The sequence below is a fragment of the Betta splendens genome, chromosome 13 (assembly GCF_900634795.4).
Source record: "Betta splendens chromosome 13, fBetSpl5.4, whole genome shotgun sequence".
NCBI lineage: Eukaryota > Metazoa > Chordata > Actinopteri > Anabantiformes > Osphronemidae > Betta > Betta splendens.
The window spans coordinates 14970950-15546371 of record NC_040893.2 but is presented as its reverse complement, the minus strand read 5'-3'; the positions used below and the strand labels follow the sequence as shown (position 1 = coordinate 15546371).

The following is a 575422-nucleotide window of genomic DNA, read 5'->3' as shown; positions in this document are numbered from 1 at the left end:
TAAACTTCTTAGTATTTGTTCTATTCTTTACCTGTCCAACTCTGACAGATATCGGCAGCGGACGGAGCTCCTCATCAAATGTGACCAGCATACGTGGCTGCATGGCGGCTACCAGCCCATAGAGAATGTAGTGAGACTTCCCGAGGATTACTGTAAAGCACATAGGAGAAAAAAAAACAGAGGTGATGTTAACACAGCAGTCTTTACCACATACAACCTACAAATAACAATATCAGAATGAAGTATAAAAGGCAAAGGCAGCAGATGGAAAACAAACTGACTGTTTTTGACATCAAGGAAGGAAACGAGTACAGTGAGCAGCCCTGCCACGGCAACCTGACTCATCAGCTGCCTGTCACTATGGTAGGGACAGAGTGTCAGTGTGCCTTTGCCCAGGTGAGTCAGACCCTGCAGAGGTGCAAACAGAAGAGCCAATAGTCACACACCAACATTTCCATTTATAACATTTACGTATATCTGCTACGAAGTGGCTTATTTGTCACACACCTGAGCCAGCCGGACCATGAAGAGATTGTTGGGGTCTTTGGCGTGATACTGAGCCAGCTGCCTCAGCATGGCAGCCAGACGGGCGTTATTTGTGCCTGTGGAAATGGAAGAGAGCTTGCTAAAGAAGACACTTGAAGGCGAAATTGTGTATCACTGGAACTGTCAATTAATACAGAAAAAGTATATTCACATATTTACAAAGAATTTCTAAAGAAACTACTGGCATCTCCAGTCATCAAAGCTAGTTTTTGCTTTAATATTGCTCCAGCTGGTAACACCAGAAGATGCAATAGAACTTACCACTGCCCACCATGCCCATGGCAAAGATGGAATTGTGGGAGACCTCGGGGTCAGCATCATGGGAAAACTTGCTGAGGGTGTCTAAGATGTTCAGACGAGGGTTGGACACTGATATAAGAGCCAGGGCTAAAGGCACTGCTCGCCTTAGTGTGGGCTCACCATAACGCAGCTAGAAATACAAAACAAAAACTAACATGAAACAACAAAAGAATGATAACATTGAGGTACTAATAATACACAAAATACATGATTAACATAACAGAGGTGATGTATGAAGTTATTAAATTATAATATACTAACAGATGTATAGCGATGATGAGAAACGTAAAAAAAAAAAAAAAAAAAAAAGGAGCCGCTAACGAGAAACAATAAGCTATAGAAATACACAAGTATTATATAGCCAAAAGAACAAATTTCCTTAGGAAGGAAATGTGAAGAATAAGAATAAAAATGTGATAAAATGAAGTGTCAAGAACACAATTATTAAATAGTTAAGAACTACAATAGAAACAGTACTACTGACCAGATGTCCAAATGTTCGCAGTGCCATTTCAGAGCCAATCTCCTCTCCCATCGCAATCAGGGCAATACCCAGAACGGCTACACCCTTTGGAGAAAATCACAACAATGAGCCATTTCACCAAAATTTTCACTAGAGCATTTACATTCAAATAGCTGATCAATAGGAATTTTAAAACATAAATTATAAAAATAATCAGAACAGCGGGTCCTTACCTGGTGTGAACCCATGTCGGCAGCAGACTCCTTCTTTTCTTTGTCTTTCTTATCTTTCTTGTCCTTGTCATCCTCTTTGTCTTTGTCCTTGGCCTCATAGTGCTCGCTGCAGATATGGAGAAGCTGTTGCACTTTTAGAACATTACCAGAGCCTAGGCAGAAAGAGAGAGACAAATTACTGCAGTGAATTACAGAATGGCAATCCTGTTAACAGGAAACAAAATCAGCAGATTTGGCAATCATGGTGTGAGTGTGTTTGTTTAGATGGTTTATAAAGAAGGTACAGAGGCTGACTGACTGACTGAGTGCTCTGTTTGCACACAACAAAATACCAAAATTAAAAGCGTGCTTTGAGACTGACCTGCATATGCACATATATCCACTAGTGTATTCGCAAAGCTGCGGAAAGGCTCAGGTACAACCTGTAGTGCAGCCAAGGTCGTCTCAATTGCTTCTCCTTTACCTGAGGGCCGATAAAACAAACAATAGAAACATCAGAGCAGAACGAAAATATATAAAAACGTAATAAAGATTATCTGTAACAGATGATGCAAGACGATGTTAAAAAAAAAGTTTTAAGTTTCCCCTAGAATCTCTGATGCCTTTGGTGAAGTCATGCTTACCTAAGTGGTTGAGTCCAAGGCCGAGAGGCAGCCAGCGGGCATATGTGTCCTTCAGCTCCTGTTCATTTTTCTCCATAATAGTTTGGACGATGGTAGAAGTCACATCACCGTTACAAGACCCAACTGCGATCATACCACATGCCAGCGCAGTCACTCCAACAACCTGACAGATAAAGAAAAAAACACACACATACACACACTTGTAATGGATGCCTGAAAAACTGCCATATATACAGGGGGTTGACAAAAGTTCTTGTTTCTGCTCAAAAAAACAAAAACAAAAAAAACCACACATTCATACCTCCATACTGGATTTGGAGTCACCCATGACAGGGAGAAGCAAAGACAGCACATCTTCCCTGTTTGAACCAGCATAGGCCAGGCCCAGTCTGAAACCAAGACAGACAATCAATTTCCAAAGTTAAAACAAAACTAAATAACTTGAGCCATGACATTTATTTAAAAAGAAGAAATTGTTCACCCAAAGATGGCGCCTATCCTCATGACATTGCTGTTGTGGAGTACATAGTCAGACAGAAGGGCCAGGGCTGGGTCACATTCGTTCCTTACACCTGAGTTTACAATGCCACAGGCCAAGAGCGCCCCAGACTGTAGAGAGTTGATAAGTATTCTTTCAGTATTATGCAAGTATTATGAACTCTATAACAGACAGGTTTAAAATGCTTCAGGGCCTTACTTTGATGTAGTCCTCTGACGAATAAAGGTATTTGTCAATCTGGGTCAGACCACCATCCACATCCCAAAGCAGGATCATGCCCAAGGAGGCTGCAGCACTTAACATCCCTGATGAGATTAAAAAACATCATTAGTCAGTAAATAACAAAACAAAAAGCTCTGCAATACAAAGTTCACAAAATGAATTAAGACATTAATATCTCTGCATCAGGAGTCAGGTAAAAAAAAGCCCACTGAGCAGTGTTTACGTGCTACACTAGATACGTTTTTGTTGTCTTTTACCGTGGTCCTTGTTCTTGTACAACCACTTGTTGCCATCATCTGTGAGCAGCTTGTCCTGACCAAACGCTGCGTTGACAAAACCATTCACAAAGGAAGATGCCAAGTTCATACGGGCAGAGTCCACCTGTGAGCCACTGCTTCCAAACCCTGTTTAAATACAGCACAGAGATCAACTCAACACCAAAGGTACATCATATATGGTATATAAAAATTCAGTTATCCTGTCTAATGTTAAGTAAAATATAGGACCTATAATAACTAAACTTGTTTACTCCAGACAATGAACTCACTGTTGTTTTCCAAGTGTGTTTTGTAGATGTCATCTGGGACTTTAGGCTCCATGATGTCTAACTGGAAAGGACAAGAATGATATTACACTTAGTAAACAAAACAGGTAACCAGTCGCCTTATTTTACAATGGCAGCCTCCTGATGCTCAACTCACTAAAATCCAACTTTAAAACTACTCTGAACATATGAAGGGGCACAAAGATGACCACAATTGTTTTAATTTCCCTCATCCTCTAATGTACCTCTCTGGCCAGAGCCAAGAAGTTGCTGTTGAGCTGCACATTGGACATTATCTCTGTCAGATCCTCATAGTCCTCCACATCCTCGTTAAGCTCAAGAAACATGCCATGGCGACCCAGCATGAAGGCCATCTGCTTCTGGATGACTCTGAAAGGGGCAAAGATGCAGAAAGTCAGACTTTCAAATAATCCATACACTATGTAACATAAGACGAGAATTACATAAAAACAAAAACATTCTTCTGTCTTTAAATTCATTATGACATCTAAAAATAGAGTTCTTATTATTGCCCTTACATGTCTTTGCAGGATGTAAAGATGTTTTCTACTAGCTCCACATCGTTTAGCATCAGGGCCAGTCGAAGGGCCTCCGGATAACGGTTGAACTTTCTGAAGATGTTCAAGGCACATCTCAAGAGTGCTGAATTTTCTGGCTCAGGAACATAACTCACACAACTAGAGAAAGGACAGGCAAAGATTATTGGTCATGAGTTAGTAGCAATTTTAGGCCTTGTCTTTGATTTGTATTTTTACTTATAGCTCTGTAGAACCCATACATACCTAGTGAGGTAGAGGCACACCTTTCCATAGGCATTTTCATCAATATAGTCTTCCAGCATGTCCAGCCTTTCAATCTCCATCAGCAGGTCACAGGCCTCATGCTCCGCATTGTGTGCCATGTTGTAGGGCACAATCTCCTTGACTAGTTTCAACAGCGTCTCCTGTTGCACTTTGTCATTCTCCTCTACCTCCTGCCACTCCTTAGCTACCTCACCTGCCAGATGCCTGAATGATTTGAGAGTAATGTAATTAGACACTAACGAATAAGAAAATCTGCAACATAATCACAGCACTGCTTAACACAACCAAGTTACATGTTTTAACAAAACTGCGTAATTGATTTTAACTGTTACATATCATATCCCTTATCTTACCTAACATATTCATGACCCCAGGAGGCCAACTCTTCCTGTGAACCCAACAGACGGTACTTCAGGCATTCCCTCTCGCCACTCATTGTCATGGCCAGCACTGACACAACGTCAGCACAGAAACGCTGTAAACAAACACCCACTGTTGTTTCAATTTGACTTCTTCAGTTAAGTCATGCAGGCATGAGTGTGTAATGCGTTGACATGAATACTATATTACACATACACAGAATTATCTCCTACACTGTTTTTGTAAATAATAAATGCCAGTTATTACTCAGAGTTCAACTTAACAATGTCAGTTTGTATTTCAAAATTTACCAATGACCTAACTGACCTTTTCTTTGCCAAATGTCTTTTATTTCTTTTCAATAAAACACAAAAGTAGCTTTCTGTAGCTTCAGTTCTACACGCCCACATTAGACACCATACCAGGCTCACATAATGGTTCTACCAAAGAATAAAATGTGGTGACATTTGAATTTCTGACACATCGCAGCACAGCCGTACCTTGTTCTCTCCTGGAGCCATGCCCTCATAGATCTCTTTGAGTTTGCCATAGTGTGGGCGCAGGAATTTGAGAGGCTTGGGTACTGAGGTCATGGAAGTGGTGGAGGAACGGATTTGTCTACGCAGCTCCTCCAATGCTGGATGGTACAATGCTGTGTTTTTCTCCTGTCAGTGTGCAAAACATGTGAGCTATTTTTTCTTAGTAAGAGATTTTAAATCATGACACACAGTAGTTTCAAGAATTTAATACTCACACTCAGTCTCTCCACCATCATCTCCAGATCCTCTTGTAACTGCTTATCCTCCTCTGACTAAAAAGTAACAAAAGTAGATAACAAAATTAAAAATGTGTGCCACTGACCCAGAGGCTGTCCCCCATGGGACCAGACCAGATGCAGCCAGTGTAGGAATGTGTCAGATTGTGTGTCTGTGCGCTTGTACTTGCATCAAAGTGAGAACCAAAAAATGCACTTTCCTACCAAAGTGAGGACATTTTGACAGAGTGAGGACATTTTGGCTGGTCCTCACTTCTTTAAAGGCCAGTTTGAGGGTTAAGATGTGATTTTAGGGCTGAGGTTTGAGTTGAGTTTTGGTTCGGAATAGAGTAAGGGCTGCCTTTAGTTGTGATGGTAAGGGTAAGAGGCTAGGGAAGGCATTATGTCAACGGAGGTGGTGTATTATGTCAAACACTGTTTGCCATTCAGAATTAAAAACAGAAAACAGAATCTAACTGCTGATGGCTACAATTGATCTTTAACAATGACAGTTCTGGGCACAAAACAGTGATGCCATTGATCATGCTGACGTTGAAACCATCAGGTGGTCTGTACCTTGGGACAGGTCGGTTTATTTCTAATGTTTATTTCTTCCATTAGGTAGATGTTTGGCTGGTGCAATTACACATTTCACTATATTTTACGATTTATTAATCTAAAATGAATTACCTGTAAATCGCATTAATCCCACTAAAACACCTGGCTCTACCTAACGTAAACATGGAACTATTGCACTAACACAAAGTATAAAGAGCACAAGTCTTAATCCTCAATAACCAAAAACAATGCAAAGTGCAGTGTTACGTTAATGCTGAACAACTGACTCAAAAGTCGTCTACCTGCAGTTTAAAGCCTTAGAGTTAAACTTTTTTTTACTTTAGCTGCTGTGTCAGAGTGCTAGCATAGCTAACTGAACACTGAACTGAACAGGCAGTTAAAACAGCGGCGTTAACCTGTAACAAGCTAAGGCTAGCTAACCGGCTGTTGGCTAGGCTAACATGAGCTAACAAGGGACATCAGTAGTATTTTGATAAACATGCAAGACACAAGATTACGTTACATTGGCAATATTTCATAGAAAATAACCAACATACATGTAACATAATGTGCTATCGCTCTTAATCTGCACTGACCTCGGCCTGTTCAACCATGTTGTCAAAGCGGCGGTGACTAAGGCAAAATAACGTCTCAGGCTAACATTAACGTGAGCGCAGCCAGAACGAGACTAAATGAGAAAAACGAGCCCGCTTACCAATTCTTGCTCCTCTTTCTTCTCCTTGTCCTTGGGCTGTTGGCCCTTTTCCTTGTCTTTCTCCTTCTCATCAGTCTTTTCGGGCTGCTTATTCTCTTTATTTTTTGTCCCCTCCATAACTGCGGCTCTGGGATCTATCAGCTAACAAACGGAACTAAGGAGGACCGTGCAGTTTCTTCTTCGCTGGGTAAAATGCGTTGTCCTGTTTTCTTTGGCGCCCCTGCTGACGACAAGGCTTACTTTACGGGCTGCAGGTATATTACAGCACACTAAAGCAAAAACATCAAAAACATTCAATAAAAAGACATAGAATGCTTGCATTTTAATTAATTTTGATTGCTTGTTGTGAAATACACCACACCGAGTCTAAAAAATAGAAATACACTTTATTTTAAAAAAGAAGCTCACATGTCCCACGCTTTGCGGGGTACTTAAAGTAGCACACGAATTTGTCATATGACCCTCTGGCTGTTTCCTTGTTTGTAACATCATGGCTTTTCAGCTCTGTGGGTTCAAATTCGCTTCGTTACTCCTGTTGTGTCTCTTTGCTTTTGGAGAGGGGAGATACAAGAGTTTTGTAAGGTTTAATAAGGTGCAAAATACCAACCGGAAAGTTGTGTTTGAGGAGCAGTGGTTCATTCAGAGACTGGACCACTTCAATGGTGAAGACAGCAGAGTGTGGAAGCAGGTAAGTTCATCATTTCATCAATATTTTTATTTTTTGCGTATGTCAATTTGCATAAACAATGCATTAATTTCCGGTATTGAAATATTTGCAGACTGTTGTACTTGAAGCAACTATTTTTGATCTGGTTCATTACTACCCTGATTTTTTTTCTCCCCAGAGGTACTTTGTAAATGAGGCCTTCTACAAACCAGGGGGTCCAGTATTTCTCATGATAGGTGGAGAGGGTCCAGCAAACCCAGGATGGATGCAGGAAGGCTCCTGGATCACCTACGCAGAGAAACTGGGGGCGCTTTGCCTAATGCTGGAGCATCGCTTCTACGGAAAGAGTCACCCGACAGAGTATGTTTGATCCGGCTGAAGAGAGTCTTCCCTTCAAGCTTATAATATATTGTGTGCTACATTTTTAAAGATGGTGATATGAATTGCTGTTATCTTAGATTTATGTCACTAGAATGTCATATCTTCATATATTCATGTTGAGTGTTAGTTAAACTCAGTGCTGGTATGACGATGGGTGGCAAAAGGTTCAGAATAAATCTTAAAGGGAACGAATCGTTTTTGTGCTGTAAATGAGGAAGTGTAATTTCAATGTGAGCTTCACCCTCATCATGTGTTTACAGCCATGTAGAGGCTTTTACTGCCGTTCAAGGACGTCTGGTGCTGGTGAAGGTCTTGAACCACTAGATGGCAGCCCTGCAGTTCAGATAAGGATGTTCTATGACCACGCACCCACTGCTTCTTTCCTCTGCATCCAGTGACCTCAGCACAGACAATCTGCGTTACCTCAGCAGTCGTCAGGCGTTGGCTGACTTGGCTCACTTTCGCACTGTGATTGCCGAGAATCGAGGCCTGACCAACAGGAAGTGGGTGGCGTTCGGGGGGTCGTACCCGGGCTCTCTCGCCGCTTGGTTCAGGCTGAAATACCCTCACCTTGTCCACGCTGCTGCGGCTACAAGTGCACCTGTTTACGCCAAGGTCAACTTCCCAGGTATAGGCACATCAACCAATAAATGTAACAAATACATGAGATATTCACACTCACATGGATGAGAGTTGAGTATATTCTGCACAGTATCTATGTCTTTGTTTCGTTTGGCTGAGCCCAGGTTTTTCCCCTGAAAAGCTGCAGCCTGGAACTAAGGTCTGAGTAACTTTGAACCTTTTGGACCTTTGCTGTTCTACCCACGTGCTCATGCTATCAAATACATTCAAGCCCCACAATGGGGCAAATGATAGAGAATAGTGTAGGTGGATTACTGACGTCAGGAGCCTTTCAGCTCACATTCATCAGCAGGTCCACACTACTACCAGTAAGAGGTTGGTTTCACTCCAGTATGAAATATTCCTGGGATTTGTAATGGAATAATTCTCCTTTTGCGAGTCTGTGTTTTTTTTTCCACTTACATACACTGTGAGCTTCACTCTTAATTTTACTTTAAGCCTTTCTGAAAACTTTCTCAAGCTCTGGTTTCGCACATTGTCTCACATTGTTTAGCAGGGTTGTCTCGTACTGTTGTGGTCTTTTTATTGAGGCGTAGCCTGAAGTGTCCACTGTTACCTCTGTCTTTATGCTTTGTCAGAGTATTTAGAGGTTGTGTGGCGTTCGCTGGCCTCAGAGAATCCAGAGTGCCCCCTACTGGTGAAGAAGGCTGCAGACATCCTTGCAGAACGGCTGAACGACCCCAAGACCTACGACAACATCACTAAAGACTTCAAGTACAGTATATTACATTCCTGCATCACTCTTAAGCTCATTTTGAATTTTGATGGTCCTTAGCTTTTATAGTAACCACGCATACAGGCTTGAGAATCATATCAATGTCCTCCTCTAACCTCTGGCTTAAGCTCAACTCGGTTTTCCAAAGTGCCGAACTATACCTTTTTAAATCCGCCTATTTCTAACCTGCACACATACCTTTTAGTCAATCTAGTGCACTATAGCAATACGGTGAGCGGCTCAAAGAGCAGGGAAGGTGGTTTTGGGTCCCTGCTGGAGCCTGGTCCAGTTTCAGCTTCATAAGCGTTCCTCACGCATTTCTGGACACAGCCTGTGACTCTGGAATGTCAGATATGCTTCAAAAAGGGTCTGATTGTAATACAGTGGGAATGCTTATCAGCCAGTCAGGGGCAACAGGTATGTATGTGTAGAAAGAACCCATTCAACCCAAATTTGACAACAGTTAAAAGTGATCAGGTTGAAATTTTATTGAAAATTTTGTTGGAGTAATGACTTTTGTGCACGTCACTGCTCTGTAGTTGTGGAGGTTTTCCTCTCTAAAACGCTGCTACTGCTTGTCTTTTTTTTTTTTTTATTCACTGCTCCTTGTTTGTGTAAAGCTACCTTACACTGTCTTCAGATTCAAAAGAAGCTTCTCCACCCAGCAATTATTTCTGACTTTTCTTCATCCCTTTTTTCATTATTTAGTATTTCAGCATCATTCATTGCTCGCTGGCTCTGCTCGCATCGTATTTTAGTATATTTTTAGTTGTTCTAGTGACTCAGGCCTAAATTACTTTTACAATGGTTGGTCTCCTGGAACTAACGCTGTCATGTGGACGCACCCAAGCCGTGTCTTCGTGTCTGCACTGACCTGACGACATCGGACAGCTTTTATTTGAGCTGCTTGCAGGTTGTGCGGTCCGTGGATGCAGACATGTTGTCATGCGGGCACAAACACACAAAAAGGTCAAAAAGGTTTTCAAAGCCTGTCCAGCTTGAAAACCGTGGAGAGTACAGGCACAATTTCATGTCATCACACACACACTCAGCTTCTTAAATAACATCACATGATAAGCGTGTTATCTTAACGCACCAGAGATTTGAAAGATGCTTGTAATTTTGCTACCACAGACTTTCTCCCACATGCTTTTTCCGCTCTGTGGGAAATTATAGCAAACACAGTCATTTCCACTTGGACAGAGCACCATGTTTGACAAAAGATCCAAAAAGACCCACGTAAGGATAAATGTATTAAAATCAGTTAGTTTCAAATAATAAAGCATGACTGAAAAGAGCTCAGTAAAAAAACCCAGGTGCCAAAAAACTTAATCCTTAAACATTTCTCTCTCTGTCTACTCCCGCACTCTTCCGTCATCATTGTTCTTCAATTTCCCCTCCATCTCGTCTTCATTTCCTCTCTCTTCCCCTTTTTCCCCTGTTCTCCTTCATTCTTCTGTCCCGCCAGCTTGTGTTCCAAACTGCAGATCCAGACGCAAACTGACTCAGCCTATTTCCTGGAAACACTTGCTGGCAATTTCATGGATGTGGTCCAGTACAATGAAGACAACAGGGGATTTGAGGTGAGAGACAAAGAGAGTAGACGCATACCAAACTAAATCTGTATCAGTAATAGGCTGACATGTTTTCCCAAAAATCTGTATCTTTTAAATGAATCGAGCACTTTTTTATTGCTTGACGTTCTGATGTGAAATTCCAGGCGAGTACTGTTGCACTTCATGCATGTTGACTTGAGACGGGGATTTTGTGGAGAGTCTTTGTAGGCCCAGTGTTCAGTCCTGGTTGAGTGGGAGACTGCTATGGCATGTAGTCAGGTTTATGGACAACCTGAGTATTGTACTGACATGCAATAAAACCCTGTAATGTTTAACAGGGAAGAATCTGAGGCTCTGTGTTGAGAGGATCTCCAGAGTTGTGGCTGCTCATGCATAGGTTCAATTTTTGATTGAGACTAAGCTCTGACTAATGCGTTTTTCCTTTAGGATTCCACAGTATATGGACATTATGACAAACATAAACCTTTGTATGTTTTTTTTAGTATGGTATTGTGTGTTTTAACTGAGATGTTAAAACCCTCAGGCTGCAGGTAAGACTGGAGGATCTCAAGGCCATTAGAATTTGTGCACTTCCATAAAACCTGCATGTAGGTTCCTTTGAGTGTGGGTCAAAGAGGTTCTTGTTCTTGGTCAGAGCCGGCGTCCGTATCACCCGCAGCAAAACGCAGCTGCCAGCAGTTCAGAGACCCAGGTGGGTCATGTTAGCGGAGATAAGGCGCAGACCACCGAAGCCTAGTAAGCTCACTTTCTAGCTCCACTTTCAGACTCCGACCACTTCCCTCTATAGATTCTATAGACACATTGTATATAGAATGCGATGCACGAGCAAGAGAAGATAAAAAGCCTTCTTACAATTAGCCTTTTAACATCGATGCCCATTTTGATTGAATGTACTACACACAACAAACGTGTTCCTTCTTTTGCTATGTGTTGCTGTACACATGTGGACACACGTCCCTTTTTTCCTGCCTTGGGGCCCTTTCTAGCCAGTTACCCCTCTTTTCTCCTGCTCTCTCTGTCCCCTGGTGCCTTGAGGAGACGTGAGTCCGGTTACCAATAAGCTGATGTGAAAAAGTAACAAAAGACTCTTTGGTCTCGCTGGTTTCCTGTCGCCCCAAGCTAATGAGACACTTATAAAAAGAACTGACGAGAGCGGTGGGCCAGAGAGACCACAGCAGTAAGCGGCGAACGCAGCCAACAGCTGCTTCTTTGACATAAAAGACTGAGCGTAAACTACCAGGTTTTAGGTGCTGGGTAGGAACTAGGAGTCAGGTGTAACCCAATCAGATGGTCAGAGTTTTGTACAAGGAGGAAGGACATTATGTAACACTAGAGTCTGTAGAGTTACACTTGCTTCCTTTTTTTTTCTCAGAAGATGCAGATGGGAAATTGCTCAGCGGGCATCTGTTGTGCAGTGACAGTGTTTTAATGTGGCCCATTAACACTGTAAATACCAGCTGTTTACTGTCCAGGGTGCGATAGGCACCAACATCACCATCAAAGTGCTGTGCGACGTGATGGCTGACGCCTCGCTGGGGGACCCGTATTACCGCTACGCTGCTGTGGCCAAGCTCATGATGGAGACCTTCTCCATCAAATGCCTGGAGGCGGGCTTCAGTGCGTACGTCAGGGACATGACTAACACGTCGTGGAAGGGCCCAGCAGCTGGAGGAGGTGAGCATGTTGTCAGAAGTGGTTTATGTGTAGGTATAATTAAGGTTTTTTTTTAGTTGGCTGTATTTAAAAATGGCAATTCATGACCAATTCCTCTTTTGGGTTCTGTATTTTTATATACTGTTTGTAAGTGTTCAGCTAAGAATAGGTTCCACCGTATATTCCGCATTGTTCATTTGACCTGGGCTGCGGTTCCACTTTCCAGCTTTGGTTTGATGAGCGGGGCAGGGTGGGGATCCTTGGGACAGGATGTGGCCACAGGAATCTGAGTGCACAAACCTCCCAAAGCGGCTCCTGTTATCTTGTCGGTGTTTGTTGTATTCCTCCATGCAGTGGTGACTACACGTGGGTTCTGTTTTTACAGATTCTCCTGTGTTGTAAGGTGTTGGATTTATGTTGTTTGTGTGTTGTCAGGGCGACAGTGGGTCTATCAGACCTGCACGGAGTTTGGATTCTACCAGAGCACAGATTCACCCAACCAACCCTTCACAGGCTTCCCTCTTCCGTGAGTATAGTAAAATCTGCCTTTCTGCATAATAAACCCAGCGGTTCATATTTCCCCCTGCACCTGCTCCTGGTTTACTTATTATTTCCTCACCAGCTCACCTTTTTCTGTTGTTCCACTTTAAATAGACTGGATTGTTAAACTGCCTTTGTTCCCCCCTCCCGCCAGATATCATGTACAACAGTGTGCAGACTTCTACAATATCAGCGCTGAGGAACTAGACCAGACTGTGGCTGAGACCAATGAGTATTATGGCGGCTACAACATCCGCTCCTCAAGAATAGTTTTCCCAAACGGATCCATTGACCCGTGGCACGCCTTAGGAATCACCCGGGACATCACATCTGACCTCCCAGCCGTTTTCATCAAAGGTGAGAAGCACTATGTGAAAAAGATGATCTTACTCTAACTTCCTGTTAAACCTAATGCGCTTCAAACATGTAGAGAACTTATGGATTGACCTATTGATATTTACTTTTTTTGTATCAAACTCAGAAAGGTGTTAAAGGCCAAATGGAACTGGTTATTTTGTGGTTGCCCTACATTCATAAATGCCGAGCATGTGTTCCAGAGCAGAACAACAGCTTGCTTGTTGTCCTGTTATTTTATTAGATGAATAATTTTTGATATAAAATCTGATTTCTCTGTTCCAGGAACAGCCCACTGCGCCAACATGTACCCAGCTCGAAGTGAGGACCTGCCCCAGCTGACTATGGCCCGTGACCACATCTTCTTGCTCCTTCAGCAGTGGTTGAAGGAGTGAAGCCAGTCAGTGAATTTCAAAACGAAATTACTGATTTTCAAGATCATTTAAATACTGCCACAGAACACAGATCAGTATGTGTGATCAGGTGGAGCCAAAGCATTTTTTAAAGGAATTTGTGTTGATTTTTCTGTGCAGATTAATCTAATGAAACTAAATGCTTGTTAACTTTATTACATTTTCTTCTGTATAAGAAACTGGGTAGATTAAAAATGACATGAATTATTTTTAAAGCAAAGTATATTTGGTAACTGATGAGAAACATGACATTCAGTGACCCTGTAATAAATCAGGTTTGAACCAGTAACATGGAACTAAAGAAGAGGTGAAAAAACAAGTTCAGTCTTGATTTGTGATAAGCCTGTACTTGAATAGTTGTCTTGGCTTCTCAGCCTGAGCGGAACAACAACTCTTCAGAAATGTTTAACGAAACCACCATTTCTTTACACCAAACCCGCCTGAAATTGTGTTTTGAATGCGGATGGCAAGAATCTCTTGCAATGATGAAGATGAATTGAGGTTAATGCAGCGTCTGCAACAGAAAAACAAGTTGCCTCGCACAGCATGGTTACAGCACACAGCTGTGTTCGAAACACACGCTCGACCTTCCTCTGTCTATGCTGTTCAAAATAGCCCTATCTCTGCAGCCCAGCTGGTCACGTCCCAACACATTTTAAGCACAAAACACACAGATGAGAGCAAAATGAGCAACATCTGCACGGAATGCAGTCCTGCCATTGTTGTTCCATTCCCTGACACTGTATCCTTATATCCTCCAACTCGATAAGAGTAGGTTTAGCCTGTTTATGCAGGAGAGTAACACAAAACACAGACAACACAACATCCAACATAAGATGTGTTTTAAGATTGTAAATACAGTATTTACTTGCAAGTCTTTATCTTTATCTCTATCTTGTTCGTCCCGAAGATGAAACATTCGTAACGACAGCAGACAATCCAGCCTTAAACATTTAAGATGGGTTCAATAATAACTGCATGTACACTTACATTTAATTCATGGTAACTCAATGCCTCAAATACTCAATTTGAGTAAAAGGGGCTTCCTCCTAATCCTCTCTTGGCAACAGCAAGGATGTAAGTGAGTCTCTGCGACTTCTCAGGTGTGTGTTTGTGTGTCGCCACCCAACTGTGATCCCAGTGAAGTCAGATGTGAGCAGGCTCAAAACATAGAAATGCTCCTTTGCTTTTATCACTCAGTTGTTTTAATTCAATTACAAGCTCAGGACGAGACAATGCTGATCTTTTCTATGACATCAAAATATTCTGCATGTTACAATCCCTTTTATAAATAAAACTGAAGCAACACAAGGTGAATTTGGCACATAGTTGTTTGGTTTCACACTTTCTATGGTTATTACTTCCTGTTGTAAATAAACTATACAGTAGGCTTTTAGTTGCGCAAAAGTATAACCGGAAGTAGATGTATTGAGCCCATTTATCGACTTTAAAGCGTTCTATATTCTAGTTTAAGAAAACCACAGAAATGTGAAATTCTCCCATCTCCTTCTAAACGTCACCGTTACTAATGACTAGTACAAACATTATATCTGGACCACTGATTTTCTTTAAAAGCTTTAGTTTTATTTTGAAGGATTGCCGGAAGCTCCTGTTGGGTGACTTTACGTTGGCTTCTAACGGAGAGGTTCGATTCATGAGGGAGGAGTTCAGTCCAATAAAGTCCGCCGAGGAGCCGCAGCTGCTTGAGTTGTTGTTCCCCGTCATTGGAGGCGAGTGTTTTGCTCGTGTGTCGTCGCTGTGATCCGGGTCTTTGTCTGTGGACTGGACGTCAGAGGAAAGTGGGCCAAGACAGTTTCACCTGCGTGTTCACAGGTAGGACGCTCGTTTTGTCGGCGTTATTTAACAACCAACCAAATAACCGTCGCTGCTGTGATGCAGCGCGGCCAGTGTTTCTCAACCAAACAAATAACACGGAGGTTCAATTAACAGGAAGGAACATGAACACCCCCCAGCCTGCGTTGGATAGTTAGGCTTTGTTATTAATTTCAATTAACCCTGAAATATTTAACTTATTCAGCCGCAGGAAAAGCTGTAGTTAGTAATGTATGAGAAGCAGGCTGTTTATTAAAAATGAAAGGTTCTTTTTTGTGTTTTTTCAGGGTACATTATATTTTGAGGCAAAGTTGTTTGATGCAATGTTTCCACCAAATTAAAATACACTATTATAGACTAGTAATGTTCTGTAAACATCAATGGCTATACTCATTGTTTACACTTTACTGCCTTTTTAAATGAAATAAAGCCACCAACAACAACCACACTATTACTTCTATTTACTGGTACATGTACCCTAGATGTTCTGCGTCCCTCTGTATTTAGAGAAGCCAGTAGGTTTTGTGGCTGGCTGTTGGCTCTGCCTTTTGTGAGTGGGGTGTTTGGGTGATTCACTTTCCTAAAATGGCCTGAAACATTTAATTTAGTACGCAGTCGTAATGAAAAAGGAGAGCAGCCTCAGTCGCCTGGCTTTGGTAGAACTGTAGTATTGAGACAGTGTGACTCAGAGTCAGTCCGTCCCTGTGATGCACCGGATGAAAGGTGCTGTTGCTTAAGAGCAAGCAAAGGGGCACGTGAATGCGCCTGGTGAGTCAGTTGAGAGGGATGGGTCATTTTATGGAACGCTACTAGTAGTTGACCTATGGAATCCAGCATGGAGGCTGTAGCTAGTGTGATGCTGAGATGTGAATCTAAGTGATCAGTGAGGGTACCCGTGCTCATTCAGAACGTCTTCCCTAGGTGCCGTTCGGATCAACATGAAGCTCCTGCTCCTGCTGTGTCTGTTTGCCCCCCTGACCCTGTACGCGCATAAAGATAAAGGGGTCCCGTCTCAGTCGTCCTCCTACGGCGAGCGGGGATCAGATCTGGGCATGCAGGTGTTCCAGCAAGTCGCTGCCTCCAAGCCTCTGGACAACGTGGTGTTCTCCCCCCACGGAGTGGCTTCCATCCTGGGCATGCTGCTAGCGGGAGCCCATGGAAGAACCCGGAAGCAGATGGTCAGCGCGCTGCGTTACAAGAAGAACGGTAGGAACGGTTTGAGGTGGAAATGAGTTAAACCCCAAGCGGAGATTGGTTATTAATTCAAAGGGCTTTGTTCTGCACAGGTCCCTACAAGATGTTGAGGAAACTGCACAAATCATTGACGGCCAAGTCGAACCAGGACGCCGTGCTGATTGCCAACGGCCTGTTCAGTCAGGAGGGCTTCTCTATGGAGCCCGGCTTTGTGAGGGAGAACAAAGAAAACTTGGAGTGTAAAACCAGCAGCCTGGACTTTAGCAACCCTCAGGCGGCGGCTGATGAAATCAACGAATGGGTCAGAAATAGCACCAGAGGTAGGAGTCACCAGCTGTAGGCGCTCATCACTCATAGCGACCGCTTGGGAGGTTTGTGTGTCCCTATGATGCTGCATTATTGCCTGCTCACCTGTGTCAAAGTCAATACAAAACCTCCAACCCTAATTGTTGGACTGGACCCTCTTTTCATCCAGGTCACATCTCTGGCGTGATCAGAGCAGATATGCTGGACCCGGCTTTGACCCGTCTGGTTGCTGTCAACTCCATCTACTTCAAAGGCTTATGGAAGGCACGCTTCCTGCCCGTGAACACCAAGATGAAAGACTTCCATGCGGCCGACGGGACGGTATCTGCAGTTCCGATGATGTCCCAGTTATCGGTATTCAAAATGGGTGAGTGACGACGTTCGGGGCGTTTTCACAGAATCACGTTCTATGCACCTGGGCAAATGAAGACTTGGCGACACTGGCCTCACAAAGCTCTCCCGTGCTTTATTAATAAATGTGTTTAATCCTGTACCACTGAGCTCAAACTCCACAGTGTGTCTTTAGTTCAACGTTGTGTTGTTCTTGCTTGTCTAAACTGCTTTGCTGCTTCACCACCGCAATACAAATAGTGAAACTTCTGACTATAATGCTTTGTTTTTATGATGCAAGCACGTCCACTGCCGGAGCATGAGTCATAGGTCAGCCTGGTTGGACAGAAATGGAGGTTTAGTGTGAAATGACATGCACAAGTCAGTCGTCTATAATTAGATGAGTTATCGGAGCGCGGGGTTGAGCGGCGCTAGCACAGAGTCCTGTGGTTACAGTTGTGTGGAGTACGTGAATAAAGCTGGGGCAGTTATTGTGCGAGAGGCACATTTGTTTCTTTCTTTTGTATCCTTCAGTGTTGACCTTTGAGCAGACAGGCTGTGAGTCTCACCCTCATGTTACCACAATTAAATAAAATGGGATTAACCCATAGTCTGCTTTATGACTTCATTGCCCAAACACTGGCTGTGATTTAGTTTAATGGTGCTATAAAGATTAACAAACTGAGGACACGGTAGAATGAGACTTACTGGGGAGACTTTGTGTTCCTTGTTGAACCAGTTGCTAAATTATGCTACATTTGTTCTGATTTGAATCTGCTGACGTGTCGAACTAAAGGAGAATGTTATCTAAAGAGTCAAACCAGTCACTCTGTCTCAATTAAAGATCCAAACCATAGAAGCAAGATTTAAATGAAAAGAAAAGCTCTAAGAACAACATCTATGCATAAACAGAAACCTGTGATACTGTGATTTCAGGGTCTGTTTTGCTCCTCTCCAATAGCTCCTGATATAAAACAGGACTGACCCAGACAGTGCTTTGCCACTGATAAAACAAACTGGTAGCTCTTCTCTGAGCACACAGGAAATGATGTGTTTTCAGTTCCCAGTCTGTGTAGACCAAATAAAACACTGAGCAGCGGTAAGAGACTAAATATTGCCATTGACATCATTGAAGGTTTTCAACAGAAACCTCTGACAAAGTGCGTTTCGAAACATCCATGTTTCCTGAGCAGCTGTTGCTGTCGTCTCCACTTAATAAACCGCTCATTCATGGGCTCCGTTCTCTGGCAGGCGTGGACTCCACCCCGCTGGGAGTGCGTTACAGCGTGATTGAGCTGCCCTACGAAGGTAACCGCCTCAGCATGCTGATCGTCCTTCCGTACGACGAGGACACGCCTCTGTCCAGGATGATCCCACACATCAACACGTCCACCGTGAGGGACTGGACTCAAGTGATGCGCATGAGGAAGGTCCACCTCGTCATCCCCAAGTAAGACGCACGCGCTGAGCGTCCGCTCCTGAAACCTGCTTCCAGCGACTGTGACAAACATTGCCAGCGTGCTCGTGTTTGCAGGTTTTCTGCCGATGCCGAGGTCGATTTGAAAGCTCCTCTTTCAGCGCTGGGTCTAACAGACATGTTCAGTCAGGGCCGAGCTGACTTCAAACACCTCAGTGAGTACAAGCACCCAAAAGTGAAACCGTGGTTCACAAGAGCTTGGTTGAACTGGGAAAACAGGAAAAATGTGAAAGGATTGATGGCTGTTTACTGCAGAGTATGAATCACAGCTGACTGCTGAGTGTGAAAGACTGAATCATTGCTTGTGAATGTCTTGACTTCATCCTCTCGCTTAGAGACGGAATGAAGAGATGTACTGCCATCATGTGGTAAAATGTGCAGTTGAGTTGGTAGGATTACTTCATAAAAAATGTTACTTAAATGCCAGCGTCTAGTGCAATTTAGGGTTCAGGAGAAGAGACATTAATGCCTTTTTATATATGCACTGAATAAAAATGTATGCAATTATAAAAGAGCAAACCAAAAATTAACATGCAAAAAAGCTCTGCAGCAAAGCTCTGTACAAATCAGGTCCCACTGTAACTATGGGCTAAAACATTGAATGTGTATGTTAGTATTTGTGTTATTCAGTGATTAACAGTCAGGGTTTTCTCAGGTGCTGAGGCTGTGTATGTGTCCAATGCACTCCAGAAAGCCAAGATTGAAGTAAACGAGGATGGAACAAAAGCATCTGCTGCCACTAGTGAGTGTTTTAGTAAACTAAAAATGTTCTAGTTGTGCAAGGTCTTACACCTAACCTTAAATGGGACTAAAATATTAAAAGTAACTGAAGTGAATTGCAGTTTCCAACACGTCTTTGCCTTTCGTTCTTGTAGCTGCCATTTTGATGGCTCGCTCCTTTCCACCCTGGATTACTGTGGACCGACCTTTCCTTTTTCTCATCAGACACAACCCTTCAGGTAGAGTCTCCGTTTTACTCAACTTTAGAACTAGACTAAGCTGTTTTCACATGCATTTACAGCAGAAACCTGTCGGACATATCGTGTATCATGGCAGTTTGTGTCGCCAGCAGCATTTAACTGTGGTGAGTGTTGTCCTCATGTCTCTCTGCAGGTACCATTCTCTTTGTCGGCCAGATTAACAAGCCTTGAGCCCAGGTGTCCAGCCAGCAGAGGGAATGCACATACACCAACATGCATAAACCTGCATGTACATACAAACACACACATTTTGCAGTAGATTTGTGAAATATGGAAACATATTTGTTTTAAATGTTGCTTTTTATGTTACTCATTTTCTGTAATGTGTAACATGTTTTTATTTTTTATTTTTTTCAGTTTAGCAGCAGTTCTATTATTTTTTTATTGGTTACATTTTAAAGTAATTGTTGTGTATTTTTTTAGGTTTGGTGCAGGATAATGTACAATGCCACTTTTTCACGTTAATATTTCTCCAGTCACTTAAAAGTTTTACTTGTGTTAATGTACAGCTTCAGACTATTTTGAAGTCTTCTGTTACCAAGCTTGCTTTATATTTTTTTTAAATAAATACACATTGTTATAACACAGTCTTAGAGCGTTACCTCTAATTCCGACATTCTACTGCGGAGTGATAGAACGAGTGTCCAATTTCAACTAAACGGTCTAATTCTGGAGTGGAACTCGGGTTTTCATAATTCTGGAATTCTCTTTAATTTTGTGGCGTTTAAAATTCGAGTGCTTTGTTGCTATAGCGTTTCTAGAACTGTAAAATAACTTGTTTACATTTTTGATTGGGTTTTGGAGAACGTGAAATCCCAGTTTTACATTGATTTGAGTAGAGGCGCAGTGTAAATGTGCACTTCCGCAGAAAACGGATCCGAAGATGTAGTTATTTTCCCTGTATTTCAGGTAAAACATTACATTGTTAAAAAAAATGCATTTCTTAAACATTCTTATGATTGTACCCTCCATGCACTTGTGTTGTAAGTGAAATGTGATTAAAATAAATCGCTCACATTCCGCTCACTTTGTGTCCAATCTGAATTGCGTCGTGTTTGCTTTTACCCACCATTACGGTAATCCTGGCCGCGGCTCCGGCTGTCAGCTGATGCTTCTTTACTGGCGAGTGAGGAGGAAAATCAGCTGAAGGAAAACACTGCTGGCTACTTAGAAACATGGCTGCGGAGATTCATTCGAGGCCCCAGACCGCGAGACCGGTTCTTTTGAACAAGATCGAAGGACACGCAGACTCTGTCAATGCCGCCGTTTTAATACCAAAGGAGGATGGAGTGATCACGGTCAGCGAAGACAGGTGAGTTTGACACGCAGGCGAATGATAGCAGGAGCTAGCGGGCTCCGTCTATTTGCTGGTTATACTTTCATTTATTAGTGTGTTGCTTTAATGTGAATCAGACTACATTAGGAACCCTTTTATTCTGTCGTGGCTCTAACGTGATATTTTACAACAGTCTAAACGTAGCTAAGTGGGAAATCGAGTTGAAAAGATCAGATTACGAGTCTTTAACAACAAATACTTAGTCAGTCAACCATAAACGACAACAATGGAAATACTTGTTTTTACTTATGTATTTATAGCGACCTGCAGTATGTCCAGCAACTGTCCGTTAGTATGAAAATGTCTTCGGGTATATTAACTTGCTAGCTAACTCGCTAGCCACGCAGCTACTCCTAATCATTCTTCCAAACTTGCTGTCTTAAACTGTGCGTCGTCATCTACATAGATTTCAGTTGCCGCACTTGCGCCAAACGGAACTCTGAGCGGCGTTTCACGTAACGAAGAACTCCTAATAACGAGGGGAACCGATTCCGTTTTGTTTTTACATAGCTTCGTGGTGAGTGACATCTAAGCTAGCAGCGCACGATTTCATACTTGTTGAAACGGTTCTGTCCTGCGAGCGTCGCTCGGTTCTAATAGAACGCCTCCTTGTCGGAAGAGCGTGAACGCTCACGTTCAACCAGGAGACGCGGTCCATCAATTGCACTGGGCGCAGTTGTTGCTTATTCAGAGATAGAGGAACTTAAGTGCCGTTAAAGCCACATTTATTTCAAAACAGAAGTTGTGCAGATATGTTGCAGTAGTTTAACCTTGAAGCTGACAGGAAACCTTTTAATAGCAGCCTCTAAATGGTTTTGTGAGGTGAATTTTGCTGAGATGGAGTAAAAACCTTGAAAATGAATCCTAACGAAAACCTGGTGTGATTGTGTTTTTTTTTTAAGCGATAACAGCAGTATGCATGATGTTTAGTCATCAATTTCTCCTTTTGACTAGTGGGATCTAAGATTTGAATTATAGCCTTATAAATGTTTGAAAATAACAATAATTGAAATGGTAGCTATTAAACAAACCTCATTGATTGTGTGTAGAACTAAGTACTACATCTTGGTAAAACCCAGAAGTGCTTCAGTTTTGAATAATCACTTCTGTAAAGTGGTTTCTGCTGCAGTGGTTACTGAACTAAAGGTGCAGGATAACACATTGTTGTAAATGTTAAAGTGTTTTCCTGCACCTTTCATTGCTGTGAACAACAATCAAGCTTTGTGCAGAAAGGGCAGCTTTCCCAGATAAGGATTAAGCTTAGTATTGTTGTGCTTTCTTTTGTATAGGTATTTTTTTGGTTAGTCTGTTTTTAGTTGTGTTCAGAAATGCATTGACGTGATTAAACAGTGACGACATTAGAAAGAGTTCAAAATCACCTATGGGTTCATGCAGGTGTCATGACACAGAAGAGTTCTGTGATTGTGATGTTCTGATGTTTCCCCTCAGAACCATCAGAGTATGGCTGAAGAGAGACAGCGGCCAGTACTGGCCGAGCATCTACCACACGGTCTCTTGTAAGTAAGACTGCATTGCTTTTGTGGGTAAATGAACAAAATGTGTCTATTTGCCGGCCTGGAAAACTACAGTTGTACAACAAATGTCTGTTGCCACAGACATTTGATGTGTAATATGCTAATATGATGTGTAAGATAATTTCCCCGCTCACGTGAACGTCTGCTTCTTTGTCCTCCAGCTCCATGCTCTTGCATGTCATATCACCATGACAGCAGACGCATCTTCATAGGGCAGGACAATGGAGCTGTAGTGGTGAGTGAAGCCGACTCGTAGTAATGGCCTCGTGCCTGCTGCAGGGCACTCACAGCAACCTCCTGTGGTTATTGAATCAGCCCATCTAGTAGCAAAACCTGAATATCTGGGTTTAAACACACTACAAATCCAATATTTGGACTTTTTTTGTTTGCAAACATTGTTTGAGTTTTCAAACTTGCTTGCGTTCTAGGAGTTTCTCATCTCTGAAGATTTCAACAAGATGAATCACGTCAAAACATATCCAGGTGAGATGTAAGATCTGAACATGAAATATGTTCTACAATAAAACATTCTTATGCTACGGAATTTTATTTGCTCACTGTGTGCAGTAAGATGAGCATTATATTGTAGTTGTGATCATGGCACACATACAGTGCCAGTGCATTATATTTCCCTACTGACAGTATAAAACATTTACTATAAGAAGACCCAGCAAAATCAGGGTAGTGCACATAATAGCTGTCAAAATAAAAGCGTTTGCTTTTTGTTTGTTTTTGTAGCTCGAGTTTTATAAATGAAACAAAATGACTCACACTTGACATGACTCACATGACACAATAATACTAAATGCCAATGAAGGTGTGTCTGTGCACACGGCCAAGGGTTACCAGTCCTACTTACTGTTTGCCAGGTACTTCTCAGAAATGCAAATAGTTAAAGCCGTCTAGTTACAGATTCATGTGATTAAATTATTTTTTTGTGTTTTGACAGTGTGTGTTGACTCCATTTTGTCACCAGTTCTATGTTCATTAATGTTGAATTCCACACTTTTATGGTGATGCTGATGGGCTTCGTCTGTCTTAGTCTGGATTACTGTGACACTAAGCAGATCAGCACACAAATGTGCAACTTTGTCTTAGATGGGTTTATCCAGCGTGACCTGTGTCCCTTAACCGTGCTGTGCGTCTGTGTTTTGCAGCCCACCAGAACCGGGTGTCCGATATGGTGTTCTCGTTGGAGAGCGAGTGGGTGGTGAGTACCGGACATGACAAGAGTGTTAGCTGGATGTGCACCCAGAGTGGCAGCATGCTGGGAAGGCACTACTTCAACGCCTGGGCCTCCTGCCTACAGTATCCTACATTAACTTTACATACATGCATCTCATGCAACCAAGGGTTTTTATCCAGAGCTGTTGAATTCCTGACTTTACGCTCAGATACGATCACGAGACACAGCATGCCTTTGTTGGCGACTACTCGGGACAGATCACGCTGCTGAAACTGGAAAAGCAGACGTATTCCACCATCACCACACTGAAGGGTCATGAAGGTAAAGACGCACAGTGTACAATTATTTATCAGAGCAGCTGTTGTCTCACAGTGGAGTTGAGCTTAGCATAGTTTGTCTTGCATACAAAATATGCTTATCTGGCTGCTGTGAATAACAGATGACCCACAGTTATCCCACATGGTTTAACTGTGAAAAAACTAATTAAATCCAATATTACTTAAAAAATGACTTTTGGTTTAATTGTGGGCTGACATGAGATGGTAGTAAATAAAATCATAATAATTGTTATAAATGAGAATGCCTTTTGGCATGAAGACACAATACATTTCCTGGAACAGAACTTTTTAAGCCAACAGTAGAAACCATAGAAGAATGATCTACACTGCCAAATTTAGCAGGATGTGACACTCCTGTTCCAACTTTCCAAATTCAGTTTTGGATGATGACGGAAAATATAATTTTATTCGCTGCTGTAGAAATTCCCATTACTCATCCTTTGTGTTGAGAGTTGGCCACTGGACTTGCTCCATTTTCATCAAGCTGTTTCCATGATCATGTGAATCCTTGAGATTGGGTTGTCGTTTGTGGGAAAACATCACCCCCCCCCCCAACAAAATGGAAATGCTTCACCCAAGGATGAATACATTACTCAGTATTTGTATTCAGGGCATCCGTGTACTTGTAGCTGTGCCAAGGATACACAAAGGAGCCTGTAGGACTGTAGGACACTTCACTGTGTGAAATAAATACTTCACTGTGTTCTTGGGGGGGGGGGGCACTTATTGCATATGAGCAGATAAGGTTGAGTCATCCGACCAGATAATCTCTCCGCTGCTCAGAATGCGTGGTATTATTGCAGCCATATAAAGATTAGTCAGCTGTGACAGGTGTGTTGCTGCTGCAGTGGTTACATATATGCCAGGAAAGGAAACGAGCACAGGCCATAAAATATGTAATGTTTCAGCGGTCGCTCCCTCTTAACGCACTTCCCGGGAAGCAGTGACACACACTGTGTTGTTATTGTAACTAATGGTCTGTATGGATCAGTCTGTTCTGCCAGGAACGCTTCATCAGGGAGCAAGCAGGCTGTTGACTGTACGAATGGTTCATCACATCAAAAACACAATAGAAAGCTCAAATTCCAGGAAACTCCCTCCTCCTGTTCTTAAAAAATGCGATTAGCGGTTCCTTGTGCATTTAAAGTATTGACAAATAGACGGTTCTTATCTTAAGGCATTAAGTGTGTGAGGTAAGCAGATTTGAGTGATAATAGGTTCAGCCCTGCTGATGAACAGGACTGTTTTCCTCATGTAAGGGCCCAGGTTGCATTTTATGCATTAGCTGTGCTTGTTTCCACAGGCTGTTAAATAATTTTCTCTGTTCTCAGCATCAGAGCAGCTGTGTGAGTGTTCAGTTCTTATGAAATGTTTGACATCAGACAAGAATGGGCAGATGGTCGGCGTCCCATGGTTGATCAGCTGAATACAACTGAGAAACCTGCTGAGCCGAGGCCAACGGCCAAGACCGGAGCCAGATCTTGCTTTCTGCCCCAATAAACAACCGTCGCATTCCAGAAAAACACACACACACAGACATTTTCTTGCTGCTCATTGTAATTAATAATCATTATTCAACACTGTTGGACGACTGGGAAATATTTTGTGCATATTTAAGACAAATGTAGAATGTCTTAATCTGGGTTTTTCAGACAGCTTCAGTCTTATGTTAGAGGAGAAGAATAAGTTGACTTTTTAAGTGCCATTAGTATTTTTTCCTGATGTATCAACAAAATTTTTGACTGGTTTTGCTGGGTCTCCCTGCAGTACTTCCAGCGTGCACTAGATGGAGCCAACAGGCCGGATCATCATAGTGTCCTACACAAGCGCTTGCGGCACTAAACAATGAACACAAGTCTCCTTTGTGCCCTCCAGGAAGTGTAGGAGCCTTGTGGTGGGACCCTGTCCAGAGGCTGCTGTTCTCAGGGGCCTCTGACCACAGCGTCATCATGTGGGACATCGGGGGCCGCAAAGGACGGACGCTCTTGTTACAGGGCCACCAGTAAGTTCTTCAATGCATGCACTGTTTGTCAGGGATTGTGACATGTACAAACTCTTTCGTAAACTGGTGTGTTTAAATAGCGCACAATTACAGTTACACTTAAATTTGTAACTCTAGTTTCTCTTTTTTTCATCGTCCACCAGCGAACGCGTTCAGGCCCTGCGTTACCTGCAGCTGACGAGGCAGCTGGTGTCGTGCTCCGCTGACGGAGGCATCGCCGTGTGGAACATGGACACACAGAGAGAAGAGGTTTGCACAACTCAGGCCACTGTTGTTTGTGAGATGCACACACTATAATGCTACCGCCTTATACTCTCTATTTTCTGATGTGTCCAGCATATGCAGTAGAAAAGACAATGTACAGTAGCAAAAAGACGCTATTATACCATGTTGTTGATTAACTAAGTGTGTTTGTGCAGGCGCCTCAGTGGTTAGACAGCGACTCGTGTCAGAAGTGTGAGCAGCCTTTCTTCTGGAACATTAAACAGATGTGGGACACAAAGACCCTGGGGCTCCGACAGGTAGGTGCTCGTCACGCTCAGCGCTGGCAGCTCCCACGCCCACGCCATATTAACACACGGGCGTGTATTCACAGCACCATTGCAGGAAGTGTGGCAAGGCCGTGTGTGGGAAATGCAGCTCCAAACGCACCACGTTTCCCATCATGGGCTTCGAGTTCCCCGTGCGAGTTTGTGACGCCTGCTTTGACACCATCAAAGAAGAGGAGTGAGTAAACGTCTCCAGATGTTTCTCCACGTCATGACCTCGTTGTTAGCACTCAAACGCGCCTCTGACAAAATGCTGTGGTTGTGTGTGTGTGTGTGCACGCGATGCAGCCGGACACCGCTGGCCACGTTCCATGAGGGGAAGCACAACATCGCCCACATGAACATGGACCCATCCAGAGGCCTGATGGTCACCTGTGGAAGCGACCGCATTGTTAAGGTCAACAACGGTTCTTTGATACCACATGATTCATGCGCTCAGGCAAAGACAAACACTGACCTTTGGAAGCAAACACAGACTTCTGTCCTAAAAATCTGAACTTTAGGAATAAAATTGTATTTTGTTTAAACTATAGTAGGAAAAGAAAAAATATTTTTTGTAATTTTGATTGATCATTTATTAATTATTGAACTAAAATCCACATCTGTCCCTGTTATTGACCGTTTGTCTCCACAGATCTGGGATATGACGCAGGTGGTTGGCTGTAGCTTAGCAACAGGCTTCTCTCCGCGCTGATTAACCCAGGCAGCTACAAGCCCCACCCACTCTTCCAGTGTCATGGAAACCCCTCTGTACAGTACATCTCTGCATCATGCCTGGGAACTTCAGCTACAACCAGGCCTGCTCTTCGTGGATGTGCGATGGTGTGTGTGTGTGGGTGTGGGTGTGTGCGTCTTTGTAGTGTATCCGTCCACATTCCCTTTGATTTTCTTTTCTTCTTAGTATCACTGCTGGTCCCTCCTACAAGTGTGGGTGTGTGACTTTGACTTCCTATGATCTTTTTAAACAGAACCCTAAGCACAATGGTGTGTTTGCGTGTGTATGTATGTGTGTTTCGTGTGCATGTATCCTAATGGTTTCTCCTGTGGGCTGAATGGTACTGAAATTAGTGTTTACATTATTTCTGATACCTAAAGTTATTTTTATCACCTTTGCACTGTAAAGTTTAGTGTCATTGATTCTCTGACCTGCAGTTGTACAACCATAAATGAGCTTTTCTTGCTTGTAACTGTGGCCCACTAACTGCATAAGAACTAATCACTGTAACTTACAAAAAAACAGTATGTGTATATAACCCCTGCATCATGTGTATGCTTGATTGTTGCTTGAAATTACTCTCTCTGAAACAGTGGTATGCTTTTTTCCCTGGGTTTTTCCCCTCCATGTCAGTTTTTCAGTTTGTGTTTCACCAGTTGGCCTTAAATCACTCTCAGGTGGTTTGGTATGTAGTCACAGAACAGGGGGACGATTGGGGGCGCCATGTCACGTGGGACAGCTGACATGGTAAAAAAATCAAAATTGGGATATTTTGTAGTACCAGGTCTTGACAGTGGGATTAGAGAGGTGGCCTGTTCAGTCATCCTGAGGAGAACCAGTGGAATTACTGTTCAAGATCTGATTAGTGTGATCATTCCAGCTTTTACCTCTTAACAATTAAACACACGTTTAGAAAGTAGCCCAGTGTCACAGCACAGCACAACACAGGTGGTTTCATGTCTCGTGAGAATGACTTTCATCCCTACGTTGGAGAATATTTTGGGTGTAAAACTGCATTTCCTCGCACCAGAGCGGCGCTCAGTTACTGCATGGGCAGCGTGAGCGACACGTAGCAGCAAACTGGCTCCTTTCATTACCTATGACTGATGTTTCCTGCTCTATTTGTATGAGGGATGTGAATGACGCACTGAATTGCACAGCTTGTGGTGTCGTGTCCAAACCTAACCGAGCGTTTTGTACCTTCAGACGCGGGAGAAGTGACGGCTGGATTTGATTTGGCGTCCCTGTAAATAGCGGTTAATATCTTCTAATGCTAGACTAACGCTTGCCTTATTGTAGGGAGAAAGTCACCGCTGTCTTGTAATTACTCAGTGTAGTCACATTCCATTTTTTTGATCACTTAGTGCATATTTATATTTGTAGTAAAGTATTTATCATCACTGTTATTGTCCTTTTACTTCTTCGTTTCATGTCATAGTCATTTTAGAACATGTCGAACACTAATGAAGCACAGGCAAATGTACCATTGAGGTGAAGAGCAGGTTGTCGCGCAGCTGCGTTCGTTCCGTCATACAGATCTTACACCGAAGGTTTTATACAAAGGTTTTCATTATTGTCCTGTAAATTCTTCAAACCTCTTGTAAGCTGGTGTGTGGTGAGACACTGATGGAACGGCGAGCTGCAAAGTCCAGCAGAGGCCTTTTCAGACCTGTTAGAAAATAAAAGATGCATTTGTGGGTTTATAAACAGAAGAACAAAAGAGATGAATAGAGAATCTGGTTTTGCTGCCATATGTGACTTAAAGCATAAGCAATTACTGTTCATTTTTAACCCAATGTTATTTAGTATCTCAAAAGACTAAATCCAGTGTTATGTATATTGTTGAAATAAAAGATTAAACGTGCATTTTATTTTTTTCCCTTTAGGCCTTTTGGACGTAGCAAACCAACACTGACAGCACAGTAGAATCAGTTCTCATCCAAAATGCTTCAAGATGAACTGTTGAGCTTGCAAACACTTGAATATGTCCTTCAACTAGTTACTAACCATGTTTTTCCACTCAGACAGGTGGTTTATTCAACTCACTTGTTGATGGTAATCCTTATTAGCCTTTTCCCCGTTTCCCTAACATTACATGGCCATCTGGTGTTTCCGGTTCATCATCTGGTGCCAAACCCATCTATCAGTTCAACCTAAGCATCGTAGAACTCCATCAGGGATCTACAGGGTTTTGTCAATGCTGCAGTACAATCAGATGCCAGAACTCGCATTATTATTTCCTTTATCTGGTCCCAGTCCTGGGTCTGAGGCCTTAACTCCACGGTTGGTGTGAGAGGTGGCAGGATTCACTGTTTTCAGAAACATTTAGTAGAATGCATCTTCAGAGTGTCCAGTGGTTGAAGGAAGTGAAGGTCTGGCGTTATAGCTGCTTTGCTTTGCTTTACTAAATGGAGCATGTACCTTTTTTCTGCTGTTTAGTTGGTCAAACACAGCCTTCATGTTGACGAGAGGCCACATCGAGGCATCGGAGGTGTCTCGTTTCCTACACGTGGCCCATAATGTATATCTCAGAATAACTGTATTTTTAAATACCGTTGTTGACAGTACAGTTCTGGTTCAGTCTCTGTCCTCCAACAGGACACGGAGAAGAACCTGTGCTTAATAAAGATATTCTCATGTTTTTCTGACTTTTTGGGTTTAGTTTTTATAATGAAGCACAAACAGATCTGCGTTATTATTATAATTTTATTCAAGCGAACATTTACAGGATCAACTGGAGCCACAGTTACAGTGGACATTAAAGGTGCTGTGCAGATACGACGCTGCTGTTCGACACGCGGCTCGTGGAGAGAACGCCGGCCGCCGCCTGGGTTCAGCCTGTGCTGTGCAGTCAAGCAGGTCCTGTGCGTTAGTTCCTCACATGGTGTTAGACACGACGCGCGGCACACGTGTGTGAGTCAGCGAGCGCGAGGCTTCGCCCGCAGCCGTGACTTTGGTCCCGGCAGATTCCCATCTGACCGGCGCCTTTGAGCAAGTCACACCGACGGACCGCTCGTTCTCTCCATCAGCGACACGCGACGCCATTGGCGGTTAGTTGATTTTAGCTCGACTCTGGGAACGAGAACAGAGGTTAATCTGAAAGCTGTTGCTAAGCGTGAAGCAGCCGGCTGTTTGAGTGCAGGTGAACGGTGCAGCTTCCAGATGTTTGCTCGCAGATGTTTGTTTCTCTGCGCTGGGGCCAGCGTTGGCGGGCGCGGCCTCCCGGGTCCCCGCCGGCTCAGTGAGGCTGGAACGTCTTGGCCAAGTCGTCCAGCAGAGACATGAGCTTCTGCTCCTCCAGGGCGGAGCTGTGGGTCCAGGCCAGCGGCAGGTGGGTGGACACCATCCTCCGGTCTGAGCACAGACACGCGCAACGTGTGAAGGTGCCACCTTTTTATAAATGCCTTTTCCTGTTCTCAGCTCATCACCTGCGACGTAACAGTCTTCAGCGGTTAAATTTAGACTTCAGAGTTTCTGAAGTGGAAGACTTTTGCACTGATGCGATGAACTATTCGCACCAGGACTGACCAGATGAAACTGCTGGATACAGAGCGTCAGTGCTGCCTCTCACCTGTCTGGTCTTTAGCAAAAGTAAACAACAGTCAGAAATGACCTTTGAGTGGAATCAACGTTCTGATGAAGGTCATCAACAGCTGCAATGGATGACATTTACCATCCTCATCGCTTAAGCTACTTAGCATTTACCTTTCACTGTGGATTAGATATATAAAATAGAACAAACCTTTTTAGTTTTTGTCAGATTATGTTTGAATTAATCACAGAAGTGTCAGGATTTCTGTGGTCACTGTCATTTTAATGGCAGTGACTAAGACCCAAACGGACCCCAGTGTTACAGCAGCCAACGTCGGGCTCCGGCCTCGGCTCCGGCCTCGGCTCCGGCCTCGGCTCCGGCCTCGGCTCCGGCCTCCGTCGCTCTCCTGGGCCACTGGGGTGGTTGTGCTCATAGGAGCACTGTACTCTCTGGCCGTATCTGGCACCAAACGCAGCCCACTCCAGCTGCGCTGGACGCGGGCCAGCGCCGCGCACGCCCACAAGCGACAAACACGTAATGAAGGCGCCGTCCCCTTGTCCCCTCGTCCCCTCGCCCCTCGGTCTCATTCGTCTCTCACCTCCGTCTCCCTCCTGCATAAACAGATGCGGACGTTTCTGCCCTCACCCTGATAGAAGCGTCCGCTGGGGTTCGTGGCTGCAGCTTCGGACACGGCCAACCACACCACGGTGTCGGCCCCCTGCTCCGGGCTCCGCAGGCTCTCCCTCATGGAGCGGTGGAAGTCGGGCATGGCGTTGGCCACGGCTGGCACAGACAGAGGGAGGGAGAGCATGAAGTAGCTGCGCTGTTAGACTTGGGCTGGTGCTACAGTAGTTACCTGGGGTGTCCACCCAGCCAGGATGCATGACGGAGAAGTGGATGTTGGCGTGGGCCTTTGCAAACTGCTCTGTCATCACCACCTGCTGCCTCTGGAACACGCACGCACACACACACACACACACACACACACACACACACACACACACACACACACACACACACACACACACACACGAAGCTCAAATGCCTCTTTAAAACCAAACCGTGTGCTGAACACACATCTTCCCATCTGTTGGATGGAGACTCCTCCTGTCGTTGCTGTGAGGTGACTCAGCTCTTACTTTGTGCTGGGCGTAGACCATGGTGCCGTCGTAGCGTCCTCTGTCCGACTGCAGGTTCCCTATCCTCAGCTTCTGCACCAGCATTCCTCCTGAGGACACCGTGATCTGAGCACAGGAACAGAAACAGGGCTGACCGGCTGGAGAGGATGAAGTTATCATCACTGAAATGAGGTTGTAGCAACTAACACAACACATTTATCATAGCATTTCCGCTAGACTTTTGATATTAGCATGGCTGTATCTGACTGGTGTCCCTTCCTCAGCCAATAAACTGGAACAAACAGTAGGATGCTGTGCCTCTCAGACTCACCACTCTGGGATCTGCGCTCTTCTCCAGCAAAGGAATGAGACTCTTGGTGAGAATGTAAAGCCCTAAGCGACAGACAGAGGTGGAAAACAGCTGTCACCATCACCACCCTTCTCACTGGCGCCGTCACCTGTCACCTGAACCCCGCCTCACCAAGGACGTTGGTGGCGAAGCTCTTCTCCAGCCCCTCGGCGTTCACGTCCCTCTGACTCATGATGGAGCCGGCGTTATTGATCTGCACACATTACAGCGCGCGGTGAAGAAGCAGCAGCAGCAGCAGCAGCGTCAACACCGAGACAGGGAGCTCACCAGCACATTCAGAGCCTTGTACTTCCTCTTGAAGGCTTCAGCGAACTCCCACACCTTCCTGGTCTCGGACAGGTCCAGGATGTGGACGAAGACCTCCTGCAGCAGCAGTTTAGAAGGTTACATCAAGTCATGTTATGTGAGATGTGCCCATGAGGAGTAACTTGAACTGTACTTTATTTCCTGTCTCCTTGACAATATCAGCTCGGGCCTCCTCGGCCTTGTCTTTGTTCCTGCAAACCATGTGGATCGTTCCACCTGTGACAGACACAGATTCAGTATAAAGCCGAGTTCATGGGGGTTTTGCCGACTATTGATGTTGAAATAATGACAATTGCAAAATAGCAAAGCGGTTGCGAGATCAACCTCTGGCCATTGAACCGCTCACCCTGGGCCTGATGCACCGTTACAGTGCAGTTCCTCCACATACATGTATGTATTTAAAAACACTGTGATCAGGCAGAATACCGCCTGATGAAGGGAGCTTCTTCTCTACAAGCACTGCCATGGTTACTGCCAGTCCTGCTACTATTATTAGTGCCTGCCGTCGTGAGTGGTACCTTTCTTGGCGATGGCCATGGCGGTGGCTTTACCGATGCCGCTGTTGGCTCCGGTTATCATGAAGGCACGGCCGGCCACCGACACCTCCAGGTCCTTCTCCACGAAGCGTTTGGACGATGCCACGAATGCATTCCTGAAAAGGATGGGTAGTGTTTACTGGTGTGTGTGTGTGTGTGTGTGTGTGTGTGTGTGTACTCTACTGTACACACAATGAAGGAGCGCGTGTGCCTGGCATGAGACTAATGGCAGTGACACCACCACTAATGTATGTGTGTGTGGCACCGCGGGCTTCCAATGCCCCCATTGTCCTGGATGCCATTGTTGAGGGTGGTCAGAGGGGGGTGTTTCTGCGGCTAAATGCCCGCTCTGTTCCACGGTGTCATGCAGAGAGCTATTAGTGCGGGGTCAGAGCGGGTTTTCAAGCAGCTCTCTGGGCGAAACCATAACATAGAACAAAGGAAAGAAGGGAAACAATCACAAAAGCACCTCTTCAAACAACTTGGCTGACGAGAAAAGGCGACTCGGAGCTCGGTTAAACCACACAGATTTAGCTAAAGCCCCCAGCTTGTGCTCGCGTTCGTGCATCAGAATGAGACTGTTCACGGATCCGAATCTGTGATTTTTAATGGGTCCGTGCAGTTTCAGTCTGTTCGGCAGCGCAGTGACAATGAAGGCTGGACGTCAGCGTCCGCAAGCAGCAGCAAATAAGCCGCTGGAGACCCAGGTCCATAGGGCCCATAGGAACAATGGGACCAATAGGACCAATGGGACCCACAGGACCCTTTGGACCCATAGGACCCATAGGACCCATAGGACTTATACAACCCATAGACCCATAGGACGCATAGACCCATTGGACCTATAGGTCCCATAGGACTCATAGAACAAATAGACCCATAGACCCATAGACCCATAGACCCATTGGACCCATTGGACCCATTGGACTCAGACACGCTGCCTTCTGATGGGAACAGCCAGCTTTCATCTTTTTGATGTGTCTAAGCAAAATCTATATCTCCTAATAACATTAAATACAAAAAAGATTTGCCTGAAAATGACTTATTATTAAAAGTATTTCATTATTAACTAATATTGATTAAAACGACTTACACCAGTTTTAACCAGCTAATTAACTCATCTGCAGCTTATTGCAGCAATATTATAGTTTTAACTTTCTTCAGGAACGTTGTGAATTTAGCATTTACATGTGCAAAATATAATTTCACTAAAGTATCAGAAATCAACAAGAATAGGAAAATAACTATATCATGAATAAATTAAAGGTCCTTTCAATAATTTTAGCAGCATAAAGGCATTTAAAAACAAACAAGTAAAATCAAAAATAGAAAACATTAGTGCTTATCATAGTGCTTATAGCCGGTAAAAATGTTAATATTTTACTTTCCATTTTATTGATTGTTGCTGCAGACACTCGAGGACAGACGGAGCGTCTTACCTGGTGAACTCGGTCACTCCCTTCACGAACCAGGCGGAGTTGCGGTACAGAGACATGCTGCTGCTCTGGAAGCCTCTCGCTCGCTCAGCTGGCCTCTCCCCTCGGCTTTTACTCTGGACCAGAACCACGTGGATCTGAGCCGAACTAACGGCGGGTGACGAGTCCGGCGGCCCCCCAGCGGCGAGAGGACGGCGCGCGTGCAGTTCAGGCGTCCGCGCGTCTCTGAGGTGCGCCAGTACGGAAGACGCACGTGTTGCGCCAGATCTCCGGGCTTAAAATCCGACTCGGAGACAATAGACGTGTGTCTAATAGAGACATACAGTATCTGCTTAATCAACAATAACAATTATCCATCTGCTGAGGCCTGGCGACTTTATCCAGATTTTTTGTCCAGATTTATGTGTCTTATATTTGCATGATTTATCAGACGCCAACTTCTTTCCCTAACTTAAAAGCTGTAACTCAATCCAGATCAGTGCTTTGGAAACAGGAAACATCAGAAACCTTCCAGATGAAATGTCTGATTTGCTTTAGTCGTTCATCCGGCGCAGAGAGAAGCAGATGTGCCTCCAGCTGCAGTCCGGGATCACAGATCCCATTAATCACCCTCAGCAGCCGGTCGTTTTTACCAATCAAGGGTTCTGGACGTGTTTCGTTCGGTGCTGATCCTCATTCTCATTGTGAAATCCACCTGCTGCGTGATGCAAGTGCCCACGTCCAGTAGCACATCTGCGTTTGCACGTTGACCAGGCTTCACATTTAGATTAACAGTAGACTAAGAAGCAAATATTTCACTTAAATTACGCAGACGTTTTTTCCAGTTTATGTTAAAATGTGCAGGAATGATGTAAATCTCCTGTCTCTGCAATCAGACTCCCTCTGGTGTCCATCAGGCGCCTTCGCTCCAGAGCCATTTCACTTCACTCAGCGCGATCCAGTGGAAAACAGGGGAATTCAATTAGTGCCTTTGTCTTGTGATGAGTTATTACCGGAAACACGACATTTCTCCTGTTTATCTAAATGCCTTCATAAATATTTAGGATGGTGTTTCAACCCCAGCGGACATCGAGTGTGATGGTGAGTAAATAAAGAAACACTACACAGTAAGGAAAAATAAAGTCAATGCTTTATTAACCGCAGGTATGTCACATATGACCACACTTAAGAAAGAATTACAAAAAACACAAGTGAATCTAAGGGATCCGACACTGAGTCTGATTCTAAGTGTGTGCGTGTGTGTGTGTGTATTAAAATGTAAGGCTGGTGAGTCACACGTGCTAGTTGTTGAGCCACAAATTAAAAAAAGGCGTCAAATGAATTCCAAACACCCATATTTCTGCTAGTAAATGAGGACCTTTGGGACTCTACAGGTGAACTAAAGGAGACGAGAGGTTTGACCTTCGACCTGTACACTTGTGTTCACTGAGCGGCGTCGGCCTCGGCGTCGCCCTCGGGGTTCAGGTAGCTCAGCAGCGTCGCCACGGCGTCGCCGCCCCTCCCCCCCTCCTCGCTCGGCCGCCTCTCCTTCAGGCTTTTGCCTGAGTCCATCTGATCAAAGTAATCCTGCACGGCCTGTTCAAAGGATCCCGCCTCCTCCCGCTTCTGGCCCCTGTTGTACTCGGGCCGCGGGTGCTGCGCCAGCATGCGGGCGGCTAAATACGCCGCCAGCTCGTCCTCGGCGGCGGCGGCGGCGGCGGCGTCGTACCCCGGCTTGGTGGGAGCGCCCCCCCCCGGACGCCGTGACGGGGGGCTCTTGTGCTGCCGCTGCTTCCTGCCGGGAGCTGGATCCTCGGCGCCGCCCAGCCCCAGGATGCTGAGGATCTCCTCCCTCCTCTGCTCCTCGGCAGACCTCTGCCTGTCGGGCAGGCGTCTGCTGTGGGGTCTCTCGGGGCTCTGGGGCGCCGTCCTCGCGGGCGTCTGGTACAGCGTGTTGTATTCTCTGGCGCGGGATTCGCCCCGATTGGACGCGCCCCCCTTTCGGAGCATGTCCATCAGGTCTTCGGGCGGGATCTGGTACTTCTGGGAGATCTGGATGAGCTGGTAGATGGCTCGTGGGTCCACGTTGTCTCTGTACTGAGCCTGAGCCACCCTCCTCACAGCCCTCTCCTCTTCCTCCTCTTCCTCCTTTATTTCTCTTTTCTGCTCCTCTTCTTCTGTTTTCTCCAGCACTTTGAGCAGATAATAGTCCACTAAGTTGGCAACATCGTCCGCATCCTTTGACCTTTTGACTGGGTAGCCTTCATCGTCCTCCTCCTCGTTATCTTCGTCCTCGTCATCTTCGTCGTAATCGAACCCTCGGTCGTCCTCGTGTTTATCGTCCCTCCTCTCCTCCTCTTCCTCCTCCTCCTGCTCTTGCAGTGGACCCCAGTCGCTGAAGTCCCCGCCCGCGTTGTCGTACGCCACATTTCTCACATTAAAGGCGCCGTCGTCTTCGTCCTCGTCATCCTCCTCCCTCACCTCGCCCTCCTCCTCCTGCCGCTTATGCATGGGCTTCGTCAGCTTGTCCAGCTCGTCAAACATCGACTGCAGGGTCGCCATGTTCTGAGGCGTGTACTTCTCCTCCACGTTCTCATTGGTGCGTTTGGCCGGGCCTTCATCCTCATCCTCCTCGTCCCCCTCCCCCTCCTCCTCGTCCTCGAACATTAGCGGCAGCTTCCTGTGGGGTGTGATGCCACGTTGCTTCTGCTGCACCTTCGCGGCTGCTCCCTCCACGCCGGCGCCGAGCGACGCGGGCTTGGCGGGTTTCTCCGTCTGCTGGAGGGTGCTGAGCACGGCCTGGAGCAGCTCCTCGCTCTTGTCCTCCCTCCCGTCGTTTCGCCCCCCCTCCTCACCCTCCTCATCGTACTCCATCTTCATAGGGTTGGAAGCCAGTCTCAGCGCGGGGGGGCCCCTCTGACGGAGGCTCTCTATGTACTGCAGGGCTTTGAGCATGTCGGCGTTGGGAGCCTGCTGGACATTTGATTCGCCTCCCCTCAGTCTGTGCTCTCTGAGAGACGCGGCGCGAACGCCCGAGGGGCCGAGGAGGAGGAGGAGGAGGAGGAGGAGGCTGGCGAAGCAGACGAGGAGGGGTTTGCCTGGCGTGGCGCGCTCGCAGACCGACGACATCGTGACGCCTGCAGAGAAAAGCGAGGAGGCACATGTCAGTCGTGACCTTTATGCGCTGAATCACAGTCTTATCACTTTAAATGTCTGATCTCATGATGACATCACACACCACAGGGACACATAATGGGTTTGAAGCCAGGTTTGAACCAGGTCGAACCCTGGAGTTTCTACTGAATGTCTGAACCTGTTGCAGTTAAACAAATCATCCTCTTTTACATTGTTTACATATCTATCACAGTGTTGATTGGATTTGTTGTAGTATTTTTAGGAGACACAGTTTGCACCAGAGCTTAGATGACAGATAACAGAACATTAGCGCTGTTGCTGTATAATGGAACACAGAATGTTAGCGCCCCCCTCCATCTTCCTGCCTGTTGCTGGGATTTGAGGATCCTGCTGGAATCCTGCCTCCTGTTTTCCAGCTGTAGTAATGGCAGCGACATTTAAGCTCCCGTGCATATTACATTAGCCCTCGAAGTGCTGCTCCTCCGTTGCCAAGGTAACCCGGTGAGGCTGATGTTTCCATGTAGCCGCCTCTTTAATCGATTCTAAAACATGTAATCTCCGATTATAATTACGTTCGTTCAATCTTCCGCGTGCTGCCGCAAACTGCCCTCCAGCGGGATAAAGTCCGTCCACTGCACTTTATTAAGACGTTTAAATATGAGTTCATTTTGAGAAACAAGAATCAAATGAAAAAAAATAAGCGCCGATACATAAGTAATTACTACGATGCTGTTTACTTTCCCTGCGGTTTTTCTCGATTGGATTTAAATCTGCGAACTTCACTTCGCGGAAAAGTTACAAGTGTGCGCTGCGGAGCGGAGACAATTAGAACAATCTGAAGCGAAATGCGATCAAAGCGACACCGCGGGCGACACCACGCAACCTCGTCGCGTCAACATCTGTGGCGGTGCATCAGGTTGGCGAAGCGCGAGCGCGGCAGGAGAAGTAACGACAAAAACACAACAACAAAACATCTTGTGAAACGTGAAAGCAAACGGGCAGCGAGTCGTGTTGATGCGGGCCATGCTGCTAATACCCAGCTCTTACCTTAATAGCAGTAATCAGTTCGCATGGAGGGTCGTGAGTGAGCCGAGCATATCTCTGCCTCGCGGTGGGAGTCTGGTTTCAGCACCGCGGACAGCTCCTCATGCTATTAGAGGAACCACCTGACTCGTGCGTCAGAGACCGAGGATATACGCAACCCACGCACTCAGACACACACACACACACACACACACACACACACACACACACACACACACACACACACACACACACACACACACACAGTTAATTTGAGTCAGCCAAACAAAACTGCTTCTCTGTCTGAATATGAACTGAACTAATTTTGATCCAACACATTGCCTTTGTTGCAGCGTATGCTGACATGAATACATTCATGAAGCAGCTATATTTAACTGAAGCAAAGGCTGATTAGACTTTCATGGCTTCTCTTTCATCTAGTGGTTGCGTTATAACGCTATCTGCGTGCGTCTTACTGTGAGGGCGTACTTACACATGTTTTCATACATGTCAGTGTAGTAACTTCATGCAGCGGAGACTCCTGAATGGCTGCTGTTTCTGGTGCAACACTGAGGGGCTGAGACTGTTAAAGTCCACCGATGACTCACATACCGACTCCGCCAGAGACGGGCGGGGTGACAGAGGGACTGCAGAGGGGTGTGTGTGTGTGTGTGTGTGTGTGTGTGTGTGTGTGTGTGTGTGTGTGTGTGTGTGTGTGTGTGTGTGTGTGTCTGTGTGTGAGGGAGGCGGCGCTTTGCCATCAGGCAGTGCGCACTGTGGTCTCTATTTTTGGCTGCTTGTCAAATCTTGCTCAGTGTGTGTGTGTGTGTGTGTGTGTGTGTGTGTGTGTTTCCAGTTTCATTCATAAATCTGCTTCGCCGCTGCTTTTGATGTGAGCTCATGTTATCCTCCACTGACCTGCCTGAGTGTTTGTCAAAGTCATGAGCTTTGATCAGTTCAGATAAGAAGCCTTTGGTGCCACATTTAGATCCATGATTCTCATAAAAGTCACTGAGAAACTATAAGCTTTTATAGGAAATCTGGATCTGAACTCATGTTTAATAAAATGTATCTTCTGGTTGTATAACATCACAAAACATTTAATAAAATGTCTTTGTGGCAGTAGAAAATGTCCTGACACCTTAAAGAAATAACTTGCCACTGCTTCGAATAACAAAACAGTCTGGAAGAGGAAAAGAGTGGGTGAGTCATACAAGACCACTTTTCTGACTCATTAAAGAACTTTAAAGGCTCAGTCCTGTCATATTCATAATGTCTAGATACAGATTCATATTGACTCACATAAAACATTTTGCATTGATCTTTTCTTCCTCAATGGCTGCGGTTGGAATAAAGGCCGTCTTTCGACTGGGACCAGGAAACCGAACGAAACAAGGACAAAGGAGCTGATTTTAATCTCACGTCCGCTCAGCCTAATTACATTCTCCCTCATGACTAAGACACATGCACACACACGGTGAGAGTTTTGTGCTGGTAAAACCTGAGCTGTCTGGCTAATTGCTTGTGGTTGTGTCTGTGGCAGGATTACTGGTAAACAGAAGCCAATTACAGCTCAGATCCGCCTCCGTTCCCACTGCCCGTCCATTTTCTTTTTCTTGGTTCAAATGAGAAGTTTCATGCTGGCAATTAGTAGCTTTCCCAGTTTTTTTGTTCAGCAGTTTGGTGCTAGGTTTAGGGTCACATCCTTCACAAGATGATGAATCTGGAACCCCATAGACAGTGAGTGGTGTGTTCGCTTTCATCTCAGCTCACAGAGTTGGTATGAAACCATTTGCAACACATTCATTTCCAACTCCACAGTGAAGCTGTAGAACTTTTAACCACATTATTTAGTTAGGAAATAATATGTAGAGATATAAACATAGGGCTTCATCTGCCTACAGTAAACTGTCTTTTAAAAGGAAAAAGGCTTTTTGCACCTTGTAACAGAAAAAAATGCTTGTAAGACATCATTTAAAGGTCAGTTATTTTCAAGTAATTTGGTAATAAATCATAAATCATCTGACAGCTTGACTAGGAGACATTGGCTGTTTCCACCCACTTGAAAGGAAAAACCAAAGAAACTTTTAATGAAGGAAAAGAAAATTGAACATATGTCCTTTACTGAAATGACATTGTGATAAATGTGGACATAAAAGGACATAAATATCTGTATTTATACACACGAACGCTGAAGCCTCCTGCAGGGGTAATATCCTCTCTCTTTATCTTTCCTCTGTGTAACTTTGTCCCCTGGCAACTAAGTGATGCTCACCATTCATTACCAGCGGGCACGGCAGCCAATAAATCCGCTCCTTAACTCAGGTTGTCAGCTGCTTGGCAGACATAACGTGGAGCTTGTGAATGGGCGTACAGGGTTTGACGTCAGCCCCCTTTCTCCGGTCGATGATGCGTGCGTGTGTGTGTGTGGTGTGTGTGTGTGTGTGTGTGTGTGTGTGTGTGTGTGTGTGTGTGTGTGTGTGTGTGTGTGTGTGTGTGTGTGTGTGTGTGTTTAGTGAAACGTGAGATGTGTCAGAATCTCTTTATGCATTTATCGCACACCTGGGCGCATATAAAACACGCTCTTCACAACAATGGTGGCTTTTTCAGGGAAACAATGGAGTAATTCATTCCTAAAACCATGTATGCTTACAGCCTCACATCTGCCTCTGAGGTGCACACACGGCTGCAGCATCATGAGACTGTAGAGGACGGCGGAGGAAGGGATGAAAGGAGGAGCACAAAGCCTGACATTCACCAATCGCTGTGTTCGTCAGAGCGCCATTAAAGGGCTGCGGGTGCTAAATCTGAAGTGCTGCGCCCAAATCACTGTTTATGTAAGTGTCCTCAAATCCATTTGCATGTTGCGGTTGTTGTTGTGATTAAAGGAAGAGGACCCTCTGCAGGCAAGACTTGAATCCACAGCAGCGTGACTCAGCCAGTTCACCGGCGCTTTGTGAGGTGAACGCATCGGGAACAATGAGTCGCCTTTGACAGTGCATGAAAACCCTTAAAACTAAGGCTGGACACGTATGACAACGTTATTCACAGCTCAGACTGTGATTAGTGAGTGTTTAAAGTGCTTTGACCTTGCTTTTCATTCAACTGTTACTCATCATTACAATGTGGAATCAATGTTAAAAGTTGTTAGCGTTGTTTTAATAGTTTCAGTTTCAGTTAGGGTTTAGGGTGAGATTAGTGGTGCATGGAATGGAGTTAGGTTAAAGGTGCATGATGCTCATTCAGCACATCCTAAAGCTTCTCCTCTCATGTTATTACTGCCACATCTCAGCACGGCCTCATGTTTTCTCAGTCCCCTCGTGGTCCTGGGCTGAGACCCTCCGCCTCGTTCCTCGCTCTCAAAGCCACAGAGCAGATGTTGTGTTGTTGGCAAGCGAGGGAATATTTGTTGTTTACCTCCTGCTTGAAGCCCAAAATACACCCGCCCCTCCCTCCCTCCCTCCCCGGCCGCCCCGTGGCCTCTCCGCGAACAAGCCTCACATCAGGCGATACTGGGAAATAAGCAGGGAAACAGAAACAGGAATGAAGGAGACGAGAGGAGAGGTCTAATGAATGAGAAACAAGCCTCCAAAGACTCCGAGAGATTCACGGTAAAGGAAACGCCCGCGGATCCCGTCTGGGGTGAGAGAGAGCGATGACACCAGCCGTCAGCGCAGAAAGCATCTAATGCCGGCACATTCAGACGCTGCCGTCTGTCCAGACACAAGCTATGATCATGACCTAAATGTCACTTTCGCCTCAGCTCCACTTTCTCATTGCAGCCCCGCTGCTCTTTGTGACCTGCAGCTGCCGCTCTCTTCCATTTTCATGCCACTTTATGAACCAATCTCAGATTTGCTCCCCGCTCCTCCTGGATATTGATTCCTCTCGCAATCCCACAGCTCCCGCTTCACAAGTCGCTTCAGTTATTTATTACAGATTCCTTTCAGGTGAACGAGCCTAATTTCTGGACTCCACCACCTGTTGTGTAGATTATTTTACACTGTGACAGGAATTTAAAAACCTCAGTCAGAGAAAAGTGCCATTTCTTTAGCTTAGCACTGCTCTAATATGCTGAGTCATGCTTACTTGGCCTGGACATAAGGTTATTACAGTTTAGTCTTTAATCCATTTCCTCTACTGATTTTTTTCCCCTTTAATCATTACTATTTACTAAAATATAATAATAAGTAAATAAAGGTGTCTGTTTAAACTTCCTATGAACCCAGAAGTGCTTGTGGACAAACCAGCTAAAGGTTCTGTCTTTTAAACAAACACATCTGCAGCTGGTTTCACGCATTAGTTCCTCCACCGCTAGTGACTGATTGCACTCGCTTTCGCGTTGTGTGTTGGGTTTCAACGTATGCGGTCCTGGACTCGCTCTGTGACGGCGAGTGATGACAAATTCCACCTGTAATTGCTGGTTAAGCTCAGTTGGAGTGTAGCGGTTGCTAAGTGCCCAGAGACAGGAAGCGGCATTAAGGCTGCGGCTGTCTGCTGCATCCATCTGTGACATCCAGCGGGTGAGGGAGGGGGGGAGTGAGCGAGGGGGAGGGGGGAGCACAGCCAGAATGACCAGAATGACTCATAGGTCAGATCTGTGTGAGTGAATGAGACAGTGTACTGTGTGTGTGTGTGTGTGTGTGTGTGTGTGTGTGTGTGTGTGTGTGTGTGTGTGTGTGTGTACACATTATGTAAACCTATGCCTCAGTGTTAATTAGCTTCTAAGTGGGAGCGGAAATCACGCAGGTGCCTCCACCCTGTGTTAGCGCCAATCAGTTCACTTGCTGCAGTTTCACAGTGGAACGTTATGTTGTGTCTGTTGTGTTGATGTGTCTGTTGTGTCTGTGTGTCTGTTGTGCCTGTTGTGTATGTTGTGTTGTTGTGTCTGTGTGTTTCTTGTGTCTCTTTTGTGGTTGTATCTGTTGTATCTGTTGTGTTATTGTGTCTGTTGTGTTATTGTGTCTGTTGTGTTGTTGTGTCTGTTGTGATTGTTGAGTCTGCTGTGTGTGTTGTGTCTGTTGAGATGCGCGGTAGCAGGTCTGTTATGCTACAGTTAACTCTATCACTAGGAAGCTTTAGATATTAGAAGCGTGGCCCCTATAGCTCAGGTGAATGCTGGCGTAGTCACAGTGACGACACCAAACACCTGCCAACATTTCATTCACCATAGGAGCCTTGTAATGTTGGTACTAGGTTACCTGTTGTGCCTCGTAATGGGCCGAATGGAAAAGGCAGAAACATTTCATTCAATATGTTGTTCACGTGGACCTTGTACAGTATATTGTACTGTAAATACAGGACTCTAACGATTAGTCCACTCATCACATAAACAGCAACACTAATTAAAAGAGCGACAAGTTTGAAAAGTGACATAAGTTGGTTCCACCACACAAAGTTATCTGAGCCTGACCTCCAACATGGCCGCCGGCCCGACAGTTACCCGGCTACGGTTGCAGTTTGAGGCTATTCTTCCTCCACTGAGGTCATGCACGCGACGCCGAAGCGACTCTGCATTTACAATCACACAATGTTTTAATCACGTCAGCAAACGATCCCGTTGAAGCTGAAACCAGCGGGTGCAGCGCAGACACGGCCTTTGGTTCAGAGCTGGGGTTCGTGGCCAGGATCCCTGTCGAGTCCAGCTGCTTTCAATAAGGATAAACAAGCATCCCTTCGAGCATGTGCACCCCTTCGTCGGCGAAGTAGTGAAAATCAAAACAGAACAATAACCGCCCCGCGTTCTCTCTGCTGGCGCTCGTATCTGTCTCCTCAGGATATTTGGACCAGTCAGGAAATCATTTAGCTCGCAGCCCGCGCACGGACCAGAGCAGCAAATTACTGCTTCATTCACATCCGTTTCCTCCCTTTTGTTACACATCAGACTCCCGGAAATGAACGGGAGGAATATTCAGCTGATATTTCTCTTCATTATGTGCCTCCTTATCTCTTTTATGTGTCTCTTATGCCAAACAGCTCCTGGGCTGCATTATAACAGGCCTCCTAATTGCTGGCTCCTCCTGGCTGTTGAAGCCTCCTACTGCAGGCTTCTCCAGATGCAGGAGGTTTGCTGAGGTCGTCCAGATGCCCGTCCTCATTCTGATGTCGTTTCATTCCAGGCCAGACTGTCTCTGCAGTGTGATCAGGGCCGGGGGTCAGGGCATTTCTGAAAGGGTGGTCTGTGTTAAACGCTCGAGGGCCTCCTGACGTGAATGTTCCCCCTGAAATACGTCACATTCAACCTTGCTGCTGCAACACGTACCGAAGCCTCGTGGTGAATTTGAACAGGCAGCTCGTGTAGAATCCCATGTATGCATTCATGTCTTAAGATGCAAGGCAAGAAATATGTTTATGTACAGACACTCAAGCTCCCGCTGGGCCCGTGTGCTGTTTCCCACCTCCAGGTTTTATCAGCTCAATCAATTAGCATCATTTTGGTCAGGTGCACGGCCGGTAACCATGGTGACTGAGGATGACGCTTCCCCAGAGGAGTGGATCACATGGAATCGTCTGAGACGCTCTGGGACACACAGTCACACCCACATACATCAGGGGGTCCATGCGGTTTGGGGGGATCACATGCTGAGGTGTCCGTCATCAAACACCAGCAGCAGATACTTAGCAACTTGTTTTTTCACTGCGCTCCCGTACAGTAACGGTGAGTGTGAAGCTGCAGCCCTGACGCTTGGCTTAATGAAAGCGTTCATGGAAATGTCAGCACAGAGAGAACAGAGCAAAAAAGGCCAACTTCTTCCACTCAGACAGGATCAAACACAGAAATGTCAAGAGCAGCAACAATGAAGGGCCTCTCAGAGAACGAATGACAATGAAGTTGAAATTTATTCACCGACGTCCTATAGTTTTTAGTGTTTTACTGTGTCTCACCGTCACACAGAAGCTCTGTCTCCTTTTCTACAGCGATGGCAGTGGCTCTGTATCATGAAGCTCCGCTCCAGTTCGTTGTCAGCGCGACTCTCGGGGATCGGCCTTCTTCACAAACCCGCCGCTGAATCTGACGTCGCTCTCCCAGGACGAACCGCAGCGTCTCAGCAAAACGCAGCCCGGCAGGAGCAGCAGCGCAGGTGAGAGGACACGGCAGCATCAGCATCAACATCAGCATCAGCATCAGCATCAGCATCAGCATCAGCATCAGCATCAGCTTCAGCATCAGCATCAGCATCAGCATCAGCATCAACATCAGCATCAGCATCAGCATCAGCATCAGCATCAGCTTCAGCATCAGCATCAGCATCAGCATCAGCATCAGCATCAACATCAGCATCAGCATCAACATCAGCGTCATCGTTATCATCATCATCATCATCATCATCATCATCATCATCATCATCATCATCATCATCATCATCATCATCATCATCATCATCATCATCATCATCAACATCCGCATCAGCATCACGAACCTCCACGCGTCACCGTTGGAAGCCTGTCGTCATGTTCTCGGATGATCCTTTACTCCTTCTCCGCTGTGGCGGCAGGAAGTGATTCAGTTCAGCTGTTTCCATGCAGCTTATCGTTTTATGACATCCACCCTTCATAATTATTGCACTGTTTTCTGTCTATAAATACCCGGAGTGAATCCCGCACTCACTTCAAGTTGTTTTATTGTACACAACCTTTCAGGTCAAAGTAATCATGTAAACGAGACACTGTATCAGTGATAACAACAGGATTAAATATGTTAAAAAATACATGAGCATGTGATTATTGCAATTTTTATCCGAAGTATTTGCTGCTAAACGTGTGACAAATCAAACCTGAAAGCGAGAGTCAATAAAAGTTCTTCTCTTCCACACCTGCAGTGATCAAACAGACTGATGTTATTGTTCACCTGCTGAATAAATACCTTGAGGCTCCCTGTATTTGTGGAGGAGGTGCAGGTTCCTCATCCCATTCTGCTGCTCAGTCCATCTGAATTAATGTGTGCGATGGTGGCACAGGTTCAATAAAGGAGCTGCCTCTCGCTTTCCCCTTTATGTTCCGCGTCCTGGGATTCGTACATTTCCTCCGTTCCCGTTCCTGCTTCTTTCTTTAACCCGTTTACAACCACTGCACCTCCACACGGCCTCTATTCATCAGAATAGATAACTGCTCTGCAGACACATCCATGCACATACAGTACAGCACTCACTGAACCTACCCAACATGTGGTAGCTTTAGTTTTTATCCTGTTGAAATGTGATGTGCGTGTTTCAGCTTGAAAAGAAATGTACCAAATGTGGATTCAATTCTCTCTGACATCACAGTTTCCACACTGAACGCACTCCGAGCTGCAAAGACACATCCGTGAATTGACCCATTCCTACGAACAGCTGAATGTAGGAGTAACCTTAAAGACCAACTTTTATGTGGTCCAGTGACTAATCACATTCAGACCGGAGCCAGAAAAAAGGATTAGGCTCAAAGACAAGCTGCTTATGTGAGTCTGTAAAACCATACAATTGTTACTTGAATTAATTAAAGCAAAAAAAAGATGTAGAATCTAATTAAAATTAGTATTGTTTGAAGACGTCAGGTTCTAACTGTGGTCTGATGATGCTTGTGTATTTATATCTACACTTCATGTCATTTTTAGTGACTAATATAAATCTAGCAAAACAATGCAGAAGGTTTCTTGAGATCTGCCAAGGTAATAATTGATTATTAATTTAGCACCTCTCTCAAACCTTAATGAAATCTCTCGCTGAACCTTTTGTCAGCGTTAAGTAACTCAAGCTCAAAATGCTAATCAGCCATTGATTAAAGCATGTGGTGTCGCCTGGGCCTCAATCCTGGGCCTAATCACATTTTAGACAGTGGCAGCGCTGTTGTGATATTGCAGAGGAGCCGGAGGCGAACACCCCCCCCCCGGGGGGAACATATACCTGCATGTAGTGATGTACACGTGACTCACGTTTGACTCACTGTGACTCAGCCGACAGCAGGATCTGCCTTGAGTTCGTTCAGCAGAAGAAGAGCGGGACGTTTCTGTTTTACTCCCTCACCTTTAAGCTATGGTTGCCATGGTAACACGCCTTTTGGGGATGCATATTTACTGTATTCACTTATCAGTAATTACACAGGTCCTTTGAAGGAGCCTGTGTCTGAATGCTGTTTATCAGAGAGCAGCCCTCCGCCATCACGGACCCACTTTATTGGAGTAGACTCCACCAAGGAGGCGAGAGCTCGGCCTTTTTTCACCCCGACGCTGAGCTGCGACGGCGCTCATTAGAAACGATCCGGGCGAAACCGACGAGAACAAAACCTCCCACTGGCTTAACGAAGCTCCACACGCTGCGTTAACAAAGCCGTGACCAACTATTTTCAGTCCTCCGTAAGACCCGCTTAATGCCACATGTGAGACTGTGTCCACACACACCCAGACGGATCACATTAGTCAGACTCTTGTATAAAAGGAACAGCTCATGCAGTGGGAGTCATTTTGCTAATGAGACATGCCGACCAGTAGGTGCTTCTGGGAAGAGGGTGTTAGAACAATTACTGTACAAGTGATACAGGTTGGCTGAACATCATATGACATTTGATCGTCTAAGAGATTTTACTAATATAAGAAGGGAGTCAGAACCAAGATGTTAAGCTACAGCTCACATGTGTCTTTAAAGTCTGGAGTTTAATATTTATCCCCATGTTTGTCTGGTTCTGTATTAACTTTGCTTTAAAGCATAAATATAAACTTTTTGGGGAAATTTGAAATGAATATACTAATTAAAGATGTGGCGGTCAACAAGTTTAGGCTTAGATGTCTTTTATTCTCCACCATTCGGTTCCGGTTCAGTGTTTAGCGGTGAACAGGTGTGATTTCAGCCCAAAAAGCAGAAAAAGAGCCAAAAAAATGTGAGTGTGCTGAAGGGAACCCAGGCGGTGATAATTGTCTGCTGCTAGAAGCTCGACACTAATGTGAGCCACTGTTAATGCGATTAGAGCAAATATTCATAGCGAACTGTAGGAAGAACATGGTTCTGATCCGAACTTACTGTACAGAAATTGATCTATTTAAAACAAATTGAATCATTGCACCTAAATCCTTATTGTCTCTTGTCTTTGTATCAGGTTCTCATCTTTCCCAACTTATAGCAGTGATCCCCTCACAGATGCAAATCAGCCTTTAGCTTATGTTACCATAGTAACGCTCATTAGCTACATTGACTTTATAACCAGGCTACAAACCCTCAAAGAACACATTTAATTTGAAGATAAGCACTGGAGCCTAAAGTGTTTCGCTTCCTTTGTTGCTACTAATTGGCATTTATTGGATAAAGACCTGTTGACGAAGTCTATCAGAATTCTTCCAAAGAGCAAAGAGCTGAACGCCTCTCGGTGTGAACCAAGATCTCATTAATTCATTCACATTGTCTCAGCAGGCGGTGACACAGACGCAGACACCTGCGCTTGTGTGAGACTGTTATCGTGTTCAGCTCAGGGGGATGACACATTAAACAAACACAATATAATCAGTAGCTTTTCAGAGCAGCCACCAAGAGTCTCCATGAGAGAGCAGAAGGTCACTGAGTGCTGCACAGACACTGTGGCACTTATCATCAAAAGATACATACGTTTCCCAGACTGACATAGAACCACAGTGGATTCCCCCGTCGGAGGCTGGAGATCAGTTCTATGGGAATAGACGCGGTACGAGTGGCGCTGGAGAAGGACGCTGGACGCTGATGTGACTCATCTCCAGACTCATCAACTGTGTGTATGTGTGAGGCCCGAGGCAGGACACAGCCCCCCTGTCGACTCCCACGGGGGCGGCTAATGACAAACATCCTGCTGCGCCGTGCACGAGACGCTCCGCGCATCACATCTGCTTCTTATTCCCGGCCTGTTTCCTCTCGCTCGCTCCTTCTCCTGAGAAAAAAACAATGTCCTCCCTTCGCACCCCGCTCTGGTGCACACACACACGCGCGCACACACACACACACACACACGCGCGCACACACACACACACACACACACACACACACACACACACACACACACACACACACTGCTGCTTGGACGCGGCCGTAGACGGTGAAGTTGCTCTAAGTCTCACTAAGATGCAGTAAAACAAAGCGGCCTCGCATTAAGAAGTCTCGTGATAAAGGTCAAAGGTCGAGCCTCTTGAACATGTGGCCACGGCGTTACCAGCTGCAGGACTCTGGTAACAGGCTTCACAGTCTCGTGAGAGCAGCACTGAGCTTTGTGTCCCTCAGACTAAATGTCATGTTTGGACCACGAGCACACGGCACGGAAGTGGCTCCAGAACATCCTGTAGTGGCCAAGTCTGTGTCGGTCTGTGAGCTGAATGAGGTGACCTCCACGTGCAATGACCAGGTCTGATGAGTCTCTAGTTGCTTAATTGTTTCCAAAACTTGGGGCACAGTCAGTTTTAAATATGACGGAAAAACAATAGTGAGCAGAAAATACGGCCGGAACCTTTAAATGCTGTATTTGGAGAGAGTGTAGCTAATTCCCAATAAGCCTCCAGCTCAGTCTGCAAAGACATATTTACAATGGTAGCAAATTAAAAAGCCTGAATAGAATAGGAAATCCTTTAGGCCACACTGTCGGAACGCACGTCATAAAATGTGTGTGTGTGTCTGGTTATTGTCGTCGCTCCTGTCGCTGTGTTGAGCCTGCAGCACTGCTGATGCGTGTGAGAGACGGACGCCGGGCTGAGTGACGAAGCACGAGAGAAAACACGAACGGGCGTCGTCTCGGAGAAACTGGACGACCTGGAGTGACGTCTCCGTGGGTTCAGACAGGAGGCGCTGGATGTCAGATGATCGGCTGCTTCGGACCTTCGCGCGTCCACGATCCCCTCCCTCTGCTCAGTCGCTCCCACATTCAAGTGCTATTAGAATAATTGAAGGGAGGTTCACTGTTTTCATTGGAGAAACAGGCTCAGACAGTGATGAGCCACAGCGGACTGGTGGTACAATCTGCCCTGTTCCTACATTAATATACTGATCTGATCTAGGCTACTTATAAATAGCAGGGTAATAATAATAGGAGAGCTAATCTTTCCTTTCATTTGCAAAAAGCACCTAGTGAGAACAGCGCACAACACCGCCCCCCACTGGTCAAACATCACACTACAAGAAAAGAGGTAAATAACTTGCTTCAGTTCGTATGCATTTATTTTCCGACAACGACTCCATCTTAAATTATGCCTCACACAGTGACAAATACACACACACACACACACACACACACACACACACACACACACACACACACACACACACACACACACACACACACACACACACACAGTATAGTGCATAGCTTTCACCAAGTGAACGTGCATCATCAATGCTTGATCCTTAAAGTCCGCTTAGCAGCCTTTCAAGTGCATCCCAGGTACATTTTCAATGCGAGAACACGTCAGGTTCGGTCCAAATAGGCCGATCTCGCCCTTCAGAACCCTGCAGGGTGAGTCATCAGCCCAAACCACGGCTGGATCTGTCTGGCGTCAGGAGGGAGCTCCTGCAGGGGAGGGGTCTCCACCACAATGAGGCCGCGTCATAGCTGTGCAGCAAAATAAGAATGCGCCTAATCTACGTATTTATTGAGTTTATTACAACATCACACGCAGCTTTGAAGCGTTTGTCGCTGGAGTGTTTAACGGGTCTTTCTTTACCTGCGTCCGTTCATAATAAGTGATCCCAACACATAAAGCATCTATGTCGTGGTCAGTCTCGCGCCCGGTACTCTTCCTCGCGCGCCTGTTGCAGCCGGTGGTGCGCGTTGTGTAGAGAGGAGGTCATAAAAAAACGTTTGAAACCAGTTTATAATACATCAGACTAAAGTATTTCGGACCTCCCTCCACACTGACTCCACTTCTCCACAACCTGTCACACACATTTTCCAGCCCTTTTATGGATTTGGTTTAGTGAGTTTTTAAGCTGATGAACGTGTGAACCGTTGGTGTTTGGACAGTTTGGGCCTCTGTGATGCGAAGCCCGCGAACATCCTGGTCTCTCCGCTCCGGGTTACGCGGCTCGCGCGCGCGCTCAGCCCGAGTCGCCTCCGCCGTTCTCCGCCCTCCCCTTCGCCGCCTCCTCCGGTCCCTCCGCCGTGCCGCTGTCCGACTCCTCCTCTATGGCCAGGCGCGTGTCCGGCGAGGAGCACAGCGAGCTGACGCTGCTCTGCTCCGTGCACAGCACGCACGCCAGCGGCGACGGGAGCGCGCCCTCGTGCTGGAGATGTCCGAAGTAGTTGCCGTGGTTACCGCAGAAGGGCAGGGACACCTGCACCGAGCAAAGCCCCGAGACGGCGGCGGGAAAGGTGAGGCTGTGCTTCTTGGGCAGCGCGCCCCACATCCGCTGCTCCTCCTCGTGCACCAGGCGCGTGAAGATGTTGATCCTCCTCTTCTCCCTTCGCTTGGTGCGGAAGTAGCCGAACAGGATGCCGCAAAGGAAGATTCCGTAGAAAGACATGACTATTAATATGTAGAGGTACGCGTTCCCGTCGCTCCTGTCCCCGTGGGAGTCCGCGGAGCTCTGAGTGTGGAGGACGAGGCGTCCCGTGGACGCCGTGGAGTTCTCCGGGTGCTCCATGTTTAATGCGAGCTACGTGAAGGGTCTTAAAAGTTCACTAAAAGAATAATGAAAGTACATAGAAGCTGTCAGAACATACAGTAAGGACTTTTATACCTTTACGCACACATGCGTTCGGCAAAATAAAGGTTCTATAAAGGAAGTGACAACTGCACAGTTTGTGTAATAATGACTAGAAAAAGTTGTGGACAACACTAGTTTTCCTCATGTTGCTTACTTGTTGCACTTTTTGTGTTATATTTATCATCAGTTTAAAAAGTTACTACAGGTTTACGCAGTTGAAATAATTTTCCAAACTTACGAACAACTTAAACAAGACTGACGGTGTAATGCTGTTATTATTAAACTCACCAAACTGGGGATTTATGTCTCAAATAGGTCGGAGTCGTGACTTCTTGTAGCTCTTCTGTAGTTTGACGGCAATAAGACGCGGCTGAACTCATTTATATGGAGACCCTAGTGTCATCATGAGTCACGTGACCGTTTGTAAGACGAGTCCTGGGTCGATGGACGCTCCGGTGGGGCGGTCCGTTACCAACAACTGGGTATTTTTTTTTTTTAATTTTTTAATATTTGACCCTGGGGGATTTTTATAAAACCATAGAATTCTCGAGACTTGCGTACTAGCTGAAGAGGTATTGCATCATCACTGGAACTCAGAGTCATGAGAGAATGTTATGGAAAAATACCTTTTACCCAAATGCCATTCACTGTCACGTTATTCAACGTGGTGAAAAACACCTTGCTGCCTGTCCTGTCGCATGGTGAACATGGTGTGCTATCATCTCATCGCACAGGTTTTTCAATTTCCTTGCAAATGGACTGAAGCCCTGTGAATAAAAATGGTGCTGGACATTCATGAATAACATTATGAAGCTGGAGCACAAAATAACAAACCAATTTATTAATTATTCCACCCGCAGAAAGCAAAGTGCAGAGACGATACATTCTGCTGGGAACCAGTCTTCCTGTCTTTCAACAAGTCTTGTATTGTTATGTTTTTGTAATCTTTTTTACAGTATTCCCCCCTGAAATGATGAGGATAAAATCAAATGGAAAACAATTACATAATATGTTCCAACAAGCCTTAAACTGCATGAACTGTGTCTCTGACGCTTTGAAACAATAACAATAAAGATCTGCGTCTTGTTAAAGTTGATTTATATTTTCCTAACAGGTTTTTTGCCGCCTTATGGGTGAAGTTCTCTCCTTCTTTTCGCAACGTGACACCCAAGTGACTAATCTAATTCGCCCGGCTGAACTCCACCCATTCCACCAGACCCAGCCGACGATAAGATTGACATCACTGGGAATTTACACTTCAAAGCTGCAATCACGGGTGAGCATCAATGATTAAATTGGATTACGTTCCTCTGATTGCTGTTATGGAATCAGTAAAGGTTGAGTTCACTCATTAGTTTGTCCTTACACGAATGTCATAATCGTCTGTCTCCTCCACACATAGGCTTCAGAGCATAGAGTAATTATTAATAGACTTAATGACTGTGAGAGAAACGTGAAACACTTCAATGTTTCGTTGTACAAACCAAACATAATCTTTATTTTCTTCATTTCAGTGTTTTTCTTTTCAATAATCAGATGCACTCATGTTAAAAGGCACAATTTTCACACAGGAAAGTCCAGACCCGGTCTTTCAAAATAAAGCTTTAAATTGATCATAGCTTAACAAAACACGTACGTACAGGGAGAACCGTATATTTACATCAACCAGGATTTAGATTAGCTTTTGTGGGAGATTTGAGACTCCGAATCACAAGAAAAGGCCACAGGTGCTGCGAGGGACGCTGCTTTGTGTGCACAAAGTCTGAGTCAGACGCTCCGTCATACTTGTGCAGATAATAAATAAGCCGGGCAGCGAAAGCCCGGCGGAATTAGTATCAGCTGAGCTCTTGGGAAACTGAGCAAATACTTCAGCTGGTGCAAACATGCACATTGAAAAAAGTTTTATTTAAAGCCGATCTGTAATCAACTGCCTTACATGGGCAGAAATCATTAACGTGAGGTGGCGTTGATTCATTTCAAGTGTAACACAAGCAAGTAGATGAGCTCCTCTGTGCAGACTGTGCTCTGTACAGCTCATAGAAAAGTAAACTATCACTGTAGGAAAGTTCAGTAGACTAAACAACAGTATTGCTCTTTTTAAATAAAACTATTAGGTCAATTTATTCTAAAAAAGAAGAAACAGCCGTACTGTTTCCATTTAAATAATAAAAAGCATCACATCAGACATGACCCTAGTCATTTTACCAGCGCGTCTCATTTGCCCTCTAATGACTCTGTGCTTTTGCTGTCAAGATGTGCTGATGAGAGGGACCGCGGGCGGCCGACCAAATAAACCACTAGCAGAACTAAAAACACTGCAGGGCCGCGCGGACCGCGTCCCGACCCGCAGGAGGCGCGGCTGCACGCGGCGTCTGCACGCGGCGTCTGCGGCCGCCTCAGGAGAAGCCTGAGTCCAGCGGAGCCTCTGTGTCGTAACCCGCACCTGGAGCAAAGTGGAGGACGCACATGGAGCAAACGGGGAAAAGCAGCGGTGGACGGGAGGCGTCTGCATTGGGTTCCAGAGTCACTTGTAAACTTGTTTGGAAATTGGCAAGATCTAAATGTTAGGTTTTTTTTCATTTTGAGCTCTGAGGAGTGTTCAGTGCAGAGGCCGGTGTGTGGGAATAACCGGCCACGGCCTTATTTCCCACCATACATTCTCTCGATGTCCTGCTGATAGTGCGTTTTCAGCTCCTTGCGCTTCAGCTTGAACGCGTCCGTCACCAATCCCGTCTCGGGCGTCCACGGATCGGGGCTCAGGCGGATCTTGCGGGGAATCTCGAAGCGCTCGAGCTGGGCTGCAACGGAACACGGGGTCAAACGGGCCGCTCAGAACCCGGTGCATTTTTCCTTCAAACCCCACCTCCGTACCTGCGAGCGCGGCCTCGGTGACGGCCTTGAGCATCAGCTCGCCCATGGCCTCGCTGCCGCACAGCTCCTCCCACGAGCCCCGGACGCCGTGCTGCTCGGCCAGAGCCACGAGCTGCTTGTGGTTGGGCACCACGAAGCCGATGACGTACGTCTCCTCGCTGCGCCGAGGGAGGAACACGTAAGCAGTCAGGAAGAGTGGGAATGAAAAGCTGTACAACGTGCATGTGTGACACTGAGGAAGGAACCGTCGGTTCGGGATCTATGGGCTGAATGGAGAATTAACAGCTGAAAGGATGTGCAGAGAAAAAAAGAATCTCACCCCTTTTATAGTAAAAAAACAACATTGTTGTTATTACTCTGACTAAGGCAGCTTTAAAACAGGATGTGAAATGTAAATGGTTCACGTTGGCCTTTTAGTGAAAACCACAGCATCTGTTTAAGCCTCTGTTTGTTTGTTCTTGCGAGCACATTAGGGACGGAGCTGGACGCCCTCTCTCTCCTCAAACCGTCAGCTGTTTTATGATCGATCTCTCTCTCTTTCTCTCTCTCTCCCTCTCGGGGCCGCACACTAAAAAGCCCCATGAGAAAAAAGTTGATGATTCGTGATATTAGGTTATAAAAACAAATTAGACCTGATCTGACATGCACACGACGGCGGAGGTCGCCGTGACCCCGGCGCGGAGCTAAAAGCCTGCGTACGAATAGCAGCCGCCCTGTCAAAACACTCGGCTGATTGATCTAGACGTTGTGAGGCTCCGTGCACGGCCGCGTTTCGCAGCACGCAGGAAATCAGAATTTTCAGGAAGAACCAAGCTTCTCTGCAGCCGTGGGGCATCAGAAGGTGTCAGTCAGACGCATCGGCAGCAGTTCAGCAGCTCCTCCTGTTCACTGTTAAACTGACACTTGCTGCGACAGCTGGGTTTTTATATCTCTGTTTTTTTTCTGAGTAAAGGATGAAGTTTTATTACAGCTACATATGAGTGAATGGGCTCGGCTCCATGACTAATGAACACGAATCGTAGGCCACACGAGGACACGCACCTGTTGGCGTAGACGCAGATGTTGTCGACCAGGGGGCAGTTCTTCAGCACGGCCTCCACCTTTCCCAGGGACACGTACTCTCCCGCCTGGAGCTTCACCAGGTCTTTCTTTCGATCTACAGACACAGAGGAGGCAGGTCGCAGCAACTGCAGGCCAACGTGCACATCTGATTTTCAGAATATGTCGGCGTGCGTCTTTAATGCAAGGAGGGAGGGAGCCGGGGGAGCGATACATTAGCCACCGGACTGGTGATCTAAAGTAAACATGCTGTGGAGTAATTCTAGGAAGTGGGGTGGAATCTGATTTGTTAAAAGGCTTCCTGTCCAACTGATTGATGAGAGCAGCAGAGAGGTTGTCTGGAGCGAGTCCAAGAGCGTGGGGCACAATCTTGGCCATTTGTGCCTTTGTTGCAGGGATGCTTTTCCCCAAATGTGTTTCCTGTGTGATCTACGCGCATCACGTGTGCACTCACCTATTATCTCCAGGCACCCGTCCTCGTGGAACTGCCCGATGTCGCCGGTGCAGAACCACCGCTGCCCGTCCTCGTCCACAAAGAAGTCCTCCTGGTTCCTGGCCTCGCTCTTGTAGTATCCCATGGTGACGTTCGGGCCACCGATCAGGATCTCCCCCCGGGGACGCGGCTTGTCTGTGCTGCGGTAACCGCCTGAAAGCAGGGTGCAGCGTCACAGCATACGAAGCAGACCCCAAAGAGGCAGTAAAACACAGAGAACGGACCCTGAGTCTGAAACAGTCGCTTTTATAGTTAAAAGCCTGGCGCCGGGTTCACTGCAAAGGTACAGTATAAAAGAGTGTAATGAGATGATTGTCTAACAAGATGAGAGCTTGTCTCATTTTATTAAGGATATGAGGCAGATCTAATAACTACTACTGAAATGAAAATATGAAATATGGAAACTAATGCTGGATAGACTGGTAAAAAATGTGTGAAGACATGATGAAAGTGATTTATGTCCCTGTGAACATTACCGTGTGTGTGTGTGCATGTGTACTGTATGTGTGTGTCCCATGTATATGTGTGTGTGCGTTTACAAATGTGTGTGCGTTTACATATGTGTGTGCGTGTATATGTGTGTGCGTGTATATGTGTGTGTGTGTGTGTGTGTGTGTGTGTGTGTGTGTGTGTGTGTGTGTGTGTGTGTCCCACTCACCCTCCACCCAGTCTTTGAGCTTTATCTCACAGCACACCAGTGGTCCTCCCACTCTCCCAGTGCTGTAATCCCACACTGGAGGAGACGACACACACAGTCAGGGAACACACCAGCATCGCAGCACCACTTTTACCATAGCAACTCGATCTCGCTCGCTCCCTCACCATGGAAACCCTATCCCAGAGGAAGGTCCGTAGAACGGAGCCTAGCGGGGAGGATTCCCACTGATCGACTATGGAGGACGTTTGCATTGACGCTATGGAACAAGTTCTCACTCACAGTACGTCCCAGATTCTGGGAGGCTAAAACTGTTTCGCTAACAGGGATCTCTAAGTACGATCACATGTTGCTTCTGTTGATTTTTCCACAGCGCTGATCCACTTTTTACCTCCTCCCTCCGGTCTCTGCACCCACGCACATTACACTGTCTACTTAACTTATCGCGCTACGTTCCTCCCTCCTTGCTGAGCCTTTCCACGTCCTCCCACCGATTTATCTGGGCGAAATCACTTCCTGTTCTTACTCAACATCGTGCAACTTTTCCCGTCAGGCTAAGGCTTTCATCTTATCGAGCTTCTTTTAAAAAGTTTAATCTGAGAATAAATGAGTGTGTCAGAACTGTGTCGTCATTTACTTTCTGACTTCCATGCACATCTGGAGACCATGCTCCAGATGTGCTGTCTGTCTATGAGCAGAGAGCCACCTGTTTCCTCCTTACTCTCGCAAATGGTTCCGGCTCCGCAGGTCTCCGTCAGGCCGTAGCCCTGACCCACCGGGCAGCACAGGCACACGTTCATGAAGCGCTGCGTGGCCGCAGAGAGCGGCGCTCCTCCCGACAGCAGGACGCGCGTGCGACCTCCCAGCAGCGCGCGGATCTTTTGGAACACCAGCCTGGAAGGATGGAGACGCGCGTTTACCCCGCGCTTTGAGAGAGGCTACGGCCGACGGAGCACTCGGCCGCCACCGCTCACCTGTCGCACAGGGGCGTGCTGTTTCCTCTGGCCAGCTGCTCCAGCTTGTAGTTGTACGCCAGAATGAAGAGCGCCCGCTGGACAAAGTTCATCTCCTCAACCTTGGTCATCACATTCTTGTAAATGCGATCCATGATTTCCTAAATGCAGGATGGGACAGAGGAGAAACGGAGAGAAAGAAGGAAACAAGATGTTAAACATCAGATGCGATAAGTATAACTTAAACAGAGGAACAATAATATTATGGCATTGTGTTACATTTGTTAATAAACATCAACACAATAATGATGACAATAATGTCAGGGGAATGTGGACCAGGGCTTTGGAGTTTCCTGCTGTCAAAGGGAAAAGCTAATGCAACGACTGAAAACACTCCATCTTTCCAATCATCAAAAGCTGAACTTGTAGTTAAATGGGGGAAAGGGCACAAAAAAGCAAAACAATAAAAGCAGCTGGTCCTCGTGTGTGTAACTATGCGTCTGTAAAGCTGAGGCAGTGGGAGAGGAAGTCGGCACCGGACTCACGAAGCAGCCGGTCATATCACAGCAAACAGTGTGTGTGTGTGTGTGTGTGTGTGTGTGTGTCTTGGGGCCAACCGCATGGGGCTTTCTCACGTTCTGTTTACAGCTGTGAATGGTTGCAGACACTGGGGCCCTCTGCCCTTTACACCACGACCACTGGGAGACGGGGGGTGGGGGGTGGGGGCCGGGGGGGGGGGCAGAGCCAAGTCCAGCTCACGTCTGACTGTGTCAATCATTTTCTCTTCCTCAAAGGTTGAAAGTAAGAGAGTTTAAACTTATTCTCATGGTTCTAAATAGAAATAATAATATATATAATAATATAGAAAGAAATAGGTAAAAATTAACTAAATCAAACGTGCATGAGTTGTGACACCAGGTGATATAAGTTCACACATTATCTCTGCGTCTCCATTGGTTTTCCCACCGCGGTGCCTCTAAAGGTTTTCAGCTGCACCCTACACTAAACTCTGCCTAAACCCAATAAAGGGTGGAACACTCAACCTTCCCTTTCCCTGACAAAACAAATACAGTCACGCTGGCCTCTGACTGGAGCTTTGACTGGAGCTTTGACTGGAGCGCTGCCTGGCGTCACTGCTGCTGAACTCGATGGATGCCCTGCACCCACTCCACAGAAGCGCGGCACCAGCCAGCCTCGAACGCCATCAGACGCCGCCTCGGCCCCCGGGCGGCTGACGGAACGCAGGCCCGGCCAGCTGTGGGATGTGGAAGTCCATTTACGTCACGGCGGGCCTGCGGGCCTGCGTCACTGCCACACGGCAGCCGGACTGCGAGCGCACGCCGAATGGGTCCGGTCTGCTGCCGAACGAGGCCGGAATGCGGGCGGGGACGGCGTGTGAAAGCCTGCAGGCAAAGCGAGCGCTCCCCCCTCACATACCGGGACCGCTGCCATCAGAGTGGGCTGCAGGACACTGGTGTCTCCCTTGCTTCCTTTCTTGATCTTGGTGGACTGGGTGGAAAAAGAGAGGCGACATAAATACAATAAAAGCATTCAAAAAGTACATTTGATTCAATAGGATAAAACTCAGATGATGAACTCTGCATCGCTGCCAGGCTGTTCTTCATCTTAGACCTTGGAGAATATATTTCCCAAGTTGTGCAACAGCTCCTTTCATTTTTTTTTACTATTAATTAATTAATGACTGCTTTTTTTCGCGATTGCATAAAGTTCCTGCAGGGTTATGATGAAACATATAAACAGAGCTGTTTCTTTACCTGATCAGCGAGAGTCTGAGGCGAGGAATAACCGATCCTGCTGCCATGAGAAATGCAGATGAGCTCCGCACTGAGCTCCAGGACGTGCGCAAGAGGCAGGTAACCGATGTAGGTGTCGTCCTCACTGCAAACACACAAACGCCTGTAATAGAAACTAATCCTTGCACGGGAAATTTGACCAGTGAGCTCACAGTAGGTCCTCCACATTCTGGGAAATCATTAGCACAGTCATCGCTTTCACTAGAAGGCTGATTGTGGGCCTAGCATCCACGACCCCTGACCTCCACACCCTGCCTCCCCCCCGCCCGCGTTTCCTCACCCACGCCTCCATCCCCGAGTGTCGCTCCTCGCTGCGCGCCGGCAGCAGCCGGCTCGTCCTCGTCCACGTGCTCGTTTCACATGGAAATTTATTTTGGGCGTATTTCATGAAAGAGAGGTCGCACGAGAAATACGCGAGAGACGGGCACGAGTGGATTCAGAGGAATGACACTGACTCCACTGCTTCATTCGCGCACTGTGCATTACCACATGTTGGGGATCCTCTCAGCCATCCCCGTGATGCCGGCGAGGATGTTGCTATGGGAGATCACCACGCCCTTCGGGACGCCGGTGGAGCCGCTGGTGTACATGATGACGGCGATGTCCGACGGCCGCGGCTGCTCCCGCTCCCGCGCCGCTGGAAGACAAAGACGGGGAACAAATGTGTGCGGGAGGAACTAAGAGGTAGGGGTTTTTTCTCCATCTTCAGAATGAGATGCAACAAAACCAGAACTAAGCCAGAACCCAAACAGAGGAAGAGGCAGAAGAAGAGGAAGAGAGAGTAAAGTACACAAAAGTCTCCCCTTTGCTCTCGTTGGGATATGGGGCATGTAGGAGTCTGTGCTCTGAGGGCTGATGTCATGTGAAGTCGTGTGTAAACATGACCCAGTGCTCAGTCCTCCCTTCCTGAACCTTCCTTCTTCCCGCTCTGCACACGACACCGCCGGCTGCTCTCGGTTTTGGGCCGGGCCACGGTGTGAGGTGAGGCCTTGGCCTCATCTCTCCAGTCCAGTAAGTGAAGAAGCATCACGTCGACCCCAGTCTGACGCAGATGTGAGCGCTTCCTCATTCACATGACCTACTGTAATGAGACCGATACCGATCCACCCACAGCTTGTAGGAACTGTCACATACAGTGGGACCATCTGCTACTGACTGACCCCAGAACTCAACATTTTCAATTCTTTCCTCCCTACTTTCTCCGTCCCACATGGTTATACCAGTAAACCCCATTTAATGTCCCAGCAGAGCTGCAGATGATGTCATGACTGAACCTCCTTACCATTCTCAGACCTGGCGCCCAGCTTCTGCACAGTTGCCATGTTATGCACGGTGATGCCGCGCGCGGCGCCGGGCCACGAGGTCGGCGCGTTGTCCACCACCACGATGTGCTGCAGCCTCGGGACCTCGATGAGGATGGCCTGACGCGAACAGAACCACGGGCACAGATATGACAGGCTGTGTGTACATTAAGGCACGACGAAAAGCAGGTCTCCCACACGCTTCTCCGAAGGGGAGCGCGTGAGGAGCTCTGTTTATAGCGCTGTGATGAAGGGGGTGAGGAGATGACTTGTCTTGGAGGCTTGTGCAAAGCAGCTCTTGACATATAGCACATGCATTTCTCCTTGTTTTGTCTCTATGGCAACATCCTGATCAAATACCAGGGCAGTGCATGTGTGCAACGTTACGTTTAACACTGATTAAACGCTGATTCTTATTCATGCCGTTACTTTTTAGTTAATTTTTTGTGTTTCTACCTTGAGTCTCGTCTCCAGGAGCTCCCTGCTGGTGATGATGTGGGTGACCTGAGTCTCGTTCAGCCCGTGAGCGATGGCCGGACCTCCTAACGTAGAGTAAAGGGTGGCCACTGCAACACACACATTAAACCCTTCATAAATAATACATCAGGAAGGACTTTAAAGTGCAGGAAGTCGGTTGCACGCAGCCGCGTTAATGTGCCAACATTAAACATATCAGCGAGAGGCTAAATGTGCAGATTACAAATATAAGAGCGGCCGCTCAGCGTGGAGTCAGCGGTCAGACAGTGACGCATCTTCGGTACCGAACCGACTGTTAAGCAGAGTGAGTGATGCCGCTGAGTCAGATAAACAGCACTCGCATCAGTGCTGATGGTAAAAGTAGGACAGGTGTTCAAACATCTGCGTTCATTCTCATTACGGAGCTCTTCTCTCAGCGGTCGAGGCCGGTTTGCTGTGAATGGGCACTCATTTTATTTAACAAGCGCAGACTGTGGACGCCTGAGCGCTCCCTGCCTCCTCATCCCGTGCTCTGGGTAAAGGTTTGTGAGCAGTGGGGCCGACCTGAACCGTGCGCACCTCCCACAGTCAAACACCAGATGGGTCGACTTTCCCGGACACTGTGGCTCTGCCCGCGTAATTACAGAACAAATGTACCATGACATTAATCAGCGTCATCGCTGACTCACACAAACGGTGACTCAGTGCACTTTATGATGGTTACAATTAAATATTTAAATATTGATCAATGTTTTTTTTTCTTTTTTGTTGGCAACACTCAACTACAGTACTGTACAATACTGTACAACAGCTTCACAGAAAAGTCTCTTCTCTGTTTTTGACCTGAAGGCTTCAAGTTTCCACAAATTGCTGGACCACAATTGGCTCCAAAACCCTTCTTATTTGAGAACATGCACAGTACATGGGGTTAAAGTCAGCTTTAAAAGAGCACAGGGGACTGAGTGCTGCTTGAAGGGTCGAGAGAGAGAGGGAGAGAGAGAAAGGAATGGAATGGAATAAACTGGACAGAAAGGTGTAAAAACTGGAGGAGAAGAAAGAAAAGATGGAGCTGAAGTGAGAAATGTCCCCACACTGACACTGACACAGATTTATGGAGAACAGAACATCCCACTCCTGCGTCATGGAACCCCAAAGCTTCCTGCTCCGCTGCTGTGTTTGTTGCAGAGTGTAGGTGAGGGCCATGACACCTCCAGTCGTGAGATCTAAACACTGGTGCAGACCCCAGCTTCACACACACACACACACACACACACACACACACACACACACACACACACACACACACACACACACACACACACACACACACACACACCATCATCATTTTTTCTACAGGAAATTTGACAAACATCCAACGGACAGAGATTTAGTGGGAATTTAATGCTTGTGTCACTCTGCATTTTTCAGTTCAGAAATGGGATCTAAAAAGTCCCTGGAGACAAATTTACTTTGAACACATGGCAGAATACACACACACACACACACACACACACACACACACACACACACACACACACACACACACACACACACACACACACACACACACACACACACACACACACACACACACACACACACACACACACACAAAGAGCCGTGACGTGCTTAGATGACAACTGCATAACTCAGCGGTTTAGCTGATGTTGTTAATGGTTAATCGCTCACAAAAGGCACAAATGAGCAGCAAATGACCCCTTCAACAATAAGCCACAGCCAACAAACTGGAACACACACACACACACACACACACACACACACACACACACACACACACACACACACACACACACACACACACACACACACACACACAGTTCACTGGGGGTCTTTGGCTGACTCCTTGATGCCTCTGTCAACATCAGAAGATCACGTAGACCCTCTCGTCGATCTTCTGACGCCACAGCCCTTCTCTCCTCTCCTCCCCCCCCCCCCCCCCCCCCCCCCCCCCCGCCGCTTCCTTTATCTCCTCTCTGCCCACGAAAGCCCAGCCCACCCAGCCCCACTCCGCCTCCCCCAAGCTCCTCACAGCCCCCGTGTTTGCATCAGCAACGCAGGAGGATGCTTTAAAAAAGATGCTTCACTGATTGTTTAATGAAGCATAGATTAAAGCACACTGAGAAAATGAAGGTTCCTTCAAGCAAAGGCAGACTGATCTAATGAACTTGGGGCTCTGCTGTGGATATTCATAGTTTCATAGGAAAATACTCTTTGGTGCAGAATAACTGAAGAGTAAATCAGCACGAAGCCCCTTCAGGCAGAACGCTTCACAAACACTAACCTGAAACAGCCGAAATAAGCTTCATGGTTTAAGTTATGTTTTTAGGTAATGAAATGCTTTTTTGACCAGAGTATGTTTGGGTTGCATCATGAAAGATCCCGTAATCTATTTTCCTTTTTACTCTACATGCATTGCAAATGTGCTGCTTCCAGTCTTCAAGTGTGCCTCCGTCACAAGCAAACGAAACAGACTTGAATTAGGGAAACGGGGACGCTTATGTAACGAGGACAAATTGACCCTCTTCTGTCTCAGCCAGACTCTGCACGTTAGCCGTCCACTGTAACCGCTAAATGCATCCACACCCACTCGAAGACAAACGCATGGAACTACGTCAGACACGTGTGGAAGCTCAGGGAGAGGTCCAGAGAGAGCACTGTGGCAGGTGCTTTGCTTGAGAAATGAAGGAAATCCTGCTAAGACTATTGAGTGTTCTGTCTGGTGGGTCGGTCTACGACGAAACCAGCTGAAGGGAATAAAAAAATCTATTAATCGCTCATTCATCAAGTGAACTAAAACGGGTTCTAGCATCTTAGAGTGAGAGAGTTTTTTTATTGCATGGCTTACAGCAGCTTGACACACACTGTTGGGAAACCAGGGATTATTAGGCTTAACATTCCTGCATCACCAACAGCCTGGACTCACTTGGGAAGTTGTACATGAAGCAGGCCTGGGCCGCGATCATCCACTCAGCTCGCGTCTCACAGAAGACGGCGATGTTGGTTTTGGGTTTCTGACCCAGCGCCGCCAAGCCGCTGCCCAGCTGGGACGCCGCCGTCAGCACCTCCTCGTAGGTCAGCCAGCGGTACTGACCCAGAACAACCTGCAGACACCAGGGCGACAACAAAGTGACGATATAGTGAATTCTTTTCAAACAAGCCAGGGAAGCGTTGCGGAAGCTGCGAGTTCTGTTTCACCACAGCAACGCATCGTGTTACTATAGATCCCGCAGTCACGTGTTCGGCCTGTGTCCTAATAAACAGCCACTGGAGCAGGAACAGCGGTTCACTGTTGCTCAAACGCAACGACTTCCTCTTCTGCTGCCCGTCGCATGCTGCAACCTCTCAGCCTCACAAGCATGTGGAGAGTATAAACACAGGCATCTGTTAAAAAGCCTGAGGCTGAGGCCACGAAGGCCCCAAAACACTGAGAGCTGCCTGCTCCCGCATCCGTGAGGTTATACTGGCTCCTAATGGTCAGTGTATGATAATGCACACAAAGCAAACCGCTGAGACGTGTTCTCTCTCAGCAGCAGATATTTCAACAGTGGGGTGTAAACGGATTAAAGGGATCAGGCTGTAGGGAATGATGGGGGACTTCAGTAGTTATGTGACTGCATTCTGGAAGCTTGAGTTTGTATAAACATTACATTCAGGAAACCAACATTTCCAAATATATTCATACGCCCATAATTTTGCTACCTATTCGATGCATAATAATCATAAAATCCCTCATTTGTTTCTTTTTTCCATTACACATCCCACATCCTTTCTCTCCACTCTGTGGAGTTTGAGGTCATTGGAATTTAGACCAAAGCAATCGCTACCATAGCACTGGAATTTAATTAAATATTCTGTCTAGACAGTGGTCAGTAAATGTGAAGAAATTAATTCCATTCCATTATCCATCAAATATGAAGCTAAATTATACTTGATGTACCATTATGCTAAACGATTATGTTTCCCAGTCACTTTTTACCTTCTTGAAAACCTTCCCATTGTCCTGCTGCTCATCCTCCTCACTGATCACCTCCCTCGTGCCTAGACAGTCTCTGTGTGGGAACCTCCTGGCTGCATGCTCGAACATTTTATCCAGCGTGTCCACTCCCGGGTGCAGCGATGTCAGGAGCTTCTTGGTGGCACGCACGGCTCTGTAAGGTCCCTCGGGGCCCAGCACCGAGTGGGCCTTGACTCTCTTGGCTCGCTCTTCCTCTGAGCCGTAACGGTCCCCGGCGCTGTTGGAGGCCCAGCTGAGAAGGTAGGACGGCAGAAAGGTGATGAAGGTGTAGATCCAGACCATGAGGTGGAAGAGGAGGAGCAGCATGGGGTTGAGGTCCTCCTTCAGCTTCATGTTGTGAAGCTGTGTCGATGTTGGATTAATAGGTTGGAACGGAGTCGTAAGAGAAAGTTCCAACTTTCTTGACAGGAAACTATTCTCTGGTCCAAGAAAAACAAGAGCAACAAATGTCAATATGAAAGTATGATGCACTTGTGTATTGTAGAGCTCACAAAAAGCAGAAGTGACTTTAGATTTTAGTTAGTTTCTTTTTTCCCCCCATTGAGCTCTGATAAGGGAACTGTTACTGTCGCTTTCTGTTAGCAATAAAACAGATAGTGAGAGGAGACACTGAAGTAGAAAAAGAAAGAGAAAAAAGGAGTTCCTCTTAAATGCCACCGAACGGTCTGACACATAGGCACTAATAAAACAATATCATTGAAATTCATGAGAGTTCTAACAATGATTACAGGCACCGCTACAGGATCAGTGCCAGTGAGGAGGAGCCTGTCATGCATTAAGCTGGTACACTGCGGGAGCTGTCCAGAGTTCTGAACACAGGCCAGCTGTAAGGTTAACAGGCCCGAGCAGCGCTGGTCAATTAAACAGGGCAGAGCATGTAGGACGATCATACTGGTGCTCGTCAAGTATGTGGATGATCAATGCTGCAATATGTTTAAACAGCAAAACATTCAAATGGTGATTCAAACTGACAGCTCTGGCTGCTAAAATGGTGAGTGTGGATAAACATGATCTAAGTAATGCAATGCATAATAATCACTGACATCACTAAAAATTAGATTCGTTTTAAGAAAAAGAACTTTCTGTAAGTTGTACTACAATAAAATCATGATCATGTCTAGGGCTGCAGCAACGATTCAACGAATCGATAATAATCGATGACGAAAATTGATTGATAATGATTTGCCGTTGGCGATTAGTGAGGCTGTTCATTACTGTTTTACTGCTCAAAACAACGCAGCCGCTGGTGAAAACAAACCAAGCGGCAGCAGGAGAAAGGCTGCGGCCGAAGTTCTTCACATGAGCACTGAATATCAAACAAAGACAACGTTCACCTGCAAGTCATGCAAAGTTCAGCTTGTGGTTTGTAAATGCTACAGCGACACAGGAGACCGTGAGAATGAAACACCGGTGTCCCGGATGTAGCTGCGGCAACAAACCTTGTTTATCATCACGTCAAGTCTCTGCATTAAGTGCCGCTGTGTTAAAAGTTACTTTGTTACTTAATCTGTTCCGTCACGAGCGTCCGCAGGCTGCGCATAGTCTCGTTCGCTACATAATGACGAACAGCGCCACCACAGAACAGCGCAACTTAAACGGCGCAGACACTAAATGTAACAGCAGCATTAAATTATGACGACATGGTTTTTAGTGGTTCTCAACGTTGCCTCAGAGGCAGAAGGAGCCCAGGAGTCTCTGTGGAGTTCACGTGTTCTCCGGTGTCTCTGTGGGTTTTCTCCCACAGTCAGGTGAATGGAGCTGCTGCAGATCTTCACAAAGAGTCAAAATCAAAACTTTGTTTAAAAAGGTCAAGGGTTTAAAAACCCTGATATGGGGTTTCTAATAAGCAAAACATCAAATAATATTTTTTATAATTTTTCTATCCGATTGATCGACTAATCGAAAACATAATCGACAGATTAATCGATTATCAAAATAATCGTTAGGTGCAGCAGGTATGGTAGAAGGTTGTTGACACATAGTTAATATAATCTCTTTACTCTTGCTACCGTTGTAATGTTAAAGCGTTAAGTTGGTGAATGGTCAGACTAAAGCACCAAAAGCTTACTGACCTTCATTTAAAGCTTCACGTCTCTGCAGATACTGAACCATGTTTCCTGTGTTGCTGCTGTGCTCATGCAAACAAATACACACTCCGATCGTCCCCAACACTCTATGTTAGTGTAGTAATTGATTATAAATCAGAGAGTGAAGCTCTCTCTCCTGAAGGACCACATCCTTCCAGGACTGTCCACTGACCCACTCTGAGCCGAGGGCGATCCCAGACACACTCCCTTTGAGAATCCTAAATAAATGAAAGACTCCACAGCAGAGCTCTCCCAGTCTCCCATCTGCTCCCTGTCAACTTATTACAGCACTGTTGTTCTGCTCGGGGTCTTGTTAGCCAGACAGAAAGCATTGCATCATCACAGGTCGCTGCAGCTCGCCAAAGTTGCAGCACTGTACGCACGCACGCACGCACGCACGCACGCACGCACGCACGCACGCACGCACGCACGCACGCACGCACGCACGCACGCACGCACGCACGCACGCACGCACGCACGCACACACACACACACGCACACACACACACACACACACACACACACACACACACACACACACACACACACACACACACACACACAGTATGATCCAGTGTTTCACCATCTCTTGTAGTTCTCACTTCTTGCAGGAAGGTCGTTGAAATGGAAGTCACAGCGGAGTGTGGTCAACCAGGGTAAACAAATTAGGGAAAGAATCCACAGAGCAATGTACTGGTAGACTTCAGCTCCCACTGCTTTGTGTAGACGACAAACAGCAGTTGTGGATCTAATGTGGGAATATTGAACTTTAGATAGAGCCACTATTTAAATTTCATTACCTTTTGCAGGGAATAAAATTACAACTTACTGCTTTCTTGAGAAGCAGCCACTTCACTTTCTCCATGGAGTTTTTTTTTCCATAGCAACCAACCGCTGAGTAATTATTCTCACGGGAGACTGGAGCGAGAGACAGGAGGCTGGTTCATCCTAGCTGTTGCTTTATGGGTCAAATATGTCCCTAATTCCACCACATATTTACACTGCAGCCAGACTGTTTCAATTGTGAGATGATAATTTAAAAAAATATGAACCTGAATCTACAACTAACTTTCAATCAATTAATATCTTCTGACTGAACAATCAATAATTAAATACTGCATCACTTCAATATTCTAACCATTTACTTGCTACACTTACAACTATTTGAAAATGAGAAATGTTTCAACCAATAGATTATTTGCTAGAATAGAAGCAGATATTATAACATTAGTGGGAGGTTTATTTTGCACTGCCAGGTGCCTCCGGAAGCATTACACAACGGCAGAGCGATAAGGTGATTGAGTTATAGAAGGGAGGAGGCTGTACCTCGTTACTATTGTGAGAGAATGTAGGCTAAAGGGCATTTTGCTTGAATACACAATCCCGGTATAAGCTGTTTGGCCATAAACATGCATCTACATGACTCGGAGCCTGCTTTCGTCTCGCCTTAAAAAAAAGCACCTGGTATAACACAAAGAGACAACCTGATTCATGAGCCCAGGCCTCTGCAAAAGGTCACGACCTTAATTTGCACCAGAGCAACACAAACTGTACGTGCGCGTGACTCTTAATCTCCCACCGTTAATGGTGACAAAACCGCTAATATGCAGTTGCTCAACGGATTTATGCAACAAACAGGCGCTTTGCGAGCAGCCAGCGTTCGCTGGATTAGCAGAGTTATGCCGTGGCATGGTCGACGTAGCGGTGGGGTGAGTAGGCATGGGCGTGTGTGTCTGTGTGTGCACGGAGGAATCGCTGCTTCCGCAGGAGATTGTGTCAATGGGTTCTTTTGTGCGGCGACGTCACCGTGCTCGCACCCACTCGGCTCAGCGGGCTGAGGTCCCGCAGGAGCCTCAACGCGGCCATTGTGGTGGAACGAGACAGAAACGCACGACTCGGACCCCAGGGTGTGACTGGGCTTGTGGTTGGGGGAGAAACACAACATGCATGTGTGTGTCCATACATTCAAACGCAAACAAAGGAGGCGACGAGAGCGACTGCATGAGGAGTGAAACTGGTTGGATTATGCAGATCTGACTGGAGATTTCCTTTTGTTTGCACATAGCGACATAAACGACGGGCAGAAAAATCCTTCACCACTTTTTATCCACTTTAAGCTATTTTAATGCTATTAGATGTTTCAGAGCTTTGACTGTGGCAGGATACATTAGATTAATGGGTCACAGTTTAGGTAATTATTTAGAACACATTTACAAGTTTACAGACAAAAGCAAAACCAGCCCCTCATTTTAACCTGGAGAGGTATTAATAAGTAGTTTATATTTGATTTACAACATCATAATAAAGTAGATTTTCTTCCTGTTTACTCTTTAGGAAAAGTGAGAGTGTGTGTTTTTTTAACCATCTTAGAAGACGAGCAGCAGCTCTGTCTGAAGGTACAGGAGCGTTTTAATGGACCTACATCGTTTGACAAATGCAGCCACAGGGTGAACGCCTTCAGCTGTGCATCACGTCCTAATGGTGGTGATCAGCGTTGAAAAGGTTGAAAACAACAAAGACTGGGGTGAGATGACCTGGTGTTGGCTGCTATTATAATAATTTGTCACGCTTAATTTTTTTAATAATGTTTACAATACACACATTTCCGACGCACGTATCGCATTACGGGTGCACGGAGAGAAATGGAATGCGTCTATGATGAAGCATGAGAACGAGACATTCTTAGATTTGACTGTTAACTGGACCGGTTTCGGCAGTGAGACGAGTTGCAACACCCCAACCGCACAAACCGGTGTCAAGCGAACCACAGCAAAACGACTTCCGGTTGATGAAGTGGATCAGAATAAAACTTCAAAGAGTGTGTAGTCACAGCAGTCCGTCAGTTGCGCGTAGAATTCAAACTTAACGTCAAGTGTATTTACAGTAAAACTGTTCTGGTCATAGGAGGCATGTACAAATCTAAATCTATAGAAACATTATCTAAAGGCTATAATCAAAATAATATTAACTCTCATTAGATTGTGTTGAGCTGGGAGTACAAGATAAGGAACAAGCATGGTTTACATTACTTCCTCTTTTTTCAGGTTCATTCATTGGTAAACGTTGGTTCAGTTCAGTGCTACTTTCACAATCTACGAACTCAGCAGCGCTGTAACAAGTTTATAGGCTTCAACTTCTGGACCTGTTCGTTACTTGTATGAAAGTTTCCGTCCGTCTCGGGCGCGCGGCCGCGCCTGCAGCATCCTATGGCATCCCGCACATAAAGGCGCGCGGACGAACGGCGTGGGAACTTACCGGCGAACGTTTCCCTCTCGTCCCCTGCGCGCGAACTCCGCGTGAGACACCGCTCCGGCGACACGCACGTATCCCCCGCGTCCCGGTCTATCCGTTTATATTGCTCCACGCAATCAGAGCCCGGAAGTAACACTCGCGTCGCGCCGTTGCATAGGGATGGAGGTGGGAGGAAGGGTGAGGAACGGGGGAGGAATTCCTCGCGCTATGATTGGATTTCTGGAGGTGGCGCGTGCTACGGGGCCGGCCTGATGAAAGGAGGACTCGCGCGGTGACCGCGTGGGTTACTGACGGTCAGAGCCGGGGCCGTGCGCACTGTACGCACGAGCGCGCGCACGGACACGGACGTTTTTCATACAGGTTCCAAAAACAGAGGACGCTTAAGGTGTCAAAGGTTTCATGTGAACTACAGGTTCCAGCTTCTACAGAGGTTATAAGTAATTGTTAAGTATGATAATATTCTGTCTATATGGTCTACAGACAGTGACAATATGGTCACACACACCAAGTCTCCATTCATAACCATGAAAACAATCCTTGACAACTCAGACTAAAGTAGTTGACTACTGACAGGTTCAGTTTTTACATAAACTCATCACTCCAAGGTTAAAGACAAAGGAGGGTATATTTTTATTGCGAGCAGCCATTATATCTTTATTTTTTGTTTAGAAGGTCTTTCATTGGACGTTTGTTTGGTTTAACTACAGTAGAAGTACCTCATATAATTTCAAGAATGCTGTGTGCACCTTTTTAATGGTGACCTTTGGATTGTATGCATGTAGAAGCTATGAAGCTGTGAAAGTGTGTGTCACTGGCAGTATGTTGATTCACGCTGCAGCATCCTGCGCAGTGAGATATTACTGAAATGGCAAATCACTTGTCTGTATAAAAGCTGTATAAAAACGCTGTATAAAAGAAATGGTGACATGTGTCTCGTTGCCTTTCTACAGTATTTGGGTTGTAATTATTGTCACAGCCATTATTTACCCAGTTATGTCCATCGCCTCTGAGAAAATGTGGTCTCCAAGCAACTTTTAGAGATTTCAACCTGACCTTCACTATAAACACTGAAGTTTCCCTTCAGTTAATTGATGTGTATACCATCTGTTCTTATTTAGTTCTCAGTTGTCTGTTTCACCCCACATTTACCGGATTAGGTGGTTAAGACAATACATTTGTAAATATATTCCACTGCGTGTAATTTCAACATACATTATAACATTATAGCACATAATTGTTACGGCAATTTCCCCATCGCAGGACAAATACAAATTTTCGATAAAGGTTTTCTAACATATAAGAAGCATATATGGAAAGCAAAACATTAAACAGCATAAAAGTAAATAATGAAGTACACATTAAATGGTTTCAACGATCTAACCTTGTATTATGAATATCGAGTTATTATTAAATTATTAACTTCCACTCAGGCACCGCGTCAGGCAGCTACAGCCGGCTGCTGGGGTCCTTCGCCACGGTGTTGAAGAGGATTAGCTGCTAACATGCCGACTGTCGGGGTGAAAAGGGATCTCGTTTTTCAAGCCTTGGGAAGAACATACAGTCAGTGATATATATATTATGTTTTCCAACACTTGAATTTATTAGTTTTTAGTTTTTTATGTTCAGTTTTGAATGAGAAAACATACAAAGTTGCATACTCTTCTAACTCATGCTCTCGTAGCTAGCTTATTAGTGGCTAACTTTCATTCACTGCCAGCTGGCATTACTGTATAAGTAAACATCTAAGAAATTATGTATATTAAATGCTAATTGCGATTACATCTTCTGTCCAACAATATGTATATATGCACTTATAAGTGCACTGATGTCGAAGATTTGCATCTGTCACGGTGATTGCATCATTTCCTTCAGTCCATTATCATTCAAAACTGATCGGACTGCTGATGGGACCAGGACTGTTAAAAAGTAGGAGCTAATTAAAGCTTCTTTAAATAATGGTGTTTTTTCGTCATAGCTGATGAGGAGTTCGACGAACTGTGCTTTGAATTTGGGCTGGAGCTGGATGAAATTGTAAGTAATCACTCCAAATAATGTAATGTCATACTGTTTCCTAATTCGTGACTCTAGTTAGTATAATCGTCTCATCACATATGTCTTTAATTTATCATAAATTGCAGTAAAATGAAATAACCACTCTATTCTATATTTGATTGTGAACTACATTGGTCTAATATTTCCCTGTTTTGCCTTTGAAACAGACCACAGAGAAGGAAATAATCAGCCGAGAGCAAGGTGACTCTAAAGCATCGGGAGCATCTGACATCATCCTGTACAAGATTGATGTACCAGCTAATCGCTATGACCTGCTCTGTCTGGAGGGGTTGGTCCGTGGTCTGCAAGTCTTCAAGAATAAGTAAGTGTTCTCCTCTCTGCCGCTGTGTACTATACAGCTTTTGATGCTACTTGAAGCTCCACCTGAGCAACATGCAGACAGGTTTTGCTTCTGTGACATTTGTTGTGTACTATGCTTTTCCATCATCCGGTGCATCCACATTTGCTGTTGCTACAGAAACTGTATGTTTTGTTACAGGCTGGAGGCACCTCGCTACAGACGCGTCAGCCCAGTAAGCGGTGAGACTCAGAAGCTGATTATCACCAAAGAGGTAAAACATTTTTAATGTTATTAATTTAGTTTACAGGACAATATCTGCATGATAAACAGTTGCTCTGTTCATTTAATCTTCATAGACAGCAGCGGTACGACCACATGCTGTGGCAGCAGTGTTGAGAAACATAACCTTCACACAGGAGCGCTATGACAGCTTCATTGAGCTGCAGGAAAAACTCCACCAAAATGTCTGCAGGTAACGCTCATGTGATATCTCAATATGTGAAACCTATATTGTTTACGTAAAAAAGGATCTTATAGGTTTGTGTTTGTGCTGTTACATACAACTGACAAGTGCGTTCAGTCTGTCAGAGGTGAATTTTCACATCATATTATTAAGCAGACTCACATAACAGCCATTTTACATTGTGTTTCCTATTTAAACATATTTCTTCATTAAATCTCATTTAGCCTGATGTTAGCACCACAACCTTATTTGAAAGCTGTTTAGAAAAATAAAGTTAGCTTTAAGTCACTGTATTGAACACATCTGCGTTTTTTGACTTAATTTCCTTCTTTCATTTTGTAGAAAGAGGAGCTTGGTGGCAATCGGGACCCATGACCTGGATACCATCTCTGGACCCTTCACATACACAGCCAAACCTCCTGGAGACATCAGCTTCAAACCACTTAATCAGACCAAAGAATACACAGCTACCCAGCTAATGAGCCTCTACAAGGTACACAGCTAGAAGAGCGGATGCTGGTCAGGTGAATATCTTGTTTTGTTTACTAACCCAGTGTTGCTCTCATGGTACTTACAGACAGACAGCCACCTAAAGCATTACCTTCACATTATTGAAGACAAACCTGTCTACCCAATCATCTATGACAGCAATGGAATTGTCTTGTCCATGCCTCCAATCATTAATGGTGAGTCCTCTTCCTGTCATCATTCATTTTCTTTTTCTGTTGCATCCTGTAGATATTTTTAAGGTTAGACCAACTGGCTGCTTGGCTTTTACAAAATGTCGTGTTTGGGTGAATCATTCTTGAGAGTCAAAGTAATAATGTCACTCACAAAAATGGTATGACCTTTTTTGTAGGGAACCATACAAAAATCACCTTAAACACAAAGAATGTATTCATTGAGTGCACCGCCACAGATCTAACCAAGGTAAGACGGGAAGAAGAAATAAGTCCAAGTTTTCACAGATGTCGTGGGAAGCTGACCTTAACTTGAACATGTTTCTCCAGGCAAAAATTGTCTTGGACATGATGGTGACCATGTTCTGTGAATATTGTGCACAACCTTTTACGTAAGTCACAGATCAGTTCTGATAACAACCGGTGGGGACTGTGTTTCTTTGTTAAAAATTTCAGGTAGAACAGGATAAACATGAAATTCAAACTGTTCAAACTGAAATCTTTTTTAAAACTCCCACATAGTTATGTCATAGAGGCTGTTCTCTATCATTCATCAAGTAAATCTAATTTTCTTAATGTCATTTTCCTCATAATTGTCTTGTTTTCCATACAAACATTGTAAAGTGGATGTCATAACTTTGTTTTTGCAATATTTTGGTTTTGCAATTATTTTTTTTAGAGTAGAAGAGGCTGAGGTGGTGTACCCAGATGGCAAAACCTGCAGATACCCAGTACTGTATTAACATCAGTCCGCTAGAAAATGTGTCATTTTTTTATATTAAATGGTTTTCTACTGATGACCTCTAATTCTCTGTTCTTGTTTGCTGGTGATTTGTGCTTCAGGAACTTGCTTACAGGACAGAGAAACTGTCCAGTGAGTTTGTCAACAAAAAAGTTGGCATCAAGTAAGTTTCTTGTACTTTATTTTGGATTTGTTTAGCTTTTGAATCTGCTAATAAATCTGGAAGCATAAGCAAACGCCACACAGTGCAGCGTTGCTTTTTTGGATTGTTTGTTTCATTGTTTGATTTTCGCCTTACAGTGAATCAACAGAGAAAATTGCCCAGCTGCTCACTAGAATGTGCCTGCGCTCCAAGGCTACTGGTGTTGGCGATGAGATCGAGGTTGAGATCCCACCTACACGATCCGATGTCATCCACGCTTGTGATATCATGGAGGATGCTGCCATCGCCTATGGTTTTAACAACATAATCCGCACCACACCGCGCACCTACACAATAGCCAACCAGGTAGTTGGGCCTGTTGTTGCTGTTTGCTGCATGTGTGTGTGTGTGTGTGACAATGTTGTCTCATCAACCGACACTTGTGTTTTTTTTCTGTTTACAGTTCCCACTCAATAAATTGACTGAGCTGTTGAGGCAAGATCTTGCAGCTGCTGGATTCACAGAGGCCCTCAACTTTGCCCTGGTAAACACAGAGAAACACAGAGACAAATGCTTAAATTATTTTTCTTGTAAGTATTGACGGGAATGTTTCCACTTTTTTCTTCAGTGTTCTCAAGAAGATATAGCAGATAAGCTTGGGAAGAAGATTTCAGAGACCAGAGCAGTTCACATCTCCAACCCCAAGACGGCAGAGTTTCAGGTAACACTGTAATATCACTCACACTTACTTGCTTGACATCAACAAAGTGACGAAAATGTCAAAAAAGCTGCCTCAAACTAAAAAGCTAGAAAATCACCTCAAACCTGTTTAAAACATTTTTCAAAAAAATATTATTTCAAACATTTATTATATTTTTCAGTAACGCATAAGTGTATCTGAAGCCTGGAGGACTGTAATCAGTATAATTTCTCCCATTTGTTTGTGCACAAAGTAAAAACCCAACCACTAACTGAATGATAAAGCTGTAGTCTTTCCAGAAGAGGGAGCTCTCTTTCTCTGGAAGAGGGTGCAGTCTTGTTTCCAACTAAAGTACTGAGTTTCTCCACCAGGTGGCGCGCACCACCCTTCTGCCAGGTTTACTGAAAACCATAGCAGCCAACAGGAAGATGCCCCTTCCTCTCAAACTGTTTGAGATATCTGACGTGGTGCTGAAGGATGAGACCAAAGGTAAGTGTATATAATAAAACGTACATGCACCTTTAGAAGTTGTTTTTGACTCATTTTGGACAGAGGTTAATAATAGCCAGTAAAAAACTGGCTTCAATGCATGAATGCAGTAAAACTCAGTTCAGCATTCATCATTTGTATTACAAGAAAATATGTCTAAAAATGTGTGTACTGTATAATACAGTTATACTTTCTGGCTGTTATATTTATGATAATAACCAATGTTTTTTAGATGATAAGTTTAACACTATTTCGTCCATTGGACTTACACATGCCCTCCTCCTCATCCCACCAACCAGATGTAGGTGCAAGGAACAGTCGGCGCTTCTGTGCAGTTTATTATAACAAGAGTCCAGGCTTCGAGGTCATCCACGGCCTGCTGGACCGAACCATGCAGCTGCTAGAAGTAAAGCCTGGCCGTGGCGATGGCTACCACATCCAGGCTTCAGATGGTATGAACTGATTGTAAACCATTTACCAGATCGATAAAAATGTGATCGCTGGATTTGTGCACAGACGGGTAAATCTGCATGTTTGTGTACAAGCTGCCCATCAGCTGAATCTGGGTCACATGAGGTTAAAAGGCAGGTTTTGTTGAGATTATGCAAATCCAGCAACTGCGCATTGCATTCGTTATCAGGGCATCGTGTGCGCCGCTTCACTGAGGGAGCACAGCTCCGATAGTAATTTCATGACTTCAACAGCTACACAGTTTACTGAACATGGTGAGAGTTTGAGGTTATTTTCTACAGTTTTTTTAATGGAAACTTACTTTAGAAACCTCACCTTCTGCTTTGTTTGGCCAAAGTATCTTACGCATCTAATAAGAGAATCCAAATCGCATTGACCTAAAATGTTCCTGTTGTCATTTTGATCAATATAAATCACAACTGTCACATCAGCACCTGTGGTGGTTCAAAAACTGTGAGCCAAGATCTCATTTGGATCAACTTTGCTTTATTTGAGTGTGCATATTTCCAAAATGTCAAAGTTTATTTATTGTGATTCCTTATGAATTAGATCCTTAGGACAACCTTGCTGCATCAGTGCTGGTCTGTCAGTACTTTTGATGGGGTTCATTTTGAAAGGTAGATTTACTTACTAGAGGAGAACATCAAAGTGTTTTTCACAGAGCAGTTATGCTAACCAGCGGTGACATGTGACTAGCCCAGCACTGGCTGCAAATGAAGCTGTTATCAGCACATAGACTCTGACTCAGGTGGGTTTCGTCTTTATGATGGCGCGGACCTGTTCCTGTGAGATTAGTAATCAGAATGGATCAACCTCGGGTCCTGAAGTACTGGAGTCCAATCAGCATGCATTTTAGCTCCCATTTTCCCAGAGAGACTCTCTGCCCACACGTTCCCTCAGCGCCCCTTGGCTTACATGCTCCAAGGTCACGCTGCAGGATACCTCCTCTTTCTCTGCCGGGCCATTCAGACTGCAAATCAATTGGCTCGAGTATCAGTGCATAAGAGCAGACAGAGAAGAGGATGAAGGCACTCGGGGGAGGGCAGGAAGAAATGACATGAGACTTGAGAGTGCAGATAAAACGGTGAGGGGGGGGGGACTGGGGAGCGACAGAACGACGGCTGGGGGCGTAAGCAAGAAAGGGCATGAGAGCGCGTACAGTCTGCAGTGTGGGAGAGTGACTGGGAGTCACGTCACCCACTGCAGTGCTGAGCAGCGAGACAGACTGGCACATGCAACACTCACCCACGGGTGCTTCGACTGTCCATCTGACAGGCACACACTCTTCACGGGGAACTGAAATGGACACGCCCTCACAGCGTGCTCCAATGCAGAACACACGGGCCACGCACCATTAGCCTAATCGCTCCTCCACGTGCATCAGCATGTCCTTAACCCCATTACAAGGTTATGACCCAGCGTAAGAGTTCACCTGAGACACAGTGCAGCGGCAGTTCAGCTAACTCGCTGTCACTGCCAGCAAATGGGGCGAGTGGCTGAGGGAATACACGTCAGCCGAGTTTCCCCCACTTAGCGGAGGGAAAGGGATGAAATGACGAGTCAGGGGATCAGAAGTGGAGGAAGAAACCACTTAAGAGACAGATGCCTGTGTTTCACTTAACAACTGTGTCCAATGCAAGGTCTTGGCCCATGTAGCATTTGTTAGGAAACAGACTAAGTTTATGTGAAGCTTTTTCTCCAGAGACAGGCCTCCAGTTTTGGGCCCAGATAGATTTTAGAATCAAAACACAGGCGTCCACTTGGAATGTTTCAAGTCAGACCTCACCTTTTTTAAAATCTGTTTTTGTTCAGGCTTACGCCTGAGGAGGATAACATAGCTAGCTGCTTAATGTTCCCCTGCTTGAAAAACAACTGCTGTGGCCAAAACACATCACTCTAAGGTTGGACCACAACAGTAAAGTTGCAGTAACTTAAAGCCGAGTGAGCTGCAAATTCAGGGGTTTTGTCTCCTGTGTCGTTTTTTTGTTGAGACCAGCAGCTGCTACTGTTGTTTTCCGTTGCCTGCGTGCATTGTATACTTGGGTGTCATGTTGCCAAGGCTTAGTAATTATTGTAAGCAAAACATTATTATCATAACCGACAAAGACAGTGGCCAAATCCACAAATACAAAAAACTATTATGAACTGGAAATATTCCTTAGTGGGGTCACACCAGTTCTGACACTTGTTAATTAATCACACAGCCGTTGAGCGTTTTAAGATCAGTCATAAATATGAAGTGTTTTTTTTTTTCCTTTTGATAGTAAACTGCATTTTTACATTCACATCAGTTAGACAAAACAGCACATTATCTATCAACTGGGGTGAAATTTCACTTGGAGCTTATTCAGCAGCATGAAGCTACGTAGGACCTCTGTGAACTAAAATCGCATTAGGTGCAATGGCAAAGTGATGGCAGTGTCAGCCAGCTATACTGGTTTTCTGATGCTGACTCTCCTCCTGCTGGAGGCTCAGCTGGAAGTTGGAGGCGAGTGAGCGGAAAGTGTCCTGAATCAAGTGTAGGATTTTCATTGACTGATTGGTTATTTAAGATGTGCCAGAGCTATTTATATCGTTGCCATGGCATCCCACGCATGATATAAGTGGGTGACGCAAGCGAATACACCTAATAGATAGAGGACTGTGCAGCTAAAGTAAATGGCAGAATTTCCCAGCTTCCGTCGCCTCCTGCTTCACTCGTACAGTTGAAAGTGAAGTCCATGTGCTCTGTGAGCCTTCATCTAGGCTGATGAGGGAAACTCTAAACAGGAACCCATTAGCCAGGCAGCGTGGGAAGAAGCAGTGCACTGTGGGACAATGCCCATGTCTCAGAGTGTGGGGCTGTTGTCATGGCAACCAGTATCTCGTTAAATCTCCGGCACGTCCATCTTTCTGCTTGCGCGTCAGTGTTTTCGCACAAAGTGAGAAAATGCCTCTCGCTGCGACGAGGAGTATTTTCATCTCCGAACTGGTTTATATTTAATGTACTCCTGACTCTTACAAACATCCTGTGCCATCTGACTTTAACCAGAAAGAGGAATGCGTGGTAGGTTTCAAATTTGTTTAGGATAATGAATGTAGAGTCGATTATTATTAAGCAATGTGGGTGAACACACTATTATCCAGAGAATCAAGGAAGAAGAAAGGCAGCACAATACCACCCACACAGTGACTCATGATCCCTGATGCATGCAACAATCACCAAAGCTGAGCTCTTGATTAAAAGTATGCCAATAATACTTTAGTTATACACATCGGAGCGTGTGTACATGTAGCAGCTAGCAAGAGGCAGAAGCGCGATCCAAGAAACTGCGAGATCCAACACATGGCTTGTTAGATAGTAACACACTGCTCAAAAATAGTTTGTCAGGAGACAGATTGCAAACAAGTTGGAAGTGGAAATGATAAGTGGATGTAAGTAAAAATGAGAGGGTCGGTCTCATGTACATGTTCAAGGACAATATTATGTATTTGGAAGTGAGGTAATGATTTTTTTCCCCCTCTCTCTTAGATCCCGTCTTCTTCGCTGGCCGCTGCGCAGAGATATTTGCCCGAGGGAAGAGCGTGGGGCGTCTCGGAGTCCTCCACCCGGAAGTCATCAACCGCTTCGAGCTGACCATGCCCTGCTCCGCCCTGGAGATCGACATCGAGCCCTTCCTGTGATTTCACCTTCCTACATCTAAAGCCATACTCAGAATAGACGTTCCACGTGCACCAATCTATGCCGCATCCCAATGTGGAGTCATTATTTTGTATCAGTAACAAGGCTGTTTACACTAATGCCACAATAATTAAAGATTAACAAGACTCCACTGTGTTGGTGACATGATTGGTGGACTCTGTGTGTGGGCTTGTACATGCATGTCTGTTTTTAATTTAGTTTACTCGTGCCTTGGGGTTAGTGCATGTTAATTAAACGCAGTGACTCATTGCTTTGTTGCCTTGGTTCTTCCAGTGGCCACACTGCTGAACTCCCACTCACACACGACGTCCCCATGCAGGAGGTCACCGGGCACAAGTTCCCCCCGCGAGCTCAGCCCCCCCACCCAGCTTCCACGAATACTGTGTTTGGTGACCTGAGCACACCAGCCGGCGTTAAGGCTCTCAATGACTTTCTTTCGGACAAGAGCTACATGGAGGGCTTCGCGGCGTCCCAGGCCGACGTTGCAGTGTTTGACGCCGTTGCCTCCGCGCCCTCGCCGACCTTCTGCCACCTCCTGCGCTGGTACAAGCACATCGCGACGTTCCAGAGGGAAAGAGCCAGGCTGCCGTCAGCCAAGAGGCTGTTTATCCTTCCAGCCACTCCCCCTGCCCCCACAAACGACACCAGCGACGACGACTTTGACCCGTTTGGCTCAGGCGACGAGGCAGAGCGCGCCGAGGCGGCCAGAATCAAGGAGGAGCGCCTGGCCGAATACGCCGCCAAGAAGTCCAAGAAGCCGGCGCTCGCTGCCAAGTCCTCCATCCTGCTGGACGTCAAGCCCTGGGATGACGAGACAGACATGGCCAAGCTGGAGGAGTGCGTCCGCAGCGTCGGCATGGACGGGCTGCTGTGGGGGCAGTCCAAGCTGGTCCCGGTGGGCTACGGCATTAAGAAGCTCCAGATAGGCTGCGTGGTGGAAGACGAGAAGGTGGGCACAGACCTGCTGGAGGAAGCCATCACCGCCTTTGAGGAATATGTTCAGTCTGTTGACGTGGCTGCCTTCAATAAGATCTGAATCTCAAAAGGCACCGGGTTTTTCTGGTCGTAGTACAAAACATTTTCCGTATTTGTAAAGTAATAACCAAGCAACAGAATCGGCATTTATTATGCATTTCATGAACTACACAGAATCCTGCCTCAAACTTCAAATAAAGCCTAATCTTGATTCAGTGCCCACATGTCTTTAGGTCTGCATTCTGAAGTACACACAGGTACAATGCTTTCATATTCAGGAGACTGTTGCAGCCTCTGCCTCCTATATATGAAAGAGAGCTGTGCAGATAACAAGCAGTCCTGCAAATTAAGTGTGACAGGTGCCCCAGGATTCCTTCAGACTCCACTGTAGCAAAGGCAGATTTAACGCTTCCATCTCTGCTTGGCGCGCGGACGACCTCCGCTGACTGGGCCTTTCCAGAACCGCCTGTGTTAACGCCGCCGCCTGCTTAAACAGGTTTTCTATTCTCGTATGAGCTTGTGTGGCTCAAGGTGGATTTGTGCTTTACTGTAATATCCGGTACAGCGTTGACAGACACAGCTGATAAAAGATCAGATGGAGACTGAGAATGTAGTTTTCAGCTCGTTATTGGAATCATTCATTCGAACGTATGAAGTAGTTGGTGCATAAAAAAAAGTAGATGCTCAGTGAAATAATTTAAATAATATTTAAATTTTCAATTTAATGCAGCTACTGTCAAGTCACAGCAGTCCCAGCAAGATAAAAAATCTATTGACCAGTATAGAGTTGACAAGTCCAACAGTTGTATATGTAGCAAATTTATACGGCACTTCAATCTCCCGTCGTTTTCTGGCACCTTCCTCTTCGTGTTTTGGCACTTTGTACCAAAAATACAGCACCTGCAGACTCAATGTTTTCATAATCTGCCGTGTTCCCACCAATGCCACTATTCCCAAAGCGGAGCGGGCAGCGCCTCGTAGCAGTGCGTCAGTGGTCAGCGCGGGCAGGGCTACAGGCAGCGCCCCCTGGGGCTCGAAGGCCGGCCCCAGCTGGTGGTCCACCCAGTACCCGACGGAGCACCCGGCGGCCGCTCCCAGGATGGTGGTGGTGTCCCCGCGTGTGGTGCTGTAGTGGTCCAGCTCCGGGTACGTGTAGCTGAGGACGAGGGGCAGCACCAGTCCCACCACGGGGGACGCGGCGCTGCTGAGCTGGAAGCGGTCGAAGGCGTCCCAGTATGGATAGGTGAGGAGCAAGATGGCGGCCGAGATCAAAGCCCCGGAGATGACGTCCTGCAAGAAGGAGGAGGTCACAGCGTTACCAGCAGGTGCTGCATCTCATCTCTGTTTAATGTTACCGGTGCAGGGAGGAGCTCACCAGAACGGAGTGCATGCCCGTGTAGAGCCGGCTCAGACACACCAAGGACGACAGCGTGGCCGCGACCAGGAGGCCCAGCTCGAACGGGAACTGGGGCACACGCACGCACAAGCACGCGTCGTCAAAAAAAACCCTCTCCTGCTGTAAGTGATTCAAACCTGCGCAGTGTCATTGGTCGCATGGCTAAAATTCTGCACATTCCTCTCTGTGCGGATAAAACAAATGACGGCCTCATCCATTCGTCAGTCGTCTTAATGTTGACGCGTCGCTCCTCTTCTATTCTGCCCCGTTGACGTACTGCCTGTCATCAAGTCACTCGCTCCTTTATTCCTTTACCTATGACGGCAGGTTTTGTTCCCACCTCTATTTCAATAACACTGAGAGGAGAGGCCTTGTGTATTCATTCACCTCCTCCATCCTCCCCTCCTCCCTCCCTTTTTTTCCTGTGTCCTTTCCTGTCTTTTGCAGCTGGAGGCCCATTCACTGGTAGTTCATGAAGAGAGGTTTCTTAAGAATAGCCACAAAGGGTGCCAGGGACAGGAGGGGGTCACTCTGTGATTGACTGTCGCGACCTCTGACCCGCTCCGGGAACGGGCCGAGTTGCCCCGAGGCCTTGTGGTTATTCACAAGCCTCTTCAACAGCCCGAGTCCTCTGTAGCTGTGCTCTTTAGAGAATCCTTGGGGAATGTTGGGCCGTACTGTACGCGGGTGTTGACGTGATTACTATGACCTTGCGAACAGCAAACTAAAAAAAAAAAGTGAGAACGAGCTGATCTGACAGAAAATCGGTCTGACCGCTTCAGAGGCCACGAACTACAAATTGACAGATTTACATTCACCCGGTTCTTCATTAAATCACGGCGCTTGATTAAGACAGTGCACCACTGAGTGTTAGACTGACTTGGCAGAAGTGTTGGAGAGAATGAGACCAACAGTCGCAGAGAGGAGGAGGAGGCGGAGATGTGGACTGACAGAGATTTACTCAGGTCCAGTACATCAGGCGGCCAAACAGCAGCTCCACGGGTGCGCCCGATTGTGACTGATGGCGAATGCTGGCCCCGCCCCCCCGCGCCCTTTGTCCAACGGCTCTGTCAGGGCTCGGTGATGGACAGGGGCACCACTCCCTTCATCCCACTCAGCTCCTGGTGAGTTAACGGTCACCCACAGACCTACGTTGACTCGAGCCTCTCGTGCAGATCAGCTAATGCAACTTGCCCTGCTAGTCGTCAACGGCAATTTAGCTACAGCGCTAATGAAGTGTCAGAATTACAGTTACATAAGGGGTTGAATCACTTTATTTTAGTCACAGGCGGCGGTGCTCACCTGTATCCTCGGGGGGGCACTCAGCAGGAGGGTGAAGGAGATGGCAGTGGCAGCCATGGCGTGAGTGGACGGGAGGCCGTACTCGGCATTAACGCGCATCTCCAGCTTGACCACGGGCGGCGACCGGGGGCGGGGCAGCTTCAGCACGTCCTTCATCACCTGGCCCACGTACATCACCACCTGAAACGGAGAGCGGGGCTCGTGAGCGCGGAGCCGCCCGTTCACGGGGTCCCGCGGCTGCGGCGTGAAGCTGGGCGGCGGGAGATGGAAGATTATAAAATAATAAGTAGAGGAAGTGAAAATCCTGATTAAGCTCTAAACCAATACACACTCTCATGAATAAGTAACCGCTGTTCCCACTCCACAAAAAACAGAGAGGGAGCTAAAAACCTGAGTGGATGCGGTCCAGACGCTGCAGTCACACAGTAACAGTCTATTGTGAGAAACTGAGAATTGCAGAAAGGTTTGCTGACACCGCGTCTTGAGACGGTGTAGTGAGACAGAGACACAGTCAATGCAAGGTGTGTGTGCGTGTGTGTGTGTGTGTGCGTGTGTGTGCGTGTGTCCTGCTCCTATTCTCTTTCATGAGATCCCCAGCGGCCCTCGGAGGGGCAGCCTGCTCCAGCTTCAGGTTTATTTAAAGCTCGGCGTTGTATATTTAATGAATGGCTGTCTTAGCCCGGAGCTGGGAGGCAGCGCAGCGAGAACGGAGCAGGACACTAATGTGTGTGTTTAAGGGAGAGAATGGAGAGGCTGTTATTAACATCTCTACCGACACTGTAATCAGAAAATGCTTGTTACCGTGGTAAGAAGTGCAAAAGTGAAAATGCTGAGAGAAAGGGACGAAATCACAGTTTTTGGACCAACACGTTATTCATTATGAATCTTGGTTCAGAAGCAGAAGTGTTGTTAGCGAGCGTCCGGATTCAGATTTGCTCAGATCGAGCCAGCACTCGATGCCGCCTGAGTCACGGTCGGCGTTTGGACCATAGCTTCGCTCGGAAATGTAAGAACTGCAACAAATCTGCCCACACACAGCAGGACATCCTCATACGTGAGTGACTGCAGGAGGTGCACGAGTGAAGAAGCCCAACGAGGCTCATGCGACGCCTCCTGATTCTCTGGCCTGATTCTTTCAGACGTTTCTCTGGCGCGGATTTTCCGACCAACTCTCACCAGAATAGCCACACCTACTGGTCATGACCCGGACCAGTTCGGACAACACGTCCTGTCCCCTTTAGACTTGCTTTGTTGCACTGTTACAGCTTTAAACCTCCCGGCAATAATGTTCTGTTCTTTTCCCGATCTAGAACCTGTCATCCTCTGGTCCTGTCTGGATATTGATTTGGACCCAAATGGGCGGCACCGAACAGAACATCTGACCCAATCCATGCCCCATGACTGTGTATTCATACAACAAAGCACGCTGTCCAACCCAGTGAAGTATGCACCACCATCGCTAGCGCTAGCCTGGTGGGACACACCCTCCTCCCTCCACACAAACATCACATTCAACCGCCTCAAGCACTGAAAGCATCACAGTGTATCGCTTTTAGTCTTATTTAGCATGAGACGCATCAAAGGGCCGACCCCGGCGCAGTCTGGTCGCATCGAGGGGAGTTAAAGGCAGACAGTAGAGCTGTGAGTGTGTGTGTGTGCGTTTGAATGAAAGAGTGTATTGATCGAGGCTGGGGAGATTTGGACTTTGATCAGTCAACATGTGGACCAGAGTGTGTGCGGCTGCGGTGATGGGCGTGAGGGTTTACTGCACAGGTCACTGTTTGAATAGAGAAGCACAGGGTATCTCTGCTGTTGTGCAGCTTAATTAAACAAGAGTTTATAGCTGGAGGTGTTAAAGTGTGTGTGTGTGTGTGTGATGCAGATCCACCAGGGAACTGAAGGATATGGTTACGACAACAGAGAGAGAGAGCTCCTCTCAACATTGTCAGAGAATAGCCCATTTCCATGTGAACAGTAAAGCCATTAGAGGTTTTCTAATAATACACAGGCTATTTCGGAGTCGTGCTGCTGCCCACTCTCCTAAACGGAGAAGTGCATAATAGCATAATATGATGATGGAGGAAATAAGCCAGATCCCCACCGCGTGGTTCCTGCTATTCACTGAGACGGAAGCAAATCCTGTTGATCTGCAGGACAGCGTCCGAGTGGAGCTCATAGTCGATACACGCGCGTGTGCGAGGAATGATGATTTCATGCTATTTTCATGGTGAGGAAGTTAATGGGTTTTAGAAAAAAAATAACAGTACGCTCGCATGAAAAAGTAATGGCCTGTGCTCCTTTTATATACGACCACGATCCTACATGAAAACTATTTGGGGCTTCGTCCTTTGTGTCGTTGTGTGAAGTAACGCTGAAGACATTCCAGGTAACAAAGCAGGTGCTCACATAACATGACATACTCACATAAAAGCAGCGCTACAGTAGAACCTCACAACACGGCTTTGGAATTCATGACCATATGGTCGATGACGGTCACTGTTTTCTAAGTCAGCCAAAGTCACCCTGAAAGTCCAACCAGCAGAAGGTGGTGAAGGTCACGGAGGTGCCTGACTGTGTGTGTGTCGTGTGTGTGTTTGTCATTAACGCTAACGCTGCAGTCGTCGTTTGCATGAACGCACTCGGGTTCGTGGGCGCGAGGATTAGCCGAGATTCCACCGCGTGAGGAAGACGGGAGGGGGGGGGGGGGGCAAAGAGTCCTCTGTGAACCTTAAATAACTCCATGAGCACAATGACAGGGGTCCCGTTAGGGTCCGAAGTGCAGGGCGACGCGCCCCGAGGGCTGACGGGACCAAATGGTCCAGAAAGAGCAAGCTCAGAGCGGTGATGAGGCCTATAAAACACCCTGCTGCTGGAAGGGGGGGGGGGGGGGGGCAGTGAGGCTGGTAATGTCTGACTGAAGGGAGGGCAATGAGTGTGTTTAGTAGGCTGTGTGTGTGTGTGTGTGTGTGTGTGTGTGTGTGTGTGTGTGTGTGAGGAGTTCACACAGGGGCCCGGTGCAGCAAAGATGCCAGATGAATGGCATCTCTTCCCCTGAGGGACCCAGCGCGGGGTTCAGACTCAGGGCGCCCACCGAGCGCTCGCGGCAGCGACACAAAGGCCACAAAAACACGCCACACGCACTCCGGGGGTCAGGTTGGACGCCTGTCTGTCTCCGTCTGTCTCTACAAGTGTCAAACGGGCTCCTTCTGGGATCACGTCTGGCATGTTTGCAGGGCCTCTTGTCATCATGTGCCGGATTATGGCAGGATACACATCTGAAGGGGGAGATTGTGATCTTTTTTTTTTTTTTTCCCACCACTGACGTGTCCTCGTGCACGGCCGGTCATCGTGTCACCGTCCCCAGTCAGGCCCGGGGACGCGGGACGGGACGGTGTCAGAGACGGGTCAGCGGAGGGGGGAGGAGGGGGGGTGAAAGGAGGGTGAAAGGAGGGTGAAAGGCGACGCGCGGAGGACAGGAAGAGCGGCGGCGTTGCGGGGACGTCGGCGGCGGCGCCGCGCTGTGACTCACGGCCCACATGTTGACGAGGCGGCGGCACAGGAAGGGGTCCAGGTGCCAGTGGAGGCACGGCAGGCAGGTGATGTAGAAGACCTCGTGCCCCAGGCCTGCGGAGAACAGGAAGAGGAAGTGCAGCAGCCAGTTCCTCACTCGGTACCGAGGCCCGTCGGGTCCCTGCAGAGGACAAAGCGCCGTCAGCTCCTGTTTACATGGGAGATTAAACGCCTCCGCATGTTTGAAGACACTCCTTCCCTTCGTCATGATCATCAATGTTAGCGCTTCTCAATACGAGCAAGTCTATCACTAATGTCTCCGCTCCGAAAACAGTAACTGGCTTCATTGTATCTTCATCTCAGTTGCATGAAGAATGTAAATATCAACAGAGGAGCTTTGTGGGGACAAGGACGCAGTCGCTGACAGACACCCAGACAAACGGGAAAAGCCAGTCACACGTCGGTTTGCGCAATGTGTATATAAAGCTAGAAACTATACTTCCAGCACGTATTAATCCTACAGCGTGAGATCCAACCCCAACCACAGTGTTTGTTCCTCCTGATGCAATCTTTAGGGTTGTGGGAATCAAATTAAAATGGTTTATATCCACGCCGTCCGTGGTTTTGGTCTCTAGCTTGATTCAATTAAACGCAATGAAGACCGTGCACTAACCGCACACCCATTCGCCTTGTGTTCGTAGTTGGAGTTCTTGTCCTGGTGGTCGCATGCTCGCTTCCGCCGCTCGCGCGGCTCGTCGGCGCACACGGGAGCTGCCGCGGGCGCGGCCGCCCTCCCGCCGCCGTGATGCGCGCCTTCGACGAGGTGCAGCCCGCAGAGCCTCTGGAACCCGGCGACGAGCTCCGAGTCGTCGAGGTACGTCAGGAGCTCCAGCATCTCGGGCGGGGAGGACACAGGAGGACGGGGAGCTCGTCGGTGTGGACGTCTGCGGCCGGAAACTCGGGGACAGGTGATCGTGCGAGGTCTGAAGCGCTGAGCTCAGGTGAGACTGGAGACGCGCCTCAGGTGTGCGCACGGGGAGGGGCGGGGCGAGGAGGGGGCGGGGCGGGCGGGGCGTGGCGCGCAGGCTTCAGCGGCAGTAGCTGGTTCCACCGCAACCTTTGTACTGGGATAGTGCAGGTTTTATGACAAAGTATTTACAGTATACGGAACTAAGATGTGTTACATTTCCGCAGTTGTTAAGTGTCGGTGTCTCTTTGTTTCCTGTTTCTGTTTGACGCCTGTAACAAGGTGATCGGGAACCTGAAGCATGGGATTCAGCATTATTCCACACAAGATGAAACAAATCCATAAAAGAGAACTAAATCATTTATTTTTATTGGTCTGACTCCACTTTTGAGTGTTTTTAATTGGCTGAGCAGCTCCGATCATTTGGAGTTATGATAATAAACAAACTTTCCTCCAAATATTTAGAATATGCAAAGAAAAAAGGTTTCAGTTTTGAGATGAATGTTAAAGGGCCATTCACGCAACAGCTCAAACTTACATGACCTCGTGACTTCCTTCATTCTGTACTTGTGTCTGTATACACTCCGTTTGAGTGGACGTTTTGATGGTGTGTGTGTGACTCTGAACGCTCCACAGGAAACAGTGAATTGACGCCACCGTTTGACCAAATCAGAGCATCCTTTTGTCTAACGTGCTCTAATTGTGAACGATGTCGTGGAACGAACGAAGCCCTGGAAACAACAACAACAACAACCAGAACAGCAACAACCACGCACTCCCTCTCTTTGCCAGGACTTCAAGGCGACGCGTCGCCGCCTCCCTCTCTGTTCGCGAGAAGCTCTGACTCCGTGGACGAGCCCTCGCGTCGGAGTTACCAGCATTACATCATCTATTCCCACGCAGCCCGACGCGACACGGGCGCTTTTTAATATTTGAAGGGGACGCCGAGCATTTAGTCGAGCGGCGCGTCGCTCTTCGTAAAGGACGCGGCGGGGATTAGCGCGACACGTAAACAATGTCTGCGGGGACGGTGGCGATTGAATGAGCGGGGGGGGGGGGAGGAGGGGGGAGAGGAGGGGAGAACTGCACCGTCATCAGCATCTGTCCGCCAGCTCCCTTTGTGTTCACCGGAGAATGTGAATGGCGAAAGATGACATGGCAGAGGTAGATCTGGCATCAAACGGAGCGGAACCCCCCGGCGACGCCGCCTCGGTGTTCCCCTACGAGGAGTACGAATGCAAGATCTGCTACAATTACTTCGACCTCGACCGCCGCGCGCCCAAGATCTTAGAGTGCCTGCACACGTTCTGCGAGGAGTGCCTGAACACGCTCCATCTCCGCGAGGAGCGGCCATGGCGCATCAGCTGCCCCGTGTGTCGCCACCGGACGCCGGTGCCGGATTACCGGATACAAAACCTGCCCAACAACACCAAGGTGACGGAGGATTTTCCGCTCTACATCGACTCGGACCCCCTGCCTCAGGACGCGCTGCCGCCGTACCCTCCCCCGCTGCACCCGGCCCTCGTCGCGCTGCGCCGCGAGGAGGCGTCGGGGGCGTCCAGCGTCGGCCAGGCGAGCCCGTCCACCACCGTGTCCACGGCCACGACCCTCTCCCAGGACTCGGTGCGCTACGACAGCTGCCAGAGCTGCAAGCGCGTGGCGCTGACCACCGGCTGCGTGTGCGTGATCTTCTCCTTCCTGTCCATGCTGGTGCTGCTGTTCATGGGCCTGATCTTTGTGCACAGCCACAGCATCCCCCCGTCCCCGGCCGGACCCATTTGCCTGTCGGTCGCCAGCATCCTGGCCATGTTCTCCGTGGTCGTCACGTGGCTCATCTGCTGGCTCAAATACAGACCCGACCACGAGACAGGCCGCGCATCTGCCACCAGTAATTCGCGGAGGAACGCCTGATAGGGTGCTGACTGGGTATCGACGGTGTTGTGCTGTGTGATTGTGTACATAGTACTGGTAACAGACAGGCCTACTCGTGCTCCCTTTACCTTACTTTTTCTAGGAGTAAATCTCGCCCAAAATGGCCTTTTATCAGTATAGCAAACACCCAAAGGCCTTTATGTAGTTTGGAGCAATAGGCCGAAAGGACTCTTGATAATCTTTTCCGTAAATTATGCACTTGAAGTCGCTGGGCGTCAGTGAGGTAACGTCTTAGACCCCGGTGTTGGTCTGAGCTGTGTCTGGGTGGGTGGCTGAATGTGAAGTGCTCATTTCCAGGGTTTTCTCCCTCCCTCCGATCTTATTGTGCTAAATTATATGCATATTCCACTATACCACTCACTGTATGATAACTGTTCACGTCAGCTCACTCCTATAGCTCAACAAGCACTATGCTACTGTACAGATATTTGGCGATGTTCACTTTTCAGGTTTTCAGGTGACAGGCAGAGTTTTCGTTGAGGCTTCTTTTTTTTTTTTTTTTTTTTTTTTTTTTTTTTTTTATGAAAAGCCCCTGAAATGTGATTCTATTGTGAAGAATCCCCGGCTCAATGTGTAAATAGTTCACAGAGGAGCAGCGAGTGCGCTTTACCTTGTCCTGTGCACGGATGGCACCGTTTCCGCTGTCGCCGTGACAACTGCACCTCTTCCATGCAGAAGGGACCCAGGGCCGAGCTTGTGATTCTGCTCCTGTGTTTGGCTACTGTTTGTGTGCATGCTAGGCTACTGAGGGGACAGGGCGTCCCACGACTCGCGTGCCTCACCTCGTTGCTGAATGAAGCCACTCGTCACTGTAATCAGAGGCCTCCGCCGCTGACTGCTGTCGGCAGGGAGTTCCTCCGGCTGTCACATCACGTAAAAACAGGGTTTCCAACGTAGAGCACCTTTTTAAACTCATAAAGTGGTGGTGGGGGTTTGAAGAAAGGTCAAAAGATATGAGGCATAATCCATAGTTGTTGCTTTCAAGCTCAAGTTCACTTCTCTGCTTCCTTCCAAAGCTTCACTATAACTCATCTTTACATCCCATGAACAGCTTCTGTTCCTCATAATTAAGTCCTAATTAGACTCTAGGAGCTTCGAGAGATGACGTGGTCCTTCACGGAGCCAACTTGTTCACTGGCACAATGCAAATATAACTGTAACTTTATTATACTTAATATGATTCACTTCATGTTGGGTTTCTGCTCAGACATACAGAGCGGGGCTTTGTTGCGTAATCCAATTTTAGGCTGGAGTTAAAGGGGGCCGACCATGGGCAGGCTTTTTTATTCTGAGTAGTACTGTGAAGCGTTATTCTGTGTATGTATCTATTCAATTATTTATTTAAGAATGCGTTACCTTATTTCGGTGCAGCGTACAAACCCCCATGTTGACCTTCTTGTCGTGGTCTTCGCTCCCAGACCGTCCTTTAGTGAAGAATTTGGACGTGGTCGTGATTCCAACACCAAAGTGGTTTCATCAGAGTGCTCCCTCACTGCACAGGGTAACAACTGAACACTATATAAAATAACAACCCCCTCCAATCTGATGGCTGTGCTTGCTTCAATCATCCCGCTCTACCTTTTTCCAACTTCTTGCACTTTGACCCTCTTATTTGACACAAGTAACGGGGTTTTATGTAACAGTGTCGTATTTATTTAAGAGGACCTAGATTATGTTGTTGGTTTTTATGAGAACTTGTGGTTGTTGTTTAAGTAACAAAATGTATTTGCACAGAGAAATGTTCTTTATGTGCTGTTTTACATACATAAACACATTTCAGTAATAAAGGAAACATGAGTAAATACTGCATTCATCCTTTGTGTTCGTAGAGAAGCCAGCGGTGGATGGAGAAGCCTGACACCACGGCTCTACTTTAGCCTTCATCCTCTTACGTAACGACTGGTAATAACTTGAATGATATCCAACCTGACACATCCTGCTGTGCATCACACACGCCCCCTACTGGTAGACGCGGGTAGTACATGATGTGGGAGCGGAATCCCACCCCTCACTGACTTTTCATGTAAGACTATTTGTTTGTCTTCTGGTGGCTGAATCTTGATTGAAAGTAAATACATTTTTCAAAAATGTCCCGTACGCTGAATATCACACACCGAGATTTATCATGATGCTCACGAGTTTATACAAAACCCCCTTTGTGCTTGATTTAAATTACGCCATTGAGCAGCATGATTTCCTGTCATAAACAAGCAGAATAGATAAATCCTGTGTTGATTATTTACCGTCTAATCACTGGTTGCTATGTAGGACGTTGTAACTCGTATTAACCAAAGGTTTCATGCTCCATAAGTTACCAGTGTCACAAGTGTAATATAGCTGCGTATTTTCCTTCATATTTCCAGCATCGAGTAAACAAATCCCCGCGACCTGATTGGTCCGTTCATCGACACTGACGCCCATTGTATCACGGCGTAGCTACGTTTTCCAATTAGCTACAGTTACACTGATTAGTGGAGTTTGAGGCAACCGTGTGTGTACAAATTAGCCATGACAACAAACACTAATGAACTGTGAGGCTTCGCATTAAACACTGAAACCTTTTTGATACTACACATTTTCGTTCGTTTTTTCCCACACGTGCAACAGCAAAAACACATTAAGTTCGCTTTACTGTTCTTTACCTTGTGCCACGTTGTTGTCCACAGTTACATCCTCTGCTTGTTCACACCACGGCACCACGAAACCCTCACTAAAACTTTAAAACATGTGAAAACGGTGGCTTCTGCTTAAATAAACAGGGTTAATCATTTTTAAAAATAATTTCGTTGCCTAAAATAGTACTAAAATATAAGTAAAGTAAGAGTAAACAAAACTCTGAATTGCCTCAATAATGTGCTGTAATTTCTTAGTTTCTACAACTTCAACAATATTGTTAGAATATCATTATTATTTATGAGCAGCGTTTTCATGCCGTCGACCTGGTTAATTCTACCATTAAGGTAAGCTGTTACCTGAGATCGGTAGTTGATAAATTATAGCATGCTGTGTAAAATGATAATGTTACATGTGAAGGTTTAAACCAGAGTGTTGATGGGGAAAAAAACGGATATAAAATAATATTTGTGACTGGAATCAGTGTACATTTAACCCCTAATTCAGCCCCCTGCCGTAATTATTGCCCCAATACGTTAGACAGGGACTGAAACTAATTGATTGGACAAAATGTGTTTGTGTGTAACCTCCACGCAGCGCATGTGATGCAAGTAATTTATTTCTCATCAAGCCAGAGTTCTGACTTTGAATTTCATCCCCCGGTAATGGATTGGACACGGAGATTCTGTGTCGCTTTTAAAGAAAGGCAAGGCATGTATCATGTCTCTCTCTGTTTTCCATTTGCCCCCTTCAGTTTTTAGGCAGTAATATCCAATTTCAGTGAGATCAGTGGCGGTCCCAAATCGTCACGTTGGTCGGCATAAACACTGATGCGTGTTTTCGTTTTAGAAGTGAGCCAGTGGCCAACAAAGGCCAAGGGCCCAAATACTAACTCGCAGCTCTTAGTTTAACTGAAATGTACTGAAACTTCTAAAAATCCCGAATCACATGAGATCTTTTTTAGTCCCGCAAGCCTGTGGAGTCTGTAAACACCACTTACTTCATATAAACATATTGGGGGGTAATTATCTACTACAGTTTGGTAAATTAGCCATTACGCGTACATCTGTTCTATCACAAATGCAGACAATCACATACAAACTTATTTCCGCCCTCTTTGAAGCCTTGTTAGGAAATCTTGCAGCACGCATTCATCCCTGGGTATGATAATAATCTACCAGGAGATAATGACACCCTCTTTAGCAGGTGAAAGACCCCCCGTTTACCTCGCTTATTTTAAACCCAGCGTCCGCCCATTGTCCGCGCGCGTTTTTGACGGTAAACACAACATTTGAAGTGCGTTTTTCGCCACGTACGTTAAAAGAGGCGAATGTTAATTGAAAAGCTACTTAGCCCGTGGGACATCTCTTCCCAGCGTCAATGAAGGTGAATGACAGTGGCCGCGGTTGCCCCCTGCAGAGGCCTAGTAGCGCTCTATAGCGCATAGGTGAGCGATTGGGACATGAAAGGCTTGATCAGGTGCTTTTTAGCTTAGGCCTGTATGAGGCATGGGAATTTGGGGTCTTTTAGGGTTATTTTTACGACAACACGTCCATTTTCATATTTCTCACGTTTGACCATACACTATTTAGTTGTTTTCTGCCATAGAGCGCCTTCATTGCATATGAGCATTACACGGGGTTAAACTCCACCTGACTAATACTTTCTTGTGTCTAAAACCAAAGATTAAATTAAATTGATGAGAATTAAATTTGAATCAGGATGTTTTGCAGCAGAGCGGCATGTGGATGTAATTCTTTCACGAAACTAACTGGGACCGACTTTGAAACTCACACGGTGAGGACGGAGATGCCTTTCTCCGGAGGATGGACAGTGAAGTAAAACCAGCTTTTGTCTGATTTCAAAGCTCATGAGCGGAACCTTTGCTTCGGTGATTGATTAGGGACTGAGGGGTGCTGTGACCCAGTCAACGCCTAAAAAGCGGAAAGTTGAACTTTAAAAGGAACAACTCCTCGCGACCCTATTCTCTTCACAGGGCGGTGACAGTATTGATTATTAGACATTTGAGGATGAAAATACACCCTCCTCTCTATAGAGGCTCAGAGCTAGACCCGCTTTACGGCCGCCCTGGCGTCGTATCCTGCTGTGGCGCATGTCCCCCTTCAGACTGTTCTCGGTTGGCTGGTGCTCGGTCTGAAAACAACAATAAATTCCTAGGTGCACACGCTTTAGCACCATTTGTGTCATATATGAGACCATGGGGTGGAAACAAATTAGGGGTCGTGCACAATAGCATGCGTTAAACACTTGGAGAGGGCTTAGAAATGACTTTACGCACAGACTGGCGACACAAGTTGCACCAAATGAATCTCAACGATTATTATTATTGTTTCATCAGTTATGGGTAAAAACAAATCACCCGTCTGTCTGACGTAGAAATGGTTTCTAGTCTACTGTACCACTCAGTTATTAAGGACTAGTCTCTATACGTTCGAAATAAAGTCTTGCTTTATTTAATATCTTCCGATGGAGAACTAAGTAAACACAGTGGAAATGATGCTTTAAAAGAAAGCAGCCTTTGGGTGAAGAACTTTGGCCACAGCGCAGTCGTAACTTCTACGTGACAAAATGAGCAGCTATGAAGAACGAAGCTGAATTTGAACATGGAGCCACCGTAAAATATAATGTAAGAGACTGACGCAACTCAACTGAAACTGAGACTCAATTTCTTCACCTATTCAAAACTGTATTTTGTTTAAGAGCTTGTCCACCTACTTTACATTAAGAGTCAAACACGCGTCTTGCAACTCAAATTGGTAGAAGCCAGTGTTATAAATAAAAATACACAATGAGTCTAAAGTGTATTTATTATCTGTAACAGTGGGTTGTTTTAGATTTACACGGACTTTTGTTTGTTACTATATTAAGGCCTTCTGCGTGCAGAACATTACTTTCCATGACATATGTAAAATTTCTGCCCTGCATTTGTTTTATCAGTATCATAGCACGTGCTACAGATAATTAATTCACCAGCAAAAATTTCGAATCAGAACTTTTCTCTGTAAAGCCGTTTTCATTAATCGAATAATAATCACTCCCCACTCATTGATCTTCGTCCCACTTTTTTGTCCCTCTTTCCTCTTAGTTGTTCACTCACTGAAATGTTAAGCTTTTCGTGGTTACACACGTGCAGTGTCTTGTCCGGAGTTTGGGGTTTGGGGAACTGACGCCTCTGGCCTGTCCACACTGAACCGTGACAAGGTCGCTGATTGGACGAAAGTTTTCCGCCTCGGCCAATCCCGGCCCCCCGCTACCTCTCGGGTGCATCCGTCGGACCAATCAGCGTCCGGAGCGCTGACTGTGGCAGAGAGAAGAGCTCCGCTACTTTTTAAGGTCTCCTCTCACTTTGAACCGGTGTCAACAAACAACAACAACAACAAAATCAGCTCCACGGCGCTGGGCACCGAGGTTCCACGAGCTTCAAAACAGGCGAGTCCGACCGGGAGACACGTTTATGACTTTCAGGAACGGCCGAATTCCTAAATCGCTGTTTCACTGTCGTCAAATTGAAGTCTTCGGAGGGTTGTGTCCCGGGACGCTCGTGCTGTAGCCCGGGCGCGGCTAACGGAGGCTAACCGAGACCAGGGGGCTTCTCACCGGAGAAACGGCGATTTTAACGACGCTCTCTCGCCACGGAAACCGGCGCCGGAGGAGCGGGCTCCCCGATTGGAGGAGATTTCCGTAGTCGCTGGGGCGGCGGAGGTATGACTGCGTTGGCGGGGTCAATACCCAGGATGATGCGACCCACGCTGGCTCAGAACTACCCCCGCAGCGGCTTCCCGCTGGAAGGTAAAGCATCGCTCTGCCAAAAGGAGTGAGCTGGAACCCTGGACGCCCTCAGAGGAGATTTGGTTTTCAATGCTAGTTGATCAGATCATTCCCTTTGTAGTTTACTGTGGTCAATAAACATCAAACAAACAAACATTTATATAGTTATTGAACCTAAATTAAACAGTTTGGTGATTTATTGACACGTTTTAGTTACTTCTTTAATAACTGCTTTATGCAATAATAATATAATAAGTCATTAATAGTGGCATGTCGCAATTTTAATTATGAAATCCAATACTGCCAGTTGTTTTAGAGAAAATATAGCTGCTGATTGCATCAATTTGTTGATACGTTCAGTTGAAGTTAAACCCATATTGTCGTGATTTTGAGTATAGGTTAAACCTGCGTGTACGGGGCCGGTGTAGTGACAGGCTCCTCTCATATTCTGATCAAATGTAGTGTCTACCCCGCTGGGTCAAGGCCGAGTGAACCAGCTCGGAGGAGTTTTCATAAATGGCAGACCTTTGCCCAACCACATCAGGCATAAGATCGTGGAGATGGCCCACCACGGCATCAGGCCGTGCGTCATCTCCCGACAGCTCCGGGTCTCGCATGGCTGCGTGTCCAAAATCCTGTGCCGGTACCAGGAGACGGGCTCTATACGACCCGGCGCCATCGGAGGCAGCAAACCCAAGGTACGGACTTCAGCACGAGCCTTTCCCCTGAAACCAATCGATCCTGCGGCGCTTTAATATTGTCATCTGCAAAAGCTACCTGTTGATTTTTGGTTGTAACAAGCTGTGTTTACACCGCACCTCAGGCAAAGAGCGAAGTGAATAAACACCGCGACTTTTCTGACCTTTAAAGCAGGGAGCAACGCCGGACGTAGAGAAGAGAATAGAAGAATACAAGCGGGAAAACCCGGGAATGTTTAGCTGGGAGATTCGGGATAAGTTATTGAAGGATGGAATATGTGACCGCAACAGCGTACCTTCAGGTTCTTATTCTTATTCGTATTCTTATTCTTATTCTTATTCTTATTCTTATTCTTATTCTTATTCTTATTCCTATTCTTACTGTAAACAGCTGTAAACGGTAATGTGATATATAAATCAATTTATTTACTTCAATAATTTTGTTACTCATAATATTTCCCCCCTTTATACAAAAATTTCAATGCACAGTGCCAATAACCATTATTGGCCAATAGCCATAAGAGATAAATAATTTCTTTTATTGTTTTCACAGTCAGTTCCATCAGTCGCATCATGAGGAGTAGATTCGGGGGGAAAGGCGACGAGGATGAGGACGAAGATGAAATTGAGAAGAAAGAGATGGAGGACAACGACCGGAGAGCCAAACACAGCATCGAAGGCATATTAGGAGACAGATGTGAGTGAAATCCTCGACCAGTTGCTGCTGGAGAGAACGGCGCTTTACTGTAGCTGGAGTTATCTTTCCTTCTGATCGGTGACACATATTAGAGCCTGGTGGAGATCAGATAGGTGATTTTAAATTCGACTCAGTTACCGAACTGTTTCTCAAAGTTGTTTAAATATTTGCGCAGTGCAAATGAGAGAAGCGCCCCTTTTAAGAATCTATATTGGATTCATTTCCAGAGGTAAAATACACAGAAATACGATCCGAGTTTACAATAACCAGACAAATCTGTGAAAGGCCAGCACTAAAGCCCCGCACAGTGATCCCCTATGAGCAGAGTGGGAAGAAGAATGGTTTTATTTAGTCGTATAACAGCTATGCGAAGCTTTAGCATGCTGTAAAGTTGTTGGGTGGGGGTGGAGAGTGTGTGTCCTCCTTTCTTTATCGACCATATCTCTCTGCCTAATGCTTTTCCCATGAGGCCGTACCGTAACTCAAACAGCAGGTGATGGCTGTGGAGGAGGGGGGGTCGTTTTAGTCCGCGTGTGTGCATGCATTTGTGGTTTGAATGCAGTTTGGACAGACAGTTACAGAACGTTTGCATATCGTTGTTTTTGTGGATCAACAATAACTAATGGAAACACATTTAGCATTAATAGATTATGTGATGCAACGCTGTTTGTTTATTTATCAAGTAAGAACTCGCTGTGACTCAGGTTTTACAAAATTCAAATTTGTTCAGAGACGTGTTGCACATGGTTCAAGTTTTTCCTAGAAAACGGGTAGAAACGGGTCTGGGCTCTGATGGATTAAGTCACGAATGAAGGTTTTGCCAGTGTTGCGTCCACTATAAAAAGTGACCATCTGTAAGCCTTTCAGTCGCATATAACGTTGGAAAATACTTTTTTTAAAACAAATGAAACTGAAACATGACACATAAGTACACGAAATGTTTTTATTAAACACCATCTCCATTCGTCACAAATATTCTCCATTTGCGTCACTAACTAGTCCCATACACGGACGCGGGGCTTATTATTCCACGGCTACAAACCCTGTAATTACTACACTTTTTACTGACGTTGGAATTTTACGCTCTGTTGTTTCCAAATTAATATTACTTTATTAATGAACACAGACGCCATTTCAAACGGTCCATCGCCCCTGGTGTTTAGCATAAACTGTTTTTTGATGTGTTGTCATCCCTGTTTTTTTCCAAATTGGAACTTTACAATTTATTGTTCTCCATCCGTTTAGTCCAAAGTTATAGGCTCAAAATGTGACAGTCAAATTTAAAGTAAGATTAAGTAATATTAACTTTTCCATTATGATAATTACAAGTCACTTTCAGCCTAAATGTAGTACTGCAAATATTACAATAACAATTTAAATTAATTTACATGATCATTAAATATTTACAAAAACGAGATTTTACCGTCTGTTCACATTAGTGTCACAAATGAGCTTGAATGAGTTCGACATATTATTTTAGCACTTTTGGAACAATTTAAGCCACTAATGAAAATATATAGTGCACAGTTTGACTGTAAGCGCGTCCTTGTAAACAAGGCGGGAGAAATAAAGGGCTCTAGTTTAAGGAGGTAAAATGTCCCCCAGATGAGTTGATCAAACATTTGTTCAACGGTTTCCATCTCCTCAAAAAGACACGCCTTGCGAGCACAACGGGATGCTCAGGGATGAACTTGGGAGACAAAAGCGCGAGAGTCTATTTGAGGCTCACGCTTGGGCTGCGCGCTGACAAAAGGCCAGCTTGGAAACAGCTTTGGCCGCCGCTAAAAAAAGAAGGCAACCTGTTTATAATTCAGCCGGAGAAAGAAGAAGGGAAGAGCAGAGCTTCTCCACAGAAAAGCTTGACAAAACACATTATGAGGCCGCAATGAAGGATGAATTATTCAGGGAGCGCTCCGGCACGGTTTATAGGGCCCGTTCACCGAGAGAAAATGGCCGTTTTCACCTACAAAATGTTTCCATTTGGGGTCGGCTAAAGAAGCCCACTGCCATTCACAAGCACCATTGAGGCCTCTGAAATCCACTCACGTATCGCCCAAGGATGCGTGCTCGCGCCCCGAAGATGCGGACGAGCGGCGGTTACGCGCGTGCAGGCATAAAAGTGAATTCCCACTGAAACAGCCGCCTTCGATTTAAAATGTATCAGTTTGGAAATGGATAAAGCGCGTGGCTACTTGTGAGAAGCCGGCGACACGCGGCTAAAGAACAACCCGGTAAGACGCGTTGTTAGTCGCCATCGCACGCTCCTGCATGTGCGCCTTTATTAAAATGGGAAAAGGCCGGATTTTACAGAGCGCAGTTGAGTTTTACGCAGCCAGTAAACGCCGGATAACTTTGCGAAGGTCCTGCTTCATTTGTCTTCCAATAGCTCAAAACAGAAAAGTCAACATTGTCAGATTCGGTAGCGTTTGGTGAAGTCTAATTGCTGTGTTTGTCATCATATTCAGACTGTAATTGGTCCGCAAAACAAAGTGGCCTTGAAGGATGGCACTAATAATACTGGGCCTGTAACACATGATCCATTATTGATTCTTTGATGAGCCCCGGCCTTGCCCTCTTGAACATTAATAATGTCTCCTAAATGATGTCGATATTGTGCTATGTAACATTTAATGACGGAGGGAGTGTATTAAAGAGTGTTTCGGTGAATGGGGACCAATGTTCTCCCCGGAGAGCCCCTGTCTGGCCCGGAGCGCAGCTTCACAATGGGGGCCCCGGCCACCCGTCCCGAGCTGCGCACAGCTCCGTAAACTATCCCCCCGCCCCCCGCTCCCCCTCCGCCACTTGCTCCCCAAATCTCTTCAAGCAGATTAAATCGACTCTTTTATTTCATCTCACTTTCATGTGAGGAGCCACGCCGCGCCCCCCCCCCCCCTCCGTTTCATACTCCCGTCCCTGTGCTTCTCTCAGCCTGCGGCGCGCAGCTCCGCTCGGTATCTGGGCCGCATCATCCCGAGCGCACAATGGGACGTCAGTGTAGTTCCGCAAAGTTTCTAAGGAAAGTTGAAGGTTTAAAATTCGTGATGTTGCCATTGGAACGCGCGGTGCTTCTAAAACCCGAGTGTCGTTTACGTATTAGTTACATGCTTCAACGTTTGCGTTTAAAGCCTATCAGAATAAAAACAATAATGCATTATTTACCTCATTACTGTGGAGATGACAGGATTTCTGCTGAGGTGGGCACAGTTTGCAGCTCTGATAATAATGCTGAAACAAATGAAAAGCTGGTGATAATTATTGCTTTATATGGCAGTAATGCTGACCTTCGAGGCCTGTTGTTGCACGTCACCATATTCCCAGTAGCATAGGAATTAACCCTGGAGACAGAGTTAATGATTAAAGCAGTCGCTGAGTCCCCCGTCACATTTTCACAGCATATCGTTTTGAATCCATACTTCAATAGGTGAAATTAGCCTGATAATACAGAGGTTCTGTTAAGAGCCAATGCGTTTCCATTTAGGTCCAGCGCTGTGTACACACACACACACATAGGCACAACTGCATGCATGCACACAAACGCACACAGACATTTCACTCTGCAATGCAAACAGTCAAAGGGATAACTTTATTTGGTGAAAGGGGATCCTGGAAAGGGCTAATTGAATAAGCCCGGGATCTTTGAAAAACCCCTACCATGGTGAGCGCAGTCATCATGTCATAATTAGGTTTATTGAGGCGCATTCCTTCAATCTGCCTCCATTCTCCTGGGCTCATTGTATCCAGGGCCCAAGCCAATGGCCGGGGGACAAAAGGGAACCGTGAGCAGACAATACATGAAAGAGCCATAAAGATTTAGCTGGCTTTGTCACAGAAATGGAGCAGGACTTTGTTTGTGTAAATAATGTGGGTGAATGGGGAACCCGGGTTCCTCGGCCGCTCGGGGTGCTGCAGAGGTAACGCCAGGGTACACGTTGGACCGGCGCCAGGGCTGGAGAAGCGAGGCGAGGCCCGACGCAGGCAGAGGATGGGTGCAGAGCGGGAGGTGCAGGGAGTTTAGTGTGGCACCGTGCTGTTTGCAGAGGCATTAAGCATTAGCCGGGATTGACTTTTCACATTGACTTTTGCTTTTTGCAGCACGCAGCAAAGTCAACAGGAAGACGTGTTTACTTTTTAAGCACAAATTGTCCATTCCTCTGGTTTTGGCTTCACCCGTGTGTTTTCTCTGGCGTAAGTGTAAACTTAATCCCTCTTTGGGTTGTGAGTGCTGCTCGGGCCAAACACCACCCATGACGTCATTGTGGACGGTGGAAGTCTCTTCAGACCGAGCACATTCTTTTGAACTAATAAAACATAATCGGCAGATTGATTTATAACGAAAATGATCAATCTGCAGTTGCGACTGTTGTAAGTTGCCAATGGCAGTTTCTTTCACATCAGATCTGACAAAGACAGAACCAATAGGCTCCCGATGGATCCTTTAATAGCTATTGGCTATTCCTGGCCTGAGCCAAGCGTCTGGTGAAGAGGGCTCTGTGTGTCCGTTGAAAGGATGAATGTGTCACTCAGAGTCCCTGGGCATTAGGGCAAAGGGGGGCACGAGGGCCAAGTGGCCAGCACCAAATCACTCTCCTCTGCCCTGGGGCTCCCGCTGTCTACTCGCCGCATCCCACACTCCGCCCTCTCTCATGAGCTTTTTTTCTAATAAGCCTATGATGACTATCCAAGCATGAAAACATAGTTATCTGCAAATGAATGGCCGCTCTATGCTTCATTAAAGCCTCTTTTTCCTTTCACACTCTTATTGTGACCCTCTGATATCAATTCAAAGGGCAATTAATGAATGCACACCAACTTTGAAGTCAGGGTGATTTCTGAGAGGGAGGGGATTGTACGTGTGTGTATGTGCATGGGGGGGGGGCATTTGGGGGTATTCCCCCTTCAAGACCGGCTGTAGCTCCCCAGCCTTCATCCGTGATGGACTAGTCACATTGAGCTGGGAGTAAGCGAGCCCCAAAGACGGTTTGAAGGCAGTGAAAGAGTGAAAAGGCTCAGCGAAGGTCAAGTAGAATGGCTCGCCTTAGAATAAGGCCCCTCTTTATCTGCTGCGAGTAGCGGCTGTAGGCGCAGCAGCTGGGGGGACGGGGCCAGGGCTTGTTTGTGAGAGTGCGCAAGTGTGTTTGTCTGTTCCTGAGAAAATAATGAACATTGTCAGTGTCGTCCTCTCGTATACGAGTGCGTATTCGTGCCTTTAATGTGTGTGTGCGTGTGTGTGTGTGTGCGTGTGCGTGTGCGTGTGTGTGTGTGTGTGTGTGTGTGTGTGTGTGTGTGTGTGTGTGTGTGTGTGTGTGTGTGTGCGTGCACCGGGGTTAAGGTCACGTGTCAAAGTTTGCAGAAGCGAGCGACAGGCAGCTGTCAATCACCCGGCTGACGAAGCCTGACTTTCCTTTCAGCGCTTTGTTAACTAATTAGAGCAGAGGCCTTTGTGCCGCATTGGGAACGAGCGGCTTAAGCCGGTGTTTATGCTGTGGCCGTGCCATGTGGGAACCAGCCTGTGGTCAGCGCTCGCACCGCGGTTCGCGATAGCTTCAAGTTTCACGCGGGAGCGAAGCGACGCAGACAACATGCAAAGTGACGAAAACCCATTTTATTCTGCTTTTTTTGAATGAATGTCCTGCTCTGTAGAACGCACAAGCGTGTCCCTGTTCAAACAGGGATTCGCTGCCAAACCATGAGTTTCCTTGTTAATGTTTACCATCTGAAAGTTGAGGTAAAAGGTAGGAAGCTGAGATCTACTTTCACCCATGTAACATGAATGCAGCATTATACCGCTGGTGCCATTCATTCTAGTTGCGCCGGATTCAGTATTTTACATTTCAGTTGCCTGCTGGGGAGCGTGTCGCTTTTTACATAATTTCCCTGTAATCAGCTGGTAACTGGGCAAAAAGATAAAGCTGTCATCTCCCTCGCTGTCAACAAACACCTCATTCTGACTGACTGAGGCCGTGAGGCGTTTAAGTGAAAAGAAGAACTGCAGGGTCATAAGGCTGCAGGGGGTCACTCTCCCCCAAAGCTACACAGGAAACAAGGTTAGAGACACATTTAGCTACAAGTGACAGGTAACTATTTCCTGACATCCCACATCCTTCACATCACCCATAAGTCTTTGCCTTTTTTTCTTTTACGCACGACCGTCCGCGAGCATCGGTTTTGTGAAAGGTGCGATCAATTTTGTGCCAAGCCACACACACTCACAGACACACACACACACGCTCTCTCACAGGGCAGCTGTGAGGGTTGAAACCCCTCCTTAGCAAGTCAAGTGAGTTTGCCCTCCAACCCCCCCCCCCTCCGCACTCAAAAATCCACATGCGCTCGCTCGTACACCATCTTTTCTTCTTAACCTGCCAAAAAGAGCCGCAGATGGGTCCGTAAGCTGTCAGTGAAGCCATTATCCGGCCCAGCATCTGCCTGCCTTGACTTCTATATACTCTTTAATGCAGTCGGCCAGTCACTTAGTCCCCCGGCTCCTGAATGGGAGCAGCATGGTCGGCCCGCCCAAATAAATGCTGTGTTTGTCTCCTCTGCCTTTTGTTTTGTGTTTTTCGAGAGGGGTAGGTGGAGGGGGGGGGGGCAATGTGTCAGAGGCTCAATTTACCCCTCACTATTAACCAACGCCCCCAGAAGAGTTACTGGTGATGTTCGAAGAGGGGTGTAAATAGTCCACATATGGTGCGTCAATTCCCCTAAGTCCCAAAATCCAAGTTTGACACGTCCCCTTTCTCTCCGTCGTACGCTCGCTCTCATGCACACATGCGAACATGCTCAATACGTACTGTCTGATGTCTCAGTGGACATATTTAAGCTTTTGTGTCCCCATCTGACTGCCCCCCCCCTAAAATATCAGCAAGGCCAAAGTCTTTTCAACAGTCTGCTTCAGCCAGATCCTCTATTCTCTCTTCCCTGGGATGGCGTTGCACGGCGGGAGCCATTTTGGACTTTCTTGGCTCCGGAGAGATTGTTTTGGCTCGGAGTCCCGTGCACTTTGTGCCTCTCAAGGCTTCAGTTTGGTTAAATTAAACAGTTTTCTTTTCTCCTCTAACCCCTTCCACTCGTCCCCTCCAACTGTTCCTCTCCTATTTTGCGGCTTAATGCTCCGGGCCTCCCAGGCGATACTGCTGCTTTTCCAGACCTACTCTTGTGCACATGGTTTTACCCTCTTAAGGATCATATTTTCTTGTATTTTGATGAACTGACAAGAGTCAGGACCACGTTGGCAAACCAATGCTCCTTGAAGCGGAGGTGGAAAAAAAAGTATCCAGACAGGAGTCAAGTGTTTACAGGGGCTGTACAGCATTTTAAGATGTAGCATATGCACACGGGCAGGGGCTGATATAAAGGTTAAAGTGGATAATTTGATTGGCCGAAGCCATTTGACGGTGCCAAATCGTTGTGATCAGATCTTAGAGACAGGGAGGCGATGACGGCAAACAGGGCACTCTGAAACCACAGGTTTAAGATTGGATCAAGTCTGAGAAGAAGGAGCGAGGTTGCACCCTCGTCCTTCTCCTCCTCTGTATTAGAGCGATAATATGTATCCTGATGCGGATTTAGCACAATATATTAATGTGGCATAGATCATTCTGGAAAGTATGGTGTAATGCCTGTGGATTTAGAGGAGCCTGAATATGGATGTGTGTTAGCTCCTGAGTCAAACTATAGCGCTGAGCACCGTCTTTGCAAAATTTGTGCAACTGCAAAATATTTTTTAAAGTTCAGTCCCATTAAAGTTGTTTTCATAAAAATACACATACACAAAGTTTCTAAACATAGTTTTTTAAGGAAACCACATAGTTAACTCTACAAAGCACATTAGGTTCTAACAAACATTCATTGTCATTTGATGAACCGCTGGGTTTCGCTACACAAAGCAAAACTTTGTGGTAGTTATGGCATCCTACAAACAGCTGACGCTCAGGAGTGGAGGAGTGGGTACATTTACAGTATACGACCAACAACCACCCCCTGTCGTCCCCCTGCGCTGCCCTTCTCACCCCCTCAGGTGCTCCTACAGTCCCCTCTGGAGAGAGGGTGTTGGAGGGAAGGGAGCCGAGCGCCACCCTGTCTACCCCGCCTCCCCCACCTCCCCCAAGCCCTCTGCGAAGCCCCTTTACGCCCCCTCCCAGCTCCCCCGTGGGGCAGGTGACAGCCCTCCACTGTGAAGGGCCAAGGGAGCCATGACGGATTCCACAGATGGAGCGTGGAAATCGCCGGCAAAGACCTCAGCTCCGCGGAGCAACAAAGAGCCTGAGAGTCGAGGAGAGAAATATGGGCGGAAAGGAGAGAGAGCGGGCGAGGTGGCGAGGGGGGAGACAAAGAGAAGCCGCGAGAGAGGGTGATGAGGAGGGAGAGAGGAGAAGGGAGAATGTGCCGCTTGTTTAAGGAGGGTGCCGAGCCAAGGTGCAGAGTCTGAAGCCTCTCCTTTCATTGTGGTGGAAGCCACCTGACCAAACCTCCTCACCTACTTCATTATCCTCATCATCTTATCTTGTTACATCTTAACTGCAAGTGATGCAGCAATTCAACAAAGTGAAACAAATGAGCCCAGTTAAGTCGCCCGAAAAAGCTCCGATTCGGGACTTGATCGGCGCTAGACTTCTGAGACTCGCGAGGTGCCGCTCTGTCGCCTGTTTCCAAATGTTCTGGAAACCCCGGTAGCAGTCATAACCGATAGGTAATTCCAAAATGATTAAGGATTTTCCCGGCCGCCTCAGCTTTCCCAGGGCCCAAATCCCTGTGAAATGCTGAGGAACGTGCATGCAGCTAAAGTCGGAGGGGGAGCGAACAGGCATTCCTAGCGGCCCTCCTCCATGCAGCAACCGGAGGGGGAGGCCACAAAAGGCCTCATCTCTTGTATTTCAGCCGTCCTGTCCAAAACCCAAGAGCTCCGCACTCCACACCCCAAATTCCTTCCGCGCCATCTGAAACACAAATGTTGGGTACTGTAAACGTCTCCAGCCTATGGAGGAAGGGGCTTTGTCACTGCACCGCGATGAAGAAATAGTTTGCAGAAAAAGACCCAAATGCAGACGATGGTGTTGAAATCTCAAACCGCTGGGGTCGCTTTGCATTGACTCTGCTTGTTCTGCAGAAACCTTCGCTTTTCGTGTGGTATTGTTGTGAAATGCTAAACTAACACACCGGTCGATGAGAAGCTCAATGTCTCCATTTCTCTCACCCCCTTTGAAAATATTTTTACTTATTGGCTCCCTCATGCTTGAATGTTTCTTTACCAATTTGCTCCTAATGCATGTTAAGTTGACTCCCACTGCTATTGGTGTTGTGAGGAGAAAATCGCCAAAGGGTGAGAGAGGATCAGTTTCACATGAGGGGCCCTGAGCTATTTGGATTCTCTTGTATTTTATTGTTGCTTCTGAGGGGGAACTAATACAGTGTTGCACACAAAACTTCCCCTATGCTGAGGGGGAATTAATTAAGTGTAACACAAAAAGTGGGCGCTGTGGCCTTAGTGAACTTAGAAGTAAGCTAAAGGAGTGTTTGAAGTTAAAAAACTGAGCTGCTGGCTTTTAGAACACAGCTCACAATAGTATTAATAGTAATCTGAGACAGAGATGAAAAGTAGAAATACAAAGCTGCCAAGACGCATAACGTCACTGCAGCTCAGCCAGGCTGAAGATCAGCAGTCAAACGCTTTGGATATGAATTCAGTTCATTAAAGAAATAAAAATAAATACACAACTGGTACAATAAAAACAATGATTTAAAGATTTCAATATTATAAATGTGACTTTTTTGCAGATGTTTGGTCACATGTGTGACAGCAAAAAAAGGCAAATGAAAATAGAGCTGAGAGTGAAAACAAACATTTAATATAATTTCAGGACATTTCAATTTTAGCCAGGCTTTAAACTTAAATGCTAATAAATCTAATGAATTTTCTATTGTTCTGTTGTGGAGACAAATTACACTTTTTGCTCAGCTACAGCTTTAGTCACTATATGCAAAATCAAAATAATTGAGACAAATATGAACAGCTAATCAAATGTTATAAATTAGGTTAGGATCGAATAATTTAATGCAAAAACTAGCACAAGAGCATGTTATATATTTTAAAACACGTAGAGCGGGAAGTTTCAGATTTTGAATTTTCAGCCGTTTTTACATAGTGGCTATTTTACAGTAGCATACATTTAAATCTGTGCAGCTCTTTCTCCACTGGTCCTCACCAGTTTAGGCACTGCAGAGTACATAAAGGGACAGAGTTCTTGGTCTCGTCATTTTATATGTGATTTGTTGCATGTCGGGTCATACATGTGATAAAGAGAGGAGGAGAACCATGAACACAATACGACCGATTCATAGTCATCTCTTCTTACATTAAATAAATAGACCAGGATTCACCTGACTGAACAGACAGTCTCCTCTTTATCCAAGGAGCAACTGCTCCTGGCCACACACACACACACACACACACACACACACACACACACACACACACACACACACACACACACACACACACACACACACACACACACACACACACACACACACAGAAATAATAATGGCCCCTGGATCCAAATTAGCCTTTTCTGTGGCTTTTAGTCTACCAGTCCCCCCGTGGTCCCTGGGAATCTTCTCTGGAGGGATTATTCCTTGGGCTTGGAATATTCCCTCTGAATGGAGCTCTGTTTGGCCACAAGACCAAGAGGAGAACTGATGCCTGATGGTGTATGTGTGTTTATGGCAGAAAACAAGGGTCAACCAGTTAAAACAGGGCAAATCAGTTGCCATTCGTTTCAGTGTGATGTCAAGTCACGGAGCAGAACTTTTCTCTGCGCAGCGAGTCACTCAGACGAGGGCTCGGACATCGAGTCGGAGCCTGATCTGCCGCTGAAGAGGAAGCAGCGCCGCAGTCGGACCACCTTCACAGCGGAGCAGCTGGAGGAGCTGGAGAGGGCGTTCGAGAGAACCCACTACCCTGACATCTACACAAGGGAGGAGCTGGCCCAGAGAGCCAAACTCACCGAGGCCAGGGTGCAGGTAGGAACCCACACACACAATCACAGACCGTACCACAGCCACAGGAAAACTATAACGCCCATCAGCTAAGTCACACACTCAAAACATACAGTTACTGCACACGTGAAATCTTTCTTCTCTTTAAAGGCAACCTGTTAATATGTTTACTCCGTTTTATAGCACAAATACACTCACACACACACAAACTCTTTTTCTCACTCCCTGGGGCCCAATATGGACTTTCCTATTTCATGTCCAGTAAATTCTCCTCCAACGACTCCATATGTGAAGCGTGAGCAGACCGAGAACGCTCAGAACATATGGGCCCATCGTGTCACTCAGTGCAACACACACACACACACACACACACACACACACACACACACACACACACACACACACACACACACACACAGACACATCACGTCTTCTCACACAATGTCCCTCATGTTTTTAGTTTTACACCCAAAACTGTGAGAAATATAATCACTGTAAATGTGCACAGGGGCATTTATGGATGCAGGTGGACTATAGGATCTTACCCACATAAAGAGCTGTTGTCCATCAAGACGCACACATACACACACATTCACACACACTCAAAGGTCATCGTCTTCTTTCTAGGTGTGGTTCAGCAACAGGCGGGCAAGATGGAGGAAGCAAGCAGGAGCCAATCAGCTGATGACATTCAATCACCTGATTCCAGGAGGGTTTCCACCCTCGGCCATGTCCAGCATCCCACCGTATCAGCTGTCTGACAGCACCTACCCCCCTTCATCTATAGCACAAGGTACAGAAAATACATTCACTGTATGTATATATATATATGTATATATAGGCATATATATGTATGTATATAGGCATATATATATATATATATATATATATATATATATATATATATATATATATATATATATATATATATATATATATATATATATATATATGCATAATTGCTATAAGTCTACAGTTTATTGTCAACAGGACTATTTTTTGCCATTGACTGAAAGCACTGAAAGAAAGCTTTGTTCCTGGGTTGACATCACGTTTTAATTTTATCCAGTTGGTTTTTCATTTGAGCTAAAATTAATGTGACAGACAAACACTGAACCATTTATGAAAGCCTTAAAAGTTCAAGTTACTGAAGCTGGAGTTGCACAGATTGCACACATTTTTGTATTAACAATAAAACCCATTTAATGGTATTAAAAAAATCTGGTTCAAAACAATTTCATTTTTTTTTCAACTTTGAAATTGTTTTATTTTATCTAAATAATGTCTTAAATGAATGTGAACATGTTTTATATACATAATCATTTTACTTTTAAATGTTAACTTTGCACTCAAAAAACCTTCACACTACTATAATAATATTGCTACTAGAGTTTCCTGCTTGTGTTTTGCATAATTGACAAATGTAAAGGTTTTTTAAATTCCATCCTCTTGAACCCTGTGGTGTCAGAGCCCCCCAGCACGGTGCATCGGCCCCAGCCGCTCCCGCCCTCCTCTGGCCACCAGGCCTCCGCTGGAGGACAGGGAGAAGGAGGCTCAGCCTACTGCCTGGCCTCTGGACGCCACTCCTTCTCAGGCTACTCTGACAGCTTCGTGGGCCCTGGAGGACCGGCCAACCCCATGAACCCGGCCATAGGAAACGGGCTCTCTCCTCAGGTGAGACTGGGGCCAGAACCGCGCTTCAAGGCTTATTTTTAGGAAAAGTGATGTTGGTTTTGGGGGAAATCAAAACATAATGTGTCACAATGTAATATTATCATCTTTATTTTAGTTTTTCTTTCTGTGAATATTAAACGTAAAAATGGAAACTTGAAGAAAAAACAAATAATAAAAACTAGCGTTTAAGCTGCTGTACACAAATTTCTGAATTTCTGAGAAAATCTGAATTTGCATCTCTCTGGAGATAAAGCTAGTACTCAATAATGTCCATAACAGGCCAATGCTGTGGTATGTTATGGACATCACTGAACTTGGCAGAATTAGATTTGGACATGATTTCAAAGCTCTGAACCCGTCGGAGAAAAGTCTGATTCACAGGCGCCTCCGCCATAAATCGTCAGCTTTAAAAAAGTCAAACACGCCTGGTGTTTTCACGTTTAGAAAGATCACGTCACTCAGGTGTGCAGCGCAGGAATGCATCAACGTGTGTAGAACTGACTGCAGTTACACAACTCACAACACTGGACCACAGCTCTAAAGCTGAGATCCGTCCGGAACAGTTGAGCGTGTGAAAAGACAATTGCAGCCAATGACTCAGGCGTGAAGTCCCGAGGTTTTTGCACCTACAGAGGAGGAGACAGGCAGAAAATGAGACCTCCTCAGAGGAGCAGTGTGAAGATCCACACAGACTCATAATTACAGGGATGCCCGTGCGCTCACGCTGTGGATAATTGATTGTCTGCACGACATTATGAGGATCAAGGAATCTGCAATTCTTCTACACAAATATTACATGACATGGTTGAGCAGCCGATCAGTGATGGGTTTAGTTTGGAAGATCAATTATTGATTATAATTGATTACAATTATTATAACACTAATGAATGATAATGTAATTATGCTTTTTTAAAACCCTTATAAGTGTTTGCTCAGCTTTCACCCTTCACATACAGGCATCCACAGACTCATGAACGAGCTGAACATGGCGGATGGCTGTACTGTAGTGATGTATATGAACACCAGCACACTAGCGCCTCAGGGGAAGCTCCTCGCGATCGCATTCTCCACATGTTTGCTTCCACATTCCTCCGTGCGAAAGCAAAGGTCCTACTTTATTTGTACCCGTTTCATACGGCGGGTGAGGAAGGTTCTCCCCATCACGACACTCTTTGCCCGCTAACTGCTCGGCGCGAGGCGGGGGGCGGCCAGGAGTGAGGCATGATGGGTAACGGAGAGACCCAGAGCTTCAGGTCCCGCGTGTTCCCCCTCGTTCTCCCTTTCATCCAAACCTTCCAAATGCAGGTTAATGTTTTTAGGAAAATGTCAGCGGGCATGGGAGAAAACACGACTCCCCTCTCCAAATCAACGTGGACTCCTCCACTCACCTCCCCTACTTGGGAAATGATTTAACCAGGACCATGTGTGCGTGTGGATGTAGAATAATATGTCACTTAGAGCGGCGTACCTGCTTCCTATTAGGCCGGCTGGAGGAGCCTTGAGGCCTCTGCTGCGCTGCGAAGGAGGCGGGATGTGATGCATTTAAAGCTCGAGCTCCGCTCCCAACCAGTAGAGCCGGTCTCAGGTTCTGGTTAGGAGTCCAGCGAGCGCCGCCGTGACAGACAAGCGATGTCCGAGGGGCTTTTGGTGGCGCAGGTCTGTTTTGAAGCCACTTGAAACACTTTGCCCCGCGGCCCTTTTCCATCCTCCGCTGGCCAAGGAGTCTTCCCCCAAATTCGATTATCTGGCTGCTAATAAAGCCCAGGTCAAGAGCTAATGTGGTTCTCCAACTGCAGATCTGTGCTGGGGTTGAATGCGGGCGAGCTCGCGCAGACTTTGCCCGCGCGCTATCTTCGTTATCGCGCCCGGAGATAAGCTGTTATCGTGGGGATTTTTTTTGGAGCGGTGTCAAAGGGGAATTTTGGAATAAGTGGAGCCGCGGATCTGAAACAAATTGTTTAATTCTTCCTCTGTGGTGCTATCTCGGTGTGCAGCGGGCTCGCTGGGAGCGCTTGGATGTGCGCGATGGGGGATTTCCTCAGTGTGTCTTAGTGTGTGTTTGCCATCGCACACATCTGTACGCTAAAAATGGCGACATTCAATAGAGTGTAGAGGCTTGAGATTAAAAACATGTCCCCACATCTGTTCCTGAGCTGCCAATAATGCCTTTACTAGCTTTGACGAGTCACTGGTGACATTTACCTGAGCTCACCTCTCTCTCTCTGGTCCCCTTCAGGTGATGGGCCTGCTGAACCCGGGCGGCGTGCCCCATCAGCCCCAGAGCGACTACGCCATCTCCCCTCTGACCGGCGGCCTCGAGCCCCCTGCTGGCATGGCGGCCAGCTGCAGCCAGCGCATGGATCACATCAAGGGCCTGGAGGGTCTCACCAGCGTCCCCTCCATGTCAGCTCTGCCCTCCCTGCCCAGCTCCCAGTCCTACTGCCCGCCCTCCTACAGCTCCCCCGGCTACACCGTGGACCACGTGGCCTCCTACCAGTACAGCCAGTACGGACAAAGTAAGGTCAATACGCCCCAGCTTTTTTTACTCCTATTTGTTACTTCTATGCAAAGAACTGTACTGCAAATGATGAAACTAGTAATTACTAATGTCGACCACAAGGGAAAAAACAACAGGCTCATCGTGTTTTATATTCGAGACCTTGAGACATATTTGAGTGAGCTTTTAAAAGGTTCTGGTCCAAACCGCGGACTGCTCAAACCGTGGGCTTTCACTCGCTTCCAGTGAAAGGACTGAAATGAAAACATCTGAATCACATCAGCTGATACACGGGACAACTATTAGAGCTCAGCGGGCACAAACCCTGTAACCGCAAATGCCCCGCTTTGATTCCAGCGATGAGGAAGGAACGCGCCGGCAGAACGCGGGCGGCCGCGCTGCTCGTCACAGGCGCTTTATCCGCGTCGAGTGTTGGCGGTTAATTGCGCGCATCTGATTCCATCGGCGAAAGCGAACCCTGCGGTCGGCTCCCATCGCGGCTGAAGCGCGGCTGCTGGCGTTCAACCGCCTCCTCGGACCGGCTGCTCAGTCAACGCTCAGCTGTCCAGCAGTCGGAGACCTTTTCACTTCCCATTACCGTTACTGCAGGGGTTCAAATCAACTTCAAACAAACCTCTGCTAAGTTTGGAGGACAACGTCATCCTCCGCCACACAATGATTACAGCGGCCGCCGCCTTCAATTTGGGTCTACAGGGGGCTGATCAATCAGGTCCATCCACTGACCCTGCGCTCACCTCCAGAAAGCGGGCCCTTCAAAGACAGTGGCACCGGGCCAGCGGGTCCGACTGCACGGTGCTCCGCGGGGGGCAGATATCGGATGAATGTCCAACCCAATGTCCCAGAGCAGCAAACGCCTAATGAAATACTCCGCTTCGATGTCGCAAAGTGGACAGAATGAAGAATTAGAATGACACACATGAAGAGACACACGCACACACACACACACACACACACACACACACACACACACACACACACACACACACACACACACACACACACACACACACACACACACCTCCGCAGCGTTACAGGCCCGGGTCCATCTTGATGTGATTAATCAGTGCGACTGGATAGCCGGTGTGTGGTTGTGCTGGGAGCTGCAGAGGAAAGGTCCTTTCTGGGGGCGGACGGATCCTAATCGCCTCTGGCAGGGCGGCTATTGGAAACAGGTGCTCGGACTGAGGTCAGCTGGGGAAGCAGCGGTGAACGGAGCTGCTCCAGGTTCCAGCGTAGGGTCAGAAACTCTGCTGCGTGTCCTGTAGGACTCGCTGGGCTGCAGCAGAAACGCTGGAGCGGCCTGTTTGTTGTTGTAATGTGGCCGTTGCTAAGCTGACGTCACCTGTCGGAGCAGCAGCAAATGTGAGCGTTTGAATCAAAGCTCACATTTGCTACTGCCTTTGTTTCTGACGCCTTTTACAAAGTCTCTGAATTGAATAGAAATACAAATAGAGGAATCAATCAATCAATAGATAGACATTTAGCTGCCTGTACTTTATGTGGATGTTACCTGACAAAGAGCAGCATCAGATATCACATCACCTGCAAATGAAACAAAGAGCATTGTTAAGACAACTGTGCTAAAATATAAAAATAGAAACGGTTTAATTTACAGTTATGAGAACAACAAATAAATAAAATATTTAAATTTTTTTTATTTCACAAAGTATGAAAATACAATAAAAATAACCACACTATATCAAAGTTCCCAATGTTTTTGGTAAAAATATAAAATATTTAAAATATTCCTGGTCTGAATAAATATATACAGCATAATTTATTCATTATTTAAGTTTTTATTTTGCCCGTGACTTGCCCGAGATTTGAAGTTACAAAAGATTTTATTCAAAGCATCTTCACACTTCTGTTCACACATCTTCCTCAATTGACCTGACACCCCAAACCACATGCTAAGCTAACAATAGCCATATGTTAGAGGAATGCCATGCTATGTCATATGCCCAGGATTTATGGTGGTCATATATCTGTTTTATCATCTTTCCACTATATTTGTAAAAGAATCCCTCTTCACTGGTAGTAATTTATCAACTGTCTATTGTTTACAGGTGCCCTTCCTTATCTGAGGCCTGAAATCACCTGATCAGACACTCTGGACGTTGCAGCGAAGTGTTTATGTGTACAGTAATGGAAATCTGGACCAAACTGTTGCTACAGTTTGCCAGGCCGCGTCCTTGACTGCAGGACATGATGCTGTTAATTCTTGGACAATGGACAAACTAAAAAAAAAGGGACCACGAGAAGGAATGTCACGCCAAAAACTGTTGATTGACTGAACTTTGCAGCGTTGCTCGTGCTGATAAACAGCAGAGGTGCCAGCATTGATGCGACCGTCTCTGGGGCCACGAAGAGGAAGGGGCACCTCTGGGGTCCAAACACCCAAAGCTGCCGCCGCGGAGCAGCCCATGGAGACGACGCTCAGAAGAACGTGTTTCCGTGTCTTAGGGCCAAATAAGTGCATATGAAAATTCCATGTATCCCCAAATTGTATGTACTGAAGGGGAAAAAAACAGAAAAGGGCTTTTTTGATTTTATTGCATTTATTTGATGTTAGCATTCCACATGTGGAGAGAAACTCCCGGGAGAAAGACAACAAACACAAATCTGTGTGTTTTTATTGTATCGGAAACTCTAACGACACCACAGCTGTACTGCAAAGAGAGTCCACTGAAGCGCCCCCCCCCCCCCTCCTCCCCCCTCCTCTCCTCAGCGGCTCCGCCTCTCTCTCCTTCTGTCTTATTGATGTTTCAGACGGTGAGACGGGGCCGCCGGCCTTTTGTAGTTTCAGAGAGGAACCCGGATGAGGTCAGAGGGCGACTTCGGCGAAAGTGACGGATGAGAGAGCGGCGGAGGCGGGTGTGCGGGAGGAGCAGCCAAAGGGGGAGGCGGGGTGAGATCGATCACTGGGGGTTAAAAAAACCCTTTAAACCTCACGCATCGCGAAAGAGCCGCCGGGTCACAAGTCACGACCAGGAGCCAGTGAGCGACAGAGGCCTTGTATCAGAGTCAATCTCGTCATTAAACAAGTAAAACGAGTCTTAAACAACATGGATGATTAGTCTGGATCTGGTTGCAGCCCTGGATCAGCAGGAGCCTCATGTATTGCTACAGTGACACAACAAGTTGAATCAGTGCAGTCACGAAGGCCAGTGTCAACAGAGAACGACCAACGACAAAGCCAAAAGTCTGTTTTCAGTTTATTTGTTGCCTTGAACCTTTTCCTGTTTCCACTTAGCAAATGAAGGTAATAATGATTCTGTTTTAGAAACATTCCACTCATATTTATATTCACAAGTAATTGTTTGTGAGGATTAACATTTAAAACTTTCCACAGTATTCGTACAGGTTAGTGACAATATCTTATCCTCCAATTCCAGCTCAGTGGTGCCTTCAGGAGCACTCGCGTGTCGTCCGTCTTTCTATATTAGAACAAGTCCTTTTATTCCTTTCATATATTTTTTTGTATTATCTGACAAATTGTTGATGACGTAATGTCACGAGTAAAGTCGCATTATCACTACTATTTATAATTAAATAAAAAAAATCTGAGAATAGCCTTCGTTGTTGTTTAATTGGTCCTTTGTTTCATTCAGCTCGAGCCCCAATTGACTAAATGGAGTCTTTGTATTTATTTTGGTCATCACTTGAGAAAGCGACAGCGAGTCACTGTAATTCACTCACAAAGGCACTCGCAGACAAATGTGTACTTTTGAAGGCACTCATGTGAACCCCCCCAACCAAAATAGAGGCAGACGTCGGACGAGACACTGAGCACAACAGGCCTCCTCGCGGACGGACGTCTGCATTAGCGTGCGTTAACGCAACAAACTGACTTTTGTTCCACCACCCGTCAGATGGAGAACAGGCCTTAAGCAGTGCCTGTGTGTGTGTGTGTGTGTGTGTGTGTGTGCGCCCTGCATGCATTCATACATTATGCTCATGTATGTTGTTTCTATGCGTGTGTGTTCACGCAGCCTCGGGGTATTGGGCCTAATTATAACATCCTTCTGATTAATCGTGTCTGCCCTCATGCAGCCGGACCACACAGTCTATAAATAAAGGCCGAGTCAGCGGCCTAGGAGGATCACTCCTAGTCTTGTCAGCTCTGTTTGCCGAGGCCAAATAATTCAGCCGCACACCAACACACCGGCCGCGCGGATCTAATCACCTGTGGCGTCCACAACGGCGCCTGTGGAGACGCTGTGGCCGGTGTGTGTGTGTGTGTGTGTGTGAGCCCACACTCCCCAGCACCACCAGTGTTTGCTTTCTTAATCAGTCCATACCATTAACAATGAAGACAAATCACACCTGCAGAATTCCAAAGCTCAGACATTACTTTTATTAATGAAGCCTCCTGCACTGAGGAGCCTATTATTGCTCTAATGCACCCCAGAGTGTCGTTACACACACCCGTTCTAATGGCATTTCATCCTGCCAGGTAATGACACATTCTGAGCTCTGCCTGGCAGCAGCTCCACACAGCTCCGTGTTCAAATAAATCCTAACAAAACAGTGAGAGTTTGTCTAAAAAATGTTCCAAACAGGACGTAAAACAAGGACAAGCTGCTGGCAGCGATCAGGTGCTTAGTGACTACAAGCACAATAAACAATTAGTATCATAAAGCCAATTAGTCCTGTTTGCTTGCTGTTGACTCCAGAACATTTTGATTGTTGGCACCGCCATTTAATAAGGTGTAAATTATCCTTTATGTTTTGTTGGCTGATGCTTTTAGAGACTCTCCCACTGAGACACATTTGCTCGTTTAGACCACGCTAGGAAATAAACCCAATAAAGTAAAACATGTCTAATGCAAAGCTGCTCACATACTGTACATACTGTAGTAAGTCGCTTTCTCGTTCTTAAACACACACTCACACACACTGAGGAAAACACTCCCAGCCTTGTGTAACCATGTGATCCAGTAACTCACAACTCTGACAACCCCCTGGGTTAAAGAATTTGTTGTTTTCCTCAGTGTTGTGATCCAACATGACCCCAGATCACGCCAGCAGCTGCTTCTGTCATTCTCACTGGTGTGTGTGTGTGTGTGTGTGTGTGTGTGTGTGTGTGTGTGTGTGTGTGTGTGTGTGTGTGTGTGTGCGTGTGTGCATGCGTACGTATGTGTGTGTGTGTGTGTGCGCGTGTGTGTGTTTGTGTGGGCGCGCGCGGGCGCGCGCGTGTGTTTGTGTGCGCGTGCACGCGCGCGTGTGTGTTTGTGTGCGCGTGCACGCGCACGTGTGTGTTTGTGTGTGTGTGCGCGCGTGTGTGTGTGCACCCATTCAGCGGTTCGTTCCCATTCGTTCTGATGACGCGCCGGCCGCCGCTCCCTCGTCTCCCTGCGCCCGTGTGGCCTCCGCCGCATGTTCTGCAGTCGCCCGTGCAGGTAGCTCCAATAAAAACTGCACATTTCGTCTGGTCGTGGATGTTTGTGAAGCCTGAACCTAATGAGCACATTTAACCTGTCTGTGCCTTCGTCGAGGGGCTTCTCGCCACACAACCCCGGGACGCACACTTAACCCCTGACACTCGCTGGCATCCACACACTCCGTCATGGGGTCCCAGCTGTGGCTGACCTGAGCACCAACACATGCTGGGGACAACTTAACCTCTGCACCTCCGGACGGAAAAACACACTGGTAGCGGGGGGGGGGGGGGGGGGGGGGGGTCCGTGTGAGACTGATGCACAACTGTAACTGAGCCCTTTCTCCCATTATTCCCTCTGTTGCGTGTCTCCATCTTCATGTGAGAAGCCAACTGTACTGAACACACCGTGCGATGGGGAGCGCGTGTTCACGTCTCCTCTCTGGCTTCCGTTGCTTGGACTGTGCGACTCTGGCTCTCAGTGGGCCCTTCAGACCTCATTAGCTGGAGAGAGCGGAGCGCTGTGGTTCAGTTACCAACAGCAGCGTCGGCGCGGTGACACCAGCAGAAGTTTGACATTCACGCTTTACAGTGTTTATGCCCCGTGACAGCGCGGCGTTTTTCTGTTTGGCTTGTTTCTCTCCGCTGCCTAATTTCCACATTCCTTCTCGCTCTTCTCATTATGGCTTTTAAAGCTCAGCTCTGAGGCGGCTCCAGGCCCGTCCAGACGTTTGGGTCCACTGCCAGAGAGTTTGTGCAGGAATTTGCGAGGCCACGGACAATAAAGCTCACTCACTTTGCACATCGCCTGAAATTTCCTGTGCAGGTCAACATTTTTATTCATGCAGGGAAATATGTCGAAATCTATGCATTTGCACGATCATTCCTCATAATGACTGATTCCTTCAGCAGCAGAGGCTCGTGTTTGTACTGTGATAGCGTTAGCAGGCAAAAACAAGAGCTCGTCGGATTCACAGAGAGCTTCAGCTGTCGGGTCACGTGAGCGCTCGTTAAAGCAGAGGAAGAAAGGAAACACGCTCGTTATGGTTCCTTCTGATGAGATCAATAGCACTCTGGTGTTGTTCCACCGCATGTGACGCTGCAGCCGGGAACCGTGTAAGATTAAAGACAAGAACCAGGGAACCAGCGTGTCTGGAACACGACTACACAAAAAGCATTAAAGATGAATTCACACTTGCATTTCTTACATTTGGGTTCTTTCCTTCTACGTTTACTCAGCCCTTATGCTAAGCTAAGCTAAGCTAAGCAGCACATGAAGGAGGCTTTATATCATCTCATATTCAAAAGGCAGCTGTGAGAGTGACATCCATCTTCATCTTCTGTGCCACAAAGTGAATAAACATGTTCACAAAATCCAGGCCACTGGTTTAATATAACAGATGTTTAATTATAGTATTTATGCTTTTCAACTGGACATTTTCAGCCATCACGGGATGAGCGTTTGAAATTTAAATGGTTTTTCATGATATATGACGGTAAAGAGAGTCATTTTGGCAACAGAAAGGCAGAACCTAATTTGTTTTAATGGAATCACATGATTTGAAAAAAAAGGGCAGAGGGGAAACAAGAGTAGAAGAGCACAGACAACAATATGCGCAGTGTTTTTATTGCCAACAGAAGCTGCATGCTCCACACTGTGTGTGTTGTGTATCGTAGCTGTGTGTGTGTGTGCGTTTTTTTTTAAACGGGCAAAAGACAATTGGCCGACAGTGACGCAGATCAGAAAGAAAGCGCTGGAAGAATGAAGTCAGACTGGAATTTCTAGGAAATGACGGCTTGCAAAACAAGAACAACGTGACTGCATCAATACGAGCGCTGTGCTGCTCACTGGCGCTGCGTTCAGGGTCTCACTGCAAAGTCACATGCCCTGTGTGTGTGTGTGTGTGTGTGTGTGTGTGTGTGTGTGTGTGTGTGTGTGTGTGTGTGCGTGTGATAAATCATGAAGCTGCAGATTGTTGGACAGTGACTTCAGTCCATTTTGTTTGTGTTATTTATTATTATTATTATCCAATAATGTGCCAAGAATTAAAAAGAAGGAAATCGGAGGCTTAAAAACTTCACAGCCAGCTCAAAGCAGGTCCAGTCTGTGCCTTTGCATCATCTCCCCCTCATCACTGCCCATCATGTCTTCTGCTTCCTGTAAATCAACCCAATCACAGGAAGTGATGCATTTTATGATTTGCTCTGATTTACAGTAAAAGCAACTACATGAGTGATCAAATTAACTCTGAGTTCAGTGAAATCAAAACAAGTGTGAAGAACCCAACGATTCATTCAGTCCGTAGACAAACTGGATGTTGGCACAGAGAAGCAATGACGTAATATAAAACCGTGCACACTAACCTCTTCTACATAAAAAATGAACCATTTTAATGTTCATTTTGCAAACATTTAACAGATGTTGGCGTATATTTTTTGGGACTTTTATTGCAGCACTTTCTTACTTGTTATTGTTATTTTACTTCAAGCTGCACAAACATACATCATCAGCACATCAGTCAAAGCTGCAGTAACTCAAGACCTGCCCTCGAACCCCTCAGTTTATTTTAATGTGGATTGTTTGGGTTTATGTTTCATATGGGTCCCGCACAAATTACATGCCTTCATTGCATGCATTGCATTATTATTTTGTCACTGTCCTCAAACATTAATAAAGCAGGAAACTGTAACATATTTTAGGATGTGCTACAAAATGAACTTTTGATCCACCACCTGAACTGTTCTGAGAGTTTTGGTGCCTGACAATAAACTTTCAAAAACACTTTCAAAAACAAAAAAACACAATTCATTTAATTAATTATGAAATTATGAAAACATTTTTATTTAGATTATATTATTTAGACTTTTTTTCTAAAGGCTGAAAAAATGAACATAATTAAAATAAGAAAAGAGAATGGTGGGAAAAACAACAGTATAAATATAAATATATTTTATAGTCCAGTTGGCTAAAATGTTGACCGCATGTTAAAATGCTGATGTTTTGTAGTAGAAGTGGTTTCATTGGATGCCACACTGTCAGCAGAGAATATGAACTCACTCCAAATGTCAATATCCATTCATAATTCATGCTATTTATTTGCATTTGCCTTTTCTGTATGATTGACAGATGGGGGAGCTCCTGTAAGTGCATATCTGATATTTTATGACCTGCAACAGAATCACCCACCGGCACCGTGTGGTTTGGCTGCGAGTCTGAAGACAAACTGGCAGCCTCGCATTTGAGGTTACATCACAGTGGCTCGTGTGAAAGCTGAAAAGACAAGAAAATGAGGGATGAAGACGTAGAGCGGACGGGAGAGGAGGAAAAAACACGCAGAGAAGGAACGCTGACTGTAGAGTACATACACATGCATCCATGAGGTGGTTTGAAGCAGTGGAGGTAAAACTGGTCTTTTGTTAGAAAAAAAACCCAACAGGCAGATGGATGGAGGCAGATGGAGACGGCGGCGTACGATTCTACCTACTCACAGAAACCTCGCCTGACGGTGGGAGAGCTGGGAGGTATGCGGGGCGTGTTTTGGAGCGGTATGCGATGTAAAACGGTGGAAGTGGGAAAGCAGCTGAGGACGTCCAGTGAGCATGAATCAGGCTGAGACACCGTGAAGCAGCGGCCCTCATAGAAGCCAGATGGGCCCTCAACATTGGCAGGAACCAGGGCTCACACACACACACACACACACACGCACACACGCAGACACGCACGCACGCACACACGCACACACGCACACACACATACACACACACACACACAAACACACACACACACTGCTTGGGAACAAACCGTCTCTTGTATGCACTGCAGAGACAAACCTAGAAATTCAGGAAAAAGCAAACACTTGTCGAGTTTGCGCACAAAACTTACAGTGTGAGAGAAATGCATGCACAGACGGAGTGTGTGCTGCTAATATGGAGCTCAAAACCTAAGTGAAGCAAGTTTAGATGATCACGCGAAGGAAGAATAGAAATGATCTTAACAATACAGTGCATGTGTGTGTAACAGCGGTAGAAGAAGTCCTAGTTTTCATCAGCATTCCATTAGTCCGATTAACATCCTCACGTCCACAAATACCATCATTATCACTGAATGTTATTGTCTGTTCATTCCACCGGTTTCCTTTTAGCGCGTTCGATGAAGATAATCTCTTTTGTTTTTGGGGTGACAAGTTGCTTCGCATGACACAAAAGCAACAAAGGGCGAACGTGGGAGCGCTGGAGGAGAACGGCAGCCGACACCGCGCCCTCAGATCACTGGAGCAGGTCAGCGTTTCAATGGGGCCTGAAGAGTGTATGTTTGCAGCAATGAATGGTTTCCTAAAGCCCATCATCCCTGTCTGCTTGACTTATGTTGGACAGGCTGTGACTGATTCCAAACCCGTAGCGGACCCATATGATCTGAGTTTACAGAGGAAAAGGCCCGTGCTTTATCTGTGTGGATAATTACCAGGTTTTATGGGAAGAAAAGTCGTGTTTTCACTGACAAATGAACAATTAACACAAACATGTTCAATAAGCCTGACTTGATAAAGATAAATCACCAATCATTTGAATCAATTCTCTTAATATGAATTATTTAGTAGGTGTTAGTTCACACTTTGCTGAAAATAAACTGTGCTGTCGGTTTCTAATAAATAGAAATCTATCTCATAAACATGTGTTGGCTCCTGATTGTTTTCATAAACATTTCCACGATTTTATTTGCACAGTCTCATTAAACTCATGAGGTCCAGTCCGGTGCAGAACAGATTCACACAATGTAACTGATGGCTAACTATAGTCGCTGGGAGAATAAGCGGCCATGAAATACGGAGGTATTGACATCGATCAAATTGCTGTGGCAGGATTTGGTTTTGGTGGTGTCGTCGATCTAATAAATCCAGTCCTCGTGAAGGCAGAACAAAGAGCCATAATTGTGAACAGACAGAAAAGGAAACGTTTCCGATGGCTGAGTCACACTGAACACATGCTCAGCCTCCAGCAGTGAGAGGACGGACTGCACCGAAGGGCTGAAGCTGAAACGCGCTTCGATCGGACCAAACTCTGAAAGACTCAACAATAAAAGAGTTTAGACCATTTCCAAACTGAAGCGAGGAATGTGATCATGTGATTTCTGCTATAGTTTAGGAGATGAAAAACATTTACACCTAAGTGTTAATAATATACATCTTTTCTTTGTGTTGCCTTCAAGTAGAGCTGACCAAAAGTTTATTTAAGTACTACTGTATATAGCATCCACACTGGTATGGATAACATTAATTTGCATATTTCAACTAAATGTCATAAACATAATTCAACAACTAATGGCGATAAATTATTGAAATAGATACACTTTAATTGTAGTCATCATGGAAAACGTGCTCTAGTAGTGATCTCCTAATGATCAGTTTAGTTCTGGCGTTGCCTTTTGGACTCTTTTGCTTTTATGACCACAAACTAGATCACTCGTTGTTTTCTGCACAACGCAGAGCCGTGGGCCGGCGAGGCGTACGGGACCAACGCTGCTGAACACTGCCCTCTGCTGGCGACTGGTGGTGAACGGCTCCACTGCTCGGTTCGTACACACGCTTCATCCACGTCATTTTGAAATAACACTATAAAATACACTATACACTATAAAAAGTTAGGGTTAAAAATTACATTCAGGGAAATAAGTGATCTGTCATCACATTTTACAGAAGCATAACATTTCAATCCATTTCAGTTTAGGCAAAAACAATTTTTTTTTGTTTTATTATTATTATTATTTTTTTTTTATCACAGAGCTGTTTTTAAAATAATTGTTGTTATGGGTTAATGATTCCCACATCTTCTCCGTGTTTCTGGGTAGATTTACACTTCTTTTTCCACTTCCTGTTCCTTACCTTTCGCCACCTCGTGACGCGTCCCTCCGTCTGCCGCTGCAGGTCAGGCTGTTACCCAGTCACTCCACTAGGTGGCAGTGTCCGCCTGCTGTCGGCTGGAGCCGACGAACCCATTAACCCCCACTTTCCCCCGCAGACTGGGAGAATCCTCCAGCTCCCAGCGCTGTAACAGAGATATGAGCCTGTCTTATGCAGTTTTTAACTCTGACATGCTGCGGCTGCCTGACTGGGTTATGGGAAGATTATATGTGTGTGTGTGTGTGTGTGTGTGTGTGTGTGTGTGTGTGTGTGTGTGTGTGTGTGTGTGTGTGTGTGTGTGTGTGTGTGTGTGTGTGTGTGTGTGTGCATGATAAAGTAACTGCAGCTTCTCACCTTAAAGCCTCCTCCTCGGAGCTGCATGGACGCATGCGTGTGCTCCTGCGGCCTCCTGGGCGCTGCCACCCTTCCCAGACTACTAATGCCCTGCCTCCTTCTCATTAGAATGTCCTGCCTGAGTCCGGCCATCTGCACCAGCTGCTTGGCGAGTCCTCCGCCAGCCGTTTGATGTCGACGAGGAGCCCGGCGTCGTGCTCGCGACGGCGTCCCAGCGCTAGACTTAAAAAGGCCTCTTTGCTTTGTAGTTTTTTTTTAAAAGCCTGAGAGGAGCCCTGATGTTTTATGGGCGGCTGGCAGCGAATAGCGGACCCGTACCCGGGTCCGGGCGGCATCAGCCAAAGGTACCGCACCGAGGGGTCGCACCGTTCGAGCAGCCTCAGACGCGCTGGGTTTCTGCCTGAGCAGAAGATGGAGGAGGTGATGTAGACGTAAACCGTATAAAATGTCTTCCTGCTTCTGAGCTGCAGGCGATTCCATAAAGAAAACATCACAATATCTTTCCATAAGATGTCACGTCCCCTGGAGATTTAATGAAGAGAATAATTTAATGACGTTCCCCTGCTCTTTTTCATTTCAATATAAGTATTAAAATATACATTTCAAGTTACAGCATTTGTTGGTGTTTAATGTATTTTTCCCCATTTGTGTTAAAACCAATTCAGGGAACAGGATGTAAATAAATGAGTGATTAAATAATGGAATAAACACGTTGAATGCGATTGGAGGCGAAGCTGAACTGGGATTCATCGTTATCGGATGCAGGTGTGTTTAAAATCTATGATTTTCTTATTGAAGCACTTGTACTTTTGTACCTTGAGTACATTTCAGAGCGTGTACTCACTCAACCCGAGTAAAGACTCTGAAGTGGTGCTCGAGACAAGGACTCGCACTTTTACTTGCGTATTGTGTGTTGCTGCCACCTCTGCAGCTCACCCACACGTTTAAAGAGCACATTCTATCAGCTACTTCTTGTATCAGTGTTGCGCATGAAATTTCCAGCTCTCTGTGTCTGAGCAGCGCCGCAGCCACCAGCAAAATAAATTCACGTCCTTGCTGTTTGTCTCTGGGAACGTTGTGAGTTTACATTCTGCATTTAATAACACGCAGTCCGGGGATTTTTACAAACTCGGCCCAGTGTGTTTACAGTCCAACAAAAGACAAATAATCGGCCTGGATTATATTAATATTGGCTCCGTCCTGATGCAATATGAATAGAATGTATTTACATTCAGTTAATACCTCTTATTTGCAGTCTCTGTGTGGTTCAATTTAGTTTCTAGCAAACACTTACAAAAGTAAACAGAAACTTCTTGCAGGCTGTGGGAACGTGGCTTTTCTTTAATCAAATATTACTGATTGTTTGTGCCGCTAAACACTGTAAAAATGTAAGTGGGTAACATTTACCAACAATATAAAGAAGAAGAAGCCCAAACCAGAGCTGGTTTCACCTTCTTGCGCCTCTAATAAGCAGGCGGGTGACGCGAGTTCAGCTCTCCATCAGCTCGCCTGCGTTTCTGGCTCGCTGTGAAGTCACACTGGCCCCGTGGCGCCGACAGATCGGTCTGAGGGAAACATGACAAGGATGCCGGTGGATGTCTGCGAGGTGGGCAAACACGTGTTCAGAGATAGCGGCCACGAGTAAACACGCCCACAGGCGCAGGCTGACACATGGCCGAGCTAATCCCGCTCCCTATCTCTGCATTCGCCCGTCTCTCGCTCTCTCTCTCCCCCTCGCTCGCCCGCTCCATCCCTCTCCTCTGCGTCATCATCCTCCACACTCTGAGAATCCGCGCGGCACCGACCTGCGTGTGAGGATGGGAGGAATGTTGGGGGGGGCGGCCCTTTAAGCGTGATAGTAGCCGACTCTCCGTCACGCGGAGCCGCTTAAAGGCTGCATCCGCCAGAAACGTAACGATGAATTAATCATCGTTTTTTTCTTCCTAACAGCTCTTTTTCATCCTCAAACTCCCACCAACTCATCTCCAGCCGCCTGCGCTCTGACCCTTCGGCCTCCTCCCGCCGCAGCGCCCCTGGTTGCGCGCTGACTCTCTCCCCTTCATCTCCGTCCATCTCGCTCCTCGCTCGCTCCTTAAATGCTCCCCCTTGCTCCCCTCCGGCGCGCTGTGCTGATGCGTGGTGCTGACCCACTTTATCTGACGCGAGGCGGGGAAGAGAAGGATGCGGCGAGCGGCTTCGCGTCTCCTCCGTCTTCCTCCTCGTCGCTCCCACTGCTCGTGTCCCACAGTGTTGTGTTTAAGGTAAATATTTTCACGGGGCCACGCGTCGCAGGGACTTCTGGGACGGCCCTCCCCTCCTCAACAAACGCAGGATCAAATATTTATACAGCCTCTCCTCGTCTCCTCGGTTACCTGAAGGAGAGGAACACCTTCTCCTTCTCTTCTACCCCCCCCCCCTTCGCTCGCCACCAGCCACGCTCCTGTAAATACTGTGCACTGATGCAAGGTCAACCCAAAAACACACACGCCCGTATGCGGGTGACGTAAGGGAGCGTGTGAGGAGAGGGGTGGGAGTCAGATGGGTACACGACAGAGGAGCACGTGTCAAACCTGCCTCTCTCTCTCTCTCTTTCGTCTATGAATATTTGATGCGCGAGACTAAAACCAGCTCACGAACGCTGGAGACGTGTGACAGCTCAGAGGAGAGCGGCTCGGCAGCATCCGAAAACGCAGGCAGAGCCGCCGGTCCCACAGACGTCTGCGAGGAGACGGCCGAGACGGCACGTGGGTCGGTGGAAGCACGGGGATACGTGTTCATGGGTGCCTCGAATCCACGTTTACACTTTGACGTTTGACGTTTTTAAAACAGTTTAATTGAACAGCGCACTCACCAGCTCAACACACAGGATCCCTGGGTGCTCGTGGAGAAGTGAGACACATCCCAGTGTCCTTGCTTTGAAGCATTCTGTCCATCCTAGTGGGGACATTTTGTCATTATAATAGTTGCCGACACACACACACACACACACACACACACACACACACACACACACACACACACACACACACACACTGTGGGCAGGCAGGGCCATTGAAATATTGATGGAAGCTCTCCCCTCGCCGTAATGAAAAATCGTCCTCCGATAAATGTTTCATCCCTCCAGATGCATCACCTTCCCGTTTAACAGATGAGGCAATTTGCTGCAGAAACACAAACAGGGGAGAAATGAGCATCAGCACAGATTTTTAAAACGCGAGCAGAAGGAGGGACGTTCCACATTCTTCACACTTATTTGTCCCATAATCCTTAAATAAACAACATAACATTGGTTATTGCCGTGTTATTACAATCACATTAGACTGTTTAATATTTGATTCAAACAAACGGTAAGGATGCTACAGCCAGGTAGCGTGTGGTTCAAGCTAAATGCTAATGTGAGCATGTATCAAATACTAAAATATCAATGTTCAGTAGATACAGACAAATGTTTACTTCAGTTTATCCTGTTGCTCAGTGAGCAGCTGGGGCAGAAAACATATTCATCTGCTCATTGTTTTACTGCAGTTTATGTTTATACACGACAAACACAAATCTAACCCCAAAAACATTGGATTTAGAGTAAAACTGTCATTAATCCAAGAAGCAGGAATTTAAAAATGGCTGTAAACCGCTCCAAGATGAAAAGCACTGCGTGCTGGGTGGCGGATGGACCTTCCTCGGGTCGCGGTGCTGTTTGTTAACAAGCACCAGAAGCTCCATCTTATCGTACGGCCGTCTGTCCCACGATGAACCTCCACGGGTGAGTCAGCAGAAGTTCTCTCCCTCCCAGAATCAGGAAGGACGTATGCGTTGGGGAAAACGTGAGTCAGTTTTCCCAGGAACAAAAGCTCTACCCTCCGTTTTATTCGCCCTACGTTGCAGACTGAATCAGCAAACAAGAACTGGACGCAGCAAATAAAACTACAAATAATAAAAAAAACACATCAGCTGCTTGAACCTCCGACCCACTAACCCACTTCCTGTCATACCAGGGTTCTTGCTATGCAGCCCAGCGTCTGCTGTTTAAGTCACACCACCTGCCGGCCTATATTTACATACACACACACATATACATGTACATCCTGCCTCCCACATGCCAGGGCCTGCTGAGGTTTGCACACAGGCTTTTCAAACTGTGCATCTGTGGCAGCATCAATAATAGAAGGTGGATGGAATGCTTAAATGGTCCGTGCTTGCGTCACCAGCAGCCTGCTCTGTGTCACACCGATCACAGATGAAGGTCCTGATGGCTGAACGTGAAGCTGGGTGTGGCCTTCCACATACTACACCCTCTACAGTACTGTATATACTGCATTTTCCCCCTCAGTGCCTGTAATTACAAAAGCCTTTCTGCTCACTCACTCCCATCAAGCAGGTACTGTAACTATGACTATTACCCTCTGGGCTATTTTCCCAAAGTCTTGCCAGACTGTAAATGGCTGGAACTTGTTTGATTGGCAGCGCTCGAGCGCTCGACATGGAAAGCTGGCTTATGTGCAGAAACGGCTGTATTTAAATGCATCTGCTCTTATTAAAATTCTGAAAGGAGCGAGTGAATGTGTCTTTATGGGGCTCTCTGCTTCTTCATTGTTATTGAGCGAAAAGCCATTAAAGCCGGGCTAAGACTTGGCAGGAGCGCAGGACGCTGCCAATGCAACTTCGCTGACATTGTCTGTACCCTTGATACCTCAGCTGCTCGTCGGGCTCATGCTGAATGATGGGAATGGTGGAATTTAACTGATTTCCCCCGACAAAGGTCCGCGGCTTTCTCAGCCGCTGTTAAACACAATGCACGAGGTGAAAGAGGCAAATTAAAATGAGGAAATGCGTTTCTTTTGGAGACAATAAGAAAAGGCTCGTGAAGGCGCTGCAGGGTTTGTACACGCCAGCATGCAGGGGGCAGCAGCACGACAAGCAACCCTGCTCATCGTGTGCTGGGGTGTAAAAACCTCAGGTGTTTTTCTGCCACGTCACAACTTTCATTGAATAATTATGAAGAAGAATTGACCAGCAGAGCCAGGAGCAGAAGAAGAGAACAATGTGACCTCATTTCCCACAGTTAGAGGCTAAAAAGGAAGGAAGTACTGTAAGAACACTGTAATGGGGGAAAATGAAATGGCACCAATACTAATTCTTGTAATGGGGTTGTGTGTATTTATCGATTGAGGGCATATTTTTCAGTCTTTTTCAAGTTTCCCTTATTGATCTTGAAAAACTCACAAATGCATCGCTGGACTCGTTCCTATTTTATTTGAATCACTGTCACTGAGCTATACTGTACCATTAACCCAGCTGTAATGAGGCATTTCAGGTAAAAGCTATTGAGCTCTTGCTTCAGTAAACTGTCTACACTGACTTTCCAGTTTCTGTTTGAAGCTGTGTCTGTCCAGTTATCAGCAAACAAAGTGCAGCGTTCTGTTCCTGGAAAACATCATATTCAGTAGGAGGTTCTAATTCCATAATTATCTTAATTAAATACTATATATGACGGCCTATTTTTTATTTACTACAAACTTACCCCTATTGAACCATTTGGTGCATCATATAAAGCCTTTCACTAGACTTCAAAAAAAGAATATGAATATACAGAGACCTTTATAGTATATGTTACGGAGGGTGATCCAATGGGAAGAGAGGTCAGAGGTCGTCGCAGCGCTGCTCTTTGAAACAGCTGTGATTTCCCCTCTTCCTTCCTGTTCTCCCCTCTCCACGCGCCTCCTGCCTGTGACTAACACGCCGGTCATTACTCGCTGAGGCGGAGGTTGACTGGTTCGATGCGCGCCCGCCGCTTCCCTGCAATTCTGACAAACAACCACAGCCGACAGTCAAGCAAACTTCAAGAGACATTTTAGCGTTTTCAAGTTTGCCCGAGGAGCAAAAAAATCCCCCCTCTTTGAGAATCCACAGCTGCGGAAACTGAGCGGCCGCCGCTCACCCTGCATCTGATCTTTACTTTCGAACTGCCGAAACAAACCTCGTGAATAAAAATGTCAATCATGCAAATCTGACGGCGTCCCATCGCGCCCGCGTGCGTCTCTCCCCATTCACTCCAGCAGCACTTCTGGCAAGCAAATGCACATGAATAATCACAAGTGGTTGGAGCGGGCCCCCACAGCTTGAGAGATACCCCGTGTGTGACAGAACCCGTGCATTAAAGCAATTCAGGCCTGGCACATTAAGGACACATTGACATCGCTGCATAGGTGGCACTCATGCCCACACACCGCAGGCCTGGCAGGAACACGGGCTGGAAGCGCTGCTGACGGGGCCCCGGGCACCGCTGTTGGCATGCCTTGGCATTTACAGCGCCGGTGTAATGAGTGTGTGATTGATTGGAACCACAATAGGGGCTCGTGTACTCTGGCGCTGGCAGTCCTGGATGAGAGGTCCCCCGGGTTCCCACCCAGAGTAAAGGGTTACGTTAAACAGCATGAATAAAAGATTGAAATTATTCTCTTTGGAGCGTGCCCGCAGGAGAGAGGATTGAAGTGTGTTTGCGCGCGTGCCTGCTGGGACGGATGCTTTTGGATGAGGCGTTTACAGTTTCCCCGTTTTTTCCCCCCCGCGCTCGAATCAAACGTCTTTACGCGTTGTTTTATGCGTCCAAGGGCGAGAAGCGTTTAAATATGTAATTGCCAGATAGGAACTGTACAAATGGGACGCCCCAAAAATGATTGTGTCAGCGTTAAAGGTTACGGCAGTCATTTGGATAATTACATTTACATGTGTGGGGCCCGGGTCGCCGTGAGGAGGGAGCGGCGCCGCCATCTGACCTGTTCCGAAGGAGGCGCCGGAAGCTGCGCGTTATCAGGCTTTAATGGGGACATTTGCGCCCGTGGTCAACGTGATTTTGTTTAAACTTTAAGAAGAAGGACGACTCTGGATGCTTTTATGAATTTAATCTTTCTAATTGGCCCAATAGTTCATGAGCTAATGTAATGAAGGAGGACGGGGCGTCTTAATCAACTACAAGGGTTGTGGGTAAGCCAGTGGGCAGCACAGGCCCCTGGCAGCCTCCCACCCACCGCCACTAATTCATCTCCAGCTCACCAATCACTTAACCAAATGAATCGGCTGCTCACATGTCGTCATGGTGATATTTCACATGTTTTTACCAGCATCATAAATATTACAGCCATTTCCCTCGCAGTGCTTTGCTAATTATTTATTTATAAACATTACAGCTGGAGCGGTGTTTTACAGCGGTTCGTGCCCAGCGTTGCCAAGAAGACGCGAAACGCCACTGCAGGATGTGAAAGGAGCCCATAAAGAATGCTGGATTTACTGCAACCGAAGGAATTAGGAAATAAAAACCAGATTCTGCGCCATCCCGGGTGGAGATTCATCAGAGCGTTTGCTATTGATCTGTAATTCATCATTCAATCCAGGGAAATGGGCTAACGCAAGCAGAACATGAGTTGGCTTTGGGCTCCGATAACGACTCGCACCTAATCAATGGCTGATAATACAGAAGCCGCCCTAATTATTGACAAGCGGCGCACTGCTTCCCTCTGTTTCCCCATTCAGTCACAGGGAGGTCAATTAAAAAGCCGTCGCGGCCTCTGCCGGCGCCGGGCGCTTGGTTAGAGCCGACCGGGCCCCGCGGGAGACAGAGGTGAAAAGGTGACGGAGCCGGAGATGTGGGGCCCGACTCGGCCGCGACGCACAGCTGGCTCCTCCAGCCAAAGGAGGATGAGACGCGGGAGAGAGTGGCTTATCAGCCAGTTCATCAGGCAGCAGCTGCAGAGTCACAGGAGCAAAATCAGGGAAGCGACAGTCTGCTGCTCTTCTCCCAGTTGTGCCTGTGTCTGTTTGTGTAACCCCTGGTAAATTGCAGCATAATTAGTGGTTCGCGGTTCCAAAATAAAATGGCTTCCATTCTGCTTTCATCACAAACGTCCCGGGCGCTCCTCTGTCTCAAGCGTGAAAAACAAACTGGATCGTGAACTGGAAAAACCCAGTCAGTCGCACGCATCGTCATCTCTCCCACACGTTCCCACTGAACCGGTAGGTGATGCTTGGTGGTAAGTCAGGAAATTGGGTCTGGTGGGAGAGGGTGGTGTGACATTTCTCCTTCCACACCGCAACACTGAGACAAATGTAGCTCATAAAACTCTACCTAATGCCATCTATCCATCCCCAAAAGCACAGAGGCTCTGGCCTCTTTGACCCAGTCCTGCAGGTATCCCCTTTCTGCAGCGGGTGACCTTTGACCCCTCAATGCTGTCAGGTAATATGTTAATGGACAGTGTTACCGATCCCACAATATGCGTGCCAGTGTCAAAACAATAAATGATCGCTCACAGGCCCATATCTGACCTGGCAACCCTTGAAATAAACACAGCCTCCTGCAAAGCCAGAGCGCTGGCCATTAGTTCACATTAGCAGCACATAGAACCAATCTGTGCACTGATAATCTGACTATATATATATATATATATAATAGTATATATATATATATATAGATATATATATATATATATATATATATATATATATATATATATATATATATATATATATGTTTTTATGTATATGGTTTTTTGTTTTACTTTTAGTTCCTTTATTGTACTTCTCTGCGCTTGTTTAATGTATCATGTACTTGATTTACCCCGTGTTTTGCTTTTTTACTAAATACTTGAATGCTTTTGTTGCGTCCTCCCATTGAAATACAAAATGATCATTTGCATTAAACCAAACAGAATTTAATCTAATCAAATTAAAAGGTGCCACCATTTGTTTTTTTTCCCAACAATTTCACATTTGCATATCTAAGTTAGTGGTTTGCATGAAGCATCATTTATCTTTCTGTTCGGAGCCTTTCAATGATTTACCTTTTTCAGATTTGACCTGTCAATCTCTAATTAACTCCCTGTGATAAGAAGTGCAGGCTGGAGACAGAATAGCAGCAATCAATCCACCCTCTGTTGTCAGAAGTGTAAATGTTTAGATGTTCAGCCGTGTTACTTCCCATGTTAACACACGCATCCATTAGACAGAGCCAGTGGGGCTGTCGAGGCTCCTTGCGACTCGCTGGGCCTTTATCAGTGGGAGACGCGGCACCTGAATGCTGGATTCATGTGTGTAGGCGTGTGTGGGAGTGTATCGATACACAAATATATAAATGTGCGCGTGGAAAAGAAAGTGTGTTGCTGCGTGTGCATCACAACGTGAGGCTTCGTGCATGTGTGCACACGTGGGACTTCTGAGTTGGAGAATGTTTTTTATGTCACAGGTCAGATTGGGAGAGACTGGGAGGTTGATGGGATCGTGACACAACAGCCACAACATGCCCCACAAGCACACACAGACACACACAGAGACTCGCTGCTCCTGCTTTCATAAGGAATGCCATTTTTCAGGCCGGCTCTGACTTTCCTGTTTGAATTAGAGGTGCAAACATCAGGCTGACTTGATAAATGGTGTTTATGCAGGGCCAAAGGATCAAGGCAACTGTAATGTAGTGTGAATTGATGGCAACGCGGAGAAAAGGAGAACAAAAGAAAAAAAGATGACCACTGTAGTCGCCGCGGAGACCGAGGAGCAGAAAGCAAAGGTCGAATGTGAAGCAGAAATAAAGGGATAGATGGATTTTAAGTTGGGATAAAGAGGAGCAAAGCAGGGGGGCATCAAGAATGTCTGGAGGCCACTCTTATCTCTGAATGAAAGGAATGCACACACACACACACACACACACACACACACGCAGGGGAGCTAAATTAAGATGTGCACTGAAGGAGAAGCGAGAAGAAATCAATGGGCATTTTAAGAGCGGTCTCCAGGAGGACGGGAGCGTCCCTGCAGGCTGGGACGCAGCCTGTGTTCACGTGTGCAGGGGAACTGCCAGGGATTGTCCTGTGTGCTCCTAGCTGCAGGGGACCTGGGTGGGAGCACACACCCACGCACCAACTCAATCAGCATCCCCCCTCCTCCCCCCACTCCCACACCCCAGCGGGCCTGTCAGCCCAACTGCCTGGAACCCTTTTGCGGCGGGGTGAAAAGTGTGTGTATGTGTTCTCTGGCTGGGGGGTGTTCAATGACAGACCGGCGGGGTCTCCCTACCTGAAAGAACACAGCCCCCCCCCCGGATCGGGCTCTAACTCTGATGGACTGAGGGGGAGTACTGTCAGGCAAAATCACTGCTTTTAATCCAAAACCATTCATCCTTCTTTGATTTACTGCAACTATACAGTCATGAGACCAGCCCGTTGAACTGCTGATAAATACAATAACTCAGAATAAACCTCAAAATGCTGGACAACAATAGTTCAAACAAAGCAATTTGGAGTTTAGGCACTAACATCCTTTCTGTTACTACTGGTAACAAAACCATCAATGGAAGGTCGGTACTGGAATCGAACTGGTTTCTGGAGGAACAGCCCATTTGCTGTGTCTTCACTCACCACAAACACCTCCTGATCAGGTCTGTTTAACAGGGACAACCTTTGAAAACATGACTAAGTCTTTATTGTTGTTAGGATACGACTGGTGTAAATAGAATCCATGTGTGTCCTGATGCCTGAAGGTGTTAAATGAGCCGCCGCCAGGTTTGTACCTTTGCCAGTAATTTACGGTTTCGCGAAATGCTCTGTCATTATGAAACGGGGCCGTTGGTGTTGACTCTACACAGGTGAAATAATAATCCACGTAACGCTGCCTTCTCTGCATCACTCGCTCCGTTTTCCAAGGCTCCAGCATCCGCTCTCCCCGCTCGGAGTCATTAGTGCTGCGTCTTTCGCTAAACAAATGGCTCGGATCTAAAATTAGACGAGAGGCGCGGATCAGGACTGCTGCTCACCGGGTTCGGCTCGCCTCAGTCTTGATTTGCCGACGTTCGGGGGGAGACAGTGGAACGCGGCGAACTCACGCATGGATGCAGATCACGGGGCGTCGTTTGGAAGCAATGACTTGATAAACAGGCCTAGACCCACTTTCTTGCCTCCGCCTTTGTTTCTTCCCCCCGTCGCTCACACACCCTGGCTGACCTCGGCGTTTTGTCATCATCCATTAGTAATTACGAGCTGTTTCCTAAGTGTGTATCCAGGGGCTTTGCTGAATAAAGGCTTTGAAGGAAATGATAATAAATAATAATCAGACCGAACCAATTAAGACTGATTACCCTCTGCGTGATGTTGGGCGCTACACACTGCTTGGCGCACGCGCGTGCAGATCTCTGCCCACGCTGCATGTGAATACTTAAGTACAGGCCTGTTTTCCTGCACACTTACATACGGACGGCTTCTTTCCCAACTCAAGCTAATTCCATGTTGCAGTACATAATGCTGAAGTAATTGGGAATCCCACCAGTAGTTGACTCCTCACAGGGGCTCATTCTAACTCCAAGCCCGTGCCTCTCAGGAAGGCTCTAAGCCCCTTTAAGCCTCCGTCTTAGCCCGAGACAAAGGGTGTGTGGCTTGTGGATTAGTTCTATGGGTGGAGAGGGTCGACATCCCAAAACGTGATTAAGTGTTTGGTAAGTGACGGAGCAGGACTCGTGAGACTTAGAGTAACGCGCTGATGATGCCAGGTCCTTTCTGATGTTAAATAAGAGTATTGGGGGGGGGGGGGGGGGGGGGGTGATGCCAAAGATGTCAATAAGGAACGCTTGGCTTCTGATGATGAGCCTGAGGGAGGATCACAAAGCGCTGAAGTCGCCTCCTCAGCGTGGATTCGTTCAGAAACCTTCATGTTCACGCATGCGCCGCTCCTGGGTGGAACTGCGCAGACACCTGCAGACCCGTCTGCGCAGTCGCTCTCCCGCTCATCTGTCGCCGGTGGCTTTTAACGGCGCGTAATTGTCATGTGTCCGTGGCCCGTGGGAGCGGGTTGTGACTGACACCCTTTAAGAAGTGCCATATGGCTGCAGTTAACACCAACGCGGGGCCGTAACGCGGCCGCAGGAGGAGAGAGCGACGGCAGCCGTGGACGAGTGCGATGTGCGAACGGACGCAGACCCGCGGTGCAGGAAGTTAAAGGCTGGCCTCACCTCGCTCTGCCCGTTAATAAAGCTTCTTTGAGCTTATAACACACCTGTCATGGACACAGCTAGATCTGATTCGCTCCCCGAACTGTAAATTCTTAGCTGCACTTTAGTGAGCGTTTCCAGACTCCTACGTTTTTTTTTTACGTGGCCGTCGCTAATTACCTGGACGGGACTTGCCTGTTTATTTGCTGTTTAAAAGCAGCTGCTAATTAAAATGGCCGACGCTCCTGAAGGGTGAATTGCTAGAAACCCCTAAATGGTTTAAAGGCCACAACAAGTGAACAACAGTCAATCGCCTGTTTCGTACTCATAAGGCTCATTTTCCGTACAACCAGACATAATTGCGCTGCGCACGACGTCGGACGTTTCCTGTTTTGCATTTTACAAGTGCTACTTTTCCGTCACCAATCGCGTACTGGAAAAGTGTGTGTGTGTGTGTGTGTGTGTGTGTGTGGGACTGGGGCCCGAGTCATTTACCACTGGCTTAGTGTGATAAATACAGCCTGTCTGGGCTGCTCTGGGTTATGTGCCATTGAGGGATGGCGGCTGTGTTTTGTTACAGAGGAACGAGGCAGGAGAACAGGCCTGGTAAATGACTCTAACCCTGGGAGAGAGTCGGGTTATCATTAACGGAGGCTGTCAGAGCTGCAACCCATAACACAGACGTGACAAGGACGCGAGATGCCGCCGCCGCCGCCGCCGCCGCCGACCTTGTGTCGTTTCCGAGGAGCCGAGTTCGGCGGCTGCGCTCTCTCTGCTCGACTGCTCTTCTTATTTTAGTGCTACTCAGATTTATGCACTGTACACGTCCATGAGTTTCAGCACGTCCGCGACTGTGAGTGCACGGAAAGGCGCTGACGCAGACAGGGCTCGGCGGTCGAGTTTGTGGGTTTTATTTCACCTTTTTTTAGCTAGCAGCGCTTTACAGTGTGCTTTCATGTAAGTGTGAGCCGTGGAAGCGTGACCTCTGGCTAATTATACACCCGCTGTCTTAACATTAGGCCTTCAGGTTGCACTGAACGATGCATCTGCTTGTCTTGTATGTTTCCTTTCAGCTTCATCACTTTAAGGCGCTGAGTACGAACATGTGGAGACGCAGCATTGCTTTCAAAACATTATTCTTGTTTGTTTCTTTCTTCCTTCCTCACTTTCTAACTTCTGCGCCTTCCTTCAATCTGTCATTCTTTCTACCTTTTTCCTTGGAGTCATGGACAGGTTACAGCACAAGCGTGTAAATAATTATATTAGAGAGTTTGCATCCTGCAGAATTTGTGCCATTGTTTATTTACATGAACATGAAGACTTTTAATGTTAATTGCGGGTCACGTCAGAGTTTGGCTTCCGTCTCAAGGTGTCACTGAAGCCCAGTCTGCAATCAGAGCTCACAGCTGTTTTTCCCAACAACTTGTGTTTAAACAGAAATCAACACAAGAGCTCGTTCTGCATTTTACAACGCCATCGCCGCCAGCGGAGGCAGAAGCTCCGGTGGCGGCGGAGGAGCGTCTGCTGCTCTGCAGAGCCGACGGCGGCTGGCTCCCGTCACGATCGGCCCTGAGCCCGACGTCACTCGCGCCCCTTTCAGGTTTGCTAACAAATTACCACGAGGAGAAAGCTGTGAATTGTTATCCCTTTGTGTCACCGCTGTCAGGAATCGGGGTATGAACCATGCACAGCAGGGATTCAGCAGGAAACACTTTTTGATTTTGCTTATTTATTCATTAAAAGCAAACGACCTACAGTGTGCGTTGCTTATTTTCATCTGTTTCTTCTCGTAAATGTGAATTTGCGCCGTAGGCACCGACGTCTGCCTGCTCAGCTTCAGCTGCTTCTTGGTTATATGGGAAAATCGTTTAAAGCCCTGACCGTTTGAAATGATAAACTTTAATCTTAATGTTGTTTAGTGCAGCAGCCTTTAATCTGCTTTAGTTTCTGTGGCAGCTTATTTATGTGTGAAGGTGCCGTCGCTGACAGGGTTTAGGGTCCGTCTCTTCTTTGAGATCCCCTTTAATTACGCTATTGTCTGAAAAGGCCACGTGCCCAACGAGCCTTTCACCTCCCAGCATTAAGTCTGTGGGATCTGTGGGATCCAGCTGGGTCTGTGAACAGGAGACCACGGCGCTGAATTAGTGTGCACGGCGTGGGTGTTACTGTTGAGCTGCACGGTAATCGCTGGAGAGAGGAATCACCTGAGAGGGTTTTAGATGTCTTCACACTGTCAGAGGGCTTTAATGCAAATAACAACTACGCTGAGATCCAGATATGCTGCATGGCTCGAAGCAATGACAGATATTTGAGTTTGTAAGTAACACAAGCACACAGATGAACAACCACCAGTTGTCCACTGGCTCAGAGTTAACTGAAATCTATACAGATGCAGTGTGTGTGTGTGTGTGTGTGTGTGTGTCTGTGTGTGTGTTCCTCCTCTCCGCTGACCCCACTCCCATCCGTCATGGTCGGTAAACAGCCCTCTGACATGCCCTGACTCCAGGATCCTGACCGGCCCAGTTTGCCACAGGTGGGCTTCTGTGCTTGGGGAGATGGAGGACAGACCCGCAGAGATGAGCGGTGCCGCAGTGGTATCGCGTCATCCATTGCTTCCTTGTCTCTCACACACACACAAGAAGAGATCAACACAAATATTTCCTCCTCTCGTCGTGGGGTCAGAGCAGGATGTGAGGAACCTGGCGCTTTGTTGCCACATTCATGACAAAGGCGCCGGGGTCTTCCTCCACCTGGCTTGGATTAGACACCAGATGCATCTTACACACACACACACACACACACACACACACACACACACACACACACACACACACACACACACACACACACACACACACACACACACACAGGCCCGGGCGTGACGTGCATGACTGAATGGCCGAAGCATCTGCTCGCCTGCCTGGCCTCCTGCAACAACAAACCCCGAGTCGAACCCCCCCTCCGGCCCGAGGCGCTGCTTTCTGCGTCATATGTAACTCAGTATGACGGAGCGCTGCATGGATGCACCTCGTCCAGGCTTCCGCTGCTTGGCTGCAAACGCTTCCTTCCACTCTTGGACCGAGTTTGTGTAACAAGGAGATTCCTGCATGCTTAAACCGGGGGGTCAGTCAGACGCACAGCAAACAAAGGGAAATCGTGTCCCGTGCACGCCGTGCAACGTTTGCATGCGTTTTGACTGAGGTCCCGTAGTCAAATAGACAAAATAAGCATCAGAGATTCACAAGAAATCATCTGCCTGCGTGCATGTGTGTGCAGGCCACATCCTGCCTGTGTATCGACACCACAGCGAGGACACCAACCTCCAGCGACGGGACCTCAGCTGGGAAACACATGAATAAACACAAAGGCTTCGAATTAAAGGGCAACAAACTCTGTGAAAAAGGTTGTTGTCTACGTGCTATTAGCCAAAAATTAAAAGTTTGGAGCTGCTCAGCAGAAATGAAAGCGACTTCTCATGTGGTGGAGGGAAAATGGAATTCAACTCATCTATTGTCTCTGAACATGAATGAGCTGCATATTATGCTTTTAAAGCAACTTCAGATGGCAAAATATGAGACAAACGCACAAAGATTCTTTGGGGGGGGTTTGAATGGGTGCAAACACAACCAAGCGTCTGTCAGTGAGGACCTACGCTCAGTGTATACAGTAATGTGTTTTAACCCTAAAGCCGCCTGCGTCTCCTAATCTGCTTATGCTCCAGCTTCTCGGGGCTGAAAGGTGCCCAGGCGATTTCACACATCAGCTGCGTAGAGTGAAGCAAAGGCCGCGTCAGCAACAGCTCCTCCCGTGCACAATCTGGCACACGTCGCCAGATTGTGATCTGCATTTCAGCTCGCCAGCGTAGCTGAATTAGCTTCGGCTCGCATTAACGCAGTCAATGAACATCCTCTGAGCCTCCAGTCACTGACCGGGTGCCACTTCATGTGTAGAAGAGAGTGGAAAGTGGCCGGACGGAGCGACAGGCCTCGTCTCACCCACACGTCACTATGCAGAGCCTCTGCTCTGCTGTCGTTATCAGCAGATGGGGGGGGGTGAAGCACCGAGGGCTTGTTGACAGGTAGTTGCCCACTGGGCCGGGCTTTGTCGAGCAGGCCGGCCACAGGAGTTGTGTTGACGTGTCTCGTCCTTTGAAGAGACAGCTGGGTTCCTGTGTCACGACCGTCTCTGGTATTGAACCACGGTTGTGCTGCAGGAAACTGCTGACACTTCGTGATGTATCTTTGTTTGCTTCAGGATAATACAGCAACACTGGGCGCAGAGTGAGCGGAACATTTCCTTTAATTTCCCCAATGCTAACAGTGAAAGGACGGCGTGGAGCTCGTACCTCGAGCCCAGCGTTCAGACGCTGCTCTGTCTCTGCATTTATACAAACGCGCCGACTCGTGTGCGTGTGTCGCTTCCCGGCGCTGCGCGACCTTGGGCGCACGCTTGGTTGGTCCCGGCGCTGGTGGCTGGAGGTGCGCTGTGCGCCGAAACCCAATAGGAGCCGAATTAGAGCCGGCACTGAGTGAAACAGTCAGCGGCAGTGTTTCAGGGAGGCAGCGGAGCTTTAGCACCTACAGCAACGGCCTCCGCGCTTCCTGCTCTGGATTACATGGAGGCTTATCTTATAAACACACACACACACACACACGCACGCACACACACGCACACACACGCACACACGCACGCACACACACACACACACACACACACGCACACACACACACACACACACGCACGCACGCACGCACGCACACATACACACACACACACACACACACACACACACACACACACACACACACACACACACACAGTAGAGACACAGGGACTTTATCTCAATGTCAGCCTCTCGTCTCCCTCGTGTTTCACCCTTCCCACCCACTCGTGATCACACTGGGGTTATATGAACTGCAATTTTGCACCTCGTGCTCACGTGGGCACACACACACACACACACACACACACGCACACACACACACCTGCCCCCGTCATACGTACTTGCTATAATCTGTTTGTGTTGTGTTAATGGATTACATGAAAAGCACCTGAAGCACCTGGTTGGATCGGTCCACACCACTCATCGCTGTGACTGGTCCTTACACAGGCCTGCATGCATCCATTAGGCAGTAACGTAGTAACTGCAGTGCACAAGGTGTAACAGCAGCTCGTGTGCCGTGTGTGAACGGTCAGCGCTACCTGGTGTCAGCGTGTCGCCTCCTGTCGTGCTTCAGATAGGAGTACGTGAGCGTGAGCTTTTCTCGTCCTCGTCCACTCTGAAGGGTTTCCCACGTTGTGCTCCGTTAATCTGGGCCACAAGCACCGCCACACGTAAACGCTGTCATCCATACATGGAAGGAACACGAGCAGCAGTTATAAATACAAGCACAAAACACTGGAAGGCGTCACAGAGCGGCGGCGGCGGCGGCGGCGGCTCAAGACGCCCACTAAACTGTGGCATCGATTGACTGCAGCGTTTGATGCCTGAACTCGCCATGAAATAGGACCCGGCCTTTCAAACTGATACTGGTTACAGGACACAATGAGCACTGGTTCTGTGCAGCGCCGGGTTGGATGTCAGGTCTATGACACTCAAATATGCAGCTCATTGGACTGAATTGGCTTTTTACAGCCCAGAACTCAGAGCAAATGATCAGTACATGACAAGACAGAAGTCAGTGAATCATTTCTATTGTGTAGATTTCTTTTTCCACCTCGGGGCCTCTCTTTTTTTTGTTTGGGAGTATAAGCTCCATCAAACCTACTGAGAAGTTGAAAGGCAATAGATACATCAAATAATAACTATAAATATCCAACCTATATCTCACATCCACTTTCACTACTGTGACTATAATTCACGCATGCAAACACACGCTGAGAGGGAAGACGAGGCGACTGGAAGCCGCAGCGGAGGTGGGTGGCACTCCTCAGCGACTCTGCGTAATAAAAGTCGAGCGCGCTTTGAAAAGGCCCTATTGTGGCTCCATTCTGTTTTTCCACGAGGGTAGCATTCCTCCCAAATTGGACAAAAGAATTTTAATGGGGCGGCTAATGGATTGTGATTAGATAGGAGGAGAGGGAGAGAGCCGGAGGAATAGGTGGGCCTTGTTGGGAGCGGGTGGCGAGGGGTTCGACGCGGTGCAGCGGGGAGGGGGTGTGGGGGGGGGTTGAGTTTCATCTACCCAGAGAGAGGGGGCGATGGGCCAGAAGATTACCCTATTTACCTGCAACCTTTGAGGGGGAACTGGAGAGGAGGACGGGGAGTTTTACGGCAGGGCTCGCATTGCAGCGGGGACACAGGGGACTCCTCTCCAAAGGTATATCCGTACATATAGTGGTGGGATGGATGGAAGCCCACCTGCTTTTAGCTGTAAGTGGAATCAGTGCGGTTGGAGTGGCTTAATGCAGGGTTCACCCTCTGCCCAATGCAACGCACGGTGATGCTGCAAATAAGCAGGAGGTGCTGCTTTTAAAGGTTAAAGTCTACGTATGTGCAACGCAGCATGTGTGGAGTTTAGTTACTTTTGCTTGAAGCTGCCACTAGTGCTTTCACCATTCGAACCATCATTGCCCTCAAACCGTACAGATGAACACAGGTACACCTGAACAGCACAGCTCCGCATTTGGACTCGAAGCGTTTCTTAGACAGCGTCCGCGCGACTCTCGCCGGACTCAGATCTAATGTCTCGTGATGAAACTCGACTTTGACTCGCGGCTTGATTTATGGCCCTACTTGGAAAAAGATTATGATGTTATTGGACCTGTGGAGAGAATGAACTGCTCATTTTCACCGTGATTGATGAAGCGGTCAGCCAGCGGCCAATCGCAGTCCAGAGGCAGGAGGAAAGTTATCTGCCTCCGCGTGTGATGGATTGGCAGCCGCTCCACGTCGTGCCAATTTGCAGATCCTGTCTGCACATTTAGCTCAATCGGGGAGTTCCACACGAACAGGGTTGGTTTTAAAGGGAACAAATACACTATCTCCTATATAGTGTTTTAGTAAATATTGAATCTAATCTAATAAAAATGGTCTGTGCAGACATTTTTCATTCTACCTTTTTTATTATTTAGTGTCTGTGGTCACGTGAGAAAGGTCAAAGGTCATTGCTGAGGTGAAAAGTGGCATCTCTTCCTCATCCACTCAGAGCCAGTTTAAATAGGGGCCTGTTAATGATTAGTTGGCGATTGTGAACTACTCAGTTTAAGGCAGGTCTATTTTCTTAAGAACCTTTATTCACAGTATAAACAGTTGTTTGTGTTTGGTTTAATCTCTAGTTTCTAGTTGTGTCGACCTGTCCCCTTATTCAGATTATTATTATTATGTGCGACGCTTTTTCAGAATGAACCTTTTTCAATAACAAAAGTAATTTCTATTCTATAAATATGAATTTGGTTTCCGCGATCGTCCCCGTCTTCTGTCTGAGTGAGCCTGAAATGACTTGAAATCGCTTTCACGTGCGCTCACGCACGCCGCCGCCGCCGTCGCCGTCGCCGTCTTACCTCCATCCCTGCGCAGAGACGCACACGCGCATACGTGTCTCCTCTAAATTGGGCAGAGACGCCGCTGCCATGTGATATTTACATAAGTAATAACAGGCAGCTGCTCCGGGGTTCCTGCAGCTCCTATCTCACAACACAGGAGGGGTAATTGCTATTTTGGCATCGCGGTGCGACCTGAGAAGAGCGCGTCTGAATAACAATCAAAGTCTCAATCTACCTGGGAATTTTCGTGTGCGCGTTTGTCTGCTCGTGAAAAAGAAGCGGGGACTTCTCCTCTTTTTATTTGCAGCACGTGTCACGATGAGGGTTTGTGTGAGTTTGGGTCCGGTGGGAGACGGGAGGCAGCGTGTGGAGCCCACAGCTCCCACAGCTCGCCGTGTGCTTTGTATTGGTGCTGTAGACGCTCGGCGTGACTGGATCCGGATCCCTCGGCCGCTCACTCCCTCGCCCCCATCTGGCTTGTGTGTTTGAATATGCTCATCTCAGACAAATATGTGGGCATCTGTCAGTTGCCTCAGACGACTGTGTTTCTGTGCGAGCGTGATGCGCGCGAACGTGTTTGTTTTACATTTGTCACGTGTTTGACTGCGGCCTGTTGTGTGTTGTGCTTGTGTCTCTGCTCAAACTTGTGCTTTCATCAGCAACATGCTTTATAGGGGAAGATTCTGATTATGCTTTGAATTAAAATATATTCAGGCTTGATGCAATGTTGAGCTGGAAGGGCTTCACAGATATAGTGAGTCAAATGGTGTGTGTGTGTGTGTGTGTGTGTGTGTGTGTGTGTGTGTGTGTGTGTGCGTGTGTGTGTGTGCGTGTGTGCGTGCGCGTGTGTGTGTGTAATGCGCAGCGCTCTCGACAGCTCGACAGCTCTCTCCTCCTCTGTGCAACTCAATAGGCTCTCGCTGCTGTCACTGTGCAGCGATGGGACACCATAGCAACCAGCCCACCTTCAGGTGATTACCATGCTCAGCCCTACCTCACCCACCTCCTCCATCAACACCCATAGCACAAATACAGCCTGCCCCGAGAGGAGGAGGAGGAAGAGGAGGACGGAGGAGAAGAACGGCCGCTATCAAGCAAATGTTTTAACTCAGTGCTCATGGTGCAACATTAGGTCGACTCTTGTATTATGAATGTGGAAGATTAGTATTGGTAAATTCAGAATAGGCAGGGTAAGTTATCAAGGAACATGCAAACGCCGCATCAGCATTGATAGTTATGTAACCGTGTATGGATTGTGAATTGTAAACCTCATCCGCCATCAGAAGGATGGTTGCATCAGCCGCAGCCTGATCCACCCTCGGCTCCGTCGGAAGCGGAGTTTGGTCGTCTCATGGCACAAACAGGAAGCGAGGACTTCAGTTCAACCACAAAATAAAGCTGCAGATTCTTGGTTAGCAACAGTGTCTGTGACACGTAACCGCTGGAAAATATGGCCTTAATTTTGTACACGGCCTTTGTTAACATCAAAAACCTCTGGGTTGAAATGAAAACCTCCACCAGACCATGAGCTAATTTGTTTATAATACTGATATTAAGGCTGCTCGGCTCATGTGCACCAGTCTTCTCCCAGTAAAAGCCCAAATGTTGATCCACACTCCCACCACCTTCTGTGCTCTGTCTTGTTCCTCACTAACTCGCTCCAGTGGACGTCAGCGACAACACGAACCCCGTCGCCAAATCACAAGTTTGACAGTTCAGCCAAGTGTCAGTGCGGGTGTCGCTGCGGCATCTGTGCGCTCCGTTGTAAACACCACAATTAAATCAATATAAATTTGATTAATGACATTTTTGCCATGTGTAAATAGTTTACACAGGAACTTGCAGAGGAAGCTGATCCCTCATCGTCTCACACTCACACGCTCACCGTCACCGCTCCACCTCTCCATCGCAGCCTGGCGATAAGGAGAAGGTGCTCTGGAATCAACGCCCAGCCATAAAATAAGCTCCAGACACCTTGAATTATCTCCCCCGCGGAGCAGGTCCCCCTTCGCCACTGCCAAACGCCTTTTGTTTGCAATCTTTTACATCTTTAAACTCCCAAAGCTGCCAGGAGTTGGGGCTGATTGTTACGCGGTCGTCTAACAACCCAGAAATGATGCTTGTACGAGAAAACGGTACAATAAGCGAGTTTCCACGGGTTTAACGAGATTCGTTTCTGGCTTTGATGCAACTTGCTACCTTTACATTTAATGAAACACAACAGAGCAACTCAGCAAATCATCCACATTAGTCCCAGTCAGGGAAACAGTGTAGCTTTCCATAAAATGCACATTTCAGCCGCACTTTCTATTTATTTCTATCACACTGGCTCCAGAAAGGCATGTAACCTCGATATGTCTTGATATTACAGCGTGGCATTAGAGAAACTCTGTGTGAGCGCATACAGTACCACCCGCTGTCGGGTCTCAAATCAGTGGCATTTCCCAGAACAACAACTCCGAACGGGGAAACGAAGGGCGGTAAACAACAGGGCGGGCACAACAACGGCCTCCTTTCAAAGCCCTCCGGTGATTCTGAAAGCGCACAAAGGGCCTCTCGCCGGCTGCTCTCCCACGACCGGTGGGAGAGCTCGCGCCCGCTGGGCTCGGCTGCCGGACCCGCCGCGCTGCTTATTGACCGGCGCGGTGCCGTCGGGGGGCGGAGAGCTGGGTGGCAGGGGCGCGAATAGGTCAGGGAGCCGCCAGCGGCGCCGTGCGGGGCCACAGCTGGAGTCCGGTCAGGGGCCTTTCAGCGCCGAGCCCAGGTGCTCAGAGTCTGTAGCTTTTGCACCGTTGCCTCCGTTTGCATTTGCTGACTGATCATATCAGCAACTCACTGATTCATTGATTCCTAGTAATTCATTCATGACACCGTGAGCTGGAGTGAGATAGCGATTAGGATGCTTTATTAGGGCTTTAGTGACGACCAGTCACCTGTGGGTCACCTGCTCGTGCAACCACGCGCGTACCAGTTTGTTCACAAATGCCACAGGGCGAAGCTTGAAGCTGGAGCTGCTGCAAAGGGAGAATGGAAATGCACCTTATTACTTCAGGTCCAAACAGCAGAGAGCACCCTCTGCTGAAGTTGTGGTGTTGTCTCAATAATGATTATTGAGCAGCGTTCTGCAGCGCTCTGGGTGACGCCGTCCTCCGTGAATTTAAATGCAAATGTGAATGTAAACAGAAGAGGAGAGTGTGGTTGGGCAGCAGCTCGGAAGACAAACACAAACGCGCTGCAAGTGAGACGTCAGGTCGCGTAAACATGAAGGAGGGCCTGCGTAGATACAAAGCAAACAGCGGATGAGCGCTGCAGTTATTAAATAACGCAAAAGCCCCAAAACAGCTGGGAAACAATGCGAAGTTGTAAAAACGAGCCCATTTGTCATATGTGTGTAGAGCTCGGGCCGGTGTTTGTGCGAGCGTTATTTCTAGTCCAGTGGACTCTGCCTCATCTCTGACACACGGCATCACAGCAGACGTCCCGCGGCTGCTTTGATCCCGTCTTCCCTTTCGGCTCCTTCCACTCCCACTCGCTCTGACCTCCAGGGGCCTTTCTGAATGCGGGTCCCGGGGAACACTGTGGGGCTGAGGGTCCGAGGGCGGTGGGCAGGGCCAGGAGAATGAGGGGGGGGGGGGGGGGGGGGTCAGGCCAGCAGGAGGCACCGAAGGGGATTTGATTTGAAACAATGCCCCAAACTGTGGAGAGAGAAGTGGGAGAAAACCACCGGAGCTTTGTTTGGTGGAGCACAGCCCGAAGATGTGCTTGATCAGGCGTTTTTCGGAGTCTTGGATTTATTTGATGGGTTTGATGACGACAGCAGTTATTGCCAGGGAAACAGATTATTTTCTGATCAACTTTCACTGCGTTAGAGACAAAGACGTAACTGATCGTGGTTTATCAGCAAATTGCGACGTTTGTGAAGTTTGCGTTACTTTATTAGAGCATGTGTGTGTGTGTGTGTGTGTGTGTGTGTGTGTGTGTGTGTGTGTGTGTGTGTGTGTGTGTGTGTGTGTGCGTCGGCTCAGCCGGGGTGTGTGATTGGCACACAATGCAGATGTGTGGGCAGCGGATGCCATCTGGAGAAAGCGGAGTGGGCTCGCGGAGGGGAGGGGGACGCGGGGGGCACTCTACCACTCTGCCGCTCTGACAGGGAGATAAAGGAAACCGTGGAAGTGTAATCAATCAAAAACACGGCGACACAAATAACGCAAGACAATAGACGGGACCCGCCCACTCGCACCGCGTCCCGACCACCGTCGGGGCGCCATCACGGGGCCTCTGTTGGTTGGAAAACCATTCAAAGCACCCTCTCCAGGTCTTCTTCTGGCTTTGACGTTGGGATGATCCACGTTGACGGCCGAGCAGTTCAACGAGACCAGAGCATGAGATTCATCGCATGCAGAATTATTGGAGATCATAACCTCAATGACCGTCTCCCCATCAATGCCTTATGACTCATGATCACAACTTCAGTGTGATCCTCTCTCATTTACATTTGTATTGAAGGCCACGAATCAACACGGATCCGATAGAGCCAATACCTGCGTTAGCTTTAGCGTGAATGCACCTACATTAACAAACTATGGTGTCAGTCTCAGCATCTGAGACGAAGGCAGGTGCATCTGCCGTGTATTTGACCACCTTCAGAAGACACTCGGGAGTTTCCCTTCATGCGCTGAAATAAATACATTGTAGCCAAGACTTGGAAGCCTGAGGTTGGAGTGACAGCTCCAAACAAAGCAGCAGGAGCACGCGGGATCTTCCACACGTGGAAGCGCAAAGCGACAGGTTACAGGTTGTTTCTACTGAAAGACACATTGGACGAAGCGAGATGAAAAAAATAAAAACTTCATGCAAAAAAAGACACACGCATTCCAAAGATAATGGAGAGACTATTCTAAATTATAATAGAATTCTGTTTTGACTTCCCAAATAATTAACATTGCTACAGCTGATAAGGATCGAATGCCTTGCCCAAGGACACTCTGGCACGGTGGATGCTTTTCGGCTGAATCACCGCCTCTGTATTTCATGAAGGCCACAATCTAAGGGACCCTCCCCTCTGCCCTTATGGCTCCGGTTGTGGACGTGAAAGCCTGTGTGCAGTGACGGGCTTCAGCGAACGGCCATGCAGAACGCCCCGACCCACCCACGCAGCCACAATCTCCCGTGCAGATCATTGAAAGGCTGCCTGCTGGACGGGCACATCTCATGGGAGCGACGGATGACCTGTGTAGGAGGATGTGAGCGTTACAGCCCCCTGGGCCAAAGCCCCACACCTGGACACAGCTGTTGTATTTTCACGGCTGAACAATGCACGCTTTATCTGGGGAAAATTACCCAAGTTACACCAGTTTCTGCAAATCATTCACCTCTGCCGCGCCGAGATAACGCCCGATCCGTCCCCGGCGCTGATGGATGGGCTCTGTGTGCACGTTCCACCCTGAATGCACGTAAACCTTGGAAGAAATTTGGAATGATAGCGAGTGACAATAATCCAATACAAGCTCACCGCCGATCAAAAGCGCGCATAGTCAATTTCACAAAGTGCAATGCCGTGTAGTATTAGGGAGGTCATACTCCACATTGTCTCAAATCCAATTTTGAAGGAGGAACAAGCGTAAATGCGTCCGCTAGGTGGCGACCTTGGTCCGGTGCGGCTCACCTCGCGCGGCGCCGCGCTTCGCTTCGCTGAAGGCGGACTACACGCAGGATCAGCTCGGTGCGACCGCCGAGGAGCACGGAAGACCAAAAGTGACGCATCGTGCTCCTCGCATATAAATATATTTAAAGGGGCTGTTTCTATTATTTAAAGTCGAAGACGCCGCTTCTGGCCCCGGTGCGGCTCCGCGCAACGAGGCGCACTCACGTTTCCACTGTTGATCCGTTTCACTCCGCGTGCGTACCTGCATGTGGAGTTTGAATGAGAAACGCGTCGTGTGTTTGACTTTAATCACTATAAATCAGAGAGCGACTTGTTTGGGGGGGGGGGGGGGGGTAGTTAATGATTATTCACCCCCTCTCTCCCGTCTGTTCAATGCGTTTCCTATACGGATTGACGGGCTCCGCGTCAGAGCCGCCACACTAGACCCGCCTCCTGGCTGTGGTGCGCTTGGTGCGTCTCTCTCGCCGAGTCCGCTTCGAACCCATATTCCACTGGGAGAGAGAGAGAGAGGGAGAGAGAGGGCGAGAGAGAGAGCAGGACCTTGGAGAAGAGCAACGAAAGAAAAAGAGGAGAGAAAAACGGGACAACGACGCAAATGGCACTCATGGCAGGGATTTTGTTCACGGTCACCTTTCTTGTTTCGGGGATTGCTTCACTAGTTTCGCCGGGACGGATTTATCCTCCAAATGAAGGTAAGGTTGTTTGGAGAAAAATAACTGCTGGGGACTTTTGACTTTGTCCACGCTCCGTCTGCGCTCGTGCTCGCGCCGTGGAGCCCCACTTCGCGGTCGGTCCCTTCGCCGGAGCGCACGGACCCTCGGACAGTTTACTGATGGAGAGCCGAGAGTTGCCTTTGCGCGGCAGCTTTTGCGGGGTTTCGAGTGAACCGACCGTCCAAATGCGCAGACACCGTGTTTGGTCTCGGCGCAGGTTCGGATCATCCGAGCTGCAGAACGGCTGGAAGCTGGAGGACTTGTAGCCTCGCTTCCCACTGTGCGAACAGGGGAAGTCTGTTTAAAAGGCAGTTTAACACAACGCAACGTCTGAGGGATTTGATCCTGTTGATCAGAGTTTAGGTGAATTTCCAGTTTGCACATTGAACCGGTTGAACAGATCTGTGCGTGGAAATGGAAAGACCCATTTGAAAAGTTTTTTTTTTAAAATCGCGCTTTGCTTTATTTCACGCTACAGCCTGCGGAGAATAAAATGGTGCCCAGCGGGTCCCGATTAAGCCTTTGCCAAAGCAGACGTTCTGCTAAAATACAAAACACTAAACCGCAAACTGAGCACGTTTTGCCCTGCGCAAAATGAAAGCTCCGCAGAGGCTTTGCGCTCCGAGTTACCTGCTCGGGGAACCGGGGCGCACTGCGGCCGCGTTTAAAATGCACGGGCCCAAAACAGACTTTCATTTGCAACACTATTATCTATACTCTTTATTTGATCTAACGTCAGATAAAGCACAGCGTCAGTAAAGCGAGCAAAACGGTCTGACAACAGTCCACAATTGTCCATCACGGACTCGGTCCAAAAATATTTAAAAAAAATTAATATCAGTCTGTGTTGATTTATACAGACGAGTCCGTTAAGCTTTTCAGGTACCAAAATTCAAAACATCCCATCATATAAAAAAAGATACAAAGTGCACAGCGACGTTTAATTCAACCCAATGCGTTTCAAATCCGCGTTCAGGTTCAATGCTTCACTTTTCTCGGTAAAATGAGAAAAACGTCAAGGACAGACTGTTTGTCAGAGGCGCTTTGACGCCTTCGTTTCTCCTGCGACCAAGTTTATGCGCGCGGCTTCTAATTGATTCCATCAAACGCGCTCAAAGCTGCCGCTGCGCAAACTGAGAAATCGTTATTTTATACACACCGGGGAAATGCATATGCAGAAAATCTACTTCCTTAACGAAAATCAACCCAAACATACCTCAGTGCAGGGAATTGGACGAAAACATTTCCAAGTTTAGATTCTGCAAATCACTGGCTTTTGGATTTTACTCTCTCGGCACTGACATTTATTAATTTCTACTCGAGACATTTCTATTAATTACGCCCCTATCAGCCAAAATGATCTCCTCTTAGACCTGCCGGTGAATGGACCACTGAGACTCATTTCCCCCCTTGTTTTCCAGTCACGTTATTGGACTCCAGAGCTGTACAGGGGGAACTGGGATGGGTCGCCAACCCGACAGAAGGAGGGGTAAGTACGGCAAAGAACCGTCTCCTTGTTGGGACGCACGGTCCCCTATTGAGCAAAAATAGAGAGATAATATCCATTATTGGCAGGAAGTCTGCAGTGGACCGCCAGACAAATACACAGACCTCTTTGATAAGATTTTGTCCTGGTGAGCGCTTTATGGGAAAAGCTTTGTTGATAATTTATTGTGTTGCTATCTGCACACTAGGGATGTTAGTATCCTGGTGAGATCAAGGCAGAATTCCCAGTCTCATACACTAAAATACAGTTAAATTGGAATTTTATCATAAGGAGATCCTCTGGAACACCCTCCGGGGCCCCATGGGGTCCCCGGAATCCACGTTGAGCACCGCTGAGGCTACGTGACCCCCCCCCCCCCCCCTCCCCATCCCCAACACCCCTGCTCCCCTGCTTTCTAACTGTTCTGTAATGGTCAGATGCAGGGGCTGATACTGCAGCGGGCGTCAGGTTTCCTGAATAGACGGTGGATTGAATCGGTCTTTGTGGAGAAACTTTATATCCCTTTCCACCATTGAGCTGAAGAGAGAGAGAGCGAGAGAGAGAGAGAGAGAGAGAGGGAGCAAGGGGAGCTTGGCAGCTGAGTGAGGGTCCTCTGGAATAGATGAATTGGGGGGGGGGTTCAGACCTAGCTGCAGAATGACTATAAAGCAACGGGGAACAGGGTCAAACAAAAAGCGTGATCTCTCGCTCTAATTGGGAAATGTACAGAGTGAGGTGCCAAGGTGTGCCACCAGCACGGTGCTCAGCAAAAGGTACAACACACAGTCTAAATTAGATTATAAAAATATAAAAGAAGGCATTTCAGTGGTGAGACAAATTAATACATCACATTAATAGCAGTCAACAGTCACCACTGCATTTGTTCTGCTCGGTGAAATGTGATCGTGAGCACGAGTCGGCCTTTTAATGTTTTATGAATATTGATGCGAGTTAGCAACAATCATGTAAACTAATGAGCTCGTTTCATGTGCTGCAGCTGTTGCTGGCTCGGCCCACCAGCTTTTCCCAGTGAATTTGGTGGGTGCTGCCCCTCTGGCTCCTCCCTCCATCCGCTTCATCACAAGCGAGTGATTGACAGGCTCCTGGCAGCTCCGCCAAGGCTGCATTCACCTTCTCATTACCACCAATTGGCCTTATTCTCCCGCGCTGCTGCTATCGGGGAAAGGTGCGGCCTTATCGCGGCACGGCCTGATTTCCACAACAAAAGGGGGAACGGGGGGAGGGGGGGGGGGGGGGGGGGGGGGGGAGCGGGTGGAGCGGAGCAGCAGGGAAAGACGGACACCGCCCCCCCATCACGCGGCCGCAGCCACGTTTCGCCGTATCCCGCCCTCATCTGGAGGAAGACGCCTTTTAAAAGCAGACTGTTTACGATAAGCCGTCAACCCGACAGCATAACCTGTATCATTCAGCGTCCCAGCGCGATGCACGTTCCTCGTAGACCTTTCTAAGCGGCTCGGGCGACGGCAGCCAAAGGCCTGTCTGCTCTTGTTTACGGCCCGAGCTCCGTCAAAGACTCTATTTAAAACGCTGTGGAAAACATAGGGGGAGCTCTCGGCGTTGAGCCTCTCAAGACATGTTGGTGTTTCTCCGCAGCGCTCTGTCGAGAGGGAACTTTATCATAAGTAAAACAAACATTCCTCTTGGCGAAGGCCGGGCCAGGTTGCGGTGGATAACGTAATCCATGTGAGTCCCCGTCGCGGCTCCCGTCTCCGGGTCCCCGTCACGATGTAAACCAGGCGCACGTTAGATCATTAGCATTGATTCGGAGGCCTTTGCTTTTGGCGTCCACATAATCCCCTGTTTTTCCTTTTTTCTCCCCTTCACTTAGTGCCGTGAGCCGTCAGCTCTCAGTGTGTGTGTGAGGAAGAGGATTTTGTATACCACTCCCCAAGTGATTGAGCTGCAGGCATTACTGAGGCATAGAGCTAATTACCAATTTCCTTTCTCACAGATGAGGAGAAGCCATGAATATTAATTTCTTTATGGTTCTATATTAGGACCTAACAAGTCTATTAGGTGCCGTTTATAAAATATGCATTAAGTTTAGCCATCTATTAACAGCTTGAGTGAGACTCAAATATTGACTAATCCTCCTCTTTTGCATATTGTGTCCCATTCTCGGCTTGGACTGGCTCCAAGGATTTTGTCCTCTTCGTGACACTTTTAACCTGTGGCTCCTTACGTTATCCTCATTTTGTTTAACAATGATATGGAATGCATTTTTTTATATATTTGCAGTATCCCCTCTAATGTCTTTGTGGTTGTGTCCCTTTTCCAGTGGGAGGAAGTGAGCATTATGGACGAGAAGAACATTCCCATTCGGACATACCAGGTGTGTAATGTCATGGAACCGAACCAGAACAACTGGCTCCGCACTGACTGGATTCCCCGTAACGGCGCCCAGCGCGTCTACATTGAGATCAAGTTCACCCTTCGAGACTGCAACAGCCTCCCGGGGGTCATGGGAACCTGCAAGGAAACCTTCAACCTTTACTATTACGAGTCCAACAACGACAAAGAGCGCTACATCCGCGAGAATCAGTTCGGCAAGATCGACACCATCGCCGCGGACGAGAGCTTCACGCAGGTGGACATCGGAGATCGGATCATGAAGCTGAACACGGAGGTGCGCGACGTGGGCGCTTTGACGCGGAAGGGCTTCTACCTGGCCTTCCAGGACGTGGGAGCATGCATCGCTCTCGTGTCCGTCAGGGTCTTCTACAAGAAATGCCCTTTGGCGGTCCGTAACTTGGCCCAGTTTCCTGACACCATAACTGGAGCCGACACCTCCTCGCTTGTGGAGGTCCGGGGCTCGTGCGTGGATAATTCGGAGGAGAAGGAGGTTCCTAAGATGTACTGTGGGGCCGATGGAGAGTGGTTGGTGCCCATTGGGAACTGCCTCTGCAACCCTGGATATGAGGAGCGCAATGCAGAATGCCAAGGTAAATAAGTGACCTTTGTTTTTATGCTTTTAGCGCCCGACTGCCTGTTTTCCCCTGTTCTTTATTTTAAGACCACTCTTTCCTTCCTGGCTCTACTTTTTTATATAGACGCCTCTCCCATTTTCCTTTTATCTGGCTCCTCTCCCCCATGTTTCATTCTCTTTCTTCCCTCAATCCACCCTCTTCACACTCTGGAATTTATTTTTTCTTGGCCTGCCACTCTCTGCGGTCCTCTTTCCAGTGTCTGGCAGGGCGATAGAAGCAATGATGGTTGTAAATGGAGTAATTAGCACACCCACTGGGAGGTGCACTGGGATGCACCCCGGGGGAACTGGTGACACTGGGAGCGAAGGATAGAGCTCCAACTGGCTCACACTGCTGCTGTGTTTTTCACCCCTACCTGCCTCGTCCTCTTATTCCCAATGGAAAGTGAGGCTGGGAAACAGAGATAGACAGCTCTGAAGGAAAGGGAGGAGAGTGAAAGAGTTTATCATTCCAAGCAGGTACGAGAAGAGTGAAAAGACACAGCTGTGAGACATGGCTGAAATGGTGCTATTTTGTGAGGGGGGGTTAGAGCTCCTTAGGTGGTTATTCTCGTCTCAGCCCACCGTGATCCTATACAAGGCTTTTTGATGAGCTCTTCAGGTCAGCACAGGGCGCTTCATTCCAGACTTTTTACAATCAAGACCGTGATATAGCCTTCAGCATATCGGTGAATTCAAAACACTGCCCACGAAACGCACCAGTGGAGCTCTTTCCGAAACCCTGCTTAGCGTTTTCACGCTTAGACCCAGATGAAGAGAGACGTCTCTGATCGCCTCAGCCCTAATTCAACTTGCCCGTTTCATTGCACCTACTAAATTGCAGCTCACAGAATGCAGCTCGCTATCGTGGATAACATCTAGAAGTGTGCGGCAGCTGTTTTGTGGATCGCATGCGGCCTGTTTTTTTTCCGCCAAGCCGGGGCACAGTTGTCGGCCGGCCAGAGGAGGGAATGCCAAATCTGCCACAGTGGTTTATTGGGATTCTCCACTAACCCCCACACCCCCCACTCCTCACCACCACCGCCGTCACACAAAGAGCAGTGGGCTGCAGCAGCGAGGGGTCAGAGGCTGGGCATGGGTGATTAACAGGGGGACGAACCGCTACACCTCTTCTAATTTACGACGGAGCCTTTATCTTGGAGGACTAATTGCATGACAAACAGGTCCGGTGATTTATGGGTGCTACCGGCCGCTCAGGGGCACCAGCGGTCACAGATGGCTTTTGCGCGTGTACTCTAAGAACTCGGAGTGCTGTCCGTCCACCCTGACGCCGATAGCTCCATCCAAGGTTCTGTCCCCGGGGTCGACGTCAGAGATGCGGAGCGAGACGGGGGGGAAGGAGACCGAGAGGTAGTCAGTTCCACACTGGTTGAATTTCCCCCGGAATGGTCTTCTGCACTGCAATTCACCCTAATTGCCGCTGTTGTTTCAAATTAGAACGAGAACCCTGATCTCATGCTGTGTATCATAACTTCAACATTGAAATCGACTCCTTATCTCCCCTTTTTAATCCTAGTTAAGGTAAATGGCTGTTGCCGTCCAAAGACAGCAGTGAGGGAACTGGAACCCGTGATTTTATGTGACTAACACAGCCCCGGACCGTCTGCCAGCCTCTGAGCTAGCAGTATCGCTTTTCAAGCCAATATATCCATTTAGATCACATATCACTGCATCGGCTTTACTTGTTTACAGTTACGCTGCCAATAAATCCACTCTGTTCAATTTCAGCCGCAGTTTGAAAAGTTTTCCGTGTCACTTTCAATTGGACACAGACTAACATGGCCTCAACATGGCTGCCCAAGGCATCAGTGAGGGTCAGCTGTGGCGAGTCCAGGATAAGAAGATCCTGGGTACTGGCAGTGACCCGATGGGCTTGTTAGTATTCTATGTTGTGACAGGCTCTATGGGAGAAGGACTTACTGCTTTATGACTGAGCTGGGCCTTTCTGGGAGGGAGGTTGTATTTATAAGATCGCAAAGTATAGCGTGGGTAAATATTTTATATAGATATGTGTAAAAGTGTCTCTTTCTCTGTGTTTTTCTATATTACACTTGCCTAATTATATGTATAAAAGGCTGTGCATTTACACACTTGTGTGTCTTTGCCTGCCTGTGGGGTTACGAGGGCACCTCGGACCCTGGTTCCCATCCCAGGATGAATGGGGCTCTCCTCCATCATTGTTTGCGCCAGAGAGGGAAGCTAGGGGGCGAGAGGTAGCGTGGGGGGGGGGGGGGCTGACAAGCCACGTAGTAGTAGTGCTCCCCACCCCTGGCAGAGGGCAAAGGTCACTGCCGTCTGCATCCATCTTACAGCTGAATCTGACAGGGTCGTGGAACCAGGATTGATTAAGACGTCAGAGTTTTGACAGCTGCGGCTGGGTGTCTGTGCTTAAGGTGGGCCGAGGGTAGCTAGGGTGCACAGCCTGGGCCGAGCCGAGAGGGACAAGCCAGGCACTGGGGGCCGTGGGGCCCCCTGATCTGAAGGAGACTCTGTGTGTTTGCTTTTGGGATCCCTTTCCCTGCTAACTACCTCCCCCCACCGTCTGTGGGCGACAGCGGGGGTCAAGGTGTCTCCTCGCTCCTCATCTGGTGAAGGGGTCCCCACTGGATGGGGTGTTGATGAGCTGGGTGGGAAGGGGAGATTAGTGAGAACTATGTGTGTCATTATGGGGGAAATGATAATTACCTCCACCATTTTTTTGTCACGTGAGATAAACATTTGGACCGGGAACGCTTCGTCAGCAGCTCTGCGTACGCGGTGGCGTGCGTGTTCGGCGAAATCAGCACATTTTACGTTGCGTTGCGGGTGTATATTTTTCCTCACGTCTCGCGTGTGTTTGTTGAGACTATAACGTGGTGGAGGTGTGGAAGTGACAGATTCTTTTGACACGGCGGAGCTGAATTCAACTGTGAGCCGGGTCCAGGCAGCCCATCATCACCCGTCAACACGTGAACACAGGCACAGAAATGTAGCGAAACAGAAACTGATAAACATGAATCCTGCGTTACAGCAAACCTGTGACGGATACAATCAACACAATTTATCAACGTCTTTACCAAAAGTCTTCCTTTTCCACACTTTGTGTATCCCCTTAAATGATGTCGCATTAGTGTGTGTTTGCGTTTGTGATTAACCTGTGTCGTGGGAGTGTTCTCCCACTCGAGGCCCGTTTCTTGCTCTGCTCTGAGCTGAAGACTCTCGCTGGTACTGGATTAAGAGGCTTTTGGGGACGGGGTCTCTCTCCTGCGCTCCACTCGCGTGTGTGTGACTATATGTAGGTCTCCCATTCTGTCTCTTGCTCCGTTGACAGTGTTGAATATGCGCTTGGGAGCATCCTTCTAAATTCACCACGTAATTCTATTTAGCGTGCTGGTCCCCAGTGGCTTTAAATACACATCCACAGTCCCTCCGTCTTCCTCTCCAAACCCCGCGTTCCTCCTCCTTCCTCCTCTTTTCTGCATACACACAAATTAAGCATTTGCATTTTCTTCCCGGCCAATTCGATCGCTCGTTTGCTGTTTCTCCCCACGTCTCCTTAAATATCCTGTTGCTTGAACGTGCTTTCTTCTCCATCTTTTGTCTCCGTTCATTTTTACCGCTGAGCTTCTGTTAGCAATTTCCACCTATTCACACTCTCTCTCTTTCTCCTCGTCTCCTGTTTTTTTTTTTTCTCCTCCGCTCTGGCCGTGGAGGTGGTTAGTGTTTGTCAGCCTGTCTCTGGTGGCGGCAGCAGGAAGTGGGCTGAATAATGAGATTACCCTCGCTGTTGAGAGGGAGGCAGCTTGGAGCAGCGCACGGGACATCATCACCCGTCACCGCTACCACAAACACACACGCAGACGCACACAGAAACATGCACACGGGCCCCGGCGCATGGCCACATTTTGCTCTTACTGCATATGAAGACCAGGCACGCTTGCATGTGAAAACTCTCATACGCAGTCACAGTTCATAAGCGAGATCGCACGCGTGCACAGGAACTCAGATGAATGTGCTCATCACTCTCTCTGCCGCCAAAGAGGCTCTTTTTGCGCTGCGGAATAGAGACGAGGAATTTATAACCAGCAGTGAACAGGAAAGAACAACAGACACCAAAATAAAGGACAAAGCGTCTCATGTGCCGTGCGCCCTCCCTTCCCTGTTAAAATAATTGCTTAAAACATTTTTTATATTGTGCCGCTGTGATGAAAAAAGTCCCGTGGACGCACAAATCCTCCCTTGACTGGGAGGAGGAGGAGGGGGGGGGGGGGGGGGGGTGGTGGTAATTCAGCCATCATTAGCCGAGGTGCTGACATGTTTTTCCTGCTAGAGCTGCTGTCCTGCCTCAGTGTTTGTTCCTCCGCAGCCCTCGACACTCGTCGCCCCTCTCTCGTTCTCCTTGTGCTGCATGTTCAGAGCAGGAAGCCGCGGTGGTGGAGCGTGACCGGCGGCCGCGGCGATGCCGCAGCGTCTGTGTGTGGGAAAAGAGCAATTAGCTTCATTTTAAAATTTTTATATTTTAAAAAAAGGAATTATTTTTTAGGAATTTTTGGAGCAATGTGGTTTAGTTTGTCTAGTTTGTTCAAGGAATTTACACTGGCTCAAGTAAAAGTGCAGATGTCCAACTTGACTCGTTTTGTAAAGAAACAAACAGTGAACGTATGAATGTATTAGACTAATTAACATGTACTTGCAAGATGTAAATTTAGTAAATGGTTTAGCCAAATTTAAGATACAGTTTACTTTGAAAAACAAACATGTGTCGATCCACTATGCAATACACTAATTGTATTAGATGAATCTGGAGTTCAATAGCAACAGGTTTTATTTGAATGTTTGAAACAGGCTGAATTAAATCAGACATGTTTTGATCAAATCCTCTTCAAGTCATCTTGAAAATTCAAAAACACAAAAAGTGGAAATATCCACCAACATTTTATTGGACAGCATGAATTCTGCCAAACAGTACGAGAACGTAAAATGAATATTAATTAACTAGTCTCTTATTACAGCGAGACAGGACAGTTGTGTTAAGATGGTCGTGAGCCAACACTAGCAACATGTTGTAAAATTGCCACAAAGCGTGATCTCCCCTGTCCTTCATCCTCTCCTCTCCGCGTCTGTTAGAAAAAAGCAGTCTCTCTTTGAAGCCCGTGATGGGAAGAGCGAGCGATTAAAGCAGTCAGCAAGCAAATTAGCATGTCAAAAGGCCCTGAATCAATACCCCGGCTCTCTCCCAACACAACCATGCAGCCCTTTAACACAGTCCCCCCATATTCCTGCCGCTCCCCCACTCCTCCGGCTGCTTCCCTCCTTCCCTGTCCATTTTCCCCTGCACTCCTGCACACTCGCCCTCTTGCTCCTTTGCCCTTGTCTTTCTCTTACTTTCCATTTTTCTCCCCCCCTCGTCCGCCACGCCGCTGTTTTCACTCCAAACCCCACTAACTGCGAGAGGCTCGGTGGGGTTTGCAAAGAGAGACGGACGGATGCGGAGGCAGAGAGAGACGGAGAGCGAGTGAGAGAGAGAGAGAGAGAGAGAGAGAGAGAGAGAGAGGGAAGTGTGCAGCGATGGAGTGCGAATGGGGCGGACTGTTTAACGGTGAGAGTTTATGAAGAAGAAAGAGGTCCTCTGCCACGTTCTTTGTGCTGAGGGAGGGAGGCGAATCAGACCGTTCTCGCCAAGACGAGCGGAGGAGCTGGAGATGGGGAGGCGGCGAGGGAGGTGGAGAGAGAAAGGGACAAAAACGTGGAAGGAAGTGAGGTGGAAAGAGGTTTAGTTCCAGTCTGGCAACCATCGTTTTTGTGTACTTCATCCATCGCTTCACTGTTGCACAGAAATCCCTTTGATCTGGGTGAACATGTTGCTGATCGCCGTGCGTGCGTGTGTGTGTGTGTGTGTGTAGGTGCGTGCGTGCGTGCGTGTGTGTGTGTGCGTGCGTGCGTGCGTGTGTGTGAAGACAGAGCCTATCTCTGTGTCTGAACCATTATCTGTCCTATATTCATTGTGTGCATCTGTCGCAGCAGGCGTATCACATGCTGTATCACCAACTTCTATTAACGTTCCAATCGCGTTGCGTGATCTGAGCCCCGAGACAAAGCCGCCCCAGCAGACGGACGGCCAGCTCTCCCTCTGCGTCTGACAATGGGAGGGTGATTGCAAACACCTTGAATTTTTTTTTATTTTTCCCCCTGTCTTTCTCCTGCTGATTCCTATCTTAAGCTCCCTCCATCCTGTTACGACAATAGTAGGTGGCCTTTTTTATTATTTTTTTGCTTTTGCCGAAGTTCAGTGGCCAAATCAAAGGCCGCTTGGTTGCAATCAGTTCAGGGCTATGACAAAAAGCCCTGCAATAAAGGGCCACTCTGTAATCTGATGGGCTGTGAGACTGGACGCAGTGTCCATTTTAATTAGATGAAATCCCTCTTTCTAATCACGGCGTGGAGGAAATGGTTCACTGGATTATTCTCCTTGGAGAAACACACATACACAGAATGTGTGAAGTTTAAGGAGGAAATCCGTTGCAAATTTGGAGGCAAAGTTTTTCCTCAAAGAAAAAAAAAACAGGATAATTTATTACTGCAATAAAAACTAGCTGCTTTGCCTTAGTACATAAATTAAATTTAAACAATATCTATTATAAATAAAAGTAAAAGTTGGACATGTATGAAAAAAGTTTTAATTTATGGGTCACACATTGATGGTTCCTAACCACACAAATAAACCTAAAACCAGAGCAGAGACCTCATTCAGTCCATATGTCGTAGTAGAGCGAGAGGAAACTGGAAATGCTCGTGCACTGGGAGTCACCTGCCCTCAACTCTCCGACCCAGGAGCACATTCCTGCTGCTCCTGCATATGTATGTGCAGCGCCATGAAAAGTGCATTTGTACCAAACGCACTGGGGTTGTCTGTGAGGTGCAACCTCTCTGCGGGAGAGCTGAAATGCAATTTGTGCGTGTGGAGGTCGGGAGATGTGAGGCCGCAGATCCTCAGCCGAAGGCAGAGGTGTGTCTATGCCGGGGCACGTCTCTGGGATTAGAAACCCTGATCCGCACTGATCCTCAGTGAGCTGTCAAATACTGCAGGAAAGGGAGGGAGACAGAAAAAAAAGAAAAGACGCCGTCGCTTGAAGGCTCAGACCACGGAGAAATGTGACAGGAAGAAGAAAGAAGACACAAAGGATAGAGATCGGGAGTAAAACAGGTGATTGAAATGCATCAAAGGCATAAAGATATCCAGGTAAAGTGTGTGTGTGAGCAGAGAAAAGGCAGAGGGATGATGAATTGACTCCTGTCCTGTAACTCTGATTAATGGCTGGAGATGTGAAAGGTGAAGCTGGGGGGTTGTGGATACAGTCAGTGATCGCCCTGTGAACAACTTAAGTGTGGTCGTGTCACAACCTTTAACGGCGGCGGCTCCATTACAGCGGACCTGCGTGTGTTGTAAAGCAGGTTCACCTCACATTGAGCTGTTGTCACAATAGGTCTTAGACTAAAGAGTAAAAACCTACCAAATAACACTTTTAGGCACTTACTTTGTACATACACAAGAGCCCATTGTTCTTATTAAGTCAACATGATTTTGTCCAAAACAGTTCCCTTTTTTTGGTTTGTAGCATTTGGCAGCAACAGAAAAGAGAATAAAGGAAGTCATGAACACATTTTTGGCAGCTCTGTAAGGCATCAGCGCTGCTCGGTTCGCTGACAAAACGTGCCAGCGATGGAGCGTCACCCTAAGTGGTGAAAGAAACCATAAAGATAACGAGAGATAACTGAAAAGGGCAGGAAGCGACCAGCGTGCATACTTGGAGTGAAAGAAGCCGGGAGAAATACAAAACACAACTCAGAGGCTGCGCTGGCCTCCTTCCAGTGGTGCCCACACACTGCTTCAAAGGCAGCTGTGCATTTGACTCTCCCGTCGTCGTGGTGTCCGTACGTCTGTCCGCACATCAAAGCTGAAGGGTAAAGTGTTACACATTAGCGGAGTAACTCCAGCTAAGCAGTCGCCATTAAGCCCAGGCTCCTGTTACACACTCTGCAAGGCCAGGTTCAACGAGCCCCGGGGTCAGGAGAGGGCAACACATGCAGTCTGCACGAAGGTTTGTGGACATATACACAGGCTACTGACTGGGGAATGCACTCACACACACACACACACACACACACACACACAAACACACGAACAGGAGGAGACGGTTCAGAGCGGGTATCATTTCCTCAACGGCGTTGATGTCGTGAGACGAGAAAGTGGCCTTAGACGAGCGAGGCCCGAGTGACACCGCAGGGGGTCAAAGGTTAAAGCAGTGACAGCCACAGCGGACACCAGCATCGGACTGTCACGAGCTGTTGAAGAGTTAGTGACCCGGGGAAATTGTTATGTACCCTTAGTGAGTGTGACACACACACACACACACACACACACACACACACACACACACACACACACACACACACACACACACACACACACACCATGCGTATAACTTCATATAGCCCCACACAATGCACAAGGATCTAGGGGACAGACATGGACACACACACACACACACACACGTCTGCACAATAGAAGGTGTTGTGGGGCCCCAGACAGGCTGTCGTCTGGGAGTTACAAGTAGATTACCTAAACAAACAACCTAAAAATACCTTCCTTTTCACCCGCATGTCGACCCCTGCTAACCCCTCCTCATAAGCCACCAAACCGCTTCTGAGAAACTGACAAGGTTGATGTTAAACTTGCCCCAGAGACCGTGGACAACGGGGTAATTAAAGTTTCAGATGTGTTTTTCCCCACGCTGAGTGTTGACAGATGTGTGCTTACAGGCTAATTGTGCGTATTGTGTGTCGCATGCATGTTTTTGTGGTCTGATTTACTGGAGGAGAGAGACCTGCGTGTACTGTTTAGGTTAATTTAAATATATGGCATCAAGGTTGATGTTTTTTAAGGTCATTTCCTTTGAAGTTGTATTTTTTTTGTGTATGTATCTGCAGGTGAATATTCTCCCTTTTAGTTTCTGTGTTTATGCAGATTCCAGGTTATGTGATACAGAGGTTTTATTTTTGCTTTGAGGCGTATGTGATATGACTTGTGGTAATGACATCATGACTGTTTGAGTTTGAAGCTACCTGAAATGACACGCCCTGCAGTCAGACAGGCTGAAGGGCTGAATACTGGCGAACCGACGTCTCCGCACCATCAACCGTAATTGCTGATACTGAGCTGATACAGTCGTGACATCGTTTGGGCGTGGGGGTTTTAAAAAAATAAAAAAGCAGCTCCCAACGACGTTGAGAAACGGTGCTCGAATTCTTCCACCTGTTATTACACAATCCGAGACACATTATGTCTCAACACGGCAAAACTGAAAGTCTCTTTCATCTCATTGTTATGGTTTAATTTACTGCGACGCTCTCAGATGTCCATAAAAAACATAAAGATGTAAATAATTGGCGACAAGTCAGCAGAGCTGCGTGCGCTGATAGCAGCGCTTGCAGCACACGGGTTACATTTGTTTACAGAGCAGCGCATGAGGCCCCACTGAGACTGTTTCCCTATCGCTTCCTCTTCCTCTTCACCTATTCTTAGTGTGTGTTCTCTCCCTCCCTTTTCCTGCCCCATTCTACTCGCCGCGAGTAGAATAGCTTCGCTCCCCCGATTGTTTCGAGCGCCGAGCCCATGCGAGCGGCCCCCGCGCACAACACCATTAGCATAGCCCCCCTCCTCCCACCTACCTGTTCATTTTTTTTTCCTACAAATGAATTGAAATGCGGCTCTTTTCATTCTAGACATTTGAGAGAAACACGTCGGATACGCTGACTGCCCACACGCAACACAAGCTACACAAGCTAGTCCAGCGCCGACTAGCTTGCGCGCCCCCCCGGGGAGCTTGCAGAAACTGGAGCCAGACAATACCTTCCCTGAATTTGTTTTCCTCCCATCGTCCCCGCTGCACGCTCGCTAACACAAAGCCTGCATGGCGGATGTGCGCGTGCTCTTTTGTGCGTTTGCGTGCACGCGTGGCATTGCCGCGTGCGTCTGTGCAGTCCAGAGTGACTTTGAAGCGGCTCTGTGTGCATACCAGAGACTGCAGGTGTGGACAGCTTTGTAAGCCTCTGTTTGTGAATGCATCCTCGTCTTGTTTACCTTGAATTACAGTCCACTGCCCACCTGCCCCGTGAATCGTAGGTCACAAAGGGTCCTTATTGGGTTGGCGCCGTGCCCGGCTCTGGGTGGTGCCATCTTTGCGAACCTGGCATCCAGAGCAGAAGTGGAATCTGAGTCGCCCCCTCCCTGTCTAGCCAAACCAAACACTGTTCCATCAAACAAAGATGGATTTGTTTGCTGCCTATAATTTTCCGTCTATCCTTTGCTGCTCCTCTCTGTCCTTGTTCGGCTTCATCCATGTGTTCTCTCAGTGCTCTTTGCCCTCAATACTCAGTCTTATTGTATTTTTCTTTTCATGCCTCCTGCCTTTCCTTACATTCATCTTTATAACCAAGTTATAACCATATTTTAGGAGTGGTCCTTGTCCCTCCTGAAGTTCGCTGGGTGGAATAGTTTAGATTTTTCTGATATAGCCATTGTATTAATATTCATTCTTAAGGCCAAGGCGGCAAGAATGGGGGAGGAAGTTGAAGTGTACGTGTCAGTAGGAACGCGGAGTCCTGGATCTGCAGGAAGCCTTCAGAACAATATTTCAAAATTTGTAGTTATGCAATCTGAAAATTAATGGGAACATAGGTGGTACCCACACAAACCAGCACAGGACACGCTGGTCGTATTGTAAAAGTTTCACATCATTTTAAATCTGTGCTCTGCTCACATTTTTGTCTGGACATTTTAATTAGGGCAGCGTCCTGGGTGGTGCGTGTGTGATGGATCTGTGCTGCTGAAAATACAGTTATAAATCATCCAGCGTGTGACGGACAAACTGCTGGCAAGCCCTCGCACCCCCTGGAACCGGCCATCGTTAGCACTGATTGTCAGCGAGGTTGGCGTGCGTGTTCTCAACATTATTAGCGCCTCTGGCTTTTGTTCTTAGCCTTCATTAACGCGGAGAAGGATGTCAGGCCAGATGTCCCTGTCCGACTTTTTTGGTTCCGCATTTTAAAAGGTGGCGCGACGAGCGTGGGACCTTTCCCCCTGCCAGGTCCAGGTCAAGATGTGTGTGGAGTGCATGTCATCAATCACAGTGATCACGTTCGGTGGCCGTGTGTCCCTCATCCATCACACTGATAGGTTTCGCCGGCTGTGTGGCTGCGTGTCGCCGTCAGAGCCGGAGGCAATTAATAATCCCCAGTGACAGAATTAATGAGTGAACCTGCTCCACTCTCCTGCTGTTTCGGTGACAGATGCTAACGGTCACCAGCTAGTTATCCCTGCTAATCTGCCAGAGGTTCAGGTATGTTAATGTGGATCATTGTTTATTATCTAGGCCTATCTTTGTGGGAATAAATCATCTATACTTTAAACGCTTTCAATACAGTCGGGTAAACAAACCCCTGGAATAGAAATCCGTTTTAGCAGGAGTCTCACCTGAGCAATGAACAACGTTCCGCAGGGAAAACAAGGAAAAAAGGAGCCTGAAAAAGCACAAAGGCAGTGGGATTTGTCTGAAAAGAGATCACTTGCTCCTCAAGGTGCGGGAGAAGGAGAGACTCTCCTTGCCCTCGAGTCCTGAAAGGCGATCGCTTGGTTTTTTGAAAGAGCGGCTTTGTGAAGACGCCTCTCACTGCTCTTCTGAGGAGCGCTCACTGTCTGTTATGACTAAAAAAGACTGGCCGAGTTTTCATCACCCGAGGAAGATAAATCACGGCCTTAAAGAGAGGGAAAACGCTGAAGTTTGAACTTAATTTTCTGTCTCTGATTATAAGAGAGGCAATTGTTCTGCCTGGGCAGGTCCATTCATTGTGTGCCGTGTGCTGGGTGTTATATTGCTGGGGTCCTTGGACAGCTTTTGTAGCGCAGGTTTGCTCTCATGCTTCCAGTCTCTGGTGGATAGGACACCTTGTTGTGGAGGCTGCAGGATAACTTGCCCATCAGGCTTTGCATACAGGTCAGTCAAGATGGGCTGCAGTGGGTGGGTGTGTGGGTAGATGTGGTTTTATTTAGCGAGCATCGCAGCGAGCATCTACGGCTGTAAAAAGGCCGGTGTGGAGGTTAGTGCCACTCAAAGGGCAACTTAGCAGAGCTTTGCTCGGCTCGCGTGTGGGTAGCTATCATTTTATCATTAGCTTTGGCGCACTCCTATTTCTCGCTCACAGCTGCGTCAACTGTGTCATCTCCAACAGAAGTTCCTGTTTTTTTAACTCCCTTCACGCCGTGTAACCAATTCAGCCGGTCGATTCACCGCCACACAGACAAAACTACTCATTAACTCCCACAGCTCTGTCCCTCCACCGTCATCGCCGCCTTTCTCCCAAACACGGGACTGGGGATGGGGCGGGGGAGAACTGACAAAGAGAAAGAAAGACTAAAGCCAGTGAGGAAAGAGCTGCCAGAGGAGAAAAGGGGGGAGATTGTGATGTCCCGTTCAATGAGGGATTCAATTTTTTGCCTTTCCAGAATAGAACAGTAAGTCACCAGTCTCTTTGTCTGCCTTTGATCTCTCAGCTCAGGGATTTGGCACCTGACAAACCCCTCTCTGTGTGAAAGGAGGCCTGCCGAGAGAAAGCCTAGTGGGAGAGGGAGATAGAAGGTGAGGAAAAGTGAAAAAAAATAATACGGGAGAGTTAGAGAGCGAAGGGATACTGTGTAAAAAAGATGAGTGGAGGAATTTGGATAGTTCTGAGAGCTGTGTTAGAGGATATGATGAGGGCTTCTCAGCGCAGATCCCATAAAAACCAAATACATCGGGTCCGTATTTGCATCTGGGCGGGTTTGCCACGACCGGCCTGGATAGTGATAAATCCAGCGAGTCCTAGGGGAGATTCTTCTCTGTAGCCAGGGTCTCGTGGACCACCCACTACTGTGGTCGGTTCCTTCGCACACATTCAAACTCCTAATAGGAAACAAAGTCTCTATCTTTATTTGGGCACTGACCTCTCTTTTCCCCTCACTGTTCCTGACTGCAGGGCAGCCGCGGCTATAAACAAGCTTTCACATGTTGACATCACATTTTCAAACAAAATTTCTGAAACGCAGAGTTTCAAACCGCACATGCCGGACCACTTTTTTTTTTTTAGACGGGGATTTGAAGTTGTCCAAAGAATTTCAGGACAGCCCTTGGGGACAGCTTAATAATTGACCAGTGGAAAACTCATCAACCGTGCACAGTTTGAGGTAGCCTGCTCTTAGACTGTGCCCCTTTTAAGAGGCTCAGGCCGAAAGGCTGTGAAGCATGGGACTCAATTAACTCTTCCTCCAGCTTTTACCACGGGGGCATCAGCTCAAACAGCTGGTTGACCCCTGGCTCAACTCTAGACACTTTCCTGATCAGTGCACATGTAAAAGCCTTAATAGCAACTTTATGCGTGTCACCTGAAGCGGTCACAACCTCCTTAACAATACCCACAAATCCCAGTGTCCTTCTGTCTCCGCTGATGAGAGTGGGCGTGCACCGATCGCTTTAAAGACAGAGCAATAACACAAAGCACCTCCTGACTAATCTCTCCTCTTTCACTGCAACTGTGAAGAATAGGAGCGGAGGCTCCGCGCACCCCTGCCGGCTACAATCAAACAGACCCTTAGCTTAGCGCTAGCGGCTGAAGCTGCAGGGATTTAGGCCTGATTGACTGAGTGGGAGCGGGGCAAAAAGGGGCCCAGCAGGTAGCAGCTAGCCAGACCCGGTTAACAGCACACTACGCTAATCCAGCTGCTGGAGAGGAGCGGCTGCCGGGTAAAGAGTCTGACTTTATTGCGAGAGGGATTTCCCAGCATTTTAGGGGGTTTGTGGATTTCCTCCACTGTTTGTACGCGAGCTCGTCGGGTGTTGGGTTGAATGTGTGTTTTTGTTGGAGCGTGCACTTCCTCCTTGCTGCGGTCTACGCGGACCCGCGCTGATTTGATTTGTAGCGTGGCGAACACATCTGGGAATTTGTTTGTGTGACTGTTCTTTCGTGTGAAGGATCCTCTGATGTATTTATGACTGTGGAATTAAATTCCAAGATTCCCAACGTATTTTTATTTCTGATTATCTGAGTATGTGTTTGTGAAGAGCGCCTGCGTGTACAGGGGAGGACAGTGTGCAATTTTCTCATTTCTGTTGAGTATAAATTTACCCATCTGTCTCCGGTGGATCCTTTCACATCATACCAGGACCCACACACACAAACACTACTAAAACCCCAAACACCAACCTTCTGGCCTTAATACTATTCGCCGCCCACTGTGCATTGCAACTTTCTGACTGATAGGTTATTTGGTCCAATCAGTGTCGCGACTGTCTGCGTTGCACCTCTTGGAGAATTGTTCTTTTGTCCTCCTCTTCTGGTCCAATGCTCAGGGGGTGAAATATAATCCCGCCACTCTACTGCCATTATGGAAGGGGAAAGACGAGGGAGAAACTCCTTGAAAGACGAGCCTTGTGATCAAGCTGCCACTCAAGAGAAAGGCGAGCACTGTCGGCGAATGTAGGAAAAGTGTCACGTAGGTAACAATTTCGGGCTAAAGTATGTGTGTGTGGCTGTAGGTGTTAGCCTGTGCGGAGGGAAAACAGTTCTGTGAGAGTGACACAGCTCCTGGGGAGACAAGTGTGGTGGCATTCGTTTGTTAAATGGTCTGAAATGCCCCAAGTCTCTGGTTTCATTGCAGCTCCAAGTCCCGCCAACACATCATAGCTTAAACCCGAGCAAAGGACAACAGGTAGTTATTCGATCTGGTCTTTTTGTGTGGAGCAAACAGCGGCCTTCACTTCCCTGTTGTTTCTGATAATAGAATGCAGGTTTGAAAGCAGAAACGGGAGAAAACATTGACGGAAAATTGCTGAAGTTGAGGCCTCCGGGCAACATATTGTTTTCTCGCTAATTAGGGGAAATGGGCACGATGACAACATTCTATTCTTCTCTTCCGTTGGAAACTATTATAAATCAACTACAGTGCTATGGCAACATGCTCACAGACAACCACCCATATCCATTTCATGGGCAGGAGGGGATTTTCCACATTAATGTTTGATTTTTGTTGACGTGTAAACATTAAAACACCCAACAACTGCATTTAGTGCAGTTGCAACTCACGGTTGTGACCAACATCCTTCCTTACTATAACTCTCCACTGGTTTAGCTACACTTGCATTCTGGGCCCTACTCAGCTGATGTTGCATGTCTAACCAAGCCCACTGTCTCCTTTCATCTTTCAGCCTGTAAGATCGGTTACTACCGTGCTTTGGCTACTGATGGCGCCTGTTCCAAGTGTCCGCTCCATAGTTACTCCATCCGTGAGGGATCCACTTCCTGTGCCTGTGACAAGGGATACTTCCGATCCGAAACAGACCCGGCATCCATGCCCTGCACCCGTAAGTAAATCCCTGAAGCCACAATGGACTATAATTTGTAGGCAACAGGTAACTGTCGTACTAAATGTGCTGATTTATCCTGCATGAGTTAGCAACATAGTACAAAATGAACCCAAGTGCACAAACACAAGAGCTTTTACCTTCACCTTAAGCTGCTCGTGGATTCTCTCACATGAAATGCCAGCCTGAATTACCCACTCACACGGGCAGTCCGCGCTCGCGAAGCAAGCAGCTGCCGGTTTAATAGGTATCTTTTGATTCCAGGTGGTACTTAGTGATCAGTCATGGTGACAGAGAACTAATGAGGGTATAAAGTGCTGCATCCCAGATGCAGTCTTCCACAGAGAGCCTGCGAAACAGCAGAGGAGGTTGAGAACAATGAAGAAAGACAAATAGAGATGAATGTTAGCAGCAACGTGGGGATGTGACGAAAAAAAGTGGAGAAACAGACAGATGGAAAAGTCCAGATACACACAGAGAGTGACTCAGATACTGATAGAGGAAAAAGGTCGGGCGCCCAAGACAAAGAAAGTGGAACTAAGACTTCTCCCCATCTGGTTGTGTGAGTCAAGCTCTCTCCTCCTGACTCACCGTGACTGTGATAACAAATAGTGCCAACAATCTTGTTGTCTAACCATACATATTCATTGTCTTGGCCTCATTTTCACTTTGAGTGATGTAACTGGGAATTGGTACTGGTACATATACAAGATAAAGCACAGCTACGCATGTTGCGTTTTTTGTAAAGCATATGTCACAACTCGGTTTTTACCACCAAAACATCTGCTAAGTTGCTCAGTTCACTATTTGGCCAAAGTGATCTGACATTTTAATAAATTCATCACTCAACAAAACTAATTTATTGATCCTGACGAGCACCAAACCCTGTGGAGCACTTACAGCAACCGTCTAAGCGGCAACAAAACTGAACAACTGCAAATGATTCCCTTGCTGAACAGTATCTGTGCAGACTCATACGTTATGCCTGATTGTGACATTTTTCCATGATCAAAAACAGTTACACTCGAGCCATATAGCGATAAACTCCATTGGGTTTTTGGCTTCTTGCTGACGCGTTTTTTCATTGCTCTCCCCAGTCGCTAAACCGTGAGCGAGCTCAGACTTTATTTCCAGCAAATAGAAAAGCTTTTATGAAGCCATAATCCACATTGTCATTGATTTTGCTTCAATCATGTGGAAATAGGAAGGGAATGAGAATATGTTTGCGTAGAGAAGAGGCCAAGGAGATGATGGAGAAGCGACCTCATGTTTACAGGTTACGCTCGGCTGTTTCCAGTCAGCAGACTTCGTAACGGTCACGTAAACAAAAAAAAAAACCTGGTTTCTACATTGGATGTAGACGATTAGAGGAACCAGATTTTCTCTGGCAGGGATGTAGGGAAGATTGATTTCCCTGCAGAGCGGAAGAGCAGCTGAGACCCCAACACGACACAGCGAAGTTCGCTCGCTCCAGCACATGGTTCCGCTGTAGACGCAATGGCAGCTATTTTGATAAGTGATTAATTATTTGTCTAAGCCTAATTTTCAAGCAAAAAGGCCAAATGAGTTCATCGGAGTGTCAATGACTAAGTGGGGTCATCATTTCATTATTAACCAATTTTTAGTGCTTCCGGCTGCAACAGGCCATTAAACAAAAATCAGACAGAAAAACACAAGGAAGCAGCAGATAATTAATCATCCAAAAGAACAACAAGCTAATTGAACTACAAAGCATCTGCACTGCGCAAACGTGAAACTCAAATCAAGCCTTGGTTTGTTGCATATGCACCTTAAATCTAATTGTTATGTATAAATCCCGAAATAGACATGTCACATATCACATACAGTTTTCAACGTCATTCATGAATCCTATAATTCAAAGTTAATACAGCCCCATTGTTCTGTTTGTTCTCATGGCATCTGAACCTGACTGCTTCAAGCAACAGCTGTCAAGGCTCATTACTGGGTTGATTTTATAGAACCCTGCGATGCCACCGCCACCACATTCCTGCTCCGAACATTAGCAGGAGTCTCTGTCCAAACTTTGCCCCGCCGCGTCAGCCGGCCCACATTTGACCTTTGACCCCTCACCCCGTCTGTCGTCTGCTGTTTTCCTATCCCATGCCTCTCTTTTTCCCCGTCTCCTTCTCTCTCACACGCGCGCTAGAGCTCTGTAATTACAGCTGTCACTCATACATACCTCCGCATCCACATTTTGTTTTCGCTCCCTCGTTCTCGGCCAAACCCACTCAGAGTCGCAAACGGAGCAGATGAAGAAAAAAAAATAACCTCTTAAAACCATTTCCCAGTTTGCCTCGCTGAAGGTCAGGCTGGGATAGAGCCAGCATCTCTGGTAATTGGGGTGCATGTGTGTTTGTGTGTGTGTGTGTGTGTGTGTGTGTGTGTGTGTGTGTGTGTAATTGAAGACGCTCTCTCCCTCCCTTAGCTCAGGGTCTAGCAGAAGATGGTGATTAAAATTGGATGTTGTGCAGCTCCGTCATTGTGTGCAGACGCTGGCACCTTCTTCTCGCATCCTTTGCCTGTTTGCAGCAATTGTTCTTTTGATGTGTGATTATTGTGTGCTGCGTTTCATTGAAGCACTTGTTTTCCAGATTAGAAACGAGAACCAATCCACTCCTTTGCCACCCACATTTTGGATCAACCCGCCTGAGGAATTTGGCAGGATTAATAAATTATATCACTTTTTAGAAACAGATTTTTTTTGGGGAGATGTTCTTTCCTGCAACGTTTGCTGTAGATACTTCTCAGTTTCAGGTTACGTGGCTTCTTTTGAGATTCTGTCTGATCTTGTTTGTTTTACTCTTCTTTGTTTGACTTTTCTGGGTGCACAGATTCATTCATGACAGGTTTCCTTCTGTAAAAACATTTTAGCATGTAGTTCACATGGTTTGCTTTAGAGATTCAACAAGCTTTAGGCGTCGGCGAGTATGCAGTTTAATCAAATGGTAATCATACACGTTAGTGTATCAGATTTAAATATGTTCAAGGCCTAACTGGGAAACTGGTATAAACACACACACACATCCACCACAGGGCAGTAATGACAACCAGGGACAGACACCCATGGGAGCTAGTTGTTCCACTTCATTCAGGTTGTAAGGAGGGGCTGTTCTCCATTTCGGGATTTCTGTTGGCCCTTGATGTGTTTCTCAGATTTTCCCTAGTTTTCTTAGCGGTGATGGTGGAGGAAGAAAGGGGGACAGAGCATGGAATGATCCCAAAGCAGGGAGGGCTCGAGGGGGGGGCGGCCAATGAATCCCAGCCGGATGGTAATAGCCGGGTCGATGCTCTGGCCAATTTAGCCTGCTCTCTGCCTCAGCCCTGCGCAGCACTCGTTAACAATTACTGATAGCAGGAGACAGGGAGAGGACGGGAATGTGGAGAGGAGGACGATGGGTGAAAATGAGAAAGAGGCAGACGGAAGCAACAGGAAATAAGGCCGTGAATAGGTGGAAAATCCGAAGGAGGAGAAATCCCCAATTTCACGGGAAACGTCCTGAGTGACCCCCCGGATACCAACTCGGAGAAGTTTTTGAATTTCAAGGCCGTGCCGGGCTTATTTTAAAGGTAGGTTGCGAGAGACTTGTGCTCCTGTCTCCCCTCGCCATTCTCTCTCCCAGGATTAATTACGGAGTGTCAGTCACAGCCGAAGGCTCTCCCACGCTCCCCTGCTCCCACTGGTGCATTCTGGGAGAGCGACAGGTACAGGAGGAGGTAGATTATGTCTGTGTGTATGTAGAGGACAGGGAGGAACATTGACATGTGGTAAAATGTCTTTAAGGTTTTATGAAGTCATAACTTTGCCATAGCAGGAAACGAACAATCCAGTTGTGTGACGCAATAATGTGAGACTCATTCCAGCACACACACAGAACCGTAGTGCACCGAAGAAAGAGTCTCCACACTGTCAGACATCCAGCAGAAATGTAACCTCTGTTCTGTTTGGTTTATGACAGCTAAAGTCCAGATAACCTCTAGGTAATAGATTTATATTGTACCTGAGGCGGCGCATGGTATCAGAAGGAAATAGGGGTTAGCTGAGCTGCGCGCGGCGGCAACGACGCTAACGTAATGACTTGTGTGCAGGCGCCTTCATTTATAAAACCCCATCTGTAACTTGTTCTCCTTGTCTGAGAAAAAGGGAACGAGGTGAAAGAGAAGCGGTGGAAATGTGGATGGGGAGGAAAGTGGGAAAGGGTTTAAAACATGCTAATGAGAGTTTATTAATGCGTTTGCTAATAATAACAGTGCAGTTAGTATCCTTTCCTTCACCCCTCCTCCCCCAGAACTCCATCCATCCATCATCCATCCATCGTCTCCTTGCTCTCAGCCTCAGCATTTATTCCTTCGCTCTCTACCAGACTACTATTAGCGTATTATCTGAATCCAGTGCCTACTTATACAGTGCGAGCCCAGTTGTACTACGGTCCTGTCTTCATTAATACGTCACCAAAGTGGGCTGATTTCACCTTAGGCGACCACGTGCACACACTCCTACACACTGTCCCCTTTGCTGCTCCCTGTGTCTCTGTGAAATCATTCATTGCCACTCCGCTCCTCCAAAAATAACACTGATAATTAATTTCCGTTGTGAAATCATTCGTCTGTGGACTGAATAGCTTTCATATTTCACCCGGCATCGATCCCCCCCAGCCAGCTCGCGCGCGCTCCATTAGTCAGGGGGAGCGAGACAGGAAAAACAGGGATGGGGAAGAAACGGAGAGAGGGAACTTATGTCAATTACGGCCGCTCGCGTTTAAAGGCAATGCAAAAAACACATTCATTACAATGAACCTGACACGTAAACTGGGATTGATGAGCAGGAGGGTTTCATCGCGTATCTGCGGAGCCGTCATATAGAACCGCAGCACGTAGATCTCGATTTCAAAGCTGGAAACCAATGGCGGCGTCCAAAGTAAACTGTCCAAAGTTTTTGAGCGAGCGCCGTGAAGCCCCGCTGTTAGCAGCGGGTTCGGGCTCTGCGCCACTTCCAGCTGATCAGACATTTGAATGGAAAAGAAATCTTCTGGCCTATTGGATTTCAGTTAGCGTGGTGAATTAGCTGAAGTGAAATCGGATCCTCCCTTTTTGTAACAGACAGGACATTAACAGGGAATTCTAGAGGCCTGGGTTAGTAATAAAGGGACAACCCAGTCAATTACACGTTTACATCTTTGTTACGAGTATCTAGTGAAAGAATCAATTACCACAGGCGCTGCAGACGCCACCAAAAGCGCCCGAATCCTCCTGTATTCTCTTAGCAGACGATCATAAACCTTTCACTGTCCACAATGAATTTGTTTCTGTTTCTGCTTCATCTCAGGCTTCATTAGCGACTGGTATTAACATCAGCTCCTCCGTCCTCCGCAGGTCCCCCATCAGCGCCCGTCCACCTCATCTCGAACGTCAACGAGACTTCCGTGAACCTGGAGTGGAGCCCGCCGCGGAGTTCGGGCGGGCGCCAGGACCTGACGTACAACGTGGTGTGCAAGCGCTGCGGGCCCGACGGCCGGCGCTGCCAGCCCTGTGGCAATGGCATCCACTTCAGCCCCCAGCAGCTGAGCCTGAAGGGGACCCGGGTGTCCATCAACGAGCTGCAGGCCCACACCAACTACACCTTCGAGGTGTGGGCGGTGAACGGCGTGTCGCCCCAGAGCCCCGGTCCGGAGCAGGCGGTGTCGGTGACGGTCACCACCAATCAGGCGGGTAAGACCATCGGTCTCAGAGCTGCTGGTACTGGATGTGAGGCTGTAGCTCGTGTAGGCTGGGGCTTCATGCTGGGCACCGCTCCGTTACACTGGGCGCTTGAAGTAGTATTTGAGGGCAATGTGCTTGTCAAAACGTGTTTATTAAAACTGTGAATAATTTGGGCGAAGCCTGGGTGATTACTGAGGAGGCGGATGGATTCTGCACGGGGAAATGATTTTCTGCTATATTTGACTTGAGTTTGGCATAATTAGAGAAGCCTAGGCCGCAGATAGGGCCAATGTGCTATTTATAGCTCTCGGAGCTAATGAATTAGATTAGTTTATTGATCTGTGAAGGCTTCGTTACAAATGCTGAACTGTGTGCGGAGGTGTGTGTGTGTGTGTAATTATTCTAACACAGCTTCCTCTCTAGAGCTGGAGGAGAGCTCTTCAGCCTGGGGGTGCATTCAAAGACTCCTGTTGTTTTGTCATTTAGCCATTCTGTAACCGGTTGTTGTGCAAATGGATTTTATGACCCTTCCCTTTCTCTTCATTCCTCCCTTCTCTTCTCCACTTATAGCCGATCATTACCTTGGTCTTCTTTACTGCTTGGGTGGCAGGCTAAGTGCCTTTTTGTGCCATTTTATTTTTTTATCACTAATTTCCGTCCCTGGGAAAAGCGAATACCGTGAATAGGGCACGGACCAGCAATTTAAGGACACCGTGGCTTAATTTATGAGCTGGGGTCAGGAAGATAGAGATGAATGGATGTGCTGCCTGTGGGAGAGCCGTGGGTCCTGCCAGACAGCCATGTGTGGGAGCTGTAATGGAGCACACCCTCGAGTCCAGGCTGAGGGCTCGCAACCGCATGTCAGCAAAGTCACACAGGTTCACTCTAAAGTGCACACGCTCACACATGGACTCATACAAAGACATAATAAGACGCACATAGCAATGTCCCCCTGAGGTTGCTCCAGGCTAATCTGCTGACTTCAACTTGTAAGATATAGATGATGTTGCCTTTGGCTTGTCGCTGTTGCATGTTTCACAACTCTTCCCCGGGATTAGTTGTATGGAGTTTGCAGCTGGAGCCTCAGTTCAGAGTGTGCGAGTGTGGACGTGTGTTCCTTGCACATGTGCAGCACAGTCTGCACGCTCGGCCAAAAGTGAGAAAATGTGTTGCACGGAGCGTTTTTTGTGCCCGTGGATCAGAACCTGACTCTGATTTATTACTCAAGGATGTTTCTAGTGGCGCTTTGTACTATCACAGCAAAAAAGATGGTTGCACATGGACTCGCACAAGAACATACAAGGCTGGAATGAGACCATAGGAAGCTTAACATGATATTATATACAACGATATATTGTCTATGGTTGCTAAATTATTAGTTAAGTCGTAAGTTATTGCTCAGCAACGGAGACAATCTACATTTTTCTCTCAAACAATATCTCCATGTGTTTCCATGTGCCTGTCTCTTTTCATTTGTGTGCATGTGTGTGTGCATGTTAAAGAGAATGGCCCAGACTGATTGGATTTCTTCCTGCTAATGCTCAGTAGGGGCTTTAGAAGCTCTGGTTTCAGCCTCTGGTAATCCAGCCAGTCATCTGTGGCTGTCCCTCTTTTTGTATCGCCTCCCCTCATCCAGACACCATGGATTACACATTTATTATGATAGATTTATTAGGATTTATAAGTGCTGTGGAAAAGACACCCCCGCCGCCGCCGCCTATCCATAAAAGCTCAGATTTCGGCTACAGAAGAAGTGAGTGGGGCAGGTTGGAAGGGAGGGGGAAAGTGTGTGTGGGAGAAGGTGCAGTGGAGAAATATTCATACATACAGTACAGAAATAACAAAAAAGGTCTTTGCACTCAACTGCAAGTAGGAATATACGCACGTGTTTGGAAGCGCAGACTCCATGTTCCTCTATGAACAGATTCATAAATCAGCTGTGTGTGACCTCTTCACCCTGACTGCTCGGGGAAGGGGCGGGGGGAGAGGGGACATGTCCAAGCTTTGAACTGACCCCTGGCTGTAAATGGGTGTTTTCCTGATTTTATGGGATCAGGCACTTGTGTGAGAGAGTAAGAGGGAAATTAAGCGTCAGAGTGTGAGAGGTGTTTATGTCTTGATACAAAAGACTTGGCAGCCTTAGGTGACTCAAAGTGAATTAGTGCAAGAGCGAGTGTGTGTGGGCACGTCTGTCAGCACGCACGTGTGCGAGTTTCCATCTTTCTGGCAAAGCGGACGGACGTACATGTGGAAATGTGTTCGGGGAGATGGAAGCGGGTTTTATAGGTCGGGAGGAAGGATCCAATGCGCGGGAGCCATTTTCTCAGCACCCTGAAAAACGGCTCCCACCTCGGCTATTTTTCCTTGGCGGCAGCAGAATCGAGTGACTCCGATCTGGCAACCAGGCCTCCAATCTGGCAACCACATGTGCAGCCCGGCCCCCTGTCTTTTTTTAATGTCAGACCGTAATCGGCTGCAAATTTGCGCACGACCACAGCTGCTCCTCGCAGCACAAATAATTTGTGCCGAACATGCTTTGAAAGACAAACTCGCTCACTCAACAAAGACGGTTCTGCACGGAGAACAGCCTCACCGACCTACAAACTGCGCTCCGTTTGGGTTTTTTTACTTCAACTGCACTATATGTGCTTGTGCCAAGTTGTTGCTTCTCATTATATCTGCATAGGTGATGTAATTGAGTTTTTTTGCTGTCTGTATAAGATAATGGGGCTCACTGTATGCTCTTCTATGTGAATTATCTTTCAGTGTTTGTAATGGGGTCATTTGTGTGTGTGTGTGTGTGTGTGTGTGTGTGTGTGTGTGTGTGTGTGTGTGTGTGTGTGTGTGTACAAGCAGCGCTGAAAAAGATTTTTTGAGCCCACAAATTTGAAATGAGATATAAATATTCATTGTGTCTAACACTTATTATTCCGTCAGCGTTTTTAGCCCACGCATTCAGGAGGCAGTAAGAAATTACATATCTGACCCACATTTTTAAATGTATCTAAAGAGGTGCCAGCCAGTCTAGCATGGTCTGCCCAAATCGCAGCCTCGGGGTAAACTTTGCTCATGACAGACAAGCAAGGTTTAGTCTTGCATCACCTTTAAGCAGTCTACACAATCATTTAAATGTGCGTGGGTATCAGTTTGCTTCTTAGACGTTCCTCAGACTAATTTGTCTTAAAAAACTTATGACGCTTGGCCTTGATGCATTACTTATTTCGTGTCTGCGCGGCAGTCTCACGTAGCAAACCTCAGAAGGGATCACTCATCTTTATCCTCACATTAGGCGAGGGAAAATAAAAACGCAACAAGAGGAGGCGAACGCGATTAAAATGCCATATCTGTCAGCTTGGGAGGAAAGATGGATGTGTGGATTACCTTGGGGCAATGAAGGTCTCGGGGTCTTTTTTCTCCACCGGAGTGTCCTCAGTCAGCCCCAAGAGGGCCTTCAAATTGGCTTTTGCTGCTGGGTATGATTGATCGGAGGGATACAAATGGCCGCCATCTAATTGTTTAACAGAGATACAACACATTAGGCCAACAGGATGACACAACCTTGGGTTAATCCATTTACCAAGAGATGTCTGCAATCCCATCTCTCTCCATCTCAACCCCCCACCAGTCGCAGACCCTTTGCGCCCCTCCTGCCTCTTCTTCACCCCACTGAAACTCAATCCATGACGGCTGCTTAAATTCCAGTCCCGTTTGAACTGTATCCCTGGTTAAAAGCTGGGTTTTGTTAGCGTTAGCCTGAAGGCTAGGCTCCCTGGAGCCCTAAGTTAAAGCGATGAGAATGTATATAATGTCATCGATAACCCAATCATAATCGGTGGACCATGGAACCCTCATTAATCATCCCACTGTAATTTTTTAAGCGGCAGATGGTCTGGACAGAGTAAGGTTACAGTATGACTGAGGACCCGAGGTCAGAGAGTCACAGTCTTGGTGAACAGTGCAGCGCTACCTGAGTGCCACTAGAAATGAGACGGGGTTTATGTGTTGTGAACGCGTGAATGTTTGTAACCTAGACGCAAATATATCAGTTTAAATTTAGTCAAAGCTCAATCTGTGCTTCTCTCTTTACAGTATTATCTCGCCTACACCTCTGGATTTCTCTTAGTAACAGTAAAAAGTGTGTATGACCCCATTTTAATGTTGTCGCTCTGCCCTGAGATAGAGGTTTGATTTGTGCAGCGGTGCCACACTGGAGGGAGGGGATGGGTGTAAGCCATTATCTTTACTTTAACCTTCACGTGTTAAAGGCGTCTGAACACAGATAGCACAGTTGCTTGAAATATGGCCTCATTATCAGCGGCAGCAGCGAGGGCTTAAGATAAGATCACTCACTGGAGCTATAATGAAAAACAATTGATTTGCACTCTTGAAGACAAACGGGGGAAAAAAGAAAATGGCTTGGGCTCATTTTGAGCTTTCTGAGGCCGACGTGGAAGCGTGAGGTTTCCCAGGGTGACCTAGAATGAAATGAAGTTAAAGCAGCTTGTAGCAGAAGTGACTGAGATGCTAGTGTCAGCTGCGAGGAAATTGGATCAAGTTTATAGACGAACCATTAGTTCAGAAATGGAGCATTGCCATATACTCGCGATTGAGCCGTGTGGCCGCACGGCTCTGCAACGCTTCAGCTTTTGAAAGGAAGCCAAGTCCAAAGAAAAATGGAAGTGATTGCCTTGTGGCTTGGCTTGGCCCACTGTTTGAGTTTCTCAGCAGGACGGGGGGTGGGGTGGGGGCACCACAACACAAAACAGTTTGGGTGTCTCCAAGGCTGAAAACAACATGGAGGACTGGGAGAAATCAGCAGCTTTAAATCTCCATCGCTTTTTTCTCTTTCTTTGATCTCATTAGCTCCTTCTCCAGTGACCTCTATTCAAGCAAAGGATATAACCAGACACACCATCTCCCTGGCCTGGCAGCCACCTGACAGAGCTAATGGAGTCATCTTGGAGTATGAAGTCAAGTACTACGAGAAGGTGAGGGGGTAACCTAAGATAAAGAGATAAAATAGTCCCTGCAACACTGGGTCCGAGCTAATTTTCTCTCTGTCTCCGTCCTCAGGACCAAAACGAAAGAAGTTACAGAATCATTAAAACCTCGTCGAGAAATGCCGACATCAAGGGCCTCACGCCGCTCACGTCGTACGTGTTCCACGTGCGCGCCCGCACGGCAGCCGGATACGGGGAGTTCAGCGGCCCGTTCGAGTTCATGACCAACTCGGGTGAGTCCTGCCGCACCGCTCGCATCCGGTGGCGCCGTCGACGAGCCCGTCTCTTTCATAGTGCAGTCATTAATCAAAATACCTGTCAGCTATAAAAGATGATATCGCGCCGGAGCACCTGGCTCGCAACTTGAGACGCTTCCATTATTGAATCTGCAACGGGTCTCTGTGACTGTGCCAGCTAAAGTTCTGCCTGTTTGGCTTTTTGAGGCCTGTTTCTGACGTTTCAGTTGGAATCGGCTACTTGTTGTTTCACATAAGTATCTGGTCATTTGGAAATTGAAGTCAAAATGTGGTGCCTGTGACTTTTCAGGGTTTCCACACACAACATAACCAGCACATATGTTGATTTCAAATTAGCCTAAACCCGACTGACATATCTTTATTTCATCATTGCAGGCTGCCAAAAAATGTTAAAAGCAACTCCTGACTCTTGAGACAGTTACAAAACAAATCCAATATTGATGATGAAAGAAATCATTTTAATGACCTTAACGTTACTCGAGGAGAAACCGAATAGTGGATGTCAGAATAAATTCAAACATGGAAAAAGACAAATTCATCCATTTAAAAGCATTCTAGCTTCAACACTTCACTGCCCAGAGAGCCGATTGTCGGCAGATTATGCGGCTATGAAGCGGAGATGCAGAGATGCACCGTAGGCACAGGTGCTCCCTTTGTCATGCAGATAGAGACAGCGGCACATGATAATGACATGGTCAAGCACACATCCTAATGGGCTGTCATTGTCCGTCAATGAAGCATGGGGAAGAGCAGAACAAATGGGGGGGAGCTGCAAATGGAGAGAAGAAGGATAAACATTGTGCATGAGCGAGAAAGAGAGATAGAGACACAAGTAAGGTGGGGGGGGGTTCTTCACTAAGTCAATGGCTCTGACAAACACAGAATGTTCCCTGGCTCTTTCATGTGCGCTAACTCGATTGTGCGAAATGATATTGACTTTGCTCTGTCTCTGCCCAACATCCTTCCCCTCCGCTCTTCTCTCCTCCCAACCCCTCCCCCTCAGTCCCAGCTCCCATCATCGGCGACGGAGCCAACTCCACTGTTCTGCTGGTGTCTGTGGTGGGCAGCGTTGTGCTCCTCATCATCCTCATCAGCGCCTTCGTCATCAGCCGAAGGTGAGCGGGCGTCATCTCTCTGTCCCGTCTGCTTTGTGTCTCCCCCTCTTGCCTCCCAGCTGAGGGACGTCTCGCTTAATGACAGGAAAAGTAGCTGTCAGGAGATGGACACACACACACACACACACACACACACACACACACACACACACACACACACACACACACACACACACACACACACACACACACAGATAGCCAGACAGCTTGTTCTACTCGCTTTAGTCCGATGAGTGATGACTTGCCACACTGGAGAGGTGATTGACAGCCCCGACAGCTGAAGAGATGCAATCAGTGACCCCTCACTCCCTGTCCTCTGCATCCGTCCCCGCTTCTCACAATCTCGCCAAACCTCCCCCTCTATCCCTCAGCGAGCGGCTGTAATCCTGGCCTCTAGTTATTTTCTCCCCGTGCGTCTTTGCTGACTGCCGTGAAGAGAGAGAAAGACGGGAAAAAAAGAGGGAAATAGAGGACGAGGTAGAGGCGGGTGGACAATGAGATAAGCGGGCGATGAACACTAGCTGAGCGAATACGGACGGAGTGAGAAAGGGAGGCATCAGGTGGATTTGCAATGACCCAATCTCCGGGTGTTAACCGGCGAGCGGGCCTGAGCGCCGTCACACAGATGGGATTACATGCAGATGGGGCTGCTTCACCTCAGGGTGTTAACCACACTCTCCTTGTGTACTTGTGTACGTGTGAACGCGTGTGCACATGCTGAAAAACGTATTGTTGCTGTGTGTGTGGCGGCACCAGGGGAAGGAGAGCGTTAATAGCTTGTGTTGTTTCCTGCATGTGTGTGTGTGTGTGTGTGTGTGTGTGTGTGTGTGTGTGTGTGTGTGTGTGTGTGTGTTGGGGGGGGGGCTTAATGAGCATTTGTTGGTCCCTTTGTGTGTGTGAGCGTCTCTCTTTATATGGAAACCAGATCACTGTTTGCATATGTGTATTGCTGTTGAGTAGGATGGGAAGTGAAGGGGGCTGTTGATTGTGTGTGTGTGTGTGTGTGTGTGTGTGCGTGTGTGTGTGTCCTCCCTTCTCCATGTGATTGCCTCTCTCCAACCAAGCAGGTGGTTGTCTCTGCCTTTTTCATATGCATGTGACGGCCGCTGTCATTGTGCCGTTCTGTGATTGTGGGGAGGGACTGTAATCACGTAGCCGTTTACAATCATTACACAACGGCAGACGAGGACAATGTCCCACACATCTGGTCATTTCCACCACTGACCTAACGCATCAATATAAGCACAGGTGTCAGGCTGCCTGAGGGATTCAGATGGATTTCACTGCATCTTTCCAGGATTGATTTCTAGCTGTTATCTCCATCTGCTTCTCTGGTGCCGTTTATTCAAAAACCTTTAGCGCCGTAAGACATTTTACTTCACTGCATGCAGTAATAACATGATACTATGACTAAATATTACGTATGAAATACATATGTCCATACAGTCATAATATCTTCGTTAGTGAGCTTTAGATGTGCTTTTGTATCTTGATCATTGGTATTTTGTGAAAAGCAAATCTGCTGAAATGTTCCTTTAGCCTCTTGGTACTGTATCTAGTTTTAAACACAAAAGATGTTTTTAATTTAATGTTTTTAATTTAATGTTTTTAATTTAATGTTTTTAATTCATTTAATCTTAAACTGTAATCGATACTAGTTTAAAGTTTAATACACAAGTGGACCTCAGTTTAAGATTTAATTAGAGTTTACTAAATTAGCTTATGATTAAAAGTTTAAGTTTTTACATGAGCAGCAGACGTTTAGCTTCACATTCTGAATCTCTGACATTAGAAACATGACATGTGACTGACAGTCCAGATGTTTTTGCCCCCAGGCGCAGTAAGTACAGCAAGGCCAAGCAGGACTCTGATGAAGAAAAGCACTTACATCAAGGTAAGTCACAGTTAACACTCCATCTACATACCCGATAATTGAAAAACATTAGCGCTGTCAGGTGTGCTCATGTGCATGCACTCGAAGCCACAAATGAAGCCCATAAAATGGGGGAAAGACGAAGTATTGTGAAGTTAATGTACTTGCATCCTAACATCCTCCAAACACCTCATTATCAAGTCATCAGCGTCGTTATTTGCATCCCACAAAAATTTAAAGTTAATGAGCTCCATCTTCACTGGAGTCAGCCACGGTGACATGAAAAGCTCCGGAGTCGAAGTGTGAAGTGAAGGATGGCGAGAAGAAAGGAGCAGGAGAGGCTCCACAGAGGAAGGCGCTGTAGCCTGCAGCATGATGGAAATGAAGAACAGATGGAGTGCAGTTGCCAGAATCAATTAACCTTTATTTTTTACTCCCTTCTTGATTTTTTTTTTGCTTCCTTCTTCTTCTTTCCGCAGGAGTAAGGATATACGTTGACCCCTTTACGTATGAGGATCCGAACCAAGCTGTCCGCGAGTTCGCCAAGGAGATCGACGCCTCGTGCATCAAAATCGAGAAAGTGATAGGAATTGGTGAGGAGCTGCATGTGTTTATTCAGCACACTCTGCTTCGGACTGGGTTTCGGGTCCGTGTCTATCTGTGGACCCTCCTCAGAACTAAAACTATTGTTTCACCAGCCCATGACTTTTGGTCTGTTTCTAGAGAGGTCAACGAGGGGAAAAAATCCAGGGGAGGCTAAATATGTTGTCCTTGCTATTGCTGTGGCCAGAGAAAAGTCATCCAATGACAAAATAATAAAGAGAAGGAATCAATATCCATTTCCCCTCTCTCTGCTCCGGTGGGTGAGGGAGGGAGGGGCAGTGAGGGATTAGAGACCCTGATCAATGTTTAAAGTGGAGCCTTTCTAACCTGCACAAACACACGCACACACACACAAACAAGATAGAAACCTTCACCTCTTCGCTCTTTGAAGTGATTTATGGCACCCGCGCTGCTGCTACCAGCGCGCCTGTGTATCATCATTCCACATTTTCGAGCTGACCGTGTGCTTTCCAGGGGAGTTCGGCGAGGTCTGCAGTGGCCGCCTCAAGATGCCGGGGAAGAGGGAGATCTGCGTGGCCATCAAGACGCTGAAGGCCGGCTACACCGACAAGCAGAGGCGTGACTTCCTGTCTGAGGCCAGCATCATGGGCCAGTTCGACCACCCGAACATCATTCACCTGGAGGGCGTTGTCACCAAATGTATGTGAAGAATGTGTGTGTGTGTGTGTGTGTGTGTGTGTGTGTGTGTGTGTAGGGGGGCTTATTGTTAAACATATAGTGTAGGTGCACACAACTCATTTACACACAACAAATATTTCATTATAATAACACCAAGGGCACTCAGGCAACAGTAGTTCATTACAAACTACATCTGCAGGTGTGGGTGACTTTGGAGAAGGCTGGCTAACCATGTGTGCAGCTCTGTGTGCTCTAGTGCCGGTGTATCCACCAGCATCTACAGACACACGGATGCTTACGTGGCACATGCTGTAGGAAAACTGCACATGTGTGTCCACACATCTCATCCCAGGTATTTTCCCAGGAGGGGTCTGTCCAGATGGAAGGGGTCCAAGATTGGTGGGAAGGGGGAAGTGGAGCTAGAAGTAGCTGGACAGTCGGGGGGGTGGGGGTCTAATGGGTGTAGGAACAGGCCCTGTAGCACAGCACCAGGCTCATTAATCATGGTGTCAGCTGTAAATGTGTTTGGGGTTACGGAGTGATACCCTATCCCTCCTCTATCTGCTGCTGCACGGCCACAGAACACTGGCCGAGTATCCCTCCCTTTGCCCTTGGAACTCTGTCACGGCCTCTCTCCCTTTACACCTTTCACCGGTTTTGTTTGTTGGACTAGCGGGTGCGTGTGTTGTCAGCACATGTTGCCGTGTGGATGCCATTGATTGCATGCATGTGTGTGTGAGCGTTAGTGTAGCCGATGGCCAGCGTTGGCTCAGGTTAGATGGATGGAGGGCCTTAATGTGTCGTGACAGAACAGCCTGGTCCTATCTGCGCTAGATAACAACATCTCCTTCGCTTTGCACACACTGTACACACACACACATAGACATACACATTTAGACCAGCCGCAGCTGAAAGTGAACAGCAGCACAGGCAGGATTGCTTATCACCTATAACACGTCGCACGGCAGGGAGCGACCCCTCAGACCCCACAGAGATGGATCGAGACAGGCAGCGCAAAGGCAGACAGATGGACAGGAGAAAGGACAAGAAATCGGAGACGATGAGGCAGCAGCCAGGAAGGTGCAAATAAAGACACAGCGAGAAAGGCAGGGAGGCGGCTCGGAGCTGATAGACCAGAGACGAGACAGAACAACAGCGACGATGACAGAGGGGGAAAGCGGAGGGTGGTCGAACTACTGAACCGGAGGCTGAAAAAGGAAGAGATGGGATGAGACAGAGGGCGAGATGAAGGAGAAACAGATGAGCTACACGCAAGCGACTGGAGCCGACATGAAAGGATGGCGAGCCAAAGCACGAAGGGCATCCCAGACTCCCACTCCACCTCCTTCCACTCTTACTTTTGAGAGCCTGACATGAGGTTTGGCCAAATTAGTCCTTCACACTTGAGCGTGTCAGTGGAATCTATTAAAAGTCCATTATTTGAATTGCGGTCCCTTCTCCATTACAATCAAGTTAAAAGGAATTCTCAATCTGGCCTCAGTTTGCTGGCATGTCCAACACAGCCAATTAAGCCTTATTAATTATGGAGGAATTCCAAATAGACACTAAAATACATAAATGTGCAAAACTGCCTCACTGTGGACTGCTGGCTGCGGTCCACCATCTTGAAGCCTGTGTATATTTAATGCTTCGATCATGTTAGCGTGTAATTAAAAGCCAGCCTCTATTAGAGCTCAGAATCAGACGTGATATCTTTAGTGGCGGCTTTCCATTAAGTATGCGAATTTAGAAAAGACTTAAAAGCCAAATCTTTGTTCACTGCAAATGCCAGCACACCAGACAGTGCTCGGCCCAAAACTGTCCCCCTGTTGCATTTGTTGCCTTCCCCGTTTCTTTGGCAGGTGATAGTCGGCCCACTGGCGGGGCCCTCGCCCAGAGTTCATTGCCAAAGGCGGCAGTGCGTATTCAGTAAACAAGGAATTAGCATGCAAATGAACTGCGAGGAAGAGGGCGGGGCTGGCAAGGCGAGAGTTTAAGGTCGCAGGTCAGACGCTCCTCAGACTTTATTGGGGGGCTGTCAATCACTGGCTGCCCCAGGCCAAAGGCACACAACAAAGGGAACAAAGATGGCTGACAAAGAGGGCCCCCCATCCTCCCCCAGCTTCAACTCGACTTCCTCTTTTTTGGGGGGCATCGCCTCGGCGGCCAGTAATTAATGGCGTTCCAAACACACGGCGGGTAAAGCAGTGACTGACGGCCTCTTGGCAGGGCCAGAAGCCTGCTGTGGAGTGGAGGTCCTTCACCTTCACAAACTTCGCTGCCAACTGTTCAGCTGACTCTCTGCTTCCTTCGGGAGAACAGGAAACGTTTTCCCACCAGGCATCGTTCCGTCAGAATAACCGTTTAGGTCCACCTTAACTGTGCCACCTGAAATGGAACCTGAAGAACGGTACTGTCCTAGGAGGAATTCGCGGCAGCACTTTTTCAACATGTGTTGTTACCATGGCTGGTTAGACACCAGCTTGCCGGCGTTTTGGGACAAAAACAAGCCACTCTCCCCTCACTGGCTTCTTTTCTCTCCGCCTCTTCCTAAGAGGAGGGGAGGAGGAGAGCGCCTCATCCTAGGAGACAAAGGCAGACAGAGACCCACCAGGGAATGTCCACCCTCTCCACCGCCTGCCCCGGCTCAGATAAAGACACAGACGGTTCCCCAAGAGAGACAGAGCGGGAAAGACAGAGGGATGGGGTGAAAAGGGCCAGAGAGGAGTGGCAGGGATCAGGAGGGGACAGTGAGTGAGAAGGATTAGGAGAGGAGGGGAAAAGAAGCAACAGTGGGAAGCTCACAGAGGAGTGACAGATGCATCCAAAGTTGGCACAGCAGCAAGAGGGCAAAGGGACAGTGAGTAACCGAAAGAGTGAGTCAGATGGATTCTTTGGGTACAACATCCACCATCACTGCATATTTGCATAAACACAAGTTGCCTGAGTGTGAGTGAGTGTGTACTAGTGTTTTGTTTCCGTGGAGGGGGGGGGGGGGGGGGCGCCTAATTAAATCACACGGGACAAAGATGGATGTCCTGACACACACACACATGCAGACACATTCCCTGGAGAACCCCCTGCGGTGTCGGGCTGTGATGTGAATTGTTTACCTCCGTAATCATCTGCCTTTCATTGCCTCTCTAGGTAAGCCAGTGATGATTATCACGGAGTACATGGAGAACGGATCGCTGGATGCATTCCTAAGGGTCAGTCATGCGTTTCTGTCTCTGCACATGTGCATGTGATTGTGCGATACGCTGATCTCGGCTTATCTCTGTCACGTCAGCCACCAAACTCTCAAATGTTTGCCCGCAAACGTTTATCCCTTCATACCTAACACCTAATTTGTTTCCGCCCTACAGAAGAATGACGGTCGCTTCACCGTCATCCAGCTGGTGGGCATCCTACGCGGCATCGCCTCGGGCATGAAGTACCTGTCGGACATGAGCTACGTTCACCGGGACCTGGCCGCCCGCAACATCCTGGTCAACAGCAACCTGGTGTGTAAGGTGTCCGACTTCGGCATGTCCCGTGTACTGGAGGACGACCCCGAGGCCGCGTACACCACCAGGGTGAGTCTGTCGGTGGACTACCCGCCTTTCACCAGCCTGCATCGTCAGCAATCGTTAACCAGTCCGTCTTTCCGTTCCAGGGAGGGAAGATCCCCATCCGCTGGACGGCACCAGAGGCCATTGCTTACAGGAAGTTCACCTCGGCCAGCGACGTGTGGAGCTACGGCATAGTTATGTGGGAGGTGATGTCCTACGGCGAGCGACCATACTGGGACATGAGCAACCAAGACGTAAGTCTGGCGAAGGCAAAATAAATAATACACAGCTTTAATTAGCATGAGGCATTAAAGTGTGAATAATAATTCCAGTTGCAGCTGCATGTGTACTGTCAGACATTTTTCAAAGACACTTCATCATTTCAACTTAGTTAAATAATTAAGTTTCCGGCAGGGGTGATAAAACTCCAGCAGTTCCACTGAATCCACATTACTAGTGCCACTAATGATGATAAAGACTTTAATTTATGCATAAACAATAGTCTGGCGTAGGTGGCTAATGTATGGTAATTAAAAATTACGTTACGCATGTAAAATTAGAGGCAAAAATCATTGCTTTAATAAAACAGCCTGCAGTGTTTATTCCAGCTTGACTCTGTCTGGAAACAAAGCCATTCAAAGCTGCAATAATCTGCTGTGCAGGTGATCAAGGCTATTGACGAGGGCTACCGGCTGCCCCCGCCCATGGACTGCCCCGTGGCGCTGCACCAGCTCATGCTGGACTGTTGGCAGCGAGAGCGAGCTGACCGGCCCAAGTTTGGGCAGATCGTCAACATGCTGGACAAGCTCATCCGGAACCCCAACACTCTGAAGAGGACCGGGGGCGAAGCCGCCATCAGGTGAGGGGAACGGCCTCTACGTTGGTTCGCAGGGAAACACAGGAAATGCCCAATATGGAAATGAAGCGTTGCTCGATTATTTGGAGAAATGTTAAGACATGGGACATTATTGAGCGTTTGGGAGATATAAGACTGAGACTTGGCCGAGCTAAAAACAAACACGACCCTACAACTCCGGCGCCATTACTCTCCAGTGGCTAAATGTGTTAAGAGTGACCTACGCATGTTTACAGAGTCGACAGAGACCAGTGGGAGTTTGTTAGAGTTTAACAAGCGTGTGAGCATATGTGAGAGTGGATGCACACGCTCGCCTAATGGTACACACCGCCAGCGAGAGGGAAGCCCTCGTGGAGTAATTAGCAGCACTGAATCCTATAAGTGCAGCTTTTACAGTTTCAGGAGGGGAGAGGAAAGTCGCGTGTGCGTGTCTATTATGCTCTCTATGCATAATCCTTTAGACGGACTGAGTATGGATGACTTGTTAAAGTATTTGACATCCGATTCTCGCAGCTGGAGAGATAGCGAGTACGTTGAGAGCGCGAGAGTAAGTCACAGAAGGAGCAGGAGGCTGGCGGAGGTAAAGCGAGTGATCAAAATCAGAATGCGAGGAGGAACTCCTCTGCTGTAAAATCCACTGAAGTGTGCGTGCGCTGTGCGTCTGCTGCGACTTCAGGCTTAACTAAGTGTGTCCGTCACACACCCCGGAGGAACTGTGTTTGACTTGGCTTGGTTTCTAGTATGACGAACTGAACCGGGACACGAGACCCAACTGAAGGTGTCCCAGAGTCTCGCAGGGGGGGAGGGGAGCTCATAACTCTTATATCATCTGTAGAACTTGAAACTAATGGAATGAACCCTTATTATTCCCCCCCCCACAGCAGACCCAACACCACCCTGCTGGAGCCGGGGAGCCCCGAGGCGTCCTCGGCTGTGGGCACAGTGGAGGACTGGCTGCAGGCCATCGGCATGGACAGATATAGGGACAACTTCACGGCTGCTGGCTACACCACACCAGAGGCGGTGGTCCACATGACACAAGAGTGAGTAGGAAACAGAACATGTAGAAGGACCCCTGTGTGTGTGTGTGTGTGTGTGTGTGTCACGGGCTTTGCCTAAAAGTCTGCGCTTCGCTGTGTTTCAGGGACATGGCTCGCATCGGCATCTCCTCAGCAGCACATCAGAACAAGATCCTGACCAGCGTCCAGGGAATGCTGTCCCAAATGCAACAGATGCAAGGCAGAATGGTTCCCGTCTGAGGCATTCGGAAAAGAAAAGGAAGCAGGGCGACTTCGTTTCTTATGAAAATAAATAAATAAACAAAAAAGAAAAAAAAGACAAATAAACAATGAAGAAATAGTTTACCTCATCCATGCACTTTAAATTGGATCTAAAAGAAAAGAAGTTGATGAAGAAAAAAAAAAGTGGTGAAAATGGCACTTTTTCAAAAATCAGACCTTTACTTTGCCCTTTTTTTACCTTTTGTTTTTTGAGAACGGGAGGTTTCGGCCTGCGGCGTTTGTGGATAGATGGAGGAACGGATGGAAAAGTACTTCCAAGTTGCCAATCTGGAGTGCCTTTAACGGCCTACAAGAAGCAGAAGCGGAGGCGGGAACAGTACCTTTCTTCCTCCTCCTGGGGCAAAGTGTTGTTTCTGGAACCTTTTTCTCTGGAATAAACTACGGATCCGATTCTTTCGATTTCCTGTGACTGTGTTTATTGTACATGAATTGTTGCTGCCCCTGCCACCATTGTTCTCTGTCTCAGCTGGATCTGCTGGATTTCTCACAGACAAAATGGTGGCGCCCAACTGTCAGACGTGAACAGTGAATCTGGTGGAGGGTTGGATTCTGAAGGGAGACAGTGAAGCAGGGAGGGCTTGTTTTTAAGGAGCGCCTTGTTGTGCGCTCTGTTCTGGCCTTGTTTTTCTCCCAGAACCCTGTATTTCGTTGCCCTCAGGACGTTGCAGAGAATGTGTTTGATCTTCCAGAGGAGCCTTTCCACTCCCCTGTCTTCCCAAAAAATGCTCTGCCACTCGTCAGATGAACACACAATTTGGATTCTTCCACTTATCTGCCCATCTGAACCGAGGCGCCCGCCCCCCTTGTACTGCGGGACTGACTCTTCCTCGCCACTTTTGACGGACAGGTGTTTGGACCAATTGACTCGTTTTCCGTGAAGTGGATGATGTCACTTCTTGGCAGGACGTACGAGCTTCGCAAATGCGTAACAGATGCAGAACGAATCTGGGTCATGAGCATCATCATCATCGCCAAGACGATAAACAAGAAAATATACGGAGGGTTGCTCAGACCATCGTCAAGGTGAGGGCTGAGAGTATTTTATTGTACTTCTAGTGTGAAACTAGTGGAAAGTGGATTATACCTTTGTTACTGCAGCGTAGTGCCAATAAACCCCCTCCTCTTTCATTACTGGCCCCTCAGCTCCAGAAACTCTGTTAATTAACAAGCAGGTCATGCCACCTCATGCAGCCAGAGCAGATCAATAACCGATGGCCTGTGATCAGTCTGCAGGCCCGATGCTGCTGGCATGTTAATGAGAAGAATTAATCAGCCACTGACTCCCAATCAGCCAAACAGAGGCCCCCAGAAACACAACACAGGCCCACGTCACAACGCTTGAGTTTCATCACATCAGCTGCCACTGATTGCTACCACTTTATTAGGCAACCCAGATTCTAACGTTGTGATTTTCTGAGCAGAAAATAATTTATTCGCATAAATTAACACAAATCGCCAGGAGGTAATAAAGCGTGGGCCTAACTTGATCAGCAAGTTCAGGAATGGTCGAACACACTTACATAACAGCTTTAATTTATGCAGCGGTGTTGGCTTATGGGGTTTGTTTCTACACCGAGTCGCCAGGTAATTAGATTCTATCAATGCAGCGCAGCACAGCAGCCCCGAACGCAGGTCTGAGTGCTTCAGAGAGGTGTCGACACAGATTTATGGTAATGTTTGTCGGCATTAGGTGCCGCGGAAAAGGACGGCAACTAATAACACGTGTGACATTTATTGCTTTGTTGTTCTTGTATAAAACAGTGAAAATGGCCGTTTTTCTGGTCCAATATGACATTTGCTTTTTTTATGCAACCTGCAGCTCTGACATTAAACAAGCTGAGTTTTTTGTTTAAAAATAGCTGAAACGGATTAGAAAAAATTAAAGTAAAATTAATGAATGGACTAATTTATACATTCACATGTTTGGAGTTCAGTTTTGAACCTGTATTTCAGCATAGTGAGCAGGTTTTTAATAATTCATCCTCTCTTTATACCTCACTGTGACGGAACCAGTTAGAACCTTTTATATTTTTAGCATTCAAGTACTTTCTTCATGCCTTAACGCAGACCAACATATGTTAAGGGGATATAATTATTCAGTACTTGCGTGGAACGTTTAAGAGTTTACTTTTTAGATTTATTTCTGTTGGCAAAAAAAAAGCGCTGCCTAAAGGACGTATATGCCCAGAATTTATCCAACACTAACGGTCATTAAATGTTGATTTGCGGCGGCTTTGATGAGCGCCAGTAAGTCAAGGACATGTTTCATACATTATGTACATATAACAGCATGTCGTGCACATAAGTTAATAGAATATTGCGCTGAAATCCATCCTTCCCGCTGCTTCTCACTCTCCCTGGATGCTCTGGCTCTGGTTCACTTTGTGTAGTGGATGAGTTGAATGTTCCACGGAGCCGGAGCTGGAGAGCAGCATTGTGGGGCCGGACTGATGCCAAGCAGATTGCAATTCTTCTTTTTTTATTATTTCACAAAATCACCATGACTTAAGCGGCCTCTCTTCTCTCCCCCCCTCCCCCTTCAGCCCAGCTGCTGCCGTCCATCATTAACAGGAACCCGGGCCTCGCTCGCCACCACTAGAATTCTTCCTCTTCCTCCTCCTCTTTGTCTTCCTCCTCCCGCTCCTCCTTTCTCTCCTCGGAGCCTCCTCCAACACAGAAGTGACAAATCCGACCCCGAGCATCTGGGACGTCCGGCGTCACAGCGCATCCACTTGACAAACTAGCCACTGTGTGCTTGTGACCATCCAGCGATGGACTGGAAATACTATGAATGATTTAACAACATAAAAAAGAGACAATAAGAGGAATGTAATATAATCTAGAAGCCCTGCTCCAGCAGATAATGTACTTTTTTTTTTAAAGATAATTTTCGTTGGTCATTTTTTTGTTTGCTTTTTACGTTTTTTTTGTTTATTTTGTTTTTGCATGTAAAGTAACAAGATTGATTTGAGTGTGAATGTGTGAATGCAGTATGTGTATGTGTGAGTGAGTGAGTGACAGTGTCTTTGAAGTACTATCAGTCATTTTGTCTGTTTTCATGCCACTGCGAAAGCAGACAAGAGTTTTATTGTTTTTGATAAAAAAAGAAAGCCCCCGGACTTTTTGCTTCCTCGTCATCTAACTAATAGCTGAACGTGTGTCGCTCCCATTGTGCAAAACTCTACTCGGCGGCAGCAGCATTTACTACACAGCTTCCTGGAATGCAGCGCCTCCGCTTTGCAAAACGGACTCCCACGGACAGCGGGACTCACAGCCGACGGTCCGACACAGACTTGAGCTCGGACTCTGAGCTCACGACAAGCGAAGGCGGACGTCTGAACGCTCTCAGTGTGGAACTGGGAGCAGTGGAAAATGACACACCTGCGCACAGAAACGTCAGGACGAAGGTTTTTCAAAAGGGAAAAGGCTTATATTCATTTCTCCAGAGCACATACAGCTACAGGTTAACCCAATGGATTATATTCATTTCTTCTTTTAAACTGTACTTATGAATGTTTCAGAACTGGTGACACTTCAAATACTACAACACCTCCGTCCTTAATACAGCTCTACTGCGCTCACCTGTTTTGGCAAATGTGGTTTTCTTTTGGGCTTTGTCTACGTAAAAAGGACCTGTTTGGAAATATGCAAGAAACGTTGGGAAGGAATAAACCAGAATGTACTGTAAAATACTTATTTCCTTTACGTAAATGTCAGACGATTTGAAAAAGCAAAAAAAGGGAAAAAAATGTAAGCGTTAATGTCATTGTATGCCTTCCGATGCCATATGATCTAGCCATGTAGATCTAACATTCAGTCTTTTTTTTTTTGTACTTTTGGACATGATCATGACTCTTCTGTTTTGTTTGTTTTGTTTTTGACAAGGAGATCTAGGTACATGTAACTTATGTCATTTATTTATGTCCTTTTATATCTAGTTTGTAAAATAATAGCCTAAAGTGAAGAAAATAAAGGGGGTGCCGACGCGCACTCTTATTAAAGTAGACCACATGACGACGTGCCTGCTTCTCATTCACGCAACAGCGCAGACGCATCGTTTTCATCATTATTACAGTCTGCATGTCTGCAGAAGCGGGTGATTGCTCAGCCATCGCGCATTGATTACTGCATTATATGATTGCATATAATGAACAGGCTGTTTCTTGGCCTCGTTCGGCGCTGTCTATTCTTCAGCGTCGCCCCGTCAGACTTAAACACAAACAGACACACACACACACACACACACACACACACACACACACACACACACACACACACACACACACACACACACACACACACACACACACACAATGAGACATGTCCAGTCTGTTGGCACTTTGTCTCCACTGCAGCACGTGTTCAGCAGCTACATGTATCAGGACTCTGGACTCAAAAACGTGGCCCTCAGCTGCTCGGGGCTTCAGGCACCAGCACGCGGCCCTTCGTCAGGCTGCGGCAAAGCTACGTGTTTAATCAGAACAACATCTGCTTCCTCACTTCCAGCAGCGACGAACTGCTGATTGACTCGGGTCTTTGATAAAGGTCCGAGAGAGACGGGGGAAGAAAGGGCAGTTTTAGGAGCGGCGCTCAGATGAGCATTGAGCCAAATGGCTTCTTACACGTTTCCTGACAAATCACCAACACAAGGCATGAACAGATTTAGGGCCTGAAGATTGCACAGCGATGATGTTATCCACCTCAGAGGGAACATGTGCCTCCCTCTCAAATCCTCGTCAAGCTTCAAGGAAGATCCAGGAAGATTAGTGAGGCTGCGTTTGATAAACTTGCCCCGGACTAAAAATGTACCTCTCCCAACTTGGCGAGCGGCTTCAAAGCAGTTTAAAGCGATGCTATTATTTAAACATATGTTTTTAATCAAAAGTGTAATTACTGTTCACACTTCCAAAGTCTTGCTTTGCTCCTTATCTGCAACGAGGACGCGCTGCTCACTCTTGAGGTAAGAGGTTTAAAAATTTAAATGACATAAAAACCCTGCAGAGGTGAAGGCAATTTGTCAGCACAGCTTGACTACCTGCATCCATAATAACCAGCTACTATATATTGCATTAATGAAGCAGAAAACGTGTGAAAATGCTCATATGACCGTTAAAACAATAGTTCAACCAAGAAACACAAAATCTTTGATGCACCGAACTATGACATTATCTAATTTACATTTGCTACTGAATGCACAGTCGTGCTGTGGTTGGATGCACATTATTCATAGCAATTTAAGCAACAACACTAGAATTTGTAACCTCTAAGTCTTTCTTCCCTGATTATTCTCAGTGCTATTGCAACACAAAGGATCTAAAGTGAGGCCCGCAGGCCAGAGATAACAATTCCGTGGCCTCAGATCCTCTTTAACGCACATACACACACGACTCTACAAGCATTAATGCTTTTGTCAAGCAATTTAATTAAGAAACCTTAAGGTGAAGTGGCAGCTCTTCAAACTGGCTTAACCCCTGCAGCTTCAGACTGTCACCGCAGCTCTTTTCATGGGGTCACTCGGCTTCATAATTCAATTTCCTGATTCCAAAGATAAACCCCCTCCCGACTTGTCTCCTAAGCCAATCACAGCAGGACGCCACCCTTCACACTGACTCTATGATCACGCTGTCCTTTGTGTTCTTATACCTAAGCACGTCCTCATGTCCGTACAACAGCACCATCCAAAATCCAAATGCTTCGGTTTTAATTCCCAGCTGTTCCAATTTCGAGTGAAGAGCTCGCTTTTTTAAGTCTCCAGGTGATTGCTTGGCCTTTGTGCTGCAGCGAACACCGATGTAAAAGGAAGAACTGAAAGCTACTATCACGTATAAGAGGAAAAAAAAGAAGAAAGCTGAAATCATCAGCGGGAAAATATCTGAGAAAAGCCTCTGAAACGTCTCAGCATATCGATCGAGAGACTTCCAGCATAGATTTGACCTTGTGTCTAGTCTGCGAGGTTTTACTTCTGAAGAGTTTTGATTGACAACGCATATGCGCATCCATATGTGATACCAAAAAAAAAGGAGGCGTTCTGGCAGCGTGACAGACTGTGTCTTGATTGAGCTCTGTCTGAAAACTCTCGCTTCAGTCGGACCTTTTCCGTTTCGCCTTGAAGCCCGGCAGATAGAAACTAGCACAAACAAACACACAGCAACACGAGACAGCGCTTAGAGGAGAAACGTCTCCTCCCGGTTGCAACCCGGCCTAAAGCTTCTCTCCCAGACTCCCCTGTGAGCGATGGGAAGGAATGGGAGACGAATGAGAGCCAGGGAGCAGAACACACACAGGAACACAGAGCTCAGAGAGGGCAAGAAAGACGAACGGAGAAAGGAAGGTGCGGATTCACTCACATCAATGAAACGCTGCCCATTGGTAGTTTCCACAGTCAACTGTAGCTGTACCTCTAGAGCCAAAATAGATGAACATAGTTCAAACTGTTGGGAGGACGGCTGCAGAACGTGGAATCTGATGATATTAACAGAATCATTTTCCTTGATCCTGCATCTAGTGCGTTTGCAGCCCTGGCCTGTCACGGCTGCTTAGACCGGACCTGGAGCCCCAGTCTCCTCTGTTTATGAACTCGCTGCGCAGCACCTCGTAAAAGATGCCTGCGTCCAAATATGTCACGGCCGTGAACATCTGTCTGAAGCGAAGGAGGACAAAACTGAAAGACACACTTGGCCAAAGCCAAAATATGCGCTGGTTGAACACACAACCGGTCAACGACTACTGCAGCTGCTTCTATTGTTTTGCAGTGATGACTGCAACAGACCTAAATTGATACGCTTTTCGCTCAAGGCCACAGACACGGGCTCAACAGCTAAAGGGGCCTTTAGCTATAAGCGGCCTACAGATTGCTCCCCACTTGCTTTGTATGTGAAACTCTCCTTTTCCAAACGCATAATCCTCAGCGATGGTTGGTGCGTTGGGAGAATGTGCAGCTTTATCAGCCCCAGCACCCTAATCTCACCTCCAGGCCAAAGGGTGCTGGCTGGTGGCCTGCTCCCAGAGGAAGATGAAGGGGGGTCACCTCCTCGACCACGCCGCGCTTCCTTATCCACATCCACTGGCCGCGCTGCTGGCTGCACCTGATAGGCTGCACTCTGACCTCGCGCAACACACACAGGAGCCGCAGCGCGAAATCCACACGCAAACATGCTAATCTCTGGCCAAAGCGCTCTCCCCCCAGCTGCCAGGCCTCTTGTCTCGGACTCCTCCGGCCACGAGATGAAAGGTTAAGGAGGGAACGCGGTTTTAGCCTCCATTTCTGCTGGGGAGATGATTATTCGAGTCCACCCCCCCCCCCCCCCCCCCCTCCCGTGATGAAGGCCCACCTGCCTATCAGCGAGAGCAGAGACCTGGTTATCCTGGTGAAAGCAATGTTCACAATCCCCATGATAACTGTCTGATTGACTGGAGGTGGACAGACAACTATTTATATATAGAAAGACAGAGGGAGAGAATTGGAAAAGAGAAACGAAAGTAGAACTGGTAAATCAAAGGAGAAGTTCGGGGACGGCCATGTGATTCAATTTAAACTCCCTTTAACCTCATTTTATTTAAAAAGTTGGAACAAAGACGGAAAAAAAAGAAAAAACGTCGAATGATAGAGTGAAAGAAAGAAAGAAAAGGCACCTTGTGACACAGCGGCCATCCATCATCCGCTGGTTTGAGCCCAACGGTGAGAAAAAGGGGCGCAGATTAAAGGAGACGGAGCTCGACGGCGCTGCCGCGAGTCGGGCCCCGGGATCCTCTGCGTTCGGCACCGCTTTGGCCCCGGGACCGTTGACAGCAAGAAGATTCCTATCGCCGCTCACACACGGGCTACGACACATGCGAGCCAGCGCCGAACACAGGCACAAAGCTAAACATGTGGTCACATACACATGAGCCTCAGCCTTAATCCCCGCGTTTCAGCAGGTTGGAGAGGGGAATTAAAATAGCAGCCGTGCCCGGGGACTGTGGAGCAGCGCTCGGCGATAAGATCGGGGGCAGAAATTCAGTATGAGCGTGTCTGCGCTGAGGTTTTCTTTCATGCCTGGCTGGATTTTTTTTTTCATACATGCGTGTTTGTCTGATAATGAGTTAACACAACTTGTTCAGTGTCTCACATTAAAAATGTATTAATGCTAATAGCAAAATCTCATTGTAATCGTTGCTATTATCGACTTGGAAGCAATACACACTCACACACACAACACACTCAATAAAATATTTATACCGTATTACACAAAACACAGACACCCTCTAATATAAAAACTGGTTCAATAATGAATAAAAAACAAATAAAATAGTAATGATTTGGCATAAAACATACAACATTTTAATAATATACAAAACACTGCTGCACGAGCCGTAGATTAAATAGTACTAATCAAGTGCTGCGCAGTTTTAGTACACGTTAATATTATATGCTGTAGTTCTGCTGTGCTTAGATGGTCCTCCTGACTCAATGTGGCTTCCTCCTACGGTCTTTAATGTGTTGGCACATTTAATGTTTGCTCATAATGGAGCCCGCAACGCTGAAATTCCCCTTTGGGATCAATAAAGCATTTATGCTTCTTTATAATTCTAGAACAAATGCAAACATGAACTAAGCTCATCGCCCCAATGTCTGCTGGGAACACAGTCTCAGGATGAGTTACTCAACCCATGAAACAACTCTGGACAAGTTCAATAGCTCAGATTATTTAATCACTGCTAATAAGACGACAGAAACAGGCCAACATCTTGCATTATGGGAAATGTAGGCTCTAATGGATGTGACCAAACTCAGATTTGTTCCCCTTTAAACCAGCAGGTTATAAACTTGTTGTTTAGATTGACAATGAGTTTATCAGTTCAAAAACATACCGCCGAGATTGGAGCCAGACTCCAAACAGCCCAGAGCTACAGCTCCACATATGGAGGATGTTCACATTCCTGTCTGCTGATGAACGCTGGGGTTCGCTCCAGCTCCTTAATGATTCTAAATTAGCAAGATAAATTATGGAGAATTAATGTCCTAATGAATCGGCATTTCCTGCCACGTTATTTCGTTTTTTCTGCCTATTAGGAATCAACACAAACACGCGGTCTGATGGAACGCGATGCGAAGCGGGAGCGCGATTTCCCGAAATAACAAAGCGCAGCATGTGTTCTTCAGACGGTGAATGTGGAGCCCTCAATAAGGCTGCGTAACAGGCAGGCCCTGTAGCCGGACGGCGTTTCCCCCCCCCACAGGGTGAGGGATTCTGGGGCTACACCAGGTTCTTCACCCGTGCACGACCTCATCGGCTGAGCCGCTCTCCGCCGGCTGAATGATGGATACGAGCCTTCGCTAACTAGACTCCCGAGTCCAAAAAACAACCAAAGCTGACCGGCCGGTCGGCTGCAACGCGGCGGCCGTGCGTGTGTGCGCGCTAGTGTATAATCACCCCAGAGACTCTGTAAAATATGTACAGGAATGAGGCAGAGTGTGTTTGTGCGCGTTTCTTAGCAAATGCGCCCGCGGCTATGAAAGTTTAAAATAGCGAGCCTTTTGAGTAGCTGAGGTGCGTGTGTTTGTGCGTTTGCTGAGCTCAGGGTTTTATGTTCACTTTTATGTGTGCTCTAAAACCCAAAGCCTGCGTGGACATCACGCGTAACCTCCAGTGTAGGAGCATGTTTGTGTGCTTGTAAACTTACATTCAGGGAGACAGCGTGCACTGATGGAGACAAGACATGGTCATAATAAGGTTATGGTGAGGCTAATGGAATGAAGTGCCTCCCGCTCTGGTTCGATGCTTAGGCCGCGTGCACGTTATGAACTCATGACACTAATCTTACAGTCCAGCCAGTGAATTTAAAGGGTCAACAACAAACATGGCAGAGATTCGTAGGCGGGACATTATGGGTTGGGGCTAGATCTTCACCTGGACGTATGGAAAGAAGACTTTTTTTCCATCTGACATATAAAACAGGGTGAAATCCATTCTTCCCTTCAGATTTAAAGTTCACATCCCGTCCCAGAGGCTCTGTGACTATTAATAACTATTATTACCGTATCTTTACCATCCGTGCTGCAGGTCAGTGGACCTATCGAGGGAAACTATGGCTGGACCATCACCATGGAAACCAAAGCCTTTCCTCTTATTAATTGGCAATTAAACTGGGTCAGGAACCTTCCTTAACAAATCACTGCGGTGTAATAACTTCAATATCCTTCTTTTCCAATGGCCACGCTCCGTCTCTTGTGGGGTTTGTGATATTACTAAAGAACAGGCCAGTCGACGGGCGCTCGGCAGTGAAATGTGAGGATGGAGTTTGGATTTAACAGAGCAGCAAACAGCACATCCCTCTCTGGCTCGCGCCGTCTCTCCCCCTCGCTCTCTTACACACACACTACCTCATTACAGAAAAGTGATTAACCAGATAATGCCACTAATTAATGGACATAAAATACAGCATCGCCGCAGACTGAAAGACCTTCACCCAGTCGGCTGCTGCAGTTTATACTCTGCAGACGATTACTGGGAAGCAGTAAATGAGATGAGTTGAGATGAGATTTGCACCAGTTTCTTCCACTGTATTTTTCTGCCAAGTCGACACTTGTATTAGTGACACAGTGAGTGAAAGGAGAGCTTGTTTGCCTGGTTGCCGTGCAGCGAGGTGCCTGTAATCGCTGAGCTCACATGTGATCGTGTAATCCAGCTAATGCATGACGCCGGCGCAACAGCTGAACGCATGGACGCACGGGTGCACCTACAAACGCGCAAATCAGCTGGCGCGGGCTCGTCCGGCTCGGCCCACAATCACGCTGCCATGTGAGAGCTCCGCAACTCGGGTCCTGGTGATTTTCAGGCTTTCACCTCATTTGAAGGATGACGTGGTTTCTCTTTGGGTCAAGAACAGCCTATGACCCTTGAGGTGATGAAACACTTTCAGAATCCACCTTGGATACACTTGACTGAAACGAGCCTGTTTTTCTTAAGCCGATGAAAACCCAGCATTTGCACATTTTTCATGCAGCAGTACGTCGATTCATCAGCGTGATTAATTTTAAGCAGGAGTTTTTTTTCCCTTTTGTTCCACTGCTTCGTAGCTTTTACTCACACACAGCGTTCTCCTTCCTCCAGGCTCTGCTTATTCTCCCTCTGCCTCCAGTCTAAATAAAGTGTCTGTTTGGGTAACTCAGTCCCTGAAACTGAGGAGATTACCACGTCCACTGGGGACAACAACGAGTGGCTGGAGAAAGAAGAAGAAAGTGGACTCACCGTGTGGAATTCAGTCCGCTTAAAAATAGAGCCCTGGCTTTTCTCTGCGTGGTTTTATTTTGAAAGGCACAACAGGCCTGTGGTTAGCGCTGCATTGTATCAATAAACCTGTCAGCTGTTTAATCTTCCCGTTAATTGATTCGTGTTTATTTTACGATTAATCTGTTAACTACGTTGTCTGTAAAACTGCAGAGTGAAAAATGAATTAAATTCAATGGAATCAATCAATTGCGTGAACGCTGAAAAAAAAACCAGCGTGCTGTCACTCAATGAGGTCATAATATTGTTGCTGGACAGTGTTAATGAAACCAAACTGCACACGCGCTTGAAAACATATTAGCGCGTTTCACTTTCCCTCCTGACGTCTACGTTGACACAATCACACTTTGGAGCTAAGCTTCCATTCCCCCATGCCAGATGTTTAAAGGGAGCTGATGGGGAGGCGCTGGAGGGAGAGGTGGTTACCTTAAGCCAAACACTTCCAGGCTTCAAGGAAATCAAACAGGCGGCCTGACAGACAATCTTCCAATTTATTTGGCTCACAGCAGGCTGCCATCAGACGGCGAAGCTAAAATGGAAACTCGCTAACTGACCTTTAATGTAATACGGCGCCGATGGCTCACCAGAGAAAGCCTCTGGAGGAGTGGCCCCTGTGTGACTCGGAGTGTGTGTGAGTGTGTGAGTAAGTGTGTGTGTGTGTGTGTGTGTACGTGATGAGTTATGACCGGCTCTCATGTTGGCATTTGGGAAGTTGAGAGCCAAAGCCAGGTGGATTAGGACAACTTGCCTCTGTGAGAATGGTCTAAGTGAGTTTCAGAGTGTGTGTGTGTGTGTGTGTGTGTGTGTGTGTGTGTGTGTGTGTGTGTGTGTGTGTGTGTGTGTGTGTGTGTGTGTGTGTGTGTGTGTGTGTGTGTGTGGAGAAATTCAAAACAGAAGCCTACAGCATGACAAAGTACAAATAGAGACGATAAGTCAGCATTCCCATCACTAGACAGGGAATCAAACTACAGGGTGAGGGGCAGTTTGAGGCACTAACACACAGACACAAGCTCGCGCTGACCCTTTCCCTTTGTACAGTAGGTCACGTACTTCCTGACCTCTAAAACAGCTGTGCCCCCAAGCTCCTATTGAGCCTATTTGTGCTGCAGAATCAATCAATAGCTAAAACACTTCTTCAGTCTCAAAAACAGGGACAGCAGGCTAATGGCAATGATGTGGAAAAGAAGTTTCCAGTGAATGAACTTGTAGCAGGTCGAGTCAGACCGACCTGAGAACATTCCAGGAGGAAAACGCATTCATAGCAAAGTGGAGCACTTCTTCCAGACTTCACATTTAAACCATAAATGGCTTTTTCTATATCCTATATAAACATGACATTGAAAAGATGAGATGAACAAACTGGAGTGGATTAATGTCGATTCATCGTATTCAGAGTCCGTTCAAACAAAAAAGCAGTTTATCCAGTAGAACTTGTCCCATCACTGTCGCTGCCAGAACAACAGCTGTGTCTCTTTGCTTTGACTCGGTTTCTTTACAAACCTGAAACCAGAAGCACGTGGACAGTGGAGAGTCTGCACAGCCAGACCAACAACTAATGTCCTGTTTACATGGAGTTAGGACGGACAAACATTTGGGCTGTGCCTTCATTGTGCAACAGCTTCACGGTTGACACCTTTTATCTGTTCTCCAACAATGTGTGTCAGTCAACTTTTCAGCAACAGGTGTGAGAAGTCGCTCCCAGTGATAAGAGCGGTTCCTGTCGTGGCTCAATCCCCACGTTAGAGAAAGAACTGATGCAAATACAAACAAAATAAGAGTAAACTAAATAGTGACAAGTGCTACACGTTTTAGACTTTGTCTATAGAAGATAAAAGAAGAAGTGGATGCATGTATGAACAAAGTGGGTTTTTGTATCATCACCATATAGCAGCAGGTCAAAATCACGAAAAATTTAAAGATTAAAAATCATTATCTTGTTAATATTCTCGCTCAGAAATTCAAAGTTTCCTCGTGAACTAATTTCCTCTTAAATTGTTGGATCGTTTATGGTTTTAATTAATCAACCAACAACTTTTAATTAATTTCCCCCATAATGAGCACCACACTGCATAAGAACAAGTTGAAAATACCCTATTTGAACTTTAATAATAAGCAGTTTTTCACAAAATTACAACTACAGTATTAAAACTATAACAATAACATAAAGCATTGTTGAAAAGTACTGAAGATAAAATGGGTCAAATGGTTAAAAATACAGCATTGCCTCACTTTTGTACAGCAGATTTCAGTGAAGTATCTGAAAGTCACGCTGCCATCACAAAAGTTCCAGACCCACAGACCAGATCAAGGCCAAAATACTAAACAGGTAAAATTAATGTCATTTGTTTTAGAAATGACACCTTTTCAGTTTATTACAGGGCATCAGAGTTTCTCTGCTCACAGAAGACTCTACCTCCATACAGATAGATAGATAGATAGATAGATAGATAGATAGATAGATAGATAGATAGATAGATAGATAGATAGATAGATAGATAGATAGATAGATAGATAGATAGATAGATAGACAGACAGACAGACAGACAGACAGACAGACAGACAGACAGACAGACAGACAGACAGACAGACAGACAGACAGACAGACAGACAGACAGACAGACAGACAGATAGATAGGGAAAATTGCTCCTTCTTTCAGGTAAGTGTTAGAACGAAGTTACTGCTCAGTGGTTTTATATGGATTCATACATTAAAGTTGCCCTAACACAGTTTTGCTCACACATGTTTTGGTAAGCGTTAGCAAACATTATTATCCTGAGACGAGGTGTAAAATGACAGTGAGAAATGAGAAAAGAGAGAGAGAGCGAGAGAGAGAGAGATGAGCAAGAGAGCGAGAGAGAGAGAGAGAGAGAGAGAGAGAGAGAGAGAGAGAGGGAGATGAGCGAGCTGCTTAGAGGCGATATCATTTGTGTCAGTCGAAGCGAACACCTATCGATTTACACCCAGCGCGGCTCCGCGCCACAATGAGACCTCATGTATAATTCATGCAGGACCTATGAAGGAGCCATAAATATAGTGAGGACAGTCATCAGCGTAGCACACTCTCAGCACTTACAGACACTGAACATGGCCGCTTACAGGGAGGAGTGGAGATGCTGCTGCTGCTCCGTCCCTACGAGCTCGGAGGCGTTTGTGCACTATATGCGAGCACAGGCCGGCCTTTAATAAAGCTGCAACTCTGGGGGTCCTCCCCAACATAACCCCAGAGTCGGGGAGACCCTCGTCATCCCAGATGCCCCCTGATTTGACGATCTGGACGATTTACATCCCGCCCGCTGCTGTAAAACAGCCACTCGCCTTTCATTCCTTCCTCTCCCGCTTTTACGATCTCGGGGGGAAAGGGTGCCTGAGTTATGGGCTTTGTTTGGGACAGAAGAAAAATAAAAATGCTATACAGCCGGAGCATGTCAGGGATGTCATGGAGGATTGTCTGCCTTTGAGGATTTAGTGGAGGAGGACCGGGTGACGAGGTGCTCAGGCCTCGTTGCAGCGAGTGATGCATCCAATTAGATCAATGAAGAGAATTAAGCGAATACAACACCGTGCAAAGCTGAGGACACAATGCGCACTCTGTCTCTGGAGCGCTGGAACGGCTGCTGTCTGACGGCTTGAAATACACACCGGCCCGTTTGTCAGAGGAGCACGCAGCCCTTATTCGCTTCAGTAAATCTCCACGCCGGGTCATCGCCTCGCGGCCGCCGTGCCTCTCTTCATCTGGCTCCTTAATCTCAAACCCGCCGCCTCCGTTTCAGCGCACAAACACACACAAAGTGGAGGAAAACTTCATTTCAGCCCGCCTCCTTCCCACCGTAAAGCACCAAACGACTGCTCCGTCCTTGAACGTAAAAGTATTAGAGAGACAGAGCAGGCGTGGGAGGAGGAGGAGAAAGCAGCAAAAACAAGGTAAAAGAAAGGGCTTTTTCATAATGACAGTCAGCTTAATGAAAAAGCAGTTAGGGCTCATATATCTGCCGGCCCCAAGGTTTCAGCCTCCTCCTCCTCCCCTCAGCGGGAGGAAGTGAGCGGAGGAAGGCTGCGCTGCGCCGGGGGGAGGGCCGAGGAGAATGGGGTTCGACTGAGGGAGCCGAGTCAGGTGAAGCAGTGCTGCGGAGGCTGCTGAGTGTGTGTGTTTGTGTGTGTGTGTGTGTGTGTGTGTGTGTGTGTGTGTGTGTGTGTGTGTGTGTGTGTGTGTGTGTGTACGTGTGCGTGTGCTGTGTCAGGGACATCAATCCACGCCGGCAGACAGGAAGAACGGGACATCAGTCACCGGAGCTGCAAACCACAAAATCCGGCACACAGAACACAGTTACACACATCGCTGGGCTTGTACAAACACACGCGCAGCTATGCACACAAACACTCCCTCCGACTGCCCCAGACCTGTGCCAGCTCCACTCCCCCGAACATCCAGCTCCTAAAAAGACTAATTAGCGGCTAACTGAGGAGCAGCCCAGCACGCCGCTAGCAGCCGTAAGCCTCTCCTCCTGCGCCGGGCGGTGAAGTGAGGTTTAACAGCGCCGCTGCCATGGTGGCGCGCGTGCAGCAAGATGTGGGTGAACGCCCAGGGTGTGCGCCGCAGTCAGACGAGCAGCCATCCTGCACACGAGGGAGCCCCCAACCACCGAAGAGCAAACTCATTTCTTGGCCAAGAATGTGCGGAGGCAAACTCAGACGGAGGAAGCCTCCATGTGCAAACACCAACACATGAATCAATACAACGCGTGCTAATTAATTAGCCCGCGCAACGCCCAGTCAAAATAAATAATGCAGGACGTCTGAGTGAACAATGTCTCTCCCCTCGGCCTTCAAACTGCGGGGCCAGTGTGAACAGCATCTAAAGACAGAAAAGAAAAGGTTGTGCACAGCTACACTAAAATCGTGCGTAGCTTAGCTTAGGGGAGTGCAATAATATGCAAGTGTGCAATAATAAACACATGAGCGCATGTGTGGGTTAGGCGCTCGGCTCGTGACCCCCGAAACCTGAACGTGCGATAAGACGTAATGAATTTCCGCGCTCCGACATGAGCGTCGGCGCCGTGTTCACCCGCGTGGAATGTCGGGCGCTGGCGAACTGGAGGTCAGTCGCACACACGGTCCTGCGTTTAAACTTTAAACTTGTCACATTTTCACAAGGCTCATAAAGTGGAGGCGAGATATGTGGGCGTAGACACACTGTACATACACTTAAAGTCCTTTCACTGACTTCTCTCAGACTTTATCTCCATCTCGCTGTTTTTCTCGGCGCTATTGTCTCTGAATCAATCCGCCTGAGAGTCGACCTTCACAAGTAACTGTACTTGTCCCCCTGGTGCCGGGATTGATAACTGGATTATAGGCTCAATAATAAGTACACACTGGCCTTCTTTGATAAGAGCAGCCCAGTCAGAACAGGGAGGCTGAGAGGGGAAGCTGTGTCTGACACAAACCACAGTGGGTTACTAAATAAAAGAGCCATAAAACACAGGCCTTTGGCTTCAGCAGAGGAAGGCTTATGCTATCACAGAGTGTAATGATTTTAATATCTGCATTTTAGGGAAGAGACCACATGCTGTAAATTTCAAATGCACCTAGCACCATGAAATCCGCCCTTTCACTTTTCCGTGACTCCCTCCTCTGTGTCTGCCTTCCATCATCTCCCATCTGGGTTTTTCCCTTCCTATACGGGACAAAGCCTGAACTATGTTTCTCTACATTAAGACGGGAGCAGGTGATCTTCCAGGCTGTTTGTTTTTTCTACGCTTTTGAGACAAATAAGGATTTCCGCACAGCCACGCCGTCATTACATTCTGACCCGGAGGCCCGGGCCCCCCTGGGGCAACAGGCACCGGAATACAGCAGGCGACGTGCAACGTCTGCGAGGACGGCAGCCGACGTGACCCCTCTAATGGCGCCCCGACGCTCCCGCCGAAGCGTTAGCGCATGATTCAGAGTAAACAAACACATCTAATGAAGCAAAAACCGCAGGAGGAAGAGTTTGTAAAGAGGAAGGAAGGAGATGAGGGGAAAAACCAAACAGTGGTGATGAGAATGAATACAAAAAAGCTACACGCTGCTAGCGTGGCCTCAACTACTGTGCGCTGGTGGAACAACTATTACTACTAAATATTTTGTTATATTGTACAGAATACAAATACAAAATCCACAGTTCATCAACTCTCACTGGAGGGATTTGTGCCGATCTACCCAGTGAAAAAATAATAATAAACAGTAGATAAGTAAAAACTTTAAATCAAATTTAGCCTTTTCCATCTTTGATACAAATCTTATCACATCCCTCGGTTTATGGGTCCAGTCAGATATGTGTCCTAGTTTATTATTCCACACGTTTGCTACGTCACAAACGTGAAAGCAGCGCCTGTGCTCTCTGCCCGCCTCGGCGCCTGTTCGGGGTTGGGGAGATAATGACTTCAGTGCCTCCTCTGCTTCACTCTGCAACCTTGAGCTAACGCTGTTCTCATCTGCAAACTGCCCAGGAAACTTTGAGCAGCGTTTTTTTTTTTTCATGGTTTTCTTGGCAGGTTTTACACAAATAAAAACAAGGAACACATTCACATAGAAATATCATTTCCAGTATCAGATAGGGCTGTAGAATTATTGTTTTTTGCTCTCTGGAGATTTTTGTTACAATCTAGACTTTACAAATACTCAAAACTAATTATTACAATAACATATATTGAAAACTGACTTTCACATAGGCCACTGGAGCGTCTGCTTTATTTTTGTTATGACTTTAGTTTTCCTATTAAGGCACAAAATGTATAAAAAATGTTATCTTGCTTGGAATAATAACAAAACACTGTCTAAACGTTGTCCTTTATAACTATAAAATATTATATTATATATATAAATATAAAATATAAGCTGCGTTTCTCGCATTTAGTTTGACAGTCTGCAAAAGGTGTCTGAGTTTGTAAGTAATTCGGACACTTTCTCGAATTTGCAGCACTTGGACGTGTGTCTCTCCTCACATGACAGCGAATTCAAGGAATTAAATCAATCCCTTGAACAGAACCACAGCGTAGAGATCTGATAAGAACACTGTTCCTGACCTTCACCAGCGCACGATCGAATCCAGCTGCAGTTTCCTGATTAACATTTCAGATAAACACACTCCAACCCTCTGTTATTACGATAATCAAGCTCAGTGCAGATAAACAACGCTTCCTGCCAGCGCGTGAAGGTTCTGTCCTCCTAGATCTGCATTATTGTCTTTCATGTTCACATATAACACTGTAGGTCTGACACCATCACTGCCAACATGTCTGACCTGCATTTAGTAAATCGGATTTCCTGCATTTAGTTTATTAGATAATATCTGTAAGTTCAAATCACAGTGTCATATTTCTAATCTATTCAGCTTTTCTATTTCTTATCACATCACCTCCTCCTCCTCAAGTCAAGAGTGATCGTCACTGCTCAGCTCTAAACCACCTGTTGTGACGACAACGCGCGGATTTCGACCCGTTATTGCGTGTCACGTTCCATTTATCTCCTTCACTGCACGGTCACACATCTCGCTTACACAAGTCACTTCCCCACAGGCACATTCATACAAACACTGACAGCCTCACGCGCTTCCGTCTGCATGTGCTGCTGGAACCTCGTCCGCTGACGTTCCTCCCCTCCCTCTGCTGCCCTCACCCTGAACCTGTCCTGAGGGGGAAGATGGAGAATGAGGGAGTAACAGTAAAGGGAGTGCAGAAAAGAAAAAAAAAGACGGCGAGAGCTGGGAAGTCTACATATTATCTGCTTCAAATGTTTGCAGGCAGAGATAAAGAACATCAAACAGTAACTGGAAATAAGAATTATATCCACTGAGTATTGTGTTTTCAGCTGCATTAATCCTCCTAAATACGTATCTGTTCCATCTTACGTATCTTTTTCACCGGTATACGTTTCCAGCCGCTCTGCTCTGAGAGGCTTCCTCCAGAACCCTCCCCGCGCTCAAGGGCCCACATTCATTCCAGCTCCTCTTTAATGTCACACTGACTTTTACGAGCCTTGTCCCTCGCAGGACGGACTTCCACTACCGCTGCTCCTGATTGGCCGGAGTGTCGCCGAGCGCCACGGGTGCAAAGCGTTACCCCGCGAGTCGGGGGCCAATTAGAAACAGGTGCGATGGCAGCGGCGGCGGCGGCGAAGCCGCAGCAGGCGCTTCCACGGGTCTCCACGCGAGGGACGGCCTTGTGAAGCGAAGCCAGGCGTTTTAATAAGTTCTGCTTGTTTACTTTTTACAAAGTCACACTGTGGTCGCTTTGAGCCAGGTGAGCCCACACCGAGGCACTTGGCGGTTATTGGGAAATTAAAAGCTCCATGCAGCCAGCGGATAAAATCACCTGCGTGGTTTTTTGCTAATTGAATTAATAAAACCTCTGTACCTTGAATTTAAGTGTCTTTTCAGACATTACAACATCAAAGCGGCATCACTGGCTGCATCTGTCTGGTAATGGCTCCTCGGCATTTAGACAAAGGTGACTTTCCCATTAATATTCGTTACAGCTTCATTCAGAGGCGACAGCCTATTTAAAAAGTGAAAGTGCCGCAGCGCTGATGTGGCAGACACCCATTTTCTGCTGCATCACTGGTGGATTTAAATTCACTTTGTTTTTAACATTTTTATTAAAGAAAAAATATATAAATGACTGATTATTACCCAAACACTATTTTGAGGACATAGTTGGATCCATAACGAGTGTGACCTGCACCTTCCAGTGTTCTCTGAAAGTCAAGACAACACGTGGCCAGAAGACAGGTCCTCATTAACTCAAATAAAAACTCAATAATGTGTTGCACGTGGTTCATCTAGTTTGGTTCATATCCCACTTTTCTTTTCCCCTAAGTAGAAATGGGTTTGAGCTCTTACAGGTGAAGGTTAAACTTTAAAATGTTTCCAAACTTGCTTTCTGATTGTTCAGGACGTTTCTGTGCAGGAATGTGTTTGAAAATGATTTGCGACCTATTAACAAACCTTGGACTCAAACCTAAATTGAAACCATAAGTCCGGGCTGATAGCGGCGGACACCGACAGGCAGCGACCAGGGCTTTCTGTTGCAGCCTTAACACTTCATTCCAGTTGTGCTCCATGGTCCAACCGCTGCCTTGATGTAGTCGATAACTGACTGTGAGCCCGCGTCCCCGACTTTGCTGATTATGATCAAATGTTTCTGCCGGTTGTTGGTCTTAGAATATTTATGAAGCTGCATTATCAGTTCATTTGTTCTGTATCCATTAGAGCGCCATGTGCGCCTTCCCCAGACTGCAGCACTGATGACTTGATTTATGGACTATCAAAATGGGCTGGTACAGTACAGCACATCACTAAATCACTAGACTCCACTTGCACTGATGGATTTCTCTGTGCGAATCATAAGCTTGTTTTCTCTTCTGCTGGCTGATATTTTGACATATGAAACTTTGTTGGGCAAAAAAATACAGTAGTTGGGATTCATAAAACAAGAAAAACCTTTACTTTAAAAGCTCCTTTAAAAACTTCCTGACTAAAATTTGATTAAAAAGTAAACATGACACTAATTGTAGATGAAAATAATCTTAATATGGAACTAACTGCATCAGCAAATTCACATGTAAAAGCCAACGTTGATCATTTAGAGTCATGTACCGTGAATGAAAATAAGCTTTGTCGTGTGGATCCAATCAGGTGACGGGCAGTTAAAACATCGTAATACGTAATTGATTGCTTGAAAAATGCAAGAACCACGACATTGTGTTTACTGGCACACATGCAGCATGTAAATTTTTGGGAAGAGAAAGACATAAACAGCAATCTGCGCTTTGGCAAAAGGAAGCGAAAATCCAATTGGACTCTGTTAGAGGAAGATTTAGATGTCAAGTGAAAATGTAATTCAGCTTAAGCAGACACTTTCCAGACACACTACAGGATGTGTGTCTGCGCCAGAGTTCTCAGGAAGGAACCCGACGTGTTCCGAGTTAGAAGCACGACTTCAGTCAGCGCAGACATGTGAAAGCAATATATTCCCGTGTGCGATCTGTGATACAGGCCGACTGTGGTGCCGCCGCTGTGAGAGCAGGCGTTTCCTCCGATCGCCCACTTTCAGACTAATCTTTTTGCTCCCCTTCATTCTTGCACTGTGGCAGTTTGATATAGTCATTAAAAAGCCTGTAACTACATCTTCTTAATGTGCAGCAGTTAGACACAGAACATCTGTTTTGAGAACAATCAAATGTGTAATGGAAGTCACCTTAGGCGAAACCGAAGCACCGACGATCGTCACCGCTGTGACAATGGGAACGATTCTCAATATGTCCTTTTGTTTTATAGAATTATTAAGGACGTCCTTACAGCGTGTGTCTCCTGAGGGAAAGAATAGACAGATAATTACAGCATTTTAATAAGTAAACTGAAAGCATAAAGGAAAATACGCTCTACATGCAGTTCACCTGCTGTAACAGAAGCTCCCTGAACAGGACATGAATGAATGTGTTCTGTCCTAGAGAGACGCTTGTTTCACTCTGGCTGCACAGATAAACCCGTAAAGTGAACGCTGAAGTGTGTTAGAAGTTAGGGGGCTTTGGCGCCATGGTTACTGTAATAAATATTAGATTATAAAATAATTGAATCAAGTTTAAATGTGTTCATCATCACGTTGAAAATCCTGTGCCAGTCATAATTTATTCAGTGGTGGAACATGTAATCCTGGTTAAGTCATAATAATATTTTTTATTTTTTCACTTTACTAGGTAAAGTCTAATATTACATGATATAGATATAAATTGTGTGTATAGACAAACCCAGGAGAGATAACAAAAATAATATATTTCATATATTATCAATTTTCAAATATTAGCCAGCTATTTCATAAGACTAAATAAAATAAACTAAAACGTGTTTATTATTTAATATTTAAATGATGTCAATGAACACACACAGATTAAAGGGAAAGTAAAATAAAATTTATAAACGACATAAAACACCATCAAACTTGCTTTCAAACAAAAAGCATAAGGTGGTCAGCACAAATGTAAAAACTAGGACAAACACGAGGGAAAGACTAAAAGCGATGGACAGTAGAATTCTACAGATACGTGAACATGCAGTAGCAGTAAAAGTAAAAGGTTTGTAGCCTTTGCTTTTTTCTCCAAGCTTGTGTGGAGTCAAACAGGTGGGTGAGTGATTGGCTGAGTGAGGCCCGGATCAGCAGCTTTATTGGTTCTACCTCCTTGTCTCTGACCCGAGCGGACGGACGTTTGGAGCCGATCTTTCCAGCAGTGGCTGATGTGAAGAGGAGTGAGCGCGTACGGGTGTTTGCGAGGCCAGAGGTGGACGTATGCTCCACACAGCGACGCAGCCAGAGACTTGTATAAACAGAGCAGCAGCCACAACGGGTCCCCAGCCAAACACTGGCTTTCTCATCAACCTCAACTAACCACACAAACACCACGCAAACACACACACACACACACACACACACACACACACACACACACACACACACACACACACACACACACACACACACACACGCACACACACGCACACACACACACACACACACACACACACACACACACACGCACACACACACGCACACACACACACACACACACACGCAGCCACAGGGCGTGTCGAAGTGAGAAAGCAATGCAAACATGAATAAACACATGAAAACACTGGCAGATAAAATATACACCCAAAATAAAAACACAAACACACGCACGTGTGCCAACAAACTGACCTTGTGGCTCACATCCCGTTAAATTACAACAGCGTGAGATGTATGAGAAGCTGAGCAAATCATCGTCAGAGCGAATCCAAGCTAAACATGAAACCACATCATCATGTAACCTTCTGGAAAGGCATCTGAAAAACACACAAATACCCATACATCCAAATGTCAAAGCGATCCCATCTAGTCTCCATTCGGCACATGCTGATTAAGACAAAATGGACCGCCGACGCCACAACGCTAACGGGAGCGAGCAGGTCCTACGGGCGCAGCGTGTGGAGCGAGAGGCAGAGGGCTTTCCCAGATGTGAGCAGTGAAACACGAGGCCGGAGCGAGGGAGTCGCAGCGAAGGCAGAGTGAGGGAGTCGTCTGGGGCTTGATATCCATCCAGCGCGTTCCTGGGACGGGGCCGAGGAGCCGGGAGTCGGAGCCCGGGCCGTCCCCCACCTCGACCCCGGTCCAACTGCGTCCTGGCCCACGGATCTGAGGCCTGGGAGTTTCCTGAAGGAGCATGGGCGTTTCCTGGCAGCCGCCAACAGCAAGGTGTGTGGAGGTGGAGTCAGACTAATGTGACATCATGTTAAAATCACTGTCTGGGGCTCCGGAGGTTGGAGCCAGCGTCGTTTGTGTTAGCACAGTTGCTGGAGAACAATCATCGCCATCATAATCATGTCATGCCTCCAATGCAACGGTGGAACGAGGGTCATCACAACCGAAATGATCCTTCCTTATTAAGTCCTGAACAACAGAGGAGTTGGGTTCAGGCACATGAGCGACCGGGTCACGTTCAGGTCGCTTCGTGGAACTGGGAGCTGAACTGGGCCCAGTCTCGTTTGTCGGCGTGTGAGTGGAATGGCTGCTCTCCGCCGGCCCGCGTCCACCTGGAGCGGCCGCGGACGAGCTCGAAGCGTCTCACAGGCCGAACCCGCAGCGCGACCCAGAGGTGCACTGTAATGAGAGCAATCATTGAGGCGGAAAGCGTCTGGAAGGACAACAAAGCGGCGGGAGACGTTTCTGAGGCGACCGCGAGACCGCTCTATTTTCCTCTGGTTAGTTTCTCCAGTCTGGCCCGGAGTTGTTCAGAGAATGAGGTCATTCATAGCGTCTCATTTCTCCAGTGTTTCTTCCTACGGTGAGAAAACGTGGCCTGAGACGTTTGCTTGCGTCTCCTCCATCTGTACTCGCCTTCACTCTTCGTTAGCGTTGAACGCTGTCCAAGATCACATGACGGCTGTTCATCACACGCCGTCGTGATGCGATTCAACTACCTCCAGTCTGACTGTGCTAAGCTGACAGACGATGCTGAGGTCATTGCAGTCAAAGCTTTACCTGAAAACACTCAAAACACAACATTTCTCTGTGAAACAAATTGCTGAACGGTAGATTTCAGGGTTGGAAGGAGCATATGGGCCTGGCAAAGTAGGAGAGCAGCGTATTTCCTGTCTGCAATAGTATTTATAACGCCATCATTATGCTCGAGATGAACACACAAAGTGTTAAAAGAAGGATAAATGATGCTGGAGGCTCTATTTATATCTAAAGCAGCTGTAACTGCTAGCTAAGTGATTCATTAATACCTCCATAGGAGCGGCACTTTCTCGGCCCAGGGGAGTGCAGTAAATGTAACATAAGCAAGTGTGTGTGCACCACAACACCCACATCAGCGCAAACACACACACACACCTCCCCGTTCCACAGGAGACGCATTTGGAGGTGTACAAATTAACCTCAAACTATCATTAGGAACAACAGCACATTTGCACCGTGCTGCAGAGCCCTGGCTGATTAATTCCTCGCCTCCGTCGGAGTAAAATATATAGGACTGCACTAAAGAGCGAGGCTGTGGGCGGCAGAGCTGGAACAGGAGGAATCATCCAACCCGCTGCGGACTCCCGGCGGACCCGGGCCGAGGCTAACCTTAATGGGCCCAGTTATCAGTGTCTGCTCAAGGCCGGCGCCGCTCACATGGTTGAGAGCCACGCGTGACTTTCTATCGCTGCTCATTCGTATCCACGGACCCGTGGTTCCGAGTCAGAAGGAGCGACGCCGGGTCCAGGTGGTAGTGTGTGTGTGTGTGTGTGTGTGTGTGTGTGTGTGTGTGTGTGTGTGTGTGTGTGTGTGTTGATAAGGACGTTTACTGCTCTTTTTAAATGACAGTTTCTACCAAACTTGGTAAAAGCTGATAATAGATTCATCTGACTTAATATTATTTTCTTGCATAGGACCGGTATTCGCTTCAATACCAGGTACTGGTTTCATTTTTAACACTTAGTTGTGTTGTGGCTTGAACTGAGTAGATGAAACAGATTTTTTCTTCTACTACCCTTTGCCCAGATGTCTTTGTTGTGTTTGCTCCTTTTCGTACCCGCGCCACAGCCCCCCACCAGCCTCGCAGTGGGTTCGGTAATCTGCTTAGGAACCTCTGGGCTGTGCGGCGCTGTCCTTGCAGTGCGACCATCCGTGGCCAAACGCACCGAGACAGGGGGTGAGCGGCCGAAGGGGTGGGGGGTGAGGGGCAGTGGGGGAGATGGTGGCGCCTGAAACGGAGCTGGATGCGCGCGGGCAGAGGGGAGCGGACACATTTCCATTTAAATACGTCTCACTCACGGGATTTGGCAGGTTGTTGCCATGGCAACAGCGGCCCGTCTCCGGACCGCATGTGTATCTGTCCCATTGTGTGCGTGTGTCGTGACCTCCTAGCTTGACACCTTGAGCCGGTTAGTTTCGCCGCAGAGGCCGGGGCCGGGCAGTCGCCCTCATTTCAGGGAGGGATTTTTCTGTGGCTCTGTTTCCTGACAGTAAATGTTATTTCTACTCTGCTGAACTCGAAGGTCTCCTCTGAATTACTTACACTGCAGGAACAGCGAGTACCCAAGTTTTGACTGTACCTGTCAAACACCTGGGATTGAACGGTAGAAAAAGAGCATGCGGTATCAGTGGAGTGGATACAGGCTGTAAGCATGGGAGGACAGACAGGTAATAGAATAGTCTTATCAAAAGAGAGGCATTTAACAGAATAAACACAACCCTGAGTTTTTTAATCTGCAACGTTATGATGATATTGGAGATCTTTTGTTTGTCTGTTTATTTTTAGTGTTGGAAGTTTTACAAAAATGATTTTCGCTTCTGCTGCATTTCATTTTTATCTTCTGTTTACAAGACAAATAATACATTTGTAACTTGCTGAATCTGAAGAAAGACCAACAAACACCGACTGAGCCGAACAGCTTAAATAAACCTTTGACTTTAATGTGGGATGAAACAGAGAAGCATAATGTTCTGAACACGTTTGAACTGTTGCTGCCATCTTTGCTCCTAGTCTTAACCAGGTACGGTGGGTTTCCTGTGAAAGGCAAAGTCAAATGACCTATTTTCCTGATTGTTGTTAATTTATCTGGCGACTGTCTCGAAATTGATGAAACACAAACAACATGTGCAAAACGAGACATCTGGCAAACGAGAAATACGTGCTGCGACCAGGCTGCAACAATCCCTCATTTGAATATCATATTCGGAGCAGATTATGCACATTCCAGAAATAACAACCAAATCCAGCAGATGTCAGAGCACGTAACAGAAATGGACCGGGCTTATTCACAAGCCGGGCTAAAAAGACCAAAGCAGCCGTGCGCTGATCGGTTCAGCCCTCTTAAACCCACGGCGGCAGAAATCATGAGACGCTGCGACGCAGGCGGGCGGGAGGGGGGTGGGGGGGGGGGGGTGCAAATGTTGTGATAAAGGCACCAAAATGGAGGCCTCGTGCACAAGCTAAATGGATTACTTCCCCTCAAATTGAGAGATCACTGCGTGTCAAGGGAACTGGGACCTCATGCTGGTTTGCAGTCTAGGGGGTGCATTGGGAGGCTGGTGAGCGACTGGTCGGGTCTTTTGCAGGCGGAGCGGGAGCTGACAGTCTGCAGGGAGGCAGAGCGGGAGCCGACGACCTGACAGAACAACAAACACAGGAGAAGCTCACGGGACCGGCGCCGAGTGGACCCCCCCCCCCTCGCTGTGTGGGTGCAGCTGCAGCGGCGCACGGTGAAAGAACTGGTGTGGGAAGGGGAGAGGTCAGGCGTCAGAGGGAACGGGTGACTGAGCCAACAGTAGTGGACTTACTGTCCCAGGAAAGAGACACAGTCCGACCCCGTAATTACAGGAAAAATAGCTTCAGACGTCGGTACTTGCAAATGTCAAGCTGGAGCTTATCCTCCACCTCCTTCATCTATTTATTTATTATTCTAGTTATTTCATTTAATAGACACTGAGCACTAACAGAAGACTAGAGTAAGTTCTCATAAAGATAACAAATCTGGGGGCTCCCGTTAAGTATTACATCATCTAGTGTGACAGCAGACCCCCCACCACCACCACCACCTCAGGTTACTGACAGTTGGAAGCATCATGGAAATAGCAGGGCTTCAGTTAAACTGTAGGTCCTCAGAGGTCACGGGGTCAGATTGAGGGGCCACCTGTGTGAGATGGCTGTGCTCCCACACACACACACACACACACACACACACACACACACACACACACACACACACACACACACACACACACACACACACACACACACACACACACACACACACACACAGCATTGCTGACTGACATGGTTCTCTTCCTCCCTGGAATGGCAGCAGACAGCGGTAAATTAAAAAGCTCTTTTCCTGATAATTAGCCCCTCGGCGGGGGCAACCTTTGTGCCTCCCACAGCAGGAAAGCCACGCAGGTAATTAATGCCCCTCGACCCAAGGCCCTCTCCCTCGCCGTGACACAAAGACACGCATAGCCCGTCCTGTGGGGCGAGGACTCCACGGGCCAATGGGCGCCTCTCTGAAAATGATAGCCTGTCCTCCGTGCCCCCTGCAGGGCGTCCCGGCCGGGCATCCATGGGCAATGATGAGGAAAGCGCGTGTGTGTGTGTGTGTGTGTGATCACGTGTGTAGCCAGTGCGCTATTATGTGCGTGAGGAAAACACAGAGATTACTTGGAAGGGGGTTATTGTAGAAATGACTGTGGTTTGGAAAGGAGAACAGGGCGTCTGCTATTACCCAGTGTGTTTTTGTTAGTCTGTGTGTCTGCAGGCGTTTGTGTCTAGTCATGCGTGCGCCCATATGGGTTGTGCGGCCGTATAGAATCCGTCTGTGTGGATGCACGAGCGGATCTGGTGAAGCGCGGGCCCATATGGGACGCGTGAGTCTATACGCCTTGTGTGCCTGTGTGTGTGTGTGTGTGTGTGTGTGTGTGTGTGTGTGTGTGTGTGCGCGCGCGTGCGTGCGTGTGTGTGTGTGTGTGTGTGTGTGTGTGTGTGTGTGTGTGTGTGTGTGTGTGTGTGTGTGCGCGCGCGTGCGCTGGACTGTGTAATGGTGGGTTTTAGGCTGTCAGAATAGCTGTGTAATGGTGCGTGGGCCCTTTTGATAAGTCCTACAGTTGTGACCGCGGCCCGGTCCTCTTATCTCCCACAGGACAATGTTGCACTCAGAGCAGCTGCCAGCTCACGGGCCTCAAACACACGTCCACGTCACGGCGCCAGCGGTCCCACGCCGCGCGCAGACAGAACGCGCACGCATGGCGTCCGCAGCCTAAACAACTTCGTTCTTATCTCCTCGCCTCTTTCTGACTTCAAATTACCGCGTCATTATGCGGCGCTCACCTCTTTAAACGGTAATAATTGATAAAATGAGATTGATTAAGCATGCTATTAGTGCAGGATAATTGGCTTGATAATGAGCAGATTGCCTGCTAATTGCTGAACAGATACTGTAATAAGCTTCAAATTTGCCTTGGGCCAGAAATGGTGAAATAGCATTGCACTTAAACTATGAAACTGCAGATATCTGCTGTGGATCAACCCTTCCCTTTCCAACCACCTGTGGTGTGTGTGTGGCTCAGCGTGAACACAATGAGACGCGTTTGCATGCATGACAATGACGGAGAATGAAACGATTGGCAGTTCCAAGATCACATTGATACCAGGTCGCTTTTGGCTCCGGTAGAAAAAAGAAATCTGCGGGAGTCTTTGGAGATTCAAACACATGTATTCGTCCCAAAACATGAAGGTCTAAAGTTTGTGGTCAGGCGTTACTGGAAAAACAAGCCAAGGCCCTTGTTAATGAGTCCTAGCAGAGCCTTCAGTCGTGCTCTATGCTAACGTGCAGGGTCCCAGCGGGCAGTTCTTACTGATCTCACGCGGGAACCACATTTCAATGCAGTGCATCCATCATCAGAGCAAATTTAATGAGAGAGGTGTCAATAAAGTACCGTGATACTTCATTTAAATAAATTGATGTGCATGAATTGGGAGATCAGAGAAGCCGCGACACAAGCCGAGCTCCACACTTCTCGCCTTCTGGGCTCAATCTGTTCTCGCTGGATGTTTGTTTCTTCCAGCCTAATATCTCGCAGAGGAAGATTTGAGCTGGCTTTGCGAGGCTAAACTTAGAGCTAATATTCCCCACAGACTGATGACTAGTGTGTTTCCAGAAACTTGGTCTGCATGTAAATGTGTTCAGATGTTGTGGTGACTGCAGGTGCTTTGCCTGAGCTCAGGGTTCGGTGAACTGACGCCCACGCAGCTCATCTTTTCTCCTCATTTCCTTTCTGGCTTTTTGTCTTCCTGTCCGTTGGAGGTGTCTGTCAGCATCCCTGTCAATACATTGGTCATCAATGGGCCTCTGTCCTGCTGTCTGGGCCTCTGTTTGCCTTAGGGCCCCCCCCCCCTCGCCTTTTGTATACGAGAATCACAGGGAAAGAAAGCAAAGATAACAGAGGGGTGGGGGGTGAGGAGAGAGAGAGTTTTGGTAAACAGTAGCCTGTCACAGCTCAGCGGGAGATGCTTTAGCTGCTGCCTGCTCTGCAGCCACGAGGGACATTTTTAATCACTGGGGCATCTTAAGAAGCCAATTAGACAAAGGGAGCAAAGTGAACAAGAACAAACAACTGTGTGAGAAGTGAAGGATGTTTGGGGCGACTGAGGGGGAATCAGCTGGAGGGAAGCGCTCTGTGATTGATGCGTGGCTGCATGAGGTACTGACAGATGGGCCGAGGAGCGTCGACAGCCCGCTGAGCACAGCTCACCTGCCGGAGAGGGAATATGAAACCATGCTCAGTCACAGGTTGGGCGACTTAAAATAATGTGAAGATCATTTGAAGTGGATCAGAGCTCAGGAGTGGAGGATGTCGGACGTCCTAGTCTGGAATCCCAGACAGCGGGCGAGTGTGGCCGACGCAAGTCTCCGCTGTCATTAACCTACATCGCTCCAAATTACCTCCAATTCCCAATGAGGAGGGAAAGTGTGTGCGTGTGTGTGTGTGTGTGTTGGGGGGGGGGGGGGGGGGGGGGGGGGGGGGGGTCGAGGAAGTGAAGAAACAAAGAAAACAAAGGACAAAGGACAGAGCAAAAGAGCGAGAAGACGTATCGTTGGCAGGAAATTTAGGAGTTTCAGGCAGGAGAAAGCTCAGGATCGATGAGGACGGCGATGGGACCCGACAAGGAGGAAAAAGGGATAAAAGAAGCACGGGCTGAACCATTAGGAAATGAAAAGCTGACAGAAAAAGTTGTCATATTTTGTCACAGAATCCTGTATTAAATGTGAAAAGTGTGATTTATTAGTCTTCAATGTGATTCATTGGTTCGTAAATACCGTGTCTGTCCCCGTGTGTCACTTTTACCACATTTAGGAGTTTGGGCTTTTAATTAAAATGCTGAGAGCCTGCGTCCTGGTGCGTGTCTGTGTGTTACGGCTATTGTGTGACCGTCCAGTACAGGTGCGTATTCCACTGCGTGAGTGTGCTCCTTGTTGTCTAGGTATCAAGTGTAATTAATGTGCTGTTCTATTGACTACCGGCTTCAAGCTGTGCACAGCTCCAGCGCCGCACACACTGCGCACGGAGAGACATGCAAATAGAGACGACTCCACAGAAGGCCACACACTTCACTGCTTCAATTACCAAGCAGAAAAAGAATGAAAATGATTATTGGATTCCCAGACAATTGCAAATAATAATAAGTAATGGCCGTGTTGTGCAAATTGATTACGGGGGAGAAATAGCCATGAAATCGAAAAACAACAGCAGTCAGTGATAAACAGCTGAAACAAAGGGGGGTCTGATCAGGGATGGAGGAGGGAGAGGGGGGGGGGGGGGCGACGTGAGTGACAGCTATTGAGATGCTGATTGGCAGGTGACTGAGTGAGGAGCTGGGACAGGTGGGCGGGGCTAAAGGCGGCTCAGGTGGCCGCGTGAAGTGGGAGGGAAAGATGCCAGCGGTGATAGAGGTCACTGATACTGAGCACACACTGGGGGTGTGAGTGTGTGGACGCACAACTCCTCCTGCAGGTAACTGGTGTTCCACCTCTCTTTTCTTTACTTGTGCTCATCTAGGGTCATGACCTCGGGTCATTTTGGACTCCTCCTGCTTAATGTGCGCTGCATATAAACGACTTCATTCGGACTCTGAGCGGATCCGGCACCTCCTGTACGCAGCTGCACAGACGCGTGCGACGGGTTTGCTTCGCTCCGTTGACTAGTTCTGATTAAACTGGAAAAAAAGTCCAGGAAATAACTGTTGACCAACTTATTATGTTCCAGGGTCATCGGGTTCAAGCCTTCACTGGATGTTTCCTGTTAAATCTTGTTATTTGACCTCAGTGAGCGTAAAAAGGGAAGAGTCCGTTCAATTCGTGAAACTTTGCACCATATTTGAAAAACGCTGCCAACACGTCGCACAAACAAATTACACTAAACTAAACGGATCAAATCAGAATCGGCACCAAACAGACCTTCAGCCTGGTGCGAATGTCAAAACACGCGGGACGCATCGGTTCCCATAACTCCATAACTGGAGGTGCAGCTCCCACCTGTTTGGGATCTGGACATGCTGTCAAACCTGCATCAACACACTCAACCAAACGTGCTCTGAAGCCCGTCAGAGCTTCATGATCACGATTCAAAGACGTCTCAAACCTGGCAACGCGTCTGCAGGATGACTCCGTGTCCTTACATCTCCCTCCTTTCAAACAACACCGCTCCCAACATGTCTTCACCCCGTTCCTGCCTCCCCCCTCCTCCTTCCCTGTCTTCCTTTTCCAATGAAAAACAGTTCTAGCCTGAATCCGGTTCTAACGTTACGCTGATGTTTTTCAGCCTCCCCCCCGCTGCTCTTTGGTTCCTACCTAGCAAGCGAACTCTGCAGGGCTAATGCTCAGCGGTTGTTTCACGCTGAGGGTTTGGGGAAAAAACTAACTCGTAGGTTTGTAGATGTTCAAAACAGACACGGGAAAGCAAGGAGAAGCAAAACAAACAGAGGGCGGCGGATTTCAAATCTAACCTTCAGTTTGATCAGCGTGATAGAGCTAGGACAGAGTCATGCTGTGAACGGTATACTGTATATAGGAAAAGCAGCATCATATGTCACATGGTACACGTGTAGGACGGCAACACCAGCCTCTCACTGAACCAAAATGAAACCTCACAGCACTGGCAGGACTTTTTCAACAGGGAAATCCTCTCCGGTGTCCCGAATCAGTCACATAAATGCATTTGTGTGAGATTTGGCACACGGGTGGAGGCGTGTGAGAGTGTGGTCTGCAAGACGCTGTTCGGTGGAGTGTTCCTTAAAAAGGGGGTCATTGGAGTTGACACTTGGGGCTGTGTAAAAAGCCCACAAGGAAATAAAGAGATGGGAGTTGGGAGTTCTCCTTGATAGGTAACTGTTAGGCAAACATACCTGCTGTCAGAGCGCTCATGAATCAGAACCGGGCCGAGGAGCGAGGAGCGGCCGGCCGCTTTACACAGTTCAGCATTAAGAATGAACACGGGTGCTGCAGGACGGACGCGGGCCGGGCTGACGGACGGAGGAATGCGGTGGAAGCGGGTGATGGATGGGAGCCCGCAGTCACAGGTCCTTTGAGGAGGACGGGACGCCCCGCTCCATCACAGTCACACACGCACGCACACGCCTCCGTCAGCGCCGGCCTCCTGAAAAACAGCCTCCCTCCGCGTTCTTTGATCCCATGAAGACCTCAGGAATCGGCCGCTGACCTCAGAACGACCCCTGTCCATGTCAGGACGCAGCGTTTGGTCGACAGCAGATCACATCCACTCAGATGCGCAATGACTGGACATATTATCAGTTACTGTGCGTTAGTGTTGAAGGACATGTTGAAGGTAAACAGACCAATCTGATGAGATCAGACAGCGTCAGATGTTTCTTCACATCTGGACTAGTTCGCTCCTGGATGCAGGTTCTAATGAAGACTTCTATACAGATACCAGCCCAGTGCGAAGGGGTCGTCATTAATAGCGACTAGCAGAATTAGTCGCGAGCTTTGTCCCAGGTTGCAAATGAAAACTCTCAGGTACCTGCGCCCTGTTTGCTGATGCTGCACATCAAACGCTGTCTGCAGGCAGGTAATGCATGTGCAAAGGGAAAACTATAAAGAGCAGGAAGAGGAGAGAGCGTCGGAGGTAAACACTGTGCGGCCTTTGATGTTGTTTGATGTCTGATGCATATTGCTCCATTCTCTTTATTAAGGGAGAGCAGGACGGAGGCCGCGGCCGGTGGAGAGAGACAGGCGAGACATGAAAGCATCATTAGACACGGCTGTGTTTAACTCCTCGCAAAAGCCATATGCAAAGACTTAAAACAATGGCGACAGACGTCAGTAGCACAAAGCACTGTGCATTTGGCAACGCAAACAATCCCACCTCCGTCTCCTCCCGGATCCTGGGGAGATGGAGAGCGTTTAAACTAGCGCTATAGCGAATCAAACTGTGGGTGAATCCACACACACACACACACTCACACACACACACACACACACACACACACACACACACACACACACACACACACACACACACACACACACACACACACACGACCCTCTGATTGCTCCATCCGTTAACACACCCAGTTCACCTCCACCCGACTGCTGATGGACCAGGCTGGATATTTTTAAGCCACTGACTGAGCCCCGTTTCCTCCGTTACACACAAAACACATGCTCACATACACAACGTTGCAGTGTAGCGGTTCAGTGTGGGATTAGCAGGGTGTTAGAGAGTTCCCACCCTCTACACTAAAATAGGAGGCCCAGAGGCTGGACTGTAATCCTCCATAGCTCCGACCCTGCTGGGGTTTGGTTGAGCTGACTGTATTGTACTGAAGGGGAATCAGCTGGTGGTAATCTAAGGACCACAGCCATTAGGAAACAAGCAGCCAAACACCCCCCCCCCCCCACACACACACACACACACACTCTACATCTGTGTAAATCTAAAATCTAAATCAGGTGATATTTTTGGAGAATCACACCAACTTTCACTTATCATATATATGTGATTCAGGAGCACTTCCTCCTCCACCTTCTCGTCCTGATAGCTCCCCTGAGACCAGAACTTTTTCTACCTGCTCCTTATCAGCAGCAGGTTATCAGTGCCTACTGTATTGCTGCCAATGGGCACCCCATTCCAGGCCTAATAGGCTGTCTAAGTGATTTTGCCTTTGTCCTTTTGTGTCCTTGCCTTTCAATCAACTCGCACTGATTGCAATCTAGCCAACCAGGTGAGTGAGTTTGTCAGGAGAGTGACAATTGGCTGCTGAGATGGGGCAGATTCTTTATCTCAGTGGGACTTCCTGGATTAATTGAGATGGGTTAAGTGGAACAAGGGGGAAACGTGGCGAGCTGAAGTTCGCACAGAATAATGCTGACATGTGAGACTAGAGCCCTGTAGGAGAAATGGGAATTTAGCTTTCAGCAGATCTGAAAGTGGGTTAAAGGGGATCCAGCATGGAAGTCATAATTACATTGGAATATGTTTGAAAGAATGAATTGTGTTGGGCTTTGTTCTGTGAATTCAGACTGTTCATGGATGTGAATAGATAAATTATGTCTTAACTATTATTTAGCAAACATTAGACACATTTACTGAATTTTACCTCCCAAGGTTTATCAATCAAATGAAGAAGGTCAAACCTCAGCAGAGACTTAAACCTGATCCATAGTGTGTTTAGAAATACTCATTATTTTCTTCAAAGAAAAGGCAGTTTTTGGCTGAACTAACATGAAACATTCCGCAAGGATGAAATCCCTCAGCTAATAATTTCTAGGTAAAACCTTTGCCAGTGAATGATGCTCACAGATATACATCACTATCGTCCCAGGTGCGTTACTACAACACGTGTACCTCCATGAAATAAACACACAACACTGAAAACATTGAAAACATGCCACTGTGTATTTGTGAAGAGCAGCAAACGTTTCCACATGCAACAACACACAAATCATAAATATGCTGCAGCGCTGCAGATGCATCTGGGAGGTAAGGCCTACACACACACACACACACACAAAACGCACAAGCACGCACGCACACACAGTCTAAACAGACAAAGTGGAACCAGAAGGAAGAGAAACGAGATGACAGCACAAATTGAATGAAGGAGAAAAGAGATCGCTTGTGGTTTCCACTGCTGCCCCCCTTTCATTCCTGACTCATGACAAATGGTAAGTTACAGGCCACAAGATGCAGACACATGCAGACGACTCTTTCCAAATGTCTCACATACCGTCTCTCTATTTCTCCCATCCCTACGTCAGCTGTATGTTCATCCATCTCTGGTCTCATCCCTGTTTCTTTCTCCTCCTCTCTTCTTCCTGATCTGAGATATTGACGCTCCCATGATGGATTTCATGCATAAGAACATGTCCCCAGCCTTTACACAATGTAAAATCAACTTCCCGTTGACATTGATCCAGTGTTTCCCCACAGCCCTTGTGAAATCCGTGCCTGGTTTTACAGAGCCCTGCTCGACCCGCTTGTGATCCACCTCAGCGCTTTAAATAGGAGCCATGGGCCCTAAATGCCCTGCTCCTTTGTCAAAGGCCGATCAGCTGTGAATTAAAGCTGCGTGTTTAGGTTGCCGCTCTGCAAACAAGCCGCGGGCCCACGACGTGTGTGTTTTTGCCAGCGTGTGTCCCGCATGCATATGAGCCGACACAATGCGCGCTCTGAATCCGGATCAGCCGTGTGTGACAGTCACATCCTCAGCTCCCATTTTGAAGCAGAGCGCATCGCCTCCGCTGGCCTCTGCCTGTCTCTTCCAAACCAGAGGCACCGCTCTGACCTTACAGCAGTAAAACGCCTCTCTGACATCTATCACAGCGAGGCCCCGGCGCCGCTACAGATGCTTTACATGGAGAGGTTCAGGTACAAAAGCCTGCAGATACAGTACATGAACCAAGGAGCAGGGTTTATATCTAACCAGACTTGACAAAGTCTTTTCTTTATGAAGTAAATTGTCACAGTTTATAAACTTCTGTCTTTAATTCATCCATGAACAATTCATAAAATACATTTATACACTTTGTGACACAATATCACCCCAGTAAATGTAATTCAGTAGTTTACAAAAATCTATTTGGTATTTTAAGTATGTTTCTTAGAAATAAAACAACGACAAGCATCAGTGACTCTGTACAAACATATTTAAAGTAACATAAAGACTTATTTATTGGAGGTCAGGCCAAGTTAACGGGTTTTACATAAAGTCCACTGCACCATCCGTCTCTGTATCGACTTTATGCCAATGTCAATAGAGCGTTTGCTAAATCTGAGACTCAGTCAAACTGGAAGGACCTGAATCACAAGGAGCGCAACAGACAAACAACAGACACAGAACAGAATGAAGATTACACTGCTCACACAGAAATAACTGAAGACCTGATTCACTGATGTTTAACCAAATCTGCCTCAGCCTTGAGCCTGAGTAGAAACAGAAGATCAATATACTTCAAGGAAGCAAAACAATTAATAAATGCAGAAACGATGAGCCTATAATAACGCATTTGTGAGAAAGTGCCACTGGCAGCTAGACTTTATTGTAGAACAGGCTTGTACCTGATCAATAGCAAATAGAGACATGTTTTATTGAGAATCTAAATGTTGCCTGTAACTCTGTTTCACTCTGTGAAGTTTAACTTTTCTAAAAGCTTTGCTTCGTGCTGACACTGATTCTACACACACCGTTGTCTATGCCAGACCCAAAGTGCTAATTGCCAACAAAACCCGATCCAAATCATTTTGTAAAGTCCTGGCAGCCGGGCAGAAGCCGCTTTGCATCGCACCTAAGTCACGGAGGGAACAATAGAACAAAATGTGCCCGCGCCGCGCCAGATTAACAGCAGGACGCACAAAGGTAGCGGAGCACGCGGCACACCTGGTCCCCGCGACCTCTCACCTCGGCCCCACAGATCACAGCCAACGCCGAGAGGCAGGAAGTGCAGAAATTACGACTGGCGGTGAGGAAGACGACCAGAGGGGGCCGGAGCGGCTGTGTTTTACGGCGTAGCGCTCATCAAAGAGCGGCCTATTTCTGAGGAGCGTTGCATTCTGGGAGGGCCGACGTATCGGAAAAGACGCGGCGGCGATCAAATGATTGCGGCAACATGTGTAAACAAATATCGCTGCGTTTAAGACGGGTGAGAAATGTGCCGAGCGCTAAGGCAACATGTGCTAACACACACACACACACACACTGATTTACCACTGCTTAAGTCAACACAGCGATGGATGAGTGGAGCTGCTGGGGAGCGCGAGGCGGAGGGAAGCGGAGCAGGTGGAGCTGTCCCTCTGGCTGTGTTCAACACACAGAAAGCGCCGTAGGTAAACAGTGGCGCGGCGCCAAGGCACGGACGCGAGCATGTGCGTACACACACCACGGGCCGGGCTGGGCCGGGCTGCGCACACACACACACACACACACACACACACACACACACACACACACACACACACACACACACACGGAGCCCACTGTAAAGCTGTCATATGCTGAGCTGTGCCGCAGTGCTGAACCCAGCAGCCCTCTCTTCTTTGGGCCCATCTGTCACTCTCCCGTCTCATCTCACTTTCTCTCCCTTCGTCTCCTCTTCACTCTCCTTGCGATGCCTCTTAACCTTTCTTACATCACACCCCCCCTCATCCTCGTCTCTCTTCTCGCCGAAGCAAATATTCAAACGGCAGATAAAAGCGACAGAAGGGGAGCGATAGACAGTCTCAGCGCTCGTGTCAAACACTGAGGTTCAGACAGAACCCGATCCTGACGCCGCTGACGTCTGATCTGCACCCGTGTCGCGGGTCGAACCGGCCGCTTCGCGGGTCGAACCGGCCGCACCGCGGCGGTTCCGACCCCGCTTTGATTCCACCTCCGCGCGGCCGTGAGCCGTCGCTAGGCTTCGGCCACTCCGAGGCCCCGCTCGGACCCTTTGATGATGAAAGCGGAGTGTTGTGCTGCGTCGCTTCAGTCACGGCGGTTTGCCGTTTCTCCTGCGTCTCTGAAGACACTAAGTGAAGCCGATTTCTCCCAGGAAACTCCCGGCACGAAGCCGATGATCTGAGCAGAGCCGGGGACAAGCTGGAGCCAATCGCTACGGTTTGCGGTTGTTGTGACATGCTGTCTGTGGGCGACATGTGTCCCAATGCAGGACTGTCCACAACAATCTCTCCCAGGGTAGAAGTTTATCTAAAAGGATACAGAGACACATATGTCAGCGTTAAAACTGCCTTATATCACCAGCGTATGCATCAGCTAGACACAACACTTCAGTCTGAATCTGGTGCAAATCGCACATCCACGGTTCGAGCCATTAGCGGAGCCCAAACAGGCGGTTTGAGTTCCCCACTGAGGATAAAATGCTGGATTCTGTTTTAACCAGTGAGCAGGCGCAGCTCTTAACCTCTGACTGTCTACACACAGGTCTTTCTTCACCTCCCACACCTAACTCACCTTCTATAGATACAGTATGAGATAAGCCACACATGATGGGGGGGTTTGGGACTGTCCATCTAGATAAAGTCCTGCTATTGATGACATGAGGAAGTTGTGGTGACAAGCCGCCGACAGGAGGGTCAATAAGGAGGGCGAGGGGCGGTGGAATGGGAGGACACTGTCAATCACTGAGGCTAATGATAGCGCTAACCACACACACACACACACACACACACACACACACACACACACACACACACACACACACACACACACACACACACACACACACACACACTAACATCAACATACACACACACACACACACACACACACACACACACACACTTACATCAACATACACACAATGACACACTCACACAGTCTGCACAAAATGGGCGGTTTAGCGAGGTTGTCCGAGCGGCTGGACAAATGAGGACTTATTGATCGCCAGCGGGAGGGAATGATGTGGTTAAATACGAGGTCACATCCACACGTGCAGCGACCGCCGCTGCAACCTGCGTTCAAACGGGTCAGGCTGTTACCACAGGTCTCCAAGGCAACGCTGAAAAAGCTCGAATGACATTACCGCAACAAGTTGAGGGTTATTTTCTCAAACTTGATGAATAGTGAACACATTATTTTACAAGGTCATATTGATTAATCAGTCCAAACACGACGTGTAAAATCTGTGCTTGTTGAGTTTGTTGTGGGGCTGTTGCATCTTTTATGCGATGAGATAAGAGTGAATCATTGGGAAACGATGGCATGTGGTGCAGATGTGATGATGAAAGAAACAGGAATGTTTTTTGCAGCAGCATATGGGAAGTAAAGCAAAGGGGGCAGAGGAAGAAGGGGCACTGACTGAAAGACAGGCGGGAGGGGACGGAAAGAAAGATGTGGGGAATTAGTAGTGACAGGCAGGTGAAAAAGGACAGCGGCGGAGGAGCTGCAGAGGGAACGGCGCTGGTGGAGTGGGAGGATAGAGTGACACGACGAGGGGGAAATCACCAAAGCCCAAAAGTCGGGAGCAAACGAGCGGCATTGGCGGTGACAGGTGAGAGGAAGACGTGTGTGTGGAGGTGCAAAGCCGTGTGTAGTGAACTGGCAGTGACACGGCGAGCAGGTTGTGACATTAATTAGCGGGACTCAGCGACGGCTGGAACCTAATCTGCTGGAGAAAGCAGACACTGGGGGGGGGGGGCACATCAAAACACACACAGACACAAACACACCGTCTCTCTGCTGACCTCACTTCCTGAGGGGGGGGGGCAGGAGCGGCTATGATTACAGTCCTAATGTGGACAAGATGTGTGTGTTTGCGTCTGAAACTTCACCTCAGCCTGATTCATTTCCATTGAACTCGTTGAATCTGCTGAAGGAAGAGCCACGCTGTCGACTTGTGGATCCGCTTAATCTTTGTATGTGTGTTTGTTTCTGCTTAGTCGTATCATCTTCCAGTTATAGTCTTTATTGTTCCTATGAGGGGAACTTGGATGACAACTGCGGTTCATATATCAATACAAATACAAAAACATGACAAAATAATAATGGATAAAAAAAACAGACCCACTGACGTTTGTGATCTGTCTTCTCTCTAAAGCTTAAACTGCACTTTGTGTATTAATACTCAGTCTGGAAGTGTTTAGTGTTTTTCCCAACAAACAATGTGACTGTATATCTTCAGTATAAGAAAAACATGATTTCTACAAACAGAATTGGCTGCACAAAGTCACAGTCACGCAACATTAGAGGCGCTTCAGAAAACTCAAAACGCACCTTTATACTGTTTTCCAGCTTCTGTAACTTCAGACCTCTACAAATAACATGAGTGAACTACAGGAGAGATAAACAAGTTGATGAATCACCCCTGACTTAAGCTATATTATATTAAAGATCCAAAACAACTTCAATCACTTTCAGATGAAGCCTGAGGACGGTGGCTTCAAGGTGAGAGAACGCAGGAAACATCCAAGGCCAAACTTAAGTGACTTAGAGTCAACAGTAGTGGACAACATTGAATGTGTGTAACTTTTGGCCTGCAGGGATCAGATGTCGCGGTCTTACCCAAACACGCATGACAAGAGCGCGCCCGTGTGACAGCCCGCATGGTAAAGCGGGTCAAAGGGCAGCGGAGGAGCCCAACGAGGGAGACGGCGAGATAGAGGCAGCCTTTCATTCCAGAGCCCCCGATCTCCAAGGACTCCAACACACACAAGCAGTTAGCGCTGTTTACAAAAGCCAGCAGCAGAACCAATGCAAACCATACGCGGCCCGGCGCGCAGACACCGGGCCGAGCGGTTCTGAGCACGTGTGTGTCTGTGTGAGCGAGAGCAGCGGCCTTAATGCGGCGAAGGCAAAACAGAGCCCAGGGCTGTTAAAGGCGCATTCCGCTCCGCTCCGAGCCCGGCTTCTCTCCTGAGCGCGTCTGGTTCCAGTTCCCGTCCGTGCAGCGTTCCCGCGGGTCCCAAACCACTACCACATTTCACAGGCCGGGCTTCTCCTGCACCATAGATAAAGTTGTTTGGGGGCGTCTTTCATCGCGTCCGAGCGAAACCGCCGGGATCCGAAGCGAAATATCATATTTGATAATGGGACTGTGTTCTGTTTACCCACATACACAGCAAGTAAACACAGATGGGTTCTGGTGTGGACTGGAACAAACACATACATACATACTGTATATATATATATATATATATATATATATATATATATATATATATATATATATATATATATATATATATATATATATATATATATATATATATATATATATATATATATATATGTTTGTTAGGTTTTTGTAGGTTTTTCCTTCCATAAAAGGGACTGTTAAAAGCAGTTTCATCCTCCAGTCCCTGCGTTCAGCCTTCGCCTTTATAGTCATTACGTACGTCATGTGCACCTCATTTGTCATCCGCCGTCAGCGCGCGCTGAAGACGTGTGCTGTTTGTGTTGGTGTGGTTCCGTCCGGGTCCCGTCCTCCAGACGGGGCCGCTCTCGGGGGGTGTCGCTCTCCCTTTGGCCTTTGAAGGCAGTGGTAAAGTCGTTACGTCTTCGCGCGCCAGAACGAGGTGAGCGAGACACGAAACATGAAACTGGCTTCCAGTCGCACGCGGACGACGAGATGAGATACGTGAGGCGTGATCGGTGCTTTCACGCGGACCATCAGGCGAACTTTACATGTGGTACGTTCCCAGGTTTGATGAGAGGCAGTGAACTGGGTGGAACCTCCACACGTCACATCTGTGTTTATGGACAATCTGTAGCATTTAGCATCTAAACAAACTCACCTGATAATAATGATAATTATTATTTGTCAAATTTGAGATTTAACCAAGTGGTTTTAATTTCTTATTGTGGACGACAGTCTGTTTTTTAAGGTACAGTATAAAGAGTAACTTACAGGTGAACCCACGATAAAGTGTTGTTATTTCCAGGTACTATTTCTGTTACAAAGTAGGAAAAACTAAATCTACTGGTTATGACATCAGCCCAAATGAGCCTGCTTTCATTTAACTCCCAACCTCCTGCTACGATAGCGAATGCAACACGAGCCTCATGAAGAATTCCAAGGGTGAAACACGAACTGTGTCCCAGATCACAACAGCACAATCACACTGGATAAACGCTGCCTCTGGTACAATGGCAGGAAATCAGCTTTGCTCAGGCCGCAGCTTTGACTTGGTCAATTTCATGCTTCTCTTTTCTGGGGAGAGGAGAGCAGGAACTAATTCCGAAGTGTCCGGGAACGGGAACGTTGGGTGTAGCCGCCGGTTCAAACTGAGGGCTGAGCTTGACTCAATTTCAACTTCTCCAGTGTGTGTGTGTGTGTGTGTGTGTGTGTGTGTGTGTGTGTGTGTGTGTGTGTGTGTGTGTGTGTGGAGGTCTGACTGTCACTTCATTTCGGAGACACTTCACTCATAATACACTTCTCTTCGTCCCACTCACATCCCTCCACCCCGGCTTTTTTCTGCTCTCTACCCCCTTTGCCCTTCTTACATACCCCTTCACCGCTTTCACTGCATTCTGACGCTCACCTACATTTCTCTACCTTTTCCTCCCTCTCTTCTCCTCTTTCATTACTCTCGGCCCACATCCATCTTCCACCCGCTATCACTTTCAGCCCTCACTCCGTTTCCAGCCTCACCTCCCATCCTGTCGTACTATATTCCCGGTGGACTGGACCTATGGATATCAAGTGTGAACGAGAAAAGGGAAAGAAGGAAGGAGCGAGGGAGAAACTGAATCCCTGAGGGCTATGAAGATATAGAAGCACACTCAAGAGACCAGGACTGAAGGACTGCTCTCCTAATGAGGACGATAGACTAGAGCTGGAGGGATGTGTGTGCGTGTGTGTTTGCATGTGTGTACCTCTGACTAAGAGGAGGAATACTTTATATAAACGATATTGTTTGTGTATGTGTGCTGCCTGAGCTTTATGTTTATTCCCTGCTGAAGAAGCAAAGCATGACGACAGATAAGAGTCAGATGCAGTATATTCATATGAGAACCATGCTCTATATGCAACAGCGTGAGTACAAGTGTGTGTGTGTGTGTGTGTGTGTGTGTGTGTATGTGTGTGCGCGCGTGCGCGTGCGTAGTGCCCGACCACCTCGGTTGTTTGCAGCGCTCTTGCAGTATTTTAGCAAACGACTGCATATGGAGGGAGAGAGAGACATCTCACTCCCGTCTGACACTTCAGCCTGGAGGCAGGAGACACACCACCTTTGGACCTGGGGACGACGACAAAACGTCCTCACAAGAATGGAGCATGTGTCTATACATAGAGGACACACACACACCCTAACTAGACCCAAGTGACAGGAGGTGGATAAGATGAAGTTACAGACGTTCAACAAGTCTAACAGGGAGAGAAAGAGGAAACGGGAGCTTTAGAAAACATGCAAAGACTGATGGGTAATATGTAATAGTGTAATGATATCTTGTACACGCTACACTTCTAAATATTAAGACACATTACTTTACTCTGCTAAGGATGTAGATTATGAGTCTGACCTCAACTGTTTTTTTATTTTGTATCTGCTCAACCATTGAGTTTGGTATAAATATACATGAGTATGAAGTAGGATTATGGTTCTTCAAGGACAGGCCAAGCGCTGCTTCATTATTATTGATTATATATGATCACAGCTCTCCCCAGAACCCTGACAAAGCTGCCGCTGCTGCATCACTTCTTTCTGTACTTTTCCTACTCCCCCTATTTTCGCCCTCACCTTCAGCCGCGCCGCCTGCTTTGTCCTGATGTCCCACCGCTCGTCCAATCTGTCCAATCCTCTGTCCCGGCTCTGCTCTGCCAGCTGGCCACGCACAGCGCCTCCCCGAGGGGAGGACAGGTGTAGCGGCGCACACTCCACTGAGCACACGGCTACCTGTGGCACGCGGCGGGCACGCGCCCAGCGCAGACACGCAAACAGCGACGCACACGAGGACACGCCGCTTTTAAGAGGGACACAAAAACGCCCAGAAGCAGTTTTACTTAATAAAAGAAGACATGGCAACAAAGCAGGTCGCTCTGAAGCTCTAATGACGTCCTGCCAGTCAAATATTTATCTCAATTTATAGTGATTTTATTTGGATTGCAGCATCTTAAAGGTCCTCAGCATCAAATGCTTTCACTGATTTTAGCAATCGCTAGAAAAATGCTGCCTAACAAGTCCAGACGTCGTCTCACGGCCTTCGCATATCAACGCTCCGCTCAGTCGCCATCGCTCCTCCCGCTGCGAGCGAAGATCATTATCTGTGATTTACGTTTAGCCATTCGAGACGGACAGGGGAGAAGAAATGGGGGCTTTTAGGAGCGACTCTGCTTCTGTGTTTACACTTCTACGTCCGTGCGGTTGTGACACTGTCGTCAGCTGCCTTCTAATTAAAACCGAGTTAGATGTGGGTGATGGAATAATGGCTTTCACATACCGGCAGTGAACAGGCAGAAGCTCACAAGGTCTCTTCACAAATCTACAATTGTCTATAGACACAGTCAACAGACCTACAGACATGCAGCAACATTATTGGAAGAAAAGATGTTTTTTTCTATTTTTGGATAAATATTAGATTTTGTGTTTCATTTCAAACTTGGAAAATCATGCAGGCCTGTGTGCATCCAGATAATCAATTCTGATCTCTCGCTAGAAGAAGGAAGATTGATTTGTTATGTCTTGGAGACGCTGCACAATTTTCCCTTTCCTTTTTTCCTTAAAGGGTAGAGAGAAAATGCTTGTTTTGTCTTGCCTGTCTTTTTGGCTCAAATGAACTTTGACCCCTAACAAGTCCAGTCAGCAGTCTCTGACCTCAATGACCTGCCAAGCCATTGATCATGGTAACTCAGGAATTGCACCATGGGATTTGAAGTGCCCAAAAAATATTTCCAATAGTTTCCCCTTAACAATTTTGTTTCTGTAGCTTTTAATCTTAAAAAGCAAAAACAAGGAAAACTAACAAGACAATAAAGTGGGAATAAATGAAATTGCTGATTGGGGTCTCGTTCAGGTTGGACCACTAAAGTCCAACGGAGGCCGTCAGCTGAAGCAGTTTGTTTTTGAGGAGGCTGTAATGTGATCAGAGCGGTTAAGGCAGGCGAGGCTTATGGGTCTTTTCAATCCAAAGTTAGTATGCGCTGTCATGAGGAAGGGGAGGGAGGAGTGGTCATTGAAATGGATGTGATGTGAATCCACTTGAAGTCTCTAGGGGGCTGAAATAGGGAAGAATTAGATTAGCGGGAGAATGCAATCAGTATGACTACATTACTGACTATGATGAGAGAGGAGAGATGTGAGTGACAAGACGCTGGACTGCAGAAACTTTTCAAGACTGTGCTGTGAATGCCAAAAGCGGCGAGACAAAGGAGGAAGCGGGGCAGACGATCCATAACCACAAATGTGAAATATCTCAAAATCCAAAGCCAGGAAATCGATTGAAAGGTTCTTTAAATATATAGATCATCCCTTTTCCCCCCTCCCTCGCCTGCGCCCTCATTTTGTCAAATTACCCAAATATCCGAGCAGGAAAAACTCAGCTGGACATTATGAAAATGACACGACTTTGAGGGGAGAGAAAGGCTTCTTAGAACAACAGATCAGAGGAACTGAGGGGAGCACAAGCTCCAACGCTCTGTCCTCCGGTAAAAGCAGAGAACAAAGTTGGACTGGGCGGTGGAGGTGGCCGTGAGTGGCACAGATCCGGCAGAATGTGCACGCGGGCTCCTTTTACACTATTTACCCTGACTACAAACCCAATTAGCTCAAATCAGATTCTGTGTTTACACAGCATCAGGAGATGATTAAGTGAAACCTAACTTTCCAGTTTCACGTTCCCGCTCGTCATCCCTGGATCGTGGGTCTCACACACACACGCGCACACACGCACACACACACACATGCAATAACATCCCAGCAGCCACAGTCGTCTGAAAAAGCACATTGTTCCTTTGTAATTCCACACGACGGCACCTTAGCACTATGTGTGTGTGTGTGTGTGTGTGTGTGTGTGTATATGGCTTCATAAATATATATATATCATGGCTTCCTTGATTCACTGCGCATGCTGCTGCACCACAAACCCTAAAAAAAACCTCTTTGTTTTTTATGTTCAGTTTAAATCTTCCAAATCCACTCCACCCATTTAATCCCAACATCTGCCCCATCTACACCCCCCACCACCCCCACCCCCCGACCTCCAAGCCCACTGTGCCCACACTCATCCCACAGCCGCACACAACCCCCACACGACAAACGTGAATCCAAACGCACGTCGTCGGGAGATTTTCCGCAGCGGATCAGGTTTGGACGCCTGTCGCTCCTGGCAACGAGGAACCACAACAAATCTCCCCATTGAAACAGACACTAGAAGAACATGTGCGGGATGTGTTCGATCGATGTTCAGGTTCGTTGCTCAAACGACGGATTCACATTAAACGATGTGTGAAAAGCATCAGATAATATATTTTCCACTGCTGTTAAGTCGTCCCATCAGCAGCTGCAACTCAAACTCAGGAATGACTTCCCAGCTCATTTGTCCCTTTATATTTGGGAATGACCCCCCCCCAGAAACACACAACCACTTCCTCCTGTGGCCCCATAGCTGTTTACATGCACATCTGTGTGGACACACGAGGGGACGGATGTCGCGCCGGTCTCCGAGCGCCTGAGAACTGTGAGAACCGCTTCGCGCCGACACAAAAGCATAGAGCGGAGATAAACGCCGTCCAATGAGCCGCTGTTTCAGCCGCGGCGGCCAAACGCGCTGCCAGCGCGGCTCAGAGGCGAGAAATCAAACGTGAGGATGGCGGCGCACAACTCTCACGTCTCTGTGTGTGTCCGTCCTGCTCGGGGAGCGCTTCCCATGACTAAATCCTGCACAATCCAGGATGCTCAGCGGACGTTTTGAGGGGAATCTTGGACAGAGCGCTGGAACGAATGCGATGCAAGTGCGACTTCAGTTTGGGTTCCAGTGCTGAGGCTGTGATGTGAATAAGCTTGAGGAGCTGCAGTTCTGAACCTGAATTTAAGTTGAAATACCGTTTTCAGGTGTCTCATAAAATAATTGGTGGATTGTTACTTGCTTACATTTTAAAATCTCTTTGTTTCTTTAGTTGTTGGACTATTTTACTATTCTTACACTAATTACTTTGTATCAGACGAGTTGTAATTGTATTCAGTGTAACTGGGTGAGTTTAGACTTTCTCACTGCCTCACACAGGGCGAGCGAGAGAGCGTCCTACCGGGGTCACGACCTTTCACCTTTTCCTTATTCTTCTTCCCATGCTTTTTTTCCGTTCATCTCCGTTCCAGACTCGTCCTCTCTCTGTTCCGTCCTCCGGTCAGTGTCATCATCACACCTGTTCGCAGCGGGAGCACGGAGATGCAAAATTAAATATCGATCGCGCTATAAAGTATGAGCAAGATGAAAACGTTGCTGAAAATGTGAACATGTCAGCGAATGTCTGTCATTTAATTATCCTTCGCTTTGCTGGAACATGAGTCAGTGTAGTCTGACTGATCTCTCTCTCTCTCACACACACACACACACACACACACACACACACACACACACACACACACACACACACACACACACACACACACACACACACACACACACACACACACACACACACACACACACCATAGTAAAGTGCTGAATACAAGGACTTTGATGTCCCTGCTTTGTTGTGGATGGCTTTATTCTCCTCCCTCCATCTGAAGAGAGCAGAGTGCAGAAATGGAGGCCCTGAGAGCTTCGGCTAATTGAACTCTTTGCTCTGTTATCATATGACAGAAAATGTGGACGCGCAGGCAGCGTGTGCAGACCAGCCGGAGAGCGACACACACGCGGGGAGATTAAGGGAGACACACAGGGACATAAATAGAGGCAGATGCACTGCTGCTCTCTCCCTGTCATATCTCAATCCTGCTCAGGTGTCCACGTCTTATTCCCCACTTCTCTTCCACTTCTGCACCCCCCCCCCTCGTCGCCTTCCTCTCTCGCTCTCTGACCTCTACCTTTGTTGATTCTCATCCCTCAGATTCTCCCACTCCACCTCCTTTCTCCCGCCCCATCCATCTCCCTCTCATCTTCCCTTTGATGTGGTGATGCAGGGTTATCTGGGGTTCTCGTCTGAGGGGAATAGGTACGAGGTGAGTGAGATTGAGAGGGGGGAAAGGAAGAGGGAAAAGCAAACGGGGGGAGGGGTTGTTCAGATGATGAGGATTCGGCCCCCTTTGTTGGAATATCGCTTTCAACTCACCCTCCGCCTTCACCTGTGAAAGAATGAGTGAATTAAGAGACACGGCTGTTTCCTTCTGATGCTACTGTTCCCTGCAGGTAAACATCCAGGTCTAAATCTGGTCAGAAAGTCGCACCGCCGGGGCTCAAGTGAGCGGCGAAGCATGGCTGAAGAACAGCACGACCTCAGTCCGCACGCTGACGCCTTCACGGATGTTTTTACCTACATGAAACGTCTCTTTGGCAAAAGCCCTATTTTCTGTGAATCCTGCGCATCTGCTGAGGCGACGCTGTCGCACCCAACTCAAGACAAAACGCAAAGAGAGTTTATTTTAGCAGATAAATTCCTTTGGAATTTAAAGTAAACTGAATTCAAATCACATCCTCCTGACTCAATTGTAGTCTGAACGACACGACAGGAATATGGAGATTTCAAGTTTTTGCTTTGTGGAGCTACAGTCATTTTAAAGGACCAGGGGTCTGAGAGCAGCAATGAAGGATGCACTCTGCCAAATGGCCCAACACACAGTGGACCAAGTACACACACACACACACACACACGCACGCGCACGCGCACGCACACGCACACGCACACACACACACACGCGCACACACACACACACACACACACACACACACACACACACACACACACACAGGCTGCGTGTTGTGTATGCTGATTAAAAATCCCTCAGCTCAGTGCAAGGCGTCGGTAGGTGCTGGTGACTGAGCCCTGATTACTTAATGAATTGATCAGAGCCTTACAGGTACTGAATCAATGCAAGGGCCTCTACTAACATGTAATGTCAATAATGTAATTACGTCAGTGGTCTAGAATGAACATGCTTTAACTGCTACTGGTTCAGACTTCACACACACACATCTCCCTGGGGATGATGCCTGATGTCACCTGTACATAAACAAAAACACATTAAAAGCCTCTACTGTGCAGCGTCATCCTGACCAGACTGAACGCTGCATCAGGGGCAGGTCCACCACGACCCCCCGCTGACCTCAGCGCAGCTCGTCAGGTTTGAAACCACATTTAGAACAGCAATCGCTGATTTGGAGGCTCACAAGATGGCATTTTTATAGAACTCACGCACAGACACTCGCGCGCCGGTCGCTTCGGTGCCGGTCTATTACCAAAGTAGCAGGTCCACTGAGAGGCTGGTGTCACATGGAGTGTGCCCCTGCGGGACGCGGAGCCTTACAGACAGCGCATTATCACGGATCACGGGACTTTACGCTGGCCGTCAGTCCTCCGCAACACTTCACATCCCACTTCAGCATATTTCTCATGTTTGGAGGGTGTTTGGTGCTGATGCACACACACACACACACACACACACACACACACACACACACACACACACACACACACACACACACACACACACACACACACACACACACACACACACACACACACACACACACACACACACACACACACTGCTGTTTGGGCACTGTTCGCGCAGCCATTCACCGACTATTCGAATGCACCTGAAAGCGTCCATGCAGTGGGTCTGAGTGTGTGTCTCATGCCCACTTGGCTGAGCTCAGGGCTGTGGTCTGTCAGCGGGGGGGATCCCATGTCCCCCGCAGGATGCGTTGATTAGCTTGGCCCAGTCTGAGCCAGGAGGCCTGCTGGGTGCTCAGCGGACTGTACCAGTAGCACGGGGCTGAACCTGTGTTAGCAGAACACGCGGACCCGCCGGGACGCAGCACGAGGACACAAGCAGAGGGGCTTCGCCTTCAGAGGAGAGGAATCCTGTGGGTTTCTGTCTTCAGCTTGGCCAAACGCGTCTGCACTGTAAAGCTGCCGCAGCAGCGACGCTGACGAAGAACACGGCAGATAAATAGCTATGAAGCTACACACGACCAGAGGAAGCAGGACTCAAACCACTCATCACTCATGTACATGTATGTAGATGTGGACAATGCAGCAGTTTGAGGAGACTGTCGCTAGTTTTAACTAGTTTGTTCTGGGCCTTCACACCAAGAGGAACCGAGAACTGTGGGCAGAATTTCCAGCTCACTCTTTTTCTAACGCTTCCATCTTTTGCTTTGATATCATTTTGATACACTCATCCACTCTTTCAGGTTAAGGTGCATGGAGGTCACAATTTATAATGACATTGACTAGACGCTAGTCTGCGTATGTGTGTGTTTGTTTATACAGATCAGTGTTCTCATATATTAATACTGACTACATTTTCATTTCAGTCTCTAGCGCATCTTTGATTTACACTTTAAATTGATAAAACCAACCCTCCGTTGACCTCTTTCTGTAGTTTTACAAGTTTTCAACCACTCACGGTAGTTGTACTGTATATTTGACAAAAAACGTCCCTGAGAAAAATGTTATTTTAAGTAATATCAAGCAGGGAGAGACAGTGAGTGTACAGAGTCAGTCAGATATCATACTTAAGGCAGATTTTGATAGATGGTGGGAGGCCAGGAGAGCCTTGGAGGAAAAAAATGGACAAGGACAGAGAAAAATAAGAATGAAAGGATGGAGGGAGGGGGGAGGAGGAGAGCAAGTGTTGGAGGGATCTCGCAGTACTTGTGATGGATGAGGTTTAGCTCAGGTGTGACGGCGCGACCAAATTAAATCACTGAGCAGACAGCAATGAACGAGAGACAAGGTTATCACTTTCGCCCCCCCCCCCCCAGCGTCTACCACCCCAAGTCGGAGTCTGTCCTCGCTTCACTATCACTGGCTCGCTGCCGCTCTGCTGGGAGAGTCAGCCTTCACTTCTGAGTAATGTTAGACACATTTCAATCATGTACTCCTGAGGCCTGTTTTATGACATTACTTACTTTCACTCAGTGACCTGATGGGTGCAGCTGTCTGAAAGAATCAATATTTCTAAAGTAGTAGAGAAACTTGCATTTTTCAAGACAGGCCGGCTTAACACACCCAGGCCGTGAATGCACGATACAAGTAAACAGCCCAGAAGCGTTTGGGCCAATTCAAACATACAAAGGTGCTCTTCTCCTCTCCTCCTCTCCCACATGTGCACAACGTGCACATGTAAAACACGTCTGTGTTAAAAAGCCTTCAAACATGTACCTAATAAAAAGAGGAAATATGTGCACAGTGCACTTTTCACTTCCATCATCATCCTTCTATTTGGACTCGTGATTAACATGTGCACCATCCACCGCATGACATAAAGTGATGTGATGGGAAACTGTCTGTCCCTTCCTGCTATATACAAACCTGTTGACAGAGGAGGCTCCTTTAATTGCGACTGTTCCATAACCTTTGACCTTTCCCCTTTGACCAACCCCGCAGCCAGACATAACGATCAGCCACCATACTCCTGGTGTTGACATCGGGGTCCCCTTGTCGCCGTGTCACACGGACAATGACATGCTTGTGCTGTGGGACAATGGAGAATGCTTCAGATTGTAGTATAGAAGGGAGGTGGAGGGACGGAGTCAGGGTGGAGGAAAGGGAGGAATGTTTGGGGTCAACGGGGACTAGATTTAGCAAAAAAAACGTTTATTTACTTCAGCCCATCAGAGGGATACGCAGCTAATCCTCCTGTACTTTGTGACATGCCAGAAGTTTGCTCATCTGTCACTTTGAACAAGTAACTCATGTCCTCTCCTCTGAAAAAAACAATATTATACAAGACTCCACCAGTCAAATCCAGGCTTAGACAGCAGGGATCGTGGTTTCCATCAAACACGAAACCTCAATTTGCCTGGATACTTAAGCAAGTCTTCCACATGGCTTCCATTGCGACTGATAAACAAGTTAGGAATAAATTAAAGGTTTTACTTCATAATATTTTTTTGCAGCGGGTTTCTCATGCTGCCATGCTCTCTTGAGTAAGGGCTAATTCAAACCCTGATCTGAGTAAGTAAATTCCAAGCAAAGCACTTAAACCCCATGTACACACACACACACACACACACACACACACACACACACACACACACACACACACACACACACACACACACACACACACACACACACACACACACACACACACACACACACACACACACACACACACACACACACACGGCTCATCATCAGCAGCCTCATTATGTTGTTGATTCTTCATCTCCCTTCAGACAGTACTATTTACCCAGTGTCTCCAAGTGGGGGGAGATGGGTAATGAGACTGATGTGTGCAGGGGTGTTTCTGGGTAATTTGTTTGATATGAGACCTGATGGGAAGTGAAAGGATCAAAAGATTAAATCCGATAGTTTGCCTCTTTTCCTCTTCACCTTCCCTTCATCATGTAGCAGCCCTGCGCTCAAAAGTAAAAATGTCGAGAAACAGTTTTTTCCCCTTCTGGTTTTGAAACCTGATTAAATCTCCTCTGCCTGTTCTCACAGTACAATAGAAGCATGGAGCCTCGCCTGTGAACTCCCTTATGAGCTTATTCTGACCCTTGAACTCATCACATGAAGCCCTGAGGAGGTCAAAGATCCCTCAGCAGGTGGACTCACTGACAAACAGGTGTGCCTTCCAGATGTCACACCTACATTTACACTGATGTCCACACAAAAATAAACATGGGAATGGGAATGCCTGCTTATGAAATGTAGATTCGTTGTTTGATCAGATTGTCCATGTTATCACACTCTGCCCTGCGCGCATTCATTGGCAGGATATTTTACTGTCCTGTGTAATGTAATAGGCTTGAGGAAAATCAGACAGGTCTCATCCTTCATACTGCTCTCGTCTAATCAAAGCAGGCGTGGAAATCCTTTAAAATGACATAAATTTAGAACCTCATTGAGCATTTGCCAGTTTATTTTCTTTCAGTAAATAATAAACCACCAATCACATTTGACAGAAACCTTCATTAAAAGCCCTTGATACATAACGGTGATGATCCCATTAATGATCCCATCCCATCACAGCTGACGTCTGCTCGTGGAAACTGTATCGGAGTCTTTGCCGCCTATTGTTCAGGGTGGTTACACTTCTCACATGACGTCAATAGGCTTCTTAAGTGGACGACAATGAGGATGTGAGCAGGTAAAGGAGGTGTTGTTCAAAGCCCTCATTTTCTTAAATGGGTTGTGATGTGGCCAATGGGTGTCTGTAGATGGTTGGAAAAGGAAGTCAAACACGTTCAAGAGGAAAATCCCTCCCTCAACAGAGGAGGTGGTCTCACAGTAGGTCTGTCTTTTATTCTCCATCCTAAACAGCAAAATTAAGAGCCCTTCACACATCCATCAGGGAGGCAACACCTACTGTAACAAGCATTTCCATTCAGACTAATGGGAGCTGCCTGGACGCAGATGTGGACAGTTGCTCTTCACACCGAGTGAACGCCTTCATTCGACTGCACCGTCTGACGCTGCAGCGTTTGAACAGCTACTGTGCAGTTCAATGGGAACAATAAAGAAGGGGGAGTTTAAGATGTGTGGGCCTGTTACAGAGGATGATTCAAGCAGAGTTGATCCATGCTTCCCAAATGAAGGGTGATGTTTAGGGAACACTGAAGGCTGATGCGGGTTCATATAAGAAGCAGTGTGAGGCGGCCGTCGAGTGGAGGCGCGAGGGCTCAGAAGACGTCCATCACCGTACGAACTTTGCAAAACAGCCAAAGGCAAATTGAGCCGAACAAGCCAAAAATGAATGCATAGCAGCTAAGATGTATTCACAGCAACAACATAAAAGGTGACATTTGAAAGGTAGCACATTAGTGAAATGCACTGGATACATTAATTCAGTGTGGCTAAAAGCCTTGTTAGCATTCACAGTTTGAGGCTGAATGTACAATTATGACACAGAAAGGAGGGATGGGGAAGAGAGGGAGGAGGGGAGGTAGAGAGAGAACAAAAGGAAGGCAAAGAGAGGGAGCGGCGGAGGGGGGGGTCTTTCATGTCTCCCCTGAGTTTGAAAAGCTTCCCTTTCATGTGAGCATTGTCATATTTCCTCTGTTCTCGTTCCATTTGCTCCACCTCCACCCCCCCCCCGTGATAGAGACATCACTCTTTGAGTACAGGAAGGGCAGCGCAGACGGCGGTGGGAGCGAGAAGCGAGCGCCGCGCTGTTGTTATTCCCAACGAATACGTGGCGAGGCGTGAGGCGGACGCGGGCGGCGCCGCTACAGATCGGACCACTCGCCTGCTCCGCATCACGATACGAAGCCACCGTTCAAGGACGCGCGCTCCCACGTGGAACTCAAACACGTTCTCCTGCCAAACACGGCGCGGCTACGTTTGCCTTCGAATGAACCCGGCCGCTTCATAACGAAGGGAGAGCGTCTGGGGGTTAAGGGGTCCACATGGTTACCTGTTGGTCCCACTGTCAGACTGAATAGAATCTAACAGGTGTGGTCAGGATTTAATACAGGGCATCTGTTTCTGAAAGTCATTCCTTACTCCTAGGTTTTTCTGTCGGTACCAGAACAGAAAAGGACAAATGAAGGAGGATAATAAAGAAAGAGTGGTTTTGGATGATGTGCTGGGAAAACAGGGCGACTGTTATTTTCTGATGCGTGCATACAGTGCTTTACTGTATATCGCAGTTCCAGTCCCTCTCCCGTGGCCATTGTAGTCGGTGAATTGGCCTGATTGGTGTGGGTTTACGAGCCTGCAGACGCTGAGGTCAAGCAGGTCGCACCTTCCAACTGGAGTCGACACCAACATAAATAGACAGTGTTTGTGACTCTCTATGCTTCTTCGGTGCACCCACCAATCACTTTTTATGACCCCCCCCCCACCCACCTTCAGGCATTCCACACACACTGACCCAGGTTTTTCTCTTTCTCTTCATGTGACAAGGTTCACTTTGCGTTTGCACGCGGCGCCAAGTGTTTCACAAAGCCTCTCTTTCTGTTGTCCACGGCTCTGGGGGTGTGAGCGTGTCGCAGGTTACAATAAGTTCCACCTACTGATCTTAATTGGACCTGATGTGTTGTTCTGCTCCCAGAACGCCTGTTGAGCACGGTTCTGTTCAGTTTCATTGTAAAGCAGGCCAAGAACTCTTGGCAGCCGCTGAGCTATAAAACACTTCGGGCGCAAAAGCTTTGCAAAAAGAAGCTGGCGAGAAAAGAAGGACCCCAAAATAACTGTTATTGTTTTTTCACTTTCTCTTTGAGCGCTCCCTCCCCCCGTCGCTCGCCCACTCACGCACATCTGCTGGTGGCGAGATACGGCCGCGCAGCGACGCCGCGGCGCGTCGTCCCCGCTGCACGCTAAGTTTTCCTTGGGTGATGTTTTTCTCATTACGGATGTCATTTAAAGTCCCTGCGCTTTGAATGTCGCTGGACGCGTTTTTACACATACACTCACGCCTTCCTGCTGCGAAGGCCTGACGCCCCCTCCCCGCAGTGATGGGTTTCGCTGGAATTTCCCCACTCTGGTGTGGAACAAGCGTTCGGATGGATCTGGGAACGGCGGCTGGGATTCCGAGGGAGGGACTAAAGGCGCAGTCTGAGGGTGTGAGGCTTTTGATGAGGGGGCTAGTTTTTATGTGGGCGTTGCTCCCACACAATCAATTACATTTTCAAAGTAGAAATACTGTTTGGTCTCCTACTAAAGTTATTACTGATCAATAACAAACACCAAAGTGCCCCTAATAGGCTGTAAATCACCTCAGAAATGTTTTTTCTTTTATAGCTGGGCTAGTTTATTTATTTAGGACAATGACTAAATATCTCAAAGATTGTACGAGTAACTAGAAATATCGAACCAAATGATGTCTCAACAGAACAGAGCGACCACGAGCTGAGTTCGAAACTCTTCTCGCGAGTGACTGTGACTGGGAACATCTGTTAAGTTGCTGAAACGCCGTGTGACGTTCAGGGCACGGCTGCAGCCGCTTGTTCTCGCTAAGGGTTGCATTGGGACGCTTTGCTCTTGCATCTGGCGTTTCTGAAAGGTTGTCTGGATCGGGGCCAAACATCTCTTCCACAACTGATTAATACAGACAAAATACTACAGCACATTATACAAAACATTAAAGGAAAACATCTGGAAAGCTCGCGCTGCTGGTAATGATAACTAGAGAATCGAAATGTGGGAAAACAAGAGAAAACTACAGGTTTGATGAGTGTTAAGTTCTAGTATCGTTGCTTTATACTGTAGCATAGAGTAACTTTAGTATTGACTACAACATCATAACAGGAAGTGTACATCATGTTTCCTGTTTTCATTGTATTTCACCACGTCACGTAGAAACGCCTCGTTTGGGTCCTAAAACAAGCAGCTAAGCAACTGTTCCAGGATCAGCTTGGTATCATTTACTCGGCTGCTAAATCCTGTCACCACTGAACCTGAGGACACGTCACACAGAGAATCCATCACACCTCCTCTTTCTTTCCCCCTCTCCAGATTTTCCTGTGGGATCTGTGAGGAAGGAAAGTGAGATGAGGGCAGAGGAGAAAAGACGAGAGGGGAACAGTCTGTCTTCCATTAACATTATCTCTATGGGAGCCCAAAATGGACTGTGTCAGCAGAACACCAGCTCGCTGTCAGGAGGAGAACCTGAGAACGAGGGGGAGCAGAGAGGTTCGACTTCAGCGTCCTGCAGGTCGGATTTATACGAAACAGCCAATCAATCACCGAATACAAGAAACAGAGTCAAAATATATGAACGTCACTGAGACTAAATCAAAAATCTTCTCTTCTGTGTCCAGCAGTAATGAAGTCACACACAAATGCCTCACTTTGTTCATCTCTGGGGGCAAAGGCAGATATAGTTACATAAAAAGGTTAAAGAAACAATATGTTACTGATTGATTGATGTCATATTTTTATGTCTATAATAAATACTTTAACAGTGCTGCTTCCTTTTTATTACTTACATTGCTTTGCGAGAATGTGTGTTCTGTTCTGTGTTCTTATAAAGTCAACACAAAAGCCTTAAGTCCTCATGTCAGACGTTCTCCACACTGTTGTATTTATACTTGGGGTCATTCACGTATTTGATGCCGTTGACCCCTCCGTGCTTGTTGGATCTACTTGCATGGACCCAATTACGGGAGGAAGACGGATGAGGAAGGAGCCTCTAAACAACGTCGGCAGAAAGAAGCTCAAGCGTAAGCAAACACAAGAAAAATGAAGGCGGGTTAAAAGTGAAAGCGAAGCACCTGATTTACTCCTCAGCAGATAGCGTTGGAGTCCATAAAGCCGTCCCGTCCCATCTGTCTCGCATGCATGATGTCTGTGTTTGGACACTTGCACCATTAAGGCCCATGATATGTGATTTAGACTATGGTGCGTTGCAGGAGGTTCTTCGTGCTGCACGATGACAAATGGATGGACTGTAGTTATGACATGTTTAAAACCAAGAGAGCTCTGTTTACAGTCCAGGTCTTTGTTCAAGCCCAGTGTTTCTGGCTCCACAAGAAGGAACCGATGAATCGTCTTGGCTGTTATCTTAGACAGTGCCACATGGGTTCACTGGGAAATAGGACACATGCTAACCATCACTGGAGCTCCACGCGAAGCTCACAGCAAACTAGCTTAGGTGCGCAACAAAGAAGCTGAGCATTGTGTTTGTGATGATGAAGGTCCAGAGCGCTGCTGCCACGAAGGCACGCTTTTAAGTTGTATGAGAGGCTCCAACTAGTGAGTTGTGAATCGGTCTAGTCGGGAGGAAGCTACGCGGGGGAGAATAATAGTCTTCTGGATCCATCAGAACAGAGGGGATCATGAGTGAAAAACAATCTTTCCTACTGAAGCTTCATTTGCATGGAAAAGTGGCCACACACTGTAGACTGCGACTTGGCTCGCGCTGAAGAGTGTTTACACTTGAAACCTCAAATATTTTCATTATTTATGAGCACCCTTGGCCGTTTTAGTGCTGCACAGCATTCGTTTAAAAACAAGAGAGGAGAGAGAGAGGATTTTTATGAGGCTGCAAAATTACCAACATGTGGTGTAAAACCTAAAACCTCTGAATGTCAAGGAAAGAGAAGTGTGACGAGTTCACTGTTCACTATGTGTGTATGTAGATCATCTGATAAGTGTCAGGTCCAGTCTTAAACCTTTCCCTCGGTTTCTTTTGCTTTTGTTCTACAAACCAATATTAGTAATTAGAGAAGCAGAAAATGTGACTGAGGGAAGTGATTTCTACCACGGGACAAAGAGTATGAGATCAGGACAGAAGCAGCGCTCTGTGGTGGACGCCACCGTCTTAAAACCAGCTTCTGACAGAGAAACCGTTAAGAAGCGTTAAGATGTGTCCAGCTTCAAATCTCAAACGTTTGACACCAGCGCAAAACAGGTGCTTTTAATTATGTGCCCACGGAAACAAGAAGCGCGTGCTGCCACAAGCTGTGGGATGTGGACAAAGAACGTACACAGACGGAAAAGAAGGAGCGCAAGAAGTGATGTGAGATCAATGAAGTCGAAAAGCAAATTAACTGTTTTTGCTTCAATGGGAGAAAAGTTGGGCGCTTCCATCCACTCCAGGAGGAGAGCCGCCGAGCCTTTTCCCAAAACCCATCACGGTGATGCTACGTTCTCACCGTTTCAATGTGCAGGTGGGTGGAACACGCGCGGGGCATCTCTGCCGGGCGCTCCTCCATTAGTGCCCTTGCATTTGCAGCGGGGTCATCAGCTGTGGAGCAGCAGCAGCAGCATTTTAGACCACATCCGTGGACACTTTCCACTGTCAGACCCTCACGAGCCCATGCCACACCATGAAACTAGCCTTTCTGCTTATTGGGACAACATTAGTGTAAAAAGAGAGTCTAAGCTCTATGTCAGAACTTATTCAAGTTTACAACTTTTCTAGTTCTACTTTGAGATAATAAGACATCGGTTTTTAAGCTGCTCTGTCAAATCCTATGACCTACAGTAATTAAACTGTCTTTGATACAAGAGTTGACAGATATACTGTATTAATTAGATACACACTGTATGTACAGTGTAGCAGATGATCCTAGATGTAATACAGCATATAGTCTGTTCAAACTAACCTCTGGATGCGTGTTAGAATGACTCTGACGCTGAGTAACTACAGGCCCAGTAGTGTCCTGACCTCCGCTTGGCTCCGAGCTCCTGTGACAAACACATGTTCCTGACTATCATTTCCAAATCCTTAAACCATGACCCCACTGCTTCGGAGCGCAGATATGCTCATGATACCCAACACCTGCACTTGACCGCAAAAATATTGACAAGTCTAATGGAGGTCAGAGGTTTGGCTGCGCTAACAGGTTTGACTTGGCTTATCGAAATCCTTTTCAATGAGCCTCCAAAGCTGCAGCAGAGTCATTAAAAATATACAGGCATGGGCACCGAGGTCAGGAGCTTCAATGTGTGTGTGCTCTCAAAACACCGATGCTCCCCTCTCTTTATTTGGATAGTTTCGCAGTGGGAGCTTTGCTTATTTTCACCCATAAGTGCCTGGGAGTAATCAAATCCCAACTGAAATATTTTCTTTGCCACCAGTACCTTTCTGCCTGCCATCTTCAGTCCCTGGGAAGAACCCCGTTGGGTCCCGAATCTCTCTCCAAACCAGGGATTTAGGGAAGATTAGGGAAAACTATGTAAATGACTCCACATGACTTCCGCAGAGTCAAGCGAAATGTTAGACCCTAAAAGAGGATAGCTGGTAGTCAGGAGGGAAGCAATGACAGGAGGCAGAAGAAAGAGCACATCCTTGGGAATTTCCTTTGGAAATCTGTGGATTATCCTCCCTGTTCTAATGAAAGTTGTCAGGATTAAGAATGCTGCCGTCCGCCGAGGCTGAGGCTGCTGCACCAATGAGGATGGAGCACGAGACCAAGGAACCTACTGCATTCCTACATCACCCAACCGGAGGTATAATATCTGTGAAGGGGCCCGTGATGAGACACGGGGGAGAATGGAGCCGATGATGGAGACGAAAGTAAAAATGAGCAGGCAGATCCAGACACGGGCGCGCACGTTAAGCGCGCACATCAAATTCATGTCTGGCTAAAACGGCTCTCAGACGAAGTGCAGCGGTCCTCTCAGAAATACTGATTAGCTGAAATGTCTCTCATTCCACCACCCTTCATCCTTCCTTCCTTCCCTCACTCCTTCTCTCCGTGATGAGACGGCCATCTCAGTGTCAGGGATGATGGCTAAGTGGGAGCTTGAGCACTTCCTTAATCAATCTGGGTAATAGAGAGAAGCTTGCCAGCGACACACCCTCTCACACACACACACACACACACACACACACACACACACACACACACACACACACACACACACACACACACACACACACACTCAAAGACCTGTCAGCTCTCATTCTCACCCCATACGCTGATTCATTGAAACATTGAGCGCTCTCTCATCCACGATGGCAAAGGAAGTAAACAGGTTTGACACATTGCTGTTGATCCACCTGCAGGTCCAAAGAAACACATCAAGGATAGATTAGCACAGTGGTGCATGAATTCTGCAAACACACACAGGAAATTACAAAGTGAGCACTGCCTGGAAGCCACACTTCACTGTCAGACAGATACAGGGAGGCAGCTGGGAATGTCACGCACGCACACTCGGCAGGCGATCCAATAAAGGAGAGGACTCGGAGAGGGCGAATACCTTGATAAGCTGCGCTATGCAGCGCGTAAACAAGTGTCCGCTCTAAACCAGAGTCAGTCCAAGACAGGCAGCGGAGGCAGAGTGGGAGGGGCCTGGACGCCGCCAGCTGCTCATCAATATCATAGTGAGCCGCACAGCTGTGCACGGGTGCGTCCACAGCGATGAATGAAGACGTTCCATCCAGACAAGTTCTATCAGCACATTCCAGCCCTGCTGTCCGTATCCGTCCACATCTGCCCCTTAATCCAAGTCCAACCTTCCTCTGTCTTACTGTGCCAACACTCTACCACTATTCCCCTCTGTGTCTGTGTCTGTACACAAACATCTTTCTGTCTCCTCCCCATCCCTCCATCCCTGTTCTAACCCTCTGACCCGGTCCAAATGGCCTCAAGATGTTGCTGCAATTCATTTGCATTTACTTACATGTCTAGCACAAACACAGCCAAGAAAAGCCTGGAGGAAATGTTGACCACATACTGTATGGCAAGAAGTGGCTGTTTGAAGACATCTTGAGCAGTGATGTTCTCCAAGGATTAGGCCACAAAACAGACTGGTACAGAGAACATTCAGAAGTTGCTGAAAACTACACACGACAAAATTTTAAGTAGTTCTTTCTCTTTCCCCAAATATCTGTAATGCAAATCACTGCAGAAAACATTAACAAACTGTCCGCAAGCAAAAAAAATGCAACTAACACGTAAGACATAGCTGGTGTTGTGTGTACACTTTCCATCTATGTTCAAAATGCTGGATCATAAATTAGCTTTTGGTTACTAAGTAAAGTAAAAATTGGTGTGTTGACTTATTTAACTTGTTTGAGCAGTCACGGTCCCAAAGCAAAGTTAATTTCTGATTTAGTTTACACGGGTCAGAGAGGTGACTTCATCTCCTGCATCTTGCTCATCAAATAACACTCCTCCTGCTTCACTTCCAACCAACCTTCCTCCTGGTGCTTTTGATGGGAAATGCACTAAACGCATCGTGAAACCCGAAAGCGTCATCCTAACCCTGTGTCTCATTGTTTGACTGCTCCGTGGCAGAAGGACCTCCATCAGACGGAGGCAGTGAGACAGTACAGGCTCAGCAGCCTCCCTGTCTGCTGTGCCCGTCGCCCCACTCCGTTTCAAGGCAAGAATTCACCCCTGTAATCCATCCCAGCTGCGGCAGATTGCACGGCCAATTAAAGAAAAACCGTTTGGCTCGGCCCAAACGAGCCAACCACATGTTGCAGTGCGACCTCCCCCTCGGCTCTGCCCCCCCCCCCCTCGAGACCTCACCCCTGTCGGGTGAGGGGTCGCGGCGCTTGTCGTTTCTTCCGAAATGGGGCATGGAGGAACGCACAGCGCCCGCAGACAAACAGCACAATTAGCCCCGGCTCTGAATGAACATCTCTTTCTGGAGAGGTCAGCGAGGCCTCGTCCCACGTTCATCGCTACAGTGGAGGAACCCCCCCCATGTGCTACCGCTTGTCTTCATGCCCATCAGTCTGTGCTGGGTTTTGGTGGGAGGTGGTGAACTGTTGATACTACGGGGAAACCATAAAGCCGATGACATGAAATGCTTTCGACTTGGACTGAAGCATATTTAGTGTTTCTGTCTCAGATAGTTTTCAAACACAGATTGAAATACACAGCATTGCATGTACAGATAACGCTTCATAACAGCACCGCCATGAACTTCCACGTGTGGTGCAGAGCCGAAGGACTAACACACTATCACAACATCAGCAGAATTCATGGCAAAGGAGCAGTATTGGGTGGCGTTACATTGCACTACTGTACCTGATGAAGTGGCCGGTAAGTGAGGAACAGAGGTCACCCATTAGCAAGGACGCTCACTGAGGCTGGTGAAATGAGCTCATAAATTTACGATGATGTTGCTTCAGGAAGAAAAGGAAAATCACAGGGCGAAAACAAGGCAGAAGACAAATACGGGTCATCGGGGGGGCTTCTGTCCTTTGGGCGACTCTCACATGTGAGCACACTGTACTTGCACACTGCACCACTGTCCGGCGTGGCCATTGTGTTTCCTCCTGAGCCCCATTGGCACCGTCCAACGCTGGCGCATGGCACCGAGGCGCTCCGCCGCATAAACAGGAAATCTAATCAGAGCGCCAGCAGTTCTGCTAAGCCTGATACTGTAAACACACATAAGCTCCCGCATAAATATGAATGCAGACAGGGGCACATGGGAGGATGGGGGAAAGTGGCCAGTATAGATTTGCCTCCCGTAGACACCAAGGCATTCCTGCTGTCTGAGGTATGGACAGCATCACGCAGCCTAGAAACAGATGCGCTTACAATAACTAACAATAGTCTATAGAATATGAGCATGACCACTTGTGATCCACGTGACCCTGCAAATATAGAGCGGCGACATACTGTACTGTACTGCAGCGAAGGAGCTGTGGTTATGGTCGCGCTTTCACCAAAGCGAGGTATTTAAAACCCAGTGAGAATACACAGACGGAGCGTTGCCTCGTGGCCCAACTGCAGCTCACTTTGCTGCTGTGGAGTCGGTTTGCATGAGGCCGGACGCTTTAACATTGGACGGCGCGTGAAACGTACAGAACGGAGGACGAGCACGATTTCGCAGGTTTGATGGACGATAAAAGCAACGACACAGAGGCTCTGCTGCTATAAACGCACTTGAACCTGCAACAACACAGGCTTCTCCTATTCCATGTGTGAATCCCTGGAAGAAGCCGGAGGAAAGGGGGGGGGGGGGGGGCCCAAGACGGACAGAGCCACCCAAAAGAAAACAGACAGTGTTGCATTCCCCATTACTGCTGCAGACGTTGACATGAAGCAGAGGCCGAGCGGTGGCTGCTGTATCAAACCCAGAACCCTCTCTGCACCGCATTCTTTCACTCTGTGTCTGTGCAATAGCGAGATCAATGCATCAACCGGCCGTCTCTGTTACGGCCGTCCTTCTGTTCAGCCTCTCCCAGGAAACGCGTGGAGCTGCAGGTCGACCGATGCAGCGCGCCTTCAACTCCTTCTCTGTGACTCCACACAAACGTCCCTGTGCTGACGCCCCCCCCCCCCCCCCCCTTCTCCGAACCCCCTTTCAATTCCCCCCGCGTGTTGACAGACGCTCTCATCTGGGCGACCTTGCGTTCTTCCTGTGTTTCCAGGCCGGACGGGGTGAGAGTTGAAAGGTCAGCCTTGTGCGCGGCGCTGTCCCAGGATCTGTCAACACAACCTCTGCTTCGTAATACCATTTCCTTTGGATCAGCCTAAAAAGAGGGGGGGGGGGGGGTAGTTAACAGAGTCAATTAGCTGCACTGTTGTGGGACGATGGACCGATGAGCACACAACTCAGCGCTAGGCTACAGCAGCTAAATGCAGGTTTGTCTGACTTGTTATTATTTGTTAATATAAAGTAGCAGCTACATGTATGTCTGAACTCAGTCTTCTTCCAGAGTCGTCTTTAAGGGCTAACAAACCTCCCAGTCAGACATAGGCTGGAGCACGGGAGGGGTCAGGCTGTAACACGCCGCCACGACCCACTCTGACCTCAGTTGTCACTTTTATGGTCTGTTCAATACAACGTGATCAATGCCACTTAATTGTTTTCCAAATGATGTCTTCCCATAACAGGTCAAAGGTCACGCTGATTATGAGCATGCTGCGACCGAGCCGCCCATCCGCTGGAATCCCCCTTCCTTTCCCATTGACTCAGCCCGTCTGAATATCCCGCAAGGTGCTCGGAGCCGCTCGGAGCCGCCCGTCACTGTGATGGATTGTCCCTAAATACAGCAGGGCCTGATCAGAGGTCGGTTTCCGTGGTAAATTCGCAGCGGGCCGTGTTTGTGCATGTGTGAAGGTTGGTATTTCTCCCAGAGTCTCGCCCTACAAGCTGTCTCCGTGTAGAGCCCATACAAACCCACATATCAGTTTGTCATCTGTTGCGTGTGTGTGTGTGTGTGTGTGTGTGTGTGTGTGTGTGTGTGTGTGTGTGTGTGTGTGTGTGTGTGTGTGTGTGTGCAGACAGGGTCTCAGCAGCAAGCGACAGAGAAGAATGTATTTTCCTTTCCATTGCCATTAGAATGGAAAAACCTGGGGTGTAATGACTCAATCCACGAAATGGGAGTTAAACCATAATAATCATTAAGGGGCGGCCACACACAAATGCACATGAACAGACACACTACATATCACCAGCTGTTTTACCCTGCCCCATATTTCCCCTGTGAAAACACGTCTCTGGGACAGATCACACACTCGCGCACACCAGCGCAATGCAGCGTTTCCCGGGGTGTTTTGCTCCGCTCCGAGTTTGACAAATGGCGTGAAATAAATTACAGCTAATGATAAAAATCTGCCTTGTTCTTTTGAGATGGGCCCTAACTTCTGTTCCTCAGATCCTCGTTTTCCTGTCGCTGTCAAGCGGTGCACAGTGTCAAGCACAAATTAAATGAGCTTAAAAACAACACCTGTTCAATATCAGTCAAGCGCTTTTTCTTTCTCTTTTTTTTGTTTTTTTTTGCTGCGGAGCTGCTGGAAAAGGATGAAAAATGACTCGCGATTAACTGAGTATTGAACCAAGCGCGACACACCTCCGCGGCTTTAGCCTGCAGACCATTCATTTACATGACGGCACATCTGCACCGTGGAGACACGCGCTGCTTCAGCGCTCGCTACAAACACAGCCGCCTGCATTGCTTTTGATGCTGGGTCAAACAGCTCTTCCACCGCTGTGGGAAACCCGTACGCTCCTAAACGTGCCAGTACGCGTCATGTACAGCGTGTAAAACCCCATTCATGCCACAGTAGGAGGCTGGAGGAGATGACGTATACTCATATATAACATTCTTAACGTTATATACAGTAGCGGCCCTTGGTGAAACGTCTCCAGTGTATTTTCCAATGGAAGCGACTGTGCGGCTCACGCTGCTCCGTGTGTTCAGACAGTGAGGCTTCTTTCACAGAGACGAGCCTCTCCTCTCAGGAACACCTCGCTGCTCTTGGACTGTTGATACCTGACGTCTGTCTCAATCCGCCCAGCCTTTCCTGTGTGCTGGTGGTCCCCGGGGCGAGTCGGCATCGGGTTGATGGTTAGAGATGTCTCTCTGGCTCCTCTCCTCCCCTGTCTCGTCTGTTTCTAGTCTCGTGTTTCATCGCAGCTGTCCACTTTTCGCCCTCTTCCTCTCCGCACACCCCCCCCCCCTCGCTTGTCTCTCTGTCATTTTAACCTTCACTCTCTGTCTGTCTGTGCCTGTCACTCTTTACCCTCCTCTCTACTTTTCGCTTTCATCATGGCACTGTTTCTGTGCCGAGGTGAGTGTTGATAGCTCTCATATTTTCTCCCAGGCCTCCTCTGTTCTCATCCTCCTCGCTCCACATGTTCCCTTCGCCTGTTCCCCGGTCTGGTCCAAATCAGACAACACATCATAGCCAGCGAGGCAGTTTCCACGAGGACATCTCACACCGCACTTTTTCCCCTTTTAGACCATAGAGCTATCAACATCGTCTTGTCATTATCTAGGGCCATTTTCAGGTCAGTCACGGAAGACACACTTTGGCTATTTGCGAATAAGACTCAGTCGGCAACATGACCATGGGATGAGTGTACTCTTGACTATTCTAGACTGCTTTAAGGTTTAAATTACGATTTTTCAGGTTGCAATATTTACTTACATGTAATATTTAAATTAGAGGAAATTTGCATCAATGATTGGGCAGATATTTAATTCTGTCCAAACTCAGAAATGACCACGTGGAAGGAACATTTCTCAACTAAACTCAGAAAATGTACTGACCTTAATATTGATGCTGTGTATGAAATTATAAACTTAGAGCTACATTTACAGTAGTTTAATAATATCTGCTTATAGGAAGTCCTCAAAATATAAAACAATAGAGAACTTAAAATAACTAATAAAAAGGAGAAAAGGGCAGAAATCTATTAAATACAGCAACACAGTATAAATGTGTTTATTGCATTCTATTTTGTATTTGCATGGTATTTTGTAACATCAATTTTATCGCTGAATGGGATGCGAATTAAAAAACTAAAATAAACCCATTCTCTACCATGCTTTATTACCGAAACGCAGTTTCAAGCCAACACAAGCAATGATATTTATACAAACAGTGAGTTGGCAGCATATGGGTCAGAAATGATTTTGTGATCCACGCGTGCCAAAGCCCATTTCATTTGCTATTCTGTATGGATTTATAGCACATTGTGTTTATTGCCGTTCCTGTATACAGACTTCACCGCGCTGTTGACTATCAAATACAGTGGTGTTAACACAGCTTCTCTCCCTGCTTCCGCTCGGTACATGGCTGCGAGCATACAGTTCAACGGCATCATTAGGAGAGAGCGGCGATGCTCCAGGCAGAGATCTGTCATTATTCTCGTCTCAGCAGTTATTCTTGTCTCAACGTCCACAGTCTTGATTTCTTGGATCCCAGGAGCTCTGTCAACAGGACGTCTGCGTTCCCTGCGACCGTGTTTGTATGCTGCAGCGAAGGCTTGGGTTACACTCCGGTCTCCAAAACACGGCCAGGAAAAACAAATGACATCCCTTTTTTCAAATGTGGAATCTGGGGAACAGTATTCTCCCCCGCTCCCCTCCAGTTTGGAAAGTGATAGATTCATCAACTCCAGCCGTCGCGGATTGGGCCAATTGTTCAGCCCTGCCATGATTTGATGTTTTCCATATGAGTGGGTATCCTCTTATATTATAATGAGACGCGCAATCAGAATCAGTGTGTGAACGGTGGCTGACATTTTGCCATAGAACACATGAGTGCTTGCAGGTACTGGAGTGCACACAGAGAAGAAAGCCTGAAGTCTAAAAATACATGCTTCCCTGTTCACAGCTGAGGGTGACTGAACCAAGACAATAATTACACACACACACACACGCACGCACGCACGCACGCTGAGCGAACCCCCCGTGCTGTTGTTAATCATTCTTCAACTCATATTATTAGTGTGCCGTCACCTGTGGTTTGAGCCTCCAGGACAGGGATAGTTCTGGAGACAGCACTTTTACGGTGAGCTAAAATGGTCCTGTCATTCCCAATCCCAGCTCAAATCCATCAGCCCCGTTGCTCCTGTCACAGGAAAGGGAGTGAGGAGAAGGAGGACGCCTATCGCCAACCAGGCAGGCGGCAAAAATAATTTGGAAAACGTCACAGTGACCAAAAACTATTCCAGAAGCAGACTCCCAAACTGTGAAGAGGGAACCATAAGGAGTCGCTTATTGGAAGCGTGATGAAAAATAATACACTGTGGGAATGGAAAGCCTGAAACTTGAAGGGTTATTAAGTTGTGGCGGCCGTAAAAGGACTAAGAACAGTAACTAAGCACAGTAACCATACAAGATGTACAAGAGAAGGTCAACTGTGCACTGATAAAAGGTGATGAGCGGCGCACTCATAAGCAGCTTCCAGTGGTTCTTCTCTGTTGTGGAGCTGCTATTTTCGAGTTTTTGACTGTTAATATGTTTAATGACCAGCCATCGCAGATTCCTGATTCCAAACAGTCAAATCAATTCATCTTAATATTTAGTATAGAGGCGTAAGTATTATTTGCTCAAATAATTTAGATTTGCTACAACCTTGTGATGCTTCATTAGTTGTATGTTCTTTCAAATTCTCTAAGTTCTCTGCTTCAGATACTAAAACCGGTAGCTGTATAAAAACTGATCATTACCATATCATTTTATTCTCTGATTTAATTCCAGTTCTTGTAATAAACAAGGGACAAAGGGTGAAGATTTGTGTAATGGTGAGTGTTTGCACTGTGTACAAATGGTCAAAAGGAGGAAAACAATCCGTTCTGAAAGGGCAGAAAAATAAAAATCAGGCACATTCACAAATCAGTCGCCATGGGTCCATAAACAATCATCCACTGGGAGGAAGGACTAATATTCAGAAAGGATGATGATTAGCAGGAAACAATGGAATATAAGTTCTGCTGAGTAGCGCTGAATAACAACTACACATTTGCGAGGTCAAACAAAGTCACCAGTGACTTCTTTGTGCTACCAGATTAATGCGATAAGTTTAATCACGCCTTCTGCTGTTTGTTTTAATCCGGTGTAGGAGCAGGTACATCGAGGGTAGGTTTTCATTTGGGGTCCTGTTGTTTCTCCCACACATCACTAAATCTGGGCCATAATCACACCCACCCACCCGAATTCACACACTCATAAATCTTCTCCTCCAGGCTCTGATGTCGGCCCCATCCACAAAACACACTCTCCCCCTCTCATACATAATGTTGATCATAAACTACTGCGGGAGGTTATTTTTAACAATTCATCTCAAAGCCCTTCCAGCGCCAAACTTTTGGACCTTTGAAGTTTCAGAGAAAGTGCAAGTGAGGGGCTGGTTTAATTTCCCTTCACTCTACAGCTGCCAAGGTCCATGAGGACCTTCAAAAGCATTCAGACAGATAGAAAATTAAGCCACACAACAGAATAAAACGGGGGAGTTTCAGGAAAAAAACAACACTTCTGTGCGTGAAGTGAAGAGGAGTGGCATAATATTGCAAAACATTTATCAAATCTGCTGCAGGACAAATATTCATCTGTTTTATGCCTGTGAGGATACAAAATTGTGTGGAATGGAAATAACGGATCCATCATAGAGGCCAATTCAGGACAAGCTGACAGAAGATTCCAGCTCTGGGGACGTGTCTTACGTTTCCACTGCTTTGAAACAATATCCAATCACCCAGTGCGCTTTGGCTTCTTCTATGAGAAAAGAAGGGTCAAGAGAGCAGGACATGATGTATAGGAAGCGTGTGACAGACATGTACAGAGGCGAATGCAGCAACATGGAGTAAAGTAGAGAAGCAGAGCAAGAGGCCGAACATCAGATTTAACCACTGTCTGAACATTCAGAACGTTTCGTGATGTTGGCATCAAGCGCTTTGGGATTATACTGTGACACTCAATTTATTGATCCCATTGATCTCAATGTAGTACTATCAATGAAATTTGAGAAAGATACCTAATTTGTAAAAAAAAAAAAAAAAAAAAAGAAAATATAATATAAAATATAATAAAATGAAAATTACTGTACAGGTTTCCAGGTTTTATAAAGTTCCTCACTCTCACATGCTCTGGTTATAGATGCCACATTCATTATTGCTGCTAACTTGATGCTATTATGTTTTCCAAACTTAAGCATAATTTATAATTTAAAATATTTTATAATATTAAGTTTAATAACTACTACGACTATGTTATTTTCTATCTTCAATCTCGAGTCCCCTCCTTAAACCATATGATTAAAAAAAGACGGTTCCAAACACAAATAACTGTACAAGTTAATCAGATAAAAAAAACATTTAAATTGTAATATATAAAAAGGAGCACATTATCAGGTTTAAGCCACTAACCTGTCTAAAAATCTCAGACTCTAAATTCAAAATTGAAATGGTACATTTAAGGTGTGCATCAAGAATGAAAGCTTGACCATGGCGCATGTTACAATTCAGCCACGTAGAGTAGTTTCCTCAGCAAACAGTAAGAACAGAGATCAGTACAGAATGCAGAAGCAAACGAGAGGATATAAAATAATTACAAACACAGCTGAAAATATGCTGCGTGCACAACATCATCCGTCATGATTAAAGTGTTACCAAACGCAGGAGAGAAATGAGCATCGTCTGCGAGTGATTCAGAGGAAGAGAAAATAAGGGGAGAATGAAAGCTAAGAAGTGAAGGGGTCCTCCTCCACCTCCCGTCGGTCTCCAGCACATTAATTGAGTTTGGATGGATTGAAGATCGATGGTGGGGAGGACCCTGGATTGCTCAGCGGTAAGAGGGATTAAAATTTGAAATCAATTAGTTTTGTGTCTGCAAACCCTTACCTCTGCGGGAAGAGAAAATCAATTAAGGAAATTAAAAGTTGAAGCAGCGACAAGAAAGTCATTTTCAACGCGCTTTCATCTCAGCTAAAGCACGGATGCCACCGAGGATCACAGCGAGCGCTTATCTCCGTTTCTTAGAAGAGGGCAGGAATTCAGGGGAGGTTTCTGACCTTTAAACACAGGGATGAATTAAAAACAGAGTTTGGGAGTGCGACTGATCAAATAAAACTACAAACTCATAACATCCAGGATGTTAGCTAGCTAAGAGGCAGACATACATGTAGTAAGAGGCAGACATACATGTAGCAGTGGAAGGTGCAGATAGATGCTCTGCACAGAGAAAGAGAGGTTAGAGGTCAGGACACAGCGACTCTTTGAAGATTCCGCCCAGGAACAGACCACACAGCGAAGCAGGCTCACCATCATCAGTCTCTGGAGGGGATCATCACCAAGGGTCAAAGGTCAGCCACGTGACAAAACAGCACCGAGTGCAGGTGAAATGAAGCCGGTCCGTGGTTGACGACGCGCCAAGAAAAGAAATTATGAGGACAAACAGGACAGAATGTGACCAAATCAGTCCATCACTAGTGACCAGTAGGTGCTTCTTTAAACGTTTTTCCATAAGTCATGCTTATTATATCATGTCTTTATTCTAATTACCCAACACTTACAATGTGTTTTAATACAGTATCTGAGTGCCACTTGAACAAGTACCCATTAAACATATAGACACACTCACATACTTGATGGACAAAGAAGCTCTTATGTCAGCGAGAGAAAATGAGGGAGGAAAAAAAACTCCTCCACTCTGTCTCCCCACAAAAGAAGCAAACAGGCTTTGATATCAGTGAAGAGAAGCTCCCTCCAAGTCCAGTTGGAAGTAATCTATTCTATACATAAAAAGACACAGAGCCATTTCTCTGCCCCACACTTGTCCTGCAGCGAAGAGCCTTTCCAAAAAGGCGGTGAAGGAGCACAGAGAACGCGGTGGAATGAAAAAAAGGGCATGGGGCAGAGGCGCCAAAGGATGCGAGGGGAGAGAGGAGGACTGGGGGAGAGGGGATGGGATGAGGGAGCAGAGTGGGAATAGAGGTGAGAGAGGGAGGAAAACCAGGACAGAGCGAAAGAGCAGTGAAGAAAAGTCTCATCCCCGAGTATCTGCACCTGAGAGCAATTTGTCCCCAATTTTGGGAGCTTGATCACACCATTCAAGTGTGTGCACACAAATAGTGACACACACCGCAGCCTTCGCAGGGTCTGGAGGGAGTTAGACACGCGGATGATGTCTTCTGGGAAAGCTGCAGGGGTCTTTGAAGAGACACTAAGCTCTCCAGGACTGTGCACGCTAGGCATCAGGGGCCCCTCTCACTTCTAGTGTGTGTGTGTGTGTGTGTGTGTGTGTGTGTGTGTGTGTGTGTGTGTGTGTGTGTAATACTCCTCAGGCTCCCTTTTTTCTTTTCCTCCATTCGTTATTTCGGTGAAGTAGCTTGGGTGGAGAACTTATTGTGGGCAAAGGGTGGCATGGAAAGAAAGGAAAGCAGCAAAAAGCGGAGGCAAGGAAGAAAAACTGCTTTTGCCTTATTTCTCCGTTTCTTTCTTATCTTGGACTCGGAAACAAGGCATTAGTGACTGGAGCACGGCCAACGGCGGTTCTTTATGATTGGGTTATAATAAAAACCGCTCCTACATCAGATGGGATGACGGAACGAATATCCGAGATGGAGGAATAGGTGGAGGAGTAGGCACTGGGAGGGTGAGGAAAAGAAGGCGGAGGGAGGTTTGTGGTGAGCAGAGTTTGCTTAAAGCACTAAGATGTTATTGCAACGGGCGTCTCAGGAATGCAACCACTCACTACTGTGACCAAAGAGCACAGAGAAGTAAAAGGAGGAGGAAAAAAAAAAAGAGGCAGTGGGAGAGAGACTGGTGAACCAGAGAGCCACCAGGCTAACCACATTATGTCATCAGAGCTTTATGATCTGCTAATAACCAAATTGTATGGAAGAAAAACACTCTGGCTTCAATTAGAGTCTGCAAACGCTCGGGCCGTAGGTACAGGTTCAAATGTGGCATCACTAAAACTGCCAAAGCATGTGGACACAAAAAGTCAGAGACAGGTAGAAGCAAAGCTGGAAGCTATGACAAATGTCCTGGCTTAAAAAAGACTGATCCGACCGACTCTACTGCTTAATCCAATGTGAAGGCTTATTGTTGGCATGACATTAACCTGAGAGGAATATAATTGAATCCTAAGGCCGTATGTCTAGACAAAAAACTCAAATACTTGTTCAATGTGAATGAATGTGATCACAGAATTACAAGGTTTACTGGCTCTTTTCACGTCTGCTAGTTTTGCAACAATCAATGATAAGATGGTGTTTAAAAGAAACTCAAGGTAGTTCAAATCCAGTCTAATTACAGCTTATGCTCTTTGGAACAGCCAAAGGAGTGCATTGGTACTTTCTTACCTACTTGCCAATGCTCATCATTTAATTAAATCCTTTTAATTAGCAGCTAATAAAACTAGAAAATATCCTGAGACAATCACTTTAAGCAGCTTGAAGCCAAGGAGAAAGGGGAGGGTGGAGGCGGTGCTAACCCATCCATTATCCTGTCTCCGATGGGCTCTAATTAGCCCGGGCCAATCACAGAAGGCAATCAATCAGCTCGCACGTCAGTCTCCACCAATCACAGAGCGCCATTAGTCACTGTCTGAGGGTGTCTGAGCCAATAGCGCGGCCGGATGATAGAGGGGAGCGAGGGCTGGCTGCCAGGGATGCGGGAGCTTCACAGGACAAGGGGTGGAATGGGCCGTGACAGCTTTATTCATCTGACGCTTAAACGGCCTCCGAGGAGAGGCAGAGAAATGTCAACGTGGAGAGGACGATTACGAGAGATATCGATCCGCTCGCCTTCGCCGAGAAGAAAAGAAAACACCCCTGCTCTGCCTCAACACTCCCTGAGGTCTGCTCCCACAGACGGTGGGAGACAGGTGGGGAGAAGAGGGGGAGGGATGGGAGGAGAACGCCGTGCCTCCCCCATTCATTCTCCACTTTAGCCCGTGTTGGCTGTGGGTTCTTTTTTTTTTTTTTTTTTTTTGCTGGCAGTGCATCTGTTTTACAGCAGTCCAGATAATGCTCACCGCGGGCTGCGGCTTTGACTGCATGAACGACTACTGCATGGCAACGAGGAACAGGCTAAAATAATAAAAAAAAGAAATAAAAAAAAACACTGGAAGAAGTAAACACCATAAAACATTTTGACATTACAGACTTGTCTGTGAAGTTTAACGAAGCCAAAAGCCATTAGTATTATATTTAGTTAATGCTAATTGCTTGCTCATATTGCTTTTTAAGTGTTTATTCGATTCATTAAAAAGCCACACGGCTTTGAGGAACAAAGCAGTAGGAGTGAATGACAGCTGCAGACACACAACGCCGCTCACTGCCCACTCCATCGCACACTCACCGCTAAGTACAGTCTACTATACGCATTAGCACTTTATCAACTATAGTTCATTAAAGTGTTTTTGTTTACAGTTCCAGAACCATAATTATGAGACACTCATTTACACTGAAGCGCTGCTGCTGCGGCATTCACTGTTCACACAGATACACATTTCTCAGATTGGTAGAATAGTTTTATCAGCTACACACTGTAGTGGTGTTTCTTTGAATGGATACACACTACACACGTGTCACTACACTATATTGCAATTGAATTCATGTACACTGTACCTAGAATGTTGACGCGTTTACAGCACCTCGTGTCCTCGAACGCGTCTCACACATTCAAATTCTCAGTCAGACGCCGCTTTGAGACTTTATTGCAGCATCTGCGCTCACATTATGCTGTTTTGTACATTATACAGTTGAAGCCCATGGCTGCTTCCTCCGTCCCCTATTTTCAGCCACTTTCCGCTCGCTCGCCCGCCCGCCCGCCCGCTCTCTCTCCCCGTTACACCCACACACACACGCTCTGCACGTTGCGCTGTGGGTGAACCTGGGCTGCGTTTCCTGCTGCCATTAAGTGCGGCTTCTCCGGGGCCACATTTCCACATTTCACTCTACTACAGCTGTTGCCGGCGCCAAATCCAGTAATCACTACTTAGCAGCCGCACGGAGCCGCGTGCGCGCCAGTAGGGAAAGGCACCAGAACCTGCACTCGAGGCCAACCTGCTCAGCCCATCAAGTCCTCTAAGAAACAAGCTCGAGCCCAATAGAATGTCCACTGGGCCCAAGCAGACTCTGTGAATTGATCGCATTAGTCTGTACACGTGAATTGGCAGCGCTGATGAACAGATGTCTACTTGCCAGCATTGAATTCTCAAGCTGACATTTTGAGGAGACACTGTGCCCTCAGTAAAAACGGCTAAAACCCACAAAGCCCAATAACAGCCCACTGGGCTTCCTCGTGGAGCTGCTGCTTTATTCATTTCTTTCCCCAGCTGCTGTTCTTGGAGCTGACCCCCTCACCTGGTCCGCTCAGACACCGCTCAAAGCAGCCACTGGTCGGACGTCTGGGCAAACGGGACCACTCAGACAGCAGCGATATTTAAAGCATTACAGAAGTTTGGTGAAAAAGGAAGTGAAGAAGGAGGCGGTCGGGCAGATCCTAAAGCTCGACCGTTTGTTTTTATTGTCCTAATTGCAGCTCAATCTACAGGAAATCTATGGGCTTGATGCAGGATGAAGCAAAAGTGTTTCCGAATGTTCTTGTAGTTATCAGCATCTACATGTAGCTGGAACAGTGCAGGATGCTCGCAATCACACAGTATGTGTCCACATTTAAAGGAATCAGACTATGAGTCTGAGAGAGAACTAAGATGTGACATCTGCAGGTTTGCAAAGTAAATATTAATAAATAATGTTTAAGTAACAGTTTGAAATTTGGCGAAAACACAAAACTATACAATTGACGGGGACAAAGAAAATGGGAAAAAAATGTCTGGCATCTGGAACACACCAAATACGCGTCTTCAGAAGGATTCAAGGTTATTGTTTAATGAGCTCATGTTACCGGTAATACATGGAAGCAGTGGAATTAGCCTGTGATGTTTATTTCACTAAATTAATTGCATCGCTCTGTTTTTAATTTGAATGTTTCAAGTTTCTCTAACGAGAGAGACATTATTCTAATGATTTCCTAATTAAATAAAACTAAATAATAACAGGTGCATAGGATGTTACTTCACTGATGTCAATTAAGATGTAAACAAAGGAAATTTTATAATCCATCTACAGTAAATCAAATTTATGATGACAAAGATCTTTGTTGTTGTTGGTCTTAAAAGGTTTGAAACTGATATTTTCCCCAGACACGGGGTAAAACTCTTCCTTTGCAAAAGTTAATGGTGAGATATTAATTTCGTAGCCTGAAAAAGCTGATAATAAGTGTAGTGGTTTCACCAGCGAGCATCAAAACCGCCTCTTTCTTGGCAGACAAAAGCAAACCTGAGGTGCCGGCAGCAAAGAGAAGAACAAGAACCAAGTCAGCCGTCGTCTCAGGTTTATTGCCTCGGAGCGAGCGGGATTGAAATACAAGACACTGCCCGAGTGTCACCTCGCCGCCAAAGTTTATACACTCACTATACGAGCGCTATTAAAGACAGAAGGAAAAGGCAGCAGAGGCGCAGGGAGGAGGGAGCCATTCCATTTCATCCGCACTAAAAGGCAAAGTCTTGGCGCCCGTCAGCGATTGGCCTCGTTAGCTCGCGTGTGTTTTACTCCTCAGTAACGTGGACGACGGAGCGTTTTGTTCCTCGCTTCCGTTCCACCTTCGTTTATCTGGCTCATCCCTCAAACCACCACCAAACAGGAGTTCAAGGTGAACACTGAGCTGGAACTTTGGGGGTTGTCCTATTTTTGTTTTTTTCCAATCGTGAATGACTGATTTTCAATCGAGCAAAGGAGAAGGTGTGTGGGTGTGTGTGTGTGTGTGTGTGTGTGTGTGTGTGTGTGTGTGAGACGCAGTTCAGTGGGTTTTTGTAGCAGCTCAAGGAAGCGTAAAGGGATCAGTGACAGTAAATAGCCAACAAGGTAACGATCAGGTCCCCTTAAGACAAGTCTGGGCAGTTAGAGAGCAACACACACACACACACACACACACACACACACACACACACACACACACACACACACACACACACACACACACACACACACACACACACACACACACACACACACACACATCTCTGATGCCGTTTGTACATTTCACTCGTATCTGATAAAAAGTAAGCAAAACCAGATGCACTTGCGCTTTGTCACAGCCCACATGCACTGCTGCCAGCGCACCCCCACACACACACATCTCACTTCATCACCCTGCGGGCTTGTTAAAAGGCCGTTTGCAGCATGCAGTAAAGCAGAGCTGCGCGTTGCCGCAGCGAGTCAGGTAACAAATTGGCGGCTTGTTCTTGTTCTTCAGCCGCTGCTGATTGTGGAAGTGGCTGCCGTACAGGCGCAGTGTCAGACGCTGGCCTGCGCTGGAGCATGAACAGGAGTTAAAGGATGGAAACAATATTCCTCACGCCCCTTTTTTTTCCCCCTCGAGTTTGGTTCTGCTCCTGTTTCCTCATCACGGCTCTTCCTGCTTCTCCATCTGCGCTTGTCTCATTTCTGGCCCCTCATTTTCCTACTCAGGCCAAAGTCCAGCACTCTCTCCCCTTCTTCCCTACTCATCTGCTGTCATCGGGCGTCCTTTGCAAAGCTTTTTTTTCCATTACCCGTCTATCAACATAGTCCAGCTTCGAAGAAGATAAAAAATGTGACTTAGAAGAATCTTTATTTAAATGAGGCTTTCAGTGGATGTGCTTCTGGTCATTTCTTAAGTTCACATCCAGTATTCAGACGCCATCATCCTTGTAATAATGACATACTTCATTGATCCTCATGGGGAAACTGTGCATGAGCACCTGCAGTGGATGACAGCATGCATGGGGCACAGTTACTAGCAGCCAAGAGGAATCAGGAGTCAAACCGCTGGTTTACACACAGCTCCACCCCTGAAATACCAGGATCTTTATGTGGCACTGCACCGTGTTCACCCATTCACCTTACTGGCGTTGGCTTATCAGCATGTGTATGTAGAAACAGTAGCAGCAAGCCGGAACCAAATCAATGAAGCTGAGCTGTGGTCCAGAGAGGTGGAAAATAATAATAAAAAGCTGAGCTGAGAAAATTCAGAGCCAGGTGATTGAAGAAGGTTTATTACTACGACTAAAGCACAGCTTCAAAGTCAAAAATAAACACAAATGTCATTGTTTAGGTTAAGCTTTTACTGTACTGTAGGTACTGTATTACTGTACAGTGGAGCCCCAGACTCTACTGTATTTATCAGAGTCTTTACAGTACATACAGCACAACACAAAGCAAACTGAAGAACAAGCAAAGACAATCCAGACATTTCACTCTGGGCTGGAGCCAAAGGGAAACTTTTCAGCAGAGGTCTTTTAAGTATTTATTGTATTGTGTCATCAATAAAACAACTCCTCAAACCTTCAAGACACACATGAAGATGAAACGGATTCTGTTGAGCTTTCTTGTTACGACTCTTTAAAGCGCCGTTCTACAACAAAAGTCGCACAATAACGCCGGGTAATTTCGCCATAAACCCGTAAATGGGCTGCAGAGAGAGGAAACGAGGGAAGACGGAGCTCAGGCTGAAATGCTAAAACAAAATCGTGGCACTGCTTCCTGACGGGCAATCACGGGCCAAGTGTGTGTGTGTGTGTGTGTGTGTGTGTGTGTGTGTGTGTGTGTGTGTGTGTGTGTGTGTGTGTGTGTGTGTCCGGACACCAACCCCCAAAACACCTACATGATTACAGCCCGGCGCTCGGCTCCTTTTCCTTTTTTACATCCAGGGTAACGACTGCAGGTCCAGACAGCAGGATGACGAGTCCTCTGATTGGACGCAGGGCCGAGCCGCGGACGCGTGTGATTAGATGCAGCAGCGACAGATGGACGAACAGACAGCGAGCTGCAGACAGGGGACGTTCCTGAGTCCACTCGTTCGCTCTCCGGCTCCTTTCGCCTCGGCCTTTTTTCTGTTTCACTTCGCGGACGCTGCCAGACTTGCTACCATCCATCATGGTGAACAGGACCATCAGTGGGGCTGATATTAATGCCCTTCACATCCCTCCGACCTGCACATACACACACTAATGACATGCTGCCGTGACAGCCTATAATTCTTGTGCTCTAACCCTGACTCAATGAAAAATCAAACACTCTATTTAAAGGACGTGAGCTGGTTTTACAGCCATACGTGTCAGATGCATAAATACACACATGCGCCTTTCTGTGCACTACTACACATGTAAGGACTTGGTTAGTGCTGTCATGATGCTCTGTACTATTTTTAAGCTTATTTAGTCATTACCAGGACACAAATACAAGCACGCTAAGTTACTTCTCAGCGTCTGAAGTTAGTTATTTTCCTGCGTGTGGGCAGTGTTTGGTTGTAAAGCAGATGGCAACAGAACGGGTGAAAGGAAGGAGCTGGAGCCTGTTGTACGGGGGAGTTTATACTTTATGTCTCTCCAAAATGGAGTCCTTGGCAGTTTCTGGACACACACACACACACACACACACACACACACACACACACACACACACACACACACACACACACACACACACACACACACACACACACACACACACACACACACACACACACACACGATCAGTGTGATCAGTGAGATCACGTCTCATCTCAGTCTCAACATTTAGGTTGAAATTATGTGTGTCACGGCAGACGGGTTTCGTACAGCACTATACGCGTAGTCAGGTTTGAAGCAAGAGGGAGGAGAGAGGAATAAGTAACAAGAGTAACACAACGAAGCCCGCTGCAGAGACGACACACACTGTCGCTCCAAACTGGAACACTCCACTTCAGATCCTTGGCTTATTTTCCCATGCTGCCATTCTGCCAATTCAGATTATTACCCAACTGTAAAGTACTGGGAAAGTGAGCGCGCTCTGCCAGTCTGCTTTTACTGGGACGACGCGGCTCAACGCTTCAGGACGCACACTGCTGCTGGTGACAGGGACACGCGCTCCGGGTCTGATTGTCCTTCCTCGGCGCAATCAAGGGCGCTTGATTTGGACAGCGGATTTACCGATACAATCATCAACAGCCGAGCCCATTTTTACACTGACGGTATTATTTTGGCTTTCACATCCACTTGTACTTCAGCTTAATGACTGGCTTTCAATTGCAGCGCATTAATGTGTGTCTGTGCGCGCCATTAGACAAATACTGGGCTTCCTGCACTTCTATTGTGCCCTAATCTTGACATTTCCTCCACGTTTTTCGACCCGCTGTGCATTAACGCGGCCTGGTGTCCGGTAGAACGGCACAAAGAGAGCGTGAAGGCTGAGGCCTGTCCAAACAACCCGTGCAAAGATTAACTACCTCTGAGATTTGTTCTAGAATTCACAAAAAAGAGAAATGTTTGACAATGACTTGTAGGCGAACATGTTAACATGAAGAATTATGCTGAAGTCCGGCCAGCGAGTGCTTTGGGAAAAAATTAAATTACAGTACGACCATCTGGCACCGCTGGGATGTCAAGATTGATCCCTTTTCGCTGTGGCAACTTATTTGTTTTGTTAGAACAAAAGATCATTAGAAATATTTTGTTTTTCTCTCTTTTTTTATTGCAACATGACGGTTCTACAGGCAGAAGAACGGTCCTACAGCAAAACAAGCCATTTGTTCATTAGTGGCTAAAAACAACAGTGGCACGAAGAAAGTGTTGGAATTAAACTAAATCCACAGCCTTTTTCTAGAGTTAAAGTGTAAATAAACAGAGACCTTTCTATTCTGTGAGGACATTGTTTCGCTCTGGGCTACGAACAAAGCAGGAGTAGGCAGATCTCTCATTACTCACCTAAAGCTTTGGATAAATGGCTCGAGATTTCTAATTAAACATCACTAATCCTACGAAAGACAGTAAGATCGTAGCGGGACCACCCACAGGACAAAACGTAAAAGGCAATCAGTGCAATGCATCTCAGGTGTCTGTCTGATTAAGAGATTTTTTAATGATACTGGGCGGATATTTAAAATGACATCAGAGGCTACTAGCAATAGACTTTCTAGCTACTAAGTATCTACTGCAAGTCAGAGACGTGGTGTTTCTCACGGCTAAAGGGAGAAAGGCATCGTAGTAAAGTTCAACAAGCTCAGTGGGAGAAAGCCACTGATGAAGAGGCTGAATAACACATGTCAACATTACAACACACGCTGCATTTATAGTGGGTTTGCTGTTCTGTGACTGGGACAACTCAGTCTTTTACCCTTGTTACAGTTTGCTATAACTAAAATTCTCTCTGGGGCCTGTAGTAAAGCACTGCAAGGTTTGTTGAGGGAAAAGGGACATAAAAAAGCAACACTACACATAATAGCTGACAACGTCTTAAAATGAATGTATGAGAAAGGAGCTTTCCGTACATTATCAACAGAAACATGTATTTTCTTTCATGCCCAATTCATGCGCCCACGCATTTTACTTGCGTGCCCTGTGAGATACTGACTGATGGAGATGACAGCGAGGCCTGGCTTCTGTCAGCCACGAAATGGACAGAGGTCAAAGTTCAGCCAGGAAGCTCTAGATTGATGCTGTCAGTGAGATGGAAGGACAAACACAGACAGAGAGGAGGAGGAGATGAAAGGAGACAAGAGAGATTGATGAAGGTGCTCCATGCTGACAAAAAAAAAGCCTCCTAAATATAAAAGTCAAGATGGTGTTTGACAAAGATCTGAATTTAGATGCAGACAGGAATCCCATTATGGCACGAACGGTGTTGACAGACTTGAACTTAACAGTAAATTTGAGTAGAACACCAAAGTAGGTCAGGTTTACTACACAGGAAACGCACAAGCGTGTGATTGGCATAGTGATTAGCGTTTGTGGATGTCAGTGATTGGAGCAATGCAAATGAACATTAGCGATGAGTATAAGCAGATCACTTACTAAAGTATTGATAGTCATTAATATTAAATTCTAGCAACCATCCACCCTGACACTTTGTGTTTGACTAAGATGTTAACATTTTATGCATTAACTGTGTTAAAGTTTACCAGGAGATCATGAGGTCAACTACTCAAATGAGGTGTCGGCCTCATTGTGACAGGTTTGAGGGTAACTTCAGCCTAACTTTACTTCCCACCAACCATCTGTTCCAGCTAAATTGTTATACTAATTCATTCCTATACATAGTGAAAGTACAGTGTACACAAGCAAATGTCAGTTTGTATCGTGGCTCTGGAGAATTTCAATTTTATAGAGTCAAGGGCAGCAGATTCATCATGAATGAACTATCATAAAGGTTTATCTTGTCTTTGTCAGAACATCGTTGAACAAGTGGAAATCAATAGATTTCTTGTTTTTTGTCAAATGTGAAGCAAATCATGGAAATAAAACACAAAACTAGTTTAGCTTACTCTAAAAAGTAAATGACAAAGTTGTTTATGCACACAACCAACTATTGTTCATAATTTATATATATATATATATTTCAGAATATTTCCCTTACAAAGACAAGAAGAAATCAATAATGTGAGGTTTTGTGGTGATCAAGTTGTCAAACAAGGAGTGATTTAAATTTAAGTTTCATTTCCCAACAGTGATTTTTATGGAATGTGAATGTTAGTAATGTGTCATGGGGTTTCACCATATGTGGCTGAGAATATGGAAGTCTCATGCTGCTCATTGTCTTGTGTACCACACACAAACAAACTCGGATTCATGCGAAGAGGCCGCCATAATCAATCATCTTCAAACTTTTATTTACCAGGAAACAGTGTGTGTGACAAGCAAGATCAGCCAGCTGTCTGAGGAAAACACACACAGACAGAGACAAACCGTTCTCCTCGCACACGCACAGAAAGGGCCACATTCACACTGATCAACTTCTTCACACACGCCAACATCACACGCACACTCACAACAGGCAAACAAGCCATCAGCGGCACTCGCTGCCAGTGAAGTGTGGTATTTCCTGCGCTGCTAACATATATTCATGATGTACGTACACGCGCACGCACACATGCACGCACTGACTTCCTTTGGCAAATGTGCAGAGCAGGCCCCTGGATGTATGGAGCAGTGTTAACAGGGCTTGTTGATTTAACACTTAGGAGAAAAGATGAAACATGACTGTTATTCTTAGCTTTCCTCAACAATAATAGATACACGAAGATGTAAAAAAAGATCAGCTGAGGTGTATTTTTAATTTTATATGACTCTAGGGGATTTTTTTACAGGGACCGAAATATAGATTATCTCACAAATATATAAAGTTTAAGGCACCATTCAGGGAAAGCGATATTTTTCCACTAATGTTTTGTTGACGTAGCTTCATGTTCTCAGGTTTGGGGTCCAGAAACCCCGAAGCTCCAGGTATTAAAATGACTACAAAACCAAAAACTTCTGTGAAAAGCTCTTCAAAAGGCAACAAAGTCCACAAAATGAATACAGCGCAGTAGTGGAAAACTTTAGCACAACAGCATTAGCTGTATTAGCATTAGCTGGGTTTAATAGATTTTAATTTATTAAATCAAATTAATAGCGACAGGCATTCATGAAGAGCGCGGTTCCTCCAAAACTTTACCTTTGAGGAACAATCTGAAACAGGAAACAGGCGTCAGGAAGTTACTGCAAAAACACTGATGATGTTACACTTTGAAGTAGTGAGATAAGTCAGTGTTGAGCTTTAATGGTGCTGGGGGACGTCTGGATGGTAAAGATACCAGATACGTTAGAGAAGTGTCAGTCTCCTTATTTAAAACATATACTGTGGGTTTAGATTCAATCATAGGGACATACAGTATCTGTAAAGAGCTGAATCAAAATGCATAAAATGAAACAAGACTATTAAAATGACAGTGACAGTTGTAATATGTGTGTGTGTGGTGTTTTCTAATTTCTTGCTTCTCAGAAGCAGCATGAAGCCGACGAGCAGCATCTCTGATGACTTCAGACACGCTCCTTATCAAATGTCACTCCTCTCACTGATCCCACGTCCTTCATGAGTAAATATAGGGGGAATCAATAGCTGTCATTAACCAGCCATCACAGTAACCTTATCTACTGAGCCTGGGCAGTCGTACAGTAAATCTACTTGATGTGACACATCGAGACATGTACCAAAACACAGATCCGTCGCTTTAGCAGCTGGCGGCGGACAATAACAGAAGAGAAATCCATGTAATGGTTTTTCCCTATTAGCCTATTACAACTTCTATTAAAGAGAACATGAAACCACGCGATTACCTGCCACAGCGCAGCAATAAACTGTGTTAAAGTGTACCTCTAATTTATTTGCCTTTAATGAGGGGCAAGATAAATACAAATGGAGAGCAATTTTGGTAATTGTTGCTGTCAGGTAAGAAGCTTGAATCTCTAAAATATCAACCTTTTAGCCTGAAAGCTGCTGGTTTAATGGGTTTTAAAGGTTTCACACAAAATAAAACGATTAATTCGTGTTAAAAGCAAATAACAGAGGTACAATCCCACATCTTTTTTCTATATAGACCCACATAATTGAGCCTTGAATAAATGTGAGGTTATGAAAAAGAAATCCGCACATCAGAAAATGGTGCTAAAACAACAGCGGTGACCTAATCGCCACGACCTTTTCTGGCCGGTGACGTGTTGTGTCAACAAAGGCAGCAGGATGTGATGGATGGATGAGGAGTGTGTGGAATGGAAAAAATGCCATCTCCGCTACTGCTGCATTGATTCTGATCTCTTTTACGGAACACAAGAGGGGGAGAGGAGAGGAAAACAGCTTGGCCCACATACAGCGCATACTGTAAGCTGCAGAAAGACTTTTGGCATGGATTTGATACAAGTACACAATCACTGGCACACGGGACGTTTGGGACGCACGTCTTCTTTGTCATCATCATCATCATCCCGTCCCCGGTCTGGTTCCTGTTATTCCCAGGAAGGCGTCCCTGCACACACGTCTGATGAACCCATACATAAAGAACATCTGCTTGAAGCAAACACATTCAGTCACTATGGCAACTGTGTCACACACACACACACATGTTGGGCCACGAGAGGCAAATACAAAAAGCAAACTTATTTATTGTGTTGTGCCTACATAAAGTACACTGTGGGTGATTCTGTGTGGGGTTTATTGAGCTTTGTGTGTCCAAACTTGTTTGTTCTATTGTGAATGTGTGTGCAATGATCCCTGTTACACCTACCATTAACTCGGTTAATGTGCGTGACCACTTCTAACCCTGGTCACAGGAGGTTAGAGGGTCTCTCTCACACACACACACACACACACACACACACACACACACACACACACACACACACACACACACACACACACACACACACACACACACACACACACACACACACACACACACACACACACACACACACACGCTCCCCACCCATATGGAGTTTAACACACACAGATGCACACACACACTGAACATAAACAGGGTAATTAATAGCCCATCTATGCTCCACTGATACACCCTGGAGACGTGGCTTTCAAGAAGGGGCCCACACACTTTATCAGAGCAGGTGTGTGTACAACATATTGATGGGTGGAGTAAATATTGATGATGAAGCATGTTTAATGTACATGCATAATGCTTTTAATCTTTTATAAACTTACCTATCACAGCTAACAATATTTTAATACAATTATTTTGACATGGAGATGTCATCGTCTGTTATTTGCATGTCTGGTATTGTTCTATCTACAGCTGTGGGTCTACGCTGAAGGCAAAAGGACCAGCAGTGTTTAAAGCAGAGGAGCACTTCTAAAAAACATTCTCACTAAAAAAAAAAAAAAACACCAAAGGTCAAGCACCTTTTCACCAGCCAACCAATCACAGATGAAAATGTAGGATTCCCACATGAGAAATAAAAATAGAACAATGCCAAGTTGAAACTGTCAAAAGATCTCGTGAGCCAAGAAACAAGGAAAATAAAGGGAACTGTGGATCTGTTGGCAACAACAGGAGGGTGAGTAGCTTTTTGTTTCCCTCGCACAATGAGTCGGCCTTTGTATCGTATGAGCACAGTTCAGATACTGTATGTTAACTAAGGCTCACGATACAAAGCCCACTGTACTTTACATTCTGTTGTCAGTTGGTTTTAAACCAATTTATAAAAGCCAATGGACGATGGTTAAAGGGGTCAGTATCTGGTGCTAGTTTGCTTCTCTGCTTAGAACAAAAACACGAAGCATCTCAGAGGACCAACACCCTTTTTACTTTTTGAAAAAGAAATCCAGAACCATTATTAATTCTTATGAAAACTAAATTACAACTCAGTGCAATGTGATGTTTCTCATCAATGTGAAGACCACAAAAACAAAGTCTTGATTTACAGTCTGTGGAGTCTGTCTGCACAAACACGGAAAAGTGATTTAACCGTTTGCCCATTTCTCTTTGATTGTGATTTGCGTGAACTGACTCCTCACATTTGAAATAACAGCTTTACATGGAAAATAATAAAGTTACGCCAAATTAAGTCAGTCAACAACGCCGTTTCCAGGACATACACTACTTTTATATCCCTCCGGGTTTCTGCATTTTGGTTTGGTCTGGCAGCTGTTGAGCAGACAGGTCAGGAAATGTATGCAGGAGGAGGAGGAGGAGGGAGGAGAGAGAGAGAGCGGGCGAGAGACGAAACTGAAAATGAGATTGGCCAGATTAGATTGCCTGATTGAGCAATTAGCTATCGTCTCCATCATTTGGCTGGAAGCTGGCAGCATCTGCCACTGTGGCGTACCCGGTGCCACACACACACACACACACACACACACACACACACACACACACACACACACACACACACACACACACACACACACACACACACACACACACACACACACACACACACACACACACACACACACACACACACACGGCTGTGAACGCGGGAGGCTTTGTGTCGGCGGCAGCGTTTCGAAGCCAGTGCATCGAACCAAACGCGTTGTGCTTTCTTCCGAGGCCTGTGTGTGTGTGTTTGTGCGTCTGCGTTCCCATTGTGGTTTATCTGGGAATAGCTAACATAGAGCCTGTCAACCACACTCCTGTTTTCATTTCCTTAATGTTCCTCCATGTCCATCCTTCTCTTATTTCTCTTCAGTAGGCCGATCACTGGCCTGTTGATATATTCTTTCATCACTAACAAACTCCCTCCCACACACACAACCCTAAAGCTCTTTCTTTGTAACTCACTTTGTTTCTCACCACGTTTTTACAGTCGGAGTTGATTTCTTTCCCTCTCATTGATAAAAAAAAGAGCTGTAAAAAAATAAAGGATATTAGTCTTTAAAAACAGACGCCATTCATTTCATTTTATTCACTCCTGAGGCTGGTGAAATTTCAAACAATTCCATGTAGCGGGCCATAACTCATGTTAAGCACCTTGAATTTTGTCCCGTATCCAAAACTAGACTGATAACTCTTAAGAGGGGTTTCAGCAGAGGACCACTAAAATATGTTTGATGAATTGGTCTCCATCGGCACTCACTTATTCTCACATAAAGGAGTTTATGACTCAGGAAAAGGTAGGGGAGAGAAGATGGGCAATTTCTACATGTGGTGAAGGAGAACTCCATCATGTGGATGGTAGGAGTCCCGGGGGGTGGAGGTCTGCAGGAGCCTATGGCTGCACTGATAGACCGCATTCACGCCGCATGCGTGCTCACAAATGCATGTTCTTGGGTGTGAGCTCATGGTTGAACGTGGCTCTTGTTTGTCCAACTGCGCGTTTCCGTCATGGCAACATCTAATTGCCACGCAGGCAGCGAGCAATGAGTGATGGCGGCGGTCCCACACAGACAGTGGAGAGTTCACCTGTCAGCGTGGGCTACCTTAAGATGGATGGACATCTGGAAGGCATTGGTGTGCAGCTGTAGGCGCTGGACGTAGCCTGCGTCTATGGCTGTGTGTGCGCAGGAGTGCCTTTAAGTGTGCACATAACTGTTTAGAGAGCGGCCGAAGGCCCACAGAGATCTGAGACCAGGAGACACTGAGTGCCGACATAAATCACACACTTCCTCACACACACACTCACAGGCAGCTAATAAGAGGAGGATGAGTCATTCTCTGCTTGGATTCCCCCGTCTTAAGTGGCGGAGCGGATAGCGGGCAGGTGCCTTCACTGTAGTTGAGTAAACTGAACTAAGGGGGGGGGGGGGATTAAAAAGCCTTAATGATGTTGATGATGATGGAACGTTAAAGGAATTTGGATTGCTGCCAAATAAGCACTGGACTGTCAAAACACAGGATTGACTTTGACAAATGTTGCTAACAATCCCAAACAAAGGCCCCATTGAGCAGAAGGGATATTGGAAAATGAATTCAAGTGCTGATTATCCTTCTGCGTCAGGTATTCTGTTCTCATAAGACGGGACGCGCTGGCCGTCCCGGACACACAGAAGGCGACACAGATGGATGGACGCGAAACACACATGCGTTTAGCCACTACTCCGTTAACCACACACACGTTAATGCTCATAATCAATAAGCAAGCGAGCCCTGTGGAATTTAAATGCCGTTTTTAACACTCTCGCACTTTCCCCAGACACTGACATCAAATACCCTTGAGCTCCGAGTGATCCCACACATATTGTGTCACACACACACAGCACAGCTGGGTGATGGACATCTGGCTCTGCTACTAAAGTGCTACTGGGACTTGACCCATTGACGTCTTCATTTCAAGCCCGCGATGGCAACAGAGGAAGGTTTATTCACTGCGCTTGCACTTAATTCAAGTTTGAATGTATTTGGCATAATTAGGTGCTACGTACGTACGTAGAGCTTTTTTCCACATCATTGTATTATTGTCAAATGAAATGCGATGCATGGGCGTAATTATTGTCAACAAGAAATAACAGTTAATAAGATTAGTTGCCTGTACCTTCACACCACTGGTGTATTAATGCCAAAGTCTCCTAATTAAATCCACATTACTCATAATCTCCTCTGCATCCTGTTCTACTTCCAATGCCAACATCTAGAAACTATAATTGAATATACTGCACCAAAGTACTCTGGATTGCTCAGCCTTTCACAGCCACCTGTCAAATTTTAAAGCTGCCATAATGGCTACTTTTATGATAGCAATAGTTCAAATGGCCGCCGACTGTGACAAAGGTAGCTCACTGTAATGAATCCAGGATTTCCATCTGTCTCTGCAGACTCCATGTCACTAAGATAGGTCACTAAGGATGTGAGCTCTTTTATTTGAATTTAGTGCTGATTGTAATCAAGTTAAACTGCAATTCTACATATTCTAATGAAGAATTCACACTGTCATTTTACTGATTGTAACGGTGAGTAATGAAGATATAAAACAAGCCCGTGCTCCCAGGAATCTGAGAGGTTCATGTTTTTTTACTATACACAAACTTACTTCTTATTTATGTGACTACCAACCTGTAACTTTCCAAGCCATACTTTCACCCATTAAAGTGAGAAAACACAATTACTGCTTTGGTTTGTGAATTATTTAGCAGGTAGCAAAATATGAAAACATTATTCACATCTTCCTGCTTCTGCAATCACGTGTCTTAATGTATTTTCTGTAATTATTTTAGAAAGCATCTCTTCGGGCTCTCGTGCTTTGAATGAGACCATCAGCCTAAAAGCTTCAACTGCAGCACAAATGGAGAGTTCACCACTAACTGTCTTCATTCACAAAAGAGACAACTTTGTGCGGCACCGACTCTGGGTAAAGTAAGTAGGGCTTATATTGAAAGCTGTACTGGTACAATGCTTAAATCTCTTGGGAGATGAGGCACAGAAAGAGGACAAAGATGCACAAACACACACACGGGCGGTAATTGGGTTGCTTCGTTCTGTAATCAAGGTAACAAAAGGCCCGAGTTAGAATTTATCTCATCAAACCGTCTCCTCCGTCAGCCCCCGCCGCCTCCATTCCAGGGAGTCGGGCTACAATAGGTCCAAACCCCCCTCTGACTTTGCTGCAGGATAATAGAAATTTAAGCTGCACAGAGAACATATGGCTTCCACCGCACACTAAACAATCCCTATACATTATAGCGTCTCATCAATGTGTGTGCACATGAGAAAAGCGATTATTAAAGAGTAATGGGAAAAGCAGAAACCGGGAACAGGAAAGGTAGGAGGGGAGGGATTTGAGTGGATGTTGTAAAAAAACACTTCTATTAAGAGAAAACAGTGACTACCTTCGTTATTCTTCAAAAGGAGGAAACCACATCACAAAGCGGTGCAGGGAAGCGAAATGACAGAGCTTAAACCTGAGCGGTTCAAACTGTATGTGCAGCAGGCAATGCCCAAGGAGGATTAGTAGAGCAAGAGTCTTATTCCCCTGCCTGTCAACTAAAATAGACATATAAATTAGCTCATATGAGACCAATTCGATTCTGTGTTGACCCCAATTAGTAGTAATAGACCGAGCAGTGCATGGAGTCAAAGCTTCCGCTGAGAGAGAGAGAGAGAGCGAGCAAGGGAAGGGGGAAGGTAAAGAATATGACAGGGAGACAAACAAAATGAATCGAGCAGCTGTGATGCCACCAGTTAGACACACAACTGGTGTTTGTCGTACCTTTGACCCCCTGAAGGGAAAATCATAACCCTTACTACACCAGCAGGGAGGTAAGTCCGTTTCGGAGGCTCATGATGCTCTGGGACCATTTAGGATGACGGTACAATGGCCTGTTTCCTCCTTTCTCCCCTTCCCTCCCTTTACACTCCATCATCCTGTGCTCATAGCACCAGCTCTGACCAAACAGGCATTTTTTATCTGCGGAGCCCATTGGTCTGTGTGTGTGTGTGTGTGTGTGTGTGTGTGTGTCTACTGATTTATTCATCTACAAAACAGAGCCAGCGGAGTTATTAATGTTGGCAGCAACACTGCTAACGGGAAAAGAAATAAAGGATTCTTTTCAATTTGCCAAGTCAACATTAAATATTTTGCATAATACTTCATATAAAATGCATATTGTGCTTAGAATATATAGTAAACTTTGATGTAATTGGTAAAAACTTTGTCACCATAATTTAATAATAGCTCACTGTATTCCACCTATAGTTTCCACTGTCCGACCTTGTCCTTTCCAGTGCTTTTAATCATTTTATCAGCACTCCTCAACTCCTCTACACCCAATCCCTTCATATAACTTCCCCACTTGTCCATTCGAGCATTCTCGAGCATCTTTCCTCTTGTAACGGCCTCTGCTCTCCTCCTCCACTTTTCCCTCAGCCTAATGCCATCACTGTCTTTTCACAGTCCTGGAAGAGTGGCGCTATTCATTTGTGCCGTAGACGAGCCACTTCAGCGCAACACTGCCATCCATTCTGTTAAGAAGAGGAGGCAGACGGGGAGAGAAAGAGCATGGGAACCATTTGGCACTAGAAAAAAACCCTCAGGAGTGTGGGAGAGGGCCAACAAGCTGTCTACAGCATCCAGGTAAGTAGAGTTATAGCGTTTACTTGCTCGGTGGGAAGAACATGAAACACTGTCATGCTTCAGCTTTAGTCGTACGAGGAGCGGAGGCCGGTAGAACCTTCTATTTTTATTGTTCCATCACATTCGCTGTCTTGGTTTCCACATCTTCACGTCGTTCTCTCGCCACACGCAACACCTCCGTTCCTCCGGCCATCGCTCCGTCTCCCACGGGTGCCGTGTAACAGTATCTGCGTCAGTCACTTGCCGGTCTCAAGCAGACAGCTTGGTCTTCAGAGATTCCTCCCTCTCCTTCGCCACCGCTGCCATTTTCTCCCCACAGGGACCAGACACTCAATGTGTCGGCTACGCCACCGAGACAGAGGAGAATGTCAGACTCCCCCAACGCAGATGATGACGTTTGTCTTTTCATCGGGACAATGGGACGACACTGCACAAAGTGGGGTAGGGACACAATCACTATGGCAACATGATTATGCATTTAATAAACACTTGGGGCTTCAGCACACGTCTCAATCCTTCGCTGCCGCATGACTGCACTTGCATCATGGAACTGTCTCTGTAGAAAATCCAAAAAAACAAGTTCTATACAGTATGTTACTCTACTGGACAGCTGGATACCAGACAGGTAATAGGGCCACTGCACACGCGAGACTTTTGAACAACTGTGTCCTGAAATCACAGGCAAAAATAGCTGCCATTATTTTTTGAGTAAGGCTTTCCAGCACATGCAGTGGCTGCTGTGATGAGTCTTCGAGAGGTTGGCCACTGATGGTTCACATCCCAGATGTGTTAGGGAAAGGTTAAGGCCAGTCAGGTTGAGCAGATCAAATTGGAAAGCCATTTCCCTTGGATGTGGTTGTGGCCATAGGAACGGTATTATCTGCCATATCCTTTTTTTGTAACCCCACCCTAATGTTTAATGCTTCTCATTATTTCTTCCTTCCACTCTCCCTTCATCTAATCAGTCTTTTACTCTTTCATCATCACTGTTTTTCCACCAAGTTGCACCCTTCCTGTGAAAGCCGCTTTGGCTGCGACACAGAGGCATACACTAAATGCTAGCAGTTTTTCGTGAATGGAACAAAAAGTCCAAAATGGAAGGGTTTGTAAACAAATTACTGAGAGAGGCACTTTGTGCTTCTAATGCATTTTTTTCTGCTTCTGTATTTCAAGGCCTGGTGCCAGGCAGAAATATTAGCTGAGCGGAAAAGGCCAAACTGCAGGAAGAGAAACTAAATTAAAAGTTTAATACAATTCAAAGTGACCATGGCAACCAAAACTAAAGATGTAGGTGTGTCGTGGCTAATGTTTACTTGGGGCAGCTCATCTAATTCTATTGGCTTAGAGACCTGGAGCCTGCACACAATGAACACACCCTCCTTGAGAAGAGCGTGTGTGTGTTTTCTGGCAAACTTTCATTGCTCATAGTATGTGTGCGATCAGATCACAGAACGCTGACGCACGGATGTTCTTCAGGTAACCGGGCTTGTCCCAATGCCAAGCCACGCCATCAGGCGGCGATGCTAAGCGGCTCAGATCTGCCACGAGGGTCACCGGGACGGTATCCCAGAAACACCCTGGAGAGGCAGAGGGGGTGGAGCAGCAGATGGAGGGCAGGCAGCACCACGCTAATGACAAGACACTAATAACATGACAGCGCCGCTGGGGTCGGTGTACAACATGCTATTAATGTGTAGCACGCTAGGCTAGCGAGATTATGCCAATCCACTAAAGCCATTAGAGAGGCATCAAGCATGAATGTGATGTGTTTCCTCTAAGATAGGGAGGCTACAACGATGTGTGTGTGTGTGTGTGTGTGTGTGTGTGTGTGTGTCCAAAGAGATTATAATGAGTATTAGAGGCAGAGTAAGAGGAATAAAGAATCAGGAGCAGCATGTCATTCCAATCTCCTAACACAGTTTAGCTGATCCGCACTGGGTTGCTCAAAAACCTATAGCGAATTAAAACTGATAAAAGAGTTTTAGATTTTTCAACAGTTCGTTACCATTTATACAATGATTCTAAGTAAACCCTATGCTGAGAATGAGCCGCTCCAGCTAAACGTGTCCTGTCCACACTCAGCCCTGCCCATCGCAAAGCCAGGCTTGAGTGAGTAGGGAAAAAAAAGGAAAAAGCAGCTGATGGAGGGAGAAAGAAATGACAGAGATGGACAAAGGTTGATTAAATTGGTTTTCAATTCTGGGTGTCTCTGTCTGAGGCTACTGCATTAATTTGCTCCATTACATATTTGAGAGCCAGTGAGTGTATTAAGAGCGGCTGTATATCATATCAGTGACCGTTCCAAGAGCTTGCTGCCAAAATAAGAGCTCTGTGTCCATCTATTGCAGCATTAACCAAAGTGACTCAGCAAGCCAGAGCCCAAATACCAATCATGCTTTATGTGAGAGATTCTTTGTTCACTGCCAGTCGTCTTTATGGCTGCAGGGAGGTTGGCAGGAGTCGATCCAGTATGTCAGGCTTAATGCAGTTTACGCACACTGAAAATGAGCATTAGTCAAAGTTTATCTTTGTATCAGGATGAAATAAAGAAGTCCACTGAATAGTTTCTGTTTCAACAGGGGAAAATATTAATTAGGTGTAAAGTTTTGGGCATTATTTCACAAATCTATTTTAAATCCCGAGCTTAGCTTCAGTGTCAGATTTATTCTCTTTATCTTCCTACAATTTATAGTTCACAAGGCTAAGCTAATAAAAAAGTTATCAAGTCAATTTATGACATAAATTCTAAAGCCAAACTGAAATTATTGCTGTGCATTTATTAGATAAGGGCTGAATTTACTGGGCTAAAGGCAAACTCACACAGGTGTTTTCAATTTTTCAAGCCGAATAGTTCACCGCCCAGGATTGAAGCTACGCGTTGGACTGTTCCCACTGCAGACATTTGGACTCACAGTAAGAAACAGGTGTCAGCTTTATATTAGGACACATCAGGACAGATAAAGGGATCACTGTCATTTTGAATTCATAAAATGAGGCTTTTTACTGGAACAGCGCTGGCTGAAGAACACACTAAGAGAAGACTGTAAATCCAAGGCAAAGACACCAAATGAACCAGGTGAATCAAGAAGATGTACGAGCCTTGTGTTCATTTATGAAAACCCTACTGTAAATGCATTCAAATGATTATATGTACAACTTAATAAGCTTGCAGTAGACTGAGTGTCAGTGGAGGGACTGTCGTATTACCAATCTTTGTTTTCTTTCACAGACTTAAAATTCATACGCAGCACAACATGCCCTTGCATGAATCAATATATGCTGTAGTCTTACTGATGTTATCTGATGCTAGCAGACTTTAAATAAATATTGTTATTAAATGAACATTGTTTTTGCCCGACTTTAGGGAAAGAGATTGAAATGGATGATGAAATTCTTTGGTAATAACAGGTCGTAACCACAGTGGTCACCATTTAGTGAAATTAATTATCGAAACCATTAACATAAGTTTGGAAATTCTTTGAACCACTGTTACTGTTAGAGGCATTTCAAATGCAGATGTCAAAGTCAAAACAGTCTTTCCCCATAACTGTGGCACCATCACAGCAGATTAACATTGTCAGAAAATAAAGTCAACAAAAATTCCACTATGATGGATTACCTGGCTCAAACTAATTCTTACTGTACCCTCCCCAAGCTGATTTTCATATAGAAAGGAATGGAAACCAGTGGCTGCCCAGAGGTAGGGAAATCAATCTAAAAATACATTGTATGCTTTGGAAAACAGTCAGCAGGAACTTTCAGTAAAACACAGGCGATTTGAGTTTAATGGACTGAAACACGTAAAAACACTGGCATAGAGCTGCTATATGAGCAACTAGGTTACGGGGTTTCTGTTTATTAAAAGTAATAAATGACCAACATTTTATCTAATGATGTGCGGCTGGAGGTTCAAAGGCAAAATGGAAAACATAACTGCAATAATAATGTATTATCTGAGCTTTTGATGATAGATATTAGAGAACCAAAACTGAAATTTTACCAAATTCAAGGACGCTAATATGACGGATAATGACTGAATGAGAATGTAAATGCGGGTCGTGCCTCCCACACTGGGCTGCCTCACACATGCACACTTCCACACTTGCTCGCCCCCCCACCCCACCCTTCTCAGTATTTATGCATGTGAAAGGGATCTCTTCAGAGCTGTCATCAGTCTTTCAACACGGCTATTCATCTTGCATTTCCATTCAGAGAGTGTGCAGGTGTTTACTGTAAGGGGGCAGAAGAAAGGACGAGGAAAGATGGAAACAAACATCAGTGGCCTCAAGGCCTGGACGGCAGATGGACTGAAGGATGAACAGAGAGGAGAGGAGAAAGCAAGTCATGAGCAATTTTTTTTTTTTATTGCCAGAATACATAAAACAAATCTTGAGTGATGTTGCAGACCACCCATCAGATGAGGAGCGTAACTTCCAGGAAAGGAGAACTGGGAAGTAAACGCTTTGTGGTTCCACACAGAAGCCACACACCAGACCTCCACTGTGACTGCAATGATGTGTGTTTATACAAGCACGTGTGAGACATGAATAAACAGAAGAAGTGTTTCAGGCTTAGCAATTAGGATTTTACAGTAGATGAGAGGAAGCCTGTTTTCAAGGCGTGAACTCCATTGTGGGTCATCTGAGCAAGAACGTTAAAGATGTGGGTCAAGGTTGTAGACAGAAGACGTTTACTTTAGTGCAGCTGTTTCAGGTAAACTTGTTTGTGTGTGTGAAACAAAGTTAAAACTGTTGAGTCCAATGGTTAAAACCACTGACGCGCACATCTAGTGTTCAACTGCACCGGGGTCAAAGGTCGTGCCCATATTTATGTGTTGGCAGCAAAGTCGTGCTGTCTTAAGAACCAAAGCCCACCCCACAAACACCCACACACAGACATGTGAGCGTTGCAGGGAAAGTGTGTCACGGTGTGTGTACACTCTCCTCCCCTGCTGTAAATCCCCCCATCCGTCACATTAGCCTAATGAAAAGTAATAAGAGCGCTCCAAATGATCTACTCCCTGAGGTTGCCTCAGAGCTATGTGAAATAAGATAACATTAACCTGAGTTATATGGCCTGCCAACGGCAAGTGCCATAACAAGGCGCACACACATACGTGACCGCACACGGCTGCATCTATCTTATCTAGGCTTTACTCTCCAACTGGGAGTCTTGGTGTCACCGATATCACAAGCTAGCGGCAATGTGAAACAATAAACACAATTCATGGGAGGAAAAGGTAAATATAAACGCAGTCTCTTCCTCACTGTGTGCATTTACTGTATGTGTGTGTACTTTGTTTTACAGGACGGTTCATGTGTTTTTATTGTGTCAATGCTGACGTCTTGTTTTACCTTCAGCTCTAGAACATGCTGTGAAGTCACACTTGTATTGGTGTTTGTGTATGAAAGATGTGTAAGGATGAGGCAGAGCTGGAGGCTCGATGGCACGCGAGAAAAAACATTTGAAAAAAAAAAAAAACTGGAGGTGGATAAATGAGTGAAAAAGTGGCAGCTGCTTTATGGGAAAGAAAATGTATGTTTGCACATCTGTCACATGTTGACTGTTCATAAATAAAACCATTGGCTGAACCCAACCATACATAACTTTTGAATTGTAAACAAATGAGTAATAAACATTTAATTGATGTCAGTCTGTTGCATAAATACTTGAAGTCAGCAATGCACATGAAGAGCAGGAGGAGCAGAAACGGATCCGCTCTTGAAACCACCTGGTGACGACCTCTGTGGACAGATCCACTGCTCGCTCACTCGCTCGCTCGCCCGCTTTCTCTCGTTCCCTTTCTGTTTAGCCCTGACAGATTTATTAAGAGGCAGAGATCAAAAAGAGTCCCCGGCTCCCTCCTCTCCCCGTCCCGCTCTTCCTCTTCATCATGACAGCATCTCCTCCCTCCTCCTCTCTTTCCTTCAACTTGTCCCAGGGCCCAAGACCATATTCTGAGCGCTGGAGGAAAATGCAGAGAAATGTGGGTTGAGGAAGGAGCTGAGGAAGAGGAGGATGAAGTGCTGTAGGGAGGGGGTTATTTCCGGCCCTTTTGGCTTAAATATCGCTTTCTTTCCACTTTCCCTCAGACAAAGCTGTTCTTTATCTTTGCAGCAGAGCGTCTACTGTACTTTCATCAAAAGTTTATTGTTTTTAGACAAAATAAAAATGTCACTTTCAATGGACTTGCCCAGGCAAATGTTATTTCTTTCCATTAGTCTTGCTGATGCTTTGTGCTGCCTTCAGTTTATGGCTTGTCAGACCAGAAATCCCAAGCTTAGCGATAAGGGCAATTCTCGTTCACCATTTTCTTAAAATGATTTCTATCGTGTCCAACCAAATAACACTGACAAGCGCATCTCATACGGATGTTAAAGGTGTTACCAGACACAACAGCAGCCTGTAGTGGAAGTTAATTAAATGTACGCTACAGGAGCATCAATGTCTGTTTGACATTGCTTCTTGCTATTTCATCCAAGATGAATTATTTAGATATTTATATCCAGAATATAGTACCATAAATCTTTTAAAAAAGGCACCACTGTAAAGCATTTATTCACATTACTGTAAAGTACAGTATATTCTTCGTTGTAATATGACTCTAGACAAGCATGCCCAGCTGACCTGTTGTGTGTCAGGAGCAGAACACTCTGTACATCAGCGGTTACTAATTGACCAAATGAGCATTGTGTCTGTTCCTCTTGTAATTAGAATGACAGTCTTACACAGGACATTTTTGAAAACATCCACTGAAGTACAGCGGCTGTACATGCAGTACATGCTCCTTCCTAGAATATTATGTGAAACAGGTTTATTTATCATCAAGCCCTTCAAATGCGGTGACATGACAGCAGGATAATTAAACAGCAAACTGCATATTGCCATATGACAGGCTGCTGGGTTTGACCGGCTGATTAAAAAAGCCTCTTTCCCATGGCGTTGAAAGAGACGAGACAGAGATACCAGCAGGAAAAGCTGAGACAAAGAGGGATGAAGACAGAGAGAGACTGGAGACCAGGCTGCCTCCATTACCCCCTGGCCTCTCTGTCTGGCAGAACACGAGTGGCAGCAGTGGATGGACTCAGCTAGTCACCTATCAAAGCTCGTCTAATGAATAGTCCTCTAATCCCCTCATTGAGATACAGAGAACAGGCTCGCTGTTAATGCTCTCAGACAGAGATGCGCTCTTTTCCTCCCTCTCTCATGCAGACACACACACACACACACACACATGCGCTGAAGCTCTCACATGAAGAAGTGTTATGCAAAACATACACACAATGCAAAAGCACACACCTGCACAACATTCACATGCAAACGCCGCCTGTGTTTTTGGACTCATGCAGGTGCCGTGGCCGGCCTCTCCTCCACACACGCACCCAGTACAATGCAACGCCACAATATCCTTGCTTTGTACTCTGGCATAAGCCGCCTTAATTATTCCCAAGCAGAGTGGATTTCAAAAAGGGAAGACAAGAGGCCCTCGTCGTTTTGGAATCGGTTTAACATGTTTGTTTTATTCCCGGCTTGTTTATGAGCCGGCCAGGCAAGTGAGATATATGACGTGCTTAGATTCATGAGGAGAATTACAGTCTACATTATCTTTCACCCAGCAAATCACTCATACACTTCTGTTTGGACATTTGAGTGGGGTCTCAGCCTGTCTGTCTTTCGTTTTCCTCTCTTTTCTTTCACACCTTCAGTCTTTCAGCTTATTGTACATTCACCCAAACGTAAAATAAACACACCCATCTTTCCTTACGCCTTCTTTCCACGCGTCTTCTTACGTCCTGGCTGCGCGTTAAACCGGGATATCAAATAAACACGGAGGCAAAGCATCCGTGCAAGGCCAATGCCTCCAGTCCTGCCTCTTCCACTGCTCCCACCTGGCCAGCAGTCAGAACCTCCCCCTGAATAAGCAACGGTAAGAAGATGGAAGAGGGAAAATGCTCATTGTTTGAGAAAATCTGAGAGTGAACTGGTTTCAACCTAAAGCTGCCAAAAACTGCTGGTGGGGGGGGTGAGGAACCGAGGGGAGCCGTAGTGTGGCTCCACTAAGCGATGTGGAATATTAGCCAGGAACAACATAGACAGCGCTGAAGATAAAACGGGGAACAACACAGCTGAGAAGCAAAGGATCATGATGCGAAGAGATGTGAAAGGTAGTCAGTAACGAACGTCAGCAGGACACAAACAGGAGTGAAAGCTGGAACCCAGTGCACAGCTGCCCCAGAAGAAGACGGCTGCCTTCTCCTAGACGAGGTGCAGGGACCTGGCTTTTCTATTTATGCTGGCACAAACCCTGCACATTATCATTTAGTTGAATATTTATTTATATACATTTCTGGATTTGTCCTGATCAGACGGGCCCTGTTTGGCTTGGACCAGCTCCAACTAGACCTGTCTCAGGTCGGTTCTGAGAGACCGGATAGAGTCCAGAACCACAGCACGCTCTAAAAACAGATCCAGGAATACTTCTATAATCCATAATTCATGTGGCTAGGGCTGAGCTTGCAGACACCAGGCAGGGGAGTGAGCTGTAAAGCTGTGCTGGGTTTAGCTACACAGCTGGAGGCGGGTGATGACAAAAAACACAGATTTTTGTTCTTGGAAATGTTTCCCTCAACAGCAGAATAACTGCGGCTTCACCTTCCCAACACGGTGTTACTCACTAATTGATCTGCTGCCAGAAATCCAGGAAAGGCTGCTTCTTAAAGCTCTTCTCAGGTGACCCATACGAGTTGTACAAGTTTATGGCTCCTAGCAACGGAGGACGGCAACACAAAGTCAAATGATTCATTCTGGCATCTCTCACTCTTTTCCTTTCAAACACGTTTGTGCAATGGTGAGCTGTTGCAAATGTGTTATTATGGAGAAATAATATTTGTGCGTTTTTAAAATATTTGCCTTAAAATGTTTTCGTCTCATTTTTCAAACATTTATACGTTTAGCAGGACTTTTCTTCGTGGAGAAGGAGCCTGTTTAAACACACTACATCTGGGACTGTTTGAGTTGCAGTTGCATTTTCTTGCATCACTGGCCTAAATATTACAGTACATGCATTAAAGTTGAGACCATCTGGTACAGTAAGCAAACAAGTGAACACAACTCAGTTCAACAGGTCAAATGTGAAACCTTCTTTCTTTACATTTTTCTGTCAAATGAACCAAGATGAACGTTTGAGCACTGATGGTAATTAGCACGCATCTCTGTAAGGGTCTGTCCAAATAAGAATGTACACGTACAGATTCATCCAAAAGCAAATGACTGGTATGAATTGTCCTTGAATGAGCCACTAAGTGCTTGAGAATTCAATGTGACCCTGAAGGTAGACATGCATGACTTCATCTGAATGAATTGTATTAATACCTTTACAAACCTGTGAATACCTTTACAAACCTGTGAATGGTTGAATAAAATTCAACGTGAAAAACACAAATGTATCAAATACATAATTTAAATGAAGAGACTACGAAATAAATTTTTTGTCAGGAGAATAATCTTCTCATTTTTCATCTAAAGCATAATTAAACCCTCTCGATTACATTCACAGGCTCTGCTCTGTAACACCAGCATCGGTCCTTAGCAGACGCAGGCCACAGTTGAGCTACAGAGCTTTTTCCTCTACTCCAAACAGTCCCAGACCTTTGCTGGGAGTTTCTAAAGAAACTCTGCTTCACTTCAAAACACTTGACGTCACCGCTGACCCAATTCCTGCAACAAACCAATGATCAGCCTCATGCGCTGGTGCATCTAACAGGAGGGAGGGCAAAGGAACTCTGTGCCCCCTCTCAAGCTTATATCGACTGACTTATGACTATGAATTTCATCTGCCATAAATTAATGCTCATGATGAACCTAAAAGTTATTCTGCTCTTTTCTATATGACTAGCTCTGTATGTGGAGTCGTTTTGGGAAATCATCATCATATATACTGACAGTGAAGACATTTACTCATCACTGAACCAAAGACCCGCAGACACACGTAAGGGAAATATAACGGTACATTGGGGAGACAAAACAGTGCGTCTACATGCATTTAAAGCCATGTTTTATTGCTCTATAAGTCTGGCTTTTCCCCACATGCGCACACGAGTGCAACATCTGCATGCGTCCCACCTCGAGAGCTGAGCTTTGTGCATGCGATCACGTGCATCTGATAAGATCGATTAGAGAAAACAACCAGACGACAGCAACTAGCAATGTGATTGAGAAAGAATGTGGTTCTGTTTGACATGCTGTAATCCAGTCGCATCCTCAGACTGAGATATGGAAAGAGAGGAAAGATAAGCAGAGCTATATCGCTATGCATGTGATTTCCCTTCACCTTCTCTATTTTAATACACAACATACACCAAGGCTGGTACGTACACAACGTAAGCTCACAGATTTATGGGGTTAAAACTTTTAAACTGTTTTAAGTCAATCAAAATACCATGATGTCAAAAGAAAAAGGTCTTAAAATTGATTTGTTTCATAGAAATTAGGAACTCCTGACATAGTAATGTTTTCAGTGAACCATTTACTCGTCCTCACTGAATTCATAACTGGAACAAGTAAGCATTGTTAGACTTATTCATTTCATTGCTCAGTTTGATGCCACTTAAAACTAAATACGAAGCTATAATCAGTAACTCAACAACAAAGAGTGTGTTTGTTTATACAGTAAAAATAAATAAATAATATCACAACTAGCTTCAGTTTTGTATGAGACTATTTCTTGGCTTGGAGCAGTGACTTCCTGGGGTTCTGTCACCATACGGTTGCTAGACAACCAACAAAGAAAGTTGCCAGTACTGACCAAGATCCCACAGTCTGTCTTTATTTATTCATGCACCATTCAGGTCGCTAGCGTTTTTATTTTTACAACTTATATAATTTGTCAGTTAGCTTATGCTGCGACTGGTAATATTGGATTTTAAATTCATTTTTCATCTTGTTTAGGTATGTGATTTAAAAATCAATAGCTCACATGAAGTAGCTCTATTAAATCCAACCCATACTTTCTCATCTCTAACCTATTTTTGGTGACATAACCATCTCTGACATGCTGAGCCTAAAATGAACAGGGAGAAGGACACCTGAGGTGCAGCACCTCTTCTGGAGGTTGAGCACAACTCAATTATTCTTCCCGTCTCAGATGTGATTTGTATGTTCTCACAAGCAGCCTATACTGTACGTTTGTGGTGCATTGGGGTGTCAGCATGTTGCGTCATGTCCCAGAAGCCACTCTGTGACTTAGACGTGTGGGTTACATATGGATCTCAGTGGGTGTGAAGAGAGAATTTTAATCAGCTGAATGGCTTCATGTGCGTAGGAGGGTGGAGTCGCACGCGCGTGTGTGTGTGTGTGTGTGTGTGTGTGTGTGTGTGTGTGTGTGTGTGTGTGTGTGTGTGTGTGTGTGTGTGTGTCTGCGCGTGTCTGCGCGTGTGTGTGCGTACGCAGATGCTTCCATATGTCGCCATGCTCCGTGGCCAGGCATGTCAGGACATACTACAGCAACAACTGGGGGAGGCTGACTATGAGGCAGCCACAGGGGTCGGTCACACCCAGCCAACAAGCGGACAGACCCGCTTTAAAGTAATTCATCGTGGCGTTCAAGGACACGGTCCTCAGTCACCGCTGACCACAGTCGTTCTTTCACAGGACACCGTGTGCGTATGTCTCCACGAGTCGTCTGAGAGGAAAAGCCTGGACAAGCTCCAGAATTACGGGGCGAGTGCCAATGTACAGTTTGTGTGTCACAGGCATAGGTTTGTGTTTCTCATTGAGTCTGGTATGCGGCGGGGGCTGAGTCAGATGGGACGTATTGGATACCCCCCCGCGCTTCAATACGTGACTCGTAAATCCGCCGTCTCTCTGTCATTCTCTTCCCTTTTAGCTCTCCCAGCGGTGACATTCGGTCTCCTCACCCATTGTGGGTGAGCAACCTGCTCATTATTACTTTCTTCTCTTTACTTTTGTCTGTTTCACAACTTCTCCCCCGCTCTCCCCTCTTATTCCCCTGCAGCGCATCTCCTCCTCGAAACTCTCATCTCCCCCGTGCGAGACGGAGGATTTGGTCCTCGCGCTTCCCTGGAGTTTCCCCTCGACAACACTCTCTGGAGACTAAACACTTAAGATGCTTTAGGAAATAATTAACACCCTCCGAGGCTCTTAGAAACAAAGCGAGGCATGGCTGAAGACGTGCGAGAGAAGGAGAGGAACAATCTTGGCCCGTGCTTTTCATTCAGACTGCACTTCTTTGTGACATATTTATCACTTTCACACATGCGAGTGCAGCACACGCGGGGCGACGACGGATCTGGCTTTGTATCTAAATGTATGTGTGCTGAAAGTAGAACTAAAATTACAACTTTTGTGCTTCTTGGTGTTACTAATAGAAGAGTGGGGAAGCTGATATCGCACAGTAGCTAAAAGTATTTTAGACTTTATGACAAAAGGTTCATAAATTAATTTCAGACAAATTTAACTGTCTCCAACTATCTTCTACCTATTTTTGGAGGCTAAATAATAATACCAATGTTATAAGTAACTGTTTAAAATGTTAATGAATGCCAAAAAGAACATCAACCCAAAGGCTAAAACCGTTGAACTATATTTAAAAACATCTGAACAATCACTGCTGTGTCATTTGCTTTCTTACAGGGAATTTGAAATCCATTCCTGTCATGCATGCGAGTATGTGTTCACTGAAGTGGTCATTTGAGCTTGTGTTTTTGCAAATTCAAGCGCATGTACCGTACTACTTAGTGCGTGTGAGTGCGTCGGGAGCCGCTCTTGATAATTACAGAGGGAAAGCAAGTGGCTCTGTGCAGCTCCAGTCCGGTCATTCAGTCCAGCAGAACCGTGACGGGCAGTCGGGCCATTCAAGAGCCCAGAAGGACTGCATTCACGCATGGCTCTTAGAATTACACACACACACACACACACACACACACGGAGACCACATGCAAGCGCACACAAAGACACACACACGCCAACCTACTGATAAAATCTCAAAATATGGTATATATGGACACAGTTTTAACCCAATTCACTCATACATATACACATAAAAACTCACCGCTGGTTTCTTTTGTATACACATTCACTCTGGTGTAAACACATATGAAACAGGGGAAACTGGTGATTCATTCAACAGAAAGAAACACACATTTCCAGAGGCTCTTAAACACAGCCTTTTTCTTGTTATGTCTGTAGTGTAGCTAAGTAGAATTTGTGCTAAAATAACTTCAAAGGCTGCGAAGGGGAGGCCACTCTGAGGAGTATGGGTAATTAGGACTGAAGCAAGAAAGAAAAGAGACGGAGAAGATGACTGAAAGGGGGGAAAGGAGAAGGATCCTCTCAGACACAATGGATGAATAGGAGGAGAGACGGTTTGGAGAGAACGACCAAGTGGGGAACTGTGAGCACTTCATGACAACACTTGAACGCACACATGCAGATTGGTGGTGTGATAGCGCACCACCGCACAGCGAAGTCTGCCAAAGGAATTCACTCCGAGTTGTAAACATGATGCCAGATATATAGACACAACCACACGCACCAAGCAAGTCATACAATCAAGTGGAAACAGAGGAGTGTGCAGCAAAAGCACATTTCCTCCCTCGCGTCTTTCTGTCTGCGACACACACAAAGTGCTCCTAATGGCAAAAGTGCTAAACATGGTTGTTGTCAGCCATCCGTGCAGTCCTAGCCCTCACCAGCAGCTAATGCACCGCTATTTATAGCGCCCAAACAACACTAAACATGTCAGGGGAGTCTCCCATCACCACCTGTACAAATAGAGGCAAATTACTGAATGCTGCCGTCAACTAAATTAAGCGCATTCCTTCGTAAAACGTCTGCTACGTTCACATCAAGCCTGGCCAATAGAAACATTTCAGCCTGTAACAATTGTTTACCTAACAATGCAGTCAATACCTCAGTAAACAATGAAATGAAACTAGAGAAAATGGAAGCTCCGGCAGGAAAGGGAATGCTGAGAGTGTGTGTGTGTGTGTGTGTGTGTGTGTGTGTGTGTGTGTGTGTGTGTGCGCACCGCTGGATGCTCAGAGAGGGGTTAGAGTGCCCTCTGTTGACCAAGGTGGGTAAAGCATCATTGTCTCAGACAGAGACACAAACGGCATAGTTACTGCTTTGCCTGCAATACACCGCAACCAAAACTACACACACACACACACTCCCTAAAAAATAAAATAAATCTAATAACCGAAGCAGAATGCTTTGTGTATAGGAGCGATGTGTGTCCACCCTGATCAATCATCAGCCGTTCTGCAGATCACTGGATCCCTGCTGAGCTGCAGCTGCCTGAGTGACATGTACTGGTTAAGCCCCCAAAGCCCCTTCGACTAAAATCACTTATCCTGAAGCACCCACCCACCCACACATCTGCCACCCGAGTCCATCTGCAACTGTTCCGAAATTGAAGCTGCTGTGTGTTGAAGCTGCTTGCAGCAGTTTCCTTTAGGGATCAGAGGACACTAAAGCAGTTTGATGGATGACGTCAGCTGCTGGGGACTCATGCATTCTTCATCCCTTTTTTTTTTTTTTTGACGCTTTGGCTTTAACTGCAGTGACATCGTTGTGCAGAGGTAGCTCTGCCCCATTAGGTTAGATGCTGTTGGAGCCTAAAGCCATTTATTTTACATTCCTTGTAACATATAAAACATCCAGCATTTCTGATTAGTTTAATATGTTTGTGTCTTTGAGATTGAGCAAACTGGATTTAGCAACGCCAAATTCCAAACAACTTGACACATTTCTGTGTTCTTAACGAGTCTACAGTCGAAATGTAGGTTAGAAGAAACGTGACTCTCCTGCTCATTGTGCACTACTAGCGCCGCTTCTGACGTCTTCCTTCCACCCGTGCCGATATTTATGACTCTTCTGGATTCACAGACGTCCCCTGTGCTAACAGATGCACACAGACAGGTTGTGTCATGTGGCTGACAAGCAGACAGCCAGACGGTGGGAGGGGGGAGGGGGGTGCTGTCACATTTAGAACACACACTAACACACCTGTTATGTAAGAGCGCTGCATCCTCCTGTGTGACACTCCTCACTCAGCTACTGTGATCACGGACTTTGATGTTTGACACAAGTAATTACAGCCGTCCGAGGCGCTGCGTCATCGTGGCTTCATTTTCCTTCTCCTCTTCACTGCTCAAAGCAGACATCTGTGCAGATGTTGGTGTCTGCCTGACGGAGTGGTGATACAGCGGAGCTCACAGAGCAGTTGGGAGCTTGTCATAGCTGTGCCCTGGGTTGGTGGTCATCTTCTGTAAAATATTTAATGCCCCTCCTCTGTCTCTGCCACTTCGGCCCTATCTTAATTATCCATCTACATGCACGAACTGCGACAGGCTTTGGTTTCCCTTTGCACCTCTCATTGCTGTTTCTTCTCGCCCTTTCTTGTCTGTTTCCTGCCATTCTCTCCCTCTCTGTTTGATGTTAGTGCAGCGCTAACACAGACCCACTCCAGAATCAACTCCCCTTGAATGTTAATCTATTAACATTAACATCTATTCTCAACGGTCCCACTATACATTTATACTTTCCCAGAACAAGGGAAACTTTTTGGGTCCTATTTTTTACATATGAATATGGTATAATGTAAACTAATTTAGGTTTAATCTGCCATGCAACACATACACTACTCAACGGACAGCTGAGTCGTTAAATGAACTGGGAATCTGAAGTGAGAGAGGAAACCATATTGTCTTATTTTTTAATTTCAAGCTGATGCATTATATTGTGAAGACATTAGTAAGTAAACATCTATTTCTATAGACTAAGATATTAAATATTAAACTGTTACAGTCAAATGTTTATTCTTCTGGCAGACCTTTGCTGGTACTGTAGATGACTTATTCCATGCGTGTCCATGCTGAGCCCTAATCCCAGGTCTCCAAAAGGTGGAAAAAGTCTGGAACGTACCGTGTGCAATAGTTGCATCCAATTTTTCCTCCCCAGGCATCCACTTAAGGGACCGGAGCAAAAGTTTAGTGAAAACACACATGCACACTTCCACTTTCGCACACACTGCAAATAGGACACACACTTGGATCTGAGGGCGACATCTTTCCTCATTGTTCATTCATCTGGTGTGACATAAGTCTCTGACCTAGAACATTATTCAGTGGAGGGGTGTAACCAACATCATTTTCAATTTAAATCTCCTTTTTCCATTCATGGTTTTCTTTCCAAACCTGTTTGCATTGGTTTCCCCTAATTAATTCTCCTCCTACTCTTCTTTACTTCCATCCTTCATTCCCTCGTGCAGAACCCCAGCAAAGCATTACATTACATTACAATGTGATGAGCTCAGACTAAGTCAGGTCTGGTTTCATTGTTATTATCAGTGTGTGCATTGCCTTCATATCCACACAAAGGGCTTGTTGGCCTGTGGCGCAGTGCCACAACCAACGCCAGTGTTTCTAGCTCTTCCAGGTGGGTGATTTATGTGTGATGCTGAGCCCCAAAAATGCCACCAAGCCTCTGTCGTCTCCCTTCTGCCAGGTTTGGCCCCCAATGGGATATAAATCGTTCTGAGACACCACTGCTGATGCGAGAAAACAAACTTCTTTTCTTTACTTGGAAATTTACCCCGTGTCCCTTCAACAAGACATCAAGCAGCCAGTTTGATTCTTCAATGTAGATCTAAGACTTTAACGGATTACCTGAGGGTGAACAACAAAGCATTGTTGGACTCTAATTTAAATGTTTAAATTATTTTAAATGATTACACTTAAGAAAAACTATGCATCTATCTGGACTCTACTAGTTTTACGTACTTACTCTGGGAACGTTGATGACCTTTTAACCAATGGTTTAGGAATACACAAACAAACCTGCTTGGAATAAACTGACATGTAGTAACTGAGAAGGAAAGGAGGCTCAGAAAGACAGAGTGAAAGAGCATCAGACAGGGTGAGGCTAATGGGTTCACAATGGCGTGATCGCTCAGTTTTTACCAGAAGGGTCAGCTGAACATACACTGCACTCCTAATTGTTCCCATGCCACGACTGTCACACTCACGCCAGATGTGTGTCATTTTCTTTCCTTGTAAAAAGAAAACCGATTCACAGGCCGCAGTCCATGCATTCACATGCTGTCACTACTTCACATACACACAGAGCAAGCCATAAAATAAAGATCAGGGATTGAGTGTGTTTTGCCTTTGTTTTCATAGCTCGGCAGAGCTCTGCAAAGTGCTGCTCTGTAATTTTAATGATATTCATAACCGTGCACATGCAAACACATCTGTCTCCAGCTGTCAACTCAGATCCACATGCATGGAGACACGCAAAACCTTTCTACACACTCACAGTACAAATACAGGAATGCTTGATTAGGCCTTCACACACACACGCACACGCACACGCAATATGCATGCTGGCATAATAAATGATGATGCCAAGTTGTGTAACTGTGAACAGGCTTTCAGGGAAAGAAAGCCTTGAGGAAGTTCAGAAGGTAGAAAATTGGATTGCTTCTAATACCCAGCAAGAAAAGTCAAGGAGATGACAACACAGAAATTATTCAGACCGAAATGAAAACACTGCAGATAGAAGGAATTTAGAACGACTCACAGAATAATAGATTGATATCTGCATGCGTATGTGTATATATATTATATCACTGGGGCCAGATGAAGTATTCCTCAGTGTCCGTGGCAATCGACCAGAGCAGCACAGCTCAAATGATGGATACCACCACACTAATCGCTCCTCCGATGCCTTCTGTTTCTCTCACACTTAGTTTGCTTCACTCTCAGTCATTCATTTATCTCGCTCCTCCTTTTGCCCGCTCACTCTCCCGTCGTAACACTGCGGCACGCAAACAGAAACAAATCACACATTTAATGAAATTAAGCCGGGAGGGAGGCCTGCCAGAGGGGTGTTTGTTCTGTCTCCTGACAGATGCCGCAGTGGCACACCTCCGTCACATGACTGACTCCACAGCTCACGACGACTCTTCAAACAAAGTTTCCATCATGATAAATATTTATTCTCCATCTAAGCACACACACTTAAAAAGTAACCAATGGAGAATAAAAGGCCATGAATATTCTTTACATTGTACATGCAAACAGTCTGGAACTCAACTGACCTTATGTTTTGGGTTGTTTCCAAGTAAAACATTTATAACTTTGTACACACAGACCTGAATACAAGCTAATATGATACTTTAAATGTTAAATTCCTGTCAAGTTTAATCTATGATGATCCTTTAAAACTGAACAATTACAGGGCGGGTTATAAAGGTTATAAAACACTATGCACCCACAACATCGCAACCCCAGCCCATTTAAAATTGGGTCAATGCCACTAAAGCACATAAACAGAGTAAACAGTTATAATTAAAGACTGATTTTCAAACCCCGGAAGATCATTAATATATGAATAGTCCTGACATCTATCAGAACCAAACTGCCTCGTTTATTTTGGCTTCGCTTTCATTAGGAGCCACAAAGCTAACGGGAAAACGCTGTGCTCAGATAGAGAACGAGCTGGAATGGGTAATGCAACGTGAAAGGGGCGTGAGCCTCTGGAGAGCGGCAGTTCATTGGACTCAGAACTTCAGCGTAAAAACACGTGACACGTTTTATGGTACCGACCGTTCACCATATTTCCTGCTGCTAGGTGATGTCAGCCATTACCATTCTGTTTGTGAAATTCAACACAAACAGCAACCGGATAAGAGGAAAATCAATTAGCATGATTGACCTCCATCCACTATGACTTCATCTCCTGTCTGTCAACACAAAGTGGCCTTGACAGGAACATGCTCCGTCCAGCATTCCAATCAGTTCACATGCCAAATTCTAATTATAATGCGTGTCCCTGCTTTGAAAATTATTACCCGCCACAGTTTTATACAATTCGAAACAAGAACATATTCTGTCTAATTTGGCATCATTTGTTGCCATAATAACCAAGTGGGCATCTGGCTTGACATTGGCAGTCAGCGAGGTGGAAAAGTTGAGGAACTGGCTATGGTTGTATAAGTGTTCTCTGGGAAAATGATAAACGAGGTTGTTCTTGCATAAGTGTATTCCCGTAGCACAAAGGCCCACAGTTCCTGCAGGACCCAAGGGTGTGAACTGGATGTTCATGCTGACAGGGGAGCGATGGAGAGGGCGGGAGGAGCGGAGGACAGCGGGTGGGGTGGTAGAGGGTCTCTTCTGATCTCCCATAATCCCTTCACTTTGTTTTGGACCCACTCGAAAGCCCTCGCTTGAATAAATACACACTTCTCCGACTGTCTAGTTTTTTCAAGACACCTTCCTCCTCCGCCCTTTTCTCTCCCTCTGGTTTTCTCCCCTCTCCCTCATCCTTCTCTCCCAAGACCCCGTAGAGGGCCTGTCACCAGCACTGTTTTTCTTCTTCCATTTGTAGCCTCCCCTGTTTGTTTTCCAAAATAAAAGGCTCATTGAGTGGTGTGGTAAATGTGCGAGTATGTGTGGATGGTTGTTTTTGCTCTTGCTAGTAGAACCTTAATGACTCCAGTTCCACTCGGCCCAGCTGTCTCCACTCTGCATCAGCATTTAATCTGCACAAAGTCTACAGGACCACCCCAATGGGTCACACCATGCACACACATACACACACGCCTCGCTCACCAGGTAATTATGAACCAAGGGACAGAGCAGGAGAACAACTATCCTTTGCCTCCCTCCCCCTCCCACCCCCTTCCCCATCTGCGCTTCCCTGCTTCCCCCAAGTCTATTCCCAAGGTTGAACACAGAAGCAATAAGTGTATGTGGAGGTTTTAAAGCAAACTTTGTGAATTATGAGACGTAGAGGAGGCTGCACTGCAACTTAAAGAGCTGAGTTAGCAGATGGGAGACAATGCACCTCTGGGAGACGGTGGAGAGACAAATGAAGGCCTGAAGATCAAATCAAGTCCTCCAGAATCTCATTCTAAGAGCAGAGGAAGTGCAATACTTGGGATGAGGCAACAGTAAAACACGTCATGTGAAATAAGAAAATGAAATCTTCCTTTATATTTCTTGTCCTGAAGATACTCTTCTAATACTCGGTTATATTGTTAAGGATGCTGTTGCCTGAGTCTTGCATCCATATTGTAAGCAGAACCACAGTAGAATGGTATTTTATCCCGTTTGTATTTTATTTTGAGTCTGGTCATTTTGATGGTGGGCATATGACACACACACACACACACACACTCATGGTCAATAAAATCTTTTTTAAAGGTTACTGAATTACCCCGATTAGAACAAAAACATCAATGCACCAGTGAGTTTTACAGGTGCTGCTGGATTTACTACTAGAATTCATGGCATCTGGGTTTCTTTCTTCTAGGCAAGTTCATGTAAGGTACGTTCAGTAATAAATAATTCCCTGGAGGTGATGCTTCCTGTGGATGTCAGGTGATTCAAGTCAAGTACTCCGTAACATAATGCTCTTTGAGAAATAGAGAAATAATTTTATTATGATAATATCAAACAAAACCAATGACTGTTTTAGTTTATTCTCAGGCATTTCTCAGGCAAGTAAAGACAAGAATTGTTTGTGACTGCAGCGTGTACTGTAAATGCAATGAAAAGCAGAGACGACAGGGGAAATAATCAGTACTTAGAAGAGTGTAATATCTACACTCCAGCAATGTCTGCCTGGCGTTTGCACTTGTTATAATTTGCTCCATTACATCCCTGAAACACTTAAGCTGCTAAGGTTAGTACATAGACAGTGTCAATCACATCTCCTTGAAGGCATTCATGCTGGGGCACTAGGTCATGCTCGGCACTAAAAACACCAACAGCAGTTGTGCAAAGAATTAAACATTCATCTCACTGAAAAAAATATTATAATTGATGAAATATCTTTTTAGGAGGACATATCAATGTTCCTCAAATCTGCCAATGAATGACGTTTAAATGCAGCTCACCTGCAAGGTTCTGAAAAGCAGTGAGTTTTAAGTGCACTGACGTGTCTCCCAGTCACGTCACAAAACATGTATTTAAGTCAAATTCTTCAGTGAAACAATCTCAACATCATCTAAATGTACCACAATGGATTCACGGATTCAGCCAGCACACATGCACGGTGGGATGGGAGTATGAGTTCCTACAGTGTGATCAAATGGAGGTCCACAGCAGAGAATCGATTGATCCCACGCTGAATGGGGGTGAGAGCGCGCGCGTGTGAGGGTGATAGAGTTGTTATTGATATCTTATGGCTGCCTGCTGCTCAGATCAGTGGCCGTTTCTCTTCATAAAGTTGTTTTGACCGCTTGTGCTATATGAAACCCATCTATACACCACGTCAGCCACAGTCTATACACTTCTCACACACAGGGACAAAGCAGCCAACACTTGTAAAAGTGTGATATTTCTTCTTGAAGGGCTATTAAAGGCCTTACATCTCTAATCTGGTTCCACAAATCCAAAGAACGTTTTCAATTTTACCACCATTGTTAAATGTTTGTGCCTCATGCAGCCTGATGGATACGTGGTGTAAGGCTTAGCTCAACAAATTTATGTGGATAAACCCTGTAGTCTTCTTCTGAGTTTTCACCCCATGACCTCTGATTTTTCATTTATCCCTAACTAGACCCAACTGTCTCTCTGTCTTCCACCTCCTGCTGCCTTGCCAGTAGGTCCTGGTGGGAGCTCCCGACACCCCGACAGCCACATCTAATCCAGTCACCTCAGTAAAACATGTAAACACACACACACACACACACAGAAACGGAGACCTCCACTTAACAGTCAGCCCAACAGAGAGACAGAGTGAAACGCACAGGAAACTGTTTGTGAATGACAAAACAGTGAAAACAGACCATTATTGGTTCTGTCAAGCGTGTGAAGAAGCATTTGCAATGTGCCTAGAAGTTGGATTTAAATAAATACATCTAATTCATTATCATATGGCACAATCTCATTACTACAATACAAATTTGTCTTAGATTTATGTCGATGGAAAATGTTGAGATGCATTAATCATTTTCCTCTAAAAAAAAAGATGTTTATTCATGGGGTAAAGGAGCCCATGGACAAGTGGAGCTACATGTATATCTGGCCAAGACATTAGACCCCTGCTGAACAGTCACCCTGTGAAAGCTGAGAAATGGATAACACCGACTTGGCCCCGAGTCAAACACAGAACACACACCGACTTGGTAATCTGTGCCTATACCAAACAGCGTGACCCAGCCAAACCACACAGGATCTCCTAACCCAGTGTCTCGTGCTCAAATACAGATCAGAGCATACGTAGCAATGTTGTTCCAAGCAGCAGGCCTTTTTATAAAGTCTCTTAAACTTTACTGTTCTTATTATTGTTCTTCATATCCGTTTTCAACGTAGAGGGCAGTTGCTTCCCTCCCATCAGCAGCTCCAGCTATGCGCTGTACAAACACGGGGCTGAGGAGCCATCCATCACCTCTTGCCTCCTACCCCCCTCCAACCTCCAACCGCCAGCCTCTCTTTCCTGTAGTTATGGTTGGAACAGTGTGGAGGATTCCTGGGGAGCAAATGGCTAGAGGTGAACGTGGAGATTCACTTGAGCGAGTCAACTTCCTCCACGTTCTCACTCTGAATGGAGAAATGTGCAAAGTGCGATGGGAAATGAGGAAAAGCTAAGGAGCAGGCTGAGGATCAATGTGTATTAGTCTGTATTTACTTCTTGAATTATCATGTATGTGTGTGGATCCTACCAGCTTATTAATAAACTAACCCCTTACAATTTAACAGTTCATTTAACCACAACAAATTTAGCTCTTCATCCATCAGAGCCGCTCTAAATGACAGCGATAAAGTCTGAAATGTCTGTCACTGATGCTGCCAAGACCCAACTGAGGTTGACGTTGACAGACCTATCTACCTGCGGGCTGGATAGGGGAAATATGTAGTTTTCACGCCGGCGTATCAAGCCAGCAAGGCCCATGGGTGAAGCAGGTAATGTATTCACTCTTGCACCTGGGCCCCGGGGCTACAGCATCAACCCTCGCTGACCCAGGGTAATGTCAAACTGAAAGGAACCCTGCTGTCACTGTAAGAGTTCTCATGTAATCAGATTAGAATTTAGAACATTTTGGGGTTGATTTTTAATGCATTTTGACTTAAAAAAAAATAAACACAATTTTCCTGAATATCTTATGTGTGCAGGTACTGTAGTTACAGTAGCAAACCCCTGTTTAACTTAGAGGATTCTATTAAAACAAAAATTTGTATAAATAATAATGTTAATACTCTTACTCAAGAATCAATTGCAGTGTTTATAATTTTGTACCGATCATTGTTTATTATTGTTATTATTGTTATGACACTATACTGCAACCTATACTGCAAAAACAATAAAACATTGTGATATAGTTTTTAAATATTACTTGACTTGCATTTCTAAAACAATAGGTGTAAGAAGCAGTTTTGCTTCATTGATTCTTGGGTCAAGCTTAAAAACAACTGAACATATCTACCAAACCCAGGGAAATAAAAGTGTCCCTCAAAACCTAACGGGACAAAGCCGAAAGGCTGACCTCGAGGTTTGACTGCTGTTTATGTTAAAACTATTTCCCTCCAAGTCTAAAGCTGTGTTTAATAAGGACACCATAACTCTGAGCACTAAAAACACAAGGCAACACAAGACATGAGCAGAACTCTCCAGTCTGAACATCAGCCACAGCAGACAGGGTATCCATCCTACGCTCGCTGCATTAGCGTAAGGCTGCTATCGCGTTCCCCACAGTCCATTCCCATTGTGAGCACGAAGAAGGGCAACTGCCAAGCTTAGTCATCTGGCGGCTGCTCATGTGTCCTCCATGACAGAAGGGACTGTTGTCGGAAAAGTCGACTGCGTTACTGGGCTGTAATTCATGTTTAAATCACAGTGGGCCTTTGGGTTTCCACACACACTACATGCTCACCTCTCTTCTAAGCTCTCTGCCTGAACAGTAAAGATCTCAACTTGGACTTTTTGACCTAGTGTTTCTAACACAAGAGAACTTTGTTGTTTAAATCACCATAGCTTGATCCAGACATGTGTAAAATGTACTTGCCGAGCATTTTATAACTTAACAGTTTTAAGCCCTCATTCTGTATTTTTGCCTCTTGTCTTCTGCCACTTAATGAGGTGAGTAGGTCAGGATGTGTAAGCTGGACCTTGGGGTTTCAGTGTGTGTGTTGGCTACGTGTGAGCATAGGCTGAAATACAGCGGCAAAGTGCTTGTTATGACAGGGTAACGAGTGAGACAGGCCAGAAGCAACTGGTCATGGGAGGGAGGGAGGGAGGGACGAACACACGCACGCACGCACGCACGCACGCACGCACGCACACACACACACACACACACACACACACACACACACACACACACACACACACACACACACACACACACACACACACACACACACACACACACACACACACACACACACACACACACACACACACACACACACACACACACACACACACACACACACACACACACACACACACACACACACACACACACACACACACACACACACACACACACACACACACACACACACACACACACACACACACACACAAATAAGAAGACTGGGATTTTTATGAAAAGAGTTGGAACCTTCTCTAATGAGAAAGTCAATACTCTAGACTTTACAAGTCTACCACCACAGCTAAATGTCTAGGTAAAGAGAATTAACTGTGTCACTAACTGCACCATGCACACGTGTGACTCTGCGCACATCGGCACTGGTAAAATCCTACTAATTTTGAGTGACAAGCAGTTCTACGCATGTTACCTTACTGCTTGTCAGCACTCAATATCAATTAGAGGAAATCCTAAACAGAAGCAAATGAAGACTTACATGTGAGCAGTATCGACAGAAAGTCCAATGACTCATTAGAGGCTCCCATGAACTGTGGCTACTCAGCGATCTAAAATGGCCACTATACACAGACCACAGTCAATGGACTAATGAGAAGTGAAGGGTAAATAAACGGTGGTGCAGCAGACAGAGCAGCCAAACCGCTGCTTTAGTTCCTCTTTCAGCGTCTGGCTCATCGCGAGAAGGGCACCTTTCACACGTCATATGTTGTCAAGCTTCTTGCACCCGCTTGTTATACACCAACATGCTTGTAAAGAGCATAATGTACACTAACATAGATCTAGTGACGGAAATTATAACTTGTAAGCCAATACATCATGTACGCACCTTCTCCAAACACACACACTTACTTTAAATGTCATTGGTAGTGACAAAGTGGATGGGGTTTAGGATGAGACTAGGCAGAATCACTGGCCCTCCTGTTCAGAGAGCAGCGGAGGAATGTCAAGCCAAATAAACAGGGTGTCCGCTGGAGAATAACCCAGGCCTCCCGACTCCTCTGCACTCCCCACAGCAACACAGGGTGGAGGGCATTTAACACTAAACAGCACTTCATATGCAAACATACACACATGACTGGAAGCATGTAGACAAGCTGGGGACCTTTTGAAGACAGACGCTAATGACTGTAGATGGAATAAGTGATAATACATTTCATATAGGATTCTTTGCATGGTTACAGTATAAATACAAAAACTAGTATTTTTGGTCTCATTAAACTAATGAATGAATAAGTAGGTTTATTCAATTTCAGCTTGTAAGAATGAAAATTAATCTTGGCCTCCCACTACATTTTGAGGAGCCTGAAGCCCACTTCAGTCTCTGATGTAATCTGAAGGTTGAGGAGTTGGAGATCTTGCACTTCTGACTACACCCATGCATGTTTAACACAATACGTCTCCTTGTGCTTTGCAATAGTGAAACTCATTCCTTAGGATGAGCATTCACCATTCATAGTTTCCAGACTTATTTGTTTGTGATTAAAATTCACTCCTACCAAGAATTCAGATGATGATAAACAAATGTAACAGTTTGCTTTTCCTTGGACCACTTCAGCACTTACTGGAAGTAGAATATATTAATCAAAGCAAGTGGTGAATTTGCCTTTGTGAAACTATTTGGGTTAGGACACAAAAGGGTGTGTAACAGTTCCTGTTCTAATAGTGATTCAAAAACGTGTGTTACCCTATCCTCTCAATGGTGTTTGTGGCATTTAACAGGAAGGCCTTAACTGTGTCTCCATTTAAATGTGTCAGCACAATAATAATAAATCATGTTGTGGTTGCCCGAGCAGCTGCGCAGTGAAAACAGTTGTACATATCAATCGCACACCTCAAACACTGGGCCTGTGTAATGTCCTGAGTCATGTTACAGAGAGAAAGTGAAAAACGGAGCAATGATATTTTTATGTGGGAAAATGTCAACTCCTCATCATTCAAAAAGATACTGTGCATTTGTATGAATGTCTTAATGCAACTATGTTTACATATATACGAGATAGCGGCGGAGGTGTGTGTATGTTCTTATGTTTGGGTTATCGGTGCGTTATCAGCGTCTCTCTTCTGGTCACGGAGGTCGCTACTTTCTCTGTGTTTGACTCCCTGACTCCCTTTGCTCCTGCTTTGTGTCTCTCTGCCACAAACTGACATATTTAAGCAAAGTCCTGACAAATCGTCTGCTTGAAACATTAGCTCAAAAGGGTGTGAAAGCTCACAAGCGCAACGCGAGGATGAGGAGGGTGAGGGAATGCAGCAAACAGTGGTTCTACTTCTCCACTTGGATTCAGTGTTCAGACGGTTGGAGTGTTGCTGTCCTCCCTGCTGTTAAGTGCTTAGTAAGTATGCAGAGGTCATATTGAAAACCGTTTCCTTTTAGTAAGTGATACTGTATGTTACAAACCCACTTGAACCAAACGTGTAAGACTCAATTGAAGAGGCACTGAGACACAGGGTTTCTTACTGAACATAAAGTGTGCCTTGCTCAGGTTAACGCAAGGAAAGAAGATATAGGTAGGAATTTTCCCAAATGTACCCAACATACACAGTAGTAAATGTTTTGCACCAGGTGATCTAACCAATATTGTTAGATATTGTATGTAGAGAGCCTTTTAGTTTCTCTCATAGTCTGCACAAAGCTAGCACACACGCACCTAAATTAAGTCTTCAGCTGTAGTTTGCCACATACTCATGACAGTAAACCCTGTAACAGAGGGTGAGAAAAGATCCTTAAAGAACACTACCAGCAGGCTGCAATAGGCAAATCAGCTAAAAGTGAAACATGGACAGATTTGACATGTAACCATTCTGTGCTTCTCTTAAGAGCCACACTGGATCACTGCCCCGGGGCTGCATCCAACAAGGTGAACAGCAGAATCCTAATGAGGATGCGAGGACGCAATCAATATCAGTTCAGAATGCGAGCTGACAGGGGTTTGCTGAGAAAATGAATGGGTAAAATGCATATGGAGGGTGAAGAAGGAAGGAGGGAGGTAAATGAGTAAACAAAGAAGAAGTGCGGGAGGAAAAACTGGCAAACAAGGAGAAGGAGAGAGAAGGAAGGGTAAAAACAGGAGAGAAACCGAAAGTGATAAAAAGATGAGAAGCAAACAGATGAGAAGGGGGTAAAAATGAAGGACGAATATTAGAATAGCAGTATAGAGCAACAAAAGGAGCAAATTGGATGGAAGTATGGAGAGGAACAGGGAAAATGTTTTTATATATACACATACACACACATATATACATACATACACATACAGACAATATGTGTACAATATGTGTGTATGTGTGTGGTAAAAGAGAAAGACACTGCAGTGGGGAGAGGAGTGCAAGTTGAGATCGAAGACACTTAGAGAAAGCCCATTGATTGTGGTCATGGCTGGCTGGGCCCTCCTATTTGGTTAGTCATCTATTTCTCCTCTATGCTGAGATCAAGCTTTTCTCCTCTTCCTCCCCTTCTTTAATCTCTCCATCACAGATGACTGGGCCAACTAGACCTGCAACTTTGTTATGGAGAGGGCGGCAAACTTCTAATTAATGCTTCCAACTTTCTAAAGGCAAGCAGCCTGAATGAGCGTGGGGCTGTGGAAGGTTAACACTTGTGTAAAATGTGTTAAGTAGTCAAACAAAACAGACTCGTACCACAATACTGGCTGTTTAAAGGCCTAGAACCCATTCAGTGGTTTGTCTGTCTAAAAATTGCCTAATTAAAATAATGGGGCCAAGAGTCCACAATAATATGTACACTGTGCTGGTTTATTGGCTTTAGTTTATGTATGCTGTGTTACTGCAGAGCCTTATTTGCTCAGGGTTGGTTTTGAATTATGAATGAGAAGGCGGCCAGTAACAATAGGTAGCATACGTTGTGAGGAATGCAGGATTAAATGGCTTTGCATAGAACACAAATACTATTTATTCAAAGTATTCTTCCATCCTCGTTTTGGTTCTTGATTGACGCTGATTTAGGTAGAGACAAACAAAAAGTAACACTGAAGCAAAGAGTCTGATTCTTCATTTTTGTTTGAGGTGTGCCTGCATGTGTATTAGTATGCAACACAAATCTGTCAGACTAGGTACTATTATGATAGACCCTTCATCATGCAAGCACACCCACAAGTAAAAACAATTTCAAAACTGAGAACATTTCAAACATACATGGATCATGAGAAAGAACAATCAGTGTTCGCCTGCTCTCATTTAACAAGAGTGCATGAATGTAGACGGGGATTCGACTAGGAAGGTCAGCGGTATCTCCTCATGAAATCAATTAATTAACATCATCTGCAGCAACCATCAATTACCACGGAGACCCTGTGATTGGAATGAAGGCAGGAACGGATGAAGAGAGAGATGTTGGACAGACAGAAATAACGCTGACAAATGAGAAAAGGCAAAAAGTGTTAACTGTACAGATACAGCCATGAAAAAACTGTCAGCAAATGCAGTTATGGCAGGAGTGGGACAAAGGAAGTCAGAAATTGAAAGAGAGGGACGGTCGATGAAGAAATGGCAAGATTAGAGGAGAAACTAGATGAGACGAGGAGAAATTCAGCAAGGTCAACAAGGACTACGAGGCAGTAGCGAACGCGAGTGGGTGAAAGTGAGAGAAACAGACAGCAGCTGAGACGATTATCAGCAACTTAAAAATCTAAATCAAGCAAAACTGTTAGATTACATCAAAGAAAGATTGTCTTATACACCAAAGTGACTGGTCTGTAAGATCTTAACACTAATAAGCCTTTTGATCCCAGGTCAACAGATGCACATCTATAAAACCCACAACTAAAAAAAAAGTGTTGAGTAGGTGCATGTAGTCAATCATGCAGGTTCAGAAAACTAACAGAGGAAGTTGTCCAGCTACACTGATGTCCTTTATGAATTATGTTTTGTCCCATTTTCTTTCAACCTGGCATAATTTACACAGCGTGAATGCAACCCATATGTGCATGTGCGTCTCTATCAGCGTAACCGTGTGTACAGTGCATTAATGGTGCCACTTAAAACCGTGCCTGTCATGGTGCATTAGCACGGCTCGTGGTGCGTTAACACCCGGTGAGGCCGCATTAAATGTCAGCGATGGATGCTAAGGCTAATACGTGTTTATGTTCTGTCAGACAGCTTGCTGTGTGTGAGTGTGTGTGTGTGCTATAGAGAGAGTGACTGAGTGAGTGAGTAGGAAGGGTGTGAAAATACTCCATCCAAACTATGTCAATTATTTAATTCTGTTCCTCCGGGGGACAGGGCATCTGTCCTGCAGATTCTTCAGCTGTCCTTTGCTCCGCAAGCTTTTTTTCCCCAGAGTCGCTTTGTACTGGCAGCTAGTCCAGTGCTGGACAGTATCACCTTATTGAGTTACAGTGAGACTTCCGATAAAAGTTGAATAGTCAGAATTCAGAAATAGCGTGACTACCTGTGATATCATTGCCTCTTTAGCAGATTTAGACTTTTAGTGCTTCATTGTAAGGCTCAGCTGTGACACACAGCATCACTAACATTTGAACGGCCTGTATTTATCTGCTGTGGATTACAGTCCCTTTAACAATGGCAAACACTAACTTAATTCCTTTAAAGTAGTTAGGTTTACAGCACTTCCAAGTCTCGTCATGTTCCCATAATCAAGGCAACATGTGCAGCATTAACTTCTGCGTGTGTTTGGACATTTCGGTTCAACATCACCTTCCTCTACTCTTAATTCACCGTGATATTTGTACAGTGTGTATATCTGTGATAATGGTGTTATGTCTAATGACAGTGATTTGTTATGATGGGGCTGTAAACTGTGGGAGGACAGGACAGAACGGGATGTGGAAGGGATGTTAAGACAGGGTTTGACTGTGTGTGAGAGCAGTGCACAAGCATTTACTGCTGTCTGTGTGTGTGTGTGTGTTTGGGGGTGGGGGGGTCCAGAGTGACAAGCAGATGACTCACCATCAGGATACGACAGGGTCAGGACACATCTTTTGCAGGGATGATGACTTCATTACTTCTTGAAAGATAGATGGAAACATCCCTCATCTCGTCTCCCACTCAGGGTACAGCGTAAACCTCCCTGAAGAGCAAGCAGAGGAGGAACTATTGAATCATACTAACCTTACTACTGCTTTTTTTTGTCTTGACCTATGCTGTGTGCTCCACGGGGCGTGCTTTGTTTGCCATAGTCATTGATTTACTCTCATTGTTTCAACAACCTATCCGCCTCTTTTAGCAGGGACAGGAAAAACAAGAGGAATGGATTTGTAATAATAATTCAAAACAGTGCTATAGATTTCTGCTGTACAGCCAGGCTCACTGGCAGAATTGAGACTTATTGATCTTATACCCATGGCGCCGCTCATTGGCACCAAGAACAGAAAAGAGCATCAGAATTTATTTTAGAGGGGGTGAAACAAGCCATGTGGAGCGGAGCCATTATTCCATCGCTCTCTCTATTCACCTCCTTTACTTTTTACTGACGTTTGATCCATATTTTACCCTGATAAATCTTTCCTTCCAGCATCAAGTCAGTATGACGCTGTGGACAACACACTTAATGGCCGCGTTTTCTCCCAGCACTGCAGATATAAATGGAAGAGACACTCTTGTATGGTCCCTAGTCAAAACGAATCGTTCAGTAGTAACCTGTGACCTCAGACATGAAATAAATAAATATCAAACATGTTTACAATAGAGAACAATTCACTTCAATCGGCTTTCATGATTTAGACACTATTGTTACAGATGTCTGTAGATCAACCCTTTTTGTTGTGACCAGCACCAAATAGTGTGCTCCTGTATGCGTGAATGCGGGATGCTCAACATGACCAGTGTCCTAAATTAATCACAAAATTTCAGCAAACACACAAAACAACAACGACACAGTCGCCGGCAATGTAATCTGAAGAGTATTTTGTGAGCCAAAATCATCAGTGAAAACAAGGAATAAATTGAGGTATTTTGTCCAAGAGGCAGAAACAATAATCAACAGTGATTACATCGCAGTTCAAGGTGAGTCAGACACCGGTGAAACTATCAAGCATGTTACTGGGAAATGATTTCAGAGTGAAGCGGCTGCTGTCTCTTGGTGAGTGGCAGACTCATTAAGGTGCCGTCTCTGCTTTGTTTAGTCAAGACTGAAATAGTTTGGGCCCATTAGCAGGCTGGTTTGAAGGGAGATTACAGCTTCTCTGGTCCCTACTTTGTTTTCTCTTTTAGTTGACCTTGGATTGATTTATGCTTCTATTTATTCTGTATATTTAATTCCCTCTTTCAGTTTGGGACTTTTTATTTTGATATTTTACACTTTTGTGCAATGGCTTTCATTCATTCACATTCTTTGCAAAACTAAACAGTAAGATGTTGAATAATTTAGACTTCAACAAAGCCATCTGCTCTAGCACGCACTCATTTGACTGTCATGTACTGCTGATCTTATTTACCGTTAAACTCACATACAGACATACATGTTCTGCGCCTCTGTGGTGATGCTGATGCATTCATTCTCCTCACACTGCCCACAGTGAATAAAGTGAACTTTTGTCTGTAGGCTGTTGTTGAGAGAGCCATCTGTGGCGAAGCTGTTCTTCACCAAGGTGGGAGTCCTTCTGATGTGCTCTAAAGAGACACGTTGGTGTGAAAGTACTAGTAAGTGTCAGTTTCTCTGTATTACACTTAAGGGATGAAAACAAGGGGTTGGTCTGACCACAACAAGTATAAAATGTTTATAGCAGTAGTTACATTTGTGCCCACCAAAAAAAGGGTGGAAGGCGTGTAGTCATAAAGTAGGAAAGACAATTAAGTCTACAAACTGGCATAATGTTACCCAGTTTCAGACAGCCTCTTATAAAACAGTGATTTTTGTAATAAAGAAACAGAAGTAGCTGTGTGAATGAAAACTGCAGCCCGAGCTCTTAAATAGTTGGTAGGCAAAACCTGTCAGACGCAGCTTGTCAATGTCATTTCATTTGATGCATACTGATGTCGCTTCCCAGGCATCCTTACTGACCTAAAGACAATGAATATCTGATATACAAGCTAGCAATATTTTATTATTTCAAATTTATTATGAAATCTGGATATGGCTAAGTATTACTGAGTAGTATCAAGTACTTGATCCAATATCTACTGTCCATCCTTCACACACACACAATCACACACACAAGGTCAGATATTAAGGAATGTGTACAGAATCCAAGCTAGGCTTCTCATTCCTGTCTCTTTGGATCTGTCTCTCTGCTCGTCTGTGTGAATGAAATCGTGGCAGCTGTATTGGCTTTCTGAAACACTCCTCAGCTCCAAATGGGAAGGTCACCTACAGAGCGGACAACTGAGATTCAATTTAAAATCTGTACATCACCTGGAGGAACACGGAGCCAGTCTAAATATGTATGTGTGGAGGTCCTCGTGGCACAAAGAAATACACCAAAATCCTCAGACATCAGAATTTGACATCACCATTACAAACCTCAGCAACCACACCAACAGGGCTGCATATTATGTTGGTGAAATTAAATTTGACTATTGGCTGCAGAAACTAGCTCCATTACTTATAAATATGTGATGCATACAGTACCAATACACATAAATGTCCAAGCACAAAAATACACACACCCTTCCAGGAGTGGCGCCATCCGGGGTAGTGGTGGAACAGGTAGTGTCGCCCGTGGGTCGTATGTTCAATCCACCGGGGGCCAATCGTGAAATTGCCCCCTTCGGCCAGGAACCTGCCGACAAAGACAGGAAGTGGAAACTTTCCACCTGATACCACAGCACTGCAGAGCCCTGAGGGAGAAACATTTCAGCGTGACTCCCGTGATGGATTAGCTTCTATTCCCATAATGTGTTTACCTAGGCACACACAGACAGTAAGCAGCGGGCTGCTGCGAGTACAATGGAGGCAAGAAAGGCAGAGTGCAGCCAAGGCTGTACAACAAATAAGGCCATGCTTCAGGAAAAAGTTGCAAATGAAACAGTGCAAAGGCAGTGGGAGGCTTTGGAGTCATTACTCACGGTTGTATGTCGTCAAATGAGATTAACCCTTTCATCTGTTCAAACCAAGCAGCCGTGGAGCGGTTCTCACTTCAGCGACAGCCCGGCACACGCGCCTCTGTTCTTTGCTTTGATGCCGTTCCAGTCCACCAAACAAACTCACGGTGTCCTTTCATGAGGCGGCAGCGTAACATAAAGAATGACTGGAGCGGCCTGAACAGCAGAAAGCTGAACCACGTTCACTGTCAGAGGTTAGAGGTGCAGGACCTTTGCCACCACCACATCCACCTACTGTCACAAACTATGAGAAATGAACAGAAATAACACTCATCTGAAGAAGCTGAAATTGGCAATGTCATGTTAATGTTATTTGAATCAGTGTCTTTCCTTCTCTCCTTTTATTACATTGACATAGTTCTAAAGTCGTGCCGTTGATTGTAATCTATATGATTTTATAAACTGCATGCACTTTTTCCTCTCTCATAAGATCATTTAAAAAGGAGGAGTCTGATTCATAATACAAACTAAGACTAAAATACTAAACTACAAGTAAGACATCACTGTACACACACATCTAACAACAGGAGTATTGTGTCACACGGTTTTAAAAAGGTCCAATGCTGTTAGAGTCTATGGCTTTTGGCAGGAACCTTGACGTGAGTTTTAGTTTGGTCTGCTGTAATAACTCAAACATATTCGGAGAGGCCTGGATTTCCCAAAACTGTCAGGATCTAAATTGTATTAGTGCCCGAAGACAACAAACAAAGTAAATAAGCACAGGAATATTAAGGTGATGTTTTTGTGCGTTGAGTGAAGTGACCATTTCAAACCAGACTGAGCGCATCAGTCTGTCTTTTCATGCTCGTTCCTACGGCCCATCTTTAATCTTCCACTTCATGTTTCTTTCTCGTCGCTCTAAGCAGCCTGTCGTACGGTCTGGGTCTCTCCCTGTGGGGCTCTACACTGTGTGTATATGCCTGGGATGGCAGACAGGCCTGACCCATTTACCAAACACTTTTATCCCCCTCTTCCTTCACTCCGTCTCTCACTCTCTACCGCTGTCTCGCTGTGTATTAGTATGCATCTGTACCATTACTGAGTGTTTGCATGTATATCTGCTCCATGCGTCTGTCCGTCTCATTTTCTCTGTTATGTTCCTCTCCCAAAAGACAGCAGACGAGTGAACGCAGCAAGACAAACAACAGAGAGGAGCAACATCAAGGTGCACATCGGGGTGCGTCTGCATGTTATAGCATCCAGACTGATGCAAGCATTAAAAAGTGCTCACGTGGCAAAGACTGTTCTTAAGGAACGTGTGCAGACAGAAAAGAAGCAAAGGCACCAAATGTTTTTTTAAGAGACTGTGTGTCTGTGATGAATGACCAGCTGAACAATCCCTTGAGAGCGGAACGAGACAGTAATGACCAAACCCAATTAGCCGAGCTGTGTGTGTGTGTGTGTGTGTGTGTGTGTGTGTGTGTGTGTGTGTGTGTGTGTGTGTGTGTGTGTGTGTGTGTGTGTGTGTCGTTGAGGGGCAAAGCCTGTCACTTACAGCACCGAGACGCTCATAAATCCTGATTATTTTAGCTAACGAGAACTTGCTCCCATCACAATACATCTCCAAAAGGTAAGTGCACACACAAGGAGCATCAAACACAACGCGTATGCAAACTGTAGGTGTGTGTGTGTGTGTGTGTGTGTGTGTGGCATCACACAAGCACGTCAACTGGGCTGTTTGCTTAAGTGAAGGGCTTATTAAAGCCTCACATCTGAGAAAACACACCAGGGGCAAAGTCTAGACACTAACACACACACACGCTCACTCACGCACGCACGCACGCATGCGCGCGCGCACACACACACACACACACACACAATAAGGATCCCAATTAACTGACCCTACACTTAGCACATATTCCTCCAGTGTGGTTCTCCCACACTCGTCTCTTCTGTCACCTCGTCTCCCAATGCGGCACCATGCGTGCTAACAATATCACTCTCGTAGCTCAGCAGGTTTTGGGTGTTTGACTCAAACTGTTGAGTTTAAGTTTCATGTAGCATTTGCTAACTCACAGAGTCCTAAAATAGACTCGACATCACTTTCGTACAGCGGTAGCAGCATATTTGACGCTAGCTTAGCACAAACTAAAAAAAAGCTAACAATACACAGTATGTACTTACTTAGATGTCTGTCACTCGAAGATGTCTGTAGCTGAAAGAAGTTGCTAAACGTTTGGCCGAAGTATTCGCGCCACTCCAATTAGTCCCGTCATTCCGTTTGTGAGCATCGCGTGTGAGCATGCGCACAAGCAGCCAGGTGAAGAAGTCTGGGCGCCATTTATTCGATTCATAAATCCTCCCCTGTATGGGGGCCTATAGGGGTGATACATTTATTTATTTATTTATTTATTTATTTATTTATTTATTTATTTATTTATTTGACATTTGCCCCTTCATTCCTTCGCTCTAGCAATGTGTAAATTGTGTTTAAAATGAACGCTAATGTAATATTTGAACCTTTTGAGCCAGTTAGTATAGTCAGTGTTTTCACAATAAAGGTCATCTAGAAAAGAAAACGTCTCCGTGGTTTCTTTTTAAACAAAAATGTAATAACACACTTTCAGTCACATCTTTTTATGTATATAATACCTAAAGTATGGCAACTGTGAACTGACTATTCCTAGAAAATAACAGATAGCGTAATAATAATAATAATAATAATAATAATAATAATAATAATAATAATAATAATAATAATAATAATAATAATAATAATAATAATAGGATAATAATAGTTAATATTTCTGTCTAATTTTTGCATCACTGCGTTCATTTACTGAAAAAGCATGTGAATAAAATTGTTCTACTGTTGGCTTTGAGTTACTGAAGCCTCTTCACAACATTATATCTAATCTCCTGCATTAATTCCTTTGACCTGTGGCAACAGCTGTGGTTTTAAAGAAAGGAGAGTCCAAGGCCAGTTTGTGAGGTAAATGTCAGACCATAACCACAGCCCTTCCCTGTGTTCCATCTTTGCTACTCAGTGTTGACCACAATGCTTTTCCCCCGCTGTCTGAGTTGTCAGTCATCAGTCTTCCTATCGCCTCTTCAACCAGGTTTTCTGCAGTCACACTGCAGCAGTTGATGCTGAGCAACCTGGTTTTGATTTTAAATCTATATGTGAAATTTTGGGAGAGTGGGTCAGAAGAAAGAGCTCAACGCATGCTCACTCAAGTCAGGAGCTGCATCATCGTAAATCTAATACATTCACCTTGATCTGTCTTTACCCTTCTGGTCACACACACACACACACTGAGAGACACCGAGGCATAAGCCAAACCCAGAGGCGGCGTAACAACATCAAACATTGAGCGAGTTGTGGCGGGAAGAAATTGCTGCTCCACCTTGGTGTGGTGGGATGACATGAGAGGAACGGGTGGCAGAGGGGAGTCAGGGCCTGGAGGGAAAGGCGTTGGTGGTGGAGCACAAGCCGAGAAGGGGTAGAATCAGGCCGGCCGGGGAAGGTTAGCTCCTATCATTAACAAGCCTGACGTCATGGCATAACATGGGAAATGGCCCTGGAGAAGAGTTGGATGTGACTGGGGAAAGTTTGGGAATACATTTGCATAGACTTAAGTGGTTTGCCTCAACTTTGGGATTGAGATGTGAACTAAAGTTTAGGGTGTGACTAAGCAACTGAAGGAAATGTGATTTTTAATCCACTGATATTGGATTATAAAACATTTTAACAAGTGACTTGTCATGTTGATGCCAATCCAGTCAAACAATCTAATTCAGTGACGTCAATGAATATGTACATTAGTCTCCTAGGAAACCCAGCTTTCATTTTAAGCTGCTTATAGTGATGTAATTTGTCAAACACATCCTGACATCTGTACAGCTCATACACAGAAACAAATCTACATGATTTGTAATAAATCTGCAGCGTTTATGAAATACCCTCGATCCAACAGTAAATGTACATCCGCGAACTGCAAATGTAATTTACCCAACTCACTCTTGTTATTGCATTTCTCTAGTCAATGCTCTCTTGATTCTGCAAATTCAGTGAGGAAAAACTAGGTCGAACGCCCTGAAGCACTTTTGAAAATGAGCTGTACAATTGATATGTTGTCAGTGTTATATTATGTACCTAATGATGATGACACATGACTCGTGTAGTGGTGGGGAAATAGGCACTCAACATTTTTACATTTATATAAATGTATTGACTATGTGCTCTGCCCCTGCAGCACTGTTGACAAAGTGGGTAATTGATAGTAGCAGACGGGCCGGTTCCAGCGCGGTTGGTGGAGTTAATCTGCCATCTGGTGGTGCTGAGAGAGAACGGTGGCACTGCCAGAGCACTACAAAATGACTAGCAGCAAGTTACTGGTGTGCATGTTGGGCCAAACAGGCTCCATGTGGCTGGCATGAGGGCCTGACATGGTACGAGCTGTGCTGTCTGTCAGTGGTGCCTTTTGTCTTCGCGGATGAGAATGTGAATGAATACTCACATTGTGTCATGGGTTTTTGTGACTGCTGTTAAGTCATTGCTGTAGGTGTTGAGTATTTTCCACTTTCATATGAATTCATGTCAACATTTAAAAGTAAATGAAAGTGCTGTCAAATTAAATGCTTGCTGTATGTGGGATTTGTTGGGTTTAGTTGTGTAAGGTCTTAAAGCTGACTTTGTAAAGTGACTTGAGATAACTTTGTTGTGATTTGGGGCTATATAAATAAAATTGAATTGAATTAAATTGAAAGCATTAAAAAAACAACACTAATAGTTAAAACAATTTTAAGTAAAGGGAATAAAGTTATTTATTTTCTCCCTATGTGCATCGTAGAATAATTATCTACTCAAAATAAACCATATCCGATTCAGCATCTCTGAAGCAAAACAGGAATGTAACGATGATACAATTACAGATGTATTGTAGAGGCAACCAGTATGATAACGGAAAATAAACACCTATTGTAATTTTCAAAGTACAAAAATGAATTTTGATGAAGATATATATATATACACACACACACAAAGTATCACTAAACTTTAATGCAAAACAGCATCTTTAGTTAATAAAGTCAACTCAACTAAACAAATGCTAAAAGTGACAAACAATCTAGAAAGTGGTTCAAACTAGCCAAAATGCACTGTCAATGAGAAATTCAGCATTGTTTTTCCAGTTTAAATCCCATTTTTTTTCTTGGGAATACTGGAATTTTACAATCCCACGGTGATATGGAATGTAGAAATAAAGTGGCTAAGTGCCGTACAGCGTCCCTTGAATCATTTACAGATACCGTACAATCCTCCAAAACCAGACCTATGATTCAGATGTGTACAGTATTGCATGTATTTTCCATTGATTTTGTGTTCACAAAAAATTACATTACAGAATGTGAACATTTAAGACACTTTGAGCAGCATAAAAGTGCACCATGTTGAAAAGTGGAAAACAACGAAAAAGCCTAGGAAGGTACAACCATCTGCCAAACCTGCATCCGCTCTCGTTCATCCTCCTCTCCATCTTTCCATCTGTCAACCAGGGTGTTTGTAGCAGGCCTCCTGGTAGGAAGTGGCGTTGACAACACTGAACATATCTCTCTTGACAAACGACAGGAAGTTTTTCAGAGGGCAGAGTGGCTGGCCGGTGTGCCGGTCATGGGGGCGACAGAAAGTGGTGTGAAATGTCACATCCTCACCATTGTACAGCACCCGAATGAACAGTTCCCCACCTACAGCTTTTGACTTATCACCTTTATCGGGTTTCTTCTTTGATTGGCCCTGCGTTACTGGGGGACTCTTCCACAGTTCGAAGACCACTCTTGCTGCAAAACGTGGGAACCTAGCCTCCTCCAGTCCCAGGGCGCTGAGCAGTGGGGCCATGGTCACGTCATGGGCTGAAGAAAGGGTGAAGACCTCCTCCCCCCCGGAACGAGGCCGCTTGCCCGCCTCACTGCCTTTTCCAACACGCTCCATCTTCGATGCAGTTCGGTTAAGGTAGGGATACATAGCCAGGATGGCGTATTTATGGTACAGGCCCGCTCTTCTCCGATCCACCTCATCCCCTAGCTGTTGCCGACGGATCACAGAGAACTGTGCCGTAGTGAGACAACCACCCACTCCACCCTCTCCTGTAGGAATGCACGGAAAAGCAAGGCCGTGGCACAGGTGGCACAGCAGGGAGTCTATCGGGTTTGCTGCACGCAGCTGGCGGGTGGGCAGTCCCAAAGTGCGTGCCATGTCAGCATAAGTTCTCTCCAGCTCAGTATCGGCCACCCGGAGCCGATACTGCCTCCTCTGCTCCTCCTCCAGATATTTATTCCTGGCGGGGCAATCGCAGGTGGAGCCGCAGAACAACGTGCTCCACTGGTGACGCACGGTCAGTTTTGTCCAGTCGAAGTCCGGGAGAAAGCCATAGAGCAAAGCCAGCCCGCTCTGGAGGGTCCGGCTCTTACCTGTGGTCTCCACCCACACCTGGCGCGGTGACCAAGCAGAGGGAAGAAGATTGTGATGCTTGTAGGCCTGATGGAGGACCTGGCCATTGAGCAAGTGCTGCACTATACCTGGAAAGAACAGGTTATATAGATGAAGATATAAATATTTAAAATAAAAAGCTAAACTTGATATTTCTCAAACACATCTGTCTGGCTCCTACCCGTCTGTGTGAGTTCCCCCATCTCACAGGCACCATGATTGGGCAGACGGGCCACAGAGCCCAGTGGTGACTCCCAGTGGCCGCGTCCTCCCTGGCCCATGTGACTGATGAAGGCGTTCATAAGAGGATGAGAAGGGTTCCTGAGGGGGTAGAAAGATTCATGAGCATTATTTTCACATGACTTCATATCTTCAAGAAGGTTTAGGACACTGTTTGTAAATGCTGCTAAAATTACAGGATTAGAAATCTTCATCCACCACCATACCACCAGGCGTCTCTCTAACACTACACTCCTGAGCTGTTCAATGTGTGTGTGGGTGGGAATATGGAAGATGGAGATATAAAAAGATGAAAGAATGTGTTGCCTTGGGACACACAATCACAATGAGAGACGCACACGCACACACACACACACACAGACGAGGGCAGCGAGAGGAGCAGTTGGTGATCTGATAGATTAGAGATGATTGAAGATTACAGTTTAATATAACAAATCTGTGGGAGCCAAAGCTCAGATCGCACAGATTAAAGTAGTGCCTGGACACACACACACACACACACACAGTTTCCATAGTGATCAAGGACGGGTTCAGGAACATGCCATAAAAACGCACCCTCAGTCAGTCAATGTCCTTAAATCACGCTGGTGATGGCGGTAACTGACAGAACAGTAAACACAATCTGGCATCCACAGCCACGTCATAAAAAACAATCACACAGTTAGATTTAGGACCGTGTCCTTTTTCTGTCAAGCCAACCCGCTTCCGTTTCTGATTATTGAATTCTATTTATGAAGATACCAACATTACTGCTTTATATGAAAGGGACTTATTCCCTTTTGGTTGCAGACGGAGACAGTGGGTCGGGGAAGCTGGTGCCAGCCAGTGCACGCACGAACGCACACAAGCACACACACACACACGCGCACACACACGCGCGCACACACACACGCGCACACACACACACGCGCACACACACACGCGCGCACACACACACGCGCTCTTTGTAGAGCCAAGTGGTGAAACAAACACAGGTCTTTATATTCATATTAGAATTCATATTTGTCACTTTAAACAGTTATGATTAATATTAAAAACAGAAAGAAATATAAAATGTTTTACTGCTGCATCTGTCTATAAAAGAACAAATTGAATTAGTCCAAGGCCCAAATCACTTTAAACCCATGCATCTTTTGGTGTCAGCAACATCAATTCTTCATGGCTGCCGAAGCCTCTGCCAGCATTTTTATTTGCTTGCTTCTCACAGACTTTGTTGGAACTGTGCCCTAAAAATATGCTGTTACATAAAAAACAAACACTAGCATTGTCCAAGTGAAACAGGCGGGTGGGGAGGAGAGCTGGTGGACTTCACAGAGACTGATAATGAGCTAGAGAACAAACGTCAAAACTAAATGTGGCTACAGCTCATTTCTTCTCCATGGGGAAAATTTAAAGGTCGGCTTCCCAAGCACCCAAGCAGGAGTTTCCTGTTGTACAATTAAAACATAGGAATTCTATTTGCCATAAAACATAAAATTGAAACCATGTGGAGGCATTTTTAATTTCAACAGGTTCCACTAGATGTCAGTGCTCAGTTGTGATTTTATAGCTGGACCTTGTTCATGTGTACAAGGAATATAAATATTTGTTTAGTGTTAACAAATTTTTATACTGATTTTTTTCCAAGGTCTGATCAGCGAAGCCCAACTATTCCCTGCTGAGGCTTGGCTTGATGTGACTGAACGAGGTAAACATCAGCATGAAGGCACCTTGAGTTTACCATTTCATTCAAAGCATCTTCGAGCACAAGTAACTCATGGATGTAGTTATTGCGTAGAGCTCCAGCATTGGCTGGTCCCAGTCTCTGCTTTGTGTTTCTTCATTAAGGAGTGGGGATGTTGGATGATCAGTCAGTCATTGCTGTGGACAGAGGATTAGGGTTTGGCACTCTTGTAATGAATCACTGACTATAATCTATGTCCCTGTGTCCTTGTGACTTAGATTTGGCGTTTGATTGGTTTCCTGTAGTAATGACAAACTAACATTATGAGACAAACTGATACAGCTATTGCACAACTAAGTACCATAGGGCCAGACAATGGTGTCCTGTGTGAAGGATGAAATGTCTGCTCAGTGACACATGATCTTTTTCATTACGTTTTAATCCCTATCTCTCAATTATGCAAGCATACCGACCGCCACCACAAGAGGCTTGTGTGCAGGATCGTCCACTTCTCTCAAAGATCAAGCGTATCTGAAATATCTAATAATGAAATGTACATGGCAGATCAGCAGCATCAACCAATGTGACATGCAGCTGTGTGTACACTCTGCCAGCTCTAAGGGATTACAGAGGGCCCACTCAGTCCAGATGTGCAGAGCCGATACGTCTGCACAAAAATTAAATCATTTTGTTTTGGTTTGGCTACACCAAAGAAAATAGTGTAAAAAAAAGACTAAGAGGAAATTGTAGCATATGTGGAGTTTAAATACATTTAACTTATGTTATCACACAAACGGTGTGAAAGTGACTTCATGGGTTCTTGAGACAAGCTGGTCTTTATTTACCTCCCATCAGGATTTTTTTATCAAACTGTCTCCAGAGCACCGTGTGATCACACAAAGTATTAAACGCAAGAGAGAGGCTGAGTTGAGAACACAGCGAGCGAGGGAGGGAGCAAAATCAATTTAAGACGACAATGAATTTAATCTGGGGTTTGAGTATTTTCCACTCCATCTCTGTAGGGAAATTCTATTACTGCAACACTTCCCAGAGCTGCTCAATGAGAATGTTGCTCAAGCGAGATAATATTGTCAACAGCTCTGCCTCAACAGACCACAAGCACATGCTAATACGTTCGTGTTTATGTGTGTGTATCCATCTGCACCAAAGCGTACAGAAACAGATGAGGTGAGCCAAAGCCAGCCGCTATCAGTGACACACGCAGTGATGCAGTCGAACCAAGGGGCTGCTTCAGGGTTTGATTCATACGGTTTCTCATAAAGCCAACAAATACAACAGAAACAATATTCTCAAACAAGTTCCTTGTAGCACATATATATTTATATATTCTGACAGTTGCTAACACAGTAGCACTTTCTATGGGTGAATATCACTAATTGATCTCTTAAGCCATTACATTTTCCAGCAGTTGTCTTTGTTGGGCATTGGACAGAATCTATTTGTTTTTACTTTGGTAACCTGGCCAAGATGTTTTCCTTGTCTGCTGAGCAGATAACTACTTATGGTACATGGCATGAGACATGTGCATACCGTTTACTGGACAGGGTACAGTCAATGGCGGGTCGCTTGGTCTTTGGGATGGAGTACAGTGGGTAGCGGTCTCCATGACGAATCATCACTTGGACAGACAGCAGCTTGTAGTCGACGGGACTGTGACCTTTCAGAAGAGACTCACATCAGCATTCACATAAAAGCCAATATGGCATTCATGAACGTTGAAGTCGGGACTACTCCTCTTCATATCATTCAGTGTGTTGTGTGTAGGCGAACTATGCTCCAGAGACAAACAGTTACATTAGTGGAGGTGCATGCAGCTCATCTCGGGCAGTGAATGATGTTTTCACAATTGCCTCAGACTCTACTGACTTCTCTGTAGAGGTGACAAACACAGGCCGAGTGCTGCTGTGCTGCAGGGAGAGAACGCAGCAGCTTCATGGATGACGTAACTTATTGGAAATGACTTTCACACAACTCATCCCTCAAGTTCTGACACACTTCATCTGACATTCCCCCTACATCAGATGTTTCTATGCCGTCCATCGGGTCAGACTTGCTGCTGCTGAATGAGAATTAACCTGCTTCGCTCTTACTAACCATTGCTGGCCTCGGATCAGTTCAAATTTAAAACATGGGCGTAACCAAAGCATTCAGTGTGAGTGACACTCTCTTGGGGGCCTTACCCTCCCAGGCCTGTTCAGTGCGGTTGGGAGTGTTGCAATATCCGAACGCCTCAGATAGAGGGTCAGGTTTTTGACTGTGTGGCGCTGGCAAAACTCTCTTTCTGCTCTTTCCCTGAGGCACCCCAGGACCTCCGACTACACCTTGGAATACTGGCACCTCGGCTATGGGAGTGGTGGGAATCAGGTTCACTGTGGAAAGAAGAAGGAAGACAACACGGAATGATTAAAAAGCCTGAAATCACACAACCAACAACAAATGGCTGGGATCTGTTGAAGCTGCATCCAGTTTTGTTGCTGTTAGCAAGAAACATACAATATTAAATAAAGCAAGCACTAACGTGAATGAACTATAAATGTGAAAACATCCAGGTGAGAAAGTGCTACAACAAGAAATCTAAAGCAACAGACGAGAACTCATTCAGAGTTCAGCTGAAGGATTAGTGAGCAACTGCCTAAAATATAAGAAAACCACCTTGACAATAGTTCATCTCCACATCAACAGCGTTTTACCCCAAACCCCTCCCTGGTTACCAGTGCGTTGCCTGGACACCAGTGACCTGTGGCCTCAGGAAAAAAGGACCAATAGACACAGAGGTGTTGTGGGAACAGGAAAGACCATTCACCAAGATCCAACTTGGAAGGAAAACCTCCATCCATATATACTTGGTGACAAGGCACAAAAAAACATTAATACCATAATGTATTTCAATGTAAATGACAGAAACTGGAAAAAAAGCATCTGGAAAAGTCATTTCACTTGACTTTTCCCAGTGTTCTGATATTTGAATGTTAAACATTTAGGGATTAAGCCAGAGTTTTTTCATCAACCAAACAGATCGAACCACTTACAGGTTGTAGATGAAACTAAATGGTCAGTAGTAACTTCCACTCGCTGACTTATAGCTCGCTTAAAAGAAAGTTGATCAATAGCTTCAACATTCAGGCTGACATTAGCATAAATGAATGACTAGTCAAACAATTGGGCCACTGTAATAAACTGACATCAGACTTAAATCTATACATGAAACACATTAGAACCAAGACAGTGGTGAGAGTAAACCTCATGAAGGTTTCAATGCTGAGGAATCTGATTAATTAAGCACAAAAGCTTAGCATGAGATTTAATAGTTGTTTGACATTAGAAATGATATAGAGGAGCGCAGCCGGACCTCCAAAAAGGAACAATCCATCAGCTTTACCACAACAGTAAGCGTACAATATATCTAAATTTCTGCGAGAACTCACCGGTGATGAAAAAGAAAAGGTGTGCGGTGACGGTGGACACCATTTTGATGACTTCTCAGGAGCCTGACGTCCAGCCACACACTGGAGCTCATTCACTGCCACAACCTGTCCCCTCCACACACCACCACCTCAAGGCGCCCCTCCACCCACACACGTCTGCCCCAACTAACCGAACGCTTGGAGGCCAGTTCAGTCGCAGCCACCTACACAATGGCGCTTTTGTAAGCGGCTGCCCAACACTACCAAATGAATTCACAGCAATGGGGGGGGGGGGGGGGGGGGGGGGGGGCTGCAGCACAAACACACGCTCACAGTAGAAGAAATTAAAAGATGACTAAACGCGGCCGGAGTTTCTACTCCATAACCTAATTAAACATGTAGACAAAACTTATACATCAAACATTTCTGCTTCTCAGAGCTACATGTCGGATTTGGGGGTTTTAGCTCATTCCTTCTCAAAGAACAGCTTTAACTCTGGGATGTTTATTGGCTCCTTGCATTTCTATAGGATTAAGGTCAGTCAGGCATTAAAAAACAATTTCTTCAGCACAGCAACCTGTGTGCTGACTGCCACTGCTTACGACTCGGAGGTCAGGGCTCCATCAATAAAGGAAAGCTGTCTTGGTTGAGAGGTCGTGAAACAGGTCCAATCATCATCATTCAGTCCTAAAGTTCTACTGCATCTGTCTCTGTGCTCATCACTGCTGTTAAATCTAAAGTTATTCTTTTGACAGAGAACAGTGACAACACCTTAGCTACAGACACATTATCTGGGACTTTCTTGCAGCCTCCTGGACAATTACATGTCTTGCTCTTACTGTGAGCCTTGCTGATTGCCACTTCTACACTGATGCACCTGCACAATGACATTGAATCTTCTCCATTTAAACGCAGTGTAAACACCCTAAATGTTACATCTTGCTGTGCATCTATATAAACATGCTGTGTTTGATCATTACACTCATCTAGAAACCAGAGGGGTCGAGAGATCCTGTGACAGAGAAGCCTCAGATTACCTCAGGTGTCACCTGAAACGCGGTAGAAACACACGGATCTTTACTCGTGAATACGGAGCTAAACATAGAAAACCCTGTTCCATCTGTTTGGGCTCTGCCTCAAAAATGCAGAAACATAACTAATGTCAGCGATTAGACAGTGACCAGATGCTCTTAGAATGTGGTTTGGCCTGAAATGATGCAGGTGTGTCCCCACTTACAGGTATTTACCAAACTGTTTTTCCACCAGCGAAAGAAACAGAACTTCTGACAGACCACAGTGAATACTGCTCACCATCACCCTCCAACAGCACGATATGAGATCAATATTACACAAACCTTTCTTCACGAATGACTGGTGCAAGAGCTTACTCCACTGATGCAGATCTGTCCCTGATGTTAATCCAAGAGGCATGCAGACCTTTTACAGTGCCATCCCATCTCTTCCAGCACAAAGTGATCGCTCCAGTTCAACAGGAACAGGAATTCAAAGAATTTGGACTTGTGCCAAATGAGCACTTAGGAACAGTAATGAATTAATGCTTTAAATAAGACATAAAAAAAGTTGGTGAAGGTGATTGAAGTTTGTTGCTGCTACAATTGGACCAGAACTGCATCTTAGATCATTTATTGTTATTTTTCCACTGCCACCGTGTTTCTGTTTTATAACACAACACACAGCTTACACTCTCTCAGTTATTTGTATATATTCTTTTGACATTTTCCTCTCCATGTATATCGCACTCCAAGACCATTAAGTCTCAAGCTCTTCACCTGCCCCTTCATCACTACTAACATCTCAAACAGCTGCTTGTTTGCGCTTAGGTCACGCTAACTCGCACCGCTGCAGTTGACCTCCATCTGTTCTTCAAGCTTTCTCATTTTAATTTCAGGCAGCCTGGAGCCAGAGAGTCATTTAGTCTGGCATTGATTATCAGCCATCATTTAGTGTTTTTATAGTAATGGTCCAAACGAAAGTGATAAACATCTGGAAGGGATTTCTTTTTTTATTCGCAAGGGGTAAAACAGGACCACAACAGAGTGGAGACAATGAACTAGATTATTTAAGTGAAAAAAGAAATCATCTATTAACCATGAGGTCTAACCCAATATATGACCATCCCATGCTTTTCCTGCAATGTGGCTCAAAACCTTCTGTATGCTTGATGAATAAATGATGACAGCATCCTTCTTTCTCCAGTCGTGCAGCTGATGAAAAAAAACGGAACCAATTTCTAGTCTTAAAGTGAATTTACTTACTTTAAATCAGAACATTTCAAGGCAGACGTGACCGTATAAAATCTGAGGGGTGTGTGCAAATACCTATAGCCTTCTGTGAACATTTCACCAAGGAGAAAATGACCAAGGCAGGGGTGAGGAGTTAATAACTTACTCAGCAACTGCTTTTTAAATGGTCCAGCACACACTGTTACCAGGGGGAGGAGGGGGAAGAGGCGGGTCATGGTCAGAGAAATGTGGGAGCATTTGGAAATGTAAAATCTTCAATGAGTAACAGCATCTGTGCTCTTTGTTTATGTTTCTCTGTGACCTTACATGACATTCGAAGCAACAGAAGGAAAGATGCATTTCAAACCCCAAGCGCTGTCACACTGAATTTCCTTTTAATCCTGTGTGTGGGACTGACTTATGGGAGTTTAATCCTATGTCCAGACACAAGCGTATAGTCACAAAGTCACTTGCACTACAGCAGGCTTTTTAGGAATCGTGCATAAAGAGCCTTATCTTACGAATGCAAACATAGATTTGCATTAAGACTATGTGGCCTGCCTGCTTCATTTCCCTTATGACACTTGTAAATCACATCCAATGCAGGAGAGAGACCGACTCTTGTTACAGAGTACTGGTTTCCTTGCATTCACTGCGGCTGGGAGGATACACCGTCTAGACAATACCTACAGGAGAAGCTGAGTAATGACGTTATGGGGAATGGGCACAATTGTGTATACGTTGCTATTCTACAGCAGATGTGACAGTGTGACAGCAGACACCCAGAAGGTTTCAGAACATCCAGAGGCCCACTGTGTATGCAGGATATTTATAGGAACTCTGCAGGGGATTCTGCTTTGTTCTAGAATGAATGGGGAGGCTAGAACAGGAAAGCACCGAGTAGATATGAGAGTCTGAACACGAACCATGTACAGAAAACTACAAGCTGAGGTACTCTTTTACTTCACAAGAATTGATTTGAATAGTGATTAAATTGTGAACATGCAAAGCAAATGCGCCAAACATGATGGGTGCACTTACAAAACTGGAGGCTCAGACTGATGATGGCCAGCGCAGCCCCACCCAACCCCAACAGGAGGAGGAAGCGGTTACGAGCCAGCATCTTGTCACGTGATTGGTCCCCGTCTCTGTCCGTCGTCCATCCAGACTGGACACAGAGTGAAAGAGTCATGACATTACAGTCAGATTGCATTTAAAAAAAAAGATAACTTCATAATTCAAATTGTAAAGAAAATGATTCAGTGGAAAAAGAGGATGTGGTCAGAGTGAACAAAGCCAAGCACAATTAAGGAAGTAAGAGTAAGTCTCCCTGCAGCTGCACACAGCTTGAGGCTGGATGATAAAGGATGATAGGATGCACAGTCTGCATCAGCCGGTGCTCCTGCAGCTCGCTAACCGTGATAGTATGCTGACAAGGTGCAACGGGTCAAAATATGCCTTCAACTCAGCCCAAAACGAGCACGCACTGCTCATTAACTACAGCAGATTACCATTAAACTCCACTCTTCAGTGCACCGTAGCTCAAATCCATCACAGATTGCCTTTGTCTCTTTCACTAACTTGAAAATAAATGAAACACTATTAAATTATGCCTTAAGCGAGCTTCAACTACAGGAGGAGGAAAAGGGAGTACATCACTCATAATGGACTTTAAATTACTAGTTATCTTATTTCTAAACCTGTTTTCGTCTATTAGACACATACACATTTTCTGCATAAACACAGAAGTTATAGAAGCCGAAGCGGAGACTAGACTAAGTGTAGTCCTCCACGTAAAACCTACAATTACAGCGCCTGAAATAGCCCCATCTCTACTTTCAGGTGTCCAACACAACTCCGTCCAGCAACGATGGACGTTTGGTGCTTCACCGCGTAAAAGTCTCAGAAAAAGTGAAAGTGAAAAAACAGATCTGAGGAAGGAGAGTGAAGAGGGGACACGTAGCATCTGTGATGGAGGACAATAAAGTCTACATTTAATTCCACGAGAAGCTCCTTCGCGCGTGGCTTCGATGCCCAAGTCATCTGTGAACTTCAACGTGCGCGTGCGTTCGTTGGTTGGTTGGTTGGTTGGTTGGCTGGCTGACAGGCTGACGTCAGCGGAGGAGCCGTGGTCACCGCTCCGCTAGTTAACCAGCTAACCGTTAGCCACACTAGCTACTTAACGCCCGTTAATGACGCCTGCCATATGTCACTCACCGTTAACGACGAGCGCCGCGCGCGGAGCTCGCGCCGCCGCCGTCGTGAGACGTCACACTTGAGTTGCTTCCTCCCTCTCTACTTGTTGCGTCTCGCGTCGCCGTGGACAAGTTGACACAAGTTGCCGCGCTGATGAGCAGCTTTGTGTTTCCACGGAGGCAGCGACCGAACCCAGACATTAAAATGCCACATCAACAAATCGCACCCGCTGCAAAAAGGCGACGGAGCGAACGCTGGATGCACATGGCCGAACACCCCATTCCTCCATAAAGTAGTACTGCTTGTATTTGTCTCACCTGCGTGTAGTGAGCGTCTCTCGGAGCCGCAGACAACCGGGTTAAACACTTGAATCCAGCGCTTCGGCGTCTCCGCTACGACGGACAGCGATGCAGACGGAGCGGCGGAGCCTGGAGCCCGACGTCAAATAAGACGTTGCATCAACGCGGGGATTCCTGTCGTGTCTTTCAAAATTAAACAAATACAGGGTGAAACGCGTTACCATATTTTACAGATCACGCGTGCGTAGTAGATAGTCTACTGGTGTCAACATATAAAAGCAATATATTTATATACTGTAATGATAAACATTTGATCATAGCTGCAGAATGTATATGCAATGTTGTGGTATGTTTTGTTTGAAGAGCAGAACAACAAAGAAGTTTTACTTTGAAAGTCTATAGTTCCGGGGCGTTTTATGTTTTCTGTTATTTTACTTTACTATTTTACTCTAACTTGCAGATCTGTTGCCAGACAGCCCAGTGAAAGTCTGACCTTATTGCCCCATCTAGTGGACATGTAGCAACATTACAGATATTGCCTTTGTCGAAATATCTATCTGTATTTTTCTAGGTTTATTTATAAACATTCAAATAAATTTAATAGTTAGACTTGTGTTTCTGAAGGGGATTTAATCAAATCAAATATAAGTAAGAAATACCTTCACAATACCAGCAAGAAACCTGTATCTTTCTAGGTTATGTTTAGTTTGTTAAAATTGCATTCTTTGGATTTGCAGAAATTAGCCTCAGCGCTGTAATATGTGGATGAGTTGCGTGATGCTAAATTAACAGCCTGGTCCTCTCCAGACAACTACTGTCAGTGTCCTGCAGTCTGGTCCCTAATAACATCCCGCCTGCACTGCATCACTGCATGCTCATGTGATCAGTAAATTCTGAGACACTGCATAGCAAGATAGTGAGAAGTGGTTCTGAGAAAAAAATCTGTTTAAATGCAGCCAGGGTTACATGACATTTGCGTGCATCTGCAGAGCAGTCACCAAACATGACAGGTTAGGTCTGTGATTATCGATGATTGAATCAGACATCCCATGAAGCTCCCAGTGGATCATTGTCTATAGCTCCTGCTGTAATAGGTGAAGGTATGTTGGTCATATGAGCCAAGCAGCTGAACGTGCAACTCCTTAACTTGACCTGTTTCCTTCCCACTCCATTCTGCTCCAATTGAAAACATGCGACAGCAATGGTGGGCATAATATGGATGATTAGCTATGGCATTCGTCTGCGTGTTTCTTCCAAAGCCTAAATGTAGCCTTTATAAAAAATCTGTTAAAATAAAAACGCACACTACAGCAAAACATGTGGTGCATCATGGTCAATGTGACAAAGAACAAAATAACACTTCAGCTGCATTAACATTGTTAATGCAGCTGAATGAAAGTTAATGCGGCGAAGCAACTAGTAGCTCAGTGTTCCAACATCCACAAACGGCAACTGCTATCACAACTTGAGATTGACGAGATACAACACAAATGCTACGGCAAGGGGGAGCCAGGACGCCAGGTCAGAGGGGAGGTTTCACCATCTCCCCAACCGGAAATTGGGTACGAAGCCCCAATAAGCACAGATACGCTGAGCGAGGCAGCGACTGACCTGAAAGATAAGATCATGGCGAGACTGAACAGGCAACCCCGAACCCCACTACAACGGCTAAGTGAAGTACCATCAGAAAGTCTCATGGAAGATGTGAATGCAGCATTGAGAGTGATCCCTACCACAACAATCACAGAAACCAATGAGCTGATATACGCTTCAGCATCAGTGATCCTAGAGGTGCTTGGCTATAAGAGCAACCATGGGAGCCATGAGAAACAATACCCACCATGGAAATGAAGGTTGGAGGCAAAAATCAAGGCAGCTCGGAGGGAAGTGAGCCAAATGACAGAGGCCCAGAGAGGTGCAATGAAAAGACCGATGCCCAAGAGGTACAGCCAGATGACCATACCTGAAGCACTCGAAACTGCCAAGCAAAGGCTACAAGCCTTGGCCAGCCGCCTAAAGAGATACACCAGAGATAACGAAGCCAGACGAATAAACCGGCTGTTCGCAACACAACCTGCGAAAGTGTACTCTCAATGGCAAGGTAATAACAGCAGAGCAAACCCACCAAGGCTGGAAACTGAACAGTACTGGAAGGGTATATGGGAAAGGGAGGCATCACACAACAGTGATGCACAGTGGCTGGTGGATCTGAGGGAAGACCACAGCAACCTCCCTGAACAGAATCCAGTGACTATCACAGTGGCAGACATCCAACATAGAGTCTCAGGTATGAAAAACTGGACAGCACCTGGCCCTGACATGATCCACGCCTACTGGCTAAAGAAGCTCACTGCAATCCATGAGCGCCTGGCAGCACAAATGAACCAGCTGCTAAGGGATGGGACTCACCCTGAATGGCTAACCGAAGGGCGAACGATTCTGATAATGAAGGATCCCTCAAAGGGCACAGTCCCATCCAACTACCGGCCAATAACCTGCCTCTCCACAACATGGAAGCTCATGTCAGGCATCATTGCAGCTAAGATAAGTGGGCACATGAGTCAATACATGAGCGAAGCACAGAAGGGCATTGGTAAGGATACCAGAGGAGCCAAACACCAACTCCTGGTAGACAGAACAGTCGCTCAAGACTGCAGAATGCGACACACCAACCTGTGCACAGCCTGGATCGACTACAAGAAAGCCTATGACTCAATGCCACACACATGGATCACTGAATGCTTGGAGCTGTACAACATCAACAGAACTCTAAGGGCCTTCATTGCAAACTCGATGAGGTTGTGGAGAACCACCCTTGAAGCCAATGGGAAGCCACTTGCCCAAGTATCCATCAAATGTGGCATATACCAAGGAGATGCACTGTCCCCACTGCTGTTCTGCATAGGTCTGAACCCCCTCAGCCAAATAATAAACAAGACTGGCTATGGATACCGACTCCGGAACGGGGCCACCATAAGTCACCTCCTCTACATGGATGACATCAAGCTGTACGCCAAGAGTGAGCGAGACATCGACTCGCTGATCCACACCACCAGGATCTACAGCTCGGACATCGGGATGTCATTCGGACTCGAGAAATGTGGGAGGATGGTGACAAAGAGAGGCAAGGTAATCCACACAGAAGGGGTCTCACTCCCAGAAGGAACAATAGCAGACATTGAGGACAATTACAAGTACCTTGGAATACCACAGGCAAACGGCAACCTTGAACAGGCAACAAGGAATGCGGCAACAGCCAAATACCTCCAACGAGTAAGGCAAGTCCTAAGAAGCCAGCTCAATGGCAAGAACAAATCCCAGGCAATAAACAGCTACGCCCTGCCAGTGATCAGATACCCTGCAGGAATAATAAGGTGGCCAAAGGAAGAGATACAGACCACAGATGTTAAGACACGAAAGCTCCTCACCATGCATGGAGGGTTCCACCCCAAATCCAGCACCCTGAGACTGTACGCTAGCCGCAAGGAAGGAGGCCGAGGACTAGTGAGCGTGAGAGCCACTATCCAGGATGAAACATCCAAGATCCATAAGTACATCAAGGATAAGGCCCCGACAGATGACGTGCTGAGTGAATGTCTCAGGCAGTGGAGAACAGAGGATGAGATGCTGGAAGAGGGACCATCATGGGAGGACAAGCCCTTGCACGGGATGTACCACCGGAACATAACTGAAGTGGCTGATCTCAACAAATCCTACCAATGGCTTGAAAGGGCTGGGCTGAAGGACAGCACAGAGGCACTCATCCTGGCTGCACAGGAGCAGGCCCTGAGCACCAGAGCCATAGAGGCCCAGATCTACCACACCAGACAAGACCCAAGGTGTAGACTGTGCAAAGAGGCCCCAGAGACGGTCCAGCACATAACTGCAGGGTGTAAGATGCTGGCAGGCAAAGCATACATGGAACGCCATAACCAAGTGGCTGGCATAGTATACAGGAACATCTGTGCGGAGTATGGACTGGAAACCCCAAGGTCAAAGTGGGAAACACCTCCCAAGGTGGTAGAGAACGAGCGAGCCAAGATCCTGTGGGACTTCCAGATCCAGACTGACAGAATGGTAATGGCGAACCAACCAGACATTGTGGTGGTGGATAAAGAGCAGAGGAAAGCCGTAGTGGTGGATGTGGCAATACCAAGCGATGGCAACATCAGGAAAAAGGAACATGAGAAACTAGAGAAATACCAAGGGCTCAGAGAAGAACTGGAGAAGGCTTGGAAGGTGAAGGCCACAGTGGTGCCTGTGGTGATCGGAGCACTAGGGGCTGTGACCCCCAAACTGGAGGAGTGGCTACGACAGATCCCTGGAAAAACATCCGAAATCTCAGTCCAGAAAAGTGCAGTCCTAGGAACAGCAAGGATACTGCGCAGAACCCTCAAGCTCCCTGGCCTCTGGTAGAGGACCCGAGCTTGGAAAGTGGATGGAGGGTGAGAATAGAGTTGTTTTATATATATATATATATATATATATATATATATATATATATATATATATATATATATATATATATATATATATATATATATATATATATATATATATATATATATATATATATATACAGGGAGTTGCGCCCTTACAAGTTCTTGAAGGCTTCTTGTAAAGACACATTTAGTTTGAAATTAAATAGAGAAAAACTAGAGACAATCTTTTACTTTTAGTCAGTTGTCTTTCATTTAATTATTCCCCAGCAACTTGTAGCAGTTATAACAGTTGTAAAACTTGTTTTACTGTACAACCACTTACTTGTTTTACAACTACAATAAAAGACTTCTTCAATTTTTATATAAAACAACTAAAACTCTACAACTGGGAACTATAACCTCAGCAGACACACCACAGTACCATGCCTTTTGCAGTGTATCAGTAACACGGTTACATGAGAAACTGTGGCACATGATCTGGTCTTATTGAACTACGGTTGTAATTATGAAATTAGGTGGCACATGGACTTTATTCTGCAGCTCAAATTGGAAAACCTTGTTTTCTGTGTGCAGTTCAGTCTCAGGTCTCCATCTCTGTCTTTTTCCGTTTCTGTCTGTCGCGCACACACCTACACAGACATACACGATGACTGCCCATCCTAAGCATACAAAAAAACCTCTGTATGAAATATTTAGATCACATATACCAAAATAGCCTGAGGTAAAACCAGCGTATACAAGCAACATTTTACCAGTTTCCAAATCCATCTTGGAACATTTATACATATGTTTATATCTTTTAAATAAACATTTTTGGTTTTCATACTTAAAGCAGTGTAGTTGTTTAATTTAGTACATTGATATGATGAGCCAACATATGCTGAAATGCAAGGCAAAGTTAGCAAGGCATGGAATTGCTTTGGTCTAATTCCTGTGATCAGAAAACTCCTTGGCAATTAAGTGCTTGTTACGATCAAGTATTTGTTCCTCACTGTGCTGCTTAATATGTTAGACATAGACATCTTGCGTGAATAAAACAGCTATGAATTCATATTTCGGGCCTGGATAGCTCAGTCGGTAGAGCATCAGACTTTTAATCTGAGGGTCCAGGGTTCAAGTCCCTGTTCAGGCGACAACGCTTTTAAAATAAACATAATTAGAATAAAATTAGAGATTAATAATACCTATTCCTAAAAGAATAATACCTACAATATAGTTTCTAGTCGGAAAACACTGAAAGCTCTTTCATTTCCCCAACAGAACAATGATTTACAGCCCATGAATGAAGTGACAGTGTCATCACGTGAGTGAGTAGTGACGGGGGGCGGGCTTTGTCCCAGCTCAGCCAATCGGCGCTTCTGTTTTGCGGCTTCACAGTCGATGATAAACATTGGTACCGGGCTCTCGGGGCTCTCAGTGAGCAGAGGCGCGTCGACCTGAAGGCAGCCAAGCGTCGTCCGCGGTCGGTGTAACGGGAGCGACTCTCTGACGGCACTCACGCCCATCCCACGGTTAAACATTTCGCAAGGAGGAGACGCAAACCTGTCGCTCTGACATCGGCCTTTTACCTACCGGGAACCCGTTAGCTTCGCGGCTAACGACAGCTAGCTTAGTTAGCTTCTCTGTCACAGCCTCGTTTTTGACCTCCACCGCAAGACAGGCGTTCTGAAGATCATTTACGTGCTAGTTTGGGGATCGCTGCCCCCCTGCTTCACCACGCCCGGCCCCGTTATCCCCGTGTGGTGCCCTGTGGACGGCTCCCGAATATGATAAATAATGAGTCAAAGAGATACTTTGGTTCATCTATTTGCTGGAGGGTGAGTGACCAAATGCCTGTGTCATACTTGTAAGCGCGTAGCTAGCTAGCTCTGATTGCTAACTTTCGTTAGCTAATCGGCGGGTGGTTGCATCACTATGGTTATTATATTGATTTATGACGAGTGGCACAATCTTAAACTGTAAATTAGCGTTAGCGTCTGTTAGCTAAGCGATCCATGTGCATCCACAGGCGCTGAGCTCAATGTCATGCGTTACAATGACATTAGATTGTGAATTAAAGGGCTGGTTTGCAGAATATTGTTATGTGACTTTAGCAATTGTAACCACGAAATATAAATCTCCTGTTACCATAAAAATCTCCTGTTACCCGTGTATGGATTTTGATTGCAGAAGCCGTCAGTGTTAAAGAGATCGCAACCCACTTTGGCCGCTATCTGCGAAAGCATTAGTGCGTCAGAAAAGCAGTGTGCAAACAGATTCGAAAAGAAGGATTTAAAAACAAGAAAAATACTATTATTTGATGCCACTGTTGCGACATCCAGACTGTGGCGCAGTATCACGCAACTTGAGTGAATTTAGGTCAAATCTGTTCATCCGTGCCATGACCGTTTGAAGTCACATGTCAGTGTTTTGACTTATAATTTAACCATCGGCCTGTTTTGCTCCAGGCAACTGTTCTCCCCAGTTGAAAATGAGCGCTTTCCATATTCTTTTTAACACCAGCAGTGTCTCTTCAGTTCAGTACAATCAATGTCAAACCCGGTTTGTAATACATTGACATATTTCACATGTATTTGTTGTAAGTATAGCCTCACCACACCCATTAGTTTACCTCTCAGATACTTCAACAGGTCCATCTCTGCTTTTAGTGCTCACTGAAACTGAGCTAAGTTTACAGATGTCTGTTGTTGGCCCACGTTTAAGCTCTTAAGTTTTTGTTTAATTGTGTACGAAGGTAGTTTTTTAATTTTTTTTAGTCTTATATTTTCCTTAGTGATGTTTTTTTTTACATATTGCTAGCTTGTCAGCATTTCCTGAAATACCTGAGCTGCTCATAAGCAAACACCCTGAATGGAGGATGTTGTGTCTATCTTTTCATGCTGTTTTCTATAACTAAAATTTTAAATTGTTTGTTTTACCATTCACAATGATCAGAATGAGTTTTATTCTCCCGGTTTACACAAGACAAACATGCAATTGCATCTGGTCTGACTCCGTCTTTTTATACCCTCATGCCGAATATTTATTGTTTACACATTATTTACAGGTCTAAACACTTATTTACATAAGTTATTAGCATAGAAGATAGTAATATATAATAGGATGATGAATGCTTGTTTGCTAAACTAAACCTAGAAATGAATCATTTTTATATCAAGAGAATGATACCAATGTTGTTTCCTATTCTTGAAGATTTGAGGCTCTCCGTCAACCTGTTTGAAGCTTTTAGTTGAGCCCGTTTTAATAATTCCTTATACAAATAAATGTATTTGCGTTTGGAATGTGTTGTGGCACTGAGCACAGACTTGCTGTTATTCCCTAAAGAGCACAAAACATTCCTGACTCACTCTCACTGCTCCCACACTGTGCCGTTTCTTGTCTGCGTGACAGGGATCTTTAGAATTCCACTAACCACACTATTGGGTTATTTTTTTATCCATATCATCAACTATCCTAAAGGTTGTTGAGGAACAATACAGAGGTTTAGTTTATCAGCAGTGAATGGGGGTTTGTTATTATGTAACCTGTACCCTTTTTTATTCCTGTCTGCTAGATGTGGGGGCACTGTAGGAGCCATATTGACTTGTCCACTGGAAGTAGTGAAGACCCGTCTACAGTCCTCCTCCATCACCCTGTATGTGTCTGAGGTTCAGCTCAGCACAGTCAACGGGCCCAGCGTGGCCCGCATGTCTCCTCCAGGCCCCCTGCACTGTCTCAAGTGGGTATATTTTTTAGGCACACTCATAAAAGTCTCACATACAGCATGTAATTTTACACAACCTTCAAATATTGCTTAAACATAGAACTCCGTAAACACTTCTAGCCTGTGGTCATTGCAGCACTAACCAAAATGAATGGAGCTCTTCATGTTCGAGGTCATGGTTCTCCCTCCCAGCTCTCACAGAGGTTTGACGGCAGCTGCGTTATGATTCTGTCTGCAGCTGACACCGTGTTTTGCTGGTTGTTGTGCCTGAAATCATACCAACCTCATACTTTGGACAAGCGACACCAGAGCATAAATAAGTTGTTTTAGCCAAAGTGGAAATTGCACAACCAATCTAACAAATATGTTTGTTTGAGACGTTCATAAATACGTTATTTCTGCTGAGTCAGCGTGTGTCAGTTCTTTTCCTCAGTCAAGTATGCCTTGATTTAGGTAAACTGCCAGACATGACACTGATAGGAAATAAGATCAGTTCTGTGAGGGAGAGAATGGCGGGAACTAGTCTAAACAGGTCATGGCTGGACTGCTCTGAGCCCTGGAAAACTGACTTATGGCTCAGTGCCACCTCCCACCTCGACCAAGACGAATTAAAGTGAAACACCAGTCAATCTGGTAATGGACCAGATCCTATCCAATCCTATTTTTGTTTTTGGCTTGTTCACAAACTGGGGTTGTTAAAAGCAGAATACAGTTATGCTTATTTAAAAAAAGGTATAAAATGAGGTCATTGTCATCAAAGCCAGTGTAGAAACTTGTTAAAACTAACTGTATCAAAGTATCAAGAAGAAGCAGTTTGCAGCCAATCACGTGACGTAGTGGCAGGTGGTGGTGGTCAGGGAGGCTGCATAAAAATGCCAAATGTCATGAGGGATGCATCTGTCCAGGCCTGCATGTTACAGCCATCTAAGCCCAAAATGGCACACCAGTGTTTAGACATGACACACACGGATGATTAGAGCGCATCTGTTTTAGGCTGAATATTAAAGTGTGAGGCAGCTTACATGTGTAGCTTAATAAACTATATGCTGCCGCCCGCTAAAGCGGACAGTTTATTGGACAATAGCTTGAACATCCATGCGTGTGTTTTTACTGGACCCAGTAGTGTTCATTACTCAGCAGCTCAAAAGTGTCGAGGCAAATGACTGACTAGTGACAATTATTCTATTCTTAGAGCGCTGCTGGTTCTAAGACTTCAGAAGTAGGTTAAAGTTCATCAGGTGTGGAGTTTATGGTGGTTGGAAAAGTTGTAGATCATAAAACTAAGGGAAAAGGTTTGAGTTTGTATAGAGAGATTTAACTATGCAAGACACTACAATACATCAGGCAACAATGTGAAGAATGCAGGCATTTAATCACACAACCTTGCAGGTCCTTACATAAATGCTTCTGTTTGTTTCACTATCAGATTGATACTGGAGAAGGAGGGACCTCGCTCGCTGTTCAGAGGCCTGGGGCCAAACCTGGTGGGCGTGGCACCTTCCAGGTAAGACGGTGCTGTGTTTTACAGGTGAAAGTGATTGCTACTAGTCCTGCTTCACCGCATATGTTTTAGTGCGTCAAAGTGCTGCATAGCATTGGAGCCGTTTCCAGTGTCCTGATGCCGTAATATACTAAACAAAGGCCGTGGCTGTTTTATCTAATCATTTTCAAACATTACTTTAGTATCAGCTTTTGCAGTGCAGGAGGACTTTTTGGTAACGCAAGCACTTGTTGCACACACTGGCTGAGAACTCTTACTTACTTACTTACTGTGGGTGAGCTTACACATTACAGATGAGCTTAGCTGTGTATTATGTAAACTTCCTTTCTTTGGGTCTTTTGGGATCCACACTCATTTAGGTCTCATTCATCTTCATGATCCTCTCAGCAGTTTTTGTGCCGTTCTAATGGTTAGTAAACTTTACGGCAGCAACATGCTGACAACAGACTGTTCTTTAAACGGCGGCAGTTACATATTAACGTATTTTGGCCCAATCATTAATTACCCTGAGTGGTAATTACAGGAACAAAGTGGCGGCTAATGGTGGTGGGCAGCAGCTAATGATGCCAGTGCCAAGCATACGTGGAGTGTTGTGTTAGTGCCCATACACGCATGAGTGGCGCTGAAGAGAAGGCAGCGGCAGCGAGGCCTCCCGAGCTTTGACGCGCATTTAAAGCGAAACGCACAAACACGGTCTTCTAATGTGACTGATAAGCTGCGAGCATCATTAACAGTCTAAACACATTTGACAAAATAAATAGAATCCACATTAAACCGCTGCCAGTACGGGAGAAAGGAGAGAGAGAAGCCACTTTGGACAGGAATATAAACGTGACCATTATTCCCCTTAATTAGTGAAAATAAAGGCAACATGAGCTTTTTCTAATGAAAGCGCTCTTTGTTCAACGGGGCCCGTTTGCTCAGACTGTTGGTTCTGCTCTCAGCTTTTCTGTAAATGAATTTTCAAAGCTCATTAAGCTCAACCTGACATGGGGACACTTTTACTTGTTAATGCATTGTAATTAATAGTCTACAGTGCTACCGGGGGGCACACAGCTGACTGGGACTAATTAGCTTTCCTGCAAATCACTAAAACATGGCATAAATTACTTGTTTTCCTTGTTCTGGTGTATCGTGCACTGACCTGTTTTGTTTTTTTTTTCGTCTGCTTTCAATAGAGCAATCTACTTTGCTGCTTACTCCACTGCCAAAGAGAAACTGAACGGTGTGTTGGAACCTGACTCCACACAGGTACACATGGTGTCGGCTGGAATGGCAGGTGAATACACATCTGAAGTCACACCCTAACATGCACCGCTAAGTAAGACTTGTTAACATGGGGAAGCATTTTCAGGATGCTTGTCAGGAGTAGGGGAGCGTTACCCAGTCAGCTCTGCTCAGTGCACGCTGTACTGCACAGGTACTGTTGATGTCAGTCGTCCTGTCTCTGTAGAGAACAAACACGGTAGAATTAGTGTGTTGAGTGACAGCATACATAAATGTACTTATGTGTTAAAACACACCTGTCCTGTTTCTTTCACCTTTTCCCCAGAGAGGTTTGTGAGCTCAAAACAACTTTGTTTTACAGACCTGATTGAGCTGAAGTGACGTTATACATTAGAACAGCTAGTTTTGGTTTCCGTTTGGTTTCTGCCTGGTCTAATAACAAACGTGAACCAAAGGCTAGAGCAGGGTGTGAATACTACTCTAACCAGGCTAGTTTTATTCCTGCAGCCCAAAATAACCCAACGTACTTGATCCTTGCAGTGTTTCATTCATTCATTCGTCTGCTGAAGTGAAGCAGTCTGTGTAAACTGGGCTGATCAAGCCTTTTGTTTGCTGTGATTTCTGTTTCTGTCTACCACGCCGAGCAGGCTCCGCGAGCCGTTGTTGCTTTGTTACGCGCATCAAGGGACGTTTGAAGTGACAGGAGCGAGCGCGTCCCTGCTGCCGTTGTGGTGTTAGGGGTGAATCACACATGGTTTCACGTGAATGTGCTGCGTTAAATCCTGTGGGTCAGTGCGGGGAATGGGGACTTTAAATGGTTGCATGCCGGTCACTTTGCTACACACGAGCCTGTGTCTGTTTTAGGCTTTTACTCTACCATAGCTCTCCTCTCGCAAGGGCATGAGACCCCCGCACCACCAGGGGTCTCTAGCTGCATCTGTGAGGAGTTACTTGGGTCTGCGTGAGTACTCGCCACAGATCTATGCTTCTTTTAATATATCTGGTTTTTCTTTCTCTCTCTCTCTCTCTCTATTTCTGTCCTCTACCGTTTCTCGATCTAGGTAAAAGGACATAATTACACTGGTTTTAACTTTTAACCAACATGAATGCAACTTAAAGCACATTCATATCTTGACCTTTTAGTGTAGCCAGTGTTTTGTGCGTAACTTGTAGTCTGATTCTATGTCTAGGTTTTGAATGAGCTGTAATCCTCTTGCTTCTTTCTTTCACAGGTTTTACAGCCATCACTGCGACCAACCCAATATGGCTCATAAAGACCCGTCTACAGTTAGATGCTAGGTAAACATGACACTTGGGTGCCAGCCTGCTAGACTTTCAGTTTAGTCAGTCATGTTCCAATGTCTTTGATCTCATGTGTGAATGTTCTCGTTTTGTCAGGAACCGAGGCGAACGCAGGATGAGTGCGTTTGAGTGTGTGCAGCGGGTCTATCGGGCCGACGGCCTGCGAGGCTTCTACAGGGGAATGTCGGCGTCCTACGCCGGCATCTCTGAGACTGTGATCCACTTTGTGATTTATGAAAACATCAAACGGCGTCTCCTGGAGGCCAAAGCGCCACAAAACATGGAGGAGGAGGAGGAGGCGTCCAAAGACGCTTCAGACTTTGTTGGGATGATGCTCGCTGCTGCCACTTCAAAGACATGTGCCACAACTATTGCCTATCCTCACGGTACGAGTCCGTTTAGAACCAAGATAATGTTAATTTGTCCTATTTAAGGTAGCTTTCCGTTCCATCTCTCCCTTTTGTCTTCTCTTCCCAGAGGTGATCCGGACCAGGTTACGTGAGGAGGGCACCAAGTACCGCTCATTTTTCCAGACTTTAACTACAGTGCCCAAAGAGGAGGGCTATCGTGCTTTGTACCGCGGCCTCACCACACACCTGGTGCGGCAGATTCCCAACACCGCCATCATGATGTGCACCTATGAGCTTGTAGTCTATCTCCTCAACGGTTAAAGCCCCACCCCCATCTTAGACGGTGTGTGTAACCCTGACCCTGTTCAGAGACAGAACCGGAATGAGCACGACTGCACACCAACCTACTTACCAGAAGAGGACAGAAACGTCACACTGAGCTTTGTGTCGGTGACACGAGTGGTAGTTTTCTAACCAAAAGGGTCTGGAGTGAGGAGGAGGTCTGAAAAGATTGTAACTGGTTCAGGTTTCTAGGTTTAGCAGTAGCAAAGAAACTGTTACTCTGTTTTTATTTAATTCCATCCCTTCCAACCTTTTACTTCTGTATGTTGCTTGTGGAAGCCCAGATGTAGAGCGCTGAAGAGAGATTCTCTATATTCTGCCTCTGCCAGTACTAATAAGAGGAGGGGTACAGTGATTCCAGTCTTTACTACCTAGTGGATGTAAGACCCTCTTCAGCTGTAGGCTTTGTCGTCATGCTGATGGTCATGTGTAATCTTTGTTAACAGTGTCATGTAGCATTCCCTGCATCCCTCAGAGGCCCAGATTAATGGAATAATAGGTAGGCTCCACACGAGGCAGGGAGGTGGGGGCTGAACCTTGTGAACACGTGACGTGGCCTGTGACAGCTGTTGGAGCTGGTTGACCTGTTGCAGCAAAGATGTAGAAATGTAGCTGTACACTGGTATTGTGTGGTGAATGTTTTATATATATCGACATAGACACACTGTCATAAAAGTTTTCAGTAACCAAATACTAGTGATGTCCTCATAATTTAAGAATTGACATGCATTTACTGCTCTTTACATAAATGGCCACATGACTGGTATGCGCTTGCCTGTTACAGCTGACGTCTGGTCTTCAACACTTAAGAGCAGTCACTCAAAGTGTAAAGACTCACCAACCTGAACCAGAACCTTATCCTCCATTCTAACAACTGGAATGTAAATAAAAAAGGAGGGATAACTTTAATTAATGCAAGAGTTTAGACTGACCAATATTTTGAAATAAAATAAATACAGTTAACACGTTTTAATGAATTCTAACATATTAAAATCTATATTAAAAACGCCTGCGTGACCTGACCAAGTTGCATCTGTCTGCTTTTGGTAAAATGAAAACGTAGTTTCTTTAGAGTGGAAGAGGTTTGGTAGATGTTAGTTGTTACCGTCTTCTCAAACATTGATGTTCTCCTAGTATTTAACAAATCTTCATCTCGTGTTTTTTTTTTTTGTTTGTTTTTTTTTTGGGAATCCAAGCTAGTTTTACAAGCGAGGACAATCCTCTGGAGTTTACGCTGTGGAAGAATACGCACATTAATAACATGCAGATCAGTATGAAAATAAAAGTACAACAAAAAAGATTTTTATTAATCAGTCATTAGAGGAAAACATTCCCTGCATCTGGACTGGTTATAAAATGGAACTGTTGTTTTGTCAGGATGTCTGTTAAGGTATGAGAAGGTGCTTGGTCTCTGCGTCACATGCATTTGTTTTTGTTTTGTTTTTCACTTTTTTTTTTTTTAATCTCCTTTTTCAAACAGTGAAGCTGACAAGAACTGTGTTTTGACTTCCATATTAATTCCTGGCAACTGTGCCACTAATGTTCCTTTATGCATTTCTGTAATCAGGCCACACCAGAAGCTCTGTAATATTTACATGCATGGCTTTGCACCAATCACTGTCTGTCTGTAAAAGCCAAGGCCGTTGCAGTAAAGTTAATTTAACATTTAACATTTGACGGCCTGATGGGTCATTGTGCTGGTGTGAGGTCACTGGGCTGTTGCTCACTTACTTGGTGCCGTTGTGCTGTAGATTGCAGAACCAGCTCGAGTGTCCAGCCCCAAAGAGCTGAAGATATGTTTCCACTGATGCTATTGAAGGACCGTTCAGTGTGAAGCTCTCAGCTTTGCAGAAATGCATAAAGGAACATGAAGGACGCAGCAGTTAAACCTCGTCTGATGCTGTTAGAGATGCTAACAGACTAACTGCTAATCATTGCGCTGCTGATGTAGTCGGTGGAGACTCCGTGGGAGCCACTGTTGCTGCTAGTGATTAGACGCTTGTGTTTCAGTGCGACGGCTACACTCCCATTGTTTCAAAAATCGTAACTAAATTGACAGTCAGTTCACCCATTTTATTTTGTCTTATTTGCTTTTGTCTAACTACAAACAATTGTTTTTTTTTATTTTCAAACCTAATAAATCTGAACTTTAAATTCCAAATATACGCAGAGAAAATCCTATTCTCTTTGCGTCACCCGATTCTTTATCCGAATATTTCTATGCATTTCCTTCACTGTGTTAGTGTCTGTGGTTTGTCAGATGCATCCCATGGTTTCCCATGCAGTGTGTGCTAGTAAGTGAGTGTGTGTTGCCTGTGTTTGCTTGATGACAATTATGTCATTCAGTCGTGTGAAAGAGACCATAACCGTATGTATGCACATACAGGAACTGCTGCAAACAGTGTTGCTTTCTTTTTCAAATAAATTTGTCTCGTCCTGACGCCAGGTTTTTGTTTGGTTCTTTTCTTCTGTTGTCATTGATGAGTCGAATAAGTGGCTCAGTCTATGCATTCTGTCATAACTGTTTTTGTAAAACAAGAAATCAATAAAATGGAAATAGTGCAAGAACAATCCAGTGTCAGAAAAGGTCACTGTCTGTTCACCCCTGGAGGTTCACAGCAGGATGCCTAATACAAAGATGAGCCTGTTTTGGTACAGCATTATTCATTTAGAGCTGAGAAGAGTGAACAATTGCTATTTTTTTAATATAAGATGAGATAAGATAAAAGCAACAGCTGCTGCTGTTGCTTTTAAATGCAGGTCTATAACTGAGACGCTGCACAGCCACTCACCATGTGAGTGCTGCTTGTCTCTCTGCAGCTTTTCTGCTTCCTGTTAGATTTCCTGCCGCCAGGTGGCAGCATTGAGCTGCTCCTCTTAACGCTCCAGCACTGCATCATCGACACAGTGGAGCTGATACTGAACGCTCACAGCCTGTTGGGGGACAGGCAGCTATGTGAAAGCTTGGCCAAAAAAAGCTGAGCACAAACAGCAAAGACAGTAAGTGAACTAAAAGATGCCTGGGCTTAAAAACAAAACTTCGTTAATACTCATGTCCTGCAACCGTTGCGCCCCACGGCTCCATTAGCTCCAGCAGGACCAGCCTCAGTCAGATGCCACAGTGTTTATTTGGTGTCAGACGGAAGGAGAGCGTGTTCCCACAACATGCAACCTGCCAACACTGCCAGTGTTCTGCATAATAATAATAAATATGTTGGTTGTGCCTCACTTGTAAATTGAATTGAGAGCCACAGAGCTGATTATAGTAAAAGAAGCACCAGTCTTCTAATCCTTATTCTTACTTTGGCCTGTTTTCTGACACAGTTTTCAGCTTCCACTCAATTCCAAGACTTTGGCGTCGAACACAGACTCACAGGAGAAGCAGAGGCTGAGGTATCGTGACTGTTCGATCCCACAGCGACGGCGACTGCGCCTCCTGCAGCTGCAGCTGAGAGCATCTTCCCTCCAGACGCAGCGTCCTCGCTCTGCCCACACTGCTGAGATGGAAAACAGCAACTGCAGCATATGGCTGGTGGTCGTGCACAAAGCATTATGTCCACCACATTGCGTGCGTGGATTAGGAGAAAATGCAGTGAGTGCATTCCTCCTCTCCAGTCCTCCATGTGCTTCTTCTGCAGGCACTTAACTCTCGTTTAACATAGTTGTTCTGTGCATCGTAAAGAGCCTAACGGCTGAACTCATCCACTAAAAGGTTACATTAAAGGCAGCATCACACAGATGTAGAGATCCACTTTGTTGGATGTGTTTATTCAACTACACAATCTTCAGCAGGTGACAGAAAGTAACTAAATGTAGACGTAAATCATTTACTTTTGTAAATGATTCAACTTTTTTAATGCACTTATGATATTTTAAGGTTTTTAGATACACTATTGTGTAAAAGAACAAAGAAGTACAAAAGCTGAAGAGAAAATTAACTTATATCAACTGTCTTGCTCCCTTGTTAACAAGTAAACATGAGAAAGGTTAAATGTGACTGTCTCCTAACAATTTAATACCATTAAAAAAAGCCCAATCTGCAAATTGCTAATGAGCAAACACAACTTTGACCCTCGTCTGAACCCACAACCCACGAGCACATCACTGTGGCTTGGAACCAAGAGTCATTCCTCTGTGTCTTTCTCTCCCACACCCAAATCACCTATAGGACACAAAGCAACGCTGCTCCCTTAACTCTCCAACGAGCCCGAATCCTCATGGTGATTGTTTTATTGCTTTTTACTTTGCGTCATCCAATTACGACAACACAACTGGTCCAGGGAGACAGAGGGGGACAGGATGTGGACGCGAGGGCCGGACAGAGGCGGACAGTGGGGGGTAATGAACGGGGAGGGGTGAGGAGGAGGGGAGGGAGGGGAGGCCGTGTAATGAAATCCAGAGAAAAACAACATCTGATGCGGCGTCTGTCGGAGGACAAGGGACGGATTCTGTGCAGCTTCCTCTGAAGCCACAGGCGCAGGGACGCACACGCAGACGCGCACATGCGTTACACAGCGGCGGGTCCCCGGCGTGCACGCAGAGCACAAGCGCTGTGAGTCACGATCGGTGGAAAGCGCCTCCGCCTCACTGGGATCAACTTTCTGACTATGAGTAACAGACGTTTGACTGCGTGTGGCTGCAGCTACTGGCACAGACACAGGAGCGGCCTGACATTGTGCTTTCTCACTGACAGTTATATAAGAAGATTACAATATTCATGTCTTTATGCTAAATATGAAGCTGAGGCCGGAGGGTGGTTAGTTTACCAAGAAACAGCTGGACTTGTCTGTTTTAACTCTTCAGGCTGGATTTCTTCCCGTTTCCAGTTCGTCCACTCAAATAAGCTGCAGGTTTTATTAGTTATTAAATAAATATCTGTGTTGTCGGCTTTTCCTTCTGTCTCGGAACTGATCTTTACAATCAAGGTCAATGATTACATTTGTTCAATGGGCTGATTTGTGCTGATTGGTTAACCCATCAACTTCACACACTCGAGTTGTCTTTGGGATTGATTTTTATCCAGGCCTTTATAATCGACTGTGACTCATTGCATCAAGGATCATTGTCATAATGAGGGAACACTGAGCGCCCTAATGCTCAGATCACATGCATTGTCCCTTTGGTGTTGAATAAGACTGCGTTCAGCAGTTTGAATAGTAACCAAACCTTTGAGCACCACGAAACCAAACAAACCAGAGTTAATCTTGTGGGTGTGATCTGGCAATAGCTAATCTTAGTTTGGTTTTAATCTAAACATCAAGATAATCTAAACATCCCACTACTTCAAGATACTTCTCATCAGAGGTACTTTATCTACCTAAAATCACGTAAAAACAGTGTACCTGTAAAATTTGTTTACTATTCTTATGTTAATATATATAAAAAAAAAAACTACTATAAAAGAAGCAGCCAGATCGTGGTTCACAAAACAACTATGTGAGGCACGAAGCGGTCTCCACCCTGCATCAAGTACCCGACACTACGGAATGTAACAGGAAGCGTACCTTACAAAATAAAAGCATGCATGTGTACTAAACCCATCAATCGGGTGAAGGGGCGGATCTTTTAGCGTGCTAAATCACGCGCAAACAAAACCCGGAGCCGGTACATAAATTGCAATCAAAATCCATGAATTAATTCCAGATATAAAATTGCTAAATAGTGATTATTTTAACACACGGGGGAAGCCCCGCTTGTTTGCGTCGTGGCCACCTTGACGCCAGTTACCTTTGCTTGATCCCGACCCTCCAGCCAATCAGCGGGCGTCAGGGACGCACGAGCGTTGATAACATCCACGGAACAGGCGGCGGGCAGGAGGAACAAAGAAAGCTCGGAGGGCGTCCGCTCGCTTCGCCAAGTCGAACGCGCGCACAGTTGTGGCGTAGCCGCGTCTATTCCAACCTCTTTGAGGCGTTCAATGTGCGGAGCTCGACTGTTTGTCTGTGCCGAGGAAGGAGGAAACTTGGCGTCGGGAGCGGCTCGACGGCTCGTCTTTCACCGAACCGTCTTCCGTGGAGACGCTGGCGTCAAGGTACCGTGCGATGAGTTGGACTCGTTTCTTTCTTTAAAATGGAACGCAGAGGCCAAACGACAGCGGCAGAACACGCCGACCGTGTAATTGCTTCAATGAGAGCGAGCGAGCGAGAGAGAGAGAGAGAGTCACGCAACTCCCTGCACAAAGTTTGCGCCTGTGTTTTTCCGACAGATGCGTCTTCACGCGCACGATGCCAGAGAAACGCCGCTGTCTCTAAACTAATACATATTATTGCTCATTTGTAAAATGTTAACGGCACAAACGTAGAAGAAATAAGTGAAAGTCATTTTCTGACTGTGCGGCATCTCTACTTAATTTCGGGAAAACTCAAACCTAACATTTATATATTTAATTCAGTTTAAGTTTAGTTTTTTTCACACCCCACGTTAAACAGTCGTGACGCGGTGACGTTCACACTTTGTCCCATTGTTTTACTGCGTTTAGGAGCTGGGTTCACGCGAGGCCACGTCTGTCGCTGAGACCAGCTGGCTGCCTTTTATTAAAGGTCCACTTTTCACCAGGCAGCGTTCACGCGTCGCTCATTTCCCCTGGAAGACCCTTCATTCTTCATTACACACACACACACACACACACACACACACACACACACACACACACACACACACACACACACACACACACACACACACACACACTGGCCTGGTTGAATTCACCACCGGTGCGACTACTTGAAGTTCGCCTCCTATTCAGAGGCTAAACGCTGCGCCTGTACCCGCACCATCTGCTCTGCCCTCCTGAGCATTGGCAGGCGACTGTCCAGATCCAGTGAGAGATCCGTGTGGGTGGACCGCAGCAGATGGCGGCGTGGAGAACATGGCTGGCTGATGTGGTGGCTTGGCTCGCTGTTGTTGCTGTTGTCGGCGGCGTAGTGAAGCGCCAAAGGAACGTCTCGCCCGCAAATGCAGATTGGCCTCCGGTTTCCGGCAGAGTCGACCTGTGTGTTGCTGACCTCTGACCTCTGTCTGGGGTTTGACCTCCATGTTGGCGGGTGGGTGGCGTAATGTGCTCACAGTGGGGTGCCCAGTCACGTTCAATCCTTCCAGAGAAGCAGGAAGCGCAAAACAATATTGATGGACCTCTTTACTGATGTATGATAATGTGTTGGTGTATAAACGACCAATCACGTCACAATTAGTTCTGCTTCCCTAAAATCCATGTAAAGTCCTTGCTGGAACGGTTATTAGAGCGGCTCTCAGCTGTGTGTTCTTGCAATCTGCTGTTTGGGGAGCTGCTATATTGTCAATTATTCATTGGTTATTTTCAGGCCAAAATAATGTAAGCGGCGCTTATTCTCGGGCCTGGTCTCTCCAAATGGCACACGCCGGTGCTTGTGTGCGGCTTAAATTCACTGGCGTGAAACCCCCGACTGTTAAGGAGCCCGTTGGACAGAAAACCTTTGCTTATACTGGTTATACTGGTGGCATTGGTTGTATTGGTTTGAATGTATTTTCTAAAAGCAGACGTCCTCAAAGGCAAATGGAATAATGATGCTTGCATGACTTTAACATTACGGTACAACTCCATTTACCTGATGGAGCAGCCAGCGACTCCGTGCTAAATGGGTGTTTTGCTCATAGCATCACTGTCGGGGTGTTTTGTTGAATTTATTTATGTTGACAAATGAGGTGGGAAGCAATTGCTATGCTCCGCCATTATCCCTTCTGTGTCAAGTAGCACATCATGTGTAATGATGGCTGTGGGTGGCACCCAGGTATATGATTCTCCCTCCTGCTGCTGTCACAAACCCAGCGCTGGCCTTCATGGAGATGAGCTTCCAATTTAGCTCTAATATTATAACGCTTAGCGTAGATGTTAAAATGTGTCTGTCTTGTGATGTTGGCCTGAAAACTGACTTTGTGCCTCAGTAGTTGTTTTAGGTTCAAGTCTCATCACCTGACGTGAGAGATTTTTTTTTTTTCTCACTCGGATGCGGATGTGTGAGGCGCATTCGCCGATGCAGATCACAGTAGCTGCCAGTGATCTGGGCACGGGCCAAGCTGCACTCCTGGAGCGGTGTTGCGTTCGAGTGAGTCATTTACATACTCTGCTCTGACTGGACAGTTGTTGCCTCTTTCACAAAGCTGGCACGTCGAAGCCGAGTCAGCAATAATCAGGAAACCTGGTAATGTTCCCAGCTTCATGACGGGTGTTAAACTGACTCTACTAGTTTTTCACTGGAATCAAACAACGCCTGATTGATGTAGTTGAGTCACAGTCAGGCCGGAGTCGCTTGCTTTTTCACCAGCGTTCCTGTTTGTGACAGAGGATAATTTCAGGTGTGTTGTAAAACCTCGATCAGGGCGTCCTGGGTGCTGAGCAGCGCTGGTCCTGTGGACAGTGGGTTGTTTTAAATGGCAGCAGCTCTTGTTTTCACTGTATTCCAGTCTAATCACTTCACGCCGCCGAACCCAACTGCTCCTCAGAGTCACTGCCACTCACGTTCAGCTGATCCTAAATGCTTTTGAACGGGTGTTGGTGGTTGAGAATAATTGTTTAGAGTCACAGTTGCTCTTCCTGCTCCTGCTTCAATACTAATACTAGAGCTGTGCCCCGCTAATTAGACTAATGCCAAGGGACAAACAAAGCAAAAAAAGGCTAAGGTTAATGCAACAAAAGGATCCAAATGCCATATGGTCCCTTCAGGTTAGGTTACGAGTGCCAGCACATGGCAGATGGGTTATTATTTCAGGCTTTTATTCTGAAAGTGTTTTTGCTCAGATCTAATTACCTAGCCTTTTAATCAATGTATTTCTTCCACAGTCACTGGCTTGGGATGGTCAGTGCAACACAAATGCATCGCAACACTTCACTTACCCACTAGAATCCAGTCCCAAACCAGCCCATCGCTCTTCTAGGTATTGTTTGCATGAGAATGACAGAAAAGGCTGCTGCCTGTGTCAACCGGTGCTGCCTGTCACTGCTGGTGAGTGACGTGTGCTCGTGATTGTACCCTCGCCCGTGTCTTCAGGCAGGTGCTGGCTGTTCCTTTCCTCCCAGAGGGGGGGGGGGGTGGGGTTGTAGAAGCCAACGCGTTACTGGGCTTGTGTATCGTTCACATCTGAGAAGGATGTGGTATAAAGAGCTTCTCCTGGAGGAAGCCTCCACCCACATGTTTCCATACTGGTACACTGAAGCTCTGCACTATGTGCTGCATTGGCTCCTTTCAAATGAAAATGATCATTATTATTTATTTGGTAAATGCACTGTGTCTGTGTTTTATTTCATGGTAGTTTAGTAGCGATAAAGAGCTGACCTCCCTGCATGTCTTTGCAGCAGATACTCTGGAATTGTCTGCTCAGACGGAATAGTCAAGTGATCAATAGCTGGAGGAGTGGAATGTAGTGATCACCCTAATGTCTTGTTTCGATGTTGAATTAACTGAGGCAAACGAAAACACTGGGGCGAGTCAGAAAATCCATCCAGTTCACTTTAAATGAGTTTAACTCTGATCCTCTTTCGTTTAGTCATTGTTATTATTCCTTATCTTTGATGCTGACGTAGAAGAAAAGGTTGGTCAGACCTGGAAGTCGACCGTTTCCGTTCGGCGGCCGCGTCCCGCTCTCATCTTTCCGCCTCATCAGGCTGTCGTGCGGCCTCCCGGGTCCCTGCGGGCGGCGTGCGCGCACGTACAGGCTGTAATGGTCTCACCTCGCGTGACCCCCTGTGCAGCGGTGTGAGAGCGTGGATGCGGAGACGCAGTCATACGCGGCTGTCAGGGCGCTGAGGCGCAAACGGCCGTGACACGTGCACACGTCGATCCGCTGAAGGGACGTAGCGTGATGGGTGTTTTTAATAGAGGTACAATGCTTTGTTGTGGTAACATGGTAAAATATCACTCTCGGATGGATTGATACACATCCTCACACTGGGCAATAATTGGTGGTGTGGAACGTCAGCCATCACTAAACCTTTGGTGGGCCTTTTTTAATGTGAGGCTGTGTATAAAATACGCATAGGCTGCAGTTTCACTCCCCGTGAGCCCAGACGTTGTTTAGCTCCGCGACACAGGCATGAATTATTGAGTCGCTGATGTTTCCTACTGGAATCCTGTTGCTCCATTCACGCTGAGCTGCTCTTGCCTGTCGTGTCCCCTCGTGAGATGTCCGGCTCTTTACACGCAGTGGCCGGCTTCATTTAATCAACCCTTTGGCTTTTTTTTTTTTTTTTTTTTTTTTTTTTTTTTTTTTTTTTTTTGTAGGCTTTGTCAGATATTGATGATTTTTTGCATGCACGTGATGCAATTTCTGCCTGCAAAGTCGAAAGTGCTGCACAAAATAACAGACGAATTTGTTAAGTTGGCGCGCTGATTTATTGGACCCGTGAAATGGAGTACCAGAGGCTTTCTGTGCCAGGGTACACTGTGTTGCCGAGTTCTGCCGAGGTCAGGACAAACTAATTTTGTGGTCTGGTGTTTTAGGGAAATTGGGTCAAAACAAAGAAGGAATATATTTACGTCGATGGTCTAGTCCCGCGTTTACTAAAGTGTTTGTGTATTTTTTCTGGGTCAAGTGTTTGAGCACAGCGGTACATTAATTATGAGCTGATTCTGCTTGGCGGCGGCTAATGACTTATTGTCTTGAGCAGACGAGGCCTGAAGCGGCTCTGTGGCACACTGAGCTAATTTGGCTGACGTGACACTGTACTTTTTGATGTGCGACTCTGCCTCCTGGTTAAGCTCCATGTCATCAGAACCGTCCTGTCGCCTGCCTCCACAGTGTGTCGCATAAATTTAAATCATGGAGCGTTACGCTGTTTAAAAATATGCCTGAAACAGGCTGTTCTTAGTTTGGGAAATATGTTAACGACTGGGCGAAGTTTCTGTCCTTCCAGCTCTACACTGATAATGAAGTTAGGCCTTCAGATGGATTTTTAGTCAGTTTCAAGCTTAAGGCAGGTGAATAAATTACACATTTATTCTTTTCTAAATGAGAAACATTGCACCTCTAATCAACTCAAAGGTGCCCATTACTTTTCCTCCCCTATATTGAGCAGTCTATTTAGACATTTCAGATGTTCCGTTACAGTGGATCTCACAGCACAGATTGAGTCACAAATGAAACTACTTTTTCAACAAATGACCAAAAACCACACCTACTGTAGGTACAATTGATGCTATGATATCTTTACAGTTAAAAGCTGAGGAATTTAATGTTTTTAAGTTTCCGGGAATTGGCTTTAGACCACAGTGGCACCATGCACTCATCTTTATTGTTCAATGGCTGCTCTGATGGACACTATTCCAGTTCCACATTGTGAAAGACTAAGAGCGGTTGGTTGCTTGAGAATGTATTTTTTATTTTTTTCTCAGGGAAGGTAGAAACAATAGAGGCTCCAGTCTCTCAGGGGCCTCCTGTTGCTAAATGGTGCACCCCAGTCTTCCCTCCAACATTATTTTAAATGTCAAATCATTTAAAAGCTGCAGTTCTGCTTAAGCTCCCTCCCTCACTGGTGTTGGATCTCTTCTGTCGTTGAGTGGAACGCCTTAACTTGCACTTCCCAATTTCATCTCTGCTGCTGCTTACTGACTGTCCTTTTAATTATCAGCGAGCGATTTAAATGAGGGGGGTGGATTAAGTTGACTGGCGATAGAGCCGCTGAATAAAGTCCAGTGGAATCGGAGCACCTTGCCATTTATAGTGTTAGACGAAAAGCAAGCAATGCTGATGTCCTCTGTCCCCTGTTATCGGCTTCTGTGCTGATGAATAATTCCGCGTCATTCGGATCACCTTGACGAACCTACGCTCCAGCAGCTCACTGTTGCTGGCGCTGCGTGTGGGCAGAGTGGTAGGAAACAGGTGGCGAGTGCTGGGCCATTGGAGAGAAGGATACTGTGTAAACGGTTTAAGCCATCCTGCTGTCTCGTCAGACCACGCATTCTACGGCCCCGATCAGTGAGTTGTGCTTTTTACTTGTTTTCCTGTGGAATTGACAAAGGAGATATGTCTTTTGCTACCACATGTAAATCAGTGGGTCATTTTTGAACCCATTATAGTTTGAGCTCTAAAAAAACCTAATTTATTCCTGTGATGATTTAACTATTATTGGTACTATTTTAAAACTAGTATTTCAGTTTTTAATTTGCTGTAGTTGGGAACCTCCAATATCAGATGACTGCAACATGACCCATGTGTTTAACAGTTTTGCTCTGTTTTATAGGCACTACAACCTTTTTATAATAGTGACATTTACTGCTTTAAGTTTTTTCTAATGGGCTTGTTATTTGATTCCTAGTAGAGCTACTGTTGCATTTATGGTCTACAGTTCATTTACTTTCATTCTGGGAATCCACAAGGACACATTTATAGTGGATTCCTGTAGCAAGTTCACTTCACTATTCAAACCTACCTGTCACTGATTCAGGACTTCTATCGCCAAATACGTCTCCACTTTTCATCAGTTGCTTATTTGAATGCATAATAATCAAGAAAGCACACCCAGGGGATATTTGTGTATTTAAAATGAGAAAAAACCTCTAACAACTGTGATCACTCCCATCGAGATCTGGAGAATCAGGTTTGCGCAGTTGGACATTTGTGGACAAATTGCATATTACACGTGTTTTAACAGGTGTAGTTTTATTGAGAGGTGCATAAACATGGGCCATAATGTTGATGCAGAGGCTGCACAGTGCTAACTGCTTCTGTCATATGGCTCTCTGGGTGCTTTAGGAGTGTGTTAATTAACATCTTCCCTTTGCATGCACTAGATTCATACCTCTCAGGAGGTAAATGTGACCAGTACAGCGTATATGCTTCTGTTGGTGACCATAAAGCAATGCCGCATTACTAATGGAGCCCAAGGATTTATTGCGTCACCTTCCTCTTAGGTTTTATCACCAACTTACAAGAGACGCCATCGTTCTGTTTAAAGTTTGAAGAGGAGTCGTCTGAAAGTTTGATGAACATTAAGATTGCACGGGCTAATGAATATTAAAGTGCAAAACCCCATCCCGTTTCTTTTCTTCCTTTTTATTCTCTTTTCTTATCTCTCTGCCTCTTTTCTCCGCTTTGGTTTGGCCTAAATTTGAACCGAGCCTGAACAAACACCGATTTTCATAGGAGGACGTCCAGCATTGCTGAAGTGTCTTGGCATGCATAATGCACAACATTGTGAACCATTCACTCTGATTGTTCCTCTGAGTGCTGCAGCTTATTAGGATTCTGTTTTTTCTTTTAAGGGTGTCTTCTCTAAATGACCCAAAAGACAAATGCTCATAATTTGGTTGATAAAACATTTATGTTCTGGTCATCCTGATGTAACCATTGCTTATTTTCGCCACAGGAACGAACCCGAGCTTTGCTGCTTCCTCCCCATTGACCTGAGAGACATGTACTTTTCTCAAAACACCTGCATCATCATGGATTAAGAGGTTAGTTTTCGATCTTAACAAATTTTATGCGCATCAGCATCTTCTCAAAGCGAACTTCAAAGTTTAGAAGACGCTGTGCCAAGCATTGAGCTGCATGATGATGTGCAGGGAAGGATGACTGTCTGTTTATGCATCCCAGGTTGTGTGTGTGTGTTAGGAAATGAAAAGGTATGCTACCAGTGATGGGATGTAGGTGGTGACGTGTAGACAGATTGACTGCCTGATCTTAAAGATCTCCCTTGCAGCCGGTGACTTATCTGTGGAAACCTGATCCAGGCCTTACCTGTAGGTGCATAGAAACTGATCCAAAGCAGCGGGTGAATATTTCAGTAGGTCCTAACCCCAAACCAGCTGGTGTGTACTACAGACTTGAGGCTAAGGTTTCACCCTATACAAGCCTACGCGCCTGACACAGCTGTTGACTTTGAAATTGTGAATTAAATAGTGTCCATACCTTTTAAATGGGACTGGTTTTAAAGTTAGAGAAAGTATCAGGTAAATTTATCAAATTTATTCATCATGCAATACAGAGTGAGACAACAGGATGACAAAGGTGTTGATGGAAAATCAGAATTAACCACACTGTAAAATAACTCAACCTGAAACTAGCGCACAAAAACAAATGTCTAGTTAGGGTTGCTATGGAAATAGCTGAACCATGCATAAGTTTAATGGGGAATCTCGCCGACAAAGAAAAGCACGTTTGAATTTGGATATGCTTTTAAGAACATGAACTGAAAAGACAGACGTCCTGCACACATTGTCGGACATGCAGCCAGATGGGAGACTGTGGCCAACCCTGATGCAATCAAAATATGATTCAAGATTTTATTTTTTACTGCAGAAAGCTAGTTTTAGGCTTGTGGAACAATTAAGTATAATTAACTTTGGATCTGCATATTCATGTCTGTTTTGTTGTACTTAAAGACTTGATAACTCTTGAGCAGTTTGTGAACGCATATTACTGATTTGTTTTAGTGCTGCTGAATATTTATACTAGTATAATTTAGTGTACCTCAGTAAAACTGAAAATATACAATGCAAATCAATGCATTGTAGTAATTTTCCTCTACAAGGTGACTTTAACTTGCAAAGGACACAAAGAACTTACTGAATGAAGTATGTGGTATTTTCATAAATTCAGAAATGTGAGTATTTTGATCATGTTTTTAGCACTTTTTTTTTGATATTTCTAACAATTTACAGTAATTTTATCGATCTTATTTGAAGCAGTAGCATACTGGTTGCAGCCATGGAGGCTGCTGCGTCGTTTGACTGGCGTTGAGATTATGTGTGTGTGGACACAAGAAAGAACTGGACTTTCAAAGAGCGTTAGTTTTGGCCCCCGATTCCAACACATGGTTGCCAACAGATTCTTCTCTTGGGTAAACGGAGACACAGAGACTGCAAACTGCTACTCATCCTTGGCTGTGGGGTGTGTTTGGCCAAGGAACAGGAAATCATTGGGACAAATGGGTCACTTATTGACGTGCACACTACCTTGGCCGACTCTGGAGCTTTTGATCTATAATTGTGAAATCAAGTGATTTAAACACCTGAAACATTCTCCAGAAAGTACAATATAGCCTTTTTTTCATAGTTTTTACTGTGTACTTTTTATTCCATACTTTTTTCCTGCTGAGGGTCACAGGGAATTTTCCCACTCGTGTCCTTGCTTTTAACTCCTACTTGGATGGATCATGGTGTTCTCTCTGTAATTCGTATTTATAAAAGAATGTGATTCAGCGCCACCTTTTTTTTTTTCCCAGAAGGTTGTGGTCTCCTGTTGGCATCAGGGCACAGACAAGGTGACACTAAAGGTGGAGGCAGCTGTCTGAGTGAGTGGATGAGTAAATCTCTTCAGTGTGTTTGTATTGTACAGTGAAAGCTTCAGTGGGTTTTTACTGCTGCTTGGGTTAAATGATGCCAAGTCATGCTGCGTTAATGCATGTGGAATTCGGCACAAGTCGCTCTTAAGTGTGCAAGCACGCAGGGAGGACGTCTGCTGCGCGTTTGCTCAGGAGGCAGTAAGACATGAGAGGAGGCCTTTTTCGTCTCCCGCAGGAGAAAGACGAGAGGGAGGAAGCGTGGATTTGTAGGCACAGTGGTGGGAGGCGTTGGAGCCAAAGAGAGGTGAAGATGGAGGAGGACAGTGTCATCAATGAGGGGAAAAAAAGGTCAATTGAAAAACTTATTTCCCGTTTTGTTTTGGTTTTTTTAAAGTGAATATAGTGGCCTCCATGCAAGGTGCATGAGTAGCTCCGACATGCTTCGGCGTGTAGGGGAATCCCAGTCTATTAAATCAATTATCTACTTCAGCAGAACCTCGGGGAGGATCCTCCAGCATGGCTTTGTGTGGCTGGAATAGAAGTTGTTTTGCTTGAGGGTTCTGAGCTGTTTTTAAAGTCCTACTCATTTGCAGTTGATTACAACCCAAACCGCCACTGACCCCAACGTCCAAGTGGAAATGAGCTGCTAATTTGAAAATGCGGGTACGCTCCGTCCATGCGTGTCTGTGGAGCGGTGCCCAGTCGGCGCGTCAGTGACTGAGTGGGTGGTTTCGCACTGCTTGGGAAAGACTTTCAGCGCCCTCCCCTTCCCCCTCCCTCCCACTCTTTCCCCGACTTCCCTCCCTCCAGCTGTTTTCCTGTATTAGCTGAGACCTGGAGCCAAGCTACCCTCCCACCCCCCGACGCGACCCCGCGTCACTAGCGGGAACTCGCCGACGTAAGGACATGCACAAACACTCTCTCTTTGTGTCCGTCTCTGCTCTGTCCCGCACTTGTCCGGCTGCTGACTGAGTGCTGACCTCGCTTTGGACTCCACACACTGAGGAGCAAGTATTCAGAGGCTTCGACTTGGCCGCCGCGATTGCGGGCTCACGTTACCGTGCGAGAGCTGCCTGGCTGTTTGTAGAAATGCTCCTGGGGTAAGATGTCTATTCTCACGTGCCAACTCTGTCTTGACCGCTTGTCTTCTGTCAGTCTGTGAACTGCCAGTATGATTTTTGCCAACGGACCGGAAAGCTAAGAAAATGTCAGGCGACAGCAGTTTGTTGGAAAAAGTCTTTGTATGCCTCAGTGTTGTATCTGTGTAAATGTAGAGAGTGTGGTGTTCATTTATTTACGTGTGCTTTAAAGTTATTTGAAACTTCATTCTAAATTTTGCGTCTGTGCCATGTAAAAATTCAAATTTTTGGCTCTGGGTCTGAAAAGGAAAGTGTTAAATTACTGTTCCAGGCAGCCGCAGTGTTGTCGTCAGACTCGGTGGAAGGTTTCACACACGTGAGTGTCTCGCTTGTTGTGCTTCTAGACTGAGCCACGATTACAGTTTGCTTCGTCTTAACTCTATAGGTGTTCCCTGGAAAAGGTTTTTATACTGTGTTGTTGACAGTAACCAGATTCCTTATTGTCAAAAGCAAAGCGATCGTCCACACAGTCGTCACACTCTTGAAGTACAATATAGTTTTCCATTACTACTATTTGTTTGACTAATTTAAAAAAAGGAAAACAATCTGAAAACTGATTCATGGAAGAAGCACTCAAGCAGAGGCATGTCGTGAACCTGCATCATGTGCTGCTTTTTATGTTTTGAAAATGCATGTGACCATTTCCACAGAAGGAGACTTGTGGCAATGAGGCAGAACAGTGGCATAAGAAGTGGAATTGGGGGATAAGTCTGTCTGTGACTTATGAAACCAAGCCTCAGTACAAACAGTCCGACACGTGAACCATGACTGTTAGGAGTCGATTTATCCTATTAGACATTGCACAGCTGCTTGGTGGCACAGTTTTGTCTTTACATTTGTTGTAGTTGAACTATTTAGTCAATTCTTTGTATTGTTGCCGCACATTGAAACTTCTCTTCATCACCAGCCTCTGTCTGTGACCTTGAGTGACTTGTGTAGTTTTGGGTGGGCACATTTGAAATGCTAACAATGGCTTTTACTGTCGCAACCTCATTAGCTGTGTGGATGGATAAATAAATGGATAGATTTGATTTATTGATCAGGTTGCTCAGGTGTACCAGGTTACCAGGGAATGTTAAGTGGGGTGGAGGAAAAGTTCTCTGCCGCTGTCAATCACTGGAGTGAAGTTTGTGTGTCATGAAATATTTAAAGAGTTTCTTTTGGAGAAGCTGGTAGGACAGCTTCTGTCTAACCCCCAAACCACCCTCTGGCAGGAATTCTGAACGCCTGCTGCCACCTGGAGTGGGTTCATTGCCGTTTGGTGGAATGTTTACCTCTGCATTGATATCTGCAGTTAATAGTTTTGATCCAGTTGCCCAGCAGTTTACCTGGCAACATGTCACGCTTCCCTTTTGTCGACTCAAAATGGGGAATGACTGAAGTGCACACAGCAGGCCTGCTGTGTGCCGCAGGCCTGCAAACCAATGTTGCCACAAGAGACTTGTTTGCGAGCCACTGGTGAGTCGTGTGTGTCGGTGCCAGGAGCACAGGCAGTCTGTGCCGAAACCTTATCTGGAAAAAGATTTAATGCTGCCCGTTTTTGCATCACAGGTCACCTGAACGGTGCTGCTTTTTGACTCTTGTCGGTGTAGGTGAGCATTTGTAGACCAGCCCTGTCCCAATGATCATGCATGTATTGTGGAATCCTTGGTCACTGAACTCTCTCTAAAACTCCACCTTTTTGCTTTCTGCCCCTCCATGGCTTAATTGCTGGGCCCAGCACTTTCCTGCTGGAGGAATTTCACATGTTGTATATCATGCAGAGATGTGCAGATGTCAGCCGAGTGGTCAGTAACCACCGCGATTAGTGTCTTTGTTAGACGCCACATTGAAATGTATGATTAAGATGTTCTGTCATTTGTTGAAATGGCTCCATGCATCATGTCTGACAGTATAAATCAATAAGGGAGGGTTTGTCACGACTGCAACCCATGACGCATGATGTAGTGATCTGCCACACCCTTCATGCATATGTTGTGTGTTATTGTCAAAGCTGTGGTTCATTTATCACATTATCCTCATCACTGCATTTTCTTAAACTTATCTCCACAATGCACAACACACATACTAGTAGTAATTGGAACAAGACGTGTGAACGGTGCGTTTAATACATGCCCCTTTAGTCGATTTAAGAATTTAGAAGTTTCCAGTGCAATATTAAAATGGCCCCCTGTTCATTTAAATATAGGGCGGGCTTTTGCGCACGTGGTGAACTGTGTAGACGTGCTGGAGGTTATCAAGTTTAAGTTTGTAGCTTCATGGTTCGAAATGTGACCTGCTAGTTGTTTTGTTTAGGTCACTTCCTCTGCTTACATAGTAGGTTTGTTTGTGTGTCTGATTCAAGCTCCCCCTGGTGGGTCTGTACCAGCTGCTGTTCTGCACTTCCCAAGGAATCATGGGGAGTCATTTTCTAAGAAACTAGAGTGGAGAGAGGACAAACATTTGAGGGATTGTGTTCAGAGTGATGATGAGAGGGCTGGTGTTTCGGACTGCTTCTCTCTCTCTTTCCCTGGACATACAGGGAGGTGCGTGTTTAGAAGTGTCTTTGTGCTTTCACTCTACTTGCTGTGAAAGCTCCAGCGTAGGTAAGTTACATTTTTGTGCATTAAGTCTTTATAAAATATGAATTGCGTCACATTAATTTGGTTGGTGGAAAAGGGGTTTGGCTGAAGAAGAGATTCTTGCTGGAGTGTATTCAGAGAAAGTCGGCAGCATGTTTGAGCAAATCTCCGTGTGTGTATATTATTTGCTTAGTAAGTTGCGACCAACTGTTAAATTTCTACACAATTAACAATGTTCATGTTTGGTGTTTGAGTTAAAGAGCTTGGTATCTTTCAGGTTTTACATTTTCGTGTCTTCTGTATTGTTCTTTCAGGAGAGTGGTTGCCCCTGGTTGAGACGTGGGCCCCACAGGATCCACTTCATTGTCGTCCTTACTGTGCCCATGAGGTAACGTCAGGACCTGCTGCCCCCTCATTACCACCCTTGGTCCATCCACCTCCCTCCCCTCTGTCCCTTCCATCCTCGGACCTTACCAGTCATGGGCCAGAAGATCTCGGGCAGCATCAAGTCAGTGGATGTACGCGGGGAACCCTCCTATCGGCCGGTACGCCGCGAACTGCGTGGCCCAGACTTCTGCCGGCCCCCCAGGCTGGACCTGCTGCTAGACATGCCTCCAGCCAGCACGGAGGCGCAGCTCCGCCACGCGTGGAACCCCGACGACCGGTCGCTAAACGTCTTTGTTAAGGAGGACGACAAGCTGACGTTCCACCGGCACCCTGTAGCACAAAGCACGGACTGTATCCGAGGCAAGGTGGGCTACACCAGAGGACTACATGTCTGGAGGATCCACTGGCCGGCCAGACAGCGGGGCACCCACGCTGTCGTGGGCGTCGGCACTGCCGAAGCACCTTTACATTCAGTGGGCTACACAGCCCTGGTGGGCTCAGACTCCGAGTCCTGGGGCTGGGACCTGGGTCGGAACAGACTCTACCACGATGGGAAGAATCGTCCCATCGCCACATCGGCGCCCACGTACCCTTGTTTTCTGGAGCCAGACGAGTCCTTTGTGCTTCCAGACTCCTTGACGGTAATATTGGATATGGATGAAGGAACGCTGAGCTTCATGGTGGATGGCCAGTATCTGGGAGTGGCTTTTAGGGGACTAAAGGGCAAGAGACTGTATCCTATAGTCAGTGCTGTGTGGGGGCACTGTGAAGTTTCTATTAGATACGTCAATGGACTTGATCGTAAGTAGAACAACTGACACACGCGCACACAGTAGCAATAATATGTTCACCAAGCAGGTTGAGGTTTGGAGGTTGAGTGGACTGTTTGCACAGTTTAGTGGATCGTGTGTTGCATTATGGGATAGATGTGCTCGCCTGCCCTCCCCTCCCGCTGCCAGGCCTCTTCCACAGTGTTAAGTAGCACCATTTACAGCAGCAGTTACAGACGTGATCGCATTAAGAAGGGGCTCAGGAAGGAAAGGTAAAATGTCATCATGCTAGAATTTCCCCGTTGCGTCTGTGTGATGTCTGAATGTATTTATCCCTCTGAAGTTTGCAGCGTAATCCCGTGTTTAGCATTCCCCTTCAGGATCTCACCACGTCACGCAGCTTTTAAGATGTGTTTACTGCTGTTGATGGTTTCAATATGCTCACTGCTGTGGAGAGTAAACATGCAGACGGCACTTCTATTTATACCTATAATAACTTGGGTAGGACCATATTTGCCCAGCGGTTTCCTTGAATGAACCCTGGTGACTTTTGTAGAGGTGGATCTGGGAAGCAACTTTTCGCAGTACATACATGTTACGTTTAAGTTAAATTCAGCGCAGGCTTATTTTAGACCTACTCGTCCAGGCCACGAAACACGGGGGGAGAAAACGGATGATTCTGTGTACTTTCATGGAGTGGTCACAGTCATTCCGTCCAAAGTACAGCTGTGCAACCAGTTAATGTCTGCTGTAGGAGTGATTTTTACACTTTCAGCCACAGACGGCTCTTCTGTGGAGATGCTGTCACACGTTTCATATACTTACACCTGGAGGTGCCTCTCCAGAAAATTCATGAGGATTTAAAGGCGGGCAGAGGAGGCATGCCTTAAAGATTTGCTGTCTGCGCGCTTACAGCACGGGGAGGGTGAATATGCAGAGCACATTTCTGTCTGCGCTGATCTATAAAAAGCCCACAATGAGAGGCACTGCTGCTTTGTTTACTGATGGGAAGGAGCTTAAACACGCGCACAAGTACAGTCTTTAGTCTGTGTGCTTAAGTATGAGGACGACTCGGAGGCAGTGAGAATGAGACAAGAAAACTGTATCAGGCCCTCGGATGTGAGTGGAATATTGGTGTCTGCGGTCTTTTCTGATTGATGTCCTTGTTCCTAGCGTCATTATAAGCACATAGCGTGGTTGTGTAATAGGCCGCCGTCCTCCCTCTCCCTCCGGGCGGCGTGTCGTGCAAAGACCCCAGCAGACGGGGGGTGTTGCCCGCAGGGAGGCGCGGACGCCGTGTCCATGGCCGCGGGCTGTGTGTTTGTGTTTACCGGTGGCCAGCTGCCAGTGGAGGAGGAACGCTGGAGTCGGTCCCAGTGTGCCTCTGAGCTCAGCGTCTGGCCCCGCGTGGTGGGAAATGTCAAGTTTAGGGGGGTGTTTGAACAGCATGTACATGATCCTGACGTCTCCATAATTGGAAAATGTTTAGGTTCTAGTTTAGAGGGAGATGTTTGAATGTTCTCATGGACTGTTAGGGTTTGTGAGGCACTTAAAACTAATTATATACTTGCTGTGTGCTACCTGCTCAGGTACATATCACCTGGTGAAGATGTGCGTCTTTGTAAAGTTTTGGCAAGGGTTTGTTAACTTTTCTCCTTCCACCTTTTCTCTATCACAGAGCTGTATGACACCTCAGCTGCATTGTTGTCCTAATGGCCCCAAGCTGAGCTGAACTCTGGTCCCCCAGAAAGAGGAAGAGAGAGACACAGCGCAGACAGGACTGTCCTCCCCTTTGACATTGCTCCCTATGTGATACAGACCTCATTGTTTCCTCTCCTTTTGTACTGCCTTTCAGTGTTTTCCTCCCCTTCCCAGACGTTGCTGTGGAAACCGTAACGTGTCTTTTTGGTGGTGGGTGGGTGGTTAATTATTGACCAGGTCGCTTGCCTACAGGTTTATCTGCTGGGGGCTTGCCCTGTGCAAATGGTGGTCTGCTGAAGAGCCTGACTAGAGTTCACCCCTGTTTGCAAACTCCACTGCATACACACCAGATGTAACGTGACCTTTAGGTCCACAGAATCATAAAAATTTGTTTTGTTGTACGTGGACCTTTTTTTTAACTCGCTTTCGTGCGTGGGATTTACAAAGTAGTCAGTGTAGCTGTTGTGGACGCTTCTCGTTTGATGGTTTTATCACCACCTCAGTTTTACAAGCTTCACCTCCAGTTGAACCAAAACCAAGCCACCTCAGAACCACCCACCATCCCTCCTCCTCCTCTCATTGACTCTTGGGAGCTTCTACGTGGTTTTGACTGAGCTTGTGAGGTGGCTCAGACATAGCTGTTATAAATGAGTATAGGGCACTTTGAAAGTTCTGAATAAGCAAATATCCTGTTTTAATACATTTTCAAGTCACAGATCTCTCTCTCTCTCAAGCTATTTGTATATTTTTGTATCTCCACTTTGATTCATAATTGGACATGCAGTTTCACTGGACACTATTTCCTCAAACCCTGTTGGTCATCGTGCATGTGTTTTGATTTCCTTTAGTGTGTGTTGGTCCCGTTTCTGCCATTCAAACTGTCCTTCTGTTCAATATTAGTCACAGTGGTCACAGGAACATCAAGCTACTTGCAGATTTAGTTTTTTGGTGCTGTTATGCAATTATTGGTGAATGTTTGGACCACGTGTTTATTGGTTTTAGTACAGTTGTGCTAAAGGTCCACTGGCTAATGTTGCTGCATAAAGTGTCATCTGTGCACGTCTGGTTGTGTTGCTGAATCTTGTGTCTAGGGTTACACTGGTCTACCTCATAATCACGTCTGCTCAGCCTCCATTTCCTGAGGAAAACAGACAGACATCAGTCCATGCTATAGTCGGCAATTTGAGTTTTTGAGAATTTGATGGAGTCGAGTGTCATCAGTGGAAGAATGTGTTGTGAGCTTAGGGTTTATGTTAAGTCATGTTAATTCCTAAGGTTCTGCGTAGAATTTCTTTACCTCCTGCTTATTGACCCAATTCTGTCTAAACCAAATTGCCTTAATTGTCTGTATTCCTTTCACCTATTAGTGAATAACCTTCTTAACTTTAAACTGTCGGCACCTTTTTATATGCATCATAGACATGTACCCACCTTTTTTTTTTTTTAAACTAGGTCAGATGGACCAAGCAGTTTGAGCCATGCTTATTTAGTATATTAGCATAAAAGTCTCGGCTCTGTGATCTGGGTGCTCCTAATGAAGGGAATGGAGTTTAGCAGCAAATTGGAACATGTGCCAAAAAATGGGATCTGCCTTACCCCTTAGTTGCTAATGGGACATAACTGGGTCGTGTTGTCTCGCATGGCGAGCTGATGTGTTCTCTGCACACGCCTCCCAAAAATTCCTTGCGCTGAGAGTGTAAATTGCCTGAAAGCCATTGCATATGTGTGAAGACAGACTAACTAACGCAGCACTGTCCCAAAGTTTACCTCCTCTTCTCATTGAAGTGTTGGGTAGCTGTGTGTGGGCCTTGCGTCGGGTCATCCTTAACAACACTTTCCCCCACTGCCTCCTGTTTAGTGGTGCCATATATCTGACAACCCGAGTGAGAGGGAGGAAATATGAAGAATGATGTAGATGCAACTGAAATTCTTCTGGCTAATTGGCACGAGTTACATATTAAACCTGTTTTGAAGTCATTCAGAGGTTTGTAGGTCGCGTTAAATACACAGGCTGCATTTTTAGAGTTAATGATTACATGTTACTGACTATAACGTGTTGTGATTATGTGTAGCTTAGAACATTTGTTCTCCTCACTTGAATCTTTTTTTATTTTTTTATTTTATGGCATTGGAAGTAGGCCAATAGTGCCATGAGCCTGTGAATGAGATGACTGGTCTCATTCAGAGGTGTAAGTCTGAAATTCCCAAATGTCCAAGTGTTAAGCTGTTACCATCAGCGGAGCACCTGCAGCTCAAGACTAAATCAGGAAGGATGGATACCATTCTAGGCTTCATGAATTATAAAAATGCTCCCACAACTATTTTTTTTTCCTGAAGTAGAACAGCGATATAGCATTTAATGAAGCCCAGTTGTAGCAGATGATGGACAGTGTCTCTCCGGTTAGTGCTCGTCACCGCTGTCTTGACAGGACCACTTGTTGCCCCAGGCAACCTTCTTACCATGGAGACCTGCTTTCACCAGCAGGGACTAGAATTTTTTTTTTCTCCAGCAAGTTTATAGCAACATCATGTCATCTCCTTCAGGAGAAGACTGTCAGTAGTAGCATCGGTGGCGTGTTTCTCTTTCGACAGGAATCTTACGGTTGGAGTTCATTTTTCCTCTATAGCCGTCGGTGCTGTTGTATTTTGTCTTTTACCCAACGGCAGCGCTGGCTTAACATTTAAATTCAACACCTCCTAGGCACGCGTGCATCTGTGACTATACCCTCCCAGTATAGTGACATCACACAGCAGTGGTTTCTATGGAAACTACCACTATGTGGGGGCCTTCACGGAGAGGCTGGGCTTGATTGATAGGTGCTGCTCTGCCTTTGGTGGGGTTGATGATACTGTAGAGGCTCGGTTTGGCCCAGCGCTGTGGTCTTGGAGTGCAGGGTTCACACGCTCATAACCTGCACGATGAACACAGGCTTGATTGTTCCACCAGTCGTGAGTTCGGGTCCCACGTCGCTGATGTGGTGCAGCGCGAACTTTGCCGAGCGAGACGTTTCCTGCGACGTGGCTGATATTTCTCTGGTCGCTGTGAGGAGTTATCAGCTGCACACGGCCATTGCATGCACCAGTGCCCATTGTCTTTCATTCGACACATCTTTTCCAACTTGGTGCACTCACCGTATTGATGCGGCTACAAATGAACACTGACTCGGCCACACGTCCCCACGGTGCTCTTACAAAGGCTTTTCATTAAGCTCATGGCAGTCAAATGCACACAGATAGCCGTGTTCTTTGTGCGCCCTGTCAGCCGCCGTGCACTGGTGAATTTCATTATTTCCCCTGGCTGCTGTTCCAAAGGTCACTTACGAGCCGCAGCAGAGGAATTCGGTGAAGATGTTCTTGCGAAAGTTCACCCTCGGTTTCAAATGACATCACAAAGTTTTGAGCATTTATCCAATAAAAGACATAATTGTTCAATTCGATATCATGGACTAGTTTTTGTTCCACATTAGACCCTGCCCAGAGGAACGTGGTGCCCTACTCTGTTTTGACGAACTCACCTCGGACTGGAAGTCACTGATTGGCTTCATGCTTGTTTGTTGGGAATCTTGGGTTTTTTGGTACCACGGTGCATTTTTAATAGACTGGAGAGAATTGTTTCGGTTCGTCTCAAAGGAGAACACGTCCCCTCATTTGCATTTTTATTGTGCAAACGACGAACAGCATAATTATTTTTTTTGTGTGCGTGCATGTGTACATGCCAGCGCCCATGTCCTTCACACAGCTTGTAACTGGACTCGAAGCAGCAGGAATTCTGCTCCACCAGATGGTGTTTCCAGGTGAAGCAGATTGACTGTTCGTAAAGGGGCCGCCGTTAAGTGTCTGTCTGACATGCGTCGACATGACTTGGTTCAGAAATTGGTGGGTGGGAAGTAGTGACAGCAGTAATGGCATATCTGAATAGTGTGAATATTTTAATATCAGCTGTTGAAGTCTGCAGCAAATTTAAATGTCCAACTGAAAAAAGAAAGCTGACGCAGCCAATGAGTCACTGAAGTGAAATGTATGGAAACACTGGCACAGTATTGCATAGCTCTGTAGTTAGTAGCTACGAATGCTTCACGCTGACAAGTTTTTGTTTCAGTAAGAAAATGTCAAAAAATTGTTTTAACAGAAAATCGTGATTTGTTAACTTCAATCAGCTTCTAAACCACAAGTGGTTCAGTATACATGCAATTACTAAATACACAAGCATGATTCTAATGAATGTTGATGACTTCACGGAGCCTCTTGTTTGGACCCTGATCATGTCTCCTGTGTGTTGCCCCTCACAGCGGAGCCCCTCCCCCTCATGGACCTGTGCAGACGAGTAGCCCGACTGGCTCTGGGGAGAGAGCGCATCCATCACATTGACACACTCCCACTGCCGCAGACTCTCAAGAACTACCTCCAGTACCAGTGACAACACAGACGCGCACGCGGGCAAATGGGACGAAACAGAGTCGTACGTTCTCATGGTAACCAGCCTCTCAACTGATCTTAATCACAACCATGAGACATCTGCAGAGGACGCAGAAGATGACGTTGAACACGCACAGTTGGCGAACGTGGCGCTGTTTACACCCATTGGGCCCTTTTTTTAATCTCTCCAGCTTTTTAATTTTTTTTTTTTTTTTTTTTTTTTTTTTTTTGTAGCTAACTGCTGTTTTTATCCTGGACGTAGGACTAGAGGAGCTTATGAATGAAATGAAGCAAGGGGAGATTAAAACAACTGTAGTGCAATGCATTCACCTGCTAATAATACTGTATATGCACAGTCAAACTACATGTCTTTATCAAAAAGGCCTTAAATGCTGTGGGTTTGAGTGGGCAGTTCCTCTAGCTTCCTCTGAAACGTGTTGGTCTTTATATTCCCTGCAGCAAGCCGGCTCTGAGGAGAAGCAGCAATGCCTCCAAGCCACAGGGAGGAGGGGGAGAGGGCGCAGCAGCCCGAGAGGGAGGAGGCTTTACACCTCGTCATACTGGTGTAAACTGTGCAGAACGCACGCATTAGCGCGGCGTGTGCGAGTTCGACGACTGTATAGGAATAAAGCTCGTGGCAGGAGATGAGTCAGAAGTAGGAAGTCTTTGTTTTAAATGTTTAATTTCCTCTGCTCTTACATCAAAGGCTCCTAATGTTTTGGAGCCAGAGGAACTTTTCTCAGGAACTTTCGTGAGCCTTTGTGGCTGTTTTGCTCTGTGTGTCTGCAGATTAAAGATGCTGATGGTTAAGGCAGTATTAACAAAAACGAGCAAAAAAAGTAAAAAAAAGGCTCTTGACTGGTGCTGTTTACTATACGGATGCTCGATGCGGCTGCTCCCTCTCTCGTCTTCTCTTTCAAGGAAGATGACACCAAAGCCTAATTTTAACTTCAGTGAAGTGGGACACGAGTTCAGACAGTCGTTGTCTGTGAAACCCATTCACCCCCCCCCCCCCCCCCTCCCTCCCTAAAGGCCCCTGGGTTCTGGAGCGTACTCTAGCAGAGTTCAAGCCTCCTGTTCTCTGGAATGAATACGTTTGGCATAATGAGCACAGGGCCACGTCCGCTGACGTGAAGATGTCTCTACAACTGTGCCTGCTCTGAGACGGTCCAAACGCAGCCACGCTGGCGCATCAGAAGACGCTCCTTTACTCCCCCAAAGTTCTAAATGCTGCTTTTCTATCTTCTTCCACAGTCTTAATATCATGTGGGTTTTTATCCCAGAGTTACTTTTGATGGGTTATGTTTGCATTTGTTTTTTTTGTTTTTTTTAAATCTATTTTTGCTTCATGGATAGATGTGTCTATGGGACGTTTCGCATGTATAGGTGGAAGAATATGCTCCCATGAGAATCTTTTAATGTGAATAAAAAATAAAACTCTTCTAAACTCAAACTGGAAGTAGTATTTTTTTTTTTTCCATAGCTCAAATATCGTCAAACACAAATTACACCACATCAAAGCTCTGGAACAAATGTGTTTGCAACAAAGGTCCACTGTGATAGAAAATCCTTTGGTTTTGTCAGAGCTCCAGATGCTGGTTTTGGTGTGCAGTCAAAATGATGTGGCTCGACACGGATTCCCCGTCCCACAGCCGGCTTTGAATCACAAAGCCCTGTTGTGATCAAAGTTCGGCTCGACGTGGCTTTGGATGCTGAGCGCCGCGTTGATGTCCTAATCTCGCCGCTCCGCGCCTCCGGGAGGAGCGGCGGTGATGCGGGAGGCGGCGTCTCCACCGCCGCGGCCTGAAACGCGTCTCGCCCCAGAGACTGGATCAGCTATAACTCCAGGTCAGGCATCGACCGGCCACTGTAATGCGTCTCCCTCAGCATATAGTGCTGCTCAATAATACACGGAACGGCCCTTTGAAGGTTTATCGAGCGAGCCGGAACGTTGCAGCGGATGACTTGTTAGATCTGCTGCATCCATATTGAGTTGCATCCTCGCAGGGAGGCGTCGCTGATCCTCTGCCTCCGTCACACTCCGTCCAACCTTCGCTCCATGTGTCTCCCTCGACTCGGGTTATTTAAATCCTCCCGTCGGTTTCCTTCAGTCAGAACCTGTTCTCCGTCTGGGTTCCCTCTTCATCCTCTGCCTCGCCTGCTGTGACTGAAGGTGAGTGCATGCGAGTTTTAATCGTAAGGTTGTTTTTTCTTATGTAGATGCCGCTTTCAGCCTTGTCCTGCAGCAGAGTGAGCTGAGGAGGAGATGGATGCTTGGAGGCCACTTGTCTGCTACAGAGATGAGCGGAGATCCATAATTTATGGAGGAAGAATCCTGTACCCGCTTTGCTGGGTGCAGCACTGGCGATCACAAACGCGTATTCAGATGAGACACAAACGCTCATTGACCTACTTGAGGATGTTTATTTTTACACGTTTAAAAACAAAAAAAGCTTTTACTTGCCAGGTAACCTAATTGGCTGCGACCAGTTTAACCAGGTTATTTTAGTTTTCTTTAATACATGCTGCTGGCATCAGTGTCTGTGATTTCATCAGGCCTCCACTATTTAAATGCTGAGCAAACAGTCTGTTCCCGGCGATGGTCAAAAGATGCCAAAGGGGAAACGAGGAAGATGGAGAATAAGGAGAAGGAGCCCGGTTGAATGAGGCCAGAACCTGTGGGGTGGGAGAGGGAGGAACAAGCGTTCTCCTGTTCAGCATCTGACTGATTCAGCTGAATATAAGGAGAACCTGAGCTTGAGCTACTGTTATGCTTAACGAGCGTATAATCCTAAAGGCGCGCTTCTAATTCCAGCTCCAGCTTCCGACGAGACCTGGGTGCGTTTAAAGTGTACGTGAAGGTGAGTCACGCTCTTATCTCACTGACGCACACGCGGCCGCAGCAGGAGGCGCCAGCGTGAGGCCCTTTTCTTATCCAGGCGTCATCTGCGTCGACAGCGGTTCCCCCTCCACGACTTTCACTTTTTATTCGGCGGAACCCGAACCAGGCGGTCCGTCCGGGCCGCCCGTGTGCTGCAGCAACCTTTTCAAATGCCATCATCGGCCTGTAATTGCTGATAAGGTGCCTCATCCGTGTGTCAGACCGGGGCTTTTAGTTGAGCGTGGAGCTGATCACACAGCTGGAAGGACGGCCTGTAACATCAGCCTGCGTCTTGGCCAGATGTTGATTTAAACACACACACACACACACACACACACACACACACACACACACGCTGCTGACGTCAGTGTGCGGAGAACAATGTCATCCTGACCCAGCAGCGAGTTCTGTTCCCTGCAACCGGCCAAAAACAAGCGGGGCTCGTGACCTTTTACTGAGTTAGCCTGTTTTTTGTTAAGGCTGCAATTCGTCATGGAGCAGGACGGTGCGTTCAGGGGCCGACGTGGTGGTGCAGGAAATCCCGCTAGCGTGCGTCTGTCTAAACAAAACAAACTGCTCTCTATTGGAAAAAAAAAACTCTGTTGATCATAAAAACACTAAGTGATATCAGACGACTTCACGCGTGGACTCTCAGCCAATGAGGCAGCGTTTGCTACGTCAACGCTGCCACCTTGTGGTCGATGCTGGTCATTACACCACGGTCGACACCATAGCGTTTAAACCATCACTATCAGTAAACTATTGTTCATCTTGTTCAAACTGGGGGAAAGGTAAAGTTTGCTTGAGCGTCTCAGACGTGACTTCATGAAAAGCAGCCTGGCGACACGCGTTAGTTACCAGTCACGTGGTCGTGGGCCCCGCTCCGTGCGATGCAGCTGGTTCACACCCCGAGGGCAGGTCTCACCTCTCTCCTCTTCAAACACGCGAGCTGTTCGCGTGGAATTTATAACGGCACCTTCACATTTCTGCGCACAGGCCGTCTTTATCGCGGATCCGTCGCATTTCTAGTCAAATTGCGAGTCTTCGTGTACTGTAGGACTCTGGCAGCCGGTTCTGTGGGAACGCGCACTTCTGGGCATCGCTGTGCGACTGCGCCATTACTTGAAAAGATCATTCAATTTATAATATTCGCTTTTGCGCTTTTCCCCGTCTTTGCTTCCTCTGAGAACCCGCTCAAACCCTCTCGCCTTCGTCAAAGCTCCAAAAAGCGTCTCTTTCGAGGCAGGTTCATTATTTATACGCAGCCGCTTCCACGTCGCCCCCGCGGGAAAACGCCGTGATTGACACTTTTGCGGCCTTCGCGCAAACCGCCATCATCCCAAACAGTGACGCTGAGAAAAAGCCAGTATCACCTCGTCTCCGGAGAGAAGTGGGTTTTTGAAAGGGGGGCGATGATGACTTCACGTTTACAGGCTGCGATCTGAGGCTGGTGGCGTTTGATGGAGTGGGAGCTTTTCTTTGCGCGATCTCTTTGCTTTTGTGAGTCAACAGTGAAGGCGGCGGCGCCCGGAGCCTCCCCTCCACACACACACACACACACACACACACACACACACACACACACACATACACACAGTCCGCCTTCTAACCCAGAACATAAAAAGTCCCGCACTGAATAATTGAGCTCCTTTATACTAAGTTGGTGCATGTCTTCTATTGTGAGCAATAATATCCCGATTGGCACAGATTTTAAGAGCTCTTTCTAAATGATATTTCGTCCACTTCGGCGGGTCCTTTCTCACAATCTCGGTAGTTTTCAGTTTCTTGCTGCGCTTAAGCTAAATTTAGTGTGTTCGTTGTTGTTTCTTCTAATAATAGGTTCAAGCTTTGCCGCCTGTGATGCCAAGCAGCGTTGCAGCACACATTCCTATGGATCGACAACAGGCCCAAACTGAGAACACAGTGTTATCCTGTGTTTATAACCACATGCTCACAAGCTGCACAAAGGAAAAACAAACCAATAGTGTTCTTATGTGTCTTATTGTTTCACAGAATGCAATGAAAGATGATGCTAAACAGGCTAATCCATTTTAGATACAGGAGTAATACAAGAAACAGTAATGTTCTCCATAGGTTCTCAACTCAAGTCAACACAAAGTTTCTACTTTAAACTTGTGCTGCAATCTGACACCTCCATTTTTATTTTATTGATTTTTATTCCCAGTTCTACGAAGATCACACAAGAGTCCGAGCGCTTGATTCCAAAAGAAGGTTTTATTGGCCAGTTTACAGAAAGTGCCGTCGTGACCATGTCAAAGGAACCAGACTCGAGAAACCGGAGGAAATAAAAAAATGTACACATTATACAAGGTTTCCATGTTGATTTCGCCGGCCACCTCTTCTAAATTAAACGTCAGGACAACATTCGGGCCAATGCAAAATCCACCGAAGGTTTCAGGGGGTTGTGACGTCACAAGACCAGGTATCACAGCATATGAAGGAAAGTCTGAAACAACGTATGGACACAGAGCTACAGTTTATACATACAGGGGGTTTTCCAGCTGCAGCTCTAGGTCGACGGAGGAAACGTGTCACTGTACCATGAGATGATAATAATAAGAAAACCTGCAATAGTCCCACAATGGGGAAACCATCAGCCGCTGCGCTTCTTTCCTCCTGCTTCTTTGCTTTCAAACATGGCCACAGCCGGGGATTAATGCCTGTTCACGTCGAGGTGGAAACACTGGGTTTTCAGATAAAGTCAAACCTCTTTAACCCCCGTCCTTTTATCTGGGCTCCAAACAAATCGAGATTTGCAATTTCTGGAGGTTGAGTTAAAAGTAGTGGAGGTTTCAGAGATTCACCACTCTAGTGCAGAAGCTCTTATTTTGGAAGGTTACAACAACTCAAATCATTTTCTATTTTTACTGGTTGCTCATTCATTAACTTTAACGCTGTACAGCCTGTAACGCAGCGTTCTTCCTCCCATTGAGAACTCCTCACAGGACCTCGTGGCTCTGACTTTGTTCAGACAACCTGCTTATTTTCCCCCGGAGACGCTTTGACCGACGGTCGCTACGGAGACGGCGGCGCATCCGTCCAGACGAACCCGAGCCACCGTCAGCTGGAATGATGTGAACACAGGGAGAAACACAGTGATGACGACACGGGGGGGGGGGGGGGGGGGGGGGGGTTAGCTCTGTAAAGACCCCTGCAGGGTAAAGGGCCGGGACGTGCACATACAGATGGAGACACGGCTCGTGTGCTGTGTACAGGTGGAGGAGGTGTGTGTGTGTGTGTGTGTGTGTGTGTGTGTGTGTGTGTGTGTGTGTGAGAGACGGGCGAGGCCTGGTGGAAGGGTCACCTACTATACTCAGTATTTACATGAAAGGAGTGTATAAAAATTTACAAGGAGAATCCTGTGACTGTCCCAAGAACCCCCAACGCAGACCCTCCAGCTAATGCTCAACGCGATGGATGCAACAGCACGAGCATCTTTTTTTTCCTTTTGTGTTTGTACCATTGAAAATATTCTATATTCTGAAAAATCACCTGGCTTTGCCACAGAGGGTAGCATAGAGACTGATACATATCATGAATATACAAACTAAAAATAGTCACTTCCTGTATGTTTTCATAAATAAAGACTGTATTGCATTTGTATGAGACATCAGACACGTCTGTGTGACATTGGACACGTCAAACTGAAGGAGTGGAAAAGTGAGATCAAACGACTGGATTTCTAAAGACTGTTGTTGAGAAGGAAAACCATCTCTCTGGCGTTAGGTTTGATGACTGTCTCTTTAAGAAGGATAAGAGCCACTTGATTGAGGAGCAGATCTAGTGTCGTATTATTTATCATCAGCTGTATAAAACGGGAGGTTTTCGGACAAGGCTAAGGTTAAATCATTGTGTGTGTGTGTGTGTGTGTGTGTGTGTGTGTGTGTGTGTGTGTGTGTGTGTGTGTGTGTGTGTGTGTGTGTGTGTAATCTTCCAGTAGGGGGCGACATTACCTCATTGTTTAGAGCATAAACATCACATACAGTCTGTACAGTTTGATTCATTCATTTCATTGCAGGTTTCAGTATGAACGTGTGTGTGTGTTTGTTTACGTGTAAGTGTGTGTGTGTGTGTGTGTGTGTATGTGTGTGTCTCAGTAAGATATTGTTGTTTTGTCCCAGTTCTGTCCCTTCTTGCTCGGGCGCTGCATCCTGGGGAGCTGGACGTCTGTCTCCTCCTCGCTGTCGTCTGACTCGGCGCTGGTGATGTCGTCCTCCTCTTCCTCGTCGTCGTCCTCTTCGTCCTCTTCGTCCTCCTCCTCCTCCTCACTGGCGTCTCCTTGCGCAGCCTGCGGGTCCTGCAGGTTCTGTGTCAGGTTTTTAGAAATAGGGTGATGATGAACACACGCGTTTACCTCGGCTCCACCCCTCCCCCCGTGCCCCCCCCCGTCCTCCTACCTCCATCGGGTTGACGGTGATGGTCAGAGCGGCGTCGTCCCAGGCCGCCTCCGAGTCTTTGACCGCCCTGACCTCCTGCTGGTGGGTCAGGTGGATCCGGTAGACGCCCAGCACCACTACGACCACCAGGGCGGCGATGCACATCACGATGACCACGGTGGCGGCGCTCGGTACACCTGAAGGCGAGAGAGGAGACAATAACGAAAAGGAGGCAGAGCGGCGAGTGCAGAGAACGTTCTCCTCTTCCTCTCTTCCTTTTCATGATCCAGTTACTGTCGCGTGGCCGTCCATCCGTCACCTGACTCATTCCCTTTGCTTCACTGGAACGGCCTGAAACCATCCACACATGACTCTGGCGTCTGCCGCTGTTTAGACATCGAGCACAGCTTGAGCTCACGGCCTGCTGGCGTGAATTCAGAGGAATAAGAGCTGAACATAGTTCTAAGTGCGTTTCAAAAAAAGTTGTATCATAAACCCTCTTTAGTGGCGTAACCAAAACATACACCCAGGGACCTCTCTTGATCTAAAATGTTCATTCCTCCTGCTCTGATCTGCAGGCGGCTGAAGGAACGCGGCTTCTCCACGCCTGCCGCTCGTCTCCGCTGGAGCGAGGCCGCGCGTGGAACAGGGCTCGACTCTTCAGACGATCATTTGATTCCGCGCCGCCCCAAACGTTCGCGCCGGGTCGGGCCGCTTTGATGTCCGTGCGGGCGCCCGGACGACGCCTCGTCTGATGACCCGTTTACGCCGAGTCACTCCTGCAGCCTGATGAGTGCCGCCATAAACAGACTAGAAAGCAGACGGTTCCCTGGGATCAGTCCGTGTTTACACCATCGCACGCATAAAAGGCTCACTTTTATTTTTGATCGTTTCCAGAGTCTTGGTTCGGAGGAAGTCTCAGAATTCGTCCTTCCATCTATTTAAATGATCCACAAAGTGGCACCATGACAACAAAGCTACTAAATCACTCCTTCTGTCAGTCGGACCTCATTCTGTTCTGACCCGCTCATCTACAGGTCGCGACTTTGTCTTTGCTCAGACCCTGTTTTTTCTACATCTCTCACTTCATCTCACAGCCAGTCCTTGACAGACGCCCCAGAAACAACACAATTATTGTTGTAAGTGTTATTCACTCCCCCTGTCAGCGGTTTCACAGCGGTGGCTGCATGTGTTCACACTAGACCAACCAGGACCGGTGTGTTTGAACAGAGCAGGAAAACGAGCATCATCGCTAATAGGTTGGGTTGAAAACGGGTCAAACGACAGAAAGGCGAAACACTGAAACAGTGGAAGCGCTGCGTGTTTGCTCTTCCTACCCGAGCCGTGGCCGGGGAACAGGTCGTGCACCGCGGCCGGATGATGGACCACCTGCATGTACTGGGGCGGCGCCACCATGTGGCTGACGTGCTCTCCGGCTTCCGAGGAATGCAGGACGCTCACCTGGTGGCAACGAACGGCAGTGATGAGAAACGCATCCAGCCTGTTCTGCGTCACGATGACCCGCAGCCGGTCCAGTCCGCCCCTCGCACCCACCCACCTCCAGGTTGAACTCGTTGCTGGTGTAGCGTCCGTTGAGCTCCGAGCAGGTGAGGCGGAACCGCCTCTCCGTCAGCTGCCCGGGCCTCCAGTTGTAGTAGCGCACCTGTCGGATCACCTGCTCGTAGTTGGCCATGGAGTCCACGCCTGAAAAGGAGCGCGCGCCGCTTTTACCATCATGCCACGCCAGCCTCCGCCGACCGCCGGGCGCGCCGTCGCCATAGCAACCTACCGTATATGGACATGCCGGAGGTGGAGTTGGTGGCGTCCAGGTGTCTCCCCAGCAGAACGCTCCGCTGCAGCTGCAGCGACTCCCGCCCCGGCGCCAGCTCCTCCCCCAGCACCAGGATGTCACAGTAGTCCAAGTTATGAATGATCTCCTCCAGCACCCCAGGGCGACGCGCTGCACACACACACACACACACACACACACACACGCACCTGTCATTTGTGTTGTGTCATTCTGGACGCTTGTGAATGAAAACCCCTGAGCAGTTTTGCAGAACCGCATTTCAAACAGGACACAAACTTCCACACTCCAATTACTCCTCGTGGAGCCACGAGCTGCTGCGGTAACAAGTCCCATCACAGCACCCCCCCCCCCCCCCCCCCGCTGTGCGCTCCCAGGGGACGGAGGCCCGTCGAGCAGGTTCCCAACGGAAGCGACAGGCACGCGGGGCCGGTGGTCGCCGGGAGACGAGGCAGATGCGACGCGCTGAGACGGGGGAGAGCGAGCAAACGCCCAGAGAGGAATGGAGTTCCACGTGTGAAGCCTGAGCGGAGCGGAACGCGGCGTTTTATACTCGAGCGGCTGCTGGAAGGAACGGGTCAAACGTGCCTCTCGCTGTCTGCTCGATGTTAAACACTTAAACACATGAATGGGAACAAGATGCCGCAACTGACAACATCTACAGTGTGAGGAGAAGATCCCGAGCACGGGGCCGTCCCAGGAACAGCGCCTGTGATCCTTCAGCCCACAGTGATCAGAGCCGCTGTGTGGGTGGGCTCTCCACAAAGAATTACAAAGATCAGAGGAGACTGAGAGAGACGAGCAGCAGCAGTAAGTGCTGACAGCCTGGGACTAAAGGAGCCGGAGCTAAAGGGAACGCGCCACAGACGAGACGAGACGAGACGAGGGCGAGAACAGAAGATGGCCGTGAACGCAAGCGGGTCAAAACGGCCCGGTTCTGACTGAGCGGCGAATCAGAGGGGCACAAAGAGGGGCGGCGGCGCCAGAGAGAGATGAACAAAGCGCAGACGAGGGCGAGCGGGCGATTAACGGGGTCCAAAAGAAAGTTACCGCACGCCCTGCAATAACGTGTGATTCATCTCAAATCCCTTAAGCCCGGAGAGAACACGAAATCTGCTCATTATGGAAACTTCATGGCGTCTCTCCCACACGCGCGCTCTCTTCCGCCTCCTTCTTCCCTGCTCTTGTTTCTTGCTCTGGCTTCCAGCTAATCTCTCCCTCCCAGCTGCCGTCTCTGTTTCACCCCCCCCCCCCCCCCCCCCGTCACGTCCCCCACAAAGGAAGGCTAAAACCCCCCGCTTATCTGCGTCTAATTGGCCGCGGGCGCCGGGGTCCGGGGTCCGAGCCGGGCCGGGCCGGGCCGATCGCAGGTCGAGGCCTCGGCGCCGCCGGGATCGAGGCGTCGCGCTCGTTTGCAGCCACTTAAGGCGCCGTGACCCGAAGCAGGCTTCTAGTGGGAGGCGGGAGGACTCTGCGGATGAGTGCGGGAGCAGTGCAGGAGCCAATTCCTCCAACATGGACCTGCGTAGAGAGGGATGAACCGAGCAGCAGGACACTGGATCGAGGCCGGCAGCGCTGCAGATTACAGCCGGCGAGGAGGGAAACCTGTGGAACTGGAGCTGAGTGTGTGTTCTTATACTTCCCCTTCAGCCATGATATACAGCATTACCCCATCAGCTAAGAGCCAAAAGAACACATTTCATATAATTAAACAGTAATTGTTTCTGGCTAGAGATACAAACCAGTGTGAGGTGGAGACTATTAATTATAACAAAGGTTTTTTTCCATTGGCCATTGGTGCTTCTCTAAACGCTTTAGGAGCATCCTAACATAACAACAGGCCTCAGCGTCTTACAGCTGAGGCTTCAGATGCGGAGGAATTCCTGTTGCTATGCTGCAGGTGGCAACCGAGGCAAGGTTGAGTGGCAGAGCTGTACCGGCCCGTCCTCATCGTCCTCATCGGTGTTGTTCATGTGTATTTATTCCTCTCAGACCTGGATCCGACATAAATTGTCCCCTGTCTGTCACGTAGCACACTTTAATATTATCATAGATTGTAGCAGCTGGAGTGTTATGAGGGCTCTGAGGTAAATGAAGCCTCATAGATGTGTGTGTGTGTGTGGGGGGGTGGGGGTGGGGGGGGGTTCTGATTTATGGATATGAATGTGTGCGGAGAGAAACAGCTCCAATGAAAAGTCAAGGACTGGACGCCTTCACTCACGTAAACACACGCTTGCTTCTAGCGAGTTGAAGAACTCATGAATTCATCTCCACCAGATGAAGGAGCGCCGGCTGCGTGAGACGCGGCCTCGCGGGACGGCGCCGAGGCTCGTTTTGACGGGAGTCAGGTGGCGCCGCGCGTTATCAATATGAAGAAGGGTTTAATTATTTAGTCAGGACAGATTTCCACCTGCAGGGACGCACGCTTCACCCACTTCACGCTCAAACTTGGATAAACTTGTGTAAAGCTGTCAACCGTGAAAAGTGAAATACTATTGAAAATGAAAATGTGCCATAAAAATGTCCAAAATACAGAAGCCCAGTATTTGTCAAGGTGATGTATTGATGATGATGTAGGGTCCATCTGACAACACAAAGCGGTCCAGATGTTGACCTCTGACCTGCGCGGTGTGCGTCGGCGTCCGCCCTGGTCACGGTGCTGATGATGTGGAGGTCCTCGAACAGAGCGATGCCCTCGGGTCCTCGCAGGTCCGACGCCGGCCAGCTCAGCCGCTCCACCCCCGTGATGGTGATCCTGGGCTCGCTGGGCTGCAGCACCATCACCACGGCGTCGATGTCGGGGATGGTGATGCACGTGTCCTCGCCGAAACACCTGGAGGCGGAAAGGAGGACGGGCGACAGGTCGAACGAACAAACGGAAGTAGAGCCGACTGAATCGAAAACAAAAATAATGTGACTTATATGAAAGTAAATGATGATATTTTCATGTTGTGCTGTGTGCGTCCATTCAGGACTGTGTATTTCTGAAGCACGTCCGTCGATTACCACATCAGTGGAACTGAAAGAGACGCTAAAACAGGAGAGGAAGACGAAGAGGTGTTGAAAGTGGAGGAGGTGGAGGTGGTGAAAGTGGAACAAACAGGCCTCTCTGCTGCTTCCACGCTCCACCAAAGGCCTCCTCAGGCTGACAAACATCTGTCAGTGGGAGGGACGTGAGTGGTTCCTGTCTGTGTGAGCCGTGAGCTCACCTCCTCCGTTCTCCCACCTGCAACCGGGCGTCTGCGTGAACTTGAATTCAGAAAGTTCCCACCCGCTGTGGGTGCTTTACATCAACCAGCAATGGCTGAACGTTTGCTCCGCCATTTAAAAAGGCCAAATTCAACAATGAGCTTCTGGAAACGCTTTAGTTTTAATCCCTGACTCTGTGTCTGGCGGCTGAACGCGGAGCCGCGGTCGCCCGTCCTCCTCCGTTGTCTGAGGCCACGGTTCGAGACAAAAACAGGTTGGGGGCATCGCGTAATCTCCCCGCCGTGCGTGCGCCCCGCGCGCGGGCGCCGAGCCAGCGCCGCGAGCGCTGGGAGATAGAGGCCCGCTGATGCAGGGAGACGGCTGCTGCGTGGGCCTGCAGAGACGGGGGAAGCTGGAGCCGCTCCAACTCAATTATAAAGAAATATGACAAGGGAGCCTAAAAGGGCTGTTACCGAGATTAGTGGCCGTTACTTGTATTTTCTCAGTGCCCCAAGTAATTGCAGTTATTAGGAAACAAATTTAATTGCATTTGGGGAAATTAATTAACGCATGTGTGTATTTGATGCCCTCCGTGACAGACTGGGGGAAGTTGTTGGTGCTGCGGTGGGAGGTGGACTCAACCTGGGCGACAGACAGCAGTCACCTTCAAACTCGAGAGCTTCCACACACATAATGTTGGAAGAGTCTTGTTTGTGTCTCACTGCGGTTTTCTGAACCCGGCTTTCATCGGATGCTCGACGATTCTCAGTCTAATCGCTGGTTGGTGAAAAGACAGCGACACATTGAATTAGTCCCACGGCACCTGTATTTATACACTGTACAACAATTACGGGATCACGTATGAGTCGCCAGGACCGCGCAAGCAGCTGCTGTCTCAACTGGAGACAATAGCTGTCGAGCGGAGCAGCTGCTAATTACGAAACAGTAAAAATAACATTTTCCTCACTCTTTCTCAGCCGCGTCGCGCCTGTTTCGAGTGGGATGCTTTATTTATGTTGACAGCGAGTACACGAAGTCGGCGAAACCCTCTCCGTGAAGCCCACGAGGCCTGTTGTTAACATCAGCGCTGTCGGCCTAATTATTTTTTCGGTGCCTGCAGTAATTGCCCGTATTAGGGAGAAACCAGTTTCGCCGCGTGGCCAGGTTTTATTTAACGCCTGCGTACGAGCGAGGAGCGGAGGCCCGTCGGCGGCGGCGCGAAGGGTTAAAGACGCAGCTCTTCCACCCGACGCGCCAGAAAAAACTTCAACATGCAGCCATGACGCAATCCGTCATTAGTATAATATATTCCTTGATAATCGCTGAGCCTTTAGCTAAAATGCAACACGCACGCTGCCGGTTGAAGTTCTCGCAGCCGTGCGCCAAACCCAACAAGGAGGTGGAGTGAAAACCCCCGGGTTGAGCTGCAGGGGGCTGCGAAAATTTAAAACAATCATGAATTTTAATGGTAATCCACCGAGGGAGCCTGTTTTACCAGCCCCCCCGAACACCCCCCCCCCCCATCCCCTCGCACGCTCGCTCTTTGTATCGCTCTCTCTCACATTCCTCTGGCAAAACCCAGGCAGAATTATTAATACGGAACGTGAAAATGTAAAAAAAAAAAAAAAAAAACGGCCCCTGGTGGCGACAGCAAACAGAAAACGTGTTAAGAAAAAGAAAAAAAACATGAAGCGACGGCGGAGGAAAAGGGGAAACGGAGAGAGAGAGACGAGAGAAGAAGGAGACGGGATCGGTGTGTGTGTGTGTGTGTGTGTGAGTGTGTGTGTGTGTGTGTGTGTGTGTGTGTGTGTGTGTGTGTGTGTGTGTGTGTGTGTGTGTGTGTGTGAAGGGAATATTGCATGAGTCAGACGCTGATATCTGCTGTGTTGTCTTAACACTTAACAGACGTGTCAGGGTGGGCTGTCTCGTATCTGAGACGAGCGCGTCGCAGGAACAAACGGAGCGCCGGCAGAGGAGGAAGCGCCTGAACTCACTGTACGACGGTGGAGATGTGCAGACGCCGGATGCCCGGCGTGGGAAACTGCCGCGAGTTGATGTAGGAAACCTTCCTGACGGCGGCGTTCATGTTCTCCAGGTCCTCTCCCTCCATCACCAGGATGGACTGGGCCGGGTTGAAGTGGAACTGCGGAGACGGGAGACACAAAGTGAAGGCTCCGTGCGTCTGCCTACGTGGTCTGATCCGTATTCGGCTCCTTCCTGTCAGCATGTGTTTAGTCCCATCTGTTATCGTGACCCGAGGGCCGAACGGAGCCTCTTTAATATGAAATCCGTCCACCGGCCGCTTCAGGAGGTCAAAAGGTCAAAGCTGTCATCAACAGTTCAAAAGGTCCCAAACCTTTAAACGCATGTGTCGGTCATTTTTCTCCGCTGCTGCTGAGTCTATGAACAATCACCAGTGATGCGACTACTGTTAGCGGTGATAAATCACCTGGTGTTATTACGTTACGGTGGGTGAAAGTGAGTGTCTGAGGAAGGATCAAAACAAATGATAATAGTAATAGCAGTAGGTACAGCTGTGTGTAGTGAACAACCTGGGCCAGGAAATAGTGGATTCTTCTCAGGAGTCAAAGCGAGCGAGGTGGAGGTGGAGACGCGCGTCCTCCAGTTGTTTTTGATGGTAGGAATTTGAGGCCATCCTCCGCTTATAGAGGTTTTAGGGGGTTCCCGCTGGACGGAGCCGAGCGTCTCTGAGCAGCGGGGTGATGGTAGTTCAGCACTCCCGGGGTCCCCCCCCCATTTCCCCCCTCACACCTTCCAGTCTCCTTTCATCTTCTCTCCTCCTTTGCCGTACTCCCCCCCCCTCCCTCCCTGCCATTCCCCTCCTCTAAGAGCTAAGAGCCGTCCTTAAGTCTCCCACAGACTTGTGGGACCCGGACGAGTGAAACCCGAAAGAGCTCTTGAAAGATAACAACGGTGGAGAGGATGTCCTTCTCGGCGCCGTCACATCACCCACCTGATCCCATCACGCCTCCTCAAAAGGCTGGCAAAGATCTGCAGCGCGATGCAAAGGCAGCGCCGTGGAAGCAGAGGGAGCCTGAGGAGCTGAGGGTGGGCGGGCGACGACTTCCAGTCTCCACAAACCCCATCCATCTCCTGTGCCCTCTATCTTCCACGGTGGCGAAAGATGGATTATTTGAACCAGAGAGGGCGAGACAGCCGCGGCGGAGGAGTTTCAAGGGATCCGAGTGTGGACTCAACTGTGCCGATTTACAGATTTTTATTGTATTTCTGCAGGGAGCCAACTGTGTGTTTAGCTGTATGTACACGGAGCACAGACAGGATGCTGTCAGACGGCTCAATGTGGGATGTGGACAATGACGCAGGCATTAGAACAACAGCTCCTGGGAAGCAGACAGGCCTCTCTTTGCACAGAGCAGAGACTTGAGGGAGTCCTGCCTTTAGTGCGAGGTGGTCCAGCAACCAGAAGGGATTTCTATCTGAATTTCATCAACAAAGCCTTCAATTACCTCAAAATGATGATCTTAGAGTTAGAGTCACTATTTACGAAGCAGCTCTTTGGTTTTTAGAATTCAGGTTCCAGAGTCCCGAGCTCCTTCTACCCGCGTCGCGTGTGTGTGAGTACCTTTATGCTCTTATCGAGGCTCTCCAGGGAGTTGATGTCCAGCCCCTCTTTGCAGGCCTGCAGACAGGAAATTACTTTCTGGCTCTCAATCTTCCCTGGTCGGATGGTGAGTCCAGACAGGCTGCCCCGGAAGTACTGGGTGAACCTGGGCTTGGTGACCTCCCCCCCTACACACACACACACACACACACACACACACACACACACACACACACACACACACACACACACACACACACACACACACACACACACACACACACATTCAATATCATCAAGCTGTGACCCTCTGTAATTATAGGTCGTTATTGCCAAATAATGTGACTGCACCACAGTCTGCTGCTGTAAAAATGAAAGTGCTGCTCCGTGGGCCCAAGCGCGCTAAATAAAGGTAAGGAAAAAGTCAGCACATTTAAAACGTGTCCTTTGAACTCCATAAAGGCCAAAACCAACTAGAGGAGTCTCCAAACCACTCATTAGCTGAAAGGTTACTAGCTTTGGGTATCAGAACCTCACCTTTCCACTCCTGCCTCTCCTTTTATTTATTTCCCAGCATCCCCCTCCTGTCTCTCTGGGCTCCACCAGATGTGGCGGTGGATCTGAAGCCTTTAATGCTAAAATGAAGCCGTCCCTTCATCTAAGAGCGTTTGCCATCAAAGAGTCCGAGATTGTTCGTGTATCAAAAAACGTTCGAGGGGCGAAATGGAGACGCAGCCGAGGTGCATATCAAAAAAAAACCTGGCTTCAGTATCTGACGGTGACACTTCCCGCTCTCACACCTTTTTTATATTGTTAAACTAGCATGAATCATTTTGATGGCTACTACTATTACATACGGCAAACAAAGGGAGCTGCCCAGTCATTTAACACTGCATTGATGTAAAGCAGCTCAAGGCCCAGCACTCACCTCTCTTGATCTTTCAACCTCTCTGGAGTCTCGTCTCCGCATGGACAGCTGTGCTTTCTGGACCGCGTCTTAACTGGCATCCGAGATACAACAATTTATAGCCGCATCCCACTTCCTGCCAAGCGTCCTGGACCGCCTCAGCCCGTGCATATGGTCAACAAGCTGCAGGGATGATTCTACCTCTAGAGGCCCCTTCGGTTTGCTCTATGTCTTGTTGAGCCAGTCAATTTTCTCTGAGCATCATCCAGTGTGGCAACAAAGAGGAGATGTCACAACTCAGAATACCGCTACTTTTAACCCAGGCGGCCCCGCAACCTGAAAGTGGCGGCCATCTGGGTCCGTGGCACCGCCCGGAAGCCTGGCGCCGGTGGTGGAGGCGGCGTCGCTCATTAGAGGAGCGGGGACAGGCTTTCATGCAGTCAGCCGTGACCTTTGGGGCCTAAATGTGCAACCGCTACAGGTCTGACGCCTGTCAAAGCCGGCTCGCACGCTAACGAGGCTAAAGTCACAGCACGCGTGAGCTACTTGATCTTTAATAAATCACTGGAAGTCAGCGAATGAAAAAAAAAAAACACGAGCTGCATAAACGTGTGCACTGGACCTTTTGTTGTGGCGGCTCTTTATTCAGCTCCAAGCCTTTAATCTGACGTTTATGTCGGAGGCGCCGATCGCCCAGGTGGCGGCCAAGAGGCGAGGGGCGCTTCCAAACGAGCGACGGGCACAGCTGGAGGCTGAAGTGACACCAGTATTCACCGGTGGCGCTGACCCAGATTCACCCGATCGCCCAGTCAGCGCTGCTGGAGGCGGTGGTGACCTCACCGTTCCGATCTGGTGTTCCTTATTCCCACGAGTGCGACGCTGCACCGCGTGGAATTCTCCGCAGGCCAAATAGATCAGTTACGGGGCCTTTAAGTAATTACACCTGATAGAATCTGTCACAGGCATTTCAGCATTTATATTGGCTGGATGAATGAAAGGCCCTATTTTACTGTTTATTAGGAACCAATAGCTTCAGAATTTACTAGCAGCCGCGCGGAGTGCTAAATCTGCCGCCGCAGCGTATAAATGCTCTATATGTGAGGCTCGGCTCCATGTGCAGTAAAAGTTAATAACCATAGCGGACCCGCAGTCAACCCGTGGTTAGGGTTCACGCCGACGAGTCCGGACACGGGCGCGCGCGGCAAATATGTGCAGGAGGTCGGATACTGATCTCAGTTATCACGTCCAGCGAGCGCTGCGCGGTAGCACCGCTGCGTTTCCCTCCGGCCCGGCCGCTCCTAGGATGTAAACCTCTCCACTCAGTAGCACCCTGACAGATGTAATCAATTTAGGTTGTGGCCAGAGAAACCATTAAGGGTCCCAGGCAGAGGATAAAGAAAAGAAGCGGTGGAGAGGGGGCTTCGGGGGCGATGAGGAGTGATGCTGATAAGGGTGATAAAACCACTGATCATTCCACTTTACAGAGGCTGCTTTTTACGCGATGCCGGCGCTCCGCTCTATAGATCTTCCTTCTCCTTTTTTACTCCGGGTTATTTGCCTGATTTCCAAAAGAGCAACAGATGAAACTGGAGAGGCATGGGTGAGCTGGAAATAAGATCATTACTTAAAGCTAAGTGTGAGAGATGGTCTCTCGCTTGCAGCGTGATTTATGGCACTTGGCCCGTATCAGCGCCCGCGTGTGGCTCCTTATTCATAATACTGTGCTATGCACACATATTTATGCTTGTTTATGTATGTAATCATCGACACCTCCTCTCACATGCTTCCTGCTGCGGCGGGGGAAGTCAGCGGGGCCGAGCGGCGGCGCGCTATTACACGGCGGAGGCAGAAGGGGAGTGAGATAAATTGAGTGTGTTGCTCCCGGTGTCTGAGTGTTACACACTTGAAGATGAGCACAGTCCGCGGGGTCAGAGGGTAAATATAGGCTGACTGCGTGAAAACCGCAAAGCAAGCGCTTCCTGCCTGAGGTGAGGGAATAAAGGATGGGTGGAGGTAACCCTTAGTATTAGAAGACTGGAGGGAAGTGTGTGAACACACACCGTGTTTGACTGTCACAGTGGCCGAACAGCTTCCTTTGTGTAGCGGTTCATCCTGAGACATTAACGTCATCGTCAGCTCGTGGACCGAACTGCGAGTTCTGTTGTCTGCTTCCATTGGGCGATTTGGAATATGGCAAAACATCCTTCTTTTATTTTTGCTTGCTGAAGCAGTGGACACAATATGTCGACCAAACCATCAGCGCTACAGGGACAGAATGTGGGAGTTAAATTTCCACGAGTCTTCAAATCAGACGACCTTTGACCTAAAAGGTTCCACACGCACTGATTGATGTCTGAAACCTAAGATCCAGTAAATATTAGAATCTTTGCACATTGCACAAATATTAGACATTGCACTGACAACAGTGCTACTGAATGAGCCGATGTTATTATTTTCTCAGTGAGCTGAACATTAATGCTTTACAGCAGTTCCACCTGTGGTAAATTTCCTTTCAAAACGGAAACACAATTATAGCTGAAGCGTCAGAGGCCAGTTAGAAAATAAAAGAGCTCATTTTTTAGACCGGTTGGAATCAAAACGCCGGCCACTTAAAGCCCGGCGCTCTGAAAAGCCAATCTGCTGCAGCTAATGGCTTACGTGAAAGTTTCACAATCACCTCCACATCGCTGTGCTCAGACTTACCCCCCAACTAAAACACAAATGGCCTCTGACCATCCGTTCCTATTCAAGGCCAATTTAATCCTTCTAAAGGCTCGCGGTGTTCAATAAAAGGGGGGGGGGTGCATCGCCGCCCATGAACACCACACGAGATGGTCCGGCGCAGACACACGTTTCTATCTGGGGCCAAGCATCGCTGAGCGGTTTCATTTAGCCTCTCAGATCAACAATACGCTGCACTGTGTGAAAAAGTGGCCTTTATTCCACCCCGGTGCAATTAGTGGCAGCTATCCTTTTAGAGGACGCTTTAATTGTACGTCTTCATTCACACGGCTTCAATCGTTTGTCAAAGACGGACTAAGTGCTCTTCTTAATTACATTGTTCAAAGAACATGTTCCGCACTTAATGACTCCCTTAGTAACAGTACTTCAGACAATATTATTCATATTCCTAAACTTGCTCATATATAAAAACGGTCTTCAATCAGCAGAAGAGCCAAAATGCCTCTTTTGAGCGTTTTGAAAGGCTTGTTTTCAGCCGAACACACATCGCACTTTTAATTCTAAAGAGGCTGAAAGGAGCCACGGATTGTCGTCATCAGTCGTTGGGCTGAGCGGCGCGTGTCACCTTGCCAGCAGGCGCCCACCGTCAGCTGGACGTCGATCTGCGACGGGTGGATGGGCCAGTCGTCCGTCACCAGGTAGGGGTCGTAGGTCACGCCGTCCACGTACAGCGTCACCACGGGGAACTCCACGTTGATGACGTAGTAATGCCACTCCTTGTCGCAGATCTGCGGAGAACAGGGGATGATCGCGTGTTTGAGATCCGGTGGAGCTACAGGAAGTTCACGGTTAACATTTATTCAGTCACAGCATTCGGATGCTCTGACAGGGACTTGTGTGGACCTTTAGATGCTCTGCGAGGCGCTTACAGTACTTACAGAAGCATCAGTCAGTGAGATGCAAGCGCTGCGCTTTCACAGTCACTGTCGAGAAGATCAGAAACCTGGTGACAGACATCTGCAAATCAGAGAAGCTAAACTCTTCAGGAGAGTTCCACCCGAGGAAGCGTTTTTTTTCATTCCTCACCACGATTTTCTTCAGCTCAACGGTTAAAATGTCTCCTTTACTGCACTTGTGAAGACTGATGTGCATTTTCAGAGGTCTTTTCAATTAGTCTAGTGATATTACTGTACTCATATTACTGAAAACTTTCATGCAGCACATGAGGTGTTAAATTCATGAAACGATGTCAGAATTTTAATGGCATATAATCAACAGGTTCTGTTTTTGTAAAGGTCAAAGGTCAAACTTGAAAGCTAACATATAAAAACCGCATTAGTGAGCCACAGGACGGGGCCGTTCACCCAAAGCCAAACTAGCAGGATGTCTCAGCCATCTGACTCCGTCTGTCACCATGACGACCGGTTTTAATTTTTACATTAAACCTTGGATTAAAGTTGCCAGTCTGAGTGGGTCCCTCTGGATTCTGCAGTCTGAAGCCCGTTTTGAATAATGCTGGACCGTACAGTACCACTCGTCAGCATGCTTGACCATTCCCCCCGTCCCGCTGTGCATTTTAATTAAATGCGGAAGCCCACTCATGCCGATCTGTCTCTCCCTGCGTTGAAGCCCGTCTCTGGCTCTCAGCTCCGGGCCGTGCCAGCACTCAGCGTGCCCACACTTCACCTCTTCCTCTCAGCGCCTCTGATACAACCTGGGGAGGCCTTTGAACACTTAGCCTCGGGTAGCCTCTGTCTAATGAAGAGCGCTCTGCAGCCTGCTTGTTAACACTGTGCTAGCAGAGCAGATGGGGGTTCTGATCAATTTGGTTCCCTTCTTTTAAACGGATATTAAGATACTGTACAACATCTGGCCTATTGGTGATCCTGCTGCACAGCTGCCTTTGCACATGTGCAACACTGCTGTGGAGACCCACGCTGCAGATACAACAGAGAGCAATGGGGTTGAGTGTCAGCATGTAGGATATTAAGGAATGTCGACAAACACAGGACGGCTGCACTTGATCGTGCATTTAATGTGCATCTTTTACAATCCGCGTAGATGTCACCTCCAGCCGCCGGAGATAACTCCAGTTAGGTGCATTTGCGTAAACACACACGCTAATCCTGCCGACATTTACCCTCCCGTGCGTCTCCCGCTTCCATCATCGTACTTCTGCTGTTCGGCTGTTCAAAGCCGCGCTCGGGCCCGCGTGGGATCCGGGCGCCTCGCGAGCGACTTCCTTTCGCAGGCTTCAAAGGGGACACGACGCAGCTCGAGCCCGAGAGGAGGCAGCGTCTGCCGGGATGGGATGTCAGCTGGAGATGTCTCCCAGGGAGAGACGAGGGAGTGAATAATGCAGTCAGACTCTGGGGCGCGCAGAGGGTTGAGGACAGAGATAGAGAAGCATGTGGATGCCAATATTCTGACTTGTAGTCTGTAAATTCACCGTAGCTTTCCAACATGCAAACCTCCATCGCCTGTCAGGCGTAAAACGTCTGACAGACCTACTGTGGTGATGAGGCTGAAGTGAGAGGTTCTGTCAAATCACGGTGCATTAGCTTATAATCTGAACACGGTGCACGCGATTTCCACAGCAAAGAGAAATATGATCACTAAAAAGTTTTTGCAGCTCTAAAATATGAATTTTGAGAAATCCTGCCTCATAAATCCCACCTTATATTTATTCTAGTGGCGGAGTACGTATGTACCAACACCCCCCCAGGCTTGTTTCTCCTTTTAATACAGGACTGTTGCTTCTCTGCATGTCCAGCAGAAACACAATTTACAATTTATAAATTGCATAATGTGTTTCTGAGCAGACATCTTGCCAATCAGCCTTTTGAGTTGCCTCGAAATGCTTCCTCCAAAACCAACTAACAGCGTCTCGCTCTGTTCAGGCTTTTTTGCCAAAGCACCGACATCTGCAGCTGTAAAATATGAAATATTTACAATCTACAATATCTACGATGTTGTGAAGAAAATGCTTTTTTAGTTTTTATTGTGATACAAAATAAACAGCCTTAATCTAAGTCTTCATCCGTTCGTGGAACATCACTGGTTATAATCTGTACAATGTTTTCCCTCAACCAAGTGACTGTGTTCATAGTGTCATAGATCATACAGATGCGAGAGGTCACCGAAGTGTTACCTGAGATGCTGTTTGTTGTAAAGCACGTTTGTGTGTTTGTGTGAGTTACTATAGAAACCCCCCCAGGACTGAGAGCATAAAGAAGCGTCCACCGTAGCTCAGACTGAGCCTCACACCACTAAAGCCACAGGCCACACATGTGCATCCTCACACTGAGCACGGCAGCTGACGAAGGCAGAGAACGCCATTCACCGCTTGCACCAACCTCCACCCACAGAGACGCGCTCGCGCGGGCGCCGACATCAGCCCAGCACAATTAAGCGTCAGCTTCACGAACTTCAAAGCCAAAGTTAGAGTTTAGGGGAGCAGCCTCGCTGATGAAAGCCACGCAGAAACAAGGCCCGTATTCCCCAACCCGTCCGCTTTACGCGTCTGCCTGATGCAAATTGACAGACGGAAAGAATGAATGAAATAAATAACGGCGCCAACAAAGGAGAGGGAAGACGTGAAACAACTAGAGGACAAAGAGAAGCGTGTGAGAGAGTGAGGGAGGTAGGAAAGTGAAACATCGCAGATCAAAGATCCTCCATCATCTCTTGGGGCCACTCGGCTGCAAGAAAACAAAACTACTATCTGCTCCATCGGCCGATCTCGCTCTCTTCTTCTCTCGCACTTTATCCGGTCGCGTTTCTCCTCAGCCCGTCTCTCCGTCTCAACCTGTCTGTGGGATTTGTCGCCTTAAGTGCTTTGGAGTTGAAAGCCGTTAAGAGATCTGTCACCCGCCCCAACCTCCTAATTTCAAACAAGAGATGGAGGAGCGCGATAGAGACAGTTGAGGAACGAGCAGATATGAGATGATGTGAGAGCGGAAGGTGTCGGGGGCAGGAGGCGACGCCGGGGGAGCGACGTGGGGCCCGGATGAAAGCGAGAGCAGGGAAAAGTCTTTAGACGTTAAGTGGGAGAGGAAGGAACGATGAGAAATACCCGCTTCAACACACGTTAACGCTAAAGCTGGAGATTTGGGGCTGTTTTATTACTAATTAAGCTTATTTTTATTTTGCCGGATGAGTAGATGGTTCATTCACAGGGTCAAACTGGGCCTCAATGTGATAATTAGTGAGCTTAAGCGCTAATTGTTTTCTCCTCTTCGTTTAAGCTAGCTCGCGCCAACCCGCTCCTGGACGTAGCTTTGTGCTGCTACAACGAGAGCGGCGGCGGCGCTAATCTCGTCAGCTGCCCTTTAGCGAAGCGGAATTACTTCACGCCGCGTACGTTTCAGACGAGCGAAAGTCAAACGCCTCACAAGAAGTGATGTTTACGCAGCCTCGTTATTGTGCGTCAATGTCAGGTGTCACATTAGCGGCTAATTAGCTGATACATCGTCACACCTTTGTGACAGAGCAGTCATTTTTCAATGCCTCGCTGCCGGGATCAGCGACGAGATGCGAGAAGTGGAAGTAGAAGTTCTAAGCATCACAGACAAAGCACTCGGTCTGAGTGGGACTTAAAAAAATCAAAGTTGTTTTAAATATTTAATGAAATGCAGTGAGTCACGACCAGGACGATGAATCAGACAACAACAATCAAAACAAGCACCGCTCACATTAGGAAGGAGGGAAAGCTGGAACAAAGCAGAGGTAACAGTGTGTGCAGGCGCTCGTGGACAAACCATCCACAACGGAGATCAATGAGCACTGGAAACAAGGTGACTTGTCTCTGCAGAGGCCGAGTGGAAGCGGGGGAGAGGAACTGGAGGAGCCGCGGCGGCGGCGTACGTACGGCGAGGCGCCAAACGGAACTGGATACGACCGCGTTATGGCGAGGACGAGCGGGAAGTCGCTCCGGCGGCTGCAGCGCGGCGATGACTCAGCACCAGGAAGTGCGTTACATCCCGTACGCTAGCGTGCGGTTCAACCAAACGCACACGTGTTGTCTGGATGCCTAATGAGCGAATATCATTAAAACAAAGACTCTCACGCAGGGCCATTTGTTTAACCTCAGAAATACTTAGCCTCTCGATTCATTAGCAGAAGTGCTGTTTGCTAACGCGTAATTGCCATAATTCATCATCGGCTCTGTGTCAACATGGAAGCCATTATCATGTCAATTGTTGTGAGCATTCAGAACTGGATGTCTGAGAAGCTATAATTATGAAAATGGAAGAAACAAAAGGCAGTGATTGCAGAGAAGGGCTGTATGTTTGTGTAAAGAGAAAGTCCAGCATGTACTGTATGACGCGTGTGTGTGTGTGTGTGTGTGTGTGTGTGTGTGTGTGTGTGTGTGTGTGTGTGTGTGTGTGTGTGTGTGTGTGTGTGTGTGTGAACTTGAAGGTGACTGTGAATTACCGGCTGGCAAAAGTGACTAATTAGAGTAGCAATTATACAGCCGCTCCCGGCGCAGACTGGGAGTCAACAGCCAAATGACCTCTCCACAATCCCGTAATGGGCCGCGTGCACAGACACATGCGTGCACAGACACATGCGTGCACACCCACAGCGACGGCGGCTGCGCTGTTCAGCCCCTTTCAGAAAGACGCATCCCGCTGGCTGTCTCTCCCTGTTGGGTTCACATAGAAGAGCAGCGTGTGATATTACACCGAAAATGTTCATATTAAAAGGGTTGCATCAGTTCTTCTGCAGCTTTGTGCTTTTCTTATCTCTCTTCATGACAGGACACAGGGTTTGTGGTGTAAGTTCTCTTTCGACCACCGATCTTGACATTCACAACAGAGCTTGGCTTTTTGCTTAGACGTAATGCAGCAACGCACATCTGAAACAGAAACTTTTCGGGTGTCTCGCTCCATGCTGTGGTCAAATTACCTGTAAATGTCTGGTACGCTCTGTGCTGGGTGCTTTCTCGCAACCACTGATGAGGACTGCACGGGTTCCTGTGCAGCGGTTTGCTGCAAATTACCACAATGACGCTTTTCTGCCAGTGTGAGGAGAAAGGCATGCTGCAGGTAGTGGGTGAAAGGCGCAGGTGCAGGCCAGGGCCTGGGAAATGAGTAATTCAAGTTTGGCCCACTGATTTAGCCCACTCCTCAGCGCCATCAGAAGTTCCTGCAGTGGATGAGACACGCGGCTCATGGAGCAGATTACGGTGCTTCAAAACCCTCAGCATCCGATTGCTGCAATTCAGAGCAAAAATCACCATCCTTGGAGCCTTAACTCAGCCAAACCACTAGAGAATGACAGAACGGGCAGAGTCTCGCATTCAGTGCGGCTCAGGCTTCAGCTTCATGGGGGTTTGTACATCTGTGGGTGCAGCGCAAGCAGAAAAGCCCATTTAGCATTTTAATTGGTCCAGTTTCCAAAAATGTTGACATTGTGTTTAGTTGCATCAGGTTTTAAAACCTCCCCCTTTCACTGCTGTCGGACAAAATAAGCTCCCATTGATCATCATTCTGTCAGCGCACACCCACTGTTATGTGGAATAAAATTAAACTCTGCACCCGATCGCCTTTGTTGCGCGTTTGAGAACACTCGGGCCCAAATAAGACTTTGCAGAGCTCAAAGTATTTGGCTTTGGGGGTGGCTGGAAAACAGCAGAAGGCCGGATTGTCTCATTTCACCCCAGCTGCTCCCCAGGAGGAAACGCATCTCAGCCCAGAAACCCCAGCGCCTGCATCCGTAACTAGCGTCGCAGCTCAGACGCTGGTATTTTTGGACGCTTAGCAACAAACAGCATTCATAGGTTCTATTCCTTTGTGCTTGGCTGTGCCAGATGAATGGATTGTACTCTCACAGTAAAGAAACACATAGTGAACGCCGGTAACGTGAGCTCATCTGTCTGTTTGTTTTGTAACCTCCATATTTATAATCTTGAGGTTCGGGTTCACACCGACACAAGTCGCCTCGATCCGTGGGTCGAGACAGAAGTGCTCCAAACTTGGACTGTGTGTACAGTATGAAAGGGGATGTAATGGGAGAGGGTGTAGATTAATTACACCTCTGGGCCAAATGTGGAGCAACGGACGCTGCGTTTTGGGTAAATGATGGACATGACAGGCCCGTTTCATTAACAGCGAACCAGCGGCGAACCCGCGCCGTTATCGCACCTAAGTGATGTATTTAGCTATTTAAAGAGCCCACACAAACAAGCCCAGTGACACGTTAGAGACACGTCGAACGTTAGGGGCGGTGGAAAATCCCGCACCCCAACCCGGGCCTGACGCGCTTCGTTCCCACGCTGTAAAAGCACCCAATTATTCTGAAGAAAAGAAATCTCCTGCAGCAACGAACGCACACAGAGTGAAATGAACGAGCGTGAGTGGGTGCGTTTGCGCGTGTGAATGGTGGTGGTGGGATAATGGCTGCTTTTATAATATTTCCTGTTGGCCTAAATACTTTAGCGTAGCTGCATAGGTGATCGCGCCTCAGGTTATTTCCTTTGCGGCTTTGGCTGCTGTTTGGGAACAAAAAGAAAAAAAAAGATGCTGCAGCAAAAGCTGGCAGCCGTGTGATAATGGCACAACATTTATGGGTCCATGCAGCTCATTCAACAGCCTGACTGTTTCGGAACATCTGAGCTCAAGCGGAGTTTGACCCCAAAAACCCCTGATGAGGTTACAGTAAGTTTCCATCGTCTGCTGGTTTGTTGACACACGCCGCACATCTGAGCAGGTTTGAGCTGTCAGGGCAAAGTAAGCTGGTGAAAGCTGCCCCGCAGCCTCCGAGCAGAGCAGCCAGACTCGTGCAGGCGCTCCGGCTGCCGCGGCGCATCCATCACACGCCTCCCCTTGATTACCCAAACGCTGACAACGTGTGCATCACACACGCCCCCACGCCGAGCGGAGCGGCGCTCTCCCAGGCTCACTCACTCCTCTGCCTCTCTATCGCTGGCTCCCGTTCCATTCATCTCTCCTTCTCATCCCTTTCTATTACCACACTTAAGGTCACGGTGGGATGTGCACAATAAATCTTCGCGGCCCGTTCTGACAGCCACCCTCAATCCAGGAAGTGCTTTAGCCAGTCCGGAGTCCAGCGCCGCACTGCACATAAACTTTCCCTCTTACAAACTATTTGGGTTGGCAGCAGGTCTGAGCGGAGAGTTGGGTGAGAGCGTTATTTGGGCAGAAAGTAAGACAAATTGGTGGAAAAGACAAAGAAAGTAGGAGGGAGTAAAGGGCGGAGGGTAAAGGACGGACTCGCTGGAGAAGAGGGGGCTCGGCCGACCCGTTTTGGCGAGATTAATATGATGAATGGTACTGAGCAGGGGCTTTTACTGCACTGTTATTTTCTTTTATTTGGCTCCTCTGCTCCCTTTTACCACAGCGCGTTATCATAGGTCGCCGGATTCTCAGAAACTCACCACAAACACCTACGCACTTTCTGAGGGCATGGAAAGAGCACAACTGTTGTACAAGGCAGGGTATAGTGCTCGAAGCGCGCGCGAAGATGCACACAGCCAAGACTGTACCCAGGATGTGGGGTACGAAATTATGCAGCATCAGGTTTTACTACGAGCGGCTGCTCAGACTCATCCACTCACCGGCACCAATGAAAACATGAAGCCCGACTCATTTTAAACGTGGAGCCAGCCAGTGTGGGTCCGTGCTGTAGGTGATGCTGTGCGCCTCGACCCGCTCTTCGCCGACGCTGCAGGTTGTTTCTGTCTGGAAACAGGAAGGCGTCGAACGCGCCGGCGCTTTCTCACAAGCCGCACACCGCAGGGCACAAGAACCAAACCACACAGAGACATATCTATGCCGATCTGCACATTACGGCTTTCACTGTTGGTTCTGCACTCACTCTGCCTCACACACACACTCACACACACACACACAGAATGTCAGAGTCAGCAATGTAATAAAAGCCATTGCTCCTCCACGCTGTCATTTAGGGGCCTCTCCAGTATGATTTCCACCTATCCAAGACCTGCAGTACTTCCAGCTCTCATAAAGAGGAAGTAATATCACCCGGAGAGGGCGAGATGTGAAACAAATAAAAATGATGGAAACCTGCACCAACAGGCCGTTGGAAAATGCATTTGTAATAAAGCATGATTTCATTTGAGAAGCGGACTGCGACGGAGGACGCTGAGCGACGACTCGGCGGAAAGCGATCGGATAACGTGTGTGACAAACGGGGGCGACGGCAAAACCCACCTGCTCAGGTGACACTGATTCAATTAGCAGTTTGCATATGGCTCGTCAGAGAATTTTATTACTCTGTGTGTGTGTGTGTGTGTGTGTGTGTGTGTGTGTGTGTGTGTGTACACACTATATATTGGCACGCGTCTGTCCCAGTGGAAGACATCTCTGACAGTTATTCCCTTTGCTCTCATCTTCATTTTTCTTCTTCTCGCCTATTTTTCTCTTTCGATCTCTGTTCCCCGAGGACTTTCTCTCTTTCACCTAACTTGTTTATCCGTTTTTTTTCATTTTCTTACTTCCTCTGTCCTCAACTCTTTCATTTTTCACCGCCTATTGATTCCGGCTGTCGATAGGATCCTTCGTCGGAATACAGAAAAGCCGATTTGCATGTCTGCTAGTCAATATTTGAGAATGCAGGGCAGATGCTCGCCCGTTCACAATAAATCTGCTGGTTTAATAAGATTACGTGCTGTTATAGCGGCTGAGAGGGGACGGATGCTGTGGTGACAACTGTATTTCAGAGGGATTTGGACACTGAAGGATTGTACGCTCCACTTGGTGCAATTTCAGAAGCAGAGTGGCACGGATGATCATGTACAATGGCTGGTGTGAGCCTCTCCCTCGCTCCCGAGGTGCAGTGGTACAGTGGTCACAGTGTTTGTGATTAAAGCTGTGGGATCTTAGCCCTGAGCTCAGTAAACAGTGAGGTCTTAGTCTTGACCCTGAGCTAGAAAGACGAGACACACAGAGACGGGAAAAAAAAGCATCCACAGGAGCTTAATGCCTCAAATAAAGTAAAAATTGTGTGCGTGTGCCTCAAGAATCGAGGTACAAGGTGAGACAGACAGTAATGGCAACCCTTCAAGAGCCCGTGTAAATAATGTGCATGCGCGTGCCCATCATGCTCTTTGGAGCCAGCTGCTGCAGCACAGCTCTAAATTTAGCCGGCTCTTTAGTGGGAGTCATCTATCATTCAACAAGAGGCTTCCCATGAGGAGGGAGGCGCTGTGTGTGTGTGTGTGTGTGTGTGTGTGTGTGTGTGTGTGTGTGTGTGTGTGTGTGTGTGTGTGCGTGCGTGCGTGTGTGTGTGTGTGTGCGTGTGTGTGTGTGTGTGTGTGTGTGCGTGTGTGTGTGTGTGTGTGTGCGTGTGTGTGTGTGTGTGTGCGTGTGTGTGTGTGTGCGTGTGCGTGTGTGTGTGTGTGTGTGTGTGCGTGTGTGTGTGTGTGTGTGTGTCACAGGAAGTAAGCGCAACATTAAAACAGCTAAGACAAGCATCACGGCTCAAACTACAGGACGCGTCCAACGCGTGAGAATCGCCTGTTTCAGGTGTCTCTCCTTTTTTTTCCCTGACTTCATAACAGCAGCACATCATTTCATAAGCTCATCAGGTAGTTCGCTCTCCAAACAGTCTGCGGAGAACTAACAAAGGCGCTTCTGATGCATCAGTCGACAGCAGCACAACAATGGGAAAATGCCAGATGCTCGGCGTTCGTCAGATTGAGCTCTGGAGATGTTTGTTGTGACAACAGGCTCGGACCAGTGAGGAGGGGGGGGGGGCTGTTAGAAGGGGGGGGGGGGGGGGGGGGGGGGCACACGTTCACAACCGGTCTGAGAAGCGCTGCCTCGACCCAGTTGGTCCCGTTGAACTCGATCGCTGAGGAACCGTTTGACTTGAACGTCTGTGCTGTAATTCAGATGAGCGCAGACGGTTCCGCGGTGGCGCTGGAGCTGATGTTTCCTGTTATGAGCTTTAGGAGATTTATCGAGTTTATCGTAGCCATGGATTCTCTGATTAAATTTCAAATTTTCCACCGTTGTCCATGTGTGATTCCAGGAAAAGTTCCCCCGGAGTGTGAGCTTGATTACTTTACTGAAGAAATATGCACTTTACATGAGGTAACCAAAGGTAATTACGCTATTTCAGTCTCTGGAGGAAACATCATTTACCATAGATCTCAATTATCCCAGTCGTACGCTATTTTTGAGCCTCGCTCTGCAGCTAAACTGCTGTCGGTGACTTCTCATTGATTTTTTTCTCTCATCAAAGCCCGTCATTGTTGTCATACTGTTTGCGAACACAATGGAGGCTTTATTCTAACCACGCACCAAGCAGTGAACAGGCTCAAAGTAAATTCTTACATTTCAAGCTTCTAACGTGACCAACGCGTGAACAAGACTCAGTGAGCAGGACCCTGGCAGGATATGACGAACAACAGCCTCGACGAATGAATGGGACCAGTAGAAAACAACGACCCGGTCTGTGAGTTAAAGCCAGGATGGCTTCGTCGGCTGCAGGGGCCCGAGGACAGCTTCCTGGACTGTGGGCACCCAATTCAATTTTCTACGTTGTTCTTTCACACTCAGTACAAAAGTTGTCAACATTAAAAATCATCGCCTTTGCTTAAGCTCAACTTAAAGCTGTTCACGGAACTCAATAACAACCTCCTCGGTGAGACACATAACAGGAACACAATAGGCCTCAAGCTGCAGCCCGTTCGTAACAGATAGACCTTTTCCTGCAGGTAAAACTAATATCTGTACTTATCTTTTCCCTCTAGTCCAGTTATTATGCAGCAGCTTCCAACGGCTGATTGGAGTGAATGAGAATTTAATTAGACGTCGGTGATGAACGCGTGCAGGCAGAGGAGACGACGCTGCATTGGAGTTATTCAGGAGTTCATTGTGTTGAAGAGGCATTAGCCGACGAGGAGGAAGCGGCGACAATGCAAAGGGAGATAGCGACTTAATGAAACTTCCCTTTCATGTCTCGGATCTCGGAGACAACTGTTAACAAAAGGGAGGACGTTTAGAGAGAGGACGGGAGAACGAGAAGGAAATTCAGAAAGTCTACAACTGGAGACCTATTGTGTCGCCTGCGACAGGCATGCGTGGCCTGGAAGCACACGAACCCGTCTCACCTACAGCTAAGAGCAGGAAGCAAGACAACCCCCACGCAGCTCAGACACCATGAGTCCAAGTCTGAGGCACTGACCCGGTCCTGAAAAGCACGGGAATCAAGTAAATCGGTCGGGACCGAGCTTTTTCTCACTGCTTATGTTTAAACTGTGTATAATCAAATCACACGCTTACATCGTCGGCTCATATGAAATCAAACTACTTTATTCTGATGCAGCCGGTCCGAAACATGCGCTCCAAAAATATCTGCATGGTCCAGACCTGTGACCCACACACACACACACACAAACACACGCACGCACACACACACACACACACACACACACACACACACACACACACACACACACACACACACACACACACACACACACACACACGTCAGGAGGCCGATGGACAGCCTCGTTCGTGATCTGTCTGATCAAATTAGCCCAAGGACCAGCTGCGTCTCTCTCTCTCTCTCTCTCTCTCTCTCTCTCTCTCTCTCTCTCCCTACTGTCTCCGCCGTCTCCGCTGAGGGAGCGTGAGGAGGTGAGGAGTCGAGGTGACCTGCCTGACCTGACTGGAGATCAACAAACAGCTGCACACGATCCTGAACCCAATACCCGTCTGTAAGAGACGCACAGAGAGCGTGGAACGAGCGCTTCTTTTACACTTCACGAAGTTTTAATTAATAATAAAAAACAATTATTCCACAACGATGGGGAACGGGGAACGTTAACCCCTGATCTAATCTAGCCGGAATTTGCTCTGCTGATATTTACATGTTAAAACAAACATTTGCTGTATTTTTCAGGTCTCATTTCAGATGAAGTGACAGTGAAGAGGGAAAAAACCCACACACCTCAGCACCAGCCAGAAAATCTTTACATCTGTGACAAATATTCAACGAGGAGGCGCAGAATTTATTATAAAACGGCGTGGTTATTAAGTAGAGGCGCGTGGGAGCGCTGCAAAATAATAGAGGTTAATTAAAAGGCTGGGCTGTTTTTGTTGTATTAGGATTGAAAGAGAATAAGCAGCAATAACAAACCACAGCCTACTTTTCAAATCTACAAAGTTGCGCCTCCAGCATCAGCTCACCTGCTCCAGTTTCCAGTGGAACTCGGCCGGTCTGAATGTGTCCACTTGGGTGAAGTCCCTCCTCAGCAGAAACACCAAGCGGCAATTGTGGACGTACAGCGAGTAGTGATGCCGGTTCATCTCTGTGGGGGAGAGAAGGAAACGGGTCGGCGCCGGGGGACCGGATCACTGAGTCGGCGGAGGTCAGGCCCGACAGCCGGTTGGACGGAGCCACGGAAAGCGGGTCACAAAGACTTTTTCCCTTTCAAACTTCAGTACAGCTATAAAGCGCAGTTACCTTTAACTATTACACACTGCGGCACTGACAGGGAATTAATGAATGATCATATCATTAATTCCAGTTGCACCAGTCACGAGGGGCAGCCTTTCGTTCATGCCAGTGACCCGTTCGGGTCGGTTCTCACCGGTCTTGTCGGAGTTGCACAGCAGCGTCTCCTTCTCGGCCCTGAGGCCGGGGCTCGGCCCGTGCTTCATCCACGTTGCTATGGTGAACTGGTCCGTCAGATTCTGGGGCACCACCCAGTCGGGGATCTTGGCCGCCTGGCGCCCGTCGAACCTGAAGATCAAGTCGCTGTCCCTCCCGCTGTCGCTCAGCAGGGAGCCGGTCCAGTTGGTGGCGGCGCCGGGGGCGGGGAGGAGGTCGGTGCTGCCCGAGGACGCCCCTGGGGTCACAGCGGGGGAAACAAATAAGAGGCGTGACAGAGGATGTGCCAATAACAATCAGGCCTGATAGGGTGTGTATTGGCCTAACCTTGGTATGATTACGTATGAGTGGGGCAGATGGCAGGTCCTAATATGTAATCAATGGGCCGGGATGGGGAGAGGATGTGGGTATTGATTCATGGCAAATGAAACTGACTTTCAAAAGGCAAAGAGATGTGAATCGTTGTTCAGGAACGCAGAACATGGCAAGTCGACTCCAATAGCGACGTGAGGAGACAAGGGCAGGATGAGCGCATGAATCAGCCAGTCACGCCCTGTTTCCATGGGACGCGCCCTTAGCAACCCACTGTAACACTTATATTACTTATACGTTGCATTTATGAGCAATTAGCGGCAGCGACAGATCAAAACAACATGGGAAACAGGTCGTTGGGAGGAAAAATGGGCCGTGTCAGAATCTGCCATGTCTCCCTTGTCCAGGCGAACAATTCCTACATGAATCCGCTCATTTCTGCTAATAACACATTAGCACATTAATTGATGTTTTTTCTGCCGTCTGTAAAGCTGTTTTTCTCTTCCTCGCACTCGCACTCATGCCAGTGTCGACATTCTGACTGCAGTAATTAGATTCCCTCCGTAAATAAACACGCATCGACTTCTCCGGCTCCCAGCTGCGGGCTCCTCGCCGCCCGATGTCTTTGTACATTATCTCAAATTGATTGTGCTTTAAAAAAGCAATTACAATTTATTCTATTCGCTATCAGATAATGATTATGAGGTGCCTGAAAAGAACTCTTTAGTGGTAAACCATGCATGGAACTGGGTGCCAGGGGAGCGGGGGCGAGGACGCTGTGCATCCAGATGAGCTGGAACGGAGCGCGTGAAGGCCGTTAGTCAGAGATGACGACTCCGACCCCGGGGCCCCGTCTAAACCCTGGAGCGCGCGACACCAACCGCACAGCTTCTGCAGCGACTTCTCCGAGTAGGTCTCGCGGTCGCAGCCCTTCCCGATGTGGCTGGTCTGCAGCTCCACGGTGGTCCGCGCCGACGACAGCAGGCCGCCGCACGTCTCCAGGTGCATCTTGGGAAAGAGCTGCTTGCTGCCCGTTCCTGGCTCGTAGTCCACGCGCTTGCTCCAGCCTGGCAGGAGAGGCAGACAGAGTGATTGCGTTGGTAATAGAGATGACAGATTAGAGCGGCCCCTGGATGAAAACACCCACTGGCTGCAGACTATTATCTGAAATCACATCTAATTTCCCCCGTTTTACTTGTTGCCTTTATTACAGGACGCTTTTCGCCTCATTTCGTCCATTCAGGCCGCCGTCAAAACAAGACGCCGTGTCCAACTTTTCACTGTCACTGATATTTCTGGCATCGCAGCTCAATATCCTTCTGGCAGAATGTGGCCGTCTAATGAAATTGCTGCATTGTTGTTGGAGTGCAGTGCAGTACCTGCATTAGCCGCAGCAGTCATTACGCTGTCAGCCTGTCTGATTGGGCTTTCTGTCGGAGCAGGCTATTATTTGGTGTGGCACTGATGCTTCTGCTTCTCCCGTCATTCTCTCCGGCCTCGGGCTGTGATTTTTGTGTTTTGTCAGTCTTTACAGCCGCCAAACGAGAGAATGAACTGCGAAAATGCAAAGCGACGCCTGGCGGGTTTACGGGTCTTGTTTACAGCGAGACCATCGCTCTCGTTACCTCGGTTTCAAACCGAGCAACAGGCTCAGCTGTAAATGCTGCGAAACATGCATTTACTGTGTTTGCTTAATCCGAATGCTGACAGTCCAATTACCGGCTTCTCTCATGGCATCGTTCTAACTCTACAGCTGTAGGATCCACGCCGCTCACCAGCCAATCACAGCGCGCTTTGGACCACGAGGAGCTGGCGGATCGGCGGCATCTGCGACGCTCCCTCCCCACCGCCCTCACCGCGTCGCGCCTATTTACATCTCGAAACGGCACCGTGGGCTGATCACAACAGGCCCAAACAGTGCTGAGTGCTACACGAGGAACGGAAAAACCCACAGTGCATTACTGTAAAAAGTAGTTGGGCACAAGAGGTGCGTTGACTGATGACTGGTGACGCAGAGAGAGGTTTTTACAGTTTGCAGTGTCATGAGCGCCTCACCAGTTATTCTTTTTTTTGCCAAAGGCTTTTATTCATTTATCTTGTGATCCTGCTGCTTTTTGCCATTCATTCACATTCATTTGCATTTTGCATTAGCATCAGATGAGCTACGGCAGCTCTCCTGTAAACGTCTGACGAGTACAGAGCTGCAGCCGAGGCATCGTTAGTTTAGGATAAACACTGGAAATCAGGGGTGCTGGTACCCGCACTCTACAAATACCTGCTTATACAAAGCTTATATCTCCACTGGTTGCTTGGCAACATGACTGTGATGATAATCCTCAAAGAAGTTCCACTTGTAAATGAACTCTTGGTAAAAAAACGGAATAACCGCTGGTTTAAAGACGGACCTCTCACACGGAGGCTGGGGCTGCAGAGCAGATGCTCTGGCAGCAGCCGGCAGACACGACCTGTCGAACACTTGGCTGTACATGCTGAAAGGTGCAGGACGCACGGGCAGGGCCTAGTTAAGGATGCACGGGAGGGAGCGAGTCAGCGTGGAAGGATAAATGATGGGTAATGAGTCGAGCACGTCAGTGTGCATGCAGATCGGAGGAGGGCTTGGGTTGAGTGTGAAAGGGGGGTGATTAAGCTTTACGACTCAGGCAGCGTTGCACAAACATGAGGAATAGTAAAAAGTGCCTTTGAAAGGATTAAGGTGGTTTCACTCTCAGCCTCTCTTAATAGTTTTTAATCTCATTGAGTGAACACCTAGTCTATTTGTCTGGAGGGGGCCGTGACCCGGGTTCACTTATCACCGTACCTTCAGATATATGGAGTCAGGCTGTTTCCTGCCACAGCACAAAGTTTAAACGCTGCTTTTAAGTCATGCCAGTGGTTTCCAGCTTCTTCTTCTTCTTCTTCTTCTTCTTCTTCTTCTTCTTCTTCTTCTTCTTCTTCCTCTCTTTCATAACTAGCTACTTTAACGCAGCGAACTTCCCAGAACATGTAAAATTAATTAGCGCTTTTCAGATCAAATCGTGATATGACAAACGTGTGAAGCTTGTAATTAAAGCCTTAATCTGTAGCTGCTGTAAATACGCGTAATGGGTTTCGACACTCTGTTTAAGTCCCAGGTCGACGGCGTCACGTTGCAGCTCACGCTCACCTCCCTCAAAGTGAGAAGAAGCTGGAACAGCACGTTGTATTTGAATCTGTATCTGTAACAAAGCGACGAGGACGGCGAACGCCGCGCCCTCGCGTGTAATGAGAGAGAGGCGCCGTTGTTGAAACCAAATGAGGTGCGGCACCGGCAGCCGGAGTTCAGCATCCGATGAAAAGCGCGGCAGCAGATGTTCAGCCTGCGTTTGAAACAGGACTCCCCTCTGTGGTCAGACATAAGGTAGGTGGTGCTGAAACAAGAAAGCACCGATGTACTGTAAAAACAGGAACTGATACGGGGAGAAATACGGCACGCGTTCGCCCAAACACACAAGCGCCTTCGCTTCAATTTATAGCGGAGATAAGATAAGGCCACATACAGTCTCATATCGCTGATAAATATTTGACAGAGGCATTTATCTTTAATAACAGGAAATACTGCAGGAATGAAATAGAAAAGAGCGTCTTTGCCGAAGCCCAGCGAAGTGTTTACAGGGCACCACAAGCAGATTCTGATTTATAAGGATGAATATAAACAGTGTCAGACTTTTGTCCCATCCTTCCATTCTGTAGCTTCAACAGCTACTTCCACGTTCCTCTCATAGTGGAGCGAACGCTGGCGTAGAGACGTCGATGACGTCGTGCAGCACAATATGGCGACTGTGTCAGTCTGCTGCCTTTCCTTCCTGCACACTCTGTCTGGCTGCTCACACGTTGCCAAGTCCGGTGACATTGAAAGGATGGCGCGATATTCTAATACGTTGCTCTGTGGGTGTAAATAAAAACTAAAAGCTTTTCCCAACACGTGCATAAATATAATGCAAGGTTAAGGCTGCAGACGAGGAGTCGACTTTCAGTTCATTTTCTGCTACTGTGTAAAACAACTGAAGATGAGCTTCACCTTCTTCTATCTTCAATCTCTTGAGGTCAGGTTTAACAGATTGGAGGACACTGTGTTAAGTTTCATATGACTCCTTGAGCCTCTACCAGCAGTCATTGTAACTCCGGTGGTCACGGACCCTGATGCTGCTGGTATCAGTCGCAGACACAGCACAACCCTGGACCTCTGACTCAACACAAGCATTAAGACACCACATTGAAGACGAACAGGAAGACTGACGTGCAAAGAAAGGCCAGCCGTCTCACAAGCAGCGCGGGTTAAAAGGAAGCTACCGGGTCCCAGCTGAGTTGTGTTCATGCCTAAAGTACAACAAACAGAACTCACAGAGCTCTGTATGAGTTTAAGAGGAAGACGTGACGCAGAGGAAGCAGGACAGACATGAAGACAACAAACATGTGGAGCTGCTTCTGTGCTGAAGTTCCTCCTCCTCACGTGGTCCGTGAACATTCAAACGAGCGTGTGTGTGTGTGTGTGTGTGTTTGTGTGTGTGTGTGTGTGTGTGTGTGTGTAGTGATCAGTGGATTTTATGCTTGTTTGTAACCTCAGCTGGAACCGGTCGACAAGCTTAGGATCTAAAACGTCACTGTAACGATATGTTTGCTACTTGCACCACAGTAAATATAGTGGTTTGGATCAGAACACATCCACGCAACAGCACATCCATCATAAATGATATGAGGCAGAGCGTAATCAGGCCTCTCCTGCCTCCTAAACATGACTAAGGTTCAAAAACAGAGGGCATTTTAAGGAAACGTTATCGCTGGATGTCTCATTTTTATTTGAACACGATGCTAAATGAGCTTTTTTTTCACAATAATGAAAAAGAGATTTACTAAATTGGACTAAATTAGAGAAAAATCTCCCGCTGTTTCATGTTTTCATTGTAGGTCGCTGGGCTCAGATCAGCGTCAGTTTCATCACTTTCAAATAAAATCCACAGGATAATGAAGTCTGCAAAGCGTGGACGGGCCTGAATGCTTTGTAATGCCACTAAGAATATCCATGGAAACGTACGAGTGCGTTTGAGCAGTCTCCTTCAAATGAAGGGTGTGAAAAGCAGAGAGTGAAAGATGGTGAGGAAAAGAAGATGGATGGAGGTGCTTAGGAAAATGATGCATCATCACACTTTCACGCTGCTCCCTATCTCTGGAGGCTGTGGGAACGTGTGCGTGCGTGTGTGTGTGTGTGTGTGTGTGTGTGTGTGTGTAGGCTCTTCCATGCTTTTAAATGTAAGCGTGTAGGATGACTTTTGTGTGAATATTGTGTGTGTGTGTGTGTGCGCATGTAAAAATGCTGACACTCATGTTGGAGCAGTGGCGTGCGCGGGTGGAGGGGGGGGGGGGGGGTCGTCATTACTCTCGGCTATCAGTGGGAGAGCCCATTTCCATTTAAAAGTGCACTCTGCTCCTCTCTTCCTCTCTTCCCCTTCCATCTCCCTTCCTCTCCACCTCCGTCCTCATCCGTCTGCCTCCACTTTAAACTGTGTCATTTCTCTGATTCCCCCTCTTTCCTCGCTGTCCTCCTCTCACTCCTACAACCTGCCGTACCCCGAAAGCATTCATTTTAATGCTTTCATGCATGCTCTCTGCGCTCCATAAAGGAGACTACTCTCCTCTTTCTGTCTTGAGTGCTTAGAGAGCTCTTGTTTCATACGAGCGCAAGACGAAAATAGGAGAAAATAGAGGCAGGGATTGTGAAGGTGGCCGCTGATAATGCAAAACATTAAAAGACAAAATGAAGGGGAATATTTCTTCCCTCCTGAATATTGTGGGAGCGAAGCATGATTTCATGCATCAGGATGGAGGCCTCTCAATCTCGATCTAATGCTCCTGCTCCTCTTGGCCACAGGTCAAGCAAAAAAACAGACAGCTGTGCAACAACAACCATCACATGTGGATGAATAAGAACTATAACTAGTTTGATTAAGTAGTTTTGTAAATTGGGGAAATGACGTGGGTTTTAAAGTTTGACTGAAACCTTTCAGTCAAACTGAGTCGAAAAGAGCTTCACCTCTTCCCTCTACTTTTATTTCTATCCTGCTCACGCGGCGCCGCTACTCGAAGATGTAATCGATCGATTCATGGGTAGAATTGAGACAGAGCTCATGTCGTACATCGTCGCCAACTTTCTGATATTTCCACTTGCTCCTTTGAGGATAACAACGGGTATCTCTTCCCTTTAAACACCTGCCATCCTCGGTCCGTCCGAGCCGCTTCCTGCTGCTTTATCACTCTCTTTGTCTTTGTAATCATGATAGCTCAGTGTCGACTTGACACTTAAGTGGCACTAGAAAAGAAACTCCAATCTTAACTGGCACAAAGACGAGCACCGGGGAAGCGTCGTCCTCCTTCCGTGTTCACGTCACGTCTGTGCCTGTGCTACAGAACGCGCACCTTTCAGTTTCATGCACACATCAGTGTGTATGTTTTGCTTTTGGACGCGCAGCAATGATATTTTATGTCTTTTTGTCTCTGCCCCTTTATTCTACACAGCTGCTGCGTTTTCCTGCAAAACACCAAGCTGGAGCGACGGTGCCAGGCCCGCCTCTGTCTGGTACCATCCAAACCCCTGCCGGAAAGCAGAGGAGGGCTGTGCAATGCAGAAAGAGGGAAAAGTGGTTCAGGTGCAGCGTCAGGAAGCAGCAGGAGGTTTACACTGGAGACCAGTGGGCTCCTACTTCAAACCACCAGTGCAGCAGAGAAGAAATGAAAGAAACATGAGAGTGAAGTGATGAGAAGAGACAAAAAGGAAGGAATCAAAGCATCAAAGGGGAAGAAAAACACAGGACAGATCACAGCGTAAAGAAAAAATGCAGGACCCATTCAGACGTAAAAGGCGAAAGGGAAACAATGGTAGTAATATGTGAAAACAAGGTAACACCAGGGAGGGATGAAAAGTGCTAAAGCAGCAGGCGGACAGGCTCAGCATGCGATCAGAGGCAGAGGAGGAGGAGGAAGATGAGGAAGAGGAAGATGGAGGAGGAAGATGGAGGAGGAGGAGGAGGAGGAGGAGGAGGAGGAGGAGGAGGAGGGAGGAGGAGGAGGAGAGAAATATGGAGAAGGAGGAGGAGGAGGAGGAGGAGGAGGAGGAATATGAGGAGGAGGAGGAGGAAGATGAAGGAGGAGGAGGAGGAGAAAGATGGAGGAGGAGGAAGATGGAGGAGGAAGATGGAGGAGAAGGATGGAGGAAATGGGAAAGAGGAAGCCAAGTCATACATTTCTTCTTCTCTCTAATTCCTCGTCTTCCTGTTCTTATCTGCAGCATTGGCTGCCACACGCACGCGCACGTGCACACGCACCAACGGTTCAATGGAGAGTCGGCGGAAAGTGCAGCTTCTCTGAGCCAGTTTGTGTTGATCTCAGATACGAGGCTTCACCTGAGCACGAACCATCAGCAAACCACAACTCAACATAGCTTCTTTTCAGCCAAATATAATTAGATCTTATTTGACAAAAGCTTTATTTCTTTGCAGATAAGTTTCACAGTGGAAATTATCTTGATGTGAGTCTTATTACTTTCTTTTAACCTTTACTTAGAGAATATTTATCTTCAGGAAGAGAAATTAACAGAATTTTTCTCTATTAAAAGCAGAAAACAAAGGCGATAGTGATTTCTGAGGTCAGTTTCATTTGAGCTGTTACTGACACAAAACAATGGTTGATGGCCTTGTTGTGCAGCTATCATTCACTGTGTACATGACTTTTATTACCAAAGACGCCGATCATCTAGTCATTCTCCATCTGCTTCTCTAGGACTTACTATGTATGTATTTGTATTTTAATTTGTGTTTAGTGAAGAGATGGAGCATCTCTAGGAAATAAAAGCAGGTTGTTTGGGGCAACAAAGGAATTCTTAGTGTGTTATTTTGTATCTGAAGTCCCATTTCCTTCAAAACTTGTATTTAAATCTTCTCAACTCTGCTGGAGATAGAGACATTTTCAAAATGTCCCTTTTAAAAATTCATGATGATGTCATCATAAGTGATGTCAGCGGAGTGCTTCAGTGTTGGCCTGGTTTCACTTGGATTAGATTTTGACTTAGAAGTGATCGATTTTATAGCTCGGCTGCACATTTTGGGGGAATCAATTACATGTATCTGAGTGGAGACTTACACATGTCTGAGACAGATTTATTGCTAAAATTGGTCCCAGACTCTGTGCATAAACCTTCTTTCTGAAAGAGTAGCACTGATGAGTGGTGCATGCATTTTTAATAATCAGCCACTTCTCCTACATGGCATGTTCTAAAGATATAAATGTTTTATTCCACTTTACAAATTTACCGCCACAATAATCAAAGCGGCATGTCAATAGATTTAGCTTTACTTTACTTTTGTGGCAAATGCAGACATCAAACAAGGGTAATTCTCCACCACCTGTGTAATGCTGTAAAATAGAGCTGCTGTTATAGTAAATATTTAATGCTAACTCCCCCCAGAAAGGCTCCGAAAAGGCTGTCTTCAATGGAAAAGAAAGACCCTGACGGTGAGAGGCAGAACTCTCTCTGATCGGAACTAGAACCGCAGTCTGAGGTTTGTGCTAATTGCCTTGACTGACAATACCCATGAGGTCAGTTTTAAATTGGGGCGTTTAACGGCGCTAAGCCGTGTGTGCACACATCACACACCAGCATGTGGACACACATAAGGCTCAGACACACACAACGCAGGGGACGGATATGAATATGCAAATTTCCTTCCCTGCACCAGTGTGACAATCTGTCAGTCTGTGTGTGTGTGTGTGAGAGAGAGAGAGAGAGAGAGAGAGAACAACCTGGATATATGTGACAGAAATAGATGCTTTGGATTTTATAGGTAACGGGGGCACAACCGAGATTTAATGGGACATTAAGCAGCTCTTTTACAGTCCTGTTGCATAAACTGTTGGCTTTGATTAACACAGATGGTCCAGAAATGATTCCTTTATTGCTAGTTTTTAAAACTTATGCTATAACTTCATGTGATATCAGTTATTGTACAACAGATTCTGTTGTTGTGTGAGAGAAACACACTCTGATTCTGGCACAGTTTGGAAACTAACTATTTATGGTACTCAGTGCATTTAGTTTGATTTACCTAGGCTGGGGCGCGTATTCAGCCTATGTTAGCGCTGCAGAGCTCTTTAAGGCTACAGACCAGACCCGGCAGGTGTCCTGTCTGTCTCACCACTTATTATTTAGGCCCTTCAATCTTTCTGACAGAGCCATCAGAGACGCCACTGCTGCTGCAGAAGAAATCCGATAAAGATGGTTGACAAGAGGACCACAGTCCACTTATGGACAACCCACCTGCCTGCAGGGTGTTTGATGAAAGAGCAGACGGGCTAAAAGCCCGGACACACCTGAGAACCTCAGTCCACAGCGCTGACAGGCGCCGTGATGACGTAAGACCAGAGGAAGAACGCGCTGTACGAGCCCGCGTCCCACGGACACAGACCGATACTAATTCCATCAGACGCATTACTGCTCTTTTTCGGCCCATCTAAGGCGCGTGTCAGTGAAGCGTGCAGATATTTGGGACATTCCCAAAGTAGCCTGTCTGTAATTCAGCATCCACTAGCCATTAAACATCCCCTGATCTGTAGCAATGGCATTTACCTCCATCCTTCCCTTGGTCCTCACTGCCCAACAACACTCACAGGGACGTCTGCCCTTTCATCAGGGGACCGTACGTGTGTGTGTGTGTGTGTGTGTGTGTGTGTGTGTGTCCTTGTTATCGTTGTGCTGGAAATCCTAATTTGAAAAAAACGCACTTAGAATATTTTGCAAACAGGCTTCAGAGGCAGGATTATTGCAGGGAGTCACACGGTGGACCCGCCGCAGCCACGGCGTCTGCGTGTGATGACACTAAGCTGATCCGTGGCCACACTCAGCCGGCGGACGGGTATGTGAACGCTTCACGTGTCCCTACGCAAAAAGATTCCAGTGTATGACTTCGTGACTACAGCTGCTTCTGATGATTTGAACAGGTCTAAGGCTGCTTTGGTGCCCTCGCTTGCTCTTAAATCTTGAAGTCGGAGCCCAGTCCAGTGAGAACTGGAGGCTTCCAGACGTAACCATCTTTAGAAATTATTTAGACCAGTAAGTGCTAATGGCAAGAGTTTCAAGATGTTCTTTAAATCATTCATTTCCTTGATGAACTGATTCAACTTTGTCTTTCTCCTCCGGAGACTCGGACCTCGCCAAGGTTTCACCACAGGTGTGTGTTGGCGCTGGTTTCGCGAGGACGCGGCGAACGACCCAACGGTTTCTGTCTCCGCTGCCAACGCGCTAGCGACGCTGGACGCAAAATGGCACAAAAAGAGGCTGTTATTGACTGAGCACGCACAGCAACACACATGCACAAGAGCAGGTGGGTGAGATTAGCAGCAACTGTTGCCTGGATTCTCATGAAATGATACCTGCTGACACATACCACAGTTATTATTTATTGATTATGGATTGTGGTTGGTTAATACCTTTTTTTATTGTAAGGCTCGCAGCCACAGATCGATTGGGTTACACCCCCCCATGCACCGTCTCTTATCATGTGCTTCTGGCCTCTCTGACAAGTGTAAACTGTGTCTCCAGTTATCTCAAGTGCTGCTGCTGTTGTAATACTCGGCGCAGACACTTGTCTTTGCATCATCCTGGACCTTGTTAAAGCTGCCAGGACTCCTTTCTGATGTGCAAAGAGCTGTGTTGGCTGTGTCACAATGCGCTTAGTAAAGTGCCGTTGATCACGCCAGCTAAACGTGACAGTCCAATTCCTCCGAGGGGGACGGAGAGACAGGGAGGGAGACAGTCAGGAAAACACGGGAGAGAGAGAGAGAGAGAGAGAGAGAGAGAGAGAGAGACGGGGAAATGCAATAGCTACTGTATACAAAGAAATAGAAGCGAGTGGAGCACGCTCAGAGATAAGGAGGCACACACACACACACACACACACACACACACACACACACACACACACACACACACACACACACACACACACACACACACACACAAACACACACACACACACATAAATACTCATGCAAATAATAAAAATCGGCGGGAATAAACGCACACAGCTCCCGCCCGCGTACACACACACTACACACTACACACTACACCTCTGCACACACGCAGACGCGCGGCGCCCACCTTGCCAGCCGGGTTTACACACAGGCTTGACGTCGATGCGGACCGGCACGCTGCGCAGGGCGCGCTTCTGGCCGCAGTCCCAGGCCGTCACCTGGATCTCGTACTGCTGCTGGCGGTCGAAGCTGAGCTTCTCCGTGTTCCTGATGTTACCTGGGGGACGGAGAAGGAGCCACTCAGGGTTAAATTGGGTTCCTTGAACATTTTGCACAGAGCAGTTTGACACAATAAGATGTTCGATGTAACACAATGTTTGATTTAATAAGACCATAAGAGATTAAAGCGTGCAAACAATATTAGTTTGATTAGGGTTAAGTTTTGCTACATGGATTTTTACAAACTTCACATACTTCATCAGAGAAAAAGCTTCACGCTGATAAGATCTTGCCTTTGTACTTATAGTAAAGCTTCCAGTACAGAAATACAGCAGTTGTATAAAGTGGTATTTGTGGCAGTATTACATTTGAGTGGGAGTTCTGAGACGTACTGTACTCACCCACCGATGAGGATAATTAAAAAGCAATTAAACTCTAGAAACAGCGCTATAATGGAAGCCGGTCTAGCGTTTGTCTCTTTGTGGAGGCAACAGAAGCAATTTGTTATGACTAAGAAACAATACAGATCCAGCCATGCCGGGATTATATTGTTATTAATAAATATAAAATACATACAGTACAGTATATTAGTAAAAACGTATGAACCATGTCAAAGTAATCTATTACGAAACATTTTCTGCTGCAATACGTTTAACAAAACAAACCCAAATGTGTCAGTCAACAGTCTGACGCTCTGAAGCTAAACGAGGTTTATTTTAGTGTCGCCATAAGAATTCTATTCTTAGAAAAGTTGCTGCAAGAAGCAGGTCTGCAGCAAGAGGCGCGTGGAGGTGCGTGCGCTTGCTTACGTGGCTAATGGGGACTTCATTAAAATTTTGAACCATCACTATATATCATTGTCAAATTAGCTCGGATGCGTTCATATAATCAGAGTAACAAATGAGATCACGGTTGGGATAACAGGTAGTCTGTCTCTCACGAGGGCTTTGATTAGTGCTAATGCTTCTCAAAATGAAGACCAACTTTCCATTAAACTCCTGTTGTTTCCTGATGAAACAAATAACCTCCACCGCCTCCACCCGCCGCGCGTTTGGTGGCGCCTCCGCTCTCCTTTGTCAGCGCTTTAAGGGCAGCGCCATCCGCTACAGGCAGCGCTGCTCTGGGAGGCACCGCTCATACGCTTTGTTTACATGAGTCATAACCAGGGCTTCATTAAGTTTTACGACGAGCGACGGCAGCAGGAATTAAAAGGCCAAGCGGCGCGCGTTAACCGTGCTCCGATCCCCTCGGTGTTACGAACACGGGGGCTCACGCGCCACAACCACAGTCCCGTTGGCAGATCTCCGTTCGCGGCGCAGCTCGGTTTTATTAGAACGTCTCGAACTGGGGATGTGCCGTGGATGGCGTGTGAGTTCATCGAGGAGGAAGCTTTTACAGCAACACCATTAGGCCGGATCTAATGTTCCCTTTAACCATCGCTGGGAGGGAGCGGACCAGTATGTACCAGTCTCACGTCTGGAGAAGCTTGATTTAATGCCACGCTTATGAATGCTGTTATGCTGGGCTTTAATGAAGCTCCCTAAAACTTTTTAAACTCCATGTCCCAGCGAGCACAAAGGGGAACTGCACCGATCGTGGGTCCCATTAACAACAGGCTGCACTTCCTTATCTACCTTCGGGTCGCCTGAGGGGAACGCCTGTTGTCCTAATGTGTGCGTGAATATTTGATGAGTCTTCCATTACAGCGCTAACAGCTAACGCAGCCTTTCAGGTGAGGACACTTGTGGAGGGTAACAGTGAAAACACACACTGTTGGCTGCTTTTGGCTGCACGTTGATGTAGATGCGGTGAGTTATTGCGACGTTTACTGCCTCCGGGATGCTTCCTGAGGTCTTTGTGTTATGGAGCGAGGCAGAGAGAGCCAGCGAGCGAGCGGTGCAGCAGGAGCTGAATGCTGATAATGTGGTATATTTGAATACAAGTGTTTGAGTGGGAGGATTGGATGTAATTCATACGAGGCCGCCGCTGCTGATCATCCTCATCCGTCTCATTTTCCGCCTCCCGCTCCGCTTTTTCCACCTCCCCCCCTTTGAATGCACCTCCGCTGTTCTCCTTCTTGCCCCCCCCCTTCATCCGCTCCTCGAACACTGCGTGTGCTCACCGGCAGCGTTCTGCATGGGAGAGGGTCCTCCTCCTGCTCCTTCCATTACGACATCAGCTTACGCGTGCTGCGACTGCTGCTGAGGGTGGCCAGCAAATAGTCAACACTGACTTTATGCTCATCCCTCCGCCTCCAAAGCACATAAACAACACGACTGCGTGTGTATTTGTTAATACACTCTCTCAGCATTTAGATAATTACTATAAAGCTCCTGAGCCCTTGGCTCTTTACTTACAGTGTTCCTATTATCACGATATTAAGATATTACACAAAAAACTCAACCGTGGGTTTAGCTTGTTTGCCTTTCTACCCCATTAAAGCAGGCAACCAAACAAACGGCTTTGTCGTTTTCTAACACAACTTAGGAATTTCAGGGCCAAGATTTGCAGCGTTCTCTCTGTTTGTCAGCGGTCTTGCGATTCGGCTCTCCCTCCCTCCCTCTCTCCATCATCCTGCTCATTCCCCCACAGACTCTTGAGTTCGAGAGCTCTCAGACTGCTCCTCTGCGGTCAGCGACACCGGGAGACACCGACAAATGCGGGCGAGAGAGGAGAGCACTCGGGCCGCAGCCTCCCGGCGGTCTCGTTCACGGCACCGGCGGCACCGGCGGCTCCCGCGTCGCCTAGTCAGCCTTTTTTTTTGTAACTCTCAGCAGTTGGCGGCAACAAAAATGTAAATAGTGTCCGTCCGTAGCGTCCGCGGAGCCTGAGTAAAAAACAAACGGCGCCTCTCGGAAGCGGGGGTTGTCCGCTGTGTGAATAACAATGGCAAACCCAAGATCACATCATTATTTAACTCCTGCATCCAGACTCTGTGCATGAATGTCTCCATAGTAACGCATCATTAAACAGACCACAGTAACTGATTTTAAACGCAAATGAAACGATTTAGAGCCTCATGGAACCTACAGTATATTTACTTTTCAGTGTATAGTTAAATGTTTGTGTGGCCTTCAAACCTGGTTAGATATGTGGGAAATCACACATAGCTCAGATAAGAAATAAGAAAATAAGAAAAGGAAATAAAACAAAACAGTACAATTACCTACATGCACATTTCCTGTTTTCCACTCACCGTTGCGATCTATAGCGAAGGGCGTGCTGCTGGTGGTGATCTGGTAGTTACAGATCTGGCTGTACTGTGGGGAGCAGTCCTGGTCAGTGGCCTCCACCTGCAGGATGCTGTCGTAGATCTTGCCCTCCGTCACCGCGGCGTGGTACTGGGGCTCCCGGAACACCGGCGCGAACTCGTTCACGTCATTGACCTGAATGTGCACCACGGCCCTGCACACATAACGCAAAGCCCCATTAATTTAACCATTGCATCAAGCCGTCTCCAACTCCCTGTGTCGCTTTGTGCACGAGTCCGAAGCCTATCGGCAGGAAGCGCTGTGACGAATCACCGCGGCCCGTCGGCCGATAGTTGTCGAGGGCAGAGTTCACCGCCGGTGATGAATTAGTTTTGGTAAGCAACAGTCACAATGTCCTTTGTGCAACACAATGTCTGACCTGACCCCGTGGAAGCCTTGTATTGTGCTGCAATGGGAAAATAATGCCCTGGACGGCTTCTGTTATCAAACACATGTACACACGCGGTCCCCGAGCACTTGAAACCGCACTAATTAATCATCCTGTAAATGATGTATTAGCTGCAATTCAGTCTAAGTCACACATCATGAAAAACACCCAGCATTTATCACTTGGAGATGTCTTTATCAATACCCTGCAGCAGCCAGAAGGCAACAGATTGCATAATCAATCCTTCAATTTATTGAGTGACAAATGGTAATGGATGATGATAGACCACAATAATACAGTTTTAAGCCTTGGCGAGCCCAAAGCGCGGCCTTCTGGAGACAAAGCGACGGGGATGAGTGTGTTGTTTATGGGATTAGCTGGTGGATATGGTAATGACGGAGAAATTATCCGATTAAACGGGGCTGTAAATATTTCCCCAACGTGTGCTCGGCTGGAGACGGAGACCGGACAGCGTTAGCGTAATGGATTTGCATGGCGCCTTATCGCTCCCTGTCACGAGGACACACACAGGAGGAGGCTCCTTTTCAGGCCACTGTGCAAACAGAGGCAAGTGTTTAATAGAAAAAGAAACACAAGCTGTAACAACTGGAGAACAAAAACAACCCAGGTAGTGCAGTCCAGCACATCTGGAACCTTATTGTACCTCCATGATGTGATTTCATGCTTTTGAGATACTGTACTTCAAATTAAACCATGTACTTAGTATCTGATCACTACTGAACATCCTCTAAAACCAGTAACAGTAGACGATGGCGATAAGGAGCCCTGACAGATGACGGCAGTAAATCCCTCATCCCTCAGGCTTGTTTTGTCATATTAATGATGCTCTCTCATAAACATTAGCCTCCTGCTTCGCCACTCTCCCCAGCGGCGCGGCGCCAAACATATGCTCCACACCTCCGGGTCCCCGCGTGGAGGAATCGCCGCTTTTGCAATTACGCACCCGCGTGATTTACAGGCGAACGCGAGGACGGCGGGCGCGCGTGGCCGCGGGGCGCGCGCTCCGACGCCGACGCCTCACATCTGGCGGCGACAGACGCCGGGACTCCGCAGCGGCGCCCGTGTTGCTGGAGCGTTTCCAAGTGGAGCAAGTTGGGGCGACAAGACGTGACCGCACAGGTGGAAGATGGATCGCTGCGAAACAGCATCGGACGAAATGACTGATGTCACTGTTCAGGACGTACATTAAAAGATGCATTACAGTGAAGTGAAGCACTAATGCTGATTTTGTCTTTTGTTGTGATGTCTTGGCAGAAAACAGGAATTTGTGTGTTTCTTTGTCTTGTTTATTAAGACACATGCAGTAATTATACTGTACCTTGTAGTTGTCTGCCCAGAGAACACACAGTAAGTCTAAACTTAACACATTGAATTGTCTTTTACAGTTCATTTATTTCTAAACCGTGACTCTAACATTTCGTTTCATCGCAGGACTACAAAACGTTTCTGACTTCAAATGACGCTGAAATGCTTTTGACTTTTTACAGTTTGAACACTGCACCTTTACGGTTTATCAAAAAAGTCGATGCAGGTCTGATTTAAATACAGCTTCCTCCGTTTCTGCCGCCTGTCTTTTAAATACAGCCACAGTAAATCATAAGAATCCCCAATCAGACACCAGCTGAACATCAAAGCCAGGTGATGCATGTTAATGCCAGGTTAGTCTGGTTGTCAGCGGGCTCATTATTTATCCACGCTCAGTCATTACTGAAAGCCTTCAAACAGACACAAAGTACAAAGGCAAAGGACTGAATTAATCAAGAATTAGCCTTGGGGTTGAATCATCAATTTCCTTGTGTAAAACCAGAATGGAAATAAACAGTGCTAACTATACCGATGGGATGCGATGCATAAGGCATGATGGCAGCGCTCATCAATATGCAAGGAAGCCCCACTTCCGCGTCGACTTGCGCCCCGAGGCGCTAACACAAAGCTCCACAGGGGCTGTGTAATCTCGACACGAGGTGATCACATCCAGATCAACCTGTAGCTCGTTTTTGTCTTGGACGGTCACGTTGATGCAAAGCCACAGAACAACACACAGTGATGATCCGCTGAAGTGTCTGTCGACTGTGTCTGACATCGGCACCAACCTGCAGTAGATCGGATGCCGACCGAAAACCGCCGCAGACGAGCTCGGATGCTAATTCACGCTCATGGTACAAACATAGAGACAAACGTCGAGTTACATCGCCAGCTCAAGATAAACAACACATTCCTAAACTAGATGCTGTTTGTTCTCTCTCACAATGAATAATAATCACGTCAGCTCACAGCTTTTGACAGAATGAGGTTCCACTCATATTAGCATCAAGTGTGACAAGCGTGAACTTAAGATTCTTGGTAGAAGAAAGCCCTGACACTTTGACAGGGCTGCACTATGTGTGCGGAGTTCCCTGGTCTCCTCACTACAGAAATCTATCATGACAGCTTATGCTAACAAGGCACCGCTCTTGACCCACTTCTTCTCTGCGAAGAACGTGACCGCTTTGTGTTAATGTGTTTTTAGGTGGTCGCGGAGGCACCAGTGGGTTTCTCCCCATGTGGTTATGAGATACGAACTCAGCCGCTGGTAATGCATTTGTTTCATTTTTATGTAAATGCAGGTGTATTAGATTTGAATTTGACTCAGCGTTCGGAGTGTGTGTGTGTGTGTGTGTGTGTGTGTGTGTGTGTGTGTGTGTGTGTGTGTGTGTGTGTGTGTGTGTGTGTGTGTGTGTCTGTCCTTCAGTTCGCTGTTCAGTGAGCTAATTAGCCTCCTCCAGCAGCAGTGAGGTTAGGACACACAGGCCTCTAAGATTCACTAATGATGACTTTAATAAGTGCCGTGCTTCCCAGTACAGAGACTGTGTGTGTGTGTGTGTGTGTGTGTGTGTGTGTGTGTGTGTGTGTGTGTGTGTGTGTGTGTGTGTGTGTGTGTGCGTGTGTGTGTCCGTGCGGGCATGAGAAAACATCTGTACATTACAAATCTGCACACTCACAACCCCGGGAGACCCCAGCTGCGAATGCATTATCCAAACCTTGACAACTTCCAGGCACATAACCCTGGGGCCGGTGTTAAATACACGTGTCATGTTTAGGTGTGAGCCCTGGGATGGATTATGAAAATGACATGCTTTGTAAGGAAGTGAGATCTCCCTTATGCCTAATTACTCCGTAGCAATGGCAGAAACTTCCACAGAGAAAGGTGTGTGGGGAATGACGAGGTACGAAAAAACAAAACAAAAGACTTTACTTTTCAGATGCTAATTAGCAGGTTATGTTGTTGTTTTTCCACAGCATCTAACTCAAAGGACTCTGCGCTCATGTCTGGCCACGCTTTTCAAATTTAGAATGGAGCAATGACAATTTGTGGTAAGATTATCACCTACGATAGTGGTTCCTAATGGTTCAGCGCTTCTGGTTTGGGGGGAAAATGCCTTTAAATCCTGTTTATTTGAAAAGTAATTTCCCCACAAAGGCTGTTTCATCTACTGTAAATCATTTGTAGAGTCAATGTAATGAGGTGGAACCAGTTACAGCAGACACAAAAATGAAACAGACAGAAAATAGGACATAATTTCAAGTTTTCTACTTATTTGTTTCTGTCAGAGGGATCAGCAGTGCTTGACAGTAATTAAAAGCTTTCACAAACGTCGGGCTGCGCCATTGTGTTCTACAGAATCGATAAATAGATGGTTCTTCACAACAAAGACCGAGCATTCTCCGCTGCTGGATGAGGTCCGTCCACAGCGGCGCACATTCATTTATTTATTCATCTAAATCTGGGTCCCACAGCCGTCCAGCGAAGATTCAGAACCAGCTGCTCTGATGCCTCGGACGCCATTAACGTCACTGTTTATAACGCCGACGGAGGCGACGTCGCACGCGCTCAGTCCCTTCCGGCGCGTAAACAGTGGCTCATTCACACGTTTGCGCATCGAATGTGTGCAGATGCAGCCTGACAAAACACTGCGGCGCCGGAAACAGACGGACGGACTGACGGACAGAGTGACGGAGCCCGCTGAGCCGGGAAACGGGGCGCGAGCGTTCAACTCATCCCTGATCCGCTTTCTTGACTGGCTTCCTGACGTGCCGTGTGCAATTCGAGCACGGCCTCAGGCGGAGGCTCTCCCTGTGCCTGTTAGCTGCCCTGTAAATCTGAGCGAGCGGCCAGACCGATCCTTAGAGAGTTGCCAGCGAAAGGACAGGCCATTTTAAGTGTCCCCAAAATTCACTCCCGCTCCCACGCGGGCCCGTCCGTGGCGGCCGAACGGGATCCGTGTCACAGCGGAGAGTGCTTAAGGGATAGACGCGGATCCGCAGCACACGGGCCGGATCACGGCGGCGGCCAGAGGTGCCCGGTCCGGTTCCACCGGGTCCAGTGCCGAGTCAAACAAACGGCGAGACGAACCAAGCAGCAAAAAAAGGCCTGGAAAACAGCAAAGGCACACAAAACAAGCACGAAGAGACACACACACACTCAAAGGTACAAAATAAAAGCACCAAATGAGTAGAAACAACACAGGCACGGTGACAACCACAAGGAGACACAAAACAAAACAACTAACTAACTCTAGATGGCCACAGAGGCGAAGCAACGACAAAGAGGCAAAATAAAAAATGAACACATGTGGGTCCAAGGCTCACTGTGATGGCAGTAAACGGTTTGTAAGAGCCAATAGCAGCTATTTACTGATATTGGTCAATTCAAGCACTGTAAACATATAGAAACTCTTCATTACATACGTATTTATTTTTTAAAACATGCAGCATTAACTCAAATTTAAATGGAAGCAAACAATGTACAATAGTGAATACAAATCCCTTCTATCGATCTAAAACCTTCACAAAGGCTGGAAAATCTCTGCAGCTACATGCGTGTGTGTGTGTGTGTGTGTGTGTGTGTGTGTGTGTGTGTGTGTGTGTGTGTGTGTGTGTGGGTGTGTGTGAGCCCGGTGTCTGTAGGCAAACTGATAGATTTTTGTGTTTGGCCCCATTGTTGGATGAGGTGAGGGGATTGAGCTGTAGCGCGAACGAGAGGAGATGCGCGGCGCTCGCCGGGCACAGGCAGTTTTCTGAAAAGGCTGCGTGGAGAGCAATTCCGAGCTGAAGCTGCTTTTAGGACGAGCAACAAGTGTGACAAATTGTTTTCATCAGTTGACACCTTTAAAGTGGTCTGCTGGTGTGTGTGGAGGCGGGTGCTGCCGGCATACAGACTTCCCAGAGCAACAGGGATCCATTGGAAGAGCCGTTACAGTGGAATTAAAGGTAGTCTCACTTTTAAATGTCCCATTTATTCTCCCCACTTACATACTGTAGTTTTGATTTGAAAACTTCCCTTCAAATATTTCCCTCTATGGGCTTTGACTTAAGGTTTGGAAGTGCATTATGTGCAGTTGATGTCACTTGCAAATCAAAATGCCCCAAAACCGATCTACTGATGTTGGGACTGCATTTTTGAAATGAACTAGAAAATGCACGCCGCAGAGTTTCCACTCTGCCTTCGTTAATATGCAAAGTGGGGCGTGTTTGTCCGAGTGCACAATGTACAGGAGACAGAAAATGAAAATACATAAACTTAGCATATGTATCGAGCCTGGAAGCAATTGTGGCGGCTGCGATTGCATCTGTATTTAATACGTTTGAAAGGCAGCTGCAAACTGCTTGCACACACAGAGCTCTTGTGGAGTGGGTGAGGAGGAAAAATGAATAGAATAAAGAAATACAAATATATCTAGTGGCCAGCACTGCAGGATTGGAGGCGTCGGGGCAGCTCCAGGCTCATTTAAGTTAACTTCCCAAGCCAAACTTGGCTTTAAATACAAATCTATCTGAATGATTGGAGTCCCACCTTCAGATGGGACCGTGCACGTGTTGGTTTTACTCACTTGTGGGACTTCTTGCCTTCTGTGCCGCCGGGTCCTGAGCCGCAGTCATGAGCCTGGATGATGAAGGTGTACTCCTTCTGCAGCTCGCAGTCCACCAGGCCGCGGGCCCTCAGCTGGCCCTCTCCAGACGTCCCGTTCAGGACCACCGCCTCGAACGGAGCCTCCAGCCCGTGGATGTTAAAAGCGCAGATCTCCCCTGAAAACCGGGAACAAAGAGGGGAGGTAAAGAGTTTAGCAGCCACATTCAAACTAGGTGTAAACGGCACTTGGAGCTGCGCTGACTCTAACATATATGTTCATTCAAACAGTAACATACAGTACTGGAGGTTGAACATAATAGGGTTCATGCATGTTGGCTCCAAAAGTTTCCATTATATGCAACAACTGAAATAAATGAAGGACTTTTACAAATGATACATTAAATAAACGTAAATCTGATGGAAACAATTATTTATTTTATCAATTAACCAAATAAAATATAATTTGGCCTATAATTGATATTTCATTGAAGCTGTATTGGCTCCTGCTGATTTGCTTTGGCTGATTTCCAATTTCAAGCTATGAAAAGTTGGTTTAATTTCCCACACCGCAGCAGACACTGGAGCTTTATAATAGACCGAGTTAACTTTCCCAGCGAAGCATCAAGCGCAACATAAAGAGCAACTGACGCACATGAGTCCGTTGTGACCTGTCTGTCGGATAGAGAGCAGGAGAATGCATTTAAATACAGAGCGAGCGGCCGACGAGAGTGAAACAAAGGAGCTAAGAGGCAGCTGACATTTATTAGAAAGCTGCAGAAGAAGTGGTCCATTTGTAAAGTTGGCGGGGGATTTTTTTACCTTCTGGGGGAGATGTCGTCCCCTTGCGCTTCCACCGCTGGGATTTCAGGAAATCACTTAACACGCCGAGCTCACACTCCTGACCTGCGACGGCTAATTGCACTCATATCACTTAAACTAACAGCAGACTAAATTGGATTCCCAAGCCGCTTTGTGCGCACACTGCTCCTGGCAAGTTCTGATAAGAGCAACTTTATTTTCCGACGCCTTCCCCTTTCTCTCCCCTTTCATCTTGTTCCTGTCATAATCCCCCCCCACCACCGTACCTCACCCCGCTCGCCCTTCCTTCCTGCCGGGGTGGGGGCTCTGAAATGAAAATGTGCCCACAGACGAGCTACGGGCAAAGTGATAAAGAAACAGTAAAGGAAGCGAAAGGCAGAATAGAAAATGGGAGAACGGGGGGGTGCTGCTGCAAAGATTCCCCCTCTGTATTACCTGAACAATGACTTATCAGAGGTAAATGGGCCCGTACAATATGGAGAAGCGCGGCCTCCCGGGGCTGCAGAGTCGCAAAATGGCACGGGGGCAAACGGTGTGAAGCGGGGAGTGACAGAAGGTGCAACCTCTCAAATGAGGAATCCAGGTGTGACAGTAGGAAAAGGCCACGGCCGCGCCGGCGGCACGCGAGCCACCGCACACGGGCCTCGCGGTTTAATTGTGGGCGATGGGGAAGCGAGGAAGGTGGCGGCGGGAGGTGGACCTCCCTCCTTTAAGGCTGAAATGAACACTCAGAGAGCTCGGGCGGGGGGGCGGGGTGTGTGTGTGTGTGTGTGTGTGTGGGGGGGGGGGGGGCTGCTGCCTCTTGTCCCCCTTTTATGCGGCCTATCACATTTTCCAGACCTTATAAACGATCTGCCCCCCGCGGAGAGGCGAAGGCGCCCGGTGAAGGAGGGAGGGAGGGGGGCGGACGCCACCAGCAGTGGGGGGGGAACAGATGTTGGGCGGCTGGTGCAACTCGCAAACGCTAATCATGGAGCGAAGCCGCTTCCCGAATACGTGTATCCGTATCGGATTAGGCTTCCAGGAGGTCGATTTATGTTCAGATGAAGCTCCGCCGCCCTGACGGTGGCCGTTTAAATCTAATGGATGCTGCATTGTTTATAGCTCATCGGTTGGATATCATCACAATTTGGCTTTTAGGCGTAATTAATCGTTTTTATGATCTTCAGAAATCAATGTCGCTCAGAACTTCCTGCAACTTAACTTTCCGAGCTCCCTCTATTTTCCCACTATTTCCTCCACCTTCCCTGCTGCAGCGATTACTAACTCCCTCCCTTGGGCGTCATTACATTTTCACTCAGCAAGTCCAAATGAATGACTTCTGTCTGTTTGTCGGCTGGGATTGTGTGCTCGGGACGTGAGCCGCTGTCCTCGCGGTGTCAGAGGTCGCGCGGCGCCCAGCGCGTCGGGGGGAATCTGGCTCCGGGCCCCGCTGGACTATCTTTGAGGACACAGAGCTCATTATCAGTGCCGGCAGAGGTGTTTAACTGGCAACGGCGCTGTGTGTTTGCAGGGCTGGAGGAGTGTGACAAAGTATTGGGGGGCCGCGGCGGGCGGACACGCACGGCCGCTGTTTACAGGAGGAGCACAGAGTGAGACGTCAGGCAGGAAAGGGTTAAACCGCCGACAGGAGGAGGAGGGAAGGGGAGATACGCAGGGAGATGAAAGCAGGGGATGGGGGAGCATGGGAACATGGCCACTGCCTTAGGGCAGCTCCAGTCTCCCTGCTGGAGAGTGACCAAAGCAGAGGCATGAATACACAAATACACACATTTAGTCAAACTGTGCCAGTTCAGCGGCTTTAATCAGAGCTGACGTGCCTTTCATCCTCCCACTGTTGGAACACACACCACATAGACGGCAAGTAAATCACTTTACTGGGAATCACACTGTTACCAAACACATTCTGGATCAGGCATTAGTTTGCTGGCACCGGAACGCTTCCACTGACATGTCTTAATGCTTGCGCTTGTCATTATTAGCGGAGCGTCTCTATTTAAACAGGCATCGCTGCAGTTGTGCTGATTTTAGCAGCTTTTCTAATTCGGATTTGCTATAAAATGATCTGGTGCGTCGGTCACTCGCCCGATCAAATAGCCCAAATAGTCAAAAAAAAACACAATTGCGTATCTAGCATTACTCCAGGACACGTGGACGCACACTCGCTCACACAAAGCCGTCCTCGCGGCTGCCGGGTGGAGATACACGGTCGGCCTCGCAACTCCGCAGAGAGGGAGCCAAATTGAAAACGCCGTAATTACGCTCTTCATGAAATTACCCAGACGAGGGAAAAACACAATTGAGAAGCTGTCCATTTCCCAGATAAGGATTAATACTAATCAAGGCTGTATGTTCTGACTGGAGTGCATAAAACCCAAAGTGGTGTTTGTACACAGTGTTTGTGTGCATGTGAATGTCAGACGGAGGGGTTTAGGTGTAGCAGCGTGTGTGTGTGTGTGTGTGTGTGTGTGTGTGTGGGGGGGGGGTTATTTTCCTGTTGTGGAGGGGGCGTGCGGTGATTTACTCGACCTTGCGGTTGCCGCCTCTCCGCCACCGTCTCTTCTATGTTAATTACATTAGAGGCTTCTGTTACAGAATTAATGACACCCCGCTGTTCGGTGGAACCTCTGTGAGTGTGTGTGGGGGAGAGAGGGAGAGTGACGATGGAGCGAGTGACGGAGGCCTGAGCCTGTCAGTCGACTGGCGGCAGTGGAGCAGGATGTGGTGGATGCAGGAGTGGAGGAGACCCTAACCCAACGTCTAGTCTATAGCACTGCACGTATACGTTATGAGCAGATTTGACCTAATTCAACATGAGCACATTTCAGTTTGTCTCCTCGGTGATTAGTCAAGTGCAACATCGTCAAACGGCATGAATTAAAGCATTTTTGGGCAAATCCCCATGTCAGCGCTTCCTAATCTCCTCTTTACAGAACTTTCACTGGACGGAAGCATTTCAGGTCCCGGAAACATCAATGCTATTATATCTTAAAGCTAAAAGGTCTGTTAGCTCTGCCAGCGCAGTGTAATGCCATACTCCCACCTCCCTCATGTGTCAATAAAGTTAATCACAAACCCCAGCGGGCGTCGTGTCGATTACAGTGCTTCAGTTTATTGGAGTGGAGCCAAAGCGCCGCTGTTCAATAAAAAGCTGGCATCCGGGGCAGCGCCGGCTACAACATTACAGTAAAAACAAGCATCGCTTTAATCACTTTGGTTACATCGTCGCTCACATTTAACGCGAGCCGTGCGAAAGCCGTTTCTTCCCAAACTGTCGCAGGCTGCGTCTATTAATGCCGTTATTAGGCCACATCGTTGTCTGTCTACGTTAAAAAGTCCACTGGATTTAAACCATTTCCAACAAGTCTAATCCCGGATTATGCGGTTTTCTTCATCATTTCTGGAGACTGATGCGGGATTACAATTATAGCTGCAGCCTGATGCTGATAAGCAGCCTTCAGACGCCTTCAGACACAGACTCACAGCAAAGTAAACACAGACTATGACAATTACTGTGTTCTTACGGCCCAAATAAGGACAAAGAAAGAAATTAAGCGATATAAAAGCGCAGAATGTGAAACTTTAATGGAACACAGTTTAAGCAATCGCATTACACCCAGACAGAAATCAATAGGTACTATTTTCCAGTTCTCTTCATGGAAATGGCCGCAGGGGAAGGCATGTGTCCTTGTCTGAGCAAGGCCAGTTAGAGTTCAATGTGTTCAAATATCCGTATCAGAGTTTATGACCCCCATTAAAGCCCCTGAGGATGTTCACTGCACAGCACAATGAAACTAAGACCACTGCCTCTCACACTCTCTTTGACCATGGATAAGGTTTATTAGATCTAAGGTCAACAAAGCAGAACAAATCTAATAGCAGGTACCCAGTAAAATGCACTGAGTATGTGTAAATTTGACTGAGGCCCCATCTTCTCTCGCAAATAGCTCCGTGGGCACATGTTGGTCTTATTAGAATATAAAAAAACCTGCTTGTTCCCTAAGTATAAAGCTCTTTATTAGAACTCACCATAACCCCTAACCAGATTTGCATAGAATATGGTCAAAGCCTGAGATGGATTATACAGTAGAGGTTTGAAGATCCTGAAATAGTTGTGAATTTTCAATTCAGAGATTAGTTCGGATGAAAAGGCAATGAAGATGAAGTGATTTAATGTTCATTTGTTTCACTGTGTAAATGTGGGGCTAAAATAGTTTGCACATGAAAACTGTGTTTCAGAGAATACCCTGAACCTCGTCTTTCTATTTTTGGTGCTGTTTCTGCCAGACTTGGGATTGGACTTCTATCCGAGCAGAATTACTGCACTCCAGAGTGGGCACAGCATGAGAGTCTGTGGTACAATGGCCACGGCACGAGAATGACTGTGCCCGGTAATAAATCCATTAATTAAAACAAAAAAGCTCCCTGACGTGAAAGCTCCCACCGCGCGACAGCACCTACAGCCTTCCACGCGAAACAGTCCCGGCTGCAGATCTCCGCCATGAAATAATTATCCCTACTCCACATTATGTACTGCTGCACTGCCTAAATACAGGCTGAAACCCTGCCATTAAGCTATCGATCACCTCATCGCGCGCTGACGGCGCCGGTAGCCGGGCCCAGCTGTTCACCATCATCGCCGCTGAGTGTTACAGGCTTGAGTCCAAGCGCACAATGGCTGCGGCTGCGCTCATCATTCAGGGGAACCTGGGCCGAAGCCAGGCTCAAGAAACGAGAATTTGCCCAGCGCACTCAGGGCTGAGAATCAAAGAGGAACCGAAGGAGACACACATGGAGGCATACTTTTGTTTTGATCTCTGTAAGCGCTACAGAAAACGGCTTTAGCAGACATTCGGCTTCGGCGCTTACAAGGGGTCATTATGGAGTCGCACTGGCATCGTGTCCCAATTGGCTGAAACACAAACTATATGCTAATCTTGTTTACGCTCTATTAGGGGATTTGAGAGGAAAACAAGATCAAAATGTTGATGCTGCCTCAACACGGCCCCCGTATCTCTGGTGCATTTTATATGTAAATTGCTATCAGTTACATCAGCCTGTTTAAAAACGCGCGCAGCCGGGAGGCAGCGGCGGATCCTTTCCAGGTCTGCAGCCATGAGCGCGTTAGGGCCGATGGGGCTCCTCGGGTGACGCGCTGCTGGCGGGGGTGGAGGGGGAGGCGGGGGGTAGAGCAGCGGCGGCGGCGCACGTGGACGGCCTCCCATAAAAGACGGGTTTGTGCTCACTGATGATACAGGACGGCAGATGACGGCTACAGAGGGATGATGCATTCTGATCCTCAAAATAGAGACTCAGTTGGAGCCGGTGCTCTCAGACGTGGACTTACTGTATATACTCCATTTCCCCCACATAATTGCTGCGGAGCTAGAGGTCACTAACAATAAACCATTACTATAGCTTCTAATGAGCTGCTTGAAAAGATAAGGAGACTTTATGGTGGTATACACTATAAAAGCATCAGTGCTGGTGGAGTTAGAGATAAAGTCCAGCAGCAGGTTGCCTGGTTACTGACATCCAGGATGCTCCAGGATACGCTTCATCCAATGTAATATTAGCATGCTTTTCCGTAGCATATACTGTTGTAACAGTCAGACGCTCTTTGTTTCCCCAAACACAAACTAAAACTGCTTAGAGGCAAAATGTTTTGCAAACGCTCATTGGAGAGAAGTTTCTTTTAGAACAAGTTTTGAAAAATGACTCGATATTTTCCACCCGGGTCTCTGGCACCAGTGGGCCACTATCGCTCTCTGATACTGTTCAAATTGGGCCAGGGACTTGGGAGTGCGAAAGGTAGGGCAGCTCCTGCCAAACGTGTGTGTGTGTGTGTGTGTGTGTGTGTGTGTGTGTGTGTGTGTGTGTGTGTGTGTGTGTGTGTGTGTTTCTCTGGATGGGTGTGTTGGAAAGGAAGGTAAGAGATTATGGGAGCAACAGTACACGTCACAAAAATGCCCCATAGACTCGATGTCTGGCTGCTTATAGCTGTGTGTGTGTGAGTGCATGTGCGTGTGAGAGTGAGGAAGAACGATGGAGTCAGAAGCACTGCTAACAGCGAGGCTGTTTTGGCTTCTTACTGTTCAACACCTGTCTCCGTTTCTAAGTAAAACTGTACAGGCGTGTGTGTGTGTGTATGTGTGTGTGTGTGTGTGTGTGTGTGTGTGTGTGTGTGTGTGTGTGTGTGTGTGTGTGTGTGAGTGTGTGTGTCTCTATTCCCCGGTGTGTGTCAGTGTCGCTCCCTTCCACATCTGAAACGCTGCAGACTGACAACGCTTGGGGATTGGCTGGCGAACACAAGTGGGAGAACAGCTCTATTGCTCCCACCATTTATTTCTCTCTGTTGCGCTCTCATTTATTCCTGTCATTTGCTCGCCGCCATTTCTCAAATTTGGCGTCTTATTAAGTGTCTGTCATCTGTGCCATTTGTCCGCGGTGCCGCGTTTCTCCATTGCCCTTCGTTTCATTCTTCTCCCCTCCTTTAGCATCACCTTGCTGAAGGAATGCAGCCATGTACTGCACACTGACTGCACAATTGTATTTTTTCCCACTTTACTTGAAGTAGCGTAGGTCAGGAGCTACACGTCAGTGCTGGTGTGTTTAATAGTTCAGAATCAGAGCCGAATAACTGTCTGAGCACTCATTGCTTCTTCACCCTCTTCATTTCCCTTTAATAAGTCCAAACAGTTACATCTTAGTAAAATGACCTAATACTTCAAAACTGTACAGAATTTTAATATTGCACATCACATTTCGCCGTGATCTCACCATCGTACACTTCGCTCCCAATTTAGTTGTGAACCGCTCGCTTTGCTTTTTGCCTCCTCTCGTCTGATCCTCGGTGATTCAGAGATAATTCAGTGAAGGCCTCTGGAATGTGGTAGCGGGACTATAATTTGCTGATATTCAAAGCAGCCGTGAGTGAGAAGTGATTAAACCTGGCAACACAAAGAAGCCTTTTTTTCCTTTTTTCAGCTGATACCTGGTTCAAACACTTTAATGGGGGAATCTCGTTTTCCACCGGTGACTCTCCAGCTGCTGTGGCTCCGTTTCAATGCTGTGCCACAGACCAGGAACAATGGGAAAAGTGCTTAGCTTGCATGCAAAATTCAGTTTCAATGACACAGATACAATTTGTCTAAATTAATCATTTAAATACTGAGATTGGTTCATGCGCACCATAATGTTGACTAATGTAGCACTGACAGAATCACTAATAAACTGAGTGGCTCTGGGCTTTGCATTGCAGTTTTTCTCTGGCTGCTCGTACTCAGACATTTAATCAACCACTCAGTTCATTTGGTGAAAACGCAAGACACAAACAAAATGTTAAACAGTTTGTGGACTTTTCTTTGGAGGCTGATATTGTTTGTCCATCAGTACAAAATTATATTACAGTTATGATTATAATACATTTTCTTTGCAGTTCTTTACTTTTGGAAAAATGTTGACTCATTGTCAGTTCCCACATTTACCACAATTTACTTCTAAAAAGGTAGTTGTCAAGCCTTCAGAGGACCATTACATCCTCAGCAGCCAGGTATTATTCCCATGATGCAACGTTATCTGTGAAGAGCTAAAGTGATATGTTAATATCTATCACAAAACTGCACAGATCGCAGGGGTCACGGCTCATAGATGGACTGATGGGCCAAATGATGGGTCATTAGGATCATTTTTATCTTAAAAGCATCATAATGTTCCTTTGAAATAACTTACTGCTATGAAATGAGGTGTTGCAATAATCACCTGTGATCAAAACAGCACGAAATGGCAATTGAACGGCGATGATAATAATAGTAGAGAGGTAATAGAGGTAATAATAGTGAGTGTGCCTACTGTACATTAAGTCAGTGGGAAGGACATTTAACAAAATGCGTGAACCTACAGTACTGTGAGTTTTACCTTCATCCTGTATATATCATCATTTATATTAAATGGTTATAGTAACTGCCTGTTGAACAAATAAAGGACTGACATTTTCTCATTAAATATGAAACAAACCCACCCACGTCTCCTCCACAGGCTTTGCTAGTGACTGTAAAGCATGAAGTAAAGGCTGAACATCTTCACTCAGGACTCTTTCAACCTTCAGCGTCGTCCCATCGAGGCCACAGCTCGTTACTCCCCCCGTGATGCACTCATCCCCTGCATTGTTCTGCCTGTCCTGCATCTCCCACCGACTCCACTCCCCTCGTGGGCTCCTGCCAGTGAGCTAATTAGCTTTAGCACTTTTACAACCCTTACATTATCTTTACTGCAGCGTCTCAGTACGCCACATTAACCGAAGAATAGATGCTGTCAGCTTTTCTGGGAAAAAAAAAGCCCCAGATGAAGCTGAGCCACGGGGCATGAACCAGTCAGTGGAGCGACAGAAAGAGATAATGTCAAAGGAGGCAGCAGTGGCATGAAGACTGATCCTAACTGCACACTTAAGGCTATCATCAATGCAATGTGCGACATAATAAATATATGTTGCTGTTTATTTCACATTTCATTCAAAGAAATAAAATAGTGCACGAGATTTTAAATGCTAACTGCAGGTGTGCTTGTCGTCATAGTGCAGAGAGCAATTATTGTTCTTTAATTGGAGACAAATATTTCACTATAAAACATTCAGTGGCGCAGGAAAGCAATACTTAAAGCAAACTTTATGAGGTTATTTTGGTAAATGTCACATTTTACTAAGGAAAACATCACTGCAATAATGTGAAAGGAAAAAAAATGCAATATACTGTATGAAGTAGTCTTTGAGTGCCTGGAGATATTTTTCTTAAATTCATTCACCTCTGCGAGCTAAGATAAAGAAAGCAGAGGTTGTGTTATGAAAGCCGTGATTGCTTCATCTTGCATGTGGCTGCCTTCAAAAATAAACACAGCGATACAGAAGTAGTGGGCCACTGTTTGAGGCACCATTTCTCCCACGCCGCCGCTAATAAATTGGAGGCCATTATATTCTATAATTGCATAAGAATATGTTGCACGCGATTAATATTAACGATTAAAGTTTGAACATCGATTCATTAGAGTTCGTCGCGAGGGTCTTTAAACTATTCATGGCAACAGCAGCCCATGTGTCAGGAGAGGATTAATAATGTATTTCCTCCCTACAGCAGATGATGGTGATTGAAGTCTTAGCTGCGTGATCGTTGGACGCCGCTTTGATGCCTAATCAATACTGAAAAAGATAATGAGAAATGCTGCGTGTGTACCAATGCCTGCTCGCAGCCGCCGCCTTGCTTCATTTACAGCCTTGAAATCCATCTATCCTTCGGATGAGATAATATAATCACAGGGATGTAAATCGCGGGCCATCCTGCACAAATGTCACTCGCAGTAATTTTCAATCATTTTCCTCTGAGGGTTTTATCACAGCAGCCAATTTGGACTTCGAATCCCCTTGCCCTTCGCTTTGCTCCCGCGTGTGTTTTTGTTTTTCCGTTCACACGCCGTTCAAATCTGTGCAGCGCACGAGGACGTGCGCCACGCGTGCTCCTCGTTCACCGTGATCCGGCCGAGCAAATTGATACCGCAGTGGGATTTGGTGGCGATGTGTAACTCCGCTGTCACGGTGGCGAGAGCGGAACAAAGGCGGCGGCGGCGGCGGCGGCGGCGGCGGCGGCGGCGGCGGCGGCGGCGGCGGTAAATGTCAGCGTGTCAGCGAGGGAGTGACACAGTGAGCGGCACCCAGGACGAGGCCTCAACAGGGACCCACACAACACACACAAAGCAGCAGCGTGTCCCCAGCGCTGCTTCTCTAACTGTTTAATAACACTCACAATGAAATCTATGGCAGCCACAACAAGTCTCTGCACTGCGACGCCCCTCAGATGCAGTAATGATGTTAATGCGCCATAACTGCTCTCCGCCTCATCTACTGTACAAGCACCCGTCGCTTCTCCCGGATCCACAGCTACAGGAAGTGCTCGCCGGAGGTCATGCGGCAGCTTTTAATAACCACTTATCAAAGGTGTTCAGTAAAAAGATGACAGATTATGGCTGTGGTTTAGAATCATGTTTGTTAATATATATAATGAAGATCAGAAAACTTAATATGATGGTACTTGTGCTTTTACAGTAGCAGCGTTAAACCCCAGCTGCTGCCGTATGCTGAGTGACACCCCAGGGCTGTTTTAATCCAGGATGAGGATTAATGTCAAGTTGGCTTATTTCATCAGTCAACGGGATCAGATGGTGGTTGCTGCAGTGGCTGAAGTGATTTGATTCTGCTGCAGGGGACGAGACATACTAAGAGGAATACAATAATTTCAGCCATATAATAAAGTGTTATAGGGCAAACGTACAGTACTCAAATCCAGCACATACTGAATAACCATGAGCATGTCACTGCCTTTAGAGGCACAGACACATGCAGACGCATCCCTTTGGTCACTAGCTCCATCACCGTTGTCACATTACATCCCGACATTCCCTCGAGAAGCATTTAAAGGATGGACTCCTGTTGAGCCACGATAGCGCGAATGCAACATGATAACAGCTGTCTCTGTTTTAGCACGAGGAGGCGAAAGTCAAGTGACTGTTTCATCCCCCAAAAGACACTCCACAGGTAGAAGTCACTGCAAACTAGCAAACATACACTGAAGCATAAATAGATGCTCAGGGAACACATTCGTAAAACGACGTTGCAGTAAAGCTAGACGCAATCAGCACTGATTCATAACGCTTATACAATAGGCGGAAATTAATAATCACCAAACTGAAAGGTCATGAGTTATTTTCTCGAAGCAGAATTAAAAGATTCCTTGCTATTTTCGTCAAAGAAGTCGATTGGTCCTGGAAAAGATAACACTTGCAAAAGAAACATCAGAAATCGACAAATCAGTGATGTGGAAGCAGAACCCTGAATCTGCAGTTACAACTAAAGCACACAGGCAGACGCTGGCTTGGTAAACATGACTTTGAACTCCAGTTCAAAGAGCCTGTTCCAGCTTAATGCTGTACATCTATCATTAAAAAAACTGTACCTGAAAGATCAATTTTCCTCGGTTATTCCCCGTCAAATTCATTTAGATTAAACTTTACGGAAACTCCTGGTTCAAAGCGAGCAACAGTGAAACTGACTGACATTGTTAATAAGAGCGACGGGCCGGTGAGTAACTGAAGCCCAATAACTCGGTGAGGGTGAATGGATCAATCGGTTTAGGGGGAAGAAGGTAACCAGAGACAGAGACGGTGATGGATGGGGAAAATGAATCCGAAGAAAAGCGGGAGATGCGGCTGGATTTCAGTTTAATCCACGTCTCTGGCGGTGAGCTCTGATTACATTAGGGCGGCGTGAGGAACACAGCCGCGCGCGCTGACCTTCTCTAACTCCATTTCATTCCACCGGATCAAACCAAATGATTTGATCTGCGCGGCGCCACCCGGGGGGCGGGAGCGGCCCTCCAGACGCTCCTGCTCCGCCGCCGCCGGTGAGCGCACGGGAGGCGCGCGACCATTTGGATTTTAGCGCTGACATTTAGATATTAACATGACATTTACCTTTGAAGTCGCGCCACCGCGATCCGTAATCCATTCTAAAAGGTTACACGGCGTTTGCGCGTTACAAGAGAAATTAAAGGCAGAAAACAGAAACTGGCTGGTAGTATTTAAAGGTGTGCAATAAACACGTGTAAACAGACGAATACAACAGCGTGTGGAGTCCCCAAAGATTCCAAAGAAGAAAAAAAACACTACACTTACAACAGCACTGTGCTAGTTAGCAGTTAGCATGGTGCAACTATTACGACTCCCCCCTTTTTCATTGGCAACAAGTTTTCTTTTGTCACGCTCCACTTTTCCTACGCGTCCGAGGCACGAGCTTCATGTTTTACCTGTGTCTAATTAATTAATCTGTTTATCTGCAGGTTCCTGATTCACAGACCTGTGAAGGAGCAGGGCCTCTCGTTGCTACTTTACTGCTGTTTTTACTTCCTGCGTATTTCACCATCAGCGTGCAGCAGGTTCGTTCTCTGTACGAACCTCCTCATGAGTTGCCGCTGTAGGTTTGAAATCCGACATCCTAGGGAATTTACTCAATAGCGTCCTGATAGGGTCCATAACAGCGTCACCAGCCAATCAATGTGTCTGCAATTATCGTTGCTCTAATTAGAAACCATTGTTCTGAGCAGCCGTAGAGGCAGTTCATTCATCAATATGAAATTAAGCAGCAGCCACTTAGCGCAGGATTACTATCTTGAGTTCATTTGTATTCGAATCAATTCATTTGCGATCTCGCCTTGAGGCCGTGCGCGGCGCACGCGCGAGGAAGGCGTCCACGAGGCTCATCGTTACCGAGAGAGACGAGGGCGACGCGCACCAAGAGGAGCAGACAGAAAGAGAGCACAAACTGTGAAATTACCGCCGATTCTGTCCTGAGGAAGAGCCACTTATCGCAAATCAAACTGAGTAAATGAAAAGAGCAGTGCAAATCGAATAGTCTAGCTTAACCACCTTGGTAATATCCAGCAGCTAATAAAACATCCCATTCTGAGACCCCAATTTCACATCCTGCCTTGTACAGCTCTGACACGGGCACTGGCACTGCAAATTACAATGAGACATGTCATCAGCGCAAATGTATCGTCACAAATGTATCATTTAGAAAGATGAGAGAGCGGTTAGATTTCTTTCGCGGGCTCCGACAGCCCCCTCTGCCGCGCCGCACAGCTTCACACACACCGAGCCTGTGACGACCCTGCACGAATGCCGGCGTTCTGGCGGGATATCGGCTTCCGGGGCGTCTCGCGGCAACGCGGTGGAATTCCACCTGCGGCTCCACGTCGCGAACGCGTAATGAGTCACAGTCAGAAAAAGCCCCACGTGGCGCAAAAAGCATCATTCTGCCGTTTGTGGGGCGAGATAACCAGCTTTAACTTGAATGAACACGACGCTTTAGCGAAATGAAAGGCGCTGTTCAAGAGTGAGTCTGAGCAGCAGGGAGGACGGAAACGTGGCGCCGAAACAGTTCTGTGGATGAAGCTGCATTGAAAGAGCCGTTAGTCGTTAAAGAGTCTCCACTGACGCGCCAACGAGTGCCGTGTTTCATTATGTACAGAGGCAATAGGTTTGTAAAGCTGCTGCAATAAATGCAATGGCAAAATCTCCATTGTTCTCGGCCCTCGGTGCAAACACGCACCCGGCGGTTAAAATGTTACAGCCGTTAGCCTTTAATTGCGCCGGAGAAAATGTGAGTGAATTAAGTGACCAACAGTGTGCAGCATTTCTGCATCCCAATCAAATCTGATTAAAAATGAATGAGAGACATTTAATGTGACGACGCTACATGTAGACGCTGCGGCCGCGTGCGTGGAGAACGGGATGACCCCATGACTGAGTGCTGACGCCGGGAGCGGCGACCGCTGTGATCACCGTGACTGGAGGGTGTGTTTAACACAGCAACACTCCAGAGGAGCTGTGCCTTCAAAGGCCGCCCCGCATGCGTCGAGGCAGGCAGTCTCATTTAATCTGCTGCAGGAGCCCAACGCCGCGTCACTGCACCTGCATCTGTTAGCGCTTTCCATAAATGATCACAAAAGGGTCTGTTCCCATTAAAATCCACAGACTCAGACACAGCCAGCAAACCCGAACTTGGCTAATTAGCACCTGCAAATCTCAAACAGCAGCACATCGATTGACAGAGCAGGACGGTTTTCAGACGTTCTACTGCTCATTAAAGCTGCAATTAACTATCATTTGACACATGACAACAGCCTTGACCACTGAGTTCCAAGATGCCGACCTGATCTGGTCTGAAACATTTACCAAAAAGCAGGATCTTTTTACTGCTGTGGGTTACAAGCCCCTCACACACAGCTGCTCTAATTAAAGCGCACCAGTCGGAAGGACCGCCCCCACAGGTGTTCTCACGTCGAGCGCTGTCAAAGGTATCGCCTTTGTGGTTCTTATTAGTACACTCATTGCACTCACTGACTCCAAAACCTCGAAACCTCCTGAACAAATAACTGAAACAATGGCTTTAAGAAGGCGTCTGATTAGAGAACAGGCGATTTCCTGCAGCAAAATGAGTTTGGACCAATGACTGGGAACAGCTGATTCCCAGTTCCCTATGATCCAAACTTACACAATCAAGCTAAACTTCAATTAAATCCTGAATGTTTAGACATTCAGTGGAGATTCCCTAGATCCCAGGAGGTCTTACAGGGACAGTACTCAAAGCAAGATACTGTAGAACAGATGCAGCTTGGGCTCCAAACAGGCTTCAGCCAGGCTGATAATACACCAGCCCATGGATGTATGGGTGCAACTACCAGATGGAATAAATGTTGCTGCTACGATACACTGGAGGGACGTTCATAACAACAGGCAGCTGCTGTGACAAGCAGAAGCAAAGGCAGTTACTGTACAGTGGGTGCTTAAACCAATAAAACAGGCAGAAGACAAGTCGAGTGAACGCTTCATGCTGAAATGGAACTACTGTACATGTACAGTAGATCAACGTGTGATTCTGAAACTGTAAAAGACAGTTAGACCGAAGTTGTGTAGGGTATTACTGTATGTGTCGGATCAAAGTTCCCCAGGAATAAACGTAGGAGAAGTAAAAAGGCTGGAGCTCTACTTACTGTACCTCAATGACGCCTGCTGTTACTTTCTTCCTCTCGCCCTGTGATCCGATCTCTGCTCTCCCCCACTGTAAGTGGATGCGGCTGGTGACATTTTACTGACGATTTTCACAAGACTCATTCGACATGACTCTAAGCCCACGGTGCACGAATTAGTCCCCTCGGCCTAATCGTCTTTGCTTATTTCTGCGAGGAGTGGGCGTCGGAGTTGTGGCCAAGTCGTGTTGCGTCACCTAATCCTTTTGTTGTCAGAGAATTTAATGCTCACTTTTCCATGACCTCTAATCTGCTTTGCAGACTTCATGCCCATTCCAAAATATTGTGCGACTATGTTGAAATCACAAACGCAAAAAGAAAGGCATCCCCCCATTCAGCAGGCCGCACATCTCTCCAGCTGAAGTTGATTTCTATTAGAAGGGGCAGGGAGCAGTCTATGGACAAGAGGCTTAGAGGAATGACAAATTGAGCCACTAAATGCCTGCTTTGAGCGATGGTACATTTTTCTGATCGACGGTCCACTAAGGCCTAAGTCACATTAAAACAGCAGCTTTGAGTGCACCGCTGACAGGCGTCTGTGGAAACGCTGCGAAGCCCTTCACGTTATTCAGAAACTAAAACACAAGATGAAAGGAGTCCGTGAACCCTGATGTTGTGTTTGGCCCCAATGTTGCATAAATACTGTAAAGCAATGGCAGGAAACTGTGACCACACCGTTCCAATTAGCTTGTGCTGATTATTAGTTATGGTGGGTGTAAACCTGCATTCATACTCTCTCTCTCTCTCTCTCTCTCTCTCTCTCTCTCTCTCTCTCTCTCTCTCTCTCTCTCTCTCTCTCTCTCTTCTGAACACCAGCCTTCGATTAGAGCAGAAGACTGTACACACAGGGGGTCATCACATGTGTGTGTCTGACACACGGCCTCACGTTTCCACTTAATAAACCTAATTGTCATTCGACATTCTCTGAAGCTTGATGGATCACAGACTCGTAGACAAATAACACGTTGACTGAGGCAGCATCCGCATAACAGATCCGAAGCTTTGAATGATGATTAAAATGTCCAACTAAGTGTGGACTCTTGTGATAATTGTGCTAATGTGTTTACATTAATTTGCCCTTTGTTGACGCCTTTGAGCGCCTTATTGTGTCTGACTAGACTGATTCAGGGCCTGTCACCGCTCACGCTGACGCCCTTCCATAATCATATCCCCACATTCTAATTACGGAGCCGCACGCAAATTTGTCTGCAGCTAAATGATGCTTTTCATCCAGAAAATTACCAAAATTTCTTACAGCATTATTAGCGCTTTAGCGCCACTCCCCAGGCGACCCTCCATTCTTCTTTGCTTTATTGTTTTCATCCGCTCCCTCGGTGCGTACGCATGCTTCCCCATGCATGACAGCACCCTCGCACAGTTGGGGGCCGGCCGGTCTTTGCAAGTCTTTAAGCGCGTCTATTTAAATCAGAACAAAGAGGAGGGAACTCGCCGTCATACCCACACAGTTTGTCGCTCGTTAGGAACATGACTCCAAGTTAAAAGTGACGAGTGCATCTTCAAAATACAGATGCTGGAAATATGGGGCACGACAAAGTGCAACGCTTGTTACCGCACTTTAGTGCTGTTGAAAAACACCCTGAAATTAGCATGTTAGCATGCTAGCTATTGGCTGACATTCAGAATAGAAACCAAACCTGACCCGCTTTAGTCTGATTTTGAATAATCACCCACAGATTACAAGCAGTTATTCAGCATCCATGTCGTTTCTAAACTCCCAGGTACAAACATGGGGGAGTTTTTCACCATCATCACTGCCGCCGCCGGTCCAGCTGCGATGCCGCTGGCTCGGCTCCAGGCTGCCCGTCACCGGGTCAGCGCCGAGAAACAACCACTCACAGCCTGTAAAGCGCGGCTGATGGCTGAAACACTTACGCCATCCATCACGCGGGCGCAGGGACTGCACTTATCCCCGATGGGCTCCTTATGCGCTCACACACGCACAGAAAAACGCCCGCGTCGTGCGTCTGAGCCATCGCTTAGTGGACGGTATCGATTAGCCCCTTGTAATTAACACACACTCCCACTGGGAATAGATCAGTGTGGATGAATGGCTTATTTTATGTGTGTATGTGTGTGTTTGGGGGGGGGGGGGGGGGGGGGGGGGGGGGTCGTTACAGTCGAGAGAACGATGGTCAGGCTTTGAGGTGATCTGAACTCACAGTGCCCTGGTCTACAGCATTAAACTGCTGCTCCACTAAGACTCTGTGACCTGAAACATCACACAGACATATAGAGAACACAAGCCCACGGTTCTGCAGGATATGAAACCACTGCGAGGGAGCAGGTCCACCGGAACGGCTCCCTGTAGAATGTCTCGCACCTTCCTTCAGATGCAGGAGACAGACATGTGATTATCGCCGCTGTTAATCTAAATGCACATCCAGTAATGCCGTTTTACAGCACTGCACATCTGGCTCTATTATTCATTCTGTAAAATAATTGATTCATGTGTTGTGTCTACTCATTCTAGAGGCCGAGAGAAAATAAACCAAAGTAGTAAAAAAATAATGATTCAGTCTCTGCTGTTGTTTTGCCGCTAACCTTGACCACGCTCCCATCTTCACTGATTAAGAGAATGACTCGTCAGTCTGCGTCAGTTCCTGGGCTCTCGTGAGCAAATAAACCCGTGTGTCCAGTTTTTAGCCGCCTCGTTTGAACCCCTTCCAGCTCTGCGAGCGACGAGGGAGCAAAACCTTGAAAAGGCACTTTCATTAGACCCCCTTTTATTTTATTATGCAGGAATCCAATTACCTTCTTAATTTAATCCGAGGAGCTTTTATTAGCTAGTTCACATCATTTTTTTGTCAAACAGCTCTCACCTCACTGTCTCTCTGCTTGTCTCTGACGAAGTGGAAATTCAGCCAAAGGGAAAGTGGTGGTGGGGGGGGTCCTAGTTTTTGTCGACAGGTTATAAAGGTCAAGCCAAAATTTGAAACTGAGGTAATACAGTATATGCTTTCAATTTGCACTTCATTTTCGGTTATCTATCCTTTTTGACAGTTTCTACTGATGGATCATACTTTTGACAGACAGCGTGGTGGGCGCTGCTGGAGAAATCACCCAAGGTCCAGACGCAGAACGATCGGGCTGGAGATTTCGCTTTCAGATTCATTAATTTAAAACGCTCCTCAGATTTTGTTGCACGGGCGGCGGAGAAGTTGCGCAAATTACAAGGGCAGCACACGCGTAGCCGGGCGCGGCCGACCTTGGAGGGCCGAGCAAACGAAAGGTGCGAAATAAGTTAGTATCCGAAAAATAGAAGGCGTCGCATGTTTATTCAGAAGCAAAGAGAAGCGCCGGCTCACGTCCGGCCCAGTTGGGGCCACGGGATGACCTTGTCCTGTGGCTATTTGACCTTAAAGACAAAAACACAGCATTTTCTAACTAAACATGCATCAGTAGAGACGATGCATCAGACAAAAATGGGCTCAGAGTCTCAGTTGTGAAAAGCAAATAAATATATGTACATTTTTATATACAAAACTGCTGAAATGTTAATTAAGAGAATAAAGACGCTGCTTGAGTACAAGCAGGGAACAAATGAATGAATCGTCCCTCACTGAGACCAAAGGAAGAGTACCATGAATGGAGCGAGGCAGCGGCTATCTAAAGATGGGCCGCGGCTCCGAATGTGGAGCTGAGCGCTAATCCTTCTTAAAATATTGTGCCTATAATACATTCAGCACAAAAAAAAACAAGGACGAACGAAGAGACAGATTTGAAAAGCAAACAGAATTCGCCGTTCAACACAAGTGAAATTGCAGGAGGGGGAAAAAATAAAAAAAAGAGGGAACATAATTTCACAGGCGTCCGAGAGTAATCTCGCAAACACACAAATCCCGAGCAGAGCCCCCCCCCCCCCCCCCGTGTGTGTGTGAGGCCGGCACATCCACAGCGCCGCTGTGATTTACCAGGACAACGTGCAGCTGTCGTCAGGGCAGGGACAATGGGATTCTCCGGACGCGACCGCGCGGCCGCCGCGGCTGATTGCTGCGTTCGCCGGGAGCCTTTCTCAAGGCTAAATGAGCTGTGGGGTGTGTGCGGCTGGAGCGGCTCCATCCTTTAACACTCTGATTGATCACATTACAGTTAATTAAATATTGGCAAATTGCTCCATCCAAGGCCGGGCCATTAAAGTTTACGCTCCAGCCACATTCGTCACCTTCCGTGTCTCCTTTTATCACCGCCACTTGTCACCTTTCCTCTGTGTCAAATGGATGATGATGAACACCCAAATCCTTCTCTCCGCTCCCTTGTACGTTTGCGCCTCTTTATCCTCTTTTTTCCCCCCCGGTTCACACTCTAACACTACCCACTGGCTTCTCATTTCAATGAAATGTGTCAGGTCCAATGAAGGAGTGCGCTGCGCTGAGTCTTTTTCATATTCCCGGGTCTGTGTGTAACCGTCAGTATCTCGAAAGGGATCAGACAAGGGGAAAATGACAGGGAAGAGCTCGGAGCATGAAAATGACACCACTGGGCAACAGCTGGAGTAAAACACAATTGTTCAGCTGTCAGTAAGGCGCTGCCCCAATAAACCGCAGTAATTCTGATGGGCACGTCTGCGCATATGTTATTCTCACGCTCACTGACTATAATGTATGAGCAGGTTCCTCCAGGTTTCGGCCGGTGCGGTGGAGAAATCCCTTGGCTCCTGCATAAAGCCTGAGTGAGATGACAGGGGTGAACACAAATTGTTGTCCACTTGGGTACGTTTGCAGAGTGATTCATTACTAATGCATTCCGTTTACAGGCCTGAGGGGAAGCGGGGACAGCATATCGCCTCCGATAAGTCACCAGGCGCTCCTTGAAAATGAGCCACGCTTTTTATTTGGCCGGAGCACAGAGGTAGAGAAGGATCCAGGCGGTGAAGTCCAAGCCTCTGATTAAATGAGCAGCATAAAATCCTCCGAGTCCTGACAGTTACTTATCAAGAGGAGAACCCATAAATGAGTCTGATTAAGGCGCTGCACGGAGCTGCTGTGTGGCTCCGGCTCACGCAAGCAGAGGAGACGCCGCTGATGCCGGCGTAGCATTTACCTCCAGTCTTATTTGTGAAATATGTGATTGGCTGTCAGCACAGAAACAACTTGAATACCAAGCGATGTAATAGAAGGGAACATGCTACTGTACATGTTTACCCCCTAATCCTGATTTATGAGCCTTATCTTAGTTAATTTAATTAGATTTTACTTGAGACATGATGTTATGGGATCAGGGTGATGATGATGCTCTCATTATTTTAAGGTCAGAGGTCAAGGCCTGACGCTCAGATTTCTAACTTCTTTCACTTCCTGCCACGCCTTTGCTTTATATTCATAAAAAGAGGCAGACACACTGTAACGATCTGAAGCCTGAAGTCATCCCTTGGAAGACGCCGTCTCACCCGACAGCTACCTCCACCGCTGCTGTACCTCTTGTTGATTTTGCCTTCATGACACAAGGCCAGAGCCGGAGCTCGCGCCCCGGGCGACGGCAGGAAGAGAGTGAGGCGGATAAAAGGGGAATTCTTCGCTGCAAGGTGGAAGGATGTTCATGGCGTGAGGTTGAGCAAGACCCACTATTATTTTTAGTAATGGAGCATTTTACAGCTGCCACCCACACTTGGCGAGGTCCGCTCCTTTATCTACATCTGCCTAGATAAAACTTTAGGATCTGCTAAATAGTGACTCAAAGCTTGGACGGAGCCACTGAAGATAGATGTGAGGTGATGGAGGGAGACAGGAAGTCTAAAGAAAGCCTCTAAAAGCAACAGGACCGGACAATGAAACACGTCAGGAGAGGAGAACGCGAGCTGAGCCTCTCGTCTACGAGAGCACATCCCCGCTATCGTTCCCTGAGTTGCACCTCCATTTTATGCTCCAGCGGATGACAATAATTTAAGCCTCCCGATATGCAAATGTGCTTAATTGGACTGTCACAAGTTCCCAGGCATCGTCAACTTTGCAAAATGACTGAGGCTGAGAGCAGATTGGATTTTTGTGGCCAATCTTGTACACTTAATTTTCAGTAATTTTGCAAGCATCTCAGCGCGGGTCCGTGTGACACGCCACTTACAGGACTATCGATAGCAGCTGCGAGACGCGGGGAACAAACGGAGAAAAGACAAGTCTGCTGTCATTTCCTCCCGCTCCCTCGTCTCCCGCCTTCTCTCCACGCACCCAATTACTCCTGTCTCCGCCGCAGCCTGCGATGCTCATCGCGTCTGCAGCCTCGGAAACCTCCGCGACTGCGGCGTCGGAGCGGGCTTTTCTGAACCCGCCGGAATTCATGAGGATTCAAATATTATTCGAATACATGAATATTCCAACAGCTGTGGTCTTGTTTTCTCTAAGGGGAGCGCAGAGGCGCGGTGCACAGCCAGGAGCTCGACACGTTTGTGTGTGTCTCCTGATTACGTTTGAGTGTGTGCACATATGAGATAAGGGGCTGGAAATGACACCGGCTCATGCAATATAAACTTAATGCATTTAATGTATTCTCCTTTCAGGTAAATAACCTTGATGTGCAGCCTCCTGGATATTGTCTGTCATCCTGAGTGATCCGAGGCTATTAATTATCGCCAGTGTTTTCCTTTCATGTTTTTGTTTAATCTTTGTTTATTTAAAACATTATTTCTCCATGTTTGCTTGAAGACTGCCATCAATTACGGAGCAGGCTTGTTAAGTGTCAGGTCTGTGTGTGTTTCATTATGATGCAGGAGGGGAAGCCATGCCTCATACATAACCCCCCCCCCCTTTTTTTTTCTTTTCTAAATGTCATCTGTTATGACAAAGCTTTGTGGTGTTTTGCAATGAAAATAATCATAAACTGGGTAAAAAGCTGAATTCTTTTTGTTCAGCTGGTCTCCCAGGTTAACTCGGCCACTCTGGGAGCATCACTAACTCTCACAGGTATCCTCAGTCAGTACATTTTCCATTGCTGCTTTATATTCAGTGTAAAAGAATAGACAGGAAGGGAGATTGTGTGGAGATCTTGTTGTCAGGCGATTAAGGCCACTTGACATTTGGTAGAATACCAACCTCTGCAGTCCAACACACACGGGGCCATGGATGTGGTAGAAAATGTAAAGATGTGACTGCGGTTTGATTTGCTTTTGTCTTGCTGTCCTTGGTGATGGTTGCTAATCATAATTCATTAACTTGTCTTCAGGGTGACACGCTATTCCTTGACCTTGACTGAAGATGTGTGCATGTTCATGAAAATGTAGAAGCGACGGATAAATAAATTAGACATTTCTTCAGAATAATTCTGCAGAAAAGCCTACACGTGAGACTGAGTCTGAACAGAAACGAGTGCAGTTTTCAGTGCAGTTGCAGCTTGTTTTCTGACTCACACAAACAATGTGGCTCGAGTGTGTTTGTCCAGTGGAGACATCTCCAGCGCCAAAGACGAAACTGAGAAAAAACAGGTGATGGAAGTATGACAAGAGGAAAATGCAGACGATTAAAGCAAAGAGGAAGCTGTCAAATTTCAAAGAGTAAAGGATGTTACTTTCAGAAAACAGAAAACAGGGCTGAAAGTCAGATGGGATGAATTGGAGGTAGGACTGGGATCCACATGAGACACATCGCATCGAAAAACAACTATCCAAAGGTAGAAAGAATGAACCCCGGAATTTAAGATGAATATCAAAAGCGGCGTGTAAGTCTTTGAAGTGCTGCAGAGATGTACTGGCAAGCGATGAATGTGATATTGACAAACTGCTAAAACATGGATAGTGCTCAGATAGCGCTCAGATAGCGCTCAGAGTGCTGATTCGAGAGCTCAACTTCAGAGGAGAGTCTTTAAAATGTCTTCCTCCTCTGAATGAGGCCGTGACGACTCGCAGCAGACGTCCGGTTCTCCTCCTCGCAGGTTCCTCTTAGGAGAAGAACTGGTAACACTGGTGATTGTTTTACTAGCAATAAAAAAATCAAGAATTGCTTCCAGTCTTGCATTTTTAAGTTGAGGAATCGGATAATAAAACGAGCAGCCAGAAGGTCTCCCACGTAGCGTTAGCGAGTGAGCAGCAGCTACGTCAGCTCCTGCAGGAGGAGACACGGAGCTGCCAGCAGGCCCGGTCCAGAGGAGGCCTCATGTCATCACTTACCAGCAATGTTACCCAGACTCACTGTATGTGCCAGTAAACAACATGTCTGAATATGATCATGGGAGGAACAAAGCAGGTCTGAATGGTGCAAAGGTATTTTCAAGACGCTTAAAGATGCTTCAAATGAAAACAAAGATCATAAAATTAACATAGAAACAAAACATAGAATATGTTTATTGTGTCTCTGATATAATTTTCATTATCAGTACTATAATTTGAAGCACTAGTATCTAAGCCCCGTCAAAATAACTATAATAAATTATTTTAGGGGAAAAAACATTTATAGTGTATCTTCTCTGAACAGCAGAATATCAGTGTCAGTGATGAAAAACCTAAAACATATCCCTGCTTTACTAGAACAAAGGAGTGAGAACTCCAGCTGCCAGGTCTGAATCTCATAAAAAGACACCAAAAAAGCTAAAAGCCTGGAAAAAATCTCATTACAAAGATGATTTCCCTCATCTGTGTGGTTCAGTGAGGAAGCAGATTGCATTGCAGTCCTTCATTAATAAATGAGTACGTGAACAATGGCAGAGTGATGGCTCCATTGTCTCCAAGCCAGAGACTGGGGCACTTTGAAAACCAGAAGCAAGGGAGTCATTATGTTGTCTGTGATTTTAAGCTAATCGTCTGCAGAGGAAAGTTTTGCAGTAACAGTATCACTGGGTGCAAAGTCACAGCCTCGAGCTTCACTTCACAGGTCGTGTGCGAACTTTCTGACCGCGCACAAACTGCATGAAGACATAATTAAGATTGAACTTTGTCAAAAAAGAAGGAGCTGTCACTTCTAGCAGAACGCCGCATCTCCTGTGGACTGTGTTGAGCTTTGTGGAGGATAAAAGCCACTGCTCCAAGTCCTCAGTGCACCAGAGCCGGATGAAATCTGACAGGTGGAAATTATTTGAGCAAAGACGAAGGAAGATTGTGTGTGTGTGTGTGTGTGTGTGTGTGTGTGTGTGTGTGTGTGTGTGTGTGTGTGTGTGTGTGTGTGTGTGTGTGTGTGTGTGTGTGTGTGTGTGCAGGAAGGACGTGAAAAAGTGAGGGCTTGTTCTAGGTCAGGATACAAGCGAAGCAACTAAAAGACCAAGGAGGTGCTGAATTGCGAGTCTGAACAGAAAGCACAGACAGATTAAAGGCATTTGAGAGTCTTGTGGTAGAAATGCTTTTTCTTTTGCTGCAAAATTTTTTCAATCAGTTGCTTTTTAATCACACTTCCAAGCAGCAACTTTGAAGTTGGAGAATTTGAGGGAATTGACAAAGACGCACCTGTTTTTTAAAAAATCAGCCCTCTGGCCCCTTTTAATTTTCAATCAGCTCGTCGTGAAAGTTGTCGTTCTCAATCAGTTTGACAGGAGATAAGTTCACGTTGGACTCGGCAGCACAGTCGCAACAGCTGAGCTCGCGCTCACTTTATTTTCCCATCTTAATATTAGGTTTGACTTCATTTGTGCATGTTTTTAAAAACACATACTGTGCCAACATCATCCTCATTTCTCTTCCATAAAGGATTTAATTCAAATCATGCTACTCCACCTACACGTTGTACTCAGCTCACTGCTGCTGTGCTAATGAGATACTTTTATAATTAAATTGAGATCTGTTTCTCCATCAGACAGACAGAAAGAGGCTAATTAATCACAGCACATTAGCCAGCCTGTATATTTACTCATAGATACTCTATGCACCTATGGAAATGGATGATGATGTGATAGCGCCTGCTGTTTTCAGACTATGAAAAAGGCTCTAATTTGCTAAAGAAAGTCGTGGTCAAAGATAATTGATTTCTATTTAGAGGTGTGGATCGGTAAAGCAACAAATTAGAATGCGCCGTTAGCTCAGACACGAGTGGGACCAGGCAGAATCCCACTGTTAGCGTTAGCGTCTCGCTTCTCGTGAACGATCGCGGAAGACGGGCGGAGAGAAAATTCAGATTTGGTGAGAGAAAACTTGCGACATGAAAAAACTATACAGGTGGCAGCCTAGGGGGTGGGGGTGGTCTTGTAGACCTGTCGCAGCCGTCAGGGCTGATGATTGAGCGGCACGCGGCGACGTGGGTCACCGGCGGGACGTCGGCGCCGCGTCCGAGCAGGAGCCGCACGGGTTTCTGTCGACGAGGCAGAGTGAAGGATTGACACATGAATAGTATGTTATGCCACAAGAAAATGTGTGGGTGTCCGTGTGTGTCGCGAGCAGGGAACCCAGGAAGCGGCTGACAACCGCTTAACCTGTTTCTCCGCACAGCTTTTGCCCATTAACCTCGCTAACCTGACACTTTAGAAGCCCACTCAGTGCTGCGGCGGTCGTCTCCTAAAAAGCCACTACAGCTTAATAATCTAATGGACCGGCGCTCTGCTCCCACTTATTATCCACCACTACAGAGTTCAGGGTACACGGGGGCCACTTAAAAAGGTGGCAACTATTCAGAGAATGTACTTTAAACGCCACATCATTAACCATCAACTCTCCCACCGCTGGTTAAAAGTTAAAACGCTGCTCTGTCACGTTCCACCGTCAAGTTGAAGGCTGACTGAGACTCCGGCAGTGAAATGATGACTGAATCCTCCGTCGCGCACGTGAAGGAGTCTCAGGTGCAACATGAAGCTAAACGTGTTTCCCGCCGCAGCCTCGTCACGGCTAACGCTAGCGGCAGCGCTTTAGCATCTCCGCGGCTCCTCGGAGCGACGCCTCTGCCCTCAGCCAGACACGTCCATGCATAAAACAACGAGTTCGCCGCTACCGGCGCCTCTCGCCCGAGCCGACACATGGTCTGTGCGATTGCAGAGCTCGCGGGGCTCCTGTAACGCGGCGGCTGCTGGCTCATGTCAGTCGCGGGCGGCATTTTCATGACAGAGCCACATTTCCTGTTGTTCCAGACCAGTGAGCGTGATGACTGCTGCTCCCTGATCATCCATCCAACAGGATTATTGGACAGGTTCAGAGTGAAGTAAATGACTAGCAGGGAAATACTTTGCTGTATGTGTCCTCTGACTCATAGTTACTTTACTGTGAATTGGTTTATTTTAAACGCTCATGATGCGTTCACGTCTCAAGCTAATGTGCTGATGAAGCAGGTGGTGGTGTCACAAGCCCATAAACAAAGGTCTATTTGGTGGATTAAAGTTTTCGCCATCACTGATGCAGGAGCCAAACTGCTGTCAGTCACACGCTGCTCGCTCGTGCTTTTGATGTACCGTAATTAAAAGCCGGTTGTCCTAACTAATGAGGCTTAGCCGCTACCTGTGCACTGCCCTGTCAGGAGTAAAAAAAACACAAAAACACAGGATGCTCTTTAGCAAAGTACCTGATAACTACCTCTGGCCTGAACTATGTCTGCACGGTATATGGTGCTAAATGCATGAGGCGGCTCTGAGGTGAACAAGAAGGGAGACTGTGCAGAAAAAATGAGACCAATGAGCATAAGTGTTTATGAGAGGAAGCAATATTTGCACACTGGCGCTGGAGTATGAGAAATAATAGCACAGCAAAAAAGGAGGAGGGAGAGTGAAGGACAGACTGGCGATGCTCTCGCGCTTGTTTATTAATAATTTAGTGCGAAACCTCCCCAGCACTCTTCCTTATGAAATCCAGGACTGCCCATGTGCTCCTCCCGCTGCGTGCGCCATCGCACTGTGAAGCTGTCAGTCCGCGCGGCGCCAGAGGACATATGCTGGCCGGCTAGCGGCCTCCCTACCGCCTCATCATTTCCTCTCTCTCTCCCTGTAGGGCGGCCATTACAGCGAAGCCCCTCAGGCCGTACGCTGCGCCCGCGCTCGCACACAACGCGGGGGAACCTTTTAGCTAGCACAGGCACAATTAAACCCCCCGCCCCCCCGTCCGCCCGGCCAAGCTTGAGGGCCTCCGTGAGTGGGCTCCGGCCCCGCGTGGCAGCCCCATGCTAGGGCCTTGGCCGCATTAGCGGCCTGGCGGGATCCGAGCTGGCTGGGCTCGGCGACAGCCTCCAGCTAACGTCCTCCCACAAGAGCTGGCACCCCTTTACACGAGCTGGAATGGCCACAAAGTGGGAAAATCGAATCCATTTTTCTTTGCACCGTCTTCAACCACCACTGGGCTTATTTAGGCCACGTTCCACGCTAAGTAAATATGAAATATGAGTCCTGCATGTGATATGCACTCACTGGGAATTACTGGATTAAATGGTTGCGGCACAGAGGTGGAAAAAAAAATAAAAGCTGTGATGCAGCAGTTATAGTACACGAGGCCAGTTCGAGCACCTTTACAGCGATATCACATGACGGCTTAATAGGGTTTATCCTTAGTGTTAGTATGTCCTGCAGCGAGGATTCCCTGCTTGGATTAACACCTGAGTCAGGCTACACTGGCTCCGACTGGTCAGAGTTTGCTCCCCTATTGCTCATCTTTCTCTAGTTGACAGCTATTAAGGTTGCGATGTGACATACCTGCATATGGGATGGGGGCGTCCTTGTCCAGGGCTACCAGAGGAGGATCCAGCAGAACGACGTTGGTGTTTTCAGTGATCACCCCGTGATATGACGTCTCAATCCATGGTTTGTGTTTATTCACTGTGGAAACAGAGTGTGTGGGAGGTCAGCGAAATACTCTTACAGCACAAATAACAGTCTTAATGTACTGAAAGCTACTCTTTAATTTCATCGAGAAATCTTTTTACAATAGTTTCACAGTAATTGCACATTTCATTCTTCTATTGTCCCATTCTTCCTTTAGACCCATCAAACCTTCACCTTAAACATCCAAGGACAAGTTCATACAAAGTTCATTGGCTGATGGTGGGATCAGGACCACAGCTCAGTAATGGCCCTGGCGGGCTGTGTAAACAGCAGGCTTTCAGGTCCTTTTTACTCCAAAAATCACATTTTGTCTGCTTTTTAATAATCAAGTTCACATCGTGCCCTGAAGTGACACACAGGGAAGCTGTAATTGAAAATCCTGGGAGGAACACCACTTAACGCGCTTTGATGGGCCACAGAGTCCACGGGCACTTGTTCCTGTGAATTCAGTAAAAGGAAACCGAAGAAGTCACCCTTGCTACTTTAATTAATCCCAGCATCTACTGCGAACAGACAAAACATGCACTTCCCACTTCTCTCACTTTTCCTGCTGGAGTCTATTTTGAATAAAATATTGAATTTGATTAAAACTAAATTGGCATATTTGTGTTCAGGGGCAAAATAACCAATGAAATAGCACAAGTTACGCAAGGCAAGTTTACAGAACGTACAGTACGAGGTGCCGCTTCCCTTCTATTGTCATCTTTTAAAAAATGGATAAACAGTAAAACGGATTTGATGGTTTCTTTTGAAACTTTTCTTCAATGCCATGAACCATCAACATAAAAGAATAAACAAACATTCTGAAGAATTTGCGGTGAACATGCATGATTAATGGTGAGAATTACGGAAGTTATAGCACTTCGTATGATAACAACACAGTGTTAACATATCAGAGGGATTATAAAGATGTATTATTTAACATGAAAGATAGATTTTATGATGGGGGGGGGGCAGGTAGCAGCATGAACCTAGTGATACCTGGGAAAAAACAACGCGCCAACACTTGAGGGATACATATTCATGAGCATCAGCCCAGAAAGCATAGCTAACAGCCCTGATACAGTCAGAGAAGATCATTTGGGGCAGAGAGATGGGAACACATTAGTCTATTAAGAGTTAATAAATATGCATGAGTTTTCCACAGCGCCGAGCGGCGAAATGATACTGGATTTTTAACTTTAAATGCCAAACGCCAGGGTTGAGAACGAGAAGCTTGCTGACGCAGCTGTATGGAGATTTCGGGGGGTTGGGGCGTGATTTTTGAGGAATTATCCGTTTGCAGGTAACTTGTGAAAGACGCTGTGACAGTCAGAGGAGTTAGCAGGAGTTAGCAAAGACAGAAAAAAACAACAAAAAAATATTCCTGCAAAACTGGACGTCTTCTGCTTCAGCAAATCAGTATACATAGGGCAGAACACAATCTGAGCCCAGTGCGTGACACCTAATGGGCAGTGGTGTGGAAATGAAGGGACGGCGACTTGTTATTCTGTCCTGTCACAGCTAAGTAACCCCGCTGACCTTTAAATCCTCGACGCCGTGGCGTGCGCCGCTCGCTGCGATTACTTAGCAATGTCAGACTGACCTAAATGTTCTGTTATCAGCATTACCAACGTTTTCCATTGTGCGAGCACAGAGTGATCCAGCTGCGGGGCCCTGATACCGCGGCGAAAATGGAGGCCGCCCCCGTTACCAGATATACAACAGCCACGACAATGCAGGCAGACAAATGAATGTCACCATTCAGTCGTTTCAGTCTTTGTGACATTACCGGCACAAAGGCTTGATCCGGTGCTCAACGCTGTGTAGCCGTGATGTCGCGGCGCTGTTGACACCTAGCCCCCACGCGTTGTATGAGGAAATGATGGCATGAAAGGCTCCTCCACCTCCAGCCGATCGCCTAAGGTGAAGCCCCTCTCCGTCCCGCGACTGCTGCTCTAAGCGGCACGATGCCGACGCCGCGTTAATAGCACGGTGTATTGACGGCCCCAGACGAGCTCCCAAGTCATTATCGCAAAAGTGGATGGATGCGTTTCCCTCCTTTAGCAAATAATCCGGGCTGTCGAAGGCTGGAGGGAGAGGAGGAGCGCGAGGGAGGAGAGAGGGACGAGCCTCCTCGTCACTCGCACACATTCCCAGGTGAAACATTGCAGCTGCTTCGCCGATCGAATCTAAGGCTGTTAGCCCTAATGCCTTGACACTAAGTGATTAGCGACATACTCCTCCATGGTGGCTTGAATCAAAACTAAACACAGTTAATCCTCTAATCGATGGGAGGGGAATAAACATCTTCCGTAGCCAAGTTTATGCAGGCATCATTTAGCTTAGCACTGCTCGGATTTCCCCTTGTAACTCAAAGGCTCATGTCGCGCGGCAGCGAGAAGACGAATCCTTTTTCGACGTTCGAATTGGTCCGTGGGTTGTTCTCGGCGACTCAGCCTTCGGGCTTCAGACAGCTGCTGATAAGAGGTGTGCTTTGGAAAAATCAAACACGGGCCTGAAAAAATGGCCGGAGTGCTCTCTAAGTGACCCCAATTTTTGAAACCAAACACCTCCATTGGCTGCTAAAAGCGCTCCGTAATGGCGTGCGATAACCTCTGCTTGTGATCGGAGGGAGGTCAGCCTGCGAACGTCCCGCCGAACCTGGCGGCCGCTCGGCCGGCGCCGAGATGTGAGGGCGTTTCACATCTTAAAGGCTGGAGCCGGAATCAAACACGGCGTTCCCGTTTCATGTGTTAACAAGCGGAGGGAGCCGCTCATCGAGATTGTTGTGTTTGCTTATTTAGACCTGCGCTGCGATTCAAATACCACGACCTTTCAGCGCCGTGTCGCGCAGGGGGAACGCGGTGGGTGAATCCTGTTAACTGGCTCCCAGGAAGACGAGTCGTTCCATTTTAACTTCTCATGTCTCGGAAACTCTGTAACATTATTTCAACCTTTAGCTTAATACAATGCATAAATAATATTCCCCATTAATTATTAATAACAAATTACATGTAATTTTATCTTTGCACAAATGGCCAAAGCTAAAGGCCACTGAATAATTTTTGTTCCTTCAAATTAATTTAATGACAGGGGCCGAGGGATACAGTTATCAAACCTTTACCGGCTCGTATAATCAGGTTGCATGACAGCTGAAAGGTGAAGGCTGGAGCTCAGCTGCCCTTTACTGCTGACTGTGGGTTGGCCGGACTCATTCTCACCATTTTACTGCCAATTAAGCCAAGATACTTGGATTTGACTCCGGGCTCTGAGTTATAACGGCTGATTAATCTCTGACCGGGCCACAGTACGCCGCCGTAACCGCGCCGGCGGGCGCCACCTCCGAACGGGCAGGTGGAACCCCCGGGGGGACGGGGGCGGAAGAAAAACAGTGGTAATTAAAAATAAATCTGTAGGAGATTAAATTCTGATTGATAAGGTCAACAAAATACATCAGCGTAATGAAAAGTAATAGCGGCGGAGACGGTCGGCCATTACGGCGACCAACAGGCAATTAAAGGCGACATGGCGAGCTGGAGCGCGGCGCGGCTCAGACGTGTCCGTCAGCGGAGCGTCGTGAATTATGAAGAAACGCTTCCCGTCCGCCGGCGTCGTCTCTCTCTCTCTCTCTTCGCTCGACCCTCAAACGCTTCATCCTCGCAGTGATCCGCGTCTCCTTTGAACCTTGGAGATCTCCTATAACTTTAATCTACTTTGCAGTTGGAGCGCTGGCTCCGTGCTTCACAGAGCAGGCTGACAGGAGCCATATGCCGTGGGACGGCTTTATTAAATGTAAAAGCTTCTAAGTACATGCAGTATTTCATCTGAATACACGGAGTCCTCCAGATGATTTTGATTTCACATCAGTTAGATTAAGAGGTAACATACTAAAATCTTTTTTTTTTTAATATATGAAGTGGATATTAAAGTACAGGTGCGAGTCCATTTTTCAGTACCGCTGTCACTTTCAGCAGAGCAGAGCAAAAAGCAAAGGGAACTGTGTTCTGCCAAAACATCTGGGTCACACCAAGGCCGCCACTCCACATTCTCTCTCAGACACTGACCTCCTGACCCCCGCTGTGTTTGATACAGACCTACTTCTGCTCTCGTCTCATCTCAGAGCAGTGTTTCGGGTCTCGGGGGGGGTGGTGCATGGTGGAAACTCACTCGCTCTTTGCACTCTCACCGCATCTAAACAAAGAGGCCTCACGTCCTCCCGTGGGATGCGGCCGGAAATCCTGACACGGCCTGGAAATAATTCACCTGTGTGGCCCGATGTGGGCGTTAAGTTGGGATTTGGTTCCTTGAGATGATGAGCCGCCCGTAGCCCCGGGTGAGGTGAGATAAAGCAGGCTCACGCTGACTGGTGTTGAACGTGGAATAACACCTCAAAGGCTGTATGCTCCGGGCGACGTGTGGAACATGTGGATGAGCCCGCGTCTGTTGTACTGTACGTGTGCATGCGCTGCGTTCATGGCAGCTTGTGCATTCCGGTCATAATCCCGCCACCCTCCTTTTTGCGAGTGTGTGCTTCGCGGGGTCGAGCTGTGCTGCAGCAAGACTCCACATCCTCTCAGCCTAACAAATCCAAAGCAGTGAGTACAGACGGTGCCCCGTGAAACCTCTCAGCGAGCACTCTGACCGCGGGAAGCAGGACTCCCACAGCAAAGCTCAAAGGCTCCGAGACGCGCTGGAGGAAAAAACGAAAGCCCACGAAAGTAAGTGCCTTTATGGTTCTGCACAGATGGAACAAAAACACTCAGAGAAGGCAAGTGCTGCTGCAGATATCAAAGTCCCGCTTTATTTGCACCTCAGTGAACAATGACATTTTTGTTTTGACATTTCTCTCCCTTCTGCCCCTTAACATTGTCCCTGCAGCGAAATGATAGAGTCCCAACAAAGGTCAGGCTTTTATCATCAGCTTGTTTTTCATCCACCTTGGCTGAAGTGCAAAACCCACCTCTGGAGTCACAACACAAGGGCAGAGATAAGGCAGCGCGAGTGAGGAGGATGGAGGAGGCCCCGAGCTCCTGTCTGAGTGAGTGCGCGGCGCCGTTCCAGCATGCATTGCTCCACTTTCAGATGGAGACTTATTAACCTGCAGAGGGAGGGAAAAGGCTGACTGTACAGCCACTGTGCTGCTCGCCACCCCCCACGGCCCCCGGGGAGGAGCGAGAAAACACAGAGGAAGATGTAGAAGAAAAAGAGCATTTTTCCAAAAAAAAACAGGAGCGGATGTAAGGGCTCCAAATGCACGTCGGGTACATGAGCCCCACTCGTGTTGTAGGGAAACAGCAGGAGACGTGGAAATCAAAAGGCCGAGGTCAAATCTGATGACTTTGATACTGCAGCTCATTAATAAGTCACTTGTAATTGTAGAGCACCGGGGCTTATGGTGAGTGAAGTTTCATTTCCAAGTCATTTTAATATTCGCGTCAGGCCTGCTGATGTGTTTCAGTAAGTCGGCCCGTAAAGCCGTGCGAATTTAATCCACGACTGCTGACGTTTCATTGGAAATGGATCCAGGCTTTGGCTCCGGCCTCGGAAGATGACACGCTCGCTCCTAATCCGGCCTACCTCCGCTCTGACGTCAGGCCCGTGGCTGTTCCCACTGGGAAGGCAGCAGTCAACCAGCCTGGCACCACACTATTTAAAGACCGAGTTCATCCACTCCACTAATCCTCCTCACGAACGCACCCCTGAAATAAAACTTATTTCTTTTTCCGCGTCTTTCTCCGACGTGTTTTGGTGCGTTGACAACGCCTCTCGTCACTTTGGCAACTTTGCAAACTGGCTGGGAATCGCGGGGAGCAACAACCTTGCTCCCCGCGTGGCTGCTCGCAGGTGTTGTGGAGCAGCGGAGACGTGTGACGCTGAGTGACAGCGTGATGCAACGCTCTGTAACTGTCCCTCAAACGAGGACTAAACACAGTAAACAAGCGCACGGCAGCGTCAGCATTGACACACACTCCCACCGAGTGCACAGCGACGACCTCCCCGGTGTGCTGTGCCTGCAAACGTCCCCGCGTCCCTTTGATCCCTGCAGCATTGAGCTGATCTCAGGCCAGCTGTGAAACAGAGGCTCCAAAACCCACCGAGTGAATCAAAGTGTCTGCGGTGTAATCCTTTTAGAACGACTGGGCTTTTAAAGTGAAGGCCACCGTGTTAGGGAACATGTGTTGAACTATGTGTGTGTGTGTGTGTGTGTGTGTGTGTGTGTGTGTGTGTGTGTGTGTGTGTGTGTGTGTGTGTGTGTGTGTGTGTGTAATAACCTTGAGCTGTCTTTTTAAAGGTGTTGCTGTTATTTCTCAGATTTGCTTTGTATTTGTTTGTTCATTGCTCTTATTTCTGCACGCACCACTCACAGGCATTAAAGCTAAGAGACACATTTTTTAGCCTTAGTTGCCCATAAACACACATACAAACACGCTCCCCAGTGCTGCTACAGTAAGAGCGTGTCTGTGACTTCTTCAGGCAGTCCATCCCGTTTTGGCTCCTTCGCTCTCGTATCACTTTAAGTAATCAAGGACAAGTGGGAAAAGAGATGCGATGAGAGGAAGAGTGCGCCGCTACTGGGACTCTGTGGGACTAAACACGCACACATTAGCTCATCTGGCCTCATCCTGGAGGGGATGGAGAGCCTGTGAACTAAAACGGACCATTTTCACACCTCCAGTGCGATGATTGCCGTGTGCCACACTAGAACCTGTTACCTTCAGCCAGGAGAACCTGAGAATCGCACTTTATTCCACCGATCACCTGCGCGAGAACACGTCTCATCTTTTGTTGGATGGTGATAAATGAACGCAGTACAGACAAAAGCACATTTAGTCAGATGGAAAGACTAAAAAAATCTAGAAATCTGAATATATGATACAATGGATAAAAAAGATTTTTTTACAGAAAGAGTTTTTATCACTACAAGGACATCGGTTTCTGACATTTGTTGGTACAGTACATTTCATCGATTGCACTTCTTCGCAGTCAGATTTAACCTTTTTAAAGAGACTTTTTAGACAGTACGTTGGATGACACCATTGCCGTCCAGTCATAAAAACCCAGCTCTGACATACGATTGTTTACTAAGTCACCAGCTGTGTCCTCGTGACACATTGGATTCACAATTATGAACAGAGATCACCAGATACTACAGCAAATAAATACTTTAAACAGGTGAAGGCAAATTAGCCACAAAAGAATGAGGGAAAAGCTGATTAACTGTGACAGAAGAGCTTGTTAGCGATTTATAGATTGTTGTTTCATAATGATGACCTCTATAGTGCAAATACTGTGAAATGAATTTGAATTTCCACAGAAAACAACCACAGGCTTGTGCTTCAGGTAAATGTTTGATGTACACAGATTGCTTCAAACCTGCTGTAATTAATCCTATACAAGCCTTACATCATTAGCGCTGATTACAAACATCTGAACACAATAGCAAGGAGCAGCATCCACACCCACGGTCCCCACTACGAGGCCCACTCCCACTGACCAGCACCACGTGCGCCCCCGGGTGAGACCTGTGATATTTGGCACGAGTGGTAAAGCAATTGCTTCTCTAATAAACAGGCGTGTGTGTATGGGTGTGTGTGTGTGTGTGTGTGTGTGTGTGTGTGTGTGTGTGTGTGTGTGTGTGTGTGTGTGTGTGTGTGTGTGTGTGTGTGTGAGTCACGGCGCTGCACACCCCACTCGTTTTTAACCCTGCCAAAGTTTAAGTGGCTATTTTTATTTCCATTACACTGGAACAAATGAGAGTGAAAGAGGGAAAAAAAGACATTGTTTATTGCACGTAATTTGCTGAAAAGTTGCTCTTTGTTGTTTCGAGCTGGAAATTAATTCAGGTGGAAATGCTCAAGGGGGCTCAGTGGATTAAACGAGGCTTCTCTTTGTGCTTTATTGTATTGTAGCCACTTTGAAAAAGGCACCTGCTTTGTAAACCGGCGTAAAACAAGCGTCTAACTTTTTCACAGAACTGGGGCGAACGGTCGACTAAGCGCAGGAACAAAACTCCTCTCTGACCCCCTATTCCTGTCATGTTTACAGGAGCTAAAGTGCCGGTACCTGCGAAAAAAACAGGGACAGGAGTGACTGGATAATGGCAGAAACGCCGGCATGTAGAGTCTGAGGAGAGTGGCTGCTGGGAGCTGGTTCGGCCGCCTCCATTTGAAACAAAGACACTCATTTGTGCTCGGTCCTCTTTTACAGATTACACACACCGCAATAATCCACTAAGAGGACAATGGCTGACAATAACCTCCATGCATCTCATCTCCACTCCAAATGAGCGTCAGCTCTGGAAATGATGTTCACAGCTAAGACTTTGACTCGGGTCCAATAGAGACGCAGAAATAAAACAGGGTCTGGGTGGATTTAGCAGTGTGGGAGCAGCCGCGCTGCGGGTTCGAAGCCCAGAGGATGAGGCTCAGATGCCGCTTCTATCACACTCTCTAAATAGGGCCGTATGCGGCATATGGCTCCTTCTGGCCGGTTTGACCAGCTGGCCGGCTCAGGGGCCGGGCATTCCTAACCCACTGTGACAGACGGGCGGGTGGAGCAAACGGGCCCACACAAACAAGCGCTCCTAAGGAAAACATAAAGCAAGCCGACGGTGCGGAAAGCGAGATCTCCACCAGAGGCGCCGCGGTGGCGTCCGTCTGATGAAAGTCCGTCTGATGAGAGTCCGTCTGATGCTGAATCCAGACGATGCGGTTGGTTTTGTGTTCACCCGTCAAAGTGAAAATACTTTACAAGTGAAAACTCCAACAGGGTGAGACCTGAGGGTCTGTTCCTGAGAAGGCCCCGTTCAAATGGCCTGACCCACTATTGTTTCCTTGTTTCTCCCATTTTCTTTAATTCCATTCATGTCCAGAATTTCACATTCATTAGCCGCTATTCATGACTCACACACACAAAAGAGTCGCCTGAAATAAAGTGTGAACTCTGCAATCCCATTACAGCCCTCCCAGCTCCAATCCAAATAAATGATTTGAATGGCTTCGCTCTGGGTTACACCCATCTCAACTTGATTTCAATTATTTTACGGAGGCGATGACAGGTCAACAAAGGCAATTACATCCCGATGGCTTGAGGGAAGTATTTTCACCACAGAAAAAAAGGAATTAATAGCTATGATTATTGAAACGTTCTTTACTGCAAGTTACAACAGCTTAAATGTTTTATAATTTGACAACTTCTATTCATTTGCTTCTAATGAAATCCCGGAACCAGAGGGGAGAAGATGAATAGTAAATAAGTTGGGGAGGAAACCGAGCGAGGCTGCGCGTGAACACACAGAGAGGAACAAGTGAGAGCGTCAAAAAAAAAAGATGGATCTCATTAATGCATCACTGTGGCGGCACAGCGGAGGCAGTTTATCCTGTTGTTCGGCACTAAAGCGGCTTCAAGACTCGGCTGAGTGGCGAACACATGTATTACTTACAATGCCCACTGTCTGGTTGCCAACTGTGGAACGGCCGCGTTGTCAAGTGTGTGATAAATTGAACGGAGTACCACAGGGGAAACGAACCCTATTGTGCTATAATAAGCCCAAATGTTATTTGGTTATGAAAAATGGCTTTAATCTGCAGCCAGAGTCTGCATAATGGTGCACAGCCATGCGTGGAATGAGGCTTTGGTTTGGTGGCGATACCATCTGACGCCGGCCGTGTACAAATGTTGTGGCTGCCGAGGACGACGGGCGTTTTGCAGGAATAAGCAACGCGCGGTCCAGGTCTGCAAACGGCACCCGTTCGCCTCGAAGCGAGTATCAGACGCACGTCGGCTGAGGCGCTTTCATTTCTTGCTTAAGCGCGTTTCTTTCCTCGCGCTCCGAGACGCTTCCCTAATGCGATTCTAATAGGACGCGGGGACGAAGCCATCACTCTCGCGCCCGCGTACGTTTGCGTGGAGATAATTGGAAGTGGGTGTTTTGATGGAGCGTTATAAGTTTACAATTACCTCCTTTATGATAATCCATTCACTGCGGCTCCACAGGAGAACACAGCTTACTTGGGAGTCTGCAAACATCCACTTCACATCCACATAAAAAACCTCTGACTGTGCGTTTCCGAGGCGGTGATCTTTAACAGGTCACGTGACCAGTTTCTGTGTACATACAGGAGCCGACTATCGCTTTAACTCACTCCACATTTGGGCTGCGGCGGCTCTGAGCCGACCTCATTTCACTACACGGGGGGAAACGTCATGCATCATTATGTGACAGTCTTATTGTGGCGCCGTGACCGAACTGTGACCCTCGCTACGAAACCCACACGACTTCGCCGCTCCTAGAAATAAAAGAAAGTCTGTGCGCGTCACCGCAGAATCCATCAGGAAATGGCCCCATCCGTTTTACTGGCAACTCTGTAACCATTATTGCAACATGTGCCATCGCAATTCACATAGTGAGTCTCTGGCTCGCGCTTGACACATCTGCTCCCATCCGCCGGGTGCAGAGCGGCGTCCATCAGTATTCCAGGTGAGGTCTGCAGCCTATGAATTTTTGAATTGCCACCAAGCGCCCCGTAAAGATGCTGGCTGCTCCAAGGGCTCTTTGCATCAAAAGGATCGCCGGGCGAAAGTGGGTTCAGAGCAGAAGGGGGGGACAAGGGGGTCTAATAAGAAGCAGGTGCAGAAGGAGGCGAGTTAAAATCGACGACTGGGCATCAAAATAAAAGGGAGGAGGTAATAGTTATAACCTAGTGTAGGTGTTTATGGATCACATCAAGGCTCCTGCAGCTGTAAATAATGAAAGGGAGGGTCATGCATCTTATCGACACTTGATAAAGATTCACCCGATTCTGAGCGTCGCCTCAGTTGTTAGTGTTCATTAATCACCATCGATCCGGAGAACTGATCCGCAGTCAGATCCGGTCACTCAGGCTAATGTGAATACGATGGTCAGAGCGCGCGGCCGGGAGATTCCAGCTCAGCGCTCCTCGCGCGCGAGGCCGAGCGAGCATCAGACGCAGCGGCGGTGAGAGAGGCGTCAGACCGGCGCATCTGCTCACGTCAAACGTCCAGGAAACAGACGCTTGGTTAATTAGGCAAAGGTCAGCGCTCCCTCCGTCTCCTCCGCTCTGCACCGATTCAGACTCATCTCTCGCCTCACGCGAGCCGTGACACTCATTGTGATGCGTTATGTGAACCCAAAATTCACAACTATTAAAAAGGTGTAAGATATTGTAGCGCTGGTGTCTCCCATGCGACGGGGGCTTTCTGAGGCTGTGTACGAGTGGGTGTGTGTGTGTGTGTGTGTGGGGGGGCGGGTGTGAGAAAGGTAACAAAACCTCAACGCTTGGCTGAGTCTCACAGACGTGATGACTTTTACTTGTTTCTGCTCATTCTGTTCCAGCTATTCTCTGTGCTGAGTTTAGAAAAAGGAAAAAAAAAAAAAAAAGAAAAATCTCGTTACTGGTAAAATAAATATATTACAGCCACACATGATCAGACTGCAGTGAGGGAGAAAGAACAGATGAGCGAAGGGAAGGGAAAAAAGAAAGAAGCGAGCGAGGGAGAAACACACTCATCCATTTTTCATGGCCGCTCGCTGCAGCTGAATCTGCTGGACCAGAAAGACAGAACAAAAAGAAATGGGGGGGGGGGGTAAAGGGGGGCGCTTTTCTACTCAATACCAGCTCGTCTGGACTTTTCTCCCTCGCACGTAAACTAAACTTCACCAGCAAGACCAGACTGGAATGTTCAGCTGCTGAAGACGCACCTCAGAGGCGCTTCATCCCGTTGACGAAGCAGCAGTTGTCAATCATGTTCCGGAGGCCTCGTTGGGAGGAAGTCGGGCCGGTAGCTGCAGTAAAAGCCCAAAAAGGCCAAGCACGATCCCATCAGCGTCTCATAACCACTCTTTATTAATTGTTCAAACTAATCTGATTACAACGTCGGAGGCCGCGAGACCTGCGAATGATAGCGCCTGATACGGATCTCATACATTAGTCATACACCGCGACTCATTTTTATAATTCCCACTATCTTCCGCTCGGTGCCGGCGCGTGTGCGCGTGCGGGCGCGTGCCGCTATAAATCCGGATAACCTTTCAGATGGTAATCTTTTCCCCCATGGCTCGCACATTTCCTGTGCGAGATTATGCTAATGCAGCATTTGCGCTAGTAGTCAATAAGGAGGAGACGGCGGGTCCATTTTTTTTGGGGGGGGGGGGGGGATCAGCGGTGCATGATGCAAACAATGTGCAAAATGAACAGTTGAGGGTTAATACGCTCAGAAGCGGTACGTGTCCGTGGCCAGAGACATGGACGTAATTAAGATGGTGTGCGCTGGAAGATGCAAAGCGTGGGGTGGCCGGCACTGGCACCAGTCAAAGACCAATAGAGCAGGCGCTAAAGCTGAATGTGCTAAACTTGACTGGTAAAGCTGGGACCATTACTGTAGGTTAAACTGTGAGTGTGTAGCTCAGCATGGGCTCCAGTAGCACAGCACTGCTAGTCAGAGCTGCACAGTATCTTATATATTAGCTCGTGCAGGCGGCATTAGAGGAAATTTATGATCCAGATATTAATAATGTAAAGCTGAGAGTAAAATGAAAACTTCTTCCTTTCCTGCGTGTCATTCCCTCAGGGCTGTATTCACCACCAGCAACAACTCCTCTCATTATTATGTCCAACTTTCTTTTTTTTTTAAAGCTAAAAATCATCTATACTGTACTGTAACATCACACACGACCCCGCGCGAGGCCTTCTGCTGTAAACACTATGAGCAGCATCCATTACATCATACAGCGTCATCCCCGTGCTTGTGCTTTGCCCATTTTCACAGGCAGCGAGCAGGTCCACATCAAGGTCACGGTGAAGCCAACACGACTTCACAAACCTACAGGTTAAATATTTAAAGTGACTAAAAGAGAGACTCCAGTGTGTGTCGTGCATATGGATATGTGGGCTTATCTGCTGTTTGTGGTGTCTAACATAAGAGCGGTATCTGTCCGCCCATGCATGACTGTTCAAAACGTCCTATCTGTGTGCATATATATAAATATATGCTGCTCGGTGGGGATGTGAGTGTAGTTTAATTATAGTCTGATTATATCTCAACATCGGCCCCGTCCCTCCATTTCTTTTTCCCTCTCTTCCACCACTTTCCATATTAGAGGGCCTCGTGTTTCCTATTAATGAGATGCATTAAAATGGATAGATTACCACCACCTACATTTCTTCCCTCGCATGTTAATGCAAAGGATAGACTTCATTTGCCGCCCGCCCCTGGATGTGGATTCGCTTTGTCTTCGGCTTCACATTCTGCAGGCGTCGGCCCTGCAATATCCTCACTGTACTACACAGGATTCCCCACGGAGCCTGAATCCCAGTTAATCACCAGTAAAGGGAAATCAGCTGTGTGGAGGCTGGATGAATGGTTTGAAGTTTAAGTAGTGTGATTACCGCCCAAATAATTACCTGTATCCCACAGCCACGCCAAGTGAGAATTTAAGCTACTTCAAAGGCACTTTCTGTATGTTGGGAACGATAATTCGGACCAATTACGTCCGTGATGTGATTGAATCATTCTACCCTGACTAGGCTGCAACAACCTTGAGCGTTTTGAACCGTAGCGAGCGGTTCATCAGCACTTTTCCAGCCTGTGTGGTTTAATGTTGATGTACTGTAATCTGATATCCTTATGCTTTGGCTGCAATTTTAATCTCCCATAATCCTCAAACACAAATATGTCCTTTAATGATCTCATAACAGGAAATGTCTGGGACTGAAAGCGACGCTTCCCTCGCCGCACCTCCTTTTGCTCACCGGCGCAAGTAACAAGCTTTGTTTGCTTCTAATGTATGTGACGCTCAAACGAGGTTAGTCTGTAGCGAAGGTCAGCTGATTAATATGTACGGGAACTGGGCGCTATTTTAATATGACTGCAGGAGTCAGATGCAAGCTGGCGCCTCAAGGATTCCTGAAAGTCGCACAGAAAGTCTACATTATCACTTTCCACAGATAGCGTGGGAGATATGTGATGCTGCACAAAAGACAGACTGAGCCTCACGTTGGAAAGGTCCGTCTACATTTTATTTTTGTCTAAAACAAAAAAAAAGCAAAAACACAGAAGCAAACACCTCGTTTGTTCTTTTTTGTGAATTAGTCATTTCTCTTGCTTCCTCTCGCGCCCCTTCGTGCCCCTCATCATCTTTAATACGTCTCCTTTTCTCAGCAGCGCTTCCACGCTGTCAGCCAATTCCTGCCTGTCCGCGGCCTAAAAGTGGCTGCGCTTGGCTGATTCTCCCGATAAGTGACTGAACGCCTGCTGTCCAAAAAGGACAGCAAGGAGGAGAGGAGAGGAGGATGGAGAACAGAGAAGCCATAAAAATAAAGATGACTATTTTGGTAATATTTCAACAAAGCCAGCTGGGTGTGTTTCTGCACTTAACGAGCGAGACCCTTTAGCATCACCTTGCTGCAGATGTCCCGGCGCCGTGGAGAGTCTCTGTGAAGTGCTACCCCCAGTCATGGGCTGCTGATATCGCATCAGTGGAGGATGATCATTTGCATTTACATCAAATGGTGATGAGGGAAGTGGTGGAGTCAATGTGGGAGAGAATGAGGGAGGGTTAAGGTCAAGTTGTACTTCGTAGAGACTCTAATCTCCTCTGGGGAGAAGAAAGGGAGCTACCCTGGATAGAGTGGAGCTGGGGGGGGGGGTATTGAACTGCTGACTGCTGACGATTATGGTGAATTTCTACGGCATGTTTGTGTTCATGTAGGATATTCAGTGGTGCTAATCCGCTTTTCTGTTTCCAGGAACGTATTTGTCCCCATGCACGGCACAAGAACATCACCGGCATCAAACAAAGGCTCCCATAGTGTCTGAGGAACACCCATAATACATTGTCTTCAAATTAATCTGTTTTTTTGCAGGTTTTTTGGCAAAGAAGGTCAAAATCAAGAATGAGTTTAAGCTCTGCCAGCGCAGGGGTTGTACAGTACATAACCTCTGGAGGAGCAAAGATCATAGTTACACAAATACGCATTTTCCCATGAAGTAGAGCAGTGGGCACGCTGTGATCAGCCTGTGCCCTTTACTGCAGGTTCCCTGCTGGGCTACACAGGAACCAGTGCTTCTTTTCCTCCCAGTTCAGCTACTACATACAGTGATGCCTTTAATGGCTGCCAAGGCGCCAGTTCTTTATTTATCAGACCGACTGCAGCAAAATACCAACGACAGCCTTTACTGAGTATTTATGGATCGACTCCACGTGCAGAGAAAGATTTCAGCAAAATCGTATCGAATGCAAACAAGTATGACCCGTCTGGCAAGCAGGCAGAAACTGTTCAACAGCAATATGTCGATGTAAAGCAGTTATCAAAAGCTACATCACGGCGATCATGCTGCATTCTGGCTGAAAATGCAAATGTTTCAGTCAGAGGAGCATCTGCTGATGCACAGAATTACTGCTTAAGTCAATAAAGTCCTGGAAAAATGAAGGAAAATACAGTGGCCTAATTAATTTTTCATGTTTAGCTATGGTAACAGTCTAGTTACGAAATCTTTCATCCTACGTTCCCATTGCTGTGCACGCATCGTCTTTGCTTTGAATCTTTGTGTGTCTGTAAATGTGGGGTGAAAGTCTAAAATTTAATTAGAGGCTGGTCACACCGACGTCAGCTATGTAGCAATTTCCATGTTATCATTATGAAAACCTCACATGGGGCTCGTTGCACAGCCCCATGCGATTGCCATGGAGCTCAAAAGAAGAAGAACTAATTGATTTGGCTTTAATTGAAATATAGAGATACAATAGCCAAGTTCGTCATCGTCCTCTGACACCTCGTGATCATCAAGAACATCGTGTTACTGGGACAGGATCCAAATATATGCACATTGTACAGTAAATGCATACTATTTCAAGTCAATAGCATGTTCATTAATTATGTACAAAGACTGAAAGCACCTTCTGAAGCAGGCATATAAAGACTAGACGCCAGTTCATTCGAAGCAGGGGTGGATTTCTATGTCGGTCCCATACAGTATGCAGAGCAAGAACCAACCGGAGGACTGGTCATTATATACCAACATTAAAAGCTGTGTCTCTGTGAAGAAGTGATGAAAGTAATGCAGTGGACTGCACCAGGACTGACTTCTGTCTTAACGATCAATCTTAACGAATTGATTCTACATTTAAAAGCAGGACAAAACAGGTGATGTCCTTTATTTTCCTGGAAGAATCAAGGAGCTGTTCTCTATCTCAGGTTTGCAGAGTCCTGCTGAGAAAATTGATGGATGTCTCACCCAGAGCTATGGATGTAGGCCGGGGCCCTTACGACTCCTCGTTTTCATTAAGCCGCTGCCTATCAACCAATTACATTGTAACTAATCAATTAAAATCCAATCATTGTCAAGCACCATAACCAATCAGCTTTATGATGGAAAGGCTAAACATCAGCACAAAGTCTCTGTCTGTTTCTGCAGAGATAAAAGAAAGAGGGCAAAGAAGGACGGCAGAAAACGAAGAGGTCGCTCCCAAGGACTGGTAAACTGCAGCCAGGCTAATGACAGCAGATAAGAATCAAGACTAGAAGCAACCTTGATGAATATGGTAATGAAGGTCCACACAAGTGTGAACAAACTCCCTCTTACAACTAGAATAAACTATGTTTCCAATGACCTTCTTCCTGTTCTCTACCACACATTATCGTCACATAGGAAACTAAATTGGGGTTCGGCAGCTTAAAGCTGTAAACATATGAGCTTTTACCAGGTCACCGATTCCCAACATGGCAGCTCATCAAGCAAGACTGAGCAGAAAGGCATCAGCGAAGCGTCTGAAATGGAAAGTAGGAAGAAACAGAAGAGGAATGAAACATGCAGAAGGGAGAAAAGATGAAAAGATTGAAAACAGACAACTTTGCCATTGTTCCCCGCTCATCGCATGGAGGCTCGCTCGGAGCTGGGGCGCTTTGATTGTCCTTAACGAGATTAACGTTTCCAGGAACCCTAACAAGGCTGTGCTGTTAATGAAGGCAGATCAGATAAGAACAATGCCGCAAGACTTAAAAAGGGAGAATTAAGCCGAGGAAGGGCTGGGTGGAAGATGTTGGCTTTGCTGAGTATATTTGAGCTGAAAATATACATTTGGCATTGAAAACAGAATAAATCAGAACTGACTTAATTGCATTTTTGAAGACTCATCGATGCAGCATGCTGTGAAGTGTTCATGCTCGGAAAATGGCCGTGTGCGCCTGTCATTAGGCTCGATGAGAGAGCGCATTAGGTCGGCGTTCTGAAGGTAATCCCGTTGATTCCTCGGCCGCAGAACCGCATCGCTTCTTCTCTCGTTCTGTCTCGCTCGCCTCATCCCTCTATCACTTTGTTTTATCACTGCAGCCGCTTAATGATGATGAAAAAGCTGTGGACTCAGCAAAGGGGCGCCGAGCCCATTACCTGTGCTGCACACATACATTGGCGCTCAGACGCCCTGCGTAATGGCTGCGGGGTGAGGCGGTGGGGCTAGGCTTTAGCCATCACCGCCGCCTAATAGCTCCGTTAGAGCCACAGTAATTGGTACGCGATGGTGTGGAATCCATGTTTTCGTGTCGGCTTGTGTGGCGTGTGAGAGATGATCAGCCCAAAAGGGCACCGAGGCCCAGCTGGCTGGGCCCAGCTGCTATTTTCATGCTATACTGGGAACTACAGCGTCCTGGTGGAACGGCTGCATTAACCCACGCCAGCTCATTCCCGTGCGCGTAGATGCAAGAAGTGAAGGAGCCCCGACAAAGACGGCCGAGCTGACGGGTGACGTTTAATACACGCGGCGCCCCGGGCAAAGACAGCGAAAGCTTGATGTGTGTTTACGCTGCTGTCGAATGGGTTGATAATGCAAAGCAGGAACCGGGTTGCCTGTGTCGGAACGTGGGATTAGAGAGAACTGATTTCCCCCGGCACATTTGGCCTAAATACCTCGACCGTCCGTCAGTCAGCTCGTCCCAATCACGCACGTTATGAACATCACGCATTTTTGTTCCCTGAAGCTACAGGTGCATGTATTCACACTTTGCGTATACCTATTCCTACTGTACGCGTGGTTCCAGACAGTCCAGGAATGTGTTTTATGGTCTATTATGACTATTTGATTCGCAGTGAGGTCGTATGTTTATTCTGTACATGTAGATGTTCAGTGTGCGCTGATCTCATACAGTAGCTTGAAAGAAAAAGAAAAGAGGACCGAGCTACAGTAGAAGAGACAAGGGCAGTAAGTTATTCACTGCGTCGGCGCTGCACTGAGGCAACCTCCCGTCTAAATGCCACATCGCTTTGACAGAATCGCACCAGAACCTGGCTGGGTATTAGAGGGTCCGGAATAAATGGCGCTCCTGCCCACCGGGTGCTGTTCACATGATTTGCGCTGTGTGACAAACTCCTGGTAAATCACCATGTGCAATGAGCACTGTCACATTAATGACTCCATAACTTAAAGAAGACCTGACACCTTCCCATACACAACTTCTCGCACCTCTATACATATATTAATGCTTTGAATTATTTAGCCTTGGTGTCACCCACCAAGGACAAAAGGCAGAAAGGAATGGAGTTGCTTAGGCTACAAGCTTAAACACTTGTGTCTGCTATTCTCTATGCACGTGCTCCATATGCACACGTCCCCGCTGTGCACGAATCCCCCACAGCAGACGTGGGGGATACATTAGGTGAAGCATGGGCTCACGCAACAGCTAATGAACAGGACGCCGAGCAGATAGCGCCGACGCACAGAACCTCAAACACACGGCACCGAACGTACACAGTGGTAAAAGATGCTGCCATTCTCTCCCATTAAGAGCTATGAAATCTCATTAATGTGCATTAGTGTGTTTGAGTGGGGATTTGGGTGGCGAGAAGATTGAATTAGAATTGAGCTCAGCTCCCCTCAAAACAATTATTTGTCTCCCATCAGCCTATTAAAAAGCAGCTCCCAGTGAAGATTACAGCGCGAGCGAAAACACTGACGGCAGCGTGTCACTCTGCATTTGTGCTCTTTAGGAGGAGGGCGCCTACAATGGCTGTCATCCTCCGGTCCCTTAATGACTAAGAACGCCATAATCAACTTTTTCATTTCCTGTGCACGCGAGTTTGCGACGCAGTCGATCACAGGGATGGGAGCCGCTTTTATGTGACTGTCTGTTTGTCCCCGTGTTGTGCTCTCAGTCATGTAATGAGTGTGTGTGTGTGTGTGTGTGTGTGTGTGTGTGTGTGTGTGTGTGTGTGTGTGTGTGTGTGTGTGTGTGTGTGTGTGTGTGTGTGTGTGTGTGTGTGTGTCCTCAGGTGACCGGTGCTTGTACTTAATTCCACTCTATTGTGTGAGGCCGGGGGGAGTCTTGCTTGGTCAAACTCTGCATTAGATACAACGCTCAGGCCACGATAGAGAGAAGTGTCTATTTGCTTTGTGTGTGTGTGTGTGTGTGTGTGTGTGTGTGTGTGTGTGTGTGTGTGTGTGTGTGTGTGTGTGTGTGTGTGTGTGTGTGTGTGTGTGTGTGTGTGTGTGCGTGCGCCTGGCTGTAAAAATGCCACTAAACATGTACTTTTCCTCTGATTGTGTGTCCAGGAGTGTGTATTCAGCTTGCCATCGGCAGCTGGAGTGTTGCAGCACAGAAACAAGAGCAGCATCATTATACTGTATATCTGGAAGCCAGTGCCAGGACACACAAGCCTCTACGAACAGCACAAACACACAACCTGCACACATAAATATAAATACAATAAAATACCCAACATATATGTACAGAAAGTATTTGGACTGAGGTTTTGGTGGAGAGCTGGGGGAGAGTCAAGCAAAGGAGCAACATGTATTAAAACCTGGAGCAAGTACAGAATAGTGAGGTCACAGTAACCTGAGGGAGCAATGGAACAAGAAGAGCTGACTGCAAACACTGCGATGACTTCAAGCAGCACAGCGGCAATGAGGAGAGTGGGACCTCGAGATAAGACGCCAGCGGCCGCGGTCGGTCCCTCCTCAGTGTGATTTGCACAAATGCATCAGCCGCTCCCGGGACTTTCTGGCTATGTGAAAATTACAAAAGTGAAATAAAAACTCACAAGACACAGAGTGAGCACAGACTGGGAGCCGTCCACTCTTGGACCCGGCTCACCTTCTGTCCAGAGCCCAACCACCGAGGTCCACGTGTCAGGGAAGCGCTGCTGCAGCAACCTGAGCAACGGCGCTATAGAGCTATAGAGACCCACAGAGCAAAAACAAGCATGTGTGTCCATACAGCAGTCCATACAACACAAAACGTGTCCATAACTTCTTATTGATATCTGCTCAAAGCAGCTTCAGAAGCTGTTAGTGAGCTTTAGCTCCGGCCACCTGCTGTGCCGCGACCTTTCCAACGCGCGCCAACATCTTTATTTTCGACTCCCAGCGTTTCCATATCACTTACTGTACAGTTAGGCTGCAAACAGATGGTTTATGATGCGTTGCTATATAAGCTGATTTGTATTTCTATGACAACAAGCACAAAGTCTAATTTCAGTGCGGCAGTGCTCTCTAACTGAGCTGGGATGTTTGTTTAGCGTTTGCATGCAGGGATATGAATTGTTGGGCGCAGTTCTCTGCTTGTGTTTGTTCTTTTTTCACTGCAACTACAGACCCAAATTAGCAAAAAAGAAGCTGTTCTGATTTGATCGGGCCATTTTTTACACAAATAAACAGACAGATGGATATAAACACAAGTCCAGTTGCATCGCTTTTTTCAGAAAGGCCAGAGTGACCGCTTGAGCTCTTATCATGCGCGGGGTCATTTTAATCATTGTTTCCCATATGAAGCATAGGCAACCATTGCTATTCACACGAGCACACACGATTCTACTGTACGCGCTCTGCATCACTGGGTCGTGAAATCAACTCATCAGTAATCGGTAGGTACAGAGGCAAAGAGAGGGAGGGGAGAGGTCCTCGCTGGGAGAGGGGCAAAATAATGCGCAGACGATAAAAGAAGAAAAAAAAAAAAGGCAGCGCGAGTGATTCCCATTGAATTCCCAGCGAGCGGGCTGATAATACGGCTTATTATGATGCTCGCTTTCTTTTATGAAACCAAGCGGTATTACAGGCTGCACCGTAAAGAGAAATAAAAAGGACTCGAGTCAGACATCGCTGAGTATATGAAGGATGGTATTGGAGGCCAGGTATTGATTGCAGCATGCATCCACTCAGCTCCAGAGAGTTGATCAGACTCCCTGGAAGAGGCTCGGCTCACGCTGGCGCACACTCACACGGCAAACTGGCTGCAGTCAATAGTGAGGCATCAGTCAGTGTGCTAATGCAGTGAGGTCCTGCTTCAAGAGAGGGATCGCTGAACCGAACATGTCTTCCTGCTTCGTGAGGTGTGTTCATCAACTGTAGAGCTTCGTATAACTACCATTAATTCAGAAATGTTATAAAACCCTCCCAGAACTCCTCCCACAACTCAAATACCTTTGAGCTTTTACCTTTGCCTCCAAATTGGGGCTGACTTCATTAAATGGCAGCGGGAGCAGAGAATCGAAGCTCCAAACGCACGCCCGGTGGACGGCCGTTCTACCTGAGCCACCGCTGCCTCGCGTCCCATGAGTCCGCCCGGCGTCAGCGAGCTAAATGTCACGCCTCGACAGAGGAGCGGAGCCCACGTGTGAGTTGGTGGGCGGCGGACAGCTCAGACGTGTCTGCGATAACAGCAGGACAAAGAGCACAGATCGCTGCAGATGCGTTCAGGGACATCAGAGCTGCCGCCGTTGAATTCCCTTTGTTGTAAAACAGGATCGGACCATGAAGTTGATTCCATGAAGGGGTTTTCTGGCTTTTAAAAAGTTAAAATACAGTAAAACAGTGGGAGAAATTAAAAGACATTTAGCAAATTAGGCGTCATCCAGAGTAAATGTAATTTAGCCCCATGACTGGGTACAATTAGCACTAAAGTAGACGTTAAAGGAGCGATCAACCATCCAAGGAACAACATTTAGTCGCACATGATCAGTTTGTAGAAAACATGAAATCAAATGTTTAAATTAATTACACCAAATTTCATTACAATGCTACAATATTTGCCTTATGGAAATAAAACTGCTCCAAAATGTGAAAGGTAATTCGCTGCTTAAATACAGTTGGTTGAACTTCACAGCCTTAACTTAACTGATCAGTTCTTTATATATTCACAGTAGCTGTGCGCACACACACACACATACACACACACACACACACGCACGCACGCACGCACGCACGCACGCACGCACGCACGCACGCACGCACGCACGCACGCACGCACGCACGCACGCACGCACGCACACTCCTTCTTTAAACCTTTCAATCCCAGTCCTCTTAGTGTGTGGTCTCCATTTCCTTTTCACTTCACCTTCATCACAGCAGTTTTTTGGCAATCTCAGTGAATAGAAAGTGATTGAAAGTAATCACGCAAAGAAATGCTGATTGTACATTCCCTCCCTGTCAGATTTACAAATTAAAATACAGTCACTGAAGGCGATTAAGATTCCATAATGTCTGATTGCCCTTAGTGAAAAGGAAGTAGTTCCTGCCCAAACCCACTTTACCCTAGATCTGCTGAAAAGACTGAATTATTTGATCAGAGCCAGTTGGCTCTGATCAAATAATAAAACCAACCATGCAGCTGGTTGTAATTCAAAATGGCTTTTATTAACCAACCAAATATTCTTCTTATATTAGTATTTAGATTTGCAACATGGCAAAAAAGAAATCTTTAGTCATTCATCTGGATATCTGGATGTTTGGGCTCGTTTGCCTTCGCCTCCTCTTCGACTGCCCCGATCTTTTGTTTGTACGTCATTTTAATGTGTCCCCAATAACAAGCAGTCGCCCCCGTGGTGCCGACTGATGAAAAGACAGATATTAGCGGAGTCAGCGCACCATACGTACACAATGCTCCCTCATCTGCTTTATTCCGGGAAGGGGAACGCGAGGGGAGCGATGATTCATACGAACAATTCCCATGTCCACAGAGGCCAGAATGACAATTCCAGCACACGCACAAAGCCTTGCACGCCGCCCATACACAATGCACGCACAAGCTGCTGACAGCGTAGCAAGAAGCTAAATTAAATCCCAGCAGCATTGCTCAATCTGCCCACAGAAAATGTCACATATCCATGACAATGCTTGCCTTTGGAAGTGACCAAGGCCCCAGTCTGTGTTATCCTGATTTATTGGTAACTGTGCATGGGTTGGTATACGCGTGTGTACACAGCGAACGTGTGCAAGTATGAGGACGGGCGTATGTGAGGGGAGGTGGGTTATGGAGAGCGCTCATCCATCAGCTGTAGGACAGGACTGTGGATGGTGATTATAGCGAGGGGATCAGTTCTCCTGATTGATCTACCTTTCCTTCCTGGGTCACAGTTCAAGAATGAACAATTTACACTTTTCACTGGCAAAAATCCACACACGGGGCCATAAATCTATAGTCTACTGTATATGTGCATGTGTATATGTGTTTGCTGGGAGTAGTGCTAAATATTTCAGCAACGCCATTCTCTGCTCTGGAAATGTTACATGAAATATTGAAATGTCGAAATTGCAACACAGTGCAGCGAAGCTGTGACACAAACAAAAGGGACTCGGAGACAAGACGGCGCAGAGAAGAGGAAGACGAGGAAGATGATGAGACGGGACAGTTTTAGCAAGTGGGACTCCTTAATCTCATCCATTCATCCATTCATCATGTTCATCCATTTATCCTTGAAGGTCACAGAGGGTCATCTTGTCCTGATCCTAATCACACGACAATGAGGAAACCAGACACTGGAGAGCAAACGTTTGAATATTTCATTTGCAGACAGTAGTAGATACCGTGTGGCCTTGCTTAAAGGGACCTTGCGAAAGCAGAACGATGTATAAATTGTTAATGCGTGCACCGTAAATGAGCACATTGTCTCGTCGTTCAGGTGTAGCTTGTTATTGTGTTATTATCCCCTGGGGGCCGATGCCCAAAGCAACATGCCTCCAGTGTTTTTCAGGTGTAGCACTTGTCAGGACCCCTGTTTTGGCTTTGCTTGAGCTGCGAGAGCCTTGGAAGTATCATGGGGGGATTTCTGCATGATTTGGATGGAACTGTAAAGCTGCCGGGCCCTTTGATCTTCCCTTGCTCTGTTCTCATCAGCCTCTTTGTTTATCCCCCACCAAATCAGCCTGCTCCTCGTCTCCCGCTCTCCCATTGATGTCGCTTTTGCTTTTTCAAGCCGCCACCTTGGAGTGGGCACCCCTGGCTACGGGAAAATGCCAGATAGTCACGCGGCTCCCCGGCCTTGCCTGGCATCATCATTCCTGCTTTTGACACATTCAACCTCAGGCAATAACACTCAATCTGCGCCATTGTGCCTCCCTGCTCTCTGTGTCTCTAAGCCTATAGCCTAAATCTCTGCCCCTCTGTCCTCCCTGCTGCTGCTTTATCTCGCTTCCTCACCTGCTTTTTGTTCCGGCTGCTGCCAAACGTTGACCCTTCTGTACTTTTGTCTGATCTCCCCTGCTCGTCACCCCCTGCAGCATTTTCTGCCTTTCTATCAATCCTTTTACCTCCCAGATTTACGTGCGCCCAAACCCCCACCCCGCCCTCAAAGCTTCTGATCGATAGCTCTCACATGGAAAACAAACAACAGAACAACAACAGTAGTCAAACATTTGTCAGGCTACAGCGCACAGTGGTGTTTTTCCTCACAGTCTAATGCAATGACTAATTGGACTTAGGAATTGATTCGGGGTAAGGTGGGGGGATTGTCAAGTAGTTTGGAAGTGAAGAAAGACAAAGCTGAAAGGGATAGAGGTGGATGGCGAAATGGAGCAGAGCCCTCAAGCTACCTACGCTCCGCTGCCACATTTCACCACAAGGCAGTAAATCTACAGCACCTGCAGAATCCACCTGTAAATTCCACCATGGTCACTCCCCGCCCTCCCCTGTGTACGTGTATTGTTGTAGGAAGTGACAGAAGCAAGTTCTTGTCAGATGGCTTGGACCTTCAGCGTCGCATACAGCATAATCCACAAAGGCTGGACGGCTGTGCAGAAACGCAAACCTGGAAAAGCTTTGCTGAACCACACAACAAGAACACACACTGAGACAACATAAAAGCCGGGCAGATGGGTTTTAAAATGTGATTTCAAGCAACACCGAGGTTGCTGCTCTGTCCTAGAGACAGAGGTGTGCATCCAGACCTTGGAAAAATGATATAAGAATCAAAATCGATAAACAAAGATGAACAAGGCGCTAAAAGGTCAGACATACACCTTGAATAAGTGAATACCAGTCTGTAATAAGTTAGATAACATTTATGTAGGATGTCAGGTTTAATGAAAAGGGTTGTTTTCTCGGTTCCGTGGAAGATACAGAAAGCTGGATTTGTGCAGATGCCGGAGCAAGCAGCATGACCACAAAGTTGTATTTTTTAAACAATGTACTTATCTAACAAAGCCAAAATGATGACTGTCAGTCACAGCTCCCACAGACTGCAGTGTGTACCTGTGTCTGTCCGTGTGTGGATGGAAGCAGTTTTACTCCACCGATGGGCCGAACATGTAGATTTGGATTATAGCTATTGTCAAGGAGCGCCTCCTGGACATTGCAGCTCTACAAACAATGAACACTGATTACACCTAACACTTATCTCTACAGTCCAGGGACGTCGCTTTGTGTTGTGACGGAACTAAAGTATGTGTCTGGCAGTTTAGACCCTGTTTTGGGTTGATGGTCTGGTTTCCTGCAGGGTTTTAGGGACAGAACAGCGACATGATGGGTGACCTTTCACTACTGCTAAGAGTCCAGGGCGGGATGTGGTGTCGTTTGGCAGTAACCATGGCGATACTTTGCCCTGTCGCAGCTATCTGTGGAGGTCCAGACTGAGAACACCTGCCGGGGGGCAAGCGCCTTGGCACGGCTCGGCTTTGTATCAGACCTGGCGCAGATGTAGCAGAGTGGGATGGACACGCCACGCCGGGCGCTGCCAGAGAGGCTTAAAGCCGCCGGTGGTTGTGTGCTTAAAGCTCGGAAGCAGCCAGGAGTGGTCAAGACAAGTGTCTGCTGAACATTTTAAGAGAATATGTTTCAGGTCCTTGGAACTCCAAGTCCACTGTGTGCACGTCTGCGTTCACATCTTATCTGGTGTTCGCCGCCATCTCTGAGCCGTCTCCATGACTATCTGTGTAGGGCCAACGACTCTGTGATCTCCTGGAGTCCATCTTCCAGGCGGTGCTCTGGGCTCATCTATCACTGCCTGCTGACTCCAACCGAACCCGAACGCCGTCTCCTCTTTCAGCAAGTTTCGATCTATTCATCGCCACCCTGCCCGTCTGTTCGAAATTCACAGTCACGCAGCAACGCATCGAGCAGAAATCCTCCCAGTAGCACGCATACACACGCAGGAAGTTTTGTGTATTCACCCATCCCTTGAGTGCATGCTTGAATACAATACTATCTAAGCCATATCACGCACAAACAAGCAATCCATCCTTATCGCTTTTACAAGCAAAATATCCTCTCCCGCACCCTCTGTATTCATATGTATATAAACGGGAAAACATACATTCATAAAGCGACAGCAAGATAAATAAGAGGAAGGAATAAAATAAATAAATCAACATGAACAACATGCTCAGATTGCTGATACGTCCAACACCCTGTCCCTTATCTCCCACCTCGCCTGTAAAGAAACAGGCACTGTGATTTGCAATTCCAATGGCGGGCGGAAGGGTAGAGCAAAATGAGAAAAAGAGGAAATGGGAGATAGTGCGATGCAGGTTGAGGGGTTCAGAAGGTTGTATTTACTCACTTCCCTTATCAGCTGCCATATTAAAGCTTCCGTTCCCTTCCTGCTTCCTCCCGTCCTCCCCCTCATGCTCAAGTAATCATGTCAATCTTGTTCTTGTCAGCACAATATTGCAACTCTGCGATGAGATGCGGGATAAATAGGTGCGTCAGGAGTGCGTTGTCATCCACCATCCCCTGGGCTGCTTATAGCCGTCGGTGAGCGCGTGCCTGCTTTCTAGGGCGATGTTTGCGAAAGGAACTATGGTGTCCGATGGGCGGTAAGGTACAGCTGGAAACTGTTTTTTAAGGTGATGAGGTAGCAGGGATTCACACCTACAATCCCATCATTTACACACGGGACGCTACGGTGTGGAGCAGACAAATCGAGCTGTTCAATGTCAAGGGCATCAAACGCGTAGACTGTGATGTAAATTAATATCGGCTGATACATAACTGCATCAAACGTGGACGGCTTGTTAAATAATGTAGACCTTAAAATGATTTAAGGTCCTATTAACTTGGGGAGTGACTGCAGTTCACGGTGCTACCTCAGTGCTTTGATCCCCACCAGGCCACTGGGGTTAGCCATCACTGTCATCTTCCTTATGAAGGGTAATGGGATCATCCATTTGACCTTTTTCCACATATTGTAGCTTTATTATCATTTATGTGGCATCCTGCCATATCTGAATAGTTGGAAAAGTCTGACCTCGTATACACAAAGGGCTGAACGTCGACTAAGAGGGAGCCTCAGCTTTGATTTATCGAGCTGCTTTAACTGAACGAGAGGACGCATTACCGCTGTAGATACTGTCAATTATTTGGAGCCACAGAAGGGATTTCCACAGCCATCACATACAGTGTGCCGTATTACTACAGCCGGCTTTGATATGTAAAGTGGATGAATTTCACGTTTCGTTTGCAACTGAGGCTGAATACTGGAAAGGCCACGGAAGTCATCCGTGTGTGAACTCTACTGTATTTTTAAAACGGCACAGCGCAAAGAAAAGTGTCACCTTCCAACTGAATAAAAAGATGGCACTTAATTTACAATTACTAGGCAGCGCTAAGCTTTTTGACTTACTGTGTGCAGGACGGCGTGGATGTTGCTGCTGCTTATGTCTGGAAGTTGAGCATTTTATTCGGGACGTCTTTGTTCTACAGTCGACTATAGCCTGACTCAACGTCCAGACAACTTGCATGAGAGAGAACCAAAACAAACCACATGCAATACTAACATTCTTTTACTGTAGGTCTGCTACTCCATATGTCTCTGTATCGATGCTCACCTATTCTACCACCCTCTTCTATAAATTAAGGCCCCCTCTTCGGTCGTAGGTCTAGTTTCTGAGTCTATACACTGAACCTAAGGTTTTGTAGGATTTGCCCTTGCATGCATCTGATATGAGAACTTTGGTGCAGGCCAGGGACAATCTGAAACAATATTATGGCCCAGAATCGCTCACATTATGACAACAACTTATAATAACTGGTTGGTTCATCAGGATCAAAGAGGTTTGGTCGATCAGTGAGGAAGAACCTCACCAACTGTAATTTGTAAACCAAATTTCAAGATGTGATACTGTACATGTGCTGATACAGATTTTTATTCACCCCTGGCTCGCGTGCCTCATCTGAAGAGTCTGAACCCGTCTGCTGCTCTCCTAACCTCACGGAGCCTTGATAGAGTGCAGCACGCGAACGTGTTGACAGTCGCGTGGCCGTGCAGAGCAATCCCAATCGCGCCCACTATCAATACACAGCTGCCGCCGCAAGACGCGTCGACTCACCCGGACTAAAAATGTCTGACACCACACGGCTGTCAGCGCCACACTGCAGTGTACGTCTGAACAAACACCAGCTCCGACACCAATTTTATAAGACAGATTTTTCTGGGTGCTGACAGACACAATCTTTCCAGTAGCTGACACCCCATCACGCTAAAAATCAGGAGACATCTCCTCGCAGGGACATGAATGGAAAAATGTGTATAAAGCTGTGACACACACCTAGAGCATCCTGCACTTGCACCTCCCAGGCCATATTTAAAGACACACATCCAACACTGGACCTCCGTAAGGCTTGAATGTGACTGTTGTAATATAGTGTATTTATTCTATTCCTGCCAGAAAGGTCTTAGGAAACACTGTTCTGATCATAAAAGAAAGAAAACATGCATCTAAATTATTAAATTCAACATTTGCACCTGATAGTCTACCCACTGTAAACAAAGCACACACAAACACTACAACACACCGTGCTGAACCAGTTAACCAAGCACCTACCACCTATTAAAATCCTAATAGCTGCTCGCCAGCACAAGGCTGCTGAGGGCAAAAGAACCAGTAACCTTAAAGAGTGGATAATGTGATGATGTGATCTCAACTTCTAATTAAATTTAATTTCACACCGGCGTTTATAACCTTCTGTCACGAGGGCAGAGGAAATAAAAAGGACATCAGACTCTGCTAACAAAGATTCCAAATAGAGAGATCCTTTAATCCACCATGAAAGAGCTTTGGAGAGTGACTTTAGGTACCGGCGTCGCCTGTTTGCGGTAAATGAAGTGTTATCACTCGAGGCCAGCTGCAGCTCTACTCGCTTCGCTACTACAGTACACAAGATAATGTCCCAGCATGTACAATTAAGAGCTTCTGCCATTCAGAGAGAGTAAAAAGAGGAGGGATATTTTTGGCCCCTTTCTTGTTTACAACAACACACACACAGTTGGACACACATGAGAGCCAATGAGGAGACGTTTCTTATTAGCGTTTAGACTGATGACCTGACGAAATAATAAGTTAAACCTTCCTGTCGGCCTCTCGGCCATTAAAAGCGATAAAAGCTGGGGGGTTAAAACAAATCGACCGTCTTGTTATTTTCTTAACCAGGCACAACTGGCAGAGTGTTCTGAGGCCAGGCGTCGTGTTGTACATTAAATTAGTTCCATTGACAGAGGGTTTGACCCATTCAGTGTAAACACTTCAGGTGGTTGCGATGGTTGGGAGGATAGAGGAAAGGAAACAGGCCTTGGGGGCAACAATATACAGTCAAAGTGGTTTAATATCACAGCAGAAGCTCGCGGTTGTCCTTGTCTGTCTCTTAATTTAAAAGTGGCTCTCCATCAACGTCGATTTTTATGGTTAGAAGATGTTGTTCATGCAATACACCTAGCTCATAGCTGCTGTGAGCCACAAAGTGTTACCCAGAGCTCTGACTAATGGATTACAAATAGATTTACAGTATTTGTTTGTCTTCCACTGTTCAGATTGCATGAGATAACATCCAGTCAGAAAAGCTAAAGGTTCCTAATTAAACCATGTCGGACTATTTGTTCTTGCGGGACGCGTAAATGTCACCTGCATTTTTCAAAATGGCCGACCGTAGCCAAGCTCAAAGGGCTGCGATAGCTAGCGTGCCATTTCGTGCCGAGTGTGAACACTCCATTTCACACCTCCGTCGGCGTGATTAACAAACCGCGGGTGGTTGACTTTGATGACACTGCAATGCATGATGGGAGAGAGACCCTCTAACATGGTTAAAAGGCGGAAAGTGGGGAGGAAATAGAGACTAAAGTGGCCGGGAGAGGAGAGGCTTCTAAAGGTAAAAGGCAAGCTGTAAAAGCTGTTCTCAAGGCTTTTAGAGCCATGTTATTTGGACTACTTAGCCCAAAATGCTCCACACGGGAGAGTGTGATGCTGACAGAAATTCCATCCACCACAGGCGAGGGGAAAGTAATGGGCAGCATTAACAAGAAAGGCCCTCAAGGTTTTCAAGAAGGCAAGTATGAGTGGAGAGACCTAAATGCATCCCAAAAGCCATTTCTGTGTATATCTCCACGTATACGAGTGTGTGTGTGCGCGGTTATGGGAGACGCACTGACCTTGAGGACATACATTAAGCGCATTCACACACCGTCCCTCTGTGGGTTTTATTCATAAGTTCATTCACTCGCACTCACGCACGCACACACACACGTGTGTGTGAGAACATGAAAACAGCAGCTCAGGCGCTTAAAGCCCGGAATGTATTCACACTCGCTTGGGCTGATGCACTGCTATCCCACAAGAGAGGCTCATATTTTGAAGTGAATATCAGTTTGAGCTGGCACAGCACCAGACAACTGCATAATGTTTAGCGATGAAGAGAAAACATGACAGCGAGCGGTGTTAGGAACGCAGACGGCCTTTCCACGCGCTCCCAGTCGTGTAAGTATTTTTAGCCGGGCTGTTTACAGCCATCTAGGTGCATTCTCACCCTGACACGGCTCAGATTTAGAGTGATGCAAGCGCGTGTGTGTCATCATGTGTCACTTTGTCACCGTTTGTCCTGACATGAGCTGAATGACAGAACAACTTTGTTTCTTTCAGGGCCGTAAGCAAGATTAATGGGAACTGAATTTATGAGGCCCTCCTCAAAAAAAAAGCCTTTGACCCATTAAAATTATAAATTAATTCAGCGTTTGGTTGCAAAAAAACGCACACAACAATAATATACAATACAATAATGACGACCCACTGGAATTGCCTGTGTTCGTTTCCACCCTATAGAGTTATTATCTAAATTATCTGTAAAACAGTACACTAGTTTCCAGCTTTTCCATTTGTTCAGCTGTCCTTAACCTCATAGGAGGAAACTTCACACAGTGTAACACCTCATAAAAGCACATAATAAAATTATAAATACATTCATAAATAAGCCACCCGGGGAGCAGAGCTGGCATTAGCATTAGATGGAGTCTGTTTCACTTCCCCGAAGGCGGGTGACATCGCCGCTCGTTTGCGTTGTCGGGGAAATGTGTTTACCAAAGCAGGGCAGGGTGCTTTACAATCACCTGTCACAGCGCCGTGGACTCATAAGTGTAGGCAACACAATGCGCAATGTTTTGGATTGTGTGAAGCACGTCCTCCACGGGATAATTATGCGCTGAAAGCCGCTAAAGCCCCATACAGGACGCGGACGGACTCACGCTGGGAGATGCATTTCACGAACGCTAACAGCTAACAGCGCTTTCTCCAAACCGACGCCGTCGCTAAGAGATTCACGCGATTACGCACGTCCACCGAAACGTCGGCATCGGCGGAACGCACAAAAGCAGTTAAATGTTTCCATTTTAAAAATTGCTCGACTGTCAAGAGGCTCCTGTTCCTTAGAAGTAACAGCCTTGATTTCATTAGGTTTTTGTCTTCAAAGGCCCATAAAGAATGACTGATTTGCACAATAAAACGTCACAGGCTCTTCACTCGGGCCGCGGCAGTTCCTCCCTTTATCTTCTGACATAGTGTTATTGTGTTTCTTGCAGTCCATCCTTCTGCCCTCTATGATATCATAGCTTGATCCCCCTCCTGCCTCTTGTCCTTGAGGCAGAATTGAAATTACATGCAGTTTATTGAGCCTCACTCTATTTTCAGAACTGATACTGCTGAATGAAATGGGAGTGCTTGTGCTGCGCAGAAGAAAATTATAGGTCTTTGTAAAGAGCCACAGATTGAACACGACTTCCGCTAATGACACCTGTGCAGCGATGGGGCCATGTTGACTCTGGAGCAGAGAACTGTTCCATTTTAGTGCCTGTAATGACTATATTTAAACATGCTTTATGTACAAAGTACCAATTAGAAATCTCTTTTACATGATGAACCATTGTTTGTGTCATAATTGAGTTTGTCAACTAACATGTGTAACTGCCTTCACCTCCATGTTGTTGAGGGCCCCACAGAGCTTTACTGACCCTACTGTAACATACCAGATGTCACATTTCTCCCAGTGATGCATATGCTCATTATGCTGTAATCGTTTATTTATTCCAATCAGACAGCTCATCCTAATGTTAAGGGCTCTAGCTTGAAAACCTCATCAATACTATTGCCTCCCTCTGGTGCAGGGCCAGGCTGTGATTATGATGCACGTTATGTCATATATTAGATAATGACTTTGTAGATTTTGCTGAGGTCGGCAATGTTAGTGGCAGAGATTGGGAGTCTATGGGGACTTGTGCGTGTGCAGGGTTAAGAAAATAGTTAAGCGACTGACGAGGTCTTTACTCTTTGTTTCGTATGTGCAACATTGTCCCAGTCCAAACATCTTTCTCCTTCGCTGTCCTTCATTTTATAGGAATTGCTGCTTTAATGTTCTGTACCTGCAGCACCCCAGCGTAACAGCTAATGGCGTCCATGTACACGACACCTGCTGTATCTACCACCCACAGCCTGGCTGGCAAACGCTGCACTACTGCGAAAGATAAGGCGTCAAAACAAAAAGCGCTAACTAGCGCTAGTGCCGACCCTGGCGAGAGGAGACGCGACAAAGGGGGGGGTGGAGTGAATGTGGAAACATGAAGAATACAACACGTCAGGGTAATCCAGCAGCAGCCACAGTCACTTTCCCAATAGGAAGAAAGCAAGGAAGAGTGAAGCGGAAGAAGTCAAATAAACCTGCCTTTCTGTACTTTCCTTTTATCACCTGCCTCTCTGCCATCGCTGACTCAATCCACAAAGGAGGAAGTAAGCAGATTAGTTTGTTCGCCCATCAGAAGAGGGGATTACATACACCCATTTTCTCCTGAGAAAGTTGAAGTTAGATGAAAACGTGTCTGGGAGTGAAAAAAAACTCAAACTTTTTGACGAATCCATGAGTGATTGAAGTTCCAGGAAAAGAGGCTTTTCTGTGTCCCTGTCAAATGTATTTGGCGAAGGGCCAGATTTGCTCATGTGTAACATCAAAACAAGCGAAGCCAGATAACAAACACGACCTCTAAAAGCTGCTTTGTTCCTTCTGCATACAGTACACGCCTATGACCTCTCGGAATTTTCAAAATTACAGTGTTTAGAGTTAAAGCTTAATCTGAAACATCATTTATAATTAAGTGACGTGCAGCTTTTGCCAAAATACAGTCTAAGAGTAATTATTGAAAAATTAATTAGGTATAAACAGACTTTGGCTATTGTTTCCTGTATAGATGAAAAATGATTCCGGTAAAATAATTGCACTTGCGGAGAAGATCCTGCCACGCAGATCAGATTAGATATATTTTCTCTATTGCTACTTATCCATCATAAACTCTTAGCCAATAGATTTGCGCTTAAATTTTTCATCTCCATTTGCTGATCTCATATCAAACACATTTAAATACCCAGACTCAACATAAAGCTAATCCTCCACTGAGTTCAGTTCACTTTCTGTTTGAAAGTCAGCCTCTGGTCTTTTTTCTGCCTTTGATGTTAACAAGCCTTGTTAATTGCCATGGTGAAAGAAGTTGGCTCCTGTGCCTACTACAATAATTATCTGGCCCTTACCAGATTGATTCCCGAAAAAAAGTCCATTTCTGGGGAGGTCTCTTTGATGTAGCCGAGAACATGGAGGGTGAAATAAATAGGTTTATTGGTCCGGTTTGCTATTTTTCTGATTCAAGCTCCTTGTTGGAGTAAAGCCCTTGTGTTGCGGTTTGCTGATACTGCTCGGCTGTTTGTCAATGACTGGAATGGACAGAGGTGCTGCAGTTAAATGATTTGTTGGACGATCGGCTGTACTGTAACACTAACAGAGAAAAATACGGCGGAGAGGTATATGTAGTCTATGAATAGAATCAATTGTGTGTAACATAAAAGTCATAAATCCTGGTTATTTGCCAAAGGGATGTGCAATCATGTGACAATTACCTGGAACATGAATGATGCCTGTAAGGATAGAGAGTCACTGCACAGTGAATGGAAGACTTCAAATACTGTAACTCCATCCAACCTGACTGACTGTCAAATAAAATGTAACCGACTCCAGTTGAGTGCATATGTGTGTCATCAACACATAAGCAAATAATTATAAAGTCTATAACAGCCAATGTTGATGTCGAACTAACACCGAACATGACAAAAAAACTGAAATATGGTTTAGATTCCAAAGATTTTCTTTCTTGGCCACAGTAAACAGCCTGTTAGTTTAGCTTAGCATAAAGGCTGGACGGCGTAATTCTACCAAGCAGGACAACCTTTTACATTCATTTAATACAACCTTACTGACACAGGCATGACCTCCAGCTACAGCTGCTATGACTCCAAAGATCTGGAAGCCAAAGACGAGTCACATACAATACGTTCCCTCGTATGTGAAAGTTCAATATTTGCAGTGCATGAAAAAAATGCAAAGTTTGGCCTCAGAGATTGAAGCACGGAGGTGACTGTCATTATGACATGGCATTGTTACTGAAGTATCCTTGCATATTGCACTCCAGGAGAAACTCCCACTGAACATTATTCGCTGCAGAGTGCACTCACAGACGCTGCTTCCGCTGACATCAAAACCCTAATGCTTCCCAACAGTGGGAACAAAGACTGGAAATCCATAGATCTCCAAGACCAAACAAATGAAGCATACAGGGAGATGAAGGGGAACAACGGGCTGCCACAGTAATAACACGACGAATGAGGCAGCGGGAACAAATGGAGACAGATGAAAGTGAGCCTCACTTTGTCATTACCGGCCGACACCATCGCCGGCTGAAGGACAGCTGCGACTCAAAGGTGCGTTCACGTGTCTCGGCTCCCTTTGAAACACGACCCCCGCGTGCAGCACGCGGCTGATTTTGCATCATCTCGGCCTCTCAGCTTAATCTTACATTAGCAAAGAGCTGCGGCCCCCCGGCGTTTCCTCAAATCACCGAGGCCGGGATCAACACGTGACAGGCACTGCCTCTGTGGCAGTCAGGACAAATGAGATAAATCCAGCTTTCAGGGTCTAGATGCCACAGACAGAAAGCTTTTACTTCACAAACCCATGGCCAATGTGTAATTAAGGCTTGAGTAGGAAATGATCTATATAGAGGTGTTCGTCGAGGACTGGTGCAGGTTCGGGGCCAACGATCAGCGCCGCTGTCTGCTTTATTTAGCAAAGCAGACAATTAAGTTGTCAGTATGCCTTACCGGAGGTGCCCGTCACCAGCCGAGACCCCCGCGTCCCCGCGCTCGTCTGACATCATAATTAAAGGGGGTTGCATCCGATAATTTCTGCAACTTATGACGAGCACGCCCACTTCCTCCAGTGACTGTCCGGGGGGGGGGGGGGGTGGAAGTGGAGCTCATCTCTCAGTCAGGCTGCTCGTTTAGAACCGTGGGCTGTCGCGGCCGCTCACATCACGCGCCCGAATCGCCAGCTCCTCCCCTCAAATGGCTCCAACGTGGCTCCGCAAACACGTTTAAGCGCGTTATGCTAAAAGTAGAACTATAACTCGACAAACTGCACATTCCTTGGCTTTCAAGCCGAGCGCAGCCCACCACAGTCACCTGCTTGGCGCTTGTCACCATGTCACGGTGTACAAACACGCAGCAACAGTTTCAGGGAAAGAAGGCAGCGGAGCTGGAGAGAGCAGGTGCATACAGTAAGTGGGAAGGCGTCAACCAGAGGCAGTAACTAAAGCGACTCCTGCAGCACAGGCCCTGCTTGTACGTCAGTCGGAGCCGTGGGCACAATCAGGACTCGGGGCGGCCCGGCCCGGTCCGGCTTACCCAGGATCAAACCATTCCCAAAATGTGGCAAAGTGCCTTTCGATTGCGATCTTAATTAAAACGCCCGCTCGCCGGCCGCTGCAGCTGCCGTCTGCTTGTGTATACGTCGCTCCGTGTCCCGTCTTTAGGAGCGACAGCAGCATTTGAGGACAAGCTTGAATGATTGATGGTGGAGATACGGGGGAATGAATTGCTGATAAAAGTTCTGGGCCAGAGAGGTTGGAGGGAAGGGAATGCGTGTGTGTGTGTGTGTGTGTGTGTGTGTGTGTGTGTGTGTGTGTGTGTGTGTGTGTGTGTGTGTGTGTGTGTGTGTGTGTGTGTGTGTGTGTGTGTGTGTGTGCGCGCGCCTCGGTCGGCATGAGGCAATGACACAGGCGACAGAAGCCAGGCATTATCTGAGGAAGCGCAGATTCACACCTCTCGCGTTGGAACATTAACACGTTCCAACACATTTCCGAGCCTTCGGACGTGCGTGTCTCGCGGACTGACGGGGGGATAACATGACCGATCACAGCCTGATGAAATGTCACTAGGGTGTGTGCGTTTGGGGGGGGGGGGGTATCAGACGCATACGTCCAACACTCCTATTTCAAACGTTCAGCAGGTCTGTGCAAGTTTCGCTGTAAACAAAGACCAGATAGGGCCGTAAATAGCGGGAGGTGTGTGATTGGTTCTCGCACCGAGCCCTCAGGAAGCATCACTCAGGAATCACTCAGGCTCGCTGGCTCATAAAATCACCGCCATGGAAGTGCCTGCATGTGATCCAGGCCACAGTTGCATGTGTTTGAAGAGCAGTTAAAACACAGAGGCGCTTATCCCCCCGTACTCCAGGAAGTCCAAGTCTTAAGACGCCTTTGAATCTCTATTTTTCTTCTGTTTGTGGACGCATTAACTGGGTGACATGTTTAACACCGTCCAAATACGTGCCTCCAGATTTCAATCTCCTCTATTTGGACTGTAAGAATCCCATTTATGCAGAATTGACTGAGTGCTTTGGCTAAAGCTGCCTCACACACACAGATGAGGGGGAGAGTAAAGAAAGGGATGGATAATAAAAAAATCGGAGCCAACGAGCTGAAACGCGTGGGCATGACTGGCAAAAATGATCTGCCTCCCTCATCCTTGGCACCTCTTTAAGTGTAAATAGATTGGAGCCATATTTTTTTAAGAGGTGGTCGAGACAAGAAAAACTACTGAGCGACAGTAGAAAGGCGGAAAAGTAAGCATCAGCATCAACTCCAGGCTCTGAATAACAAACAGAAATGAGCTTTCGGAAAAACCAACACACACTATGCAACCTGCCTTTCTCCCATTTCAGCCCTGACCCCCACACAGGCCCACGGAGAGGCAGCGAAGAGGGTGAACGATAGAATGGAGGCAAAATTAGAGAAGGAGTGAGAGATAACAAGGTGTTTATGAAAGACGCCTCTCTGCAATGTTCCCCCCAGCTCACATTAGGGTAAACAGAGCGCCGGGCTGAAAGGAGCGCGCGGGGAAACGCTCCGCTGATAATGGCAGTGATGGGAGACGATGATAGCAATCACGGTAACCACAATAATCACAGCCAATTCTCCGGGGACTTTTAAAGCATCTCAGTGATGCGCGTGCAGGTGGAGGAGGTGCGTTTCCATGTGTGGCGCGCGTAATGGACGCCGCCGCGTCGCCGCGGTAATGGCGCATCGTCAACCTCGCGGGTGAAACAACAGCAGAGCTGCAGACGCCACCGGCCCCCGAAAGATGGATCAATAATGCTGCAGGTGACGAGGGAAGGGCGGCTTCTGACGGACCCGCGGTTTCGCTCAATTCCCCCTCGCTGTAAACAGGCAGGAATGCTGTTTGATGAGCAGCACGGTGATGAGGCGAGCCAACGAGCTATAATTAGTTATCCCTGAACGGCTCTAACATCCAGAGAAAAACAGGTATTTCAAAAGCCCGACAGGCCTCGGCTTCAGCAGGAAGCACTGACTGCAGACGGACTCAGAGACCGGATTCATGGGATTCTTGTTAGTCCACAGGATCAGGATAGGATGTTCTCCAACCGGCTGAGGCAGATGCCCCCCCACCCCGAGCCTGGTTCTGTTGGAGGAACCAGTATGATTCAGCTTCATGATAATACATTTGAACTGAAAGTATTTCCATAAATTATTATAATATTATTATTAAGTGTTACTGGGAACACAGCATTCAGCTGAAGTTCTTTCTCTCTGCATGTCTTGCGTCAGATGACAGATGCAGCCCAGCCTTAAGCTCTCGTCTCATCTCCGATTGCGTCGCCCCGGTGCGTCGGTGTGAACAAAGCACGTGCCAGATGAATAGGTGTAAATGCAAACGCTCGCCAGGCTCCTTCCTGCAAGGCACAAGCCGGCAGGCTGCAGTCCACGGGGGAGGGGGGGTGGGGGGGGGGGGTGGAATTTTATCAGCAAGGAGTAAGTGAAAAGGGAGGAGATGGAATCTACAGCCGCTTTATTAATAAATCCTGATTAAGCTCAGCAGCAGACAGAAGTGGCTGCAGGGAAGGGGAGACATTCAGCAATTATATTATTTAAGTTGCACTTGTGGAATACGTACGTGCTGGCGAGAGGCGGCGCGCTTCACTGGCCAGACCCCAATTACATGATCTACTGCATAGACTGCATCTTCTATTCTGCTCGAGCTTTCACATAAACACTGTTCTAAAACCTGGCGTGGCTTTGAGCACATACTTAGGGCTGGGTGGATTTCGCCTCTAGCATCAGGACTATACAGCTTGAAGTTCCTCCTCTGAGACTCGTGGGCATCAAACGGCTAAACGTAGTGTCTAAGTTACACGGGTCCTGTCAGACCCTCCGTGTGACGCTTTGTCATTACACCACATCAGTATGGGCTGAACATTAGTGATTTTTTTTCCAATGCCACAGCTTCATCCGCCTTTTCTTCTTCAGTTACACACCTGCTACCTTTAATCAAACAATGAGTAGAAAAACAGGCCAGTGGATGCTAGCAGACCAGTGCTGTTTGATCTGATAAGGCCGGCGTGCCTCCATGTCCCACTAGGTGTCACGGACCCCCGCACAAAAGCCCTCATCTGTCCCCCAAGGAGATAAATACCCGCCCTGTCCTTCCATCCTTTCAGTCCTGATGAAAAGACGAGACGTGAGCCGCAGCGTTTAGACACCCGCTATGAGCGGAGGGTTCAAAGTCATAGCTCTGACACCAAGAAAGGTTTTATCTCAGCAGTCAGGAATCAGATCTCCTATGATTGATCCCCTGTGGCCAAAGGTAATGGCTGGTGGAGGGCGAGAAGCGGTGCGAGGCGCCTGCTCAGCCAGTGGGAGTGATGTCGAAGTGTGTTTTAAAGTATTTAATTAGCGCAGATAAGGCCTCCGACAGCGTGCATGAGACGGGGGGGTGTTCACGGTGAGCGTTTGTTCTGATTCTGTGGGAACGGATTTCAATTTCCAGTTTAACGCGTCACGTCGCTCCGTTCAGCCGTTAGCTCTGATTAGCTCTGAAACCCAGCGCAGTCGTCAACACCTAGCGACAGCCGCGTAACAGGTTTGCTCACGAGCCGGCGGCTGACAACGCGTGCACCTAAAGGGAGCACCAGCCTTTTATTAATCATCCTCTCACCGTCTGGAAACGTTTGACCTTGATAACTGAGCGTCCGTCACGTGAGGACGTGAAGCCAAGCTAGCCTCCGCTACGGCGCAGCCGCTGCTTTCAGGTGTCAAGCGGTTTGTCTCAGGCCGCTTTTCTGTCGCCGACTGTCACGTTCATCCGAAACGGGAGCGCTGGCAGCGAGCTCCGTTGGGGAAGATAGAAGAATGCTGCTCTATTTTACCGACCGGCTGCAAAACAAGAACGTTCACGCAGAGACGAGTTAAGTGGAACAAGTCCGCACACACACACACACACACACACACACACACACACACACACACACACACACACACACACACACACACACACACCGTCTCTGTATGGCTTTTAATTCCATCTCACGCAGAGACGTGGTGGAAATCTCAGCCAGAGAATTGATCCTCTCATTACACCTCGAGAGAATTAATGGACCCACAAACCCTCGGTTTGGTTCTGTTAACCATCCCATCATATCTGGATTATTTATACCCTGCTTTCCATTACAGAAAGCTTCAGTGAGACACACACACACACACACACACACTCCAGCACTCCCTTATCTTTGTTTGAAATGCTAACCATCGTCTGCATTCACGGGGAGTTTTCTTGAGCACTTTTTCCGAGCACATCAAACTTTGCCAACTTTCATTCTTTGGGCGCGTTGGGCCGACGCCCGGATGCACTCGGCCGCCCCAAATAAAGCGCCATTAGGAACGCGGAAATGCGCGCAGACCGCGGGGGAGCGGGTGCTGCGAGACCAGTTGTGCCAGTATCAGTAATGGCCTTCTATTAAAGAGCTGCCATTTGAGGTGGTGGACTCCATTACGGGTTCTGCGTAATGGTGCTTGTCACTGTAATGTACTATGTAAACATTGCTTCAGTCCAGATAATGAGTTTCACCCTGCTGGTCCAACCTGGCTGACTGCTGCTTTCTTTCCCCCCGTAGTCATGAATAAAGGTTTATGGGTAGTGTAGTTTGTCAGGCATTGGGGATTTCATTTAGATCGCCGCGTGGTTCGCGAATGTACATTTGGCAAAGTTCTCTGCGACCTAAACTTTTTTATGCAGTCAAGAAGGCAAATGGAGTGGATTACGATGGCCCGCACGTCATGGTGGAAAATGCCACATCCCTTAAGAGATGCCAGGCTGCTGGCCAAAAAAGAGGAAAAAAAGACACCACAGAGCAGCTCAGACACACAAAATCCACACACAAACATTTCTTAAGAGCTCAGCAAAACAACACGACGTGCAGCTGTCTCATTCTAAGCAGCGCTGACACCCATTGTGCAGCACGTTGCAGGAGATCACTATGCACTGACGGGGTAAAAAAAAAAAAAGACTCTTTGTAACACGTCCCCGTGATTTTTCTGTACAGCTTCAGATGGGACTCTACTCTGCTGCTCGTCTCCAGGAGGTAAAGGCATCGGGAGAAAAGAGAAACAGCAGAGACAAAAGCGGCAGAGTGATGGAGCTGCACCGAGATGAAATGAAGCTCCTTTTTGCCGTGGCGGCGTTTTTCAGAGGGCTTCCTTTCATCAACTGATGCTGATCCTTCCCTGCCACTTTCTTAAATGAGTGGAACAACGCGATCGTCTTATCGCAGGGAAGGAAGCAGAGACAGAAATCCCACCATAATTATGGCTGGTCCACATGGGACCAGACTCACACTAAGCGTTCCCAGTCTTCACTCTGTGGACCCTAATTACTTCAGACCACCTATCACATTCCCTTAATTCCCAAACCGGGCCATTTTCTATTTTCCTATTAATTCCCCTACAAAGGGAGGCTGCTGTGTTCTGCACTTCACCAGAGGAAAAGGAGGAGAATCGCATGGTTTCGCATTAACGGTCACAGAAGGCCAATTAGCCTAACGGTAGTTTGCTCAGCGGAGACCGGACCATTTGATTCAGCACATTTCTGCTCGTGTCCTTCCCCAGAGATGGCAGAGACCAAGGACAGGACCCTTGTTTAACCGTCTCTGATGAGTGGGCTCATCTCGATGCAAAGGAACCGTCAATTTCTTGCCAAAGTTTAAAAGGAATTCACGATGACGCCCCGTCCTGGATGCGACTAAACGTTCCTCTCTGGCAGGTGTTTCGTGTTCTGAGGGGGTCAAAAGGAGGGCGAACACGCGACGACACGCTGTAATAACACGCCACCGGAGCGGAAGTGATGTGATTGGCTGAGGAGAGACAGGAAGGACAATGACTGTGTTGGCGCCGAGCGCTGCCGAAAGCCCAACACGCGTTGCTGCGTCGCTCCCGCGAGTTGACGCTGCGCAGCTCCGACGTACATTATTAAGAACGACAAGAGCCGTGTTGATTCAATTTGTGACATATCAGTGTTGAGACGTTGGCGAAGGCAACGAGGCAAACATCAGCGCCGTGTTCTTCACACAAACTCATTAACAGCGGGAGGAGAGACGCGGCGGCTCCAGTCATTTTTGTTTTTTTGCTAGCGTTAATCAAGAGCCATAAAACTTTAAGCGACATCTGTGCGGATTTTCGCAAACGGAGCCGTGACTGATTTCTTGTTCTGTCACCGCTGACAGGAGACAGATGACATCAATGCAATCCCTCCGACTCGCTGTAACCCACTTCCATTTGTCTTTAAAGGCTGCGTTGGGCGCAAATGGGCCCGAGCTGAGAATGAGCTATAATGGGCTCCGGTATGTAACATGAAAGACGCCGAGCGCCGGATCCGCCGCTGCTCTGCTCTGTTCCGCTCCTCCTCGCATTGTGTTTTCTCCCCTTTGTCGCGCGCTGCCCACAGTTCCTCCACATTTAACATTCCCTTGGTCTCCTTTGTGCGTCTCCCACAGCGATGTCAGTCAGGCTTTATATAGCGTCTGCGCCTCCCGTCTTATATTACCTGTCCGGCTCAGAGCTGGGAACAGGCGGAACATCCCCGCGGTGATTGTGCAGAGCTCCGCGGCTCCCCGGCCGACCGGCTCCTGTTATCTCCATCATCTCTCACGTTGGCAGCATGGGCCTATTGGGCCCGGTAGCTCCTGCACGTGGTGCGGCGGCGACGGGAGCGTGCACCGAGGCGCTCTAGTCGTGAAGCGTGAGTTACAACGCTGTCTTTTACATTTACTGGCAATGAGGAGTGAAGGCCCAAGCGCTTCCTTTACCGACACTGCTTCCATGTTGTTTTCTTATTATTAGTGTTGACCCACATGAGGCTCTGGAGCCAATCTCAGGCCTGTGGGTTGACAGGCGTGTGTTCTGGACACCAGCCATCCGTTGCAGATTAATTTCAAATAATTTGTTAATGGAGTTCTTCAAAGGCACACAACAATGACTCAAAAAATGGGAAAACTGAAACGGAGGCTTGCTGTTATGAAATGCATCCGAATTAGCTTGAATTGCAAACCTGAGTCTAAAAGGTGTCTCGGTTCTTTGATGTTCAGAGCAGCATCTTGATTCAATCCCCATGTTCTACTCTGCAGAGCGACGTTTCCATCTCCACATTTGCTGCTCTCTCACGACCCCCCCCCCCCCCCCCCCCCCCCCCCCACGTCGCGTCCCTCACAGGCCCTATCTCTGCCATCACCTCCCCGCTTCGCTCTGTCATCGGCCGCCAGTCAAGGTCAGAGGTTTTTATTTTTAGTCGTCCAATAACAAAACAGGTTGTCCTGCCCCACACGGAGAGACACTGAGCATGAACGCCCGTCCCCGGGGCTCTGCAGCATTTAAAGGGAGAGCGGGGCTGCCACTCCCCAGACCCCCTCACAATCCTCATCACGTCACCGCCGCCACGGCCACAGCGGCCGCAGTGATACAAACACGGCGGTGACCCAGCAGAGCCGGCTGCTCAGACAAACAGGCAGCGACTTCAGAGGAGCCGGAGGAAAAAACGCCCCGCTGCTTCGCACCTGCCTGCCACTCTCTGCAAATCCGTAAGTGAAGATGTTAAAGGGGGAACATAATAAAGTAATTGCTCATCGTTTACACAATTGTCAATCAGGGGACCAACGTAAAAGAAACAGATGAGATTCACGCTGGCAGACGAAGTCACAGGGCGGCTTGATTTAGTCGTAATTTGAGATTGAATGGAAAACTGATTTCAGAGAAGGCTCATCAGAATTTATTATTTCTACTCCTCCTAATAATGAAGAGGGTCGTGTCCAGCAGTTCTCAATCCAATCCAGAATCCAGTAACGACAGTCATGCCCATTGTGACAGCAGCTAGTAAAGGCATCAAACAATAGAGATTTACCTTCTTTCTCTGGATCCCATTATCTATTTTATTTTATTTGTATGTATACGGTTGTTTTTTTTAAAGGGTCAGAAGAATTGTGGGCTTTGAGTTTGTGAGTTTCTGTTTTTAATTACCTCCCACCTCTTTTTTTTCTTTTTATATTTTTATATCTCCAGAGTGTTTCATCATCGTGTATAATTATCTCCAAACGTTGGAGACACGACGCTGTGCAGTTGGCTCTGAGCAAAGCGACACATTCCGCGGCTGCAAAATGAAAACAATCATAGTTTTTTTTATTGCTACAGAGTAAACACTGTGACCTTCATCTGACTTCTCCTAGCCTTTAGTACCGTCTGCAGCAAAGCCTGCCTGGAGACACCAATCCAGTGGCTCCCTCCCTAAATGACTTTCATATCACTCTTATTGTTTACCTGAGCTGTTTTGCTGCATAATCAGCTTGTGCATTAGTGCATTTGTTGAGAAATGATTAAAGGTTGGGAATGAATGCCGCCTGTGGAGGATGCGTGTGATTGTGCGACTATAATACGCACATCAAATGCAAAGGGTCCGTTCATAAAGTTCCACGGCTCCACCGAAGAGCAGGTCAAAGGAAAAGCACGGCGTCCACTCCTGAAATAGCCTCGTCAGTGATGGAAGCGGGGGAATTGTATGTCCGAGTAAACACGGGATTTTCCCCATCGAGGATTTCGCTCCTATTGCACTTGTCGGGGGATTATTTTGTCTCTTAGTCCCACCCGTGAGCGGGGAGCTGAGAAAATCCCTCGTATTCCGCACAATCTGCTGCAACTCATCCCCGCTCGAACTGCAAATAATACCTCCATCAACGCTTTAGACAAACAACCCAGAGCCAGACGCTCTTAAAGGCTCTACGGGTTCTTCTGCATTCCTTCACAACTCCAAAGACTCCAACTCAGAAACTTCTATCAATACATTGACATAAAGAGCTTGTTAAATGCCCCGTTTTGCAAGTGTACATCTTACTGGGCGTGAGGACGGCGCCAGGGAGCTTTATGAATATTCATCAGCTTTTATATTTTCTTTAAAGGCACCAGCAGAAGATAGAGAAGGAGCTAAATTACTTTGCACTTTTCTCATTAGAATCATTTGACTGCACACAGGCGTGGCTATTCCCAAATGCCTCTCCTCACCAGGAAGAGTGGGAAAATTAGAATTCATGAGTAAACAATCCACATCTATCCGCATCTTCAACAGAAGCTCAATCCTGTGCCCCGTGCAAAACGGCGCGTCGCTGTCAGTGAGCCCTGTTTTTTTTTTTTTTTGGTGGGGGGGGTGAAGGGAGCTTGTAACCACTTAAGCCTCATCACAGATGTTAAGATAGAGGGAGACAAGAGTCAGCTGCTGAAAGATTAATAAATGCAGCTAAAAAAAAACAAAAAGCCCAGAAAATGCTTTTAGAGGTACTCGACCCGATGGGGGTGGAAAGGCATTGATTTTTCTGTTGGAGCTGTCGTTGTTATTTGGTGAGACGGTGCTCCATAAGTGAAGCAGGCTTTTCATGATAGCAGCGCTGGCCTCTCGCTGACCTGCGGAGTGGGCCTTTTAAGGAGGCCGGGGGTATTTAGCAGTGCGGATCAAACGCCCTCATTTCAGGTGGTGCGGCAGATTCCAGGTGGACAGGCTGAGGCGGAGGAAGTGACAGCGGCCTGATGAATTGATAACACAGGCGCTGTCTCCAGGCAGCCGGCCGGAAAAGATTGGCCCGCGCGCGTCTCAATCCGTGACGTCGGCGGGAGCGCCGCGCCCTCCATTACGCTGATCAATAGTGATTGCACTCTTTCGGGGCTTTCAAAGTTTAACGGATGTCACGCGGGGAATGGATTCGGCACAAAAACACACGTCAAAGATCTGGGAAGGCGGGAATTAGCTCCTGTGTGAAAAGAGCCAGGGAGAAATGGCTCCTGATAATAATGTTTTATAACAAAAGCAACTGTCAGTATGTATTTTTCTCCCTGGCTGGAAAATCCACAAACTATGGATGATGTTTAACGTTTGATTTCAGTAGATTACAAGCTTTTTTTTAATTAAAAGAAGACTACACTAGATGTGGATAAACCAGCAGAGCCAATATACAGTAGGGCTGTTTATTGAAGGTTTAGCTGTTCAGAGACTGCATTCTTTACTGTACGCTGGGTGGTTGTCCTCGCACCGACGCATCACTTATGTCTACACACAGAGCAGGACAGGCAGCGGAACCCAGCACATGGTCATGGAACGACTCCGATAGAGATTTACAGCTCCCAGAGAGTGATATATAAAGTGTAAACAAGCGGCAGATTGCCTGCCATCCACCCACCCACACACACGGCTTCAATCCAATCCCGCGGAGCCGGCCCGTTGCCCCTGGCAGCCAGCGCCGGTAATGGCACTGAACTGGCTAAAAAGTAATAAACCATGCATGCGGTGGAGATGGATATGGCGGCGCTGGGCCGTGAGTATGCGGCCATCAAACAGCACACAACAACGGGAGCGCCGGGGGCCGACGCGCTCCGGGCGCGGTCGCACACGCGTGGAGGGACACGTGTGCGATGGCGTCGCCTGCCAGGGCCACGAAGAGGCGTTCGGGCCGCGCTGTGGAAGCCGGGGGCCGACGGACCGACAAACGGGTTCGTCGGGTTCTCAAAGTGTTGTTTTTCCCATCACAACAGAGGACAAAGTTCTGAAACTCCACTGTACACTGGCTGCTCAGCATATAGATAAAGGTGGGATTTCCCCGAGGAGCCGGTGGAGAGTTAAAAAGAGTGCGAACGCTGGACCAGGTGGTAACAAACACGGCTCCAAATGAATGCTAATGCCACTCTGCTGGAAATGCAAATGCGTGAACCGCTCGCTGTAACGTGTTGCTAACAAGCTCACAATGTCAGCTTAAAAAAAAAGTTGAACTTGATTCTACTGCCTCAAAGTCAGCGCGGGAAGGTTTTAGACTGAGCAGATTTAGACTGAGATTAAATCATTAACAACAGATGGAGCCGTGCACGATCACTCACATTTAAGTTGACTGAATATGTTAAAAAGAAATATTGTGTTTCCCAAATATTGTGAAATGTGTGTTTTCTGATTTATTTTCTGCTTTAAAATTGTAATTACTCAAGAAAATGGAATAAATATATTAGAGACATATTTGGGAAAAAGGAACATGACCATAAAACATCTGAGGTCAGCAACTTCAGATGAAAAACCTCCACTGGGAGCAGCCTTGAAAAACCTGAACTGGCCGGACACACACACACACACACACACACACACACACACACACACACACACACACACACACACACACACACACACACACACACACACAGGCCCATCCTGTGGTCATTCACCCGTGTAACTTTATTGACACCCTCCTGTCCATAAACCCACAGGATGGAATGGAGAGGACAGAGAGTGACTGAGGGGATTGGCCCAGTAAAGCACCGCACCCTAATCTCTCGCTACCAGCTCAAATCCTCTCTGCTATTAAACGCTGCCTTTCTCTTACTGCTGCCATTTTATTAACTGTATTTGCTCAACGAAACCTTGAGTTCTCCGCTGCTCTGGCCGTGACATTGAGAGAGAGGAGGAGAAAAGAAAAACGGGAGGGAATCATGACCCACGTTGTGAAAGTGGGGGTTGTAATAACTTTAATCCGCCAAATAAAGAGTCTCTATTCTGTGGTGAACAATAAAGCACCAGGCGTGTGAGCAGGGACTAAGAACAAGGAAGCTGAGAGAAGAGAGAAGATGAGAGAATGATTTCACTGCACACATTAAACTGTGTTTGTTTGCATTTACAGGTGTCAGACACTGTAAGTGCAAATATGCTTCTTTTCCTTATGTCGCCCGACATCGCACGAGCCAATCGCCTCGAAATCTAAAGCATCTGCTCTCCACAGCGTCGCACAGTGAAGATTTTAATCCCCGTCTCATTGCCTCTGCAACTCCAGCACCGTATTTCATCACGCGCTCTGAGCCTCCAGAGAGCGGAGGACAGAGAAAAACAAGCTGGAGCGTGAGCTGGGGCAGTCACCGAGGGCCGGGCTGCAGCAGCCAGGACGCTTCCACTGGCTCCAGATCAGCATCCAACCAGCCAACAACCCGCCCCAGCTTTTTTATCAAGGCATTTTCCAATATTTTATGTCCCGGCTTCACCTTCACCGTGAGGTTCAGACGGATGGAATGCTCCGTTTTTTTCTCACTCGCAACATCCTGGGCCTCTTTTTGCTGATGTGCAGGTTTCTGCCCTCAGTCATTCACAGGTTGATTAACTCATGTACCTGTAGGTCTGAGAGCGACCAATGAATCACTGAGCACCTGTAGTGAGAGTCAGAGGACGCCATCGATTACTGTAGGAGTCAGATCTGCAGTTACAGAACGACTGATGTAAAGAGTAAAAGTCCTATAACAAACATCACAAAGGGCAAACTGGCTGAACATGATGTCAGAGCTGAGACCTCGTTTGCTGCTCAGCTTTCCCATACACAGCACCTTCTCTGTTAGTCGCTGAGTCACATCTTCATTACCCCCTGCTGCTTCCTTTGTCTCCAGACTTCGAGGCTGTGATCGTCACAACAGAGACGACCGACTGCATGTACTGAAGCAGTCGCCCTGTTAATGAGCCTGCACATTAACAAGCAGCAAAACAAGTGGCTTTATTACAGTTTACTGCATAAAGCTGCGAGTAGTAAACTTGCTTGTGCTCCTGTGAACAGCTCCCACCCACACACACACACACACACACACACACACACATACACAAACACACACCGACACACACACACACACACACACACCCTTAAAGTCGCTCTGATCCCTATCCGCGAGTCACCAAAGCCCTTTGACAGCTACAAATGGTGAATGTCAACACAAAAAGATGAGAAAACCGTTATTCTGTTTATTCAAAATAGGCCGAGCAAACATTTATTTAAATGAAAATGCAACAGATAACATCTTTAAATGCGATTCAACAAACTATCCGTCCAATTTGCTCAACCTCATTCCAACTGCTGCCTCCTCCGTCCGTCTCTTTCTTCTGGCCTCGCTGTGTTCTTCCTATTTCAATTTCAACCTGTCAGTCAGTCGCTCGCTCACCTATTCTCTGCTGTTTGCCTCTCCTGCCCTCTTGAAACAGTTTGCCACAGATTTCCATCATATTTTTTTCCCCCAGTATCTGCATATAAACCCAGGACCCTCCCGCCTCCGTCCCAGAGGTTCTGGATATGGAGAGAAAGTGGCGGAGGCGTGATTACGATGTCAATTCATAAACACCACACCCTGAGAGACTGCATGGATGAAAGCACCGATGGAACTGGAAAATTACCCACCCAGTCGGGGACAAGTCATTTGCCACACAGTGGAGGGCCACAACAAACATCCAGCTCCAGCACAGTCACACGAGGTGCAAACTAGAAGTAGAAAAATACAAGGAAGTGGAGCGCAAAAAAAAAGAAAAGTGCTTCAGGACATGAGATGTGTCTACGTGCAAGTGTGTGAATGTGGATCTGCACCCCTGTACATGTGTTCAGGCCTCTATGGCTGTAATGCAGCGGGGGACAACTGTTACTTTTCACGCAGATGGAGAGAGACTCACTGGGGCCGAGAACGACTCAGAGGGCAGAGAACCGCAGGGATCTGACACAGACACACATACACACACACACACACACACACACACACACACACACACACACACACACACACACACACACACACACACACACACACACGCACGCACGCACGCACGCATGCACAAAAAAAGAGCCATTTCATATGTTCTTGAGCATCAGGTGGCCAAAACTAAAGTGGTTTAAAATACCACCTGGGAAATGCCACACAGCTAGATATAATCTATTTGTTTGGGGACCCACAGCATAGCATAAACGCAGAAGACACATTGATATTTAAATGGTGCATTTGTGGCCGTGAGTGAGAGGGAGGCGGCAGCTGTGCGCATTCTAACAACATAACACTGTGAGATGTCGTGAAGGAGAAGGACGTTGATATTTCCTTGCATTTACAAGACATAGATTAATTGCTTCATACCTATTCATGCAGTATAATCTAGTGGGAATGAATGGAGGATTTGGAATGTGTGGCGTTCGTATATTCATCATGAGCGTTTTCTCACAGGTTGCGTCCTAGAGGAGCTCCTGGAGGGGGATAGAGTTTCTAATGACATCGACAGCAGCCTCAGTTTAGACGTAACAGCGACACGTCCGCGCGTACGGAAGCCTCGGCAGCCAAATTATTCCCATAATTAGCACCGGTGACGGTAAAGGTTAGCTCTCTGCGCGCTCTCTCAGCACGGCACCGCTGGTGGGAGCAGAGAGGTCTAAAACAAAAGGTGTGCTGAGCTTTGTAAATATTACCCAGGGTGGTGTTGGCAAATCATACACTTCTGTTCCCTTGATAAATAAAAGAAGAAAGATACACTGAGGTCTTGCATTATATATAGAGAGAAGAATCGAGCTTGGATCTCACACAGAGACGTCCAAGTGCCTCCCTGCACGGCTGTGGCATATTGCTTTATGTAATCCTTTTAAATTTTTAAGGTTATGTGTGTAACAATTTGTGTTCCTCTAGGATAAAACCGCTTTTTAATTAGTGTGCGCGCCCCGCTGTAATAACAACATCAGCAGTGTATATATCCCAGCTCTACAGTACATGTGTGTGTCATACACTGTATATTTATACTCTGGAGGACAAACTTGCTCCGAGTGATTTTCTTGCCCATTGGTCTTTCATTCCCTCCTCCATCTGTCACTGTGAGGCTTTAAGAACTGGAGCTTGACCCTGGCGTGATTATTCAGCCCATTACTGCTACTAATAGAGAACATGGGAGTCATGATGAGAAGGATATATATATGTTCTAATGTATGTCTCCTAAACCAGATCAGTTTCTATGCAATCGCAGCTGTAAATGAAGAGCTTGGACGGACATTATGTCTTATATTAATAATTATAATAATATGTATGTCAAGCATCATTAATTTATGCTATAGCTTTACTGTAGGTTGAAAAGGGAAAACCAAGTGGTGACTGTTTATGACTTCGTAAACTTTATATAACTAGGGTTTGAAAGTGAAGTAAAGTTTAGTAATGGAGAAACATTTTGTGCAGCGTAATAGTGTTTCTTGCTTTTCCTAATAGAACTACAATGGGACTAGTTGAATGAGATGAAGCAGGTTCCTTTACAATCACTGATTAAAAGATTTTACGGTCTAGCAGAGTGAGGTCAACACGGAACGAGCTCCGAAAACATTCCTTTTAGTCTTCCACAGTTTAAAGCAAAGGTGCTAATTGCACTCCCTCACTTTGTGATGAACTTTGTGATGTGAGGTGTGCTGGTGAGGCTTGTTAAGGTGGGAGAGCGGCCTCTGCGCTCGCGGTGGTCCCGGGCTAAGAGCTCGGTGTGGGGCCCCTCCACTCTCACAAACAGATGTTAGGGCAAGGCTTGGCCATCCACTCTGACAATAATGAGAACTCAAGGGGGTCCACGCGCACACACACACACACACACACCCACCAGAAACACCGCACCTGCCGTTCTGCATCCGCACATCAGCAACAAAAACACACATATAACCTCAACACAACCCGAGAACCAAACCATGAGAGAGAGAGAGGAGCAGCGAGTGAGCCGGAGGTGGATTCATGATTTAATAATGATGTGCTGGTTGCAATGTGAGTGACCTTCGCACACACGCACACACACACACGCACACACACACACGTTATCATACAGTGTATCCTAGTGACGGAACATTCAAATGGAGGGCATGCGGAGCCAAGGCGTGGTGGTGGTGAGGGGATAAAAAGGGCTTGGAACTGCCCGTGTCTTCTCCTGCCAACCATTTTTGAGTGTTTAATGAATGAATGCAGCCCCTTAATTATTCACCAGCCTATTATTAGCTTCTCGTGTGCAACATTTTCAGGAGAGTTCATGAAACCATGTTGGGAAGCAGCAGGAATGGCATGAGCCCGAAAGAGAAGTAAATGAATGCGTGTGTGTGCGTGTGTGCGTGTGTGCGTGCGTACGTTATTATTTAGCATGCTATTGTTCGACTCTCTCTCTGGAGGGTATATTTGGCCTTGATAAAGTGCAGCCAACCTCAAAAAGTCAACAAAAGCTGCTGAACAGAAGTCAGATTCAAATTGTAGCTTTTAAATGTCCTTAACCCCAAAAGGAGGCTCTCCACGGGTTCCCAGCGAGAGACACGGGAATTAAAAGAGAAAGAGAAGAGACCGATCCACAGGGAAGGCCAAGAATGGTGTGATAAGACCTTCCTAAGCTCTGCTGACGGTAATTACCTCGCTACACCAGAAAAACCAGAGGAGCCTGGAAAAATATGAGCTGAAAAAAGCTGAGATTATGTGTGTGATATTATTTCCTGAACCATTAGACCAAGACAGACGAGGCAACACGCACGGACAGAGGAAGTAAAGCCCGTGATGAACAAGGAGGGGTGAGATGATGCAAAGCGGAGGGAGGAGCAGGTACACAGTGACCCAGATCCTCCTACTGTAGCTGGCGTCTGATGCAGGAGTGAAGCGAAGGACGGAGACGGAGACGCGAGGGCAGCAGCCGCTCGAAAATCAAACTGAAGCAGTCAGATTTTAACACAGTGATTTGGTAACGACTGAAGCTCAATTTGTATACGAGCGGATGATCTGCCTGAGTGTTTGCTCCTCTCTCTCTCTCTCTCGCTCTCTCTCTCTAATTTCTTCCAGAGGAGGGAGGCAGGAGCACCTTGGTGATTCTTCCAAAACACACAGGGACAAATGAGGCCCTGAGCATCCTGTTAAAAATGAAGCAACGCTGCAGAGAGGTCACGTCCCTCAGGATTTGACCTCAGTGCATGAAAACACACACACACATACACACACACCTATATATACAGATATTATATACACTCACATACAAGCAATTACTGGGGCGGTGCAACAGCTCAGGTGCATCTCTGCAGAGTGGAGCGGAAGGAGCTCGGTGTGTGTGTGTGTGTGTGTGTGTGTGTGTGTGTGTGTGTGTGTGTGTGTGTGTGTCGGTGGCCCAGTTACTGCAGAAGGATAGCATCGCCGCATACATGACAGACCTTCTACACGAAGCTGCTTCCACCTGTTCAGCTCCAAACGCTCCACCTGCGCGCGTTCGCGTAGCGAAAACGAGCCGCGGCCGGAACCTCCCGGAACGAAGGACGCGGGTCTGCGCCGGCGTATTTCACCGGCTGCGACTTTCACAAGCTATAACACACGCGCGCGGCTGCACACGGAACTCATCGCAGCCCCGGGGATTGATGGATCGTGGTGCCGAAAATTTGTATAAGACGTTGAAAATGTGGTGGATGTGTGGGAGCCACTGGCCACATCTCATTACACCTCAGACGTGTGGAACACTATTTATTTTAAGATGCTTTATGTTCTTTGCTTGTGTGGTCCTGCTTGTAGTGAGAATGTGTTTTTACTTGACAGATGAAAGAAAACGCACTGAAAGAAACTAGTCATTTCTCTGAGAATGTGCAACAAAAGCACAGATACTGTCTTTTCTAGCCCGTATTTAGTTGCCGTACTCACCTCCAGCTTACGCTGACTCAATTAACATCAGCAATTCATGGAGGCTTCGCACAGCTCCCTCTGGAGACACAAAAGCCTTTATACACGTTTTAATACGCCATGCATTAGCGCTGCCTCGAAAAGCCATGACATCACAATTTAAATGCTGCAAAATGCTGATTGGTGAAAGGAAATCCTTGACATTACCTTAATATTCTGAATGAGCCTAAACCAGAGATAAAAACTCAAATATGGAGCAAACTGTTCCAAGTTTAGCAGGAAATAGCTTCTCCAGGCATTTAGGTTATTATGACTCCCATGTTCATTACTCCATATTGTCATTACACCTACGTGGGAAATGTTAAGGAAGTAGAGCTTAACATCATTGGCATGCGGCACGTATCCCGGGCCATTTTCACACGGCCATCTGTCACTCATCAATCACTGCTCCGCCTTATCACGGCTGTGACAGGCTGTCAGGTCCCCGGTGTGTTCTCGCATATCTCCACCCATCCAATATTCCTGCACACTGGCCTAGGCAAATGCCTGCTCGCAATGAGGCACGAACAAAAAAAAAAAACAAAAAAGAAAAGGAAAAACTCCGGGTAATTCTGCTTTCAGCACAATGGATAGTTCCACTGTAGCTTCTCGCCGAGTGTCATTGGCTCATTTCAAGACCAAGGACAACGCCAGATATTCACTTCATGTCTGGCTTTGTAGTACTCTTATGTTGTCTTGCAATTTTCTGAGAGAGTAAAATATGACTAAAGGAGACTAAAAACAACACGCTCTCCGCCATGAAAACAACAGCAGTGGTGCTGTTTTCAAAGCCTTTAAAGTAATCTAGGATGCATCAACACTAAACACGATGCATTAAATATACATAGGCCTGATAATACAGTGTATTAAGCAACTAAAGCGACTAAATGCTTGGCACCCGGCTCTTTGCTTTAAAAATGCATAAGGATTCATATTTGAGCGAACATGAAGAGAAGGTTGCAGCGATTTGATTACAGAAGCACGGGGATGATGCAGGTAAACACGCACACACACACACACACACACACGTACACACACACACACACACACACACACACACACACACGCCTCGGTTCCCATCACTACCTGCAGCATCAACCTCCTCCCGCCCCCGTTGCCGGACTGGACCAGCGCCTTTTTATGAAGACTAGCATCTAGCGGAGGAGATAATGCTAACGCTAAGTGGCGTGTTTCTGAGGCCGTTAGCAGGCGACGGCATATGTTGACTCATCCCGGAGCCATATGAATGTTTTGGTGTATAGGTGCGCCGTTCCGCTCCGCCGGCTCCCGCGAGCGGCCGAGCATATGGGACGACAACTGTTGCCATCACGGAGAAACAAATGAATTAATTTAAATCGAGCGCTGATCGGGGAGCAGACACGCAAGTGATGAGCACTTAACACGATCATGAAGGCAAACTCACACAGGGGCCACTTTTGTGCATTTGCGCTTGTGTTGAGGCAAAGCGGGCTAATGATGAAAATAACAATTACCGCTTGATTAATATGCGCGTACCGGCGGCTCAATACCTTTGGATAACCATCAACCTTGCAAACCATTAGTAAATACATGGCGCTAACGGTTTTTAATGGGGCTGTGTGCACAGACTGTCAATGAAGCGCAGTGTGTTGCTGCTCAGTGTTAAAAAAGGCAAGTGGAGATGAAGCTGTCCTCAGCCGTGATTTCATTCTTCTGAAACAGAGAGGAGGCGATTGGTGACAGATTGTGCTGAGATCTTAACCGCGTGGCCACGGTTTGATCAACTCCTCCCACTGACAGATTATGAGAATCAGCAACATCTTGTTTTTAGTGCAGCTGTCAATAATTGGTTGGGGGAGCAGTTAATCTATACAGAAAATCTCTGCAAGGGGAGGTAATCAGAAAAAAAATGAGAAAGCAATCATGTTATAGATGGTATAGATAGAAAGTAAATGCCAGCGCTGGACTGGAGGCAGAACAACACCACTGTTCATGCTGCTTGTCCATAATAAACGTCTGCACTCCACTCCGAGTGCGCCACTTGTCAAGTGTAAAGATTTATGGGTCGCAGAGACAAAGATCTGCAACTTTCTCCCTGACCTTCCCTCTCCTCTCACTCGTCCTCTGCTTCCCTCCGTCGTCTCCCTCTGATCATTTCCTTTGAGGTCAGCCGGACTCAGCCGGGCGGAGACGACGGGGTCGGGCGTTTGCGTCTGACAGACGGAGGCCCCGCCGGCGAGGCCGGAGAACAGGTAAGTGATTGGGAAACAGGAGCAAATGGATGAGAGGCGGACTGAAGTGGTGGCACAAGGAATCCCTCGAAAGTCCTGGAGAGCTCTTATGTGTGGATGCGTGTGCATTAAAGTGGTGTCTGTTTCAGACAGAGCAGAGGAGCGCGATGAGTGTGTGGAAAGACACTTAAAGCCTGGAACAAACTTGGTTATGTGGAAGAAGGGTGGCCTAAGTGAACCACTTCAGGGATGACAAACCTACACTTGAGCAACAGTTTTATCATTAAACTATTGCAAAGCATCACATCACATCACATCGCATCAGAAAAAGCAAAGACATCATTAATGTTCTTAATCAGTCCGTCGTCTGTGGGAATGTCCCCCGTGACGCCAGACTCACTACAGCAGTGGGATGAATATGAACAAGTTTACAGGTGAACGTCTCACACAACCTACAAGTGATGATGGGATTGTTCAACACTCCAACTTCCCCCCGGCCAGGTTTTCATGACTGTCGGCCTCAGCTCTGATCAAATAATCCCTCCCACTACCTCTCCGTCTGTCTAACACTTAAGGGCAAATCAATGGACCCGGGCTGTCTATAGACGCGTACAGTACATCAGCCGTGACCACTCCGAGACCCCGAGCAAAACACCGCGTGGAGCCTCAGCACCTGAACCGCACGCTCCCAACACCGACTCCACTCCTGCATCTAAAAACAACGAGCGCTGCAGTTGGAGGAGACGAAAATAGATCAAATAAAAGCACGGGCTACTGTTGAATGGCAGTTTCCTCCGTAGTTTAGGGGCGACACCTTAAACGTACCCGCAGGATCGCTGCTCTGGGATCAGCGGCTCGTTCAGCCCTCTGTTTCTGGAACGGAGCGGGGCTTTGACAACAGATGACAAAGCAACAACAGTGTGTGATGTTCCTCAGCATCGTGCATCGTACCAACACCCCCCCCCCACACACACACACACACACACACACACACACACACACACCCCAGCATCCGTGCCCCATCCTGAGACACGGAGCTGGAGGATTTATGGAGCGCTCCCATAAAGCAGTCTCTCTCAAAAGGCTGGACATAAATCTGCTCTTGTTCTTTTTTTTTTTTGTCACCCCGTTTTTTATTTGCTAATGGGATACTCACACCACTATCCAGTCGGCTTCCCTGTACACGCAGCACACGCCCAGACACACACACACACGCAGGCGCCCCGTATAGAAAAGCCTCAATTTAAGGCCCGCGTCAATTAATCCTGCAACTTCACACGCAGACAGAGCCTGGAGCTTGTTACCAGGAGGCCTCCTCCAAAGGCTGAGAATAACTTTCTAACTCTTTGCGTGTTTACTGAGGAGGAGGGGGGAAAAATGCACAGTGTGTTTATCTGAATATAATAAAGCGGCAAAAAGGTTCAACCAACAAAGAGACACACTGTGGGTAGCGGAATTAAAATACACTGCGCTGGTAATGAGCTATCTAAATTCAGAGTTCATATTGCTTGGAATTACACAAAAGCAGAGCTCCGGGCAGCACTGGCAAGAACTCTATAGCGCTTTCTGCTTCGCTGCCAGAAGATTCTCCCCGTCGAGCGGCGACACGGTTGGTCCTGGGGAAATCGTTTGAGCCACAGCGTGTTTCTGCAAATGTAATAATTCCTTTGTAAACATCATCATCTCCGTGGCCGTTTTTTGCATACGTGACGGCTGTCAACATGTTGGATGCACCCGATCAGTATTCCTGCACGTGCACGCGGCCACCCACGCACGCACACACATGCACACACACGCACACACACGCACGCACACACACACACACACACACGCACGCACACACACACACACACGCACGCACGGATGACTGCAGGGCGACGGTGATTAAAGGAAGTTGCGCGTCCACGGATCGAAACTGTGGCTAAACAGAAAATGACAGGAGCGGCGGCGCTTTAGAATTATCTGGAAAACAGCTTCGCATGTCGGATCCTTCGACACGAATGCACCATTTCAACTGTCACTTCAAAAAAAGTGAGACGAGGAAACGGACGCGGGGGTAAAGGAAGGATGAATTATTAAGGCTTCGGGGCTTCTTGTGGGGCTCGTGTGCGAGAGGAAGGAGGTAAAGTGTTGAGGGTCAACTGATCGCAGATGCACAGATCCTGGAGACAATAGACTCTTGTTTTCTCCAGGATTTAACTCCACTCTCTTGTCGCCCTGGGGAATCAATTAGAACCACGGCGCGCTTGCTTTTTCCACCCCCAATGACTTGGCAGTAATTTGTTTACTTTGCAGCCAAGCTCTGGATACAAAACATAATAAATCCCATCGTCCAACGCAACTATCGCGGCGCTCCTTGCTGCATTACATGCAGTCAATCAGCGCATTAAGCAGCGTGTAGTCTTTCCAAACAGGTCACATTCCATTCCTCTCACTTTCAACCACAGCATCTTATGGTTTTTGCAGGTGAAATCTCTGCATCGGGCACAGACGTAACCTCTGGGCCGGGTCACGGCCCGCGGCCGCTCCATTAACATATGTTTCCCTTCTCGCACACAACAAAGGGCTGCAGCAGGGGGGCTCGGCTGCGTGTCAGAAGCCAAGCGGAAAACAGCTCATCGCTCTCGTCTCCCGGCTGCCAGACGAAACTGACAGGTGTCGCCTTGTTACGCCGCCGCGTCGACGCCGACCTCGGCCCGCGGGGAGTTGATTAGCGCAAAGCCGCTGCCGCGCTCAGCCGCTCGCGACGGCGCCGGAGCCCAGGGGCCCGGCGTCAGCGGGGACTCTGACGGGCCCCGAGTGGGTTCTGAGGCCAAGCTGCCGACGCCACGACGCCGGTTTAGGACGATCACAGATTTGTGATTTGCTTTGAGGGCTCTTTATAGTGCAGGAAGTCTCATGCGTGGCTCATTTTCATATGTATGACGGCTTCATTAAACTTAGGGAGAAAATGGCAAAAGATCTTTGCAGACAAGAGAATTTCCCCATTGTGAGATGAATAAAGTCTATGTTATCTTCTCTGTCATATCTTAGACACAACCTCTCTCCACAGGAAGACCTAATTCAATGTAGATGTGAATTCTTATGGCTTAATGCATGCTTGGGTTTGTAAGTTCTTTAATGTGGATGCTGTCATAGATCACTAATATGAGAATAATCTATTTTTGGTTCTAAGGTTCTACAGTACTTGTGTTAATTCTAGTATCACAAACAAACAGGAGACAATTATCTCAATTACCAGAATGTTTCTCCACCATCAACACACTCAGAAAAACTGCAAAGCTGATTTAATACCATATCACTGTACATCAAAAGTCTGTAAGTCTGACCCAAAATATATAGTTGCAGATGCACGTAATAGTAACAAGAAGGGCCACGCTACACCCGAGGAGAAATCCTGTGGTTCAAGCCAAATCGGACGCAGAGAGCGGTGGAGGTGTCTGTATCAGATGGACGCGTCTCCGCATCCACGCGCGGCCGCTTCGGCCGCGTCCACCTCGAATGAAGCCGCAGATGCGCAGCGCACGGAGCAAGTTGCCCTTCACCTACGCTACGTACCTTTGGTGTGAGCGACGCTCAGCCCCAGAGCCACTACAGCCAACACGCCGAGTGTCCTCAGCATCTTCTCGGCGGAGATTCAGCCCGTTGATGGAGGAGGAGAAGGACCGCGGCGACCTCTTTCCTCTTCTCTCCTCTCTCTTTACTCTGTCTTTCTCCCCGCTTCTCCTTTGCGCCCCGTCGCCTTAGTCACCGCCGCGGGTTCTTTCCCCTCTTCCTCCTTCCAGCAGCGTGGAAACAGTTCGCCGATATGTGGGACAGGACTTGCAGCGTGGAGTGCGCGGAGGATACCGGGGAGCAGCAACGCGCCTCGCCTCGCCTCGCCGCACCGGACCGGACCGCGCGCGTCGCACCGCAGCCTGTGTGCGCGTGAGGAAACCGCAACTCAAGTGGTTTTTCTGCGGAGACGGGACGTGGAGATCAGCGCACCCCGGGACCACGCCGAGCAACGTCACGGGGAGGAGAGAGCTGGATCCAGGCGCTTCTCCGCTTCTTCCACTATGTCTCTCATCCTCCGCCCTCCCTCCCTCACCCCTCCTCCCTCCTCCCTCCTCCTATCTCTGGAGCATCCCAGCCCACTCCAACTCAGGCTGCCACGCTGAGGATGCGAAGGGAACGCGTTTAGAAGAATTGATCACCTTGTTGTGGTGAAATCCCTTCATGAACAAGTCGCTAATTGAAGACCTGTAGCATTAAACATTTAATGTGAGATTTACTGGGACTAGAGGAATTTATATTGGATGAACACTGGCCTATCAGTGGCTATAGGACCTAGTGCTGATAGCAACACAATAATTACTATATAACAAGTTACAATGTCAAACAGCCAATGACACATATTTATGATACACTGCAGCAAATCTGTTATTTGTCCAATATCGCACAATTTCTCAGTTTTATTTTTGCTATTTGCCATTTCAAATTAAAAATTACTAACCCTGAACTCAAATATTTCTGGACTGGGGTTTCTTTCTTGGTTGAAGCCCGAGGATGTTAGCCTTCCCGCGAAAATATGAACAACTGACAAAAGGTAAAGTGGATCTTTGGACTTGAATAAATAACAGAAAAACACTTGCACTGGGATTTTTCTCGTCATAAAAACCTTAGCCAGTTTTAAAATCTCAATATCATTCGAACAAAGCCTATTTCTATGTGCAGAATGTGTGTGTGTGTGTGTGTGTGTGTGTGTGTGTGTGTGTGTACTAGAACTAAAAAATGTACTTTCATACATTTTTAAACCAGCAACATGAAGAATATTACACATTTGACCATAAGCTATTAATTTAATAACATGATTTACATAATAGATCCAAAGCAAACATGGACCCATGCTGTGGTCTATGATCACACGATGTTTCATCCTGGACCATGAACACTCACGGACATCGGGTACAGGCCTATGGATTCATCACGGCTCCACAGATGAACCGCACATCTACAAATTACGGCCATTGATCAGCAAAAACGAACATGATAACGCAGAGGAGCCGCGCATGAAATAACAAATAGTAATGTAGCGGGGAGTCACCTGAGGGCAATCTGCTGTAAATGGCCAATTTCGCCGGAATTTCATTTCTGCTCCCGTGCTTTGCAATGCTTTTTCATTACTGACTCGCGTGATGCCCACTAGGCCACTTTATCCACCACCCCGGGCAGAGCGGATCGCGGGCCATGATGCTAATGTGATATCACACTGGGTCCGTCAGCGCGGAGTCCTGGAGTCCAGGCTGAGGAGTTTATTGTGCACTTTTGTTTATCTCGCTTTTGAGAAACATTAGTGACATAAATAACACGCGGCCATTTGCTGTGTAGGTTGCTAAATGATGATGGGAACGATATGAAGATGTGAGTTTAGAACGTATGATTACGGCGCAGTGTTGGCGAGTTCAGCCCTCTCAGAGCGAGTAACAGCTTTAACTACATTTATAAAGCTCTGCTGCCTGCAGCGAAGTGACTGAGACCGGTTGTCCAAACTATCGATGGGCTGAAAATGTCATCCGGCGCCCTCATAAAGCAGCATTAACAGTAATGACCCACGGTGCTGGAATCAGAGCAGCATCGTGAAGAAAGTTGAAGTTTGATTATAAATTCACTGAGCTGTAATGAAGTCCATGTAATAGTTTTGTTTCCTATTGATTTCTGCTGCGTCGCTGCCCTGGGCTTGTTCCACAAACACTTAGGCCCCGCTGCAGATCAGCGCGGTGCTAATGAGTCGCCCCCGGTTCACCTGGCTGACATTTACCCGAGCGGACGATTTAGCGGATTTCATCACTGAGCAGAGGGACAGTCAGCAGCAAGTCCTGCCTTTAAACTGCGGGGGCTTAGTAGAGATGTGAGAGCTATAGACCCGGCTCCGTCGTAGCAGTGTGATGGGTGAACCGCAGACACAATGTGACGTTTTCTAACAGGGACTGTGACAATTCTCAACATTATACTGTTCATGTCTTTGTCTTGTTTTTGCTGCAGGGTCAGGGTTTCGCTACATGATCTTAGCTCTAGGTCAATTTTCTACATTTCTCCTTTAGCAAGAGAACGCGCGCGCGCACACACACACACACACACACACACACACACACACACACACACACACACACACACACACGCAGTGATCCCTCTGTGCACAGCGAGTGTGACCGACAGAATCGCACTCCATGCATCTTAATTCGATCATTTACTGAACACATGGAGAGAATAGAAAAGCGATCGTCTTTGTTGTTGGGGCCACTGGTGCATTGTGCCGTTTCCCACTCCAGTATGTAATAACAGATAACTGAACGCCTTCATATGCATTCTGATAGCGGGGCGTCTCTAAGCGTTTAACATTAGCTTGAGTATGTTCCTATTCAAATGGAAGCCCCCCCCCCCCCTCCTGTCTGAGGAAAGCATTTGAAACTTCAGACTGCAGAGCATGTCCGAGGCAGATGGCTCCCGGCTGCTGTTTCTGCCACTCTCCTCCCCGTCCGAGCCTCGACACAAGCCTTGCCTCCATCTTCCACCTTGTGGCTGTGTGCAATCAACCAGCTGCCTGTTCCTCCTCCTCCTCCTCCTCCTATCTGTCCTTCAACACGAAGGTCTTTTTCTATCAAGTGATCACCTCTCCCATGCTTCTATTTGCCCCATCTTTCATTCTGTACCTCCTCTTGTCCCCTGCATTTGTTATCCCGGTCTCTCCCCCCGAGCTCTGTACACGGCCTAATCACTCCACTGTCACCGCATTCAGATCTCTCTATCGGCCCGTCTCCCCGCCCTCTCCCACCAGTTACCGTGTGTGACAGAGTGCAGCGCCTCCGCACACTCCCACTGACAGCTGGCTCGGGCTGGAGGAGAAGGGGGGGAGGAGGGGAGGGAGGAGGGGAGGAGGAGAGCGGAGAGATGGGCCGCCGTCCCCCTGGTGATTCCCCCCGGCTCCTTCTGAGAGACTGTCGGTGGCACAGCTTTGAAACCGACAACATCTTGCAGAGGTCTGACGCTGTGAAAATGGCCCCTGGCCTCGTTTTGCTTCACCTGACTGACAAAAACTAGGCCAGGAGGTTTCGTCGGCTCAAAGCCGTGCAAATCTGAGTCTCATTACAAAACAAACATTACTTTGTTTCAATTGGGACAATGAAATCTTAAGTTTTCTCTCAGATTTTGCTAAACTGCATCAACTTAATCGATGTTTTTAGCTTTACTTCCCCCTTTAATCATAACCCTTATATTTATCCCAAATCCAAAGCAGCAGGTGTGTGTTTTCTAATTTTATTTCAAATTAACCCATGACTTGTATCTGCCGGTGTTAGTGCACTGTCAAATCTGCTGTTAACGTAGCTGTCAACCAGGAGATTTCACACACCTTTGTGCGTCTGCTGACCAGATTTGTGCCAATGCTAATTCCCCTTTCCCCCGGACTTCTGGCCAACGCCACCGCTAACTATTTTTCTGTTATGATGCTTGACTGGCCAGAAAACACACAGTGCCTCAACAGAACCTCTGAGAATCTATGGGCTTTTGTTATTTGTTTTCATGTGGTCAGAGGGACCTAAACTGGCTTAAACCAGTTGTAATATCCATTTGATTATTAGAAGAACAGAAACAATTTGATCAAAGCTGCAGTCCAGTGATTGGAAAGTGGATCTATGTTGCTGTAAAACTAAATTTATCTGCATTCTTGTGTCATATTCGAACAAAAGGGTTTTGCTTGAGCAATTTCCTGCACACGTCCATTTGTTCACATCATTTCTGGATTTTCGAGGCCTGCTGGGGGCGACGCTTCCTCTGCTCTGGGCGTCTCCTCCCCCCATTCAGCAGCTCAGTATTCACTTTGTGTTTCCTTTTTTTTCTTTCCATTTTTCGCTTGCTCTGTTTTTGGCCGCGTGTTGTTCCGCCTGACTCTCCGCAGTGACCGAACCCGCGGTGGTTGTCTTTGAATAGCAGTCCTTCTCTGGGCCAATGCAGGCTTGGCTGCACCGCTGCAGGCCTGTGGGTTTTGGCAGCGAAACTCGCAAACCTGAATGTACCTGCTCAGGGTATTTTTGTACTGTACTTATATGAATTTTAATGTTCGCATGTGTGCAGCAAGAGGAAGGAAACATGCACGGAATGTGAGCCGACGCTAAACATTATGTAAAATATAGAATATACAACAAAAATACAGCAACATTATGCAGGTTTTTGGTTTTATTATAAGATCTTTCTACTGGTATCATGTTTCCGTTAAGAGCGAGCAAAGAAACTATTTTTTCATTTTTTCTCAGCTTTGAACCTCCCCCGATGGAGTCATGGGTAAAGGTCACATTAAATATATAAAGCTGTTTGAGAGAGGAACCTGCTCCTAGTCATAACAGAGCAGGAGCTGATCAGCAGCAGCACCTAGAAGACCTCGCTTCAATTTGTGGGTTTATTTTCAGAAATACAGCCTCTAAAACATCAGTTTGCCCATTACTGACACAAACAGATTGAGTCATAATGTACTTTTAGGCAGAAAGCGTGAACTCACGCATCAAAGCAGTTTCACTGGATGACTTGGTTTTGGTGGTTTGGGTTTGTTCCATCAATGCCCTACATATGAAATAAAGGAGGAAAAAAGACAGGGTGGCAGAGTTACTTAATGCTGCTAGGTTTCCACGTGCACTTTACATCAAGACAAAGCATGCTTCAAGTCCACATGCCTTTTGGATCAGTTCGATACAGGCGCCTACAGATGCACCTCAATCTGGCAAAGAGAATCGGACCTGGGTTCTGCCAGCTGCCAGTCCGAGATGCTGACAAAAAAGCAGGAGCGCTTTCTCACCACAGATGCATGCGGCAGTGCCAACAATGTAACCAAAAGAAGCAGCAGCTAATAAGGATGGAAGTTTAGCATACGCATGTTGGAGGTCACATGCTATTGTACTGTAAGAATGTGGGCAGCGTGGTTTGCACGTGGTTCTGTCACAATATACGGCTCATCGACAGGTGGCAGTGTTAATTCACCACTGAAGGCAGCAAAGCTGGAAAACATGAAAACAATAAAGGAAAATTTGAACATATTTTTTGACAAAATTACTTTACTCAGCTCCTTAGACCCTAATGATATTCAAGCAGTGATCCTGGTATAGAGGGGAGTACAGCACAGATGTTTTCAGAAACATCTGAGTTCACAGAAATTTTAGAAAGTACTCTTACACATTTGTGGTTTAACGGGGGAGGAAAAGGAGCCTTTTCAACACATATTGAGTCATGGTTGTTTCCTCTGACACTAATAATCTGCGATTAAAGTTGTCCAGTCTGTTCAGGAGCTGCAGCTGTAAGGCCTTCGTGCTCAACGACCCCACTTCTCAAACTGAAAATGCAACCACGCCGGCGAGGAACTAAGAAAGCGAAAACGCCAACGACTTTCTGTATCGGTTGCATAAAACTGCAGCATACATCTGGAAATTCAGTGATTAATTATTACCACTAATATTCACCTCGCACATCTCTGTGCTTCAGATGATGAAAGTGTGAGTATCTACAAGAAAAAGAGCAGCTCAGACGCAAACTGACAGAAAATGTGGCTGTGGCATGTGTCGCAGTGAAAAGAGCTGTGACCCAAACGCGAAGCTGCAAATCTGCTGCTGTACGTGGTGAAACACAATCACTGGAAGAAACTACACAGGAACAGTAACTTAGGTAATGTTCTCTCACCTTGATGAAACCTCAATGAGACGTTTTATTTCCGAGCTAAAAAAATATGACACTTTACAATACATACAATGTCTGTATGCTTGTTATGTTTAAATAGTATTCCACATGTCCCGTTTTTCCATTATCACAAACTATTGTCTCTCAACAGATGCCTCCATGTCCTCTTTTTTCTTCCAGAAGCCATCGAAAGAGAAGTAATACAGCAGAGGGTCCAGGCAGCAGTTCACACTGGCGAGACATCTTAGTGGCGTGATAACATGTCTCCATCCTTTAAAGAATATCACCACCGACACGGGCAAGAAAAACAGCGCGAACATCATCAGGTTCATGGCGAAAATCAGCATGACGCTGATCTTGTTGTTGATCCGCGCAGAGTCATTCAGATGCCTGCTGAGCGTCCAGGACACCAGCACAGTGGAGACGATGTTGACCGCCAGCATGGTGAGCACCAGCGCAGGCTGGATGTAAGTAATGTTTATGAGCCGATGAGCCGGCAGCTCGAAACAGCTCGAGTCACTGAGATTGTTCAAAAATCTGGAGAACTCCACGCTCTCTGGGACGTTCCACACCAAAACAAAGAGCCAAATGAGCCCGGCCGCTTTGATGGCGTTGGACCAGGTCCGTAGGTGCCGCGACCGGAGAGGGTACACCACAGCCAGCAGGCGGTCCACGCTGATGAAAGTGATGAAGATGGAGCTGGAGCGGATGTTGTTGCGAAAGAGCATAGTGATCCAGATGCAGGCCATGTTCCCCAGTGGCCAGCTGTGCGTGACGTAAAAGTAGACCATGGGGGCCAGGGATATGACGAGGAGCAGGTCGGAGATGGCCAGGTTGACCAAGAAGACGGCGCTGGGCGTCCGGAGGTTGTGGCGGCGGAACAGGATCCACAGAGAGATGGTGTTGAGCGGCAGACCCAGCGCCATCACGGAGCCGAAGACCAGCGCGTAGGTCTTGTACTCCGGATGGGACTCGGTCTCATTCCCCCCCGCGGTGAAGTTCAACATGTCTGTCTCCAGCGAGGCTCGCGCGAGTGTGAGCGGGCGAGTGGAACTGTGACACTGTGAAGCCACAATAACACCACCTCCTCACAGGCTGAAACAGGAAACACTTTCGACAGTAGTCAGGAAGAACCGAAACAGCTGGTATCAACCCTGAACGTGATGGAAAAGACGTTTGGGCTTTTTTCTGAGGCCGTGGCTTGAGCTGCCGCCTCACGATGAGAAGGGAAAGTCAAAGTCTGTTCGCTAGTCTGTGAGAAAGAAGGTCAATTTACTGCCTTTCATCTCTTGAAGAGAGTTTCTCCTTTCTGATAAGCCGAGTGCTGCTTATCGTGGGGATTTCTGAGTTGTCTGTTTCTTTTTTTACTACTAATTTTACAGATTTTTGATATTTTGCCCAATGCCTACACACAACCCAGTCTATGACAGTGTTCAGTGAATGTATTTTACATGAAAACACCAACTGAGCCTGTTAAAAAAACTTCAATTTAGAAAATGCCAGACCAGTTGAGAACCCCTGTTCTAGGCTGTAAACTGATCAGGTGTCTATGTCAGTCTCTTTTTGTCTTCTCAGAATATGCAAATTGAAACCATTATCCTTTCATGGGCTAAATATTGTTGCAACATTTCTTTTCACTCACTATGTTCAAGTACTGTCGCTAAAACACAGACAGAGCAGCTTGCATCTGGTTTCCCAGATCCAGGTGTGAAATGCCACTTCTAGGAACGCCCCACGCTCCTGAAGCTCCGTGTGGTGAACCAGGGCCACAAATGTCTGGAGTTTGGAAGGATAATGAAAGCCATCATTCCAGCAAACATCTGAGTCTAACAGACTATTAAAAATCCCACTCATTGATCACTTGACATCCACTAAACTCACAATCAGCATTGCAGCTTTATTCATAGGCTGCAGATGAGGGTTGTGGAGTTCCAGTGGGAACAGGAACAGGGCCCTGGACTACAGTATATTGCTGTATGTATGGTGTTGATGCTTTTCTTACACTCTTTATGACTGACATTCTGGTGCAAGTCTGGCTTGGAACTTCCTTCTTTCCTTATCAGTATGAATTTTAACCTACAGTATGAGTGTGGCTGGTTGCGAAAGCTAGACAGGATGTGTCGTTATTTTTAATGAAACGTCTGACTTGTTTTCACCCGTACTGTATCTAAATCAACATGAATGATGCACCCAACGATTTCTGGTAATAAATTTAGTCAGATCATTGTGAATCATAATAAATGTCATGAACGCGGTTAAACTACTGTAACTAAATGGTATCAACTTATTTATTAATAGGTCCAGTTTGCTTACAGTTACATTGCGGAATCTGACCTACTGCAATTAGCCAGCAGACAATATTGCACCAACAAATTGTTACCAACATATCCGCAAGGCAGCTTGCTTCACTCATGCTTCGCGCAACATTGACCAAAAAGTTCCAAGACTTCACATTTTGTGCTAATGATGAAGTGGCACCTTTCAAAAGTTGAAGAAAAAAAAAGAAGTAAAAGTACTAACACGCCTGTTTGAGGTTTGAGGTCAACATACTACCGAAAATGAAGCACTTCCATCACAGAAGTCACATTTCAGACTACACCTAAAAGTCAAACATTTTGTGCTTTGAATTCAACAGATGGGATAATGGTCCAAGTGATAAATAATTTGTTTGTGCAGCATATAGATGAAACCAATTGGGCCAAAAAGAACTGCAGGGCTGAAGGTGGTGGAAACTGAAAGGTGAACCTAGGTCAAGGCAGGTTAAACTGTATCTGCAATTGTAAAAGTACAAGACCGATGATTTATCTCCTGGCATTTCACTCAAGAATCACACCATTACATTATTAACCTCTGAAAGACTCAAACAGTTACATGCAAAAGTACTCTAAAAGGTACTAGGAATCATTCTGAGGTGTGCACTGCTACACTACTCACAATAATCCAAAATGCTAGAAAACCGATACAGTAGGTTGCTGCTGACAATGCAGATGAATATTGACCCAAACATGCTGCAAGACAAATAAATTGATTATTCCTCAATGTCCGTTGTTGCTACACCTCAACCCAATAAAGAAGTTTTACTCTTACTGATAAAATGACTGAAGGTACAGTAGAACTCCCACAAACAATATAGCTGCAGTGAAGGATCTGTTAAAGCATCTCCAGAGCAAAGATCCAGACTTAAAGATGGTTCTCAGACGTCCACACTTAAAAATATAAGCAAAACAAAGATCTTCTTAACTTCCCTGATAAAAAGAAGGATGAAGTTGTTTCTCCATAAACTCTGGAAACTCAATATACACCAGCACACCACCTGTGAAAGTGCTCGTACCCAATCGCGCCACGGCAACGACTCTGCAAACTTTATCCCATTCACCTTATCAGCCAATCCCCAATTTACCACTTGTGCTCTTTTCCTTCAAACTCTCTCGGCTATAACCTTTTGAAAGACTGAAATCAAAAGGGCTGCTGTAATGACAGCAATTATGTGATTTCGCCAGACTCACACTCTTAAATAGAAGGTGTGGATCCTTTTGGGAGTATCAGGCCGGCTGGCTCATCAGTGCATGCAGGGCACAGCAGAGCCTAAATTGATTTCTCTGGTAAAAGCAAGGGTGCTATTTTCTTCGGGCTCTTATATTTAAGAAACTTGAGTGCTTCTCAAGACAGATAATCTTTGTTATTAGTGCTGCAGGTAAAAACACTGCTTTAAGATGCCGGGCGTGCTGCTGGCGGTGACAACTAGACGGACAGCGAGAAAAACACATTTGCTGTAGGTGTGTGTGCAATAAGGCAAGTTAACAAGTTGTTCCTGTGAACTGGTTCAGTAGTGTGTGCTATAGCAGCTAAAAGGTTTTTGGATCATTTTGATTATAGCATTAGCGTTAGCATTAGCAGGCCCGTAGTTCTTGCTTAATTTGCGTCCAGTCCTCTAATATAATCTATACTTTGATGTATGAAAACTAGACTCAGCAGGATGTCTGTGGCAGGTTTCTCCCAGAAGACTCATCTGGCAGCCTACGAGCTTTGAGACCTTCACTGAAGTTCGAGGGGCTGTGTCACGCAGCACTTGTTCTCTACCATCAGCGGAGATGGCGACACACTTTTCGGCCCGAGCTCGGCAGCTCCTGCACAGAGCCTTGACCTCAGGCAGCCTCACAACTCTCACACTTGCAAGATTATGCTGCAAGCTGCAGTGTTTCTACACCACAGGCTGGCGATAAGTCGCATGATAAGACACCTTATTGTATAGACAAAATGTGAGCTACATACATTTTGGCAGAGGTCCAGTCCCATTTTGACTGAAATAGGGCACTGAACGCATACTGTAGCTGTCAAAGAGAGGTCTAAATATTAAAATGCATATTTCTGGGCATGAGCACTTTATCAATTCCTTATTTTGCCGATTGCTGAAGGAACCTCTGTAAAGATTAGATACAACATTTTTACGTTTTACTCATCTTGCATAAAACATGAAACCTCTTTATATCTAAATACTGATCTGCGGATTCTGAAAACTTCAGCATTTTCTTATCAAATCCTAGTACCTTTCTGGCCATTTATTCAAGCCTTGTGTCTTACTATGACGACTTCTTCAGTCATCGTAAAAAACAACATGCAACATTTGAGAGAGAGTCCCCTGTTTTGTGCTCTGTATAGTTTTGCGACAGTAGATAGCAGTGTCTCTGTTTGTCCTGTTGGTTAAATTAACATTTCTTGTTACTCATCTTGCATTTATTTCCTCAACAGTGTTTTAGACCTGATTTTACGTGATCTCACTTGCACACTTTTTTATTTTTTATAAAAGCACGTCATATCATCTCTGTTTATGTTCATCCAAATCCACTGGAAGGTCCAATGAGATGTGCCTTTAGTGATGAACAGCTGTGTTGGTTCAAGTTACTGTGTCAACACTCAAATATTTGTGATGCGGCAGTCAAAAAGTTGCCCTTGTTTGAAAAGGGTAAACAGAAATTGGGAGAGTTCTATGAATGGTAAACTACCTGATGTTCTCTTGAGCAGTAACACAGAGAGAAACCGTACAGTCAAAAAAAGAGGAGGGAATGTTTGTACGGTGCAAGACGAAGGCTGGGTCGGACCTGTTGCCTCTATCTCTAATGAAATCACTGGTCCAGTTTCGGCCGGTGTGGACAAAGTGTCATTCTTCCACAACGGGTGGAGTGAGCAGACAACCACTGCTGCGCGCACTTCATTAAAATTTCCATTTCTGCAGCCGCAGGGGTCACAATGAGCCGTGCACTCGTGGCCTGCTGAGCAAATGCATGTGTGCATGTTCACGGCCAATTAGTATGCTGCTGCTGGTTTGAAAATGACTGAACACTGACCTGCAGCGCCATAGATGCGTGTTTATGTGTGAATAGTAAGTGTTTGACAAGCCCTGATCGATGCGAATATGGACAAATTAATTTTTTTCTCTTCCTCTGCTGCTTCAGACAGGTAAATATCACCGCTGTCAATAGAGAAAGTCAATACGGCTTTGGAACATGAGACTGCATTATGCATCTGTCACTCTCGCTCCCCTTCGCTGTTGAAGTCGGCCTTGTGGAAGAGCCGTGGATTTGAAAAGATTATATGCTTTGGATGATTTTTCTGCCATTACCATCTGGGCCAAGGCAATTAACCTGCTTCATGTGTTTCATCTGAGGCCAAAACACAAAACAAGTCAATCTGTCCCAAGCTTCAGAGACCTCACTTATTTAGTCCCCCGCAAAGCAAAGAAGCTGGAAACTCCAGCTCAGTTTGGCCGTTCCTTGTTTCCAATTAGTGGCTGCCATCTTAAATCTTAGCAGGTTCTGAAAGTAAAGGCTGATTACCTATGCAAATGAGAGAAAAGCTATAATAAACCTGTCAACAGAAATAAACGGGTTTAACAAAGGAGAGTGCTGCAATCTTGAGCACTGCCTGCTGGGACGCTTCCAAAGCACTTTAAGTCAGTAAGTGTTTGTAAATGTACCTTCGGGCTGGACGTTGTGCATCTGGTCTTACTCTTTAATAGCACAGCTCTTATCTAGTTCATTCCTTAATTAGGTGTGTCAATAGATTATTTAGATTAGCTCTATTACTAAAAGCATCAAGTTAAAACAGTCCCTTTACTGTAAATAGTCTTTAATAGTCACTTCTCTCATTGCAGGTCATTTCTCTTATTGAGTGATCTTCTTGGATCTTTATTTATCGGTCAAAAGGTGAGCAAAATATTTTCTGTTGTCACTGGCCAATCAATCGTATTAGAAATAGGTTGCCATTAGCACGTATATGGTGGGACAGAGGCCAAAAAGCAAGAAATATGCAACAGCTGAAGGTAGAAATGGACCAAGTCTCCTTGAGTTTTACTTTATGGACAATCAGAAATCAGTTAAAAAAAATTTTTATGAAATAAAACAGAAGGTATTCAGGTTTTCGGGTTGCAGTCATGGTCAGTGTGTGCCAAGTCACACATGCCAAATCATGAAGAAGAAGTGCAATATTATGTACAGTAGTTAACCAGAGGAGGAAAAAAAAGAGGAAGTGGGAAAGAATAAATGTCAAGGGCTACTCTGCAACGCTGACAGGAAGTTGCAACAGAGCACATGGCATTCAAGCATTTCCCAGGTGACAGGTCTGTGCATGGGGACGTTCTAGAGCCGGTGGGGGACGTGTATTGTTCTGTTGACTCATGGCCAGTTTTAGTTTGTGCATATACGGTACGTACCCTGTAGCTTACTGAACAATACAATAACTGGCTTGTCCGGACTAGTTCAATCCAACAGAAACTTTCTCAATAATTCAGCTGCTGTGGTAAATGTTGAAGGACTCGTTACTTGTAGGGGTTACATAATCATAATATCTAAGAACTCTAACCCTAAGAACATCCGGTGATACGTCATCGTAATCTGTGCTGCTTTCATATTGAAATCACAATCAACAAGCGTCCGTCCAGTTTTCTGCCCTTTGTTTTTCTGCCCTTTGTTTTCAGACAATAACAGACATTCAGAGGTCAACAGTTTGAGAACACAAGGGAGAAAAGCATTTTATATTAAAAAACATCAAATAAACTTTTCCAATCTGCCAGAGGCAACTCCTTTTTCTTTGGCCGGAAAATTGAAGTTATTCAATTAGAATGTTTGCCTTCATCCGAATTTTTATTTGCACACTATGCATGAGTTATTGCCTCAGCAGATTTGCTGTCAGTTGGTGATGATTTGTGTATTTAAACAGTACTTCCAGTGACAAGGTAGTATTCATATTATACCTGTAGTATCGTATGTTATATCTATGCTTTCGGCACCTTAGTTGATGCGGAACAGCCACACTGTGAAAAAAAACGAGAGAAGAGAGATGCGACAGTGAGGAAAGAACTCCATCACTTCTAATTACCGCTCCTGTAGGTTGGGCCTTAATTGCACAACATACAGCTTTTGCTAATTACGCGCACAGCAAAGCATATTTGTAAACCTGCAAAATGTAAATGCCTGCATTTAAACAGGGATAAGCAATACACCGTCCCCACTTATCGCCACATGCTCAAATTGCCTCGTGAGATTCCCCGAGACGGAAGATAAGCACTGTACCAGCAGATAAAACGCCAAGGAGAGGGACGGTGGAGTTTAGCATGCGCCGCGCGCCGCGCCGGGAGAACAATGCACGCATACGTGGAGCGGCGCGAGGGACGAAAGAAAGAAAGTGAGGGAGGGGGAGAAGTTGGACGGCCGTCAGTTAGTCGGTCGTCCTCACCTCACGTCTGCTGCTTTTACCCACAGATCATGTTTTGCATGTAACGATACGAGACGGCTCCAGCCGCGCTGGCGTGTTTTTAAAGGCCACGGTGCCGCGGTGTGGGCTGATTTGAGCTGCTGAACATATAGCGCCGGTTGATAGGTGGCAGATTGCAAACAGTGATTGTCTACAAACAGGCCCCGAGGCAAGGTGACCCCGGTCTCGCCGAGCAGAACGGGCCCGGGCAGCGCGTCCGCATGTGATTGCGTTTGGTACTGGTACATTCGCCGAGTTAGATCCTGAGTGACAGTCACGCTCCCGTCCTACGACTGTATGTAGCGTAAACAGACAAACCACATCTGGACAGTCCCACTGCTACTAACCACCTTCTTGTGTTTTAAGTTACAGGCCGGTCTGTTCATGGATGCGAGCACCAGTTCACAGCGGGTCATTATGAGCTCCGGCATCGCCGGGCAGCAGATGCGGCGGCACCTGCTCGCTGTCTGAAAGCGCCTTTTGTTTCGTCCCCTCGGCTCCTTCTGGCCCTTTTGTCTTGACACTGGGATGCTGTCGTGTCACGCAGCAGCCAGGGACGCTTAATCACCCCAAATGTTCCCAAACTTCAAATCTCCTTTTGCCATCTGAGCTGCGCAGGTGTTCCACGTGCCCCAGGAACCCCCCCCCCCCCCCCCCCCCCCCCCCCCCCCCGTCGGCAGGCTTCACTGCAAACGACGGCCCACTCCCGCCGCCCGCGCCGGCCGGGGAGAGTAGATTACAGGGAGAGAATGTCATAAACTCCACGGAGGGGAAGCATAGGTTGTCAATTATACATGTGCCACTCTGCCGCTGCCTCCGACTCGCTCTTTCTCCGCCCACTCCGAGCGACTTGGCCGCGGCCGGCTCGCTCTCCCCATCACTGCTATCTGTGTCTAGGTCTGACATCTGTCTTTTATCACAGTGCCACATGCACGCATGCACCCACACGCACACACACACACACACGCGCGCGAACCAGCCCACATGGATGCCAGAGACGAGGCAGTTGTCATAACCGAACCCAAAATATTCTGATTGGTTGGAATCCAGCGTGGTTGGAAACAGTGGCGGAATGGAGGGCTGCGTCGCCGAAGATGGAAGCAGGCATGTCTACATGCAGATGGCTCTATAAATAAACCACTTCAGAGGGAGCCACAGAGAAAGATGAAACTAGTGCAAAGAGCATGGCTTCTCCTCTAATAAAGAGGCAGCTCCGATTGGATTTCCTTTTGTGCCAAGCGATTCTTTTCCCCCTCAGAATGTCTCCTCTGCTTTGTTTTGGTTTATCTGTCTGAGTCATGAATATTTTATACATATCCCTCAGTGCTCCAAATAACCACAACAATGCAAGTCAATCTCCGAAGTGACAAAACAAAATTACGCCCCAAAATCAAAATGTTTTACTTAACAGTGTGTAAAGTGACCAAAGTGTCGAATAAACAAGCTTCTCTTGTGTGATTCTCACTTTGCTGAAGTGTCAACACAAGCAATGTTATTATGGAGCTCTGCTAATACGGTCGCTCCATCCAGGCGCTAACTTACCCAGTCGGGAGGCAACTGAGGGTCAAAGAGAGCTTTACCGTATTACATAAGGTAAGAGAAATGGGTTTATTGGGTAGTTAAAAAAAAACAGGCCTGAAATTCTTATTCTGAGACAATGCATCGAGAAATACTGACACAACTACACAAGCAAGGACAGACAGGCACATGTTCTCACACAGTTCTGGTAGAATCAGCGGAACTCACGTGGGTGCTCCAATGATGACGAAGGATCCACATCCACGTCAGATTTAAAGAGGATGAACCCTGATGATCTCAGGCATCGGTCCCAATCGTGTGCTTTTCTTCAGCCTGGTGTTTCCAGAGGACCCTGCTGCAAAACAGAAGGACAGTAGGACACTGGTTATAGGAGGAACAGGTGTGTGGAGGGTGACATCAGGTGACTCAGGTGACAAGGACCCCTAGTGGAGAGGGAGGGTATTACACCAATAACTGTCAGGTTGAACCTCAGTGAAACAGACTTGTACTTAATTAGAAAATAACATATTTATTCTCAAGTAAAGTATGTCTTTGTGTTTTTAACACACTGTTTTCAGTGAATATTTACTCCTATTTATTAATTAGTATGTCGTTACACACACATAACGGTCACAGTTTATGTTTTCCAAGAAACACCAGCTATTTCATACTTCTGTATTCTTTTCCTAATGTGAGAATTAATGCCATAAGTTGTTTTTCAAATGTTGGTTCTCTAAATAAAGAACTATTTGTCAAAACAACTAAACGGGGGAATACAATATCTGCTAATTGGAACGCGCCACGAAGGACTGAAGGTGCGATCACCCCGAGAAATCTGCAGGTATTTTTCTTTCCTTCTTCAAAACACTCGAGATGCAAATGAAGCTGCTTCACATCATTCTCCTTTGTCTCCCGGAGACTTATCACAGAGGTGATTAGCACCGGGCCCTGAGAAGTCGCCTCAACATGTTCCATAACAATGTGGTAAAGTCAATGTGATAATCACTTTGACACAAGTGGAGGCAGATCTATTGTTGGTAGTGATGTGGAGTGTAAATATGTATTTTTATATCTTTTCAGAGGAGAATAAGGGAAATGTTCCAGACACCACAGGAGTATTTTCCCAGGACCTTGTTCATTTTGCTTTTCAGGCACCAGAATATGCTCAATTTCAAACTCCACACAATCCGAGGAGCCATCATTTCCTGTTCTCTGGCCACGGGGCTGTGCAATGACTCTGCTTTAGAATGAGCTGCTGTGAGCAGTTGTTCAAACATAACAGCTTTGTTTTCACTTCGCAGCAACAGACGCATCCAGCAAATGTCCCGAACACGACGGCCCGTTCAAACCGTGGCAAACCCAATACATCTGGGCCTTGTACCCTTCCAGCTGTAAAGACCACATCGCCATTAATGACGCACAGCCTCCTCTCTCATGCTGCTCCAGCGCTCTCCCAAATATTACTCCTGGACTTCCATTAATCTGCTGGATTCATTAAAATATGAACATAACACAAGCAGCCATTCACTAACCTTTAGACATTTTTATGGCTCATACCCCAAAGCAGTGGCTCCTACATGTTTCCATTAGACACACACGCCCAAATACGTGCTCACACGTTTCACAAAAAGGAAACTGTGGGTCCCTTTTCTGAGCAACTGACATCCTGCAGGCTGACTTTGTTAGCACCACAGTCGACCGGAGCAAAGAGCGAAGGCTCACTGTACAGTGGACGACGCTCCATATATCAAATCAGTCTTGGAGAGCAGCCTGGCCTTTATTCATTTCTCGGGCCTTTTATCTGACTGCCCACTTTGAGCTGCTTTTACAGGCCTCTCATTTTACATCTTCATGTACTGGAATATTTGATGGAGGTTGGATTTATACTGAGGGGGGAAGTGAGCAAAAAAAAAAAAAGAGCATGAAAGGCAAAAGGAAAAAAGGAAAGACAACGCTGGAAACTGACATAAAGGCCAAGTGTGCATGTAGCTCATCAGTGTAGCCATCGATGTATTTACGAGCGATAGCAGAAAAGTCTCCGCACCCCCTTTTTAGCGTCTGACAGGAGCCACGAGGCTGCGAACGTCAGCCAGGTGGGCTGAAGAAGCGCCCGCCTCACTGAACTCCTGCACTCTACTGGCCTGACAGTGGACAAACGCTACGGCGTGGGCTGCGGTGCTGGCGCGCGTCGCGTGTGTGTTGTTGTTGTCCACCGGATCCCAGCGTGTGCACACTCTAATCGGGGCCATTCTCTGGTCAGGGCAGCGCGACGCACTCCAGTGGATCATCTACTTCACCTCCGCACCGCAGCCACACAATGCACGCGCCTAATAAATGGGACCGCCTCCACAGACACAAAGGTCCAGCGTGATAAGCATTGATCACGGTGCTCACCTCACATCATTAATAGTTGGACTATGGTCCTGCGTCGTTGTTTCCAAATGATCCGCCGGGTTACGACACCGAGGAGCCGCTCTACTACAAAACCACAGAGATAAATCCCTCCCTGCCTCTCCGCTGCTGGCTGACGCTGGCATCGTCTGTCATGGTGCTGCAGCTACGCCTCTATAATACCCTTCATACCACTTGGAATGATTCCAGGTCTTAAAATAGTGTCAGGATCTTGGAGGAAGGTATGGTGCACTGAAAGAAAAGGAAACGAAGGGGAAGACGAGAGATAATACGAACAGGGAGGAAAAATGACTGCAGTGGTGTGGGTAAAAAAGTCTCCTATTAGGGCGGCGGAGGGAGAGACATTGGCCAGTGAAGCCCCATTCCATTTGTCCTCGTCAGGATCTTAAATAGAATCGGGATCAATTATTCATAGGGTCCATAACTGGCAATAAATGTTAGCTGAGACAGTGCAGCGAGGGCCAGCGAGATGGAGAGCGAGGTTAGGAGCCGTTCTGCGAGGCCAGGTTTAAAAGTCGAGACAAAAGCGCCAGTTCAGCCGTAGCAGTGACATTTAAACGCCTTCTCATTTGTCTGATGCAGCACCTCGAGCACGTGACAATCTGAGAAAGTACACAGCAGCCTGGAACCGCGAGGAGATCGATTTAGAAGTCATCTCAGCAGGTTTGGCTGTGGTGCGTTCAGTTAAAATCATCTACTGTGGCAGTTGCATGTTCTTCACTTGTTGTTTGACTGATCAAAAGACTATAATGTAAAATGTAGGACAAAAATACTAGCGCATGTACAAAAGATAGAAAAGTTAAAATATAAAAAATAAATTATAAATTAAAGAATGGTATTAATCCTCTATACTAAAACACTGTGAATCAATGACAAACATAACACAATCCAGGTGCTTTTTTGCTACTGCTGTGGTTGCTATAACTGAAACGGTTTTGTCACAGTGCAGTGCAGTTGAACCGGCTTCACTCAAAGAGTCCGACACCGCTCACGTGACTTTCACCACCCGAGCTGAGGTGTTTCACTCATTCTGACACTTGGTGGGTCTGCACGCTGTGTGCATCCTGTCTAAGTGTGATGCTGCAGTGCTCAGGTGCAGCAGTCCCTCTGTATCGTCCTCCCACCACGTCTACTGCACAGACAGTGACTGCATGAACAGGTGAGGACAGATCATGAAGTGTTATTCCTCACTCAACAACAAGCTTGACATCGGTCCCAACTCATCCTCCTAACGCTCCTGAGCCCTTGTGTTAGGACCAACCCTGATTGAATACCGCGTTCACTTTGAAATAATTACTCAAAACCTCAGTCAAACCCATGTCTCCATCCTGGCGCAGGAACAAAAGCCTGAGGTGTGAATTGTCACACAGAGACAGTTCTGCTGATAATTGACTGAAGGAATGCCAGGCTCTTAATGATGAACATGGAAACACTCCACTGTGCAGCTTCAAATGGCTTCAGCCGCCTAATGGCGGTGTGGGGAAAAATGAGCTCACATAAGGCAAGGGAGGTAATGTAGCTTCCAGCTCAGCTCATTTTCTCCAAACGAAAGAGATAATCTGGACCCCCCGAAGGCCTCAGAGATTGAAAGCTTCACAAGCGGAAAGGCCAAATAACTAAGAGAAATTAGATGAGAAGCGCCGTCCTGCTCCCACCCCGCACATCAGAGGCACCGACGCCGTCCACGTGCTCACAGAGCGGAATAAACCCAAAACAACAATCTATATTTTGACTTTATTCTTCTGCTTTCCACCCCCTCCTTCCTTTTTAATCATCCACTTCCTCCGCCCGTCCCCCGCCACCAGCTTTCTTTGCGCTTTACAGGGCGGAATGCGGAAACGCACAATGTTTGTGACAACTGGCTCTCCTCCAGTCCCGCTCCAGATGGAATGGACCGGCACCCGCCTGTCGCGGCAGCAGCCCTGCTCCTCGCTTCCACTCTCCTCCACACTGAAAGCAGCACAGCTCGCGGGCCGCGCGCCGTTTGAAGGCACCTACAAAGCGTGAGGTGATACAAATGCAAGTGCGACTCGGGAGTTGTTATAACACAGATCCCATTCTGGTGCTTGAGTTGCACCGAAGCATCGTAACTGATGCTGTTTCTGTATTTATTAAATACTCCTGTCAATCAACATCATATTAATGCTATATGAACCAAACAGCACTGTATGTTTAGCAGTGGAACCTTTGGGCCTGAATACGTGGGACAGTTTTCTTCTGTTTAGCTTATGTTGTGTAGCATAGATGGTTGAAATATTATGGAACAGACATAAATTTATTTTCATTTTTAATGGACGTGTTCTTGGAGGCTCGTTTTCAGGACGGCAGGCTTAGACTCGGCTCGGTAACCAGCCATGCATCCATCACTGACAGAACATCCACAGGAGCTGCTTTATAATTTCCAAGCAAGGCAAATATCCCACATGTCGTAAGAATAAGTGTAGAGCCTTAAATTCATGCATATTGTTTCCTTTTTTTGCATAATTTAGTTTGTGCCTTAAAAAAACTTTGTGGAAATTACAGGAAACAAAAAAGTAAACAACAGTAAAACATATTTATGTTCAGTTAAGATGAAAAGCCGACGCATCCTCCTGCTCCACTGAGGACGTGACCACAGTCGTCTCTAACCTTTTCTAATGCATAAAACAAACAGCGCTGTCGCTTCTTCTTAATGTTTTTCCGCACGGGTCTCCATAATTCAAAGGTCTGACAGGCACCCTCGACTCTGTCATCCTGCTGCGTCCTCTTCCTCAGAAGTGATTTAGGTGCACTCGGCAGAAGAATGAGCACCACCAGCTGTGTCTCCCCGTGAGCCGGCGCTCATCGTTTGCATCATTTGCATTTTTCTGCTTAATTTCTTGAATTCTTCCTCAAATTTGTGTGACAATTGGACCGTAACTCTTATTACTTGACGATGAATCATCTAGTATCACATCCTCTCATTTCCAATGGTAGGAACCCAGTAAAAGAGGGAAGATGAATGATAGAAAACCAGAACTATGTTTATATATATATATTGGCTGGAATATACTGGCAATAAATATAAAGTAAACAAGAAATCAGGCTAAAAAAGAAGTCTGTGTTTGTTCGTGTGATTCATTACCCGGCACTATTACAGTAATCACCACCACTCGCACAAAAACAAAGAAGGAAAAGCTGAACTAATGTTTTTCCTCCACCTTCATTCTTCGGCGCGTCTGGCGCCACGCTGCAGAATGTGATTCTGGACACCCTCAGCCCGGATGATCCCTCAGGACCCGCAGCCCTTTCCCAGCTCCACACAGGAACTCCTATGCATTATGCATCACCACCCAGGCCTGTTTCAGAGCCGAGAAGTAAAGAAAACGGAGAGAAACAGAGCTTCCCAGACTCCTGCAATCAGTCCCACAGCTGCTCCGGCTTCTGCGGAAAATGGGGTAACGCTCCGACTGTGCGGAATTACCAAGAGGAAAACGTGAAATATTTAGCACTGTCATCCTCGTCATCCATCCCATTCAGCCGTCCATCTATTCTCTTCTCACTTTCTAGTCCAAAGATCCTGAGGGAGAAAAGGGAGAACTTACACTGCTTCCGCCTTCACATGGAGGAGGTTGCGATCAGAAGATCCACCCAAGTGGGAAACAAAGGGATGTGGGACCTGATTTAGTTTAGAGCTAAAGGTGAGTACAGTTAGCTACTGTAGCGTTAACAGGCATTTACAGTAAGATAAACACAAGCTCACGCGTCCATGCAAACGTTCGTAGCAGGAGACACAATTCAAAGGCCATAGGTTTGAAGCAGCACTTTTACATAGGCCTGACCTCAGTCCGGGTTTATAAAGTGCCTTGTTTTGTGGGATGTGAATGCACCAAGGCTGACCCACCGGCAGACCCATTATTTCCTGCTAGGAGCCGCTGAATGGACCGGCCCGGTCCTCACCCGCTGTCTGACATTTCTAAGGCTTCGAGCGAGTGTTTGCGGCGCGCCGGCGCGCTGCCGCGCATTCTTCTTTCTGAGCGCGCGATCTCGGCTAACGCTCGGCGCTTTTCATCTCGTACTGACACGCGTAACGTCAGCGCTGAGCGTCTTCGCTTCTCAAAGGCTTCCGTCAGGAGGAATAAAGGCCAAAAAATCATCCTATTGTGTGGGAACACTGGGACTCGTTCAATTCTCAGAGGGACATGAAAGCACACAGCAAGACACTGCACTATTAGAGTCCATGGGTGGGATGGAATACATTATGAATATGTCTAGTCTCTGCTGAAATCTATGACTAAGGTTCCATAACAAAGAGCAGTCGTCTGTCTCAGTCATTGTCTCCTCGGAGGATGGTGATTAATCTGACCTTAGCGGCTTTAAAACGGCGGGAACGGGAAGGCGGAGCCGAGGGGCCTGACGGAGCAGAGGCGCCCAAACGTAAAGGTGACGCTAACGAAGCCAATCACGCGGGCGCCGGAGCGGCGTTGTGACACGGCGACACAGGACGCAGGCGCCAAACGTGATGACCCGCCGCTTAGGTTAGCGCTAAGGAACTCCAGTCTCGAAGGGTTCCAAATCGCAGGATTATTCCACGGGCTGTCGCCCGCGATCGGCGGCGCGTGTTCGAGAGCAGACGCATTCATTTGCTGCAGATAAGACGTGTCGCAGGGTGCGAAACGCGGCGTGAAAATGCCCGACCACATCTGACGCACAATAACGTATTGTCAACCTGCAGATTAACGTCAGTGCAAAGGGAGGCTTGACGCGTTCGCTGCTCCAAGGTTATACAAGCAGAATGCAGAATGAATCCGCTGCCATGCATTATTAAATCTACTCTAATTTCATTTGCAGAAGTTTATGAGATCCTGTGTACATGTGCCAGCACGCGTTAGCATGGGTCCTCTCTCTTATCATATTATCACATCATCACGTACTGCAGCATCACATATCATTCATTATCTCTTCTGTTCACTGTTATGTCCACTTTTTCACTCATTCTTAGACTCAGCGACGGCGTTACATGTGTCAGCACCGTCTCAGCCCACGCTTAGTGCCACTTATGGACCCTGTGAATAGAATTCTCAGAGTCATCCCAACCACATTTCTGACGAGGCCGCCTGTCAGGCACCAGACGGCTGTGAGTCATCCTGACTTTGATCACAGCGTAACACGTACCACTCCTTTGCACAAGAGCCGGCCGGATATTACTACATCTGCCTATGAGGCGCTTTGAATTACGCTGTGTGTACCAACATTGCCTCAGTGTGGTGAAATGAAGGAAAAGTTGTGTGAGGTTTAGAAAATGTGTAAGACAAAGACATTAGAGTTCACAACTCAGCTAAATGGAAAGTATTGTACTGTATATACAGTAGGTTTGTTAGAGGCTATTCAGATTAACATTGTGTTGATTCGTAAACAAATTTATCACCATCCAAGTAGACACTAAGCTCGTCTGTTTCACAGTTGTGTGTCTGTGATTGCAACCATTCACTGTTGTTACAAGCTCAGCAAACAGCTTCACACTATCACTATCATCACATTGTGACACATTGTTTCACATTGTGTGAAATGTATCATGTATCATACGTCTGTATCTGTCACTAACAAAGCAAATCCACTGACTGATCTCACTTCTCTAAACTTATACTTACTTACTAATGCAGCAGTCATGAAACCAACGTTTACGAGGTTAAGGTGTTGGACCTGTCTTAAAAATTTGTGTTGTGGTCGTGGTGGGTAGTTATGTTGTGCCGAAACATTAGAAGTACCTATGAACGCCAGTAACTGATATTTGCCCTGAATTTTAAAGCTGCATCATGTGCATGTTTATACAGAATTGAAAATGAATGACAGACATGACGTATCATCTTCATGTCTGTATTGTCTTTTTCAATGGGTCAGGTACAAGCTGACTCTCTCTCTCTCTCTCTCTCTCTCTCTCTCTCTCTCTCTCTCTCTCTCTCTCTCTCTCTCTCTCTTTCTTTCGGCCGCTCTTCTTTCCATCCTGTATTTTTTATTGTCCCTTGATATTACAAAGTTTGTAAACTCTATTTTCTGCATCACATCCCAGCTAAATAATAGATTAAAAACAACCTTGCATTTTTTGATTTGTTTGGAAAATTATGCATCTTAATTAAACGGAGTGCAACACAGTGTGTGAACTTGAACCTGAATAATTAAAAAACTTCACGTTTTCACAAAGTGTTTTTGCATATTTTGCCATTTTATTCAACACAGATTAGCATTAGCTCACTGCTTGAGAGCTTCTACAATATTAACATCAGGATGATGACTTTGCTTTATTTCAAGCTTTACCCAATATATTATGGAACACCTTTTGTGGTTAGTTTCAAACTGTATGGAGTCAAATTAGGGTCAGATTACATTTGTGTGTACTGTACGTAAACCTACCTGTGCATGCGTAACCAGATTTGTGCTTGCAGATTCAGTGAGGCTATACCATGATTACACTTTGGGGCATTAAATGCACTAAGAACTATACACGAAGAACTGCATTACATATTACATATGCATTACATATCAATGCATATGTATGCATATGTTAGCCTGTCGGCTAACATGCTGCATTGACGTACGATAGAAACACCCGTTTAACGTTCGTGCAACTGCATCACCTCACAAGAGTAAAGTCACACTTCATACACATGAATATGAGCCATCATCATTAAAAATAATTAAAGCCATCAGTCAGTGGACTAGCTTGTTGCTGCTTGTGTAGCTTACAGGATCTGCTGTGCCACGTCAAAGAACTGCGACAACTTCCTTGTTCATTAGCCAATCAGAGCGTGGAGGCAGATTAAGAAGACGTTAATTAACTTTTAAATTTAACCATGATTTTTGTGTAATTTTAACGCCCCAAATTATAAGTGTAATCATGGTATAGCCCCACTAAGTCTACAAGTACAAATCTGGTTACGCACGCACAGAACGGTTAACACACACACAAATCTAATCTGACCCTAATTTGACTCCATACACATGGCAGGAAATGATATTGCAGATCTATAATAGACAGATAAACGTTTCTTTGTTAAACCAGGGTATTAACTTCAATTACAGATACATTACATCCGCACGGCTGCCAAATTCGTAACAGCCTACTTATGTGTTGATAAAAGAATAAAAAAATAAAAGAACAAAGACTAAACCTGCCATAAAATTTAATGGCTTGATGCTGAAGGTAAACTGAATGAATGTGCAACAATCTCAGAGGCGGTTATTTAGACTGTTTCACACAGTTTCTGTAACTGTGCCGCAGACCCACTATTTTATATTTAGCATCACCGACACTGTGCACAGAATTTGGCTGGTGAGAAAACACGGAGCGGTGCAGACAATGTGTTTCAGAGCTGTTGGAAGGTGAAAGAGTGCAGTTGGACATTGCAGCTGGTCTTTGCCTGTGTTACTGTAGATCAAAGCTTATCAGCTCTGATAAACAAAGGAACAAACTGTGCGCTTTGACCTTTGACCCTTCAAATGCAACCACATCAACATCGAAGATCAAAATGATGTCACGGTGTAGATAGGGCACAGTAGCTTTGCAGTTTTGAAACCATTTCACAACCACAAGCTTTTTTTCCCCGTTTTTAACTTCATGCTCAGTTTCCCAGAAAAGGATTCAGCGATTGTACTGCAGTGAGAGAAAACAGTAACTACTTAGAGAAACATCAGAGAAAGAACAGAGAGGACTTCATTACAGATTGAGAAGACTGCAACCAACCAGCAAACACTGGGTCAGACATACACATTAGCATGAATGCTAAATGTGCATAAATGTTATAGCTCCCTGCTGCTGATAAAGAACCTCCAGTCGATTCAAGGAAGGGTATCTTATCTTTAAATGACTCCTTGACTTGAAGTCAAGAAATCTTGAGCAATTCTCTGAGGTGCGAATATCAATGAATTGTGGAGTTGCATTTGAATCAACGACACTTCCTCCCTCTAACTTGAAATCTTTGCTCACTGACATGAAACCAGATAGAAATCTAACCACTACAATGGCAAAAACATACATGAACCTGGGTGCGAGCTACAGTCAGAGCTCAGATCTGGCCCTCTCATCGCTCCTGTGGTTTAAAGTTCTGGTATAAGCGATTTCTTTAAAGGGAGGATCACAAATGTTTGGACTATACATCATCATAGTGGGTTTGAAGGTTACTTCATTCACAAAAACAAGGCATTTAATGTACTCAGTTCCAGCTACTGTCATTTTAGTAGCATTTAAAACTAGTTCAACTGTGGCAAATTTGTAAGTCTTGCAGAACATTTCAGTGACTTTCTGTCTCTCTTACAGATTCATATTGTCTTTCCAAGCTCCTTCACTTGCCTTAAGATCTCCTTGGAGTAGGTCCAGTCAAACAGCTGCCAAATGTACTGTATGTAGTAACTAGGGCTTGGTCTGTGCCAGGTCAGATAACTGCTTGTCCACCAATTGTCCTCAAAAAAGCTATAATTCAAAAAAGATACAGCAAATGCCATATTTTAGTAAAAGTCTAAACTTTTACACATCTTTTTTATTCATTGTGGTACTGTTTAAAAATCCAAATAAGCAGTAGAAGAAGGATAAAAAATCTGTCACTGTCCAAAAACTGTACCTGAATTACTGAAGCGTTTTCAGTGTGCCACATACTGTAAATCTGAACTTTATATCACATACTAACGCACACATGTCCACTACTCTGAGGGAATTATCTGCCGGACCCTGTCCTTTGGTCCACACACACACGCACACACACACACACACACACACACACACACACACACACACACACACACCACACACACACACACACACACACACACACACGCACGCGCACACACCCAAACGCACAGTGTATAAAAGGGGCTGGGCCTTGAACTGTCTTGCTCAGTGTGACCAACAAATCCAAAGGCAAACTTCTATCTCCACTCACACACTCATAAAAAATGCCTGCAGACTACAATGGACGCTGGGAGATGGTGAAAAATGAAAACTTTGAGGAAGTGATGAAGGCCCTCGGTAAGTACTGTACCACTCCAGCGTAAGGCAAGACTGGCGTAGGGGCAAACAGTAAGTCCTATTAAAAAAAGAGATCGTCAGATGGTTACATATCAAGAAGCAGTGAGGCAAAGAGGAAGGAATGAGCAGGAAATGACAGTGAGAGATAGAAGAAGTGAGACAGAAAGAGAAAGAGAGGGAGAAAGAGGAATCCTGTGGCGTTTTTTCATTTCCTCATTGAGGATTTGCCATCAGGCAAAGTTAACCTCCACTGTGTGAGCAGGTGCCATCTGTTATCGTGCCCAAATAAATATTGATTCACTCCTCTCTGCTCTTCTGTCCTCGCGATGTGCAGAAGTCAACACCGGTTGTGACGCTGGATCAGAAAAAGCAGGAGGGAGTGCAGCACTTGACTCCACTCTCCTGCGTGTGTCACATCATCGATCGCGGCCCGGAAAACTTTCATTATTCATGACTTTATTTGCAATTCAAAAAAAAAAGTCAGCTCACACAAAATCCAGGAAATCCGGAAATCTCTGCACATCATTCCCATCAAGCGGATAGAAAATTTACACCCTCATGGGAATAAATCAAAAATCTGATTTAGATGGGCAAATATATGGAGCTCATCTGCAGGAGAGATGGAAAGAAATTGAATTTTGACTTAAGGGAAATGGGATATGAATATCTAAATGGAGAGGATGGGTGGCTCTATTGGTCGCAAACGGTGCAGAGGAAATATCCAGGTATATCCATATTCCAGGTCAGAGCAAGGTCATATTTAAGGGATAAATGAGACTGTCGGGAGGACCAGTATGAGAGGAATCGCAATAAGTGGCCTGTGGTTTCATGTGTGTTTGTCAGTGCGTGCTTGTGTTGTGTCTGTGCGCACAAAGACGTAGTTAGTTAAGGAGTCAAAGCGCCAGAAGACATCCAAGGTGACTTTACCCTCACGTGAAATCCTGTAAATTGTTTTTCTACATGCCTGCAGACATTGACTTTGCCACTAGAAAGATAGCGACGCACCTGCATCAGACAAAGGTGATTGTCCAGAATGGAGATAAGTTCGAAACGAAGACCCTGAGCACCTTCAGGAACTACGAGGTCAACTTCACCGTGGGGGAGGAGTTTGAGGAGCACACGAAGGGCCTGGACAACCGAAAGGTCAAGGTGGGTCCGCTGACCTTGAGCGCGTTCATTTTTTCCCCAGACAAACTGGGTGAAAGTGGGCTTTATTATGTAATGATGACACCCGTGTGTGTGTGTGTGTGTGTGTGTGTGTGTGTGTGTGTGTGTGTGTGTGTGTGTGTGTGTGTGTGTGTGTGTGTGTGTGTGTGTGTGTGTGCGTGTGTGTGTGCGGCAGACGCTGGTCACCTGGGACGGGGACAAGCTGCTGTGCGTCCAGAAAGGGGAGAAAGAAAACCGCGGCTGGACGCACTGGATCGAGGGAGACCTGCTGTACCTGGTGAGAGAGGGGAACAGTGGGTACCGCGGGAAACAGATGTGCTGCCGTATGTAACAGCGTGTGCCAGGAAACGAGAGGATCCTCTGTGATCACACCTGCACAGCAGCAGCAGGACCTGTAAATGTAAAAACCACAGACTAAACGCTCGCGAGAAAACACCTGCTCCCTTCGTAACCTGCAGTCGTGTCACACTGCTGTGTCTCTTATCTTCGGGTGATAATGAGCAAAGATCATAAATAACTATTTGAAAGCTCTGGGTCAAGCACCAACAGGTTTGTGTAACGTTGTACTACACTGGACTCAGTTTAAAGGTCTGTTCTCTCTTTCAGGAAATCAGGGTCATGGATAAAGTCTGCCTCCAAGTATTTAAGAAGGCCCAGTAACATTTTACCTGCACTGAAGTGTCAGCTGTTGCATGTTGCTGTCTATTTATACTATAATTGTGAATAATGCAGCTGTTAAGACTTGTAATAAATTCATTTAATACAACTGTGTTAATTGCATTTTATTGTTGTGTTATAGCATTGCCACGCATACAGACATATGCCTATTAGTATTATACAATTGTTGAGGGTGACAAAAATTGTGTGGTTATTTTGCAACGTCTGCATTTTTTTTCCATCGCAGAGTCGACTTACAGGTTCAGGGCACGTTCTGCTGCTCCACCGGGTCCTCAGCTGCTCACAGGAAGAGCCGAAAGGATCCACGTCGCACGTGCGTCAAGCTAGACGGCGAGAGGAGGCTATACACCGGAAGTTGCAGTCTTTACCGTGGCAGACAGGCGAAAGCCTATCCCCTAGATATTTTGAAATGCGCAAACAAATAAAATAAAAGCAGCAATATCACCACAAGTTGTGGTTGTGAAATGGTTTCCGCAAAAAATGTGAAGGGTGCCGAATAGGATTATGCATACAACATAGAATATCTGGTTTACCCATTTCTCATTTGTACAAGTGCGTCTATAAATAGTTTTTTTATAGTTCTGAAGATTGTGTAATCAACTACGGTGCTTTTCAAATTAATCTAACCGCTTTGAGATTTATTTTGAAAAAGCAATAACGGAACTAGATTTAGTGTCACTACGAATTTACATAACTTTTTTCGCGTTCCACAGAAGGAGCGGTCGTGAAACCATGGTAGGTAAAATAAAAGCCTTTTAATTATTTTATTATTATAGCAAATACTTTACAATTGTTATTACTTTTAATATATTAAATACTTAATGGAACTTGTGCCTGTGTGAGTACCTTTTTAATAACTATTTTATTCCATAAAATGTAAATTTCATGCAAAGCATGCAAAAACTGTTTTATTGAGCAGTTTATTCATAAAACTTGAGGAATTGTAAAAAAAAAAAACGAAAAGGTGTAGGTAAAAGCTGCAGCAATTCACATAAAATGAAGAGAAATGAAAAACTTCAGATTTACTTCTACATGAAAAGACTTGAAAGGACAAAGTGATCCTGGTGCAGGCATGCATAGAAAATGTGGAATGGGACAACAGAAAACCACCTCCATAACTATCTCCAGAGCCTCAAACAGATCAGATGGCAATATTATAAATCTAACATTAGTCTTCCTGGTTTACAGGTTGAATTTACACAGTGGAATTGAATTATTTGCTTATTATAGTGGGGGGGTTGAGTTACTGTTGTCTTTGTCTACAGCCTCTACGGTTGGACATCAAGCGGAAGCTGACGGCTCGGTCAGACCGGGTGAAGAGTGTGGATCTGCACCCCACCGAGCCGTGGATGGTGGTCGGCCTCTACAGCGGCAGCGTGCTGGTGTGGAACCGTGAGAGTCAGGTCACTAATCAATCTCATCGTTTAGCGAGTCATCACACACGCCTGTGGTTTAATGCCGATCTGTCTTTAATGGGTGCAGACCATAGTGAAAAGCTTCGAGCTGTGCGACCTGCCAGTCAGAGCGGCCAGGTTTGTGTCCAGGAAACACTGGATCATCGCTGGAGCAGTGAGTACTGGGATGAAGGACATGTGCTGTGTGTTTATTTAGAGGAAATGCGTGTGGTAAATGTATGTGTGTGTGTGTGTGTGTGATCAGGACGACATGCAGATCCATGTGCTCAATTACAACACTCTGGAGAGAGTTCACAAGTTTGAGGCTCACGCCGACTACATTCGCTGCATCGCTGTCCACCCGACGCAGACCTACATCCTGACAAGCAGCGGTAGCAAAGACCTTCATACAGCACAAACACGTGAAACCCACTGAGACGTCTTTCACAGTACATGATTTGTGTGTGTGATTTCAGATGACATGTTGATCAAACTGTGGGACTGGGACCGAAAGTGGACGTGTAGTCAGGTGTTTGAGGGACACACACACTACGTCATGCAGGTTGTCATCAACCCAAAAGACAACAACCGGTTCGCCAGTGCCTCCCTGGACAGAACTGTGAAGGTACACACACACACACAAATACACACACACACACACACGCACGCACAAATGCATTATTGATGGGATCACAGGAAATAACCGCTTTGAAGAACTAACAGGAAATAATGTCTCTCTGCCAGTTTAGCAAGCGGTTTAACAATGACTTGCAGATTTTTTGAGTGAACCCGGTCCCATGTGTGCTGAGAGTTTGTTCACTGTGTCCATCCTCTGTTGCAGGTGTGGCAGCTCGGCTCCAGAACCCCTAACTTCACTCTGGAAGGCCACGAGAAGGGAGTCAACTGTGTGGAATATTACAGTGGAGGAGATAAGCCCTACCTCATATCAGGGGCTGACGACCACCTGGTCAAGATCTGGGACTATCAGGTACCTATTCACTCTGAATTGGCTTTTCTTTTGCTTTACAATCTGCATCAGTGTAGCAGATCAGGTTTTAATTGTAATTTCCTCTCTTCTGTCTAACTGTTGCCAGTGTGTGACTTAACGTCCGTACGTGTTACTTCATTTACCAGAATAAAACATGTGTTCAGACTCTGGAGGGTCACACCCAGAATGTGACCTGTGTCAGCCTCCACCCTGAGCTGCCAATCATCCTCACAGGCTCTGAGGACGGTGGGTTGTGTATTTTTGTACAGCATCGCACAAGCAAACTGAATCTATTTTTTATATGTTTTTAATTTTTTCGATTTATCAGGCACGATTCGGTTGTGGCACTCCAACACCTTCCGACAGGAAAACACACTGAACTACGGGATGGAGCGGGTGTGGTGCATGTGTGTCCGACCTGGCTCCAACAGTGTGGCTTTGGGCTATGACGAAGGCAGCATCATCATCAAGGTATAATGTGTTGTTTTCGACCAGATCATTATCAGCACTACCTACATTGTATTTTTCAGGCATTAGTCTACAAACAATGGAAGAGGCCTTCATACCTAAACTCCTGATTTTATACAGTAATGAAGTGCTTAAGGAGGGCTCTTTTAACTAAAGGGTCCTGAAGGCTGCAGCTGGCAGCAGCTGAAACAATCAATAATGTCAGAACATTGGGTGTTATCAACACATTTTAATCTGAAAACAGCTTTTTAGATTAGTAAAGCCCACAAATCCCCAGAGAAGATGGAGGGCACGGCCTTTCTGTGCCCTGCAGAGCTACAACCACATAAAAATATATTAACCTTAGTCGGAGATTGTAATATACAAGATTGCTTTACGTTAGATGGAATATAGTTGAGCTGTGTTATTAGAAATATCTCCCCATCATTGCTATTATCTCTAAACTTTACCTTTTCCACATCTTTCGTCTCCCTCTCTGTCTCAGCTGGGGCGGGAGGAGCCGGCCATGTCCATGGACTCCGGCGGGAAGGTCACGTGGGCTCGACACTTTGAGGTGCAGCAGGCCAACCTGAAGGTGGTGGGAGGGGCCGAGACCCGGGACGGGGAGCGGCTGCAGCTGGCTGTGAAAGACATGGGAAGCTGTGACATTTACCCCCAGACGATCCAGCACAGCCCCAACGGGAGGTGAGACGCCCGACTGCGGGTTTGCCTTGGCTCCCACCTGGGTGCGTGACCCTTAGTCCGTCTTTGGGTGTAGATTTGTAGCCGTGTGCGGAGACGGGGAGTTCATCATCTACACCGCCGTGGCCCTGAGGAACAAGAGCTTCGGCACGGCTCAGGAGTTTGTCTGGTCCCACGACTCCTCACAGTAAGTCCTAAACGCCTCGAACAAAAGGCTTCTGTATGTCCTGGATATGCAAGTGCTGCTGCCAGTGCATGAATTGTATTCACAGATATGCTATAAGAGAAGGCACCAGTACGATAAAAATATTCAAGAACTTCAAAGAAAAGATGGTCTTTAAACCTGCCTTTGGGTCAGAAGGTGAGCTTCATTTCCTGTTTTGTTTGAATTGACACGCTCTATGCATGAACATAGTCATTCAGTGTGTGTGTGTGTGTGTGTGTGTGTGTGTGTGTGTGTGTGTGTGTGTGTGTGTGTGTGTGTGTGTGTGTGTGTGTGTGTGTGTGTGTGTGTGTGTGTGTGTGTGTGTCACACTGGTTCCTGTGCAGGTATCTTTGGTGGCTTCCTGCTGGGAGTGAGGTCAAACAGTGGCTTGACCTTCTACGACTGGGAGAGTTCGGAACTGATTCGTCGTATTGAGATCCAGCCCAAGCATGTCAGTTGTACTCCAGTGTTTGCATACAGTGCATTTTGGTCTGCTTGGAATTGTTTACTATATTGCCTCCTTTAGATTTTCTGGTCTGGCTCAGGGGACTTGGTGTGTATCGCCACAGACGAGTCTTTCTTTGTGCTGCGCTACCTGCCAGACATGGTGTCAGCAGCTCAGGAAAACAAGGAAAAGATGACAGAGGGGGGGATTGAGGACGCCTTCGAGGTGAAAGGCCCAGTGCATGCTGTTGTTTATATTCCCTGAAAGACTGAGACTTACATTGAAATATGTGTACCAGCTACTGCATGTTGGTGTATTTCTTGGCGCTTCAGGTAATGGGTGAGGTCCATGAGGTGGTGAGGACAGGGGTTTGGGTCGGAGACTGCTTCATCTACACCAGCTCCGTTGACAGACTCAACTACTATGTTGGAGGAGAAATCATTACTATTGCTCACATGGACAGGTACATTGCATGACTTCATATATTTTTTATTACATATCATGCTACATTGTAGTCTATCATAATCATGCAACATATACCAGTACAATAAAGTGGGTTTCACCGATGCAGGACTATGTATCTACTGGGTTACATCCCTAAGGACGACCGCCTCTACCTTGGAGACAAGGAGCTGAACGTTGTCAGCTACTCCCTGCTGCTGTCTGTGCTGGAATACCAGACAGCCATCATGAGGAGGGACTTCACAACAGCTGACAAGGTTCTGCCCACAATCCCAAGGGAGCAGAGGACCAGGGTAGCCGACTTCCTGGAGAAACAGGTATGCGTTTCCTCCAACCCTGTGTCAGCTTGGACTAGTTATATATTCAGGTTTTGGATGAATGTGCAATTTACTAAACATCAGGCAACCAGATGGAATAAAACCTCCAGGCAGAATTCCTGTGTGTTTCATTTAAAAAGGTTTTATCCAGTGAATGGCTTTGCTCCTCGTGAAGGCCTATGAAAGCTGCACTTTCACACACATTATGCGGGGACGTTGCTCCATCTTCCACTGCTGAGGTGCATGTGAAAAGAAAAAAAAAAGCTCTTATTGTGTGTTTGCCTTTGTTCTGCAGGGCTTCAGACAGCAAGCTCTAGCTGTTTCCACTGACCCAGAACACAAGTTTGAACTTGCTCTGCAGCTGGAAGAGGTCGGCGTAGCGTATCAACTGGCCCTGGAGGCGGAGGTGAGAGGACCTGTGCCCTCGCACACAATTGGAGTCTGTAGTTGGGCTATCGGCTAACTGTACTAATATCAGCATGATAGTTACACTAAATATTAGCAAATGATGATCTAAAGACTTTGCAGTAAAGAAGTGAACATTTTGGTTTGTTTTTTTTAAATACTCGGGTATAAATCTGTCGGCCCGACCTTTAGCCTGCACTGCTCTCTTGTCTTTCTGGCTCCTTGGCCTGTGGGGCTCCAGTCAGAGCACAAATGGAAGCAGCTGGCAGAGCTGGCCACTACAAAGTGCCAGTTTAGTCTGGCCCAGAAGTGTCTGCACCAGGCTCAGGATTATGGGGGATTACTGCTGCTGGCCACCGCCTCGGGCAATGCTGACATGATGGGCGAACTGGCCGAGGGGGCGGAAAGAAGCGGCAAGACAAATGTGGCCTTCCTCACTTATTTTATGCAGGGGAGGTGAGTGCAAGGACAGAACTCAGAGTTGGGGGGGGGGGTATCCAAGTTTTAGTAAGCTTTTTAAGCATATTTTCCTCTTTTCCCCCTTACAGACTGGACAAATGTCTGGAGCTCCTCATCAAAACAGATCGACTGCCAGAGGCTGCGTTCCTGTCAAGAACATATCTGCCTAGTCATGTGTCAAGGTAAAGTGAGCTTCTAGTATGTGCACAGTATACACATTGCACCCCAGGGTACTGATTATATCTGTTGTGTACATTAATTATTGTATTTGTCTATGGGTACCACACCACAGTGTCTGTAATTTGTAAATCCCGGAGGAAATTTGACAAGGTCAGTTTATATTATGCATCAGTATCGAGCTGTGCAGCATCTTTTCCTCCAGGGTGGTCAGTCTGTGGAAGGAAAGCCTGTCCAAGGTCAACCAGAAGGCAGCAGATGCTCTGGCTGACCCTATGCAGTACGACAACCTGTTCCCCGGCCTCCAGCGAACCTTGCTGGCTGAGCAGTACTTGAAGGAGACGCATGTCGGGGTCAGGCCCGCTGCAGAATACCCCTTCATCATGGTCAGTCAAAGACTGAGGAGCGCATTTAGAAAGTTTTAATGCATTAAGATGTGCACAGATAGAACAATGTACGCCTTGTTATGAATTTGATTTCAAATATACCTGTCTGTGTATTGTAGCCAAATGAAGACTGTAACGTTCTGGAGGAATCTATGCAATTCGTGTCTAAAGAAGCAGTCAGCGAGCCTGAGGTGAGGACCAGAACTATCCCTATCACAATGACGCTGACTCATCGTAAACACGTAAACCGAAAATGGTGGTTAGACTTTCAGTGGCAGAATCAGTTAAAATGCAACATCCACGGGCACAGCCTGTGACCCAACTACAGTGGAAATTAGAATCATCATACATGGCTCCACTGCTCCCTCTTGTGCCCGACTTTTCAAATGCACCATCACCACGACTGTCTTGATATGTCTGATTGAAGATACCAAAGCTACATAAATAGAGACTTTTTAATTTTTTTCAATTTATTTTATAAACAGGAAGTGATGAAAAGCATAAATGAAAACCTGCCAGCATCCAGGCCTGTACTTCCACCAGCAGCAGTAGAGGAGGAGACTTCGATAGAACAGGAGTTACTTATTGAGTCTCATTTAATAAAAGAAAAAGAATCACTTCCCAATGAAACTTCTTATTCTCACATCCCTACGACAGAAGAGCATGTTGAACCAGAACCGTATGAATCTGTGCCCTCAGATGAGCTTGCATCAAAACTAGAGGTGGAAGCACTAAAGGACCCTGTCACTACAGCAAAGGAGGCTTCAGTGTCTGGTGAGGAAGAAATTTTGGAGGCCATCATCAAGATTTCTTCTTTTGAGATAGTAGAGTCTAGTCTCATCAAAGATGTCAGACCGTCAGTCGAGGAGAGTGTTCAGGAAATGCTTTCTGCAGCTGATGCTGTATCCGCTGCTTGTGACTGCGAAACTTCAGCATCAGAGGTCATCATAGGAAAATATGAAGACGAAGGTAAGGCAGTAGCAACAGAAGCCGCAGCAACAGAGGATGTGCTGCTTCCTACGAGTCTGACGGTGTTTGAAGTGTCTGAATCTGTGACAGGACAGGGGCCTGACTATAAAACACAGGAAACCTATATATGTTCAGACGCCGCAGCTATTGTTGATGCAGTGGCTGATAAACACGTTTCAAAACCAGCATCATTGGAGGAGCTCAGCTCATTAGAAACGACAGCACTTTCACTGTGGGATGCGCCTGTCCCTCTCCAGACTCGTACACATGTGGCCTTTGATCTACTGCTAGACCCACTTGAACATACAGTTCCAGTGCTGGAGCCAGTTTCAGTGCCTGAAGCGGTACAAAAGAAACTGTTACCAGCCAACAGCCAGCCAGAGGACACCCTGGAGGCTGTCCTGGAGACAGAGGTCTCATCCCCAGCAGCACCACCCACAGAGAGCAGCAGAATGGAGGAAGCATGGCCTCAAAGTGCAGAACAACCTGCAGAGGACCTTGAGGAAGAGATCAGTGGGGAGGTAAACACCCTATGATAAATTTATCGGTATGAGAGGGAAACCTCTTTTCTGTTGCCTTCAATGCAAGCGTAAAACACCACTTCACTCCAAATATTTTTCAGCTGTAGAATCTGGATGATCTGGATTTGGACAACTTATATCTGGAGCAGAGTGACAACACAGACGTCAACCTGGGCGAGGATTTCCTTAGTGACTGAGGATAAAGATTCTCAAGCAAAACAACCAAAAAAGGACGGTTCCCCCTGACAATAAGCTGTCAACCAATCAACCAATGTGTCTTAAGCTTTTAAGGCATTTATTACCATTCTCAGTTGCAAGAAGACACAGATCACGGCACAGCAAGCATCTTCCAATGAAAAAAAAAAGTTATGACTTGATTTACTTGCCTGTTTAGGGGGTGTATTGTTAAAGACAGTGTTGCATATCCTGTTGCTTTTAGTTCCTACTCAAGTTACATAGGAGAATTAAATTTACTTACTTGGACCTTTAAGTCTTTTGTGTTATCCTGAACTTGTGTTAATTTAGTCTGACAACACAAAAAACAAGTACAAAAGGTTTTATTTTGGTATGTACAACACTTAACCCCAAGCTCCACATGGAATATACGTATACCTTCAATGAATGCACGGGTAACTCATTCTTAATGATGACCACAGTACAGCATATTTAAACCAGAAAATTTACTTCTTCACTTTTTCCTGTGACTGAATACAAGTAAATGACCATCAGGCTGAAGAGCCCTTAGCCGCCGTCTGTTCATACGCCTGCAGGACCAGTTCAATGTACCCCGACCTCTGGGACTCCTTCTGGGCATAGATCTGCAGGGACAAAGGTGAAGGTTCAGCCAAAAGGAGAAGTAGACGAACCTTGTGGTCGAGGTTTTGGCAGCCATACTAGTAAAACACAGCCTAGTAAGAGGCCAATTATCCACCGTGACTAAACGAGAGGCCATGCATGACACCGTCTGTAGCAGACTGTAGTGTCTCCTGCAGCTAACCTTTTCACATTAAATGGTTGTCATTCTCAATGTCTGTCCCTGCTGCTTCAAGGCCAAGGGGCTGTGAATGCTAATAAGACCTGATGTGTCCTGGATTTGGGCCCACACTTCCCGTGCAAAAGAAAAACCCAAACCTGTCACACTGTAAATCACATACGAGACAGAATTCACTGGACCCTTTCAAGAACTACACCGACCTCTCAGTTACCCTTTTACCTTGGGAATGAAACTTTGAGGACCGGGTGATTTAATGGTAAAATAGCCACGTTTAATCTACACAGATCAGCAAGTCAAGTAAAGTGCAAGGGTTAGTAGAAAATGCTATTTGGGGGTTGAGTTGCTCTAACCTTTAGCAGGTCGGTGCCAGTGGCCCGCTGACTGACAGCTTCCTTAGCCGAGTCACTGTCGGGGTGAACCATGTGGAACAGAGACACGAGGCTCACAGCATCCTGAAACCTGGAAGCGCGCACCCCCACACACACACACACACACAGGCTAAAGCCTTAGGTCGGAGCTATTTGCTACACTAGTGGTGCGACCTACAAGGATTTAAACATGGAGGCATAAATCACACACAGACTCACAGCTCTCTCTTCAGCATGTCCACTATGAGGCCGTCCACTCTGCGAGCACGGACCAGGTACCAGGCCATTCCTCCAAAGTGTCTGGTAGAACGCAGCAACTCATATTTTTCATGTTTTTCCACATCTTCGTATGTGACTGCATGTATCTAAACATAGGGCACATAGAAAAGGAGAGATTAAACATGATCTCATAGACAGTAGGCACAATAACCATCTACACACTGTTGTATAAAGCTGCCAAATAACAATATAAAATCTGGCCTAGACATTTCAAGCCTTGACAGAAGCTATATGTGTTATGGTCAAAAAAACATAAACCTCAATGTCACCCCACCCTGATGTACTCTGAGGAGTCAGGTTCAAATTGGACCAGACACAGATCTAGCACGTCCTCATGACGGTCCTGGGAAAACACCATCTAATGGAGAGAGGAATGTCAAAGATGTGGTCAAATGTCAAACAGGTCTCTTCTTATGTTCCTCATTTTGTACCTTGAGGTTCTCCTCCTTGAACATGAGAGGTGGCGTGATTTTACGTCCTTCCTTGGGGAAGTAGGTCTGAACAAGTCTGTCCCTCTCCTCCCAGGTGGCCTTTCTAAGGACCCCATTGGGCTCCCGTACCACAATGAATCTCTCCTGGGAGAAACAAACAAGTACAACGTTTTAAGATGTGGGCATCATTGAACAGAAGGAGCAGCCGGAGTAGTGAACATTCCCATGCCGCTCTACCCACCCTGTGTGGGACGCTGTAGGTGATGTCTGTGAAGACGTATTTGGCTTTGTCCATGCCTTCAATGATTTTATCGTGAGACAGCACATCGTTGATAGGCTTCCTCTCTGGCAGGACAGGAGGCATCTGCAGCCGCTTCTTAGCCTGCTCTGTAGCCACCTCCACCGCCTGCGAACACACAGCAGATTGGATGAAGTAGGTGCGACAGACATTTTTGTGTGGATGAAGCGGGATGTTGCGTGTGTTTATGAAAAGGCACCTGCTTCAGTTGTTCATCAGTCATGAGCTTATATGTGGGCGGCTTCAGCTCCTGCTTAATCGGTTTAAACACCTTGTGCAGGTCCAGGCCAGTGATCCTGGTGAGGATTTCCTGCACAGCTGGGTCTGTGAACTGAGGGTTTGTAACATCTGGGGAGGCTGCGGAGAAAACGCGCACAGGTTATTAGCATGAACACCCAAAGACTAGCTTTACTGTTAAACTCAGTCAGTACCATTGGACGGAGTAAATCCAGTCCACTCGTTTTAAATCATTTCATTTGCGTTTCATGACAAAGACAATCTGATTCCTCTCTTTTAGACGATGTTAGGCTACCAACATATTTTCAGTGAGTGTGACATTAGCGCGTTAGTGGGAAGTAACTTAAGATGCTACAAGGTCAGCGTTACATTTAACTACCTCAGTCATATTAACGGCACTAAAACATACCTCTGTCCTGTGTTCCGCTGCAAAACGCCCTCGTGCCACATCTGACCACGGTTTGTTTGCTCTTTGAGCCATTTTTTACCCGTGAGTAGGTCCGAAAGAGGCACCGTGCCGTACCGAGCGCCGCCATGTTTCTTATTACCTCATCAACGCGACGTGACCCTTCACCTTAGAGCTGAGCAGCTAAGTGCTGCTGGGATATGTAGTTCTCTCCCCGCAACATTTCGTTTGTTTATTTTTCTTTTCACGGCTATTCGCGGGGAACGTTATGGTCGGATCAACAAAGCAAACAGGCCAAGAAGCAAAATTTATAGTTAACCCCTGTTGTTTTTATCTTTGGCACTAGCTTTTCACATAAGAAAAGCTAATATACAATGTATGCCTAGACATTAATGTTTAAAGAAATAAAAATCCACCAAATAAAATCAATGTATAAATTTAATTAAGCTTTAAGAGTTTCTTTATTTTGCCAGTTACTTGGCAATTATTTATTTTTTTAGAGCCATATGACATATTTAGCATTTCTACTGTGATCACCAGGGGGCGCTATGCAACCATTTTCCTGGATAATAACCCCAGACCATGACAGAATATTGCCCTTACTCTCATTCAGAACCAAAAGAGACCTGATTCCCATTTAAACACACTGTTTATATTCAAGTCAGTCATTAGTGTTTTTCGTATTTTTTTCTTTTGTCTGTCTTTGATACGTGGTCTAGTCTACACACATTCCTACCTTGTCATTACAGTGTGTTCTCCATTGGCTGATAACTGTATAATCTGTCTGGATGATAAGAGGTACTCACTCACAAACATGCAAGATACCATTTAATGTTTAATTGTATTTTCTATAATTTATTCAGATATTATTTAACACAGACATTATTTTACATGTGAAAATAATATAACAATTATTAAATCATATATACTAATTATTACCCACAAGCTCAAACTAATTAAATTTCAATATTTAGACAGTTTCTCATCTAGTAAGATACTAGGTGTTTTCAAATCTCCACATTCATAATTGCATTATTATTATTATTATTATTATTATTATTATTATTATTATTATTATTATTATTATTATTATTATTATTATTATTATTATTATTATTATTATTATTATTATTATTATTATTATTATATGCCTTTTAGCTTAACAAGTCAAAAGTGTTACAGACTAAAAGTGCTGTGTTGTATATGGTAAACTGCCAAAAAATGCAACCCTATACGTGACTTTCAGCAAACTGTGCTCTCTCATTTTGCCTCCTAAGGACTAAACCACATGTTATCAGAGTGCTTCATAGTCACATCTAGCCTTGACTGAAAACCGAGTGATTACCATCAGCAAAAACTAGTAGAGATAAAGCTGAAGATAGCGTCACCCTGACTGTAAGTGTTTGGCTCAAAACAGCTGGGTAAGTCTATTCTAATAAAGAAAACTACAGCAAAACTAACAATAAAAAATAATATGTTTGGTTGTTGTAACATGTATTTAGCAGTTGAGGCATCGTTCTGTATCATACATTTGATATTTTTGTTATTGCCAGCAAATCCTATGAACAGGCTGAAATGACTAATGCGCCAGTTAGTGTCTCAGCATATTCCAACTTTCCTCTCCTCTATGTAGAGCCCAGATTCAAGCTGCATCAGCCACTGAAGACCGTAATCTTTGACAATAAGTCCCAAACCCCCTAAAATGTTTAAAAAGTGTGTGCTGTAGTAAAACCTCCTCAAATGAGACACATCAGAGATAGTTTGTTACTGAATATAAGCAACAGCAGACTATCAATAATGTACCCATCATACTTTATAAAGCCACCGTCTTTTTGTTTGTCTCCATCAACACCAACAAGCACAGAGCACAGGAGTTACAAGCTCCCAACATGCCACAGTCCACAAACCCCCAAAAACACCCAACCTTAGAGATCGCAGAGATCTCTGATAAAGCCTCATGTGCCATGCTGCACAATCCCTTCCTCCAGGATCTAGTTTCTTCTCTCTACCAGCCTCCCCCTTTTTACTCCTGCCCCGACTCCCTCACTAATCTGCAGCAGGATTTAGATATTAGGCCGACAGTTGGAGGCGTGGCTCAGTTAGTAATGAGGTGAGCAGTGGCACTGAGTCCGGAGGCCCAGACACCGGCAAAACGACGTGCGGATTGAGCTGTAAGAGGCCCCCACACAACCAGATGTACACAGCTGTCACACTGCTGACAGCCAGTAATCCCGAGACCCCTGCCCACTGCCAGAGAGTGAGAGAGAGGGATGGGATTAGTGTCTGCGCTGTGTGGAGGTTTAAATGACTGCGATCTGTCCGTCCGTCCATACGTCCGTCCATCGGCCGCCGCTCTCTGCAGGAAGGGGAGTGCGAACATGTTAGCGATCCGAAAGTGCCACTTAGCCTCGACTCCCCCGAATGAAATGTGAAATGCTCAGCGCTGAAGAGGAATTTCCGTTCACCTCCTGAACTCAGGTTGCATTGAAGGTGCACATGCAGTGGAACTGCACCGGAAAAGAAATGATTTAGTCAGGAAGAAAAATCCACTAAGGATGTTTAGTATTCGAAATTAATAATGTACTTGTAAAGCAAGTAAAAAATGAAATTGTATGTGAATAAAGACGAGCATTCTGCACTGTGAATAACTGTTTATTTTGGTACCAATCCTAGTAATCTTGGCAATCAATAGGTTGAAAATAGGAGTGTGTCAGCGCGTCTGGGAGCTGCAGGAAGCTGAGAGATGAAATCTGAGCATAGAAGAGGGTCTGGATGGGGGTGGAGGGCTTTGAGTTGAGGAGGGGATGCAGTAGTGGTGAATGGCAGGGTGAGAGGCGGTGGTGGCAGGGCACTCTGGGAATGACTACCTGCATGTGTTTATTTAGCTTTCTGCGCTCGGTGGACAGAGAAGGAGTTCAGAGCAGGGTGAAACGGAAAGGTGTGTGTGTGTGTGTGTGTGTGTGTGTGTGTGTGTGTGTGTGTGTGTGTGTGTGTGTGTGTGTGTGTGTGTGTGTGTGTGTGTGTGTGTGTGTGTGTGTAGAGGATGTCTGTTCTCAAACAAGTGGGCTGTCAAATATGTCAGAAATGTAAGACCCGATGGAACAAATAACATCATTTTAAACTTGTCATTGTGAACTGACAATGTTTCCATTTGTGGCGTGAGGAAAGTCTGAAACGCTGGGAATTCTCCATAAAGATGGTGTAATCAGTCTCCACCAAGTCTCATTCATTGTTTTAGTCTTTTTGTCCTTTTTGTCCACATTGGCTTTAACCCCCAATTGTTAATAATCCCATAAACCCCACAACACAACATGACGTGCCGTGGTTCATTCGCTAATAGAAACAACGGCTTGCTGGAGAATCCGACCATTGTTTGCGTGCGTGTGCGCGTGCACGTGCGCACCTGCGTGTGAGCTGTTGTGGCGTGAGCGAGCACTCAAGGCCACGTCGCCTCCTCCTCCTCCCGGTCTTTGAAGAAGAACGAGGATGGGAGAGGAGACAGATAGGAGGCCAGAGGATACGCAGCGATAGGAGAAATGAGGGGGAGACGGAGGCGTGCGGGAGAGAGGGCAGCAGAGGGCACAGTGACATTACCGCCAACGCGCTCAGAGACCTCCATCCAAAACCACTCTCGTGCACAGACTGAGAAAAAAGAAGTAGGGAGAACGCTGCAGTTGCATGAGAATCACTAAATTGGTTTCTTGTTTATGATCACTCTGGATTCTCTTATTATCTCAATGTATGTAAATGGTTTTTAGAAGCAATGTTTTATTGGTGATTATTTCTATATCATGTCTATGTAGTAAAAGTTAAAAATGCACTTTTATTTTAAAATGCTAATAAATAGACCAAGCGAGAGAATCAGACCCAGCTTCACGTGGTGTTAGTCACAGTCAGGGAATGCAGACGTATGAATGCTGATGGCAGCAGAGTTCACCTGCGTTTGTGACCTTTACTGACCTCCATCCATCTGTTTGTGTTCACTGAGTCTAGCCCCTCTACACCGCCCACACACAGACACAAACCTAGTTCAGCAGTCAACAGTAAAACCAAAAGGCATCGGTGGAACTGAACAAAAATTTGCCAACAAAAACAAGGCACATTTACATTTCTGCTGTAGTTTTGTGCCAGCTGTTGTTACAAAAGCAACAATTATTTATCGTATTTCAATAAAATGGTTTCGAAATCACAGCAGTCAGCAGAGGTAACAGCTGCAAAGCCGACATTGAATGTCACAACAGCAGTAAATGCACTGCTGCTCAGTTTAACCTGACTTCAGGCTCTGCTTCATACACCTTTGCCTCATTTGTCTTCAACCGAGCCCCTCGCCGGCTGGCGTTTGCAGGCTTTTCATGCAACGTGAGAAGCAGCACACACTCCTGAACCTCCCCATCGCCCTCCTCCTTCCCTCTGACTTTGTTATTTTTATAATTTAAGATTGGGAGGGTAAGAGATGGGGTGACACGAGGAGTGTGGCAGTGATAAGGTAGCTAATACCCAGCTTTTTAAAAGGTCAAAGGTCACCCCTGCTCGAGCGGGTGGCGGCTGAACTGCAGAGGCGTCATTTTAGGGTTCTGTGTTCAGCAGCGGGAGCGGCTGAACGGTAAAAGCTGCACAGGGCTCGCCCTGCGCGCGAGAGCGGGGTCGGCGTCCCAGAGGAACAGGAAATCCAGCGGGATCCGCCGTGTGATCAGCCGCAGCACTCAGACAACACACGCCCACAAACGCACTCGCTGCCACTAAACCAGCCCGATGATTGAGCCGGCCTCTAATTTTAGCCGCAGACCCCCGGCTACTGAAGGAAAGGTGATTAATAACTGTCATGTCTGTCACGGCAGCGTCGCGCACGCAAGGGGAGGGTCTGGACCCCCCCCCCCCCCCCCCCCCCCACCACCACCACCACCACCACTGAGGGGGAAGTGGAGTTACACGCGAGATGCTAACAGCGGCTGCTGGTGCTTATGGGAGCGGAGGACACCTGACAGTAAATGTCAAAAGTCCATTAGAAACAAACCAGAAGTTGTTGCATTTGAGATGTTTAATTATCAAAGACAATGATTTTTTTTATCACCATTAAATATAAAGCGACACCAGAGGCTGAATATTCTAGTGTGGAATACTACATAAATCCTCAGGGTCACTGTGTCTCTACAAAGCAGCAGTGTTCATCAGCAGCTGCTCCCACCCAGGAATGCGAGCGTATCACCTGCCGTTGATTTCCTCCATTTCATTTCCTCCTTATCTCCTCATCTCTCGCTCATCCTCTATCAGGTGTGTGACCTCCGTTCATGTCTCTGTAATTACATGAATGCTACATAGTAAATAATTATTATTTTGTATTGATATGAGGAGGTCATATCAATATATATGTGGTTCATCCCGCATGCACAGGATGAACCACTAGGGGGCGTCAGATCAAAGAACCTTCAGGCTGGTTTTAAAAATGTATTGTTGTGATTAAGACGATAGAACAGTGAGAAGGACTGCATTTGCTCATTTTCTATGTGAGAACAAAAAAGGCTGAACCAAGATTGTTGGCCATTCTTTAACTTTGTGCTGCACGTTGCACTGGGCTTTAATCTTAATTAGCGGCCAACGTTGCAGATGTTTACGTGTGTCTGTCAGCACCAGTCTCCTGGTTCTGAAGAAATCAGCAGCAGCTGACCTCGTTTGGTAGATGATTATCCAGTTTGCTCCAGTTTACTTGTTGCACAGGTAATTCATGACAGAAATGTTACTATGTCAGCATGAACGCAGTTTAATGGATTGAGACACTGACCTACTTGCATTGGACGTGTGTCCATCTGTGTGAGTGACCTCAGCCTGTGCTCTGTGCTGGACCTCCGGCCCTCTGGACTCTGCATCCCCTTTGCATGTGGGAGGCTCCAGGCGTTTGATGTGCCTAACAGTCACCTCCTCTCTTCCTCTGGCCTCAGATCAGTGGCCGAGGCTCGTGTGGGTCGCCGCGGCGCTACTCAGCCCAGCGGTCAGGTTCTACTCAGTCACGTGATCCGGGTCACGTGACCCGGGGAGCGCGGTCCGTACTGTTGCTGCCCTCGCCTTTTCATGCGGTGGGAAAACATTCCAACAGCTGGACTCGGACAGTTCGAGAAACATCTGCAGTGTCCACGGCCGATGAGAATCCCCCCCACCCCCTGCTGGGGGACACAGCCTTATGATAACAGAGTAGGTGGATTAGGGGAATATTAAAAGGATGCCTTTTTTTACCATCCAATGCTCCTGTGCCCAGTGGTGCATTTCACAAAGGTTGTGGAAGAGTGTGTGTGTGTGTGTGTGTGTGTGTGTGTGTGTGTGTGTGTGTGTGTGTGTGTGTGTGTGTGTGTGTGTGTGTGTGTGTGTGTGTGTGTGTGTGTGCGCGCACCCTCGTACCCTTTGACATATTGTTAATTTGAAGAATGTTTGAAGTATGATGCAACATCAGCTGCTCTCACTTAGCTTTGAGTCGCTATCCTCTGAAAAGTCCCCGCCGGTCTCACATTACCACCGAGGCAGCACCAGCACCACGCGGTTTGTGTGTGTGTCAGGCCTCGAAGAAAATGCCCTAAATCCCCGATAATGTGCTTAACACTGTAACATGCATTCCTTATGAGTTTCGTTTTCCAAGGTGTTTATTTTAAGGGACACTAATTTTTGGCCATTCCGAGTTCCCAAATCCTAAATGTGGAATAGATAAGATCCATATCTGTTTTGGAAATGCGTGCCTGGAGAGTGTGCCGAGGCTCCAGCCATGGATTGTTATGGATAATATTCAATTGAGGTTTTAGCATAGCTCCTTTGTTGTGATGTGGATAAGTGGTATGAGTAAAATGTTTTCCCAATTTTCCAAAATCTCTTTGTGGAGCTGCGTGCTCCAGGTCTGAGTGTTTTCATTGGGTTTCATCTTCCTGTGGTGATGTAAGGTGAAGGCTTTCTGTTATCTCTGCCCCATCGTTACAGTGGAGTTATGATTAAGTGTCCGGTCAGAGGAAGGTGTTTCTACTCTGGACATCCCCCCTGAGTCCTGGACGGTCGCTTCCTCATTCACACTCTGTGTTGCCTCTTTCATTCTCTCCATCTCAGCTTCTCGCGCCTCCCCGGTGGCTCCCATCCGTTCTTATCTGTCAGACGGATACCGTTCTGCTCTGCCAGCTTTTTGAGCGCGCTGTACGTTTCAGGGTTTAGTGCTTTAGGATCGGTTGGAGTTTTACATGAACAGCATTACGGCTGATGCTGGAGCTTGATAAACGCCCGGCGGCAGGATCTGCGGCGCCTACAGTAGAGCGGCCGCGGCTGCAGACGTCAGGTAGAACTGGACTAAACTTCACGCGGTGTCATGGTCAATGCATACACGCATTTGCATGGCAAAACTTACAGTGTCTGTCAGAGCCGCTGCTGTTTGGGGAAGGAGTTGAGGTAGATTCTCAGGAAAAAAGCATGTGTGGTCTGTGTTAGGAAGAATTATTTTGACTGCTTGTATGTGATTATAACGAGTTAGACTTTAGATGCACCTGGATCCCAAAATTGTGACTTTAAAGAAAGTTATTTAGCGCAGAACTATTTCATGCAGCCCCAAATTTACAGGTGCTTTCAAAATATTCTATACAAATATAAATTTTACTGTAAGAAAAGTGGAGATAGAAAACACAAAGAATTGTCCTTTGTGTGTAAAGATTATTGAAAAGATAAAAAGAAAAAAACAAAAAACACTCTGTTAACTCATTTATTAATATTTTAGTGTCAAAATAAGCCAGTTGATAAAGAGCAAAATTATGCTCTACTCTATTTTTATGAGTAACTCTGTAAATATGGATCTGGATTAATTACTACGCATCTTTTCTCCAGACTCCACAGTCAAATGTTATCGTTAACACACCGCCGCCCGTCTGTGATACACAACAACACTTTCAACACTTTTCTGCCATGACCCTTTGACCTCTCACCTACATGACGTAACCTCAAGGTCGGCCCCCGTCTCTCAAGCGCGGGCGCTGCCGAGCCGAGCCTCTGGGTCAGCGCGGATAAAAGCAGCTCCCCGTCGTAGGAAAAAGGAAGCGGGCACATGTTGAGTTTGTTTTACATGAGGCTTAATGGATTCCCGCTTGTGCGTGCATGTGTGAACGTCCGCTTCCCTCCGCCGCCGGACTCGCGTGCACCAGGCACACGCTTCGCGCCTGGGGAACGGGCACCCACACGTGAGCCTGAGTCTGCAGCTCTGAGGGGGGGGTGCGTGGCCAGAGGCGCTGCCAGTGGGCATGACGGGCACAATGGGAGGATGTGGCGTATTGTTTTAGCCCCTGGGACAAAGGGAGCGGGGCCGCTGGGGGGAAACAGCGCGGCTCGACACATAAGAGGAGGCCGATGACTGACGGCAGGAGGAACTCAGCTCGTGCATGTGGAAACAAACCGAGTTGTCAACTTGAACTTTTCACTGGGACCTGAATGAAGGGACGTTATCAGTGACATAATAAGGCCAAGAGAGGAAGGAGAAAGGGTTATAATAATAAGTAATATGGGACCGGTGCTGCTCATTACGTTTAGTGGGGGACCATTTTTTTCTTTCTGGAGCAAACATCACAGTTTGCACAGCTAAAGCGGTTCATTTGCTTATAAATGGGCATCATTTAACACATTTCAGCCGTCTCCAGCAGCCGTGGATAATTCTGCGGAGTGAAATCAATAGCGATGAAGGGTTGAGGGGGTCAGAATGTGGAATGTGCCACAGCCAATCAGGCGCCTCAGTCTCAGGCTGACAGCCAATCAGGTCATGGCACTTTAGGTCCTCACGAGACCACTGAGCTCTACTCGCAGGACATTTCTGATGGCGAACTTTTCACTCCGCTGGATCCCTGCTTCCTTCCCTCCGTCCGTGAATAGCTATTTTTTCTGTCTTAAAGAAGGAACGTCTCTCTGGTAATTGTATTTTGCCTCATGCCAAAGAAATGTTTCCTCTTTGACTGCGGTGATCTCCCTCTCTGTCTGCCGCCCCCCACCTCAGTGGAGTGATGGGAAAGGAGCTGGAGCAGGAATTCCTGCTCTGTCTGTGAGTGCTGTTTGGTTAGACAGAGTCGTATGACATGGCCACGGTGTGTTCACATGTGCCTGAGCACAGGGGCAGGGACAGCTATTTACATTAAAGAGCCCAGAACGAGCTGCGCTGGGGCTCCCAGCCCTCCACGCTTGCATTAAGTGAAACCGAATCAGCCCAAAGTTCACCACTCAGCCCTCCGTCCCAACGCTTTGTCTGTCTGCGTCCTCCTCTCGCATGCATCCTAGCCCCAAGTCCGCCTCGTACTCCTCGCTGGTGATGCCATCACCCTGAACGGCCCAGCAGCCGAAGCAGCGGGTCCACGCGGACCCGCTGCTTCGGCTGCTGGGCTCCACGCGGAGTTCACTCTCAAAACAACGGAAGCGTTTCAGGTGCCGTCAAACCTGTCAATAGTGAAAGTAGCGGCCGCTCCTGTGGCTCCGCCCCCCCCTCGCAGCTCGCGCCCAGCGCTGCAACATCTGGCAGCCGTGCAGCCGGGCCTCACCTCCACCTTACCTCTTCACCTCTGCTTCCATCTGCTTTGGTGACACGCAGGCCGCAGCGCACGTGCTCGCACACATGCACGCGTGCAGCACATGAAAAGCTCCAAGGACTTCTTCAAGTCTTACGCCTGATCAGTAAAGCAGCTCAGCATACGAGAAACTACCCCCTGTCCTGTATTGTGCTACAGTATGCTACTAACAAAATATTCTATACTATATGATATTTACCTGCTGCAACCCAGGGCTCCTCACTCACACTCACATCTTCAGAGCTTTAATCTGCTGATAATTCGAACACTGTGTGTTTACAACTCTACTTATTCCCATGATGTGGGGAATTAGACAAGTATTGGCTTTGGCTGCTGTTAAAGGAGGCTCAGCCGCAGCCAAATATGATACACACACAGACACACACACACACACACACACACACACACACACACACACACACACACACACACACTCACAGAGTTACCATGACTAATACCATACCTCTGGGCAGACACAGGCCGGGTTCAAAGGTCACCGCTGCGTCAATAAACAGGAGACCAAGTGATATGATTCGCAGTGACTCAAAGCATTACTGTAGCCTTCTTTGATTGATTTGAACACAGGATACCAGCGATGAAACAAGCTTCAGCGGGTGGTATTAAAAAACCTTTTTATCCAAGTTAAACACAAAAACAGAATGACTGCATTCACGCTGATCCCTTACACATGTATGTAGAGCAGTAAATAATCGGGGCGAGTCACGTGAAGCTCAATCTATTGATGCAACAACTAATGATTTCCAGTATTTCTTGGACGTGAGCTGAGCCCCGACGTTGACCCTCCTGAGATCAGCTCCTTTCATTTCTAACCTGTCGGTGGCTTCACCGCCGGCCCGCTCCAGCAGACAGGTATAGTGTTTCTCCCCGAGCTTTACACTGTGCTTGACCCCGCCGCATAGAGAACATGTTAGATAATGGGTCCAGGCCGGCTGGCGGGGCCAAGATGTGGTGTTTGATCAGGAACGCCCGCATGTGGCTGCGCTGGATGGAAATCTGATTAGTAACCTTGGTGACAAAGCGACGGGATCCGCGCGGCTTTGCCTGAATCAGATGTGACAGACTGAGGGTTTTGTCCGCGGCTCCGGCACAGCAGGACCCCTCCAGCTCCAGCGCCAGCTCAGCCCTAGTAGGACCAGATAAGGTGCCGCAGTAACTAATTGAATGCATCGGCTGATCGTGCACTGATAACCTGCACCATTTATCTGCTTTAACCGCTCCCATGTCACCGAGCGCCTCGCTCCTGAACGCGCCGGACGACCGCACACCTTCGGTTCCGAGTCTTAAACAGCTTCATACAGTTCTTGCGCTGTTTATGTGCTTTTGGAGAGCGCGGAGGGACGCCGGGACGACGCAGAGGCCAGGAAAATCAGCAACCTGACGAGTCAGAGTAGATTCCAGTAGTCAGGAATTTCTAAGCATAACAAACACGGCGGAGCTGTTTAGCAGCGGCGGTGGCAGCTCGCGGGCCGGAGCTGTGAGCTGTATATTGTTTCTGATTAAGCCTTTCTGTGCTCATGTTGCTGCACTTTCTAACAATTTACTTTAAATTCGTTAGCGCTTCAAACATTTTGCTTTGCCATCAACATAAAAAATAAATCCGCCTCCTGGAGGGAATGAAGCTAATTAGCAGCAGCCATCTTTAGTTTTATTATCAGGAATATTTTCCTAATTCTCAGAAGTCGTTGGATTATATTTGTAATCATTTTTATCCATATGTTGATCACTGAGAAAATATTATTAATATTCTACTTAAAACTAACATTCTCCTTGTTCTTTATAGTCTTAGATGTTGATTTCACTGGCTCTGTCTGTCCTGAGCATATTGAACACAAAGGGGACGAAAGGGTTGATCGCGGGACATCTGCTGAAAACGCAACCTTTCCGTCGCTCTCATGATGTCAGCGGGCCGCTGTGTGCAGCGGGGGGATTGGGGGCCGAGGCGCTTGTGACGGAGCCAAGGTAAACCGTTCCAAATGGAGCACGGCGCGGGAAAAGGGACACCATCACAACAAAAGGAGTTAGATATGGATCGTTGGGCCTGCGCGCCGGCCCCAGCTTGAGCCAATTATTAGTGTCATCTTGATCCAATTTAATCAATCCGAGGGGAGGGAGAAGGGGGGGGGGGGGGGTTTGAGAGTGCACACGTTGGTCAGAAACCCTGAGCTGACGACCTCAGCGTCGCCACACGCCCACCGGCTCCCCAGCTCTCACCTCTGATCACAAACACTCCTGTAATCACTCAACCTACGACCAATCATTGATTTACATTTTACATTTCCCTGTGCCCGGCTTTTATTTGCATAGATCTCGTCCACAAACTCTAATATACTACTTTTAGCTTCAGAATGAATAACTTAGGGAAATAGATATAAAAATGCTATAAAGGAGGATCTCATCACATTCAAACTTTAGGGAAATGTGTCAGTGAGTATTTTCACTGTGGCAGCATCACTTGTTCACACTTGTTTCTCTAGAAGTGTATCAAGAGAGCTCTATTCAGGGATGCAGGGTTTATACAGCAAGTACCAGACAAAGCTCATGTGCATATGCTGGAGGGAGGGCTCCTACTCTGTGATGATGATGTACTGAAAAAATAATATTCATTCGTGTTCATTTCTACAGTCTATCAGACAAACTGGCAGCAGAACGAGTCAGACGCGATGGGAACGAGCAGAAATGTGCGAACAGACTTTTTATACTGGTCAAAAAGAATCATCTCACGTAAACCACACACACACACAAACACAGACACACAGACACACAGACACACACACACACACACACACACACACACACACACACACACACACACACACACACACAGTGAATTGGACTGTGTAACAACTGACTAATCACTGTATCAATCTGCAGAAGTCCGTCAGTGTAATTAAAGCTTCGTTAAAACAATACACAGCGCTGGACATTATTTTTCATCTAAAGCCAGGTCACGTTCCCAATTACTCTAAAAGGTTGTGGTGACACGCTCTCTGCTTTCACTCATAATACTAATATTATTCCAGGTAGCGTGTCTTGGTCCAGGAAGCGATCAGGATGCTCCACTAAGCTTTCACCACAAACCAAATCCTTGTGAGCCAAAGCTGCAAAATTCCTTTGTTTCCTTTGTGTTGGACTTTGATTCCTCTTCATTTTGTCGCTTATAGTGTTCCTATCTAACTCGAACTCGTTTGTGTAGGTGCTGACGTCAGATCTGGCACTAAACCATGCATCATCAGGCCTGTAATATTGTGGCAGCCCTTGAAGAGCCCGTGCACTCGGCGACAGGATGGTAGCCAATTATTTGGAGGCCTCTCCAGTTCTCCAAATTAAAAATGCCTCCTTCCACTGTTGACCTTGGATCAGCTTTCCATTTCTCATTATTATTAGGTTATTAACACAAACCTCTGAAAGTATCTTTTTAAAGTCTAAAACAAATTTGATTAGGCCTCTTTACTCGCGCCGGTGCAGACATACCTAACGCTGTCTAACTCCTGTCTGCTCCCTATTACCTTCAACACTGAAGTCAGCGAGAGAGCGCGGAGCTGAAAGCTTATATCCCAGTGCAGGCCGGAGCAGGCAGGGGGGTGCCGGCTTTGCAGCACATTACCGCTTTATTGAATTAATTACGATAAGGATCATAACTTTAAACGCGGGGTGAGGCATGGGGCGTTTTTCGGCACGGATTGCTCCGAGCAATTTCTCCCTTGAATGACGGTGGAGGGGTTATTGGATCTGTCAGGCCTGAACTCTGTGGCATCGTAACAAGCTCCATAAGGTAAGCCAAGGTTGGGCATAGTTCGCTGCACTGATCCCTGTGTGCCTGCAACCTGGGGAAATTTGTACGACATACTGAACAAATAACAAGAGCCGGGAGAGAGAGGCGACCGGCGATGGCGCCTCAGTCCATGAGCCCAGAGGGTCACGCAGGCCGGGTCCGGGGCCGGGGCCGCGTACAGTTCCACTCCAAGCAATGGACTGTGTCATCATATTATGATGCTGCTTGGATGTGGTGTCGCGATACTTTTTTCCAGCTTTACTGTTCCCAGAGGGATGTGCGTGTGCATTTGCGGTCCAAGCATCCCCCAAACCAGAAATCAGGGGATTATGGTGGATTTTGAGGAGACCGCATCCGTCAGGTGGCTATTTTCATCCACGGCAGCTGAATTTAGGTTAAGATGAGGTAAGAGACGGGGGGGAGGTCGGCGCTGGCATGCTGTCGTGTCAGGACCGGAGGTTAAAGACACAATGAAAGTCAACAGAATGTCCAACAATTCAAGGATGTGTGTGTGTCTGCCGAAGCTTCAGTATCCTACCTAGTGCACTTCAAAGACTTACAGGCCCACTGAGAGTCTTTCTTATTTCACCCGAGTGGTATTGAAGATTTAGTGAGGAACAAAAGGCCGTGAGGAGAGAAGGAAGGAACTCACCACGCGTTAGTCACTTTCATATGAGCTGCACACGACAGGCTGATGTCGGAGGGTGTTTTAATGTGGGAGTGTGCGTGTGTGTGTGTGTGTGTGTGCGTGTGTGTGTGTTTGTGTGTGTGTGTGTGTGTACACAGGCTTTTGTCCGAGTGAGTGGGAGCGTAGCTGAGAGCTAAATATGTGCAGCTGTATCATAATATTTTCACTATTAAAAAAAAATGCCTTTGAGGCACAATAACCTGCAGCTGAATCAGCGCGGACGCCGGTGGGCCTCTCACGTGAGCGTAGGACGGAGCGGCGTGAGGGTCTCTCTTTGCTCGCTTCATCTACGCGTAGGAGCTACGGATACGGACGCTGGCCTTTTGCATTCGTGGTTCGTGATGAAGGATGCGACCGGGCTGCTCCCGGGGCGTCTGGGGCAAACAGTGGGGAGATGAGATGCAATCACAGGCGTGCACAGCTGGCTCTTGTTTGGCCGGCGACACCGTCGTGGGGGGAGGACGACTAATTCCCAATCAAAATACATCAGCATCAAAGCCTGGAACGTGAAGCCAGTTTAATTAAGGGGTGGGATTTTTTTACTGACTAAATATCCAGGTGAGAGAATACACTTTAATGATGAGTGTCGCTCACTGATGCTCAACACAGGCAGCATCGGCGTGTGCTGCTGTGCAGTCCAGACTCTTTACGTTCAGTATTTCTTGTGCTGCTCTCGTTTGCAACGCGAGGAGGAGGAACATGCAACAACTTGATGCTGAGTTAAGATCTGAAACGCTGGTTGTTCTGCTTTTATCAGTAGCGTTCCTACGGTAAATATGTTCCGTCCGCGTCTTCTTTTAGATGGAGGGCAGATGTGGATACACAGTCTCTCTTAACTCTGAGCCTCTTTCTTTCACACTGATATACTATTTCTCAATCTTTGGCCCGGTTGAGTCTCAGTTTTCCAGCGCTCTATCTTTTCATTTCTGTGTCTTTGCTGTTTTTTCTCACACATCAGGGTGGTTCTGTCCTCGTGACGCCTCATTTTCGCCTGAGATGATGCTGTTTCTATCAGCTGATGTCGTTGTCAATGGGCTCACCGGGTTTCGTCTTCTTCTTCCTGTCCTATTTGTGCGTTGCTGCTTATTTGTTGTGCCATGCTACAGTAAATGTTCCAGATAGAGATAAGAGCCACTAAAAAGCTCCCAGTCATTCTTCGTTCCTGTTTATTTTGTCATCCTTCCCCTACTCTGACTCTCTTCATCTCTCGGAGGCGAGCAGCGCCGCGTCTTTATCTGGCAGCCAAGTTTACACACTGGAAGGGGAGAGAGGCTTCAAACAAACACTTTTGCTAGTCTTAATGTAAACACCAGCACTTTAACCAGACCAAATATTTACCTTCCACCCCCGTTCATCCCTCTGTTCGCGTCGCTGTGCCACACGCCGGCTGATGGATATCTGGCGCTCATTGTATCGATCATTTGCCACGAGTCTGTGGGACCCCCGCTGCTGGGAGCTGGAGTGTGTGTGTCGACAGGTGGCGTTTGAAGTACATGAAATGTGAAGGGAAACAAACACACACACATCCACAAGCCATGAAGTCGGGCTTGTTTTCACGTGTCATGTTTTCAAAATAATGCAGCCACCGCTCTCTGTCTCTGTTTCTCCCTCTAAGCACACAGTGTAGCTGTGTGTGTGTGTGTGTGTGTGTGTGTGTGTGTGTGTGTGTGTGTGTGTGTGTGTGTGTGTGTGTGTGTGTGTGGGGTCAGGGCAATAATAATAATAATAATAATAATAATAATAATAATAATAATAATAATAATAATAATAATAATAATAATATAAAATTACTTTACAAATAAAATACTAGCATTAGGGCTTTTTCCTGTGAAAACGACGCCCCCTCGTATTTAGGAGCCTCTCACGAATACCAGCATGGGTGAGTGTGTCCTACCACTGAACCCTGTCGCGCCTCCCCATTGAAACACACACACACACACACACGTACAGTAGACACAAGCACACACACGCCCCGCAGAGCGCTCGGCTTCCCGCTCGGCTCCCACTCACACGCTGCCACCACTGCACCACCACAACAGCATCATTGCAGCACCGGTCTTATCTCCTCTGCTGCGATTCAATCACATACAGCCTCATACGCGCCGAGCCGAACCCTCACCCGCTCGTACAGTCGCTGGCTCTGTGGTATGCGATGGTGGTGGTGGAACAGGGGTGTCCTGTGGGATTTGGGGGAGATGCTTATCAGGACCGTGGAGTGTTTGTCTCCTGCTTCCTCATACATCACGTGATGCACTCACACTCTCTGCACACACTGGTCATACAGTAGTGAACTAGCGCTGAGCTATAAGCTAACAGCCCTCATTAACACATCTTGTTGAAGGAGCTTAATATGACATTCACTGTGATAGAAAATGCTAAGTCTCTGGAGAATCACCTCTCCCTCACACACACACACACACACACACACACACACACACACACACACACACACACACACACACACACACACACACACACACACACACACACACACACACAGATGATCTACAATTAGCGGCGGCTTTGCCTGGAGGCAAAGAGCCTCAGTAATAGGTGCTTGTTGATGTTTTCCAAACCGTGCTAATAGAAAGAATAAACACTGGCTAACCTTTTAATTGAGTGATGACATGATGACGAAGGAGCGCTTGTTAAGCGCTCGGTGTGGAGCCAGAGACGAGTCCTGGGGTTCCCTTCTTTATTTCACCCCTCCATCCGTCCGCCTGCTTCCTGTTTGTGTTAATGAAGTCAGCGTCACAGGGTATTTTCTGCTTCCAGTCCTGTCTGACACAACTTCATCTCCCAGCTGGACATCAAGCTTGTGAGCGTGGGTTGATTTTCTTATCTGTGCTCCATCGTCCTGTCCTCGTCTTCATGTTTTGTTCTAATTCTTCCTGTTGTTTTAAATTCTTTCTGTTTCAGTTCCATCTGATGAATCAGTTTTTTTTTAGCCTTTGTTGTTGTGCTTTAAATATACGTCACTATATGTTACCCTGCAGTGTTTAGTGCCTTGTATACATTATTTTTATTGTGTTATATGTCATTAAAGTCAACAGAAAACTTCAATTACAATATTTGATTCACTTCACATGAACGAACACATCCACAGCTTCACTTCCTCACAACACTTTCCCTTTACACACACTTTACACAACTAGATCAGCAACTGACAGGTGTCTTTTCACCCACACACATTCACGCACACACTCTTAAGTGCAGCCTAAGCGTGGGGGAGGTCCGCAGCCCCCAGGGAACCAATAGCAGGACGTCACTGAGCGGCCGGGGGGTCCGTCGGCCTATTAGAGGAATGCTCTGTGAAACATAGACCGGGCGGCTGACGGAGACGGCACACAGCTGCAACGCCGCTGACAGGCAGCACTCACAGCCGCTTGCATTGGTCGTCAGTCAGTCTCGTGCACGTCCTCTGGACAATTCTAAGGGGCAGACGCTGTGCGTTTAAAGCTGGACCCACATTAAAAAGAGCAAGAAAGCTAGACAATGCAAGATACATGCGTGTGTGTGTGTGTGTGTGTGTGTGTGTGTGTGTGTGTGTGTGTGTGAGCACATCTGGGGAATTTGGAGGGGGTTGAGTGTGTGTGTTGAGATATGAGTGTATCTCCCACACCTAGTGTTTGCCTTGGCCTCAGAGGTGCAGACACCAAGCCCTGCAGTGTGTGTGTGTGTGTGTGTGTGTGTGTGTGTGTGTGTGTGTGTGAGCTTTGAGACATCATGTGGATTCTCTTCTCACTGACTAAATGATTTTCATTCTTTCAGCGTGTGAACAGAGACAAGGCATCATCACACATGCCAGTCCGCTCTCCAACAAGGAGAAATGCCACAGACGAGCTGCTGCGGCGGTTGTTCCCATTTCTTTTTTTTTTCGCTTTTCCATTTTAATTGGTGCGACTTCGAGGAAAAGCCACAAGCACTTGTTATTCCTGTATTAACTTTATCTGAGTGCATGAAAACCGCACGTACAGACACAGACACAGGGTAAAGGTGCGCGTGCGTTTGATTGGCAGGCAGTAGAAAGGAAAGGAAGTGAGGCTGACAGGACTCTTAGGTGGTGTTAACTCCTGAGTGACAGGCCGGCCGCACCCTCACTGACAGGCACATAAAGCCTGTTAACCCTTCCCTGGCCACCACACAGCCTCTCAAACCTTGATGATAAGTATTTTTTCATTCACACGGTGAAATGTCTGAAGGCTGTTACACGGATTTCACTGTTTGAGGATTTGATGGATGATGCATTTGACTGGTAGACACGTTAACCTTTCAATCTTGTTTCAGTCCCTTCACCCCACCTACACCCCCCCTTCCCCCTTGTTGAGAACTGGATTGCATCTGGTCTCTTCTGTCTTCTCCTGTTTCTCCAGAGTGTTGGTGCTGATCCCTGACTTTCCCCTGAAGTTCTTGGGTGCGTATGTGTATGTGTGTGTGTGTGTGTGTGTGTGTGTGTGTGTGTGTGTGTGTGTGTGTGTGTGTGTGTGTGTGTGTGTGTGTGTGTGTGTGTGTGCATGTAAGGCCAGGTGTCTGCTCTTTGGGCTGTGTCTGTCAGTGGTGTTAGGGCTGGAGGAGGAGGAGAGGGGGTGGGTGGTGTATGAGCATGAGCTGCCAGGGCACTGTGACCAGGAGCGTCTGGGAGAAATTCCCTGCATTCCCAGGGATCTGCCTGGGATAAAAAGTCCACGGCGTCGCATGCACCTGGCTGAGAGGCAGACATACAGCACACACACACACACACACACACCCAAAGGTTAAGACCAAAGGTTAAATGGGGGAACGGTTGCTCTTCTCCACATTCACCATCTCTAACGAGACCTCCAGCTCGTCTTTGGTTCTGCAGGAAGCTGAGCGTAAGAAAATGCCGCAGCGAAAGTGCTGCCGAAGTTGTTTGTGTGATCAGAGGCCCCAGACAGTATGTCGTCTGTCATCACCAGTCATCAAGGGCCCCGAGAAAACAACCACAGACAGGCTCGAAGTGCGGCGCAAAGAGCGACACACGAGACGGGCGTCTGGTTAAACACTGGGTTTACATGGTTGTACAATATGAGTATTTACAGTGTATGAAGCCACAAGTCTGTGCTGGGGACGACAAAAGAAACCGCTCTCAATAACTGACAGTTCTTTGTTTATGTTACCTGTTTTTAGCTTTTCCTGTATTTAATGTTTTGACTTGATATTTGTATCACCAATTTCAGTGAATTTCAAAATATAAATTAAGCCTTAACGAGAGTCTCTCGTTAGAACAATGACCAAAAGTCAAGGAGTTATTGGAAAATAAATGCCATGTTCCCAATCTTTGCGCTAAGCTAAGCTAAAGTGTTTATTTACTTGTAGCTGTTACCAGTGATCATCCAGTGGCTTGTTCTCCACAGCACACTCTGTTTTAGCTCAGCTCAAGTCCCTTTGATTCAGTGTGAGTGTTTACTTGTACTTCATCCCCTCCTATTCCGCTGTTTTTCCTCCCTCCGAATGCCTCGTCCCTCCCTCTTCCCTCTGTTCAGTGCACGGTTCGCGCTGCCAGTGCATCTGTGTGCAGGTGTGTTTTTGTATCTGTGTGTGTGTGTGCGCGCGAGTGTGAAGCTGCAGGAATGTTGACCCACACGGAAACAGAGTGAAAGACTTTGCAGACATCAAAGCGCGGCGAGCTGACAGGGAGGAGAGGGGCCGATAAGTCCAGTGGGGGTGACAATGGGCTCTGACGCACACCTGGGCTGCATGGAAAGGCAGCGACGTGGAGAGAAACGCACACACGTACACATATGCTGCACACCCGCCACTCAACACATTCTCATTCATTTCCCCCCTCTTGTTATCCTTCACACACAGACACACACACACACACACACACACACCCTCCTAAAGGCCTTCAAGCACTTAGCTCGGTTACCATGCGTATCTCCGTAACATTCTCAGCCGCTCTGCAATCCACCCACAGAGACCCCCACACGGTCCCCACCCCCGACCTCTGCACCCACAGGTGTTGAGGTCTTTGTCCTGGGACATGTGTGCGCAGCCCGGTGTTGTGACGAGCCCTCAGACCCTCGACCGCCCCTCTCAGGTGCAGCGGAGCCTCAGGTGAGGCTGTGGGCGGGGCCACGGAGAAAGATTAAGGATGCACTTCACACTCCAGAAGTCAAAACATTTAACCCGGGCTCAGATTCGTGGTTGGTGTGTGTTGTTAGAAGGAAAGGAAGGTGATTGAACATGTTCTCATGTCCACACAAATGAAAATTCACAATGCAATGAAAAATAACTAGCAATCACAAAACACTTTTTTGTTACGGAATGTTTTACACAAATTCGTCTCTTTTAACTAAGCTTTAAACTAAACTAGCATCTTTAATCTACACCTACGGTTCTGTCTGAGATTATTGTCTCATTGTTGCACCTGTTGAGATCGATCAAATAAAGGCAGACCAGAGATCGACACTCTCAAACAGGAGACGACTGGAGCAAAAAAAAATTCAGTAGAAGACGCTAGAGAACCTGTTTCTGCATAAAGACATAAACACAGCACCAACAAGCTGCCGACTCATTTCACTGAATTCATTTCAGAATGAATGAAAACAATGGCTCCTTGATGCAGTTACACGACCTTCAGCGCAAACAGACGTCTCCTGCAGGTCTCAGCGAGGCCTCTGCACCTGCCAGCAGGTCGCTTGACCCGCGCTCCTCCAACAAACTGCTGCAGCTGTCTTGGGTTTCGCTGGCCATGTTTTCAACCCTCTCATTGCAGCTTCAGGGCCTGCAGCTCCACTGAAAACACACTTACGGAAGAGGTAAATGACCCTTTGCTGGCTACGAATTTTCAACCTTGTGCTTTTCCGTTTGTATCACGGACCCTCGTCTAATATAGAAGATCCAAATTCATCTGTGTGAGTCTTACACAGTCCACAGTCTCCTCAAATCCATGGAGATTCTGTACAACTTCCCTTAGAAGGAAAAATACAAGGCAAGTCATTTCTCACTTTCTCAGAGGAGCAGGTGCTGTGTCTGATAACTGGCCCAAGGACTCGGTGGGGAGTAAGACGCGGCGATAACGCGGAGAACAGAGACGATTGGGTTAACCGTGACCTTCTGCACAGCTTCATATCACCGAGAGCTGCAGAGCTGTGAAGAGAGATAGCGGATGGCAAAAAGTCAGAAGGCGTTTTCGTGCGTCCGCCGTGTTTATTCTACGTGACACGGTCCCATTAACGCTCGCAGCACAAATGAAAGAGGGGAAGGGGGCAGCGCTGCCACCGGCCACTCCGTGCCTTCCTTATCGGGCCGCACGCGAGGGGGGAGGGGTACAATCAGAGTCACTCCCACCCGCGCTTCCTGTT

General features: G+C 46.7%; 21 protein-coding genes, 5 long non-coding RNA genes and 1 other non-coding gene across 50 annotated transcripts in view; 14 read left to right on the top strand and 13 right to left on the bottom strand.

The window, feature by feature from the left end:
• psmd2 (proteasome 26S subunit ubiquitin receptor, non-ATPase 2) overlaps positions 1–6823 on the bottom strand; it is a 7696-nt gene extending 873 nt beyond the window's left edge. The window contains exons 1-20 of the mRNA XM_029170677.3: positions 6642–6823; positions 5369–5425; positions 5115–5279; positions 4608–4729; positions 4234–4458; positions 3970–4128; positions 3676–3820; positions 3434–3494; positions 3144–3290; positions 2863–2969; positions 2647–2774; positions 2467–2554; positions 2166–2328; positions 1904–2005; positions 1543–1694; positions 1331–1414; positions 808–976; positions 508–602; positions 282–408; positions 32–150 (exon numbers count right to left, since the gene is read on the bottom strand). Coding sequence (XP_029026510.1) covers positions 32–150; positions 282–408; positions 508–602; positions 808–976; positions 1331–1414; positions 1543–1694; positions 1904–2005; positions 2166–2328; positions 2467–2554; positions 2647–2774; positions 2863–2969; positions 3144–3290; positions 3434–3494; positions 3676–3820; positions 3970–4128; positions 4234–4458; positions 4608–4729; positions 5115–5279; positions 5369–5425; positions 6642–6758 — 2532 coding nt within the window. The 5' untranslated portion in view covers positions 6759–6823. The remainder of the gene's footprint in view (positions 1–31; positions 151–281; positions 409–507; positions 603–807; positions 977–1330; positions 1415–1542; positions 1695–1903; positions 2006–2165; positions 2329–2466; positions 2555–2646; positions 2775–2862; positions 2970–3143; positions 3291–3433; positions 3495–3675; positions 3821–3969; positions 4129–4233; positions 4459–4607; positions 4730–5114; positions 5280–5368; positions 5426–6641) is intronic.
• Positions 6824–7095: 272 nt separating this feature from the next.
• prss16 (serine protease 16) lies at positions 7096–14900 on the top strand. Its single transcript, XM_029172070.3, has 9 exons — positions 7096–7329; positions 7487–7668; positions 8085–8317; positions 8910–9045; positions 10515–10629; positions 12096–12297; positions 12712–12802; positions 12971–13173; positions 13456–14900. Exons 1-9 carry the CDS (start codon positions 7132–7134, stop codon positions 13563–13565), a joined length of 1470 nt encoding a protein of 489 aa, XP_029027903.1. The 5' UTR covers positions 7096–7131; the 3' UTR covers positions 13566–14900.
• A 322-nt stretch (positions 14901–15222) lies between these two features.
• On the top strand, positions 15223–20729 carry serpine2 (serpin peptidase inhibitor, clade E (nexin, plasminogen activator inhibitor type 1), member 2). The gene is made up of 9 exons (XM_029171025.3): positions 15223–15416; positions 16338–16622; positions 16703–16930; positions 17086–17283; positions 18498–18696; positions 18781–18878; positions 19379–19465; positions 19599–19682; positions 19837–20729. Exons 2-9 carry the CDS (start codon positions 16355–16357, stop codon positions 19872–19874), a joined length of 1200 nt encoding a protein of 399 aa, XP_029026858.1. The 5' UTR covers positions 15223–15416; positions 16338–16354; the 3' UTR covers positions 19875–20729.
• Positions 20730–20805: 76 nt separating this feature from the next.
• On the top strand, positions 20806–29227 carry wdfy1 (WD repeat and FYVE domain containing 1). Its single transcript, XM_029171024.3, has 12 exons — positions 20806–21015; positions 22489–22556; positions 22736–22809; positions 23003–23057; positions 23732–23882; positions 23969–24081; positions 25974–26100; positions 26244–26349; positions 26520–26621; positions 26696–26826; positions 26937–27045; positions 27283–29227. The coding sequence occupies exons 1-12, from the start codon at positions 20879–20881 to the stop codon at positions 27340–27342; spliced, it is 1233 nt and encodes a 410-aa protein (XP_029026857.1). The 5' UTR covers positions 20806–20878; the 3' UTR covers positions 27343–29227.
• An 824-nt stretch (positions 29228–30051) lies between these two features.
• dhrs12la (dehydrogenase/reductase 12-like a) lies at positions 30052–34822 on the bottom strand. Its single transcript, XM_029171028.3, has 10 exons — positions 34665–34822; positions 33208–33341; positions 32823–32905; positions 32651–32746; positions 32495–32576; positions 32345–32406; positions 32035–32139; positions 31752–31842; positions 31541–31678; positions 30052–30717 (listed from the first exon to the last, which is right to left on the bottom strand). Exons 1-10 carry the CDS (start codon positions 34718–34720, stop codon positions 30602–30604), a joined length of 963 nt encoding a protein of 320 aa, XP_029026861.1. The 5' UTR covers positions 34721–34822; the 3' UTR covers positions 30052–30601.
• Positions 34823–35772: 950 nt separating this feature from the next.
• Positions 35773–38981, bottom strand: scg2a (secretogranin II a). The gene is made up of 2 exons (XM_029172231.3): positions 38823–38981; positions 35773–37777 (listed from the first exon to the last, which is right to left on the bottom strand). The coding sequence occupies exon 2, from the start codon at positions 37767–37769 to the stop codon at positions 36084–36086; it is 1686 nt and encodes a 561-aa protein (XP_029028064.1). The 5' UTR covers positions 37770–37777; positions 38823–38981; the 3' UTR covers positions 35773–36083.
• Positions 38982–50920: 11939 nt separating this feature from the next.
• On the bottom strand, positions 50921–53067 carry kcne4 (potassium voltage-gated channel, Isk-related family, member 4). Its single transcript, XM_029170590.3, has 2 exons — positions 52712–53067; positions 50921–52397 (listed from the first exon to the last, which is right to left on the bottom strand). The coding sequence occupies exon 2, from the start codon at positions 52358–52360 to the stop codon at positions 51815–51817; it is 546 nt and encodes a 181-aa protein (XP_029026423.1). The 5' UTR covers positions 52361–52397; positions 52712–53067; the 3' UTR covers positions 50921–51814.
• Positions 51957–58122, top strand: LOC121202679 (uncharacterized). 3 transcript variants are annotated; one of them, XR_008696398.1, is made up of 4 exons: positions 52120–52258; positions 53538–53699; positions 56821–57784; positions 57875–58122. It is a non-coding gene; the product is annotated as an uncharacterized LOC121202679 (long non-coding RNA). The 3 variants fall into 3 exon arrangements; XR_008696397.1 differs by lacking the exon at positions 52120–52258 and adding an exon at positions 51957–52088 and having other exon boundaries at positions 56821–58122; XR_008696396.1 differs by having other exon boundaries at positions 56821–58122.
• On the bottom strand, positions 53886–71565 carry acsl3a (acyl-CoA synthetase long chain family member 3a). Its single transcript, XM_029170585.3, has 15 exons — positions 71404–71565; positions 66023–66480; positions 64970–65147; positions 62026–62135; positions 61551–61689; positions 60755–60905; positions 60230–60353; positions 59892–59963; positions 58476–58615; positions 58223–58395; positions 57505–57579; positions 56808–56999; positions 56336–56450; positions 55295–55452; positions 53886–55221 (listed from the first exon to the last, which is right to left on the bottom strand). Exons 2-15 carry the CDS (start codon positions 66392–66394, stop codon positions 55064–55066), a joined length of 2157 nt encoding a protein of 718 aa, XP_029026418.1. The 5' UTR covers positions 66395–66480; positions 71404–71565; the 3' UTR covers positions 53886–55063.
• A 1250-nt stretch (positions 71566–72815) lies between these two features.
• On the top strand, positions 72816–82308 carry farsb (phenylalanyl-tRNA synthetase subunit beta). The gene is made up of 18 exons (XM_029170584.3): positions 72816–72960; positions 73376–73431; positions 73620–73774; positions 73952–74024; positions 74110–74225; positions 74559–74709; positions 74794–74902; positions 75076–75146; positions 75227–75288; positions 75576–75627; positions 75740–75801; positions 75939–76146; positions 76244–76324; positions 76409–76501; positions 76852–76969; positions 77269–77421; positions 80952–81099; positions 81396–82308. Exons 1-18 carry the CDS (start codon positions 72903–72905, stop codon positions 82156–82158), a joined length of 2529 nt encoding a protein of 842 aa, XP_029026417.1. The 5' UTR covers positions 72816–72902; the 3' UTR covers positions 82159–82308.
• A 482-nt stretch (positions 82309–82790) lies between these two features.
• sgpp2 (sphingosine-1-phosphate phosphatase 2) lies at positions 82791–89200 on the bottom strand. Of its 2 annotated transcripts, none has more exons than XM_029170586.3 (5): positions 88979–89200; positions 88325–88486; positions 84796–84975; positions 83473–83562; positions 82791–83387 (listed from the first exon to the last, which is right to left on the bottom strand). In XM_029170586.3, the coding sequence occupies exons 1-5, from the start codon at positions 89198–89200 to the stop codon at positions 82839–82841; spliced, it is 1203 nt and encodes a 400-aa protein (XP_029026419.1). In that variant the 3' UTR covers positions 82791–82838. The 2 variants fall into 2 exon arrangements, with proteins under 2 accessions (XP_029026419.1, XP_029026420.1); XM_029170587.3 differs by having other exon boundaries at positions 88986–89095.
• Positions 89201–90403: 1203 nt separating this feature from the next.
• On the top strand, positions 90404–93006 carry LOC114867694 (E3 ubiquitin-protein ligase rnf152-B). Its single transcript, XM_029170589.3, has one exon. The coding sequence runs from the start codon at positions 90413–90415 to the stop codon at positions 91181–91183; it is 771 nt and encodes a 256-aa protein (XP_029026422.1). The 5' UTR covers positions 90404–90412; the 3' UTR covers positions 91184–93006.
• A 4129-nt stretch (positions 93007–97135) lies between these two features.
• Positions 97136–117760, top strand: pax3b (paired box 3b). 3 transcript variants are annotated; one of them, XM_029171537.3, is made up of 9 exons: positions 97136–97627; positions 98069–98304; positions 98480–98606; positions 98858–99001; positions 109821–110020; positions 110624–110789; positions 111465–111670; positions 113907–114186; positions 116255–117760. In XM_029171537.3, exons 1-9 carry the CDS (start codon positions 97543–97545, stop codon positions 116287–116289), a joined length of 1479 nt encoding a protein of 492 aa, XP_029027370.2. In that variant the 5' UTR covers positions 97136–97542; the 3' UTR covers positions 116290–117760. The 3 variants fall into 3 exon arrangements, with proteins under 3 accessions (XP_029027370.2, XP_029027372.1, XP_029027371.1); XM_029171539.3 differs by having other exon boundaries at positions 97145–97627; positions 98477–98606; positions 113907–114191; XM_029171538.3 differs by having other exon boundaries at positions 97146–97627; positions 98477–98606.
• Positions 117761–123321: 5561 nt separating this feature from the next.
• LOC129605070 (uncharacterized) lies at positions 123322–129039 on the bottom strand. The gene is made up of 3 exons (XR_008696558.1): positions 128671–129039; positions 125820–127384; positions 123322–125610 (listed from the first exon to the last, which is right to left on the bottom strand). It is a non-coding gene; the product is annotated as an uncharacterized LOC129605070 (long non-coding RNA).
• A 22258-nt stretch (positions 129040–151297) lies between these two features.
• epha4l (eph receptor A4, like) lies at positions 151298–196498 on the top strand. Of its 2 annotated transcripts, none has more exons than XM_029170258.3 (18): positions 151298–151626; positions 153069–153136; positions 155433–156096; positions 171416–171571; positions 176963–177298; positions 182153–182277; positions 182363–182522; positions 183550–183661; positions 185497–185555; positions 186014–186127; positions 186612–186797; positions 189924–189985; positions 190142–190351; positions 190432–190581; positions 190990–191186; positions 192068–192226; positions 192328–193507; positions 195028–196498. In XM_029170258.3, the coding sequence occupies exons 1-17, from the start codon at positions 151530–151532 to the stop codon at positions 192440–192442; spliced, it is 2970 nt and encodes a 989-aa protein (XP_029026091.1). In that variant the 5' UTR covers positions 151298–151529; the 3' UTR covers positions 192443–193507; positions 195028–196498. The 2 variants fall into 2 exon arrangements, with proteins under 2 accessions (XP_029026091.1, XP_029026090.1); XM_029170257.3 differs by having other exon boundaries at positions 151301–151626; positions 192065–192226.
• A 31148-nt stretch (positions 196499–227646) lies between these two features.
• On the bottom strand, positions 227647–319855 carry LOC114867531 (uncharacterized). Of its 11 annotated transcripts, XR_008696487.1 has the most exons (7): positions 319328–319855; positions 317168–317447; positions 316769–316881; positions 315622–315772; positions 314111–314231; positions 240019–240116; positions 227647–231007 (listed from the first exon to the last, which is right to left on the bottom strand). It is a non-coding gene; the product is annotated as an uncharacterized LOC114867531 (long non-coding RNA). The 11 variants fall into 11 exon arrangements; XR_003787881.3 differs by lacking the exon at positions 315622–315772 and having other exon boundaries at positions 227649–231007; positions 240000–240116; positions 319328–319842; XR_003787882.3 differs by lacking the exon at positions 315622–315772 and having other exon boundaries at positions 227649–231007; positions 319328–319839.
• A 2330-nt stretch (positions 319856–322185) lies between these two features.
• Positions 322186–333873, bottom strand: pxylp1 (2-phosphoxylose phosphatase 1). Of its 4 annotated transcripts, none has more exons than XM_029172002.2 (6): positions 333715–333873; positions 332243–332369; positions 327735–327923; positions 327085–327211; positions 323812–323951; positions 322186–323719 (listed from the first exon to the last, which is right to left on the bottom strand). In XM_029172002.2, the coding sequence occupies exons 2-6, from the start codon at positions 332322–332324 to the stop codon at positions 322692–322694; spliced, it is 1566 nt and encodes a 521-aa protein (XP_029027835.1). In that variant the 5' UTR covers positions 332325–332369; positions 333715–333873; the 3' UTR covers positions 322186–322691. The 4 variants fall into 4 exon arrangements, with proteins under 4 accessions (XP_029027835.1, XP_040929472.1, XP_029027834.1 ...); XM_041073538.2 differs by lacking the exon at positions 333715–333873 and adding an exon at positions 333419–333628; XM_029172001.2 differs by lacking the exon at positions 333715–333873 and adding an exon at positions 333194–333344.
• Positions 333874–339197: 5324 nt separating this feature from the next.
• On the top strand, positions 339198–339270 carry trnak-uuu (transfer RNA lysine (anticodon UUU)). Its single transcript has one exon. It is a non-coding gene; the product is annotated as a tRNA-Lys (tRNA).
• A 234-nt stretch (positions 339271–339504) lies between these two features.
• LOC114867807 (solute carrier family 25 member 36-A-like) lies at positions 339505–349003 on the top strand. Its single transcript, XM_029170827.3, has 7 exons — positions 339505–339955; positions 341692–341856; positions 343268–343345; positions 344521–344621; positions 345802–345868; positions 345968–346257; positions 346349–349003. The coding sequence occupies exons 1-7, from the start codon at positions 339915–339917 to the stop codon at positions 346540–346542; spliced, it is 936 nt and encodes a 311-aa protein (XP_029026660.1). The 5' UTR covers positions 339505–339914; the 3' UTR covers positions 346543–349003.
• On the bottom strand, positions 348042–352418 carry LOC114867809 (uncharacterized). Its single transcript, XR_003787935.3, has 2 exons — positions 352291–352418; positions 348042–350060 (listed from the first exon to the last, which is right to left on the bottom strand). It is a non-coding gene; the product is annotated as an uncharacterized LOC114867809 (long non-coding RNA).
• Positions 352369–374243, top strand: LOC114867808 (SPRY domain-containing SOCS box protein 4-like). 5 transcript variants are annotated; one of them, XR_008696533.1, is made up of 5 exons: positions 352369–352594; positions 359900–359987; positions 365831–366704; positions 372664–372846; positions 373250–374243. XR_008696533.1 is itself a non-coding variant. In XM_029170828.3 (4 exons), exons 3-4 carry the CDS (start codon positions 365996–365998, stop codon positions 372789–372791), a joined length of 837 nt encoding a protein of 278 aa, XP_029026661.1. In that variant the 5' UTR covers positions 352369–352594; positions 359900–359987; positions 365831–365995; the 3' UTR covers positions 372792–374243. The 5 variants fall into 5 exon arrangements, 4 of the variants coding, with proteins under 4 accessions (XP_029026661.1, XP_055370205.1, XP_029026662.1 ...); XM_029170828.3 differs by having other exon boundaries at positions 372664–374243; XM_055514230.1 differs by lacking the exon at positions 359900–359987 and having other exon boundaries at positions 372664–374243.
• Positions 374244–377887: 3644 nt separating this feature from the next.
• Positions 377888–515033, bottom strand: LOC114867806 (calsyntenin-2-like). The gene is made up of 17 exons (XM_029170825.2): positions 514525–515033; positions 454961–455083; positions 426961–427156; positions 420627–420835; positions 417339–417488; positions 407038–407223; positions 405825–406082; positions 405421–405542; positions 392862–393024; positions 388669–388835; positions 387059–387207; positions 384497–384708; positions 381858–382028; positions 381627–381772; positions 381406–381529; positions 380090–380265; positions 377888–379998 (listed from the first exon to the last, which is right to left on the bottom strand). Exons 1-17 carry the CDS (start codon positions 514586–514588, stop codon positions 379786–379788), a joined length of 2829 nt encoding a protein of 942 aa, XP_029026658.1. The 5' UTR covers positions 514589–515033; the 3' UTR covers positions 377888–379785.
• Positions 515034–520669: 5636 nt separating this feature from the next.
• Positions 520670–521974, bottom strand: LOC114868704 (lysophosphatidic acid receptor 6-like). The gene has a single exon (XM_055514248.1). The coding sequence runs from the start codon at positions 521670–521672 to the stop codon at positions 520800–520802; it is 873 nt and encodes a 290-aa protein (XP_055370223.1). The 5' UTR covers positions 521673–521974; the 3' UTR covers positions 520670–520799.
• A 12211-nt stretch (positions 521975–534185) lies between these two features.
• LOC114868138 (uncharacterized) lies at positions 534186–538480 on the top strand. The gene is made up of 4 exons (XR_003787987.3): positions 534186–534352; positions 535559–535760; positions 535873–536003; positions 537305–538480. It is a non-coding gene; the product is annotated as an uncharacterized LOC114868138 (long non-coding RNA).
• Positions 538481–541178: 2698 nt separating this feature from the next.
• LOC114868676 (retinol-binding protein 2-like) lies at positions 541179–543259 on the top strand. The gene is made up of 4 exons (XM_029172474.2): positions 541179–541321; positions 542292–542470; positions 542664–542765; positions 543095–543259. The coding sequence occupies exons 1-4, from the start codon at positions 541249–541251 to the stop codon at positions 543146–543148; spliced, it is 408 nt and encodes a 135-aa protein (XP_029028307.1). The 5' UTR covers positions 541179–541248; the 3' UTR covers positions 543149–543259.
• Positions 543260–543882: 623 nt separating this feature from the next.
• On the top strand, positions 543883–551446 carry LOC114868254 (coatomer subunit beta'-like). Its single transcript, XM_055514144.1, has 22 exons — positions 543883–543901; positions 544432–544569; positions 544649–544735; positions 544826–544952; positions 545037–545185; positions 545402–545548; positions 545695–545794; positions 545877–546019; positions 546501–546700; positions 546774–546884; positions 546970–547058; positions 547247–547353; positions 547429–547572; positions 547680–547810; positions 547919–548126; positions 548422–548532; positions 548773–548987; positions 549080–549172; positions 549373–549553; positions 549673–549744; positions 550039–551043; positions 551145–551446. The coding sequence occupies exons 1-22, from the start codon at positions 543899–543901 to the stop codon at positions 551148–551150; spliced, it is 3567 nt and encodes a 1188-aa protein (XP_055370119.1). The 5' UTR covers positions 543883–543898; the 3' UTR covers positions 551151–551446.
• Positions 551447–551584: 138 nt separating this feature from the next.
• Positions 551585–554213, bottom strand: mrps22 (mitochondrial ribosomal protein S22). The gene is made up of 8 exons (XM_029172257.2): positions 554060–554213; positions 553613–553770; positions 553357–553521; positions 553116–553259; positions 552959–553042; positions 552625–552770; positions 552388–552496; positions 551585–551861 (listed from the first exon to the last, which is right to left on the bottom strand). Exons 1-8 carry the CDS (start codon positions 554184–554186, stop codon positions 551769–551771), a joined length of 1026 nt encoding a protein of 341 aa, XP_029028090.1. The 5' UTR covers positions 554187–554213; the 3' UTR covers positions 551585–551768.
• Between the last annotated feature and the right edge of the window lie 21209 nt (positions 554214–575422).

Bases quoted from the DNA above. Each gene is read 5' to 3' on its own strand.
- prss16 (XM_029172070.3), top strand. From the start codon at position 7,132: ATGGCTTTTCAGCTCTGTGGGTTCAAATTCGCTTCGTTACTCCTGTTG. The intron at 7,330-7,486 runs GTAAGTTCATCA...TTTTCTCCCCAG, and splicing joins ACAGCAGAGTGTGGAAGCAG to AGGTACTTTGTAAATGAGGC. The intron at 10,630-12,095 runs GTGAGAGACAAA...TTTACTGTCCAG, and splicing joins AAGACAACAGGGGATTTGAG to GGTGCGATAGGCACCAACAT.
- serpine2 (XM_029171025.3), top strand. From the start codon at position 16,355: ATGAAGCTCCTGCTCCTGCTGTGTCTGTTTGCCCCCCTGACCCTGTAC. The intron at 17,284-18,497 runs GTGAGTGACGAC...GTTCTCTGGCAG, and splicing joins GTTATCGGTATTCAAAATGG to GCGTGGACTCCACCCCGCTG. The intron at 18,697-18,780 runs GTAAGACGCACG...TCGTGTTTGCAG, and splicing joins GTCCACCTCGTCATCCCCAA to GTTTTCTGCCGATGCCGAGG.
- wdfy1 (XM_029171024.3), top strand. From the start codon at position 20,879: ATGGCTGCGGAGATTCATTCGAGGCCCCAGACCGCGAGACCGGTTCTT. The intron at 22,557-22,735 runs GTAAGTAAGACT...TTTGTCCTCCAG, and splicing joins CATCTACCACACGGTCTCTT to CTCCATGCTCTTGCATGTCA. The intron at 22,810-23,002 runs GTGAGTGAAGCC...CTTGCGTTCTAG, and splicing joins AGGACAATGGAGCTGTAGTG to GAGTTTCTCATCTCTGAAGA.
- dhrs12la (XM_029171028.3), bottom strand. From the start codon at position 34,720: ATGTCTCTGTACCGCAACTCCGCCTGGTTCGTGAAGGGAGTGACCGAG. The intron at 32,906-33,207 runs GTACCACTCACG...TGTCTGTCACAG, and splicing joins CATGGCCATCGCCAAGAAAG to GTGGAACGATCCACATGGTT. The intron at 32,140-32,344 runs GTGAGTCTGAGA...TCCTGTGCTCAG, and splicing joins AGAGCGCAGATCCCAGAGTG to ATCACGGTGTCCTCAGGAGG.
- scg2a (XM_029172231.3), bottom strand. From the start codon at position 37,769: ATGTCGTCGGTCTGCGAGCGCGCCACGCCAGGCAAACCCCTCCTCGTC.
- kcne4 (XM_029170590.3), bottom strand. From the start codon at position 52,360: ATGGAGCACCCGGAGAACTCCACGGCGTCCACGGGACGCCTCGTCCTC.
- acsl3a (XM_029170585.3), bottom strand. From the start codon at position 66,394: ATGAAGCTGAAGGAGGACCTCAACCCCATGCTGCTCCTCCTCTTCCAC. The intron at 57,000-57,504 runs GTGAGTGGGACA...CCCTGCTTTCAG, and splicing joins GCTCAAAGACTGGGTGGAGG to GCGGTTACCGCAGCACAGAC. The intron at 56,451-56,807 runs GTGAGTGCACAC...CTGTGTCTGTAG, and splicing joins CGGGTGCCTGGAGATAATAG to ATCGAAAGAAAGACCTGGTG.
- farsb (XM_029170584.3), top strand. From the start codon at position 72,903: ATGCCGACTGTCGGGGTGAAAAGGGATCTCGTTTTTCAAGCCTTGGGA. The intron at 73,432-73,619 runs GTAAGTAATCAC...CCTTTGAAACAG, and splicing joins GGCTGGAGCTGGATGAAATT to ACCACAGAGAAGGAAATAAT. The intron at 74,226-74,558 runs GTAACGCTCATG...TTCATTTTGTAG, and splicing joins CTCCACCAAAATGTCTGCAG to AAAGAGGAGCTTGGTGGCAA.
- sgpp2 (XM_029170586.3), bottom strand. From the start codon at position 89,200: ATGCTGGAGCTCCTGACGTACCTCGACGACTCGGAGCTCGTCGCCGGG. The intron at 84,976-88,324 runs GTGAGTCACAGC...TCTCCGTTTCAG, and splicing joins GCCTCGTCAACATGTGGGCC to GTGGTGATGTACGTGGGCCA. The intron at 83,388-83,472 runs GTGAGCTCCTCC...TCCTTCTTGCAG, and splicing joins CGGGCATGCACTCCGTTCTG to GACGTCATCTCCGGGGCTTT.
- LOC114867694 (XM_029170589.3), top strand. From the start codon at position 90,413: ATGGCGAAAGATGACATGGCAGAGGTAGATCTGGCATCAAACGGAGCG.
- pax3b (XM_029171538.3), top strand. From the start codon at position 97,543: ATGACTGCGTTGGCGGGGTCAATACCCAGGATGATGCGACCCACGCTG. The intron at 97,628-98,068 runs GTAAAGCATCGC...GATCAAATGTAG, and splicing joins CAGCGGCTTCCCGCTGGAAG to TGTCTACCCCGCTGGGTCAA. The intron at 98,607-98,857 runs GTTCTTATTCTT...TTGTTTTCACAG, and splicing joins CCGCAACAGCGTACCTTCAG to TCAGTTCCATCAGTCGCATC.
- epha4l (XM_029170257.3), top strand. From the start codon at position 151,530: ATGGCACTCATGGCAGGGATTTTGTTCACGGTCACCTTTCTTGTTTCG. The intron at 153,137-155,432 runs GTAAGTACGGCA...TCCCTTTTCCAG, and splicing joins CCAACCCGACAGAAGGAGGG to TGGGAGGAAGTGAGCATTAT. The intron at 192,227-192,327 runs GTGAGTAGGAAA...GCTGTGTTTCAG, and splicing joins GTGGTCCACATGACACAAGA to GGACATGGCTCGCATCGGCA.
- pxylp1 (XM_029172001.2), bottom strand. From the start codon at position 333,244: ATGACTTGGGCATCGAAGCCACGCGCGAAGGAGCTTCTCGTGGAATTA. The intron at 327,924-332,242 runs GTAAGTGCACCC...TTCTTTCCACAG, and splicing joins CAGTCTGAGCCTCCAGTTTT to TGAACCTGATTCCCACCACT. The intron at 323,720-323,811 runs GTAGGAGCCAGA...TGTTCTTTCCAG, and splicing joins GGGGGAACTCACACAGACGG to GTATAGTGCAGCACTTGCTC.
- LOC114867807 (XM_029170827.3), top strand. From the start codon at position 339,915: ATGAGTCAAAGAGATACTTTGGTTCATCTATTTGCTGGAGG. The intron at 339,956-341,691 runs GTGAGTGACCAA...CCTGTCTGCTAG, and splicing joins GTTCATCTATTTGCTGGAGG to ATGTGGGGGCACTGTAGGAG. The intron at 345,869-345,967 runs GTAAACATGACA...TCGTTTTGTCAG, and splicing joins CGTCTACAGTTAGATGCTAG to GAACCGAGGCGAACGCAGGA.
- LOC114867808 (XM_055514230.1), top strand. From the start codon at position 365,996: ATGGGCCAGAAGATCTCGGGCAGCATCAAGTCAGTGGATGTACGCGGG. The intron at 366,705-372,663 runs GTAAGTAGAACA...TGCCCCTCACAG, and splicing joins ATACGTCAATGGACTTGATC to CGGAGCCCCTCCCCCTCATG.
- LOC114867806 (XM_029170825.2), bottom strand. From the start codon at position 514,588: ATGCTGAGGACACTCGGCGTGTTGGCTGTAGTGGCTCTGGGGCTGAGC. The intron at 406,083-407,037 runs GTTGGTGTCGCG...CTGTGACCCCAG, and splicing joins GTCGCTGCAGAAGCTGTGCG to GGGCGTCCTCGGGCAGCACC. The intron at 381,530-381,626 runs GTGGGTGGGTGC...CGTTGCCACCAG, and splicing joins GCAACGAGTTCAACCTGGAG to GTGAGCGTCCTGCATTCCTC.
- LOC114868704 (XM_055514248.1), bottom strand. From the start codon at position 521,672: ATGTTGAACTTCACCGCGGGGGGGAATGAGACCGAGTCCCATCCGGAG.
- LOC114868676 (XM_029172474.2), top strand. From the start codon at position 541,249: ATGCCTGCAGACTACAATGGACGCTGGGAGATGGTGAAAAATGAAAAC. The intron at 541,322-542,291 runs GTAAGTACTGTA...ACATGCCTGCAG, and splicing joins GGAAGTGATGAAGGCCCTCG to ACATTGACTTTGCCACTAGA. The intron at 542,766-543,094 runs GTGAGAGAGGGG...TCTCTCTTTCAG, and splicing joins AGGGAGACCTGCTGTACCTG to GAAATCAGGGTCATGGATAA.
- LOC114868254 (XM_055514144.1), top strand. The intron at 547,573-547,679 runs GTGAAAGGCCCA...TTGGCGCTTCAG, and splicing joins GGATTGAGGACGCCTTCGAG to GTAATGGGTGAGGTCCATGA. The intron at 548,533-548,772 runs GTGAGAGGACCT...GTGGGGCTCCAG, and splicing joins AACTGGCCCTGGAGGCGGAG to TCAGAGCACAAATGGAAGCA.
- mrps22 (XM_029172257.2), bottom strand. From the start codon at position 554,186: ATGGCGGCGCTCGGTACGGCACGGTGCCTCTTTCGGACCTACTCACGG. The intron at 553,522-553,612 runs GTGCCTTTTCAT...GTGTGTTCGCAG, and splicing joins CTGATGAACAACTGAAGCAG to GCGGTGGAGGTGGCTACAGA. The intron at 552,497-552,624 runs GTGAGTCTGTGT...GCGCGCTTCCAG, and splicing joins GACATGCTGAAGAGAGAGCT to GTTTCAGGATGCTGTGAGCC.